General features: G+C 37.3%; 5 protein-coding genes, 3 long non-coding RNA genes and 1 pseudogene across 42 annotated transcripts; 4 read left to right on the top strand and 5 right to left on the bottom strand.

Annotated features, from left to right (window-relative positions):
- Nucleotides 1-79,956: 79,956 nt before the first annotated feature.
- SMPDL3A (sphingomyelin phosphodiesterase acid like 3A) lies at nt 79,957-99,537 on the bottom strand. 3 transcript variants are annotated; one of them, XM_028847069.2, is made up of 9 exons: nt 99,337-99,537; nt 93,884-93,999; nt 93,277-93,490; nt 92,196-92,340; nt 87,779-87,875; nt 85,368-85,537; nt 84,089-84,269; nt 82,824-82,948; nt 79,957-80,593 (listed from the first exon to the last, which is right to left on the bottom strand). In XM_028847069.2, the coding sequence occupies exons 3-9, from the start codon at nt 93,288-93,290 to the stop codon at nt 80,276-80,278; spliced, it is 1,050 nt and encodes a 349-aa protein (XP_028702902.1). In that variant the 5' UTR covers nt 93,291-93,490; nt 93,884-93,999; nt 99,337-99,537; the 3' UTR covers nt 79,957-80,275. The 3 variants fall into 3 exon arrangements, with proteins under 3 accessions (XP_028702902.1, XP_077855451.1, XP_001108274.1); XM_077999325.1 differs by having other exon boundaries at nt 93,884-93,981; XM_001108274.5 differs by lacking the exon at nt 93,884-93,999.
- Nucleotides 99,538-104,687: 5,150 nt separating this feature from the next.
- On the bottom strand, nt 104,688-109,377 carry FABP7 (fatty acid binding protein 7). 2 transcript variants are annotated; one of them, NM_001257714.1, is given in 4 exon segments: nt 104,688-105,042; nt 107,751-107,852; nt 108,502-108,674; nt 109,096-109,377. In NM_001257714.1, coding segments are annotated over 4 exon segments (399 nt in total). In that variant the 5' UTR covers nt 109,169-109,377; the 3' UTR covers nt 104,688-104,991.
- A 29,132-nt stretch (nt 109,378-138,509) lies between these two features.
- Nucleotides 138,510-208,723, top strand: LOC144340272 (uncharacterized). Its single transcript, XR_013416177.1, has 4 exons — nt 138,510-139,684; nt 177,726-177,839; nt 189,388-189,465; nt 205,738-208,723. It is a non-coding gene; the product is annotated as an uncharacterized LOC144340272 (long non-coding RNA).
- Nucleotides 139,694-148,203, top strand: LOC144340271 (uncharacterized). The gene is made up of 2 exons (XR_013416176.1): nt 139,694-143,792; nt 145,972-148,203. It is a non-coding gene; the product is annotated as an uncharacterized LOC144340271 (long non-coding RNA).
- On the bottom strand, nt 164,141-410,234 carry PKIB (cAMP-dependent protein kinase inhibitor beta). 28 transcript variants are annotated; one of them, XM_077998925.1, is made up of 10 exons: nt 410,115-410,234; nt 404,209-404,286; nt 395,927-396,063; nt 257,527-257,611; nt 241,654-241,795; nt 213,711-213,777; nt 190,162-190,266; nt 189,829-189,889; nt 172,925-173,101; nt 164,612-165,381 (listed from the first exon to the last, which is right to left on the bottom strand). In XM_077998925.1, exons 7-10 carry the CDS (start codon nt 190,228-190,230, stop codon nt 165,314-165,316), a joined length of 375 nt encoding a protein of 124 aa, XP_077855051.1. In that variant the 5' UTR covers nt 190,231-190,266; nt 213,711-213,777; nt 241,654-241,795; nt 257,527-257,611; nt 395,927-396,063; nt 404,209-404,286; nt 410,115-410,234; the 3' UTR covers nt 164,612-165,313.
- LOC144340273 (uncharacterized) lies at nt 370,025-371,195 on the top strand. Its single transcript, XR_013416178.1, has 2 exons — nt 370,025-370,499; nt 370,674-371,195. It is a non-coding gene; the product is annotated as an uncharacterized LOC144340273 (long non-coding RNA).
- Nucleotides 410,235-410,342: 108 nt separating the features above from the next.
- SERINC1 (serine incorporator 1) lies at nt 410,343-437,366 on the top strand. The gene is given in 10 exon segments (NM_001257550.1): nt 410,343-410,455; nt 423,141-423,302; nt 425,143-425,312; nt 427,541-427,620; nt 427,875-428,012; nt 429,695-429,864; nt 429,998-430,088; nt 434,531-434,675; nt 434,792-435,022; nt 436,420-437,366. Coding segments are annotated over 10 exon segments (1,362 nt in total). The 5' UTR covers nt 410,343-410,416; the 3' UTR covers nt 436,556-437,366.
- Nucleotides 437,367-448,545: 11,179 nt separating this feature from the next.
- HSF2 (heat shock transcription factor 2) lies at nt 448,546-486,344 on the bottom strand. 4 transcript variants are annotated; one of them, XM_001108944.5, is made up of 13 exons: nt 486,166-486,344; nt 469,037-469,145; nt 468,754-468,881; nt 467,869-467,993; nt 465,196-465,271; nt 462,242-462,303; nt 461,252-461,339; nt 459,176-459,324; nt 458,524-458,763; nt 457,790-457,895; nt 453,545-453,598; nt 449,990-450,074; nt 448,546-449,580 (listed from the first exon to the last, which is right to left on the bottom strand). In XM_001108944.5, the coding sequence occupies exons 1-13, from the start codon at nt 486,256-486,258 to the stop codon at nt 449,285-449,287; spliced, it is 1,611 nt and encodes a 536-aa protein (XP_001108944.3). In that variant the 5' UTR covers nt 486,259-486,344; the 3' UTR covers nt 448,546-449,284. The 4 variants fall into 4 exon arrangements, with proteins under 4 accessions (XP_001108944.3, XP_077855448.1, XP_014992990.1 ...); XM_077999322.1 differs by having other exon boundaries at nt 458,524-458,757; XM_015137504.3 differs by lacking the exon at nt 453,545-453,598.
- Nucleotides 486,345-569,552: 83,208 nt separating this feature from the next.
- LOC714047 (transcription factor BTF3 pseudogene) lies at nt 569,553-570,454 on the bottom strand (annotated as a pseudogene). The gene has a single exon (XR_001444524.3). The product of XR_001444524.3 is annotated as a transcription factor BTF3 pseudogene (transcript).
- Between the last annotated feature and the right edge of the window lie 6,262 nt (nt 570,455-576,716).

Below are 576,716 nucleotides of genomic sequence, written 5' to 3'. Positions count from 1 at the left end.
TTAAGGGACAAGGCTAATTTTTTGTCACTTAAGTACCTATCTTTCTCTAAATCTGTCTGATGTAGTTCCTACTACTTGTATGAATTGTGACAGTCAAATAGGCTTAACTTTTAAAGCTTAACTTACTAAAAAGTAAACATTCAAATGAATGCCATCATACAAACAATTCACCTTGAAAGGCTAAATACATGCCAGTGATGCCGCAACCATTTTTGGAAATCCTCCTTTAAAATGCCCTTCCCAGTCAATTTAGGAAACTGTATTCACTGCTTTATAGTTTCATATCTTATTTGTAATTCAAAATCCCACATGATACTTAACATGAAAAGAGATACAGAAAACCAGCCACTGTTTTAAAGCATAGAATCATCTGGCAGCGCAGATGACATGAATTAAATGTACATTTGACAGATGGGGAACGATAGGTGGTCACTGTACCTGGAACAGTTCAAAGAACAGATGGTATTTGTCTAGATTTTCTAACCAAATAAAGAGATGTTTACTTATTTAATTTTAAATGATGGCTCAGAGAGCTATAGAAGGACAGAAAAATCACCTTAAGAAGGACAGAGTGAGCAAACAGTAAAGAAAAGTAGATTTTATGTTCTACAACAGGAGATAGCATATTTTCTCTCAATTATAAACACTGTATGCTAAAGAATATTGACTCAAAGCCCAAATCAAAATGTAGGAAATACATGCTTTGAGATGCTGTATAAGTCTCAATCAACTAACCCAATTGCACAAGCAGACACTTAAGTCAAACTTATGGTAGACCCTATTGTATTTTAAAATGATTTTTGCTTAGTACGTAAATTTTTTTGTCATCTTATTCTCCCTGGGCAGCTTAAGTAACAGAAATTAACATGATAAACTTACTGGTCTAAGGTGGTAATGATGGATAAGGTAGTAAGATATTTCTCCTCAAAGTCTTTAAGAACAAATGTTAAAATAATGAGATAGCTTTTTAAATACCAAACAAAAAACAAGTACATACACTTAAAGGCTATCCTTCAGAGTATCCTTCACCTTGAAAGATTACAATGCACATTTATTCCAGGGAGGTTGACAGTAATCAAAATATTTGGGGAATTTATTTTACAGTGCCCTTGAATAAGTTCTTAGACACACACACACACACGCACACACACACACACACACAAATTACAACTTTACATTTACATTTTGATTGGCATACATACCGATCTAATCAAATATCTTTCCTGTCACTTCTGGGGACAAATAACTTTTGGAAGCGTCCATTCAACGTAATTCCTCACCAAACAAATGGAATGGAGATATGTCCCCACTGAAATTTCCATAAGAATTTGTTGCAGATTATGAGGCAAGTACTTTGAAGTCAAACTTGAGTTTGAATCCTGACTCATTTTGTATGATCGTAAGACTTTGGACAAGTATTACATAAACTCGTCAAATCTAAATTTCTCATCTATGAAATAATAACCATAATGCCCCTAATCTCTGAGCCAGAAGATGGAGGATGAAAAATAAGTCTGAGGCATTCTGTTTACTCAGAGCCTGACACAGCACACAATACACAGTATACATCCAACAGATATTTATTGGCTATATAAATAATGGTTTTATTTTTAAGGCTATGGTTACTGGATTAAGACCTTCTACATTTTATTAAGAGGACTATCAGTACACTTAAGGAAGAACAATTTGTGAATTGTTGAAAAGAATAAGAAAAGACTAACATGTGATGGGTAAAAAAGGGCGTTTTAGAGAAATGGGAGCGGAGCAGAAGGCATGAAGAAATTGAAAGAGAAATAAGATAATATGTTCAAGGTCACAAAAACACCTGAATACATTCGTCAGTCAGAATACTGTGCACAAGTTTTAGAGCAGGAAGAAAAAGAGGGGCCAAGTCAGGAAGATGTCTGAATTCAGAATGAAATGTAAGAAAATCATTGATTTTGGAGCTGAGATAATTGAACAACAGTTCTTACTAGGATTAAGGAACAACCCTGGGAGGCAGGGAGGAAAAAAACCTTTCTTCCTCAGTGACTAAGGAATCTCTGAGAAATATTTCTGGTATTGTATTGAGGAGAATATAAAACAAAATTCATTTGTCTATGTGCACTCAGAAGCAAAGGATAGTCTACAGAGAGCAAGAAAAAAGCTGGTGTGCTTGAGAAGACACCAAGGGAGACCTCCTAACACTAAGAGATGGAGCAAGGAGAGCCAGGCCATTGCTGTCCAACTCTCTCCTGAGGCCCACCTGCACTTCTAGCTGGTAAACACAACAAAGCAACTCTGAAGACTTCCAATTTTTTCTCATTTTTAGTTAAAGTACTTTTAATGTGTTTCTTTTCTTCATAATATTTCTCTCCTATGACAGAAAAGACTCATGGAGGGCAACCTTACTAAAGTTTTTAACACATTTTTAAATTCAAACACCCTGAGTTTTAATCATGGATCCAACAGATGTAATTTTTCCAGAATAAAATTAGGGTAAATATTATATCCCATTCCTCCAGGTAATGAGGCTAAGAAGTAGGCAGAGGCCATATCCTGAGGGACCTGAGGGACCTAGAGAGGTCAAGTAAGATAAAGTCAGAAAAGCTGACAGTGACATTACAAAGAAGGAAAAAGAAGAGGAAGAGGAAGAGGAAGAAGGAGGAGGAGGAGGAGGAGGAAATAAGGAAGAAAGAAGAAGAGGAAGAAGAGGAAGAAGGAGGAGGAGGAAATAAGGAAGAAAGAAGAGGAAGAAGGAGGAGGAGGAGGGCTGGGCGCGGTGACTCAGGTCTGTAATCCCAGCACTTTGGGAGGCCGAGGTGGGCGGATCACGAGGTCAGGAGATCAAGACCATCCTGGCTAACATGGTGAAACCCTGTCTCTACTAAAAATACAAAAATATTAGCCGTTCATGGTGGCGGGCACCTGTAGTCCCAGCTACTGGGGAGGCTGAGGTGTGAACCCAGGAGGCAGTTTTGCAGTGAGCCAAGATCGCACCACTGCATTCCAGCCTGGGCGACAGAGCGAGACTCCGTCAGGAGGGGGAGGTGGGGAGGAGGAGGAGGAGGAGGAGGAGGAGGGGGAGGAGGGGAAGGAGGGGGAGGAAGAGTGAGCCAAGATCGCACCACTGCACTCCAGCCTGGGCAACAGCCTGGGCGACAGACGGAGACTCTGACAGGAGGGGGAGGGGGGGAGGAGGAGGAGGAGGAGGAGGGGGAGGAGGGGGAGGAGGGGAAGGATGGGGAGGAGGAGTGAGCCAAGATCGCACCACTGCACTCCAGCCTGGGCAACAGCCTGGGCGACAGAGCGAGACTCTGACAGGAGGGGGAGGGGGGGAGGAGGAGGAGGAGGAGGAGGAGGAGGGGGGAAGAGAAGAAGGTGGTGGAGGAGGAGGAAAGAATAAAGAAGAAGAAGGAAGAGAGGAGGGAGGGAGGGAGGGAGGGAAAGTAGATTATGAATAACTTCATGAGTTGTTTGAGTGGAAAAGTTGAAGCAGAAATCAAGAAATTTTTATTTAAAGAATGAAAGTAATAACATAGTAGCTAGCGCATTGTGGGTGGGTTGTTTGCATAAATGTTTGCTGCTGTACAATCAGCTACTTTGTTACTTGGCTTTTGATGTTTTAAATTAATTTAATATGGAACAATATGAGTGTGCTTAAACCCTCACAGAGGGGACAATAGAAACAAAAGAGAGGACAGAGTGCAAAGAAGTTTAAAAGTGAAGTCTCTCAGGGAAGGAAACACATGCCAAAGAGTTCTATCTTTGATATTAGGTGCAAAAGAAGAGAGTATTGATGTTGATGTAACTAGGTTTATAGGTTTGTGGGCAACATTTTTAAAATGTAATGTTGGATGGCCCCGTTTTCTTTCTGAAGTAGAGATAAGATAATGTGCCCAAATATGAAGGGAATCAGTGGAATAGTAGAACGGTAAGTTTGAGAAGATTATAGAACATTTGAATGATGCACGTAGAGAGAGAACTGACAAGGCAAACAGCAAGTATTATTGGATAAATCTTGAGGATGGGGCTAGTATGATCCTCAGAACCATTCATTTATAACAGCAATTATCAGCTTGTGTGATTGTTTCCAACAGTACTGCACAGCTCCTATGCAGACACACAAAAAGTTAAATAGTTGGATTTTTTCAGCACCGGGGTCTATCTGTGTGACAAAATAATATAACAAGGAAGCTTTGTATACATGTAAGGCAGTGACTGGCACTGTGTACCATGAAATCTAAGCTACCTGTGAGAGGACACGAAGATGGAAAACAGATAAAATAGATTGAATTAGAAGGATCTATACTAAAATTCTTGATAAGGCAAAACCAAGGAAGAAATGAGTAATTATTATGGTGGTTTTTTGTAATGTGTTCTGAGTTTTAGGAACCCATTGATTATCTGTGAATATTTGCATATTTTCTGCCTTATGAATCCAGCCTACCCACAGAAGGGACCAAGAAGTTTCCCTGGAAAACTTTTTTACTCGAGTGTAGGCATGTGAACAACAATCAGGTGCATCCTCTCAGAACATCACTGTAGAGAATGAGCAAAGTAAGGATGTTGGCTAGAGGAATTCACTTTCTAGCAACCATATTAACAAAGACACCTGGATCTTCAGGAGAATTAGCAGGGAGCTTTCAGCATCCAGTGAAACCTTTGGCATCACTGGTACCACCAACAATGGTGGCACTAAGTAGTGGCAGCAAGGATGTTTTTACTAGAATAGTCCCCAAGGGAGTCAGTCAAACACCATTCCTGCCTTCTGGCAGTTAGACATGGCTCTCTGACTTCCTCAAGCTATCTAGTATACTTTAATTAATTAATTTTCTACTTAAGCTATCCAAATCAGATTTATTTTTTTGCAACAAAGAAACCTGCCTAATAATATTAAGTGAGGTAGGTGGAAAAATTAAAAGTTGGAATGCAAGAGTGAAACGGTTCTGAGTGATGATTCGGTCCAGAACACGGACATGAAAATGTGTGACTGAGAAGTTGAAGATGTCATTAGAGATGAGGCTCCCAAGGAATGGGGCAGCCAGGATGTAACATATTTATCTATCTCTGGAATGACCAAGCAGAGGATGAAATAAATGAATGATGACAGTATCTACAAACTACACAAGAAGTACAGCTGATTACACGAGCCTCAAAAGAGAAGAAAAGCTACATGAAGGAGAGTGATTAATGGTCCTGACATGGTGGCATGGGCTGAGAACCTACCAAACCCATTCCATTACCTTAAGAGTTGGGAATAAGATTTTATAGCCTTAATTTGGGAGGGATGCAGAGGTCTTGATGTCCTTGGGGATAATTAGCTTTCAAGGAAGAACAGCAGGTTGAGGAGATGTCCGTAAAGAAATCAAGGATGTAAAAGATTTGTTAACAACAGAACTGTGTTTAACAGTGCATAACAAAAAGGTGTGAAGAGGAAAGAAAAGTAAATGTTGAGTCTGGGGAAAGAAAATAAAAAGGAGAATTCAGATGGAGAGAATAAAAACAGCATGTGATCCACAACCATAGGGACTTTCATTTCAGGCAGTGACCAATGATAAAGTGGTTGAGAGTGATGTGTATTTAGGTGACCATAAGTATACATGAGAATTAATTTTCTTTTCTGTCATCTTTTGATATATGGGAACCCTTAGCTTTCATGGAATACACTGAAGTCTAAACAGATGACCCTTCAGAAGGGTAACTGTCTACCGTTGTACACACTTACACTGTAAAATTCTGTTCAGGCAAATGTACTGAACTTGGGTCTCTGGAAAATAGGGGCATCTCCAAAATCCTTGAAAAGTGTCTGAATTCAAAACAAGAGGAGAAAAGAAGAGAGACTAAGGCTCAAGGCCGCTGGCTCCCTGGCTACTAGGCTTGGTTATAGACTTTGTTGTGACAGAAGGGCTTGCAGTCTGGGAGCTCCTGGGGGTGGAGGAAGACCCTACAGTATCTATGGAGGCATGGCTGGAGGTAAAGCATAAGAAAGGTCCTTCCACCTATCAGATTATCGCAGTATGAAACCTCATACTTATATTCAATAAAACTCTGTTTGATGGTTACTGAAGCTATTGGTAGTTCCATCCTTTGGGGTCTTGAAAAAGCTACCTTCCAACTTCTTTAAAACAGGAGTCATTACACATATGCGAAGAAAACTGTCTTGTCTTCCCAGAGCCACATTTCTTATATGTTTGTATTCCATCTTCCTATACTATTTCACAACCAAATTCTTTTGTTACTCACTCCCAGTTTGGTTATGTTTCTTTTCAAGGGAACTGAATGAAATATTCATGTTTTATCTTACCTCCCTTGTCCATGATCCTAAATGCGTAATGTAACCTAAGATAAGAATAGCTTTTAGGCAATTATGGCCCACTGCCAATTCCTATAGTTTGGTATCAATTGAGATTTCCAAGTCTTTTTTACAAATGTTCCTAATGGTAAGTGAGACAGTGTTCATGTTTATTCATGTAATAGATGAAAAGAACAGGGCCTTATATTTATTCTGTCATTTGACAAATATTTATTGAGCAATCTCTGTATGTTTGGAAATTTTCTAGGTGCTGAGGATACAAGAAAAATCAGAGCAATCCAAAACCTCTGCTTTTGAAGCTTACCTTCCACCTGAGGGTAGCTAAAAACAAATAAGGTAAATATATGTCTGTATTATGTTAGATCATTAGTGTTGCTGTAAAAACAAGACATGAAAAATAGATACTAAGATGGAGAGGCACAGTTTCAAATGGGGAGTTAAAGAACAATCACACTGAAATGTATATCTTCATTGAGTTGAAGGTATGGATCACGATGAAGTGTAAGGATGGAGTTGCCATTACTCAAGCTGTGGACATGGATCAGGTTTGGGGTCAGGGGCCAGGAGTTTAATTTTGGGCCTTTTAAGTGTTAGTTTAAGTGTTAGAGCCTCTGAGTGGGATATCAAATAGGCAGTTAGATATGAAAGTATGGAGTCAGGAAAAAGTTGGCTAGATATATTAATATACGAAAGGAGGCTAGACGAAATAGTCATTTATGACAGTGTGAGAAGGAGCCACTAGGGGAATGCAGTAGGACTCTAGGCCTGATTGAAGTAAGTGACAGAAATAGAAGGTGAGAAACAAAGAGCTCAAGCAAGGAACATGTTTACACTAATACTTGTTTTGTGATAGAGGTGTTGATGGACCAATGAAAGGCCAGTACTACCCAGAAGGATGGCTGACATTTAAAAAATAAAAACTGATAATGTGAAGTTATAGCAAAAATGTGGAGAACTGCACCTCTCAAACACAGCTGGTGAGAGTATAAATTGCTAAGACTTGCAGTATCTGCTAGAGTGAAATATATGCATAGCCTATGACCCATCTATTTCAACCATAAGTATTAAATAAATGTACATCAAAGATATATCAAAGGATGATCTTATCAGGATTGTCAACAGCAGGCCCAATAATTATAAATTTGTTTTATAATTATTCTCTAATATTGTATTTGTTTCTTGTTGCTTTTGCGACAACTGTAACATCCGTAAAACAGTTACATAATTGATGGTGATGGTATAATGATACAATGGAAAACTGTACAGCAACAAACATGCCCAATCTACAGATACATACAGCAACATAGATGAATCTTAAAACACTGTACAAAATAAGACACAAAATCACACATATATTATACATATATTAGAGTCCTATCAATATAATGCAAAAACAGATTAACCTAGCCAATATTTTTTACAAATCATACTTAGATCATTTAAAAATATTCAGTGACATGTTTTAAAATAATTCTAAATAGTAATTACTTAAAACCAAGGAGGAAAATAATTATGTTTGGAAAGGGACACATGAGGGAACTGTAAGAACTCAATTTTTTTAACGTGTCTGGTTGTTAAATGATGTTTGCTTTATAATTGTTCTCTAACTGAACATTTAGCTTTCACATGTTTTGTTGATGCATGCTGTATTTTTCAATTAACAAGTTGTTTAAAAAAAAAAAAAACAGGAAAGAAACATCAAGGATCTCTCCTCCCTGCTCAAAACTCACTGGATCCCCTTCCCTGCCCCACAACCCAACACACACACAGACAGGTCAGAAAAAGTTTCAAAGGCAAGTGGTAGGGGCGGGTGTGGGGGGTGGAGATAGTGAAATGGAGTTGAAAAAAATAAGAAAACTTGGGGTTTTGATAGAAAATATAGAAGAAAGAAGGAAACTCAAAGTCAAGGCAGCTGACTTATGGTAGACATTTGGGGAAAGATGAGTGGATATTCTGCTGTGTTAGTCTGTGTAATTTTCCATTAGAAACTCTTTAGTAAATAATTGAATAACTTTCCAAAGGAAAAATATATTAAAGTGACAGCAGGCAACATGGCAGTGTTCTGTCCACTGCCATTCCACTGAAGGGAGAATCACTGGAGCAGTGACCTTGAGTCTGAGAGAAGGAGTGGGCTCCAGCACAGAACGTGGGGTGGGCCTCAGGTGCAGCACAGATAGTTCTATTGTAATGTGGCAGGCAATAAGAGTACAAGAAGGCAGAAGTGGATAGTTGGGAAGATGTGTGAGAATTCACGGAAGTTTACTGAAGTTTTCTTCTGATAGTTTCAGTATTTTCACACATGTATAAGAAAGCAGGAGCATTTAGCTGGGAGAAAAAATTTGGCCGAGAGAGTTGGAAGTTTGAGGAGTGGGTAAAATGTGCATTTTTTACAATTTTCCACTTCATCCTGGGATGTAATTGCCCCAAATCAAAAGGCATTTTATCCTGTGATGTAATTCAGTGATTAACACCTGCAAATTACAATCTCAAACAGAAGTGCTTATGACAAAATCAGTAGAGAAGGACCATTGATGGAAAGAGTGGGAATATTTCATTAAAAGAGTTTTTAGACTACTTATTGAAGGAGTTTTGGATTGAAAGAGTTTTTGTATGATGGTGGGGACTTTACACACCCCATCCCAGTACAAATGACAAATGTCCTTAGATAGTATAGTCTTCTATTATAATTTAATTCATTAGGCCAGAGACACCAAATCCACTCTGCCATCTTGAAACTAATCAACCAACCAAACAATAACAAAAAAAGAAACTGTGCAAGTGTAATTTAATTTCACCGTATCATTGTTATTGGTTCATTACCTGAGCTCAAATTTTTCATTAAGTCTCTCCAAAACCCAAGTATGAAAGATGGGGGTCAGGAATAAAATGGATAAAATAAAAGCCTAACAGAACCTTACCACATCAGAAACATCAGGTTTCTCTCTTTTTTAAAATCTTCATTGAGACAGTCTCCTGAGGTTACCAGATTTCAGTTTCATGAGATTTTATAGACACATAGCCACCTGAACACAGTGTCAGCCTAACACTCAACTTAGAGTCCATAAAAGAAAGTGCACTACACCAGTGAATGTCCATCTGGGTGGGGTGAGATTTATGGGAAAAAAGAAGAACACTGTTACTTTCTACTCAGATAAACTCTTGTATTATTAGCTCTTCCTACACTAATCATGTCTGATTTTAAATTTTAAAAGCACAAAAGTATTGTTTATTTGGGGTTTTTTTTGTTTGTTTTTTAAGAAGCTGTTTTTGTTTTGGTTTTGGTTTTGTTTTTTTGTTTGTTTGTTTTTTCTCAGCCATCAGTAACCTCTAGCGATTACAGCTCTGGATCACACTGCCAGTATTTATACTGTGTGTCTGCTGCTTTCACATGTGTGACCTTAGGCATGTTTTTTTAAACATCCGATGTCTTATTTATTTACCTACAATGAAAATAATAGTGCCTTCCTACAAAGACGAACAAAGTTAACGTGTATTAAATGCTTAGAAGAGTGCTATATAACAAGCACTTAATGAATATTAACTGTATACTTTCTTTTGAATAGGGATACTTTTTCATACCATCTCATGCCAGTTAGAATGGCAATCATCAAAAAGTCAGGAAACAACAGATACTGGAGAAGATGTAGAGAAATAGGAATGCTTTTACACTGTTGGTGGGAGTGTAAATTAGTTCAACTATTATTGAAGACAGTGTGGTGATTCAAGGATCTAAAACCGGAAATACCATTTGACCCAGCAATCCCATTACTGGGTGTATACCCAAAAGATTATAAGTCATTCTACTATAAAGATACATGAACATGTCTGTTTACTGCAGCACTATTACAATAGCAAAGACTTGAAACCAAACCAAATGCCCATCAATGATAGACTGGATAAAGAAAATGTGGCACATATACACCGTGGAATACTATGCAGTCATAAAAAAGAATGAGTTCATGTCCTTTGCATGGACATGGATGAAGCTGGAAACTGTCATTCTCAGCAAACTAACACAGGAACAGAAAAACAAACACCATATGTTCTCACTCATAAGTGGGAGTTGAACAATGAGAACACATAGACACAGGGAGGGGAACATCCCACACCTGGGCCTGTCAGGAGGGTGAGGGGCAAGGGGAGGGATAACATTAGGACAAATATCTAATGCATGCAGGGCTTAAAACCTAGATGATGGGTTGATGGGTACAGCAAACCACCATGGCACATGTATACCTATGTAACAAATCTGCATGTTCTACACATGTATCCCAAAATTAAAATATATTTTAAAAAAAGAAAAAAAAATGTCCTTATACCAGCTTGATAGGAAGATGTTAAATTAATAGAAAGTATACATGATATTGTATTAGTTTATTATTTCTGCTGTAATAAATTACCACAAACTTAATGGCTTAAAACGACACATATTTATCCTCTTACAATTCTGGAAGTCAGAAATCCAAGATGAATTTTACAGGGCTGACATCAAGGTGTCTAAAGAGTCCGTTTCTTCTGGATGCTCCAGGGAAGAATCCATCTCTTGCTTCTCTTGCTTCTCTTGCCTCTTCCCACTTCTAGATGCTGCCTGCATTCCTTATCTTATGACAGCACTATTGGGTCTCTTGCTTCTGTCCTCATCTCCTACTACTAACTTTGATCTCTTGCATCCCTCATATAAGGACACATGTGATTACATTTAGGGCTCACAGGATAATACAGAACAATCTCCCCATCTCAAGATTCTCAACTTAGTCATATCTAAAAATATCTCTTTACTACATTAGATAACACGTACAGATTTGAGGGATTAGGATGAGAATATCTATGAGACCATTATTCACTCTACCACAAATCCCTAAACTCACCACTACTAAGTGCAGCTGAACATAAGTAATCTCATCTCTTCCAGGAATCTCTGACCCTCTTTATGTTAGAAGTCCTCAGTAACCTCCAGTCCTTAGCCACTTACTAGGAGTTGAGAAAACTCAAGCTGTGTAAAGCTACTAACTGCCAGATTCAGAGAAACAGAGAAGATGTTCTTCAGAAGAGATCTCATAGAGAAAACAGTCACACACTATATCACTATAGAGTTGTATAGCCTGTCTCACTGCCTGCCTAGCTCGAACATGACTCAAATCACAATTTGACAACTGTGATTATCAGTATAGGATGACATAGTCTTAATCAAGTGCATTATCGTTGTTTCACATGTAAAAACACCTTCATCCCATTTCACACATTAAGGAAAAAGAAGAAACACTTCTTGATGGTCTCGTTGAGTGACGATGTCATTGCCTGTACATACTGGGACCCATTACAATCACAGAACATCCCTTCTTGTTAGTGAACTCCACGTTGCATGACCAAAATAGCAGCTCACCTTCTCTGTGGTCACTCTACTCTAGTTGGCGATCACCTGATTAATTTTGCTTTCCCTTGCACATCCCACTTAGCTTTTCAGAATTCTACACAGCTTTTCCTCATGAAGATCAAGCGTCATTCTGTGAATTTAGGGACTTTCACACATTCATTGGTTTCAGTGAATCGGTGAACTGTCTGATTTATTCTTGTGCCAAGTTTCATTTCTTTCTTTACTTTTGGTTCTATCAGTTAATACCTTTGTTTCCTTTCCTCTTGTCAATACAACAAACTTCCCTTTTTCATTTTATATTTCCTTTGCTTTATCTATAAATGTGAGTTGTCTCCAAATAATTGAAGGGTAGTCATGTGATAGAAAAATTCAAATTATAAAATAGCTCTATGGGAAGAATTTACAGAAACAACTGTTAGAAATTATAACAAAATGACTTAGGATTATGTTAACAAAGACTTTACAAACAGTGCTCTTTAGAGGCGGAATGAGCTTGCTTAGAAGAGAGTAATATGTTAAAAGTATTCATGGAGAGACCAGGTGGTCATTCATCAGAAATAGTGTTCTAAGTAGAGGGAATTCTATCACTAAATAAATAGCTGGGTCAGACAATTCCTCAAGACCTTTTCATCTCTGAATTCTGTTATTCCCAGTAACTAGGGTCACATGGTACATGGATTAAAGGAGTATTTTTGCCTGCATTTGATACTTTTTTCATATTTATAATACCTTGTTAAAGTTGGTTTATTCTTGTTTTGTGTGAAAGTAAATATAAGTATGAAAATAAAAGTATTTGATATGAAAATTAAAAGATAAGAAGGAAGAAAGAGGTATCATAGTTTCCATTCAGCGTAAGGTTTTCTATTGGGATGCTATTAAAGTTGCATGAATAAAAAGGATCATGAGTGTATGTTCAACGCGTGCTGTCTATGATTTTTAAATTAGCAATTATCTTGAGACAATACATCTACTACCAGGGACATAAATAATAATATATGCATGATGCTTGGGTATTAGCAAGATTGCACATAAGAAAATGTGAGGTACAGCAAACTGAAACCTTATCAGAGACAGCCAAATGCAAACAGGGAATTGGAAGGTGAAGGAGCCAAAAGAACAGATGGACAGAAGAGGCAATGAGATTAGCAAAAATTTTGGTGATGGCAAGTCTTCTGCCAATGATGCCACCATTAATGCCACACAGAAAGGCATGCCATCAACTTTTATTAGGGATAATTCTTAAGGTTATAATATCTCATTATAATGGATCTAGTTCTACCATCCTCCATTTTACTTGGAATGCTATTTTACCAAATATGCCTGAATTTAATTTTAAAAAGTTAAGATTAGAGAACTCTTAGAGCCATGTATAATAGTCAGAGAAGAGTTTCAGTAAATGAATTATTCATTTTCCCAGAATGCATATGTGTTGCACTTGGCCCTGTTATAAGGTTCAGGATTTGGTCTTCACGGGAGTTAGAGAGAACTTAGAGTGTCCTGGGATCTAAACTCCATTTAAAAAGCCTACTTTAAGAACAGAACAAAGTTGTGTTAGGTCTCTGGAGAATGGGTGGTCTTCTGTGATCCCTCTGGAGAAATGCAGAGAGTTCTCTCTGACTGGCAAGGCATCTACATGGTAAGCCTCTGCTCTTTGAAAATCTCCTCTGGTAAAGTTAAAGGCCATCTATATTTCCAGCAAAGATTATATTATTGGAGTTCTATATGTTTTTAAAATTTGTAGGTATTTTTCTAATTTTTCTGGTTTCCTTGATAACTTTTTAAAGTTAAGATACTCATTCAAATACCTATCTCATTAGTTAGTACTGACTTTCAATAATTTATAATTAAATACAGTACTATTGTCTACCATTTGTGTCAATAATCAGTTTAGTCCAAGAAAAGGACAAGTGTACATGTGCTCTGAATATGAGGCAGAGGACCTCAAGAATATAATGTATAATGCAGATAAACTCCCTTTTAAAACTCAAGTTAAATAGAAGTAATTTAAAGGAGGTCAATTTTTTAACCCATAGCAACACCTCTTAAAACAGTCCCTCACTGCCTCTCTCGTTCTCTAATCTTCCAGAATTTCTCTTTCCCTAAACCCTTACTCCAACTCCCTGCCTGCTGCCTTTCATGAAGCTCTACCAAATCCAGTTAGCTTTGGATCTTTTTCTTTGTCCTCCTCTCAAATTCCTTTGTTTCTTCAGTCCTCTTTTCTAAATTCCAGTCCATATACCTAATTCTGAATCACACTATCTCAAACACAAGACTGTAAAAGAGAAAAGTCTTAGGTTTGGGGAAAAGTAAACAATTTAGTAAATATGAATTCTCTTTATCAATGGGGGAACATCGTATGTGTTAAAAAACTTTGTGATTATTTTTATTCATTTGACAAATAGTCACTGAGCATCTACATGTTACAGGTACTATTCTGTTGTAACAGATCAGTGAACAAAACAGAGAAAGGCCTTATGCAGTTTACATTTTAGCAGGGAAAGAATGACAATAAAATTCTATGGGGAAAAAAAGGAAAAATGGAAGCAGTTAAGGGAAGCTGGGATCTTAAGTCAGAGTGGTAACCCAGCAGGGGTTGCAAATCTTGAATGGCTTAGCAGACATTTGTAAGTACCGGGCAGTGAAGGAGAGCCTTGCCAGAGATTTTATCAAACTTTCCTAAATTGGTCAAGTAGAAAAACGTTGAGGATGAATAACATGTACAACGAACTGCTGTGCATGCTTAGCTATGTAACAAACTGTGTATGTACTCCCAAACCTAGAATAAAAGTTTTTTTTAAAAAAAGTTGAAGACAGAACTGAGTTATTATATGAACATAGTGGTATAGAATTGCCAAACTCAAAAGAATTCTCCTCATAGCAGCCCTTTCCCCACTCTCAATAAGAACGGATACACCCTGCAGATTCTATTTCTTCTGATACTAACTTATAATAGCTCATTAGCAGATCACTCTATATGTTCCACCTAATAACAGCTGATTGCCACTAATAAATAAAAAATACGTTTCAGTTTTATTTTTAGATATACCATTAAATTGATTGGCTCTTCAATAAAAATGGTAATTAACGGTAAAAAAAGTTTATTGTTCAACAGGAAGAAATAATAAAAACAATAATATAAGTGACCCAATTGATGTGTCTCACATTCAAAAATTAAGAGTCAATCTAATAACAAGTAAAATATAAAAAATACGTCAATACATCTTCCTACTATTAAAGTCAACATCAATTATTTAGTTTCAACCTAAGATAATTCATTATATATACACATATAAATATATATATACATATACACATATATATATATATTTTTGAGACAGGGTTTCTCTCTGTTGCCCAGACTGAAGTTCAGTGGTGTAATCTCGGCTCACTGCAGCCTCAATCTCTTAGGCTCAAGTGAGCCTCTCACCTAGCCTCCCAAGCAGATGGGACTACAGATGCATACCACCACAGCCAGCCAGCTGATTTTTGTATGTTTTGTAGAGACAGAGTTTCGTCATATTGCACAGACTGGTCTCAAACTCCTGGGCTCAAGCGATTCACCCTGCCTTAGCCTTCCAAAGTGCTGAGATTACAGGCATGAGCTACCACACCTGTCCCATTATATAATATTAATGTTATTTGAGTTTTCTGGTATTTTTTGTATTTGATTTATAAATGTTTTGTGGTAAAAGCAAAAAGTGTAAGAAATGTATCCCTGTAATAGGCCTATAAGTTTTTAAGTAATGTTGTGATAATTGCAAAGTAAATATGGTAAAGATCTACTTTAAAAAAAGGAAATCTGTGTATTCCTTTTGTGTAACGAATTTGGATTTGTTACTGGTATTACTTATTTACATCACATTGCTTTTGATCGGTAAGCACAGAGAATCCAGAGAATCATACACAAGTAAGTTAGAGAATAGAATGTTTGTGAAGACATTGAGGGGCTCACCTCACTGTGGTGCCCTGGAAAGAGATTCAGGACAGCTCATAGCCCTGAGCAGGGCCGAGGGGCCCAGTTGAATAGGACTCAGGAGAAAGTACTAAGTAAGTTGGAATTTCCCATAGACCCATCTCTAATGTTTCCGGTTTCTTCTGATTCCTTCTCTTATAACAACAGAAGACTCCTGATTACAAGAACTGGAAGAAAAATCACAGTATACTTCAAAACATATATAACACTAAATATGTCTTCACAAAGTGAGAGTGAAAAAAGAAATAAAGTGTACTTGTTTACTTATTTTGTGTAGGAAAACATTTTACGGTTTTCTAAACAATGAATTTATACGTAAACTGGGAAAGTGACATGTTGCTGAGTTGAACACTAACTACGATGTTATATTTTTGTCCTTATATTGTTTCAGCTATCTTATATCTAAAATATACATGCTTATATCAATAGTGCTGTACAAATGTTTATTATGTAATATGTTATAAACATATAATATGTGCAACCCTATTGATTTCATTGGAAAAACAAAAATACTCAAAAATTGCTGCAAGTTAGTTTTCACATTAAAACACAGTGCTGTAACCTTTTATCAAGGTTCTTAGCTTCCTTGCATTGGATTAGAACATGCTCCTTTAGCTTGGAGGAGTTCATTATTGCCCACCTTCTGAAGCCTACTTCTGACAATTCACCAAATTCATTCACCATCCAGTTTTGTTCCCTTGCTGGTGAGGAGTTTGTGATCCTTTGGAGGAGAAGAGGCATTCTGGTTTTTGGAATTTCCAGCCTTTTTGCAATGTTTTTTCCTCATCTTCATGGATTTGTCTACCTTTGGTCTTTGATGTTGGTGACCTTCAAATGGGGTTTTTGACTGGTCATCCTTTTTGTTGATGTTGATGCTATTGTTTCCTGTTTGTTAGTTTTCCTTCTAGCAGTCAGGGCCCTCTTCTGCAGGTCTGCTGTAGTTTGCTAGATGTCTACTCTAGACCTTGTTTGCCTAGGTATCACCAATGGAGGCTGCAGAACAGCAAAGATTGCTGCCTGGTCCTTCTTCTGGAAGCTTCATCTGAGAGGGGCACCTACCAGATGCCAGCCAGAGCTCTCTTGTATGAGGTGTCTGTCAACCCTAACTAGAATAACTGGATTAGAGAAGATAAATGACCTGATGGAGCTGAAAAACACAGCATGAGAACTTCGTGAAACATACACAAATATCAATAGCCAAATCGATCCAGTGCAAGAAAGGATATCAGACATTGAAGATCAATTTAATTCAATAAAGCACAAAACAAGATTAGAGAAAAAAGAATGAAGAAGAATGAACAAAGCCTCCAAGAAATATGGGACTATGTGAAGAGACCAAACCTAAATTTGATTGGTGTACCTGAAAGTGATAGGGAGAATGGAAACAAGTTGGTAAACACTCTTCAGGATATTATCCAGGAGAACTTTCCCAACCTAGCAAGACAGGCCAACATTCAAATTCAGGAAATACAAAGAACACCACAAAGATACTCCTTGAGAAGAGCAACCCCAAGACACATAATCATCAGATTCACCAAAGTTGAAATAGAGAAAAAAATGTTAAGGGCAGCCAGAGAGAAAGGTCGGGTTACCCACAAAGGGAAGCCCATCAGACTAACAGCAGATCTCTCTGCAGAAACCCTACAAGGCAGAAGACACTTGGGGACAACATAAAACATTCTTAAAAAAAAACAAATTTCAACTCAGAATTTAATATCCAGCCAAACTAAGCTTAATAATTGAAGGAGAGATAAAATCCTTCACAGACAAGCAAATGCCAAGGGATTTTATTACCATGAAGTGTGCCTTACAAGAGCTCCTAAAGGAAGCACTAAATAAGGAAAGGAAAAACCAGTACCAGCCATGGCAAAAACATACAAAAATGTAAAGACTATCGACACTATGAAGAAAGTGCATCAACTAATGGGCAAAATAACCAGCTAGCATCATAATGACAGGATAAAATTCACACATAACAATATTAACCTTAAATGTAAACAGGCTAAATGTCCCAATTAAAAGACACAGACTGGCAAATTGAATAAAGATTCAAGACCCATTGGTGTGCTGTATTCAGGAGACTCTTTTCACATGCAAAGACACAGATAGGCTGAAAGTAAAGGGATGGAGGAAGATTTACCAAGCAAATGGAAAGCAAAAAAAAAAAAAAAAAAAATTCAGGGGTTGCAATCCTAGTCTCTGATAAAACAGACTTTAAACCAACAAAGATTAAAAAAAGACAAAAAAGGACATTACATACTGGGAATGGGATTAATGCAACAAGAAGAGCTAACTATCCTAGATATGTATGTACCCAATACAGGAGCACTCAGATTCATAAAGCAAGTTCTTAGAGACCTGCAAAGAGACTTAGACTCCCACACAATAATGGTGACAGACTTTAACATGCCACTGTTAATATTAGACAGATCTATGAGACAGAGAATTAACAAGGATATTCAGGACTTGAACGCAGCTCAGGACCAAGCGAACCTAATGGACAGCTACAGAACTCTCCACCACAAATCAACAGGATATACATTCTTCTCAGCACCACATAGCACTTATTCTAAAATCCACCACATAATTGGAAGTAAAACACTCCACAGCAAATGCGAAAGAATGGCAGTCATAACAAACAGTCTCTCAGACCACAGTGCAATCAAATTAGAACTCAGGATTAAGAGACTCACTCAAAATTGCACAACTACATGGAAACTGAACAACCCGCTCCTGAATGACTACTGGGTAAATATCAAAATGAAGGCAGAAATAAACACGTTGTTTGAAACCAATGAGAACAAAGACACGATGTACCAGAATCTCTGGGATACAGCTAAAGCAGTGTTTAGAGGGAAATTTATAGCACTAAATGCCCACAGGAGAAAGTGGGGAAGATCTAAAATCGGCCCCCTAACATCACAATTAAAAGAACTAGAGAAGTAAGAGCAAACAAATTCAAGAGCTAGCAGAAGACAAGAAATAACTAAGATCAGAGCAGAACTCAAGGAGATAGAGACACAAAAAACCCTTCAAAAAATCAATGAATCCAGGAGCTGGAGTTTTTAAAGACTGACAAAATAGACTACTAACCAGACTAATAAAGAAAAAAAAAAGAGAAAAGAATCAAATACACACAATAAAGTGTGATAAAGGGGATAACACCACTGATCGCACAGAAATACAAACTATCATCAGAGAATACTATAAACACCTCTATGCAAGGAAAATCTAGAAGAAATGGATAAATTCCTGCACATATGCATCCTCCCAAGACTAAACCAGGAAGAAGTCAAATCCCTGAATAGACCAATAACAAGTTCTGAAATTGATGCAGTAATTAATAGCCTACTAACCAAAAAAAGCTCAGGACCAGCCAAATTCACAGCCGAATTCTACCAGAGGTGCAAAGAGGAGCTGGTACCATTCCTTCTGCAACTGTTCCAAACAACAGAAAAAGAGGGACTCCTCCCTAACTCATTTTATGAGGCCAGCGTCATCCCGATACCAAAACCTGGCAGAGACACAACAAAAAAAAGAAAATTTCAAGCCAATATCCCTGATGAACATCTATACAAAAATCCTCAATAAAATACTGGAAAACTGAATCCAGCAGCACATTAAAAAGCTTATCTGCCATGATCAAGTCGGCTTCATCCCTGGGATACAAGGCGGGTTCAACATATGCTAATTAACAAACATAATCCATTACATAAACAAAACCAATGACAAGAACCACATGATTACCGCAATAGATACAGAAAAGGCCTTCAATAAAATTCAACACCCCTTCATGCTAAAAACATTCAATAAACTAGGTTCTGATGGAACATACCTCAAAATAATAAGAGCTATTTATGACAAATCCATAGCCAATATCATACTGAATGGGCAAAAGCTAGACGCATTCCCTTTGAAAACTGGCACAAGACAAGGATGCCCTCTCTCACCTCTCTTATTCAATATACTATTGGAAGTTCTGGCCAGGTCAGGAAAGAAAGAAATAATTGGTATTCAAATAGGAAGACAGGAAGTCAAATTATCTCTGTTTGCAGATAATATTATTGTATATTTAGAAAACCCCATCATCTCAGTCCCAAAGCTCCTTAACTGATAAGCAACTTCAGCAAAGTTTCAGGATACAAAATCAATGTGCAAAAATCACCAGCATTTCTATACACAAATAAGAGACAGAGAGCCAAATCATGAGTGAACTCCCATTCACAATTGCTACAAAGAGAATAAAATACCTAGGAATACAACTTACAAGGGATGTGAGGGATCTCTTCAAGGAGAACTGCAAACCACTGCTCAAGAAAATAAGAGAAGACACAAACAAATGAAAAAACATTCCATGTTCATGGATAGGAAGAATCAACATTGTGAAAATGGCCATACTGCCCAAAGTAATTTATAGATTCAATGTTATCACCATCAAGCTATCACTGACTTTCTGCATAGAATTAGAAAAAAACTACTTTAAATTTCATATGGAACCAGAACAGAGCCTGTATAGCCAAGACAATCCCAAGCAAAAAGAACAAAGCTGGAGGTATCACAATACCTGACTTCAGACTATACTACAAGGCTACAGTAACCAAAACAGCTTGGTACTGGTACCAAACCAGATATATAGATCAATGGAATAGAACAGAAGCCTCAGAAATAACAACACACATCTACAACCATCTGATCTTTGACAACCCTGACGAAAACAAGCAACAGGGAAAGGATTCCCTGTTTAATAAATGGTGTTGGGAAAATGACTAGCCATATGCAGAAAACAGAAACTGGACCCCTTCCTTATACCTTATACAAAATTAACTCAGGATGGATTAAAGATTTAAATGAAGACCATAAAACCCTAGAAGAAAACCTAGGCAAAACCATTTAGGACATAGGCATGGGCAAAGACTTCATGACTAAAGCACCAAAAGCAATGGCAAGGAAAGCCAAAATTGACAAATAGGGTCTAATTAAACTAAAGAGTTTCTGCACAGAAAAAGAAACTATTATCAGAGTGAACAGGCAACCTACAAAATGGGAGAAAATTTTTGCCATCTATCCATCTGACAAAGGTCTAATATCCAGAATCTACAAGGAACTTACACAAATTTACAAGAAAAAATACTAACAACCCCATCAAAAAGTGAGCGAAGGATATGAGCAGACACTTTTCAAAAGAAGACATTTATGCAGCCAACAAACATATGAAAAAAAACTCATCATTACTGGGCATTAGAGAAATGCAAATCAAAACCCCAGTGAGATACCATCTAACGTCAATTAGAATGGCAATCATTTAAAGTCAGGAAACAACACATCCTGAAGAGGATGTGGAGAAATAGGAACACTTTTACACTGTTGGTGGGAGTGAGAAATTAGTCAACCATTGTAGAAGACAGTGTGGTGATTCCTCAAGGATCTAGAACTAGAAATGCCATGTGACCTACCAATCCCATTATGGGGTATATATACCCAAAGGATTATAAATCACTCTACTATAAAGGTACATGCACACATATGTTTATTGCAGCAGTATTCACAATAGCAATGACTTGGAACCAACCAAACTCCCCATCAATGACAGACTAAAGAAAATGTGGCACATATACACCATGGAATGCTATGCAGCCATAAAAAAGGAATGAGTTCATGTCTTTTGCAGGGGCATGGATGGAGCTGGAAACCATCATTCTTAGCAAACTAACACAGGAACAGTAAACCAAACACCGCACATTCTCACTCATAAGTGGGAGCTGAACAATGAGAACATATGGGCACAGAGATGGGAACATCACACACTGGGGCCTGTCAGTGGTGGAGGACAGGGGGAGGGATGGCATTAGGAGAAATACCTAATGTAGAAGACGGGTTGCTGAGTGCAGCAAACCACCATGGCACATGTGTACCTATGTAGCAAACCTGCATGTTCTGCACATGTATCTCAGAACTTAAGTATAATTTTAAGTAAATAAATAAAGCACAGTGCTGTCTACCTCCCGCTAAGCCACATGTTCCAGGAGAGGTAAGTAGCATGTTATGCTGACAATGGGAAATGATTTAAAGTTACCATCCAGACAGATCATCCCTGGAAGGAATTTAAAAAAAAAAAAAAAAAAAGCTACTTTTGCTCCATATTGTGAGAATTATCTAGATTATTCCTCCAATTCCATATTTTGCCTTAGGAATAAGGGTTTCTACTGAGAAGCCTCTCTGCTGCAACAGTTCTACCTTTAGACCCAGAAACCATGGTAACCAACCGCCACAGCAAAGGCAACTTCCTGTGCCACTGTGTATTTTCTAGATCTTTACAGCTGAGACTTAAAACACTGCTGTATAATCAGCCAATCCCTCAGACTCTGCAGTCAGCTCGTTGCCCTTTATTGATATGACTGGCATCATTAATTTTTGGACGAATATGCATATAAGGCAATATTGTGCATAGAAGGGATTAACTACGTGCTGTTGCCTTTTGCTATCATTAGGTGACAAACTTGTAGCTCTATTTTATTGTTTTAATTAAATTCCCAGAAGGCAGAGAAAAGTGAGAAGATACCATGTCCTGAACATAAAACAGATGCTCTTATCTTTTCTAAATATGATATTTATATTGTTCTCAGAGAGGAATATCCCAGGGATTATCTGTCATGTTGGCCATATATAAAATAAAGAATGAGTTTCAAGAGACAGTATGTGCATATATGTGTGTGAGTATGTGTCAGGAGAGGGTGATAGAGAGAAAGAATTTTGTAAAGTCAAACACCAATGAAATGTAGATAACAGTTTTATCATTTGGGGGTTCCTCAAATTATAAATGTGTCATTAAATAAACTCCATTAAATAAGCATGTAAATCTCCCATTTATAGCACCGAAAACATTGGAAGGTAGAGTGTAAAGCAGTTTAAAGAAAATATTCTAGATGAACTATCTCATTCTTCTGCTATATGCTGGCTTTGCAACCTCTGGAAGGCTGCCTACCATCAGTACTGTGCCGGCTTTGCTTCGTCAGTTCTAAAATGGGCTTTGCTTCATCAGTTCTAAAATGGGGGTAATAGTAGTTCCTATTTCTTTGGACCGTCATGAGGATCAAATGAGTTAACATACATCATTAATAAATGTGTCTAGAATTTAGTGTTTCATAAACCTATGCTATGATCATAATAATCATCATTAATTTTGCCTTTTTTTTTTTTTTTTTTTGAGACAGAGTCTCAATCTGTCACCCAGGCTGGAGTGCAGTGGCCGGATCTCAGCTCACTGCAAGCTCCGCCCCCCGGGTTCACGCCATTCTCCTGCCTCAGCCTCCCGAGTAAATAATTTCTCTGATATAAAATTGAATTTCAAAAGTAAAACAAATAATTGAAGACTAAGTTAAATACATAAATGAATAAGTGCCGAAGAAAAGAAAACAGATACACAATAGCTTCAAATCATTTTTTTAAAAATTGCCTTTTTAACTAGAAAGGCTCTAAAAAGTAATTCAATGCTTATGCTACATTGTACAACTTTGGACACCCAGAAGCAAAGAAGGACACTAGCTAACTCACGGTCCTGGAACTTTTCTAGGTTGGGAGAGGTCACTGACTCAGGTTTCCTAATCTCTAGTTTATTTCTACTCCATCACACTAATCCCCTTTATAATCCTTATTCCATAGGTTAGCTATGTTAAATTCAACTTTCCAGAGATGTCATTTAACTTACCGTATTAATAAATATGGTACATAGGTCTTCTTGTTACTGGATCCATTCATGTGTGTATATGGAAACCTTTAGTAAGTGCACAAGTGTGTATGTTGTGTATATTTTCTGTTCTTTAATAGGTGATAATAACAAAATAAGTGTCTTAACTTGCTGAAGCTGCATTATATTTTTCAAAGTTATCAGTAAGTACAATTGTTTGGCTAAGAACATTGGCCAGGAGCATCAGCTTTGAAATTCAACAGACTGACAGTCAAGGCTTAAATCATGACTCTACATTTTAATAGTTGTGCCTAAGTTTCATCATTTGTAAAATTAGGATTAATAATATCTCCCTCAGAGCTTTACTGTAAAGGTAAGATGAGATAAAATAGATATTGCCCCTAAAGTGCCTTACAAATAGTAAAAAATTAGCCATAATTTCTTTGTTGCAGAAGAATCATGATTTAGGATCTTTTACTATACTATTTCTTAGTTAACTTTGCCAATATCTCTACACACAGAGATTTTCATTTTTTATTACTAGTTTTTACATACAGTTAGATCCAAAACAAGAACATTTGGTGAAATCTAAGAAATCTAAGGGGTATAGGAAATACTAGGCTTTCTGGAGATCTCTGTTGACTCCTGAACTTCTCCATACCCACATGTCTAGGGGGCCTACCTTGGTTGCATAGATGAGGCATCCAGAGATCTTTTCATTTCCCAGCCCTCATGCCAATTAAGTATGAATTTCTGAGATGGAACCCAGGCATGAGTAGATTACAAAGCTCTTTGGGTATTTCCAGTATGTCTCTAAGGATAAGAACTATTTTAATAATTATATGATATTTGATATGTAAACATTGTACCTGATCGAACCAATCTGTGAGCTCTATGTAAATCAGACACCGCCTCCTCAAACCTGACTATAAAATCCAGCACATCCGCCACTGGCTGGCCTTTTCCTCTTGGCAGTCCCCTCTCTCTCACTAGGGAGAGAGAGCTATTTTTCTTTCTCTTTCTTCTGTTTATTCAACCTCTGCTCCTAAACTCCTCGTGTGTGTCTATGTCCTAAATTTTCCTGGCACAAGACGATGAACCCTGAGTACCCCAGAAAATGTAGGTGCTTCACAACCACCGCCATCCCCCATCTGTCGTCTAATGAGAAGCTGATATTTCTAAAGCATAACCCTGACCAAGCTACTCCATAGCTTAAGCTCTTTACTTCCAATTTCTGGAAATCAAGGCAAATTTTCACTCTATGGCTGTTTTTGTACTGTTTCTGCCCCAGAATGCTCTTCCTACTCTTGTTCAAGAGAAAAATGTTAGTGAAGAGAAAATAGTTCCTCACTTTAACACTTGTGGTGAATGAAGGTTGATTACTTTCTATATTTCAGGGTGATTGTCTGTTTGATTAGTTTATTTTATTAAACAAATTTGCTGTTTAGCCAGTGTGTCATGAAAACCTTTCAATAATATTTCAACACTACTCTCACAATTCAGGATGGTATAGGAAATAAGAAGCTTCCAAACCATGTATGAATCTTGAATAGAATGTGGTAGGCAGAATTTTAAGGTGACCCCAAGATTCCTGGTGCCTTGTGTACATATACCTTCTCTGAGTTATTCAATCCAACACTAATGTAGGTACTGCTGTCCCTAGAGTTTCGCAAAGAGAGTCAAGATTCCAAATCAGCCAACCTTAATATAAGGAGATTATCTGATGGACATGACCTAGTCACATTTACTCTTCAAAAACAAATCTCTAGCAAATGGCAGAGGAGGAAGTCAAAGATTCAGAGCACAATAAAGATTTGATCAACACACATCCCTGGCTTGAAGATGAAGGGGATAGCTTAGCAAGGGATGCGAGTGATCATTAGGAGTTCAGAGGAGCTCCCCCAGCTCCCAGCCAGCCAGGAAACATGGATCTCAGTTTTAGAGCCAAAAGGAATGAATTTTTGCCAATGGTAAGAATGAGCTTGGAAGAGGATTTTTCCCCAGAGCCTTCTGAAAAGAACCTCACCTGGCCAACATCTTGGTTTCAGCCTCATGAAACTCTGAGCAGAGAACCCAGCCATGCCATGCCAGACTTCTGACCTACAAAACTGTGAGCAAATATGGCTGCTTTTTTATGCCGCTAAGTTTGTGGTAATTCATTACACAGGGTAATTCAATACAAGGGATTTTGCAATACATTGATAACAACTGTTCTCTATTATCCTTTCCTTAACCTCCTTCTCTTTACTTTATGGACCTGGCTAAAAGAGCCCTTGTTTTTATTATTTTAATTGAAAGTAAATAATTATTTTAAATATGCCAGAAGTGACTCCTAAAAAAGCAGTAGCATTCCCGTGTGCATGCACATATGTCCTTGTTCTCTACCATGCCAGTTCTCACCATGTCCAAATTCGAACCCAGACAGAGTACAAGTGGTGTGCAGAGTGACTTAGAGAACCATTAAGAAACTTACCCAAGGTAGCCAGGTGTAGTGGCTCACGCCTGTAATCCCAGCACTTTGGGAGGCTGAGGCAGGCAGATCACCTGAGGTCAGCAGTTCGAGACCAGCCTGACCAACATGGTGAAACCCCATCTCTATCAAAAATACAAAAATTAGCTGGACATGGTGGCGGGTGCCTGTAATCCCAGCTACTCGGGAGGCTGAGGCAGGAGAATCGCTTGAACCTGGGAGGTGGAGGCTGCAGTGAGCTGAGATCGCACCACTGCACTCCAGCCTGGGTGATAGAACAAGACTCCATCTCCAGGAGAAAAAAAAAAAAAAGGAAGTAAAAGAAAGAGAGAGAGAGAGAGAGAGAGAGAGAGAGAGAAAGAGAAACCCAAGATAACAGTAAATGATAAAACTTGGACTTAAATGCCATTTTGAATTTAACTCTAGCTCTGTTTCCAATTGTGTTGATCTTGTGTAGATTTCTTTTTTCTGGATCAATAACAGTCGTTCTCAACTTGATTATACCTTAGAATCACCTTGGAGCTTCACAAAAATTCCTGATGGCCAGACAACACTCCCAACTAATTTTATCAGAATAGCAAGCACTATTCCGAGACATCAGTATTTTGTAAACATCCCAGGAGATTCTAATGCACAACCAAGTTTCAGAATTACTAGTCTATAAAAGAAGACTTAGACTGCCAGTTCTAATAGTCTATAAGTTTATGCTTACTAAACACAAATATTAATATTATCAGACAGGGTCTCCCTATGTTGCCCAGGGCTAGAGAGCAGTGACTATTAACAGGTGCAATCATAGTTTAATGTAGTGTCAAACTCTTAGCCTCAAGCAATCCTCTCACCTAAGCTGCCTGAATAGCTGGGACTATAAACACAACTATAAATTCACAAGCAATATTTCAATGATGATGAGAAGGAAGGGATAAATTACTATTTAAGTCTACCATTTCCTGCAGCTGTTTCTGTCCCCAAGTGAGTTGGAATAATTTCAATCCAGAGGACATGCCCATTTCATTCTTTTAGCAGCTTTGGATATAAAAGCTCATCTTTTATGTATATGATTTTGAGACAGAAGAATACAAAACAAAAGGGGAAAGAGCATGGTGGGGGACAGGGAAGAAGAAGAAGAAGGAGGAGGAGGAAGAGGAGGAGGAGCAGAAGAAGGAGGAGGAAGAGGATTGAGGGGGAGAGGGAGAAGCAAAGGGAGGGTGAGGAAGAAGGGAGGGGAGGAAGAGGATGGGGAGGGGAAGGAGGAGGAAAAAGAGAAAAAAATACATACATACAGATAGATGATAGATTAATTAGGTATCTAGATACTGGAAATAAGAAATGTTAGCCAATGACATATCCCTGACAGTGAACTAAAGGACTTTTAAGTCCTGAGATGTAATAACAGGTGTCCAATTGTCAAACCTTCAGTAAATGTGACTATGACATAAAAAGCCTTGTGGGAAAAGGAGTGTTTTAGGGACAACAAGACAAATGGTGGTTTTTCTTAGCTTGGGAAGTACAAGGCAGTGAGCACAAAGCAACTCTGTGTAATGAGACTCAATTGATGTTAATAACTCCTAGGGGAAAAAAAATTGGATCAGTTACCATGAGAAAACAAGTACTTAGGAATTCCTGGGACTCTTAGGAAGGCACTGGAGTTTTTACTGAACATAGGTTGGGGGGTCTAGAATGTATGTCATTCCTCCCAGTGCTTCAGTTTCCTAATCTGTAAAATGGATTCAATCAATGGAACCCACTTCATAAGTTTATTTGAAGATGAAATGATTTCAAAGTTATAAATCACTAAAAATAATATTCAGCATGTAGTGTTAAGTAAATGTTTATTAAATAAAAATAAATAAAATAAATATCAAAACATTATTAAAAGAACATAGTGTTGGAAGAGAACTAGGCAAATAAATCAAAATAAACTCATATCTAAAAACAGACTTGGGGATATGTAATCATTCAGCATATGGTGAAGCTCACATTTCACCTCAGTGAGAAAAGAATGGCATATTCAATGAGTGGTGTCAACTGTTCCCCTCTGATTTTTCTTCCCTATTCTTGGTGAACTAAAGCTGTGAAAAAAGACACTGAATTCATATTGACCTCACTCCCTCTCAAGCATTGATATAACTGAATAATGTCTACATATAATTTATCAAAAAAATACATTTATTTCTTACAGTTCTAGAGGCTGGAAGTCCAAAGTCAGGGGCCCCCATCTGCTAAGGGCTTTCTTGTTACGTCATACTATGGCAGAAACGAATGAGAGGATGAGAGAGAGAGCAAGAGGGAGCTGAACTCACTTATATAAAAAGCCCAATCTTGCAATAACTAACCCACTCCTGAGATAATGACATTAATCCTTTCGTGAGGGTGGAACCCTCATGGCATAATCAGTTCTTAATGGTCCTGCTTCATAATACTGCTACAATAGCAATTACATTTCAACATAAATTTTAGAGCAAACATTTAAACCACAGAATTCCATCCCTAGCACCTCACAACTTGTGTCCTTTTCATATACAAAATACATTCATTTTATGCCAATAGCCCCAAAAGTCTTACTCATTTCAGCACCAACTCAAAAGTCCAAAGTCCAGAGTCTCATCTGAATCAAATGTGAGTGATACTCAAGGCATGATTCATCTTTAAACAAATTTCTCTCCAGCTGTAAGCCTGTGAAATTAACAAGTTACGTGCTTCCAAAATAGCCAAGACATAGGATAACCATTCTCATTCCAAAATAGCCAAGGCATAGGATAACCATTCTCATTCCAAAAGGGAGAAATAGGCAAGCTAAAAAGGGTAGCTGTAACAAGTAAGTCCAAAATCCAACAAGGAAAATAACACTAAGTTGTAAATCCGAAGAATAATCTTATTGGATTCCATGTTCCCCATTCTGGGCACCCTGGGCAGTGATTGGGCCCCCAAGGCCTCAGGCAGCCCCACCATGGGACTTTGCTAGGCTCAGTCTACCCAGCAGCTCTCATGGATTAGAGTCTCGTACCTGTGACTTTCCCCTGCTAGGAGTTGCATGCTGGTAGCTCTACAGTCCTGGGATTTTGACAGCTGCCCCACTCCCACAGCTCCCAGTAGGTGTTGCCCAAGTGGGGGCTCTGCAGTGACCGAAACCCCACAGTTCTGCTGGGCATTGCCTTGGTGGTGGCTGTCTGTGGTGGCTCCACCCCTGAGACATTTCTGCCTGTGCCCGGGCTGTCTATGACATCTTTTGAAATCTAAGTGGAAAAAGTTACAGCTCTTGTATTCTACCAGTCTGCAGAATTAGTACCACATAGACATTGCCAGGGTTTATGTCTTGTACCTTCCGGAGTGGTTGATTGAGCTGTACTGGGCCCACTTGAGCCAAAAAAAAAAAAAAAAAAAAAAAAAATGGGGCAGCTAAGGTATGCTGCACCAGAATTTGAGGACCAAAATCTGGTATAGCCCTGGGCAGCAAATCCTGAGCTCCCTTGGGTGCCTCTCTGGAAACTTTGCCCTCAGGGTCATAGCTTGCCTGGAGGATCTCTGAAATGCCTTCTGGGTCATTCTCCCATTGTCTTGAAAACTAGCCCCTGGCTCTCCTCTATCCATACCAATCTCTTTAGCAAATAGTTGCTTGGCTAGACCCTTGGTTTGCTCTTCTAAAGTAAATGTAAAAATCCTTTTCACTGTTTACATGGCTGTGATAGTTAATACTGAGTGTCAACTTGGTTGGATTGAAGCATTTGGCCTTCCTGGGTGTGTCTGTAAGGGTGTAGCCAAAAAAGATTTACATTTGAGTCAGTGGAATGAGAAAGGCAGGCCCACCCTCAACCTGGGAGGACACAATCTATTCAGCTGCCAACCCAGCCAGAATAAAAGCAGACAGAAGAATGTTAAAAGACTAGACTGGCTTAGCCCCGCAACTTACATCTTTCTCCCATACTGGATGCTTCTGCCTTCAAACGGCAGACTCCAAGTTTTTCAGCTTTGGGACTGGACTGGCTTCCTTACTCCTTAGCTTGCAGACGGCCTATTGTGGGACCTCCCCTTGTGAACATGTGAGTCAATACTCCTTAATAAACTCCCCTTTACATATACCTCTATCCTATTGGTTCTGTCCCTCCATAGAACCCTGACTAATACAATGGCTAAGCTCCAAATTTTTCAAACTTTTCTGCTCTGCTTCCCTTTTACTATAAATTCTGTCTCTAATATGTCTCCTCTCACATCATATTGTATTCAGTTAAAATTAGCCATGCAGCTCCTTCAATGTTTTGCTTAGAAATTTCTTCTGCCACACATTCTAGTTCATTACTCTTAAATTCTGTCTTCCACAGAGTCCTAGGACATGAACACAATTCTGCTAAGTTCCTTACAACTGTGGTACGAGAAGAAATTTTATGCCAGTTTACAATACTTTGTTCCTGATTTCCATTGAGACTTCATCAGAATGGACTTTACATTCATGCTTCTACCAACATTCTAATCATGACCAATTAAGTAATATCTAAGAAGTTCCATTTATTCTCAACTCTCACCAGAATCACTCTTACTGCTCTTTTTATAGCAATCTAGGCTTTTTCTAGCCTGTTTCTCAAAATTCTTCTAGCATCTATCCATTACCTACTTTCAAAGTCACTTCAACACTTTTAATAGCAATAGCCCTACTTCATGGTATCAGTTTTGTGTCTTAGTCCATTTTCTGCTGGTATAGCATGGTACATGAAACTGGGCAATTTACAAAGAACAGATAGTTATTTCTTACAGTTCTGGCAGCTGAGAAGCCTAAGTTGAGGTGCCTGCATCTTGTGAGGGCCTTCCTGCTGTGTCATCCCATGGCAGAAGGCAGAAGAGCAAAAGAACATGAGAGAGAGAGCAAGAGAACATGAGAGAGAGAGCAAGAGAGATGCAATCTCACTTTTATAACAAGTCTACTCTCACAATAACTAACCCATTCCTGCAATAATAATGTGGTCCTGTAATTATGACATTAATAAATTTATGAGGAGGACAGAGACCTTGTTAACTAATCACCTGTTAATAGTTGCCTCACAAGTGTACTGTCACAAAAACTAACCCATTCCCACAATAATAATGTGCTCCTGTGATTATTACATTAATCAATTTATGAGGGGGACAGAGACTTGTGACCTAATCACCTATTAACAGTTGCCTCTCTTAATGCTGTCACAATGACAATTAAATTTAACAAGTTTTGGAGGGAACATTCAAAACATAGCACCTACTATCCCTATCTTCTTTCATATATATGATAAAAGCATAACTATTTCCGAGAGCTATGAAAAACATCTTACCTGGTATGCACCAGCCTCATATTGTAAAGAATACAATTTTTAAATAAAAATAAAATGTCTATATTTTGTTTTAGTGGCAAAGCATGTGAATCTTTGTAGGACACTTTTTAATCTAGATACAAAGATTAAATGTTTAAGTGGTATTTTTAAATAGTATTCCAGAAATACTTTGTTATGTTTGATTGCTGCCTTTTATCTTTTCCTGTCGCAATACCCTCCCACCCTCACCTGAGTAATTTTGTACTGAAGGTCGTGATAAACTTAATATTATGCTCAGCCCCTATGAGGTTGCAGTTTCCCAGTGTTTTCTCTTCCCCTGGCCTTTTAGTGCACCCTGCTGGACTTCCTCAGGAACACCACCTGCTCTTAGACTGCCACATGAGAACAAGTCTCATTTATATACTCTAAATGACATACACACATTAACAGATGCATCATAGTCTCTAATGCTAAGATCCCACAAATATTTTCCTTCTTTTTCTTGGTCCACACACTGACCCAACTAATATTTAGATGTCAGCAATTTCTGCAAATGATTGTGCTTTCTTAGTGCTATGAACTGAATGTTTGTGTTCCCCCAAAATCTATATGTAGAAACCTGATCCCCCATGTGATGGTATTTGGAGGTAGGGTCTTTGGGAGGTAATTAGGTCATGAGAGTAAAGCCCTTATAAGTGGGATTAGTGTCCTTAAAAGAAAAGAACTTTCAGTCATGTAAAGATATAGAGAGAAGGCAGCTGTCTACAAATTGAGAAGTGGGCTGTCTCCAGACACTAGATCTGCTAGCTCCTTGATCTGGGACTTCCCAGCCTGTGGAACTGTTAAGAAATAAATGTTTGCTGTTTAAGCCACCTAGCCCATGGCATTTTTGTTATATCAGCCCCAACTGACTAAGAACCCAGTTAACTTCAAGTTTCTGAAAGCTAAAGTCATTTCTATGTGTTACGTAGAGCACAAACAGATGCTTCTAGACTCAGTCTGTCAGATAGCCTAGTGGCACTGTGATAGCAACAAGAATTCTAACCCTGCCAGTAAACTTCCTGGTCACCAGTGATGGTGACGATACTACTCTTCTTGTCCTCTAGTACTAAGAGCATTATGCTCCCCTGCTTGCCTTTCTACCTGAAATCCCAAAACAATCTCTTTTAAACTGGTAGTCCTCCTCATACCCTCATCTGTCTTAGTCCATTCTGTGCTGCTACAACAAAATTCCTAATGTTAGGTAATTTATAATGAATAGAAATATATTGGTTCACACTTCCGGAGGCTGGAAAATTTGAAATCAAAGTGCCGGCATCTAGTGAGGGCCTTCTTGCTGTATTGTCAACATAGTGGAAGGTGGAAGGGCAAGAGTACAAGAGAGGGAATCCACTCCCACAAGCCCTTTTTATGACAGCATTAATCTGTTCATGAGGGCAGAACCCTTGTGATCTAAACAACTTCCATTAAGCCCCACCTCCCAATACTGTTGCACTGGGGATTAAGTTTCCAACATGAATTCTAGGGCACACATTCATACCATAACATCATCCATTCTTCAGTTGCTGTAAAATTTGCTCTTCTGTTAGCTCACTAAAAGGTGCCATTTTCTTGCCCTCCTCTAACCATTTCCCTTACTCGGCTAATGATGACTTCAATTTTGTTTAATAGCTACCTAGAGAATCTGGTATAATTTACTTTCTCTGCATGCTTTGCTTATGCTAATGCTGCCTGTTGGCTAATTTCCTAATGATCCTCACAATCACATAATATTAAAATTTGTTATAGATACAATAAAGAGTTGTAAGACCAAAGTTTACTAAACACAGATACTGTTCCTTGTCCTGTGCTAAGTTCTGCTCATACAATTAAACATATATCTGTACTTCATCCCAGATACTGCAGAGAACTCAAGTAAGTACGTAGCAATAAGTTTTCAAGAATGTATAACTCTAAAGAGGAAAAAATCCTAATATTTAGTGAGCACCGAACATGTATTATTCTCACAATAAATCTACAAAATAATTATTATTTCACTCATTACAAATGAAAAGAAAACTGAAGGCCAAAAAGATTTTAAAATTTGCCCAATATTCCGGGGTGAGAAAAGACAGAATTGTGATTAAAAGTATTTAACACTATGATAATCCCATATTGTACTGAGGAATGAGTGAAGTATTCAATTCACCATAATATAGACAAAAAAGACAAGTGACATGTAGGGACAAAATTATTTGTATATTTAATGGATGAAGAAATCGCATCTGGTAAAAGGAACTAAAAAGGCTCAGAGAAGGAATTATATTTAAGAAAGGGCTGGAAGAAAGGTCAAGACTTCAAAGGCCAATCTGGAGGAAAATGAAACAGTCCTGCAAAAATACTCCTAGAACTTACAGGTGAGTTTAACATAATCACAAGATACTAAGTGAAGACACAAATATTCATGGTATTTCTGTATTTTAGCAATATATATTTGTAAGCTGATTTTAAAAGCACTACCGTGTATAATAGGTTCCTCAAAAGTGAAATGAGTATGTCTAACAGAACATTTTCTAGATCTGTATGCTGAAAACTACAGAATGTTAATGAAAGACATTAAAGAAAATCTAAATAAATGGAAAGACATACGATAATAAAGATCTGAAGACTCAACATAGTAGAGATGTCAATTATCCCCAAATTGATCTGTAGATGTAATACAATGTCAATAGAAATTACAACTTTTTTTTTTTTTTTGTGGCTATAGAAGAGTTCTAAAATGTGTATGGAAAGACAAAGTAACTAGAATAGCTAAAATAATTTTGAAAAAAAGAATAAATTTATAGAAATCACTCTCCTATATTTTAAGACTTTAGAGTAATCAAGAGAGCATGATATCAGCATACGTGTAGACAAAGATCAGTGGAACAGAATAGAGAACCCAGAAATTGACACAAATAGATTTGGCCCATAGATTTTTGACAAAAGTGCAAAAGCAATTCAATGGAGGAAGGATATACTTTCAACAAATAGTGCAAAGAGTGATGGAACAATTGACATTAATATGCAGGAGGAAAAAACAAATAAAATGTTGACCTAAAATCTGAAGGGAACATTTTAGAGAAAATTGTACGGACATCTTATTTAATTTTTTAAATCTTGAGTCATCACCCTCTAAATTACGTATTATGATATGAGAACAACCAGAAGTACAATTTGCTAAGATATTTGAATTGTTTGTCTAAGTTGTAACTTTAAGCAATATTAATTGGTCGCCATTAAAACCAAAATTTGAAAGAAAACAACAGATAATTAAAAAACAAAAATTTTCATTAGTGAAGGGAAATGCCTTCTAATTTAATACATTGTGTTAAGTTGAAAAACTCATTTCCCCAGAGAAGTTTTAAAAGTGTCAGTGCAAACTTGGTGTTCTAATTGTAATTCCATATTATATTTACTTTGTATTGTTCTTCAAAACTGAAATGTGTTTACAACCTGGGTCTACAAATATTTATATTATTTTGCTTTAAAACTTAATTGGACAAAGAAAATGGTAAGATTAATATGTAAGTTGGTAAAGTATTGGGAATCTTTCAAGAGTTTGTTATCTGCCGGGCATGGTGGCTCACATCTGTAATCCCAGCATTTTGGAAGGCTGAACCAGGTGGATCACTTGAAGCCAGGAGTTTGAGACCAGCTGGCCAACATAGCAAAACCCCAACTCTTCAAAAGAAAAAAAAAAAAAATTTATTATCAAGTGACAAAAATGTGACCATTTTGCTGTAAAAATAGAGGATAAATTATAAAATATCTTTAAGATGGGCTGTGGTGAAATACTGTTCATTTATAACTAATAAAAACATTATAACAGCTTTATTGAGATATAATTGCCATATAATAAGCCCCACATACTTGTATACAATTTGATAGGTATTGACATATTTATATACCTAAGAATTGACCACTACAATTAAGATAGTGAGCCCAGCCATCAACCCCCAAAGTTTCCTTGTTCCCCTTTTGATCCTCACTTCTGCCCTACCTAGCCTCAGGCAACCACTAATCTATGTTCTGTTACTATGGATTTTTTTTTTGTTTTTAGAATTTAACAGCATAGAATCATACTGCATATATTCATTTGTATCTGGTTCTTTCACTCAGTATAATTATTTTGAGATTCATCTATTCTGCTGCTTGTATCAATAGTTTATTCTTTTTATTACTGAGTAGTATTCAATCGAATGGATATACTGCAATGGTAGTTACCTGCTGGTGGACTTTTGAGTCATTTCTACTTTTCAGTGCTAATCACCAATAAAACTGCAATAAAAAAGAAAATGTTGACCTAAACCTCACATCTTACCTTCAAAATGTAAAATATTGTCCGGAGCTGCACGCCCCGGCCATAGCGAATAATAATTGAGGATTAAACGCCTGAGCTATATTCATTTCCACCCCACACCTTCTCCCTATCTTTGCCTTTTTTCCCCCGTACTAATACCTCATTAAAGATGGCGCTCTTCCTGCTTCTTCTTCACTCACTTTTCCCACGCCCGGGAAAATTGTTACTTAATAGCGCAAGCGCAACATGACATCCCACCGGAGAAACCGAAACTAACCTGGCCACGCCCTCGGCAATGAGATCATTTCCGCCTTAGCCCAACCCCTTCCCTTCCAAGTGTATATAAGGCAGTGCATTACCGCCATTAAATGAGATTTGATCAGAGCACTGTCTTGTCTCCATTTCTCGTGTCTCTTGTTCCCCAAATTCCCACCCCCTCCTCCAGGGCCTGCTCTGACTATCCCGTGGGCCGGGATAAAATATAAAACTATAAAATGTTTTTAGAGGAAAACATATGAGAAAATCTTCATAAACTGTAGTTAGGCAAAGAATTCTTAGACATGACACCAAAAACATGATCCATGAAAGAAAAAACTTGATAAATTAGAATTCATTAAAATAAAAAATGTTGCCAGGTGCGGTGGCTCATGCCTGTAATCCCAGCATTTTGGGAGGCTGAGGCAGTTGGATCACTTGAAGCCAGGAGTTCAAGACCAGCCTGGCCAACATGGCAAAACCCCATCTCTACTAAAAATACAAAAATTAGTCAGGCATAGTAGCACTCACCTGTAACTCCAGCTACATGGGAAGCTGAGGCACAAGAATTGCTTGAACCTGGGAGATGGAGGATACAGTGAGCCGAGATGGCACCACTATACTCCAGCCTGGGGGACAGAGCAAGACTCATCTCTAAATAAATAAATAAATAAATCATCTATTTTGTCAAAAGCCTTATACTTAGTGAAAGAAAGTCGTACACAAAAGGTAACATTATATTTAATCTATCTATGTATTTATCTGATTCCATTTATGTGATATTATTAAATTGTATTAAATATTTTTAAGTGATAAAACTATAGTTACAGAAAATATGGAGAACACATGGACACAGGGAGGGGAGCAACACACACTGGGGTCTGTGGAGGGGTCAGCAGAAGAGAGAGAGCATCAAGATCAATAGCTAATGCATGCTGGGCTTAATACCAATGTGACTGTTTGATAGGTGCAGCAAACCACCATGCACACATTTACCTGGGAAACAAGCCTGCACATCCTGCACATGTATCCTGTAACTTAAAATAAAATAAAATAAATTTTTTAAAATATTTAATTTTTTTAAAACTGTAGTTACAGAAAATAAATTAGCTTGCCAGAGGTTATGGATAAAGTGAGGGTGTGATGTTATAGGGATACCATGAAGGCATTTGAGGGGTGATGAAACTTCTTTATATTCGGATTGTGGTGTGATCATATGCATCTATATATATTTGTTAAAATTCATAGAACTGTATACCAAAGAAGCCTATTTTTAAAGTAAAGTTAGAGACTGGGCAGTGGCTCATGCCTGTAATCCCAGCACTTTGGGAGGCAGAGGTGGGTGCATCACTTGAGTTCAAGAGTTCAAGACCAACCAGGGCAACATAGAGAGCCTCAGTCTCTACAAAAAATAAACAAGAAATTAGCAAGGTACAGTGGTGCATGCCTATAGTCCCAGCTACTTTGGAGGCGGAGGTGGGAGGATCGCTTGAGCCCAGGGAGGTTGAGGCTGCAATGAGCCATGATCACACACTGCACTCTAGCCTGCGTGACAGAGAAAGAGTCTGTCTCTGAATAAATAAATAAATAAATAAATAAATAAATAAATAAATAGTGAGATAAGAAAAGAAGAGAGAGGCCAGGTGCAGTGTCTCACATCTGTAATCCCAGTCCTTTGGGAGGACAAGGCAGGTCGATCACCTGAGGTCAGGAATTCAAGACCAGCCTGGCGAATACAATGAAACTCCATCTCTACTAAAAATAAAAAATAAAAAATAATTAGCCGGGTGTGGTGGCGCATGTCTGTAGTCCCAGCTACTCAGGAGGCTGAGGCAGAAGAATCGCTTGAACCCAGAAGGCAGAGGTTGCAGTGAGCTGCGATCGCGGCACTGCCCTCCGGTCTGAATGACAGAGCAATACGCTGTCTCAGAAAAAAAAAAAAAAAGAAAAGAGAGAACCATGAATTAGCCTATTACAGATGAAAGGCAGTAGAATAGACACAGCGACTAGTGGGAGATAGAGTGGGATGAAGTATTGGCATCAGGTTCAAAACTCTCATAAGTGGAATAGACGCTATTGTGACCTTCAATGTGCCAGAGCTACCTGGTTTCCTTCTCTGCAGTCAAGGTTTCTTCCTCCCTTCCTCACTTTGCCCTGGAAGCAGATATTCAAATAGCCCAATTTCCTTCCTCACTTTATGAACTGCATATTCAAAAAGATCTGACGCCTCATCTGCTCCTGTTAGGAGAAAGATGAGAAACATTACTCATAGAGATCCTAAAGGAAGATCAAGGCCTGAGTGGAGGAACATAAGATATGTTTGGCCACTGCAAGTATTTCAGCAAGATTGGCAAATGCATAAGAGCAGTGGAGAATTAAAACTTTCCAGCATTTTAGGAGGCCGAGGCGGGCAGATCACGAGATCAAGAGATCGAGACCATCCAGGCTAACAAGGTGAAACCCCATCTCTACTAAAAACTACAAAAAATTAGCCGGGTGCTGTGGTGGGCGCCTGTAGTCCCAGCTATTTGAGAGGCTGAGGCAGGAGAATGGCGTGAACCCGGGAGGCAGAGCTTGCAGTGAGCCGAGATTGCGCTGCTGCCCTCCAGCCTGGGCGACAGCGAGGCTCCCTCTCAAAAAAAAAAAAAAAAAAAAAAGCCTGAGGTATGTTGGGATTAAACTAGAGAAGGCAGTGAATGAGGATTGAGAAGTGTGTATCCAGTTTGGTAAGTACTGGGGAGCTATGAAAGGTTTCTTAGAGGTGCTTCAGGGATATTAGGCTATGATTTATAGGATGGAATCCAATGGAGAGGTAGGAGAGAGAGATGGAGAAAGAGAATGCAAACAATAACCAACACTGGTAGCAGTCAGAGTTCATGGGCTTGGCCATGCTAATGGAAAAGGGGAATGCAGACAACTAGCAATTTTTGAATAAAAGTTAAGGAAAAGAGAGAGGAGCTTGAGCAATCAAAGATGTCACTTGCTATATGCAAGAAATGGTGTTTTAGGGGAATTTCTGACAAATGTTGGGGAAAACCACTCTTTTTTACCAAGTCCCAAAGTAATGCAGCTATGCATCAGAAACAAGAGTTTCAGAACCCCCAGAGACAGATAGTACTATGAAGAGATTTTTAACAATATTCCTTTGTTTTCCACTCAAGATAACATAAAGTAACAACTAGAATTACACACACTGTTCCTCAGCCCTCTGCTGGTGTAGCCTCTCTCCTGGACCTCTTTTAAAAGTAGAGCATCAGGGAAACAGTCATCTCTAACCCACAACTATCCATAATCAAGTTCTTTCCTCTGCTTCTCCTTTCTGCTAGATTTCCTCATTTACATTCCACATGACTGACACTGATGACACCCAGTTGTACTTTTCTATTCTCGTTTGGAGCACTGAGTGACAGACATCCTCTATTTTCTAATAAAGACAAATTAGCAAACAAGATGCAGAGCAAGTTGGAAGGGCTGAAGAATGTCTCATCCTTTCTTTCTCTCCCCATATTGAAGCTTATGCAATAACCCCAGTCTTGCTGTACATGTTTCTTTAAGAACAGTTTCTCAAGCCCATTCGTTCTCAAATGAAGGAAAAATTTCACAAATTTTTCCAAGACTTTTCTCCCAGCCTGCTTCATAGGACTGTCCTAAGGCACAAAGCATAGCAGGCGCTTGACATTTCTGTATCAATCATAATCATAGTTGTTTTTACAGGCTTTTTACTTTTTTGCTGCATCTCCATGTCTTATCTCAGTAAAGCAACGTTATGCTAATTTTACAGATGGAAAAGCTGGTATTGAGATTGGTTTTAAGCTTAGTCATAAAAGGAGTAAATGGCAGAGTCTGGACTCAAACATTCAGATTCCTCATCTTTTCTTCCACTAATATAACGAACACTCTCTTGTTCTTTTTATTTGTAGAGACTTCTGATCTCTTTATTTGAAATGAGGTTAAGGACCAAGACTTTTAACCTAGCATCAAAGAATTAGCTCAGCTTCGCTATCACACTATTCTCTCCTTAGCCCAGTAGGTGGGCTATTAATTGTGTCCTTCGTTTAAATGAGGATATTCTGGGCTGTGCTTTGCATTTGCAAAGTGCATGGGTAAACTGTAAATAAGAAATACCCTTCACAAAGAGATAGCCAGTGCAATCTCTGCACAATCCAGCAACATTCTGGAAGATTTGTTGATCCCTTGGCTTTCATTTTCTAATTCTTTTTCTGAGCCATTCTCTGCCATATTATTAATAAATAAATTATTTCCTGAGGAAAGACTATAAGAAATTTTCTGAAGATGATTATTTTTACTCAATAATTTTTAGGGTAGGGATCGTGGAAGAGACAGGACGACCTATCCTGAACTCTAATTATGACATTTAAAATTTTCAGTCTTGCCATATAGAAATATTATGCTAATGTAATATTTTTATATGTATACTTTGGATACTAGATTTATATATTGAAAATTGTGAAAATGTTTCTCTTAATGTTTTGAGCATAATGATCTGAATGCATGCATAAGTGCCTTTAATGCAAACATGTACATTCATCTGTAGAAATCTAATCTAGAGGAGTAGATGTAATTTACTATCAGATGCCTTTTATTAACTTGATGGCTTGAAGCATTTCATTATTTGTCTATCCAGCAGGCCACGGCATCTGGAGTAGCCAATTGTGCGTGTTGAAAGTCTGTTAATGCCACTCAAACGTGAGTCCTGACAAAGCACCTGCAAGAGCCAAATCCAGTGGTGCATCCTCACCACTACACCCATTTACATTACCCATGTCTGAAGGAAACCCCTTGCAAAGGGATTTGCCAAAATATGGTCATAGATGACCAGTTTTGGGGGTGGTTCTGTGGTGCTCAGTCAGAGTGGAAAGCATGTCCCCCACCCAAATACTAAATGCCCCCTTTCCTCCCAAAGCTTTCCTATCTCCAGTCCAAACAACATAATATCGAGGTTGAGCATCCCTAATCTGAAAATCCAAAATCCAAAATGCTCCAAAATCTAAAACCTGTTGAGGACTGACATGATACCACAATTGGAAAATTCCACTTCCACACTTGACTTCACATGATAGGTTGCAGCCAAAATGCAGTCAAAACTTTGTTTTTTAAATATTGTACAAAATTATCTTCAAGCTATGTGTATAAGGTGTATATGAAACATAAATGAATTTCATGTTTAGACTTGGGTCTCATTCCTAAAATATCTCATTACGTATATGTAAATATTCCAAAATCCAAAATAACCCCAAATCTCAAGCACTTCTGGTCCCAAGCATTTTGGATAAGGGATTCTCAACCTGCTGTATTACATTATATATGTGTGTGTGTATATATCATGTATGTTATATATTTTATATATAACATATATTATATCTATAAAATATACATATATGTATATAATGTTATATACATTTTTATATGTTATATATACATATAATGTAATATTATATATAATATATAGTATATACATATTTTTGTGTCTGTGTGTGTAATGTTTTCATTCCATGATAAAGCATATAGGTCTGGGAAGGATAACAAGTATTATCTATTGGCATTTCTGTGTGAAAGAGTTTATCAGCTCCTGTTCAGCTGATGGAAGCTCACTGCAGAAGTTACTTACAGGTGGACTATCTCTTATCCAAAATGCTTGGGAGCAGTTTTTCAGATTTCGAATTTTCTCTAAACCCAAAATTTGTTTATGTTTTAATTACATGAAACAAAGTTTTGACTGCCTTTTGACTGTGAGCCATCACACGAGGTCAAGTGTAGAATTTTCCACTTGTGGCATCATGTCAGCAACCAAAAAGTTTTGGAGTTTGGAGAACTTGGGATTTTGAATTTTTGGAGTAGGGATGTTCAACCTGTATATATGCATATCCATTGTTATGGAATGAAAATATAATACACACTTGTGTATGTGTGTGTGTGTGTGTGTATATATAAATATTTTGCCCCTGAAGTGTTATTTCAAGTTGTAGAAGTAAACTGAAATAATAGATATCATCAGCATCTTTCCAGGGTCATTCTGAGAACCTTCCAACTGTAATAAATTATGTAAAATAAAACAAAAAATAAAACCTCTTGCCATGTTGTCATGGAGACCTCCCCTAATTGTATATGCCACAAAAGAAGCAGTGTCAGTAGCAAGGGGGAGCATCCCAGAGAAAATCGATAGAAGAAGGGGATGCCTAAGCACCATACATCATGTTGGCTTTGCAGTACAAAAAGAAAAACAATTAAACAGATTTTCCAAAGTAAAAAATAATTGGCCTTTATATAGAGATGACAATTCCAACTTCAGAAAAAGATAGGGCTGATTTTCCAAGTCACCCTAATAGATTGTACCTTTTCTTATTTAATAGACATTTTTACTGAAGCTTAACGTATATCAAGGACCCAAATTCTAAGTCAATGTGTTTATACAAAATGACCACACTTGTGAAATGAGCACTGAGACGGAGAAACAGAATGCACTGTTCCAGCACCTCAAAAGACCCTTCATGCTCTTTTCCAGTAAGTAATGACCTTCCAGATGTAACTGGTATAACCATTCTTCCTTCTAATGTCATAGAAGAGTTTTACTAATGTATTCCTAAGTAGAAACAACTCTGCCATTTTGTAATAGTCATATTATTACCATCTGGTATTAAATCAAAGACACAGTAATTACAGACACTTGGTTTCCTTAAGGTATTCTTCAGGGTATGTGTTTTTCTGAAAGCCCATCATCTTGAATTATCAAGAACTGAAAGTGCCAGTTTTAAGAAGATGACTTTTTATCACAAAGTCCTAAACCAGAAGAGTAATGATGTTGAAAGAAGCCACCATCAGGTGAGTAAGAGCATTATTACTGCAGCATAAAATACAGCCTGGCTCCAGCCATAAATTCATACTGAACTTCTTTTATGGTTAACACTTTATTATGTTATTATTATCAAGAAGAAATACAACTTTGCCTTTAACCACATTCAAATCTTCTGGGGGGAAAATATTAAATATATAAATGTGTGAGAAATGAACTTCAGCACTGTAATACATTATGAATATATCTGAGGCATAAAATCTATTATAAATGGATAGAACCAGTGCTAGTACATTTCATATTTAAAGAGTGGCTGCTAATACGTCATTCTGGCTGAGCAATTTATAGATTGGGTAGCTGTTTTCCTGGTTCTTCATCCCAACAGTTCATCAATTTTTATGTTTTTTAAAAGTTGGATGATAAGTTTGTCAGACTTCTATTTTCCTACTACCAATTTTTTTTTCAGGGCAGAACTGGGAAGAAACAAACTGACTTATATAAACCTTCACTACTCCTTGGTAGTTTTTTTTTTTTCCTCAACCATAGACTCTGATAAACACAGTATGAGAAGAAGGCGAGGAGAAATATTATTGCATGAATTTATTAAGCTATTGGGTAGATATAGTACTTTACTCATAGCTGGTCAACTAATGAAGCAAATATAGTCCTAATTCCTATGAACTTACAGTTCAAAATTAAATTATACCAATCTTACATTACATGGTAAACCCAGAGACAGTCACCTTTATATTTTCTGTGGGAAGGGAAGAAAGCAACCATATGAAAAGTGCTGAATATTACAAAAGCTTTTATTATTGAATGTACTCTCACCTATATTCACATATGGCCCTGTCTGGTGCTGTGGTGATTAAGCCACAGCACTTCTAACAAAATAATGAAACAACCTTGTAAAAGCCAAGCTCATTAAAATGGAGAAAGTAGTCAACACCTCTGTTTGATTCTATCTCAACTTCTTCCTAAATCCTACTTCAGGCTGATACTGTGTTTATTGGAGAAATTCAGAAATTTCTCCAACTTGTGAAAAATAGTTTCCCTCTCTTTAAAAGCTTTCACTCAAATAAGGAAAACAAAAATTGTGACTTCAAATAATTTATTTGATTTGGTATAGGAACAAGGTAAATAGATATGAATAAACAGAAAAAAGATGATCATAAGCAATAATCAATGAGAATAGTTGCTAATTCTTAAAAAGATCTAGATGTCAACATTCTAATATATTGTATCTCAGGAAAATAAGGAGAAAGGCAGGCTTTTTTATGTAAGCAAATAGCTTATCTTAAAGACTTGTACAGAGAGGACTCACACATAAAGGGAACCAGTAGGATGAAAATGGAGTTCCATAAGAGTGACAGTCCATGCTGAGGTAGCAGCAGAGCCTGAATGAGCTTGTATAGGCAGCTTTTTCTTTGATCTAGGCAAGCATGAGTTCTGAGGGTACAAAGACACTGCTGAAAGCAGTAGTTTTCTGATTTAGTTTGGATTTGTGTCCCCACCAAAACCTTATGTTAAACCGTAATCCCCAATGTTGGAGGTAGGGCCTGGTGGGAGGTGACTGGATAATGACAGTGGATTTCGTGAGTGGTTTAGAACCATTCCCTTGGTACTGTCCTCATGATAGTGAGTGAGTTCTCACAAGATCTGTTTGTTTAAAAGTGTGTGGCACTACCCCCACCACCTTGCTCCTGCTGTGGCCACGTGAAGTGCCTGCTCCCCTCCGCCGACCTTCCACCATGATTGTAAGTTTCCTGAAGCATCCCCAGAGGTCAAACAGATGCCAGCATTATGTTTCCTGCACAGCCTGCAGAACCATGAGCCAATTAAACCTCTTTCCATTATAAATTACCCAGTTTCAGGTATTTCTTTAGAGAGATGCAAAAGTGGACTAATACATTCTCAAAGTGTTGCCCCCAGACCAGCAACATCAGCATCACCTGGGAACGTGTTAGAAATGTAAATTCCCAGGCTGCATTCAAGACCTACTGACTCAGAAACACTGAAGCAGAGGACTGGTGACCTGTGTTTCAAACCCCTCTCCCCACCCCAGGGATTCTGATGAATGCTGAACTTTGAGAACCGCTGGTCTCAAAGAGAGGTCAGTAAGCTTTTTCTCTAAAAGGCCAGAGAAGAAAAAGTTTTAGATGTTGCACTTCATATATTCTCTGTCACAACCAAACTCTGCTGAGTAGTGCAAAAGCCGTCATAGATAATATGTTAACAAATGGGCATGCTGATGTTCCAATAAAATTTTGTTTACAAAAATGGGTCAGAGACCAGATCTGGCCCATAGGCCATTGCTGATCCCTGATATAGAAAACAAATGGGTGGGAGGAAGAACAGGCAGCAGGTTTGCTCACTACTTCTCCTTCCTCACCTTTTCACTTTCATTGGTCCTGACACCTAGTGATGAGCACAGATGGTATCAAAGTACCTCCCAATGTACAGGCACTTCTCTGCTTCTACTTGAGAATTGTGCACAGAGTACCCAAGTCATTTAATAATTAAGAAGAAGGCACAGAAGGGAAAACAGAAGGAGATGAACCTAAACCCTCCCATCAGTTCATAGAATTCCAGAGCTCTGAAAAAAAAGTAGACTTCACATTGAAATATTAATGCCATAACCATCGTTTATCCAAGTTTTGTGTGTATCATTTTTCTAAAAGAAATGTTCTCTGTGATTCTGTTTGTCCTCAAGGAACAACGGGGTAAAAAGGAGCTTGACAGCTCTTCCTTCACTAAAAAAAAGCCAAGCAAACAAAAAAATAACAACAACAAAAGCCCATAAGACTAAGCACATGGAAGCTAATGGTAGAGGACCACTCGAACTTCGCTGAATGTCCGGCTGGAACATTCAACAAGCCTCGGGTGGAAAGTTTACCTTACATCCAAACAGAAGCTCTCAAATTCTGATATAGATCATAATTACCTGGAGAGTTTCTTAGATCACTGGATCCCACCCCCAGAGTAGATGAAGGTGCAGTCTGAGAATTGCATGTCCAACAAGTCCCCAGGTGATGCCAATTATGCTAGTCCAGGAACCACACTTTGAGAACCACTGCTCCAAAACACGCTCTTCTCTTCCTTCTGTGTTCCCAATCTTAGTTGGCAAAACCACCACTATCTATCTAGGCACCTAAGCAAATACCTGAGTCATCCTTGACTCCTCACTATCTCTCACCCCCATATTAATCAACCTCCAAGTCTAATCAAGTTTGCCTTATCAGCATCTTGGAAATGTAATTCCTCTTTACTGTCTTCATTGCCCATGAATTAGTTCAGGCCAGGGTTTTCACACTTTCCACATAAAAGGGAAATTATTTTCATTTTAGAAAATAATTATATTCTGTAAGTATAGGCTATGGGGGTAAAAGATTTTTTTTTTTTCTAGACAGAGTCTCGCTGTGTTGCCCAGGCTGGAGTGCAGTGGCATGATCTTGGCTCACTGCAACCTCTGCCTCCTGGGTTCAAGCTATTTTCCGCCTCAGCCTCCTGAGTAGCTGGGATTACAGGCACCTGCCACCACATCTGGCTATTTTTTGTATTTTAGTAGAGACGAGGTTTTGCCATGTTGGTCAGGCTGCTCTCGAACTTCTGACCTGAGGTGGTCCACCTGCCTCAGTCCCCCAAAGTTCTGGGGTTACAGGTATGAGCCACTGAGTCTGGCCAAAAAGATCTGATTGTATAAGTTACTGGAAACAATACTTGACGCCTTCAACCATCCCGAGGTGTGAGGGGTCCATATTCCTGTACAGCTATTCTCCATTCATTCAGTAGGGAAGACTTACGCCCTCATCATTACCTGTCTAGGCATTCTACCGATTCTAGATCTAGCACTTCACTCTTTCTACCAGCCAAAGTTATTTTTTTAATTACTGTATAAGATAACCAAATAGTCTAAGACCAAACATGTTATTTCTCCTCTTGCACCTCAAAATGAAATTCAAATTCATTTATCTTTGCACACACTGTGTATCAGTCACTAATTCAATAGGATACAGATATCATACTTAAAATATGATAATTCAAGGAAGGTTTATTTACAAAGGTGAGAGTGGAGGGCAGTGCTTTTCAAGGAACAGTGATTTTACTCTTGGGACATTTGTTGATGTCTGGAGACATTATCAAGACTGAGGGTGGTTGAGCGTACCCCTGGCATCTAGTGAGTGAATGCCAGGAATATTGCTAAACATCCCACAATGTGCAGGACAGCACAGCACAGCATAGAATTAGACAACAAAATGTCAAGGCAAAATGTCAAGAGTGCCAAGGTTGAGAAACCTTGCTACAGAGTAAGGTCTTGTTAAATGCTTGTCAAACTGAATTAAACGAGAAGCGCAAGCAAAGTTCCCAGGTGCAACTAACTCTGCTTGAGTCAACTGAAGAGGAATCATGATGGGTAACCTGTGTGGAAAGTTGGAAACTCCACCTCACATTGGGCCCTTGTATTAGTCAGGGATCTCCAGAAAACAGAACCAATAGGATGGATATAAATTCTATATTAGAGGAGATACATTATGGGAATTGACTCAGCAATTATGAAGGTCCAGAAGTCCCACAATCTGACATCTGCAACTAGAGACCCCGGCATGATGGTTAATATTAGGTGTCACCTTGACTGGATTGAGAGATGCCTAGATGGCTGGTAAAGTATTGTTTCTGGGTGTGTCTGTGAGGGTGTTGTCAGAGGAGACTGACATTTGAGTCAGTGGACTGGGAAAGGAAGAACTGTTCTCAATGTGGGTGGGCACCATCCAATTGGCTGCCAGCACTGCTAGAACAAAGCAGGTGGAAGAAGGTGGGGTAAGTTTGGCTACCAAGTCTCCTGGCTCTCTTTGTTCTTCCTGTGCCAGATGCTTGCTTTCACTCCCCCTGTCCTCTGAGATCAGGCTCCAGGTTCTTTGGTCTTTGAACCCTAAGACTTGCACCAGCAGATTCCTGGGGACTTTTAGGCCTTTGACCACAGACTGAAGGCTGCATTGTCAGCTTCCTTGGTTTTGAGGCTTTCAGACTTAGATTGAGCCTCTACCAGCTTCTCTATTTCCCCAGCTTGCAGACAGCCTAACATGGGACTTCACCATGTAAACGTGTGAGCCAAATCTCCATAATAAACTTCCTTTTATATATACATATATCCTATTGATTCTGTCCCTTGGGAGGAGTCTGACTAATAACACCAGGAAACTGAGTGGCAGAACTCCCAGTCTAAAAATCAGGGAAGCGGAGATGAGGGTGGTGGTGTAAGTCCCAGAGTCCAGGAACTCTGCCGTCCAAGAGCAGGAGAAGATGGGTGTCCTAATTCAATGGGAAATAGAGAGAGAATTTGCCCTTCCTCCACTTTTGTATTCTATCTTGGCATTCAATGGATTGAACGATGCCTGCCCACATTAGTAGAGAGGATCTTCTTTACTTAATTCACTGATTCAAATACTGATGTCTTCCAGAAACTCTCCCACAAACACCCCTATAAAAACCAAAAAACAGGCCAGGCGCGGTGGCTCAAGCCTGTAATCCCAGCACTTTGGGAGGCCGAGACGGGCGGATCACTAGGTCAGGAGATCGAGACCATCCTGGCTAACACGGTGAAACCCCGTCTCTACTAAAAAATACAAAAAACTAGCCGGGCGAGGTGGCGGGCGCCTGTAGTCCCAGCTACTCGGGAGGCTGAGGCAGGAGAATGGCGTGAACCCGGGAGGCGGAGCTTGCAGTGAGCCGAGATGGTGCCACTGAACTCCAGCCTGGGCGACAGAGCGAGACTCCGTCTCAAAAAAAAAAAAAAAAAAAAAAAAAACAATGTTTTACCAGCTATCTGGGCATTCCTTAACCCAGTCAGGTCGACATATAAAATTAACTATCATGACCCTGTTATCTGGATTAAATTCACCCTTTTGAAGGTATTGATCAGCCACAATTAGTGTCTTTTCTGTGGCTGAGGTCTTTCAAGACTTGCCTGAGGTGTTCTGTGATCCCAGAGTGGCTACAAGGAAAGGTCTCAGCAGTAAGCTTAGGTATTTGATATGGTTTGGATTGGTGTCCTCGCCCAAATCTCATGTCGAATTGTAACTCCAGTGTTGGAGAAGGAAACTGGTGGGAGGTAACTGGATCATGGGGGCAGATTACCCCTTTGCTTCTCTCATGATAGTGAGTGAGTTCTCAAGAGATCTGGTTGTTTAAAACTGTGTAGCACCTACCGCTTTGCTCTCTTCCTTCTTCTCTGGCCATGTAAAATATTCCTCCTTTCTCTTCATCTTCTGCCATGATTGTACGTTTCCTGCCCCCACCCCACCCAGCCATGCTTCCTGTACAGCCTGTGGAAGTGTGAGTTAATTAAACCTCTTTTCTTTATAAATTACCCAGTCTCAGGTATTTCTTTATAGCAGTGTAAGAATGGACTAATACAGTATCCATTCAAGGTTGAAAATAGAAAAGTCACTTAATGCATTCACAAATTGTTTATTGAAAGCCTACTATATTCCAAATATCATTTGAATAAACTTGAAAATACAATTCAATACAATCTAAAGAAGGTTTAGCTCTGATGTTCCAGGTAGAGCTTTTCTTAACTTCTAGTTTAAAAAAATACGATTTTTTTTCTTCTAGATTTCCCCTTATATAGGAAAGACAGCTGATAAGCCCTATAACATGAAAAAGAGAGAGAAGAGATTTCCTTTGCCTGTGGTCAACACCCTCCAATATATCAAATGAAGCCACTGTTAAGAGAAAAACTTGGGGTTGTAACGTTCCCTCCTTTCAAACTGGGAAGGTGCCAAGAGACCAAAGAATGGCTCACACAAGTCCAGATTGAAGAGTAGATGAGTTTATTTTCACTTACATACAGGGCACTCCTGGATGGCGGCATGCTTTTAAGCTAGTTTTTTGGCTCTTTGCTGGCTGTGTTTGAGCAATGAGACTGTTTTTCTTGGTATGTTTTCAGATATTCTCCAGGTTGTTAAGTTTCTCAGGTACACCTGGTTTGGGTGCCACGATCTTGGCTCACTGCCCAGCCTTCAGAGTTCAGGTGGCAGACATATGTCCTTAGGTAGCCTGGTGGGGGACCTGACACATTACAATCACCTGTGATTTGCATAAGGAGATGTTCTATTTTCCAACCACATTGTACTAGAAAAAAATCCAACATGAATTTGTGTTCTTAACTAATTTGGTGCTGGGAATATATGTTTATGAGCTATTCTACAGAAATAACTAGCTAATACCTTTCTCAATAAAAGCAAAATGGTAGATAGTCTATATTGTGTTGTTGGTATATCACTTGCCCCAAATATATCCATTTATTGTTTTACGCCAAAACAGGCAGCATAACACATGGTACAGTTATCTCTATTCTCCTTCCTGCTTCCGCAACAAAAATAAGCAATCAGTCATAGCACTCTTTCCCTGGGCATGGCCTCAGATTTCTTCTATATATAGCACTTCAGGAAGCCACTATTAATGGAAAAGAATTGACAATTCAGGTAAAATCTATTTATGTTTGGTTGGCAAGAATATTGAGTTGGGTAGGCCTTATTAACAAATAAATACGTACCTGGAAAGAGTGACTCAGTGACACTATTACCTCATTTTATTTAGTCTATCTCCTTAGTGACACCTGATAAGATAGAATGTGTAACAATTTAGTTCTGATAAGAGGGATGGGGCCATTGGGAAGAAATTTTCCAAAGCAATATGTGATTAAATGTATATAACAAACATGTATCTCTGATCTGGATCTCTTCCCTGATCTCCAAACACATGTATCTAAATGCCTACATGGCATCGGTACTTGCATGTTCAACAGACACATCCGCAAATTAAAATGCCCTAAGAGTTTCTGCTTTCTACCAATTTGGAATAAAAGAAATTGGATTTAACCACCACCCGCAGCATCCTACTGAATCAGACAACATATATGAAACAATAAGTTTCAGCCATTGGACACTGATAGTATGCACAGTGATTCCCCAAGAGAAGAAAAAAAAAAAAAAAAAACGAGTAAGATGAGCCCTATCCTTACTATCAGTTTACTGCTTGGACAGTTTCCAGACTGTAGAGGAGGCAGAAGAAACCCAGAGCCAAGTTATCTCACTGACTAGAGAATAAGAGATCTGAGTTGAGAAAGGCCAAAGCAGCTAGAAATCTGTGAGGCAGAGAGGAGGGAGCTACACAGAAAGGATTCAAGAACTGCAGAGGAGCACCTCAAGTCATTGTCTGAGTACTGACTGATGTGAGCACACGTGACAGAAAACTATCTGAAACTGGAGAAGACCCCTTTAAAAATCAGCAGGCAGAAAAATTCTAAACACACAGGGTGGAAAATACTCAGTGTTTCCACCTGCCAAAGGAGAAAGACCTTGAAATAGGTGGAGCATGGGGTAAAATCCTCAGAGGAGTGTCCGCTTAGTTTTGGGGATAAGTTAAATTTGAACCAAAAAGTGCCCTGGATTAACTCTAAGAAAGCTTAAGGCAGGCCTCAGAAGGATCAAACTGAATCCAAGCAGCTTAACTAACTGCATGCCAGAACAACGTTCAGCACTATTTAAAAAAAATACAACAAAATATAGCCCCTGACAACACAAAATGTATGTCTGTCTTCAAATTAAATATAACAGACATCAAGCCAGATGCAGTGGCTCATGCCTGTAATCCCAGCACTTTGGGAGGCCAAGGCGCTCGTATCACTTGGGGTCAGGAGTTCAAGACCAGCTTGGTCAACATGGTGACACCGCATGTCTACTAAAAATACAAAAATTAGCCAGGTGTGGGTGTGGTGGTACCTGTAGTCCACCTACATGCCTGTAGTCCCAGCTACTTGGGAGGCTGAGACAGGAGAATGGTTTGAACCCGGGAGGCAGAGGTTGCAGTGAGTGGAGATCATACCATTGCACTCCAGCCTGGGTAAGAGAGTGAGACTCTGTCTCAAAAATAATGACAATAATTTTAAAAACAATAATAATAACAGACATCAAAGAAGGAGGATATATGACCTATAACCAAAAGGAAAGCCACTCAACAGCAGCAGAACCAGATTTACAGTGATGAGGAAATTAGCAGACAGAAAATTTCAAATTCTATAATTATACTCCATACACTCAGGGAAGTGGGAGAAAATATTAACATTATGAGGGAAGAAGTGGTAGATATATTATAAAAAGAATTACACATAGTTTGCAGAGATAAAATATAATATCAGAAATTAAAAATATAATGGAAAATATTAACAACAGATTAAACTCTACAAAACTGAACTTAAAAATATTAAACTTAAAGCAATAGAAAATGTCCAAAATAAAGCACAGAGAGAAAAAAAGACTTTTTAAAAAATGAACAAAGCATCATGACCTTGTCAATGATATTATTTGACACTATCAAGCAATCTAACAGCATGTAGTTGAAGACTCAGTAAAGGGAATTGACAGAAGAAGAAAAAAAAACAAAACCCTTAAAAAATAATGATAAAAAATGTTCTTAATTTGATGAAAACATATACCCACATATCCCAGAACCTCTAAGAACCCCAAACAGAAGAAAGAACAAACAGAAACAAAGAAAACCACACCAAGGGCACATGTTCTCAGGACCCCTTGAAGCTTTGTCACAGACTACATATATATATGCACACACATATATGTGCATAATTTATGTATATATGTGTATATAATTTTAAAAGAAAGAAAATACTGGGTTCCAGTGATAAGCCCTATAAAATGGAAAGGAGAGAAAAAAGGTTTCCTTTGCCTATTGGCAATACCCTCCAGCATATCAAGTGAAACTACTGCTATGAGAAAAACTTAGGACTATAACATTCTCCCCCATAAACTAGGAAGGTGCTGACAGACCAGAGAATGACTTAGACAAGTCCAGCTTGACAATTAGATAAGTCTATTAGGACTTACATACAGGGCGCCATACCAAGGCATACCATAATCAAATTGCTGAAAACATGACGAAGCGAGAAGTCTAAGCTTGACCAGGAAATAAAAGCATATTAAATTCAGAGGACAAAGATCAGTATGACAACAGAATTCTTGTCAGAAATTATAAAAGTCAGCAGACACTGAAGCAACCAAACTTATGGATTGGGGTAGGGGTAGGAGATTGGGGGAGGCAGGAACTGCTGACCCAGAATTCCGTATTCAGTGAAAATATCCTTCAAAATTGAAAGTGAAATGAAGATGTTTTCAGAAAATGCTGAGGGGATTAGTCACCAGCAGATGTGGACTAAAAGAAATGTTAAAGGAAGTTCTTCTGATAGAAGGAAAATTATACCAGATGCTAATTTGGATCTACAAGAGGGAAGGAACAGCACTATAAGTAATCAATACATAAATAAATAGGAACATTAACGCGCTCTAAACTGAGCTCCTCGTCTTCTTCTGAGAATCTGCTTCTCACTGAGCCTTTTCTTACCACATTTAACGGCCACTCCATTCGTTCATGTTCAGGTAGAATATTTGGGGTGAACATTGATGTGTGTCTTTCCCACACCTCCTACATCACATCATCAGCAAAGGCTCTAACTTCAGGATGTGCACAGGGTCTCGCCTCACACCTGTCTCCTCAGTCCTCACTGCCATTGTTTTGTCTCAGTTATTGCAATGGCCTCATGCTAGGCCTCTCTACTTCCACCGTGGTCCCCACTCCAGTGTATTCGCAATGCAGCAGTCTGAGGACTCTAAAGGCTTCCGAAAGTTAGTGTCATACCTCTACTCACGAAAGGCCAGTGGTCCCCATATCCAGAGAAAAACCAAACTCTTGCTCCAGCCCACAGGCCCCACTGGTCCTTCCCCTCTCTGCCTTTGCATGGCTCTGTGCTTGTCTCTATTCTCCGCATCTCACTAAGCTCAGAGCACAGTGACCTCTTTACCATTCCTCAGAACCAGCAGATGCCCTCTTGATCCTTGGCATCTTCACATTTCCGCTGCCCAGGCCTTGCTTCCCCTGGCACCAACACGGCTTATGCCCTCACTTCCTTTAAATTTTTTCTCAAACGTCTTATTTCCAGAGAGGCCAAACTAGGAACACATGATTGAAAGTTGCAGTTCTCCAGCCACAGATGCCTGTCCCTTCTCTGATTTATCATCTCCATAGCCTTATGTGTTATTTAATGTGTTTGACAGAGATACTCCATTGCTTTTCTACTACTGAAACTCCAGTGTCTAGAAGGGGGCTGGCATAGTGTAGATCTCAATAAATATTTGTCAACTGAATGAATACAGAGGGAGGAGCATGCTTAGGCCAAATTCTGTAGCTGTAGTGGATAATCCTTGCCACCAGGGGGCAGCGCAACAGCATTAAGGGTTTGATGAAAGCTGGGGAAGCTATTACAACCCAGGTGCACACAGAGATGGGTTTTCCAAACTCAGACAATGAAGAAGAGCCTACATGGAAGAGGAAATCAGGGGTAGCAGAATCAACCTCTGTTTTGCTATGTGACCTTGAACATCACTTCACTCTCTGGACCTTGGTTTCAGCATATTTTAATTCAAGGGACTATTAGTCAAGGTTCTCTACAGGGACAGAACTAATGGAATATATAAATAAAGGGGAGTTTATTAAATATTAACTCACATGATCACAATGTCCCACAATAGGCTGTCTGCAGGCTGAGGAGAAAGGAAAGCCAGTCGGAGTTCCAAAACTGAAGAATTTGGAGTCCAATGTTCGAGGGCAGGAAGCATCCAGCACGGGAGAAAGACGTAGGCTGGGAGGCTAGGCCAGTCTCTCTTTTCACGTTTTTCTGCCTGCTTATATTCTAGCCATGCTGGCAGCTGATTAGAGTGAGCCCACCCAGTTGAAGGGTGGATCTGCCTTTCCCAGCCCACTGGCTCAAATGTGAATCTCCTTTGGCAACACCCTCACAGACACACCTGGAAGCAATATTTTGTATTCTTCAATCCAATCAAGTTGACACTCAGTATTAACCATCACAAAGGTTAGCACTTGGTTTGTTAACTCTCATTTACTTCTGGTTCTACCATCCCATGATTCTAAAACGAACAGAAATCACACTGAAGTACAAAGCCCTCAGACCCCAGAAAGCAAAAACACAGCAGAAACTACAAAGCAAACAGGTAACGATGTCGTGATAGAATCGAAATCTCATGTATCAGTATTAAACTTGAATGTAAATGGTCTAACCACCCCACTGAAACAGGACACCCTCTCAACTTCTCCTGCCTATTTTAATTTCACATTCAGGCCGGAAGAAAGGGGCAATGAATTTCCCATAAAGTTGTATTTGAGCCTACTGGAATTCAGTTAAATACCCACAAGTTCAATAGAAAGGCCCTTTTGTGTGAAGTAAAACTACATCAGGGAGTGAGTTTGACTCAATTTAGTTATTCCCATATCTACTTTTTTAATGAGAATAAGTTATATTTCCAGAAAGAGAAGAAAAGTTAGCACCACTCAGGAGATCCCAGGGCTCTAAGACAGCATCAACTAAATGCTATAGTTTCTTCTTATTACTTTTGGGGAGAAGCTAATGTATAGCAATATGAAACATAGGTGATATTGCATCCTAGAAAGAAGCCATTTGACTTTATCCGTGGGATGAAAAGGCTAAATTTTCTTTTCTTAGTACTATCATTTTCTCCAGCAGAAGCAGTATTTCCACAACAGATCAGGGGAGGGCAGTAAAGAGTTGCTATCTGGTCAATAAAGTATTTGTACGACAGAGAAAAATTATAGTTTAAACTAATTTATTTTTATGTTGTATTGCCGCTAATAAAATTCACTCACCATTTTGTTGGCTTGAATTAAAGTGTCATCAAAGGGTTTGTGGAGATTAGTTTGGGCATTGACTTAGCATGGCATCTCAAAATAAATACTCCTCAAATTGCATTTTACCATTGCATATGAAGCCTGCAACCACAGAAAATCATAGTGATTTTATCAGGATCAGGTATTTAAATGACTTTAATTAAATCCGTGTCTTGTATGGGGTTAATGATTTCTATTTTAGGGCAATTATTTTTCTTAATCCAAATATTTGACTTATTTCAGAATGTCTAATTCACATCCCTGTTTCACAGAATTTTACTTGAAGTAAAAATCAACCTAGGAGTTTTGTGTCTTTGTCCTAACTCTATGGACTTGTGTGGGTGTCTCTGGTTGGAAATGTACAGGGCTGCTAGAGAGATGGAGAAAGAAAGCATCCACACTGTGCATCTGAAGAGCACTACATAAACTCATCTGTCTTTCTGTCTAATGTTCTAAGCAATATCAGATAGGGTATCTGGAATGAATCAAACTGTTAGCAGTGGTGAGTATCCAAGTTACAAGCAGCGAATCCATAAGGGTCTGCAGCCACCTCAAAAAATTCAACTGAGGGGCATAAGGCAGAAGAAGAGATTGAGGCAAGTTTTAGAGCACGAGTGAAAGTTGATTTAAAAACTTTAGAGCAGGGGCCTGGCTCAGTGGCTTATGCCTGTAATCTCAGCACATTGGGAGGCTGAGGCGGGTGGATCATCTGGGCTCAGGAGTTTGAGACCAGCCTGGGCAACACAGTAAACCTCATCTCTACAAAAAAAAAAAAAAAAAAAAAAAAAAAAAAAAAAAAAGTTACTCAGGAGGCTGAGGTGGGAGGATTGCTTGGGCCTGGGAGGTGGATGGCGCAGTGAGCCAAGATCACGCTACTAAACTCCAGGCTGAGTGACAGAGTGAGACCCTGTCTTAAAAAAAGAAAAAAAAAAAAAAAAAGAGAAAGAAAAAAGAAAGAAAAGGAAAGGAAAAAAAAAAAAAGCTTCAGAGAAGGAACAAAAGGAAAAACAGTACACTTGGAAGAGGCCCAAGCAAGCGACTGGAAGGACAAGTACAGGGTTTGACCTTTTGACTTGGGTTTTTGTTTTTGTTTTGTTTGTGTTTTGTTTTTGTGTTTGTTTTGGTGACGGAGTCTCGCTCTGGGTAACTGATAGCCAAGCACAGGGTTGAAAGAACTGTCGCCTGAAGAGCACAGAAGAGACTTCCAGGCACGGAACAGCTCATGCAAAAGTCCTGCACAAGAGTTTGGCAGATTCAAAAGGCCAGTGAGGCCAGAAGGAATTGTTGAAGGAAAGCATGGCCATCCCTGCATGCCATTCCTTTCAATGAAAACCAAAGAAAAGTAGCTTGAAAAGAACAACCCAAGAAGTCCAATCATTTAATAACAAACACAAAGGAACCTGCCCTAACCATCCAAACCCATGGTGTTCAACAGTCTTAGCTTCTGATTTTGCAACATGATGTAAAGCTTAGGGAAAGATTCTTTCTGTAAAGCTAATTTGAGTATCAAGAGAAAAAATTGCTTAGACAGGATAAGTTCAACTGGGCAAGGACTCTTGAAAGGTAACGCTTGTTCGTTAATGCACTATTTAACAAATACTGAATGGCTTCTGGTGTTAGACGTTGTTCTTAATAGTACTGGGGATACAACAGTGAACAAAATAGAAAAAAACACCTGTCCTCATGGAGCTTATATATTAGTGGGGAGAGATAGCCAAAAATAAAAATAAAAATTTCACAAAGGACTAGATCAAGCTTGTCCAACCCATGGCCCATGGGCTGCGTGCAGCCCAGGATGTCTTTGAATGTGGCTGAACACAAATTCATAAACTTTGTTAAAACATTATGAAATCTCTTTTGCATTTTTTAAGCTTCTCAGCTATCATTAGTGTTAGTGTATTTTACGTGTGACCCAAGACAGTTCTTTTTCCAAGGTGACCCAGAGAAGCCAAAGATTGAACGCCCCTGAATCAGATCATTTCAGCTGTAACAAGTACTGAAAAAGAAAAGTGCCAAAATCAACTTGGATAGTTGGATGCTTTCCTTTTAGCAAATAACCTGTCAGCCAATCAATCATTTAATAATAAGAGAGGTTCCCTTTATGTAAGAGAATAATGGAATGATTTTTCTCTATTATGTTTTCTGCATTTTCTAATTTTTTTTTACAGTGACAATGCTACTTCACTTATCAAATAAAAAATGTATTAAATAATACATAAAAATATTCTTAACAAGGAAAGGTGACAGGTATAAACTCACATAGTCAATCAGCTTTGTTAAAAGTGACAGAAACATTTGAGGTGTGTGATTCGGTGCCTCTGCTTCATAACTGGAATAAATTTTCTCAGAAAGTTATCTCTCTTCCCAGAAGAATAAGAAAACATACTTTATTATTTTTAACACAAATTCCTCCTTCCTTTATTTTTAACACAAATTCCTCTTTACTTTAATTTGTGAAGACAAGTAGTATCAGGAGGGGTACCATTGTTAGTCCCATGCGATCAAACATATAATCTGCAATTCTATTATAGATAGGCAGCAAGAAATGCTTTTAGAGTTTGGTTCACGTGTTCATACGGAGAAGTTAGTGGACCTCAGTAGAATCAGGCTCTTATTTTAAAAACCTCCTTGATGAGATGTTCAAACTGAGGGTCAAAACACTATTGATTGCCATGAAACCTATTGTGAAAATGGGTTATCAGCACCAACTAAAATTGCTTCCACAAGGCATATGGAATGTCCGTGGTACAGTCCTCGGATAACAACACTGGTAAACCAATGTGTCACATTACTTTCAGATAAGCCTCCCCTGAACAATATGTGATATTGATGAGACATATGGGGACTAGCCTACTATATTTTTGAAGCCTACAGTCTGTTTTAAGCAATGAAGTCTGAGGGAGAATAACCAGAACAGAAAGATAACAGAAGAAACATTCTCATTATGTTGATTAACCTTCCTCCCAACTGAAAGAAGTATTATTTTCTGCCTCTGCTCTGTTAATGTACATATTTCTAGATAAAAGTTAATATAACCATTACAAAAACCTAGGAGCAAGTTGGGGGCAGGGGGAAATCAATAAAGTACCAAAACAGATAAAACTAATATACCGCACCTGAGTTTCAATATGCTATAAATTATTTCTTCCCCAAGATTCTATCCTTCTTTATTCCCCTCCTCTATTACGGAACCTCAATTTAAAAGAAAAATGTATTTTATAATAAATAGCATTTAGTAATTCTCAAGGAAAGGCAGGCGTATCTTGCATCTCTTGCTCTTTTCCCAGGCTTTCTTATCTTTCCTTGAAAGACCAAAAAAAAAAAAAAGAAAGAAAGGGCACCAAGAAAAGACAGTTTGGCACTGCCCGGTTCACCATCATGCGATGCTGACGTAATGGGCTGGGGCACACTGACTGGCTGCCTCGGAACTGGTCACTCTCTCTTTCCCTTCACATATGGAGCAGCAATCAGCTTACAACTAAATCACATCTGAGCACAAGCTGTCTCCACAAAGCCAACCAAAGAGGCAGCATTCACAGGCTGACAAAGCATCCCTAAAGCAGGAAAGAAAAGGAGCCCCTGAGGCTGCTGCCGGGAGAAGGCTTTCAAAATTCATACCAGTCTGTTAGGGCATTGTGCAGACCACAGAGGGAGAGTGATGGAATACTCTCTGAAGTTCACACTTGGGTGAAGCTGCATGTTTAACATCAGGAGTGGGAGGAAAGTGCCAAGATGCAAAATAAACAAATAAAAAGACAGAGATAAAAATAAGAAGGAAATGCAGGGTCAGTGTCGTAACACCAGGGACTGGTGATGTCTGTTGCATTTTAAGCTTCTGGTGAACTGTTAATTATTTCCAAGCAGAATTTTTGTGAATTTATAGTTTACATATAGTTTGCATGTCATTTATTTTTTAATGTAAGCAGTAGGAAGAGTCATTTCTTGAAAGTACAAATGACTTTTGTTTGGAAACACTTTAAAAACTGTAACACTGACAAAAGATGATCAAATGATATCTAAAATACAGATTAACTGTAATACATCTGTTCTCCCTGGGCAGATGATTAGGTAATCCTTTATAAATTAATTACAATAACATCATTGGTGATCTCGCAAATGGATTGTACCAGAAGAAATATACCGGCTCTGACTTAATATGACCCTGAGATCTGAGCCTTTTCTCTTTACTTATCCGTTAACCTCGTCTCTACACTTGCTCCCCATCCCTACCTATACATCTTTCTACCCATTCAGCACTCACCAAGGAGCTCAGTAACTTCTTCACTGTATTTACCTCTTTGTCATCACCTCCCTCTTCTTAAAAGACTTCAACAATACCAAGTCACATCCTTTTATGGTACTCTTTCAAAAGGACACTTTTGGTAGATCCATATATGGAAGCTGCTGAACTCCAAGTTGATAGCATACAAATACCAATTTCCTTCTAACTGAGTAAACAAAATAATGAAAACATTGCCAGGCGCGGTGGCTCATGCCTGTAATCTCAGCACTTTGGGAGGCTGAGGCGGGCAGATCACGAGGTCAGGAGATCGAGACTATCCTGGCTAACATGGTGAAACCCCGTCTCTACTAAAAATACAAAAAAAATAGCAAGGCATGGGGCATGAGCCTGTAATCCCAGCTACTCGGGAGGCTGAGGCAGGAGAATCGCTTGAATCCAGGAGGTGGAGGTTGCAGTGAGCCGAGATCACGCCACTGCACTCTAGCCGGGGCAACAGAGTAAGACCCATCTCAAATAATAATAATAATAAACACTTTAAGCCTATTGTAATTTGAATGTGAGATATACATGTTTTAGAATGACACTTAGAATTTTAAAAGGTAAGAGATTAGTTTACATTTGCGCAGAGTTCACTTCATTTATTTAATAATGTAATTTACAGTTAGGTAGTACTCACTTTTTGTCAGATAACAATTTTATGGGTAAGGAAACTGAAGCCAAGAAAACTGCCAAATTCCTACAGGTAACTAGTAGTAAAGATGAGATTTAAACTGTAGCTGTCTAGATCTAGAAGTTGAGTTCTTAACCTCTGTGTCAGACAATGTATTATGCCATTTTGTATTAAAGTATATTTAAGATTTTCTATCAGTCCCTTTCAAGATGTTTTAACTCCTGAGGGTTTTTTGTTTGTTTGTTTGTTTGTTTGGAGACAGAGTCTCGCTCTGTCGCCCAGGATGGAGTGCAGTGGCCAGATCTCAGCTCACTGCAAGCTCCGCCTCCTGGGTTTACGCCATTCTCCTGCCTCAGCCTCCTGAGTGGCTGGGACTACAGGCGCCCGCCACCTCGCCCGGCTAGGTTTTTTTTTTTTGTATTTTTTAGTAGAGACGGGGTTTCACCGGGTTAGCCAGGATGGTCTTGATCTCCTGACCTCGTGTTCCGCCCGTCTCGGCCTCTCAAAATGCTGGGATTACAGGCTTGAGCCACCGCGCCCGGCCTGTTTGTTTGTTTTTTAATTAAAAGGCTCCTATAACAAAGACAGATTCGATATACATTTATTTAATCCTTTTCTATGAGCTGGGGCCTTCTGAAGCAAAGGCTCAATGAAACAGGTGAAACTGTGTGTTTCTTATGGTAGCTATGATGAAATGGATAGTTGAGAAGTATGATCAGACAAAGTAGGTATCATCTAATGGTTAACTACTGGGGGAAACCTAGTGAGACTTGTTTGCTCAGATTCTTCTCTGTGTCCCTGTGCCTTCAGAGACAAGGAAGTTCTTTCTTCTGGGCATGGGCAGGGCCCTTCTAGAATGAAGGTCCAATGACCTGCTTCAGGGTAGAAAGGTGGAGGAAGGTCAGAGATTGACCTTTCTAGGTTTTATGACTTGCTTCAGAGAAGGGCAAGAGGAAGGTGAGAGTGATCTTCTGGCTTCCACCATTTTCTCAAATGTCAAGGTGCCATATTTTGGGGGTAACATGTTGTAAACCCCATCAGCATTTTAAAATAAATCTGTGAAAAACTCTTTAAAAGTATGATCACTCTACTGTGTCCATGAGATTAGGCCAAACTATTTTTTCTAGAATTCTCCTTACCGTATGTTTCTGGTAAGGGTGGCCACACAAGAAAACCTTGTGGGAAGTTGCAGGATAGAAGTGGTGGCCACTTTGTAGCTCATACATTTTGTTGCTTATCTGCCTGCTCACCTTGTTGGCATGGATCAGCTGCCTGATCTTCAACTGCTCTACCTGTCCCTGGATCTTCCTTCAGGTTCTCTAACTCCTGGAACAAATGTGTGTATAGCTCTTTGATGAAGAGCACCAGCCTCTCTGCAGCATCTCCACATCATTACGGTTGGGGGCAGTAAGAACCAATGTGGATCCCAGTCTGTTCTTGATTAAGCTCATGCTTAAGGGATTCAACTTGTTCTAATTCTCTCTGACTTTACATTCAGTTCCCCTTCCAGACTGTCTGCCTTGTGGACTTGAAGCTTCAGCATCAGATGCAGAAGTTACTACCTTACAGAGATTGTTTAACCAGATCCCAAAATTGCATAAAATCAAATCTTTGTAACAAATCCTTTATTTTACAAAAACAGATACATCGATTAACCAATTAATCAATTAGATAGATAGATAGATAGATACCCCCCTAATGGTTTTGCATCTCTGATTGAAACCTAAGCACCATAGCAAAATGATGCCCACCATTACAGATCTTAAAAATACACCATCTAGACCGAGTGTGTTGGCTTACGCCTTTAATCCCAGCACTTTGGGAGGTCGAGGCGGGCAGATCACTTGAGGACAGGAGTTCAAGACTGGCCTGGCCAGCATGATGAAACCCTGTCTCTTAGTTACTAAAAATAAAAAATTAGCCGGGTATCGTGGTGAGTGCCTGTAATCCATGCTACTCAGGAGGCTGAGCCAGGAAAATCACTTAAAAAACACAGGAGACGGAAATTGCAGTGAGCCGAGATCATGTCACTGCACTCAAGCCTGGGCAACAAAGCAAGACTGTGTCTCAAAAGTAAAAATAATAAAAATAAATACATCATCTATTTTTTCTTAATAATTTTCCATTTCTTGTATTCATACGCTTATTGCATTTTAATTCAAATGAGTTACATTTTTTATTTTACCCAAATGTGACCACCCATTAATATTTCTCTTCAACAAAAATAGGTACCTAAAATAATTTGTTAATTGTCTGTGGCCATAATGCTGTAAGACATGTAATAAAATATGTCTTATGGATTTTATTCTTATTTTTGTTATTAATAGTAAGCAAGTGATCAAAATTACAAGAATAATACATTGTTAACTATTAAATATCTATGTGGGTTAGCAATTGCTGCTACTGAAAACTCAATAGATTCAGTTTACTAGTTATTATTCTAATTTATGTGTCTGTGGGGCGGAGGGGAGTTAGCTCTCCTCTGGCTGGTTTTGGCTGGGGCAGATCATCTGGGAAAACTCTACTTCACATGTCTCTCACCCTCTGTTTCCACAAGCTACCTAACCTGGTCACTTCTTTGCCACAGCTCTGGCAGATGCATGAGGAAGAAAGCAGAAACATGTGAGGTCTGTCGAGCACTATACCCGGAACCGGCACACTGTCTCTTCCAGCCAATTCTATTAGCTAAAGCAAGTCGCAAAGTCAAACCCAGAAGCGAGGAATTGGGAAATTGTGATATGGTAATTTATAATAAGAGGCATATACTTAGTCTTCATCCCAGTTCCTGGCAAAGGCTTCTAAAACCCTTGGAATTTTCCAAGTGATAAAGGTGAAATGACCATTTTTTGTTATTCATAGCAAGCCTCTTCAACCACACCTGAGTTTATGTTAATGAAGTGACTTTTGGAAAGCCCCTAAGCATGGGGACTGGTTGCTAGAAGAACCATGCAAGTGATTAGAGGGCTAGAAATTTCAGCCCCACCCTCCTACTCCTTCCTTCAGAGAGGGAAAAAGGACTAGAGATTCACTTAATCATCAATGGCTGATGGTTTAATCAATTATGCCTATGTAATGAAGCCTCCATAAAAACCTAAAAGAATGCAGTTTAGAGAGCTTTCAGGCTGGTGGACACATTGAGATGCTAACAGGGTGGCAAGCCTGGAGACCTGGAGACGGTGTGGAAGCTGTGCCTCTTCCCATAGACTTTGCCCTATCCATCTCTTCCAGCTGGCTATTCTAGAGTCCCATCCTTTAACAATAAATTCTAATCTACCAAGTAAACTGTTTTCTTGAGTTCTGTGAGCTCTTCTAGCAAATGACCTAACCTGAGGAAGGGACAATGGGAACCTCTACTTTATAGTGGATCACTCAGAAGTGACAACATGGACTTATGAATGACGTCAGAAGAGGGGCCTTTCTTGTGGGACCTAAACTGTGGATCTAACGCTGTCTCCAGGTAGACACTGTCAGCATTTAATTAAATTAAAGAAAACTCTGCTGGTATCAAAGAATTGGTCTGTGTAGAAAAAAAAAAAAAAAAACCACATCTGGTGTCAGAAATGATGTATTGAGAGCATTGTGAGAGTATAATAAAAGGAGATTTTCCTACTCAGAAACATAATCTGCTACTTTTGTGAAGAAAACTGCAAAGTTTCAAGGCAAAGAATGGAAAAAGTAAAGAATCAAGGCCAATAACATAGTTTACCATGGCATCTGTTAAGGATATTGATGGTACTGTAGGATTTTTTTCTTTCCAGTGAGCTTACATATTGTAGATATGTCATATTTCTAGAATAAGACAGAAGTGAGAATTTATTTTCTCCCTTAATTTTTTTTTTCGTGGATATACATGTTGAAAAACATTTACATAAATAATAATTGAGGTAAGTATATTAGTATTGAAATATCCGTCTATTCCTTGTTTTTCTTGTTTTTTGAGACAGCATCCTGCTCTGTCACCCTAGCTCAGGTAATCCTCCCACCTCAGCCTCCTGAGTAGCTGGGACTACAGGTGCATGCCACCACATCTGGCTAATTTTTAAATTATCCAAATGTGGTCTCCTCATATTGCCCTGGCTGGTCTTAAACTCCTGGGCTCAAGCAATCTGCCTACCTCAGCCTCTCCAAAATGTTGGGATGTAGGCATGAGCATGCGGCCCATCCATTATTTGAATTGTTGCCGAGTTAATTGCAAACTCCTATAGTGATCAATCATCAAAATTATTTTAAATAATCTATCTGTATATATTGATAGCAAAGAATTAGAAGTCACCTGGCTTTCAAAAGGATTTGCTTGCCAGTCATTAGAGTATTCACCTTCTCAACACTGTAATATTTCTAGTGTCCCTTTATTTTGTATCTGAGAAATTTTTACATGGTGGGATCATCAGTCATATAAAGATACTAAATAGATAAGCAGAAAGGCTTTGGATGTAAAATGGGAGGAAAAAATGGTTATGAATGGGGCAGAGAAAAAGAATCATCCTTGTGCTTTCAATCCTAAGTGCTTCCTTAGGCATATAAATTTTAGAAAGTGTGCCCCTGAAAAATTCTTGCCATAATTATCTGGGCATTAAACTCTACTGTTTATAAGCTTTAATTGCTATGTTCACGTAATCCTAAAGATAGAATAAATATTAGAAATTTCATCAAGCACTTTCATTTGTAATCAGGCAAATAAACACAAATAATGCTACATATGCAAAACAAAACAAAAACAAAAAAAGAAACACTTCTTGAATTTTCGAGCAAGGTCACAACTTATTAAGGTTTTTAGGTGATTACTCCTACCCAAAAAAAATTTCTTCATTTGCAACAAAAGCCAAATGTTTATACTTTTCCTCTTCCAAATATAATAGTGCAAACCACTATAGTAGCCCCCACTTATCTGCAGTTTTGCTTTCTGTGATTTCATTTACCCAACAGCAGTTCAAAAATATTAAATGCAAAATTCCAAAAATAAATAATTCGTAAATTTTAAATTATGCACCATTCTGAATAAAGTGAAGAAATTTCATGCTGTCCTGCCTGGGAGATGGATTATCCCTTTGTCCAGCAGATCCACACGATATGCACTATTCATCCATTAGTCACTCAGTAGCCATCTTGGTTATCAGATTGATTGTCTTGCTATGGCAGTGCTATGTTCAAGTAACCCTTATTTTAATTAATAAAGTGCAAGGGTAGTGATGCTGACAACTTGAATATACCAAAAGAAACCCAAACATATGCCAAAGAGAAGTTGTTAATCTCTTACTGTTTCTAATTTATAAATTAAACTTTATCATAGGTATGTATACATAGGAAAAACATAATATATATAGGATTCAGTATCTGTGGTTTCAGGTATCCACTTAAGAGTCTTGGAACTTATACCATGGATAAGGGAGGACTACATTATTTAATTATCAATTCAAAATACTTCAAAGAGAAATACAACCAAAGAGAAACATGCTTGTAGTAACTATGATAGTAAAAGAGACACAGCAGGACAATGTCTGCCTTATAACAAAATCCCCTGATACTAAAAGGCACTTTTCATTTAATGACGACTCAATAGCAGGAAGAAGCACCAGAAAATGATGACAATCCCAGGTCACTGATATTATGAAAATCCAGTTGACTCAAACAACACAGCCATCACCGATCCCTGTGCAGTTGAAAATCTGTGTATAAGGTTTGACTCCCCCACAACTTACGTACTAATAGCTTATTGTTGACTGGAAGCCTTACTGATAACATAAACAGTTGATTAACACATATTTTGTAGGTTATATGTAGTGTATGTTCTATTTTTACAATAAAGTTAGAGGAAATAAAATGCTATTTAGAAAATTATAAGGAAGAGAAAACATATTTACTATTCATTAAGTGCAAATGGATCGTCATAAGATCTTCATCCTCATCGTCTTCATGCTGAGTAACCTGAGGAGGAATGGTCTTGCTGTCTTAGGAGTGGCAGGGGCAGAAGAAAACTTGTGTATAAATGGACCCATATGTCCAGACGTGGTAGCTCACACCTGTAATCCCAGCACTTTGGGAAGCCAAGGTGGGTGGATCACCTGAGATCAGCAGTTCAAGACCAGCCTGGTCAACATGGTGAAACCCTATCTATACTAAAAATACAAAAAAAAAAAAAAAAATTAACCGGATGTGATGGCGGGCGCCTGTAGTCTCAGCTACCCAGGAGGCTGAGGCAGGAGAATCGTTTGAACCTGGGAGGCGGGGGTTGCAGTGAGCTGAGATCGCGCCACTGCCCTCCAGTCTGGACAACAAGAGTGAAACTCCGTCTCAAAATAAATAAATAAATAAATAAATAAATAAATAAATACACCCATAAAGTTCAAACCCATGTTGTTCACAGACGCCAAGGGGCAGCTGTGCTCTGTACAAATGCTAAGTAAGCTCTTTCATTATAACCTGCCATTTTGCAACTCTGAAAATTTTGAAAGTATAAATTAATATATTTAATTGATTTTGCATAAGACAGTAGGTCATCACAAGCACATACACAAAATAAAGCTTTATAGTTTTCTCTTCTAAGCTTCCAAGGTAAGCTAAGAGAGGTAGTCTCTTTTCTGCAAGGAAAATGTAGCTTACCATTATACAGACTACTCATTGCAAAATTAATATAGGAAATAAAGAAATACTTTGTTTTGGACGATTTCTACAGAGGGACCAGAATCCCTTAAAGAGATGTTGAAAATGGAAAGCAGACATGTTAAGCAAGGTTGTCCATTTACAGGCTCAGGAATAAGAGGAAAATGGCTGTGGGAAAGTAGCAACAATGATTTATACAAATCTTGAACTTGGCTTTTGGGAAAACGAATATATTCTACTCTTTGTTTACAGCATCTAATCCCAATCACCTCTGCAAGAAAGCCTGTAATGAAAGCCGATTACCTCACAACATGCCACTAGAAAGAATGATCCATCTAATTTCCATTATTTACTGAGTTACAAAGGTTACCATGGTTCAGGAAGCCTCATTACAAGCGATGCTAAATATGCAGAGTGTGGATGTAGATTACATAAAGGCACCAGGGATAGGGCTGTATAAAATCTAATGGTTCCTTGTTTTATAGCAACAAAAGTTTGCTTAAATGGTGAATATAGCAAGAGAGAGAAAAATCTTCAAGAAAACATAATTAAGTTAATCTATATGAAATTTTGTAAGCTACCTAAAACAAGAAGTAGTTTATGACACTGAAACAAAAACAAAAAGGTATTTCAGAGAGCTCGCCATAGCAGAAGGATTGTAAATAAAATAAGTCTCACAAATTTTGTTCCTCATCTTTATAACTTGGTTGAATTATTTCATTATTTCCAAGACACAGACAGGAGGAATGACAACCATTGTAGTCTTAACAATTTTTGTTCCCTTTTGCTTTGCTTTGTTTTATTTTTTAGGTACAATGTTTTTCTTGAATTAACTTTTTCATATTTTATATTTCAACTTTTTTATTTTAATGCATATATATTTGTATATGCATATGTACATGTATATGCAAACATGTATTTGTATATTCATAAACTACTTTTATCAAATTCAGGATACTTAACATTAATGTAATATTATACTACACACAGTTGATTTTCAATTTTCACCAATTATCCCAATAACATCCTTTATGAAATTTTTTGTTTCAATCCAAGATCATGCTTTGCACTTACTTGTCAGGTCTCTTTAGTCTCTCTTGACCCGAAATGATTCCTCCGTCTTTTTTTCTTTTTCTTTCATGACATGGACCCTTATGAAGATTATGGGCTGGCTGTTTTGTAGAATGTCCCTCAATGTGAATTTGTCTGATGTTTCCTTAACTGTATGTTCATTTTACGTATTTTAGGCAGGAATGGTATATCATTCGTGCATCGCAACAGGAGGATCAGCTATTTGTCCCATTATTAGTGAATTAACTATGAATACTTGGTTAAGGTGGCATCTGCCAGGTTTCTTTACTGGAAAGTCACTGTTTCAATTTTTGTAATTGGTTTGTGAGCTGTAGAAAGAGATTTTGAGATAATACAATATACTGATCCTATTCAGATTTTCACTCTATAGTTTTAGCAAACATTGATGATACTTGCTTGAAATAATTATTACTCTGTAGGTTGAAAAATCATTTTAATATATTTTGAAAAAACTATATTAGTAGAAACTAAGAAAAGAGTTCTGGGTTGTGTCATTTCTCACTTTTATGCCTTTAGATACGTATTAAGAGATACTTGGACAATTTGATCAAACATAAAATTTAATTGACTTTTTGAGAAATATAGAAATATTTCTTTCCCACTCACATATCTTTGAGTGAAAAGTCTTTCCTCTTGTGAGAGTACCTTAATGTGTGTGTAACTATGTGTGTCTGTGTGTGTGTGTGCAGCAGTTATTATTCATGTTTCTTCTATTCAGAGAAAGTTCTGGGGCATGATATAAACCATATATCAGTGTGTTTTTCCTAATATAATTATTGTTCTTGACATGCAATTGTAGGGTTTTTTTTTCTTTTCTTAATGAAGGTATTGGTAGATGGGTGTCCAAGGTCTCTTTTAATATCAGATGCTCTGGGGACTTTGATAATCCAGTACCAATACAGAAACTTGAAAACCATTCCATAGACTGGAGCAATTGAGCTTGTAGGAACTAACTGTGCGCCTTCCTTAAAATGGATGCTTACTAGACCATGTTAAATGTGTAACTGACTGAGCCTCATTAAATATGTAATAGGCTGTTAGAGGATAAAAGAAAGCTTTCTAACAACATATTTGAGAGTCATTATGCATTTAATATATGAAAATCAAGATTGAAAAATATCTAAAACTTGAAAAAATAGATTTTTACCTTCTCTGAGGTAATGGAAAAAGGATGGGCTCTTTCTTGTATGCTTCCTAAATTATATCTTGGTCAGAAGAAAAAGGAAACCAAAATATAAAATGGGAGCTTTAATGCAATAGAAGCTGATCAAGAAATATCATGTGGCCTTAGTATCAGTTGGGTTTTCAACTCACTGATAACAACGAAATGAGTATGTCCTCATAAGGAGGCCTGTAGCATCAGAAGAGTGTTTGATACTGAGCACTCAAAACAAGCAGACTCAAACAGGTCAAAGAAGCAAGAGGCTTACTGAATACACACAGCATTTGGAACTACTGACAGGCAATCTTGGAAAAAATCCATGGCCTAATTCAATTGTGAAAAAAAACAACTGAAATTGTTTTAGTAGAAGAGTTTATTATCTGTTGCCCTATGAATTTAATGAATTATTCATCAACATGGAAAGTGCTGGAAACTGCATATTTGACTAGTATAATGGAATTATCACTGAACTTGAAGTCAAAAGACTTGGGTTTGAGTTTCAGCTTCTTAATTAGGAATATCTCTTAAGCAGTTTACTTCATCTTTCTGAGCCAACTCTGCCCATAAATAATGTGGTGGATGTACTGAAATGCTTCTGAAACATTAAAATACTAAACGAATTGTGTTAAAAGTCCATGTAGAAGATATATAAAATACTGTGCAGCTTTATTTAACAATTTAAATTTCCTTAATGAGTAATTTATGGATATGAGAAAAGATCAAACTGATTACCCTAATATTTAAAATTCACTAGATATGCCAAAGTGTTTTAGGTTGGGCTTCAGTGTCAAATGACATCTATCTAGCAGCTCTTCTTATTGCTACTCCATGAATTCACAGAATAAGATGAAAAGGCAAAACAAGAATTTAAGCTTTATAAAGGCAGGCATATTTTATCTGTGTTCCCAGTGCCTAAAATAGCACCTCGTACGTAGGAAAAATTCCATAAACATTTGATGAAAGAGTAAGTTAACTAACCAGGACTAAGAGTTGTATTGTTGCCAGAATCTGAAAAGAATTACAACTGACAGTTGGGTGGGAAGACAATTACTGACCCCTGCACAATATATGCTCAAGCAATGAAAATTTGCTGCCTTGAAAGAAAAAGAAAATGCTTTGTCTTTACCCCTCTATCTGCTACTGGCACAGAAGTACAAGGCATTTATGATACCAGCTAGAAATCAAGGAATATACCTCTCACCAGACAGAGTGCAGAAACCTATGTGTTGGTGTCCCTGCAGCCTCAGTAAGTCTATCTCTTTCTATGTAAAATTAGGGACTAAAATCCCTAGAAAATAACTGGGCAAGAATTATGGAAGAGAAATGTTTGTTGAACTCTGGGAGATGTAGTCTCCTTAAATAAAATTATATGTATGTATGGAGTCAAGATGAGCCCAAATACTGCTGCCTGTGGGAAATTATGGATTTCCCCATAATTCTGATGTTTTAGCTTCTCAGAAAACCAACGAGTAGAGACAAAAGAAGATACCAACTCAAATCTAGGGGTGGTTTCACTGTAATCCAAATTTCACATTTGGGAGTGGTCACGTAATTTACCATCAAGAATGCAGGGCCCACAGGCAGTCAGTGAGAGCTCTAATCAGGAACTGTTACTCTTTGCTAATTAGCATATTGGATCTCAGCAATGGGTTTTTATAGGTGGATATAATGGCCAGTAGATTTAGCATGTAGTGTGATGAAACTCTCAATGATGAAATTTAAAATACTTGAAGTATGTAGTTTTGGGGTTTTTGGGTTGTTTGTTTTACAGAGACACTGACTCCTCCTAATATGCATGACAAAGTAGAAGAACCCTGAAAGGCCAAAAATCTTGCCTTTAGGGATAATCCCTTGGACTAAATCTCTACCTCCTCCTACCGCCAGAGGCGAACTAGTGAGGGATCTGAGCAATGCCCCATCAAGGCATGCTAGAATCTGAGTTCACAAAGAAAAGAAATGTGCCCCTATATACATTTACAAAAATATTCTCCCATATTTTGAACTAAGTGAAACAAGTTAATAACATCTCTACGGTAAAAGAACGTGGCTATATATAAAGCTCCGTGTTATCTGCTGTGATGCCCAAGGGGATGTCATTGTCAATTCATGCCATTGTCAACCCCTATAAAGCCATTTGGCAGCCCCAGAACCATTGGTTACTTGGATATAACTTCTCTTGTTGCACAGTAACCCAGAGACATAAAGCAAACAGCCTCCCATTATGTAACATTTTGATATTTTCTTTATGATTTTTTTTTTTGAATTTTTTTTTCAATCCTGCCTTAAAATACCCTCCTGGTGGGGTGCAGTGGCTCATGCCTGTAATCCCAGAACTTTGGGAGGCTGAGGCAGGTGGATCACTGGAGGCCAGGAGTTTGAAACAAGTTTTGGCAATATGGTGAAGCCGTGTCTCTACTAAAAATACAAAAATTAGCTAGTCTCATAACGCAGTCTCTAAATAAATAAATTCTTTTTTTTAAAGAATTATTTTTAAAAATATTACTACTCTTGATTACTGAGTTTTTGGCACCTCCTTAAATTTCGCACCTGTGATAAGTGCCTCACTATCCTGATTCTGAGCATCTGAGTCTACAAAGCTGAAATGTCTTGTCTCTAGAATGTGAGCATTTGGTTCTAGCAAATGTTTCATTCAGGGTAGAGATCAAAGCACTTCATGGCTGGAGAACTGGAGCTATCCAGAAACTATAAAATGAGTTGTACAAAATATTTGTTTTAATTTTTGTTTTATATGTTCTCTTACTAATCAATATTTAGTTAATAAATGCCTGTATATGTGGTATAATTTGGCTGAAGTTTGCTTTCACTTTTACTTGAAATCCAAGAATTTTGGGATGGCTACCATTTCTACCAAAAAGAAAGAGTAAGTTGACTTAAGTCAACCACAACAAGCAAGTAGACGATGACTAGAATGGAGAATAAGGTATATTTTATTTTACTACATTTTGCAACACTTACTATGTGCCGGACATTGTTATGCTTTTAAACAATTAACTCTAATTGTCACAACACCACTCTATGTGAAGTACTATTACTATTTCTACTTCACAAGTGAAAAACACTCTTTTCTTTCTCGTGGTAAAATACAGAAATAAGTGTACATCATTTGAAGCTGACTGACAGAAAAGGTCCACCATGAATATTATAGAAAAATAACTACAAAAGGAAAGAAAACACTACCCTTAAGACTCACAGGGGTATTACATTTCTAAAATAATTCATCATGAGAACCAAAAATAAATTAAGGAAACTTATTAAAAGCCTCAATTGAGTGCAGAAAACTATAAATCAAAACTACAAAAAAACACAACTCAAAACTACAAAGAACTGGGCAAAATGTGCCAGCTCAATCAACAAAATTTCTATAATATATATCCTTTTTATTTGTCTACTTAAATATTTATCTTCCCTTTGGTTTCATATTTTAATTATCTTTGTACTCCATACCTAGCTCAGGCCCTGAACATAACAGGCTCCAAGAAAATGCTTGATGAGTAAATGTATGAGCCCACTCCTCCCTTTTACGAAAATAGTTGTTGAACATAGGAGTGACTTAAATAAACACATTTGTAGCCTCTAAACAAAGAAACCCCAAATTTAATTATCTGTGGCTTACAGATACCCATTGAAGAAGATAAATAGAATCTTAAATGTGCACTTATTGAAGTAATATTGTTTTGCTTCCAAAGCACAAAAATTTCAAATGGACAATTTTGGTTCTTTCTGGTGAAACAAACATATTGATTAAAATATAAATAATTAGTAAATGGCATTTTGAATTTTTATAGTCATTTTTTATATTCAGGGGATTTAATATTTATGTATTCTAAAATAGTTACTACCAACCCTTCCCTAACAAAAGATTATAAAAAACTACATACATTTCAGCTAAAGATTCTACCTAGATTCGAAGGGAAATTGTGATTAATGAATTTTCAGGTGAATAGAAACTACCTCCTGTTGTTGCTATGGTTCTTTGACACCACTTGGCAGCAATTTAAGGGCTTAACAGGAAAGAAGACAAATGAACACTGTAGGAAAATGCTCCACATAACACTAGTCATTGTTCCAAACACAATTCCATTTGCAGTCTGAGTGATCTGAGAATAAATGCTTTGAAGGAACATCCATAAAAATGGATTTTGTAAGTATCAGAAAGGTACCTCAACACTGATCAGCGAGATAATAAAATCTGCCAATGAAAGTAATCAGAAAATAGATTTTTCTTCCATATTATGATAATCATTTCCATGTTTATATAATTACATGGTTTTAGACAAAGTAGTTATTTTAGTAACTTTTCATCGTTCTTCCCAAATATTTAAAACTCAAGTGGACATCTTTGTAATATAGTTGACAGTATTTCCAGCATTTTTGTTTTGTGCCTTGACAATCACAGCCTCTATAAATTAGTGCTCTGAGAATGAAGTCAATTACACTGAAAGTGACCCTGTAAGAAGACATTAATTATTAAATCAATTTTGTTATGTGTGGTGTGTTCAAAGACAATCAATGTTACTTCGAAGCTGTACACAAGCAGGCACACAGACACACAGACACACACACATGCACAGATGTTGTACTAGAGCAAGCTCTACCCGAGCAGGAATCTTTGCCTATTATGCTCAGTGCTGTATCACTAACACCTCATTTGAGCATCTAATGATATTAAAAATAGTATCAATATTTCTAATTTCTTATAATGCTAACTATGTCCAGAAACTGGAATATGCATTATATGTTTTTATTTAACCACCACCACAAAGTTGTAAATTAGGTGATATTATAACCTTCATTTATTTGATGAGGCAGATTGAATTACAGATAGGTAAATAACTTGGCTGCAATTGGAAAAATTGGAGGAGCTGGGTTCAGTCTCATATGCCTCTAACTAGAAGTTCTGGCCATCATTGCTTTATTGTATCACCTCCAAATTACCTCCTAGTCACTCAGTCTTCATCACTATCAGAATATGAGAGAATATTTTGTCTTTTCTTTTCTAATAACTCAATATCCCCATCTTTCTCAGTTCCAGTTCACTTTCCCCAACCCTCCAATGCCAGAATCCATCCTCTCTGTCTGAACTGGAACAAGGTGCACTCAGTCATGTAGAATGGTGACTCATCAACTCATTACACTTTAGAGTAAATGATTTTCAATAAATTGCCTCACCCAAACATTTCTATCTTAAACCATTCATCTCTGCTGCTCAACGTTTATCTATTTCTAAAGGAATTCAGACATCTGCAAGTAATTGAGAAAAACATTTCTGAAAATAAGAATAATGTCATTCATCAATACTTTTTATTACAAAATTTACTGTTATGCAGTGAAATTTGCCCCCTTGAAAATTCATATGCTGAGACCCTAACCCATAATGTGACTCCATTTACAGATAGGGCCTTCAAGGAAGTAATTAAGGTTAAGTGAGGCTATAACACTGGGGTCCTAATTTGATTGGACTAGTGTCCTTATAAGTAGAGAAAAAGACCAGAGCTCACTCACTTCTGGGCTTACATGCTGTCTCTCTGAGAGCACACAGAGGAAAGGCCATGTGGGGACACCAAGAGAAGGCAGCTGTCTGCAGGCCAAGGAGAGAGGCCCCACCAGAAACTGACCCTGCTGGAGCCTTGATCTTGGCGTGTCCAGAACTGTGAGAAATTTGTCTTGTTTAAACCACCCAGTCCGTGGATTTTATTGTGGTGCCAGGCACAATAAAATTCCTTACCTATTTGTCAAGCACTGTGTTAGACAGTAGGGATACAAAGTCAAGTAAAGCAGAGCCCTTATCTGCTCAGAAGTAATGGCGGTGAGGAAAATAGAGAAAAGGAGGTGTGATCAGTGGCACTCCTGATTGTAAGTAAAGTGCTGCGATGGCCTCAAGAAGAAAAGATTAATTATACCTAAAAACATTAGATAAGTCTTAACAACAGAGGTAAATTTTATGTTGGGTCTTCTAGAAAAATAATAGTTTTGGAGGGGAAGAAATAGGGTAGTTTAGACTGGAAAAGGAATAATATGAGATAAGGTAAAGATATGGGTATTGCATTTGTGTTTAGAAACTGACAATCTGTTTTAATTAATTAGAATATGGCTGGTGATGGGAGATGTAGGAGTCTGCACTGAGAATGAAAAAAAAAGCTACAGAAACCAATAGAGCCATATCAATCCCTGGTCTTGTATGAAAAGGAGTCCTCCAGGCCTACAAGGCAATGGTCAGGGGATATTCTCAGCCATCTTCCTAAATCATTAATTCTTAAAAGTTTGAGGACACCAAACTTTCCAACGGAAATGCATTATGTATAGAACAGAATGCAAAGGATCTGGAGTTTTATAATAAAAGATAAAAAGTTTATATTGCTTTAAATTTTTTAAATTAAAGAACAAATACATATTTTAGAAATAAATTCATTCTATTAATGAGTAAGGATGCTGAATCATGCTGATGTTTAATAAGGATAATTTTGTACAATAGGAACTTTAGGTATGTCTTCGAAAATTGAAGTCATAGAATAGACATGATCCTTATCTTTTCATTATTTTGTCCAGTGTTCCATGGAGTGATTACCCACATTATGCTAATCCATATAATTGCTCCAAGGAGAACTAATCCAAGTAGGGGATTCTAAATGAGAAGGGAACCCATTCTCCACCAAAAAAATTAGAGGGCTCATCAATAATTTAATTAAAACTATTTCTAGCAAGGTGTAGTGGCATGCACCTGTAGTCCCAGCTACTCAGCAGGCTGAGGTGGGAGGATCACTGGAGTCCAGGAGTTCGAGAGAACACCATCTCTTTCTAGATATACATAAAATTTAATAACATATAGTTATATATTATTAATATAATACATATTATGTTATATATAAACCCCCTCTCTATATATTGTATTTTATATATATAGAACGACCCATATATAAATATAATATGTATTTTATCTATAGAAAAATATATAAATATGTATATCTTTGTAATACAGAAATATATCAATATATAATATATATTATACATGTGTAGAGAGAGAGGTTTTATATATATACACACACACATATAGAGAGAGAAAGAGGGGAGTTATAGATATAAAATATATGTTTATATATAAAACCTCTCACTATATATATTTTATATATATAAAACTTCTCTCTCTGTATATACATGTATTTATATAGAGAGAGCCTCTATGTAATATATAAATATATAAATATTTATATATAAATATAATATATAAAAATCTACAGAGGCCCTCTCTATATAATAAATATATGATTATATATTTAATATGCATATTCAATATAACTGTACAATAAATATATAATATTTAATGTGTATATTCTATTTAAATTTATAATAAATATATAATGCATATTTTATATATAATTTCAGGTCCTTTGCATATATATATACACATATACACACACACACATAGACAGAGGTTTTTATTCATATATATAAAACCCTTGTACACTGTTGATGGGAATGTAAATTAGTACAGCCACTATGGAGAACAGTATGGAGGTTTCTAAATAAAAACAAAAAAAAATCCTACAAATAGAACTACCGTATGATCCAGCAATCCCACTGCTAGGTATATATCCAAAGGAAAGAAAATTGATGCATCAAAGAGATATCTGTACTCCCATGTTTATTACAGCACTATTCATGGTAGCCAAGGTAGGAAATCACACTGTTTCTCAAGGATGAATGGTTAAGGAAAATGTGATACATATAAACAATGGAATATTATTCAACCATAAAAATATGAAATCTTGTGATTTGCAACAACATTGAAGAATGTGGAGGACATTATGTGACATTATGTGAAGTGAAATAAGTCAGGCAGAGAAAGACAAATACAGCATGTTCCCACTCATATGTGGGAAGTAAACAAATCTGAATTCATAGAGATGGAGAGCAGAATGATGGTTACCAGAGGCTGGGAATTGTAGTTGGCGGGGTGGGACAGAATGAAGAGGGGATAGTTAATGGGTACAAAAATACAGTTGGATAGAAGAAATGAGATTTAGTGTTTGGTAGCAAAATAGGACAACTATAGTTGATAAGAATTTATTGTGTATTTCCAAATAACTAAAAGAGTAGAATTGGAATTTCCTAACACAAAGAAATAATACCTGCTTAAGGTGATGGGTATCCCAATTACCCTGATTTGATCATTACACATTGTCTGCTTGTATTACAATATCACATGCACTCTATAACTATTAGGTATCCATAATAATTAAAATTAAAACATTTTAAAAACACAAAGCATCTTATCTGTCCTTTCCTTTATCTCCTCAACATTTGTCTAGCGTGGTTTAGGCAGTATCAGAAGGGACGGGGCAGATAATACACTTTTAGAAGTAAGTCATGTTTATCTGTAACAATTTCTTTTTTTTCTTTTTTGAGAGGGAGTCTCTCTCTTGTTGCCCAGGCTGGAGTGGAGTGGCGCAATCTCGGCTCACTGCAGCCTCCGCCTTCTGGGTTCAAGCGATTCTCCTGCTTCAGCCTCCTGAGTAGCTGGAATTACAGGCACCCACCACCATGCCCAGCTAATTCTTGTATTTTTAGTAGAGATGGGATTTCACCATGTAGGCAGGGCTAGTCTCAAACTCCTGACCTCAGGTGATCCACCCGCCTTGGCCTCCCAAAATGCTGGGATTACAGGTGTGAGCCACTGCGCTGGGTGTGAGGCATTGCTCCCAGTCCCCTTTTTTCCTACCAATATATGGTTAATGTTCATTCAAAACCATTTTCGAAGTAGCAGTGTCTATATCTGTTTATGAATTTGCCAAAGCACTTTATGATACAGTTTATGAATTTGCCAAAGCACCACCAATAAACAGAGGCAAATTAAGATAAGTTTTACTGTGGACATAATAAAATTCATAATTTATCTGAACATAATCTGAAATAAACCACAATAAATAATTGTAACATGCTCTGGTTTTACAATGGAAAGATCAGTTTAACTGTTGATAATGTCCCTAAATGTCACTCAGATTTTAAAATCATTTATTTCTATTTCAAGAAGAAAGTAAACTGGATACAAAAATGTGTAATTAAAAATGTAAAAACTCTAGAATAAAATAGGATAGACCCTGAATATTCACTGCACCAAACTCCCAACAGATGCAGAAATTTTCTCCACAATAACCCTGCAAACATTTCCGGTGCTGGGGCTCATTTTCCAAGTCAGCTAAAACCATATTTGCTTTTCACTGTTTCTAAATTTTCCTACATATTGCAAACTTGTTTTCTTAGAACCTCTGCCCATAAGTATGAGAATATGTGAATATCGTATATTTCTAAATAACTAAAATAGTATAATTGGATTGTTTGTAACACAAAGGATAAATGCTTGAGGGTATGGATACCCCATTTTCCATGATGTGATTATTACGCATTGCATGCTTGTATCAAAATATCTCATGTACCCCATAGATATATACACCTACTATGTACTCATAAAAATTAAAAATTAAAAATTAAAAAAATGTATGAATACACAGTCTAGTCATTTGAATATACCAACTTTAAATATAATTGCAGGCATGAAGTTTTCTAAATGATGTGACTATTTTATAACGCATTTTTGCTTTGCTTCAGCATTCTCACTTTTAAAACATACTAATTTATGTGTTGAAACCTAAAAAGTAAAAATTTTAAAAGAAAGTTTACCTAATGAATCATGATTGTTTCTTAGATATGTTATCTTTGTTTTATAATACTTATTTTATTAGCTCTCTGGAAATCAGGATAATTTGGTTTCATTATTATGCAATGTTACATCTAAAAGACATTTTAATATACGAAGTCAAGCCAGTCATAAGGATGATGAGTTCCATTCTCCTCAATCTAAGGTTGCTCATTTTATGTCTTGACAAAGACTCTCTCTTTTGACCAAAACTTTAGTCAGGCTCCTCCAGTTCCTCTGCTTGATTAGGCCAACACTGGGCTTCCTTCTTTGTTCTTGCAGGATCCAGTTTGAGCAAGAATCCTGTTAAGTTGGCTTAGGGAGAATGCCCCACCCTTGGTATCTGACCACACTTGATACCCTATCACACTGGCCTGCCTTCAGCAATAATCCTATCAAGTTGGTATAGCCAGAAACCTCTTACCTTTGATGTTTTTTCGTCCTGGTAATTTTCCATTCACTAATCCCCGCCCTGCTCCTTGGTTATAAATCCCCACTCAGCCTTGTTGAAGTCAGAACTGAGTCCACTGTCTCTCCCTCACTGTGAGATTCCATTGCAGTGGTCCCTATACCTCTCACTGGGGTCTACCTTGGATAACGTCTGCCTTAACATCTTTAACAAGTGTCATGATGAGTTTTTTTTTTTCTTTTCTTTAACAGTCTTCTCCAGTATGCCAAAAAATTGGGATATACAATCTTCTCTTCCTTTAAATCCCCCAGTCCCTCCCACTCTCCCCTCCACTTCTACTTTAATTCTCCTACTTAACCTGAAAGCAGAAAACAGCTTGAGCCATTGGAGAGTCCTAAAAACAATCCCATTAAATAAAAGGCTCATTTTTGTCCTGTCTTGGAATACTGTGACAAAGAAAATGCCACCACTGCAATCTAGGATGTTTATTTGAAAAATACTCATAGCTTTCAATTCATTTCAACAATTATTTACTAGGTACCAGGCACTAGACTAGGACCCAGGCCTTATATTAGTACTACAGTTGCAATAAGTATGTGTGACATTCTCATCCTTAAAAGTTATCAATGCCAAAGGCTCACAGAATGAAGAAAGCTAGGCAATACATGCCCTGTGATGTTTGAGCATGGTCCTAATGATCATGGTATTTTCCCATGAATAGATAGTGCATGTAAACAGTGGTAACCGCTGTCTACATATGAGAGGTAAACAACTTGGACCTCAGTTAACACACAGATTTTAACTAAAATTATCATGTTAAGAAAACTTCATCGTATTTAGAGATAAAGAATTTGCTTTATTGTATAAATGACAATTTCAACAAGGGTATAAATTAGGTATAATTATATAAACTGAATATTTACATCCAATTTACATCCATTTTTCTATTAATGAGCAGTTTTAATATATAATACAATTCAGAATGATAAAGATATCTACATTTAGGTATCAAAAAAAGAAAAATCAAAGAAAGAAAAAAGCAAAGACAGGAAGTCTACTTGCCCACTCAGTAATTAACAAAGATTTATGTAAAATTCCCACAAATTGATCTCAGAATCAGAGCAGCATTTTCTATTAACAAAAACTGTGAAATACTAGTAACTGTGTTTTATATAAAGCTGTTTGAGGCAATCTACATAGGAAATATTATCAAGATTCATAATTGCACAAATCTGAAAGGCCTTACATGTCTTATCACATATTATGCTGCTGTCATAACTCACAAAGAAGTAATTGTAGTATTTTATAAACTGCTTACTGTCTATGATTGCAAATTGTTTAGCTAATCCGTATAAACTTTCTGGCTGCAAATCTTCAATGTCATAGGTCTGGGTCAGGGTATACTCCAGCTTCCAGATGGACTCTCCCTTTAGATTTGCCTCTGTCAGATTCAAGTAATACTGCAACATATCCTGCAGTTAAGAACAGTAACAAAACCTGGTTCACTTTTTGGCACATAAGGCATTGTACAACAAGAAACGTTCATGTTTAAATTTCTGTGACATTTTAGGCTGGGCGCTGTGGCTCATGCCTATAATCCTAGCACTTTGAGGGGCTGCGGCGGGTGGGTTACCTGAGGTCAGGAGTTTGAGACCAGCTTGACCAACATGGTGAAACCCCATCTCTACTAAAAATACACACACACACACACACACACACACACACACACACACACACACAGATTAGCCGGGCATGGTAGTGGGTGCCTGTAATCCCAGCTACTCAGGAGGCTGGGGCAGAAGAATTGCTGGAATCCGGAAGGCAGAGGTGGCGGTAAACCGAAATTGTGAGATTGCGCCTCTGCACTCCAGTCTAGGTGACAGAGCAAGACTTCGAAGAAAGAAAGAAAAGGAAAGGAAAGAAAGGAAAGAAAAAAGGAAAGGAAAAAGGAAAGGAAAAAGGAAAGGAAATCTGTGGCACTTTGGTAGCTTGAAATTGTCCATGATGTGAGTATTTCTGTCATGGATATTGGCAAACACTGCAAATTAAGGCACTTTTCCCCTCAGTGAACCAGTTGTTAAACATTTGTCAGTACTCCAGTATATGTGTGGTAATCTAGGCTTTATAGCTAAACAAAGATAAATATTTGGAATGTGCATACTTACATTTTTGGCTTTTTCAAAAAAATGGAGTCTTACTGTATACATTGTTGTATTTTAAGAAATTATTTAGAAATTATACAAGAAATTATTTTTATATTTTTAGAAATTATTTAGTGCTATATCAGGAGAATCTTCCCACATCGGTACATATGTACACATGTATATATACATCAGGGTCTGAACCTCAGATGCTGTGTATTAGATACATAAACACATATATAGACGGATGTATACGTGTGTGTGTTTTGGATCTGAGGTTCAGATCCAAAATTAGGCAACTGAAAGTTGTAGAAAAAATTCTTTTGGACTAATTTATCACACAATTGTTTCATTTCCCCAGACCAGATTTCTGTCACTGTACCTCCTCCCTCCGTTATTCTGGGGAATAACAGAACCATCTCCTATTTAAATTCATCTAGGAAAAAAAAAAGCAGTTATACCAATAATGGCTTTAACTGAAGTGAATTATTTTGAAATTATGTTTCTAGAAAGGGGAAGTTATCCAAACTGAAGTACCCATAAGCTAAATGGCCAGTCTTTTGTGCTAAATTGTTCTAAAGCAGGGAGCCATGAAGCTGCTCCAAAGAGCTTTTGTCCTAAATATCCAATTCCATTTTTTTTCCTTTAAAAGAATTTTTTGGGTGGGCCCAGTGGCTCACATCTGTAATACCAGCAATTTGGAAGGCCAGTGTGGGAAGATCACTTGAGCCCAAGAGTTCGAGACCAGCCTGGGCAACACAGGGAGACCCCCCCCATCTCTACAACAGGAATATAAAAATTAGCTGGGCGTGGTGGTGCATGCCTATAGTCCTGCCTACATGGGAAGCTGAGGTGGCAGGATCACTTGAGCCCAGGAGTTTGAGGCTGCTGTAAGCTATGATCACACTACTACACTTCAGCCTGGGTAACAGAACAAGAACTTGAAAATAAAATCTTGTTTGTTAACATTTATTAAGCATTTAGTATGAGCCAAACCTGGGTTACAAAACAAGAACAAGAAAATAGAATCTTGTTTAACATTTATTAAGCATTTAGTATGAGCCAAGCATTTTTCTAAGTGCTTTACATAGATTTGTTCATGCAATCCTCATAGCAACTTAGTGAATTAAATAATATTTTAATTCCCATTTCATGGATAAATACACTGGGACACAGAGAAGTTTAGAAATAATGGTTCATGAGAGGGAATGGTAACAGAGCCTACATTCTTCTTGATACTTATATTCCGGAGAAGAAGAATGAACATGGTTTAGTGAAACAGTATGTATACAAGTCCACAAACCTGGCACTAACCAATGAAAGCATCTAAATAAATGTGAAGTCCTTAGAAGAATAGAAACAGCCTTCCAAAGACTAACTTCATCAGCTCACACTTAGTAAGTCCTGGTAACATTGCAAGTATAAAAAAGAAGAAGGATTCAAGGAGATTTCAACATAAAATACATCTCACATGACTGTCCTGAGAAAAATTCAACTAAACTAATGAAAACTACGAAGATATGCATAAACATGGGTTCAGCTCTGAAATCTGCCAACTTACCAATAATTTATAATCACGAGGATCATACTGAAATAGTCTGATACCAGGATTGTTGGTCTGTTTTTCTAAAACACTCTTCACTGGTGTAACAGCAGGAGCCACAAACAAAGAATTTACTGGACTTCCTGAACAAAACATATGCACATAAACAAACATTTTTAAATAATAGAGTTTAATTATATTAAAAACATAAACAGGTTCCAGATTAAGAGATCAACAGACAAAGCCAAGTGGTATGTGATCATTGATGGATACTGACTTGAAACAACTATAAAGAGACAATTTTGAGAAAATAGGGGTATTTTTGTTACTGATACCAGATAATTATTGTTGATTTTGTTAAGTAAGTTTGTGGTTATGTAAATTATCCATATATTTTAGCAATGAATATAGAATATGTAGTGCTGAAATAGATCCAGTGTTTGAGATTCACTTTCAAATACTCCAGCAAGAAAATTAAAAGAATATAAGGCCAGGTGCGGTAGCTCAGGCCTGTAATCCCAGCACTTTGGGAGGCCGAGGCAGGAAGATCACTAGGTCAAGAGATCGAGACCTTTCTGGCCAACATGATGAAATTAGCTGGGCATGGTGACACACATGTAGTCCCAGCTACTCAGGAGGCTGAGACAGGATAATCGCTTGAACCAGGGAGGCGGAGGTTGCAATGAGCCGAGATCACAGGGTGCATTCCAGCCTGGCAACGGAGCGAGACTCCGTCTCAAAAAAGAAAAGTGAAAAATCTTGATAGATGTTGAATTTGAGTGATGAGTACATGGGGGTTTGTTTGTATCCTTCTCTCTGCTTATATATGTATCAATAAGAACTTGCAAGTAAGAGCTTAATATATTTTATTTTAAGCTGTTGTGTAAATTGTGCTTTGCTTTCTAAATTCTGAGAAATAAAACAAGTAACATCAAAAGAAACTTGAGTGTAGCAGTTAAAATAGAGTGATATTTCTTTAAACTCGAAGATTCAAAAGAAAATTTGAGTGAGCTGAGGGTTTCTGTGGCTTTTGTGTTGACAGCAAATAAATAACGCTGGCCCCATGGAGCTAACAGGAGCTTATGTTGAAGAAATCCAGCTGCAGGCCTAATGTTATGATTTGGACACTCATCATACAACCATTGAGGATAATTCAGAAAAGGCTAGTGCTGGCAGATTTTTAAATAAAATGTTTAATTTACTCAATCAGCAAATTGACTAGATATTCACCGCTTTGCTCTAGACTCTTAGACTGGGGAGATGCAAACACAGCACTACATTACCTTTTTTATCTGAAAGAACCATAATGCTGTCTCGGTGAGTGTGTCCATAAAATTGTCCTGCGATGACGTCACTGTATTTTCGAAAAATATCTATCAATTTCTCATTATAGTATTCTCTGATTGCTGTGATGTTCTGTGAATACGGCAGATACCCCACTGGAACATGTGCTATGATGTACACCTGGAAAAGGAAACACAAGGAGGCCTCATGAGAATCTTTCTGCACATTCGTCACAACCAAATGACATTTGGATACCCAAGATTGAAAGTATATTAATTAAAATTTACAAAGCAAATATGTCGTCTCTTCTATTTATAACAAAAAGACAAAATTATAAAACTATTAAGGTCACTATATCTGCACACTGTTGATGATATAAGGCAACTGTGACTTCAGTCACAATGTTTTGAACTGGCCTCTTTTTATACCAGTAGATGTCTACCAATCCTAAAAGCAGTAAAAGCAAGACAAAATAAAACTTGCAATGCAAGGTGACTCAGGCCTGTAATCCCAGCACTTTGGGATGCCAAAGCAGAGTTCGAGCCGCCCAGAGTTTGAGACCAGCCTGAGCAACATGGTGCAATCTCGTCTCTACAAAAAATAACAGAAAAAAAAAATTAGCTTGGTGTGGCGGCGTGCACCTGTAGTCTCACCTACTCAGGATGCTGAGGTGGAAGAAACACTGGAGCCCAGGAGGCTGAAGCTGCAGTGAGCCATGATCGCACCACTGCACTCTAGCCTGGGCAACAGAGTGAGACCCCTGTCTCTTAAAAAAAAAAAAAAAATTAAAACTAAAATGAGTTGGCCAGGCATAGTGGCTCACACCTGTAATCCCAGCATTTTGGAAGGCCGAGATGGGTGGATCACCTAGGTCAGTAGTTCGAGACCAACCTGGCCAACATGGTAAAACCCCGTCTCTACTAAAAATACAAAAATTAGCCAGATGTGGTGGTGGGTGCCTGTAATCCCAGCTACCGGGAAGGCTGAGGCAGGAGAATCGCTTTCACCTGGGAGGCAGAGGTTGCAGTGAGCCAAGGCCACGCCATTACACTCTAGGCAACAGAATGTTGCCTGGGCAACAGAGTGAGACTCCATCTCGAAATAAAAAAAAAAAAGAAAGAAAGAAAATTCATGAGTTACAAAGTGTTTATGCAAAAAAAAAAAAAAAATCTTCAAATTCTAATACTTGTATTGATACTGGAGTCCACCCCAAGTTTAATAAACATACACATTTTGCCTTCCGTTTATTCCCAGATGGTTTTGGTCTATGGGATCTACCTTCTCCTTATTCCACTGAGAGCTGTTCAGTGTACTTTCTAGCCATTCAAACTGGTTGGCTGGGTCGGTCTTGTTCAGTGTCATTATATTTGGGCCGTAGTACAAGTTTGTGTTTAGACTGATGATCCTAAGGTTTGGATTAGTTGTAACTTTCTGTGAATAAAAACCGCCTATAAAAACAATTTTAAAACACATTTAGGAAGACATACACATACACACACACATTGTGAAAGCAAATTCCTGAGGTTTACAATCCAGTCAGGAGGTTGGTGCTTATTTCTCATTGCTTAGTTTGCACATAGATAGGCTGTCATTAGATCAGAATCAGATTTAACAAGCATTTACTGAAAACCTGCTATGGTGCCAGGCCCGGTGCTGTCACTTCCAACATATTGAGATAACAACAATTGTATCCAATATTCACATGAAAAGATAAATAAGTGTTTGGGCAGTAAAGTAATGAGATTGAATTTTATGAAAGAATGATTTACACATCAACTTCTACTTTTGTGATTAGGGGTTTAAGATGAGAGACATTGTGAAATATAAAATCCAAAAAATGGTAACACATATGGATCTTGCTAGAGACTACTTGGAAAAAAAAGTCAGACAAACCACAGCTGCTACAATCTCAGGGGAGAAGAGGTTTAAAGGCCTCACTCCACCCATGCCTCTGAACCACTGGTGATGGGACACCCAAGGGTCTGCTGCAATGGCACTTTCAGAGCTAGGCACTAAGATCTGGCTCAGCTTTCTTTGCCCCGAGCCTACTCACTACGCACGGCTTTCCCTAGCTTTCAATCATGATTGATCACTGCCCCTTTAATTTTCTCTATTCTTTCTTGTAGTCATAACACCTTATTATTTTTACTACGGTATTAGCAGGGCAGTTGGGTTTGAATTTGTCAGAAGTTATTTTTGAGAAGCTGCCTCATGTCCTAGGAGGAGAAAATGACAACAGGTCTCACGAGGGCCTCTGAGATGACAAAGTTTGAGGCCCCTCATGCAGGGCATCTCTGCTCCAAATCACTTTTGCCTTTAAGACTTTCTCAGGATGCCTTCTACAACTTTTAACTTAATATTATACTCCAGTGTTTAACTGGAGCTTTGAGGGCTATCATTGGAATGGATATTATTATGAAACTCATATGGTTTTTTCTTAGGGCCTGCATTCCACTTCTCAGCTTTTTTCTGCCTCCCCTGCTTTATGCTGAGTCTTCTTAGAAGGCAGAGCATTTCTTTAGGAATCTTGATCATTCTTTATGGCTCTCCCTTCAACCTGCACAAGCTCTCTATGTATCTTGTAGGATGTGAAGTATAAGACTAGACATAGGCCAGGCATGGTGGCTCATGCCTATAATCCCAGCACTTTGGGAGGCCAAGGCAGGTGGATCTCCTGAGGTCAGAAGTTCGAGACCAGCCTGACCAACATAGTGAAACCCTATCTCTACTAAAAATACAAAAATCAGCCAGGTGTGGTGGCGGGTGCCTGTAATCCCAGCTACTCAGGAGGCTGTGGCAGGAGAATCGCTTGAACCCAGGAGGCAGAGGTTGCAGTGAGCCAAGACCGCACCATTGCACTCTAGCCTGGGCAATGAGTGAAACTCCATCTAAAAAAAAAAAAAAAAAGACTAGCTATTGTTCCCTAGATTAATCAGAACCATAGTCTAATCTACCATGTCTCAAATTCATAAATACTGTGATTTGCTGCATGCTAGCAAAAACAATAAAAAAATAGTGGCAAAAGCCAAAGGGTTAACAAAAATACTGAAAGAAGTGTTTTAACTGAGAGAAATCTAGCCATTAACTTAATATTGTCTCAACATTCTAAAAACATCAAAGTCTTAGTTTAACAGCTGGGTACCTCAGTTAAGCTCACAAAATGTCAGGGATTTATATAACGATGTGTCAAGAGCCACTGAAGCAGAGGGCCTTTAGACATGACCCAGGGAAGGCCTTACTATGCACTAATTATGCATTACTTTCCCAAGCACCTCAAAGTCCATGTTAGAAGCTTAATTATCCTCACTTTACCAGCTGTTTGTTTTATACAACTGTGCTGCTTTGTTAGAAGTTAGTGTCCATTCTCTTTTCTCAATCAATTTTCCAATTAGAAACATATACTTTTATTTACATTGAAATCTCAAGTTCAGCTTTTGCTCCACCGGGAACATACCTACCTAATTAAAAGCAGAAGAAGAAAAAAGAGTAGAAGAAGAACAGGAAGAGCTCCCTGCAAGATAAACAGGTTCGTGACCTGTGTCACAGGCAGCATTACTACTCACTGTCCCCCACAAAAACTGGGGGCTGCGCTCCAGAATTGGCACACTCAAGCAAACATTAACAATTTAAGTCTAAATAACATGAATAAAAGCTGAGGCAAAATAGGAATAAGTAAGTCTTTCACTTACCTTTCCTTAAAGTACTAATAGCTTCTTCATCTAGCCATGGTTTCCAGAGGTTTGCTACTGCGTTGTACACTTTACTGGTGACTACAGGCAGTTGATCCTGGCCACAAACAATATAATCCACCATTGAAATTTAAAGATACACAGCTGAATTAATGTAAACACTACTTGAGCACTGACTACTATGTTAGGCATCCAGAGATGCAAGGATGATTATTAGATAGATTTCATCTTCAAGGAATTATAACTTAGTTGGAGACTGGGGGACAAAATGTAACCACTTAACTATAAGACAATGTGCTGGGCACTACCCAGAGGTCTGGGAGCCTAGAAGCAAGAACAATCAAGTGTAGCCAAGGGCCAGGTGCAGTGGCTCATGCCTATAATCCCAGCACTTTTGGGAGGCCGAGGCAGGCAGATCACTTGAGGTCAGAAGTTCAAGAAGTGCCTGGCCAATATGGTGAAACCCCATCTCTACTACAAATACAAAAATTAGCCAGGCGTGGTGGTGAGCACCCATAATCACAGCTACTCGGGAGGCTGAGGCAGGAAAATCACTGGAATTCACGAGGCGAAGGTTGCAGTGAGCCAAGATCGCACCACTGCACTTTAGCTTCGGCAACTGACTGAGGCTCTGGCTCAAAAAACAAACAAACAAACAAACAAAAGTGTAGCCCAGGGAATTAGAGTAGAGAGTGAAGAGACCATTTAAACCAGGCCTTACATAAGGATTTTATCAACTTAACAAAAGGGCATCAAAGCAAATTCAGTGGCCCAGATACAAACACAGGCATAGGCACAGGCACAGGCACGGAGTCCCATAGGTGTGTACCATGTACAGAGAAAAGCTCATGCTTTTGCATAGCGAGGATATAGGAAGGATGTGGGAGTGTGCTCATTAAAGAGATGCCAAAGGCAGGTTTGAGCCTGTACGTGCACTGCCTGATGCAGCATGCTGAGGGAACAAGAAAACACCATGTTTTAGAATTTAACAAAGTCTTCTGAACTGTTCAAATTATTATAAGCTTCTTAACTTTTTGAAGAAAGATTTACAACCACATGCTTTTGATGTAGATAAGTCTCTTTATGGCAGCATAAATTATATAAAAATATTTTGATATTTTAAATAATACATTTTAAGTATAAAACATTTTTATTATCATAAAGTGTCTTCAGGATGACATAATCTCTAGTGTAGAAGTAAATGGGGACCCTCGCCTGGGGGAAAACAAACAAAACTTTAAGAAAGTAAATACTGAAGCAGGGAATGGTGATTCATGCCTGTATTCCCAGCACTTTGAGAGGCTGAGGCAGAAGGATAGCTTGAGCCCCAGAGGTCGAGGCTGCATTTATCTATGCTTGTGCCACTGAACTGCACTCCAGCCTGGGTGACAGAAAAAGACCCTGTCTCAAAAAAAACAAAAAACAAAAAACAAGAAAAGGTAAATACTGAATAAAAACCCAGAAATCATTTGTGAATTGGATAACTGTTTTTAATTTTGTTTTTAAAAAAGTATGTTAAATGACTGAAGCCCCTTCTTCACTCTTTTCATTTACTTCTGTACATTGGTAAAATAGACCTATTTCTCAGAGGAGTTTATCAAAAGTTATTTTTCAAGAAGATGCCCAAGTCATAGTAGTTCTTGATGCATGCATCTAATACATGATGAATGTATAGATACATCCAGGGCAAGTAATAACCAAAAGACTTGTTTTAATTGGACTAAACATGTATTTTCAGTTTGTGTCCAAGATCAGGGTCGCCTGTCTGAGAATTACACAACAGCTTAGGCCAATCTAGATTCTCATTAAAAATTGGTATGCATCATTATCATCATATAATAAAAAGCCATAAAGTCTTGGCCATAAAGTCTTGTTTACTTTGGGATGGATGCCAAGTATGGTATGGTGATGGAAAAGCTTAGAACTATGGAAAAATCACTTTAGACTTTCTTCTCTATTTTAAAAATGAGAAATACAAGCACCAGAGAAGTTAGACGGCTGGTCCAGGTATAGGTGGTCAGTCTTAGGGCAGGTCTAAATCCCATGATCACTCTCACAGCCAGTTGTCTATTGCTACATGTTTCCTTCCCAATCCTTTTTGGCTGTGACATAACCACTGCTGAGAAATGAAGCCTAATGGAAAGTGACCCACCCACAAATTCAGTGGCACCAGTCTTGCCAGTGTAGGAGTAAATGGGGACTCTTCCTTGGGTGGCAACAGGAAGAATTCTCCAGGCTGTCCACACTGATACCTACTTCTGGTGTCATGGGTGGGGACATGCATCTGTATATGTATATTATGTAGCTATGCTGCATGAACATGGGATTTCAGTGGGAAAATAGCACTTATGAAATGTATTTGTTTCTAACATTCTCCAGAGTTAGATCTCAGACACCAGCCTCTAGGAAAACTTGTTGTGGAGCTTTCATGTTACATTTGACATTTCCAAAACTGTGAGGTGGAAAGATGGTAGTGGAATAACAGAAAGAACATTTTTAGATACAAGACCATAAGCTAGAAAGAGAAAAAAAAAATTAACTGTTAAAGGTATGTAGGCTGCCCAATTTACCCTAGCTGTATATATTAATATAATAGGATATGTTATAGAAGTTAGGTAGCATTTCTGTCTTTGAATTGTAAGATTTGACTTGACAAAAAGAGGACAGACATAAAAATAAAATGAAACAAATCCTCAAAGGAGTTACAAACATGTATCCCCTATCACCACTTAATGTGACAATCACCACAAGTCCACTTACTGAGGGCTTATGCTGTGGCAGATAGTAAGCTATGCCCTTTTCATATCACCAATGCTCACAAAAACTTTACAAGGTAGGTACTATGGCTTCTATTTACAAATGAGTGATCTCTGCATCAGCGATGTTAAGTGAATCACCCAAGTTGGCCAAGCTATTAAAAGCAGGGCTGGGAGGGAGGGGGTGGAAGGCAGGGCTGGTTAAAGATTTACATTCTAGTGACTATGACTCTAACCCCTGTGTTTTCCAATATTCCAGCCTTCCTGCCACCTAAGGCATATAAACACAATGTGTGTGACCTTGGGCTGCTGGAACTCATTTGTTCCCAAGCCTCTGCACTGGGTGGTCTAATATCTCAACAGAACAAAAGCTGTTTGTTTTTGCTGACTCAAAAAGACTCACATATTACTCATCTCAAGATAGTAGGCCAGGGCCAAGAAGTCACTTGAAACCTCAGCTTGTTCTAGAATACAACTCGTCAAAATTACTGTATTTAGGTTTGACTAACTAAAAATAATCAAAACCCCCATTCAGCATTCATTTGACATGAGATGGAAGATATTCTAAGCAAACAGAAAAATGTGGACACAGAGAGGCGTGAAAGTATGTATGTTTGGGAAACATTACGAATGTTAGTCAGGCAAGAGCAAGAGATGTGCAAAAGGATGTTGTTTTAAGTGAACACAGATCTGAGGTAAAAAGATCTAGAGTTTGGGCTCTGCTCACAATGGATTTTGAGCACTTGAACAAGTAATTCCCATTTCTGAGCCTTCATTTTCTCACCTACAAAATGAAGGGTAGGTCTAGATCAGGGGTCAGCAAACTTTTTCTACCCATTTCAACTGCTCTGTTCTGAAACATGAAACAATCAAAGGCAATGTAGAATGAATGGAAACATAGCTGTGTTCCAATAAAACTTTATTTACAAAATCAAGCAACAGGCTGAATTTGTACCACAGGAGACAATTTCCAAGCCCTGGACTAAACAAAAATCGCTGGGTACAAATCTAAAATTTTACACGACTACAACAGGATGCTGTAAACAGGACTGTTATCTGGCTGTTATGCGCAGGTTGGTTCTCAAATAAAAACCTGTGGGAGCCAGGGGTATCTAGGCATTAAATGCTCTGAACACGGTCTCTGCCTTGAATCATGTCTTAATTAGATAAACTAGACTTGAACATAGACCTCCTTCCTCTTTGCTTCTTATGGTAATTTGTAATGTTTTTGTTTTTAGTTATAGTCTAGCTTAGATCAGGGTATGCACATCTTTGCAGGCCTAATAAGAATTCTGGAAAAAGGAAATATTTATCAATATTAACCTTACTTGCTAACCTTGTCATGGACATGCAAATGAACATTCAAAAGAAAAGAGAAATTGAAGAAGATTATGAAGGAAAACATAAATTAATAATCCACAAACTGGATAATTTGCTTCTGAAAAGTCACTATTGGTATAACTTCTCATGAAATATTAAAATAATCCTTATACCGTCCCCAAAGTACTTGTCTTTGCCTTTCTTGCTGGTTAGGATTAAGACCACATTCTCCCTCTATAAGACCCACTCCCATGCCCTATCACTAGCTAATTATTGTCACAATTTTGACACTACTAATAGGAACAATTATTTAAGCACTTCTGAAAGTTTATTAAATTTACCTGTGGCCAATAGTCATGATTACCCAGTGCAGGGAAAACCTGGAGATTTGGAAAAAGACTCTGGATGGTGATTGTCATATTAGCGATCACATTTATAACAGTGTCTGTTGAGAGTTCAGGTACAGGAACATGAGGTGGGCTATCCCTGAAAAAGAGACAGATTGTAAAGAACAAAATCAGTTTCATAAAGAGTTACTAGACTTATGCATGATGCCTTGCTATACCTATTATTGCAGACTTCCATTTTAAAACAGCAGATTACAGCTAAAGAGTTGATAGACTACTCTTCAACCTACCTCTTCCCTACAGAGAATCCTATAAAAGAAAATTAACAAAATAAAATACAAAAAATAAGCTGGGAATCCCAGTCTATTTCACTACCTGACTGAAGATTTATAAGAGGCTAAAAACTGCAATAATTAAAAGCAGATGCCAATTGAACCAGAGCCCAAATGCCTATTTCGAATCCCAGTTTTGCCAATTACCAACTGCGTATACTCAGGTAGGTTACTTAGATGTTCAGTGCCTTCATTTCCTCATCTGTAAAATGGGAATAATAATACCCATTGTAAAAGTTAAATAAGTTACAATGTATAAGTTAATTAAAACAGTGCCAAGCCCGAAGTAAATACTCTACAAATATTAGTTACGGTCATTATTCCAGGTAAAGAAATATGGGCCTCTTCACTCTATAATGATGAAGGGAACCAGTTAGTTATACTGCCAGAAGATGATGCTTTACAAAATTGTCATGACAGGTAAACTTCCATTATTGTCTTTCGTCTTTGATAATTTCATGAAGACCTAGTATCAACATCTCAAGATATTGATGCAAGTATGCTGTTTATGGATTCATCTCTTAGTTAACACTGACATATTTCTGAAATCTGTATTCCAGAAAAAAAAATACTTCTAAAATTGTTCTTACCTCTATTAATGTTGATTCGTTTGACCTAGAGTTTTTTAACTCAAATAACTCTTACAATGTAACTAATCTTCTTATGGAATTCAGCACTCTTATGAAGCTTAGGACACTGTAAATAAATATTGAGTAATTAATGGTACTTATATAATCACTTACCCTGTCCATATCATGAAAGACGCTTCTTGTCCAGAATTTTTAATAAAATCAAATGCTGACAAAATAAGTTGATATGGAGAATCACATAGCACATCTCCAAAAGGGCCAGGGTTGGAGGCATTTGCACCTTTAGATGAAGCACACACTTTTGTGTGGTCATCTGTGATGTGGTAAGTAGGGTCTAAGTGTAAGTCAGTCACATGCCAAAACTGTCCTGTTGATTAGACAAAAAACGTAGATAAATCTACTTGTTCTCCTTTGGAATTCTCATATAGATATTTATAATAAGACTAGAGACGGTTGTTCCTCCCTGTGATGGAGGAAAGTCTTGGTAATTTAAATGTTCATACGCCTTGAAGTTAAATACAATCCTTCTCTGTGAGAAGATGAGCTTCAAGGAACTGCAGGAACAATTTACTACTTAAGTGTGTCAGAACTGATGAGCTCAGGCCAGGCGAGGTTCCTCATGCCTGTAATCCCAGCACTTTGGGAGGCTGAAGCAGGCAGATCATTTGAGGTCAGGAGTTCGAGACCAGCCTGGCCAATATGGGGAAACCCTATCTCTACCAAAAATATAAAAAAATTAGCCGAGTGTGGTGGTACACACCTGTAATCTCAGCTGCTCAGGAGGCTGAGGTGGGAGAATCGCTTAAACCCGGGAAGCAGAAGTTGCGGTGAGCTGAGATCGTGCCACTGCACTCCAGCCTGGGCGACAGAGCAAGACTCCGTTTCAAAAAAAAGAGTGGATGAGCTCAGTATTAGTATCAGCATGATAACTGAACAAAGAGTATTTAGCAAAGCTATGTTTCCATAATAAAATGTATGAAAGTATCCTTTGGAGAGGCCAATGATGACATCATCTTGTGTCTTAAGAGTGTGTCTCCTTTAAGAATTTAAGATTTCACAAATTATTTACATTCTTCTTGTAGAAAAATTGACACATAAATATGTTGTCGTTTGTTAAGGTTACACAGTGAGTAAGCAGACAGCAGAACCAGGAACTATCACTCTTACTTTCTTGTAAACCTTGCCTCTGAACATTAATTCAAAGGACATAAATCTCTAATACAAGCTTTAAGCCAAAAATAGGAATTCCCAAAGGTTCTTAAAAGCTATTTAATAGAGGTACATCTTCTGTTATACACTCGTATAAAATGTTAATAAGGGAGGCAAATGTTAAAAAGGATGCTTCCATTGGGTTTTTAGGAAGCAGCCAGGCCCATTTAATAGCATCCTTGCTTGGAAATCATCTTAAGAAAGTTTTCTTTTTTTTTTTTTTTTTTTTGAGATGGAGTCTCCTACTGTCTCCTGAGCTGGAGTACAATGGCGCAGTCTTGGTTCACTGCCACCTTCACCTCCCGGGTTCAAGCGATTCTTCCGCCTCAGCCTTCTGAGTAGCTGGGATTACAGGCGTGTGCCACCACACCCAGCTATTTTTTTTGTATTTTTAGTAGAGACGGGGTTTCACCATGTTAGCCAGGATGGTCTCGATTTCCTGACCTCGTGATCTGCCTGCCTTGGATTCCCAAAGTGCTGGGATTACAGGCGTAAGCCACCGCGCCCGGCCAAGAAAGTTTCCTTTATTAAAGGTAATACTAGAACAAATAATCACAGTGGTATCTCTCTTTATTAAGTATTTGCTATGTGCCAGGCACTGTGATAAGCAATTTAAATATATTATGTCATTTGATTCTCAAAACTACTCTCTGAACTGGGAATTATCTCATTTTAGAATTGAAAAACCAGTGCTGGGTCAAATAGAAAATTTGTTAAAGTATACACAGCAAATAAATCTGAACTCCCATACTGACGGGCCTCCAAGTTTGTTTATACATCATTTACATATATACTCAATGATCCTTATAGACCATGTTTAAATTGTTCTAATAGATTTTTTTCCACACTTTTGAGTTTTCGAGTTTACTCTGATTATGACTAGAAACACATCAGAAGTGACAAAGTAGCATGTACTGCACCAGAAGCACAGAGCAAACAGGTAGGATGCAAACTTTAAACTATACCAATATGATACAACTGAATTAAACCCAAAGCTGGGATAATAAGGTAAAACAGTTGATATGTTAAGGTAAAAGGGGTGAGTTATCTTTTGGTTGTTGTTTCTTCTCCACATAATTGTCATTATAATTTTATAACACATTTATGTTCACAATTAAGAAATGGTAGACAAAACATCCAAAAGAAAGTAGTAGTATGGTCAATTACTTGGTACTTAGTCATTAGTTGAAAATACCTTCCAAAAGCAATTTTATTTTATTCCATAATGCAGAAAATACCCCAATCTTTACTTCCATCTTATATATACTTTACCTAGCACAAAAAGTAAAGATGGAAAATAGCTCAGAGTCATCCCAGAGAATCGTTTTAATGTGAACATGTATTTGTATTATCTCGAGAATGTAAGGGTAAAATAAATGAACATGAAACAATACAGTGTCGTGGTTAAGAGTGGAGACCAGAGTCAGACTGTTTGACTTCCAACCCAAGCTCTACCCCCCACTAATCTAGCTGTATGATCTTGGCCTATTTCATTGATGAAATGGGAATAATAATAGTGCCTACTGTGAGGGTTAAGTGACTTAGCAGAAGTAAAGCCCTTAGAAGGTATATGGCACCAAGTAAGCTCAATGTTAGTTTTACTGTTTTTGTTTTGTTTTGTTTTTAACTTCAAACCCCATTTCCAAGTAATACTTAAAATTCAAGTACTTATTACATGTTTAGTACTATTTTTTATGCTTCACATGTATGAACTCATTATTATGTATACTCCATTTTACAGATAAGAAACTGAAGCACATAGAGATTAAATTCAAGTTACATGCATCATCTTCAACAGAGCTAACCTATGAATTCAGAAAATCTGACTCCAGAGTCCACATTGCCCTTATCCACATACAATTCCTCTCTGTGTTTTCATCTCCAGTCTCACCTGCCTCACATGAAAACAGATAATGATGCCGGGCACTCATGCCTGTAATCTTAGCACTTTGGAAGGCTGAGGCAGGAGGATTGCTTGAGCTCAGGATTTTGAGACCAGCCTGGACAACATGGTGAAACCCCATGCCTACAAAAAAATGCAAAAATTAGGAAGGATCTCTTGAGCCAGGGAGATTGAGGGTGTAGTGAGCCAAGATTGGGCCACAGCACTCCAACCTGGGTGACAGAGACCCTGTCTCAAAAAAAAAAAAAAAAAAAAAAAAAAAAAAGGAAGAAGAAGAAAGAAAACCAATAATGACAATATCTACACACCAGATACTGTGAAGATTAGGGGAAAAAAAAGACTATAAAAATATTCAGTATCTGTTTCAGTAAACCCAAACCTGAAATGCATTAAGAGGACACTCCTCTGATATAATTTAGTACCTAGATTTATATTTCCAGCACCTAGAATATGCAATGACTTATAGTAGCCCTTCAACAAATATTATTTAATTTACATATGATGACATTTAGGCAAAGGCAAATTTCATGATATCCTCAAGATCATATGATGACTCAGTAATGAAAGCTTAACTGGAACCAGTCTCTCCAGACTTCGGAGTCTAGTGATCTTTCTACGGCATGGCATTGCCAGACAGATAAATTAGGGGATAGTCATTTAAATTCACTGCAAGATGTCTTTAAATAGAAGACAAGAACAGAGATCTGACAGGTTCTTAACCTGGGACTCATGAATAATGAACATCTGGAAGTCTCATCTCCCTCCCCTAACGAAACTGTATAAAAAAATGAGTGTGCATGTGTGTTTCCACTGTCTGGCCTGTGGCAGAGCTCACACTGCAAACCATGTTTCTAGTTCAAAGTCCAAAGTTCTTTTTACTACACCACGTTTCCCTGTCCTGCAAACCATCTTTAAAACGATTTCCAAAAATATGTGTGTTCAACATATCTAGAAAAACTTCCAAAATTATACCAGAAAATCTTTTAATCTAAAGAAAATATTATAACTTCTCCTCAAGAACCCAATGAACCATAGTTCAGACATAATTCAGCTCGCCTTATTCCTTATTTGAACAGTTTGAACACTCAGCAGTATATGAATGGTTGAAGTATGGCTGCTGGGATTGGCCAAACTTAACTATTGTTACCAGTGAATACTCTTAAGTTAGGTTTTCAGTCTCATCTGACTATTAAGCTAGGTTACAGTTCATTCACAAGGATTCAAATATAGAAGTAAGGAGTCCTTCTCAGGCCGTATTTAGTTTGCTTTAACAGTACCAATCAAGCCAGTCCCAGCCTACTAAATCTAAAGAACTGTAGCCAAAAACACACATGTGAAGCTTCCTAGGACTTTTGTCCTCCGACCACCAGGACTTGAGAGGGCAGAAAGCTAAGACTGGGAACTTAAAAGCAAAAACACATAACAAGCAAGCCGTAGCCAGACAGGGTGTTGAAAGGAAGTCTGAGCATTTGGGGCTGAGAGGAGGCGGCAGGGGAGTTGTCACATCAAATGGAAAATATGCAAAATACTACAAACAAGGAGAATTGTGAAACTGCTGAGTGAACACTTCAGACCTTTGAACTCCAGTGATTCCAGTAACACTTCAGACCTTTGAACTCCAGTAATCCCTCTTCCTTCCCCTTCAGTATGTGGGGATTCAACCTTGCAGATTCCCATCCAAAACGGAGGTGTGAAGACTCACATAGTCCCCAGAAAGCGCTCCTTGAGGCCTCCTTAAAACACAGCTGAATTTGCCATTGTGTGGCCTCAAGCAACCGGAGACATTTTATTTCAGAACCCTAACCGGTCACATAATTAAAGTAGCACAAGCTAAGCTGTAATAAAAGCAGAAACCAGTATACATAAACATTTTGGGGAAATTTCTTGTAATGACTGACATTTGCCACAGTTGGGAAACCAGATTTACAATTTTTGCTTCAGACCTCCTGACAGCTGAGTCATGAGGACTTGGCCTTCAAAGAGAAGATATTTGCCCTACAGCGCTCCCAAGTCCTGAGAAAGCAGAGGGAGCAAAGAGAGGTTTCAGCACTAGTTGCTGCCACCGAGTCTCAGGGACAACTCTCCCCCCAAAGAAAACAGAACTCCACTTCTCTAATTTTGTTTTTCCTCCAACAGTGCAATTATTTTCAAAGGGAGTTGAAGAGGTGTGAGCACCTTGATTTTTGAAACTGGAGGCTCAGATGGCATTGTACAATCTCCCATCAAAATGTATCTATTCTGGACCAGTGAGTCTCAAACTTAGCCGAACGGAAGGAATCATGCGGAGGGTTAAACAGCTACTGTGGAACCCCAACGTCGGCGGTTCAGATTCAGTAGGTCTGGGATGGGCTAGAAATTTGCAATGCTAACAAGCTCAGGTGCGGCGGGTGCTGCCACCGGTCCAGGGCCACACTTAAGAGAATCACTACTGTAACAGGCACTGTGTTAAGTGTTGGGAGTGAATAAAATGGGTCCCGGCCGCAGGTGGACATCCAGGTGAAATGAAGTCCCCGTGAGTTCCACGGTTGACTAAGGGGCGAGCCTACACCGAGGGTGCTTTCGCGCTCTAGCTGGGTGAGTGGCACAAAAAGCCACCGATCTCGGTCGAGCAAGACATAAGATAGTCTGAGTCACGCTGAAATTTACATCCCTGAGCTGAGAGGGAAACTCCAGTCCCCCTCCATTCAGGACTGATTCGGGGCCTCTTGCAGTGCTGGACATCGGACTCCCAGCTTCCTCTTCCCTTGAGTCCCGGAGCTTTTCCTTCCTTCCCCAAGGAGCAAACCAACTGAGATGCAGGATGTAAACAAAAGCCAGGCTGTGGAAATACGGCCGACGCGCCCTTGGAGCGCCCCCACCGGCGCTGGCATTCCCCCCCCGCCCAGCCCCAGTCTTCCGGCTGGACGCCCTAACGCTCTAGTCCCTTGGTCGCCTTCCCCGCGCCCAGCAGCCGTAGTGAACGCCGGATGCGTCAGGGCCCCGGCTAGCCTGAGCCTCTGCCGGGGGCAGCTGCCCTCCCGCACTTTCTCCGGCTGTGCGCAGGCGCCGTCGCTCCCCGCTCTCGGCTCTGGCTGGGAAGAGAAGGGTAGCGGACAACTCACCTACAGCCGGAGGAGGATTCCTGCTGCCTGCAGGCGCCACGGGCAGCCCGAGGCCGGAGAGGCAGTGCCAAGCAGTCAGCAGGCAGCAGACAAGCGCGTGCAGCAGCGCCATGGAGGACCGCGGGGCTGACCCGGAGGCTCGGGCTGTCCGGCAGCTCCACTCTGACCGTCAGGCCTGAGGGTGAGGAGGAGTCAGAAGACGGCTGCGGGTATAGACGCCCGACTGATCACGTGCAAAGACAAATTCAGCAGCGAGTCAGTTCGCCTGGCCTTCAGCTGCTGTTTAGCGATGATCTGTTCTCGTATTTCTTAGCGTCGGTGTTTGGCCTAGGAAGGAATGTTCTTGTAGAAGCTCAAATTCAGGCTCGTGTATCAGTGGTGCAGTTGATGTCAAACACTGACACACTGGTGCTTGGGGATAGAAAAAGGCATTCAATTTGATGAAAGCCAGAAGGAGGGAGAGCAAGATCTCTCAAATTCGTCTGTAAAAAGGAAAAAGTGGGGAGTTTTTATACTGCTGGAGAATAAGAGAGGGGGAGTTTCAAATAATCCAGGGGAAAAGTCTGTTTCTTCAGTCTCAGATAATACCTTGAGCAATTAGACGTCCAGGTATCCGCAGCTGGTTGCAAAGCCCTTCGAGGTATTCATCCCTTCTGCAAACATTTTTGTGACCCTGAAGTTACCTCTTTGTTCTTGACGAGGAAGCAGTATATCAACAGTTTATAATTATATTATGGAAACAAGGAGAATATTGGGCAAAAAGCTAGTGGTTAAAATGTGCAAACAAGCAGGAGCCTGATCAGAATTTTCATTATTTCAGTCACTAAAAAAAAATGCTGGGGTGCTGAAATCTCAACGATCCTGGTTCCCTTCTTGGGCCAACCTACCCCAGCTTTAACAGGGAGGGCTCCTCAGTAGAGGTGATGCAGAGAGAGCCCTGAAGTATCATGATTTACAGGAAATCAGCAAAAGTTCTGGATACCGCAGTGGATCTGGAATTGTTATCTCTGGACTGGGAACATCAGCACCACCTGGGAACTCTAGTTAGAAATGCAAATTCCCAGGCACCACCCTAGATCTGTTGATTCAGCAACTTGCTGGAGCCCAGCAGTTTGTGTTTTCACAAGCATTTCAAGTCATGTTAAAGTGATTGTGATGTTTGAAAACCAATGCTCAAAGATACCCCTTTTGGTTTTTTTTGTTTTGTTTTGTTTTTTAAACTGCCGGGAAGAGAAGGGTCTTAGAATTAGAACATGTCTGAAAATCATACTTTATGCATTCTAGAGATGCATGGAAATCATAAGTAGAGGTGGTTGATTTGATGCTTCCAAGGAACTTTTTTGAATATACTTCTGGCAAAGAAGTGTACAAAGGAGTAAGCAAAGATGATGAATAATCCCGAAACTGCTGGATTCTGTGTTCTATGTTCCTTCTCACCATTTATGAGAACGCTGATCGCTTGGAGATGACAAGCTAATAATTTAAATTTATAGGGCGTGGAATTCCTTTACAGAAGAAAATGCTTTCCATAATTACTAACCTCAAAAAAGATGTTGTAGAGTGTATTTCTTTCCCATCATAGAAAGCTTTGTTTTCTATCCCATGTAACTTAATGGGAGCATGTCTCATGAAAGGGGTTTTGAAGTGGGAAGCAAGGTGCTTCCATTTTCTGTTTTGTAAACCAAAAATAAAATTTGAAGGCCCCTCACAACCATCTGAATGGGCGACCATCTGAATGGACTCTCTCCGCAGCCAGGGCACCCTAAAATTTAACGTGAAAGACTGGTTCAGGCCATAAAAAGGGGGCTGGGGGGTTGGACATACCTAATTAACATCAACACAAACCTTAAGTCTGACAAGACACATTTAAGGTCTGTTTCTCTAAAGCCTGCTACCTGACGGCTTCATCTGGGTGATAAAATCTAGGTCTCACAACCTCTTATAACCCAGGCAGCCTTTCTATTGATAATAACTTTTTCAATCAACCAATTGACAATCAGGACATGTTTAAATCTCCCTATGATCTGGAAACACCCACCCCCCGCCCAGCTTCAAGTTGCCCTGCCCTTCTAGATCTAACCAATGTAAAATCTTACACATACTGATTGCTGTATTATGTCTCCCTAAAATGTATGAAAGCAAGCTGTACCCTGACCACCTTGGGCACATGTCAGGACCTCCTGGGGCTGTGTCACTGGCCCATCCTTAACCCTGGCAAAGTAAACTTTCTAAATTGATTGAGACCTGTCTCAGGTACTTTTGGTTTACGGTTTCAAGTCCTGCCAGGGCAGCCCAAGTCCTGCTTCAGCTTTTGGTTGATTCCAAAGTTTGCAGGAACCGGAGTGCATTTCAGTGGTGGACAAGATGGTCCTTGGAGTTTCTCAGTTCGCAACCTCTAGAGTATGGGAGAAAATGGAGCCAGAAAAAAATGGTGAGCTGGCGAGAGAAAACAAGTGTAAGGATTAACAAAACGACTTAGAGGAGTTTTTAGTCCAAACATTTGAAAGCTAGGAAAAGGATAAATTATAAAAATAGCTCTTTTCACTCCTTTTTTTCCAATTTCAATATTCTTTACTGGAAGTAACTGGTTGCGAAATAGTTTCTCAGTAAGCATAAAACAAGGCATACACATTTTGAAACTTAAGATATACTTGCAATCCTAAAAAGTACAGTATATTAAAATTAGTGGGTAGAAACACCATCCTTCTTTCTACTCACTCCACTTTCTTTTTTTTTTTTTTTCTTAATACTCACTAAGAAGCAAAAAACGATAGTGCCCCAACATCTCTACCATGGGCATATATTTGTAGGTCTCCATGTTCCAGGTGTACATATATGTCATTTTGAGTGTGTGTATCTGGGTGAGGGAAATCACATGAAAGAAGGGCAGTAGCTTCACAAAACAACCTTAGCTTAGTTTAGTTTGTATCATTGAGGCCTTTGTATCATTTCAGAAACGTTCTTCCAGGGCCTGTTGGTCAAATTGCCTTTGGTCTTGGTCGTTTTTCCTTTCCTTTAATTATGTTTCTTAACTATGTTAAGGAACAAAACAAAGACAGCAAACCAGAAAAGTTAGTGCATTGACAGATTGACAGTGTGAAATAGAATTTGGTTTGAAGAAAAATGATTTGCGACTACCCAGAAAAATTTAGGAAGCAAACATGTTAATTATATTCCCCCTTAAAATGCATTTGTTCTACCACTGCAACCCTTGATCTTTCAGACCATTGCATCTTTGTTTCCCATTTAGGCCACCCAAAAACCTTTTCATTCCTCACTCTGTGAGACAGCTGTTATGGAAACTGGTGCCAGTGTTATTTGGCTTCATTATAATGAACTAAAGATAAATCTCTGTCTTTGACTTTGTATCTTTAATAATAGAGAGGCCAGAATCTGAGCTTCTGGTAGAGCGTAGGCTGAAATCCCAAGTTAAGCAGCCCTCCACCAGAAGCAGAGTCGGTGGCTGTCGGAACAGTTGGAGCCAACACCCTGTTCATGTTCTGTTTCATGCTTTTAAAGACAGGTAAACTGAGTGCAGTGGTGTGTGCCAGTAGTCCTAGCTATTCAGGAGACTGAAGTAGGAGGATTACTTAAGCCCAGGAGTTTGAGACTAGATTAGGCAAGTAAGCAAGACTCCATCTCTTAGAGAAAAAAAAAAAAAAGAAAATTTTCTCATACTTATAGCTATAAGCTAATTGAACTTTTTTTTTTTTTTTTTCTTCTGAGACAGAGTCTTTCTCTGTCACCCAGGACATAGTGCAGTGACACAGTCTTGGCTCACTGCAACTTCCACCACCTAGCGCAAGCGATTCTTGTAACTCAGCCTCGTGAGTAGCTGGGATTACAGAAATGCACCATCACACCTGGCTAATTTTTGTATTTTTAGTAGAGACAGGGTTTCGCCATGTTGGCCAGGCTGGTCTTGCACTCCTGACCTCACGTGATCCACCTGCCTCAGCCCCCCAAAGTGCTGGTGCTAGGATTACAAGTGTGAGCTGCCTTGCCCAGCCAGTTAATTGAACTTTGAATTAATTTATAAAAACTTGCTGAAAACACTGGGCTGATTAAAAATAAATACAGTATTACATGTAAGTGCTGAAATAAATTTACCTCCCTTGCCTCCCAAGAGACTAACAAAGAAAAAGAATAATCAAGGATAATAAAATCTTGTGTTTTTGTTTCAGAAGAAAAGTTAGCTGAAATATTAATTTTGGAGAGGAAAAAGAGGGAAATATTGCAAGATTTGCAGCTCTCAATATTATTTACTAGTCATGAGAATTTGGACATGCAAATCTAACCTTCAATTTCCTTATTGGTAAAGTAAAAATAAATAATACCTGCCTTCTTGCTAAACATTGTACAGTTGAGAAAATGTATAAAAAGTGTTTTGTAAATGATGAAATATGTAATAATATTTGTTTGTTTGTATTTCACAAATTCAGACCCTAGCCAGATACAAACAGGCATTTAATTTGGTTTGGTCAACTCAATCACCTTCCCTTTCTTCATCCTACCCTGCTCCCCCCACCCTGAAATTTTCAGTGTCTTTATGCACAACACTCCATTTGCACTCTCACTGACTTTATCCAACCCAGTTTGGTTGTCTGGAGAAACATTTTTTGTAATCCAGGATAAAATTCACTCCCTTTTCCTATTACCTTTCAATAAGAAATTTTGATTACATGATACTTTTATTATATTTACCTTTTAATAAGACATTTTGATATACATCATTTTGTTTCTTCAAACTGTTTCTTCTAAAGACACCACTTCCACCGGGCGCAGTGGCTCATGCCTGTAATCCCAGCACTTGGCGAGGCCAAGGCGGGTGGATCACCTGGGGTCAGAAGTTCAAGACCAGCCCGGTCAACATGGTGAAACCCCGTCTCTACTAAATATACAAAAATTGGTCATATGTGCTGGCAGGCACCTGTAATCCCAGCTACTCAGGAGGCTGAGGCAGGAGAATTGCTTGAACCCAGGAGGCAGAGGTTGCAGTGAGCCGAGATGGCGCTACTGCACTCCAGCCAGGGCCACAAGAGTGAAACTTCATCTCAAAAAAAGAAAAGAAAAGAAAAAAGACACCACTTCCATAGCCCAACCCACTGTACAAGGCATCTCTGGGTCCTGGCCAAATGAATTTAACTATCACAGATTCTTCATGGAAGGTTCAACCAAAACTGTGGCATTTTCGTATTTTCTAAGGCTTTTGTTTATTTTTTAAATTAATATTTTAAACAAAGTGCTACCTTTTTCAGCCTTATTTATGCTGTAAGAGTGACTATTTTAATTAAAATTGTCTTAATATAGAGTTCTTAGCCAGATTAATGATATTAAAAAAAACAACAAAATTTCACATGTAAGATTTTTATTCAAATTTGATTTACATTCCAAAAGAAATTATAAAATATATTCAGTTGTTTATTTAAAAAAGGGGAGGGACAAAACTTTAATTCAAATTATAAAACATGATAAATTTTCAGATTAAAATTGGGCTAGTTGCTTGGAGTAACAAGCTTTTAAATCATGATTTTGCACTTCCACACCAAGGATAATCTTCTAATTAATGATCAGCCGTGCTGTAATAGGATAGCACGGAGACTTGAGGAAAGAGAAAAACTGAAGAGCTCTTCCAAGCCCAGACCAGGAACTTTTTTATGCCTTCTCATAGTGGCGAACAGCAACCACATCACCAAAAGTAAGGGTCTGCAAGGTTCAAAAGATAATCAAATCTTTTTATACAGGAACATCAGTCACTGAATTTTAAAGATCGTCATATATGTAATCTAAGTATCATGCGAAAGAATGACATTTACAAACATTAAATGCTGCATAAGCATTTTACATCTTGAAACGAGATGCTATATTGTTATATAGTTTATGTCTCTGAAATGAGAATGAAGCAAAAACTGAGATTAGCAATTTAGATTCAGGTCAAAAGAATTTCTTTAGCCTTAAATTATCAGGGTAATTGAGCAGATTAAGTGTGGGAAATGGAGTGTCTATATTCTTTTCTCAGCTATCTGCTTTAAAAGTGAATGAGTTGTATAATAGGTTTACATAACAGTTTTCAATTCATAACCTAGATAAATTTTGAACAGTCATTAGAAAATCCAATCATTTGAGCTGATAGTATTTAGAATGACTTGTTCCAAACTCAAGAGGAAAATGTAAAGGTACAAATGTTCTTGCTTTGGTTGTCATGGCTTAGCCTATGTGAACCCAGGTAGGTAGCTGGATAGGATGTGGAACATCAGCTCCATTACTCTAATGTCAAATCTAACTTGAAGAGTTGCTATAAAGCCACTTTACAGAACTTAGGGGGTTTTAGTGCTCATTGTTTTCATGTATTGATGGGATGTTCAGGAGTATAGTGTATCCTTGTAGTCTATTGCTTTAATCTTCCTTTTTGAACTCAATCTTGCCTGATCATAGTCATGCATGCCACGGTTGAGCTATCTACTTTTCTGTGTTCAAGAAAAAAAAATGGAGGTAAAAGCATAAAGGAGAACTTCAGAGCGAATCTTTTAGAAATGAGTCCTTTCTTTTGTCGATTGTTGCCAAAGAATGTGAGCAAATATCCTTTAACATGAAAGGAAAACTGTCCCTCTGCTCCCCACCTCCATCTCCACAGAAGCATGAATATCTCAGTGTAGAACAGTGCTCATTGCAGTAGTCAAATGGAGAAGGAAACATGAGTCCCCATTCTTTTTTTTTTTTTTTTTTTTTTTTTTTTTTTTTTTTGAGACGGAGTCTCGCTCTGTAGCCCAGGCTGGAGTGCAGTGGCCGGATCTCAGCTCACTGCAAGCTCCACCTCCCGGGTTCACGCCATTCTCCGGCCTCAGCCTCCCGAGTAGCTGGGATGAGTCCCCATTCTTAAACAACAAAACTTTCTCTGCTGTCATCTTACAAGGACTGTGTAAAGCATTCTCACACCCTCCTCCAAAATTGAATGAGCCTACCCACCTATGTCAGTATCATCAATATACCCTTGCAGGTCACACAAAAAGTGTCTGAGGAGGGCTTGGTCAAGGCATAATATTTCTTCTCGTTTGTGATACTACTCCCTCATTAGAGAAATTATTTGTTAATTATTTTATGTTTGATCAATTTAGGACAAAAACATATAGGGAAAAAGTCTTGTAAAGATGGAGTCAGAAATGGATCAGAGTGATAGAACTGTAAGCCCAACAACCTCAAGGATTGCCAGGAGCCACCCAGGAAGTAGGAAGAAGCAAGGGAGGGGACCTGCAGAAGGACAGTGGCACTAAGGTCGCCTTGATTTCAGGGATCTAGACTTCAGAACTAAGAAAATTCACTTTTGTTGTTTTAAGTCACCAAGTTTGTGGTACTTTGTTGTGGCAGCCTTAGGACACTAATACATCCTCTTTTACAGATAGTTCCTAGTAAGTAAGAAGAGGGTGATTGAAAAAACTATTTTTAATGGCCACCTAGTATTAAATAGATGTGTTTAAAAGGCATATTATGCATTCGAGAAAAAACTGGAAAGAAGTAACAACAAAATGGTTCTCTACGGGAGTCAGGAGCCTTGGCGCAGGCCTGTAATTCCAGCACTTTGGGAGGCCGAGGCAGGAGGCAGGAGCGTCACTTTGAGCTCAAGAGTTGTAGACCAGCTTGGGCAACATGGCGAAACCCCGTCTCTACAAAAATATTAAAAAAATAACCTGGCGTTGGTGGCTTGCACCTGTAGTCCCAGCCACTCGGGAGACTGAGGTTGTTGAATCGCTTGAGCCCATGAAGTGCAGGTTGCAGTGAGCCGAGATTGCACCCCTACACTCCAGTCTGGGTGACAGAGCAAGACTTCATCTCAAAAAAAAAAAAAAAAAAAAAAAAAAAAAGGTTATCTCTGATGAGAAATTAGAGGGGATTTTAACTTTTTTGTTATACTTTTCTGTTATATTCTAAATTATCTGCACTGAACTTTTGTAACTTTATAAATTAAAATATAAACTGTTTAAAGAAACAGCTATAAAGTCTTTATAAACCTATAAAGTCATCTGTCTGAGATTCTCTTATAATAGCAATTATCTTTATATATTTCAGTGATTATGGGCTTTATATTTAAATTTTATTTGAGAGACATCCATAGTTACCCTACAAAAAAATCTTTTGACACAGTTGTAGGCAAATCAATGGCAACTTTTATTTTTTTAACTACACATGAAATGTTCTCTTTTTCTGCAATCAAAATCGTTGAGCTGAAGAAGACAATTAACTAGGATCTTTTTGTTTCCCCTGTTTTATATATAGTTAAAGAACCTTGCCAGTGATGTATTATTAAAGAAGGAAGGAAGGAGGAAGAATGGAAGGGGGAGGAAGGAAGAGGGAAGGAGGTGAAAGGTGTGGGGAGAGGAGTAAAAAACAAGGAAGAATGGAGAATTGTCATTACTTACCATAACCATTTTGCCATCCTTAATTTCTCTTACAAAATTTGTTTCTTTGCCATCCCATTTCTGTACATGAACAAGTTTGTCTCCATCCAGGCTAACAACAGACTGAGACCAACAATGAAATGCAAAACATAGCAATAAATAAATTCAGATTTCTGATACGGAAGACAAATGATGTGATTTTTGAAAGAATTGTGTAATTGAATAAATCATGATCAATTAATTATCCTATTGTTATTTCTATTACTTCTAGATTATTATGTAAATTTGAATAATTCATAATTTGATTAAAAATACACATCTAAATACAAAAATTTAATATTTTAAAAACAAAAATCCTAAACTAGTGCTTTGCAGCTAGTCGTCCTTCTAAAGAAAGCCTTAGAATGAGGCAAACTGCCCATTTAGTCAATCTGAGGCAACCTGGGGAATTAAACAAAATGCACTCTTTCTTTCAAATAAACTTTATTAAATGTTTTCTGAAATACAAGCTTGATATAAAATGTGAACAGTATATGGTAAGAGACAAATACAATTGAGATTTATGCTGTAGCAAGTACCCATTGTTCAAAATATAACATATGCACACTAAACTAACTTTGGTGTATTTCTCCTTGGATTGAAATATTGAAAATATTCTACACTTTCCAACATCTTAAAAAAAAAAAATCCATGCATTGGAATCTTTATCTTTATTCCCCCCTCCCTGGAGAAGAAGAGTTTCTTCTTCTCTGGAGAAGAAGCAGTTTCTCACCTTACAGTTTCTATCATCTGCAGTGGTTTCATCAAACTCTTCTCCCAGGTGGAAACTAATCTCCGTGTTCTTGAATGTGCTGAGAGTCCTGATGACCACTTTGTCTCCTTCCTGACTGATAATTACTGTTGGTTTGGTCACATTTCCCACCTGCCTAGTGGCAAAGCCCACGCCTAAAAGAGCAAAGGGAACAGTACAGTCTGCAGCAACTTCCAAAATAACTCACAAAGCAAGAATCTGCTTTCTGATTCTGGAATCCAGGTTCTAAAGTGTAAGTTTCATTAGAATATGATTAGCCATTAATCATGTAAAACACTACTGTAATCATAAGTGGATGCAGAAGAAAACCAAAAAAGTCAGAGAAGCCTCACTTTCTCCACAGAATAGCAGATGCTCTGTGTTTTTGGCCCTGGGTAAGAAGGCAAACAAGTGCCACATTAAAAATCCATTCAGTGGCAAATGCATAGCCTAGCATCTGATCAGGACAACGTGATCTGTCTTTGCCTCTTGCTGACCTGAGGAGTGAAAAATGGAATCTGCAAGTATCTAAAGCAGCACGATAAGAAGAGAACAGCCGTTCTTATTGTTACCTACCTAGAGCCTTCATGTACTCATCAAAGTTCTGACTGTCGGTCAGCTTCCAGGTAGCACAGAAAGCCTCCACCATCCTTGCCCTTTCCCCTCTTTAGAGACAGGAGCGAGGATCTTCTGGTCTAATTGCCACTGCAGCTCAAAAGACCCTTTACACATCAGCAAGCAGCTCCTGCCTTCTTATTTGGAAAGAGAGTGGGCAAAAATCCAATGATTTAAATTGCAAACACACCCCTCCAGTGTCCCTCTCTCCAAGAGGCTGTCACAGAGGGAGGAGAAGGGAAGGAGCGCTCGGAGTGAAGCTCCAATCCTCTTTGTGATTGGCTCAGGCCACTGGGTTAGCGGAGTAGGTCGAGTTCCTCCCAATCCTCACACTACAGCCCTTATGCCTGAGAAAGCTCTGCAGGGATTCAATGGGGCTGGAGGCAGGGAACGGGAAAATGAGAGAAGGTCTTTCAAGTTCAGTGAGAAAAAACTTGGCAAAGGCAATCTCAGAGTGCAAGGAAAGAAAGAAGATGCACAATGGGGCATTCAGATTGATTTCCGTTAATGGCAAAGCTGGTCACAAATGAGGACCCCCTTAAAGAAAACCACTGAAATGCCAGACTTTGCAGACAAAGGAGAGTGAATAGTGTGTGTTATTTTCTCTCATCGTTACAGGGAGAGCACAATGCAAGCTAGAGTATGCCAAACTGAAAAAGAGGAGGGGGAGGAGGTGTAAATGCCTTCCCTAGATATATTGCTTGAAGGCTACTCTGACTGTCAATGAGGAAGCACACTAATTTGGGTCCTTTCCCAACACAAACCGAGAGAATTTAAAGATCCCGTTGTCCTTTCTAAAAATGTGAGAACAAGACTGAGTTGGAAAAGCGATCTAAGGAAGAGTATGGTTAGGACTTACTAATGAGGTACAAAAATAAAGAAAAGAATGCTCTTCCCCCACCTCCTTGAATAGATTATAGAATCCATGTGGAAAAACTGGACAGAAGATTATTTGGTAAGACTTTACCAAATAATGTCCTGCATTCTAGGACATTTTGATTTCCTGAGGCCACATCTACATAAATACAATCTGTGTCCATTGTACATTGTTGGGAGTTAATGATGGGGAAGGGCAGGAACTGGAGGAGCAGTAGGAATCAGAAGAACTTTGTTTCAATTTGCCCTGACTCGGGGTTCCCCAAGAATGGCAAATACCTTGAGAGTTCTAAGTAGAGTATTTAAAGGAAGTCTCTGAAACTCCCCTTCACCCAAAGAGATTCCTTCCTGCCTTACTGGTGCGGACCAGCAATGAAAGCAGTTTACCTGCCTCTCCTGGGGACAGAGCAGGAGAATCCCACTTGGTATTCCCTCCCCTTCTCTCTCCCCTGCCAATTAAACTGCAGCCCAGCACATTTCTACCTAATCCACACCAGATCCAACAGATAAGGCTCGGAAGGCCTCCTACCCTAACTGGCGCCTACATGCGTCTTCTTTGGTGTCTCAAGGGTGCTTGTTTAATAAAAACTGTAGTCTTCCTTCACAACTGCTTTTCTTCCAATTTTCACTTTATTTGTGACTGATACCACCATGCACCTAACTGTACAAGCCAGAGACCTCTGAATCATTTCTAATACTTTACCACTAAAATCAAACTTGATGGCAAGGCCTATCTCTTTTGCTTTGTTACCAGAAAAACCAAACTCTGTAAAACATTTTACAGAAGTTTACTCTGAACCAATGTGAGCAACTGAGGCCCGGGGAAAACACAAACCGGAGAAGTCTTGAGAAAGTGATCCCAAGGCAGTCAGATTATAGTTTGGTTTTATACATTTTAGGGAGCCAGGAAGTGCAGTCAAAAATATAAATCAATACATGGAAGGCATACATTGGTTCAGCTCAAAAAGCTGGGATATCTTGAAGCTGAGGGCTTATAAATTATGGATGAGTTCAGAGATTCTTTAATTTGCACTTGGTTAAAGGAGTAAGGCTCTGTCTAAAACTTGGAGTCCACATAAAAAGTTTATTTTATTTATGTATTTATTTATTTATTTATTTATTTATTTATTTATTGAGACAGGGTCTTGCTCTGTCACCCAGGCTGGAGTGCAGCGGCGTGATCTCAGCTCACAGCATCCTCCACGCCTCAAGCAATCCTCCCACATTCAGCCCTCTTGAGTAGTTGGGACAACAGATATGTACCACCATGCCTGGCTATTTTTTTGTATTTTTAGTAGAGTCAAGGTCTTGCCATGTTGCCCAGGCTGGACATAAAGAAACGTTTTAAATTAACATAAGGATGCGATGTAGCAAGATTAATGGCCTAATTCTTGCTTTGCATTACCTTAGATCTTGTTATAGTTTGGTGTCTTATTGCCACAAAGAGTCTGTTTTGTCAGTTTCATAATCTCTATTTTAACATGAATCCCTGTCAGTTGTTCTATATTCCAAAAAGTCAGAAGTATATCTGACTTCCCTTCCTTTTATGGCCAGGAATTCAGGTTTTAAGGTTTTTTTTGGGGGGGGAGGGGGTCTGTTGGCCAAAAGGGGGTCTGCTCCGTATGTGGGAGTGCTTAGGATTTTATTTTCAGTTTACAGCTAAAATTCAGATGACTGTTTCATCTATGCAAACTATTTCTCTAGTAAAGAATCTCAAACTGAGTTGTTTTGTTACAAATTATTGCTATATGTTTCATCTAATAAAACACGTTTAAAGTGGTAGAATGTGTAAGTATTGTTCTAAAATATAATATATCATTTCCTTTTTGTATTCTAAGAACATAAAATTGTTGAGAGCAGGAACCATGTGTTATACATCTTTATCTTAGCCCTTTATAGATCACAAGTGAGTGCTGAAATATTTGTGCATACCCATTTATTTCTTCCACTCTCTAGATAAAGAATATGAGATGGTGACATATTTATTCGTAGAGCATATATTCCTGCAATTCTGATTCCTTTAAACTTTATCAAAAACACGAAAGCCCCACAATTTAGAGGCAGGTTTTTTTTTGGTTGCATATTAATCTTGTAATAGGCAGAAAAGAATGCATGTTGCCATACAGATATCTGTAATAGAAATTTTAGAAAAAGCCAATTAATTATTTTTTAATTAATCATTTATAGATACATAATAGTTGTGCATATTTATGAGGTACCTATGATATTTGGATGCAAGCATACATGAGTAATGATTGAATCTGGGTAATTACGATATTTATCACCTCATTCATCATTTCTTTTTGTTGGGAACATTCTAAATATTCTTTTCTAGCTATTTTGAAAAATGCTATAAACTATTGTTAGCTATAGTAAACCTGTTGTGGTATCAAAGGCTGGAACTTATTAATTCCACCTAACGGTGTTTTTGTACCCATTAACCATTCCCTCTTCATCCCATGTTCCTGACTACACTTCCCAGCCTCTTGTAACCATCGTTCTATTCACTACCTTCATGAGATTAATTTTTTTAGCTCCCACATATAAGTTAAAACATGTGATATTTCTCTTTCTCTGCATGGCTTAGTTTGCTTGATATCCTCCAGCTCCATCCATGTTGTGGCAAATGACAACTTTCCTTCTTTTTTTGTGGCTGAATAATATTTCATTGTGTATATATGCCACATGTTCTTTATCCATTCATCCATTGATGCACAGTTGATTCCAAATCTTGGCTATTGTAACTAGTGCTGTAATAAACATGAAAGCACAGATATCTCTTTTGATATACTGATTTTCTTTGTTTTGGATATATACACCACAGTGGGATTATTGGATCATGTGTTAGTTCTAGTTTAAGTTTTTTGAGGAACCTCCATATTATTTTCCATAGTGGCTGATCTACATTCCCAACAACAGTGTATAAGCATTGCCCCTTTATCAACATTCTTATTGTCTTTTTGATAATAGCCTTTTTAACTGGGATGAGGTGATATCTCAGTGTGGTTTTGATTTGTATTTCCCTAATAATTAGTGATATTGAGTATTTTTCATATGTCTGTTGTCCATTTTTATCTCTTCTTTGAGAAATATCTATTCAGATCTTTTGCCAATTTTCAATCAGATAATTTGATTTTTATTTTATTTTATTTTATTTTTGCTATTCAATCATTTGAATCCCTTATATCTTCCCTTATTGGATGGACAGTTTCCAAATATTTTCTTCCATTCTGTAAGTTTTCTCTTCGCTTTGTTTAGTGTTTGTTTTGTTTTTATTGTACAGAGCTTTCCAACTTGATATAGTCCTATTTGTCAATTTTTGCTATGGTTGCCTGTGCATTTGAGGTCTTAAAAAATCTGTATCAAACCAATGTCCTGAAGTATTTTACCAATGTTTTCTGGTAGTAGTTTCATAGTTTCAGGTCTTACATGTAAGTCTATGATTCATTTTAATTTGATTTTCATATACAGTGAGAGATAGGGGTCTAATTTCATTATTCTGCATATGGTTATCGAGTTTTCCAACACCATTTATTGAAGTGATCATCCTTCCCACAGTGTATGTTCTTGGCACCTTTGTTGAAAATAAGTTAACTGCAAATACAAAAACTTATTTCTGGGTTCTCTATTCAGTTCCATTGGTCTATGTGCCTGTTTTTATGCCAGTACCATGCACTTTTTGTTACTATAGCTTTGTAGTATCTTTTGAAGTCAGGTACTGTGACGCTTCCATGTGTTCTTTTTGCTTTGCTCATTTTACTTAGGATAGCTTTGACTATGTGGAGTCTTATGTAATTGTATATGAATTTTAGGTTTTTTTTCTATGAAGAATGTCATTGGTATTTTAACAGAGAGTGCATTTGTAGATCATTTTGGGTAGTATGAACAATTTAACAATATTATTTTTCCAATTCATGAACATGCAATATATTTCCTTTTTTGTGTGTTTTTTTCATCTTCTTTCATTAGTATTTTATAGTTTTCATTGTAGAGATCCTTCACTTTTTTGGTTAAGTATATTCCTAGGTATTTGTTTCTTGTAGCTGTTATAGATGGGATTGCCTTCTTGATATCTTTTTTAGATTGTTCATTGCTAGCATATAGAAATGCTACTGATTTTTGTATGTTGATTTTGTATTCTACACTTTACTGAATTTGTCAATTCTAACCTTTTTTTGGAAGACTATTTAGGTTTTTCTAAATAAGAGATCATGTCATCAGCAAACAAGAACAATTTGACTTCTTCCTTTGCAGTTTGGATGCCCTTTATTTCTTTCTCTTGTCTAATCGCCCTGGCTAGGACTTCCAATACCATGTTGAATAAAAGCCACTTGACTGTTCTATAACTCCATATACTGACATATTTGACTTATTTTACATTATTCAGAATATAATGGCTATATATCTAGGAATGGTTGCTTTCAAATAGTAGCTTATTTGCTCTGATTATTGAAGAGTTCAATAGAAGATAAACTGAAAGAACAGAGACTGTGTTGTGCTAAGGATTTAACATTCAACAAATAAACCTTTTTCCAAGCTTTTTTCTTTTCCTTTCTCTCTTTCTTTCTTTCTTTTTTTTTTTTTTTTTTTTTTTTTTTTTTTTTTACAGTCTATCTCTGTTGCCCAGGCTGGAGTGCAGTGGTGTGATCTGGATTCACTGCAACCTCCACCTTCCACGTTCAAGCAACTCTCCTGCCTCACACTTCTGAGTAGCTGGAATGACAGGCATGCGCCACCATGCCCAACTAATTTTTGTATTTTTAATAGAGACGGGGTTTTACCATATTGGTTAGGCTGGTCTCGAACTCCCGATCGTACGTGATCCACCCTCCTGGGCTTCCCAAAGTGCTGAGATTACAGGTGTGAGCCACCTCCCCTGGCTTTTTCCAAGCTTTCTAAACCTGGGAGCAATTTATGATTTTGCTGTGGCTGTTATCATACAAATGCATCTACAGTCTCATAAGGGAAAGATTATGACAGATTGACTCCTCACTCAGAGTTGTTACCTTTATTTATTAACTAAGGGCACTAATGGTAAAGAATTCATCTTAAAGACCTGTTTGAAAAACAAAAAGTAGTGAAATAAAAGAAACAAAGAGAAGTTGCTTTAGGAGATCCTGGCAGAATCTTCGCATGAGGCTGAATCTCTTGGCCTTGCTATACAACAATTTTTCCTTTTTAACAAAATAGAAGGTGTTAATAAAGTTTTAACATTGTTTTGAGCAAAGTAAGCTAACCGAGGTTATGACATTATTTCTTATAAGATATCCAAGGTTATGCAGCAACAAAAATTAAATAACATTCAAAGCACTTGCTGCCTGCGGTTCTCTCTTACTAAATTACAAAGAATAAAATAGTAATTGAATATCTCTGTAGCTGGAAATGAAATGTAATTACACAATAAAAGGACCATTGGCCCACAGTCTCTCCCATAATAGGTAATGCTGGGCAAGGTGTCAGAACCCTGGCATTGGGAAGTGGTCAACTCAAGAGTTGGCAAAAAGAATTTACGGATGATAGTATAGATTTAAAAAGAAAAGTTTTATTAGATAGAAAGAATTCTCCAGAAGAGTGCAGTGGGCACCTCACTAAGAGGACTGAGTGTGCAGCAGTGGATTTTTCCTTAGGAGTATTTATGGTCCTTAAAGGAGGAACCTAAGGGTAATTTAGATCATATCAGCCGCTTAGGTCATGATAAATGATTACATTTGTAGACATTTTGGTGCCTTAATGTCAGCAAGGGTTGCACAATGAGTTTTGATTCACATGTATCCTGGAGATATATAGAAATTCTAGTTAGTCACAAATGTTTGGGAAAGAAACCTGCAACCAGATACCTGCTTTAGATAATAGGGAAGTCTACTTATTTCCGAATTCCTCTGATAAAAGAGTTTTGCTTCTGCACAATCTGCTTGATGGCCACCAGGTGATCTTTGCTCTCCTCAGGAAGATCAGACAAACTGTTTTTGCTGAAGCAATGGTGCAGACACTCCCTAGGGACTTACCTGTCTGTTCATGGGTACACATTTTATCATGCCTGCCCTTACCAATCAACCAGCTAAGCCAGCTCCTGCCCAGGGAGGATGAGGATTCCAATCTTCAAGCAAGGGCTAAATGCAATATCAGTAACGGAATTTGATGGTGTGAAGAGGTGTGGGGGTAGGAAAAAATGAGTGAATTTTCTGTCTCTTGGTGATATGTAACTTTTATCTTATTGCATTTTAGAAAGTGCAGACTTGGCCGGGCATGGTGGCTCATGCCCATAATCCCAGCACTTTGAGAGGCAGAGGTGGGCAGATCTGTTGAGCTCAGGAGTTCGAGACCAACCTGGGCAACATGATGAAATCCCTTCTCTTCTAAAAGTACAAAAATTAGTTGGAATGTGGTGGCACATGCCTGTAGTCCTAATTACTCAGGTGGCTGAGGCATTAGAATTTCTTGAACCCAGGAGGTGGAAGTTGCAGAGAGCTGATTGTGCCACTGCAGTCCAGCCTGAGCAATATAGACTAGGTCAGAGGGAGATGCATCTCCAGGTATGGCATGCCCTTTGAAAGAAGCATTTTGGAGAAATGTCCTTCTCATTTCTCTACTATTTTCTGTAGTTTTTTCTCCTTTTACCTCCCATTATTTAAATATTCCATTCTTAGCCTGCTTCTAGATCTGACATAGTGACTGACAAGAGAACTTTTGCATATTCCAGGTTTATTATTAAAAAGTCCTGGGACCTTCCTTCTGCTCGGGTCACTCATATGCCACAACTCTGCCAAGAAAACTCTTCTCTCCAGCCTCCTGGTTAATTTCACTTTTAGGGTTTAGTTCAGTTAATATTTCCTCAAGGAAGGCTGGGTCAAAACTCTATGGTTATGTCATCCTATGATTTCATTTATGTATTACACATATATCATAATTTCTGTTACTTTTATAATCAGTTGTTTGGTATCTTTCTCCCACCTTAAGAACACAAGTTCCTTGAAACATCAATTTTATTCTGCATTGTGCTGTATGACTATTGTCTAGCATAGTATCAAGTCCACTTGATATGTGCTCCACAAATGCCAAACATATGAACAAATATAGAAATATACAGAAAACCAGAAAGGGTCAAAAAATAAGCATTTAAACTCGAGTTCATATGATCTTTTCTAAGTTTTCAGCCAAACCTTTCTTCTCTTTGCAAAATATATGATCCCCAAAAAAAGATATCTAAGCCTCTTCTTTAATCCTATCATGTTAATGTTTAAGAGGAAATTAAGGCTCACTGTTTTTAGTTTTTTTTCTTTGAAATGAAAGCACACAGAATAGTTTTAGTAAGCATTCAAATGCATGCTGGATTTAATAATACAAGAGTAGGAGAGTTTTGTGCCATGCCATATGTGGAAGCCTGATGCCAATAAGTATGAATAGTAATTGTCCTTTCTATAGATCCTCTTGTCTGTTTACTATGGGTTATCACTTGTAAATCTATATATATATATATATATATATATATATATATATATATATATTTTTTTTTTTTTTTTTTTTTTAGATGGAGTCTCCTCTGTCGCCCAGGCTGGAGTACAGTGGCATGATCTCGGCTCACTGCAAGCTCTGCCTCCCAGGGTTCACGCCATTCTCCTGCCTCAGCCTCCCAAGTATCTGGGACTATAGGTGCCCACCACCACGCCTGGCTAATTTTTTGTATTTTTAGTAGAGATGGGGTTTCACCATGTTAGCCAGGATGGTCTTGATCTCCTGACCTCGTGACCGCCCTCCTCGGCCTCCCAAAGTGCTGGGATTACAGGTGTGAGCCACCTTGCCCGGCCAGATTTTTTCTTTGATATATTCCTTGAAGATCTTTTTTGTTTACTGATCTCTGTTGATTACGCTGTACATTGAGTAATGATTACCAGGTAGGTAGCTATAAAAGGAAGTTACTAATCTGGGATCAGTTGAAGATTACAGAAACCACCGTAGCTATTTTTAACAGAAACAGGACAACATATAGGGAATTAGATGCTTACAAAACACTTGGAAGAGTTGAAATAGCAAGTTTTAGGCTGAGCTAAGCTTTCAGGAATACTCCCAGAACACCACCACATAAACTGACCTGCTAAGGCAACAGGTATCTCTATATAATTGGGAAGCTGGAAATCAGGAACCTGCTTTGCCACCTGCTGGCTCCCAAATATTCTGCTAGTTGTTTCCTAGAAATGAGAGCTTTGCTCAGAAATACTGATTCCGAAACCACACCATATGGGCTGCATCTCAACAGCAAATGTATGACTTGTGTGCATTCTCTCTCACCACTTACTTACATTTTGAAATCTAGTCTTACACAAGAATATTGCATAAGTATATGCAATAGGCAAAACCTAAATCAAGTATAAGCATAGGGAAGTTTGGAAATACTGTTTTACACTCTGCTGCTTCTGCAGAGCATAAATCAGATAAGTCAATCTACCACACCCCATCCATCACACAGATAAATGAACATTTTTTTAATGTTTTGGTTAAAAGGAGAGAATAAAGACAGAGATTGTATAGGTTTGGTTTGAAAATATTCTATAGTAGTAGTATCTAAAACTGGAAGATCATTAGAATCATCTGGGAAGATTTATATTTATGGAAATTTCAAGTTTATCAAGATTTTGACATAGATAGTCTGGGGGTAAGGCTGAACTTTGTATTGAAAAACAAAATCTTAAGTTGAAATCCTATGTATGTAATGCATTTAATGTCTTATTAACTTGTAAACTAGTACATTCCAATCTGTCAGAATCATATTAGTAAATTTAGATTCTGTATTTCTTCAGCGCTATGTACAAAGTAGGACTACAAGACCACTGATGCTACTACTAATTCCTTGACCTACTGATGATTGTAGAAATGGTGTGTGGCTTACGCCAAGACTGCCTCCATATCAAAGTGTCTTCTGTTATGCAGCAAGGAAGAAATATGACCTATAACTACCTTAAAGATGACATATGCTAAACCAATGTTAACATGAAAAGCTCTGTGTTACAATTAAGACTATCCCCAATCATATTATAAATTTCCAAGATCCACAAAGTTTAATCATCTCTCTATTAACTTTTATGGGAACATGCCTGAAGACATTAAAAAAGTCTTCTTCCAAGAGAGCCACTAGTTCATTTGGACCTCCAGATGAATGAAATGTATTTATTCTCATTAATAAAACAATAATTCTCTTGTAAATATTTTCTAACTGAAATTTAAGTCTTTGCAACACATTATTCGCAAGAGAATTTGTTGAAGAAGCTATTGATATGGTTTGACCAATAACATCATTGTAAATTACAAGCAGGCCATTGAAATCTGCAGTATTTCTCATTCAATAGCTGCTGGAAACATAGTATTATAAGCTTTTGTTTGAATGTTAGTGGCATAAAATTAAAATAAAAGAAAATTGGGGCATTATTTTACTTTTTCTTTCATCGCAAAGCAACTTTTTTAACCAAACAGATCAGTTGAAACCATTAAGATTACACTATTTTTGCTGTTGTTTTTAAGAATACGAGAATGACTACAAATGTTTGTACTCCTCAATTTGTTGACGGATAAGTCTTCATTTGGGACTCAAGAAAATGCCAACACTTCCTAAGTTTTCTGCTCAGTCTATTAATTTTCTATCCTTTTGGAAATATTTAATATCCTAAAAATAACATTTGTAAACATAAATAAATATGAGGGATTCTGTGTAAGTTAAGGTGATTCTGAAACCAAATACATTTTCTGAATGCATTTATTTCTGCCTCTCCGGTACTTACAAGAAAGTGCTAATAATTGAAGGAAAGTAAAATGATGCTACGTAAATATATAATAATGCATTTTGTATATTTATGTAATTTTAGAAATAGAGCTTAAGATAGAATTTAATTTTATAAATTATGTTATGATTTATGTTACAAATATATCATTTATAAATTATAGTCAGTGGCAATTTTTGAAGACCATTGAGTCTTGAGGAGTGCTGCTTTTATACATTGTAGAATCTGTAATATATAAAAAGAAATTAAAAGTTGATAGAAAACATTATTGGGGAAAGCTTGGATTTCCCTTGAAAGTCCATGTCATCATCATGATATCTTCAAAACCCTGAGGTGAGTTTTCATGGGTCACTTCAAGATTCCTGCTGCTGCTACCAATGGAGAATGTCAGAGTATGGTTTGCTTTTCTATCCTCATGTGCTCAACCTGTTTTGAACTATGATAGGCAGATGTGGAACTCTATGTCATTCCTTTGTTTCCACAGAAAAACCACGAGACAGGAGGCATTTTTGAGTCTGGCACTTTTTCCTGAAGTTTTAGGAAGGCACAGTTAATATTGCAAAAACACAAAACCTGTTCAAATGGTGATATCCTCATTCCTTTCTCCTTGTTTTCAACAATGAAATCCCTATTCATTTCTAATCCAGAGTAATGTAGCCTTCTCTTTTATTTCCTTGACACCTGTTAATCCATGACCTCAGTATTAATTGTTTATTAAAGTATTTTCTAATATAATACAGCTCCTTCTCTAAGAGAAAATTCTGATTATGTGGAGCAAAAAGTTGTATTAATCATACCCCTTGGTTAGTGTGATAATCTTATCACTTGTCCATGCAGGTCCAATTTTCATTTATTTGGCTACTTACATAATTATTTTCATTAATGTAATAAACACCCACATGTGAATCTTCCTTTCAAAACAAAGCCTGGGATTTTGAAAACAATCCTGCATCCATTTCCTTACTTTCTGCAACTCAAGGTAAGCATATCCCTGAATCTCATGTTCATCATTTGTTTTTTTCCTTTTATTTAGTTCAGTACATCTACATATTTTCTTAAAACATATATACTAATATAGGTTTTTAATCTTCATAAAATGTTTTATGTTGTTATATGCTAGGAATTAACTTTTACATGTGCAATAGTTTATTTTGGGCACATAGTTTGAACTGAAATTGATGGGTCATTGATGGGTCATAGGTTAATCTTCAGTTTTAGAAGGTTATGCCAAATTGTTTTCTAGAGTGGACTCACCAATTTATACTCTTTCCAGTGGATCAACATATTCCCCAACACTTAATATTGGCAGATTGCCAATGGTGGCCAATCAGATGCATATACAATGACATTTAACTTTTTCTTGACTTGTATTTTCCTAATCATGAATGAAGTGAACATATTTTCATGTGTTTATTGGTCTATGATTTCTACCTCTGTGAAATGTCTGTTCTCCTGCCCATTTTCCTATAGGTTGGTTCTGTTTTTCTTATTTTGTATTATTGATCTTAATTTTTGTAGTGTGGGAATCATGAATATATTCTTCCAGTTTGTAACTTACTTTCACTTTCTTTAAAGTAGTTTCTTATGACCAAAAGTTCTTACTTTTAATATTGCCAAATGCATTAATATTTTATGTCATTGTCAATATGTTTCATGTCTTATTTAAGGAAACCACCTACCCAAGGTCCAAAAGATATTCACTTATATTTTCTACCAAGCCCTTTTTCTCTCTCTCACACTTCTTTTTTTTTTTTTCCTTTCTGTGGAGAACAGGGTCTTGCTATGTTGTCCAGGCAGGTCCCAAACTCCTGGGCTCAAGCTATCCTCCCACCTCTGTCTCCCTAAGTGGGGGAATTACAGGCTTTAGCCATTGTGCCTGGCCACCAGGTGATTTAAAGTTTTAACATTTGAACCTTTAACTTGCTGAAGTAGATTTTTGTATATCATAAGAAGTAGGATTTCACATTCACTTTTTAATATGTAGAAATAATTTTTTCCACTCCACTTATTGAACATTTCACCACCTAAATGGAATACCATCTCTGTGATTTATCAAAGTCCTCTATGTATTTTAATGTATTTCTTTGAACCCTATTTAATTCCACTAATCAATTAGGTTTGTAACCTTCTAACATTGCTAAACTGTCAATTTTTATAGCCTCACGGCAGTCCTAATAACCAGAAGAGCAAGTCTCCCAATTTGTTACTCTTCTTCAGAAATATCCTATTTATGGCCCTTTAATATATATATATATATGGTACAATCATTTTATTATCATCCATAAAAAATTATGTTTTTTTACATTGGAATCATATCTATTTTATATATTGATTTGGAAGAATTCATACTTCTATGATATTGACTTCCTAGTCATGAAAATGATGTACTTTTTTACATATGTAGTCATTATTATTGTATAATGATGTTTTACAATTTCCCCTGCAGGGCTTTTCTACATATTTTTTAGATTTGTTCTTAGATTAGTGAGGTCCCCTGAGACTACTGAAAATGTTGTCTTCTCTTTAATTTTCTAATAGTTTGTTACTGTTATATAGAAATATAACTGACTTTAGCAAACATATCTAGTCTGCTTGCTACACTATTCTATTATTTGTAATAATTTGTAGAATATTTTTCAACGTAAATGATCATAAAATTTGCAATTAATGGTATTTTAATTTCCTCCTTTCCAGTTTAATATTTCTTACAATATTATTGCACTGAGGACTTCAAGTTTAAATATAAGCTACCACATTGCATTGTTGTCTCATTCTTGATTTTTCTAGGAATGCTTCTGATGTTCACCTATTTATATCATCTCTAGATGTTAATTTTCTATAGAAAGTCTTTTTTTAATAGTAAAACCTTGCCCTGAAATTCCTGATTCCCTAATCATTTTTATTATGAATATGTATGCTGGTAGGTTGTATGTTCTTTATCATCTGATATTGTATGGACTCAGACCTAAAATAAAACAAGCAAGTCTTTGATCTACTCTACCATCTGCCTCCAGGATATGGGATGCTAGCTCTGTGCCAACCAGAAATCTGGCAATATATCTTTCCTTGGATATTGCACACAAAAACACTACATTTTAGGTAATTACAGCTTTGTTCCTTCTTTCCTGCACAGTCTTTCTTCTTTCTTCTTTCTTCAACCACTAGAAGTTAGAGAAGGACTGAAAGTAACATATTGTACCCTAAGAAGTATAGTGCCTACATAAAAGTTGCTGTCATCTTGAACAAATACTTAAAAACCACATGAAGCAGCAACTAATGAATATGCATACAATATGTTAAAAAGCCTCAGGGAAGTAGGCAATAGATGTAGAAAATATCCCAACTCATTTCACAGCTGCTTCTAAACTGGTAGCTGATCCTGTAAACCTATTCTCTAGCTAAATATTTGAGAGCAGAACTCTATCAGTTACCATATGACAGCATGTTGAGGGAAAGAAAAAAAAAGACCCATTCCTATTGTTTGTAACAAAATTTCAGGTCTTGATAAATATTTCTCTTTACTTGAAGAAGAGAAGCAGAAAATAATCAAATCCAGTATGCCCAAATCTGTAGGCAGAGCTATAAAAACAATAAAGTAGTAAAGGCCACATTATCTTGAAGACAGATAATAAGAGTATATTCTCAGAAAATTGTCAAAGCAAAAAGAAGCGAAAACTCTTTTTGGCGTATCAGTAGGTAGAAGTGGCTTCTATGACACAGGAGCGAGGATTCCTAAGAGAACAGATTGAAATTTTAAAAATGAGCCAGATGAAAGGGAGGTGGGGAGGCTAAAATTAAAAAAATAAGCTGAGGTGATGAAAAGATACAAGAAAATTAATAATTAAATAGAAGGAATCAGATCAACATAGGAGACAGTAATGAATAGAATGACATTGTTTGAAGAGAATTTTCAGAATGCAGAGACATTATGAATAGTGAAAATAAAAATATTACACAAGACAGACTAGACAGCCTAAGAGGTACAGATTACCAAGAATGACACCAAAACAACTGAAATATGCAATAAACAAAAGCATTATTGAGGAAACCTTTCATTTCCTGAAAATAGGCTATATATGTAGATATATATCTATAATGATTTATCTTTATCTAAACTATATATAGAGATCAAAATGCCATGTCAGCTGATTTAGTTAATGAAAAAAGGACCTAAACTTTCTAATTCTAGCAGTATTTTGAATCAAATATAATTCAGATCAATAAATATAAAACATAAGGGGAAAAAATCCAATAAACATTCAATCAGAGAAAAAGATGCCTATAATGTCATAAGCAGTATGATTGCCCATAGTCTTTTTTATTGTAGAATTGAGATACCAAACGAACATACAGCAATGTTACAGATGTTTTGATAAAGCTGGGACTCATTTTTTTCCCCCTTACATTTGCCTGTAAAAAAAGATTTTTCTCTTTGAAGACACTCGCATTCTCATTGTAATGTTTTCATGTTACTTATCTGCAGGAAGAAACTACATTAGGCAATGAACTTGGTAACACAATTTACTCTGCAATTATATTTCCCTTGCAAATTAGTAAAGTCTGATTGCATACAACAGTCTTGACAGCCTAGTTGACTTGAGTCTGCTGTCTGAGACAAGATCAAGTTTTGCTGTCAAATCATGTTTCAAAATCCTCAGGATTAATTCTAGATTCTGAACAATGGCAAACACTTTAAGGCAATGATCATCAGCTCATAGGAAAGACAAACATACACACATCGCTTTCCAAAGGGAAGGGTCTTGGGTGTGGGCAGGGAAGATGTATTCAGTTTCATAAGCCATGTTCAAAATTGCCGTTGTTTTGACTTAAAACATCAAGGGAAGATATGCAGTTTTTAACAAAAAGGGGATGGGTCATAAATGAAACAGTTCATGATTTCTTTTGAACACCTTTTTTTTGTCTTGTTTGTTTTCTTTTTTTTATTATTATACTTTAAGTTCTAGGGTGCATGTGCACAATGTACAGGTTTGTTACATATGTATACATGTGCCATGTTGGTGCGCTGCACCCACTAACTCGTCATTTACATTAGGTATTTCTCCTAATGCTATCCCTCCCCACTCCCCATCCCACGCCAGGCCCCAGTGTGTGATGTTTCCCACCCTGTGTCCAAGTGTTCTCATTGTTCAGCTCCCACTTATGAGTGAGAACATGCAGTGTTTGATTGTCTATCCTTGCGATAGCTTGCTCAGAATGATGGTTTCCAGCTTCATCCATGTCCCTACAAAGGACATGAACTCACCCTTTTTTATGGCTGCATAGTATTCTATGCTGTATATGTGCCACATTTTCTGAATCCAGTCTGTCACTGATGGACATCTGGGTTGGTTCCAAGTCTTTGCTATTGTGAATAGTGCCACAATAAACATATGTGTGCATGTGTCTTTATAGTAGCATGATTTATAATCCTTTGGGTATATAGCCAGTAATGGGATCACTGGGTCAAATGGTATTTCTAGTTCTAGATCCTTGAGGAATCCCCTTCCTGTCTTCCACAATGGTTGAACTAGTTTACAGTCCCACCAACAGTGTAAAAGTGTTCCTATTTCTCCACATCCTCTCCAGCACCTGTTGTTTCCTGTCTTTTTAATGATCACCATTCTAACTGGTGTGAGGTGGTATCTCATTGTGGTTTGATTTGCATTTCTCTGATGACCAGTGATGATGAACATTTTTTCATGTGTCCGTTGGCTGCATAAATGTCTTCTTTTGAGAAGTGTCTGTTCATGTTTGATTTTTTTTCTTGAAAATTTGTTTAAGTTCTTTGTAGATTCTGGGTATTAGCTCTTTGTCAGATGGGTAGATTGCAAACATTTTCTCCCATTCTGTAGGTTGCCTGTTCACTCTGATGGTAGTTTCTTTTGCTGTGCAGAAGCTCTTTAGTTTAATTAGATCCCATTTGTCTATTTTGGCTTTTGTTGCCATTGCTTTTGGTATTTTAGTCATGATCCTTGCCCATGCCTATGTCCTGAATGGTGTTGCCTAAGTTTTCTTCTAGGCTTTTTATGGTTTTAGGTCTAACATTTAAGTCTTTAATCCATCTTGAATTAATTTTTGTACAAGGTGTAAGGAAGGGATCCAGCTTCAGCTTTCTGCATATGGCTAGCCAGTTTTCCCAGCACCATTTATTAAATAGGGAATCCTTTCCCCATTTCTTGTTTTTGTCAGGTTTGTCAAAGATAAAATGGTTGTAGATGTGTGGAGTTACTTCTGAGGGCTCTGTTCTGTTCCATTGGTCTGTACCTCTGTTTTGGTACCAGTACCATGCTGTTTTGGTTACTGTAGCCTTGTAGTATAGTTTGAAGTCAAGTAGCATGATGTCTCCAGCTTTGTTCTTTTTGCGTAGGATTGTCTTGGCAACGTGGACTCTTTTTCAGTTCCATATGAACTTTAAAGTAGTTTTTTCCAATTCTGTGAAGAAAGTCATTGGTAGCTTGCTGGAAATGGCATTGAATCTGTAAATTACCTTGGGCAGTATGGCCATTTTCATGATACAGATTGTTCCTATCCATGAGCATGGAATATTCTTCCATTTTTGTCCTCTTTTACTTCGTTGAGTGGAGGTTTGTAGTTCTACTTGAAGAGATCTGTCATATCCCTTGTAAGTTGGATTCCTAGGTATTTTATTCTCTTTGAAGCAATTGTGAATGGAAGTTGACTCATGATTTGGCTCTCTGTTTGTCTATTATTGGTGTAGAGAAAAGCTTGTGATATTTGCACATTGATTTTACATCCTGAGACTTTGCTGAAGTTGCTTATCAACTTAAGGAGATTTTGGGCTGAGATGATGGGGTTTTCTAAATATACAATCATGTCATCTGCAAACAGGTACAATTTGACTTCCTCTTTTCCTAATTGAATACACTTTATTTCTGTCTGCTACCTGATTGTCCTGGCCAGAACTTCCAACACTATGATGTATAGGAGTGGTGAGAGAGGGCATCCCTGTCTTGTACCAGTTTTCAGAGGCAATGCTTCCAGTGTTTGCCCATTCAGTATGATATTGGCTGTGGGTTTGTCATAAATAACTCATTATTTTGAGATACATCCCATCAATACCTAGTTTATTGAGAGTTTTTAACATGAAGGGCTGTTGAATTTTTATCAAAGGCCTTTTCTGCATCTATTGAGATAATCATGTGGTTTTTGTCTTTAGTTCTGTTTATATGATGTGTTATGTTTATTGATTTGCCTATGTTGAACTAGCCTTGCATCCCAAGGATGAAGCCAACTTGATCGTGGTGGATAAGCTTTTTTATGTGCTGCTGGATTCAGTTTGCCAGTATTTTATTGAGGATTTTTGCATCGATGTTCATCAGAGATATTGATCTAAAATTCTCTTTTTTTGTTGTTTCTCTGCCAAACTTTGGTATCAGGATGATGCTGGCTTCATAAAATGAGTTAGGGAGGATTCCCTCTTTTTCTATTGATTGGAATAGTTTTAGAAGGAATGGTACCAGCTCCTCTTTGTACCTCTGTTTGAATTCGACTGTGAATCCTTCTGGTCCTGGACATTTTTTGGTCGGTAGGCTATTAATTATTAGCTAAATTCGAACATCTTCTTTTTGAAATTTCAAAAACACACCAGAAATTGAGTTAAAATTGATTTCTTTTTCAGAAAGGATTGAATTAGTATTATATGAAGTCTTCTCATTTAGAGACCATGAGGTTTTGACTTCATTTATTCCAAAATTTGATACTTCTTTGGGTAACATATTTATTTTCTACATTTAAGTATGTGTTATCAATTCTTTTACTCTCCTGAAGATAGCCATGGGTTTCATAATAATTAAAACAAAACCAAAATGAAGCAAACTCTACAACCCAAGGATTAGCATTTTTAATCGTAAGTCTGTTTGGATCTAGTACTTAGATCAATTAATATAATAATCTTTGAATGCCCTATATTGAAATCCTATTATGAGAAGATTTTCTTGTTTTGACTCTGAAAGATTACTGGCCAGGTTCAAAATACAGGGTACATCTTTACATAAAAGATATAGCCTGGCCAGTTTCAAAACACAGGGTATATCTTTAGATAACCTAACTACTTTAGCACATAAGTAATGATCTGAAAATCACAGTGTTACTCTTGATCATCTCTTAGACTTCTTCTTTCTCTAATGTCCTAGAGTTCTTTGGTATTTCTACATTATTTGGCTCATTTTCAAATTTAACCTCATAGAAACTCTACCAGACAAGTTAAGCGGTCTTACCCTGTGTATGTTAACAGTCATCTTGTAGGAAAACATTATCTCATACTTCAGGAAGCAATCATCTAGATGCTGTCATGATTCAAGTTCAAAGCAATCAAAACAATTCTACCAAAATAAAACTTTGAGATACAAAATATTTTTGAACTTTTAAAAGACAGAATTGGGGAAGAGGGACAGAACTAAATAGTTGTGTTTGAGTTCACAGATAAATAAAGCTCACTTTAACTTGAAAGTCTCATAAATCTTGCTTTGACATGAATTTTAATAAAAATGTGATTAGTTAATGAAGAACCATGTACTACTCTTTTACAAAGCTGCAAAGCCTTCATGTAAATTATAATAGTGATATACCACTATTATATACTCATTTTCTCATTTCTAGCATTTTGCAGTTTTTATTATATCAATTTTGGCCACTATTATATAACAACATTGTTTGATTTAAATGTCATTTAAATTCAATATAATGTTACAGCAAATTAAGATATTTGCTGTTTGTAAAAAAGAACCACTTATGAAAGACTAGTTTTACAATGTAAATAATTCCCCAGTCATATTTTTCATAGTAAAAATAAAATGAAAAGAAGTGTAGCTAATAAGCCAAAAGTGGCTATAAATTACTATGCTAAAGAAAATTCAGCTAATCTAAAAGAATGCAGGAACAGAAGGAAAAAAAAAAACAAAGAACAGATGGATAGGACAAAGAGAAATCAAAGAGCAAGATGGTAGAACTTAAAAAAACAACAGGCCCCAAGTTATGCTGTCTACGAGAAATTTACTATAAATATAAAGTCACATATGTTAAAAGTAAAAGGATGAAGAAAATGTATCATGCAAATGCTAATCATAAGGAAGCTGGAATGGTTATATTATGAGATAAAGTAGACTTCAGTACAATGAACCTTACTAGAGACAAAGAGGAACATTTTACAATGATTAAAATACCAATTATTCAATTATTTCTTAAAGGGGGCATGAGGGAACTTCTTAACAGTGATGAAAGCGTTCTCCATCTCGACTGCTCTTTGAATACTTGGGTGTGTACATTTGTCAAAACAATTAAACTGTACACTTTAAATGAGTACATTTATGGCATGGTAATTATATCTTTTTTTTTTTTTTTTTTTTTGAATCAGAGTCTTGCTCTGTCACCCAGACTGGAGTGCAGTGGCAACTTCCCCCCCCCCGGGTTCAAGTGATTCTCTTGCCTCAGCCTCCTGAGTAACTGGGACTACAGGTGCCTGCCACCACACCTGGCTAATTTTTGTATTTTTAGTAGAGACGGAGTTTCACCATATTGACCAGGTTGCTCTCGAACTCCTGACCTTGTGATCTGACCCCTCGACCTCCCAAAGTGCTGGGATTACAGGCATAAGTCACTGCGCCCGGCCTGTAAATTATATCTTAATAAAGTTAAAACCAAAAAAAAAAATGTCATTTCCAAATGAACTACAAGTGGGTTAGAGTAGTAGTGTAGCATAGTTACTCAGAGCATCTATTCTTGGCCAGACTGCCAGGGGCTAAATCCTGCCTCCTTATATTCCTCATCATACATAAAATTAACTGACTAAGTTAACATCTCTGTGCCTCAATTTAATTTTAAAATAAGCATTATTGTCACAGTTAAACAGTAGTTGTAAGGACTAAATGAGTTACTACAAATAAAGTGCTTAGAAGAATGTCACAGTAAGTACTCAATCCATGTTAGCTATTATTAAATTCTGCATCCTCTGACTAATCCTGATTAAGACTGGATGCTTGTAATGATTTGTAGCATTATTTTAATGCATCAAAAGGAGAAAAGTAGGAAGAAAAGAAAGAGGAAGAAAAATAGTCCTTTGCTGGAAATAAGTTTTTAATCAAATTAACTAGAATTTATTTGGATGTCTAGATTTTCAGCTTCAGCATGACAGACCTCTTTCTGATGAATTTGCATAGCTGGCACACACCCTATGGGGGAAGTTTGTGGCCAAATACCGAGAAAAATTTAGAATTGTTGCCAAGAATTCTTGCTAGCTCATTTGGAAAGGCCCAGAGGTTCATCTAGGCTCTGTACTGTCATACTCAACAAAAAGGAAAGGCTTCATAAGTATGTTTGAATACATCAATGAATGGGAGAGTATGAAACTCATTCTAAGTATGTGAAAGCTAGTGGCCCTGCTTTATACCTTTATAAAGGAAAAACTCAAGAAGAGAACAGAATATTGTGTTGTTCCCAAGGGAGCTTGTTTCTTTAAGTAACTCTCTAGAGCATTGTGTAGCTCTACCATTTTCCACTCTAAGATTTAGAAACATTCATATTAATTGCTGTCCTATTGAGCAGTGGTCCCTAAATAATTTTTATGTTTTACCACATCAAAAAAAGTTTGTCCACCTGATACATGTATATTTATTTATTCCTAACTTATATGCACATATTAGCATACTGACATAGTGTGAACATTATAAAACATATAAAACAAGTGTGGAGACAATGAGATGAACATGACATAAGTAATATTTTTATATATTGTCTTCCTAATTGTAGATGGCTTCATAATACTGTTGGCTACAATTTCAAAGCCCAATATACACTTAGGGTAAGGATTATCTTCAGGAACAATGGACATAAATTCACATTTCAAGTCATCCTGTAATTATGAACTTTCTTAGCCTTTTTTTTCATTAAAACTATTTATATGGCCCAAATTTATACCTTAGAATTTGATTGACAAGAACTTGCACTAGGAATAGAACACCTATCAGCACTCATCTTTTGTTGTTAGCCTGTACACATAGTATTAGCATTCTTTTATATTCTCAGTTGTTTTACAGACATCCTCCCAGTCTTTTAGCCTCATTTTAATTAAAATTAGATAACACTGGGAGGCTGAGGTGAGTGGATCATCTGTGGTCAGGAGTTCAAGACCAGCCTGGCCAACATGGCGAAACCCCATCTCTACTAAAAATACAAAAATTAACCAGGCATAGTGATGCATGCCTGCAATTCAAGCTACTTGGGAGGCTGAGACAGGAGAATCACTTGAACCCAGGAGGCGGAGGTTGCAGTGAGCCAAGATTGTGCTACGGCACCCCAGCCTGGGAACAAAGTGAAACTCTGTTTAAAAAAAAAAAAAAAAACTTGATAACATAATTTACAAATATACTTAATTCACTTTATTGCATTGCAACGAAGTAAAGCCCAGTAAAGGGAAATGAAGAAAAGTGAGACTTGTTCACTCGTCTTCAGGATACTATGAAAAGTGACTGTCTGACACATGCCTAAGTAACAGACTAGAGTCAATTCACATGTAAATCTCAGTAAAGATCAAATTCTGTCTCATTTTATATAAAATTAAATATTAATGGGAATACTAACATTTTTTTCTTCTAGCACCTTAATATTTTATTCTGGCACCTTGGCAGACACCTTGGAATGCATGCACATCCCCCAAAGGAACAAGCCAATCATCAGAGAAAGCCTGCAATCCACACAAGTAGGAGAGAAGCCTCAAGGATAGTGGGTATAAATTTTCAGCCCAGATCTACATGTAATAATGTATTTATTTGTCTTGTTTTTATCTGAACTTCATTATTAACTCAACTTCTCATTTGTATCTAGTAGCAGAAAACTTTATTCAGTCACTTTTCTGCAAACTCAGTTTAATTTGTGATTATTGAGGGATTTGAACGTTTCACTAAAACAATTTAAGGACTCCCTCCTCCTTCTCTACGACATTTCATCTAATATCTGAGGACAGGGGATGACATGACAGGGTCAGGGGCCAAGGGCCAGAAGGGAATTTACGATCTTTATAGTAGTATCACATTTAGTCTTCAGTCATCTTCTTGGTGATTTTTACTCAGCCCCAGCGCATCTGATGCTGTCCCACATATAAAAAGGTAGGTGTCAAGAAAGAGTACAAGACTTTTGGCTGGAGAACTGATTGAACTGTAATTCCACTTAGCATATTGTGGAGACTAAAAGAAAAAACTTGATTGGAAGGGGTAAATCAATATCTGTCTCTTGGAAATAAGTTTGAGATGTCTATTACACATTCAAGGCAGATATCAGATGGTAGACTTTTGAATATAGCAGTCTGGAGTTCACAAGAGAGGTTTATGGTTAAGACATACATTTACGAGAAACCAGAAGATACGATTGATCTTTAAAGCCATGGGACCAAATTATTAATAGATCACTTAATCCTTAGTTTCCCATGAGTGAATGTGGACAGTGCAAAGAAGTGATTCAAAGGCTGAGCCTTAGGAACTCTCCAGCCTTCATAAATCAGGAAGAATGGAAGGATCCAGACAAGGAAGCTGAGAAAGAGAGGCCAGTGAAGTGAGAGGAAAACAAGGATAGTGTCATATATCAGAAGCCAAAGGAAGAAGTGCTCTAAGGAGTGAGTGGTCACCCGTCACTCATGGAGGGGTGGGTGCGTGACCATGTTAATTACCCATAAGTGTAAGTGTGCTGATTCAAAGCCTTTGTCATTAAATCTGTGCTGTATAAATGCCCGCAGCATGGACTTGTCAGGGCCACGGCCGCTGTGACTCTTTACAGCATCCTCCTCGATGTCTTTAAGTGGCCCGGTACCCTAACCCACTCTTTCACTGGATACCTGTGTCTGAGTGCATTTTTTCATCTGTCATTTGGCTAGGGTCTGCTGGTCAGACCTGGCACCTCACAGAAAGTGGGAAGGAATTCATTCAAAAAACATACTGAGAGAAGTAGAAAATGCTGAATTCTCACTTAAGAATCATGATTATAAACAAAAATTCACACTTTATAATAAATATTGTATAATATAATAGTTCATACTATATTATAATGAGATGTAACAGAAATATAAATTAATAATAAAAGGAAGTACCTGGTTTTTAGTGTTCAAATGCAGCCCAGAGTAAGAAAAGAGATGAATTTTGCTAGGGTTGAGTTTCACTTGGTGAGGACAATGGAGAGACAAAGAGTCAAATGACTTTATGATATATGCGAGGAAGTACAGCAATAGATAATGCCATATAAGCCAAGTATTGACAAGGTGAGGAAGTGAGAGAGAGGACACAGGGAAGAAATGGTAGAGTAAATTGCTTAGAAATCCCTGGTGGTTTAAAGCCTTTTGGAGTAGCACTATTGGAAGTAGTGAACTGGAAAAAAAAAAAAAAGTGATTGTTAGAGAATGAGAATCTGGGAGTGGTACGGTTATTGGTGATATCAATACCTGGGAAATAACCAGTAGAAACGTTGGTGAGTTTAGGTGGAGAACAGTGTAATTGAAAAGGACATCCAGGAACTGCAAGTCCTGGGAGTTGGATAGATCTTCTATATGGGTACGAGGGCTACAAAAATGATGCTGTTTAAGAGATAGGTGGTGAGCCAGGTAATTTAATTTTCATGAAATGAAGAGGTGTGAGGGGAAGTTCTTAGGCTAACAAGGAGGGACAGAAAAGAGGATAGTCTTAGCACATGTACTTCAAAGGAGGCTACACAGAGACAGAAGGAAACGACGATATCAATGAATTGGAGAAAACATCCATCGTTACCACTGAAAAGTGGGTGGGGGGTGGGAGAGGAAGAAGTTTCAAAGCGAATGTTTTTCAGCTTAAGAAGCCTGAACCTTTGACAAAAGTCGAGATTTTGAAGGTCTCAGAGCAAATGAAGAAAAGGTGGATCATTTCAGAAGAGAAGTGGTCCAGCAGTTGGAAGGGTCTGAGAGCTGCTGCACAGTGGAGGACTTGCCTCAGGCATGGAGACATTTCTTCCATTGAAATAGGGAGGAGGCGACTGGGTGCAGTGGCTTAAGCCTGTAATCCCAGCACTTTGGGAGTACGTGGCGGGTGGATCACGAGGTCGGGAGATCGAGACCATCCTGGCTAAAACGGTGAAACCCCGTCTCTACTAAAAATACAAAAAATTAGCGTGGTGGCAGGTGCCTGTAGTCCCAGCTACTAGGGCGGCTGAGGCAAGAGAATGGCGTGAACCCGGGGGGCGGAGCTTGCAGTGAGCCGAGATCGCGCCACTGCACTCCAGCCTGGGTGACAGAGCGAGACTCCGTCTAAAAACAAACAAACAAAAAAAAACATAAGAGGAAGGCAGAGCATGTGGACACTGAAGCAGGAAGCTGGTGGGTTTAGTGTGAAAGAAGACAAGAAGACGAGGAAATATTTGTGTGATTTTCTCTATGAAATATAACACATTCATCAACTAAAGACAATCCTTAAGTGAATTGAGCTTATCTAAATTGAAAAAGATTAGGCAGAAACCACTTTATGGAACTCCTATTTAAAACTAAGTTTAAATTTAGAAAAATAAAGTTATATTTCTTATACAGTTGAGTCTTGTGAGCTGATAAGGGTACCTGAGGCAGGAGAATAGGGTCTGGAGGCAGGGAACCTAAGGCTGTTTCACGCTGACTTCCTATAACTAAACTGAAAGGAAAACCCTAACTTTCCATGCCTAAGAAATAAAAGGACCAGAGGCTACTCCCTTTGACCTTTTCTGCGTGGCAGATGGGAGACTGGTAACAAATCATCCTGAGTGCCCCTCTAGTCTTTGTTTGCAACTTTGTAAACTTCACTCTAGCCTCTGAATGGTTGTTGTCTGCAACCAATCAGACTGATTGCAGGCTACCACTTCAGTTACATGAGGTGAGCATGAAGTGGCCAATGGAAAACTTCTGTGGGGGGTGTTTGGATCCAAGAAGATTCTGTTTCCAGGCCCTTGAGTCGCTGCTCGAGTCCACTTCCACACTGTGGAATGTACTTTCGTTTTCAATAAATCCCTGCTTTAATTCTTTTGTTGCTTCATTCCTTCTTTGTTTTGCTGGGCGTTTTATCCAATTCTTTGTTCAAAATGCCAAGAACCTGGACAACCTGTAGTCATGACCCTCTACCGGTGACAGTACCCACTGTGTGTAGGAGGTCATCCATGACAAATATGTGCACCACAGTGAGTCATCTTGAGGTGACAGATGGGAGGAGGAGACTCCAAAGTCAATACGGTTCTAGATAAACCAGAGGACAGTGATGAGACTGAGTGTGAGCGAATTACTGAATGCTTTAAATTTTCTGAGTAGGTGCATGGAAGTCTATGTAAAGAAAGAAACAAGAGTCTGCAGAGCCTTGTAAATTGCCAACATTCAATTTGCTAAATCAGTGGAGAACACTTAGGGAGGAGTGAAAATTATCTTTAGAGCCCATTCTTTAAGTTCTGAATTTCCAAAACAGATATCTACAAAAGCACAGCAAGACAGAGAGCCCTAGTTACCCTGCAGGGCTGCCAGAAAGCAGGGGCCTGGGCAAATGCTGGGAGACAGAGCTTGTTTTTGAAGAGGAATTGGGATTTCATTTTAAAACCAGAGAGAATCGGTTAGTCTCGCAGAGAGAATTTTTTTTCAGAGAGGTGCTAAGCATTTTTGTCTAGAGTAAGCATTTCTTTTACTTTGCCTTTATGAAAACAGCATTTTGTCTTTAGCTGGGACTCTTAAAGAAACCACAGCAAAAAATCAATGGAAACAACACAGGCTTAGTTAGTGGACTCAACAATATCAGAGAGAGATCACTAACCCTATGCAAGCCTCAGCTTGACTAATAACTTTCTTGAACTAAGCAGGTGATGGCAAAAGACTAGTCAATAACAATGTGGAGGAGGTAGAGATGGCTAAAATTTTGGGTTGGGAAGCAGACTACACTGTCTGTAAACTGTAAGAAGAGCCACAGGGCTTACTTTGCTGGGGACTATCCGAATTCACACATGGTGTCCTGGCATAATTATTAACAGTGTCCCCTTTCACTTTCAGAAGTGTACTAGATTAGACAAAGGTCCAAGAGACTCTATCTATAAGAAAAACCAACTCTTCACCCCTTATGCAAGAGGTTTCCTCGGAGCTTATTCATGAAGGAGAAATTCAGCCAGCATCATGCCAATATCTCCAGGAGGGTAAGGTTGGGGGTGGGAATGGCTTAGGCCAGCATTTAGAGGAAAGAAAGCCCCTACATATAAAATGTTGACAATTCTAGCCAAGGGGATTGCAGATGTAACCCACTATTTAGGTTTAACCCTGCAGAGGCCTTAAGAAATATTAACCATAGAACCACAGAGTGCATGCATGCATGATTGAGGGACTTGCTATTTTTGTAAAATAGATTCTGTACAGAAAACTAGTTCTCACCCTTTTAAAGATTGCAGGCAAGGATGAACACATCTAAATGAGTAGTCAATTTTCTTCCTCAGAACACAGAGTTACTAGAACAAAATAACATTTTGAAATATAAATCATTGATTTTTTATATTTGCTCCTTGGCCTTGTCCTCAATCAAATTAGTACATTAGAAAAGTTGCCAGGGGAGGTTTGCTAACAAAGAAAATCGGGAGATGGTGGTGGGGTAGGGGTGGAAAGCTGGGGTGGGTGGTGGTTTTTCAGTTACAGAAGTCAAAGCATTTGGGTTTGGGGACCCAGGGATATAAACAATGGGCCTGAGAGAATGTCTGCTGACATAAGACTCAGTCCTCCAGCTCAGGTTTTATAAGATCTATAGGAAATAAAGATGACCTGGGTTGGGGCAGAGGGATGAGAGGAAAGCGAGGAGGGAGATGGGGAGGAAGCAAGAGAGCCTGGGAGCTAACAAGGCCCTAAGGAGCCCCAGAGTCCTTTGCCGGCTTCCCTTCCCCAGGCTGAGTGCTTAAATAGGTTTACAAGGTAGAAATCCTTAAATTTGGAAGGATATGAGGGTTGAAGCATTTTTACCTCAGTTCCCAGGTGGAGTGGAAGGTGGAGAGCTTTGCTGATTTTTGCAGTATAGCAGAGCATTATAATAGAATGTGCCATTTGCATTATTTAAATAGATGTGTCTGACACAGAATTTCCGAGCTAAATGTTTCTTATGTGCTCAAAAAAAGTGTGAAAATAAGTAAGTGTAAAGTGAAACCAGAAGGGTCTTTTAGACAGGATGTGGTAGTAACTATGTGGAAACTTTAAAGGAAGGAGACTTTTCAGCATAGATGCCTGCATGCATAGATGGTGAAAATCAAGGGCAAGATGCACCCACAGTACCTGGCTTCTTCACAACCCATCACCATCACCTGGAATGTAGGGACAACAGGAAGGATGAGGCAGTAAGAATAGAAGTACACATTTATATAGGGACCAGGCATGTAGTTTACATATTCTGTGTAGTTTACATATATTAACACACTTAATTCTCACAACCACCCTATCATGTAAATACCACTATAGAACTCACTTTATGGATGAGAAAACAGTCACGCAGAGGTTAAGAATAAAAATTCTGAATAATTTAGAGTAAGTGGAACTGATTGACATCGATTTTATACCTTCTAGACCAGAGAACTCAAAGAAAAAATTTAAGCACACATACATATTTATTTATTTGTAATACATATGAATGTATTACTTGCCTAAATTTTCACACAGACATCTGAACCCACTAAAGATATCTATTGGGAATTATGAGGTGATATATACACCAGCTAATAAAGACTGAAAAAAACAGCATAATTGGCATGAAAACACAGAAAAAGTCAGAGTAACGCAAACCGTCCAAAACAACAGGCAAAGCTTCAAAATCATACCTTTTCAGCATAGTCTCTCAACCTTCCCTTATTCTTCCACTCATCAGCTAACTCCTGACTTCAGTTTTCTCTTTTCACTGGCTTTGCCCGAGACTAAAGGCTGCTTTTATCAAAACCTTAAATTATCACACAACATCCCGGTTTAGACCAAGTTTCTTGTCTTCTTTGTTTAGTTCTTCCTTTAACATCAGTGGGGCCCAAGGGAGGGTAAAAATGAGGCTCACATACCATTAAACATATGTCTTATCTCCCTCATATGTCTTATTTCCCTACTTTGACAAATATACTTTCCTGATGACAAAATCCAAAGACTTGGGTAACACTATGGTTTCATAAGGCTGAAAACTAGCAAGATATCAAAGACAAGTGAATTTAGTTATTATTGCACATGTCTGGTTGTACTGTTGATGCATGATTAATGTATAAATCAGTAATAAAGACAAGCTTAATTTTTGATCTATTATTTATTACATATCATATGTTTTTCTTGCCTTCATTTTAGCAAAATGATTACTTTATAATAATTAATATTTTCACCTATTTTAAGATCTATTGGCAGCAATTATTCTAAAAGATGAAAAGATAATATGTAATCATATTCAATGTATGCAAAGTTTGAATATGGTTTCATCAAAAAAGCAAATTAAAATTAATTAAAATAATTCAAAAATTAAAATTACTTTTTACGTTTTCAAAAAATTGTCTTATGAAATATTCAACATTAGTTATTAAAATTATAAAACAAATACAAATTTAAAATTGACTAAGGTTTTCATTTAGTTTTTAAAAATTTACATAAATCTTATTGTATATGTTAATACAATTAAAACTACTCATAATTCTCATGTTCAATTTTCAGCTAGTTGAGCTGGTAGCACAATTCATGCTATGTCTAGAAGTAACATAAATGGCTTAATTCTATAAAATGTCCCTCAGCCACGAGGTGCAACTGTTGTGAATGTCATTATGATTTGTGGTTAATACCGGAACCATAAACTGCAACATGAAATGAAGCAAGAAACAGTATGCTTGGTATTACAGGAAATGATCTTTTATAATGCAAGAATCTACTGTCTTCTTCTTGTCTGTGAGAAATCATTTGACAAGTTAATTTGTCTTTTATCTTAGCTGAATGATTCCCCTGCTCAAATCTTCCCGGCACTCAAAGCATTATTTGTTTCACAGACTGGCAAGGAAACTGCCCACAAACATTTGTGGCATTTAAATACAGCTGCCTTCTCTTTCAAGGATATAGGATATTGGAAAAGATATGTAAGAAATGATTCCCTGGGTCTTGGGTGTTGTCATACATGAGAGTAGATATTTAGGGTTATAAGTCACGTTATTCCATATTGGAACACCAGACCTTAAGAAAAAAAGACCCTTCTTTTTCCTAATAGGGAAATGTTCACACATAAAAACATATAGAGAGACTATTAATCATCACTTAATTTTCCCTGTTATCATTATGGTCATGTGTTCTTTAATGAATGTGGGCAGCATCATAAAATGTTTTTAAAATTCATAAAAATAAGGTGTTTGCCTCTTTTTGTTGATTTGATGTTTTGATAAGTGTAGATCTCCAATCCTCCTTCAGTTGAATTCCACCAGGTTTAAGGGAGGAGACCACCCCTCATACTGTCTTATGCCCAATTTCTGCCTCCAAAGAAAGAAGAAGTAGAAACTAAAAGGCAGAAGTGAAACCACAAGCAGACCCGCCGGCACCACAGCCTGGGACTGGAGTCTTGCCGATGCTCCCAGCGAAAAAACTGCTTCCTTCTTTAACTTGGCGTCTGAGGGGTTTTTTCTGCGGCTTGTCCTGCTACATTTTTTGGTTCCCTGACGCGGAAGTGAGGCGATTAAAGGACGGTTGAGGCAGCCCCTTAGGCGGCTTAAGCTTGCCCTGTGGCGCATCCCTGCGGGGGACGCCAGTTAACTTGAGCCATGCAGATCCTGAGAGGGCTCCTGGGTAGGTAATTGCCCTGGTGGAACGCTTCACCAGAGCAGCGCGTGGCAGGCCCCCATGGAGGATCAACACAGTGGCTGAACACTGGGAAAGAACTGGTACTTGGAGTCTGGACATCTGAAACTTGGTAAGGCTAGTCTTTGGAACTTGCCCACTCCATTTGAGTGGAAGCGTGACCTGATCACCCATGGTGTGCCTGTACCGGCACTTTGGTTTTGTTTTCGACTTGACTTGAATTGCTTGATACTTTGGTTTTGGTTTTGACCTTCCTTGGATTTCTTGATACTCTGATTTTTGTTTTGATTCTGGTTTGGTATAAACTGTAAAAGTGTGTGTGTGCTCTTTTTACCCATTCTTTGTTTTGTGGTGTGTGTGTGGTGTGAGCATGGTGTTTTGTCTCGAGGAAACATGGGTCAGGCACAAAGTAAGCCCACCCCACTAGGAACTATGTTTAAAATTTTCAAAAAGGAATTTAAGGGAGAGACTATGGAGTCACCATGACACCAAGAAAACTTATAACTTTGTGTGAGACAGACTGGCCAGCATTAGAGATGGGTTGGCCATCAGAAGGAAGCCTGGACAGGTCCCTTGTCTCAAAAGTATGGCACTGGGTAACCTGTAACCCAGATCACTTCCCATATAGAGATTCTTGGTTGCAGCTAGTTTTGGATCTCCCACAGTGGTTAAGAGGACAGGCAGCAGCAGTACTAGTAGTAAAGGAACAGTTAGTTAAGGAAGGTTCTCCCTCCACCCACTGAGGGAAGTTGGCACCAAAAGTCCTGTTCGACCCAGCACCAGAAGAATCATGGCAGGAATTAGTACCAGCAATACCCCTTCTTTATCGAGAGGAAGGGCTCCCCACCCCAAGCCCACAGGACCTACATCTCCAGCAGATAACCATACCCCTAAACCACCCAGAGTAGACAAAAGAGGAAGTGAAACCGCAGGAGAAACTCTTCCCTTGGCAGCTTGTTTACTGCCCAAGACTGGAATCCAAATGCCCCTGAGAGTGCAGTGATATACTGGGGTAGATGAGGATGGACACATGGTGGAAAGGAGTATCTTGTGTATCAACTTTTCACCTCTGCTGACCTCCTCAATTGGCAAAATAATACTCCATCTTACACTGAAAAGCCTCAAGCTTTAATTGACTTGCTCCAAATAAGTTTGGGTATTATACAGTATCGGGAGAACCCACTCCCGGTAGTTAACGTGGGTTCTTTTCTATTTCCTATGTGTCTTGGCTGGTTTGAGAAATAAAGGGAAAGAGCACAAGAGAAATTTAAAGCTGGGTGTCCAGGGGAGACATCACATGTCGGCAGGATCCATGATGTTCTCTGAGCCGTAAAACCAGCAAGTTTTTATTAGCAATTTTCAAAAGGGGAGGGAGTGCATGAATAGGGTGTGGATCACAGAGATCACATACTTCACAAGGTAATAAAATATCACAAAGCAAATTGAGGCAGGGCAAGATCACAGGACCACCGAATGGGAAGAAATTAAAATTGCTAATGAAGTTTCAGGCATGCATTGTCATTGATAACATCTTATCAGGAAACAGGATTTGAGAGCAGACAACCTGTCTGACCAAAATTTATTAGGCGGGAATTTCCTTGTCCTAATAAGGCTGGGAGCGCTACAGGGGACAGGGGCTTATTTCATCCCTTTGGCTTTGACCATAAAAGACGGCACGCCTTAAGGGGGTCGTCTATAAAACTACCTTCAGGGCACATTCCCTTTCTCAGGGATGTTCCTTGCTGAGAAAAAGAATTCAGCAATATTTCTCCTATTTGCTTTTGAAAGAGGAGAAATATGGCTCTGTTCCATTCAACTCACTGGCCGCCAGAAGTCTTATCTCTAGTGTTCCCTGAACATTGCTCTTATCCTCTTCATTTTTCAAGATGCCCAGATTTCATATTGTTCAAACACACATGCTCTACAAACAGTTTGTGCAGTTGACGCAATCATCACAGTGTCCTGAGGCGACATTTATCCTCCTCAGTTTATGAAGAAGATGATGGGATTAAGAGATTAAAGACAAGCATAGGAAATCACAAGGGTATTGATTGGGGAAGTGATAAGTGTCCATGAAATCTTCACAGTTTATGTTCAGAGACTGCAGTAAAGACAGGTGTAAGAAATTATAAAAATACTAATTTAGGGAACTAATAAATGTCCATGAAATCTTCACAATTTATTTTCTTCTGTGGCAACTTCAGCCAGTCCCTCTGTTCGGGGTCCCTGACTTCCCGCAACAATACAGACTCATAATCCTACCTGGGCTGATTGCCACCAGCTGCTCATGTACCTCTTTAATACAGATGAAAGACGAAGGGTGCTCCAGGCAGCAACTAAGTGGCTAGAAGAGCACATCCCAGCCGATTACCAAAACCCCCAACAATAAGTAAGAATTCAGCTGCCAGGAACAGACCCCCAATGGGACCCGAATGAGGGACCAGACATGGAGAGGCTAAGACGGTACAATGAGGCATTAATAAAAGATCTAAAGAAAGGGGCTCAAATGGCTACAAATGTAAATACAGTCTCTGAGGTCATCCAAGGAAAAGAGAAAAGTCCAGTGCAATTCTATGAAACACTGTGAGGCTTACCGTATGTACACTCCTTTTGATAACAGATAGCCCTGAACATCAGCGCATGATTCACATGGCCTTAGTTAGTCGAAACATGGAAGATATCAGGAGAAAATTGCAGAAACAGCCTGGGTTTGCGGGTATGAATACCTCACAGTTACTGGAAATAGCCAATCAAGTGTTTGTGAATAGAGACGCAACAAGACGCAGAGAAAGCCCTAAGGAAGGCAAACGCCAGGCTAGGCGAAATGCCCACTTACTGGCCATGGCCATTAGGGGAATTCCTCCAAAAGGAGAGGGAAAGGGGGATTCCAGAAAGAATATCCAGTCTAATTGCCCATGCTTGCAACGTAATCAATGCGCCTATTGTAAGGAAATAGGACATTGGAAAGATAAGTGTCCCCATTGAAGGAAAAGCAAGGTGACTTGAACAAAAGACCTCAGATAAAGACCAGGGAGCTTTGTTCAATCTGGCTGAAGGGCTATTGGACTGAAGGGGACCAGGCTCAAGCGCCCCCAAGGAGCCTACAGTCAAGATTACAGTTGGGGGCAAGGGCATTACGTTTTTGGACGATAATGGTGCTGAACATTCAGTAGTGACCAACCCAGTCGCCCCCTTATCCAAGAAAACCATTGATATAATCGGAGCAATAGGAGTTTCCACTAAGCAAGCTTTCTGTCTACCATGGACCTGCTCAGTGAGGGGATATGAAATAGTTCACCAGTTCTTGTACATGCCTGACTGTCTCTTGCCCTTGCTGGGAAGAGACTTGCTTAGCAAGCTGAGAGCAACCATCTCCTTTACAAAACGGCTCTTTACAGCTAAAGTTACTCGGGAACAGGAGTTATTGTGGCCCTTATGGTCCCCAGGAGGAAGAATGGAGACTTTTCTAACCGAGCCAGGCCAAGAGATAAAACCAGCTCTAGCTAAGTGATGGCCCTGAGTATGGGCAAAGGATAATCCTCTGGGAATGGTGGTCAACCAAGCCCCTGTACTCATAGAAGTGAAGCCTGGGGCCCAACCAATTAGACAAAAGCAATATCCAGTTCCCAGAGAAGCTATCAAGGAATCCAGGTTCATCTCAGGCGCTTGAAAGCCTCTGGAATTATAGTTCCTTGCCAGTCTCCATGGAACAGCTCCCTCCTGCCTGTCCCTAAGCCAGGGACCAAGGACTACTGGCCAGTACAGGACTTGTGCTTGGTCAACCAAGCTACAGTGGCTCTGCACCCAACAGTTCCTAACCCTTACACATTGTTAGGGCTGCTGCTGGCTGAGGACAGCTGGTTTACCTGTCTGGACTTAAAAGATGCTTCTTTAGCATCAGACTAACTCCTGAGAGCCAGAAGCAGTTTGCCTTTCAGTGGGAAGATCCGGAGTCAGGTGTCACTACTCAGTACACTTGGACCCGGCTTCCCCAAGAGTTCAAGAACTCCCCTGCTATCTTCGGGGAGGCCCTGACTTGAGACCTGCAAAAGTTTCCTGCTAAAGAGCTAGGTTGTGTCTTGCTTCTGTACGTGGATGACCTCCTGCTGGGACACTCCACGACAGTTGGGTGTGCAAAAGGAACGTATGCCCTGCTTTGGCACCTGGAGGACTGTGGGTATAAGGTGTCCGAGAAGAAAGCTCAGATCTGCAGACAGCAGGTACACTACCTGGGATTCACTGTTTGGAAAGGGGAGCTCAGCCTAGGGTCAGAAAGAAAGTAGGTCATCTGCAGCCTACCGGAACCTAGAACCGGAAAGCAAGTAAGGGAATTCCTAGGAGCTGTGAGGTTTTGCAGATTATGGATTCCAAACTTTGCAGTACTAGCAAAACTTTTGTACAGGGTTACAAAAGGGGGCAACCAGGAGCCTTTTGAATGGGGGCCTCTACAGCAGCAAGCCTTTTGTAAGTTAAAGGAAAAACTTATGTTGGCCCCAGCCCTGGGACTATGAGATTTGACAAAGCCCTTTACACTCTATGTGTCAGAAAGAGAAAAAATGGCAGTTGGAGTTTTAACCCAGACTGTGGGGCCCTGGTCAAAGCCACTGGCTTATCTCTCATAACAACTAGATGGGGTTTCCAAAGGCTGGCCACCATGTCTAAGGGCCCTGGCAGCAACAGCCCTGTTAGGACAAGAAGCAGATAAACTAACCCTTGGGCAAAAGCTGAATATAAAGGCCCCCCATGCTGTGGTAACTTTGATGAATACCAAAGGACATCATTGGCTAACAAATGCCAGAGTAACCAAGTACAAAATCTTGCTATGTGAAAATAGTTATACAGCCCACATAACTATTGAAGTCTGTAACACACTAAATCCCGCGACCCTGCTCCCAGTACCAGAGAGCCCGGTCGAGCATAACAGTGTAGAGGTGTTGGACTCAGTCTATTCTAACAGACCTGAGCTTCGGGGCCAGCCACGGGCATCAGTAGACTGGGAATTACACATGGACAGGAGCAGCTTCATCAACCCACAAGGAGAAAGAGGTGCAGAATATGCGGTGGTGACTTTGGATGCTGTCATTGAAACCAAACCGTTGCCACAGGGCACTTCAGCCCAGAAGGCTGAGCTCTTTGCTTTAACTCGGGCTCTAGAACTCAGTGAAAGTAAGACTGTAAACATCTACATGGACTCTCGATATGCCTTTCTAACCCTCCAAGTGCATGGAGCATTATATAAGGAAAAAGGCCTGTTAAACTCTGGGGGAAAGGACATAAAATACCAACAAGAAATTCTACAATTATTAGAGGCAGTGTGGAAACCTCAGAAGGTGGCAGTCATGCACTGCAGGGGACACCAGCGAGCCTCCACCTCAGTGGCCTTAGGAAACTCTCGAGCTGAATCAGAAGCTCGAAAAGCAGCATCTACCCCTTACCGGGCATCGGTAGCAGCCCCCTTACTCCTCAAACACCTGACCTGAGGAAGAAAAAGACTTCTTCCACGCAGAAGGGGGGCAAGTAATAAAAGGAGGATGGATCAGACTGCCAGATGGGAGTGTAGCTGTGCCGCAGTTGCTAGAAGCCACAATCGTATTGGCCATACGCGAAACCACTCATCTAGGACAAGAGTCACTTGAAACATTGTTAGGCCGGTACTTCTACATCTCACACTTGCTAGCCCTTGCCAAAGCAGTAGCATAACGGTGCGTTACTTGCCGACAGCACAATGCGAGGCAAGGCCCCACTGTTCTGCCCAGTATACAAGCTTATGGAGCGACTCCTTTTGAGGATCTTCAGGTAGATTTCACAGAAATGCCGATATGTGGAGGTAACAAGTATTTGCTGGTTCTTGTGTGTACTTATTCTAGGTGGGTAGAGGCTTATCCAACACGAACTGAAAAGGCAGACGAGGTAACCCGTGTGCTTCTCCGAGATCTTATTCCTCGGTTTGGACTGCCTTTATGAATCGGCTCAGATAATGGGCCGGCATTTGTGGCTGACTTGGTACAGAGGACAGCAAAGGCATTAGGAATCACTTGGAGGCTACATGCCGTCTACCGACCTCAGAATTCCGGAAAGGTGGAGCGAATGAATTGGACTATCAAAAATAGTTTAAGGAAAGCATATCAGGAAACAGGATTAGAGTGGATACAGGCCCTTCCTATGGTATTATTTAAAATTAGATGCACTCCTTCTAAGAAAACAGGACACTCCCCTTATGAAATACTGCATCATAGGCCTCCTCCTATACTACAGGAACTTCCAGGCACTCCCCCAGAGTTAGGTGAAATTGAATTACAGCGACAGCTACAGGCTTTAAGAAAAATTACACAGTCTCAACTTGGGTAAATGAGAGGTGTCTCATCAGCTTATTCTCCCCAGTTCACCCTTTCTCTCCAGGTGATCGCGTGTGGATCAAGGACTGAAACGTAGCCCCTTTGCGGCCACGGTGGAAAGGACCTCAGACCGTCATCCTGACCACCCCCATGGCTGTAAAGGTAGAAGGAGTCCCAGCCTGGATCCACCACAGCTGTGTGAAACCTGCAGCCGCTGAAACCTAGGAGGCAAAACCGAGCCAGGACAACTCCTGCAAAGCGCTCTGAAGAGGACGACAAGCCCTGCTCCAGTCACACCCGGAAGCTGACTGGTCTATGCGCGGCCGAAGTATGAGGAGAATCATCATAAGATTCATTTTCCTTATAATTTGGACTTGAATAGTAAAAACTTTCACTGATTTTCCCCACATGGAGGACTGCTCTCAGTGTATACATCAGGTTACTGAGGTAGGGCAACAAGTTAAAACAATCTTTCTGTTCTATAGTTACTATGAATGTCTAGGAACTTTAAAAGGAACATGTTTATATAATGACACTCAGTACAAGGTATGTAGCCCAGGAAACGACCGACCAGATGTGTGTTATGACCCCTCTGAGCCTCCCATGTCCACAGTTTTTGAAATAAGATTAAGAACTGAAGAGTGGTGAGGACTCATAAATGATACAAGTGAAGTATTACCCAGAACAGAAGAAAAAGGGGTGCCCAAACGCATAATCTTGAAATTTGATGCCTGTGCTATCTTTAATAGCAATGAGTTAGGAAGGGAATGTGGCATTTTTAGTTAGGAAAAAGGCTACATGACTGAAAATAAGTACATTAGTCATGAATTAGGACTGTGTGGAAATGAATGTGGATACTGGTCCTGTGTCATTTGGGCCACTTGGATAAAAAAATGAAAAGGATCCAGCCCACCTTCAGAAAGGAAAAAATGGCCCTTCCTGTACTAAGGGACAATGTAACCCCTTAGAGGTAGTAATAACCAATCCCCTTGATCCTCGTTGGAAAAAAAGGTGAGCGTGTGACATTAGGAATCAATGGGGCCAGACATATTTACTTGGGATCCTCAAGTAAATATCTTGGCTCGAGGAGAAGTTTACAAACGCTCTCCTGAGCCAGTGTTTCAAACTTTCTATGATGAACTAAATGTGCCAGTACCAGAAATTCCAGGAAAAACAAGAAATTTGTTTTTGCAATTAGCCGAGCATGTAGCCCAGTCTCTCGGTGTCACTTCATGTTATGTATGTGGAGGAACTGTAATGGGAAATCAATGGCCATGGGAAGCCTGAGAATTAGTACCTGTTACAGACCCAGTTTCTGATGAATTCCCTGCTCAAAAGAATCACCCTGATAATTTCTAGATCCTAAAAGCCTCAATTATTGGACAATATTGCATAGCTAGAGAAGGAAAAGAATTCACTCACCCCATAGGACAACTTAGTTGTCTGAGACAGAAACTGTATAATGTTATCACAAAAACAGTCACTTGGTGGAGTTCAAATCACACAGAGAGAAATCCATTTAGTAAATTCCCAAAGTTGCAAACCGTGTGGACCCACCCGGAGTCCCACCGGGACTGGACAGCCCCCACTGGATTAACTGGATATGTGGGCATAGAGCTTACACGAAATTACCTGACCAGTGTGCAGGTAGTTGTGTTATTGGCACCATTAAACCATCTTTCTTCCTACTGCCCATAAAAACAGGCGAACTCCTGGGCTTCACTGTCTATGCTTCCCACAAAAAGAGAAGCATAGCTATAGGAAATTGGAAAGATGATGAAACTTCCCTGAGAGAATCACACAATATTATCGTCCTGCTGCTTGGGCACAAGACAGCTCATGGAGATACCGGACCCCCATTTACATGTTCAACTGAATTATACGGTTACAAGCTGTCTTACAAATTATCACTAATAAAACTGGCAGAGCCTTGACTATTCTAGCCTGGCAAGAAACTCAGATGAGAAATGCTATCTATTAAAATAGATTGGCTCTCAACTACTTGCTAGCAGCTGAAGGACGGGTCTGTAGAAAATTTAACCTTACTGATTGCTGTCTACACACAGATGATCAAGGGCAAGTAGTTGAAGGCATAGTTAGAGATATGACAAAACTGGCACATGTGCCCGTGCAAGTGTGGCATGGATTTGATCCTGGGGCCATGTTTGGAAAGTGGTTCCCAGCTCTAGGAGGATTTAAAACTCTTATAAAAGGAGTTATAATAGTAATAGGAACCTGCTTACTTCTCCCTTGTTTGCTACCTATACTTCTTCAAATAATAAAAAGCTTCATCGCTTCATTTCAAGGCAGAAATGAAATCCACAAGCAGACAGCCCAGCACTGCACCCTGGGCCTGGTGGATAAAGATTGACCACTGATCTAATTGGTTATGTTATCTACAGATTACAGACATTGTATAGAAAAGCACTGTGAAAATCTCTGTCCTGTTCTGTTCCATTCTAATTACCGGTGCATGCAGCCACCAGTCACATACTCCCTGCTTGCTCAATCAATCACGACCCTCTCAAGTGGAACCCTTAGAATTGTGAGCCCTTAAAAGGGACAGGAATTGCTCACTCAGGGAGCTCGGCTCTTAAGATAGGAGTCTTGTCGATGCTCCCGGCCGAATAAACCGCTTCCTTCTTTAACTTGGTGTCTGAGGGGTTTTGTCTGTAGCTTGTGCTTGTCTGCAGCCTGTCCTGCCACAGGTTCAGATGGGGCCAATTCTCCATTCCTTGCCACAGTAGGGAGAACAAGTCTCAGTCATGGCAAATCAATGTGTCTTCTTTCCACAGCTAGATGATTTAGGGGCAGGAGCACGTCTCAAGTCAGAAAGACCAAATTATCCCAAAAATTATTTGCTGGGACTGTTGGGGGGCAACAGTCTCTTTCCCCTGTGGGATGGAATATTGAAGTTAGGAGTAAGAAGTCTGGGGTTACTGGTGGCCATCTTGCCTGTCACATACCTGGTCCTAATGTGACAAATCAAGCCAAGTAAAGACAAGTTGAACAAAGGAAAAGAGTATGAACCCTGTCGACAAACCTGAGCTCCTGGAAATAGCCACAAATAAGGCCACACAGACACTGAGAGATAAGAAATATAGGAAGAGCACAACAGCATTATTGAAGCCCCTAAACTCCCTTTTTCTGAGGTTGACTACACCTCTGTACTTAGAGTTAGTTACATGAGTCAATAAATCCTCTCTTTTTGCTTAAATTCAATTGAATATCTTCCTCTTCCAATAATAAAAGCCCTGATGAATACTTTAAGGTGATTTATAATAGATGATTAAGTACGGATACATATATAACAGGCACTATCTAGATATGGCAAGTGGGATGGAGGAAGATGGAAAAGGAGCATATGCTTATATTTCTAGTGTTGATATAAGTGATTAAAAACTGCACCAGGGCAAATAGTGTGCTTGGCAGACCCTCTCTCAGCAGGCTTAGTAGTATTGAGGGAGGTATAGTATAGTATAGTATAGTATAGTATAGTATAGTATAGTATAGTATAGTATAGAGTGAAGCAAAGGTATGTTGGTCTAGTGTCCCTACATAATAGACTTTTAAGTTGTTATTAAATTGTTGAAAGTAAAAGTACATAGGACATGAATGACATTGCGTGACACTAAGAATAAAGTCATCAGCAGTATTTCCATCTCTGCTGCCTGCACTTCCTTACTGGTTCACACCACACTGGTTCTGTGGAGCAAATCTGAAATCTTGGATTTGCCAGACAGATTGCACTATTTCAATTATTTTGTTTTGAGAGATGGGTGCTTTTAAAAATTGATTCAACAATAGTAAGGCAATTAACAATCTTTATGAAAAATAATAGAAAAATGCAGTATTTGGGAAAGTCTGTTTTATTTTTTAAAACCACTTTATTGAGGTATGATCTATATATAAAAAGCTGTCCCTATTTAATGTATACTACTGGAGGAAGTAGAAGATAAGTATACACTGTGAAACCAGCACCACAATATGTACCTTAAATATATCCATTCCCTCCAAAAGCTTCCTCCCGTCCTTCTATTTGTTGCTATTGTTTTGTTTGATAAGAGCACTTAACATAAAATCTGCCCTCTTAGCAAATTTTTAAGAAAAAAAAAAACCATTTTAATTTAGCAGTCTCTTCAGCATTAGCACATATGTAAGAAATAGTAAAATAGGCCAGGCGTGGTGGCTCATGCCTGTTATCTCAGCATTTTGGGAGGCCAAGGCTGGTGGATCACCTGCGGTCAGGAGTTCCATAACACCCTGGCCAACATGGCAAAACCCCGTCTCTACTAAAAATATGGAATTTAGCTGGGTGTGGTGACATGCACCTGTAGTCCCAGCTACTCAGGAGGCTGTGGCAGGAGAATCTCGTAAACATGGGAGGTGGACGTTGCGGTGAGCCGAGATCATGCCACTTCACTCCAGCCTGGCGACAGAGCGAGACTCCGTCTCAAAAAAAAAAAAAAAAAGTAAAATGTAGTTAAGATTTCTCTGTTTTTATGTTTTGTTTTGAAATTTACTTGGCTACAAACAGCAAATTTTGAATAATGAATCATTAAATTTAAAAATCCTTATAATCATTTGCCTGAGACCATACCAACAATAAAGTTGAATCATTCCATTGCCAAAGAGCCACAGAAAAATACTAATTTAATAAATTAAAGTGTTTTCTTACAATACATTGGAAATCAAGATTTAAATCCTTTCACTGTTTTAATAGAAATTAAGAACTATCATAAGGAAAAGTTTTCATATATGACAAGTTTCATATTATAATAGCCCGTTTGTTATTTTTATTTTTTATTTATTTATCTTTTTTTGAGACAGAGTTTCACTCTTGTGCCCAGGTTGTAGTGCAATGGTGTGATCTCGGCTCATTGCAACCTTGGCTTCCTGGGTTCAAGCAATTCTCCTGCTTCAGCCTCCCAAGTAACTGGGATGACAAGCACCCACCACCACGCCTAGCTAATGTTTTGTATTTTTTGTGGTGACAGGGTTTCATCACCTTGGCCAGGCTTGTCTCGAACTCCTTACCTCAGGTCATGCATCCACCTCAGCCTTTCAAAGTGCTGGGATTACAGGCGTGAGCCACCATGCCCGACCTATGATAGTCAGTTGAAAAAAAAACAAAAAAATAAATGCCATTATCCTCATCGAAAATTAAAAACTTATTATCTAACTTAGCCTTTGTAAATCTTATTTACTGGAAGTCTTTTATTCAGAATATATTGTCAAAATATTCTACAAGATACTATATAATATACATAGAAAAATAATAGATGATATCAATATAAATATTACTTATATGAATATTTATTGTTACCTAGCAGGTTTGTTTTGCTGTGCATAATTCATCAAATGGAAAAGATGCTTCTTAGTTTAAAATATATTTTATGCCTAATATCTTTGTATTTCTTAGAGATTAAGTAACCTATCAGTAGCTATAGATGTGTTGTAAACATGTTAAACAAACTAGAAGAATCTTTCAAGAATCTTGTAATCTAAACTGATGATAACTTCATAGTTCTGTACTATCATAGCACATGAAAAGTGAACAATATGAATCATTCAGTTATCTTATCTGACTAGTAGAAAATGTCAGTATATTTACAAATCAAAAAGTTTACTGAATTTAAGTATAAACTTGCAGATACTGAGTTTTTAAAAATATAAAACTTGAAATTTTGGAGACCTGTGGGCATTACCAAAAGTTGTTTAAAAATTAATATACCTCCAGAGAATATATGTGAAATAAATTTCTTAACTTCCATATACAGAATCTCATTTTCAAACTTTTAAAGTTAGACACAGAATTTACAGCAGTAATAAAACATCTCCTTTGCTAGACATTGATGAGTTTTAATTGTTTAGTGTTTTTTTGTTGTTGCCGTTTTGCTTATACATACACATGTTCTTATAGAATAAGGTATTGACTCAAAACACCTTAAACATTGACAGCTGACTGGGCAGCTCACGCCTGTAATCCCAGCACTTTGGGAGGCTGAGGTGGGCAGATCACGAGGTCAAGAGATTGAGACCATCCTGGCCAACATGGTGGAACTCCTGTCTCTACTAAAAATACAAAAAATTAGCTGGGCGTGGTGGCACACACCTGTAGTCCTAGCTACTTGGGAGGCTGAGGCAGGAGAATCGCTCGAACCTGGGAATCAGAGGTTGCAGTGAACCGAAATTGCGCTTCTGCACTCTGGCCTGGCAACAGAGCAAGACTCCGTCTAAAATAAAAATAAAAATAAAAATAAATAAAAAGTTGACAGCCTTGGCTAAGGGATAATATAAGAACATTTAATTCATTGTGCTTCCCAAACTGTGATTGCTAGGTCCATTTTTCTGTTATTAAAAACTAGTTGAAGCATGTTAAAGACAACTTAATATTTCATCAATACATTTTCCAGATCCTTATTAAAATATCTGTACCATTTTACATTTCCACTTGCTTGATTGACAATAATTCATTAAAATCAGTCTCTTAATATATGGTAAGCACTGTGCTAAGCACATTACAGTCATCTCATTTAAATCTTCATTAATCACACTATGAGATAGGTGCTATTGTTATTTCCAATTTTTACTAGGAAAATGGAGACTTGCCCTAGACCCCACAACCTATAAAAGTTGAACAGCAATGCCAGTCAGGTTTGTCTGTCTCCCGAGTTCATCTTCTTAACCACTACACTGTTGGTTCATTTTGACTAATGCAATAGTTTAAAAAACAAAACAGAAACAACTTGTATTTGTTTTTATTATTTTTTTAAACACATGTTTTTCTCCTTCGTGAACTTCTTTCTGGAATTGTCTTTTATTTATTTTAAAATTTGAATACTAATACTTTTCCTATTGTTTTGTTTGTATTCATTTATATTATCTATGTAATTATAAATATTTTCCCCGTTTTATTTTTTCTTAATTTTTATATAAGGAATTTTTAAATAGAAAAAAAACCTATAGACTTTTTTTCAGAACAGAATTTTCAAAAATCTCTGGGCCAGTTTTTTCATATATTTGAGGAGAGTTAAGGACATATACTCAGCTAATTGCTAATCTCTGAGTATAGCTTGAGAGGCAGTAGGTAAGATATATACTATACTAACATTGTAATATCAAATTTTTATTGGAACTTCCACAATTATGTGTTTTATGATAATCAGTGTTGTTGAATTAAAATTTTGCTTATTTGTGAGATTTACTTAGAATTAAGATATATAGCTGTCTTCCTCACTAAAACATAAGATCTAGAAGAAAAAAAATATATATACATAAACTATGTCTAGATGTTGTGAAATATGCAGAGATATGGTACGTATTATGCTTGACTGTTTTTTCCTCAGTATTTTTTTTAAACCAGGAAAATACATAAATACAACAAAAAGAAAAACCCATCATAATTTTGTTGGCTTTCTCTGCCCCATTCCAGTTTTGGAAATAATCTTGACCTAAATCCAGACAGATGGCCGAGGGTTGAATGTCACGTTTGCTTTGCTGTTGGTCTTGTTATGAACTAAGATTTTATTTTTTTCTATAATAAATGAAAGTGACAAGGTAATGCCAATACAAGGATGAGTAAATGTTTGACAAAATGAATTCCAAGGATACAATTCAAACATTTGTCAGGAGCCTGAGATAATTGCTTTTTGTTTTGTTACGCCTTTCCAATTTGTCCATAAATAAAAATATTTACAATTTAGGATTCACTCTGTCTCACAGGATAGGATATGTATGACCTTACAGATTTATAGAAAACTTATCTATGGGCCGGGCGCGGTGGCTCAAGCCTGTAATCCCAGCACTTTGGGAGGCCGAGACGGGCGGATCACGAGGTCAGGAGATTGAGACCATCCTGGCTAACCCGGTGAAACCCCGTCTCTACTAAAAAAAACACAAAAAACTAGCCGGGCGAGGTGGCGGGCGCCTGTAGTCCCAGCCACTCCGGAGGAGGCTGAGGCAGAAGAATGGCGTGAACCTGGGAGGCGGAGCTTGCAGTGAGGTGAGATCCGGCCACTGCACTCCAGCCTGGGTGATAGAGCCAGACTCCGTCTCAAAAAAAAAAAAAAAAAAAAAGAAAACTTATCTATGTTAATACGAAGAAAAAAGAAGATGAAATAACCATGGTCTATTTCCAACCAACAGCAAACGTTCTCACACTCTTAACTCCTGCTTTTGTTTAGGAAAAGGATAGTATGAGTCATTATGAAAAACAGTCCCCCCCACACCTGTTTCCCCTACCCCTCTCACAACTCTCTAAGTGCACATGTATGCGCATGTGTACACAAACGCACCCACACGCTGAGAATTCAGCCCAAAAAATACAGGAGGGACAACTTTATAGAGATGGGTTTATTTAAGACAATGTATATAAACATTTTCTGCAAAATTCACTAAACTATAGAAAAGACAAACTCAAATGGGAGCAGTAAAGCATTTTTTAATGCTGTTTGTTTTTATTAGATTAAAAGCAAAAAAGTGATAATAAGATCCATAGGGGCTGTACGCTAACGGAAGATGAAGAACTGCTTTGTAATGTGAAATTTTGCCTTCACATTATATGACTTTAAGTGCACCAAGTTCTTTATATGGAAAACTGGTTTTCAACTGGATACCGGGCAAGCTGTAAAGATGATCTCACATTGCCAAATGGGCCTTCAGCTGCTTTTCTAATTGACTTTTCCACGGTTTGTTGCTTAGTGTTACACATACTAATGTGTCATCCTAGACTAATCTGATTTTCAAGTCTCACCCTGCCTGTGTTTGTAGGTTTCAATCTTACAATTCCTCTGCTATTACCCTCCAAAATTGTTGAAACTGACTACTTCTGTTGTTAGAAGCATGATATAGAAAGTATTGGTGCTCATAACTACGATACCTGACACATAAGTTTCCCAGTTGATACCAGTAAAGCCAAGAGACCCTAAGTCCAGTGTGTTTCTCAACAATTATTCAGTACAGGGAGAAACACTCCTAGTTGTTTCCTAGGCAACCATTTCATGAAAAATGTGCAGTTATATTTCATTTCATCCCATTTTCTATTTTTCTAGAACTGGCTAAATTTTCCCTTTATTTTCCAACATCCATTGCTCCTCACATTTCCCTTTATACATTATCTTTGGTATTTCTTCTTCTCTTGCCTTTCTCCCCTGTTCTTTCCTGCTATTAATTATCTAACTTTCTTTCCCTTAGGAATGAGATCAAAACAAATACTTGTCTTTAAAGTTGCCCTGTCAACTACCATCTGGTTACCGTTTTGTTCCTTTTTAGAAAATCAACAGTAGACCCTTCGTGAATGTGGGAATTCTATTCACTTTTGCTTCCAGGGCATGGTTGCGTCCCAGCTTATTAAGATGTAGAAGTCTTAGTGCTTTGGAATCTAATTTACACATCTGCCTGCTTTCTTGGAAGGCTGAGGGAATTCGAAATGCTGTTTCTTAAACAACACCAAAAACAAACAAAGAGAAAGAGCCAGAGAAATTTTCATCTGGGGAGAGATTCCTTTTGTCAGTAGATGGCCAGCAGAGTAAGTCAGATATTCAAGAAACACATCAAGTGTTCTGGGAGGGGAGTATTTGAATGCTAAGCAGCCATTTGTGTGGATCCAGGCTTCTTACAGCTTCCAGGTCTTGTTCTCTGATGTGGAGATCTTTTTGACAAGAGTAAGTTAGTTTTTGTTAGTTGCCACTCAATCCCGTTTATTGGCTAAGAGTAAAATAGAAAATAATTTATTTTATATAACTTAAGAAAAATACCAAGGTTTAATAGCACCCATCCCATTTCTTTACTACACACACACACACACACACAAAGCCTTTTAAGCTCCCCTGTTGCCTGCAGGATAAAGTCCAGGTGCCTTAGCCTGCTGTTCCTGGATCTCTAGAATCTACTCTGAGCCTCATTTCCAACCCTGTTTTTCTTGTCTCCCACCACTTTCTCTCTGCGCCTCAGTGCCAACCACCCCAGGCTGATTCTCTCGAAATACCAGTGTGCACTTCTGCCATCTCTGAGCTTCTTCTCAATGTGAAGTACTCTCCCTTTCCCTGCCCATCTCTCTGTCCCATTTTTCTGGACCCACGTCCATCTTCCCTCTGTGTCCACAACCTGTAAGTGGCCCTCACTCAGGCCCTTGCTTGGCATGGCTCACGCTCACCATGTGTTTCCATGCACCGTCTCCCCCGTCATCGTTGTACATACCTGTACTCAGACAGGCAGCAGAAAGACAGCTACTGGTGGGTTCCTTTCTTCTCCTTTCTCTCTGGCCATCATTGCCAGAAGAACTCAGATATGGAAACTCCAGAAGCATCTAAGAATAGGGACTCGTTGGTGTGAGGAGAAACAGAAAGATTATTTCAAAGGGCAAAAATCTTAAGAAAAGGAGAACACCTTATGGTTCCCAGCCAGTCAGATGGGATGACTCATTATCCAGGATAATATGGTATAACACACATGTAACATAGTCAGACATGTGGCAGTATGGGGCTGCCTATTTCTATACCTTGGAGAAGCAGTGAGGGGGAGTGAGGACAGTTTCAGGAAGGCATTCAATAGAAAACTATGAAAGTAATTGAGTAAATGAACACAGCATTACTTTCTTTAGGGATTCTGATCATTTCTTTAATTAATACTGAGAATGATATAATTCAGTTGTTGAATGTGCGATTGTAGATACTATATGCACAATACAGCCTGTTTTCTTTAGTTTGAAAACTAAACACAGAAAAAATAGAAAACAAATTAAAAAAGAAATATTAATTTAGTTGCAAGTTAAAATACAAATATTATTACTGATAATCCATTTTATTGTCTCAAAATTTCTCTTAAAATGAGTCCAAAATTCAGGGACTACAAGAATTAGCTAGAATTTAGAGGACTTTTCAATAAATTCACTTTGCATATAAGAAAACTGAAGTTCCAAGAAATAAAGGAACACTTGTATTGAAAAGAACCTGTGAATGGAAGAGAACCACTCTTTCTTTTTCTTTTGGATTTTCTGTCACTCTTGGTGACACAATCATCCAGTCACCGGACCTCATTTTCTGCTAATAGATAAAGTAACTAACAAGATATCTCTTTGGGTCTACACGTTCCTCCTCCTGGCCAACCGCCTAAACATCTATTGCTATAGGGAAGCAGATGTTTTCATCAGAAGAGTGACATCATCCATTTCGTTAATTACCAGTAGACGACAAGCACCTGAGGAGGAGACCCAAGCGCTTCTTGACTGTGGTGTCAAAGGGGAAGACTTAGGAAGATGGCGCCCACGGAGGGCAGGCCTGTGCAGGAGGTGCCTGTGTAAGTTGCCTCAGAACCTTGTTGCTAAAACAGCACTCGTTCAAGGTGTAGAGCTCAGTGCACAGGAAGTGTGTCCTGTTCCTCCTCTATATTTAGTGTCTTTTTTTAAAATCCCAACCATGACAAGAGGCACCAGGAACCAAAATTATCCCTATGCTTAGACCAAAGACTTCAGAGGTTGTGCAGCATGGATCTACCCATGTAAGGGGAACCCCAGGGAAAAAAGAAGGTGGTGGGGATCAGAGCTCAATTCTGCACATGCTGAGTGCCCTTCAAACAGACTTTAAGAAGAGGCAGTCTTGTCTTTAAGCACACCCTCAACGTTAATTATCATCTTAACCTTTTAACTAATCTGTGCTTCAGTTTCCTCAGCTGTAAAAGGAGAACAAGAATAAATCCTGTGTCATGGGGTTGCTGTGAAAATTAAAAGAGTTAATATGGATAAAGCACTTAGAACAGTATTGCTGTATGTTTGCTCTCATTTGGGGAGATGATGTAGGTTAGTGATTAAAAGCCTGGATTCTGGAACCAACTTGCTTTGGTTTGAAGCTTGGCTTTACCATTTACTCATGTGAGCTTGGACAGTACCTCTCTGGTCCTATTTTCTCATATGTTGGCCTATTGTGAGAATTAAATAATCTCTGAAAGCACTGAGAACAGTTTTAATACATACTAAGGGTTAGTTGTTACTATCTGTCCCTTCCCCTTGTTAACTACCCACATGTGGCCTGTCACTGAATGTACGTTTTCCTGTAGAGCGAAAGCACTCCAGAGATTTCAGAAGCTGTGCTCAGAATCTCTCACCCTAATAGGACCACGCCAGGACTACCTGGCCAGCATCCCCTTTGTGCACTCAACTTTCCCACGTAACACACAGTGGGATTTGTGGAAAACAATCCCCCTATTTTCCTTCCTTCTCTTAGAAGTCCAGGAATAATAATCTTGTTAACCCCAATCCCTCCACTTCGGAGAAACCAATCTTTCTTCTAATTGGAAGGGGAACTATTAAGCAATAAGATGGTATTTTGAATTAAATCAAGAATAAAGCCACACATTCACATACCATTTACTTGAGTTCAAACTGCCAGGGCTCTTCCAACTCTAAAAGTCACAATTGAAAATAGTGCTTTAAACTTGAAAGACATCAAAGGTCTGTTTTGAACTGAAGCTTGTAGAGAACTCAGGATTGTTCGTAATTTGATTTGAATGAATAAAATGTTTCTGTATTGCTATTTTACATTTTTTCAAAAAAGATCCAGATGACCCTGTTACACAGAAAAAGGAACTCTTTGTTACACCTCAGAAAAAATGATAGACTTTATGTTCTTTTTATTTATTTATTTATTTATTTTTATCTTTTTTTTTTATTATACTTTAAGTTCTGGGATACATGTGCAGAACGTGCAGGTTTGTTACACGTGCCATGGTGGTTTGCTGCAGCCATCAACCCATCATCTAGGCTTTAAGCCCCACATGCATTAGGTATTTGTCCTAATGCTATTCCTCCCCTTACTCCCTATATATTCTGAAGAAGTGTATTTTTTTTTAATATATATTTAGGGGGTATGTATCGTTTTGTTACATGAATATATTGCCTAGTGGTGAAGTCTGGGCTTTCAGTGTAGCCAACACCTGAATAGTGTACATTGTACCCAACAGGTAATTTCTCATCTCACTCCCACCCCTTCCAAGTCTCCAATGTCTACGATTCCACTTTCTATGTCCGTATGTATGCATTATTTAGTTCCCACTTATTAGTGAGAACATGTTGTACTTAAGTAAAATAACTCAGACACTTTCTGAAGGCCTCCAGTTCTATTCATGTTGCTGCAAAAGATATGATTTTATTCTTTTTAGGGCTAAGCAGTATTCCATTGTATTGTACCACATTTGTTTTATCCAGTCATCTACTGATAGACGTAGGTTGATTCCTAATTTTTGCTAATATGAATAGTGCTATGATAAACGTACTGGTGCAGGTATCTTTTTAACATAATGATTTATTTTTCCTTTGGGAGAAGTATATTTTTAAGGTATATTAGAACACCTTCTTTTGGTACCTAAGAACATAGGGTATCCTGAAAAACCGGTAGCCACAGAATAGCAAACTGTTATAATTTTATTCTTCTTGTGTCTCTTGAAAAAATTGTGTTTGAAATACTGTAGTTTTGGTTGCTATTTTGTTTTGCAATACTCCTGACCAACACGTGTAGCAGAATTGGTAAAACAAACTGGAAACCTCAGGCATGCCTCAATTAAATTTTTTGTAGAGCCAGTGGGAGCAGAGCACCACCTAGTGTCAATTTTGAATAATTCTCTCAGATAAGAAAGACTGCCTAGGGTGAAAATAATTTACCCGAAGGAAGGTAGTCAATATAGATCAAATTTAGGTCAAAATCCTGGAACCAAATCCACATTTATTGACGATAGCCCCATGCTTTTTCTTCTATTGTTCTCCACAATTTTACATCAAAGAAAGGCAATATGTGAAAAGCAAATCCCTTCCACTAATGGAAATTCAATTTAGGTGACAAATATGTTATAAAACAGGACTATTTGAATATCGGGTATGCCTAAAGCACTATGAGAGCTCAATTCCAGAGTCAATTCCACAGACTCTAAGGTGAGGCAGGTTTTTTGTTTGTTTGTTTGTTTGTTTCAAATTTCTGGCTTTCTTATGGTTCCCCGAGGTCTCTGTAGCTACCCATCTGGCACTGCGGGCGCTTCTCTGCCATCAGCATTGCCGAAAATAATACAGCCTCTGAAATTTATCGCCGAGGAACAAATGAGACGATTTCACTTACCTATGTGGCTCTTCTCTAAGACTGTTCGCAGTTAGTTCATGCCAGATGCAGTTCGCGTCTCAGAATGTCTGTGTGCCGTCTTCACAACCATGGTTAGCCCCAAGCGGAGTGTGAGCCGAGTCGAGGATGGGGAGCCTTTCTCCTCTGCCTCTCTTCCAGCTGCTACTTCCCACCCCAGAGAACCTCAGGCTTCTCACCAACTCTGCACTCCTTCAGGGCCCTACAAGTTAATGACAAATAAAATGACAACAATACCAACAGCTTGCCATATCAGATCATTTCTGGAATGAGGTAAAACATGAGTTAATGAAAGAGTAAAGCCAAATAAATAGACAAAATTGCTCTTTTGAGATATCAGTGCTCATGTTGGCTCATATGCTGTTCTTATACAACTTTTAAATTTCCCTAAGATTTTTCAGTAAATTCAGACAAATCTAATACACTCATGGATGAGCTGGTTTGGGGAGGAGGGGACGTTCGGTGAGAGAGAGGCTGTACACATCCAAGCTCTGAGAACCCTGTCCTAAGTCACTGTTGCACTTTCTTGTGTGAAGTCTCAAAGATACTCTCTGAATCCTTTTCTTCATCTGTAAAATTAAGAAACATTAACAACTATTTTATATGATTTTTTATGAAGATTCAAAAGGATCACTATGTGCTAAGTAATCACCAGTCACATGAAATTTGGCTATTTTATTTTATTTTATTTTATTTTATTTTTGAGATAGAGTCTCGCTCTGCCGCCCGGGCTGGAGTGCAGTGGCGCCATCTCCGCTCACTGCAAGCTCCGCCTCCCGGGTTCACGCCATTCTCTTGCCTCAGCCTCCCAGTACCTGGCACTACAGGCGCCGCCACCACGCCCGGCTGATTTTTCTGTGTTTCTAGTAGAGACGGGGTTTCACCGTGTTAGCCAGGATGGTCTCGATCTGCTGACCCCGCGACTCGCCCGCCTCAGCCTCCCAAAGTGCTGGGATTACAGGCGAGCGCCACCGCGCCCGGCCTATGATGATGATTTCTATTGATGTGTGCCCACTAAGAAATCCATTCTAGGATTTTAACAAGTAACAATACTACCCCAGTCCTTTGTTTGAGCCAATGCTTCCATTTTTTAACTGGCTGCAGATTTTTAATGTTCTGAGAGTTGCCATCAATAACTTAAAAAAAAAAGGGGGGGGACTCATTCTGATTAATCAGTCCTGTTTTTAGCCACGGAGGTGTTGCTAAGGGAAAAAAAAAGAGAGCAGAAGAATAGAAGGAAATCTATTCCGGCAAATAACACAGAAAAAAATCAACAGGTCTAGAACATTCAGCTTAAAGTCTTTATCACCCTTTATGTTCTGGCAAATAATAATAATGCGAGTTTTTGCTAGTATGCCAGGCACTGCCCTTAATCAATTAGCAATATTCACTCACTTAATCCTCATAATAATTTATCATTTTACACATTGAAGAAATGGAAGCACAAGGAATAAAATAAACAAAATCATAAGAGGAAATGACAGATCTGTACTTTGAACTTGAGGGGTCAGGCTCCACAGACAGGGTAACAGATTAGCGAGCTTTGGTTACATCGTTTTTTAATATTACTTTTTAATTAACAAATAATAATTATACATACTCATGGGGTACATAGTGATGTTTTGATACATACAATTTAGAGTGATCAGATCATGGTAATTTGCATATTCATCATCTCAAGCATTTGTCATTTCTTTGTGTTGAGAATGCTCAACATTCTCCTTCTAGCTATTTTATTTTATTTTGTTTTTGTTTTTGTTTTCTGAGACAGAGTCTTGCTCTATTGCCCAGGCTGGAGTGCAGTGGCACAATCTCGGCCCACTGCAACCTCTGTCTCCTGGGTTCAAGTGATTCTCCTGCCTTAGCCTCCTGAGTAGCTAGGACAATAGCACCCACCACCACACCAAGCTAATTTTTTTTTTTACACCCAGCTAATTTTTGTATTTTCAGTAGAGACAGGGTTTCACCATGTTGGCCGGGCTGGTCTTGAACTCCTGACTTCAAGTGATCCACCCACCTTGCTCTCCCAAAGTGCTGGGATTACAGGTGTGAGCCACTGTGCCTGGCCCCTTCTAGCTATTTTAAATTATATATTATTATTAACTATAGTCATTCTACAGTGGCATAGAACACCAGAATTTTCATTTTCCTCTTGCTGCTCTCTATCCCCCCATCCCTTGCCAAACATCTGCCCAAGTTGTCAAGCCACCTGAGGAAAACTAGTGGTTTATTTTCTATTCTAAGTAGGGCACCTCTACTTATGCTCACTAACATTTTAAGAAGGTTCAAATCTTTTCTTCCCAGATCATAAAATATCTCTGGGTACATGACACAAAATAGATTCTTTTTGTTCTTTCTCCTTTATACAGAGTTAAGTTTTCAGACAGCTGCTTTCTAGCTTTATTGTCACCTTTTAGCCTCATTATCTGACAGTGTTAATTTAGACTTTATAGCTATTGACTAAAGCAAGTGCCTTGTACAAAGACAATGGCAAAATGGGCAAAGAGACTAATGACTCCCAAATAAATAGCTTTGGTAAAAGTGTCTACTTGCTATGACAAAATACCATAAGTTCCTCAAAATAGCTTGATTTTTTAAAAAGTTGGTAGGCAAATTCAGTGTTGTCTTTAAACTGCTACTGACCTCTCATTCTCCTTTGTCTGGACTCCTCAGTAAAAATAAACCATTTTTGTTGGCACATATTCTCAGTTAACAAGCCTGATACCTTGGGTAATACAAAATAGTGGAATATTTGTGTGTGCATTGTAGTGAATAAGTGATTTAGAATATGTATCCGTCAGAATATATGTAACTGGTAGCAATAATGAGGGACATGGCTTTACTTTTGGTTTTCTAAATGAGAAAAATACTGTAGAAATCTATGACCCAAGAACGATGTCACTTTATTTCTTCTACATTTTCATGGAACAAATTACTCATTTAAATACTGACTCAAGATTCTATTTTTTTGCAGTAACTGTCATCAAACACTAGTGAGTAGACTCATTGTTAAATGGTAATACTCATGGCCTGTCAGTCACCTATTAGCATGATGAAATTGGCATTCATGTGGTAATTACCATGAATTGTCTATTTCTACCATCCTGTTTTCTCCCAGCACCAAGCATTGGGGATCACAGAGTTTGTGAAGTCACAAAGAAAGGCAGAAGACAGACAAATAAACAAATAGAGCTTCCTACCACCTCCACTACCACAGTATTGGCAAGAGCATCTTGAATAAATATGACAATGATGATGATGATAGCTAATATTTACTGAATAATTATTCTTTGCCAGGCATTATTCAATTGTTTTGCATATACTATCTCATTTACTGCCTCCACCCACCCTATAAAGTATGCACTATTATTAAAACCATTCCACAGAGAATAAAACAGACTTAGAGACATGATGTAAGTTGCCCAGGATAAAGCAACTACTGAGTAGCAGAGCTAGAATTCAAACCTAGATAATCTGAATTTAAAATCCACATGCTTAACAGTTTAACTCTACTCCAAAGTGTCAGCATTGTTGACACACATGGCCGGGTAATCCTTGCTGTCAGGGCTGCCCTGCGGGACAGTAAGATGCTTAGCAGTGTAACGGTATCCCTGGCCTCTGCCTACTACATTACAGTAGCACCTTTTCTCCCTTGCTTTCCACCTCCAGTTGTGGCAGCCAAAAAGTCTCCAGACATTACCAAATGCCCTCTAGAGGTCAAAATTGCTTCCCCACACATGCTGAAAACCACTGTGCCCCTCTAACCTCTCTTTATCTGATTATATAACCTCAGGTCATTAAATAACACTTAGAAATATAATTTTAATGGCTGTGATAAATGTTATTGAATATTAAGTAAGTGCTATACTTAAAATATTACTTTTGATTATTTAATAAGAAAAAACTATATTTAAAAACTTAAAGCAATCAGGTTCTTTGAGATCTACTCCTTTGGTGTATATAAGATATAAAGGTAAGCTCTGTCAATAAAATAAGTCAGAGGTGATTTATATTGCAAAAACTATTAGCTTCATTCTTTAAAATGTGTCACCATTTTTTACCCAGCCTACTTCTGAAGATAAAGTGAAGGAGACTTGTGTCAGTAACAAATCTCTTTAGCAGCAAAAGAGTTTATTCGGTTACTGTATACAGACGTGGCCTAAGTCAACAATCAAATAAAATATAACTGCATGCATATATTTCTGAAAATGAAAATAAATTAATCACTGACATTTTTAAAACTTCAGAATTCTATTATTTTTCTAAAATGTCTAATAAAACAGAATTTACTAACACTTTAGTTTTACTTTTGCTCCTTTTAAAATATATGTTTAGATACATATGTTTAAAGGATGTATTTTACTATTTCTACCAGCATCATTGACTAAATGCTTAAGTGCCTACTGCTATGTTAGCTACTTTAAAAAAATATAAAAATTAAGATCTGCATTCCTGAGGAAGGTATTTAAAAGCAAATCAGACATACACAAAAGCCCTAAGAATAAGAAAAGAGAGTGTAAAACCACTAGTATTTTGTATAATTCATATTAAAGTAAAACACACACACACATACACATACCAAAGTTAAGGAAGATAGTAAAACTCATTTAATAGGCATGTTCCATATAACCATTTTGTTACAAATTTTGCATTTTCCACATGAAAAAAATCACAGTAGGCACATATTAGAAGCAAAATATGTCAGGCAAAAATATCCTAAAGATGTTTCTGTTATCAAACTTTTACAATTTTTCCAAATCGTTTTTGAGGTTTGGGAAAAAATCTGGGGCATTTTTGGCTAAAAACAAACACTATCCATGTGAGTTTTGACGATTGTTCTTTCTCACCAAAAAAAAAAAAAGTCCATAATTTTCTACAAATTCCATGAAGTTTTAAATCAATGGTGTTTGATTTACATTTACCAAGAAATGATTTGTCCATCACCATGAAAACTGAATTAAAAATACATCAGGCTAAGTAAATCCAAAAGAGAACAGTGAATTTTGTTGGGCTTACAGACAATTGGTATGCATTTCTGTGATCATGTATTATTTTTAACCTTTTCCTTCGGTGCGATTTGGAAGTGACCTGCCTTTTAATAGCTTAGATTGGACATCATCATTGCAATCAAAGTGAGTAGCATCACAACACAATTATCTAATATACACATGCTGCTTAGGGTTGCAATGTTACCACAGTTACCACCAGATTAAATGTCTCAGGAAAACAGAACCACTAAGTCTTTCAACATGCGGAAATTCAGCACTCTTGACAGATTATGAGCCTTCATTTTTCTTCATTTTGAGGCTTTTCCAATTGGTCTTGTGTTGTTTCTTCATCTTTCTCTTTTGCATCTGAAAAAAAAATTCCATTCATATGTAGAATATATTGAAATTTATTCTATATTATATTGGAATAAAACCATTGGTTTTTCCTTGGTCCACTGTCCATATTTTGTGCTCAATTCAGATATGGAAACTATACAAAGAAGACAGATATGAGTATATTTGGGAATCTACCTTCTCCTGATCAACTGTCTCCTATTCTACAGAGTTATTAAGTGCCAGGCAGTCTTCTAGAGTATTCTCAGAGCCTCCATTTACAGATTACTAAAATGAAACACAAGCAGGTTAAGCGACTTGTCCAAAGTCAGAGACTAGTGAGTGACAGTAACAACTTGAGCTTGGGCCAACTGACTCCGTGGTCCATGTCCTTAGCCATTTCCCTATGCAGGATTGTACTCTCCCCAGCTTCTTCACACTTTCTACTCTCTTTGCGCTTTCTTAGGAGATAACCTCACTTTCTACTTCATAGGAAAAAAAATCAAAGCTATCAGACAGGAGCTCCCTCAACTTCCTGCCATTAAATGTCTAAAACTCTCTGTGATCTGTGCTTATTCTTTCTGCCTTCCCTCTTTTTACAATGGAAGATGCACTCGTCAGCACTGGCTATGTAATTTGTTGGTGCCCAGCGCAAAATGAAAATGCAGTACCCTTGTTCAAAAATAATGAAAAATTTAAAGACAGCAACAATAGAACATAAACCAAGTGCAAGTCTCCTCTAATCAAGGAGCCCTATGCAACCACCCTGGCTGCACAATTTTGGAGCTGACTCCTGGTGCTACTCCTGCTGTGCAGTCTAATACCTTCATGATCCCACATCCTATCCATTTTTGCTTCATCAAGAGGTTGACTCTAATAATCATCTACTGCTCTCCATTGTATCTGACTTTTCCTTTCTCCCAGCTCTTTCGTTCCCTCAATTCACTACCATCTTTAAACTAAAAAAGACCCTCTTTCAACTGTAAGTCTTCCACATCCTATCTTCTCTTTCATCCTTTAAGAAGTATCCCTCTTTTGTTGTCTCCATTTTTAAGTAAAACTATTTGAGTCTACTACTTCTACAAAACTGCTCCTACCAAGTCATCAATGGCATCTTTGAAATCTGATGGACTCTATTCAGTTCTTCAACTTTAATTCATCAAATATTTATTAAGCGTATACTATGTACAAGGCAATGAACAAAACATAAATCCTGGCTCTCAGGAAAAATCTGATGAGAAATATGGACAATAAACAAAATAAATAAAATGTGTGGTCAATCAGAAGTAAAAAGGGCTAATGAAGACATTAAAGCAGGAGTGGAAAATAGAAATTTTCAAGAAGTCTTGGGGCCTGGAGGATGCAATTCTAGAGAGAGTTAGCTGGGTATGCCTCACTAAGAAGGGGACATTTGAGTAAAGGCCTGAAAAGTTGAAGAAGAATTCTATATAGATAGCAGGGAGAAGAGCATTCCAAGCACAGAGAAAAGCAAGGCCAAAGACAATAAAACACAGGAAGGATTTGCAAATGGGACAGTGGTAGAGAAAATTAGAATGGAAAATGGAGTCACAGAGGTACCAAAAAAAACTAGATCTTGTGAGTGAAAAATGGCAGATTTATGGATCAATTTTGAAAGTAGAGCTGACAGTATTCACTGATAGATGAGATGGAGAATACAAGAAAAAGAAGGGAGATAAGGATGATTCCAATATTTTTGGCAATAATTTTGTTAACTGGAAGTATGAATTGCCACTCAGAGATGGGAAAATGCAGAAAGAGCTGTTGTTGGGAGACTATCTGGAGTTCGCTTTTATATCCATTAAGTTTGAGATTCCCATTAGATATCCAAGCAGAGATGCCAATTAGGCAATTGGTATATGAGTGTGCAGTTCAGGAGAGCTCCAGGTTGGAGATACAAATTTGTAAGTCATCAAAAGCACGATCATTATCCCAACGAGATCAGATTACATCACAAGTGACAGAGTGTTGATAGATATGATGTCCAAAGACCGAATTTTGATAACCTCCAATTTATTAAGAGTTAGGGGAGATGAGGAAAGTAAAGCTGAAGGAGGAGCAGCCAGGGAAGCAGGAAGAAAACTAGATGAGTGGAGTGTCCAGAAAGCCAAGGGAAGAGAAACGTTACAGGAAAGAGTGACAATCATCTGTGACTAAGAGATCATGCAAGAGGAGGGCTAAGAATGAACCACTGATATTAGCAGAGACAATGTCATTTGTCATCTTGAAATAGCAGTGGGGTGATGTGGTGAGGTGAAAATCTTATTAGGGTGAGAGAGAGAATGGGACGCAGAAGATTTGGAGCCACAGAAGCAGATAACTCTGTCAAGAAGTTTTGTTACAAAACAGAAATGGAGAACTAGGACAGTAGCTGGAGGGAGAATTGGGATCAAGGGAGAATTTGTACCCCTAGCAATCATAATTGGTTGCCTTCTAATTAACATGGCAGGTGCTTAATAAGTGTGTATTGAAAGAAATCCCTTAGAAAAATAAGCTTGGTGGAAAATGGTACTCTATAACAGTATGAAATACAAAGAACTAAATTATTTGTATAGTAATCGAAGCTGCACTTGCCACCACAGATTCTAAGCAAGCTACACACAAAGCTTTATAGCTTTCAGAGAAGAGTTGTTAAATCTGCTATCTCAAGTTTGTCTAAGGAGCAGATAATAATATGAAGTCCCCTTAAGTTGTTATCTTTCTATGAAATGTACTAGGAAATCAAGGTAATAATTAGATGAAAAGTAACAGGATACCATTTGTTGTCAATCTAGTATCTTGCTCAGGATTATTAACTAAAATATAAAACATGATTTCAAATACCTCTTACAGTCTCATTTTTTGCTTTGTAATGTGAAAATGTTTAGAAATACATTGAAAGATGATTGCAGATAAAAAGAAACAATAATCTGCTCAAGAGGTTATGATTGCTGTCAACTTTGAATTGTGACGTTAATGAAAAGAAAACTTTTTGTATTGTGATGTTAATGAAAGGAAAAATATTTTTCATATATTATGAACTTCCTAGTTAACATTGTTATTCTTCAAGCTTCTGCACGTCAAGTGCTTTCAATGTAATTGAATATATTTTCAATATATTCTTTCAACATAATTTATCTGAGAGTGCAACATCAAACTTCCCTTTCAAGCCTGTTACTGTCATTTCAAATGTTAATAAGCTTTTTTGAACAGTTATTTATCTCACTTTTTTGATCATAATAAGAACTCTTGAGAAAGTAAGAAAACGTTGAGTTCTAGATTATCTGGCTTGATTCTGTTCTCTAGAAGCCTAGTTTGGAAAAACATTTCTCATATGTAGTAACACGTTACTTAATATAAAGATTGGCCGGGCGCAGTGGCTCACGCCTGTAATCCCAGCACTTTGGGAGGCCGAGGCGGGCGGATCACAAGGTCAGGAGATCGAGACCATGGTGAAACCCCGTCTCTACCAAAAAATAGAAAAAAATTAGCCGGGCGCAGTGGCGGGCGCCTGTAGTCCCAGCTACTCGGGAGGCTGAGGCAGGAGAATGGCGTGAACCCGGGAGGCGGAGCTTGCAGTGAGCCGAGATCGCGCCACTGCACTCCAGCCTGGGCGACAAAGCGAGACTCCATCTCAAAAAAATAAATAAATAAATAAAATAAATAAATAAATATTACGTTCAGATCCTTATTATGTATCTTTTAGGTAATAAACCACTTTAACCGTTTACTAAATTAGGCTTTTCATTAATATACGTTTAACATAAATCAGATTATAATAGTCTATTTTTTTTACATTTTCTATTTCCATCCTTGTGTTCTGCTCTTCTTTGTATCAACTGTTTTTTCTACTCCTTGTCACATTTTTAGAGTGCTTCACAGAACAACAATTCTGCAAGGTGCTTCTTTAGAGATGGTCAAATAAATGAGACCAAAAAAATGCTGTATGTTCTATTTTTAGAAGGGTGTAGACACACTATTACTTTAAAGTTTCTGTAACAAAGGCTCTGAGAAGTCCTTGTCTAAAAAGGAAACATTCCCAGAAGTGTAAAAAGCCAATTATGTTGAAACCAGCAATTCCAAACTTATTTGACCACAGCACCCTTTTTATCTGGGTGACACATTAATACCCAAAAGAATTTCCATGAAGCATTTATAGAGAAAAGTTGGTATAATGGGAAAGATGAAGGCTTTGGAACGAGAAATTCTATTATCACTTAATTTTTGTGAGCTTGAGCAAGTCACTTAACCTGTTTGGGGTTAGTTATGGTAACATCTATATATCAAAAGAGTGGAGGCCTTCTAAGGCTCCCTCTTTCTTTCTCATATTCTGTATTTCCATTTGTACTGTAAAGGTAATCTACTTGTGTGGCTTGTGGGGTATGGGAGAATTTCATTTGCACTATTTTCTCCTCAATCATATAAAATAAATTTTGAAAATATACACTCAAGGCCAGGCGCGGTGGCTCATGCCTATAACCCCAGTACTTTGGGAGACCAAGTCGGGCAGATCACCTGAAGTCAGGAGTTTGAGACCAGCCTGCCCAACGTGGTGAAACCCCATCTCTACTAAAAATACAAATATTAGCGGCGTGTGGTGGTGGGCGCCTGTAATCCCAGCTGCTCAGAAGGCTGAGACAGGAGAATCACTTGAAACCAGGAGGCAGAGGTTGCAGTGAGCTGAGATGACGCCATTGCACTCCAGCCTGGGAGACAAGAGTGCAACTCCGTCTCAAAAAAAAAAAAAAAAAAAAAAAAAAAATACACTCAAATATTCAAAAATGTGTATCTCTGAATCTTTTTCCCTCTGGTCCACCAGACCTATATATCAAATTGCTTCATTGACTTGTCCATTTAGATGTCTCATAGGTATCCTAAACACAAAAATTTTCACTCCTCCAACTCTCAAAATTGCCCATCCTCTAGGCTAACACTTCTCAGTGTTATGGCACCAGCACCTGCCTGACTGCTCGAGGAGTTATCCCCCAATTCTCTTCCTCATCTCTGCCACATCCAATTCATCAGCAAGTCCTATTGATTCTGCCTACAAAACATATCCCAAATCCACTGACCTTTCTCCATCCCAGGATGCCACCCTCTGTCACCTCTTGTTCATATGTCATCAAATATCATTGATCTTTTTATCATGGTTATCAATTTATAAGGAATAGATTAAGACAGATTATGAACTGGGCAAACCTCAGGTTAATTTCATGCAGTATGCAGGACACTGGAAATCCTAGATTTCCTGCCACTTATGCATATTTATTTAAAAATTTAAAAATATAAACAAAAGAGGATAGACCTGAGGGAAATCTGCAGATCTTCCTCACCTCATAATTTGTATGTTTAAGTGAATAAATTATTGAAACCATAACATCTGAGATAGACTCCCGCTTTCAGTTTTCATTATCAATTGGAAAACATTCATTTTAAAATTCATAATATCTATGCTTAGCTAATGAGAAAAAGATAAACCTTCAAACTGCTTACTTGTAACTTTGTTAATAAAATATTATCTATGTCATCTACCTATGTAAGCCTATATCCTTTTGTGTATTTTTTCTACTCTTTAATTTTTCATTGACAAATAAAAATTATATATATTTATGTTGTTGTGCAACATGATGTTCTGATAGATGCATACATTGTAGAGTGACTAAATCAAGCTAATTAACGTATTATTTACCTCACATACTTACGTGTGTGTGTATGTGTGGTGGGAACACTCAAAATCTACTCACTTGGCAATCTTCAAGTACACAATACATTGTTATTAACTATAGTCACCCTTTTGCTACAATAGATCTCCTGAACTTATTTCTCCTGTCTAATTTTAATTTTATATATTTTGACCATCATCTTCCTAATTTTCCTGGTAGCTACCATTCTACTCTCTGATTCTAGCTGTTTGTCTCTTTCAGATTCCATGAATAAGATCATGTGGTATTTGCCTTTCTGTGCCTGGCCTATTTCACTTTACAACATGCCTTCATCCTTTTGCGTAATCTTTAGCATCTGGTGTTATTTGTGAATTCATTTTTACCATTTTCAGTTTCTTAACTGATGCCTTTGACTTTATTTCAAAATGATATGAAGAAAAATATAAAAACAGTAACATATTCTTCCAGATCCTAGTCTCTCTAGTGACCAAAATAAAATGGAGAACACTGCTGACTCTCCCATAGTATATTTGTTCTCTTTTGCTTGATTAAGTAATGTCAGTTACATTAAGGTTTTGTGTATGTTGAAGGTGTATAAAATTTAATTAGGGTTTTTACACTAACAAGTAATTGCCTTCTCTACCTCACTAGTTTAGAACAGACTCCAACAGCAACATCATGTTCCTATGGTCATATTACATTTTCAAACTTAAAAGGCCAAGAACATTACATATATGTTTATTTCTTTCTTCCCTTATCTTTTCCATCTTTTCATTCTTCTTATTATATTTTACATTGAACTGTATGCTTTTTAATTCTCACCTATAGTGTCGCATATGAGAAATAGTGGCCTTTGGAAAAAGATGAGGTAATCATGGAACTGCAGGATCTGGTCACAGCTCCTGGCCTACAAGGTTATAACCATTTCATAGAGAATGAACCAGGAACATTTGAAACTTTACCAGGTAGTAAATAACCTCCTGAAGCAAAGAACCAAGAGCCTTCTTCTTGGGCTCCCAGGAATGGGCCAGATGTGAGCGGCTTCTGGTTCTCACTTGCTTTGTTGTCACCAAGAATAAATTCCCAAAACATACTACTAGAGTTCACCTGAGAGTCTAAAACGGGGCACAAAAGGTGAGAAGTTTGCTAATGACTTGGAACAAAAATGATCTTTAATCTCTCTGAGTGTAGTTTTTAACTTTGATTCAGGGTTTTGTTGTTGTTTTTTTTAAATCTCCATAAGGGTTTTTAAATGAAAGGCACCTTTTAACACTTTATTGAAAGTATCCTTATATTCGTTTTCAGGAGACTAAATTGTGGAAGCTATATAAACTGTATGTAAACAATGGAGAGAGAGACCTAAGATTTCCCTTCATGGTGTGACAGCTCTACCTTTCTCTTAATGTCAAGAATGATCACCTTTTCTACAAAAATTCTCTTGAAAGAATCTCATCCCTACTTGAGAGTAAACTTCTTCCTAGATTTGAGAATTAAAGGGCTTGTGGCACACTACAGTGAAGCAGAAGCTTCCAAAGTGATTTGTCAATGGATGGCAGAAGAAAAATTACTTTATTTATGAATACTTCTCAATAAAATTGAAAGCTCATTGACAGAAAGATCATATTTGTTCACCTTTGTATTCCCAATTATTAGCTTTGTGCATGACTATAACTATACACATGCAATGAATAAATAAAACTCCAGTTTCTGCATACACAGCATGAGACAAAAAGATGAAATATTCTACTTTGGAAAAGGCTGAACATCCACTAAGCCTTAAACAAAAGCTGAGAGGTTTAAGTAAACAAATAAGGAAACTGAGCACTTTTAACTAGGTAAAAGAAAGACTGTCCAGAGAAAAGGACTGGTTAAGAAGGGACAAGTGCTGTTAATTGTAAGAGGATTTTGAGTATTACCTTCCTTCACGGAGAGAGCCTCCAGTTTGAGGGGTAAATCTGAGGTTCCGTCTGTGGCAGCTGAACTCTGGATGTCTGGTAAGGCATTCCGGCGGCCTGCCCTTGCTGAAGATGCAAAATTGGCGACCCCAGACTCCACATCAGTCATTTTTGATGAATCTGTCCTCATAGCAACATCTACAAATAGAATGTGCATATGAAGAAGATGAGCCTATTCAGAGCTAAATGTTCACCACAGTGGTTGAAAGGCATGGCTAGATCAAAAACACAACAGGCTTGAGAGTCTAATCATTGATCACAACCTTCATCAATGTCTACTGTTACGGTCCTGCAGCGTCCATTTGCACATTTGCTGAATAGAGCAGGAAGTCCTTAGTGTGAGCCAGATTGCTAAAAATAACCCCTGAGCCGAATGAGCCACTTGGATGCTTAAGGGTGCAGTAATCCCTTGCCTTTTGTTCTGCTTTTCTGTGGATGGATCAGCCAAACTAGGGCTTGGAAGGAAATGAAAACTGACTTTTTTGACCACTCCTGTAGAGACTCGGCCTGCCAGTATTTTCTTGTGGTGGTTGTTCAGGCTGAAACCAAATAACTATAATTTGTAGGGACCAAACAAAACACTCTTTTCCTACTTCTTAGAAATAAGAAATTCTACTTTATCTCAAAAGCTTTTTCCCTAGAGAGCACTGGATATTTTGATCTGTTCTGGTCTGAAACCTAATTTTCGATAAATTCATGTTAATGTTTGGAAAAGTAGGACCTATTTTAGGTTTTTTTTTAATCTTCAGGTCGACATGGTAATTATTAATTCTTTCCTAAGCACCCTTTGTCTCCCTAACAATTGTCTCTCTCTAAGAAAGAATTCTCAAGAGATCATTCACTATAGAGGGAGGAAGGTAACAGTTATTGCTTACTCTAAAATTGACCTTCTTTTTATGATGTTTTCTAATGAATCTCTCCTGAGAAGTCAACTCTGAAGAGCATCTTTAAAGCAGCAGCAGCAGCAAGCATTTTATTGAAAAGCTATTTAATGCTAGCCTCTCAGCTAGGCCTGAGAGTACAGACGTATGGTATACTTTCCATCTTTGGGAAACTTGCACTCTCAAAAGGGAGAGAAAATATATGCATGCAAAGATAGATACCCTAACATAGAATGCACTATGATACCCTAATATAGAATGCACTGAGGGATGGAGATGCTCATTTGTGACACCTAAAAAGGGCAGAAATATGTAAACCTTGGGCTACACAGAACAAATCCAACTTTTCATGGTAGTTGGAGGGAGTAACTTCAATTCAGGAAATGCTAAAAACTAAATGACACAGTCACAAAACATGGTGCATTTAACAATAGAAACACAACATCTTTGGTTCACAGAATCCAAGAAATGCAAATTGAGCTTAGTATGGTCCTTAGGAGTCCAGGAATAGTTCGGAATTGCCCAAAAAAGAGTCATTCTGTTAATTCCATAGATATTATTGTCTTTCCAGGAATCATGGGAAATTTGAGAACAGAGCTATGTTTTGAGATACAATTTTGGAATCCATCAGACTTTTAACTGCCTGGTATTTGGCAACTGTGGATAACATATAGATAACTTAGTGTACTGTAAAGAGCAATAGACTATTGGTCAAAAAGAATATGCTCCATTATAGACTTGTAAGGTGATATTGTTCAATCCATTTAATTTCTCTGAGTCACAGTTCCTCCCTTATATAACGGGCATAGCAATTAGCCTATGGATTCACAGGATGCTTGTGAAGCACTAATGACATAAAGAATAAATAAACTCTTTGTAACTATAAGGCATATGTTTCATTGTTGGCATCATTGTTCATATCTCACTAAGCGTTCTTTATTGTACCACCTTCTTGTGTATCCTCTTTAATCCTGACAAGAAGTATTTTCCTCTTGGGAAGACCTCTAGCATTTTCTAAGAGGAAAACCAGCATTTTTATTCAATACTACAAGAACATTTTTATATTATATTATTTAAACCTCCCAATAATCCCATGAGGTACTGAAGTATGACCCTTGTTTCGTGGATGCGGAAACTGGGGGTCAGAGAGGTTAAGCGACTCATTTAAAGTTGCACAGCTGCTAAGCCAGCACTCAGGCATGCAAACCCAGTTGCAGTTCACTCTGAAAGCAACACGATATGGATTATCACAAAATTGTCTCTTTGAATCCCCATAATGCACGTAGCCATATAAAGCTACTTTATATTCTGCCTTTATTATTTTTATATAGAGAAAATAGGGGGGAAAATGTGTCTGTGTGTATACATATATATATCTAAAAGTTTGTTAAAGTATGTATGTGTATATATATATACACACACGCACATATATACACACACACACACACATATATATATATAAAAAAATACCTGGACGATGGAATAATCTCTCTCTCTCTGAATATATATATATATATATATATATATATATATATATATACACACACACACACACACACACACACACAACGGATGCATATAATTGGTTCCCCATCTTTTCACAGTGTTGCTCTCTAGTTTGTTTGGTTATCTTGTGAGCTCTCCTATGATACATTAATTTTGGTCAGATCTCTTCTCAACAGCTTGTAAGAAGTGGCTAGTTTGGAAGTAGACCCCATTTGCTGGCCTCCACTCTGTCCTCCACCAATTCACATTACATCAGAAACCACTATGACTGCAAGTATCTCTTCCTGTGTAACCTCAAAGAAGTTAACTCTGCTGGTCTTAAAGGAACAACTCCATGAATAACTGAATTCTTACTTGCCTGCTAGTCTAAAACCTTAAAATTAAATATGATAATAGTTTTTAAAATGTTAAGATATGTGATCTTAAATATTTAAATAAATGTATATATTTTATATAAAATAAAATGGGTAAACTTCTTCAGCAAGATGGGACATTTTAAACGAATATTGAGTTGAAATTTGTATATTGAAAAAGAAATTCTTTTTTTTAAATAATTTTTTTGGCTCGGCATGGTGGCTTATGTCTGTAATCCCAGCACTTTGGAAGGCCAAGGTGAGCAGATCATGAGGCCAGAACTTTGAGACCAGCCTGGCCAACATGGTGAAACCCTGTCTCTACTAAAAAATAAAAAATAAAAATAATAGTCAGGCATGGTGGCTCATACCTGTGATCCCAGCTACTCAGGTGGCTAAGGCAGGAGAATCTTTTAAACCCAATAGGTGGAGGTTGAAGTGAGCCAAGATTGCGCCACTGCACTCCAGTCTGGGCGATGGAGCAAGACTTTGTCTCAAAAAACAATAATAATAATTTACTTAACTTTTATTTTAGGTTCAAGGGTACATATGAAAGTTTGTTACATAGGTAAACTTGCGTCATGGGGATTTGCTGTACAGATTATTTTATCACCCAGGTATTAAGCCAAATACCCAATAGTTATCTTTTCTGCAGCTCTCCCTCCTCCCACCCTCCACCCTCAAGTGAACCCCAATGTCTGTTGCTAAAAAAGAATCTTCTAAAAAGTGGCCCTTTAGTGGGTGATCAGCATGAAAAAGAAATTCTGGGTTTCACGTTTATTTCAAGATCATTTTGCTGCTAGCTGGCTGCTATTTTGGAAGTTTTTGCTTTTGCCTTTATATTGTTATTTCAGACACAGGCGTTCTAATTAGTTCTATTTTGTAGATTGATGCTGGAAAATAAAATAATCACAAAACTATCTAAAAGTTTGCTAAAGTTGTATTCATTAACTACTATTTTAAGATTGAAAACAGAACTGGCCAAATAGGGAGGCTAAGTAACAAAACTGCTTTACTTCGGGGCTGTACTTGGCCATGGCAAACTCACATTTGGCACCATCTTCCTTTCAAAGTCTGCCACTGATACTGACTGACCAAGATGTCATGCTCCACCACAGGCAGACCAAAGAGCTAACCTCGCCCAGCAATGTGGGAAGATGGCACATTCTACCGAGAAAAGCTATTTTCCTGACCAAATGTGCCAATGGCCTAGAAATTGGTGGCAGGAACATTTGAATCCACAAGATGACTCTTAGTTGGGCTCTTTAAACTCCAAAGCAAAGAGATTTATTGTACCACTGGAGATAATCTGAAAGCTCATCAAGAAAAAAATATGAATAAACTATGTAATTATGTTATGAAATGTTATACTACAATTTTAAAGAATGTATTAGATCCAATAACACACTGAAATAAAGCAAGTTTAAAAATTAATATTTATAGTGTGGGGGAAAAGGCGAGAATATTATGAATACAATGGAATCTCATCTTTATACAAATAATAAAAATTCTAGCTGGGAATGGAAGGTAGAACAAGGAAAATATTAACCTTTTTTTCTCTACCTCTTTACATATTTTGACTTGTACTAATGATACCTTTGTAATTTAAAAGAATTGAAACATCTACCTAGAAAAATTATGAATAAATAGACATTCAGCACAGAAAGGCTCTAAAAGTAACATTTTGAAAATTTAACCAAATAATAGCATATCCTTAAGAGAAAGCTTCTTCTTCCCCCAATAGCCATCTCTCATTTGTCTGTTGTTGGTTTTCTATACAACACTGATTGCATATGCTTGATTTTTTAAAAAGGGGTGATATACAAATAGAAAAGAGATGATTGCTCTCTTCAAATGCCTTGTGACATTTAAAATGTATAGCCCACACAAAGATGAGGAAATACTACAGAGAAAAATGACAGATTAACTTGAGGTTCTTTTAATTTTCTGGGCATAATTACGTTATGTTTGCTAACCAAGGCAGTTGACTCACTAGTAACTCTTCCTCTTTCTCTTCTATAGAATTAACAAAGGACTCTAGATGAGTGCTGCTTTGTCAACTGTGACTGCTTACAGAAGCTGGAACCATTTAGACATTTGGAGATTTCACAAAAGTCCTTGCAATCCCACAGCAAGGTAATGTGATTTACATTGCCTGAGACACACTTCTATCTCTATTGAAAATATACAATTTTCAGACTGTTTGACAAAAGACTATTACACGGTTATATATATACACACACACACACACATGCCAGTATCTTTACAGTCTCTAAAATACTGAAAATGCAACACCAGCACAACTCAAGAGGACAAGATGTCCAAGATAAATGGAGCATTAAAGTCATATTAAAAAATCACCAGTCAGAACCCAGTTGGCCCCAAAGAGCCTGCTAAGAAAAAGAGGATGTTAGTATGTTAGAAGCATAATTATAAACAAGTAGAAGTTTTTGCAAATTCTTTCCTCCCCACAACACCTCCATTTTCTTAATTCACACACATTATTTTCTCAAGCTTCCTTACTTGAAGGCCAAGATTGCAAAATGGTAGATACCTTCTTTTCTCGTCTCCGGATACATATCACTCATTCTATCTTCCACAGTGAAACCATTGTTCATTTTATACCTAAGACTTCAAATAAACTTCTTGCCCACTAAATTAGTTCCCTGGAGGTGTGAGTCAGACTTTCTGAAAAAACACAGAATAACAAAGAAGTAAAAACATGCATTTTGGAAGAAATGTCAGTGTTTTTCCTGGCCAAAGACTGAGAGAGAAGGAGAGACTGACAAATGGACAGACTGGACACTGGTCTCCCCTGATAACCAAATGCCTTATCTGCCTCTTTCCAGCTCTCAGTGTCCTAATACCTTATGCTAGATGTTTGCAGTTCTCTGCCTACAAATCATTAATTTCATATAATTTTCTGTTTTGAAACATATGAACCTCTTCCAAACAAGGTGAAAGAACTAGAATTACTTCTTTATGTGCCAACAAAAACAGATCATTATTTATTCATCCAGTCATCTCTTGAGCTCCTACTAATTTATCAAGTGCAAAGCCTTGTTCTTGGCCCACAAGTTACAGAGAGGAACCCATAGTCCGGTGACATGAGACATAGTTTGATCTTTCCAGTTACCTTTCCTGACCTCAAATCCTATTATTTGGAAATAAAGTAAAATTACCCACTCCTAACATGTAAATGCTTTGCATATCTCCTATTCACTTAAGTATCAAGATCACTTTAAGCTAAACAGAACTTACATGAAATGTAGACCCGTATAATTTTTTGAAACTTAGAAACCTTCTTGTTTTAGAAATTTTTCTAAAGATGGTATTTCTGTGCCTCTAGTGTAAGTCAAAGGGAACTCTACTTTTGTTTGTTGACACGCACATTTTTTAATGCTTATGTTCTTGCTTGTTAATTGCAGACAGATCATTCAATATACATTGGTAGACACATGGAAGTTATTTTTACCACAGATAATTTTTGACAGCTTAAACACATAAAATTCATAATGCAAAGTCAAATTAATTTTTTCATAATATTCCACATAAACTAATGCACAAAGCTGAATACCTTTCCAGCACAATGTTACTTCTTATACTAACATAGGGCCACTTACAACACTAACATACACGAATGTTGTTAATGATATAAAAGATTAACTGTAATAAACTATGTAGCCCCCTTGAGTATGTGTCTGTGTTTGGGGGAGTCAGATTTAACTGGTCATCTAATTATTTCTAGTTTCATGCTAAAAAGACTTATTCAACATGTACACTCCATAAAGGTTTTCAGAGAGTTAAGTTGGGCTTCTCCCAATCACTTGCAGCTTCCCAAAAGGACTAATAAATTTCTCCCATGATTGCAGGATATTACATTTGAAAAGACGATATAGTCCAAACTTCTAGATCCAGACACTTCAGTGATGCATCAACGTAACATAGCCAATTTGTGTCAAAATCTTTCCTAAGTTTAGATGGTACTCTTTCTTCCATTACTATGATTCCTCCTGCTGCTTTCCATAACAAAAAACAAAAACAAACCCAGTTATCTACAGGGACAAAAATAAAAATGAAAATTCACTGTATACCAAAAAGTCTTTTTAAAAATTAAACAAGTTTCCTTTTTAATATGTTAGCTTGAGTAGGGTGTGTGTGTCCCTGTGTGGGGTGTGTGTGTGTGTGTGTGTGTCTGTGTGTGTGCTATGTATAGTGGATGGTATCCAGAATAAAGAGTGATATTTTCACTTCTCCTTTAGAGGAGTATAAGTCTAAGTGGTTATAACCATAGCAAAGCATCCCTCCTGCCTACATTTTAAATAGTTTGGCTTTTATTTCTAGCTTCAGAGTGTTCAGAATTGAGAGGATTTAGCATGGATTTGAAGAAACCCTTCTCATTCTTTTTTTCCCAGCTTACCTCAAACCCTACCTATACTCCTTCACTTTCATTTGTTTCACATTATTCTTTCTAACCAGTGACTCAAATATTGTTGGTTCTTATCTTATAAAGGTACTAGAGCCTGCTTAAAGAAGTTAGGGTTCAATTCAAAAAGCATTTACCAACTCTGCAAAGCCCCACGCTAGACACTGTGAAATCTGGCACAATAAGGTCTTCCTATGCCTTAACTGGCAGTCTGTGAAGGCTGCGTGCAAGGTACCTTTACCACATGAGCAGGGCAGGCAGTGCTTCATTCCAGAATAGAAAATGAAGCCAGGCTTCACAGGGAACATAGCGTTTAATGGAACCCCAGAAAGTAAGTAAGCAAATTCCAGAGAAAGGCTGCCCTCAGACCACCCATTTCTCATTTAGTTGCTTTTCCGACTACTCTTGTACACAAAGCATTCTTAGATTTCAAAGGGGGCACAAATATGCTCCAAGTACACAAAATCCCCAGCACTGAATTTGCCATAGTGGGAAAATAATGTGATTTTGAAGTTCTTGTGTACAATGTGATTTTGAAGTTCTTGTAGTCTGCTTGTACTCTTCCCTATAAAGAGGGAATGCAGCCAGTCTGTGTCGGGGGTTTACATGCAAGGCCTAAAAAGTCAGTTCCCTTTTCAATGAGATATATGGTTTTAAAATGTCAGATGACTGTTTATGACATCAGTAGGAAGAACAGAGGGGAAGTTAATTCTTACCAATGTGGTCACAGTAGAAATGGCTTTGTATCCCTCTACCTAGTAGAGGGACTGGAACACAGCTGCTTAATACACTCAATAAATCAATGTTGAATTAATAGCTGATACCTATTGATTATGAGCTGAAAATGAAGGTCCTTTTCATTATTAATATTCATAATAAAGACCAAAAGTAAATAAAGAATAAAATAAGACTGAAAGTTCGGTTATTCAGTATTAAAATAGATTTTGTTTTGTTAACATCAAAATAGACAGGAGTCAGGCTGTAGAGTAATGACAAATACAATGGCTTTTAGATGTGGAAGCATTTATAATTAATATATACTTATTTGCCTTTCAAAGGGAAAATGCAGTGTGATATCAAATAATAGAACTATTTTTACTAACACACCAAAATTTATAGATGGAAATGTATATCATCTATCAAAGCAATTACTTCAAGTAGCCACATACTTATTCCACTTCTGAATCTGTTTTCGTGACTCTGTCATTGCAACTCATTTTATACTCATACATCAAATAGTGGTAGCATGTTCTATTTAAAATATAACATATTTTATAGTGAACTGTTATTAATTTTTAAAAAAGTCTCCCACTTGATCACCCATCTCTTTCCACTAAGAATGACTTCAGCTACTTTTCAAAACCTCTTTAGATAATTTAGATTTGCACATATTCAAAAGAAAACTCTTTTAAAAGACGACTTCAAAGCAGAGCTTTAAGCACTACTGAACTGCATTAACACACTCTCAAAGTGACTGCCCTGATTTAGTCCTCTTGTTTGTTACACGGTCTATATGGAGCAATGGGAAGTTTGGTCTTCTGAAGTTGAATCCTGGACACTCTTGAAGTTGAATCCTGGACTTTCAACTTCTAGAAAGACATCTAACTTCTTTGTTGATTAGCATTCTACATTTTTAAAAAGTAGGATTTATATTATCTGTTTTACTACCCTGAATGCAAATGAAGTAATGCTAGAAATGTGCTTGGTTAACAACTACACAAATGGAATCTATTTAGGTATCAGTCATATAAATTTATAGGCAATATGAAAGAGTATCATTATGAATATCAATTATTCTTTTATGCAACAGTGTTGACGTGGCTCTAGAGACAGCCTCTGATGTTGGACTGTAGACAGAAAGAGATTAACGCAGCTGGGTGTGATTGATGGCTCATGCCTGTAATCTCAGGGTTTTGGGAGGCTGTGGCAGGCGGATCACCTGAGGTCAGGAGTTTGAGACCAGCCTGGCCAACATGAAACCCAGTACCTACTAAAAATACAAAAATTAGCCAGGTGTGGTGACGCATGCCTGTAATCCCAGTTACTCAGGAGGATGAGGCAGGAGAATCACTTGAACCCGGGAGGAGGAGGTTGTAGTGACCCAAGATAATGCCACTACACTCCAGCCTGGGCAATAGAGCAAGATTCCACGTCAAAAAAAAAAAAAAAAAAAAAAAAGAGAGAGAGAGAGAGATTAACTCTGAGACATTTGGGACATTTCCAGAAAGTTGATATTGTTTAAAAAGGCATTCAAAAAATCATTTACAATCTGCTTCCTAACACACCCTCAAATTTGTCTACATTTCTGCAACATCGGAACCATACAAGTCACCAGTCACAGAAAATCATATCTCCCCTACACTGTCCGTAGGAAGATTTCTCCCTAAAGGTGAAATTCTCACTACTTTCAAAAACAAACCATGTTTAAATGTTCTCTCCAGCGGTTAAAATGGGATTGAAATTCCTGATTTCTTCATGATGCCTAAAAAACTTTCTTAATCTGAGTAATATGACAATGAGATAATATGGCAGAGGAAAAGGGGTCACAAAAGACAATATTGAGAGTCCTGCTTTCTCAGTGGGGCTTGCTTTAACCACCTTGTTTAAAATTGCATCTCCTCCCTCCAGCTTCTGATTCCTCTTACTTTCTCTTAGCACTTACTAGCTTTGAAAATGTATTCTCACTTACTTACGATTGCAGTTGTTGCTTATTGTATGTCTCCCTTCACTAGAAGGTAAGTTCCACAAAGCAGAGCTTTCGTTTGTGTAGGTTGTTTCATTGATGTATTCATAGGACCAAAAGCCATACCTGATGCTTATTCAGCAGGCACTCAATGAATAAAGTAATTGTCTTTCCACTTTTCTTTTTAACATGAAACTTTTTCTTTTTGCATATGATGTTAATATATGCTTGTTGTTGGGAAAAGGACAATTCCGAAAGACATAAAGAAAGAAAAAGAGATTGCCATCCTGCTATCCAGTAACAGTGCTGTTGTAATTCTGGTGCATATCCTCCCAGAATTTTTTCAGCGGCACATACACAAGAATATCACAACATAGTTTACACACCATTTAGCTTGAAGCTAGATGATATTTACTTGATCTCATTTTATTATACGTTAAAAATGCAGTATTTCTTAAATCAACATAATTCAAAATTTCTAATGATGGTTTTGAAAAAATAAAATTTTCTTGAATGTTAACATTACAGAGTATATACCAACAGTGCAAAATATGCACAGCCAAAAAGCAAGGAACATGTCTGAGTACTGAAATTATTTATAAATTTTTCTTTAATTGGATAAATAAAATGGGTATAAAATAGATAGGTATAATGCTTTTTTAAATGCACCCAAAGTGTGCATTTTTTAAATGCACCCACAGTTTCAGTAGTGTCTTTTTCTTCTATTTCATCAATTTAAAGAAAAATTCTTAGGATGTCTCTTAGTCCCTATTTAAATGAATATAATACTCATTTTTTTCCGACTAAAAAAGAAGAAAAATGATTAAGCCTTTTCAATCTCTGATTTGTTTTCTAAGTTCTCTTCAGTACTTTACAGAAGAAATCATTATAATGTTGCAGCAAGCAAAAAATTCAATAAAAATTACAGTAACAAAAATTAAGAGTAGTTTTGAGAATTTTTCTGGGTCATAGAGGAAAACAAATCCCAATCAAAGGGCAAATAACTTTAGAAAGAAAAATCATCTCATGGAAATATTTTTTCATCAAATTATGCATGTTTATATTAACCTGCAATTAAGTTAATAAAAGTAACACTATTTAAATTGACACATTTAACTTTTATAAAAACTTTTTGTACAAAATTATGTTACAATAGTCCTTTAGTACTGTATAAGTTAAATAGAAAAATGGGGCCGTGAAAATATCTAAAATATTTTAAAACATAAATTTTCAAAACTTTAAAACCACTATGCATATATCAATTTTAAAATACATGCACAGAAAAACATTTTAAGGGAAATATACTGAAATCATAATAGTTAATCCCTTTGTGTATGGTATTATAAATGATTTCTATTTTCTTCTTTGAATTTTACTGTTTTCCAAATTTTCTATAATGAAGATTTTTATAATATGAAAAAGGCATACACATGTGTTAAGCATGCGTTGTTTTAAAGCACTTTAATGAGAATTTGTTCATGTGATTCTATACCAGGGGTTAGTCACTACTATCTTCATTTAAAGGGTGAGGAAACTGAGGATGATAGAAATAAAATAGTTTGACTAAACCTAGCTAGCAAGTAACAGAGACAAGATTGGAACCTATTTCATCTGACAGCTCATTATTTTTTCCTTCAATTACACCTCAGCAAACATTTATTGAGCACAGTCTCAGTCTTCATTCAATCAATTATTGTTAAGCATCTACTATATCCTCCGCTCAGTGCAAGACTCTGGGAAAACAGTGGCAAATAAAACTAAACATTGTGATAGAAACAGTGGGGACACACGACGATGCTTAATATGTGGTTCCCACCCTGAAAGGGTTGTGAACTCATTGTACAGATGGAATATGTGCATATTAAAGGAAAAGAAAAAATAGCAGTAAATATATGATATATTCAAATAAGTGTTATAAATAAAAATACTGTAGAAATGTAAAAGATAAATGGTTATTGAAATTTGAGGTGATTAAGGAATACTTCACAAAGGCTGTAGAACACATACAGAGCCTTAAAATTGGGAGGAATCCACACAGGTAGAAAGGGAATGAAAGGCTTACTAAGCGAGAGAAGTTATCTGTAAGCTAAAAGAGGGGAGTGTAAAAAGCAAGTCCCAAATAAGAGAAAAGGAAATATTTCACTGTCATGGAGTGTTATGCCCACATGGAGTTGGAAAAATGAGTTGGAGCATAGTCATAACACAGTTGCAAAGAAAATGAATACCATGAACCATATGTGAACATATCCTGTAAGCACCAGGGAATCATGAAAACTTCTAACTCACGTAGTAAAGGTATGTATGAGATGCATTTCTGGACAGGCGCGGTGGCTCATGCTTGTAATCCCAGCACTTTGGGATGCCAAGGCAGGAGGATAATGAGGTCAGGAGATCGAGACCATCCTGGCCAACATGGTTGAAACCCCATCTCTACTAAAAATACAAAAAAATTAGTTGGATGTGGTGGCACGTGCCTGTAATCTCAGCTACTTGGGAGGATGAGACAGGAGAATCACTTGAACCAGGGAGTTGGAGGTTGCAGTGAGTCAAAATTGCGCCACTGCACTCCAGTGTGGCCACAGAGCGAGACTCTGTCTCAAAAAAAAAAAAAAAAAAAAAAAAAAAAACGCACTTTCTGAAGATAGAGACTGATGTGAAGGAGAACCATCGAAGCATATTAAAAGGTGAAGTTTTTAAATCAAATCTACCATAATAGGAGTAATAAGCTGATTCCAAAAATTTATATGAAAATGCAACAGACCGAGAATAGCTTCTTATTTCAAAAAGAAAGGGAAAGGTAAAGAGCTTACACTATCAGACTTGATGGCTCACAAAGTCTTACTTATTAATTCTGTGTGGTATTCCTCAAGGGTAGACAAATAGAATAAAAAATAAAATAGACACTCTAGAAATAGATTAATACACTCATCGTCCATTGATTTCTGAAAATGGCTTTGAGTATTAATGTGGTCATTGAACCATGATGATCTTGGAGGACTCACAAAAGCACCACAAAATTAGATATTGGTGGAGAAATTTTTGATCATGGAAACAACAGATCTTGTTTCCAATAATTTGTGACAAAAATTCTAAGGATTATTAAATAGATGGCTTTCAGCTATAGTGTTTTTCTGGTAGATTTTATTTTTAGAAAGAGTCTCCCTCTGTTTCCCAGACTGGAGTACAGTGACATGATCACAACTCACTGCAGCCTCAATCGTCTGAGCTAAAAGCAGTGTCCTGTCTGCCTGTCGAATAGTTAGAACTACAGGTGGGCAGCACCACTCTTGCCTAATTTTTAAACTCTTTGTAGAGTTGAAGGTTGGTCTTAAACTTCTGGCCTCGAGTGATCTTCCCTCCTTGGCCTCCAAAAGTATTGGGATTTCAAGCACGAGCCTCCCTACCTGATTCAACGATCAACACTTTGCTATATTTAATCTCTCTAAACATACATACACACACACACACACACACACACACACACACACACACACAGTTTTTATTTCAGCAACTGAAAGCAAGCTCCCAATAACATGACATTGCATATCTAAATACCTTAGCATATATCTAAGTATTTAAGAATTGGTATTCTATGTATATCCATAATACCATTATATTTCCACAACATTATTTTTTTCATGTTCCAATTCCTCTAAGATAATTCACCTTTTCCCCTGGAGTTTAGCCTTTGAAATTCTTTTGGGAACTATGGTTTTTTGACGCCTGAAAAGATCTATTTTTATCCTCATTCTTACAAATATACTATTTTAGGATGAAAGCATCTAACAATATTATTCCACATTATTCTATTTTTGCTGTTAAGAAGTTTGCTAATTGTGATGGCTAATTTTATATGACAACTTGACTGGGCTACAAAGTGCTCAGATACTTGGTTAACCATTTCTCGGGGTGTGTCTGTGAGGGAGTTTCCAGATAAAATTAACATCTGAATCACTGGACTGCATAAAACACATTGTCCTTCTCAATATGGGTGGGCCACATCCCATGCATTGAAGTCCTGAATGGAATAAAAAGATAGAGAGAAGGAGAATTTGCTTTCTCTGCCTGACTTTCTTCAAGCTGTCTTCAGCCTTCAATCTTTTGCCTTAAACTCAGACTTCGACTGGAATTGACAACAGTGGGTCTCCCGGTTTTCAGACTTGAACACAAACTGGAATCATATCATTAGATCTTCTGAGTCTCCAGCTTGCCAAAGTCTTAGGACTTCTCAGCCTTCATAACTGCATGAACCAATTTCTCTCCCTCTCTCTCTCTCTCTAAATATATATATATATATATATACACACACACACATACATATACATATATAGTGTTTTTTATATAGAGAGAGCATTTTTGCCATTCTTACATAGAGCGTTTACAAATATATACGTATATATACACATAATATGTAAAAACAGCAAAACGTTCTACATAAGAATGGCAACTGCATCAAAAGTGTATTAGATTCTTCAGAGAATTGCATCATAAGTGTATATAGTTCACTATTCTCTCTTCAGCTGTGCCTAATCAGTCGCATAATCCACACAGTTTTTATTTCCAATTATCATATTTTTATTTCTAGGCAATCTACTTTGCTCTTTTTCAAGTTTAGTTCATTATATTATGGTATCTTATTACTTATTTTTCAAGTCTAGTACAGTATCTTATTACTTATTTTTCAAGTCTAGTTCATTGTATTACAGTATCTTATTAGTCATTTATACTTACATATTTTTTCCTCAGTAAAAATAATAAAGAAATATTTTAATAATTGAAATAAAAACAATAGTCTTATCACACAAGAGCAGCTATTTGCTTCCAGTCTTTTTTCTGTGGGATTTTAAATAGTTTCCAAAATACTGTACTGTTTCCTGCTGTGTTTGCTTAACATATAACATAAGCATTTTCCCATTAAAATTCTGTAAGTTTAAAAGAAATAAAAAATTAAAAAATCCTCAATTATTCTTTCAAATATATTAAGGCTATAAAATTTTTCACAAATAGTAATAACAATATCATATACAATGTGTGTTCAGTACATAGACAATATGAATGTGTACATTATACACAATGCATTAAAATGTTATATTATCTTTTACTTAAAGCGCATTTCACCAAACAGTAGAGCTGATACAATGAAGCTTGTTTCATCAGAGAAGTCAATTGAATCTTTCTGTAGCACATTATTGCACGATTATGGCTTTAAACAAAAGTTGCAAGTCACAAGTTCTTACATTTTTGGGTCACATTGTAGAATGTGTTCCAAATGAAAAATGGAGAAGAAAGTACATGACATCACGCTTCATGTTATGGCATATAAATATTAACTATTTTAACATATAACTGTATGATGAATGATACAGTTAAGACCTATACTACATCATATATAGTTATTATTATAAAAAGTTATACATTATGAAACAGTACTAAAAACAAAATATATTCTTCTCAAATAGTGAAAAAAATTATCTACGAAAAATTCCAATATCTAAACTCTTTATTCTCTGATCCTATTGTTTACTGTGTTTTTGTTGAATCTTTCTCATGGAGACTTATTTCTTTGGTTGCTTTGTGATTTGGGGTTCTGAGATTTTATATATATATGTGTGTGTGTGTGTGTGTGTGTGTGTGTGTGTGTGTGTGTGTGTATTTTTTTTTTTTTTTTTGAGACAGAGTCTCGCTGTCTCCCAGGCTGGAGTGCAGTGGCGCGATCTCGGCTCAATGCAAGCTCCGCCTCCCGGGTTCACGCCATTCTCCTGTCTCAGCCTCCCAAGTCGCTGGGACTATAGGCACCTGCCACCACACCCAGCTAATTTTTTTTTTTTTTTTTTTTTTTGTATTTTTAGTAGAGACGGGGTTTCACCATGTTAGCCAGGATGGTCTCGATCTCCTGACCTCATGATCCGCCCGCCTTGGCCTCCCAAAGTGCTGGGATTACAGGCGTGATCCACCGAGCCTGGCCCTGAGATCATATTTTTAAAAACATTTTCCTTAAGGCCGGGTGCAGTGGCTCATGCCTGTAATTCCAGCACTTTGGGAGGCCAAGGTGGGCAGATCCCCTGAGGTCAGGAGTTCAAGACCAACAAGGTGAAAACTTGTCTCTACTAAAAATATAAGAATTAGCTTGGTGTGGTGTTGTGTGCCTGTATGCCAGACACTAAGGAGCGTGAGGCAGGAGAATCACTTGAACCCAGGAGGTGGAGGTTGCAGTGAGCTGAGGTCACACCACTGCACTCCAGCCTAGGCAACAGAGTGAGACTCCATCTCAAAAAAAAAAAAAAATTAGCCTTATATTCTCAGCATGACTTTTGTTCAAATTACACAGACTACACAGTTGCAAATTTGCACACTTAATGTGAGGTTTCGTTTTTGTTCATAAGTTATTAAGAGAGCCTTTCCCCCATTTCCATCCAAGTCAAAGTCAAGACTGGCAAGTCTCCTTACTGTCTTCCTAGGAGGTTAGGGTTTTATCATATTACCCTTTTACTGAGCGTGTCACTCTTAGAAATCCAAGCCTTACTCTGGTTACCTAATGTAACTAATAGTAACTCTTGTTACTATTACTCCCACAGCACCTGGTTGTTCATACTATTCCTGGTTACAACCCCAATGTGCTCCTGCATGCCCGGCAATGTTCTTCTCCTTGGGTGGTGAGTATATGTGACCAGTAAACTGCTGTGGATCTCATCTGTCCAGTGTTGGGTGTTGGGTGTCTAGGCATCTGTGACTCTCCAAGGCAGGAATCTTTCCTTCACCAATAGGGTGAATAGAAAGCAACAAAATCCACGGGTGTTATGAACCATATGACATGCCCAACCATTTCAGAAGACACCTAGTCAGTTACAATTAACTGTTCCTTGGTTATTTGGTTCTGAGTTATTTGGCAAGGCTACCCCAGACAGAACTGCTAACTGCTGATGGGCTTGAGCTATGGCCTATGTGCCACTGTTATGCCATCTCTTTTAACTCTGCAATGCTCTTGTCCCCAAGAAGAAAATGGTTGTTAACTATACCCTGGTGTGACATGCTGTCAGGTTCAGCCTGTGTTTGGCAGGTGATCCCTGAAGCTTCAGCCTGTAAATGCAATGAGAAAACATTGCCTTAACCAGTCAGTACTTCAGTCCTGCTTACCAGAGCTCAGGCTAGAGCTCTCTGATCACCATGTCTAGCTGGTGACTGTCACTGACTGCTTGGAGCAGCAATACGGACATTGCTTGTAACAGTGCACCTATGGAACGGGCACAGAGGCAGCCCTGTGTGATGTTTGTGGGAATGAAGGTGACCACCCCATGGAGAGCTAAGCATGGTATCCTGGTTGCCATTATTGTTCATGCAAAGGTAGTGACCTTTCTGGTCTCCTCTGCTGCTGCTTCCTGAGCTGCTGTTGCTTGCGCTCTCATGACTCCGAAGGGCATTGAGGTGCAGATCCATGGTGGCCTGTGGCACAGGTGCTAACGAAAAAAGAAAAGAGTGGGGAGAGGAAGGAGCGTTTGGTACTCAAATGATCTCCCAATGCAAAACCCACAGCCAGTACGCCTGGGCTCAGCACTGCTGCCTACCAGCACACCAAACGGCCAATCTTGCAATCATGGGCTTGCTGGCCCTATCCAAGCCATAGACTAATGACTTTACTGGATATGGACCTCAACCCTAGAGACACTGACTCGTACTCCCCAGAGGAAGAGGCAACTACTTCTGAGAAAGGCCACTAAGCTCCCTAATGTTTTCCCATAAGTACCCAGAAAGTCTGCACCACAGGTGACTGTACAGAAAGCTCCAATTTCACCTAGATACAAACTCAAAATATGCTCAAGGAATTTGTGCAGAGAAAGAAACAAAGAAAGAAAGAAAGAGGGAAAAATTCCACAAGACAGAAAAGGTAGGGCAGTGGCAGCAGGAGATAATTTTGATCTATTGAGTCTGGGTTAAAAACCTAGCTTTCTTTCCCTGTACCACTCTGCTTACTATGTCTCTGTTGCAATAAAGATCCTAATCCTTGAGGTTATAGAGAAATACCTATGTTACCTTTATGGCACTGTGGTACCCCATGGCACCATTAATTCAAACTCAACTTAAGCCCAGGCTCTTTAAACCACATAAATCAACCATTATAAGGCTGTGGGGGAAACCCCCAACCTTGATGATACTAATTTGAAGCTCTCTGACAGAAAAGGCTTATAAATATCACCATGGTAAAGAGGATCCCTCACCACCACCCCACCAGCACCAAATATGTCCAGTGACCACCACCACTTAAAAAAAAAAAAAAAAAAAGAAAAGAAAGAAAGAAAAGAAATTTTAAAAAGCAAAGAAAAAAAAATCCTGGATATGGAGGGAAACCAACAACAACAACAACAACAACAACAAAAAACCCTAAAACAAAGATCTGCAATTTGACCCAATTGGGAATTCAAAATATATTAAAAGCATTTATATAGCCAAGATAAAGGGGCACTGATTGGCTTTTGTGCCTCTAGAGTATAGATTCTTAATTAACTTTAATACCTGCTGAAATCCAGCAATTGGCAAACCTTCATGGCTTTAACTGGCACTAGGGCTCAGATTACAGTTATGACTAGGGATCACACTAAATTTAAACATGGTATCCCTCATAATATTAGAGGAGTTATGGAATATAGGATAGAGGACAAAGAGATATGGCTCATCTTAACCATCATAATTACTGTCTTGCCTAAATTTCCCATCACGGTCATAGCAATCATTGCCCTAAAATATCCCATAATGGACATGGATGCTCTGACCCAATTAAAAATAAATGGAAATTAGATTAAATCTTGACACTTATAAATTGGCTTGACAAAATGGGAACTCATGACTCCTCTGCCTCCACCCCAAATTAAAATAATTATTAACATGGCTCAAAGTAATTTAAAACAGGGATTTTGAGGATTAAAATTTGTTATATGACAGTTATAGAGTGCAGGGATGATTATCCCCACTACTTCTTCATTTAACAACCCAATCTGGCCTATTTAGCCTATTCTTAAACCTGGAACAAATAAATAGTGCAGCACACTAGACTGCTACAACCTTAATGCCATGGTCCCATACAATTCAGGCCCTTATTCCCAACAAAATGAGTATTGAAACTTCTGACTCCATCCGTTCAGCAACTGATAGATATTTTGCTACTACGAATTAGGCTAATATGATCCATTGGGTGCCAATGTCAACAGCTTAGCAGTCAGTTTGCTTTTACCTCCCACAAGACACAATGTATTTTTACTAGGCTACTCAAGGGCTACCTCAGCAGTCTTGCCACTGCACACAGCCTTTGCAGGCAAGATCTTAATGACATCCACCTTTCTCCAAGAGCACAGGTATATTACATTGATGATATCCTTTTCCAGGAAGATTTGTTTGGCATATTCATTGAGAACATACAAATATTCACAAAGGAACTCACACAAAAAGGGTGGATCATTATCTCTCACATAGTGCAAAGTCCTGTGACTTCTGTTAAATTCTTGAAAGTTATTTGGTAAACCAAAAGCTGCTCCATCCCTGATACTGTCAAAAAAACAGGTATTAACCCTCTCAGTACCCACAAGGTTAACACAAGTCTAACATCTTTTAGTCTCTTTTGGGTTCTGGAGACAACATATTCTTTTGCAAATTTTCCTTAATCTCACTAATGCTATTACTTACAGACTGCCCATCTTAAAGGGGAACCTCCTCAACAAAAGACTATAGAAGCTCTCCAAAATGAAATCAACAGGCACTCCAGTTAGTGTCCTCAGAGACTTCTGCAACCTCATCTCATGACTCCTGGAGTCTCTGGGCCACCTGTGATGGTCATAAGTTGCTCATGGGCTTTCGATGCCAGAAACTGCGTTTCCTGGCCTTGCACTATACACCATTACAGTGGCAATTACTGGCCACACTGGGCTTTTCCAGAAATAGAGGGTCTCACAGACTTTGAGGCTGTGACCCTCTGTACCCAGCTTCTGTAATGCCTTGTAATACATTGGAGCAGCACCCCCATGAATTTGGTGTGGCTATGAGACCTCTTTGCAACAGGATGGAGTCAAGCTTGGGCCTTCTGGCATATTCTATCTGTAGAAGGTGGTGGCCTCCTGTACCATCAGTCCTTTGCCAAAAACCATGGTGCTAGGGGAAGTCATCCCTTTCCTACAGTCTTTGGCTACCTGGAGAGACCCCTGGGATCAACTGAATGAACAGCAATAGAAGGCCACACACTTTACCAATGATGTTGCCACAATTATACATGATAGAGCTCAGTGGAGACTTATTGCTTTTAATTCCTTAACCAAGATGTCCCTGATAAAGAACAGAACCCAAGGGTCAGCACAATGGGCACACTCCAGGCATTCATCTTGGCAATGGATGCCCTGGTCATTTGGCCTCATACATATATTTTTACAACTCTTAGGCCATTGCCTAAGAGCTGCACTTTAAAGAACTCTTTGAATCTCTTGTTTCACAGATACCCAAATATAAATATGTAAACCAAAATAACAGGTTTCTCTACATATCCTAAGGCCATAATACAAGGCCTCAACAGGACATTCCTAATCTCATTTGGAGTTCGAGACACTAGATTGTTACCAAGGCACTCATCTTATGTCTCAGAATACACAGTGGAATCTTGAAGAAGGCTTTCCATTCAAATGCAGCCTCCCCAGAGGCCTCAGGTAGTCAGCCCCAGGCAGCTAGTTTAATTGATAAGCCTAATGGGTTTTCAAAGAACTATTTAAGTCACAAGGAGACAAATGTCCCTCTACTTACTTGATGTCACCATTGCCACAAGCATTGATTAGCCTCAATTCACACCCACCTGGGAACACCCACTCTCTATATCAATGTCACACAGGTCTCTCAAATGTCTTTACTGGTTATATATGGAGACATACCTAAAGTTCATGTTTTTGGCAACCACCTCAAGATGTGCCCCTCTCCCCTTGGTCAGGTGCCTACTTTGCTTCCTAGGAAGGCACTTCTCCTAATCTCTAAAAGTCTCAGTTATCATCAAGATTTAAACTGATGTCAAAGCATCAAGTGATCCATTGTAGCATAAAGCCAAAAATTAAGGCTTGATATCTAATAAAATAGGTCTCTAATGGCCTAACTACAAGTTCTCCTCCCCACTCTATTCCCACTGATCAGGTACCCCAGACAAACCACCATCCTTACCAAGAGGACCAGGCACAGTTTCTGTTTATCCATGAGTAGCAGGTTTTGTTCCCTGTTTGTCTGCCAAATCAAACAAGTGAATCACATCATTCCACAACAACTGGGAACACCCTACCCTCTTAATTCTCCAAAGCCTACTTCCTACAGCCCTGGTTGTTCACTCTGCTCTTGAGTGCAACTCCTCTGTGGCCCAGCAAGGTGTTCTGTGTCCTCCTCCCCCAGGCCATCAGTAGACGTGACTAATAACCTGCTGTTGATCTTATCTCTTCTGAGTCAGGTGGTGTTTAGCGCTCCTTCACCAACAGGGTAAATAGGAGGTGACTAAGACACACTACCACTAATAACATGTTGCTCTCTTTCATGAAAGGGAGCCTAAAGTGTAGAGAAAAGGCATCAGGTTCACACATATCCTGTGTCCATGCTGACCGTCACTGAGCTGCAATGTGTCCAGTTACATCAGTGTGCACAGGGATCCACTGCTATTGTGTCAGGTATAACTATTACCTCAGGTAGAGATATGTGCATCTGCATCCTCTTTGTTCCATCTCTGGACTTTAAGGTTGATGGTCTACTTAAACTATTCTATGCCCTCCATGAAGTCCATGAAATCACTTTAGAGGCTCACTCCTCTGAGGGCCTGGGAACCCTGTCAGGTGGCAATCAGGCCCATCTGCCTGGGCACTTCTCTTGACCATTGCTTGTCTACCTTTCCAGGGTCAGAGAATATACAGAGAAAGATTTATGATGCCCAAAGTTTCCCTGGGAAGTGAGGCATAGTCATCTCTACACTTGGATTTTCATTAAAATTCTTAATGTTCAATCTCCCTTCTGTTCAACCTAGTGAGCTGGAGTCCTGGCCACCTTCACAGAGACTTGAATAATGACTAGGGTCTCATTACATCCTGAATTCTTCTCCACTAGCCAGTCAATGACTCATTTCCCTTCCCAGAAACATGAAAACTTTTACATCACCATATAGTCATTCCCACTCTATGGTTTGTTCTCAGTTCTTCAGTTTCAGATAGCTCAAAAAATCTTTGCTTTCAAAAAGTCAGGCTATTGTCATACATATGCTGATTTTCAAGACCATGGCTCTTTGTTTGGATTTTAAAAAATAGAAACTTAAGTGATCACTTGTTCTAGATTAAGTGCATCACCCCTCAGTGAACAGCCTTTACAGACTATTAAAGGAAGTATAAAGGAGAAAAGAAATATCAGTTGATAATTTAAAAATGTTACCAATCATACACAGGTGGAACAGCTACTCTTTTTTTTTTTTATTTTTTTTTTATTTTTTAAATTTATTTATTATTATTATACTTTAAGTTATAGGGTACATGTGCATAACGTGCAGGTTTGTTACATATGTATACTTGTGCCATGTTGGTGTGCTGTACCCATCAACTCGTCAGCACCCATCAACTCGTCATTTACATCAGGTATAACTCCCAATGCAATCCCTCCCCCCTCCCCCCTCCCCATGATAGGCCCCGGTGTGTGATGTTCCCCTTCCCGAGTCCAAGTGATCTCATTGCTCAGTTCCCACCTATGAGTGAGAACATGCGGTGTTTGGTTTTCTGTTCTTGTGATAGTTTGCTAAGAATGATGGTTTCCAGCTGCATCCATGTCCCTACAAAGGACACAAACTCATCCTTTTTGATGGCTGCATAGTATTCCATGGTGTATATGTGCCACATTTTCTTAATCCAATCTGTCACTGATGGACATTTGGGTTGATTCCAAGTCTTTGCTATTGTGAATAGTGCCGCAATAAACATACATGTGCATGTGTCTTTATAGCAGCATAATTTATAATCCTTTGGGTATATACCCAGTAATGGGATGGTTGGGTCATATGGTACATCTAGTTCTAGATCCTTGAGGAATCGCCATACTGTTTTCCATAATGGTTGAACTAGTTTACAATCCCACCAACAGTGTAAAAGTGTTCCTATTTCTCCACATCCTCTCCAGCACCTGTTGTTTCCTGACTTTTTAATGATCGCCATTCTAACTGGTGTGAGATGGTATCTTATTGTGGTTTTGATTTGCATTTCTCTGATGGCCAGTGATGATGAGCATTTTTTCATGTGTCTGTTGGCTGTATGAATGTCTTCTTTTGAGAAATGTCTGTTCATATCCTTTGCCCACTTTTTGATGGGGTTGTTCGTTTTTTTCTTGTAAATTTGTTGTGAAAATGGCCATACTGCCCAAGGTAATTTATAGATTCAATGCCATCCCCATCAAGCTACCAATGAGTTTCTTCACAGAATTGGAAAAAACTGCTTTAAAGTTCATATGGAACCAAAAAAGAGCCCGCATCTCCAAGACAATCCTAAGTCAAAAGAACAAAGCTGGAGGCATCACGCTACCTGACTTCAAACTATACTACAAGGCTACAGTAACCAAAATAGCATGGTACTGGTACCAAAACAGAGATATAGACCAATGGAACAGAACAGAGTCCTCAGAAATAATACCACACATCTACAGCCATCTGATCTTTGACAAACCTGAGAGAAACAAGAAATGGGGAAAGGATTCCCTATTTAATAAATGGTGCTGGGAAAATTGGCTAGCCATAAGTAGAAAGCTGAAACTGGATCCTTTCCTTACTCCTTATATGAAAATTAATTCAAGATGGATTAGAGACTTAAATGTTAGACCTAATACCATAAAAATCCTAGAGGAAAACCTAGGTAGTACCATTCAGGACATAGGCATGGGAAAAGACTTCATGTCTAAAACACCAAAAGCAACGGCAACAAAAGCCAAAATTGACAAATGGGATCTCATTAAACTAAAGAGCTTCTGCACAGCAAAAGAAACTACTATCAGAGTGAACAGGCAACCTACAGAATGGGAGAAAATTTTTGCAATCTACTCATCTGACAAAGGGCTAATATCCAGAACCTACAAGGAACAGCTACTCTTAATTGGGCCCTTAGCTAGGTAGTGGGTTTTTATTATTATATATATTGTACATGGCTTTATATATAATATTTTATTTAATCTTATCCACAGGTGTCAGAGATAGAGGGAGAGAAGAGAGACGAGAGAGAGATTCCCTATAATTCAAAAAACCAACTGAAATAGAGTCTTTTAGATTTTAAGAAATTTGCCCTAAGATAGCATTTAAGCCCTGTCACATAGGATTCCAAAATATGGATTTTTAAAAATTTCACTATATTGCCTTTCTCTAGACTCATAGGCCCTTATAAATTTAGAAGAGATACGACTAAAATAACTTTATAAAGTCATAAAGAAGTCACCTAAAAGTCACCTAGTCCAGCCATCTAAAATATGCCTGAATCGTTTCAACAAGAATATTTTTCTTCTTTGAACCACATATTCACCCTAGTGTTTCACCAAACCCAAAATATTTTTTCAGTAATTGATCTGATATGAAAACTTTAATTCATTTCTGAATCTTAAAAAAGATCATACAATTGAATAATGTGCATAATTTTGAAAAAAATTTTTTTGTTCTCTATACCTATTATTGTGTAATACATATACAATATAATCATATATATAATATATGATATATGTAATCCATGAACACACACACATTTAGATGTAATAAAATTCTTCCACAGAATAAAATAGAAACAAATACTTCTCTCATTGGTGGTATAACCCTATCTAATATAATTTAAATATTTTGTTGTTTTTAAAGTGTGTTAGTCTTGCCTCTTAGCTTATCTTTCATATCACAACAATTGGCAGAATTCATTAAAAATATTGAGGTCAATGTAAATTTTTGTTTAATAACCCTACATTTTTTAGTTTAATTTTAGATCTTTTAATGCACTTAATCTTTGTAGCTTTTTTGTTAAAATATGAAAATAAGTTTGCATTTCATGGAAGGGTATTTTCTGGTTACAAAGGAGAGAAGGCCCCAAAGAAGGCAACAAAGGAACCCTCCACTGTATTAGATTCCCTCAGGGCAATTGACAGCTGACTGCACTCTATTTACCAGTCCTTTTAGTTATTTCTGTACAGTAAGGCAAATCAATATGTGTCTTACTGTCAAATCCAGGACTTTCCCCTTGAAAGCTTTAATTAAGATTTGTGACCTTCTCCCAGCTATGCACACCTCGACCTGAATATCCTTTTAGCTCAGTAGCTGTTCAATGATCAGGCACTCTGCTCCATCCATCTGCTCTAACAGTGACCTCCTTCAAATTTTTTTTATGAGCTTTGGATATTTTCTTTTTATAGCTTTGCCAACATAATCATATTACATCCTGACACCAGGCAGTGTAAATTAATTCCCCTTTTTTCTTATGCACCACGCCACAAAGAACCAGATTTTTCACTTTAACACTTGATTAAATTGTGAAAAGGAGAAGAAAAAAAAATTGAGAAAATTTCATCTCACCTGTGTCAGCTTGGAGACTTAAAATGTGAATTTAAAGCAATACTAACTTCCAAGCTACGTACTCCACCCTAGAGTACTGAAGTTTCAGAAAACCTTGAAGCCTTGTGTTTTGGGGTCTGGTGGACCCTGAAATTAATTATACATCACAGGGTACAGAAGATAGAATGTTCTGATATTTTCAGAAGCCCCAGTTACAGCTGCGGAAATTTTAAAAAACAATGCAGATATGCATTGGTTCTTGTCTTGTTTTTATGCACTTGCATGTAAATGCAAATCCTTTATCCTCAGCAAATCCTCTATGGAACATGGAGAGAAAGCAGAGGTGCCTACCTTCTCTTAACTTGAATAGTCTTTATAATTTAAAATATTGTTAATTGCCAAGATTAAAATTCAAAAATTGTTTCCTAGTAACTTATAAATCAGAAGACTTTATGTAGTCTGAAACATAATGTTTCTTTGATGTATTTTTAATCTAAAATAAGGTAACCCAGATGAGGGATAGACCATGATGGCTGAAGAGAAACCTCTACCTATTGTCCCCCTGACAGAAACAACAATTTAATTTAACAACTATCTACACCTTTTTAAGAACCAAAAATCAGGTACTAGCTCAACCACAGTGGAGTAGAGCACCAGGCAGCCTTGTGGGGTCCCTAGTTCTAGGCCTTGGCTCTTGCATGGCATTTCTGGACCTGCCATGGGCCAGATGGGAGCCCACTGCCCTGAAGGGTGAATCCCAGGCCTGGAAGCGTTCACCACAAGCAGACTGAAGAGCTCTTAGGCAAGTAGTGAAAATAAGCAATGGTCTGGAAGTAGTCCCCATGGGGCTGTGGTGGTGGTGGCCACAGAGAGAGATTCCTCTGTCTGTGGAAAGGAGGGGAAGGTGGGAAAGACTTTGTCTCATGGTTTGAGTGCCAGCTTAGCTGCAGTAGACTAGAGAAACAGATAGATTCCTGAGGTTTTGACTCCAGTCCCTGGCTCCCATTTGACATCTCTGAATTCACTCAGTGTGCCAGGGAATTCACTGCCCTGAAGGAAGGACACAGGTCTGACTGGCTTTGCTACCTGCTGTTCATAGAGCCCTAGGGTCTTGAGCAAACATAGGCTATAGACAGGGGGTGGTTACAGCGGGCCTTGGGCAAGACCCAGTGCAATGCTGGCTTCAGATCTGACCCAGAGCAGTCCCAGCAGTGGTGGTCACAGGGGTGCTTGTATCACCCTACTTCCAGCTCCAGGCAACTCAGCACAGACAGGGAGACTCTGTTTGTTTGGGGGAAAGTAAAGCAAGAGAGCAAGAGTCTCTGCCTGGTCCAGAGTATTCTTCTGGATCTTATTGAACACCACAAACGTGGTACCTCTACAAGCCTACGAGAACCACAGTGTTACTGGGCTTAGGGTACCCTGTAATGCGGATATGCCTTAGATCACAATACCCAAATCCTTTCAAATACCTGAAAAGGCTTACCAAGAAGGACAAGTAAAAACCAGCCCAGACTGAGAAGACTACAGTAAATACCTAACTCTTCAAGGCCCCAACACCAATGAACATCCACAAGCATCAAAAACATTCGGAAAACATGGCCTCACCAAACGAACTAAATAAGGCACCAGGGACCAATCCTGGGGAAACAGAGATATGTGATCTTTCAGACAGAGAATTCAAAATAGCTGTTTTGGGGAAAGTTAAAAAGAAATAGATAAAAATAAAAAAAAATCAAGATAACACAGGGAAAGAATTCAGCATTCTATCAGATAAATGTAACAAAGAGATTGAAATAATTAAGAAGAATCAAGCAGAAATTCTGGAGGTGAAAAATAATATTGCCATATTGAAGAATTCATCAGAGTCTCTTAATAGCAGAATTGACAAAGCAGAGAAAGAATCAGTGACCTTGAAGACAGGTTATCTAAAAATACAGTCAGAGCAGACAAAAGAAAAAAGAATAAAAAGGAATAAAGCACTCATACAAGATCTAGAAAATACCCTCAAAAAGGCAAATGTAAGAGTTATTGGCCTTAAAGAGTAGCTAGAGAAAGATATAGGGGTAGATAATTTATTCAAAAAGATAATAATGGAAAATTTCTTAAACCTAGACAAAAATATCAATAGCTAAATACAGGAAGGTTATACAATACCAAGAATATTTAACTGAAAGAAGACTACCTTAAGGCATCTAATAATCAAACTCCCAACGGTCAAGGATAAAGAAAGAACCCTAAAAACAGCAGGAGAAAAGAAACAAATAACATATAATGGAGCTCCAATATGTCTGGCAGCAGAGTTTTCAGTGGAAAATTTAAGACTGGGAGAGAGTGGCATGACGTATTTAAAGTGCTAAAGGAAAAAAAAACCTTTTACCCCAGAATAGTATATTTGGCAAAAAAAAAAAAAAAAAAAAGTCCTTCAAGCACGAAGGAGAAATAAGGACATTCCCAGACAAACAAAAGCTGAAGGATTTCATCAACACCAGACTTGTCTTACAAGAAATACTGAAGGGAGTTCTTCAATCAGAGAGAAAAAAAAAAAAAAAAAGTGTTAATGAGCAAGAAGAAATCACCAGAAAAAATCATCTGAAAGTACAAAACTCACTGGTACTAAAAAGCACACAGAAAAATACAGCATACTATAACACTGAAATTGTGGTGTGTAAATTATTGCTATATTAAGTAGAAAGACTAAAAGGTGAACCAATCAAAAATAATAACTGAGACAACCTTTCAAGACATAGCATATTAAGATATAAATAGAAACATCAAAAGCTTAAAAAGCAGAGAGATGAAGTTAAAGTATGGAGTTTTTATTAGTTTTCTTTTTGCTTGTTTGTTTATGCAATTCATGTTAGGCTATCATCAGTTTAACATAATGGGTTATGAAATAGTATTTGCAATACTCATGGTAACCTGAAATCAAAAAACACAACAAATACACACACAAAAAAAGTAAGAAATTAAATTATGCCACCAGAGAAAATCATCTTCACTAAAGGGAAGACAGGAAAGAAGAAAAGACCACAAAACAACTAGAAAACAGTTAAATGGCAAGAGTAGTCCTTACTTATCAATAGTAATATTTAATGTAAATGGACTAAATTCTCCAATAAAAAGACACAGAGTGGCTGAATGGATTAAAAAAAAAAAGAAAAGGAAAGAAAGACCCAATGATCTGTTGCCTATAAGAATCACACTTCACCTATAAAGACACAAATAGACAGAAAATAAAGGATGGAGAAAGATATTCTATGCTAACGGAAGCCAAAAAAGAGCAGAAATAGCCATACTTATATCAAACAAAATGTACTTCAAGATAAAAACTATAGAAAGAGACAAAGGTCATTATATAATGATAAAGGGGTCTATTGAGCAAGAGGATATAACAGTTGTAAATATATATGTATCCAACACTAGAGCATCTAGATATATGAAGCAAATATTATTAGAGCTAAAGAGAGAGAGAGACTCCCAGCATAATAATAGCTGGAGACTTCTTCAACACCCCACTTGCAGCATTGGACAGATCTGCCAGACAGAAAATCAACAAAGAAACATTGGACTTAATCTGCATTAAGTCAGGTGAACCTGATAAATATTTACAGAACATTTTATCCAACAGCTGCAGAAGACACATTCTTCTCCTCAACAGCCTGCACATTCTCAAGAATAGACCATATGTTAGGCCACAGAACAAGTCTTAAAACATTTTAAAAACTGAAATAATATCAAGCATCTTCTCTGACTACCGTGGTATAAAACTAGAAATCAGGAGGAATTTTGGAACCTATACAAACACATGGAAGTTAAACAATATGCTCCCAAATGACCAGTAGATCAATGGAGAAAGTAAGAAGGAAATTGAAAAATGTCTTGAAACAAATGATAATGGAAACACAACGTACCAAAACTTATGGAATTCACGAAAGCAGTACTAAGAGGGAAGTTAATAGCAATAAGCACCTACATCAAAAAAGAATAAAATTTCAAGTAATCAACTTAATGATACATATTAAAGAACTAGAAAAGCAAGAGAAAACTGAACCCAAAATTAGTAGAAGAAAAGAAATAATAAACATCAGAGCAGAAGTAAATGGAATTGAAATGAAAAAACAACACAAAAGATCAATAAAATGAAAATTTGGTTTTTAGAAAAATAACTGAAATTGACAAATCTTTAGCTAGACTAAGAAAAAAAGAGAGAAGACCCAAATAAATAGAATTAGAGATAAAAAAGGAGACGTTACAACCAATACCACAGAAATTGAAAGGAACATTAGTGGCTACTGTAAGTAACTATATGGAATAAATTGGAAAATCTAGAAGAAATGGATAAATTTCTAGACATGCAATCTATCATACAGTGTATCAAGATTGAACCATGAAGAAATACAAAACTTGAACAGACCATAACAAGTAACAAGACCGAAGCCATAACAAAATGTCTCCCAGTAAAGTAAAGCCTGAGACCCAATGACTTCACTGCTAAATTCTACCAAACATTTGAAGAAGAACTAATACCAGTCCTACTCAAAGTATTCCAAAAAACAGTAGAAAAGAATACAATTGAATTCATGGAGACAGAGAGCAGATGGATGGTTAGCAGAGGCTGGGAAGAGGATCGTGGGATAGTGGTAGGGTGGTGGTAAGGGATGGTTAATGGGTACAAAAAAATATAGAAAGATAAGACCTAGTATTTGATAGCACAACAGGATGACTACAGTCAATAATAATTTAATTTTATATTTTACACTAAAAGAGTGTAATCAGATTGTTTTTAACACAAAAGATAAACGTTTGAGGTGATGGATGCCCCATTTACCCTGATGTATGCCTGTAGCAAAGTATCTCATATTCTCCATAAATATATACAACTAGTATGTACTCACAAAAATTAAAAATAAAAAGTCAATAAAAACTCATTAATTAATTAAGTAATTTTAAAAAGCTAGTCCAGTTACAGCAGAAATTTTCCTTGAGTATTTCTTTTATTTCATAGGCAGTTGTCCAACTAAGGCCAAATAGAATGGGCATTTTGCTGCTGTGTTTATGCATGATGTAAACTCGTTTGAACCTAAGATTCTTCTCTTTCTTTTAATCCTTTTTTCAAACTTGCTTCAAAATTTATCTGGGAAATACAAATTGGGTCATTATTATTTCTATTGCTCATATACACTGTAGTAATTATAAATGCCAATAGAATTTTTAGTTGTTTTAAAACTGTAGCTTTTTGGTATTACTTGCGCTTTGGTGCAATCACCCCCTTTAATTCATGATGATCTCATTTCTTAAATTAGAGATAGTGATAGGATCCAGTTCCTAATTTTATCACTGTCTATGACTGGAGGCAAATAACTAACTCTTCATAACACATTTTCAATAACCTGTGAAGTTGAGCAGCTGGAAGAAAATTAATAAATGTGTTTTCTGAATTAAAAAAATACAGAAATGTTTCAATAGACTAATTTTTAAGATTGCAATTTTGCAATCTTAAAATTTTGCATAAGATACTCTTATACATTTTGCATAAGAGATTCACATGTAAATCTGACCCTGACCAAAGCATACCTTATCCAGTTTCTTTTTCTCATTTTACAACTTAAGAGAATTGATGCAAAGCCAAATTAATCAATGCTATTAAAGGCAGTCAAGAGGAAAACAAAACAAGTGGCAATCCATGTGTAATTTGTAGATATCTGAGAATTTTGGAGCTAAAAGGAACTTGAATCATCAGCTCATTGATAAACAAAACAAAAATAAAAACAAAAAACAGCTCTATGTTCAAAGATGTGTATAAGAGACCAGATTGCTGTTATGACTGATCATCTGACCAATTTGAAAATCCAGTCTAAAGCTCATGTCATTGGACTGTTAGGGCAAACTTATAAGATAATGGTGGTTTCTATAATTTTTTTCAAGAATAAACATCAGTTTCTAACATCAGATTACTAGTGGACATGGTGGTGTGATTTGTAAAGGTAAAAGGCCCAGCCTCTGTTTGGGGGAGATGTGGAAGAAAAAGGTAGATTTTCTGATATCCTTCTTTGAGGCCTAGGTCTTTATTGTGCTTAGGGGAAAGGGATTTTTCCTCTCAAATTTTATTTTATTGTGATAAAAGTAACACTTAACATGAGATCTAGGTGATTAGCAATTTTTAAGTATAGAATATAGTACTGTTGACCAAGGTCCAATGTTGTACAACAGATCTGTAAAGCTTACTCATCTTGATTTACTGAAACTTTATGCCTATTGATTAGTAACTCCCCATTTCCTTGTTCTGCCATCTCCTGGCAACCACTATCATTCCACTCTTGGCTTCTACAAATTTGAATATTTAAAATGCTTCATGTAAGTGAGCTCATGCAGCATTTGTCTTTCTGTGACTGGCTTATTTCACTTCAAGGTTTATCCACATTGTCATACTCAATAGAATTGCCTTCTTTTTAAAGGTATAAATATACCACATTTTCTTTTTCCAATCATCTATTGATGAACAATTGGGTGTTTCCACATTTTGACAGCTGTGAATAGTGCTGTAATGAACAAGGGAGTGCTAATATCTCTTTAAAATCTTGATTTAAATTCTTTGGAATAAATATCCAGAAGTGTGATGGCTGGATCATATAATAGTCTTATTGTTAGTTTAGGGGAAAGTTTCTGATAGTAAGATCTAGTAGGGAAAGATATGTACATTTCTTGCCCTTGAGTCTTACTTAGAAGTCAGTCTGTGTTCTTTTAAGGCTTTATGAAAAAAACTTATTTACTACATTGGTAAAGCCATCTTGCTTGGGATTAGATTGTTGGGGTAGAGGAGACTTGGTTAAATGAGAATTCTACTTTGGAACAATAATATTCTGAATGATAAAAGTTCCTTATTGATGTGATTTCAAAGTTGTACTCATTGAGTTCTGACATAATTTGGATATGTGTCCCCATCGAAATCTCATGTTGAATCTTCAATGCTAGAGGCAGGGCCTGGTGGAAGGTGTTTGGATCATGGCGGGTGAATTTCTTATGGCTTGGTTCTCTCTTCCTAATAGTGAGTTCCCTCAAGATCTGGTCATTTAGGAGTGTGGCACCTACCCCCCCAACTCTCTCTCACTTGCTCATCCTTTTGCCATGTGACATGACTGTTCCTCCTTTGCCTTCTACCATGATTGGAAACTTCCTAAGGCCTCTTTAGAAGCCAAGCAGATGCCAGCACCATGCTTCCTGTATAGTCTGTAGAACAGTGAGCCAATTAAATCTCTTTTTTAAAATAAATTATCCATTCTCAGGTATTTACAACAATGTAAGAACAGCCCAATACAGGCTTTGAATTCCATAATTGCCAAATTTTAATAATCATAATGTGTACTGATTTATTTATCTGCAGAGAGAATTATTGACTCGATTCCAGGGAGGCAGGACATAATGAAGTCAACCTTGCCTGTGGGAGATGAGCAGACACCTGAAACAGGTTACAAAGTAAGAAAAGAGCCAGTCAACTGAGGACCCCTGTGAATGGGCTCAACTAATGAACTCTAGTAATGATGTTGAATAACCAGTTCCAGGTTTCCCATTTCTGCACTATAATTCTCTCATGTTATCCTCAAGGCCTTGGTAAAGTTTACTATGAACCACAATCATCCTAGTAATGTCTCTGCTTTGGACAATAAAGTAAAATTGCTGAGAACAATCCCAGGAGGATGTAGACCAGAGAAAACTGTAGCGGGCTCAAGAAGCTTTGGAAGACAGCAGAAGTCTCTCTTTGGAAGAGAGCAGAGAGACCAGAGCAGCAGACGAGAGGTGATGGGCAGCACCCAGGATAGATTCATAGAATCTGAGGATTGTCAGAAACACTCTGTATGGGTAATACTAAAAAATATGCTACATCCTGCAGTATAAAAGTTACAACTATGTTTATTGAGGTTTTATGGCAAAATAACCCCTCAAGTTTAAAAAACCTACAGTTTTTAGATAATCTGCTGATTCGGAATATATGTAACAGACAAAAAAGCATTTTTGTTAATTAAATACTTTACATAAATTATTCTTTATTAAAAAATCATGTACATTTAGATAATGGTAGCATTAATGTGACAGTATGTATTTAGACACAGACACATGGCTTTGTGGACTCCTCTAATAATTCTATAGAATCCTAGGAGACCAGGACCCCCATGTTGGCAAACATGGAATTGTATCATAAATCATGACCCTACTGGCCAGCCCCCTGACACAATCGTGTCCTGTAATAAGTATAATTTTACTGTCTAACTCATAAGCCTTCCTCCACCTATCTTTAACTCCCCACTTCTTCCATTTAGAATTATAGACTATTTGAGCTAAAAAAAAAAAAAAAAAAAAAAAAAAAAAAACCAACTTAGTGCTCTTCTAATCTATTTCTCTCAGGTGGTTCATAGATATTGAAAGGCTAGATAACTATGATTGTCTACATGCAGAAGACAATCCCAGAGGGCCTCAGCAATATATCTGGAAAATAGGATGTAGAAATTTCTCACGCTAGACTCTATCCCACAGTTCAATCAGTTGTTCAGTCCTGAGTTCGGGAGCGAATATTGGGCACTGATAGCATATCACCACTTGAGGGCTGTAGGCTGACACATTAGTGCATCCTTTCCTAAGCCATATCCAAGCCTCATTAGTTACATGGTGCATAGTCACATGGTAGAAAATCATTCTTGAGGGAACAATTAAGTATCACTCCCAAAAATTCTAAATCATTTTCAATGTGACTGAGATGGAAAAGCATCATTTAATTAGCAAGTGCAATAAAGTTGTGACATTTAAAGTAAATTATGACATACTTTTCTCTTTCCTTGGTACACTGAATGGTGATATATTGATCTTTATAGTTGCCATTTCCAAGTTTTAATTGTTTTTTCTTAATTAGTTAATCCAAAAAATGTCAATTAGGTAATTATCCCTCTGCTGTTTGAATCATCTTCATTTATTGAGCAAAAGAAAATTGACTTCAGAAGGAGAAATGCAATTACAATATAATACCAGGGGAAATATTATATCATTGAAGTATTATAAAACAATATTGTATATGAGCAAAACTCAGTTTATTTTATAGGTGTAAAAGAAATGTTCTTTTTCTGAATTCTAAAAAGTAATTTCCCAAACAAATGATCAAGTATAAATTAGCTAATCCAAAGTCATTTTTATTCACTTATGAATGTATTAATTCATTTGAAAAATATCTGTTGAGTGTCAATTATATGCCTGCCCAAACAATTTTATAATTGTTTTTACGGACTCCAATGGATGAGAAAAAAATTATAAAAACTATTAACACAAATCCATATATAATTCCAAAATGTGGTAATTCTTAGATTAAAAAAAAAATTACAAGGTTTTATGTGAGTGTATCAGGACTTGGCTCATTGATAGTATGAACTGTATAAAGGAAGAAATGTAGTTAACTGGTATTGAAGTAGGAAAAGACTATTTCATGCAGGAGAGACGAGCACATTTTAGGAACTGAAGGAAGGTTAGTGTGGCCAGAGCAAAGGGATGAGGGAAAGACAGACACAAGATGAAGTGGGTCAGTTAGTAGGGGCCACAGCTTTTAGACATATTAAGAATCTATTCTATCCTAATAGTGACAGGAGGTCATTGAAGGATTTTAAGTGATAGTTATGACAATCAAAACCGAATTTTAAAAGGTTCATTTTGGCTACAGCAAATGGAATAGATTGGAAAAGAGGAAAAGTAGGTTCAAGAGATGAGTGAGGAGCAATTGCAGTGTTTCAAGTGAGGGATGGTGGGAACTCAGACATGTTGGAGTTCAGAAAGCAATACCTCAAAGTGAAAACTTCAGAAGCCGCCTCAGAAGCAAAAGTTTTTCTTTGATCTTGGCCTGTCTTCCTGTCTGGCAGTCCCATTCTCCCCTGAGGCTTATCATAAAAACTAGAATCCCTCTTCCCCAAGGCAGATCGCAGAAATCAGAATCCCTGTTTTTCCAAAGCCAGCCATAAAACCTAAAACTATGACTCTAATCTTCCCTCTCCCTTTCTGTGTAAAAACTGGCCATAAACAAATTATCTAACTCATTCAACCATAGGTCTGAAGAACCCCTCCATTTCAGAGAGGGTCCTGCCCCAAATCCAGAAGGAAAGAATGCATGCTCAGAGCAGCCCAGAAGAATCTAGACTGACAGACCTTGCTGGATTTCCCCGGTCAGACTATTAGCATGAGATTATACCAGTTTTGTCTAATCATATTTCTGTACGGGAGTCCATCCTTTTTTGAACCTAAGTGTAAAAATGGAAAATTGCCCCTGTATCTTGGGATCTTCATTCTGAAGGCTCCTGTGTATTCGTGTTAAATAAATTTGTACGCCTTCTCTCCAATTAATGAGCCTTTGTGAATTGATTTTTCAGCAAACCTTCTATAGAAAGTAGAGTTTATGTGTTCTTTTTAACAATCCATAAAGTCCCAAGTTATTTGTGTTCCACAATTGACCTATTTTTACAGAATTATATGTGTCAAAGGAAAAAAGAAAGCAGAGCGATATAATAGAAGGTACATGTGGTTTGGTTTAGAATCCGTTCTGAACTTTTGGCTCCTCCGCCTATTATCTAAGGGACCTTATACAAGGCACTTCAGCTCTTGAAGCCTCAGCTGCCACCTCTTTGGAGGTCACAAAAGAATACCTCTCACAACTGAGATGATGAGGTGTGACAATGTACGTGATTCTCTCAGCATGTGGAAGGCAAGTTAATATTGAAGAGCCGCAGGACAAATCAGCTGATCTCATCCCTTCGGCTTAGAAATACCACCTTTCTTTTGAATCCTGTTCCTCCTACTGGATTTTCCTGCAAGTGAACACCACTGTACATCCCCTAGAAACCCAGGAGACATGCGTTTCCCTCACCCTCCACGATCAAGTCATATAAACTCTAGTCTCTAAACAGGTCTTAAATCTGTGGATGGACTGCTTTTCTCATCCTCTTTCACGACCCAACAACACCAGCCTCTCTAGCTTAGATGATCCTCTTCACTGAGTTTCCTGCCCCAGTTTTGCTGCCCTCTCATCCATTCTTGACACCAGCCTAGCAAATCTTACCATCTCAGTTCTTCAGTCGTCCCCTTACATCAGGAAAAGCTCACACAATTTCTTAATATAACCTGTAACACACTTCACGAAATACACTCTGCTTACTTCCCAGGCTTCTCTCTTGCTGCTCCTCTGCTCCCCTCTGGTCCAGCACTTGAAAGAAACTACCCTCCATTCAGGACTTGTAACTCTCAGACACACTCCCTTTCACCTCCAAACACAGGCCACTGCACGTTTGTGCTTCCTCCTGGCTGGAATGCTCTTCATCCAAGGCTTCTCTTCACTTGGGCAACAACTACTGAAAACTGAAGTTTTGGCACAGATAATACCTTGTTTGGGATGCACTTTTTTTTTTCACTTGATGGTATCCTAAGTATGTAGGATTGCCTGTAGGGAGTCTGACTGGATCGCCGAGAGTCACACAGGTTGGAGGTGGTGGTGTCAGAAGACACAGGCCTCCTGCCACGTGTTGCAGTGTCCCTCTTCCTCCATCATGCTGACACCAGCCTTATCTATCTGCATCGCATTTGCTGTCTTCATTAAGACTTAGATACATTATTTTCATGTGGTTTCAAAATGTTGTACATTTATATTGTGGGTTATGGTTTTGCGCCTAAAACAGACCAGCGTCACCTCCTCTCCAAAGCCTTCTTTGACTCTGCTAGTAAGTGGAAGTCATGGCTTCAGTGCTCTTGTGGCATTTGCAAACATTCCTGCAACAGTTTTCAGACTTATCTTCTTTCTCATGATGTTGTGAATGCTTTTGAAACTAGGACTATATTGGATTCATTTTACATCTCTGGTACCCAGGACTGCTCTTGGGACAGAGAAGCACTGAGTATTTGTTGAACTTAATTGCACTCCAGAGCTGAAAAATGTCCAGATTAGGGCAAGTAAAGACATGCCACAAAAAAAAAAAAAAAAAAAGGATGCAAGTATTAAAAAAAAGGGGGGGGGGGAGAAACTGAGATGATGGCTCTCCCTTCTGGAGATACAGAGTTTAAGATAAGGCCTGGCTCTGACTAACATAAAGACCAAGAAGGCAATAAAGAAAATGGTGCAACTATAGGAATAGATGTCCTGTCCAGGTGAGTACCAGCAATCCCTCAGTGACTCTCCTGCCTTTTTTCACTCAGGACAGAGAACTGGAGTTGGGAAGGAAGACGCTCTTACTTTCACAAAGCTGGACACTTAAGAGCACTTTCTATGCCTGCTCTGGAAGCCTGAAGTCAGCGCTAGAAAAGCTGGTTTCACTCAAGCCTGTAATCCCAGAACTTTGAGAGGCCGAGGTGGGCGGATCACGAGGTCAGAAAATTGAGACCACCCTGGCTGACACAGTGAAACCCCATCTCTACAAAAAATTAGCCAGGCGTGGTGGCGGGTGCCTGTAGTCCCAGTCACTCGGGAAGCTGAGGCAGGAGAACCTGGGAGGTGGCTTGAACCTGGGAGGTGGAGCTTGCAGTGAGCCAGATGAGGCCACTGCACTCCAGCCTGGGCGACAGAGAGAGACTCCATTAAAAAAAAAAAAAAAAGAAAGAAAAAAAGAAAGAAAGAAAGAAAAGCTGGTTTCACAAGTATTACAGGTTCCTGGCAGAATTAGAATCATTCAATTGTGATAGAAATGAAACCAAGCTTGGGGCAAGAATTCAACTGTTACTCCTGGTCTTCTCCTGGGGCCTTGGGCAAATCTCTGAGTTTAATTCCCTCCTTCATTCAATTGTGATAGAAATGAAACCAAGCTTGGGGCAAGAATTCAACTGTTAGTCCTGGTCTTCTCCTGGGGCCTTGGGCAAATCTCTGAGTTTAATTCCCTCCTTTGCAAAATAAGCGGTTTGAACTAGATGATCTCCAACAGCTTTTTCTGGTTCAGGAAATCTGCAATTTATGGGCTTGACATACGATTTACTTAAAGCAGCTACATAGCCAAGGTTGAGAAAACAGTCAATGTCAATGTATGCACTGCAGACACCCAAACTCATCCTTTTCATTCTTTACTTGATCTGCACTAGCAGAAGCACACAAGCCTGACTCCATCCCCTCATCCATATATGGTAAGCAGCACAGCCAAAACCTTCTTCAACCAAAAGATAGCGATGCAGTGAGGTTGTAAAGCAGGAGTTTTCAAAGTATTATAATCAACTAGGCAGTTGTTTTAAAAAAACAAGTTCCTAGGCCTTGCTTCGGACATGCTGCTAAATCAGGATCTCCAAGATAGAGCGCTAGAAATGTATATTTTTTTACAAAGTTCCCCTTCAATTTTGATTTGGGGATCATTTTTAAAGGAAAAATTTGTATTTCCCAAAGATTAGCTTATGAATTACTTTCATAAGAATTATGAAAGATACTTGTTAATAGCTGGAAGTGTGGCCAACAATCTGCATTATAGTAATTCTTCCAGTGACTTTATAAATACCAATATCATCCATAACTTAGCATTTATACACTTACAAATGAAATCTTTACAAGGACAAAACCTCAGGATCTATAAAACAATGTAGTAAAAATAGGCAATCATGGTTACAGTATAGGTTAATGTCATCGTGAATATTTATATTGTATTTTTCATTTCATTTAAGCTCCAAGACAATCCTGTGATATCAGAATTGTTACCCTCATTTTACTGACAAACTGAAGTGTTAGGAAGTTCAGGCAACTTACCTGGAATCACAAGATTAATAAATGTATGTAATGAAACTGAAAATTAATGCCACACAGCTATGAAACAGCCTATATTGCTGCAAAATGTGTAATTAAACATTTAATACACCTTTTCATTAAGCAATTGCTGAGGTCTTATCCAATGAAGCAAGATAGAATTATATTTCACTTCCTGTTGGTCAGTTTTATTAACTACTACGCAAATGTTAATGTCATATAATAATAGATTAACCAAGATAAAGTGACTGTTAACTACTAAGCAGCAATGTTTCAGTGATATCCTGGAATCATAAAATGATCTAAGGTAGTCATCATTTTAGTCAACAACCCTGAAACACAAATATTTATAGTTGAGAAGCCCAGAATTATGCTGTCCAAGGTCTCATACAGCTAGTGAGGAGCCCACTCAGCTCCAGACCTTAGTTGCATGACTTTGCTTTACTGATCTTCTTTACACTTGGGCCATGGGCTGGGTACCAATCCATGGCCTGTTAGGAACTGGGCCGCACAGCAAGAGGTGAGTGAGAGGTGAGCAAGCAAAGCTTCATCTGTATTTCCAGCCACACCACATCACTCACATTACCACTTGAGCTCTGCCTCCTGTCAGACCAGTGGCAGCATTAGATTCTCATAGGAGCATGAGCCCTATCGTGAACTCTGCATGCGAGGGATCTAGGTTGTATACTCCTTATGACAATCTAATGCCTGATGATCTGTCACTGTTTCCCATCACCTGAGATGGGACCATCTAGTTGCAGGAAAACAAGGTCAGGGCTCCCACTGATACTACATACATTATGATGAATTGTATAATTATTTCATTATATATTACAATGTAATAATAATATAAATAATAAGTGTGCTTTACACTATCAACTCTGTGTTCTTAAATTCAATATGCTGGTGATTTGCTTTAGTGCTATAATAAAACTTCATTAGACATGATTTTTTTTTTTCAGGGAATAAAACTTTTTTTTCACTTACTGGTTCTTCTAAATTTATTTAATAAAACATTTGTGAAAATGTGTGCTTATCTTGAACTCTGGTAAATTAAAATAGAAAAAGTCTCCCAGATTCCTCATTCTTGAGTTGATCAGTTTTGGTTATAGGACAATAATAGGTCTTTCATAACTATGATGAAACTGTATGGGCCTTAATATTATAAGACCTAGCTTTGATTTTTAAAAAAATTTCACCAAAAATCGTCATAGAAAAGCTATATTAACTTTAACAGAATACTATATCTTCCCTTTCCTGTGGACCTAACTTTTTCTCTTCCTTCTCATTGATGTGACAAACTCTCTAAAATATGTGGACACACATGTATTTTCACAAAAGGAAAAATGATAATGAAAAAGATATCATCAAAGAGAAATGTCCAAAGAATAAACCAAATATTTATGAGCTGTAGATAGACTTGGTGAAAGTTTTCTAATTGAGGCTTTGGTTTATTTATTTTGTTGTTTGAGGAGTGGTAAAGTTTTGCATATGCATTACTCTCATTCAAATTTTACATGACACTTCAGACTAAATATCCATTTCCTGTCAAGTGTTTTATGGTAGGAGCCATTTCTTTCACAAAATCAATATATAATTTCCTAAATAAAGAAAAGGATACTTACAAATCTCTGATTAAAATATGTTGTTATTTCTGAGACAGGTTTAAAAATTTCTGATACACTTTCTTTCCTGCAAATCAAAAAAAAAAAAATGAAAAGCCAGAAAAGGTGGCAATTCAGTTAATTAATCAAATTTTAATTACTTTTGGCTTTTTAAAATATTTAGTTAAAACTGGTTAGCATCACGACTTGCCCGACTTTCTTGGGAAAAGCCGAACCTCTAATTCAATCATAAAATTTTCTATTAAAAGTCAAAAGGACCTTATTTAAAATAATAGTTACTAGTTCCCAGGATTATCAGCTACAAAATCCAGTGGATGATTGCTGCATTGATGCTGTTAGGGATCACTGTCAAGTTGAGAAATCGTCATGTAAAAACAACTGATCATTACAGGAAACATTTGTAGCCACATAAAAATGATTGTAGGACAATATTTGGCATGATACCACCTTTGGACGTTTGTAGAAACACATCAAACTTTGAGAACATAATTGTAGAGAATCTTCTGCACCCTTCATAAGTGTTCTAAGGCATTGTACCAATATTCCCAGTACCCACATAAGGATCATGTCAAAGAAATCGAACCATATTGCTCTTGGAAATCAAAGTAAACTACCTATATATAATTCCTATTCACAGAATAGGCCTTATATTTCAGGACTTAGCATCTGGCATAAGAAGGGTGAAAAATAATGGGAGTATGAACCGTTGGTACACACATTAGCCACTCATAGCAATAAGGCATTTTGCAAATTCCCTTCACCACACTCTTAGTGCCTTCGTTCAGCCTACCATTCACTCTTCCTGGACTGTGGCAACAACATCCTAATGATTTTCTTGTATGCATTCTTGCTTCCTGCAAATCCATTCTTTACACAGGTGTCAGAATTATTTCAAAGCAAACATAGTCATGATTATTCTATAATTAACCCTTATTAGTCTGCCTATCACCTATAATATCAAGTCCAAATCCCTTCACATGGTACATGGTGCCCTCCAAGAACTAGCTCCACCCTACTTTTCCTTCTTTTTCACCCATGCCGAGCCTGCACCAATCCTAAAGCTCCACAATCACACTCCACCAGTAGAATCCTGTGCTTTATTTCTGTCACTCCTATGGCTAAGTTTATTTGCCCTCAGTCTCTTCCCCATCCCCTTGCTAGTATACCTTCTTCATCTATTCTGGGTCAACTTGGGCAATCCTTTCCAGAGCCTTCTATGCCTTCCTCAGTCTAGGCAGGTTCCTCCTACGTGCTCGAAAACACCCTGATACATATCTGTCTTTGTGCTTATCACAGGCATTACACATTTCGGTCTAGTGTCTGCTTTCCTGCTGCAAACAGATTTTTTTAAACCTTTTGAGGGCATGGACTGTGACTCATTTGTCTTGTCCCCAGCACAGTGTTTCACAGATGGTAGGAGGAGTGCAATAAATATCTGTTGCATGTCAAGGTGCATTAGGTGTTTTTCAGACTTGGAGCTGCCTGAATGCATATTTTATCACCTAGGAAGAATTTTAAAATTAAAAGCAGACATCATTTTAACCTTGTTCCCATACTCAGTTTCTCAAATGATATTTGCTCTTCCTCACACTCTTTGTCTGGGACTTTTTCCTTTAATGAGTCCTATATGTCCAGACCAAATATAAGGAACTGAGAAGAGGAAGTGAGAAATAAATGAAGAAATGATGATACAGGAAGTAGTAAAAAGATAAAAATTTGTAAACTTCAAAATGTATATAATGTTATGTAAATATGCACCTCTAAAAGACATGATTAAGAAAACAAAATTTTGTAGTCTTAACATTTTCAACCATTTGGACACAGCCCTTGGCAAAGATCTAGTAGAAACTATAAATAGGAATCTGGTTTAAAGTCTGTTAGATAAAACTAAACATTGCTATTTGCATTTTTAAAATGCATGTTTAAAATATCCCTATAATTTTATAACCCATGATTAATTTTTTTTATTTTACAGAATTCCACCTATCCCTGTCTATTGCAATACAACCAAATAAAAAAATGAGTGAAATAGTTATGTTTTTCCCTCTCCACTTCTTTCTAGTTTATTTTACATACAAATGTACCTATGTGGTGGAATTTGAAAATATTTCATCCATATTTTTTATTACTAATGTCCATAAAAATTCAGATTTAATGAAGATCTGCTTAACACAAAAATACTAAAGGTTAAGAGACTATGAGAGTCTCTACTCATCCTTTAAAATATCAATTATCAAACGTTTTACTAACAAAAGTGCGGTAATTATTGGAAAGGTTTTAAGAAAGGTAGCATGCCCCTAACAAATACAAAAATAATTTTTGTGTGTACTTGTCTCCTATATATGAATATTTATACTATGAATTATAAATGTTACTATACTAATAGTCTAATATAACTTATTTGCTTATATTATTATATATGTTAAATACATTAACAGACATTACAATGAAATAGAAATAGATATAATTAGATGTTCTAATATGCTTTTCATGATCCTCAACATAGGATGCAGAATTTGCATGATGGTTCTACCACACAAGGTCTGATTCTTTCTGCATTCTCGCTCCTTAAACTACAACTAAATCAAGAGAAAACCTGGTGATATACATAGAAGCTAAGACATACCAACAGCCAAAAAAGCCAGTGGACTCATCAAGGTGTATTGATACCCTTTACAAAGGGAGCAGATTACAGTATGGGTGAATCAGCAGAAATTTATCACAGTAGAAACACATGCACATTCAGAATTAGCAGAGATCTTGAATATCATTTAGTCATTTTCAAACTATTGTTTTTAGCTGAGGAATATTTTCTTTTTAAATGAACCCCTTAGTAGAAGGCCTACATTCAAGATAGATACAAGCAGTACTGCTCTGGGTACCTCGGGCTTCAAGGTCTCATGCTATACTCACTCCCCCTCCCTACTCCTCTCCTTCTCAGGGAAAACTACATGTCTACACTGCCACTTTAGAGATGAGGCTACCAGGCTGGAGATGGAACAAGAGCAGCCATTTCAAGAAAGATATAATACCGTAGCTAAAAAGATTAATCTTGGTGCTTGTCCATTCTCCTTTTTGATGGACAACCAGTACTTGCTTGCAGGGACTCGTTTCTCTGTGTGTTCCAAGCTGACTTCAGTTGTAAATATAAATACTTAAACAATAAACTAACAGGATTTAAAGTAATTTTTGGTACTAGGGTTTGGTAAAATAATAAATACTTATTTTTTCTTCCAAATATATATTTTCTAACTTGAGTTTTAATTACTCAAGCAGCTAGCCATGGTAACATGCAAATAATATGCATAAAGGAGAAGAATCTATTGGATCTCAAGCACAAAATTTCAGGGGGTGCCCAAAAGCTCAGAAATCAAGATGAATAACATGTAAATGCCATACATTTTAAAAATAAAAATTTATGCAAAGATTTATGATGATCAAAATATCAAAATTTTAAATACAGCTTTAACCCTGAACTTGTATAACTCAGTCTCATGTATCTCACCTGGTTCAGTGACTTCTCAGAAAAATGAATTGTAAACATAAAAATCATGTCAGGTTAGTTACATTATGCACATTTCTGTCTCAAAACTACAAGGACTGTAGAGGGAGAAGGAAATGTAGTTTGGAGGACAAAGTCCAGTTAAAGGCATGTTCCGGTAAAGGCTTTTATGCTTCAGTCTGTAAGATTGGGGATCAGGTTAAGTTGCTTGGGAACAAATAAGCAACTAGACAACTGTAACACATGAGATAAGACCTAACCTATGCTTTCATCTGAACTATTTTACAATATCAATGAGCTACTAAATCTACTTATAGCTACTTCAATAAGTATTCTTTTTTTTTTTTTTTGAGACAGTCTTGCTGTGTCATCAGGATGGAGTGCAGTGGCACGATCTTGGCTCACTGCAACCTCCGCCTCCCGGGTTCAAGCCATTCTCCTGTCTCAGCCTCCCAAGTAGGTGGGATTACAGACGCCCACCACCATGCCCAGCTAATTTTTTTATTTTTACTAGAGACAGGGTTTCACCATGTTGGCCAGAATGGTCTCGATCTCCTGACCTCATGATCCACCCGCCACGGCCTCCCAAAGTGCTGGGATTACAGGCAGGAGCCACCACACCCGGCCCCTTCAATAAGTATTCTTTTAAATTTTTGTTTTGTTTTTAAAAGCAAGGCATAGTTCTAAAATACATAAAAACCTGAAAGCTAAAATGTGTCCAGTGAACATCATCTGACTATGTGAAGCAAATTAACCACTTCAACTGTAAGACCTACTTTTAAAAGTCTGCTCTTAAGAGGATGCATTTAACCTCTCAAGCATTACAATGGTGAGCACAATCATCACAGAAATGGTGACATTAAAAAGGATGTGCATTCACGAGGATATTTTCTGTCCACCAACTCAAATGAACTAGCTTAGGAGAATGAATGACTCTGCCTGACACATAGTAAGTACTCAACATACATATACTAAATGAATAAATTAATGAAATGATAAAAGTTGAGAGATGGCTGGAAACAGGTATACTAGGACCAGATTATAAAGAACATTGAAACAGAGACTTCATGCTGTGGGCCACTGAGCAAAGGTTTGATGAGGTTTAACAATAACAACAACAACAACAACAACCACCACCACCACCACCAAAAACACATGATTCCTTATAGAAAGAATGGGTGATGGGTAGATTGGTAGTGAGCAAATAGCAAATCTAGCAAAAGTTTTGGAAATAGCCTTGGCAATGGTCTATGAGGACCCACTAAAGGGTGAAGACTATAAAACTGGAGGAAGACGAGTGTGGCGAATACTGTTGACTGGTTTCCATTTGCTCCTCTGCCCCTTTCTATAGAAATAGAAAGTTTAGCTGGGTACATAGCCACAGATAGTATTACCAAGCCTTCCATGCTGCTAGGTCATGCAACTGAATTTCTTCATTAACTATGGCTAGGTGCAGAAGTGATACATTCCACTTCCAGGTTACATACTGAAAGAGAAAGGAATGTGATCTCCCCTTCCTCTTTTGCCCTTTCTGAAAACTGGACTGCATCTGTGGTTATGAGTCATGCTCGATGAGGTGGACAAACACAATACCTTGGAGATGACAAAGCAACTAGATGGAAGGGGCCTGCATCCCTAACCTGGTTAAGCCACTATACCAGCCCTGTAGCACCTGGCCTAGATTGCACATGAGATAGAATTAAACTTACATTGAGATTCATCCACTGTTATTTTTGGATTTTGCAATAACTGCCAAACTGATGTCTAAAACTAATATATATGGACATAAAAAGCATTTACAAAATGGAAAAATCCATGGAATGTGGAGATAAGCTACACTGAATGAGGGAGAATGATGAACTCAAACAATTCCAAGTTTTTTATGCCCAGGGAACTAGGACAACAGTGGAACCACCAACAAAATAACAGGTGAGAGGGAGACAAGTGGAATTCAGATGGTGGAAAATATCCAAGGCAGGAGCTGAAAGTATGGGCCTGGAAGTCAGACAAAAGGAAAAATTTGAAAACAGAAATGTCAGCAAATTTGTATAGTATATACAGATGAAAAATGTGAAAATTAATAGAATCTAAGACTAAGATAGATCAGAGAATGCCAGAAGCTGAATGATGGGGTATTCTCACAGAAGGCAGGAGAGAGCAGCAGTAATCAGCAAAGGTTCAAAAAAAAAATGTTATTATCCTTTATAGGAAAGAGCTAATGATTCAAATCATGGAATAATAGAATTAGCCTTGATTCAAGCTGACAAACAAATTTAAAGGGAATCTAATGTGGGCTAAATGCCTTAAATCCATTTAAATCTCCCATGAAAAACTAAAGCAATCATTTCTTGAAATAGAAAGGCATTAATTACGGTTCTGAACAAGCCAGATCTCAATAATTCTTTAGTTTAAATTTCCAGAATTCCAAGAGAGAAAAAAAACACCCAACAGGTACCTATGTCATTCTGTCCTTTGTAAATTCTCACAATAGAGGAAGAAAAGAGGTGACAGGAATGAAGGGAAAATGAAGCATAAGTATCTTGCTACTCACACATTCTTTCTAAGAGGCTGATTGCTTTTGTTTTGTTTTGTATTTTAAATAGGGATGGGGTCTCACTATATTTTCCAGGCTGGTCTCAAACTCTTGGCCTTAAGCAATCCTCCCACCTTGGTCTCCCAAAGTTTTGGAATAACAGGAGTGAGCCCATGTACCCAGCCAGGGGCTGATTTCTGTAAGTAGAAATGGCAAACTGAAACAAATCCTCCTCCTCAATTTTTATTGTTTCATTGGAAGATACAGTGATTTAAATTTCACATTAAGCTTTGAAGTTAATAAAGTTGGCAACATAGAAGCCAACTGTTACGTATAAGAAGAAAGAGTTTGGGAATCTGTATCACTTGTGAGATGTGTTAATATTCCTGGAAGGTCATCAGCATTCCAGAACATTCAGGCAACATTACACTAGGCCCTCCAACAGTCCTTCTTCCCCACCTGACCTGGTTTATCCAACCAGGAGGATATTTTTCAGGGAGAAGTCAGACCAAAGATTTCTGTTTTGTATTCCGTTGTCCACTTCATATTGACAAAACATGCCATTTTAGCTTTGTCTTTGAAGATTCTTTTCTCTCTAGTTTTAGTCTGCAGAATGTGAAGTATAGCTGCTTAAGGGACATCAGGAAAGATTCCAGTTTTTTTCACCAGCACATTTTCATAAAAATCAATCATACTAATTCACTTTGTATAAGAAATTGATATCCCTCTCTCTTCCTTTGAAAATAATTATGTTAGTAATCTCCTTTTTCTCTTCACATAGTGACTGCATTTTCCACGGTCTTTCCAATTGTTTGGAAGACAGTTTTCATTGCTGTTTTTAGTATTATCCTTGAATCCTATATACAGTATTCCTTTAAATTCTTAATACTGGCATGCATTTTGGGATTCTAAACCCTGTCATTTTTTTACTTAATGACCAGACAATACTTTTCCTTTCTCCAAGTAGATCAGGGTGTGAAAATCTGTTCTAAAATGACCTTTCCTTTACATATGGTTGCAGAATACCTGAACAAAGGTTGCTGTACACCAAGAAATTAGCTTGAGGGGAAAGAAATCTTTTTTTCTTATTTTGAGTTGGTGTAAGAGAAGAGTGTGTATATGTTAAGTGGGAGCAGGGTAGAGGGTGGGGGTTGCATTTCATGACACAGCGTTCGACATGCAAAATTGCCATTGCTTCACTCGTATCTGTCTGTATGTATTTTCAGGTGTGGCCTGTGTGGTTCTAGAATTTCTGGCATTTAAATATAACCTGAAAGCCACTCAGATCAACCTGGAAAGAGCTTCTCTTTACTTTTTTACCATGTGCCACATAAAAACCACAGCACCAAAATAGCAGATTCACACTTTTTTTTTTGTAAACTATTCACTGCTTCTTAATGTTTGCTTGCAAAGCCTCAATAAAAGAAGTAACTTTTAATTTTTTCTGTAACTATTAAACTTCTTAGTTTATATTACTTTCTTACCAATATTATAATCCTCAAACACCAATAAAAAAGTTCATAAGCTTTATGTATCTTTCATATGACTTACAGGTTTTTTTTTTGGCTTTTTGTTTTTTGTTTTTCAGACAGTCTCACTCTGTTGCCCAGGCTGGAGTGCATGGCGCTATCTCAGCTCACTGCAAGCTCCTCCTCCCAGGTTCACAGCATTCTCTTGCCTCAGCCTCCCGAGTAGCAGGGACTACAGGCGCCCGCCACCACGCCCATCTAATTTTTTGTATTTTTAGTAGAGGCGAAGTTTCACCATGTTAGCCAGGATGGTCTCGATCTCCTCGGCCTCCCAAAGTCCTGGGATTACAGGCGAGAGCCACCGCGCCTGGCCAACTTACAACATTTTAATAGGTATATCTGAGATTAAAGAGGAAATTGTTAGGCATCACAGTTAATTTTGATGTTAATTATAAAATAAATTGAAAAAAAGTTAAGTCTAAGCCCAATATTGTTACATACATAGATGCATATTTCTATCTGTCATCTATAAACATTTGTGCTCACAAAAAAAAGCCAATGAAACTATGTTACATATAAAAATGACCATACCAACTCACTGGGAGGAAAGGGAGCAAACAATTGTAGAGTGCCCATGATTTTCCAGATGCTTTAAACATTCTCTCACTGAAACCTTTCAAAAACCGTCAGAAAAAATAAAAAAATTTAGTACCATTGGATGCCTAAGGAAGCTTGAGGTTATAATCGAGCCAGTGCCGAGCAAGGTCAAGTCATGAATCCAGGTCTGCCTGCCATACTGACTTAATACTAGTAGTAGTGGTTGACTAAGTTGATTCACAGGAGCAACAAAAAGAAATGCACTTTTCAGACTTTGTCTGAAAGTAAAGTTGACGAATTCTACTTTAGAGGTCACTTTTGATATATCCCATATTTTTTCAAAATGGTTTCTATAAGATGCCCTCTTAGCATTATAGTTTAACACCAGATATTCCATCGCTTCCTTGATAAGATCAGTCACCTGCTCAAAGGAGTCTGGTCTGTTTCAAAAAGCACACACAAATGCACCCATAAGGGCAGCTCAAGACTACTAATAAATGTATTGTCATATTGCGTATCCACCAGAAAGTGATTTGATAGACTCCAGAGATACAGAGGGGAAAGGTGGAAGAGAAGTACCAAAAAAAAAAAAAAAAAAAAAACCTAGCACATATCCCCAGTTTTAAAAAATGTTTTTGAAGTAGATATTATCATTTTGTGCCCTTTTGAGTCAGTCAAGATACTGCTATTAAATGGACGTGATTTTGGTTAGCTAAATGACCCCTTACAAAGCAATAAGCAATAGTTTCTTCTTCTGCATAGGGAACCTGTCGGAAATTAAAGGGCTTTTGCAAGGTCAACCTGCTTGAATCTGGCTGAGAGGCAGTGTCGATGGTGTGTGCACTGGGCACAGGAAGTTAGATGGTCATAAAGGTTTGGTCATGGAAGGCTAAGGCTGGCAAAGACTAACATTAAAGACAGTATAATGCTATGCACGCGAGCTTTGGAGACAGACTGGCTCTAGAACATAATAGCTATATGACTTGGGCAAACTCAGCTCACATTTCTTTATTTATACTGTGGAAATAAAACTTCCACCTCACAGGATGTTGTGAAGATTAAGTGAGACAATGTCTGAAAAGTACTTAATGTAATTCCTAACACTTAGTAAGTGTTTAATAAACAGAAGTTGCTATTATGACTATTCTTTGTACCAAAGGAAAAACTGTGCTTTAGAAGGTTGAATGACTAGCACAAGGTCATTCCTTTACTGACGTGTCAGGTTAGGGGGTGGAGGATAAACTCAGCTTCATCTAAAACCAAATGACCTCTAAATAACCAATTACATGCATAGGACCAGAAAATATCTATGAAAATTTCAAATGCATTTTAACTATTTTTTTTTTCATTAAAAACTGACTTTACAACCAACTTTCTTTTTTCCTTTCCATGACATCTGTTTCCTTTCAAAACTAACTCTGTGTGAATTCCTGTGTGATTTTGATCTCATTATTTCTTGGACTGAAGGTCTCTCTCCCAAGTCTACTTTGTCCTAACATTGTCATAGCTCTTTCATTCTCCTATACCCAAGAAAAAGCACACACAGCAGAGAAATGCATTAGAAGGATCTTATTCAGAGGAACATTTCTTTACTACCTATTTAACATGCTGCAGATTTAGATGTTTTTATCTAAATAAGATGCAGATAGTTTTGAATTTTAGACTAAGAAAGTAATTTGAAATAAAATTTTGCAATAAATCCATTTTAAAGGGCCCTTTGAAGAGTGACTCCTAGGCATTATCTGTAAGAACAATCTCTCAAAAGGAAACTGGCCAAATTAAGGTTTCATATTTTGCTCAACAATAAAGAGACAAAGGTTGAAATGTTCATTTCTGGTTTTCCTACTTATGTTTACTAAGCAATGCAGCCTAACCTTATTTCTTTTTGTCATTGCTGTCATTTTGAAAATTTTTTTAACCCAGGTATATGGGTCAACAAGAACAAAAAGAAAAAGCTTAATTTTTCTAATTCATGATCTTTCTAGAACTGGAGAAGCATTGATAGAAGTTCACTGTATTAGGCTGTACAGACTATGTACTTCATGGCTGCAAGGAAGACTAACAGCTAAATGTTAACACTGTTGATGTCACTAATTTGAATTTAAAAATATACTAATATGCTTTTTACAAAGGTTTATTTTTCCCTAAAGGGGTGTTAACTAGGCATACTAAATTCTAAACATTACAATTATATACTATATATTTGCCTTTAGAAGATGAATTATTTAGATATGCTTCATTTTAAGGCATTACATTAAATTAAATTTAAAGGCAAGAAGGCTATAAACAAAATGAAAATAAACAACAACAACAAAAAACTTGATGAAAATATATTTAATGTCAGACCAGGAACAGTGGCTCATATCCGTAATCCCAGCACTTTGGGAGGCCAAGTTAGGAGGATTGCTTGAGCCCAGGAGTTCAAGACCATCCTGGGCAACATAGTGAGACTTTACCTCTAGAAAAAATAGAAAAAATTAGCTGGACATGGTGGCATATACCTGTAGTCCCAGCTACTTGGGAGGATGAAGCAGAAGGATTGCTTGAGCCCAGGAGTCTGAGGTTACAGTGAGCTATGATTACACATCACTGCACTCCAGCCTGGGTGACAGAGAAAAACCACATTCTAAAATAAATAAATAAATAAATAAATAAATTTAATATTTACATTAAGTATCAAAATAATCTCCTTCCTTTAATCTGAGAATGACTACAAGTCTCATATTTAGGCCAATGACAGTCATAACTAGCTGAATTTATACTTCCTATAACAGTACCTTGCTCATGTCAGGATTTGTCTGGCTCAGAGAAAAATGGCAGCTGCAGTGCTGAGTCACTAAAACCAATTCTCAATGAAGCAGCTGCTGCTGAAAGCTGGGCTTCAAACAACAATCAATCTCTGATTGTTACAGCTAGTCTGTGGATTTTGTCAGTTGTTGGTACTTTCACCACATTGCAGTATTACTGTTGTCATATCATACTGCACTAGTTGACATAACATCATCTTGTAGAGACCTTCAATATGAGAATATCCACATCCTCATGAATGCGTAAATAAGCTTTTGAAGGAAGTGGTACAAAGATCATATGTTCTAAATGCTAAAATACTAATTTTCAGTAGAATGATTCCACTCACCTCCACATTTCTCTGAGGCACTGGTCTGAAAAAATCATACTTCAGCCCTAAAACAAATACAAATATGGTGTTCTGGGTCCCATTGTTTACCCCGAAAATATATGAAAGTCCTAACCCCCAGTACATGTGAATGTGATCTTATTTGGAAATAAGGTCTTGGCAAATGTAACCAAGTTAAGATGAGGTCACACTGGAGTAGGATAGGCCCTTGATCCAATATGACTGGTGTCCTTATAAAAAGGGGGAAGGCAATGTAAGGACAGACACATGGAGAATGTCCTGTGAAGAGAGAGGTGGGACACATCTACCAGCTGAGGGATACCTGGAGCTACCAGAACTGAAAGAGGCAAGAAGGATCCTCCCCTCTAGGCTTCAGAGGGAGGATGGCCCTGGAAACACTTTGAGTTTAGGCTTGTGTCCTCCAGAACTATGAGCAAATAAATTTCCTTTGTTTTAAGCCACCCAGTTTGTGGTACTTTCTTGTGGCAGCCATTTTGGTACATCCACCTGGGGATGATGGTAGACTCTTAGCAGCTCCTGGAGGGCACAGGTATAAACTATGTTAATCCAGGAAACATAGTAATTTAACAGACTCTTCTTTCAGGTTACATTTTCTCAGATTCATATTTTTTAAATTAAAGCATCTCTAAATGTGTAGCCAGTTCCTAAGATAAGCAAAACCAGGATCAGACTAATAGATCTTAGATTAAAGAATACATTAAAATAGTTTGAAATGAACCAAGTATTCAAGAATAGCTTGTGCTTCTAGTGCTTTTAGGTGTCATCTCATGATCTGTGGGTATTAACAGATATCAAGCTATCACCACAATTACCCATGCCCAGAAGTTTCAATACACTGAAAAGAACAGAGATGTAACAGAATCACTGGAGTCCAATTTCCATGAAGTTTTTCAAGGCAAAGGAAATGAAGATGAAATAAGACAATCGGGATAAGGGAAACAACAGAAATAGACCCAAGGAATTGAGTCACTAAACTAAACCTACATAATTTATTGCTCAAGCCTCTCTCTTGGAAGGCAGACAAACAGCAGCTAGAATCAGACATCCCTGAGTGTTGCTAGCTCCGCTACTGACTAGCTCTGTGTCTTTGGACAAGTTATATACCCTCTCTAAACTTCAGTTTACTCATTAGTAAAGAGACAGTAATAATTTTACCAACCTCATAAAGAAAGCTTTCAGTAGTTGTAGAAATGTTATTACTAACTTCAATGTTAGCTTAAGTTGCCACTTCACTCATAGAAAAGATATTCCTCTATGCCTCAGCTTTATGTTTTTCCACCAGAAAGAGGCCAGGTACTTTGGGAGGCCAAGGCAGGTGAATCACCCGAGGTCAGGTGTTTGAGACCAGTCTGTCCAACATGGGGAAACCGTGTCTCTACTAAAAATACAAAAAAATAAAAATAAAAATAAAAGAATAACTGGGCATGGTGGTGTATGCCTCTAATCCCAGCTACTCAGGAGGCTGAGGCAGAAGAATTGCTTGAACCCGGGAGGCGGAGGTTGCAGTGAGCCAAGATTGTGTCATTGTACTCCAGCCTGGGCAACAAGAATGAAACTCCAAAAATAAAAAATAAAAAAAGGAGACAAGGAAAGAAGAGAGAAGGAAGGAAGGAAGGAAAAAAGAGAGAAGGAAGGAAGGAAGGAAGGAAGGAAGGAAGGAAGGAAGGAAGGAAGGAAGGAAGGAAGGAAGGAAAGAAGGAAGACCAACTCCAAAATTGGTGAACTCTAAAAAGTACTCACAGTGCCAATAAAGTTACCGCCACAATCACCTGGACTCAACTGAACAATTTTACTCTTCACTGCAAAGAGTAAAACCTTTGCAAACTTAGTTGCTAAGAATGTCTCTAAAATGTTCCAATTTCTCTCTCCTGTTAGGTAAATACAAGATACTGAAAAAGGAATTATCCTTTTGGTAACTGAGTCTCTTGCAGTTTGATGGTCATCATTATAAATACCTAATATTATTAAGATGGTCTTTTTAAAATTATAATTTAAACTAATAAATATATCACAATAGCCTTTTATAATGTATAAAATATGCTTATAGTGCTGAATCTATCCTCTGATAACATCATCCTATTATTTTGCTTCATTTTGCTTCTTCATCCATATATGAAGTTTCAAGTATCTAAAAAGCCAGCTATCATGTCCTAAGTCTTCACTTCTAGAGCTAAAATAAGTATCAATCATATACAATATTTTTAAAAAACTCCCCCAAACTGTTCTAGAACAGTTCAATTTTTTAACCTAAATATAGTTATTGATATTTAAGACTGAAAAATATCATATTGTTGATGTCAGTATATCAGTCTGTCCTGATATCATTGGGTCTACCGTATGTTCTTTTCTTAGCCTTGTGTCATCAGCACAGTTGACTGAAATCCCTTCTAATATTAAACAGTTTGTCAAGAAGAGTGATATGAAGAATGTCACTAAAGATTTTCCTGCACCTTGAAATAGGTCCTTTTAAGAAAGAAAGAGAGGGTTCATAAATAGATCTTGGATCTGAAGACTTTTTAAGACGGAAATATTCCTCAAAGTGATCTACAGATTCAAATACAAGCCCCATCAAAATCCAACTTGCTTTATTACAGAAATTGACATACTGATCCTGAATTTTAATTGGAATTCAAGAAATGCAAAACAGCCAAAACCCCCTTGAAAAAGAACAAACTTGGGGGACTCACCTTTATTGATTTCAACATTTACTAACAAAGCTACAGTTACTAAGACAGTATGATACTGGCAAAAGACACATAGATCAATGGAATAGAATTGAAAGTCCAGAAGTAAACCCATACGTTTATAGTGAATTGATTTTCAACAAGTGCCAAGGCATTTCAGTGCAAGAAAGCACTGTCTTTTCAAAAAGTTATGCTGAGACAATTGGATATCAGATGCAAAAGAATAAAGTTGGACCTATACCTCACACAATACACAAAAATTAACTAAAAATGAACCATAGATCTAAATGTAAGAGCACACACTATGAAACTTTTAGAAGAACACATAGGAGTAAGCCTTTGTGACCTTCGTTTAGGCAATCATTTCTTAGATATGACACCAAAGCACAAGTGACAAAAAAAAATTGATAAATTGAACTTCATCAAAATAAAAAGCCTTTGTGCACCAAATGACAGCATCAAAAGTGAAAAGACTACCTACAGAATTGGAAAAAAACACTTGCCAATCATATGTCTGATAAGAGACTTGGACCTTAAGTATATATAGAACTACAACTAAATAATAAAAAGATAAGTAATCCAATTTAGAATATGGGCAGTGAACATAAATAGACATTTCTACAAAGAAGGTATGTAAGTGGTCAATAAGCACATTAAATGATACAGAGCATCATTATCCCCTATTAGGGAAGTGCAAGTTAAAACTATGTTGAAATATCACTTTACACTCACTAGGATGATTATAATTTAAAAAGACAATGACAAGTGTTGAGAAGGATACAGAGAAATGGCAGGCCTCATTCATTGCTGGCTGGAATGTAAAATGATGCAGTCTCTTTGGAAAATAGTTTAGCATTTCCTCAAACTGTTAAACATAGGGTTACCATGTGATCCAGCCACTCCACTCCTAGATATATAACCATAACAAAGAGTAATGAAAGTATATGTCCACAAAGAACTTCTACAGGAATATTCACAGCAATGTTGCTCATAATAGCCTAAAAGTGGAGAAAACATACAGGTCCATCGTCACTGATAAATGCATAAATAAAATGTAGTATATTCTTACAATGTAATATTACTTGGCAATAAAAAGGAATGAAGGATTGATACATGCTACAACATTGATGATCCTTGAAAACATTATGCTAAATGAGAGGAACCACATGTTGTATGATTCGATTTATATAAAATGTCCAAATATCAAATTTACAAAACAAGAAAAATTTGTGGTAGCCTAAGGATGGTGAGGGAGTCCCTAGGCTTTGCGGGAAATAAGGAGTCACAACTAATGTTTATAGGATTTATCTTTGGGGTGAAGAAAATGACTTAAATGGATTGTGGTGACGTGACAGTGTGTGAATATACTAGAAACTATTTAAATGGGAGGCTTTTATGGTAGCAATTTATGTCAATAAAGTTTTTTTAAGCTAAATAAATTGACTCAGATGATGTTAGTGCTGAGCGTGAATCTCTGAGGGAGGACTGCAGTGTGCGGTATGCCATTCATGTTTATCCATACAATTTATTCTTGTAGCATTTTGATGAACACATTGATTACAGATCCCAAATTGAGCTTATTTTATTTTTTCAAATGTAGAAATAAGATGCCAGCTTGTCACATTTAACAAATCATGTATATTTTCTACCTTTTGATTATTCTTCTAAAGCACTAAAAATGTCTAAGTATAAATATTTAATCTATAAATGTAAGTGTCTTATACATAAAAGGTTTATTAAATGAGTGGGTCTTGAGATGAATGGTAATATTGATTGCAGAAATAGATCAATCACTGGGTTTTCTCTCTTATTTACAATCCTGTCGCAAATATGTTTTCTTGAAGAAATCACACATTTCCATATGAGAACATTTTCCTTTGGTTGCTTAATAATAAACATGATCATTTTAGCCTAATCCTTTAGGCTATAGAATTGCAAAGGTTGGGAGAACTGCCTGCTTGTATTCTAATCAAGAATTTGTACTTAAAAAAACAGAAACTTTTTAGTGTAAGTAACCATGTGCTCATTTAATTCCAAGATATCCATGCCCTGTATACTTTCCAGCGATGACAATTGTAAACATATAGTAAGCCTTCTCAGCCCTGAGGTCCAAGCATGAACATGATTGTATCTGTGGTTTAGTCTGTAAGAGAACAACATATCCCAAGGCTACAGCGTGATCAATTTGGAAGGTACCTTAGAGGAGAATATGTTTAACTCTTTCATCTCAGTCCTCTAGTTCCATAGCTGAAATCCTACATGCTTTGGTCTCCGAGTTGCTGAGATGAAGAGTGAAAGTGTAATTAGGTCTCCAGAGATTCAGCCCAGTGTTCCTTCCACCATATCATCTTGTCTTTCAAAACAAAGGGCAACATGGGCTTCTTCACTTTTGACCATATTGTCCATAACAGTGGAAGTGCATATGAGCATGAGAAACCCACCTTAATTGGTGGGGGCTTTTCTCATGTATGTCAGAATCCACCAGGCTCTGCTGTGTTCAGAAAACACCTGCAAATGATTCAGTGCTTAGCCTTCTCATTTATCCAGAAATTTGTTTGGCATTTCCAACACATTTGTAAAGGAAAACTAAAGTAGATAATTAATTTTCATGCTCTTTCAGAATATTTTAATATCATGCTGCACTAGATAAATGTTTCCATTTTTATTTTTCTTTAACGCAGCTCTTTCTATTGTGTACTGTGATTCTCTTTGTCTTTTCACATGAAAGCTTCTTTTTTTCTTCCATTTTTTTCTTTTAATTGTGTTCTCTAAATATAGCATGAGCAGGAACCTCTCAGCTAATAGATTTTCAATTACTTCATTTCTACATTTACAGATTCTCCTCTCGCTACTTCATTAAATCAGTGCTAGTGATACACATAGGCAACTTTACCAAAAAATACCTTAAGACTGAGAGTTATTAAATTATAGTTTTAACCTGCACTTGTACTCCTGAAATTAAAATAATATTTAAAAATAAAAATAAATACTAGTTAAGAAGACGCCTTTCCTTTCAAACAGTGGAACTCTCGCCATGTTTCACTCTTGCCATTTCACTGTTTGAAGGGAAAATCATATTCCTTTCACAAAGATAAGTTTACTCAGTGCTTTTGTGGGGAAAACAATCAAGTACCTATAGCTAGATCATATAAGAACCAAATGGTCTCACAAAATGATTTCATATTCAGTTTTATTTATCCGTAGATCGATTATGCACAATGTCTTTAAAAGCACAATTAAATTTTGCATAGTCTCTGAGGGAAACAGCACAGTAAGGAACGAATCTTTCAGATGTCAACAATTTTGAAAATATCTTTCTAAAGAGTATTCACACATACATAGAATTCTCTATGTAGACATTTAAAAATACATTCAAGTTTATTTTATATGTATATAAAGCCTCATTAACTTGCTACGTCAATTACAGACTAAATAAAATTCTAATGAGAGCTAGAGATCTTTAAACTTTGTCAGGAAAAAAATTATTTTAAAGTGTTTAGAAGCATGTAAATAACATGCAAATGGAAATGTCTCTTCATTTTAAAAGTTCATGTGACTTCTATTTGGTAAAGTGTAGTTTCATTCCTTATGAAAAGTTGCTTTGATTAATAATATTATATAATTCAAGCTTACTGTTTAATATTATTTTAAAAATGGGTGTTCCATTAGGCTATGATTCTTTTTTGCTCAACCCTATATTCCCAGCAGTATCTAGAGGAGTGCCTGGCAGATGGTAAGTATGTACTCAATAAAAATTTGTCAAATGAATGCTTAACAAATAAATAAATGCTACTGTTAACATAAACATTTAACATTACCAAGATTCCTTCTCTTCAGTGATTCCTGGTTCAGATTTAAGGTAAGAGGATGTGGCAGCCAGTAGTGGTCCTGAGATAGGTCTGCTTTTGCCAACAAACAAAACTTTCCTCTGGCCTTAATTCAGAAAGACTTCTGCCCAGAAAGGATCCCCATTAATAAGGAAAAATCAAGCTTAAACTCTAAGTTTATGTTAAACTTCCATGTGATCTGTGCATCACACCATTATGAAAGCAACAATTTCAAGCGTGAAAACAGGAAAAATAAGAGTATAAACGAATGAAGGCAATTGGTTAAATGTTAAATATCAGGGAATTGGATTTATTAACATCTCAAGGGACAGTATTTAAATTATAATCTCAAAGCACTCAGCAAACTAAGCCAATACATTTCCTACTCTGCAGTAGAGTAAGATGTAGCCAAAAGTTGTATCATTACTTTTATGAATTTGTAAATCAAATATGATTCATCACTTAGTAAAGATCGTTTAATTATTATAATTATACAGTAACTAATTTAGTCATCGTGTGTGCCTGAAGTTGTCAAGGAATAATATACACGACTTGGCCCAAACTAGTTCTGCAAATATAAGTTATGTCTAATATTTCCTATTAATGATTCCAGAACCAGCACAAAACCAACCCATTACAAAAACATGTTAGACTCTAAGAAGATTAAAAGTACATAATATTCTAAATTATTTTTAATTAACAAACTAAGGTTCTAGGAAGCTTTTTCTTTGAATTCGCATAAAAGATTAGTACATTTAATTTTAGTGTATATCCTAATCAGCATGATATAAAGAACTTAATCCAGTGATTCAGGACAATAGCAGAAAATTAGAATTTGTGAGTTTATCTTTAAGGCTAGTGTACACACCACACATACCTGATGTATGACAAAACCCTTATCTTTACTTGTGTCCCTTAATGGCTCAAGAAAGAGCTACGTGATTCCTGCATCTGTGAAGCTGGACTGAAAGAATTTTTATTGGTTTTATGAGTACATTGAGATGTGGCTGAAAGCCAGTGTTTAAATTGGATAGCTTCCATATCTTTCAAACATTAGAAACATACAGCTGAAAAAAGAGCAATAAATATCAACAGAGTTTTCTGGAAACATCAATGTAAGAAAGATTCCAAGCAATTCCTGCTAAACCATGATGAAAAAGGAAGTAGCATTGTAGATATGCCCAAAACTGGAGACAATCCCAATACTTCTGCAATCATTCACTCATAAACTCCCCTCAGTATCAAATTCTACATATTTCACTAAGAATGAAAGCCGAGTTAGCTCCAAAACATAATCTACATCAATCACCGACATCAATAAAAAACAACTAATGACGCTAACATAATTGTGATACTAGGTTAGGATAAATAGCTGCATTTTGGGGGTAGGTGATCACCAACATCTATTGCAAGTCAACTGAATAACCACTTTGAAAAAATGTGTACATTTCCAAGCATTTTGGTGATGTTCATGTGAGCCCCTAATGAATATGTAGCCACGAGTAGCAATTTTAGACTCAAGTCCTCCTGGATAAAGGGAAACACCAACAGCAACCTGTTGAAAGCTTTGATCATTATTCATTCATTTAACAAATGTTTATTGAACAACTGGAAGAGAGTTGGGGTAAAAAAGCCTTAAAGACTAAATAAGAAGTAGCTATGTGAGATGATAGATATGTTAATCTATTTCACTATTTTAACTATTTTGTTATCTGTATATATTTCATAACATCATGTTACAAACCTCAAACATACACAATACAATTTATTTTAAAAGAAGACTAAAAGAGAATATAGAACATATATAAGTAATCAGATACATAATTTACGCTTTATAATTCTAAAAGGGAAAAATAAGTCGTTAGATAATAATGAGAACTCAAGGAGTATTTAAATTAGATGAGGAAACAGAGACAGCCTCTTTGAGGAGGTGAACAACCTGGAGATGTATGTGGCAAATATAGCTAGTGTGCATAGAGCAAACATATGGATCATTGGTGGTCTTGCCTTTACTGGCTTTTATCTATAAGCCAGTTCTGCTTTGACTCCCTTAGTACTACGTCTATAATTTCGGAATTCCCTTGTTTCTCTCATGTTCCACTCCCTGGATGCCTGACACCCCCATCAAACTTCTTGCCCCCTCACTTCTCCCAGTTGGGTTTCTGGCTGAAGAGCTAAAGCTGCAACTCCATGGACCTGTCACACTGTGGGTCAGGGACAGTGACAGCCAGACATGTGGCATGAATGGGAACAAATCTCAGTAGTGATACATCAGTTTTGCTTGATGTTATGGGAACAATTTCTTAGCACAATAGGCAAATTTAACTTCTTTCAAATTCAAATACTATACTTAAAATATACTTAAGTAAAAAATTTTATTTAATTCTCCATGAACTGATTATTTTCAACTGTATAGCAATGTAGTGTGCAGTTTACCTAAAATTAAAAATGAGATTTATGCAATTGTTACTCTTCTCTGAAAGACGATTTAAACTTTCATGATATGTCTACAACATACTATTATTTTATGTAACAAACTTATCAGATCTTTAATGGAGACAAAAAGTCATCTGGTCAGATTATACTGGTACATACAATAGTTGCATAGTCAATTGTTTTTATTTATAAATATTTGTAAGCGCTAAGTCTGAAGATTTCCTAGAAAGAAAAAGAATCTCTTAAGAATATTATATCATATCCAGAAAAACAAAACTCACAATACCATAAAAGATAAATTATTATTAAGGGGAGGAAAAAATACAAAAATATAACATGGTTACCGTTGAGCTCAAATTTTACAATTTCAGGCACCTTTTAAAGTTTTTGTTTCAAAGCTCCAGATCTGGACAGAACATAAATAACTACTTCTTTCTCAGTATTTTATACATAGAAGAATAAACCTAAAATGACTTTTTTTCCTTATATAGTCTAGTATAATAGTCAGTAATAAGAGATCCTTATACAGGGTATCTAATTTTTTTAAAAGTAAGCTATTTTGATTAGCATTATCAATATCAAGCTTATTCTCTCTAGAAATATATATTTTTCCCATAATTCTCATCACTATTAGTAGCTATATATGTGTATTTTTATTTATTTATGTCTGTATTCTTTACTAGGCTGTTACCTCCATGAAGGCAGTGTCTTCATCTGTCTCGGCTGCTACAACAGAATCCCATAGAGTCGGCAGCTTATAAACAAAAAAAATTTATTTCTCACAGTTCTGGAGGCTGAGAAGTCCAAGATGGAGGCACCAGCAGATTCAATACCTGGTGAGGGCCTGCTTTCTGGTTCATAAATGGCAACATTCTTGCTGCATCTTCACATTAGGAAAAGAGAGGGAGTTCTCCTGGGTCTCTTTTAAAAAGGCACTAATCCCATTCATGAGGGCCACTTGCATGTTCTAGCCACCTAACAAAGGTTCCGTACTTCCTAAAACCATCACCGTGGTATTTATGATGTCAACGTATAAACATTTTTTAGTGGAAAGAACACAAATATTTTGTCTACAGCAGTCAGGTGCCATTTCCATTTTTTGTTCCACATTTTTAGGCCCTCAATATGTTTTTATTGAAACAATGAATTTTTATAATGATAAACAGACTATATAGTACTTATACATAAGAATTAAAAGTCCCTGGATCCAAACTACTTGGGAGGCTGTGGCAGGAGAATCTCTCAAACCCCGGGGGCGGAGGTTGTAACTAGCTGAGATCATGTCACTTCACTCCAGCCTGGGAAAAAGAGTGAAATTCTGTCTCAAAAACAAACAAACAAACAAACAAAAGTCCGTGAATATTAACTGAAATGCAGGAGAGAAAACATGAAAGCCAAAAGTAATTTAAGTTCTAACCATATTAGGAGAATGAACCAAAAAGTGAGCTAACATGATTCATATTTTTCTCTTACAAGAAAAAAAAATCTGAACTATTAAGATATATTTCTCTTACTACCACTAAAATTGTGAAACAGTATGAAGTTAAAAAATATATAAATCTAGTGTAATATATTCAGATTATGAGTAAATCAGTACAGAAAAAATATAACAACTGATGACTGGGAATAAGGTTTACCTCTGTTTTTGAAAATTGAGGATAGAATACCAAAATGTAGGTTTACATTCTTAAAATCTGCAATCACATAATAATGTTGACTGGTATTTGTGGTCCTACTTAGCCTTGGTTAAGAACCCTGAACATAGTGTTCAATAAATGCCCATTATTAAGACAAACAATATTCTAGAGGTAAATGGCAACTTGTGTGAGTTTATCTTTAGCATGTAAGATACAGAGTCACAGTTAAAGGACTGGAAGAAATGACAGGAAGGACAACTCTCATCTCCACTCAAAATCCTATTTGTTTCCATATTTTTATGTTTAGGAAATGGAGGATTGGCAACAAGGAAAATATACTTTGCATGTATCCTGTACCATGCACGTTACACCAACATGATCTTATTCCAACAGAATGCTCTGAAGTACCTACATTTTCTTTATGAGGAAATCAGCTAACCTCCTAATAAAAATCCAAACCATGGTCTGACTCCAAACCCTAAATTCTTCACACTTCATCTTATTGACAGAGCAGAACGTAAAGATTAGGGCTTATGAAAGACCAGAAGAGGCAACAGAAAGAATCAGATTGGCTTCAAGCACAAAGATTATCTGGCCTTAAATAAAATAGAGGTGCATGTCTTGCTGGCCATAATTGGAGAAGGCGGAAGGCACCCAGTGAAAGAGGGAATTGTTGATTGTCAGAAAGCGCCCCTCGCCTTTTTTTTTTTTTTTGAGACGGAGTCTCTCTCTGTGGCTCAGGCTGGAGTACAATGGCGCGATCTTGGCTCACTGCAACCTCTGCCCCTCAGGTTCAAGCTGTTCTCCTGCCTCAGCCTCCCAAGTAGCTGGGACTACAGTGCGTCACCATGCCCAGCTAATTTTTGTACTTTTAGTAGAGACAGATTTTCACCATGTTGGCCAGGCTGGTCTGGAACTCCTGACCTCAACCTCCCAAATTGCTGGGATTACAGGTGGGAGCCACTGCATCTGGCCAGGAAACCCCTTAACTCCAATTTTTTTTTTCTAATAATCCCTTCAAGTTACATTAAAGAGAATGCACTGAGATTAATAGAGAGAATAAAGTGCATGTTCCGGAGTCAAATTCCCCCCACCTCATCCCCACCCTACCAGGTTTGAATGCTAAACCATCAGAAAACCTGCTCTAGAGGTTCTTCATAAAAATCTCTCTCACAGCTGTAGCTTGGCACCTGCAATCCTGTCAGAGCAATTTACGTCTTTCCTCTTGGCCACCAGAACACATGCAAAAGAGAAGAACAGCCCAACACACACCATTACTCCACATAAGCAAATCACAAGAGCTTGGCCGGAGATGCTAGTCACCTGGAAAAACAATCCAGGAAGCCCTTTCGCCTTGCTTGCTGATGACTAATCAAATGTTCACCCACGAATGTGTTCCTTTCACTCAGCCAAGAGATCACTCTAGCCATGTATCAACCTCATTATTTTCTTTTTAGTACATTTTAAACATTTTAAATAATAGACTGAGAAAGCTTGGCTATCCAGGGACCAGTTTTCTGGAACTTTCCAATTCTAGAATTCTACCTGAGTAGCCAAACAAAACCAAACTCCAAACCTGTTAGCAGAATTAGCCCCTCCACAGGCAGCAATAAATGAGTACAATTGAAAAGGGTCCTGGACCCAAAGATCAGGACAACCCCACTGTGTTATGGATGTGTCAATTCAAAGACATTAATAACAATAGACCACAAGCAATTTTCTGAAGAGTGAAAAAAAATCTGTTGAGAAAAGGCCACTTCAATTAAACCTTTTTTTTTTGCGAGGGGGAAGCGGGAGAAGAGCCAAATCATATTACTAAGGAGTATTTTGTGGCCGCAATATTTTATTCTATGTTTTAAAGAAAAAGAAACTGTTACCTACAACTTCTTCAAGAAACCAAGTTCTGGAGTCTGTGCATATAATTAGCTTCAACCTTTGCGGACACAGCACCTACGTCTGCCTGTATATGGGATGACTCTGAGTCATCCAGAGCAAAGTTAAACTACTGTTTAGTTAGGCCATAGGCCCCAGTTGTTCGAACCTTAATCTAGGTGATGTGGTAAAGGAATTTTGTAGATACACGTAACATCTATAATCAGTTGATTTAAGTAAAGGAGATTATCCTCTATAATCTGGGTAGGTTTGGCTCAGTCATCAAAAGAACAGATGATTGCTTTCCCTGACAAAGAAGACATTCTACCTGTGGACTATGCGGCTTCAGTTTCCTCCAGGGGATTCCCAGCTTGCAGATTGCCCTAAAGATTTTGGACTTGCCCAGCCAGCCTCCATAATCACACAAATCAATTAGTTTCAATAAATTTCTCTCTCGATCTCTCCACACACACACACACACAAACAAACATATATGCACACAACATATATATATATATGTACATTCTCCATAAGTTGCACCTAAAGTTATATCAGAGCAATTTCTGTTTTTTCTGGTGGAGCCATAACTGACTGATACAGATTTTTGTAGTAAGAGTAGTTCCATAGGAACAGAATTTTAAGGATAAACTATATGAATTGGTTTGGTTCTGCTATTCCTGGAATATGTTCTCTAATGTGATTAAATTTAAAGGCACTAAAGACAATTTTCAGTTGTGAAGAGGGCACTGGTAGTCTGTGGCGTGATGTGGCAATAGAGAAATACAAATATCACCACTGAATACTCATAATGAAATAGTTGTAAAAGGCAAAGTTTTAGGTGACCATATATTTTATACCTTAGAACATTTTAGCCAGACTAAAGAGTATGATGAAATTGGCAGGGTGCTGAAAACTGTGCTATGGAAAATGGAAATAAAAAGATTAACTCAGGGCTTGAAATTTCTTGTTCAAGCTCTGCATAAATAATCTGAACACTTCTATGTCTGCCCCAAAACAAATCCTTGTCTCCTATAGCCATAGGGCTAAGATTTCAAAAGCAGACTCACACTGTGGGTTGCTGAATTACAACACAAAATGCATTTCTCCTGTTAAAGTAGGAGAATTGATTGAGAACAAGTGGGATCTTGAAAATTGGAATGGGGACATATGGGAAATCCCACTCAAACTTGTGACATCAAACCTCTAAATTCTGATGAGTTTCTTTGCCAACAGAAAAATCTTTTCACCCCTGTCTGAGGTTAACTCTGTGTTGCCTAAAGAACCAGTAATGGCTGCTCCTGAGGTAGGTGTCTTGCAAGACCCTGTTGATTCTCCTCAGAATTTATCCCTGATACCCCTCTTTGCTTCTAGATTTTTAACTAGGCTCAAGTCCCAACAGGCCCCAAAGATTAAGGTACGAAGTGTGAGGAAATGTGCTACACACCAAAAGGATTGCATGAGTTTTCCAATTTATACAATCTGGGGATTATGTAAATGAATATTAAGCATGTGGGATAATTGTGGAAGAAACATAATGTTGAATCACATAAATCATTTTCTTTCAAGTGTATTCCTAGAGGAATTATAAGGATTAGTGCCACCATCAAGCACTTGAAGGATACAGGGGTAATGATTACCACCACTTCTTGTTTAACTTGTCTGTTTGGCCTGTGTGAGGCCTTCCACCATAGTAAATTTCCCATAAAGTTGAATCAGGATGAATTTATTGATATCATCCCACTAAGCAGAGATTCTGGATTCAATATTTTAGCTCAAAGGGTTAGAAAAGGCTCTAACAGTTGGGTTCGTTGGCTGAAACATGGACTACAAGGTGGTCTACCTTAAATGAAATCAAATGCCAGAACTAACTGCCTTGCTACACTGAAGAGGAAGATATCCAAAGGCTAGAGAGGGAGGTGGAAATATTAGAATAAATTTATCATGTAAGACATGCTCACATACCCCAGGAGAGTCCTGAGGACACACATTCCATCATGAGGGTGAGAAATAAATTTGTGAGGGGAGCCCCAGCATCCTTAAAGAGCTCTGCGATCCTTCTTCTTACAGGTCAGACATTACCATGGGAATTGCTGCCACTGAACTGGGTGGTATACCTAAATGCAATAAGGATAATTGGCTCCCAGGGTGGCAGAGGCCGTGTGGCAGCCTTAATCATCAAAGACAAGGTTGATGTGGTTACACAGTGAACAGCAAAGTCAATGCAGTAATCAGAATAGTCTAACTTGTGGAGACCTGTGGAATTGGCTAGTTGATGATGGTGTTTCTAGAAAAGAAATAGGTAATCTACTAAATTCTTAATCTATATATAAACAAGAGTTAAAAAACTACTGAACTATGAAGTGAGGCCAAGTAGAAATCACCAGAACTGTCTCCACTTAGAAAAAGAGTAAATCAGAAGCAAATCTGTATTCCTAGAGGGACTACAGAGCTTAATGCCACCATTGAGGACTTGAAGGATGCAGGGGTGATGATTCCCCTCACATCTCATTTACTCATATACTTGGTGTGTGTAGGGCCTGCCACCTCAATGAAATTCCCAGGGATCTAGTTGTATGGGGTATGTTAGACATAACCCTTCTAAAATAAAGATTAAGTTGTTGCATTTGGCTCCTCATGCAACCAAAAATGAAACACAATGCCAAGTGGGTGGGCCTCTTTGGATTTTAGAAGCAACTTATTCTTTATTTGGGTGTACTACTCTGACTGATTTATTGAGTGACCCAAAAAGCTGCTAGTTTTGGGTGATTCCCCAAATGAGAGAAGGCTCTATCACAAGTCCAAGCTGCCATGTAAGCTGCTTTGTCATTTGGAACATATGATTAATCAGATCTGATGATGGTGCTTGAAGTGCCAGTAGCAGATAGAGATGTTGATCAGAGCCTTTGCCAGGTCCCTGAAGGTGAATCACAGTGCACACTCTGAGGCTTTGTTCCAAAACCTTGCCATCTTCTGAAGACAACTACTTTTCTTTTGAGAAACAGCTTTTTGTCTGCTACTGGGTCTATACAGAAACTGAACACCTCACCATGGGCCACCAAGTTACTATGAAATCTAAGCTACCCATCATTAAAAGGTTGTTGTCTTATCCACCAAGCCTTTTAACGTTGGGCATGTACAGCCGTACCCCAATATCAAATGGAAGTAGTATATATATGATTGGCCTGAAATAGGCTCAAGTAATTTACATAAGGAAGTGACCCAAATGCCCACAGTCCCCACTCCTGCCATTACCTTCTCCCTACTAGTCAACACTATGGTCTCCTGAGGAGTTCCCTGCAATCATTTGACTGAGGAAACAAGATTTCAGAATGGTTTACAGATGGTATTGCATGATATGCCAATACCACCCGAATGTAAAGAGAGATTGCACTAGAGCCCCTTTCTCATATGTATCTGAAGGACAGTGCTAAAGAGAAGTCTTCCTAGCGGACTCAACTTTGAGCAGTGAAACTGGGTGTTCATTTTACTTGAAAGGAGAAATGGCCAGAGGTATAAGACTATATTGACTCATGGGCTGTGGTCAACAGTTTGGAGATGGGCATCAACTTAAAAGGAACATGATTGAAAAATTGGTGACGAGGATAGCTGAGAAGAGGTATGTAGATAGACATCCCTAAATGGACATAGAACCTAACATTCATGTACCGTGTAAATGCTCACCAAAAGATGACCTCAGCAGAGGAGAATTTTAATAATCAAATGGGTAGAATGACCCATTCTGTGGATACTGTGCTTCTTTCCCCAGCCACTGCTGTCTTTGACTGGTGGGCTTGTGAACGGTGGCCGTGGGGAGGGATGAAGTTTACGCATGGGCTCAGTAACATGAACTTCCACTCAACAGGGAAGTTGGAGATGGGCCAACCTGACTTCAGCCACTGCTGAGTGCCCAATCTGCCAGCAGCAGAGACCAACACTGAGCCTCCAGTATGGTATCATTCCCTGGGTGATTAACCAAGCTACCTGGTGACAGCTTGATTATATGAGACTGCTTCTATCTTGGAAAAAGTGCTGCTTTGTTATTACTGGAATTATACACTTATTGTGGATATAAATTTACTCTCCCTCATGTAAAGTTTCTGTTGTAACTACCTCTATGAATTTACATAATACTTAATCCATGCTTATGGTAATCCACACAGCATGCCTTCTGATCAAGGAGCTTACTTCACAGCAAATGAAGTACAGAAACTCTCATTCACTGATCTTACCATGTTCTCCATCATCCTGAGTTAGATGGCATAATAGAAAACAGTTGAATGGCCTTTGAAGACTCAGTCATAGTGCCAAGTAGGTAGCAGTATTTTGCTTGGCTCTGGAAATATCCTCTAGGCGGCTGTACATATTCTAAATCTAAAAATGATGTAAATGATGAGTTAATGGGTGCAGCACACCAACATGGCGCATGTATACATATGTAACAAACCTGCATGTTGTGTACATGTACCCTAGAACTTAAAGTATAATTTAAAAAATCTAAAAATGTATATGCTTAATATGTGGTGCTTGATCTCCTATTGCCAGGATTCATGAATCCAACAATCAAGGGGTGGAAACGAGAGTGACATCAATAACTATTATGCTTAGCAATCCACTAGAGAAAAATTGCTTCATGTCCCCACAACCGTACGCTTTGCTGGTGGAGAGGTCTTAGTTTCAAAGGGAGGTGTGCTTCCACTAGGAGACAAAAGGATTCCACTGAACTGGGAATTAAGGCTGCCGCCAGTCACTCTGAGCTCCCCAGACCTCTGAATCAACAGGCAAAGGAAGAAATTACTATGTTGGTTGGAGTGGTGAATCCTGAATACCAAGGGGAAATTGGGCTATACCATGCAATGGAAGTAAGGATGAGCATGTCTGAAACACAGGAGATCCCTTAGGGCATCTCTTATTACTACCACATTCTGTGAAGAAAACCAATAGAAAACCACAATATTTCAATTCAGGCAGGACTGCTAATGGCCCAGCCCCTTCAGGAATGAAGGTTTGGGTCACCCCGCCAGGCTAAGAACCATAACCAGCTGAGGTGCCTGCTTAAGAGCAGAGAATTATGAAATGGGTAACGGAAGAAGGGAATCATAAATACCAGCATTGACCATTTAGGACATGGCCAGTTGTAGAAGCAAGGACAGTAATTTTTAAGTATCCCTTATTTTGTTAGAAATGTGTGTGCACATATATTTAAGATTTTTGCTTTCTTTCCCTCTTTTAAGTGATTATGATCTAACATAAAATATATTAATAATAGCTAACTTTACATTACAATATTTAAGTTACAGAATGTCAAGGAGAACAGTGAATGACATTGAATCCTCTTGTAGGGAAAGGGTTACCATGTTTTGGGTTGGAAAACATGCTTCAGGATAGCTGTATCGCATTAGGTGGAAGAGTAACTTTGCTATGTTCTTTATTTTGAGATTAAATATGGTTTCAGGAAATGTGCCTGAGTCTAAAGCTGACAAAGTATGGACTGTGATGTGGTGATCATCTTCATGCGTCAACCTGACTAGGCTGTAGTCCCCAGTTAATCAATCAGACACTCATCTAGGTGTTTCTGTGAAGGAATTTTATAAATGTGACTAATATCTGCAATCAATTGACTTTAAGTGAGGAAGATTATCCTCAATAACTCAGTGGTCCAGATTCAATCATCTGAAAGGGCCTAAGAGCAGAACTGAGGTTTTCCTGAGGAAAAATAAATTCTACCTGTGGACTGAAGCTTAAACTCTTGCCCCAGAGTTTCCACCCTACCCTTCTGCCAGTGTATAGAATCTTTAAGCCCATTCCTTGCAATGAGTTTCTTAATGTATATCTCCTAGTGGTTCTGTTTCTCTGTTTCTCCTCTGTTTCTCTGGTGGAAGCCTGACGGATACAATTGCATATAGCTAGTGAGGGCATGTAAAAGTGGAACATACTAAAATGACTTTCAGTAAGAAAAATTCCATTAAAAAAAAGAAAGCTTTGTCATTCATTCTGATTCCCAAGGGTGTACTAGAAATACAGTATTTCTATGAAGAAGGCGTAAATTGAGATACAAAACTAAAACCCAGCATAATAAACTACTTGCCCCAAAGTCACACAGGTGAGAATTTGAAGCTAGGTTTTACGGCAGAAACATTTATTTTATTTTAATTGCTTAAATTGACTTCTATTTAATAAATGAATGCATTTTTTCTCTAGACAAGATTCACCATTGTAAAGAAAATCTAATGTAAAGAAAATCTAATAAAAAGAAACATGGATTTTTTTCCTCTATAGAAAATAGTACTTGGAAAAACAATGATAGCACTTTGAAACTTCATAGTAACTTAGATTTTTTAAAAGTGGACATCAACTAGAGATTTAATTTCAAAATGTAAAGCATGAGAATGCTTGGATTTTGTTTTAAGGGTTTCGTTTTTCTTTGATTACAAATATATGGGTACACATAAAGTCTAAGATCAATAATAGAAGGTTGTTAAATGCTAAGACTCAAGCAAAAGAGTCAATGTTCAATTTTTTCTTAGTTCTTAGAAGTGAAGTCCCTGGTTTGACGCAGAGCATTCCCAAATAATGTAACTGGGGCTGATATTCCCCCAAATAATGATTGTCATGGAAAAAGCCAGTTAACACTCATATTATTGTGAGGAAATTAATTTCAGCAACTTCCACATACTTTTCTCTTCTATTACAAGCAAGCTTCAGTCAAAAACAAAGACCTACTTCCTAATTCTTTCATTTTATACTTTCTTCTTAGATAGATAACCTCTTCCTAAGGATAAATCTAAGCAGAATAAGGAATAATAACCCCTCCATATTGCATGTTTCACTTCACCTAGGCCCCATGTGAGCAGTTTCAACTGCAGGAAGTTAAGTCTCATCTGAAGGTTACGACAGCCTTTAAAAAAAAAAAAAAAAAAAAAAAAAAAAAAAAAAAAAAAAAAGGCAAGGCTGATTATATCAAAGTTACTTTTTAATCTCCTCATCAGTAATAAAGTAAAGCACAATTTTGTATTAACACACTTGAGTTTTTCAGTTTTCAAAAGGTGACAGTCACATGAGTCTGCACTAAGGAATATGGAAGTCAGCATCTTTAAAGACCTTCCCGGCTTCCAGCTCCAGTATCCTTCCAATCCATATAACCCCCAAAGCTGAGGATATCACAAGTATCCTTTAACCTGTGGCGCCACATAACAGAGTCTCTGCTTTAATGCCCTATGTAGTTCACTACTCCCTCCAAGATTGGCCTCTGTGCTAGTCTATCCAGGTTTCCCAGGGCCTGTATTTCAGGCCCCAGCCTCAGCCCCAATCCATGGGATCCACAGTCTGTGAACAGATCTATCTGTTTATCTGCCTGGATATTGTCTGCTTCCAGACTCTGTGTCACCACAGCCCATCCACCTGCTGGGACACCATCTGCTGCACCTTGCTGGTCCTAGTGGACTCCAACCCCCTATCTGCCAGGACCGCCTCCTGTTGACATCATTATTCTCTCCAGATAATGAGCCTACTAGCTCGGCTGGACTTTCTCCCATCAGTGGAATCAAGTTCCAATTCCAATGACCTCTTTCACACTGGAGACCATGCCCTGTCATTAAAAAACAAACTAACCCTATCCTCTACCACCAATTCTTATACTGACAATGTTACACTACTCTTTGTCCTATAAAATATTCCAACTTAACAGGTTTCAAGCAAAATTAAAACAGATTGTGGATTATTTAAGAAAGAGTTATGTGTGTATGATAACTGTAAAAGATAGAAGTCATGTAACAACCTCTACTAAAGAAAAGTGATAAACAGCAGAATATTTTCACTGGCAATATAGAACTGAAAAGCAATAATCAAATTCAGCTTTCCAAACAGTCTGCCATCTAATAACACAGTTATAAAGACAAAAGTTGAAAAATAAAATAAATGACATTAACCCTTTAGCAGGTAAACAAAATGTGTACCTAATGCAGAAACAAGTCCCAAACCCAGTTATAGGAACTGTCACGTCCATACAACTCTAAGATATATGAATATTTTGCTTAATTTTTAAAGCAGTCCTTTATTTCTGCAAATATGCCTTGATTTAAAACAAATGACAAAAAAACATCAGTATTAGCTGTAGAATCATTAATACTCCACATAGAAACAATGTTTTCATCAGTCTAATCATTTCAAGATGTATTGAAAGCAAAAGCAAGAAACACTTAAAATGATACAATTCTCAGACTCAAAGTACTGTGTGTAGACATCAGATCTGATGAGTTCACATCACATTAAAATGTTATTAAACAATTAACTGTACAGGCAATATTCCAAGTACTTTACAAATATCAACTGCTTTAATCTTCTTAATAACCCTGGGGGAGAGGCACTAATATTAATACCATTTACAAATGAAAACACAGAGACAGAGAGATTAAGTAATTTACCAGCAGTCACACAGCTAATAATAAATGACAAAAGTAAGACTCAAATTCAGCAGTCAATGGTTTGATCCCCTGCACTTTGCAGCATCTCTGAATGACTTCTGAGGCTCCTGCAGCCAGAAAGGGGCAAAACAAGGTATAGAATAGAGATTTGACTTCCATTGTCTCGTGTTCTTTCCATAAAATTTTCTGGTCAGTTCAAATGTTCACATAGTGTTAAAAAGACTAAGAAATTCTATGTGGTGGGCTGGTCAATTGTCACAAGCAAAAGCAGCAAAAGAAATATAAAGTATTTCTGAAATCACAACTTTATGTGATATGATTAAACTATGATATACATTTAAATACTGACAACAGAATTCACAAACTAACACATAGAATAATTTTAAGTGAAGTGGCTCATTTTGGGTTAACCCCTTGCAGTCAGCTCACATGATATGAAAAAACAATATAACCACAACCCAAATTAAACCAAAGAAGAGCTTTCACTGATATAAAGCATTGTTTTTTATTAAGCCGCACTACAGCAACCATACCCACACAAAAAGAACTGACGTATACTAAAGGCTTTAAACAATAATTAGCAATGAAAATATTCATGATGTCTTCCAGCAATTTAAAGATACATCTTCTAAGACAAACAAACAATAATAATCAGTGTATGTGCAGCTTTTAAATAGTGATTTTATCTTTATGAAAGTTATAACCTCAAACTTTTAATGTGTTTTTTAAAAAGCATACATTTACACTTCCCTTCCAATGAAATTTGATTTTTTTAATGACTATAGTTAAAATTTCTATGCTATTTGCAAGGTAGGATAATAGTTTGACATTAAGTTAATAGAAAATATTATGTGTTCTCAAGCATCTGTAAATCAGAATATTATAGGCTGAACATATTTGTAGAGAATTCAAATTACCATTATTTTATTAAGAACATTAGGTGAAACTTGAAACTTAACACATGATAGATCTTTACTTGTAATGTATCACTTAATTTATAATGAGTATTTTAGCAATTACGTTTTTATTTCCAGCAGGTAGTCAAGAATACTGATTTTAGTGACATTGGTGGTAGAGTGGTGATCATAGCTGCCTTCTAAGAATGCTGATTTTATTTATCTTATAAATGTGTAAAACGTTTTGGAGAAACAACAACAAATTTGAAGTGAGTAAAACTTACTAGTTAACATCAGGTTACATAGCTGGTTAATGGCAGTCCTTGAAATACCTAGCTCAAATCTCAAAATCAAACAATTGAATGAGGAAGAAATAGAAAGCTCTCTACTCCTTTGTTCTGTTTCTTATGCTGCTGCTTACATTTAGAAAACATGTAGAGAACTAAGATAATGCATTCTTCGAGCTGCCTCATTAGAAAAATGAAAAAGCTTTGCCTTGCCTTCAAAATGGCTGGTAACAGTATAGCTTTAATTTATTCATTTTTCCTAATGCTTGCTCTCTCCCCTACCAGGTATACCTAAACACTGCCTCTTTTTTAAAAAAATTAAAAATCTGCAATCCTTTTAATCCTAGGAGCTATACTAGTTTAGAAGTTTAAAATAAAGATGTAATAAGGAATTTGGTGTCCTAACACCATGAATCATAGTGATACAATAGCAATATAACATTTACTATGAAGAATACCTGAGACCAAGCCTAGGTGAAGGAAATTACAGATCTATATTGAACATGCAAGTTTCAAGCTATGGTTTAATTAGTGAGTCAATTTTCTGTCTCCAGTACATTGGCACACCCAAACCTTAAAGAGATGTCACACTCATTCACTAGCCGGAAATCAAGACAATTGTGGGACAAAACTAAGCTGACAGTAACTAGAAAAGAGATGATGTCTGATCATCAGTGACACCTGATTTTCCAGACCAGATTCTCCTACCTAAGGGGACAAATGAGACAGAGTGAGAAGAGGGAGCAAATAGCTTTACCTGGTATGTGAGATAGCAAGCGCAAGGAAACAATGATAGATTAAAACTACACTCTTGGCCGGGCGCAGCGGCTCACGCCTGTAATCCCAGCACTTTGGGAGGCCGAGGCGGGGGGATCACAAGATCAGAAGATCGAGACCATCCTGGCTAACACGGTGAAACCCCGTCTCTACTAAAAATACAAAAAAAATTAGCCAGGCATGGTGGCGGGCGCCTGTAGTCCCAGCTACTTCGGAGGCTGAGGCAAGAAAATAGCGTGAACCTGGGAGGTGGAGATTGCAGTGAGCCGAGATCGTGCCACTGCACTTCAGCCTGGGCAACAAAGTGAGACTCTGTCTCAAAACAAACAAACAAACAAACAAAAAAGCCTATACTCTTACCAGCCATTGTGAAAGCAAGGTATCAGACTTCATTTTTCTAATGAGGTGGCTCTAAGACTGCATTATCTTAGCTCTCTGTGTGTTTTCTAAACATAAACACCATAATAACAAACAATGAACTAGAAAAGCTTTCTATCTCTTGCCCCATGCAATATTTTGATTTTGAGATTTGGGCTGGATATTTCAAGGATGGTCATTAACTAGCTATGTAACCCAGCGTTAAAAGAACAACTTTAGACAAAATAAATTTAACAGCTTATTTAAGCAAATAATGAATAATGAATCAGACAGCACTCAAAACTGTCACAAAGTTCTGCTCTAGCAGCCTAAGCAGTGGGCTTTTACAGTCTGAACATGGAAATAAAGTAAAACATTACTTGATTCACTGTAGTTATGCATTTCCCTTATTTGTGTACAGTTCAATGGGAGGTCTCTTGTTATACAACCAATCAGCTATCTGGGTGTCTGTGATTGGCTGAAGCTCAATTCAAAATTCATCAGTAACAGCCAGGTGGCTCAGACCTCTAATCCCAGCACTTTGGGAGGCTGAGGTGGGTGGATCATCTGAGGTCAGGAGTTTGAGACCAGCCTGGCCAACATGGTGAAACCCAGTGTCTACTAAAAATAAAAAAGTAGCTGGGTGTGATGGCATGGGCCTGTAGTCCCATTTACTCAGGAGGCTGAGGCAGGAGAATCACTTGAACCCAGGCAGTGGAGGTTACAGTGAGCTGAGACTGTGCCATTGCACTCCATCCTGGGCGACAGAGTGAGACTCTATCTCAAAAAAAAAAAAATATATATATATATATATCAGTGATGACAGGGAATGCCTCGAAGTTAACTTTTGGTGTGGCTTGTATAAGCGCTCTGGAAACAGAAACAACCCTACATGAGTGGCCTGCTGATTATTTGGCTTTAACACCAGAAAGTCACATCACCTCTCATAGCTTTGTTTTCTTCATACACAGTCTGATCCTTCACTGTGGTTTGCCTGGGAAACCATATTCTCCTGACTTCCCCTCCATTTTAGCTTTTGCCATTTTCAAAAGTTCCCAGTGTTGGTAATATATAAAGCCATAAATTAGAATGATGTTTTCTTCTAACTTTTCTGGCAATAACGTTCTGCTATCCATGGGCCCAATTTAGGAGTAGGGAAGGCCACTAGATGTGAATAGCAAATGAAGTGTTTCATTTACCAAGTGAAATATACATTTCACAGGGAGAACAGAGTTAGAACTATATATATATATATCTGTATATATTTCAAAAACAATGTTTTGGAAAGACGTGTGATATTATTTTTGTAAGTTAAAAAACACAGATCAAGACTAAATATTGGAACGGTTGTATAAATAGATGAGTGAAAATATAAAATAGACTGAAACAATGCACACTAATTCATAGGAGTTTCTGAGAGGAGACTTAACTGTTGCATTTTATTTCTTTATAAAGGAGGTTTTAAGCAGACATTATAAAATAAAATGAGTCAATTCTGGGAGGTGGGAAATTGATTTTATTCTTTGTTCTTCATTATTTAAATGTCTCATTATTTGAATTCATATTCATATAATATGAATTACATGAACAAAAAACAGAACACAGACTATGAAAACAAAGAGAAGGTGAAACTAATCAAAGATAGGCCTGGAAAAGTGAGCCCAGAGTATTGAAATATTTATTTATTTAAATATTCATTATTGCAGCTGGTAAGCATGTGAGAAGTGAACCGCAGTCCATTGAGTTAATGTTCTCACAGGCAATCACTAACTGCTTTATGTGTCTCATGTTGGCATAATCTCAATGTAGTTCACCACCTGAGTCCTTTTGAACTTTTTACTGGCTAGTTCTAATTATGGAACAGTTGATACTAACAACATGATTGAAAAATAGGAATTGATTACAACACAGATACTTAGAACTAAACCCTAGCAACTTTCAAACTCATCCAACTTGCATGAGCAGGCTCTCTTTGAACATGTAACACAACATGTTGTCCAAGATCTCCTTTGATATGACAAACTGAAGTTGACAGTACAGGTCTCTTAGAATAATACAAAGTAGAAATTGAGCTAAAAAAATCTTTCCAGCAACTAAGAATAGGTAAATAATAAGGAAATGGTAACAAAGTAGAACAATTGTCTTGGCAGCTTTTCTAATGTTGTATATGTTTAGTATTTCTCACTGTACATTTTAGAAACATTTTGTTTTTATGAATCCCAAACAAGAAGAGAGGAATTTTTTTTTTTTTTTTTTTTTTTTTTTTTTTTTTTTTTTTGCGAGGCAGAGTCTCGCTCTGTCTCCCAGACTGGAGTGCAGTGGCATGATATCGGCTCACTGCAAGCTCTGCCTCCCCGGTTCACGCCATTCTCCTGCCTCAGCCTCCCGAGTAGCTGGGACTACAGGCGCCCGCCACCACGCCCGGCTAATTTTTTGTATTTTTAGTAAAGACGGGGTTTCACCATGTTAGCCAGGATGGTCTCGATTTCCTGACCTCGTGATTCGCCCACCTCGACCTCCCAAAGTACTGAGATTACAGGCGTGAGCCACTGCGCCCAGCCAAAGAGAGGAACTTTTTACCTTAGTGGGTGTCATTTTAACCTTCTGGATTGTTTAAGGGAGTCCAAGTGTTTCCCAAGATGACATTCTAGTTCCCATGTATTGAGTACCATCTATTGAGTGCCCACTATATGGCAATCATTTTGAATTAGTTCATTTACACTCATTTTTTTCTCTTCTCACTGCAGTCCTGTGACATGTACTATCTCCTTTTCTCTGATGTAGTCACTAAGGATCAGAGATGAGAGATTTGGTCAAAGCCTAAGAGTAAATGACAAAGCTGGTAGGCCTAACTTAAAAGCAGCCTTGTATAGTCCCTTACTGTATTGTCTTCAGAGGAACCCTTCCCACATCAATGATTTCAACAACAGACCCTAGAATTTTTGTCTTTGGAGATGAATTAATTACCCACCCCCAACACCAACCCCTTATCCTCCCACTTGTGATCAACCAACTCAGTTATCAGAGGTAGCTTGTTATAATTTCAGACAGCCTTTCCCTTGATTAAGCAAAAATGTTTTTTCCTCTAATTCCATCCACTCAAATCTAGTTTTGCCTTCTCAATCACACAGATTTTTTTGACATGATATTTCTGGCATAATTGAAGAAAGTTAGCACATCTTCTCTAGGACCTCCACAAAGTAAATCATCAGCCACTCCTGATATAACACCTTTTGGGTCTCCTCACACTCCTCTAGTCAATTTTTCTCTAGTTCAGAATTTCCATGCTAGTGATTCACAGACTCTGGAGAATTGCAGTGTCTTTAGCTCCGATCCCCACAGCTCACAACAGTGCAGGGCACAGGGTAAACGGGGTAAATGCTCAAAGAACACTTACTGAATGAAGAAATGAGAAAATGAGTTTGGCACATTGCAAACATTAATTGACAATTACTTTGATCACTAAGAATTAGTGTTAATCTGTTAACGACCACCTTCATTCTTTGTATATATTCCCTTTACTCTCCTTGACAAGGGTGTCTGTGTGTTCTGCTCCTTTGTTTGTTGGTTGTTTTGTTTTGTTTTCCATTTCCCCTCCAGAATTCACTGCTTACAGTGTTTGGACAGTCTTCAAAAACTGACAGTCTGGCTAGCACGAACAGTAACAAGGTTTATTCTTTATGTTTAGGGTTATGCTTGTTTGATTTGGTTAGTCGTGCTTAAAACAAAATGGCTAGGTTTCTCTTTTGCTTTTATTACCTAAGAGAAGAAGAAAACATTTTACACAGTTCATTTGACTACTTCCAGACTTTTTTCTGGTGGTGGTCAAATAATATATGTACTAAATGTAGATTTATGGACAAATAAAGATACATGTTTAAAAATCAATGTTTATTTAGTAAGGGTATTAGAGTTAAGGTCTATTCTGTAGTCTTTTTATGGTTTCAGGCACTTCTAGGCATGTCTCCTGAGCCAGCAGGATGAATCTGCCAGGGATATAACTTCATGAATGCGTAAAAGTTCTTATAGGAAGGACTATGATGATGGCTGTTAGCCAAACCCTTAGGACCAAGACCTGCCTGGCAAAAAGCCACTTATTAACAGTCCCAGTCCTTGTGTAAGTGAGGGAAAATAACTCTTTAAGGTGAATGGATAAAAAGAGTTGAGGTACCAAACTCAATACAGGGACAACAGTCAGGGTTAGAAGGCAACAGATGAATGGCTAAAAGCAGAACTTCGGGCAATTTGAGCCCTGAAACAAAAGGGTGACACAGGTAGGGGAGCAGATTCCCTGTCAGCTGAAAGACTGCTAGCAAGAGGACATGAAGCAGAGTGAGTGCTCTCAGGAGGATTAGCAGTGAACAGGCGTCAATGCATTGGCCAGAATCATGGATAGGGACTGGATGTGAACAGACTAGGAAGTTCACGGGTACACTGGTTACTCTTTCCCATGAGCATATATTTGGAGCTCAGAGTCTAGCAATAATGCTAATACAGCCTGGGACAGAAATTGCTATTTTGTTAGTGTTAATTGATTGTTATACTGGCTGGTATAACCTTGACTATTTTACCTAAATTAAAACTTTAAAAAAATTATTAGTCATTAATTATAATACATTTTCCTTTCACACTTCCTCTGAGTTCCCAGCATTGAAGGAGCAGAGATACTCTAGAAGGAGACAAACAATCTTTCTTGTATCATCAACTTCAATAAAACAGGAAACATTTCTCTCCAAATTTTATCATTGTGTCACTACTCTGTAGTTATCTACCACATAGCTCAAGACAGAAATGGAATTATTTCATTTTTATTAGAGATAACTTATTTTAGCATGTTATCTTAATTCGGAGATTACTCAAGGTGGTTGCAAATAATTTCTACTGAAATAAAATGCCCTGGCACATGTAAGAATTATAAAACTGTCTGGTTGAAATCCTCTACTCTCTTGGATACTCTAAGCCAAATTAATTGATCTTTTTAGGTGGAACAATTCAACTTTCCATATTATCACTGGTCTTTTCTAGAACTTCATCTTTATTTACTTATTTATTTATTATTTTTTGAGATGGAGTCTCACTCTGTAACCCAGGCTGGAGTGCAGTGATGTGATCTCCATTCACTGCAAGCTCCACATCCTGGGTTCATGCCATTCTCCTGCCTCAGCCTCCCAAGTAGCTGGGACTACAGGTACCCGCCGCCGTGCCCAGCTAAGTTTTTGTATTTTTAGTAAAGACAGGGTTTCATTGTGTTAGCCAGAATGGTCTCGATCTCCTGACCTTGTGATCCACTTGCCTCGGCCTCCCAAAGTGCTGGGATTACAGGCAGGAGCCACCGTGCCCGGCCTTCATCTTTATTTTTAACTAAGACATACTATATATTCTTCACGCAAAAACTTCTGTGATGCTGTGTGCCTTCAGGAGATAAAATAGCAAATTAGTACTATCCCAGAACAATTTCTGCTTTATTAAGCCGTCAAACAGTAATATATTGGAATGTTAGTAAGGACTTACTGATTTATTAATTCCATTTCCCCTCAAAAAATCAAGGAAGAGCAATTTTCAAACATTTATTAGGTTCATGCTATTTGGGTCTCTTCTTTGTTTTATATGTACAGAAGTTTTAATATATCTACAATTAAGTCTATCAATCTCCAGTTATGATTTGTGCCTTCAATGTCATGTTAGACAAGGTTATGAAATTATTTGCCAATCTATTTTCCTCCAGTTATGTCTCGGTCGTTGTTCTGCTTTTATCAATCTGACAAATTATTTGTATATTGTATAAATAAAATATCCAAATTTACATGTTTTCCTAATATTAACTAATTATTGTTGTTGTGCTTTTTGAAGAGTCACTACTTTCTCCATCAACATAAAATGTGGTTTTTCTTATGCACTACTTTTACATGTGCTTTGATCTGTTTGGGGTTTTCTCAGACTGACTTGGCTTCTCTAAGTTTCTATGTTAGTAAATAGTACCACACAGTTTTAATAATTATAACTTTTTAATATGCTTTAATACAGGGAAATAGCAAGTTTCATCTTTCTTCTTTTTTCAAAAATGTACCTTTTCCAGACTGTCCATGCTTCCAGATGAATTTTAATAATCATTTTGCCAAGCTCTCTCCCAAGTCCTTTTTGGGATTTTAAATGAAATTGTACTAACTTTATAAATTAATTTCAGGAAGCTAACATCTGTTCAACATCTATTATTCTCATCCAAGAATATAATATAAACCTTCATTACTGCTAATTTTTTTTCTGCATAACACACTTAACAGCCAATTGTTTATCTTGTATTTCTCTATAGATATTATTTTCTTAATTTAAGTCTTGTACATTTCTTTAACAGTTTATTCATAGCTATATAATATTTAATTGCTATGATGAGTTTTTTGAATGTTTTTTATTTGCTGCTGTCATAGAAAAACCAACTGATTTTTACACATTTATCTTTTGTAGGGTTACTTAACAAAGTTCATTACCCTAATGGTTCTTCAGTTAATTTTCTTGGGATTTTTAGTAAAATATATATTTTTAGCAAAAAAAAGTAACCTTTTTTATAATAATGATCATCTTTGAGAGGCAGCATAACATGGTATTTATGATTAAAGACTCATGGGTCAAACCATATGAGTTTTAATTCAGCTCTACTACTTATTAGCTTCATGACCTTGGCCTTGTTACTTAGCATCTCTTGGCCTCAGCTTCCCAATTTGTAAAATAGAATGATAATAGTCCATATGTCCTAGGATTGTTGTGAGGATTAAATGAGTTAATATTTGTAAAGCATTTATAACAGTTCCTAGCATATATAGGAAAAATGCAGAAAATATTAGTCTTTTAAAACATTTATTGCATTGATTAAAATTTGTTAAATGGTATTAACTATAAGTGATGAAATTGGTCATGTAGTAAGCTACTAGGGTTTTTCTGCTTTGTTGAAATCACTTTTTTGTATTTTAATGACATCTCTCTATTCCTAAATTACTACGTTACATGTATGTGTATTTTCTTAAAAGAAATACGGTTGCATTTTATCAAAGGTCATTTGAAATCTATTTGGAAGTTAAAATAGGGGTTTTATTCTTTGGTCTAAGATTATGAAATCACTTTAATAAGTTTCCTGATACTGAACCACTTTCACATACCTAGAATAAACACCATGTGTTGTATTATTCTATTTTATTGATAACTACATTCTTTAGCTAGTATTTCAATGAATTTTTATGATTTTCTTTTTTGTGATACTTTTATTAGTTTTGTTTTTTTCTTTTACTTTTTTAGTATTGTGCTTCTTAATAAATAAATCAGAAAAATGTTTTCTCTTTCAAAGAATTCATAGAGTATAGGGATAATTTGTTCCTTAAGAGTGTGTATTTCTAGTAACTGATTATAAATAGCTGATGAAAATAAGATACTATAGTCATTTAAACATAGTGCTTTACCTCCCACCAAACATTTCTATTCAAGCTGGTCAAGGACATAGGCTTATGCATCCGACAAAATTAGGCTCAAGTCCTAACTCACCACCCACTTGCTAAATGTGTGCATTTGGCAAAGTATGCTTGTATCACAAGAAATAACCATGCCTCCTTACCTTCCTCAGAGAGTTATTGTGAGAATTAAATAAGATTATGCTTATAAATCACTGTATACTCAGCCCGCAATATAGACCTAATAAATTATTTTATATATTAGTTTTAATTTTCCTTAAGTATAAAATTAATTTGTATTTATAATTCTACTTATTTTGTTCTCATATGGAGATTCTAGTGGTTTATGTAGAAACATAAATGGTTTGGGTAAAATTATTTGTGTGAAATTAGTTTATAATAAAAGTAGATTTTAATTAGGACATGTTATTCTTAAATTTATTTTTAGACATGTTGACATAAATTTAAATTTTCACATCAAAGTGAAAATGCTCTGGTGAGCCATGGAAATGAACCTATTGTCAATGTTTAAACGAAATCACGGAGGGTTAATAGGAAAGTTGTACACTAGTTTTAAGAAGACTAGGCAATGAGCCTAAACCAAACGTAATGTCTTCCACTCCTTCCTGCTCCCCTGGAGTTGTGTTCTAGTAGGAATATGAGAGGGGGAGAAGAACTTTGGAGCCTCCCCTCAGGCTGCAGCTGACCTTGGGTTCTCTTGGTCTGTCACCTAAGCTGCAGTGGAGAAGCAAGGTTCTCACACTGGGTAGGAGAATGTAGCACTAACGGATCCAGGTGCCCTCAAATACAAGTTTTACCAAACTGATAACATTTATATATTTTTTATTTATTTATTTATTTTTGTTATACTTTACGTTCTGGGATACATGTACAGAATGTGCAGGTATGCATGTGCCATGGTGGTTTGCTGCACCCATCAACCCGCCATCTACATTAGGTATTTCTCCTAATGTCATCCCTCCCCTTACCCCACACCCCCTGACAGGCCCCGGTGTGTGATATTCCCCTCTGTGTCCATGTATTGTCAGTGTTCAACCCCTACTTATGAGTGAGAACATGCGGTGTTTGGTTTTCTGTTCCTGTGGTACAAACTGATAACAATTTTATGAAATACTAATAAGACTGCAATATGAATGTGGCCTCAGTTTTCAAAGGATGCACTACTGATGTAGGCAAGTACGAGTACATACAGATATCTGTCCTAGATAGATAGATAGATAGATAGATAGATAGATAGATAGATAGATAGATGATAGATAGATAGGTAGGTAGGCAGGCAGGCAGATAGATAGATAGATAGATAGATAGATAGATAGATAGATAGATAGATAGATAGGAGATAGATAGGACAGATATCTGTGAGATACCAGAACACAAAAACCTGTCTCTGAAACAAGTATTAACTTGAGGTTTAGTCATCAAGAATATTTAATTGTATGTACTAATTATAATTCTGTTACTATGGTCTCTAAGGAGAGTAGTAATAAGAAAAGCAGTCAGTTTATAAGATCTGATAGGCAGTATGAATTTCTCTTCTATTTTAAAGGCTATAAATTTCACAATATCATTCTGATGGGCAAGCCGCCTCTAAGAGAACCATTTAAATAGGCACAGCTAAGAGTGGAAATATCTAACCAAACTCAGCCTCTACTAATCACTTATCCCTGGCAGACACGAGTTGAAAATGTGTATCTCAAGGTCCCAGTATGTATTGTTTGCTATTAATTAGAAATTAACAGTATATTCTATCAACCTTATATTAAACTACATTGTTTTCTAAAATGAAGATATCCCACCTTACATTTTCTTTGCTGTCATCTGGCTTTATAGCAACAAATATATTTTTAGGAACATGTTCAATATATTATTCCATATGTTCCAAGATCAACGGAACAAAAATGTACTTACTCCTATCTTTCCTGTCCCTGGCACAGGGTTTCCTGCTTCTCCCAGAGTTCTCTTGATGGAGTGTCTTTTCAGTATAGCATGACTCCTGAAGGAAACAAAGGCAGGAAAAGATTTATTAAGATAAACATCTCTAGTTTCTTGTCTCTTGCAAAAAAGAACAAGTTGTTCCTTAGACAAAAACGTCTAATTTAGTGACCAAATGTCACATGTTTTTAAAACAACATTCACTGTCTTTTTTATTCCTTTCCCCAAATTGTTTTATTCAGTTTCTCTGAGAGCAAGAGCAGGACAAATTTTCTTGAGTAAGCAGCTCCATACACCCAGATAAATAAGGAATATATTTCTTTGTATTATTTTGTTCACCATTCAAACACATCAATTGTATTCTGAGCAGTCTCTCTTGTGTTTTGCTCTAAAACTGTGTAACATGAACAGTTAGAGACATTCTTACTGAATAGTAAAATCAACAAGAAAGCAAGATTTTTTAATATATTTTCAAATTTCCATTGAAAATAGATTCACTAGGTGAATGATAGCCTTTCTCAAATGTGTGATTTAAAAAGCAATATATCCCTGCAACTGTTCACCTTTGAATTTAAATACCAAGGAGCAAGGACATTGTTTTCCTAATCATGAGATCTAGTGATTGGAATTGTTGGAGAGAAATGAATCCAATAAAATCCAGTCTATGCATAACGCCTCACCATCAAGAGGCAATATAACATTTTGCTATGAATAGGTAGCAAATTCACTTGAATTTTTTTTCTGATCATATTCTTTTAGGTATTTATATGTAAAAAAAAGTCACCATTTAAAAACTGGTTATGAGCTTTAAATAGCTGGAAAACAACCGAGTTCTTTTCATTTACATATATACTTCTGTGGAGGTGGCCACAGTTGATCACTGGGTTAACCAGATGCCCTTTCACTCAGGCAGTCTACATATTTGAGCAGACACATAGTAAATGCTTAGATGTTAAAAATGAATGAGACATGTCTCTTTCATTTTATGAAGATCATCTGTTTTTTTTTCTAAATGTGGGGCCAGTAATGTCAACATTCTTCTCTTTGTATACAAGATTATTCAGAGCAGAGAAGAGTCTAGTTTCATATTATGTATTCAGGGATCAATGTTGTCTGCTGTCTTCTCTTCCCTACTCCTTTCTAACAAACCATCAAATGCTATCTATTCCAGGCTCTTAATGTTCTTCAAGTCACTCTTCCTTCCAATTCCATTTGCATGGGCAAATCTAGTTCAATTCTCCCCAGTCATAGCTTCTTCCATGCCATCCATTCTTCCAGCAGTTATGACATCTCTCACTAGTCTTCCTGGCCTGAGTCATTCCCCTTCCAATCCATTCTCCACACACCTGTCACACTGGGACAGTAACTGAACTTCCAATTTGTATAAAGCCCAAGAAATGTGGTGGAGATATTTCACTATGATTCTCAAATAAAGTATCTTTTCCCCCAAATGTCAACATTGTTATGTTAGCCACTCTTAGTTTTCAAATAGTTTGATTACTCTCTCCTTTGCTTCTCATATAGTTTACAAATACACCAGCAAAAGAATGTTGTAAAGACATTGAAACATAAAGACAGAAGAACTGAACTCAGTTCTAGTAGTTCTAGTTTCAACTCATCTATTTATCAGCTGTTGATTTTGAGTAGTCATCTCCTTTCCTGGAGGTGAATGGCAGAACTTTGCTCACCAAATGGCACAATAATATTAATCCTATCTGTCTCTCCAGGTTGTTCTGAGATTTAAGGAAGTTCACATACAATGAAATTCCAAATATACGGTTACTACGCTCCCTGAAGATCTGCAAAAGTATAAACTTGCTTCTTTTGTTTAACACTAAATTCAGATTGGGACCCAAGAGGTATCTGTGATCACACTCTTAAGTCTTACAGCTTTCTTTTGGAAAGAAGTTTGTTTTGGCTTCCCCCACACCCCCCAAAAAAGAGCACCAAAGGAATTAAACTGTAATATACTTTGATGTCAAAGACACTCTGAATCTAAAAGAGTGGGAAAAAGGAAAGGGAGCTCAAAACAGTGACAAATCTCAATTGTGTGAACCTGCCATTTAATTAAAATCACTCAACTGCCATATGTAGCACAGATATTAATGCCATCTTCTTCAAACTCTGCTAATATCTCCAGACATTACTGGACACTAATGGAAAATATGTACCTATTCTCTGTCATTGTGTTGTAGAGTTTTAAATGAAAGAAATGTAGAGTGTGTGCAATAGGATGTTTGTTTTTTCTGTTTCCAAAGAGGAAATAAAAGATATCAACCAAATATTCCTTAATATATAATTAGCACTGTGACCTCAGCTCAAGGAAGTCTTTATTTTAGACATTAAAAATGACAAAAAATGCTGCTAATCCATGTTTTCCTCTCCTTCAACCCCTGAGTTCTCATGAGCATCCCATCCTGCTGGTTTCCGGGTAACTTTTATATGGGCTTTTGGATGAGCATTGGTTGCAAATACTTTTGGATGATACTGATTATCCTACTTAACCTCTTTACTGTTTTGGATCACTGGGTAATTAGCCAAACAGGGCACTGAGGATCATAAACTGAAAAGAAACAGATATAGCATATATGTGCAGTATTGATTTCATCAGGCTAATGGATTGAAAATGGTAATTTTAATAGTGCTTTTTAAAATTATTGTTAAAAATCAAATAAAATTCATCATCTTAATCATTTTTAAGCATATAGTTCAGTTTATATAGTTTAAGCATATTCTTCATCATATTCATATTGTTATACAACCAATCTCCACAACTTCTTTGTCTTGCAAAACTGAAACTTCGTGCCCGTTAAGCTACCACCTCCATTTCTCTTTCCAAAACCCCTGATAACCATCATCTTACTGTCTGTTTATATAAATTTTACTATCTAGATAGTTTTATAAGTGGAATCATATAGTATTTGTCTTTTTGTGACTAGCTCACTTCACTTAGCATAATGTTCTCAAAGTTTATCTATGTGGCAACATGTGTCAGAATTTCTTCCCTTTTTTAGGCTGAATAAAGCCTTAAATAAAAATACTCTAATGTACATACCATATTTTGTTTGTGTTCATCCATCAATGGACACGTGAGTTACTTTCACCTTTTGGATATTGTAAATAATGTTACTATGAACATGGGTATACCAATATTCCCCCAACACCCTGCTTTCAAATCTTCTGGATATATACACACAAGTGGAATTGCTGGGTCCTACGGTAATAGTATTTCTTTTTAACATAATTGTTTACAATAGTTTTGATTTACAAAAAATTGAAGATAATACAGAAAGTTCCTCTAGTGTTCCATACCCAGTTTCCCCTATTATTAGTATCTTACATATGTATGGTACATTTATTACAATTAATGAACTAATATTGATATGCTATTGTCAACTAAATCCCATACTTCCTATCTCTTTAATTTTTATCCAGTGCCCCCATGGTATTTCAGAGTGTCATTTAGGATACCGTATTACATTTAGTTATCATGTTTCCTCTTTGCTGTGACATTTTCTTAGACTTTCCTTGTTTTTAATGACCTTAATAATTTGACAGATATTTTGTAGAATGTCTTTCAATTGGGATTTGCCTGGTGTTTTTCTCATGATTAGACTGTGGCTATGGGATTTTGGGAGGAAGACCACATAGGAAAAGTGCCATTTTCATCACATCATATCAAGGGTCTGTAAATTCAATACGGCATCACTACCGATGTTGACCTTGATGAGATAGTGTTTGTCAGGTTTCTCCACTGAAAAGTTAGTCTGCCTTTTGCTGCTTTCCACAGTATTTTTGGGAAAGAAGTCACTATGTGTAGCCCACAATTAAGAAGAAAGGAGTTATTTTCTACCTCGTTGAGGATGTTGTATCTACATAAATTATTTGGAATTCTTCTACACAGGAGATTTATCTCTTCTTCTCATTTATTTATGTTTCAATTATTTATTCATAATTATATGAACTCGTGGGGGATATTATATTTTATACTTTGGATTATAATCCAATAGTACTTTATTATGCTCTGCAAATTGTTCCAGATTGGGTCATCATTAGCTCTTTCAGTTGGCTCCTGTAGTATTTTTCCTGTTGATGCAATGCATATTGCATTATGTATCACAACTCAATATTTCAGCCTTGACATCTAGCATATAGCTCTGTCTGGGTAATACAGCTGAGAAAAGGCTTATTCAAGTACAATGAAAGACAGAGAGTATTATGAAGCAGGTGTAATGGACATTGAGGTGTGCCACCAGATGCCCCCTTCAAGACTGAACTATTCATTTCCCCAGCTGATTATCAGTGGCTGATGGCCCTCAACAGAAACCTTCCAATTACGAGTTGCTGCAGGGCATAAAGAACCTGCACTGAGCCCTCATTTGGCCTGATTCTGAGGCCACATCCCAGCTGCTGAGTTCCCCATGGAATCAGCTTTCCCCTCTACCCAGGAATGTTTCCTGTATACACAAACAACACTAGGTAACCTCAAGTAAGGGAGATAAGGTGAAAGTCAGTATATTGAACACAAGCAACTGGAAAGAAATTGGTTACAGAGAGGAGAGAATTTAAATTGTGAAAAATGTAGTGAGTCAGGTCAGGCTAGGTTATAAGGAATCCTGAAAGCCAGGCAAAAAGTTTAAGATTGAATTAGTAGCAATAAGTCTAACTGGGGGTGCAGTCCAATAAAGTATGATGTAGCCATACGAAGAAATAGTATCTAGCTATAAGAAACCAGAAATTGTAGCTAACATGTAGTCTAGCTATTAATGAGCAGGGCATACTTTGTATGCACTATGTCATTAAATCTTCATTACAACTATTAAGATCTTAATTTTGCAAATGACAAAACTGAAGCTCAAAAATATTCACTACCTTACCCAAGATCACATAGCTAAGAAGCCCACTGGAGAGATTCAGACTTTACTCTGTATTACTCTTTAAGTAATGCTATTCTACTCACCATGTCTTAAAGAATATGTAATCATAAGACATGGCAAATATTTCATAAATGATAAATGAAAGAACTGGATACACTCGATATACAATAGAATCACAATTTTGTTTTTTAAAAGTATATATGTTAATCCCATACATAACAAAATGTAAATGTTTTCTGTAAGATGATACACAATTAAAATCTTGTATGATTTTAATTAACTTATTTATTTTCTGTATTTTATATACTTTATAAATTAAATCATGGTCTTTCTAATCAGAGAGAAATTAATGATATTTTATAAAAAGAAGTTTCTTTATCAGTAAATGAGTGATCACCATGAAAGTGTCTATGTTATGTCAAGAAAGGATGTAGAACAATTAGCTGTCTGCAAGACTGAAGAAAAGTGAATGAAGGTTATTTGGGGTAATAAGCCAAGTGTTTTAGCTTGTGACTAAAAGTTGACAAATGTGAAAGATGTCAACATAATTTATGCCAGGGTTGATTGTTGATTTGGGTAGGGAGAAAAAAGAGTCCAACATACCCCAGGAATTATCCAGAAAAGGAACAATTGGTAAGAAAAGTTGGAAGGAACATGATGAGTTCAAATTAAGGCATTCAGGTATTCAGTGAGAGTAATTCAACCAAGAAGAGCTTATCCAATAGGCAGCTGGGAAACAATATTAACAGTAAGTACAATCAATTGATCAAATCCAGTATATACAATCAAAAACAGTAAATACAATCAATTGACCAAAATCAGGGAGTAACTTAAGAAGTGATACATTTTAATTCATGCATTTAAACAAGCCAACAAAAGTGTACAAACTAATTATAGAAAGAGAAGAGCAGAGTGCTAGGACTAAAACTCACAGAAGTTAAAGATTGGTGAGACAAATGTTAATCAGAGTTTAGAAAATTTACATTTTCTTTTGAATTGCATAGGTGTTATCAAGTAAAGAAAAACAACTCTCAATGTGATATAATTTTTGTTTGAAAGTTATCAGCTCATATTAAGAAGGATCTTTAAGTGTGTTCATTTATTCATTCATCCATTCATATATTAAAAAACAATATATACTGAGTGCTTCCTTTGTATGAGAACTTGTACAAGTTGTGATAAAATGTGGTTGTTTGGATCCCTTGGCCACATAGGGCTAGCAATAAATAGCAAAAGATTAACACAAATAGGCCACACAAAAAACATTCTGCTTCATCTGTCTAGAACACACATTTCCTTTTGCTCTTCCTAGAAGAGTGTGGGCCATTCTTAATGACCCAACTCAAATGCTGCCTCTTCTCTGAAGCTGTAGGAATTGTTCCAGATTGGTATTAATCAGAATCTCTGCCCCCAAGTCATTATTTTCATGACTCTCTGATGCTTTCTGTTACAGCCATGTGTGATAGTCTTCCCCAGAGCCTGTGAACATCTTGAATGGCAATATTTTATTCAATTATCTGTAGGATTTAGGACAATATATTTTAGGTATTCAATAAGTGAGCATTGAATGGAAATTCATAAATCTTTACTCATGTTAGCAAAAGGTATATAATAACTTTAAAGAATATTTGCAAATGTGTTTTACACTCATTTTTGCTCCATAAAGTTCAAAAAGGGTGAATTTATACAGTTGTGAAAATATGAACCACTCAAGTGTATTCATTAATAAGTATTCACAACAAAATTAGCATTATTCTATTCAACTTCTCTAATTTAGTTAATATTAATTTTTCATTTCATGAAAAATTAATATTAACCTATCTATCTATCTATCTATCTATCATCTAACCTATCTATCTATCTATCTATCATCTATCTATCTATCTATCTATCTATCTCTATCTGTCTATCTATATTTTGAGATAGGATCTTGTTCTGTCACCCAGGCTGAAGTGCAGTAATGCAATCCTGGCTCACTGTAGTCTTGACCTTCTGGGCTCAAGAGATCCTCCCTTCTCAGCCTCCTGAGTAGCTGGAACTACAGCTGCATGCCACCACACCTGACTAATTGTTAAGATCTCAATTTTTTGTAGAGATAGAGTTTGTCCATGTTGCCCAGGCTGATCTCAAACTTCTGGGCTCAAGCTAAGCACCTGCCTAGGCCTCCTAAAGTGCTGGGATTACAGGCGTGAGCCACTGAAGCTGACCAATCTAATCTGTTGTCTATTTCTTTCCCCATAATATATGCTTGATTTCTACAACTGTGACAGTATTTAAACTAACCTTGGCAATTGCTACATTTTCACAGCTTTCTAAAAAAAAGTTAATTAATTAATTAATTTTTTTTTTTTTTTTTTTTTTTTTTTTTTTTTTTTTTGAGACGGAGTCTTGCTCTGTTGCCCAGACTGGAGTGCAGTGGTACAATCTCAGCTCACTGCAGCCTCCACCTCTCGGGTTCAATTGATTCTCCTGCCTTGGCTTCCCAAAGTGAAGCCCGGCCCCGTAGCTTTTTAATTTACATAAAATTGCAAATAATCTGCTTTATACATTCATGGGAAAATCTTTTTATCTACCATGTGGTAGATACAATGGAGGAAACACAGACCCAGTTTTGTGGAAAGGAGGGTTAGAACTAGACTAGTTGATTTAAAAATACACAGAAATGACCAAAATCCAATTTATCTGAAATGTTTTATTCAAGTACTAAAAGCCTCAGTAGGTGCAGAATGAATAAAAAGGAACTGAAAAAAAAATGACCAAGAATTAGAGATACATTCATCTTTCAGGTATCAGTTCATACAACTAGTTAAACCTCTCATCTAATTGTCTTCCTAGATTCAAGTCAAAACCATAAACATTTTTAATAGGCAAGGTAAAATCAGGTTATCTTAATTAAAAAGGTAACATCGCATTGCACAACTGCTTTTACATAGTAGTTTGGCAAAGTTGACTCAAAGTCTTAAAAATGTTGGCAAACTTTAACCCAGTAATTCTACTGTGAAACTCCTTTCACCCTTTAAGTCCCCAAGATAAATCTCTTTTTACTTTGCTACTGTTAGGAGGAAAAGGAAATAAAGGGATTTTGACATTTAACAAACAACTGTTCTGTATGATGAACTTTAGTAGGCACTTTGCATTTTAGTCCATTTAATCATTGTAATTAATCTATCACATAGTGGACCTTTTGCAAAGCTTAAAGATAGTGAGATGCGTCCCTAAGGTCACACAGCTAATAACTCCCAGAGCTGGGATTCAAACTCAGCTCTGTTCAACCCTAAAGCCCACAATTAATCCACTACACATCATGATGCCTCACAATATTCTTGGACTTTTGACCTGGCTTATATATATATTCTTTTCCTCTATATATTTTTTCTCTTATGATTAAATGACTGTTCCTTGATACTTAATATTTTGCTTTATATCTCAAAGTTCTAAGAAATATGAATGTTTTTGGAGAATTGACTCAAAAGCAGTTCATAGACTTATTCATTACCTCTAAGTTTTCTTTTAAGGATTTCCTCTTCCTTTACATCTCATATCAAAGATAATATGTCTTCACATCTGATACTGGAGAGAAACAAGGGTGCTAATATGCCTCCTGAATTTTTGTTTCATGTTCATAGGATGTGGATGGATACAAAGAAACTTGATCAAAAAGGTTTCCTGCTATGGACTATAGCCCAAAGAATAAAATAAGCAAACCTTGTTACCCAAATGATGTTGTAATCTTCAATCTCCTGCAGTCTTTCATCATACCATTATAATTTACAAACATGTTTTTCTATGGATTTTGATTAAGTTGCCCTCATGAAATAATTTGGTACTTACAATATATTGTCATGCTTGAGAACATGGGTTCTGAAGACACACTTACTGATTATAAATCTTTATGGTGTACATTTGGCCAAGTTAACCTTTCTGGAACAGCCTAGGCTTCCCTATAAGTAAAAATATCTATAATAATAGTATTCATCACATAGAGTTTTTAAGAGGTTTAAATGACACACTGAATTCTTGTCACGTAGAACAATGCCTGGCACTACTGTGTTTAATGTGTTTTAGATTTATTAACACTCTTACACAGGAAAGAGAAATGGATTGCTCCTGCCAATGATATATATGATAGAAACAGTAAAAAAAAAAAAAAAAAAATCACTCTTAAAAGTAGCTTTACATATGGTGTCTTAGAAAAAAACTTATCACTGTTCTGTTGCTATTCATGTAATAATACCTTAAAAGTAACTTGAATGATCTTTGACACATTTGTGTGTTTATATGCATGCGTGTAAAATATCTGGGTGCAAAGCTTGAGGGAAATTTTCAAGTTTTTAAGTATTTTTTTTAAATAATGTAGATCCTACAGAGAGTACAGATCTCAAAGCCAACAAAGAGGCTTCCCCTTTGTATACAGGACAAAGCCCTGCCTCCTCACCCTTTGAATCAGTAGGCAAACAGTTACAGCCCAAGGCCAGAAGTACTGAATAAAAAGGTAGTGGGAGGGAAAGAGCTGGCCAACATTATTTCTCAAATCTGACAAGACACATTTCTCTACTCCAGACTTCAGCCTTTGATGCAACTGTGCATTACTTCAATATACTGATGATGTTATAGCGTGATCTTTAAAATATGCGCCTGGATCTTAAGAAGAACCCGTTGCTCAACACTGGCAGAACTCAGCCTTCCTTACAAGAGCTGATTAGTTTCAACTTTTTGTCAACTCTCCTAAAGAGTAATTTATGTGCTGTATTAAATATTAAAAGTAAAATAAGACGTGGTCCTCGTGAATTGTTATGTTCTGATCTTTCTACACAGAAAGAAAATTCAAAGCACATCTCAAATATCAGTGGCAAATTCTTGTATCGGTATTGAATTAAATACTCTGACATTCAGGCCCACATGACCAAAGTAATAATTTGCTTGGTGGTTTTCCTCAAACATAAATGTTTGCTCTGGCTTAATAATGCTAATTGGAAAGTTACATATTCCATGCAGCATAAACAATTACTTTGCATTGACCCAGAAAACTCACCTTGCAAATAAGGCTGAAGAAGAAAGAAACTGAAATCAAAGTACTTGAAAAGAGAACTCTAGCTGCCAGAACTACCTGCCCTGCCCCAAGTTCATGTTTAATTAAATTTACATCAATAATTCCATAAATCACTTGTATGTTCAGAGAACTTAAGTCATCTTCTCTGATTCCAAGGTCAAATACTTACTAACAACCCTCATGCCTCTGGGGGACATTTGCCCCCTGCCTGACTGTACTGCTTCTCTGGTGGAGGTGAGCCCCTACTACTGCAAAACTCCTTGGGGGATGAAGCACCACTAGAGCACTGGTTGCTCAGCAACAACCCCTTGTGACTGATCCATGGGGACTGCTAAGCAACAGGACTGCATCTGACCTAGCTGTTCCCAGGGCACCCCCAGTTCACTGTCTCTTAAGAGGGCCAGGTTAACAAGGGATCAGGGGCCCTAAGTGACTAGTTGCATAATCTATACACACACTTTTCGGAATGTTCTCCAACGATAGCTAAATAAAAATCAGAGCTAAAGGGTACCCTTGAATGTATCCTTCATTTCAACTCTATCCTTGAAACTTTAAAGTAGCTGTTAGAAAAACTAAAGCATTAGAACTAAAATCTTTGGCAAAAAAAGTCTAAGTATTTACAAAAAAAAAAAAAAAAAGGGAAGAAGTCTGTTCCTTTTAAATTATGACTTTGAAAGCTTCCATAATTTCATAGAATTTTGCTATTTACTGAGTTTCTGCTAACACACAAAAAAATGGGGAAAACATAATTTAAGAGATAAATCACATGATTTTTATGGCAAAGTTATTGCTAAAATATTTGAACACATAACTCATGTTTAAGTATAGAAATTTCTATGAAGGGCCTTCAATTATCTACAGCTAAACCCACATTTTATATCTTTGGTCTTGACTTCTCCTTAGTTCTACACACCCTAACTCAAACTCAACAAATCTAAATTAGTCATACTTCTTCAATTCACATGTGACTTACTTCTTAGAAGGCAACCACCCAGTCAATCCATCTAAAAATTTACCCACTCAGAACTTGAGTCCAGCCCTCCCCGTATTTCCTCTAATGTCCCTTACTTCTCTGTAATGGAGGAAGAGATATGTGCTCTGAGGGACATGGACTTTCAGCCAGTACACCACTGTACAAATAAGATTCCATTTTTCCTGTAATTTGAAACCTTCAATCAAGTCCAACCTATTCAGCATGATAGGCAAAGCACTTCTAAATCTATTTCCTATCAAACTTCCAACTACATCTCCTGTCACTGTCCCTTAGTGTACACATTCTATTATGTTGAATTAACTCTAGTTCCCTAAACATGTGCTGCACTTTAAGTCTCTTTCCTCTTCTTAGAACACTTTCCCCTTTACCTGGCAAACTAGTGGTTATCTTTCAAGATCTAACAATAACATCACCTCTACAGAGAAACCATTCCTGATTTTAGGGTTACTTATAACCATCTCTGGACATGTCTATACTTGATTCATACGCTATGGTGGCTTTCATCACATCGAGTTTGCAGTTATTTACCTATCCAACACTAATCCTGTGTTTTGAAGGGCTATTACTTTCTTCTGTTCAACCTGATCTCCTCAGATCTGGCATATTCCTTAGCATCAAGGAGGTATTTATACTATAATTTATTAAGATTAGGGAACAGTACTCCTAGGCAAAATTGTAAAATAAATGAAGTTTGAGCATCTCTCCATTTTTAATCTCATTAATCCCCCCAGAAGCCATTAACCTATAATATCAGAGACAGGTAGTAAAGTAATTAGCCAAAAACTAAAAAAGTCAATCTCCTGACCTCTAAGCTGGTCTTCTTCCTCCTAAACTGTGATGAGTCATTATACAGTAACTAAGCCAATGTCCTGCAGTGATCTAATCCATCCGGCAGTAGTAGGCTAAAATGACCAGATTGCTTGTACTCCTTTTATCATAATCATAATAACAAGAAACTCAAGGGAACTACATGGTCAGGTAAGCAAATCATCAAAAGGTGGTCTGGATCCTATCTCAGGGAAGATAACTTTTCATTCAGATGAGCAAATCTTAAAGTAGTTTATGCAGAAATCTTTGGTGCAACTAAAGTAGGGAAAGTAATATAAAACAAAAAAACATTTAGAGCTAAACAAAAAGCAAAAAAAAAGATTATTTCAATTTTTAAAAATCCTTTCATAATTTACAAAACAGCATTTACTCAACATCTGCCTCCCTCGACATACTAATTAAAAAACTAAATAGGAACACGAGCAAACAAGACACAAAAGCCCATGAATGCAGCAGCCGGGCATAATGTCACAAAGCCATTCAACCTCTTACCTCACCGCCTCAGGAGGTAGACATGTATAACCACTTTCATGCCTTTTGTGGAACGTCTTGATTCTATGCGTATGCTTATGCAACTATATTTTCAAATATTTTGATACTAGCAGTAAATGATTGTCTAAGTTAAACCAAGCAACACAAATTCTGATCAATGGAAAGCTGAGTTATTAGCCTATCTGTGTTGAGAAACCAAGAGAGAATTCTTAGTCTATAATGAGCTTTTCGTTTCTATATACTTCTGAGTCTGTGCTTCTTTAACTAGGTACTCTTGGGAATACATTTGGGAATTCCGAGAAACACACATGACCACATGGTAAGTGAGAAGTCAGGATGTTGGATGTACATAGGAAGGCACCAGATTTCAGACAGAAGAAGGATGGGAGAAGATGACTCTACACCAATCACTAGAGTGTTCAATAAAGGAGTGTTTTGTTCAGGTGGCAAACCCTCAGCATTGATGATAGAAATGAGCAATGGTAGAGGATGGTACAGCCAGAGTGCTCAAAGGAGCGAGAGTGAGTATAAGAGAGTGGAAAAATACTGTACAGGTGGCATATGGGTGCAAGAAAGGTATGTGCCCCCTCTACTACTCTGAGATTATAAAATAGAAAATAATAAACAGTCTCCAATAGAAAGGGCCTAAGGGGAAGTAAGATACCCAGAGGAGAGTCAAGCTTCAGGGCTAGGGGAAAAGGTGGAAATTAATAACATCGATTAATTTGTTATTATTGAACAGTTGTTGCAGGTAGCATGATGGAATGGTTTTGAAGGAAGAATACAAAGGAGACATTGGGTCAGGGGGAAGGTAGCAAAACATATAATAAAGTTTCAACACAAAGAGAAAAAATGAGCAAATGAATTATAATATCAGACATTTGAAACTTTTGAAAATTAGCTGTTTTTCAGGACCAACAAAATTGTATGTTCCCAAACTGGTAATGTGGTAATTTAGAAAAGCTGGATGCCATGATAGGGTTATAGGAAATTTTTTTCCTTCTAGGGCTCAGGTTGTGAGTGGTAGATGTGGATCAGGGTAGCTTGGGGGAGCAGTCAGAGAGTCTGCAGTCACTTCTGTGGAACTTCTAATGGTGGGACAGCTATGAGAAAGGTAGGTTCCAAGGCAGGTGTGGGGGTGAGAAGGCACAGGATGCTATTTCAAATCAATGGGGAGGGAACCCATTATAGGACAAATAGCTGCAAAACAAGGCTGGCCATTAAATAAGAATAAGAATAAGAATAAGAATAAGAATAAGAATAAGATCCCCACTTTATTTCTTACTAAAATAACCGTCAAAGGATTAAAATTTAAAATAGAAACAAAAGATGTAAAAAGTACTATAAGCAAATGTAGGTGAATACTTTTACAAGTGGAAAGGCTGTCTTAAACTTCACAAACTATGTGAGAATAAATTGATAACTTTGATATTCTTAAAAAATTAAGTATCCTACAAAGCAGTGCACCCTAAATCACTAATGGTAAAAAGAAAACATTTAAAATTTGCAAAATAAACATACAAAAAGTTAATATATTTATAAATAAAAAGCTCTTGCAAACAGATTGAAAAAATAGGCAAAGAATATAAAATAACAATTCATAAAAATAACTAATAATATTCCACCTCACTACCAATCAAAAAGATATAAATATAGCTATATTTTCCCACTAATTTCTAAATTTCAAATTTTTGAAACTGTATTAGTATGTTAGTAAAAGTATTATTTTGAATGAAAACTGCACAGGCTTTCTGTAAATATTTTGTAAAATATATCAACACTCTTTAAAAATTAACATCTTCTGATGCAGCAATTCTATGTCTAGAAATTTACTCAAAGGAATTAATCAAATAGGTGTTTATAATGTATCAAAATTATGAACAGAGTTATCTACTGTGCTACTGTTTATAAAACTGAATTTGGTAACTTTCTGTGGAGTCACCTGAAAATTAGTTAATGGAGCCATTAAAAAACTGTCATTTTTTTTGCAATGGAAATATATACTAAGATGATTTACTAAATGTGAAACAGGGAATATGATATGATAATTTTTTGTTTTTAAAAAAGTTATGTGTATGCCAAGAATAATTTTATAGTGATTACTTCTAGTTGGTGGACAAATCAAATATAGGTAGACCTTATTTTTTTCTTAAAACTATTCTGAAATTTCTGGTTTTCATTGCACCGTATATTATCTCTAAAACATTATTTAAAAATGTTAAAGTTTAGGACTTGGTAGTATTTTAACTGGAAAACATTACTTGCCCAGAAAGTAACATGTGGAATAACTCATTATTATGTAATGATAAAGAGTTGACAAAGGGATGAGATTGAAAGAAAAAGATGTTGGAGGATATTTTCACGTCTGTAATTCTGGGTGAGGAATTTATAAGAGTAAGTACATACTGCCCTTGAAAAAGTTGAATTATACAATTAAATACTGCTAATAGCTAAAGCGATGAATTTTAATCATTTGGGTATATTTCAAACCTTTTATTTTGTTTTCTCATTTCTGAGTTAAATCAATGATTACCACAGGGTGCAGTGAAAATAGAATGCAGTCTTTCAGCAAACTAGAAAGTGTTTCATATCCTTATGATCTGAAATTTTATCTAACCAAAAACTGTTTCATTGGATACTATACATTCTTTTAAGAAATGTTATTTTCTTTAATTTGCTGTTTCTACTCATTTTTACACTGGTAATAGTAACTTTAAGAGGAAGAAATGTAGGATACAAACTGTACACCATTATTTCATTCATGTAAAAAATATCCATACAAATGTACAAAGACTGGAAGATACCCAATATTAAAACAATTATGAATGAATGTGAGAATTAAAATTAAAAAAATTACTGGCCAAGCGCAGTGGCTCACGCCTGTAATCCCAGCACTTTGGGAGGCCGAGGCGGGCAAATCACGAGGTCAGGAGATTGAGACCATCCTGGCTAACACTGTGAAATCCCGTTTCTACTAAAAAAATACAAAAAATTAGCCGGGAGTGGTGGCGGATGCCTGTAGTCCTAGCTACTCGGGAGGCTGAGGCAGGAGAATTTCGTGACGAACCCGGGAGGCGGAGCTTGCAGTGAGCCGAGATCGCACCACGGCACTTCAGCCTGGGCGACAGAGCGAGACTCTGTCTCAAAATAAAATAAAATAAAATAAAATAAAATAAAATAATAAAAAATAAAAATAAAATACTTGATGTACTTAATAAAATAAATCTTTTCAACAGTCCTTACCTAAAATAATTCTAGATATCCTTAAACATAACCAAAACTGTTGTCATCAAACTTAGTTTATATTTCAGATGAGTCATGTTAAGACAAAAACCTACAAAAAGAAAACAAATGAACTGACAATAGACCAATAATAATTATTGAAAGAAAATATGAAAAGTTTTCATCAAGTTGGGATAAATTAAAATATCTTATTAAAGAGTTGGTAAAAATAAATATCTATGAGTAAAAACAATGCTTTGTTTCCTCCAATATTGGAATACTGAAGGATTTATTTTTCCTTTCAAAGCATTCAAACCTGGAACCTAAAATAGGAACTTCTCAGAGTTGAAACAAACTATGCTAGCTTTTACTTGAAGCTTAATACTCTTTGGCAAAAGTCCACAAGCACCTCAGGTTGCTGACCCAGATCTATGATGCCAGAAAAGTATTCCTCACTTCCCCTAAAAACTTTCTCCACAACTCCCCGAGGGAAATGAACAAAAACTGCTTCCCTCAACCCTCTATTTCCACATGGTTGAATCCATAAGGTAAAAATAAATGAAAAACCTGAAATGACCTGTTTTATTTCAGAGGCGTAGGACTTTGACCACAGTAGGTAATACATACGGTAGATGCAATACCTATTAACCTGTTGCCTCTTTGCAGCCATATTTACAAGCGATACTGAGGATGAGACCTGAGTGTGTGCTCAGCCAGTGGCTAAGGAGGTCCAATATAAGTGAGTTAGCTGCCCATTTTTACTGAGATCAAATTAGAAGGGTAGAAAGTCTGTAGATTGAAGAAATAAGCATCAATCAAAAATGGCTTTTAATCTCAGTTCTGCCACTTTCTATGAAATGACTGAATAGATACTCTCTTTGCCTACTCACCTTAAAAAATAGAGCAGTAATACCAACTTCACAGATTGGAGAACAAATAAAATTTGTGAAAATGTGCTGCAAATTACTGTTTATTGATCAATCTGCCAGACTCCAACCCTAGGGGTCTGGCGGATTGCTCAATAAACAGTAGTTTCCTTTCTCTTAACATATACAGTTATTTCCATAGAAAGGAAAAATAACTACTCACCCTTAAAAACATCTCAAACTTCTATTACAGATTGGAAACATTGTATGTTCAAGGTCTCCAGTTTTGTCCTTAACGCAATCCCCTTTATTGGAAAGCAGCTCCATGAACTATCTTTTCTATACTTACGGCGTCTCCCACACTAATGACTCCTAAAGCGAGGACAAAGGCTTTACTTTAAATATTAAACAAAAATTAATCGGACACTGTGTCGTGATTCCCTGCACACCCAAATTTCTCCTCCATCTTTCACCTATAATCCTGGGATGACTACTGGACACTGACTAATCCTATCTCCTTGCTTTTCATTCTCTTCTCACGCAGCACAGTCTGGGTTCAGCCTTCCAATCCTAAAGCCATTACTCTTACTTTCTACTTGTCAAAACAAAAGTCCCTTCAACCCTTCTCCTATTATGCCCTCTAATGACTATGACTTGTTGATCATGCCACACATTTTGAAGCTTTGCATACCCTCGTCGCTATGACAATACCCTTTCCTGCTTCTCCTCTTGGGCTGGGACTGGAACTCATTTCCCAGGATTCAATTTTCTCCCATTTTCCTTCTGATTCCATGTGCTTCCCATAGGAGATTTCGTCATTATATTTACCCACTGCATGCCAATGTCAACTCAATCTGCATCTTCTGAGCTTGTTATACAACAGCTTATTGGGTATCTTTATCCTTGATGTTATCTTTTACTCATACCCACTGTATTAGTTGGATAGAGCTGCTGTAACAAATTACCACAAACTGAGTGACTTACAACAGAAATTTATTTTCACGCAGTTCAGAATGGCAGCAATCCAATCAACTGTCAGTAGGGTTGGTTTGTTTTTGTGGAATCAGAGGGAAAATCTGTTTTATGCCTCTCTCTTAGCTTCTAGTGGTTGCCAGCAAACTTTGGCATCCCTTGGTTTACAGTTGCATAACTTCAATCTCTCCCAGCATGGTCATGTTGTCTACCCTCTATGTGTCTTTCTCTTTGTGTCTCTTGCCTCCTCTTATAAGGAAAACAGTCATATTGGGTTAAAAGCCTGCCTTGCTCAAGCATGACCTCATCCTAACTAATTGCATATGTAGTGATCCTATTTCCAAATAAGGTCACATCCTGAGATTCTAGGAAGAACATGAATTTTGGGGAGACATTATCCAACTCAGTACACCCATGAAGTCTGCCCCATTCTTAAATCTACACGTTTGTAAATTATGCTAGCTCTCACTTCAAGCCAAGAATCTGAGAAGCACTCTTCATTCTCATGTCTCCTTAACTTCATATCACAGCTCCTATCAAACCAAATTATTTTCATCTCCTAATATTTCTAGAATCTGAATACTTTTCCTCATCCCTAATTCTGCTGCCCTGACTCATTCAGCATCTCTTGCTTTGCCTACTACAGCAGTCCTTCCAATAGCCTTCAAATGAAACCTCCTCAGGATTACAACAGGATATACATATGCACAGCTTCATGGCATGTTAGAAGTCTTTCTAACATACATACACAGCATGCTAGAAAGACATATTTTAAAATTTTTTTTTCTTTTCACCACTGTGAAAAGTTCTGCTGCTTCACTGCAATACACAGAATTATCACAGACACCCTTCTTCAAGGATGATGGAACTGAAAGGCAGAGTAGTTTCTGTGGAAGCCCCGGCCTTTATAAATTTTGGCTTAATAGACTTTTTGCAAACCCTTGGAGTGTAACAAAATCCACCATACCTGTAATCTGGCTTGTTATTAGATTTCAAGGCCTTTTGGGAAAAGTCAGAAAAGTAGGGCTTATTTCAGCATTTTAAGATTTAATATTATACCTGCCTCCAGAAGCTCTATGATAGAGGTATTTATTCTCATTTTAAAATGTAAACAAATATAATAAACTAATGTAATACACTAATGTAATTGCATGACTCGTAAGCCCTCTTTACACATACATGCACATACACATACACACCCACTGATTTTACGATTTTATGATTTTAAGAATTTTAAGAATCGTGTTTTCTTCTTCTGAGATGTATTAGCTCAATGCACAAAATTTAATCTAGATGTAAATTATTTTGTGACCATTAAAATATAATCATACTTGAGAGGACTACCTAATTATTTCCCATCTTCCATGGTTTTATTCCTGTAGCTATCACACTGGACCTCAGTTCCCCCTTAATTTATTAAAAAAAAAAATTAAAGCCTACAGTTAATCATGCTTACTCCCATAACCCCATGGGGATGAGAACACTTTCCACAGCATAACCGATAAGAGTACTTAGAAGAAAGCAGGGACTGCAGGAAGGGAGTCCGGGAGGTACAGGAAGGCATCCAGCTCCATTCATATTGCCTGTAGATGCTTCTGTTGCTGCTTCTTCAATTACATTAAAACTGTCTTGGCTGCAGACCACATTGTCTTAAAGCATCTCCATTTTCTTGGCCCTCTTTCCAATCTGAGAAATCCTGCTTCTAATAGATCCAGGATTCTAGGTGAGAGTACTTCTTCCCGTTCAGGAAATTATGCAAATTTGGATTGTTTCATTTTCATCTAAATGTCTCTGAACTCTCTTCTCCAACCAAGCACCCAACTCTTGGGCAATATCACATTTTTCCAACTAGGAGTGACTGAAGGACACAAATCCTCTCTCCTCTGGGCATATGATACTGCTATTTGCCGTTTGACAGCTAGAATAAAAAGTGTATCTCACTTCAGTAAAAAGTAGAATATCCATTTGATTTCTCAAAAGCAGCTGCAATTTTTTTTTTTTTTTTTTTTTTTTTTTTTTTTTTTTTTTAATGGAGTCTTGCTCTGTCTCCAGGTTGGAGTGTAATGGTGCCATCTTGGTCACTGCAACCTCTGCCTCCTGAGTTCAGGCAATTCTCCTGACTCAGCCTCCTGAGTAGCTGGGACTACAAGTGTGCACCACCACAGCCAACTAAGTTTTGTATTTTTAGAGAGACAGGGTTTCACCATGTTGGCCAGAATGGTCTTTATCTCTTGACCTTGTGATCTGCCCACCTCAGCCTCCCAAAGTGCTGGGATTACAGACTTGAGCCACCAAGCTTGACCAAAATCAGTTGTACTTCTAATAAAAATAAAAAATAATAACCACCTTTGATTTTATGGGGATGTTCAAGTGCTTAATCTAGATTCTTTTCATGTAATGCTACTACCTGGTAATGACTTTTTAAAAGTAATATAACATATGAAAATGTCTGAAACCAACAGGATTTAGAGGAACATGGACTAATGGGGGAAGTTTTAAAACAGGAAAACCAGAGCCCTGGCCTAATATGTGATTTTTGTATATGTAAATCACTTATTCTTGGGCCTTAGATCCCTATATCTACAAATAGAATATGCTTAACTATTATTTAAAATAAGCATATGGAATCATGATTAATAATGCTTATCAAAAGATGTATAGTTTATTTTTGATGTTGAGAAAAGAATAATTTTGTTTTTTCTAACTCAATTAACATTTTGCATTGAAGAAATGGAAAACCACTGAATTTACTGTTAAGTCATTCAGAGCTGGCTGAGTCTCAACACTTAAAACACAATTTTCAAACTGCATTCTTTCTCATTTTCAATGGACATCGATGAAAATTTAGTCTTGATTAAGCCTGATTCACGCTCATTTAGCATTAAAAAATATTAGACAAGAAATAACTCATTTCTGAGAAATATTGCGACAATTTTTTCAAAAGTGTTTGCTGTACCTCAGCTCTAAATTTGAAGAGAAGCAATGTTTCCTCTCCCAAGCCTCTCTCTACATACATATAACATCATATATGATTCAGTAAGAAACATTTATTTTTCGAGAATATTTTACATTATATATATATAACTTCTACAACAATTACTCTACAGTATTCTTTAAAAGTTAGACACAAGTTTGTCATACAACCCATCGATTTCACTGCTAAGCATCTACCCAAGAGAAATGAAAATGGGTACTCACAAACACTTGAATGCAAATGCTCTCAGCAGCGTGACTCATAATATTCCCATATTGGAAACAACCCAAATGTCCATCCACTAGTAAATTGACAAAATGTGGTATATCCATACGATGGAAAACTATTCAGCAATAAGAAGAAATGAAATACTGATACATGCCACAACATAGTTGAACCCCAAAAACATTATGCTAAGTAAGAGAAGCCATAAACAAAAGAGCATATAGTATATCATTCCATTTATATAAAATGTTCAGAAAAGGCAAATCTATAGAGACTTAAAGTAGACTAATGGTTGCCTGGGTATGGGAGTGGGAACAAAGACATAATGGATGTAAGGAATCTTACCAAGTGAGTAAACTGTTCTAAAACCAGATATGGTAATGGTTTTATAATTTTGGAATGTTCTAAAACCAGATATGGTAATTGTTTTACAACTTTTAGAAAATTTACAAATTTTCTAAAACTCACTGAAATATAATTTCTAAATATTATTCACCCTTAAAGGGTGAACTTTATAATATGTAAATTATATCTCAATAAAGTTGTAAAAAAATGCTATAATGCAAACTGCATAAGAATTTAAATAATTGTAAGCACTGTGAGGAAAATTAAATTGATCCATCATTGATCTAAACAATATGTTTACAATCGACTAAAGAGGAGGAAAAACTCTTTAACAAAAATGAAATTTGACACATTTAAAAATATTCTGCATAATGTGGTCCATTAGTCTTTGATATTTTATTGAAGAAAGTTGTGGTAAAGATATGATTGAAAAGTCCATTACTAAAAACATTTTCCAAAATATTTCCTTTCCAAAACTATACTTTCCTTCAAAATCGAATCCTTTTAACCTCCAGAACTTCTTTTTAGCAAATGATCTCTTGAGATGATGACACTAGGGGGGCACTGACCAGCACCTGGCACACTAACAGGATACAAGGTTTATAAACTGCTGGTTTAACCAACCTTGATCCATAACCTACCCCATTTTCTGTGAGCATTATGCTCATCAGTTCTCATTTTAATAATCCAAATGCTGAGCTTTCTAAATATTAAATCCCAGGAGGATTTTTCTTTTTTGAATGTGTGGCAATGTCAGTAAGAAGGAAGGCATCTTGTGAAGAGATAAAGTGGACGGATGAATTTTGAAATCTATCTGTACATGAAGAGAAATGAAATACTAGCAGTACTTCTAATCAAATACCTTTCAGTATGCAAACCATTGACAAAAGAGTTTTGTTTTGTAATTTTTTTTCTAGGTGAACGTTTAAGTGGTCATCCGCCTCAAATCTCCACTTTGCAGTCCTGCCCAGACTCCAACTAATAACACTACCACCCGCAGGGTGTTTTGTTGTTTGTTGTTTGTTTTAGTGTCTCCCACATGCCTAGCTCACGCATGCACTTTTCTCAAGGATCTGAGTTCCCTTGGCTGCGTTCCCCAGGGGAGCTCTACCAAGACCGGTCTGACCTGGCCCTCTGAGCTCCCTCTGAAGGGACCTGCTGCAAGGCAGGGTCATTTGCCTCCGGAAGGCACCTTCAGGAATTTCCCCAAGGGGCTGAGCAGCACTAGCATCAGCACCAGCCGGGACCCAGGCTCTCCGCTCCCTCAGCCCCGCGACTACCTGGCACTCGTGTCCCTCTCCGCGGCCTGCCGGGGTCCTAGCAGCAGGGAAAATCCAATAGCTACGGGGAACTCTTGAGTTTACTCGGTTTACCCACCTCCATATTTTATCCAAAGAATGGACGTAGGCCAGTGAGGTGAGGTGACTTGGCTAAAGACACACAGCCGGACGTTGGCCGAGCGGGTTAGAACTCGGGTGTCTGCTAACCCCGCGGCCGCTCGCAACTACCTGGGGCTTGGGAAGCACCGCCCAGGGAAAAGACTTGGCATTGCTGGGGCGAGAGGCGAAAGGCTCAGCGACTTGTGACAGGAGGTCATCAATGACCTCCTGCAGGGCAGAGTGGGCAAAAGGCAGGTGACAGACCTCCCACGTCAAGCCTGTTGACGTGAGCGTCCTTTCCACTCTCTGAGTACCCTGGCTTGTGAGTTAAACGATGGGGTCGGGTCGCCCAAGCAAAAGAGGCATCTGCTTTGAACTCCCCCCATACTTGTGCCGGCAGGGCAGAAAATGGGAAAGTTGCACTTACCACATCTTCCCTGGGTCAGCCTCCCCCGACTCCCCAAGTCCCTCCCCTCCCTCCTCGCACAGCGACACCCACTCACGCGCCAGCTCCACCAGGTACGTACCAGCCGAGAGCGCAGCTGCCCGCCCTGCCGTTGCCCTGGCCCTCGCGTTCGCCCAGCGCTCTGCGGCCCGGAGCTGCGACTCGGAGCTGCGACTCGGGTTCTAGCTCTCTGCAGCCTCTACGGTCCCGGGGATGCAGTCGCGTCTGAGCTACTGGGCTGGGGCGCAGCCAGGCGGTGGCAGCTACTAGGGGGCGGAGGGAGCGGCCGCCGCGTCCCGCCCCCAGGCTACGAGCGCGGCTCCCCAGGCGGTGTCCGGCTCTCCGTGCAAACTCGGCCACCGCGGCACTCCCCGGGGCACGTGCCACGGTGGCTCTTTTCTGCTGGCAGCCTGGGGCGAGCTCTTTTTTCTACTTGCGCGTTAACCACCAACTAATTATCGGTGATCGTCACACAACCCGCGTCCTCATCGCTCGCCACTCCTAGTTCCCTTGGGCGATCGTGAGGTTCTGCTAAGATTTCTGTGACGTGAATGCGGGAATTTCAATTCCCTTCCTGCTTTCTGACGTCGCATCATGTTTTCTGTCCCGCCGGTTGTACGCGCCCCGAGCAGGGTTTGTGCTCCAGGTGCCTTCAAGATTGCCCTTTGATCTAATGTTGGCTGTACGGAGAAGGCAGGAAGGTACACAGGCTTCTTATCTACGCCCCGAATCTGGGTCTTCGAGTTTTTTAACAGATTGGGAAGCAATATGCTATGGAAACAACTTTTTGTGCAATAAAAGCAGAAAATAATGTATATCAAATTTCACTTTCAGGTTCTCACTAAGAAAAATAAAGTCGTTACTACTAAGGTCTCCTTGTGCTTTTTAAAAGCCATATTACATGGACGACAATGCTGCTGATAAAATTAATTCCTCCGCTTCTTGAGAAAGTGGTTTCTCACTGAAGTCTTAAAATCTCCTCTGGTTTCTCGAAACCCTTAATTAGTACTCAAAGTCTTCTCTAATCTCTAGTCTTTACTAATTTGTTCATTCATACTATGCTCTGACTTGCCACCCAAAGCCTATGACATCTGCCAATGACCACTTCCAAATTCCCTTTTTAGGCAAAAGCCTAAATATGGAAACATGAAAATAAAATCAGACAAATATTTTATTCAGTGTGTGCTAATGGTAGTACAATTAAGCTCTTTATTCAATATTCATACCTCCACAATATAGTAATAATTTTCTCTATTTTCAGATAGTAAACTGAGGCTCAGCAAGGTTAGATACTTTGAACAAGTATAAATAGCTGAGAAGATTCCAAATCAGTTTTGAACTTAGGTCTTTCTGCCTTCAAGATTGATTGACTTCCTTAAATTATACTCTGTTAATAAAGCTTGTGATTTTTCTAAATTGTGATGTAGGCACATTTTGTTTTTTATTAGGTTAGTGCAAAAGTAATTGCAAAAAAGTACTTGCAAACCTGTAGTTACTTCTGCCCCAGCCTAATAAAAACACAATTACTTGTGTGGTTACACAAGCATTAATCAAAGAGATTTAGAGAGATTTATATCATTAGTGTAACTTTAAAACTTATTATTTGGCATATTTCTAAGGCCTGTTATTATTGTATTATATAATAACATATACTTTCATTATCTAGGGCAAATTATTCTAATGTTTGTTTATTTTAGAGGTACTATGACAGAGAGTGATACTAAAATGTTTGAACTTATGAATTATGGTATCATGATTGGATTTTTATGATCTTGCGAGTGTATTTCCTATACTTGAAAAATTTGCTTTGTAAAATCTGTATTTTGGGATCAATGTGATAAAACCACTAGACCTCACTGCTAAGCTTTTAACCTACGTATGAAATCATCAGAACCACTGGAATGTATGGCCCGGGAAGGCCACATCCTCAACACCTAGAATAATACCTTCACAAAGTAGGTACTTCACAGGCAGTTTTCAAATGAATAAATATTAACCTTGTTTCCACACTTAAGACCAAATAATGACTTATAAGAACACTATTTATAGAATGCTTTTGTCTATTTAGATTTAAAATTTTTGATGGCCTCTCATTTCTACTAGGAAAGTAAGAATATGTGGAAGGTTTGCAGTAGTTGCTTTTGGGAATGCTAGACAGAACCTGACCATAAGTGCAAAGAGTTGTTTTTGAGTCCAAGAATTGGTGGTAGCAGCAATTCCACACAATCATGTGAATTGTGAATTGTGTCAAATACATGAATTTAAATGCAGAACGTTTAATGCAGCTTTGGAATTGTGCCAAGTGAAGTGATGAAAAGACAAGGAGCAAGCTTGGGTACTATTTTTAAAAGAGTGTTTTAAGGTTAACCAGACTAAATAGGAAAATAAGTGAGGACAAAGAAGGGAGAAGAAGGAGGAGTCCAAGTACAAATCCACATCAAATGAGAGAGATAGGAAGATAAGTTGTAGTCAGGAAGTGGGATTGTTTTCTTTGAAGTTTTAGAAGTACAAAGATAGGTAGTTTATGGAGGAGCTAAGAGTGGGGTTGGCTAACATAGAGTGAAGATCAAGACATTAGGGACTAAGATATTGAAGAAACTATATAGACATTGAAGCCTCCAATAGTAATACTGGAATAAAAAAGGAGTGAATCTGATAACAAATACTTCCATGAATGCAGTGGACTGATCCAGAACTGAGAGGATGACTATGCAGAGTTGGGGCAGAAGGTGCATATCCAGGGAGAAAAAGCCTAAGTAGATCAAGGACTGGTAAAAGAGACAACTAAGACTTCAGAAGCAATACTGGGGCGCTACAAGGATCCCAACATTGCCCCTGTGACCCTAGAATGTGAAATAATGAACAGTCTACATCAAAGGGACATCTAGGAGAAATTGTTCTTAGAAGAAAGCTTATTTCCTACTTAATGCCAGAAAATGGAGAAAGCATGGTGTGAATAGTTTATGAGGGTGGTGGTATTTTTCAATATTAAACGAGGATTCTACAAGGTCAGAGTAGTTAAGAGGTGGGAGGTAGGGCTGGCTTCATGAGTCTACTACCTGTTCAGTTGAGCAGGGATCTACGTGTTGTTTGTTTTTGAGACAGGGTCTGACTCTTGTCGCCCAGGCTGGAGTGCAGGGCCCAATCTCTGCTCACTCCAGACTCATCCCCCAGGATCAAGCAATCTTCCCACCTTAGCCTCCAGAGTAGCTGGGACTATGGGCACACATCACCATACCTGGCTAACTTTTGTGTTTTTTTGTAGAGAGGGAGTTTTTCTATGTTGGCCAGGCTGGCCTCGAACTCCTGGGCTCAAGCGATCCACCTGCCTTGGCCTTCCACAGTGTTTGGATTACAGACATAAGCCACAAGCCTTGCTCAAGATCTACTTTTAAGAAGGCCCCATGCAATGTTTAATACTCTCCTGTCCCTGCCTTGAAATATATATATATATATATATATATATATATATATATATATATATATATATATATATATTTTTTTTTTTTTTTTTTTTTTTTTTTACCAAGGGGACTTGCATTTTCATCTTTCATTGAACCAGGCAAATTATGTAACCAATGCTGTGTGGAAGAAAGGAGAAATTCTCACATGGGTGAAACAAGAATCAGTATTTACCTTCTGAGGATTAAAGTTTGGGAAAGACTAAACGCTGAAGTTTGTATTTTGAGGGGAGACCAAGAGTTGCAGGGAGAAGGATGTGGCTGCAAGGTTTCAAGTGAGATCTAGTTTTCATGTCTCTTCAGGGCCCGGCTGGCTGACACTTGGGCAGAAGAAGTGGACAGTAGTTACCATCAGCCCAGGCCATGTTTTCATTTGGTAGTAGATTAGTTTTTTTAGGGTTGCCATTAAAAATTACTACAAATTTGCTGACCTATGCCAGAAGGAATTTATTCTCTTACAGTTCTGGAAGCCAGAAGTCTGAAGTCAAAGTGTTGGCAGGGTAACACTTCCTGTGAAGACTCACGGGAGAATCCTCTTTTGTCTCTTCTAGCTTTTTGTTTTTTTAAACAGAGTCTCACTCTGTTGCCCAGGCTGGAGTGCAATGGCGCGATCTCAGGTCACTGCAACCTCTGCCTCCTGGGTTCAAGCGATTCCCCTTCCTCAGCCTCCTGAGTAGCAGGGATTACAGGCACGTGCCACCACACTCAGCTAATTTTTGTATTAGAGACGGGATTTCACCATGTTGGCCAGACTGGTCTTGGACTCCTGACCTCAGGTGATCCGCCTGCCTCAGCCTCCCAAAATGCTGGGATTATGGGTGTGGGCCACCATGCCCAGCCCTCTTCGAGCTTTTAATGGCCACAGGTAATCCTTGATTGTCTTTGGCTTATAGCTACATAACTCCAATCTCTGCATCCATCTTCACATCGTCCCTGTGTTTCTTCTCTACTGTCGGCATTGGTATTCTCCTGCTCTTATAAGGACACTGTCACTGGATTTGGGGTCCACCCAATTCATCCAGGATGATCTCCTCTGGAAATCCTTACCTTAATTAATCTTTGAAGATCTTTTTTCCAAAGAAAGTCACATTCACAGGTACCAGAGGTTAGGTCATGGACAGGTCTTTTTAGAGACCACCATTCAGTCCACTGTAGCCAAGTCTATGGAGGCCAGAGGAATAGCAAGACTCGATGACACTGGCATGATAGCTCTTCATGTCTATTTGGCAAACATAACTACAATAATATGAACCTTATCGATGTTTCTAAAGCTTTCAAACTATGACATTTAACACATATGAAAATCAGAAGATTAGAGATGCCCAGAGTCTTTACACCCCTGAGAGTAGCTATCTGTCTTGGGTACAAAAAGCACTGAGAAGTCATGTACCTGGGACAGTGAGAAGTGTGGTTACAAAGAACTGAGGAAGTTGGATTCTCCACTCCTCCTCTTGGAAAAAAAGAAAAAAAAAAGAAATGTTCAAAAGTTTTCAATATACTTTTATGTGAATTGCTTCTGTGCACAAATTCATAAAATCTAAGATTGGGTTAGATCTAAGATTAGTTGCTCATCATAATTAAAACACGAATTCACAACTTCTAACATGGGAAATCCTGATGTCTCTCATGCCTTCTCTTATTAAATTGGAAAATATACATTTTATCGGAACTCCGGTAAGGAGCATCATTATGACATTTATATTATTCATAATAGGTATTATTTATTATGATCCCAAATTACTGAGTAACTAGATAAATATAATGAATGTTAAGTTGTCTTATAAAATGAATTAGGTCTTTTTAATTTAGATAAACTCTAATTTAACCATAACTTCTGCATCACTGTTCAGAGTTGGGGTGGATGGAGTCTTTAAAAGGGAAGCTTTTGAGATGTTCCTGGTGAATTGGATTTAAAAGTTAGTCTCTTTTAAAAGTTTGCGTAGGAACCAAAAATGTAAACTTAATCCTATTTTTTGTTGTTGTTGTTGTTGAGACACAGTCTTGCTCTGTCACCCAGGCTGGAGTGCCCTGGTGTGATCTCAGCTCACTGAAACCTCTGCTTCCTGGGTTTAAGTAATTCTCCTGCCTCAGCCTCTCAAGTAGCTGGGACTATAGGTGTGCACCACCACACCCGGCTAATTTTCTTTTTTTTGTATTTTCAGTGGAGATGGGGTTTTGCCACATTGGCCAGGCTGGTCTCTAACTCCTGGCCTCAGACGATCCTCCCACCTCAGACAATCCTCCTGCCTCGGCCTCTCAAAGTGCTGGGATTACAAGCATGTGCCACAGTGCCCAGCCAATTTAACCATATTGACACAGAATTTTTTGATAGTTTGTTTTTTGTTTTGTTTTTGTTTTTGTTTTTGTTTTTTTTTTTTTTTTGGTAAGGAATTTCCCTTACACTCTACAGGAGTTGGAAAAGCTATAAAAATTAACATTAGCTAATTAATCCAAAGTAAATAACAACAAAAGTTGTATTCCTTAAAGCATCTCAATGGTTGAAATATAATCTCTGGCATCAATATTTCTCAGAACCTCGAGGCTAAGATGCACCTTATGATTCTCATTAGCTGCAAAATTCTGAAGAAAACAAAGCTTGTCTCCTTTCTGCATCTTCCCATTCCCAACCACTGGAGCTTCTTCTATGAGTCCTAAGTGGTTTTAAAGCCACACTGATGCTATCAGTAGCTTCTTGTGCAACGCTATTTGGGTTCAGCTGTGGGAAGGTGAAGCAGAGTAATTTATATCACAGAAAAGAATCTTAGGGAGATAATAATGTCAGATAATAATTTCCAGTGGTTTGAGTTGAAGCACCGCTATGATACCTAGGAGTAAACATCTTCCTTTACAAACCAGACTTCAGAACTAACAATTAATAGATATGCATAAGATAAATCTTTTTCCCAACGTTGTATTGATTAAAAAAAAAAAAAAAAAAAAGGAAGGGAAAAGCTTGCAAGGAAAAAAAAAAGGGAGGACTCCATGCTTTCTTAATTGATTCCAAACTACAGGTGACCCTTAAACAACACTGCGTTAAGGGCATTGAACCCTCGCCTGTTGAAAATCCTCATTTAACTTTTGACCCCCCGAGAATACAACTACTAATAACTACTGTTGTCCAGAAGCCTTATTGATAGCATAAAGAGTTGATTAACACATTTTCTTGTGTCTAGCTTACTTTATCATAAGAATACAGTATATAGTACATATGTGTACATATAGTACAAACTTGAGACCCATTGACCTTCTTGGGTTGGAAACATTTCATTCATTTTTTTGTATAATTATTCCTTCTCCCCATCTCCTTTGGGGACTCTAATTCTACATGTGCTTGGGCTGCTTGAAGTTGTCCCACAGATCATTGATGTTTTCTGGGGCCCTTTTTCTCTCTATGTTTTATTTTTCATAGTTCTGTTGCTAGGCCTTATAGCTCACTGATTTTTTTTTTTTACTCTGTCATATTTAACCTACTGTTAGTTTATACAATGCATTCATTATCTCATATATTCTATTTTTAAAATCTAGAAATTTGATGATCTGGTTTTTTTCATATCTTCTATATCTCTAATTAACAAGCTCAATCTTTCCTCAATTTTCATGAGCGTATGTGTATATGTACTATATACTGTATTCTTATGATAAAGTAAGCTAGACACAACAAAATGTTAGTAAGAACGTCATAAGGAAGAGACAATATATATACTATGTATTAAGTGGAAGTTTGTCATTATAAAGGTCTTCGTCCTCATCATCTTCATGTTGATTAGGCTGAGTAGGAGGAAGAGGAAGAGGAGGGGTTGGTCTTGACGTCTCAGGGGTGGCAGAGTTGGAAGAAACTCTACAGATAAGTGGACCCACGCAGTTCAAATCTGTGTTGGTCAAGGGTCAGTAGTACTTGAGGAAGATCCTTTTTCTTGAGTAATAAGGAAGACATTGATATAGAATTCTAGGGTGAGAGGTTATTTTCCCAACACTTTAAAGAAGTTACTTAACTGTCCCATGTACAAACTTTTTTTCTCTAACTTCTTTTGAAGTTTTTTCTTTATTAATAATTTTATTTTATTTATTTTTTTGAGACGGAGTCTCGCTCTGCCGCCCGTGCTGGAGTGCAGTGGCCGGATCTCAGCTCACTGCAAGCTCCGCCTCCCGGGTTCCCGCCATTCTCCTGCCTCAGCCTCCCGAGTAGCTGGGACTACAGGCGCCGCCACCTCGCCCGGCTAGTTTTTTTGTATTTTTTAAATAGAGACGGGGTTTCACCGTGTTAGCCAGGATGGTCTCGATCTCCTGACCTCGTGATCCGCCCGTCTCGGCCTCCCAAAGTGCTGGGATTACAGGCTTGAGCCCCTGCGCCCGGCCTTATTAATAATTTTAAATCATTTTATTTTTATATCCTTGATAAAATTTTCTTGACAAACTTGAGACCCATTGACCTTCTTGGGTTGGAAACATTTCATTCATTTTTTTGTATAATTATTCCTTCTCCCCATCTCCTTTGGGGACTCTAATTCTACATGTGCTTGGGCTGCTTGAAGTTGTCCCACAGATCATTGATGTTTTCTGGGGCCCTTTTTCTCTCTATGTTTTATTTTTCATAGTTCTGTTGCTAGGCCTTATAGCTCACTGATTCTTTTTTTACTCTGTCATATTTAACCTACTGTTAGTTTATACAATGCATTCATTATCTCATATATTCTATTTTTAAACTCTAGAAATTTGAATGATCTGGTTTTTTTCGTATCTTCTATATCTCTAATTAACAAACTCAATCTTTCCTCAATTTTCATAAGCATATGAGATATAGTTACTATAACTTTCATAATGTCCTCATATATTAATTTTATTATCTGTGTCAATTTGGAATTTGTTACCATTGACTGCTTTTGCTCTTCATTATAGGTCATATTTCCTGCTTCCCTGCATGCCTACTCATTTTTTATTAGAATCCAGACATCGTGATTTCATCATTTATGGTGGGTGATAAATATTTTTGTTTTTCTATCAGTATTCCTTAATGTTGGTCTTGGTCATAGTTACGTTACCTGAAATGACTATCTTTCTAAGTCTGTCTATTAAGTTTTGTGAGGCAGTGTTAGAAAGAAGTCATTCATCTAGGGCTTATTTTGCCCCCCTTCTGAGGTAATGACTTTTTGAATACTCTACTGATGTCTCTTGAATTATGAGGTTTTCCACTTTTGCTGCAAGGAACAAGAACAACTACTCCAAGCTCTTTGTGCACTTTGCTTGTTGTTCCCTGTACTCCCTCAGGTGGTTTCTTCCCAGTCTGTGATAGTTAATACTGAGTATCAACTGAATTGGATTGAAGGATACAAAGTATTTATCCTGGGTGTGTCTGCGAGGGTGTTGCCAAAAGAGATTAACAGTTGAGTCAGTGGGCTGGGAAAGGCAGACCCACCCTTAATCTGGTGGACACAATCTAATCAGCTGCCAGCAAATATAAAGCAGGCAGAAAAATGTGAAAAAGAGAGACAGGCCTAGCCTCCCAGCCTATGTCTTTCTCCCATGCTGGATGCTTCTAGTCCTTAAACACTGGACTCTAAATTCTTCAGTTATGGGACTCAGACTGGCTCTCCTTGATCCTCAGCTTGCAGACAGCTTATTGTGGGACCTTGTGATCATGTAAGTTAATACTTAATAAACTCCCCTTTATATAGAGATAGATAGATAGATAGATAGATAGATAGATAGATAGATAGATAGATAGACAGACAGACAGACAGACAGATATAGATATAGATATATCCTACTAGTTATGTCCCTCTAAGAGAACCCTAATACAGATTTTGGTACCAAGAGTGGTTCTAGAGGAACAGAGTATTAATGATGGAGTTCTTTCATTGGTTTTGAGGTTTCTAGAGTTGGTTGCTTAATATGATTAGACCCAAAAATGCTAAGAACTCTACTCCTAATAGTATAGAGAACACTGATAGTGTTTGACGGAAACTGTTTAGAGAGTTATGCAAAATAAATCCATTTGACACTCTTGATTCACAACTCATGAGAGGCAAGGAGTGAGGTGACTCTATACATAATACCTTTGACCACATGTGGAGAACCAAGGAACATAATTAAGCTGGTTGGTTGCTCCTAAGTTCAGTGAACAAAGTGATGAAAGAAAATGACTAACTAAGGGATTCTGTCTCCCAGCTTCAGAAGCAGACACTGAGACTCAAATCTGCTAAGATTGCCCTGAGTGAGTCTTATCTCCTGTAGAGGAAGAGCTGAAATTGTGGAAAAACAGACACAAGCTCTAATCATGCGAGTGGCTGACCTGCAATGAAAAATGCACGCACAGCTTCACCAGGTGTCAACTGTTAAAGTAAGGGCATTGATTGGAAAAAAATGGGACTATGCAACTTGGAATGGGGATGTGTGGGAGGACCCTGATGAAGCTGGGGACAGGGAATTTGTAAACTCTGATGAACCTTTTTTTCCAGAAGAAACAGTTTCCCCATCCCCAGTAGTGGCAACATCCCCTTCCTGACCCACGCTGCCATCAGCCTTTACACCTTTGTCTGAGGAGACAAACCCTGTGCTGCCTGAGGCAACAGTGATGGCCTCCCCTGAGGCAATTGCCAGGCAAGATAATTTTGATCCTCCTCAGAAGCCATTCCCAACACCTCTGTTTGCTTCCAGACCTATAACAAGACTAAACTACCAGTGGACCCTAGAGGTGAGGTTGAGAGTGTGACCCATGAGGAGGTGCACTACACTTGAAAAGAACTGTTTGAGTTCTTTAATTTATATAAACAGCAATCTGGAGAATAGGCATGGGAATGGATATGAAGGGTATGCGATAATGGTGGAAGGAACGTAGAATTGGATCAGGCTGAATTTATTGATTTGGGCCCACTAAGTAGGGACTCTGCATTGCACTTAAAGCTGCGTTGCAGCTCAGGGAGTTAAAAAGGTAATAATAGTTTATTTGCTTGGTTAGCTGAAATAGGGATTAAATGTTGGCCTATTGTGAGTGAGTCAGAAATGCCTGATCTCCTTTGGTTTAATGTAGAGGGGATCCAAAGGCTCAGGGAGATTGGGATGGTGGAGTGGATTAGTCACTTTAGACCTACTCATCCCAGCTGGGAGGGTCCAGAAGATATACCCTTGACCAATGCCTTGCAAAATACACTTGTGAGGGCAACACCTGCGTTTTTAAAAAGCCCTGTAATTGCTCATCTCTGTATGTCAGATCTAACAGGGGAACCACAGCCACTCAACTACAAAATTTAAATACAATGGGAATAATTGGATCCGAAGGTGGGAGGAGTCAAGTGGCAGCACTCAACCCTGAAAGGTAAGGTGGGTGTAGCTACTGTAATGGACAGCAGAAGCAAAGTGGCAATCAGAACAGTCTGACTCGTGTAGAGTTCTGGTATTAGCTAATTAATAATGGTGTTCCTAGAAGTTAAATTGATAGGAAGCCTACTGCATTCCTACTTAAATTATACAAACAGAAAATTTCTAGATGGAATCGACAAAAAACTAATTTGAATTATAGAACAGAGAATCACAGTCCCTCAATCAATTTCCAGACTTGAGCCAGTTTACAGATCCAGAACCCCTTGAGTGAAAGGGAGGCTGGGTGCCCTTGAGGAAGGACCCCACTACATTACTGACAATTTATGCAGTGAATCTTTCTCCCCTCCTTCCCCAAGGAGACCTCCAGCCTTTTACCAGGGTAACTGTGCATTGGGGAAAGGGAAATGATCAGACATTTTGGGGACTACTGGACACTGGCTCTGAGCTGATGTTGATTCCAGGGGACCCAAAACATCATTATCATCCTCCAGCCAAAGTAGGGGCTTACAGAGGTCAGTTAATTAATGGAGTTTTAGCTCAGGTCCAGCTTACAATGGGTCCCGTACTCATTCTGTGGTCATTTCCCCAGTGCCAGAATGCATAATTGCAGCTGGCAGAACTCCCACATTGGCTCCCCGACTGGTAGGGTGAGGGCTATTATGGTGGGAAGGCCAAATGGAAGCCATTAGAGCTGCCTTTACCTAGAAATATAGTAAACCAAAAACAATATTGCATCCCTGGAGGTATTGCAGAGATTAGTCCCACCATCGAGGACTTGAAAGATGCAGGTGTAGTGATTCCCACCACATCCCCATTCAACTTTTTCTTTTGGCCTGTGCAGAAGACAGACGGATCTTGGAGAATGACAGTGGATTATTGTAAGCTTGACCAAGTGGTGACTCCAATTGCAGCTGCTGTGTCACATATAGTTTCATTGGTTGAGCAAATTAACACATCTCCTGGTACCTTGTATGCAGCCATTGACTTGGCAAATGCCTTTATCTCCATTCCTGTCCATAAGGTCCACCAGCAGCAATTTGCCTTCAGTTGGCAAGGCCAGCAACATATCTTTACTGTCCCAACTTAGGGGTATATCAACTCTCTGGCTTTGTGTCATAATCTTATTTGGAGAGACCTTGATCGCTTTTTGCTTCTGCAAGATATCACACTGGGCCATTATATTGATTATAATATGCTCACTGGATCCAGTGAGCCAGAAGTAGCAAATGCATTGGACTTATTGGTGAGACATTTCCATGCTAGAGGATGGGAAATAAATCTTACTAAAATTCAGGGACATTCTACCTCAGTAAAATTTCTGGGGATCCAGTGGTGTGGGGCCTGTTGAGATATTCCTTCTAAGGTGAAGAATAAGTAGCTGCATTTGACCCCTCCTGCAACCAAGAAAGAGGCACAACACCTAATAGGCCTATCTGGATTTTGGAGGCAACACATTCTTCATTTGGGTGTATTACCCCAGTCCATTTATCAAGTCACCCAAAAGGCTGCCAGTTTTGAGTGGGATTCAGAACAGGAGAAGGCTCTGTAACAGACTCAGGCTGCTGTGCAAACTGCTCTGCCACTTGGGCCGTATGACCCGACAGATCCAATGGTCCTTGAGGTGTCAGTGGGAAATAGGGAGGCTGTGTGGAGCCTTATCAGGCTCCCATAGGTGAATCGCAGTGAAAGCCTCCAGGATTTTGGAGCAAGGCCCTGCCATCTTCTGCAGATAACTAGTCTCCTTTTGAGAGAGAGTTCTTGGCCTGTTACTGGACTTTGGTGGAAACTGAGCATTTGACTATGGGTCATGAAGTCACCACGTGACTTGAACTTCCTATCATGAACTGGGTGCTTTCTGACCTGTCTAGCCATAAAGTGGGTCATGCACAGCAGCATTCCATCATCAAATGGAAGTGATATATACATGATGGGCTTGGGCAGGTCCTGAAGGCACAAGTAAGTTACACGAGGAAGTGGCTCAAATGCCCATGATCTCCACTCCTGCCACCCTGCCTTCTCTCCCCCAGCCTGCACTGATGGCCTCATGGGGAGTTCCCTATGATCAGTTGACAGAGGAAGAGAAGACTAGAGCCTGGTTCACAGGTGGTTCTGCATGGTCCACCACCCATAAGTGGACAGCTGCAGCACTACAGCCCTTTTCTAGGACATCCCTGAAGGACAGCAGTGAAGGGAAATCTTCCCAGTGGGCAGAACGTCAAGCAGTGCACCTGGGTGTGCACTTTGCATGGAAGTGGCCAGATGTGTGTTTATATGCTGATTCATGGGCTGTAGCCAGTGGTTTGGCTTGATGTTCAGGGACTTGAAAGAAGCATGATTGGAAAATTGCTAACAAAGAAATTTGGGGAAGAGGTATGTGGATGGACCTCTCTAGGTGGTCAAAAACTATGAAGATATTTGTATCCCATGTGAGTGCTCACCAATGGGTAACCTCAGCGGAGGAGTTTAATAATCAAATGGATAGGATGACCTATTCTATGGACACCACTCAGCCTCTTTCACCAGCTATCCCTGTCATCGTCCAATATGCCCATGAACCAAGTGGCCATGGTGGCAGGGATGGAGGTTACACGTCGACTCAGCAACATGGACTTCCACTCACCAAGGCTGACCTGATTATGGCCACTGCCGAGTGCCCAATTTGCCAGCAGCAGACACCAATACTGAACCCTCACTATAGCACCATTCCTCAGGGTAATCAGCCAGCTACCTGGTGGCAGGTTGGTTATATTGCACCTCTTCCGTCATGGAAAGGGCAGAAGTTTGTCCTCAGTGGAATAGACACTTACTCCGGATATGAGTTTACCTCTTCTGCACACAATGCTTCTGCCACGACTACTATCCATGGACTTCCAGAATGCCTTATCCGCTGTCATGATATTCCACACAGCATTGCCTCTGACCAAGGCACTCACTTTATGGCTAAAGAAGTGCAGCAGTGGGCTCATGATCATGGAATTCATTGGTTTTACCATGCTTGCCATCATCCTGAAGCAGCTGCATTGATAGAACGGTGGAATGGTCTTTTGAAGACACAATTACAATGCCAACTAGGTGACAATACTTCGCTGGGGAAAAGTTCTCCAGAAGGCCATGTATGCTCTGAATCAGTGTCCAATATATGGTATTGTTTCCTCCCATAGCCAGAGTTCACAAGTTCAGGAATCAAGGGGTGGAAGTGGAAGTGGCACCACTCACCATCACCCCGAGTGATCCACTAGCAAAATTTTTGCTTCCTGTTCCCACAACACTACATTCTGCTGGCCTAGAGGCCTTAGTTCCAGAGGGAGGAATGCTGCCACCAGGAGACGCAACAACGATACCATTAAACTGGAAGTTAAGATTGCCACCTGGACACTTTGGGTTTCTCCTACCCTTAAGTCAACAGGCTAGGAAGGGAGTTTCAGTGTTGGCTGTGGTGATTGACTCGGGCTATAAATGAAATCAGTCATCTACTCCATAACCAAGGTAAAAAAATGTATGCATGGAATATAGGAGATCCATTAGGGAGACTCAGTATTACCATGCCTCGTTATTAAGGTCAATGGGAAACTACAACAGCCCAATCCAGGCGGACTATAAATGGTCCAGACCCTTCAGGAATGAAGGTTTGGGTCTCTCCATCAGGAAAAAAACCACGACCTGCTGAGATATTTGCTGAAGGTAAAGGGAACACAGAATGGATAGTAGAAGAAGGTAGTCATCAATACCAGCTACGACCGCGTGACCAGCTGCAGAAATGAGGACTGTAATTGTCATGAGTGTTTCCTTCTTCTTTTGTTAAAAACATGTTTGTGCAAGTATATACTTGTAGTAAGAAAACATCTTGGCTGGGCGCAGTGACTCACGCCTGTAATCCCAGCACTTTGGGAGGCCAAGGCGGGCAGATCACAAGGTCAAGAGATCGAGACCATCCTGGCCAACATGGTGAAACCCCATCTCTACTAAAAATACAAAAATTAGCTGGGCCTGGTGGCACATGCCTGTAATCCCAGCTACTCGGGAGGCTGAGGCATAAGAATCACTTGAACCCAGGAAGTGGAGGTTGCAGTGAGCAGAGATCACATCACTGCACTCCAGCCTGGCGACAGAGCAAGACTCCAACAAAACAAACAAACAAACAAAAGTCTTCATTTTATTTCCTTTCTCTTTTATCATGTAACATAAGATTTATTGACTTCACATCAGCATTTAAGTATTGTTAACTTTATGTAATAGCATTTGGGTTGGGGATTCGTGCATTTCTGGTTATACAAAGGATAGTTGTATTATATTAGTCATAATTATGACCTCATTGTTGTCTTTATTTGAAGATTATGTACAATCTCAGGAGATTTGTATGGGTTCAAGTTGGCAACGGGTGGACTTGTGATGGTTAATACTGAGTGTCAACTTGATTGGATTGAAGGATACAAAGTATTGAACCTGGGTGTGTCTGTGAGGGTGCTGCCAAAAGAGATTAACATTTGAGTCAGTGGCTTGGGGAGGAAGATCCATTCGGAGGACACAGTTCTGAGATAACCAGCCTATTCTCAACTCCGTTCCTGACAACTTTTGTGTCCTTAACATTTTATGTCTAAATTTTCAGATAAAACTGTAATTAATATTATCATTACTCTATAAAATTAAGTAGGGCTTTTACATTAGATTTGAATGAAATCAGTCTTAACTAGGATTGTATTGAAATCTCATCTATATTGCCTTTGAAAAGCTTTAACAATCATGAATATTATGTTTACAAATTATTCATTATCAACAAGGGATCAGCTTTTGAGTCATGCTCTAGAATTTATGTGATAAAGTCGTTTTCAAAAGCAATGCTGAGGCTACATCTCAAGGAGAGGGAAAAATAAAAAAAAAATTATCAGTTCTGAGTGATAATCTTCTCAGCTTTTACATTAGCTTAATGACTTAATGGTTCCTTATTAATGAATGTCTCCATTTCCTCACTAAATATTTCTACAATATTTATCTAAAAACAGTCTATATAAATTTGTTTCAAGAAAAATAAAAAGCATACAAACTTGCTGCAGCCAACTTTTTCTACCCCTGCCCTTGGATTGTATTGGGTCATCTGGAGCATCCAAAATAAAGAAAGTTAAAAAGCACAGGTACATAAATAAATTCTCTATTTTTTCCAAAACCTATGTCCACAAATCTGTAGACACAGTTGGCCTGATGTATCAGATTTAGTTTCATTCCAGTAAACAAATTGTTTCAGTAAAGGGACAATTTATGGCTTGTTGCAGGAAGTCAGGGACCCCGAATGGAGGGACTGGCTGAAGCCGTGGCAGAAGAACATAAATTGTGAAGATTTCATGGACATTTATTAGTTCCCCAAATTAATACTTTTATAATGTCTTATGCTTGTCTTTACTGCAATCTCCAACATAAATTGTGAAAATTTCATGGACACTTATCACTTCCCCAGTCAATACCCTTGTGATTTCCCATGCCTGTCTTTACTTTAATCTCTTAATCCCATCATCTTCATAAGCTGAGGAGGATGTATGTCACCTCAGGACCCTGTGATGATTGTGTTAACTGCACAAATTGTTTGCAGAGCATGTGTGTTTGAACAATATGAAATCTGGGCACCCTGAAAAAAGAACAGGTTAACAGCGATGTTCAGGGAACAAGGGAGATAACCTTAAACTCTGACTGCCAGTGAGCCAGGCAGAACAGAGCCATATTTCTCTTCTTTCAAAAGCAAAAAGGAGAAATATCGCTGAATTCTTTTTCTCAGCAAGGAACATCCCTGAGAAAGAGAATGGCCCCTGAGGGTAGGCCTCTGAAATGGCTGCTTTGGGGGCAGCTGTATTTTACAGTCGAAGTTGAAGCGATGAAATAAGCCCTGGTCTCCTGTAGTGCTCCCAGGCTTATAAGGACAAGGATATTCCCGCCTAATAAATTTTGGTCAGACAGGTTGTCTGCTCTCAAACCCTATCCCCTGATAAGACGTTATCAATGACAATGCATGCCCGAAACTTCATTAGCAATTTTAATTTTGCCCTGTCCTATGGTCTTGTGATCTCGCCCTGCCTCCATTTGCTTTGTGATACTTTATTACCTTGTAAAGCATATGAACTCTGTGACCCACACCCTATTTGTATACTCCCTCCCCTTTTGAAAATCACTAATAAAAACTTGCTGGTTTTACGGCTCAGGGAGCATCATAGAACCTGCTGACATGTGATGTCTCCCCCGGACACCCAGCTTTAAAATTTCTCTCTCTTATACTCTTTCCCTTTATTTCTCAGACCAGCTGATGCTTAGGGAAATAGAAAAGAACCCACGTTGAATATCAGAGGTAGGGTTTTCCCTGATAATGGCTGAAAATAGTAGCTTCACACCACACATCTTAACCATCAATACTTTAGTCTGTGAATATTTAGGAAAGCCAGTGACCTCTAACATTTGTAAATTTAATATCAAAAATGTTAACGTTACTTGACCCCAAATATTAGAGTTATGTACATTATTGTTACATGAGACCCTGAACCAGTAGAATTGGTACTACTGGGAGCTTGTTAGAAATGTAAGATCTCAGACCCCATCTCAGAACTACCAAGTCACAATCTGCATTTCACAAGATCACTATTTGATTTGTAAACCCATTAAAGTTTGAAAAGCACTGCTGTACTTGCATCCTTAACTCAGTGGCTAATCTCTTGAGGTTTTACTCTAGATAAACCGTGCTTCTTTTACTCTAAAAAAGGCAATGGCTTTCATCTTTGCACAATAATCTTAGTGTTTAAGTTTATCTAATTTCTGTGATGACAAATGTAATTTATAGACAAAGTTTCAGGTGGGTGAGAGAAGTGATGTGGGACACCATTCAAGAAAGCAGGGATTTTTCTTTCCTGAAAACGTGTTCCTGATCTCTTGACTGTGAATGATCAGACACTGTATATGGCTAGACGATATTTAAAATGCAACTTCTTCATGATTCTTTTAAAGACTAAAATTTTTCAGAATTTACTCAAACCCTAACTTAAGATAAAACAATTTTCATTTTTCTGTTGGAAAGGTTGCATATAGTTGTTCAAAACCACAGTCATAATAATAGAAATTTAGATCCAGAAAGTATGTTAGTCAGTCCATCTATCTCCTGTTGCATTTTACAGGAAGCAATTTGCAAAATATTTAGAATTTAGAATTTATTATTTATCCTCTATGTAAATGATGCCCTGCCAGCTTCCAAAATAAATTTATTATTCTAAAAGATTATGTATCTAAAATACAATTCTTTAATTAGATTTATTTTTTAATGTATAAGGGGAATCAAATAGATGTGCCAACCACTTCAGCTGTGTTTACTGAAATTGACCACTAAGTTAGAATCTTCACTTCATTAAGTTCAGGAAAAGGAAAGTTCAGCTTTAAAAAAAAAAAAAGTTGGGGGGGGAGAGACTACACAGCAAGTTAGCATTTTCAATACCATGTGTTGAATCCCAGTTAAGGACATTAATAACCAAATAGTTCCTTTTGTTTTTTAAACTTTATATATGAACGATAAACAAACAAACAAAAAAACTAGCCAGGCATGGTGACACACACTTGTAATTCCTATAATTCTAGCTATGAGGGTGGCTGAAGTGGGAGGATTGCTTAAGCCCAGCAAGTCCAGGCTGCAATGAGCCATGATCATACCACTGCACTCCATCTTGGGCAACAGAGTGAGATTGTGTCTAAAAAAAATGAAAATAATAAATACATAAATACATACATACATAAATGCAAACCACATAGAGCTGATCAATTTGAACCAGATTTTTATCTGAAGGGTTACATTTGTACAGTAAATGAAAGATGCTTATATTTGGCTCAGTATCATACTAATGTATTGAATTAGAATACTACTACTCTACTGAATGAAGTCTAATATACCACAATAATCTCATTGGCTAAATGAATGTAAATGATAAGAGCAAAGATGTAATTTAACTCATTTAAAAAGGACAAAACAAAATAATGGGTTATTGACTTGGATTTCAACTAACACCTTGACAATTGACTTAGACGTTCAAATCTATGGGGTGTTATGTAAAGAATGGTGAATAGATATTATCCATTTTAGTAAAGGAAGAAGAGAAAATCAGTATGTCAATGCAAAAAATACTGAAAATCAATAACTTCCAGGAGCCCTTCAGTTATTCATAGGAAAGGCATATAGTTAGAAAACGTTTGTCTAATCTGGGAAAACGTGTGTGTATGTGCTGTGTGTGTGTGTTTTGAGAGATAGGAATTAGATGAAGGAGAGACCTTCATTGCTATAGAATTTTTTAATAAGGAAAAGCTGGAGCCTGCGGAATTTCCTAACTTAGAGATAACGTTCATAGATGGATAAACTACAATCTGTCCAGATGTCTGAAATCAGGGTTTTTTTTTTTTTTTCTTTTTTCTTTTTTTTTTTTTTTTGGCAAAACTCGTGAAAGATACTCCATGATAGGCAAGGGGCAGTTCTAAAAGAACCACACAACTGTGGAATGATTTAGCATTGGCAGACGTGCTCTACACTTTTATGTTAATCCCTTTTCTCCCAAATCTTTGCCAACAGAAGTCATTACCCTTTGTGGGCAGAGGGCAGCCCTGTGGACCGCATGCTAAGCTTGCATCACCTCCCCACCATCACCTTTATCTCCAACCTCTGGCTTTGGCTTTGCTCCGACTCTCCCTTTTTTCTTGGGCATGCTACACCAAGAGAAATATCTGATCGTTCTGCCCTTACCTAGACTTGAAAAATCCACTATGGAGATAAAATTCTCGTATCTTTGGTGTGTGTGTTCACCAAGTTAACTAAAGAGCTAAATAATGTACACTTTGTTTTGCAAAACACTAATAAAAGGCTATCATTTCGCAGTCTGCCTACATTTATACACTTCCACTGGAGGGAGAAAAAAGTAACTTCTGTAGCTTACTGAGCACTTGCAGAGCTAAGCGCTTTCCTTTCAATACCTCATTTATTACCTCCTTAAAGCAATCTGTGAGGTATGCAGTATAATTGCCTTTAATAAAAGAGTAAACTGAGGTACAGATAGAGTAACTTACCCAAGATCTTAAAATCTGTAAATGGTGGAACCAGGTTTCAAAACTTAGATACATCTGAACCCTAAGCCTGTGGTCTTAACCTCTACACTATATAGCTTCCTATAAATAAACCTCACAAAGTTTCACTGTGAATGATTTTTATGTAAAATAGCTATTCATGAAGCTCTTCTTCCTATAAATAAGGCATCATTTCAAAATGACATGTTTGCCTGCAGCAGACTCAGAGCTTAGAAAGATAATATTTTAATCAGATACCACTCATCCTTACCAATAATTTGGCATTTCTGAATACTTTACCGTTTTCCCAAAAGTGTATGTTAAAATCCCCCTTTTGTTGTGTCCTGATTTTTACTCATTTTTTTCTGATTTCTATTAATGTCAAAACATGCATTACGATTATGTACAGAAGCATCAAAAGATAATATACTTCAGAATAACCAAAGACTGAAAATTCTGAACTTTATCAGAGACTATGCATAGCAAATATTTGATGATCACTTCTTTGGACTTGAAGAAAATTGGTATCCTGTTATTGACTAAATTGGCTCTGTTAATAAAAACATGACTACCTTTACTGTCTTCTTTCATTGCTGACCCCTTATTCTTTGCTATTTTCTTTGTCTTGTAATAATGCAATGTCAATAACTTATTTATCTGCTTTGTGAAACACGAGCTGACCTAGAATGACCACCTCCTCTCCCACATCTGCATATTCTCTCTCAGCCCCTAGTCTAAGATCATGTCAAAACAGTGACATATTAAGTTTTTATTGGATAATGTGCTTTAACCAACTTGTTTTTACATTACACTGATACATTTATGAGTATTTTTTAAAAAATTTTTTACAAGTTTAAGACATGGAGATGAAATCAAATCACCTTTGACAGCCACCTTCAACTTTTAGTCCCACCATCCCCATAGTTGACTATTTCTATCACAGTTTAACATATTTAATTTCCACCCTTTGCTAATGCTTTTGCACACACATCACACGGATCTAGATATATTATATAATACTGCTTTTTACATGGCTATGTGTTTTACACATTGTAATACAACATTCTAGAATTCAGCCGTTTTTGCCAAACATAGGTATCACTCATTCTTTAAAATTGTTGCATAGTATTTCATAGCATAAAAATATTAAGATTTATTTAACCATTCCCCTATACAGAAACATTTAAGTTATCTCCAGGACTTTATTATTACAAACATAGCTGCAACATCCTTTTTTATGAATCCTTATAAACATGCGTTACTCTAGGGTAGATATTGAGAAGTAAAATTTCTAGGTCATGGCATACATCTTAGTTGAAGAGATATTCCTGTGCTGGGAAGTTATTAGGTCATAAAGGCTCAGCACTAAAGTTACAACCTCTTGACTAATCCTGTAGTCAAGAGTTATAGGAAATCCATCAGTTTCGCAGCAGTTGTATTTTTCTGATGGAAAATACACTGCAGAGGGAATCAAAAGAAACTGAGACTAACCCTTTCTGCTGCTAATTAGAAGTTGTGCAGTTTCTCCAAGTTTCTGTTTCTTTGTCTGCAATAATTAGGAGATAGGGCTAGATTATTTCTCAGAAATTTATATATCTACATGACATATTTCTGTTCTTAAGGTATTCATTCACTGAACAAGAATATACAAGGCATATGTAAGAGTCTACAATGTTTCTGTAAGGAATTAACAAGAAATAATACCTGAAAACAAAGCAAGATATAAACAGATATTTATACAAATATACATAGGCTGCAAAATGTGTGATTTTTAAAAAACTACTAGAAATAAACACATTGCTTATTTAGTCTGTTTTATTTGAATAAACAAGCTGTTTGGTACACCTTCTCTGCAAACATTATATACTGGAGTGAAGTTGTTGCTTCCTCCTACCACCCCACCCAGGTGGAGGCAGAGGGAAATTTGTTATAACGGGTGTTTCATATATTTTCTGTGGCCCTAAAGCCGTAATTTCCTGGAAATGCTGTGTCCAGTACTGAGAGAGTTCTCGGAGTTGTTTCTCATGTTCTCCAGATTCCTAGCTTCCCAAATTCTGTTTAAGACTCATCTGCTCCATTGTCTGCCTAAATATAAGCCCTTTCCACTGCTGTATCATCAATTATAAGGAGTACACAAACATGCTGAATAAAGAAGGGGTCAGTAGAGGGGAAGTACAGGTAAAGGACTTTCTCAACAAGAGACTTTGGTGAATTTAATACTCAGTAAAGAGGGAAGAGAAAAATATAACCATTTTTTATCTAGGTTTTTCAAGATTTCTCCTCTTTAGCACTTAGCCCATACATTCTCTTCATTTATTTAAGCTCTCTTTGAAGTTGTAGCAGCATCAAAGGCAAAAGGACTAGATGAGGACAAAAACATGTATCAAAATACAATGTAATTTGTAACGTGGAATTATCAGTCAGCTGAAAGGACAGATGGAAATAAATTATAGAAAAGATAGTTTTATTAAAATGAGAAAAATCACATGATGGTATCAAGACTGCATTTAACAATCACAACACAAATAATGAAAAACCTAACCAGGACAGAACCATAAATAAGTTTGATAATGCCATCCTTGGTTCAATAGATCACAGTTTACTTTCAATTTAGACAATGTCTACCCACACAAAGTGGAAACTTGAAGCATTCTCTGAGTAGGTGATTTTTAAATCAAGATTTCACAAAACATGTCAATTGTATCGACTTGTTTAATTCAGTTCTGGGAATGTGCATTATGCACCAGGCATTCTATTAGCTGCTAGGCACATAAACATGACAAAAAGTGATCACTACCAAAAAGATGTTACCTTCCATTGGAAGTATGTAAGTTCTTTTTTTTTTTTTTTGAGACGGAGTCTCACTCTGTCACCCAGGCTGGAGTGCAGTGGCCGGATCTCAGCTTACCGCAAGCTCCGCCTCCCGGGTTCACGCCATTCTCCGGCCTCAGCCTCCCAAGTAGCTGGGACTACAGGCGCCCGCCACCTCGCCCGGCTAGTTTTTTTTGTATTTAATAGAGACGGGGTTTCACCGTGTTTGCCAGGATGGTCTCGATCTCCTGACCTCGTGATCCGCCCGTCTCGGCCTCCCAAAGTGCTGGGATTACAGGCTTGAGCCACCGCGCCCGGCTGGAAGTATGTAAGTTCTCAAATCTCAAAATCAAATTAATTTTAGAATGTGCCATCTTTAAATGAAAGAAAAACCTAAGAGATAAAGAAGAACAAAAACAAATTATACATACGTTTAACAAGGACTCAGCATAATTAACATAACATGTAAGTAATAACACTCCAAAAACATTAGGAATAACTGTTCTGGATAATTCAAGAAAATATATTTTTTCACATTTTAAAAAATTTTGTAACAAAATGCTTGGAGGAAGCAGGATAGTGGCATGGAAAGAACATTGGACCAGAAGTAAAGAAATTAGGTTTTAATTATTCTTTTTTCTCTAATTTGCAGTGTTCACTTACATAATTAATTTCACTTCTATAGACTTAATGTTTCTTTAGCTTTAGACTGTTGAACTTAATACTTATTAAAGACCAAAAAGAAAACTATAACAATTTTTACCCTGTTTTTAAAATTCCTCTCCTTTAGCACTAAGCCTGTGACCTTGTGAGACCTCTATTCCAGTGAGAGAGAAAAGAAATTAAAATTATCTCTGGTCCCTTTTAGCTTTAGCCCAACAATAAGTCAACTGTTAGAAAAGTAGTAGGTGAAAGGTGTAATAACAGGCCATCTGAAGTTGAAAGATGTTCAACTATTCAGTAGACCATCTGCTATTTGTATACCTTACCTCATTGTACAGGAGACTCTTGCATTGATCATAAAGATACAGGGCAGACAAATCTTAAAATTGGGGGCTTAGCCCAGGAGGGTTCTTGGCTTTGCTAAGGAAAACATTCAAGGGTGAGCTGGTGGTGTTAGACAGCAATTTTTATTGAAGCGGCAGTATACAGCAGCAGCAGAGGTGTTGTTTCTTGGAGAGTAGGGCTATCCTATATGCAGTGTGCCCAGACTAGCAACTCAGAGGCAGTCCTGCAGTCATATTTATACCCACTTTTAATTATATGCAAATTAAGGGACAAATTATGCAGAAATTTCTAGAAAAAGAGTGGTAACTTTCAGGCTGTTATGTTATTGACATGGAAAGGGGCAGTAACTTACAGAAGTTGCCATGGCAATGGTAAACTGACATGGCACACTGGTTGGCTTGTCTTATGGAGAGATGTTTCTGCTCCATCCCAGTTTTAGCTAGTCCCCTTCGTGTCCCAGTGTCTGAGACCCTCCACAGTTGCATCCCACCTCCTATCTCAATAACACTTTGTGAATACAGTATTTAATAAACTTAATATTTTGAGATAACAGTAAGTTAATCAGACAATTCATACTTAGTTTCAATCTTCCATTTCAAGATTCTTTCTTAATAAATTGAAGCCACTTTTCTAAGCATAAAAATGGTAAATATAATTTAATTTTTCTTTGGTTCTGTTCATTAAAACTGTATTTAAGTCTACATGACATAAAAGTTAATAATCTCTGAGATCTATTTCTTTACTTAATTTTTGCATATTTCTTGTAAATTTGGAATGCAGTGGAAAAGAATCCCACTAGATAGTAAGTATATTACAGGATTCTAACTTGCTGCTATAATATTTATTTAATGAATTCATTCACACAAATCAAAACGCCTCATTGAAATTCTATTTATGGCTTACTTAATTTGTGATTATCATTTCCAACTGATATTTCACTTTTTTATTGACATATTTAATCTCTGGTTTGTAGATGTAAATTTGAACTTATTCATTTGATGTTACCATGAGATAAGAACAAAATAATCCTCATTTGGTGAAATATGTAGCAATAAGGTAGAGATACTATCCTGAGATCTTGCACATGCTTAATAATTTAACCATGTTTACATTCTCCTTTTTTCTCATATATTTTCTTTCTGATTAGACTGTACATATTTTAATTAGTTTTTTCACACTGTCAACCTTTCAATAGCCATTTACCTCACTCACAATCATTAATGATGTGTAATCTCTCACAGGTAAAATTAAATCAATTCAGCTACCAGAAAAATACCAGAGAAATAAATAGATAAGACCTTCCCTCATTCTTTTATGACCTCCCAAGTTAGACTCTCCCACACTGCAAAGACACTAACTATTGAATCTTCAGTTCTTCATCCAAGTGAAACTATGAAAAGAGGCCATAGCCCAGCATAAAAAAGGAAGTCTGACAAGCCTAACAGTTGGCCTCTTTGCTCTATTCTCACTAGTCTCAGAGGTCTCTAAGGAACTGCTTACCTGTCAAGTCAAGAAGCAATCACTTTAAGTCAATGAAAATGAATAAACTAATCTAGAATGGGTAATCATTGTTATTGATATTAATACCATAATTATGATTAATGGTGTTTATTAGAAGTGATATTTGTGCCAAGAAGATAACTGAAAAGACAGACTAGAATTAACATTACAAAATGTATATGTGCATGTTCAGTGTGAGGGAATTTTCTTAAAGTAAGCACGGGGAAGGGATGTAATAGCATTCTAAAGTAATAGCAGCAAAAATTTCATGGAACAGCCTGGAAAGCAAAGAAGAATCCTAAAGAGGTATTTCAGAGAGTCATTTGTGAATAATTGTATTTTGCAAGATGAATTTTAGGTCTCACCTTTAGTATGTATCTTATTGGCATATTACCCATGTCATTATTAGAATAAAAATTCTCGATTCTGGGAACAATTGAAATTGCTATTAAGAATGTGTAAGTCCTTCCATAGAAATGCTTGGGCATGCCTGTCTGACTGTTTGCTGCCTGCATAATGTAGAAAATATTATTAAGATTTCTGTTTAAGGCCAGAAATAAAATGTTTTTGAAACATATTTTGCAAATAAAATTTTTAAATGCTGTATTGTTTCTTTCAAAATAATCTTCACTAAAGCTTAGTTTGTTTGACCTCAACAGTGTATTACACAATGAAATCAAAACATCAACCCATATAATCAACCTATTTAAGATAAATAGAAAAAAGGAAAAGAAAGAAAACATTTGAGATATGTTTTTTCTATCTTGATTGTTAAGACTATTCTATATCTTATATTAGTATTTCTTCATATGACTAAGTGTTAATATTCAGAAGATGATTATGAAAACAGGAAAATAAGATACAACTTGCATAGCTAAAGAAAACAAAATGCAAGAATAATGTGACCATATTCTAGTCTTTCATTCAGTAACTATTTCCTTAGTAATTACTATGTGTTAGGTACTGTTTTAGGTCTTGGGATACTTAAGAGAACAAAAAATCCAAAAATCCCTGACCTCGTGGAGCCTCTAATACAGTCTGTACTTAAACATGTTTATATATAATATTAACGTGGCCATGAGTTCCTTTGTCGCAAGCAGTACAAAGGAAATGCACTTTCTATCAACACCTTCCACAGCTGCAAAGAAGGTAGCTTCTGTCATAAGAACATAGGATATAAAAGATAACTGGTTACATATCTATATGTCTAGCCCCTCCAGCAGAAAATACCATTCCTAACTCAACCTCTTTGAAGGACATATTTATAATACAAACATTAGCACAAATGGCTTTTGAGAAAAATAAAATTCAGACTTTGAATTCAGAAATGTTGAATGTAACATTCTGAAATATAAACATTTTTGGCCTTTGGAGTCATTCCTAATCATTCTCATCTGGATGAAAGCCATGAGCCAACAACTGGATGGGTTGTTAAACAGTAACCACATCGCCTTATCGCTCTCTCACATTCTTTCACTTGCTTTTTTGGTAGCAAATAGGAGAAAATAAGGGAAGTCCACAGTGGTGTGACTAAGTTCTGCTTGATGAAGAATAGTTACTAAATTCTGAGACATTCCAGCCCTGCTTAAGAATGACCTGGATGATTTTAGGACTTTAACTTTTTTCTATTAGGATGTAACTGTTATCATGTTAGTTCCATAAGGATGACAAAAAAATAAGCAACTACAAAGTCCTCATCGATCATCAAGAAGCACAAATGTTTTTCAAGTAACTGCTAATGTACATCACATGTTATGTGGCTCATAGTGGCAAAAGAGCATCTCTGCAGTATAAATTTGTAAGAGGACATAAACACTTTAAAAAGTTAAAATGATGTTGTATCCCACACCTATACTCACTGCTCACCTTCCATTCAGACCACACTTGCCCACAGAGATAGAAAGCTAGAAAAAAAAAAAAAAAACTTTATATTTGTAATGGATAGAAAGATGGCAATATCCTCATAGCTCAACCTTCATGGCTCAATCAGCTAATGTTGACTCAGTAGCCAGAGACATCTGGCACAATTAAAGATTTTTAATGGCCCCTGCCCACAAAGGAGATAAAGATATCATAAGGAAGAAAAACAGAAAAAAAAATACAATAAATGCAAATGCACCTAGGTAAATCACAGAATTAAAAGAACAAAGCAGATTGAAAGGAGGCTTAGGTTTGTGTAAGAGAAAATGCATTCATTTTAAACCTTGATCTTGATGGTTAAAATTTTAGGGATGTTGGTAATTGTTTTCCAACATTTATATGGCAAGTTATTTAAATTAACCTAGTCTTACTATTTTTTCATTCCAAATCTATTTAAGTCCTTTGTGAGGCTCTCTGACCAAGTAATTTGTATGACTTCTTATTTTCTTTTCAGCTTTTCTTGCTTAACAATGCCTAGTTTTAATAATAACTAACAATCATAAGTCAAGTTGGAAAGGATAGTCTTATATTGTAAAAGAAATGTTATAACAAAAGCAACTTCAAGATGACTGATAAAGGAAGAGGAAATTCTCTGTATTGAAACCGGCATTTCCCAGGAAACCTTACATTGCAATACCAAGTAATTGCCTGAAACATCTATTCTGTCCTCTATGTAGAAAAATGACGATGGTGGTATAATGGTTAAATTCTTCCAAATCACAGTGTGATGCAGTAAATTTTTATTTCCACAAAAATACTAGAGCTATTTGAAGAGTGAGTTGATATCCCGCCTGTGCAATAACTGAAGGTCCCTGGCTCTGATAGGACTCGAGGTATATCTCCAGCCTGTGATTGATGGAAGATCTGGGGTATTTGGCAGGCTACAGTCTGTAATGTAGAATCTGCACCATCCACCCAGTGGTAGCCCAGACAAGAATTGATGATAATGACTGTTTCCCCATCAACTACGACTCACATGTTTTCTAGAGGGTGTAAAAGAAACAGATTGACCACAGGTTGTGTCAGACAAGATATTCAGTGCAAACCGGTAAAAACAAACAATGCTTACTGTTTCATTTATCCATTAACATTTCATTCTGGAGGCTCACTAAAACAGATTCAATCTTTTTTAAAAGTTGGGAGGGCAAGGTGGTATACTGGGAACTAAGAAGATACAAGACAAAATAATATAATTTCTGCTGCTTGTAGTGTATAGTGCATATAGATATGATACAGGACAATACCAGTCCCCAAGTTTCAGCAGCCTGAAAAGCCTAGTGTTCAGGGAGGCTTTACAATCTGAGGTGGGGCAAACCCTACACAGGCAAACAATTCACTTTAATATTATGGTAAGGAAAAAGCCAGTTAATCTCACAGAAGAAGAAGAGAATGAGAAAAAGCATAACATAGGAGAAATGTATTTTAATAATTCACTTAATGAATAACATACTAATGGGCAATAAGCTTAGCAATTACCTTTACTTAATATAATAGATGAAAACAAATAACATCGTTAGAAGCCAGCATTATTTTCCAGAGCTCCCAGTTTCCCATCAAAATCAACCAAGCTCCAATTTCTAGAGCTTTATTTGTTCTCTGTAATTTATAATTTAAGATTGTTAGAGAATGTTTGCATGCTTAGACTCCACGTGAAACATTTCTGCCTAAAGAAGAATCCTCAAGCAAATATGTTTGAATTTGACTACATTCACATAGAACTTTCTATTTTTTTTTTGAAGATAGAAAAACAAATTTTAAACACTTTTATATATCAAACTAGCAACACAGGTCAAATATAAAAATAGTGATTAAATAATTTCAGGATACATTCACTGAAAATAATTTTTTACTTTAAAAATTTAAAATGAGAGGTATTAATTTTGCTGTATAGAAAGCACTTTAAGACCTGTTTTTAATAATCTCAGAACAAGGCTAATTACAATATGTATCTATACACAATGTCTTCTTTTATGTGCACCTAATTTCTCTCAATGAGAAGAAACCAGCTGTGTTTAATTGACATTTGTTAAACACATTGTGTCAAGGTGCAGATAAAATTTATTTATGTGGCTGTTTGTGTGAGAATAATTCAGATTTCTCCAAGCTGAAACTGAAGAGGTGGCTACTTTATTTGCAGCAAAAATATTCTTTATTTACAACTTGATTTTGATACATGGCGCCTAGAGAAAATACTACAGGATAATTTTCATTTTGTTGTGTAGTACTTTTCATTAGGAACTGATATATCTCAAATTTTAAAATTTGAATGAATCATAAAATACATGATATTTTAAAAAATAGTACTTTGCTTTTTTATTAATTATTGATTAAAGAGCCATAAATATGAGTAATATACAAATTCCTGCTCTGGAAAAGGCTATAAGGTAGTATAGATAATTAAAATTATATGTTCTTGTAACAGAAAGGATGCAGCATAAAAATTTAAAAAAATATGGTAAAAGTTTAAACAAGGGAAAAGCCCCTAAAAATTTGATGTACCAGAGATCTTTACAGAGGGATGAAGATAGGTTAGGGCATATGGGTAGAGGAGGAAAGAGAGGATATTCCATGCACAGCAAACATAAATGCAAAGATACGACGATGTAAAAGCAGTTGTTGTGTCAGGGCACCAGTGGAAAGGTCAGTTTTATTAGAATGCAAGAAGACTATAAGGAAGTCATCGAAAACAAACTTGGGAAAGTAGGTGGTAGGTAAATTTTGTCAACCTTGAACTCCTGACTAGATTCTGAAGTCATGAGAAGTCTTGAAAGGGTTTGAGCCGGGGAAGTGTACTAGTCCATTCTCAAGCTGCTGATAAACACATACCCAAGACTGGGTAATTTATAAAGGAAAGAAGTTTAATAGACTCACAGTTCAGCATGGCTGGGGAGGCCTCAGGAAACTTGCAATCCTGGCAGAATGGAAAGCAAACATGTTCTTCTTTACATGGTGGCAGGAAGGAGTAAAAGGAGCAAAAGAGGGAAAAGCCTTTTATGAAACCATCAGATCTTGTGAGAACTCACTATCATGAGAACAGCAGCAGGAGGGTAACTGCCCCCATGATTCATTTACCTTCCACCAGGTCCCTCCCACGACTCATGGAGATTGTGGGGACTACAATTCAAGATGAGATCTGGGTGGCGACACAGCCACACCATATCAGGAAGTGATATAATTAGGCCTGGCTATCAAGAGTAACATCATTAACCATGCACAATGTGAGAGAGGCTCTGTGGGCCCAGGCAAGGAGTAACAGAGACCAAGATCGGGGTAGTGACTGTGGAAATGGGAAGGAAGGAAAGATGGCTTAGACAAAGGGAACCTGTACAACTAGGCAAATAATTTAATATAGGAAATTGAAAAGACAAAAGAACATTTTGGCATCTAGATGACTAGATAGTGTTATAATTCATCACAATAGGTAAGTCCAGAGGAAAATTAGTTTTGCATGGGAAATTGATGAGCTCCATTTTGAACATGTAGAATTCAAAATGCTAGAAAGATATCAAGAAGGAAAGGTAAAAAAATAAAATAAAATTAAATAAAAATAAAAATAAAAAATAAAAAAACAACTATATCACCTTTTTGTTTATGTAAGTAGCAAACTTACATAACTTGAAGCAGAAGCATCATACATGATGCTAACTTATTTTCCAAATCCTGTGAAAATGTTTTGGTTGAACCCGGATTTAAATTTTAGCCATGGTTCCCAGTCTCATTTTACTCACATTTAAAGTAGAATCCATCTTCCTGGACATTTCTATCTACATTTCCTTCTAATTTAAACAGTATTTGTTAATTTCTCATCAATCAGATTGTTCCTCGCTTTTAACACTATGCTGTAATAATTCCTGCCCACTAAGTTTTACCCCTTTATCTTACATTTTACAAAAAAGACAAACTCCTCTAACTATGCTCTTGTCTGTTTATCTCCAGTTAATGTTTTCTAAACAAATGTATTTCTTCCCCATATAAAATAAGATAAAGTCATTTTATTTTCCCTCAGTGCTGGTTTCTGTATTTCTTGTTTTCACTGACATTGACAACAAATGGGTACTATTTTTTCAAGATTAATTTGGACTTGATTTCACAACTCACAAATCTGACATCTTTATCACAAATGTTCATCAAATCTGTTTGAAAAGCAGTGTAATGAATTGCTATAAACTTCTAAAAAAATATACAAACAAAATGAATCCAAATTCAAGGTCCATAAATTGCTTTTTCTTTGCATTTCTCCAACCCTGCTTCCCTCATCCCAAGAAAAATGATTCCGCATACTTTTGTTTAACTTAAAAGTAATGTAGGTCAGGTTTTAATCTAATTTTATTCTCTAGAATTTCTCATTTGAAATCTGTATGTAATACTATTTGGCTAAATGCCAAAATCAAGTCATGAGTGGCCCCAACATTTATGTACCCACGGCATTTTTTATATAGCCCCATATATAATGTTATAGTGTAATTATGGTTTGTCTTGCCAGTGTATTGTAAAATCTTAAAGACAGAGGCATCATGTCTGCCACAGTCCCTAACACATTGCAAGTGTTACAATGTTTAATGAATTAATATGTGAAAAAAATGTATGAATGCTAGAGATAGACCTGATGGCTGTCTATAAATTCTTCAGATCCACCATATTAAAATGTCATATCTATTTCCTTTATTTTCTCTCCTTCTGATAGTTTTCAATTTGTTTAATTACACACAAAGCCAAGCAAGTCATAATTAATTTAAAAATACCTGCGATAATATACATATGTCTAACAAAATCAAGGAGTGCTATGTTAAATATTTCCTTTTACTTTTTTCTTTTTAAAATTAACTTTATTGAGGTATAATTATACAAAATAAAATATATTTTTTTATTTTTTTACTTTTTTGAGACGGAGTCTCACTGTCACCCAGGCTGGAGTGCAGTGGAGCTCACTGCAAGCTCCGCCTCCCGGGTTCACGCCATTCTCTTGCCTCAGCCTCCCGAGTAGCTGGGAGTACAACTGCCCGCCACCACGCCCGGCTAATTTTTTGTATTTTTAGTAGAGACGGGGTTTCACCGTGTTAGCCAGGATGGTCTCGATCTCCTGACCTCGTGATCCGCCCACCTCGGCCTTCCAAAGTGCTGGGATTACAGGCGTGAGCCACTGCGCCTGGCCAAAATATATATTTTAAGTGTAAGGTTTAACGTGTTTTGACAAATTAAAAGCACCATGTAATCATCACGACCATCAAGTTATAGGACATTTCCATAATCTCAAAAGGTTTCTTTTACTTCTTCCTTCAGTGCCATCCCTGGTTCCAGGAAATAACTGGTCTTCTTTTATCATTATTGATTATATTTCTCTCTCCTAGAGTTTCATATAAATGATATTGTGTAGTGTGTACTCTCATGTGTCTGGCTTCTTGCATTTATAGTAATGCTTTTGAGATTCATTCATGTTGTTTTCTGTATCAGTAGTTTCTTTTTTTAAAATTTCAGTCGTTTTGGGGGTGCAAGTGGTTTTTGCTTACACGGATAAGTTCTTTAATGGTAAGTTCTGAGATTTTAGTGCAACTGTCACCCAAGCAGTACACACTGTACCCAATATATAGTCTTTTACCCCCACAACTCTTCCCTCTGAGTCCACAAAGTCCATTATAGTACTCTTATGCCTTTGCATCCTTGTAGTTTAGCTCCCACTTATAAGTGAGAGCATACAATATTTGGTTTCCCATTCCAGCGTTACTTCACTTAGAATAATGGCCTCTCACTCTATCCAAGCTGGTGCAAAAGTCATTATTTCATTTCTTTTTTATGGCTGAATAGTATTCCATGGGGTATACATATCACATTTTCTGTATCCACTCATTGATCAATGGGCACTTTAGGTTGGTTTAATATCTTTGCAATTGCAATTTGTGCTGCTTTAAACATGAGTGTGCATGTTTGTTTGTTTGTTTTTCATATAATGACTTATTTTCCTTTTGGTAGATACCCAGTAGTGGAACTGCTGGATCTACCACATATTGCTGCATGACAGTTCTACTTTTAGTTATTTAAGAAATCTCCATACTGTTTTCCATAGTGGTTGTACTAATTTACATTCCCACCAGCAGTATAAAAGTGTTTCATTTTCACCACATCCATGCCAACATCTATTGTTTTTTGACTTTTTAATTATGGCCATTCTTGCAAGAGTAAGGTAATAGCTTATTGTGGTTTTAATTTAAATTTCCCTGATGATTAGCAATGGTGAGCATTTTTTCATATGTTTGTTGGCTGTTTCTGTATCTTCTTTTGAAAAATGCCTACTCATGTCCTTTCCCTGCTTTTTGATGGGTTTTTTAAATTATTATTATTGCTGATTTGTTTGAGTTTCTTGTAGATTCTGGATACTAGTTCTTTGTCAGATGCATAGTTCGTGAATATTTTCTCCTACTCTGTGGGTTGTCTGTTACTCTACTTATTATTTATTTTGCTGTGCAGAAGCTTTTTAGTTTAATTAGGTCACACTTACTTATTTTTCACTTTGTTGCATTTGCTTTGGGGATATTAATCATGAATTGCTTGCCTAAGCCAAAGTCCAGAAGAGTTTTCTGATGTTATCTTCCAGAATTATTACGATTTTAGGTCTTAGATTTAAGTCTTTGATTGATCTTGAGTTGATTTTTGTATAAGGTGAGAGATGAGGATCTAGTTTCATTCTTCCACATGTGGAAGTTTTCTTGCCAGTTTTCCCAGCACCATTTATTGAATAGGGTGTCCTTTCCCCAGTTTATGTTTTTGTATGCTTTGTCGAAGATCAGTTAGCTGTAAGTATTTGGCTTTACTTCTGGGTTCTCTACGCTGTTCCATTGGTCTATGTGCCTATATTTATACCAGTGCCATGTTGTTTTGCTAATTATGGCCTTGTAGTATAATTTAAAGTTGGGTAATGTGATGCTTACAGATTTGTTCTTTTTGCTTAGCATTGCTGTCGCTATGTGGGCTCTTTTCTGATTACATATTAATTCTAGGATTGTTTTTCTAGTTCTGTGGAGAATGATGATTATATTTTGATGGGAATTGCATTGAATCTGTAGATTGCTTTGGGTATTTGGGTATTTTCACAACATTGATTCTTCCCATCCATGAGCATGGGATGTGTTGCCATTTGTTTGTGTCATCTATGATTTCTTTCAGCAGTGTAGGCGATCTTTCACCTACTAGGTTAAGTATATTCCTAGATTTTTTTATTTTTATTTTTATTTTCACAGCTGTTGTAAAAGGGATTGAGTTCTTGATTTCATTCTCAGCTTTTTGTTTTTAGTGTATAGCAGTGCTACTGATTTATGTACATTAATTTTGTAACCTGAGACTTTACTGAGTTTGTTTATCAAATGTAGGAGCTTTTTGGATGAGTCTTTGGGGTTTTCTAGGTATATGACCATATCATGGGTGAACAGAGATAGTTTGACTTTCTCTTTTCCAGTTTGGATGCCCTTTATTTATTTCTCTTGTCTGACTGCTCTGGCTAAAACTTTCAGTACTATGTTGCATAGAAGTGGTGAAAGTGTGCATCCTTGTCTTGTTCCAGTTCTCAGGGGGAATCCTTTCAACTTTTCCCCATTCAGTATGATGTTGGCTATGGATTTGTAATATGTTACTTTTATTACTTTGAGGTAAATCCTTTGTATGCCTATTTTGCTGAGGGTTTTATCACAAAGGGATGCTGCATTTTGTCAAATGCTTTTTTCTGCATCTATTGAGATAATCATACAGTTTTATGTTTTTAATTCTGTTTAAGTGATGTATCACATATATTGACTTGCATATGTTGAATCATCCCTGCATCCCTGAGATAAAACACATTTGATCATTTGATCATGATGTATTTCCTCTTCCTCCCCCTCCCCCTCCCCCTCCCCTTCCCCCTCCCCCTCCCCCTTCTTCTTCTTCCTTCTTCTTCTTCCTTCTTCTTCTTCTCCTTCTCCTTCTCCTTCTCCTTCTCCTTCTCCTTCTTCTTCTTCGACAGAGTCTCACTCTGTTTCCTAAGCTGGAGGACAGTGGCACAATCTCAGCTTACTGCAACCTTTGCCCTGTGGGCTCAAGTCATATTCCCGCCTCAGCCTCCTGAGTAGCTGGGAGTACATGTGTGCACCACCAGCTAATTTTTGTATTTTTTTGTAGAGATGGGGTCTTACCATGTTGTCCAGGGCAGTTTTAACCTTCTGAGCTTAAGTGATAAGATTACAGGCATGAACCACTGCGCCCAGTCAATCATGATGTATTATCTTTTGGATGTGCTTTTGGATTCGGTTAGCTGATATTTTGTTGAGATTTTGCATCTATGTTTATCAGAGATATTGGTTTGCAGTTTTCTTTTTTTTCTTGTGTCCTTTCCTAGTTTTGGTATTAGTATTATACTGGCTTCAGAATAACTTAGGGAGGATTCCCTCTTTTTAAAAATCTTTTGGAATAGTTTCAGTAGAATTGATACCAACTCTTCTTTGAATATCTGGTAGAATTCAGCTGTGAATCCATCTGGTCCTGAAATTTTCTGTGTTGGCAATTTTTTCATTATTGATTTAATCTTGCTGCTTGTTACTGGTCTGTTCATGGTTTCTATTTCTTCCTGATTTAATCTAGGATAATTACATGTTTCCAGGAATTTATCCATTTCCTCTAGATTTTCTAGTTTGTGTGTATAAAGGTGTTCATACTAGTCTTGAATGATTTTTTTTATTTCTGTAGTATCAGTTGTAATATCACCAGTTTCATTTCTAATTCAGCTTTTTTGGATGTTCTCTCTTCTTTTCTTGCTTAATCTCACCAATAGTTTATCAATTTTGTTTATCTTTTCAAAGAACCAGCTTTTTGTTTCATTTATCTTTTTTATTTTTTTGATTTCAATTTCATTTAGTTCTGCTCTCATCTTTGTTTTTTTCTTTTCTTCTGCTACATTTGGATTTGCTTTGTTATTGTTTCTCTAGTTCCTTGAGGTGTAACATTAGGTTGTCTGTTTTTTCTCTTTCAGACTTTTTGATGCAGGCATTTAATGCTATGAGCTTTCCATTCAGTACTATTTTGCTGTATCTCAGAGGCTTTGATCAGTTGTATCACTTTTATTATTCATTTTCAATAATTTTCAATTTCCATCTTAATTTCATTATTAACCCAAAAATTATTCAAGTGCAGATTATTTAATTTCCATGTATTTGTATAGTTTTGAGGGTGGGTTGCTTTTAGATCTAGCAGTAATTGTTTTATAAATCTTGGAGCTCCTGTGTTAGGTGCATATAAATTTAGCATTGTAATATCTTCTTGTTGAACTAATCGTTTTGTTATTATATAATGGCCTTCTTTGTCTTTTTTATTGTATTTTTTTTAAGTCTGTTTTGTCTAATGTAAGAATAGTGACTCCTGCTTGCTTTTGGTTTCCATTTGTGTAGAATACCTTCTTCCACCCCTTTACCTTGAGTTTATGTGAGTCCTTAGGTATTAGGTGAGCCTCTTGAAGACAGTAGATATTTGGTTAGTGTTTTTTTTAACCCATTCTGCCATTCTGTATCTTTCCAAGTGAAGCATTTAGGCTATTTACATTCAACACGAATATTAAGATGTGAAATACTGTTCAATTCATCATATTAGTTTTTACCTAGATACTTTTTCTTCATTATGTTAATGTTTTATAGGCCCTGTGAGATTTATGCTTTAAGGAGTTTCCATTTTGATATAGATCAAGGTTCTGTTTCAGGATATGGAACTCCATTTAGCTTTTATTGTAGTGCTGGTTTGGTAGTGGAAAATTTCCTTAACATTTGTTTGTTTGAAAAAGATTTTATCTCTCCATTTATAAAGCTTAGTTTTGCAGAATGCAAAATTCTTGGCTGACAATTGTTTTGTTTAAAGAGGGTAAAGATAGGACCCCAATCCCTTCTGGCTTGTAAGGTTTCTGCTGAGAAAGTTGTTGTTAGTCTGATAGTTTTTCTTTTATAGGTTAACTGATGCTTTTGTCTCACAGCTACTAAAATTCTTTTCTTCGTGTTGACTTTAGATAGCTTAATGACCGTGTACTTTGGTGATGATCTTTTTGCCAAGGAATTTCCCAGGAGTCTGAACTTCTTGTATTTTGATATCTGTATATCTAGCAAGGCGAGGAAAGTTTTCCTCAATTATTCTTTAAAATAAGTTTTCCAAACTCTTAGACTTCTCTTCCCCCTCAGGAACATCAATTATTCTTAGGTTTGGCCAGCTTACATAATCACATACTTCTTGGAGACTTGGTTTATTTTTTTTTGATTATTTTTTTCTTTATCTTTGTCTGATTGGGTTAATTCAAAAGCCTTGTCTTTAAGCTCTGAAATTATTCTAGTTGTTCTAGTCTAATGCTGAAACTTTTCACTACATTTTGAATTTCCCTAAGTATGTCTTTTATTTCCAGAAGTTCTGATTGGTTTTTCTTTATGATATCCATCTCTCTGGAAATTTTTTCATTCATATCCTGAGTTTAAAAAAAAAATTTTATGTTGGTTTTCACCTTTCTCTGGTTATTTCCTAGATCAGCTTAATAACCTTCTGATTTCTTTATCTGGTATTTCAAAGATTTCATCTTGGTTTGGAGCAATTATTGGGAAGCTCGCTTGATCTTTTGCGAGTGTTATAGAACCCTGTTTTGTCATATTACCAGAATTACTTTTCTGGTTCCTTTTCATTTGCATAGACTTTTCTTCAAATTGTTCTTGAATGTATTTTTTATTTGACTGTGGTTTTTATTTAATTTCTTTTTTCCCCCTAGGAATCTGACTTTAATGTTTATAGTTTATTGTAGCCTAATTTAATTCTTGGTGCTTTTAGCAGGAAAGACTTTGTATGACTTCCTTAGTTATAAAGGGCCTTTGTGCACTGGCTTTTCCAGATGCTTGTTGTGGTAGTTATGTACACTGTGTGTGGGCAAGTTCACTATCTCATATGGGGTTGGAATGGCAAGGATTTTTGAAACTTATCTCATTCTCCCATGGTTTACACTTTTTTATTTACTTAATTTTTTTCCAGTGTTTTATTTACTGAGTTGATGATCCAGGCTTTAGAACAGTAGGGGAGCTATCCCTGGGTAGGCCCTGGTTGTAGATAAAGTAAGTGGGTAGATGTAATACCCAATGGTGGGCAGACATCCCAGCCTTGTTGAAGGTGGCTGGGAAGCCCTCAATTGGATGTACTGAGATTTTATCAGGTTGAAAGGTGGGAGCTCCTCAGCTACCCTGCCAGACCAGCAGGGAAGGCATCCACTTCCCAGCCTCATTTCTGTCCCAGTGTTCTGGCTATTCAGGTTAGACAGGCTCCTCTTTTCGTCTGTAAGAATGTTGATATTCCAAGTAAAAAGGAATTATGAAAGCCTGACCTGGAGAGTGTTCTTCCTGTGGGGATGCAATCACCCTGAATTGTTCTAGGAAAGCTGTCTGTAGGTGCATCCACACTGCATTCCTGTGGGAGAAGCCCCAGCTGTGTTTGCAGTGGTGTACTGGTGGGAATAAGGACACCGTCTCCAAGACCCTTAACAATCAGAGAGGTTGCCTCCCTGTTGGGATAGAGGTGCACAGCAGCACTATAATTGTGTCTCTGCTGAAAGAAGCTTCCCATTAGTGGAAAGATCTGGGACTCAAGAACTGTCATTCAGATTCTTTTGTCCCACAGGGTGTTCCCTTGATGTGGTGCTCTCTCCCTTCCCTTAAGAATGGGAATTCCTGAGAGCTAGACTACAGTAATTGTTATTGCTCTTCTGGGTCTAGTCACCTAGTGGAGTTACCAGACTCCAGACTGGTGCTCAGGAGTGTCTGCAAGGGATCCAGGGATGTGACCTGTCTTCAAGTCTCCCAGCAGTGGATACCAGCCCCATTTCTGACGAAAGTGGTAGGGGAGTGACGTAGACTCTGTGAGATTCCTTGGTTGATAGGCTTAGTGTGCTGGCTTTCTCAAGGGCTGGTTATAATAATTATTGTGAACTTGTCACATGGAGCCACTCAGAACCTTTGGTTAGCCAGGGTGTTGTATGCAGTGGTGATGAGTACAGCTGAGGTCATGCTGCCGTTTTCTCCATTCTGGACACAGTATTATTCTACCTAGAGGTGCTGTAATGGACTGTTTTGGTTAGCCTCCAGCCAAGAGGTGGCACTTTCAAAGAGCATCAGCTGTGGTAGTAGCAGTAGGATTTGAGTTTGCCCTAAGTTACCCAGGGGAAGTATTCTGGTTTCGCAGGCAATGGGTGGAGCTATAAAGCTCCTTAAAATTTATGTTCATTGTGTTAAGCTATCAGGGTGGGTGGAGGGGCACAGCCAGGTGGGGATAGGGTTAGGTGGATCTGTGCTCTGACTCTCCTTGGGTGGGGCTAGCCACAGCCCCTGTGAGGGTCAAGGAAAGGGTTTCAGGCTACTGGGATAAAGTTCCAGAGGGGAGTATAACTGCCTTTGGTTCACAGAAGAGTTTGCAAAGGGAGTGGGGAGTATTAGGCAGCAGTAAGCCTCACCCAGCTCCCATACAGTTGGTGAGGCCACTCTCACTCCCACAGTGCTCCACTAACAGCTTAGATCCAGGCAGTCTGCACACAGAACTCAGTCCTGCCCGAGGCCATAAGCTTTCCACAGAGATAGCAACCTCCAGTTTCTGGCCACACCCATCCCTATCTCTCCACAAGGCTGGGCACCCAACTCCTGTGCTCATGTCTGCAGTGCAGTTCCCACTTGTGCTCCCCACCTCCAACCCTGGGTTCTGGTCAAGGGAGTTTGTTCCTACTCAAGATTATATTACAAAATTCAGCTTGAAGCTTCTTTCACCTGCAACCTCTTCGTGAGCTCATTGGTTGGCTTCTTTGAGAGCTCTTGTGAGATATAGTCAGTAATGGCTTTCCTGGGTTCACACTGAAGACTGGGATTGCTTGCAAGGCACTTTCTGCTGCTGCTTCTACTTCTGTATTTCATACCACTCCCTCAATTTGTTCCAACTCTGGGTGAGGTTAAGGTCTTCTCCCAAGACCTGGATTTTCATATTCCCTGGTGGGGACGTGTCCTCTGGAGACAGACTCTCCTCTATCACACTCTGGGGACTTAGCAGTTTTTCACCTGTCTCACGGAGTAGGCTTCAGCTTGCCACTCATTTCAAAGGCTGTGTGGATTCTTTCAGATTTTATGTTAAATTTCTGCACTGGTTCTTGGAAGAAATTTATTATGTGAATCTCTACACACTATTCTGTCCAGAATGTATCTTTTTAAACAAGTAAACATTGCCAGTACTTTTTTTACTTTAAATTAAATTTGCCTCTTTTCATCACATTACCTTTGAAACTATTTTTTTATTATGAATGTAACGCTGTTTTTGATTAAAGACTTGGCAAATACCAAAAAGCATAAAGAAGAAAAAAAGTAATTCGTTTTTTGACATACAAAAATGTACAACTTTTATAATTAATTCTGTCAGACTTTTTGATTTTTCACTTTTGTACTTGTAAAGTTATTTTTATTTGGCCATTAGATTAATCTTTTTTTACAAATATTGATGAATTTTCTTTACATTTTGTTTCACATTTTTTAATTAATAATGTTAATAATAACATATTTCAGGCATACAAAAAAAAGGACATGGGATGATATAGCTATACAGAACTGCAATGCAACTTTAAACAATAAAACATTACTAATACAATTGAAGCCTCCTTATATAACCCTCCCAATGACATTCCTAACTACAGTCACCTCCATCTCGCTAGAGGTTATTGTAATTCTGAATTTGGCTTTATTATTTTCATACATGCTCAATTGGTATGTTTTGTTACATATTTTATATCGTTTTGCACTTATGAAAATTTTTGCATATATCTCATTGTTTTACATGTATACATTATTTTGCCTATGTTGTTTTATAAGAGTTCTTTTATGAATACTGCTCTACTTATAAATTAGTCGAAGGTTGCTTCTTTCATTTAATAGTATTTCAGATTTACCTATGTTGCTACAAATAATTGATAACTCATTTTCTATTAAATTAGCTAATATAAAAATTGAGTGAAGATAACTAATGCTGGTGTTTTATTTTGGGTTGCTCCGGAAGCTGACTCTGAGATGAAGCTTTAAGTGTAGGTAGTTTATCTGCACAATACAGGGAACCATGGCAAAGGATTGGGGAATAGAAACAAGGAACAGAAAACAGCCAATCAAGAGTGCATTATGAAACCAGCTACTACTGTGAGTGAATAGAGCTTGATTCTGTGGATCAGCATAAAGCACACACTTCAAAGGGTATCTTTTCACCAACTCTTACCAGCCACTATTTGAGGACTGCTCCCAAGGCATGTTAATTTCCTAGCATTTCTGACTTGCAGCATACACTTGGAGAGAAATGCCTTCTGCATATCAGAAAAACTCTAGCAACAGAAGTAACAGGCATCAGCAATTGGGAGCCACCTGAGTAGACTAGAATGGTATAGTCTGAGAAATATGAGCAGGACAAGGGCAGCATCTACCACAGCTGGTGACAGCCTACTGAAATTTCTACCTCTATATATTTCTAAGGACATTGTAAATTGCCACAATTATTTTGGAAAGACATTTGACACTATATATCAAGAGCCAAGAGTTCAAGGCTGCAGTGAGCTAGGATCTTGCAATTGCACTGCAGCCTGGGTGACAAAGTGAGACCTTGTCTCTAATTTACAAAAAGAAATGTTCCTACCAAGGGGAACTCCATGAAAACAATTATGTGTACATTCATTGCAGCATTATTTATAATGTTAAAAATAATAAATATTCTAAATATCCAACAATATAAGAATGGTTAGGAAAGTTACATATGCTTGCTGGATGAAATTTTGTTATTAAAGTTGAGAATTATGAAGATTATAATGTTATATGAGAAAATGTTTGTGCAGGGGGATAAAGAGAAGGAAGGAAAGAAGGAAGGAAAGAAGGAGGGAGGGAGGAAAGGGAGAGAGGGAGGGAGGAAATATTTCAAAATAGTAATATGATTTTCTGGGAGTAGGCCTATATTATTATATTATTTTTAGTTATATTATTTTTAGGATGAAAATAATGTATTTTAAAGGAACATAAGCATTAGTATAAAGATCATTCAAAAATATTTTAATAATAATATCTATTATCTATATATAAGTTTTGAGGCTATATATAAAACCTCACCTGTTATTACAAAAATCTTGTGAAATAATTGAGTTCAGTATTAATGTACTTATTTTACAGATAATAAAACTAGGCTCAGAAAGGGCCAAATGGCTAGAAAGTAATGGAACTGGGATCAGACTATATTTCTTCTGACTCCTGGCCCAGTGTTCCTCATGACAGTGATGAACACTGGTTGTGTTTGCTTGTTCAACACTCCTTTTGTAATACGTGAATTTCTTTTTTTATTTCTTTTCCTTATCCCTCATCTTCAAGGGCAGGTGGTGGACCCAAGCCTGTATACTAAAAGTACAAAACACAATGATTAGTACAGGGTTAGGCACATGACCCAAGTTAGGCAAATCAAAGTCAGCTCAGTACTTAAAAAAATAGCTTCTTCCAGTGGGGGTACTAAACTGTTAGAAGATGAAAAACCTGAAGTCACTTACAGTCATAGTTTGTCAGCTCATAAAAGATGTTGCCTAAGAGTAAAGAAAAGACAAAGGAAAACAGAGGTAAAAGTGGAAGAGACAGATATGTGATGATGTCATTAAAGCACTCACAAATTCAGATCTGGCCATGCCTCAGGCTACCCTTGGCCTTTTCAGATTTGTGAACCAATTCATACCTTTTTCTTCAAATTAAAATTGGGTTGCTGTCATTTTCACCTAAAAACATCTTTGCTAATATGGAAGCAGTTGTTGTTCCTGGAAAATCTTGAAAAGTTGAGTTGGCCAAGTTGAGGTAGACAACAGGGCAGTTAGTGTTCTTTTACAGTAGCTATAGAGTAGTCTACTCATGCTATACAGTAGAAAAGTAGACGGTTAAACTGTTAAACTGTTACCTGTCATACTGTTAGACTCATGTGTCTACTGAGACTATAACTTTAAGGAACTTGGTAGAAAAATGTCAGGATACTGGAATATCTTAGCCAATTCTCTCAAGCTTACCTGTTTAAAAGTAAAGACAGAAGAAAATACAACCTTCATTTATGTCTGCATCTAACAATCTTGAGCCAGCTGAGATTCAAATAGCCATGAGCTTTAAAAATCAAAAAAGTCAAAACCTTTTTTTTTTTTTTGAAACAGAGTCTTCAAAAAAATACTTCAAAAAACACTCCAGCCTGTCACCCAGGCTGGAGTGCAGTGGCGTGATCTCGGCTCACTGCAAGCTCTGCCTCCTGGGTTCACGCCATTCTCCTGCTTTATCCTCCTGAGTAGCTGAGACTACAGGTGCCTGCCACCACGCCTGACTAATTTTTTGTATTTTTAGTAGAGATGGGGTTTCACTGTGGTCTCGATCTCCTGACCTCGTGATCTGCCCGCCTTGGCCTCCCAAAGTGCTGGGATTACAGGCGTGAGCCACCGTTCCCGGCCAAAAAAGGCAAAATCTTTACCCCAAGAAAAAATTAGTGCAAAGGATACTCAGAGAGCCTGACAAGAGCATTGAAAATAAGAATAGAATCTAGGGGAAGCTATGATATGATCTCCAGGAACTTCCCAAGAACTTTGAGTGGTATTTTCTGCCAGAAGGTGTTAGTTGTGATATTGTAGGTAAAAATGACAGTAACTCCAATTTAGTTATCTTAATTAAAAGGCAGTAAAAAAAAAGTCCGTGTCCTGCTACCTAGAAGTATGAGGAGAATTAGCTATCACTTCCAATCCCAACTAATTATTATGTGCCACTTACAAACCATTAAGCTAAAAGTTAAAATATAGGTAAGCCATTGAGGTCTAATACTAAGAAACAGAAACCGCAAACTCACACTTCTCTTAAGACTATGCTCAACATGGTCTCAGTTTCCAGCAACTAGTCTATATCATTAACTAAATACAAATTAGCTGCATGCCTCCCAAGGTTTCAAGAAATTTTTTATTCCAGAGAAACCCCAACACTGGCAGCCAATGCTTGGAAATACCCAATTCCTAAGCATTTCCTACACCACCAAAATTTCACCAATGGGAAGTAGATCCCCAACCCACAGCAGCCACCAAAAAAGGGTCCTTCCCAATGTCAATAGCAAATATCAGGTAATTTACTTAAGAATATCAAACTGTTAAATAAAATCCTCCATGATACAGATTGGCTGACCAACGAGCTCAGCACCCTTCCATGCAGAAAGAATTTGCAAACTCTGATGAGTAAAATCACTGTTTATTAATTTCTCGCTTTTCTCATTTCTGTGTGAAAATTTTATTAAATTTTATATTTTATTTACTTTGTCTATTATGTTATATCGTAGGTGCTTAAACAAATATACCATTTTGTCATAGACTGCTCAAGTATGAGAAGCTACCTTTAAGACTGACAGACAAGCACAGAGCAAAGATCTTGCTAGAGGTACATTGAGTAAATGTGTGTGCTTTGTACCTTTTAGAGAGGAGACGGAATTCTAGGATCATCATGGCAGACGGGAGGCAGGACTAAAATGCAGCTCCGGACACAGCAGCTTGCAGAAAGTCACATTGTGAATTTTAGCTCCAGATTGAGTGCAAGAAAAAACCAGTAATCCCAAGAGGACCCACAGACCCTCTAAAGGAATTGGACTGCTCTTTCAAAAACTGTGACTGCCCAACTGCAGAAGTGGGAAAAGGAGACCCTCCTCTCCCCAACACACACATCCACTTGAAAAGTTGAAGGTCTGTTTGCGGGAGAAGTTTCTGACCTTACCTGGAGCTGAGCCAATTTAGAGAGCCAAGTGAGGGTAAAACTACTTAGGGAGAAGGAAATCTCTAGCTGAACTTTGTAATAATATGAACAGGGTGAGAAGTCTCCTTGCCAGAACTCGGGGGAAGGCACGCAAATCTGGTGTGCAGACTCCACCAGCAAGGGAAGAACCAAGCCCTTTTCTCTCACAGCTGGGAGGCAGGAGATTTCAAGCCTGTAATGCCCTCTGTCTGGAAACAGACTTGGGGTTGTTGTCGGGGGAACCGTGGGAGTGAGACTGGCCCTTTGGTTTGCGTGGGGGTTGGGTGAGGCCTGTGACTGCTGGCTTTCCCCTACTTCCCTGACAACCTGCACGACTCAGCAGAGGCAGCCATAATCTTCCTAGGTACACAACTCCAGTGACCTAGGAATCTCACTCCTATCCCCTACAGCAGTTGCAGCAATACCTACCCAAGGAGAGCCTGAGCTCAGACATGCCTAGCCCTGCCCCGACCTGATGTTCCTTCCCTACCCACCCTGGTAGCAGAAGACAAGGGGTATTAATCTTGGGAGTTCTAGGACCCCACCCACCACCAGTCCCTCTCTATACTCCTACAGTTGATGCTTTCTGGAAAGCGCCACCACCTGGCAGAAGGCCAACCAGCACAAAAATAGAGCATTAAACCACCAAAGGTAAGAACCCTCATGGAGTCCATTGCACCCCCTGCCACCGCCACCAGAACAGCCACTGAGACACACGGCTGAGAGACCCAAGGACAGTTCACATCACAGGACTATGTGCAGACAACCCCCAGTACCAGCCCAGAGCCAGGTAGACTCACTGGGTGGCTAGACCCAGAAGAGAGACAACAATCACTGTAGTTTGGGTCACAGGAAGCCACATCCACAGGAAAAGGATGAAAGTACTACATCAAGGGAACACCCTGTGGGATAAAATAATTTGAACAACAGCCTTCAGCACTAAACCTTCCCTCTGACAGAGCCTACCTAAATGAGAAGGAACCAGAAAACCAACCCTGGTAATATCACCAAGAAAAGCTCTTCACCACCCCCCAAAAATCACAGTAGTGCACCAGCAATGTATCCAAACCAAGAAGAAATCCCTGATTTACCTGAAAAAGCATCCAGGAGATTAGTTATTAAGCTAATCAGGGAGAGACTAGAGAAAGATGAAGCCCAATGCAAGGAAAAAAAAAAATGATACAAGAAGTGAAGCGAGAAATATTCAAGGAACTATATAGCTTAAAGAAAAAAACAATCAAAAATTCAGGAAACTTTGGACACACTTTTAGAAATGCGAAATGCTCTAGAAAGTATCAGCAATAGAATTGAACAAATTGAATAAAGAAATTCAGAGCTTGAAGACAAAGCCTTCTAATTAACCCAATCCAACAAAGACAAAGAAAAAAGAATAAGAAAATATGAACAAAGTCTCCAAGAAGTCGGGGATTACGTTAAACAACCAAACTTAAGGGTAACTGGCGTTCTCCTGCGGAAGAAGAGAATTCCAAAAGCATAGAAAACATATTCGAGGGAAAGACTGAGGAAGACTTCTCTAGTCTTGCTAGAGACCTAGACATCCAAATACAAGAAGCACAAAGAACACCTGGAAAATTCATCACAAAACATCTTTGCCTAGGCACATTGTCATCAGGTTATCCAAAGTTAAGATGAAGGAAAAAAATCTTAAGAGCTGTGAGACAAAGCACCAAGTAACCTATAAAGGAAAACCTATGAGATTAACAGCAGATTTCTCAGCAGAAACCCAACAAGCTAGAAGGGACTGGAGCCCTATCTTCAGCCTCCTCAAACAAAATAATTATCAGCCAAGAATTTTGAATCCAGCAAAACTAAGCTTCATATATGAAGGAAAGATACAGCTTCATATATGAAGGAAAGATAGTCATTTTCAGACAAACAAATGCTGAGAGAATTTGCCACCACTACGAGAACTGCTAAAAGAGCTCTAAATCTTGAAACGAATCCTGGAAACACATCAAGACAGAACCTCTTCAAAGCATAAATCACACAGGAACTATACAGCAAAAATACAAGTTAAAAAGTAAAAACAAAAAAAGAAACAAACCAAAGTATGCAGGCAACAAAGAGCATGATGAACACAAGGGTACCTCACATTTCAATACTAACTTTGAATGTAATTGGCCAAAATCTCCTCTTGAATGATACAGAACCACAGAATGGGTAAGAACTCACCAACCAACTACCTGCTGCCTTCAGCAGACTCACCTAACACATAAGGACGCACATAAACTTAAAGTAAAGGGGTGGAAAAGGGCATTTCATGCAAATGGACACCAAAAGTGAGCAGGGGTAGCTCTTCTTATATCAGACAGAACAAACTTTAAAGCAACAGCAGTTAAAAAGACAAAGAGGGACAGCATATAATGGTAAAAGGCCTTGTCCAACAGGAAAATATTACAATCATAAACATATATGCACCAAACACTGGGGCTCCCAAGTTTATAAAAAATTACCATAGACCTAAGAAATGAGATAGCAACACCACCTCAGAATGCATATTCTACTCAATAGCACATGGAAATTTATCCAAGCTAGATCATGTGATAGGTCAAAAATGAGACTCAATAAATTTTAAAAATTTAAGAAAATTAAAATTATATCAAGCACTCTCTCAGACCACAGTGGAATAAAACTGAAAATCAATGCCAGAAGGAACCTTCAGAACCATGCAAATACATGGAAATTAAATAACCTGCTCCTGAATGAGCATTGGGTCAAAAACAAAATCAAAATGGAAATTAAAAAATTCTTCAAACTGAATGACAATAATGGCACAACCTATCAAAACCTCTGGGATACAGCAAAGGCCATGCTAAGAGGAAAGTACATAGCCCTAAGCATCTACATCAAAAAGACTGAAAGTGCACAAACTGACATTCTAAGGTCACACCTCAAGGAACTAGAGGAACAAGAACAATCCAAACCCAGGCCCAGCAGAAGAAAGGAAATTACCAAGATCAGAGCAGAACTAAATGAAATAGAAACAAAAAAGTAAATATAAAAATAAAAAGATAAATGAAACAAAAAGCTGGTTCTTCGAAAAGATAAATAAAATTAATAGGCCATTAGCAAGATTAACCAAGAAAAGGAGAGAGAAAATCCAAACAACCTCACTAAGAAATGAAACAGAAGATATTACAACTGACACTACTGAAATACAAAAGATTTTTCAAGGCTACTATGAACACCTTTATGAACATAAACTAGAAAACCTAGAAGAGATAAATAAATTCCTGGAAAAATACAATCATCTTAGCTTAAATCAGGAAGAATTAGATACCCTGAACAGACCAATAACAACCAGCGAGATTAAAATGGTAATTTAAAAATTACCAACCAAAAAAAGTCCAGGACCAGACATATTCACAGCAGAATTCTACCAAACATTCAAAAAAGAATTGGTACCAACCCCTTTGACACTATTCCACAAGATAGAGAAAGAAAGAACCTTCCCTAATTCATTTCATGTAGCCAGCATCACCCTAATACCAAAATCAGGAAAGGACATAACCGAAAAAGAAAACTACAGACTGATATCCATGATGAACTCTGATGCTAAAATCCTTAATAAAATAGTAGCTAACCAACGACACATCAAAAAGACAATCCACCATGATCAAGTGGGTTTCATGCCAGGGATGCAGGGATGGCTTAACATATGCAAGTCAATAAGTGTGATATACCACATTAACAGAATTGAAAACAAAAAATCACATGATGATCTCAATAGATGCAAAAAAGCATTCGCCAAAATCCAACATCTCTTGTGACTGAAACTCTCAGCAAAATAGGCATACAAGGGACATACGTTAGTGTAATAAAAGCCATTTTTGACAAACCCGCAGCCAACATAATACTGAATGGGGAAAAATTGAAAGCACTCTCTCTGATAACTGGAACAAGACAAGGATGCTCACTCTCACCACTCCTCTTCAACATAGTACTGGAAGTCCTAGCCAGAGCAATCAGACAAGAGAAAGAAATAAAGGGCATCCGAATCAGTAAACAGAAAGTCAAACCGTCACTATTTGCTGATGATATGATCGTTTACCTTGAAAACCCTAAGGATTCCTCCAGAAAGCCCCTAGAACCGATGAAAGAATTCAGCAAAGTTTCCAAATACAAGATTAACGTACACAAATTAGTAGCTCTTCTGTACATGAACAGCAACCAAATGGAGAACCAAATCAAGAACGCAACCCCTTTTACAATAGTTGCCAACAAATAAAAATAAAATTCTTAGGAATATACCTAATCAAGGAGTCAAAAGACCTCTACAAGAAAAACTACAAAACATTGTTGAAAGAAATCATAGATGACACAAACAAATGGAAACACATCTCATGCTCATGGATGGGTAGAATCAATATTGTGAAAATGACTATAGTACCACAGTACCAAAAGCAATCTACAAATTCAATGCAACCCCCATCAAAATACCACCATCATTCTTTGCAGAATTAGAAAAAAAAATTCTAAAATTCATAGGGAACAGAAAAGAGCCCACATAGCCAAAGCAAGACTACGCAAAAAGACCAAATCTGGAGGCATCACACCACCTGATTTCAAACTATATTATAAGGCCATAGTCACCAAAACAGCATGATACTGGTATAGAAATAGTCACATAGACCAATGGAACAGAATATAGAAGCCAGAAATAAACCCAAATACTCACAGTCAACTGATCTTTGACAAAGCAGACAAAAACATAAAGTGGGGAAAGTGGCATATATATATATAATATATCATATATTATATATTTATATATATTTGTTGGCCATTTGTATATCTTCTTTTGAGAGTTGTCTATTCATGTCTTTAGCCCACTTTTTGATGGGATTTTTTTTCTTACTGATTTGTTTGAGTTCATTGTAGATTCTGGATATCAGTTCTTTGTCATATATGTATGAGAGAATACTATGCAGCCATAAAAAGGAATGAACTAACAGCATTTGCATTGATTGGATGAGTTTGGAGACTATTATTCTAAGTGAAGTAACTCAGGAATGGAAAAACAAATATTATACATTCTCACCAATATGTGGGAGCTAAGCTAGGAGGACACAAAGGCATAAGAATGATACAATGAACTTTGGGGACTTGTGGGGAAGAATGGGAGGGAGGCGAGGGATAAAAGACTATAAATATGGTGCAGTGTATACTGCTCGGGTGATGGGTGCACCAAAATCTCACAAATCACCACTAAAGAGCTTACTCATGTAACCAAATACCACCTGTACCCCCAATAACTTATGGAATAAAATATATATTAATCAATTGGTTAAAAAATAAAATTTGAAAAAATAGCAGGTAACTGTGGGTTTTTCTTGTGTATGAAGTAGTTTTATTATATTACACAGAAGCAATGTATGTACTAAAGGGAATGTTGAAGATATATGAATTAAAAGAAAGTTTATGTATTTACTATACAACTAAGGATGATATAATGGAGATATGTAGATTTTACTTATCAAACATCTTGACAAAGGAAGCCCATTTTTTCTTATAGACTTCTCTATTTCCAATGTGTGAGGTTTGGATGGGCTGCCATAGTTCTTGGGGATATTCTGACTATACCTTTCACTAGCAGAATCCATAAGTGCTGCTTAAGAGGTGAACATATGACTCAAGGTACGTGAACTAAATCAGCTTGAAGACTTGCTAAACCTATTGAGGAAAGAATATTCTTAATCCACTGGCATTACTAAGCTGGTAGAATATAAGCTTGGAACTGCCAATATTTGTCTTTGTTACCACTTACAGAGCTTCTGAGAATGAAACCAGCCAAGAAATCAGAGCCGAGAAGCATGAGACTTGATAACATTGTGTGTGTATCTAAATTCAGCCATGACTAAAGCCTACAAATACAACCTGCACTTCTCAGCAATTTGAGCCAATAAATTCACCTTTCTGCTTCAGTAAGTTTAGTATGTGTTTTTGAAACATAGAGTCCTAAGAAATAGGACTTCAGAATTTCTTAAAATTCACTTGGTTATTCACCTCTTGTGTTAACATTATGATGATTTCCAAAAAGAGTCAGGAACTTGGAGGGCATATTATGGTCCAGTCATGGAAGTAGGGTCACTGTAAGTGCAAGGGATACATAGTAAGAATCAGACCTTACCCAGTTGTGGGAGGAGCTAGGTAATTGCAAATCCAAAGGGAGAGTAGGAAGATCAAAGAGGGAGTAGGATCCTCCCTAAGCAATGGTGCAAGTCAAAAAGTCAATAATTGCAGGTAAATCTGAGGACAGCACATCTAGCCACCAAGTGATTCTGTTAGAGGTAAGCTAATGAGAGGTCTTTGAGAAGCTATCTGTGGCTTCTGTCGATTTACAGACAAGCATCTGTTGTTGAACCTGGACTGCTCTTAATTGCCAGGGCCAAGAGTTGGGAAGAAGAGCTCCTTGGTTTTGTCACTTTGGCCATAAAGACTTCCAGAAAGTAAAGGCTGCTGTTTCACATGTGTGCCTTCCAAATCTTACACAAGTTCTCTTTTGGTCAGCTTTAACTTACAATCTTACAGGGAAAAGGATTCTGGGAAATATGGTTCTCAGCTTAACCAAGTTGACACAGAACAATTCAAAACAATCCTCTCCTGGTCATATCAAGGAGACTCCAAATTTTGTTCTCCCTTAGTTGATTATAGGGAGCTCCCCATGAGACTACAGGTATCGGTTGAGTTGAAAGAAGCAATGAGGCAGAAATATGGGCCATGAACATCTATGACATTTGCTCATGCACTAACTTGTTACCTTCAAGATCTGCTTGAGCCTGTTTTTTGTTTGTTTGTTTGTTTGTTTGTTAATGAAGTTTTTCTTGGTTGCCCATGCTGGAGTGCAGCCATCTCAGCTCACTGCAAGCTATGCCTCCTGGGTTCAAGCAATTCTCATACCTCAGCCTTCTGAGTAACTGAGACTACAGGTGCCCACCACCACAATTGACTATTTCTTTTGTACTTTTAGGAGAGACAGGATTTCACCATGTTGGCCAGACTGGTCTCAAACTTCTGACCTCAAGTAATCCACCTACCTCGGCCTCCCAAAGTGCTGGGATTACAGGCGTGAGCCACAATGCTTGGCTGAGCTTGGTTTTGTACATATTACTTTCATTTGACAATTGAGTGTTGTTATACATATCCATTGTTTTGGCTTGGTGCAAAACACTTAGTTTGTGATAGGTAGCACATGTGGCTTAGTAACTTAGTAGATAATTGTCAAGCTTTCAGTTACTTGTGGCTTGCCCAGTAGCAAGCCTGAAGCTGGTTTTCAAAAGGAGGAGAGTTTTCTGCAGAGGAGACAAAGTTTTGCTCCAAAAGTATTAAAGCTCTGTGCTAGGATTCACTTGTAGGGACCTGCCAGAGGTTCCATACAGCATCCCTGTCTACCTTTGACACTTGAGGCACCCACAGATCTCCTCATTCAAATGGCCCAAGTTGTAGAGCAGCTTGTATGGGAGCATGGATGGACCTCATACAGAGCCTTCTCTTGTTCTGGTCCTACTCAAAATTGGCAGTCTTTAGAGACACTAGGTACATAGATCAGAATAGCATGTCCAAATAAGAAGTGTGTTGTTTCTAAAAATTCAAAGAGGTTGACAAGGTGTTGTGCCCCCTTTTTGTGTTAGAAGGGGCCAGATGCAGTAACTTGTCCTTTGTATTAGTCTGTTCTCATGCTGCTAATAAAGACATACCAAAGACTGGGTAATTTATAAAGGAAAGAGGTTTAATTGACTCACAGTCAAAGACTGGGGAGGCCTCAGAAAACTTGCAATTATGATGGAAGGGGAAGCAAACAAATCCTTCTTCACATAGCAGCAGGACGAAGTGCTGAGCAAAGGCAGGAAAAGCCCCTTATAAAGCCATCTATCACTATCATTCACTATCATGAGAAGAGCGTGGAGGAACCACCCCCATGATCTAATCACCTCCACAAGGTGCCTACCCCAACACATGGGGATTAAAATTTGGATTACAATTCAAGATGAGATTTGGGTGGGCACACAGAGCCAGACCATATCATCCTTCTTCTTTAAAGGTATAGGTCTAAATGCCCCAAACCACTAGACCACCATAAGTTTCACCAACGTGGCAAACCCCTGAATTTTGTGATATTTCTGTATTATACACATCTTTTCATTTCCAAGTTAGTGTTTTTCTCTTACATGTTATAATGAGATTAGCCTTTTCACAAGTATCAAAACTAATAAAGAAGAGCTAAATGACAGTAAACAGGATTTTCAAACCAGCCATCAAGTAATGTTTTGAAAGAAAGCAGAACACTAAGATAAGAAATAGAATCAAAGGCTAACATCCTAACGGCAATTTGAAAAGAAAAAGAAGGCCTGCAGGATAGGAAACTAAAAAATTAGGATATGAGATTATCCCCTCCACATCAAAGAGAGAATGCTGCATTCAGCCCTAGCTCTGTGTGACTTTTATCTTCTTTTTTTTCCTTGATTTTAGCACTTTATACCTTATTTAATTCAATTTAAATGTTGAGTTTTCTCAATTATCCTTGCCACAATATATGAAGTTCCAATGTCTCTCTGCTGTCTATAAGATAGAAAGGAAACAACTCATAGCCAAAAAGTTCCTTCAAATATTACTTCCAACTGTTTCTATGGCCTTGGCTCTAACACCTGCAGTTTATTCTCAAGTCAGGATGGATTCCTCAAGTTTCCTAGAATAGATTGTGTGTTTTCTTAATTTCCAGTCTTTGCACATCCTGGTCCTTCTGCTGGAAATGACTTTCCTCCTCTGCTTCTCGTGGATTACTCAATTAATCCTTGAGACTCAACTCAAATATCCTTTATTTTCTGATTTTCTTATTCCCCCAAACTAGTGGATCAGTCCAATCTCTAGGTTACCCTCAGCACATAGTTCATAACTAATAGAGTGCTTTTCACAGAGATTGTTGTTTCTCTATCTGTATGCATTTATCTCAATGACTGGAACAAAGAAAAGAAGCATCATAAACAGGTGATCTAGAAATAAATTGATGAATGTATTACCTTCTGCTTTGCCCAACTCCTTCACGGTATCTCCCTATCTGCCCGCCCCCCCCCCTTAAATTGCTGTTGGTTTTATTTAAAATCTTTAAGAGGAAATTATTTTTCCCCAAATAGCTGTGTAGGCAATTATCTAAATTTACTAACAGAGTGTTCCTTTGAATTGATTTGTTTAGAGGTCACTTAGAAAAGTCTAGTATTTAGTGTTCAATTCATTGATTTTTGGTGCCCCAGCCTTGTATGAATCTCTATATAAGAAAAGAATTGACCTGTTCATTAAAATGTTGATCTCCTTAAAGTTTACTCTGTTCAGGTTGTATACTTACCCCTGAATAATAGAATAATAGAGCCCTTGATTAAAGTCCTTGTTTTCCAACATACTGGCGGTGTGACCTTTGATAGAGAGTCCCACGACTGCTTAGTTATCTTTCCACTGTAAAATGAAGATAATAATTCCTGCCCATCTTATAACTTTATAAATGTGAGTTTTTGAAGTGAGTACCAGCACTATTCAAATGCAAGCATTATGAGTATCATGTGACTAACAAACATATCAGAACATTTAGAGAGGCATTGCATGGACAATCTCTGTGTCCTAGGATTTATTTAACATTATATTTCTATTGGCCTGCACAATGTCTAAACCAAATAGAAAGCTAATTAACACATACTTAAATATCTGCATTTCAAAGCAGATCATTGAGACAATGCCTGGAAAATTCAAGAATCTTTGCTTTATAGGTGGAATTAATTACTTTTTCTGTCATTATTGTAGGCTAATGTGTTATCTTCATCAGAAAGAAACAAATAGTTTGAAGTCACAGTAATGTAGTCTAGTAGTCCTTGTGTATAGGCCAAATTCCAGCCCAGAAAAATGCCAACTCTGTAGTACAAAATTTTTAATTGACAAATTTAAGGAATCTAAGAAATGCTAATTTCTGATTGCTTTTGCGAACTATAAATTCTTGGCTATACCTGTTGACCTATAAATGCTAATGTCCACTAGAATACTGGAATATACTGATGATTAATTTTTCCCTAAACTAGAAGCACTGGTGTCACTTTGCTCCATTCGAATGATTTATGAAGAGTTCCAAGCTCCAGCTGGCCTGACAGCTGCTTTGAAATAGCAGAGTGGTGCAGTCATATTTGCGGTGACAGGAGTGAAAATATAGCTGCACATTAAGGGAGAGTCATCCTACTATTTAACCGTTTTCCCTTTCCTGAAATCTCACCTTTCTCTTGCTTTGTATTCAGAGTTCAATTCTCTATGCAGGAAACTGTAAATTAGATTCCTTAAAAATTAAACATGTTCATCTATTCACAATTTTACAGAGTTCTTAACAAAAGGTCAGCATGAAAAATCTGGTAATATAAAGAAGGATAAAGGGTTCATTGTAAACTCAGGGAGACAGACCTGTGGATGGCATGTGTCCTAAGAGGAGAAAGAACTGAAAGCAATTAATTTCATGTGAGAGAAGAGTCAGGGAAGCCTTTTTCAGGAAAAAAAAAAAAAAAAAAAAGAAGAAGAAGAAGAAGATATTTGAGCAACCTTGAGAGATGAGTGCAACAAGGTGATGAGTTCAGATATTTCTAGAGTGAGGAAACTGCATGCATTTAAGGGCTAGGACATCAATCGGCTTTGTGGACCCTGAAAACTGAGAATTCAGTTGGTGCAAAAGTAATTTGCGGTTTTGGTCTTTACTTTTAATGGCAAAAACTGCAATTACTTTTGTACTAACCTAATAGTTTACATTCATGAAAAAAAATCAGTATTTAGAGGTTGGGATCAGAATACAGGTGGTCAGGGTAGCCAGGGATAAATGGAGAGATGGTCAGGGGCAGATTAAGAAGAGTACAGTAGACCATGCTATTACCTTGTGGGTGACAGACAGCTTTGTGTAGGCTTTAAGTAACTGTATCTGCTAAGAACAAATTAAATTCAGTAATTTGAGCAGGGAAAGTTTATTATAAAGAATTACTAACTATAACAGGAGATTGGGATAAACAAAAATTAGCCAGTAAGAAAATTTTTAAAAATCCAGTGAATTTAGGAATAGCAGATATAAGGAGTAGCCACTACTCTTTACAATGATCTAGAGCCCAAGGATGAACCTATTTCTGTCCACTCTCCACCCAACCCCACCACTAGCCCTAAAGGGTGAGATCCAGACCTTGTTGGAAAAGGAATAGAAATGGCTCCCTGGATGCAAAGACGATGCCTTGATGCTGCAGTGGTGGACTTGCTGGAAATAAACACACTATCTAGGGTGCAGAGAAAATTATTTCTAGGGAGATAGGAGACTGGAGGCACTCTGTTTTAAAACTGCCTGAGATGAGTTGGGCGTGGTGGTTCACGCCTGTAATCCCAGCATTTTGGGAGGCCGAGGTGGGCAGATCATTTGAGGCCAGAGGTTTGAGACAAGCCTGGCCAACATAGCAAAACCTCATCTCTACTAAAAATACAAAAAAGTAGCTAGGCATGGTGGCACACACCTGTAATCCTAGCTACTAGGGAGACTGAGGCAGGAGAATCACTGGAACCCAGGAGGTGGAGGTTGTAGTGAGCCAAGATCACGCCACTGCACTCCAGTCTGGGTGATGGGTGACAGAGCAAGACACTGTCTCAAAACAAAACAAAACAAGACAACAACAAAACTGCCAGAGATGTGGAGATGCTGAGGAAGCTGCTGGCCGCTGGGTTATGCTACCTGGCATGAATTGTAAAGCCAGGCCCTGGAGAAGCTACCTGCACTAGAAAGAGACTCGTGCTGCAGAAGCTACTCATATTGCACGAGCCCGACGAAAGGAATACATTGGAACCAAGAAAGAAAGCCTCTTCCTTCTGCGGCCTATCTCCAACACCACCTAGTAACAAAGCTTAACATCATGGCAGCTGCAAAGGGAAATATTTAATTGACCCATCTCCATTTACACAGAGCAAGTAAGAAGGGTAAATTTAGAACTGAGAAGTAGCAGTGGAGAGAGCAGAGAACCAACATGACATCAAGAATGCACAGAAGGCTCAGAAATTGGCACCATCTCTAGAACGGCCCAAAGCTAAAAACGGAGGACTGGAAGTTGTTTAAGAAGTACTAAGAGTCAAAGATTCCTTCCATCCCTTTCTATAGCTGGGTGGTTACTCTCATTTAACCCAGTAGAAATATTGGGGTTTTATTATTTGAAGACAAAACAGGACGTCTTTGAACTGGGAAATGCTAAGCACAGTGCGAAAATTGGGTGGAAGAGTGAACACAGACGTACTGAATACCGAATGTTGAGATCCCTCCATTCTTTCCTCATGGCTTCCAGAATGTTGGCTCAATGTTGATGACGTTTTTGTTCCCCAAACTTAAAATGAGGAAATGACAAGGATAACGGGACATCAAAGGAAAGCTCTAACAGGAACAATAGGGACAAAAACAATAATAGAAACAAAAACCTTAGTGGGAGAAGAAAGTTAAAATGTTCTCAGAGAAATAAGAGAAAATGCTACATCTATGAAACAAAAACAAGATGCTAGATAAAAAGAGACGTTTAGAACACAAAAAAAGAACATGATTAAAAGCATGATGGCAGAGAGGAAAAACTCAATAGTATTGATGAAAAATAATGTCAAAGAAATCAGCTAGTAATTAGAGTACAAAGACAAAAAGATAGGAAATGAAAGAAAAGATGAGAAAATAAGATAGTCTCAAAGGTGCAGTATTAGAATTATAGACCTTTCAGAAAGAGAAATTAAAGAGTAACCAGGGAATCATCAAAAAAATAACTAAAGAAAATTTCCCAGCACTGAAAGTCATGAATTTCCAGATTAAAAGGGCACACTAAGTGCTAACAAGAGAGATGAAAAATAGATCCACCTCAAGCATATAAATGAAATTTTAGGATAACAGAGATAACCTCAAAAAGAGATAAAAGATACTATTGTCATGCAAAAATAAGGAATCAAATTAACCCCAGGCATCTCAACACCACTGCTCTCTAGAAAAGGATGAAGAAACACCTTCACGATTGTGACTAAAAAATGTCTGCCTCATGGAAATCAATGCCCACACTAGCAGTGATATGGTAAAACAAAGACATTGTCAGGTATGCAAATTCTCAAATATTGTATTTCCCATGCACTCTTTCTCAAGAAATAAAGGATATACTCCAACAAAACAAGGAAATAAACTAGAAAGAAGAAAAAACAGGATGAAGAAAACAGGACACCTAAATTAGGAGAAAATCAATGAAATTTTTTGCATGGCAGCAAAGGGAAGTTCCTGGACAGGTGCTTTGAAGCATTTCTAAAGAGCAGTTCATTCAAACAGAAAAGGAATGGAGATCTCCAGATGTATGACTCCATAAAAATAATTAGTAGATTACCTGATAAGAATGATATTGGTGAAAATGGTATCAAAAGACTGTTGGAAAATATGAAAAATTAGCAAAAGTTTTAAATGAATTCAATCTAATGAAAAAGCAAGGCTATCACTAATGTTAAAAAAATTAAAAATACAAAAGAAAATGTAATTTTAGTAAATTTCTAAAATGCTCAGTTATAAATATTACATATTCATAATAATTTAAGCAATAAATATAGATGTAAACAAAATCTTCTGATATAACTCTATTATAGGAAATAGGGAAGGGAAGCAGAAGTGATAGAAGTTTCAGGGAGCTAGTTCTTCCATATTAGACAAGGCTTTCATATTAGACATATTTCATATTAGCTAGACTTCCATATTAGAAAGTCAATAGAGTCCAGGCGCAGTGGTTCACGCCTGTAATCCTAACACTTTGGGAGGCTGAGGCAGGTGGATCACCTGAGGTCAGGAGTTAGAGACCAGTCTGGCCAACATGGTAAAACCCCATCTCTACTAAAAACACAGAAATTAGCCGGGCATGGTGGCACACACCTGTAATCCCAGCTACTTGGGAAACTGAGGAAGGAGAATGGCTTGAACACAGGAAGCAGAGGTTGCAGTGAGCTGAGATGGTGCCACTGCATTCCAGCCTGGGTGAGAGAGCAAGACTCTGTCTCAAAAAATGTCTCTCTCTCTCTCTCTCTCTATATATATATATACACACACACACATACACACACACGTATATATACACATATATATTATATATATTATTTAGAAATATGGTAACATAAAAAGAAGCAACCTCTAAAGAAATTGAAAGTGATTGCCTCTAGTGAAGAGAACTGGAAAAGTGGGAGGAAATAACCGTATTTTGTTACATATCATTCTGTTCTATTTGGCTTACAAACTATGTGCAAATATTACTTTTTCAAAAATAAATTTAATTTTAAAATGGCAAGAGAATATATTAGATAAAAATGTTATTTTTCTATTTGCACTCACTAAACTAATATATGTTAAGAATTGACTGAATATCCAGCTTCATGCTATGCATTGGACATAAAATTGGAATAAGACAGGGATCCTAACTTCAAGGAGCTCACAAGGTTAAAGAATGGCAGAGGAGCCGGGCGCGGTGGCTCAAGCCTGTAATCCCAGCACTTTGGGAGGCCGAGGCGGCTGGATCACGAGGTCAGGAGATCGAGACCATCCTGGCTAACATGGTGAAACCCCGTCTCTACTAAAAAAAAAAATACAAAAAACTAGCCAGCGTGGTGGCGGGCACCTGTAGTCCCAGCTACTCGGAGGCTGAGGCGGGAGAAGGGCGAGAACCCGGGAGGCGGAGCTTGCAGTGAGCCGAGATCGCGCCACTGCACTCCAGCCTGGGTGACACAGTGAGACTCCGTCTCAAAAAAAAAAAAAAAAAAAAAAAAAAAAAAGAATGGCAGAGGAATGTTGAGAAAAACATGAAACAAATAATTAGAGGACATTGCCAATGCCAGATATACAATATAAATTGTAGCATGGGAAATTCGATTGTCTAAAAGAAATATAGGAGGAAAAATTTCTTGGAAATAAATGTTTTTACAGCTTAAAAGAGGTTGCTTAAGCAGGTTGCCACATTATCTTCTTAATAATAATAGTAGTATTAGATGCTTTTCTTATTGCCTCATACATATGATACCATACTGAGTGTTCTATCCACATTCTTTGACTTATTCCTCCTAATTCTATTAGACTCATTCTACAGATGAACTAAATAATATAAGAATAGAAGAGCTTTTAAGAACAGAAGAGCTTCCCAGGGCTGACACATGATTCAGCCTCCAAGGGGAAAAGTAAACTAGATTATCTTTTTGGCTGTGATTTGACAGTTTATTTCTTTCCATGGGTTGTGGTCAAGGAAAGTAAGAAAGTTACTATGGTGGGTTATCAGAACCCCACAATGCTTTTGAAATGGATGTGTGCTAGAACATGATGTCTTTGTTATGCCAAACATTCCTTTAAACACTGGATTCTAACTATTTATTTTATACAGGTATATATAGTTACCAAAGAAAGTATTTCTTCTTTTTCTTTAAATAAAACTTAAAATTTCCATGTGAATGAAATACGAACACAATCAAAATATGCTTGTGTTCTCTTCTTTTGTAATTCCCAAAATGCTATTATTAATTGTACTCGATGTATTCTGAATAATGTAATTTAAATTTTAGATATTTAACTCCATTTTTCTGCCCATTTAGTCATTGTGTGCTTGCTGTATTTGTCTCTTTATAACCTAAAGAATGGAAATTGAATAATAAAATAAAATGCTTCACTCTATTTTGTATTCCTATTATTGAAGCACTTTGAATACTATCTACATGTGATCTGTATAACTTTCAAAACACTGTATTCTAAATTGAAATGAAATGATAGCTAGAATAAATATTTGATGTCCTTTCTCCCTATCATTCTCTATGTATGCTTTCCATTTCAGTGTCAGATGACCACTTTGAAAACAGTAAGATCAGATTTAATATTTGCTCAGAGATTTATTTTTTGTAATGCTTTAGAAAGGCTTGGGAAATTAGGAGTTCAGCGGCTGACAGTCTATACACTGTTGCTTAAATTATAGAAGCTTTTAAAATCCTCACTGTAGAAGTCTCACAAAGGTTATTTTCATATTTAAAAGTCTCTGGAATGTATTTTTTGACCAGAAAATGAGTTGAGGATTGTCTGTAAGCTACTGTAATTCTCAGGTGTATTTCAAATCAATTCAAGTCACGTCAAAACAGATCTGATAAAATTAAATTACCCTTATGAAAGGCCTGTGTGCCAAACCGGTGTATCAAATCTATGTGCCCAAAACTTACGAATAAAGCCGGTGTGTGTATATCGAGCCTATGTACCCAAAGCTTAAGTGTATAACCTGTGTATCCAAGGCCTATGTCTTCCTAGGCCTAGTGGGTGGAGTATAAGGTACATGGGTGTGCTTTGGTCAAGGATAGGCCAAGGCAGACATCCAGGCCAAAGTGACTCGGTGAGTTTGGAGCACAAACGTGTAACTCCACTTGTTACATAATCACAGCTATGTAGCCATAATATGGGAAGGCTCATCACCTGGCTCAGAGCCACTATCGTTTGTAAAAGGTATAACTGTCCTGCTGATGATGTCCATATGGTTCGTGCCCAGAGAGAGAGAGTGAAGCTGCTGACCCTGTAGGGAGAGCCAGCTGTGCAGCTATGTGTGGGAGTGGCTGGAGCTGCAGAGCCAGACCAGGCAGCCAAGAGAGACAGACAGACAGTGTAAGAAAGCTCCTCAACAGGCCGGGCGCGGTGGCTCACGCCTGTAATCCCAGCACTTTGGGAGGCTGAGGTGGGTGGATCATCTGAGGTCAGGAGTTCGAGACCAGCCTGGCCAATACGGTGAAACCCTGTCTCTACTAAAAATACAAAAAAATTAGCTGGGTGTGGTGGTGGGTGCCTGTAATCCCAGCTACCGGGGAGGCTGAGGCAGGAGAATCGCTTGAACTCAGGAGGCGGAGGTTGCAGTGAGCTGAGATCGTGCCATTGCACTCCAGCCTGGGCAACAAGAGTGAAACTCTGTTTCAAAAAAAAAAGAAAAAGAAAGAAAGAAAGTTGCTGAATAAAACCATACTTTATCTGCCTACGCCTCCACCCCCACTACCCCAAGTATTCTTTCAGCTATCTCCCACCCATCCAACCCACTCCCTTCGGACCTCATCATGGGCTGGAACCTGACACTGGGCATGACACCTTGTTTCTTCTTTTAGAACACCTTTACAAATCGGAGAGGAAAGGGATCCTATGAAATACTAGCAATGAGGTTCCTGTTCTCCAAAATATGAATGGTAAATAAAATGGCCCACAGGTACACACAGATCTATTATATAAATTTGACTTTGTTACTCACTAGTCTAAAGCTGACCCATATGGGTAAAAAGTAAATTACAAATGACTAAAGGCAGTGGTCATGATCTCTTTTTCCCCTTATCTCTGTGCTATGGCATTTGCTACTTTCTACTACATATTATATTATGTGTGAAAGTCTCATATCTTCCACTGTGATAAAGTTCTTTACGGAGAACATCCCTTCTCTTACTCTTACGTATCTTTTTGTCCCCATAGTACCTGTCTCTGATTTTGCATTATTTAGCATTCAATTCATTAATTTCATAAGTTTCTTTAAAAAAAATCTGTCTACTCAAGAATATTTGAAAAACAGTAAAGTAAAAAAATAAATAAAAATGAACCACAGTTTCTTCATCTGAATATACCAGAGATAATGTTTGAAAATATTTCCCCTCATTTATCTTTTTCTATGGCTTTTATATATAGTTAAAGCATGATGTCCACATACTTTGTACATATAGTTAGACATTACAACATGAAAAGTCTCCATGTAATTTTAAAATCATGGTAAACAGTTAAATAGCTCCGTAATGTTTCATTTATTGAGTATTAGAATATTCTTTTGCTTTGAGGCAGAAAAGTTGTTGCAAACTAAGCTGTGGCTCCAAACTGCACCTCTACCTCCCAACTTGCCCCCACCCCTATTCCATGTTTTTTGGAATGCTATAGCCATTTTGAGAATAGAAGGGTAGTGAGTGATCTGGTGATGAGCACGGCTGCAGGTATAGGTTGTAGGATGTATTGTGTCCAACCAAGAGTCCCTCATGCTATGCACACGCTGAAGAGCAAGACCCTAGGGTTCATTCGATGCTATTGGCAGTTTGTTCCACAACTTTTGTATCTTGACCACCCAAAAAAACTTACCTTCTCAAGAAAAGGAAGGACTGTGCAGCTTAAAACAGCTGAAGACCTGATTTGCCTCAGCTTATTTCTAGTTGACACTAAGACACCCTCTATTTACACTGTTAATCAGGACGCTTTACCATTAAAGGGAAATGAGCCTTTAAGAGAAAACCTCTGCTCCTGGGACTTGACTCATACTAGAAGCCCCTTGACACTATACCTGGGCACCCAGGGAGGTCTCTCTAGGCTCCACCTCTTCCCTACACATTTAACCACATTAACCACTCCACTGTCCTAAGTACCAGCCATATTGCTTTGTACCATATATTCACCTCTCTGCTTGACTTTTTTTTTTCTCATGATGGAAAACCTTTATTTATTTATTCACTTATTTTCTTTGCAACTTTTATTTTAGGTTTAAGGGGTACAGGTGCAGGTTTGTTACATGGGTAAACTGCACGTTTCAGGGGTTTGGTGTACAGAATATTTTGAAACCCAAGTAACCAGCATAATACCTGACAGGTAGTTTTTCAATCCTCACCCTCCTGCCACCCTCCACAAAGAAGGGAACAACAGACACGAGGCCCTATTTGTGGGTGAAGGGTGGGAGGAGGGTGAGGACTGGAAAACTACCTATCAGGTATTACGCTGATTATCTTGGTGACAAAATAATCTGTACACCAAACCCCCACGACATGCAATTTACCCACATAACAAACCTATACATGTACCCCTTGAGCCTTTGTGTCCATGTGTACTCAATGTTTAGCTCCCACTTGTGAGAACATGCAGTATTTGGTTTTCTGTTGCTGCATTAATACATGTAAGATAATGGCCTCCAGCTCCATCCATGTTGTTGCAAAGGACATGATCTCATTCTTCTTTACGGCTATGTAGTATTCCATGATGTATATATACTACATTTTTTTAATCCAGTCCACCACTGATGGGCATCTAGGTTGATTCCATATCATTGCTATTGTGAATAGTACTGTGAGGAACATATATGCATGTGTCTTTTTGGTGGAATGATTTGTATTCCTTTGGGTATATACCCAGTAATGAGATTTTTGGTTAAACGTTAATTCTATTTTAAGTTCCTTGAGAAATCTCCAGACTGTTTTCAACAGTGACTGGACAAATTTACATTCCCATGAGCGATGTATAAGTATTCTGTTTTCTCTGCAACCTTGCTAGCATCCGTTATTTTTTGACATTTTAATAATAGCCATTCTGACCAGTGCAAGACGGTATATCATTGTGGTTTTGATTTGCATTTCCCTAATTATTAGTGACACTGAACATTTTTTAAATGCTTTTTTGCCATGTGTATGTCTTCTTGCCTATTTTTAAATGGGCTTATTTGTTTTTTGGTTATTGATTTCTTTAAGTTCTTTACAGATTCTGGATATTAGACCATTGACAGATACATAGTTTGCAAATATTTTCTCCCATTCTTTAGGTTGTCTGTTCACTCTGTTGATAATTTTTCTTTTACTTGGCTTTTCTGAAGCTGGTAGTCCATTCAGATAATTTTTTTATATGGGAAAGAGTGGGAAATCTCCACCCAAGTTCTAGCATGCACACTACATATTCCACCATTCACCATTCTAACATCCACGCCCAGATCTCAAAATGCCCCTCCAGGTTGGAACTCCAGGGTAGCATCGTGTGCAGGCAAGGGGGCGGGGGCTAGTTCAGACACTGGCTATTTGAGAGATAATTTTCAAATTTTCAAATGATTGTGGGGTTTATCTTACATGTTATGCGCAGACAATTTAGTTAGAATTTTTTTTTAATTTTTAAAAATCTATTAATATTTTATTTAGGGTTAAGTATATGATTTTTCACTTTCTTTAGACATTTTAAAAGAAAGTGAGACAAATGTATATATCATACAAAAGTTTGTGGAAGTTTATTAGTTTGAATGCTTTAATATCTAGTTTAAACTTCAATGCTTAATCTATTATTGATTACTGCTTTGTTAAAAGTTACCTTATGATTATATACTTTTAAATTCTCTTTGTATTTTAAAGCATTTGCTTTTGTGTTTTTGATAGATATCAGTGTATTATTATACTGTTTTCAATATTGATTTGGTTATGGTATTTACAAAATATTTAACAGAGTTTTGTCATAGAGTAAGTTCTCAGTGAATATTATTGCTGTGGTTATTTTAACAGAAACAGAGAGGAAATGAGATGTTGTGTGAAATATATATTTTTATCAATATAAAATGATATTCCATAGCAGTTTGGGATCATTTTCAGAGACCAGTAACAGATACTCAACTAGAGTGGATTAACCATATATGAGTTTATTTTATCCCACATAACGAGTTGAAAGTTCACTAGTTTATCCCACATAATGAGTTGAAAGTATTACCTTCAGTTCATGTACAGCAGATCGATAGCACCTTCTCTCTTTCTGTTCTGCTATCCCCAGCAGCAGCTGTCATATCCATGATCACCCCAATCTTTTACTTCTAAACAGTGATTCTAGCCAGGAGCAGTGGTTCATTCCTGTAATCCCAGCACTTTGGGAGACTAAGGCGGGTGGATTACCTGAGGTCAGGAATTCAACACCAGCCTGGCCAACATGATGAAACCCTGTCCCTACTAAAAGTATGAAAATTAACCGGGCATGGTGGCAGGCACCTGCAATCCCAGCAACTTGGGAGGCTGAGGCAGGAGAATCACTTGAACCCAGGAGGTGGAGGTTGCAGTGAGCTGAGATCACTCCACTGCGCTCCAGCCTAGGCAACAACAGTGAAACTGTCTCAAAAAAAAAACAACAAAAAAAGTGACTCTGTCAGAAAGAAGAATAAAGAAGCAACTAGGAGGAAAACGCAGCACCAGTATAAAGAAAAAATAATTTCCAGAAATCCACAGCAGATTTCTGATTATGTCCCAACAGATGGAGATCTTATATGGCCCCCTCTATGCAAGAAAGGTTAGAAATGTGGATTTTTCTTTTTAGCAGGCAATGTGCATCCCAAGCAAAATTTGAGGTTCTATTGGTTTAAAAAAAAAAAAAAAGGAAAAAAAAAGGACAGAAAGGATAAGCAAAAATATTGTCTTTTATGCCTGCTATATTTCTTTGATGTCTTTTATTTTCACTTGTCTAACACTTATTATTGCTTTGTTTTTCTCTCTTTTATTTTTAATTTTACTGCCATATTATGTTTTAATATTATTATTATTAATGTCAGTCTTTATGTCATTTGGTACATAGTTTTTAAGTTTTCTAAAATCTCCATTAAAATCAAAACTTTTTTCATAAATAAAATCTATTTTTTCCAACATATTTCAAAGTGGACATAAACAAGGGATCATTTGGAATCAATGCACTCATTAAAAAAGAACCCTGCTCAAAAGATTCAGGAAGTTTTATATTTATCGCATTCACTGATGGTCAGAAACCCAAAGAATAGGCAAGTTTCTTTGTACCTTATTTTCCTTGGCATCCTTCAACCTAAACTAGGCCAAATATAGACAAACATGTCCCTATGCAAAATGCTAGGGTGCATTTCTTATAATTACTATTATTGGGAATATTTGCTAGAACTCATATTAGAGCTGATTACCAATTATATTTGATAATCAAAGGAGAAGGATTTTACATATTTTTGAAGTAATCCAATACCTTAATAACAATTTTTCCACTGACTTTTTTTCACAAAGACCATTTTCAAGGCTATACAAAGGAAACTGCAGCTGGGCGCAGTGCTCATGCCTGTAATCTTAACACTTTGGGAGGCCAAGGCAGGTGGATCACTTGAGGTCAGGAGTTTGGGACCAGCCTGGCTAACATGGTGAAACCCTGTCTCTACTGAAAATACCAAAATTAGCCAGGCATGGTGGCACATGCTTATAATCCCAGCTACTTGGGAGGCTGAGGCAGGAGGATCAATTGAATCCTGAAGGTGGAGGCTGCAGTAAGCTGAGATCGCCACTGCACTTCAGCTTGGGTGACAGAGTCTTACTCTGTCAGATTCTGTCTAAAAGAAAAATAAAATTGCAGTATTAGAGTGTCATGATGTTCACAGACCTTCTGAAGCTTATCAATTGACTCAAAGTGCCAAGTACAGTACTTGTGCTTTACAGATATTAGTTCATTAGTCCCCAGATTACAAACCTGACTGATGTCATGACTCTTATTTTGAAGATGAGGGAACCACAGCTTAGACCATTTAAGAAACTTTCTCAGAGTCATACTACTAACAAGGGGTAGAGCTAGGGCTTAAATTTAGACATGTCTTAATTTGCAAGCCTGTGTGCCTAACTTTTCACCAGTTTACTTCTCCTCTGACCAGATAGTTCAGGTTTCTTGAAAAGAACAACAGTCAGCAAGTGCAAGCAGCACTAAGAGAAGAGTCTACAAAGAGAAAGAAGGCATCATGTTGGAAGGTTTTTAGATTTTTTATCAGACAGACTGTGGTTGGAATCCCCAGCAGCACAGGACAACAAAATCAAAATGTAATAGTTGTCATTTTAGTAATTAACTACCTAACCAAATAGATGTGTCATATTTTACTAATAAAAAAACTAATAAGGAACTATTGTAATATTGTTTGAATGAATAGTGATTATATAAAAGGAACTCATAATTGAACCTTTTTTAGGGAAGAAAGAAAAAGAGAGCAGCCAGTGATTTACAAATTATGTTTACAAACCTAAATTTTAAATTGGGAACCTATAGTCAAACTGCTTGAAAAAATATTGTTCTGATGAGTAAAACTCCCACCAAAATTGGAAAGTCTCTGAAGATAAATACAAATTAATTAATTTTACAAAGACAAAACTTGTTCTGCAGATGTAGATTGATTAAAAAGAGATCTCCACAGTTAGATGTAAAGGAGAGAGAGAAGAGAGAGACAGGACAGGTTGAGGGTATTCTATAAATTACCCCAACACTAAAAATGCATCTATTTTCACTAAGAGCAGAACTGACCATTATGAATGCATTATAGCAACTATGAAATACCTGTATGAGGTAACACATGTGTGTTGAAGGAAGAGCATATCACAAATCTGGAGAAAATATAAATGAATATTCACTGAAACTCTTTCCTTGGCCTTCATTTTTATTAATCCCACATATATAGAAATAATATCAATACTTTTCATTTAAAGTTACCCTTCCTGAATCCTTTCTCATTCAAAAACGAGGAGCCTGGCACAGCGGTGCCTGTCTGTAGTTCTAGTTACTTGGGAGGCTGAAGTGGGAGGATCACCTGGCTCAGTGGCTCAAGTCCAGCCAGGGCAAAATAGCGAGATGATTTTATATATTGTATTATATTAGTTTTCCAATGAAAGTATTGTATTTGGTTGGTAGTTATTTGTGAACCAGTATAAATCTTTTGAGACTTGCTTTTATGCATTGGTATGATGGGGCTTGAGTAGCCTCCGTGCTAGTGCTAGTTTAGCCCTTCTACCACAGTGCCATGTTTCCAGGGTCTTTATCGTATTCCCTGCGTACAATGAGATCTTTTTACTCTGGATACTCAGAATTTGAAACCTCTTGGCCCTATGTGAACTCAGGGAAATGCTTAACCTAAAGATGACCAATTCTTCTTTACTTCATAAAATTTCACCTTATTCATGCATAACTACATTTAGCACATCTGCCTCAGCTAACCAAAATTCCAATCTATGTTCTCACAACAAGAGAGATTATCATGCTATACGTGGGTCCATCTCCCTGTGCTGTGGTGTAGAAAAGTCATCTCAGCCAGTAACTAGGGTGATTGTAAGGTTGGCCTCAATTGTATATAATATATCATATATATTAGTAATATATATATTATATATAAAATATATAATTTACCAGAACCTGGGCATAGATTCGTTTATCATTTAATATTATTATTGCTGTCATTAGTTAAAAAATAGATTCTTTGAGAAGTAATCAGGTCACAGATGAAGTTTATATATATTGGCAGGTGGGGGAGAGAGGAGGTAAGTGGGTAGAAGTTTCCAAAATACAAGATGTGATAAGCATAAAATAAAGACAGAGAAGATGGCTGATAGAAGGGACAGGAAGTGGGAAGCCTAAAGAATATGTATAGAAGATAGGAAGTAAGAGGTAGAAGATCTGAGGACCATACAATATAGAGATAAGATTTTAGGCATAGATCAATTGAAAAACAGTAATAACAGGAAAGGGCAGACATATGAGAAAGGAAGCAAAATTTAAACATTATCTGAATACAGTCAGGCAATGTTCTCACGAGTTAGCATTAGAGTTGTAAATTGCTCTTGTTTCTTGAAGAATCCAATTCAAAATAAACTCACCTCAAAATAAAGTTGTTGTTTTCGCATTCATTTTAAAACATAAGCAAGAAGATTCTACAAATAAAACAGTACATTAAGTCTCTTAAACTCTGAAAAAGAAAATGCACTATAATGTGAGACAATAGAGAAAATCATTTCTTTGCCAAGTACTTATTTTATATACATTATTCAGACCAGAAATTGTATTGATGGTGTACATTTAAAAATTAGATAAGGGCCAGCCACAGTGGCTCACACCTGTAATTCCAATAGTTTGGAAGGTCAAGGTGGGCTTGAACCCAGGAGTTCGACACAAGCCTGGGCAACACAGCAAAACCCCATTTCTACAAAAAATACACAAGTTAGCTAGGTACAGTGGTATACGCCTTAGTCCCAGCTAATTGGGAGGCTGAGGTGGAAGGATTGCTGGAGACCCAGAAGTGGAGGTTGCAGTGAGCCAAGATCATACCACTGCACTCCAGTCTGGGCGACAGACCAAGACTCTGTCTCATAAATAAATAAATAAGTAAATAAAAAGTTTTGTGCATCAAAGGACACTATCAGGAGAGTGAAAAGGCAGCCTACAGGAGAAAATATTTGCAAATTGTGTATTTGCTACGGTGTTAATACCCAAATATATAAAGAACTACTACAACTCAAAAAAAGCAACTAAAAACTGGGCAAAGGACTTGAATAGATGTTTCCCCAAAGAAAATATACAAATGTTCAATAAACCTATGAAAAGATGTTCAAGATCACTAGTCATTAGAGATATGCAAATCAAAACAGGATGATCATGTGATCCGGCATTCCCATTATTTCTGGGTATATACTCAAAAAAAATTTATAGCAGGGTCTTGAAGAGATATTCGTGCACCCAACATTATTCATAGTAGCCAAAAGAATAGAAATAACCCAAATGTCTGTCAAAGGGTGAGTGGATAAACAAAATGTGGTATGTAAATACAATGGGATATTATCCAGCCATGAAAAAGGAAGGGATTAACACATGCTACAAAGTGGATAAACCTTTAAAACATTATGCTAAGCAAAATAAACTACTCACAAACAAATGCTATTTGATTCTACCTATATAGGATATATAGGATAGTCAAATTCACAGATAAAGAAGGTAGAATAGCAGTTGCCAGGAGCTGGAGAAGAATGGGAAAATGAGGAGTTACTCTTTAATGTGTACAGAATTTTATTCTGGAGATGGATAGTGGTGATGATTACACAACAATGTTAATGCACCTAAGGCTAATGACTTGTCTGCTTAAAAAAATGGTTAAAAAGGCAATTTTTGTTTTGTGTATTTTACCACAATAAAAAGGTTTTTATAAAAAAGGAAACCGCTAAAAATGTAACCATTTAATAAAGTATTAAATAAATAAAAGAATGATAGAGAACTAATTTGCTGAAAGATACACATTTGGAATTAATTACTTAGTTCCCCATCTTCGAGTATGTTGATTAAACTAGCTGGAAGCATGTAAACATCTTTATTTTTCTCATTTCACCTTAGTTAATTGTTATCTGCAATTTAAGGATAACAAGCTACATTATAGCTACCATTTACTGCCTGTTTGTTATCTATGAGGCTGCATAAATGTTCTACACTGAAGCTCTCACTTGATCCTCACAGCAAACATTTATAGAGGCGTCAAGCTAATTTTAGAGATGAGAAAACTAAAGGACTGAAAATGTAGTAAGGCTGTATCATAGAGCTACACAAAAGTCAAGTAACATTGCATCATAGAGCTGGCAAGTGGAACAGCCAGGATTTAAATGCAGATCTGTCTTTTTGCCTACATTCATTCAACAGACAATTATTAAGCTACTTTGTGCCAAGCACAATGCTGAGTGCTAAAGCCACAAAGATTAAAAAGACAAATTCCCAGCCTTATGCAATTCACAATCTAGTATGTGAAAGAAATAAGAATACAGACAATTGGAGAACAATGTGCTATCCCTGGGAAAATAAAAGGTACATCTAGCTCATAGTTAGGAAAAACGCTTACCAGAAGTGAAAGGTGAGGAGTGCAAGGAGGTGGAAACACCCGGGATGGGTCTCAAAAGCTGAGTAGGAATTAACCAGGAGAAGGCGGCATAGGAAACTGAAGCAATTATGCTGTATCCCAGGAAGAATAATAAAGAACATTTAAAGAACTAACAAGTTTAAGTGTCCACAAGTAGTGGTTTTCAGATGAAAAAGAGGAAAACTGAGTCTGAATTTGATAAATCAGTTTGGGATATATGAAGGTTTCTTTCCTGTAAAATGAAGTAGAAGATTTATAGGTAACTACAATGATGAAATCATCTAGTTAATGCCCTCTTCCTGTTACTCTTTGTGTGCCTGAACTTCCAAACTTTTAAGAGTCGTAGAACAATCCAGCAATAATGACAGCATATTTTTCAATCTCTAAAGGATTCATCTGCACATGTGGACATGACGGGGCAGCAGAAACTAATTTTGCATTTACAGAGAATTCCCATGTTTTCAAAAAATTTCACATACATATTTTCTTTTGTAATATTAAAGAGGCAATAATTCAAGTTTTATATAACTCCCTTACAACGTTCAGATTTTTTTCTATACACGTATGATATTTTAAAGTCACCCATTCTTAAGGTCATTTCAGCAAGATGACCGACTAGAAAGCTACAAGTTCTCCTTCCCTCATAGACATTGAGTTGACAATAACAGAAGACCCTGTGAGAATCATAGAGACAAGTTGAGAAGATACATCACTTAAGTAAGCCATTGTAAAACCAAGACAGGATTTCAAAGAAAGAAGTAAGGAACTTTGCAGCATTTGATGTGTCTGTTCATGGGTCTCCCACTAAACGGCGTAATATAGAACAATTAGAAAGAACTCCTCTCCCATACTGGGGCTTTTGCCAAAAACAGAAGAGTAGACCATGTTTCCAGTGTTCTGTTTCATCTAAGTGCTGTCTTGGGGACTGATCTCTTTCTCACCTCACTAGGAGGGTTTGGAAGCTGCTGAAAACAGAAGCTAGTAGCATGTTAGAGCTGCAGTTCCTCAGAAAAACACCAGGGAGAGCCAGAGATCATAAAAGGTTTGAAGCTCTTTAACTTCCAGCTAGGCTCATAGGCAAAGTCTTCCCCTGCTTGAAGGCAGTACACAACTGGGAGAGGGTGGTTGTTTTTTTCAAATTCCCAAATCCCAGCAAACAAACAAATTACAAGGCATAGAAAGACAGAAAAAAACATGGCACAATCAAAGGAACAAACTCCAGAAACTAATTCTAAAGAAACATAAATCTATGAGCTGTCTAAAAATGATTTTAAAATAATTGTCATAAAAATACTCAATGAACTCAAAGAGAACACAGATAAATGACTAAACAAAACCAAAAACAACCGGCGATCAAAATTAGAATATAGATAAGTCAATGGAAATTATTTTTTTTAAACATAGAAATTCTGGAGCTGAAAATTTCAATAATTAAACTAAAAATGTATTTTAAAGAATTAAACAGCAGACTTTATGAGTAAGATGAAATAATGAGCAAACTTGAAGACAGGTCAGTTGAAATGATTGAATCAGAGAATCAAACATAAAAAAGAGCAAAGAAAAGTGAAAAGAGCCTATGGGACATTGTTAAGTGAACCAATATATACACTATGAGAATACTAGGAGGAGAGGAGAGAAAGAAGGGGGAGAGAGCTTATTTGAAAAAATAATGACTGAAAATACCCCAGATCTGAAGAAAGAAATAGACATGTGAATTCAAGACACTGAAAAAACTCCAACCAATATAAATCCCAAGAGAGCAACACAGATGTATATTATAATCAAACTGTTTAAAGCCAAAGGCAAAGAAAGAATCTTGAACACAGAAAGGAAAAAAGAGATTCATCACATATAAAGGAGTTTCCATAAGATTATCAGGGAATTTCTCAGCAGAAACTTTGCAGGCTAGAAGGAAGTAGAATTACTCATTCAAAGTGTAGAAAGGAAAACAAAACTATCATCAATAAATACTCTATCCAGCAAAAACATCCCATCCTTCAAAAATGAATGAGAAATTAAGATTTTCCCAGACCAAGCAAATCTGCTTACAAGAAAGGTTAACAGGTGTCCTTCAAGTTGAAACAAAAGGATAATAGAAAACCATTTGACACCATGTGAAAATATAAGGTACTCTCATAAAGGTAAATTTATAGACAAATATCGTAACTTGTATTATTGTAATTTTGATGCATAAAATTTAAATGACCAAAAATTCTAAACCTATAAAGTCATATTAGTGAGAATACAATATATGAAAATGTAAATTGTAACCACAATAATATAAAGTAGGGGAGGTGGAACTGTTAAGAAGTAGAGTTGTTGTGTGTGATTAAACGCACTTGTTATCAGTTTAAAATAAAATGCCATAACTTAAGATGTTTTATGCAATTGCAATGAAAACCACAAAGAAAAATCTATGTAATATATACAAAAGGAAATAAGAAGTAAATCAAAGCATATCATTGCAGAAGATCAACAAAACACAAAAGATGACAGAGAGAAAGGAGAAACAGAGAAGCTATAAGATATACAAACAACAGTTAACAAAATGGCAATTGTAATTCTTCTACCATCAGTAATTACTTTAAGTGTAAATAGAGTCAACTATTTGTTATACACAGAATGTTTGTGTTACCCTAAAATTCGCATGAAGCCCTAGTCCGAAATGTGACAGTAGTTAGCGGTGCAATCATTTGAGGTAATTAGGTTTAGATGAGGTCATGAGAATTAAGTGTCCTTTTTTCCGTTTTTTCTTTTTTCTCTTTTTTAAAGAAACAAGGTCTCATTCTGTCACCCAGGTTAGAGTGCAATGGTATGATCATGGCTCACTGCAGCCTTGAAATCCTAAGTTCAGTCTCTCAAGTAGCTAGGACTACAAGCTTGTGCCACCATGCCCAGCTAGTTATTTTAATTTTTGTAGAGATGAGGTCTTGCTATGTTGCCCAAGCTAATCTTGAACTCCTGATCTCAAGTGATCCTCCCACCTTGACTTCCCAAAGTGCTAGGATTATAGGCATGAGCCACCACACTTGGCCAACAGATTAATGTTCTTAGAAGAAGAGGAAAATATTAGATCTCTTTCTTTCTCTATCATATGAGGATACAGCAAGATGACAGCTGGCTGCAAGCTAGAAAAAGGGCCTTCATCAGAACCCAGCCATGCAGGGGGACCTTGATCTCAGACTTCCCAGCCTCCAGAACTGTGAGAAATAAATTTGTATTGTTTAAGCCATCCAGTCTGTGGTATTTTGTTTTATCAGCCTGAGAATACTAAGACACTGTCCAATCAAAGAACCTAGATTGACTGAGTGGATAAAAAACATAGGACTCAGCTATACGCTTTCTAAAAGAAACTCACTTTACATCTAAGACACATGTAAGATGAAAGTGAAAAGATAGGAAAAGATACTCCATGCAAATGGCAACCAAAAACAGCAGGAGTGGCTGTACTAGTGCCTAATATTGGTATAGCAGACAAAACAGCCTTCAAATCAAAAACTGTTATAGGAGACTAAGAAGGGCATTTAGAATGATAAAAGAGTAACTTTACCAGAAAGATATAATAATCCTAAGTATTTATGCACCAAATCTCCAAGTTTCCAAATAAAAATATAACAAAGCAAACTTTGACACAATTGGAGTGAGAGATAACAGCAAAATAGTAGTAGGAGACTTCAATACCCCACTTTCTTTTTTTTTTTTTTTGAGACGGAGTCTCGCTCTGTCGCCCAGCCCAGGCTGGAGTGCAGTGGCGCGATCTCGGCTCACTGCAAGCTCCGCCTCCCGGGTTCACGCCATTCTCCTGCCTCAGCCTCCCGAGTAGCTGGGACTACAGGTGCCCACAACCGTGCCCGGCTAATTTTTTGTGTTTTTAGTAGAGACGGGGTTTCACCGTGGTCTCGATCTCCTGACCTTGTGATCCGCCCGCCTCGGCCTCCCAAAGTGCTGGGATTACAGGCGTGAGCCACCGCGCCCGGCCGGAATACCCCACTTTCAATAGTGAATAGAATAACCAGACAGAATATCGATAAGAAAACAGGGGATTTAAATAACACAGATGTACTTCATTTTATTACAGTTTGCTTTATTTTGCTTCACAAATATTGTGTTTCTCACAAATTGAAGGTTTGTGGCAACCCTGCATGAAGCAAACCTATTGAAACCACTTTTCTGACAGTATGCGCTCGCCTTGTGCCTCATGTCACATTTTAGTAATTCTCACAATATTTCAACCATTATTATTATATCTGTAGGGTGATCTGTGGTCAGTGATCTTTGATGTTACTATTATAATCTATTTGAGGCCCCACAAACCATGCCCATATAAAACAGTGCAATTGATTGATAAATGTTGTATATGTTCTGAGTGCTCTGCTGACCAGGCAATCCCTCATCTCTCTGCATCCCCTTGGAACTCCCTATTCTCAGAGACACAAAAATAATGAAATTAGGTCAATAGAAACTCTGCCATGGCATCTAAATGTTCAAATAAAGAAAAATGTGCACCTATCTCCTTTGAAATCAAAACCTACAAATGATTAAACTTAATGGAAAAGCATGTCCAAAGCTGAGATAGGCCAAAAGCTAGTCCTCTTGTGCCAGTTAGCAAGTTGTGAATGCAAAAAAATTTCTTATAAAAAAAAAATGAAAACTGCTATTCTAGTGAAAACGTGAATAATAAGAAAGGAAAACAGCCTTCTTACTGAAGGGAAGACAGTTTGATCTGAATATTTCGAACAAGTCAGAACACTCCCTTAAACCAAAGCCTAATCAAGAGCAAGATCCTCACTCTCTTCAATTTTATGAAGGCTAAGAGAGGTAAGGAAACTGCAGAAGAAAAGCTGTGAGCTAGTAGAGTTTGGTTCATGAGGTTGAAGGAAAGAAATTATCTCCATAACATAAAAGTGCAAGATGGAGCAGCAATTACTTATGCAATAACTGTAGCAAGTTATCCAGAAGATGTAGTCAAGATCATTAATTCAGGTGGTTACACTTAACAGATTTTTAATGTAGACAAAACAACCTTATATTGGAAGAATATGCCATCTAGCACTTTCAGAGCTAAAGAGAAAATCACTGACTCTCATAATGAGGATGACTCTCTAATTAGGTGTTAACACAGCTGGTGACTTTAGCTAGAAACCAATGCTGATTTACCATTTGAAAACCGTTTTGTAGAATCATTACCATTCTGAAAATCCTAGAGACCTTAAGAATTACACCAAATCTACTCTGCTTGTACTCTATAAATGAAACAGCAAAGCCTAGATAACAGCACATTAATTGACAGCATGGCTTATTGAATATTTTAAGCCCATTGTTGAGACCCACTGCTCAAAGAAAATGATTTTGTTTTAAAATATTACTGTTCCTTGACAATGCTCCTAATCATCTAAGAGCTTTTATGGGGATGTCCAGGAAAATTAATGTTGTTTTTGTGCCTACAAACACAACATCCATTCTGCAACTCATAGATCAAGGGGTAATTTCAACATTTAAATCTTATTATTTAAGAAATACATTTATAAGGCTATAGCTGCCACAAAGAATGATTCATTTGATAGATCTGGGCAAAGTAAATTTAAACCCTTCTGGAAATAATTAACCATTCTAGATGCTATTAAGAACATTTGTAATCCATGGGAAGAGGTCAAGATGTCAATATTAATATACATTTGCAAAAGTTCACTCCAGCCCTTATGGATAACTTTGAGAGGTTCAAGACTTCAGCAGAGGAAATAACTAAAAATGTGGTAAAAATAGCAAGAGAACAAAAGTAGAAGTGGAACGGAAAGAGGTGGCAAAATTGCTGAAATTTCATTATCGAACTTGAATGATGAAGAGTTGCTTTTAATGAATGAACAAAAAAAAAGTAGTTCCCTGAGATGGAGTCTATTCCTGGTGCAGACGCTACGAACATTATTGAAATGACAACAAAGAATTTAGAAAATTACATAAACTTAGTTGATAAATCAGTAGCAGCATTTGAGAGATTTGACTTCAATTTTAAGAGAATTCTACTATAGGGTAAAATGCTATCAAGAAGCATTGCATGCTACAGGGAAATATTTTATGAAAGAGTCAATTGATGTAGCAAATTTTACTGTTGTCTTAGTTTACCAAATTGCCACAGCCACTTCAACCTTCAGCAACCACCACCCTGATCAGTCAGCAACCATCAACATAAAGGCAAGACCCTCCACAAGCAAAAATATTATGACTCACTGATGGCTCAGATAATCATTAGCATTTTTTAGCCATACAGTATTTTTTAATTAAAGTGTGTACATCTTTTTAGAAATAATGTTATTGCACACTTAATGGACTATAGTATAGAGTTAACATATGTGCTGTGAAACCAAAACATTTGTGACTTGCTTCGTTGTGATATTGTGGTCTGAGACTGAACCCACAATATCTCCAAGGTATGTCTGTATACACCAATTGGACCTAACAGACATATACAGAACATTCCACTCAACAGCAGTAGAATATACATTCTTCTCAAGTGCACATAGAACATTCCCCCAGATAGACTACATATTAAGGCAGAAAATGAAGGTTTAATGGGCCACAAAACAAATCTTCAACAATTTCAAGTTTACTGAAAGCATACAAAGTATTTCTTAAATCACAATAGAATGAAACTGTAAATAAAAAGCACAAGGTAAACTAAAAAACCTACAAATATGTGAAAGTTAAACAATGGACTCTTAAATAACCTATGGATCAAAGAAGAAGTAACAAAGGGAATTACATAATACCTTGTAACAGAGGAAAATAAAAATACAACATACCAAAACTTAATGGAATGAAGTGAAAGCAGTGCAAAGAGAGAAGATTATATCTGTAAATGCATACATTTAAAAAGAAAAAATTAACAACCTAACATTGCACCTAAAGAAACTAGGAAAAAAAAAAACTAAGCCCAAAATTAGTAGAAGGAAAAAAATAATAAAAATTAGAGCAGAGATAAATAAAGTGAGAATAAGGAAACAATAGGAAAAAAAAATCAACAAAACGAAAGGATGTTTTTCAAAAGATCAAAAAAATGGAAAGACTCTTAAGTAGATTATGTTAAAAAAAAGAAAGAAGACAACTAAAATCAGAAATAAAGAGGGGATGTTACAACTGATGCCACACATATTTAAAACTATAAAAGAATAACATAAGCAAGTACATACCAAAAAATTGAATAACCTAAAAAAAATGGATAAATTCCTAGACACATAAAACCTACTAAGACTAACTCATGAAGAAACAGAAAATCTGAACAGGTCAATGAAAAGTAAAGAAATTGAATCAGTAATCAAAAACCTCCTAACAAAGAAAAGCCCAGGAAAAGATGACTTCCCTGGAGAATGCTATAAAACATTTAAAGATATAGCACCAATTCTTTTAAAACTTTTCCAAAAAAGTGAAGAGGAGGGAACACTTCTAAGATTATTCTATGAGGCATTACCTGATACCAAAGCCAGACAAAGGCACTGTAGACAACTATGATGATGATGACAATGAAGAAGAAGAAGAAGAAGAAGAAGAAGAAGAAGAAGAAGAAGAAGAAGAAGAAGAAGACGACGACGACGACGACGAAGAGGAGGAGGAGGAGGAGGAGGAGGAGGAAGAAGAAGAAGAAGGAGGAGAAGAAGAAGAGGAGGAGGAGGAGGAGGGGGGGAGAAGAGGAAGAAGAAGAAGAAGAAGAAGAGGAGGAGGAGGAGGAGGAGAAAAAGAGGAGGAGGAGAAGGAAGAAGAATAAGAAGGAGGAGGAAGAGGAAACGAAAAAAAGGAGGGTGAGGAGGAGGAAGAGGAGGAGGAGGAAGAAAGAAGAAGAAGGAGGATGAAGAGGAGGAGGAGGAAGGAGGAGAAGGAAGAAGAAGGAAGAGAGAAGAAAGAAGAAGAAATCTATAGACCAATATCCCTGATGAATATTGATTCAAAAATCAACAATTTACGAATATTAGCAAACCAAGTTTAACAGCACATTAAAAAGGGTATAAGCCATTGTATTGGTCCATTTTCATAATGCTATGAAGAAACACCTGAGACTGGGTCATTTGTAAAGAAAAAGAGGTTTAATGGACTCAGAGTTACACATGGCTGGGGAGGCCTCACAATTGTGGCAGAAGGTGAAGGAGTAGCAAAGGCACATCCTACATGGTGACAGGAAAGAGAGTCTGTGCAGGGAAACATCCTTTTTTTTTTGTCCTGATACAGAGTTTCACTCTGTTGCCCATGCTGGAGTTCAGCGGCTTGATCTCGGCTCACTGCAACCTTCATCTCCCAAGTTCAAGCGATTCTCCTACCTCAGCCTCCTAAGTAGCTAGAGTTACAGGCACCCACCACCACGCCCAGCTAACTTTTGTATTTTTAGTAGACATGGGGTTTCACCATGTTGGCCAGGCTGGTCTTGAATTCCTGACCTCAGGTGATCCACCTGCCTCAGTCTCCCAAGAACTTCCCTTTTTAAACCCATCAGATCTCATGAAACTTATTAACTATCATGAGAACAGCACAAAAAAATCCCACCTCCATGATTCAATTACTTCCCACTGGGTCCCTCCCACAATGTGTGGGTATTATGGAAGCTACAATTCAAGATGAGATTTGGGTGGGGACACAGCCAAACCATATCAACCATGAACAAGTAGGATTTATTCCTGGAATGCAAGGATAATTTAATACGCAGAAATAGATTAATGTAATACACTTCATTAACAGAATGAAGGACAAAACAACAGGAATATCTCAATTGCAGAAAAAGCATCTGAAAAGATTTGACACACTCTCATAATAATAATAATTTTTAAAAACACTTAGCAACACAGGAACAAAGAAACTGCCTCAACATAATAAAGGCCATTTATGAAAAGCTCACAGCTAACATTATACTTAATAGTGAAAACTGAAAGTTTTTCATTTAAGATTAGAAGAAAAAGACAAGGATGCCCAGTCTCACTGTTTTATACAACATAGTATTGGATGTCCTAGCCAGAGCCCTTAATCAAAACAAACAATGAAAGATATCCAAATTGGGGAAAAAAGTAAATTATTAAATTTATTAAATTAATGAAATTCTCTGTCCTCAGACATGACCCTATAATATAAAAATGCTATCTCCAGGCAAGATGGCCAAATAGGAACACCTCCAGTCTGCAGCTCCCAGAAACATCAATGCAGAAGGCAAGGGATTTCTGCATTTCCAACTGAGGTACCTGGCTCATCTCATTGGAACTGGTTAGACACTGGGTGCAGTCCAGGGAGGGTGAACAGAAGCAGTAGGGGGCATTGCCTCACCCAGGAAGCAAAAAGGGCTGGGGAACTCCCTTCCCTAGCCAAGGGAAGCCATGAGGGATGGCGCTATCCAGCCAAGATACTACACTTCTCCCATTATCTTTGCAACCCACAGACCAGGAGATTCCCTCTGGTGCCTACACCACCAGGGCCCTGAGTTTCAAGCACAAAGCTAGGTGATTGTTTGGGCAGACACTGAGACACTGACCTAGCTGCAGGAGTTTTTTGTTGTTGTGGTGGTTGTTGTTGTTGTTTGCTTTGGTTTTCTTGTACCTCAGTGGTGCCTGGAACGCCTGAGAGACAAAACCGTTCACTCCCCTGGAAACGGGGCTGAAGCCAGGGAGCTAAGTGGTCTTGCTCAGTGGATCCCACCCCAACAGAGCCCAAAAAGCTAAGGATCCACTGGCTTGAAATTCTCACTGCCAGAACAGCAGTCGGAAGTTGACCTGGGACACTTAAACTTGGTGGGGGAAGGGGCATCTGCCATTACTGAGGCTTGGGTTGACAGTTTTCCCGTCACAGTATAAACAAAGTCACTGGGAAGTTCAGACTGGGCTGAGTCCACTGCAGCGCTGCAAAGCGGCAGTAGCCAGACTGCCTCTCTAGATTCCTCCTCTCTGGGCAGGGCATCTCCGAAAGAAAGGCAGCAGCTCCCATCAGGGGCTTATAGACAAAACTACCATCTCTCTGGGACAGAGCACCTGGTGAATGGCAGCTGTGGGTGTGGCTTCAGCAGACTTAAATGTTCCTGCCTGCTGGCTCTGAAGAGAGCAGCGGACCTCCTAGCACAGCACTACAGCTCTGCTAAGGGACCGACTGCCTCCTCAAGTGGGTCCCTGACCCCTGTGCCTCCCAACGGGGAGACACCTCCCATCAGGGGTCAACAGACACCTCATACAGGAGAGCTCCAGTTGGCATCTGGCAGATGCTGCTCTGGACCAAAGCTTCCAGAGGAAGGAACGGGCAGCAATCTTTGCTGTTCTGCAGCCTCTGCTGGTGATACCCAGGCAAATGGGGTCTGGAGTGGACCTCCAACAAACTCCAGCAGACCTACAAAAGAGGGGCCTGACTGTTAGAAGGAAAACTAACAAACAGGAAGCAATAGCATCAACATCGACTAAATGGATGACCGCTCAAAAACCCCATCTGAAGGTTACCAACATCGAAGGCCAAAGGGAGATAAATCCATGAAGATGAGGAAACACCAGTGCAAAAATGTTGAAAATTCCAAAAACTAGAATGCTTCTTCTCCTCCAAAGGATCACAACTCCTCACTAGCAAGGGAAGAAAAGTGGACAGAGAATAAGTTTGATGAATTGACAGAAGTAGGCTTCAGAAGGTGGGTAACAACAAACTCCTCTGAGCTAAAGGAGCATGTTCTAACCCAATGCAAGGAAGCTAAGAACCTTGATAAAAGGTTACAGGAAATGCTAACGAATAACCAGATTAGAGAAAAACACAAATGACCTGATGAAGCGGAAAAACACAGCACGAGAACTTCATGAAGCATACACAAGTATCAATAGCTGAATTGATCAAGCAGAAAAAAGGATATCATAGATTGAAGATCAACTTAATGAAACGAAGCATGAAGACAAGATTCGAGAAAAAAAGAATGAAAAGAAATGAACAAAGCCTCCAAGAAATATAGGACTATGTGAAGAGACCAAACCTACGTATGATTGGTGTACCTGAAACTGATGGGGAGAATGGAACCAAGCTACAAAACACACCTCCAGATATTATCCAGGAGAACTACCCCAACCTAGCAAGACAGGCCAAAATTCAAATTTGCAACCCAGAATTTCATATCCAGCCAAACTAAGCTTCATAAGTGAAGGAGAAATAAAATCCTTTACAGACAAGCAAATGATGAGGGCTTTTGTCACCACCAGGCCTGTCTTACAAAGAGCTCCGGAAGGAAACACTAAATATGGAAAGAAAAAAACCAGTACCAGCCAAGGCAAAAACACACAAAAAATGTAAAGACCATCAACACTATGAAGAAACTGCCTCAACTAATGGGCAAAATAACCAGCTAGCATCACAATGACAGGGTCAAATTCACTCATAACAATATTAACCTCAAAAGTAAATGGGCTAAATGCCCCCAATTAAAAGACACTGGCTGGCAAATTGGTTAGAGTCAAGACCCATCAGTGTGCTGTATTCAAGAGACCCATCTCACATGCAAAGACACACATAGGCTCAAAATAAAGGGATAGAGGAAGATTTACCAAGGAAATGGAAAGAAAAAAAAAAAGCAGAGGTTGCAATCCTAGACTCTGATAAAACAGACTTTAAACCAACAAAGATCAAAAGAGACAATGGCGTTACATAATGATAAAGGGATCAATTCAACAAGAAGAGCTAACTATCCTAAATATGCATTTGCTCAATATACGAGCACCCAGATTCATAAAACAAGTTCTTAGAGACCTACAAAGAGACTTAGACTCCCTCACAATAATAGTGGGAGATTTTAACACCCCACTGTCAATATTAGACAGATCAATGAGACAAAAAATTAACAAGGATATTCAGGACTTGAACTCAGCTCTGGACCAAGCGAACCTAATAGACATCTATAGAACTCTCTAGCCCAATATCAACAGAATATACATTCTTCTCAGCACCACATCACACTTATTCTAAAATTGACCACATAATTGGAAGTAAAACACTCCTCAGCAAATGCAAAAGAACAGAAATCATAACACAGTCTCTCAGACCACAGTGCAATCAAATTAGAACTCAGAATGAAGAAACTCACTCAAAATTGCACAACTACATGGAAACTGAACAATATACTCATGAATTACTGCTGGGTAAGTAAAATTAAGGCAGAAATAAATAAGTTCTTTGAAACCAATGAGAACAAAGACACAGCATACCAGAATCTCTGGGACACAGCTAAAGCAGTGTTTAGATGGAAATTTATAGCACTAAATGCCCACAGGAGAAAGCAGGAAAGATAAGAAAAATTAACCCTATACCATCACAATGAAAATAACTTGAGAAGCAAGAGCAAACAAATTCAAAAGCTGGAAGAAGACAACAAATAACTAGGATCAGAGTAGAGCTGAAGGACTTAGAGACACAAAAACCCTTCAAAAATTTAAGGAATCCAGGAGCTATTTTTGTTTTAAAGATTAACAAAATAGATGGACTGCTAGGCAGACTAATAAAGAAGAAAAGAGAGAGGAATCAAATAGACACAACAGAAAATGACAAAGGTAATATCACCAGTGATCTCACAGAAATACAAACTACCATCAAAGAATACTATAAACACCTCTACTCAAATAAACCAGAAAAGCTAGAAGAAATTGATAAATTCCTGGACACATACACCCTCCCAAGACTAAACCAGGAAGAAGTTGAATCCCAGAATAGACCAAAAAATAGTTCTGAAATTGAGCCAGTAATCAATAGCCTACCAACTAAAAAAAGGCCAGGACCAGGCGGATTCACAGCCGAATTCTACCAGAGGTACACAGAGGAGCTGGTACCATTTCTTCTAAAACTATTCAAAGCAATCAAAAAAGAGGGACTCCTCCCTAACTCTTTTTATGAGGCCAGCATCACCCTGATACCAAAACCTGGCAGAGACACAGCAAAAAAAGAAAATTTCAGACCAATATCCCTGACAAACAACAATGCAGAAATCCTCAATAAAATACTGGCAATCTGAACCAGCAGCACATTAAAAAGTTTATCCACCATGATCAAGTTGGCTTCATCCCATTGGTTGCAAGGCTGGTTCAACATATGCAATTTAATAAACGTAATCCATCACATAAACAAAAACAATGACAAAAAACACATGATTATATCAATACATGCAGAAAACCCTTTGATAAAATTCAATACCCTTCATGCTAAAAACTCTCAAGAAACTAGGTATTGATGGAATGTATAAAATAATAAGAGCTAATATGACAAACCCACAGCCAATATCATACCGAATGGGCAAAAGCTGGAAGCATTCCCTTTGAAAACCAGCACAAGACAAGGATGCCCTCTCTAACCACTCCTATTCAACATAGTATTGGACATTCTGGCCAGGGCAATCAGGCAAGAGAAAGAAATAAAGTGTACTCAAATAGGAAGAGAGGAAGCCAAATTATCTCTGTTTGCAGATGACATGATTATATATTTAAAAAACTCCATCATCTCAGCCCAAAAACTCCTTAAGCTGATAAACAACTTCAGCAAATTCTCAGGCTACAAAATCAATGTGCAAAAATCACAAGCATTCCTATACACCAATAATAGAGAGCCAAATCATGAGTGGATTCCCATTCACAATTGTTACAAAAAGAATAAAATACCTGGAAATACAACTTACAAGGGATATGAAGGACCTCATCAAGGAGAATTAAAAACCACTGCTCAAGGAAATAACAGAGAACACAAACAAATGGAGAAACATCCATGCTCATGGAGTCTAAGAATCAATATTGTGAAAATGGCCATATTACCAAAAGTAATTTATAGATTCAGTGCTATTCTCATCATTCACTTTCTTCACAGAATTATAAAAAAATAACCTTAAATTTTATACAGAACCAAAAAAGAACCTGTATAGCAAAAACAATCCTAAGCAAAAAGAACAAAGCTGGACACATCAGGCTATCTGATTTCAAACTATACTACAAGGCTACAGTAACCAAAACAGCATGGTACTGGTACCAAAACAGATATATAGACCAATGGAACAGAACAGAGGCCTCACAAATAGCACCACACATCTACAACCATCTGATCTTTGACAAACCTGACCAAAACAAGCAATAGGGAAAGGATTTCTTATTTAATAAATGGTGTATGGAAAATTGGCTAGCCATTTGCAGAAAACTGAAACTGGACCCATTCCTTACAACTTATACAAAAATTAATTCAAGATAGATTAAAGACTTAAACGTAAGACCTAAAACCATAAAACCCCTAGAAGAAAACCTAGGCAATACCATTCAGGACATAGGCATGGGCAAAGCCTTCATGACTAAAACACCAAAAGCAATTGCAACAAAAGCCAAAATTGATAAATGGGATCTAATTAAACTAAAGAGTTTCTGCACAGCAAAAGAAACTATCATCAGAGTGATAGCAATCTACAGAATGGAAGAAAGTTTTTGCAATCTATCCATCTGACAAATGGCTGATATCTAGTATCTACAAGGAACTTAAACAAATTTACAAGGAAAAACCCCACAAAAAAGTGGGCAAAGGATATGAACAGACACTTCTCAAAAGAAGACATTTATGCGGCCAACAAACATATGAAAAAAAGCTCATCATCACTGGTCATTACAGAAATGCAAATCAAAACCACAATGAGATACCATCTCACTCCAGTTAGAAAGGCGATCATTAAAAAGGAAACAGATGCTGGAGAGAATGTGGAGAAATAGGAATGCTTTTACACTGTTGGTGGGAGTGTAAACTAGTTCATTGTGGAAGACAGTGTGGTGCTTCCTCAAGGATCTAGAACTAGAAATACCATTTGACCCAACAATCCCATTACTGGGCATATACCCAAAGCACTATAAATCATTCTACTATAAAGATACATGCACATGTATGGTTACTGCAGCACTATTCACAATAGCAGACTTGGAGCCAGCCCAAATGCCCATCAATGAGAGACTGGATAAAGAAAATGTGGCACATATGATATCATGGAATACTATGCAGCCATAAAAAAAGAATGAGTTAATGTCCTTTTCAGGGACATGGATAAAGCTGGAAACTATCATTCTCAGCAAACTAACACAGAAACAGAAAACCAAACATCACATGTCCTTACTCATAAGTGGGAGTTGAACAGTGAGAACATATGGGCATAGGAAGGGGAACATCACACACTGGGGCCTATCCCGGGGTCAGGGGCAAGGGGAGGGATAGCATTAGCAGCAATACCTAATGTAGATGATGGCTTGATGGGTTCAGCAAACCACCATGGCACATGTATACCTATGTAACAAACCTTCACGCTCTGCACATGTATCTCAGAACTTAAGTGTAATAAATAAAAAGAAAAAAAAATGCTAACAATTGTAAGAAAAACAATTAAAACTAATAAATTCAGTAAAGTTGCAGGATATGAACTCAAACCAAAAAATAGTTGCATTTCTAAACACTAACAAAGAATAATCCAAAAAGGAAATTAAGGAAACAATTCTATCTATAATAACATTTTTAAAAATACTAAGGAATAAGGCTACCCAAGGAGTTAAAAAACCTGTACACCAAAATGCTATCAAAATCCTAATAATTTTTTGCAGAAATAAAATATTCATCCTAAAATTCAATAAAATCTCAAAGGGCTTCAAATAACCAAAACTATTTGGAAAGAACAAAATTGGAGGACTCACACTTTCTTATTTCAAAACATACTACAAAGCTATAGTATCAAAACAGGGGGAGACTGGCATAAAGACAGACAAACAGACCAATAAAACAGTACAGTGATTCTAGAAATAAACCTTTAAATATATGGTCAAATTATCTTCAAAAAGAGTGCCAAGACCACTTCATGGGGAAAAGACAGTTTCTTCAACAAATGATGTTTAATAAATGGGATATCTACATGCTAAAGAAAAAAGTTACTCTTACCTTGCACCATATCAAAAATTAACTCAAATGAATCAAAGATCTAAATATAAAAGCAAGAAACATAAAAGTCTTAGAAGAAAACATGGGGGGAAATCTTCATGACAGAGAATTTGTCAATAATGTTTGATATGACACCTAAAGCATAGGCAACAAAAGCAAAAATAGACAATGAGACCACACCAAACTTTAAACTTGTATTAATCAGAGGACATAATCAAGAGAATGAAAAGGCAACCTATGGAATGGAAAGGACATAAACAGAGTGAAAAGACAACCTACAGAAAGAAAATATTTATAAATCATACATATAATAAGAGATTAATATCTAGAATATATAACAAACTCCTACAATTCAACAACAAAAAATCCAATAACCCAGTTAAAATATGGGTACAGAACTTGAATAGACATTTCTTCAAAGATAATATACACATGGTCAACAAGTATATAAAAAGATGCTTAACATTGCTAATCATGGAGTAATACAAATCAAGACTTAAATGATGTATCAACTCACATCTATTAAAATGACTACCTACAAATAAATAAATAAAACCAGAAAATAACAAGTGTTGACAAAGGTGTGAAAAAATTGTAACCATTGGCACTATTGATGGAAATGCAAATTGGTGTAGCCACTGTGAAAAACAGTATTAAAAAATTAAAATTAAAACTACTACGTAATCCAACAATCTCAGTCCTGGTTATTTATCCAAAACAATCAAAAGCAGGATCTTGAAGAGATATTTGCACACTCATGTTCATTGCAGCACTATTCACGATAACTCAGAGGTGGAAGCAACCCAAATGTGCATCAATAGATGAATGGATAGCAAAATACGGTATACAGATACAATTGAATATTAGCCTTAAAAAGGAAGGAAATTCTGACATGTGCTGCAGCGTGGATGATCTTTGAGGGCATTATTATGCTTAATGAAATAGTCCAGTCACAAAAAGACAAATACTATATGATTCCACTTTTATGAAGTATCAAAAGTAGAGTAACTTATAGAAAGTAGAATAGTGATTACTTTTGATACCAGGGACAGAGGGAAGGAGGAGGAGACAGAAATGGGTATACAGTTTCAGATTTGCAAGATTACAAATTCTGGAGATCTGTTTCACAAATGTGAATATACTTGACACTACTGAACTGTATGTACACTTAGGACCTAAAATTAGCATGTCAAAAAGACATCTGCACTCCCAGGTTTATCACAGCACTCGTAAGTGTCCATAAATGATGAATGGATAAAGAAAATGCAGTATATATACATAGTACAATACTATTCAGCCATAAAAATAAAATCCTGACTGGGTGTAGTGGCTCACGCCTGTAATCCAAGCACTTTGGGAGGCCAAGGTGGGCGGAACATGAGGACAGGAGTTCGAGACCAGCCTGGCCAATATGGTGAAACCCTGTCTCTACTAAAAATACAAAAACTAGCTGGGTGTGGTGGCATGGGCCTGTGGTCTCAGCTACTCAGTAGGCTGAGGCAGGAGAATTGCTTGAACCCAGGAGGCAGAGGTTGCAGTGAGCCAAGATTGTACCACTGCACTCCAACCTGAGGAACACAGCGAGACTATATCTCAAAAATTTAAAAAAATAAAAAATAAAGTCCTGTCATTTGTGACAACATAGATGAAGCTAGAAAACATTACTTTAAATAAAATAAGCCAGGCACAGAAAGACAGATACCACATAATTGCTGGCATATGTGGAATCTAAAAATGCTGATTTTGTAGAAGGAGAGAATAGAATGGTGGTTGCCAGAGGCTTGGTTGGTTGGAGGGGGTGAGAAAATGTTTGTCAAAGGATACACAGTCATAGTGAGATAAGAAAAGTGAAAAAAACTATATAGCATAGGCTAGGCACACATACAGAAACTAGAGATGTGATTGCCTGAGGCTGGAAGGTGGGGGAAGAGGAGGGAGTAGGGGGAAGAGGGAGGGAGTATGGGGTAAAGGAAGGGTGACTGCTAATGTTTATGGAGCTTTTATTGGATGACAAAAATCTTCTAAAATTTATTGCGGTGACGGTTGCAGAGCTCTGTGAACACACTAAAAACTATTGGACCATACATTTTAAATGGGTGAATTGTATAATATGTAAATTATACTTCAAAAAAGTTATTAAAAATAATATAATAAAAGTAATTAAATCCCTTCCAAAATAGTGAAGGTGGTAAATTTTATGCTATGTGGTTTTGTTTGTTCATGTGTCACAATTAAGAAGTCACTTTTTCTTACCCTAGACAGTAATGTGTTTACTTTCAGTGCTTCCTTGAAGGTAAAATATAATGGAAAGGAAATTTGAGTTCTGAGCCTAAGGATACAGATACATTTTAGTTCAGATTTAAATGAAGAGCAGAAAAGATTGTAATCACAGTGCATCAACTCTCTAACCAAGAATTTGCCATGGAAGATGTTTAGAAATTAGATATGGAATTCATTAGAGAGATCTCTGATAGGAGAGTTTATGAAAGTTCAATTCGTCAACACTGCTGGCAGTAATGAAGAAGCCCCTAAAGATAAATGTGTGGCAGGATTCTGCCTGCTTCCTCCCATGGAAATAAACGTGTTCAGTATTTTAGCAGAAAGATTTTGACAGAGACTTTCTTCATAAACTTGAATCGGCCTGAGGAAAAATGGCTGATATATGCTGAGAAAGCAACAAAGAAGGTAATGCATTATCTTAGTTCATTTGACTAGTATGACAAAATATCATAAAGTAGGTGACTTATAAAAAACAGAAATATATTTCTCACCATTCTGCAAGCATAGAAGTCCAAGATCAAAGCAGATTAGGTATTTTGTAAGGACCTGCTTCCTCATTAACAGCCATCTTCTCACTTTAACTTCACCTGGTGAATGGGGCTTAGGGTCTCTCTCATATCTCTCTTTTTCAGGACGCCAATCCCAATCACAAGGGCTCGACCCTCGTGACATAATTACCTCTCAAAGACCTCATCTCCTAATACCACAACCTTCTGGTGAGGATCCAATATACTAGGTGAGTGCAAAAGTTATTACAGTTTTTGCATTGTTTAAATTTGCCATTTGATATTAGAATACATTCTTAAATAAATGTGGTTATGTTGTACATCAATTTAATGTGCATTTCTCGCTTTATGGGTTTTTTTTTTTTTGCTAATGACTTATTACTTGCTGTTTATGTTTATTTTAGAGTATGGAAATGATGTTAGACAAAAAGCAAATTCAAGTGATTTTTGGTTCGAGTTCAAAATGGGTCGCAAAGCAGCAGAGACAACTCACAACATCAACCATGCATTTGGCCTAGGAACTGCTAACAATGTGCAGTGCAGTGGCAGTTCAAGTTTTGCAAAGGAGATGAGAGCCTTGAAGATGAGGAGCATAGTGGCCAGCCATCGGAAATTGACAAGGACCAAGAGCAATCATCAAAGCTGATCCTCTTACAACTACACATTAAGTTGCCAAAGAACTCAATGTCGACCATTCTACGGTCATTTGGCATTTGAAGCAAATCAAAAAGGTGAAAAAGCTCGATAAGTGGGTACCTCAGTCCTCAGTAACTAACGGAAAATCAAGCATATCATCGTTTTGAAATGTCATCTTCTTTTGTTGTTGTTATTATTATTATTATTTGAGGCAGAGTCTTGCTCTGTCACCCAGGCAGGAGTGCAGTGGTGCGATCTCAGCTCACTGCAACCTCCGCCTCCTGGGTTCACACCATTCTCCTGCCTCAGCCTCCCAAACAGCTGGGACTACAGGCGCCTGCCACCATGCCCAGCTAATTTTTTGTATTTTTAGTAGAGACGGGGTTTCACCGTGTTAGCCAGGATGGTCTCGATCTCCTGACCTTGTGATCCGCCTGCCTTGACCTCCCAAAGTGCTGGGATTACAGGCATGAGCCACCACGCCCGGCCTGAAATGTCATCTTATTCTATGCAACAGCAATGAAACAGTTCTCAATCGGATTGTGTCATGTGACAAAAAGTGAATTTTATACAACAACTGGCAACGACCAGCTCAGTGGCTGGACCAAGGGAAGCTCCAAAGCACTTCCCAAAGCCAAACTTGCACCAAAAAAAAGGTAGTGGTCACTGTTTGGAACTACACTTTTCTGAATCCCAGCGAAACTATTACATATGAGAGGTATGCTCAGCAAATCGATGAGATGCACCAAAAACTGCAACACCTGCAGCCATCATTGGTCAACAGAGAGGGCTCAATTCTTCTCCACGACAATGCCAGACTGCATGTCGCACAACCAGTGCTTCAAAAGTTGAAGAAATTCTGCCACAAAGTTTTGCCTCATCCGTCATATTCACCTGATGTCTCACCAACTGACTACCACTTCTTCAAGCATCTCGACAACTTTTTGCAGGGAAAATCCTTCCACAATCAGTAGGATGCAGAAAATGCTTTCCAAGAGTTCATCCAATCCCAAAGCATGAATTTTTATGCTACAGGACTAAACAAACTTATTTCTCATTGGCAAAAAAATGTGTTGATTGTAATGGTCCCTACTTTGATTAATAAAGATGTGTTTAAGCTTAGTTATAATGATTTAAAATTCACGGTCTGAAACCACAATTACATTTGCATGAAACTAATATAAATTTGGTGGGGGGGGGGCATAAACTTTCAGTCCACATCATGCATTTACAGAGAGAGCTTGAGAAAAGGAAATAATGACTTTCCCTAGAGGAGAATTGCCACAGGAGTATAAGCCAGATGAGAAAAACACAAACATGTGAACTTAGATGTGTGTCAATTATCTCCATTTCATACCATCTGCAGAATAGGCCTAAGGTGAATAGACACTATTGATATGGAGGAGCCCTCTTCTAAGGAGACACATTGATGATTTATTGTGTTAAATCCCTTTATCAAGTCAGATCATCAGAATGCAACAAAATTAGCTTGTGTAACTCAGGTTTGCTACTCCAAAGGCTTATCAAACTTATAGAGTATCAGTAAACATTTAATGTGCACCTACTATTCTAAGTGCTAGAGATATGACAATTAACAAAAATGCATGACTCTTTTCTTCTAGAAGCTTACAATCTAGTTGAGGAAATACATCGCATTGACCACTACGTTGATAATTTCAGCGTAATATAGCAAGTACAGTGACGTGGTATGGATACAGTGCCAAACAAGGCAGACTAAAAGGCACTTGGTTCGGTATGGATTTTTAGGGAATGCTTCTGGGAATTGATGCCTGAACTCAGTCTCAATGGATAACTATAACATAACTGGAAATATTAAGATTATTTGGCAATAATGAATGGCACCATAGAGGGAATCTTGGAAGGTGGGAAACTACATGATAAATGAGAAAAATGCCAACAGTTCAGTGTAAAGCTGGAGGAAGAAAAAATTAGGGTTTTGTATCTGGGCCACAGTGGGCCTCAAGCCCTGCTAATGTGATGTCCTCTGCTTCCATCTAGGATTGGGATTAGAAATGTATCTTTATCCAATGGCTCTGATAAAAGTGTTTTGAGGACAACGTTTATTATGTTGTCACTCCATGAATGTGAGTCTTTAATAGAAAGATTCAGGAAAACATACAATAAGAAAAAACCTTGTATCTCTTCTTCGCTCACAGAGTAAGGAGAAAGGCATCTCTCCTAGTGAAATTGCATTTTGGTGTTTATTAGTCAGTGAGGGCTATGTTTTAACCCATCATTCGTTCCTCTTGCCTTGGAATAGAAAAAGATTTTTATTAATTCATTACAGCTTGCTTTTTATGGCTGTATAACCTGAAACAGCCATCTCCAACCTTTTTGACACCAGGGACCAGTTTCGTGGAAGAAAATTTTTCCACAGACTGAGGTGGGGGATGTGGGGGATGGTTTTGGGATGATTCAAGTGCATTACATTTATTGTGTACTTTATTTCTATTATTATTACACTGTAACATATAATGAAACAATTATACAACTCATCATAATGTAGGATCAGTGGGAGCCCTGAGCTTGTTTTCCTGCAACTAGACAGTCTCACCTGGGGGTGATGGGAGACAGTGACAGATCATCAGGCATTAGAATCTCATAAGGAGGCACAAGCTAGATCCCTCACATGCACAGTTCACAATAGTATTCACTCTCCTATGAGACTCTAGGAGCTGCTGATCTGACAGGAGGCAGAGCTCAGGCAGTAACACTTGCTCACCCACCACCATTCACCTCCTGCTGTGCAATCTGGTTCCTAGCAGCCCACGGACTGTTACCCCTAACCTAAAACATCTTCTCTCCCCCAAATTTGGCTCTTCCAACCTAATAAGTGATCACACTTGTATTGTAGCATTTTCTTCTTCCTCTAGATGGTACATTCCCCAAATTGAGGCATCTTTCTATTTCATCTTACGATGAAAAGTACAGTAAGTAGTCAGCATGTGGTGCTCAGTCTGTGTTTGAATGATCAATGTTTAAAATATCTTTGTATTTGAGCCTATTTTAATGGATACTTTAAAATAAAATGAATAGCATAGGATGCATCAATAAAATATATTTGTGTTAATGAATGTGAGCCTCATAGACTTAATTCTTCACTCCTTAGTTTCTCGGTCTAAAAGGGGTTATGATGGTTATAACAACAGGTACACTTACTGAATGCATGACACCCACTAGGCACTCCTCCTTTCCCATATGCCAGAGGCCCTCTCAGCACCTTCTCATGTGCTTTACCTCCTGCTTGGAAGGCGTGACTTCCAGCTCTCCCACTGCCACTCTCTCACCCTTCAGTTCTCAGCTCAAATGGTTCCTCTCCAGAGAGGTCCTGACAACCTACAGGTAAAGCAGGGCCCTGCTCCCTCATTTTGTTTCCTGAAATCTTCACATACTTGGATAGAGTCAGTCCCTCTCACTAGTGAACTCCAATAAAACTGTGAAGGTACCACTCTAAAAAGACTAAATGTAGTGTTTAAAATTAGAGTATTACAGCCCACTGCCTGCATTTGTACAACCAACAAGCTAAGAGTAACTTTTACATTTTTAAATGGTTGGGCAAATAAGCCCAAAAGAAGAACATTTCATAGCATGTACAAATTATATAAAATTCAAATTTCCATAAATAACGTTTCATTGGGACACAGCCACATTTATTCATTTCTGGGGTTGCTTTCAACCCTTTTCCTCTTCAGAAAAAAAAAAGTGCAGCTCACTGCCAGCACTCATTTAATTTTACATGAACATGCTCTTTGAGGCTGAAGCAAATATGACTAATTTTTAAGGTGAAAGTAAAATATAAAAACTGTTTTTGGAGTTATATATAAACAGAACTAACATCAGAATCACCTATTTTGGAAAAATCGGATTCATCAAATGATTCTTGGGCCAATATCTGTTGGAGAATGATGTTAACGTCACATCTAGTAATGCTATGCTTTCTAGGATTTGACATATTCAGTGATCAAGAATTACTATCTTTTGTAAATGGAAATGCCACTACTAAAAACAGAATGCCACAAATAGAACTATGTCTTCTGTTTCCAAAGTCAATATACATAGACAAAGTGAAAATAATAATAAAATCCAGATATTTCATGGCAAACTTATCCAGGGGCAAATGCTGCATCTGTAAGCGCCGCAAGTGAGTATTCTCAGGGCAAACGGGAGAAGGGTTAAACCACACTTTAGACTGATGTCTCTGAATAATTATGAGAAAGACATGGCCCATGCAGTCTAAAATATTTTCCCTCTGGACTTTCACAGAAAACATTTCCAGCTCCTCTTTTTAGAAGGCAAGGATGACTTTTATTCTTTTAAAAATCATTTAGTACACAGTAAGTGCTTAGGGGAATATTTGTTTAATATTTAAACATTTCCTAAAAGCATTCGACTTATAAAAAACAATATTTTAAAAAGTCTTTTTAATAGAAGTCAAAACATTAGCTCCCCATGGGGTTGAATAATGCCTGAAAGTGAGTACAAGGGAAGCTTCTGGGGTACTGAAAATATTCTATAACTTGATTTGAACGGTGATTAGAATGTGTTCACTATAAAAATTCCAGAAATTGTACATTTATTTATATGTTTTCTGAATGTATATTTTTAATAAAAAGTGAACAACAACAAAAAACCAGAAACATAACCCATAAGTGATGGAATATTTTTAAAGACACTTTAACCTCTAAAAAAATCTGAGACTCTAAGACATAATCCACTAAATAGTGATACAGATGATCCATACATGGCCAGGGTACATGCACCATTCCCATACTATGGGTGGGAGGAGGTTATCAGCACAGAATTAGAATTGGGTACCTGCTCACTCCAGCTCTTAAATGGCATATGTTTCAAATATCCCTGGAAGAACATGCAAAAGCTTCCCATATGGCCATATGTAACCAAAATCTCTCACTTTTCCATTGCTCCATGTCTCTTCTCCCTAATTTATTCCTTGAATGCTCCCAATCTCAATACTTACTTTAGTGTTGACTTATGTGGTGGGACCTCTTCTGCTTTCTAATATTCATCTGTCCTACTTAATGCTGAATTTTACGTAACACCTCAGTTTCAGTCAATCTGGTGCCTGCTACAAGCCAGATCTGAATGAGAGATGATATAGCTAAGCAGGTCAACTTGGAAGTCTCCAGCAGAGTAATCAGAACTGGGAACACAGGCAAGGTTTATAGGATTAGTCACCTAGTAAATATTAACAAGGAAAAAGAGAACATATTGATTACCCAAGAAGTCATCTTAACAGTAGGCAACAAGGGTCTTGGAAGTTGAAGGCAAGACCTCAAACAAGTGACTGAGCATTAGTGATCACAACCATAAAAGAGGAGCATGCAAGAGGCACAGGGAACTGAAAGCCAACTCTGATTTATCTTGAGGTCTCCTATGGAGTTATATTAAAGCAAAAACCAGTCCCCCAAGAGGCAGAACTGAAGCCTGAAGGTGAGGATGAGTGGATTCACCTGAATGATGACAGGAGCAAATGACCAAAAGAGAAGACAGCTCCGTATTTACAGTACAGTCTTCCGGGAAGCCACATACTGGTTCACTCCTCAGCTCAAGTAGTTATGTGCATGCTCTTTTGAGATTTATACTTTCTATTGCAGGACACTAAATGGTATGATAGTAGATTCTTTGGGAAACCCATTACTTGTTACAGCTTTTAAAGCTGACATTGATTTCAAATATGAGCTAGGAATCATTAAACACTCAAGAAGAGGCTGGGCATGGTAGCTCATGCCTGTAATCCCAACACTTTGGGAGGCCAAGGCGGGCGGATCACGAGGTCAAGAGATGGAGACCACCCTGGTGAACATGGTGAAACCCTGTCTCTACCAAAATACAAAAATCAGCAGGGCATGGTGGTGCAAGCCTGTAGTCCCAGTTACCCAGGAGGCTGAGGCAAGAGAATAGCTTGAACCCAGGAGGCACAGGTTGCAGTGAACCAAGATCACGCTACTGTAGTCCAGCCTGGCAATAGAGTAAGACTCCATCTCAAAAACAAACAAAAAACTCATGAAGAAATAGTTTACTAATATTTTAATTAATAAGATCTCGAGAATTTTTGACTTATCTAAATGAACAAACCATAGAGGCACTCATGTACATGGGGTACCTGCTAATCTGTCTTATCTGTTCTTAATTTCTCAAGGATCTCTATTAATAAATGCTTTGTTCTTCAAGTTTGTGTTGTACTTAAAAATATGAGAAGACTTTGCCTTTATTCTCAAGTATTATTTAATCCTAATTTTCTCTTATTTATACTTAACCTTGTGTGAATCTGAACTAATAAAATTTTTCTAATGAAATGAGATTTTTGTTTTATAAATTATAAAGTATTTTTAAAAATTAAGTTGGTCATGTAAAATCTTTCACTCTTTGCAAGTGACAACTGTTAATGTTTAATATTTATTGAACTTAAAGAAGTCAGAAACAGAAGAAAGATAATTTTGAAAGACTTTTTGTATTTTATTGTTTGGCTTTCAAAATCTGCATTTATACCTGGAATAAATGGTTCAAATCCAGAGTTTTATCAAGAAATTATAGTTCAGAAAATGGAAAATTATTTAGTATTGTGTAATAGGGTTGAGTATTTCATGAGTTAATGTCCACTTAAGTGCTTTGCTCTTTCTTCCCCTCCAAAAATATGAATTTATAAGAAACTACACTAATACCAACTATAATAGTTTTACTGTTAGTTTATCTCTGTAAGCATACCAAGAGAGAAAAAATTGCACCCAAACTGTACCATTTACTCTTGCAAAGACTTCAGGCACAGAGGCATAGAATTAATGTCACACAAAGCCTAAATGTAACTTCTCTCTATGGGTTACCCAACTCCAGTGAGGGAATTCCCCTTTTCTCTCACCCCTGGGGCTTATATATACAGATTATAAATCTATAATAGGGGAAGGGGTGAGATGGGAGGGGTTGTAGGGGCTCCCTTGTCCCCCTTCCACTTCCCCTGGTTCCCTATCCCTGGGGCTGTTTGTTAAAAATGAGTAATACAAGGACTTGAGAAACAAAAACAAACAAAGAAACAAAAAAAATCCACTACTCTCTAAAGCAATATTTCTTATCTTGTTATCTATGGAAAGGAGATTGGTCAAGACCCTGAAACTATCCTCTTATAGTCTGATAAATATTTTGTATGTGTACCCTTATTTTGTATTATCTTTAAACATTCAAATATATGTCACTTTGTGAATCTGATTCTTCATTTTGTTGTTCTGCTAAATTTTGCCAAAGATAGCTTGTTTTGCCAAGTGCTTTTCAAATATTTTTGTGAACTTATGTTTCTCTAAACTTTATCAGTATGACTTCTTTGTGGCCTAAGTTTCAAGCATGTACCACCATAGAGAATTTGAGTTTGCTAAAATGCCAGGAACCTGTGTGTACTACTAGCCCAGGACCACTTTTACATAAATTTGTGGCATGGGTATTTTTCCAGGCATACAGGCCATGTGACCCCAAACCAGAAGGAAGGCATACTGAGAATTCTCAAAGAATTTTTTTTTCCCATGTACTCATGGCCAAGGCCAAAAAAAGGCAAGCATTCTTATGCTCTCCCTTCTCCTGAATAAGAGAATTCACCCCTGGAATCTGTTCCTTTTAGAATTCCTGGATTTGCCTCTGAGTCTTGCTCCAGTCTCTCACCTTGCACAGGAGCCCAAGTATTCTTGTTTGTGATTATCAGCCCATCAAAATATGAAACTTTAAATCACCAAGGATGAGTAGATGCTTTTAGTGCAAATGCTGACTTTAGCACTGACCTAGAAAGAGATTCACAATTTCTTATTGCTACAGGTCTTGGTGAAGTTCCCTCACTTTCCTTATAATTATACATTTAAAAAATATTTTATCTATGGATAAAGAAAATGTGGTGCATATACACTATGGAATACTATGCAGTTATTTAAAAAGAACAAAATCATGTCCTTTGCAGCAATGTAGATATGGCTGGAAGCCATAATCCCAAGGAAATTAACACAGGAACAGAACACCAAATATTGCATGATCTCACTTGTAACTGGAAGCTAAACATTGAGCCCACATGGACCTAAAGATTGGGACAATAGACACTGTGAACTGCTAGACAGGGGAGGGAAGGAGAAGTCCATGGGGTGAAAAACTACCCATTGGGTACTACGCTCACTACAGTCTGGGTGATGAGATCTACACACCAAACCTCAACACCACACAATGTACTCACAATACTCTTGTAACAAAGCTGCACATATACCCCCTGTATCTAAAATAAAAGTTGAAATTGAATATAAATATACATATGTAAATATTTTATCCAGCAATTTAGTTGTTCTTTCACTCCAGGATCCAGGTGGAAGAAGCATCACTCACCTGTGATTTCTACTTCTCGAGATAGAGAGTAAAAGCAAGAGAGCTGGTGAAACTACACAATAGAAAGCTTCTGTTCAGACTGGTGTACTGTCACTTCTGCTCACATTTAACTGGTCAAAAGAAGTCATGTGGCTGAGCCTGGCCTAAATGGTGTGGGAAAGTATGCTCCTCTTAAGGCAAGTACTGTATGCACACGGCAGTGGATGTAGATTAATTGTCTTACAGGGAAGGGAAGAATGAGCAATTGGGTCTGCCACAAAGAAAGATCAGAGGTGGAAGAGTAAATCGAGAGAATAAGATGATGTGTCCACCTCAGGCATGTCATGATTAAAGTGTCTGTGAGACATTCAAACAGAGATGCTGACAAAGCAATTGGATATACATATACACCTATACATATATACAAATATATAGGTAAGAAGTTTAAGAGAAAACTATGAAAGGGAGATATATATTTTAGAATTATTAACATTAAAAATGGTAGTTTAAATCTTAAGGAAGTCAATGAATATTTCAGGGACAAGAGGGTAGACTTGCCCTCTTGGACAATTTGGACATTGACAAGTGCATTCTTCTAATTTTCCTTTAAACACATAGCTGTCTTGGTCTTTCATTTTCTAATTTTAAATGTCAAGGAATATTTTTCTACTATAAGAAAAATAACAGTCTCATTGTGATGAGTGATAACCGAGGCTTGGATTCAGTGTTCGAAGGATACCAAAGGGAGTGGTAGGTGAAGGGACAGAGCATGTGTTGTTCAAAAGAGCAGCTGGTACACAGCTCAAGCTAACTATGAACAGGTGGAAGTGCCAGCCAAGATGGTCCAAAGAGTCCAGGTTTTCAAAAAAGCTGAAAACAGATTTCATATATAATCTCTAAATTGTTAAATATTAAGTCCATTTATTTCCAAGTATTGCAAGAACCAAAAAAAATAATAATTACTATTATAATACACTATCTGTAGACTAGATTTGGTCTGTATAGTCACCAATTTCCAACATCTGATATAAAATGAGAAGAGGGAAAAGAGAGAAACTTAAGAACATTTATGGAATGAGCAATGAAAGAGAAGTTCACTAAGGAGAATGGGAGCCACAGATCCCAAGAATATTCTTGACTATTTCAAGAATAAACTAATCTGGTTATTTCAAGTATTGACGTTTTCCTGTTTTTTAAACATGTGCAAAATAAAATGCATTTTATATTATTTGAATTAAAAGTTTAGTCCTCTGAGGTACTGGTGTGTTCACTATAATTTTAAATAGGTTAGGACATTGTTGGGAAAAAGGATTGTGGGGTGCCTGCATAAACTGGCCCTAAAAATACGGGAAGGTAAGTTGTGGAAAGCCACAAGAGGCCTCTAAGGAGGGAAGCCTCCTAATTGCCATCATGTTCCCATGCTCAGAGTGAGACCCGCTCTCTTACCTGTAAACACTGTGTTCAAGAAAAAAAGACACTCCTTTAAAACATTAAAATGTGGACAGATGTACAGACGCCTAGCTAAGCCCACTCTCACTAACTACTCTCCAATAAGTTAGATACACTGTTTGAACACAAAGAAAATTTATTTAAACCACTATTGCTGTAGATTACACCTATGATATACTGCCTCCCTTTCACTGTTTCACTCTGAACATCTGCATCTTAGATTTAAGTGATAGTACTCAAAAAATAGTGTGGAAACCAGACCTTGGGGCCTTTTGCAGCCTCCATTTTACAACTGGCCCTCTGGCTCCCATTTTTAAGAACTCTTAACCTGTCTCTTCTCATTCCTTTGTCACCACCAGATTTTGGGTACCCTATGGGTAGTGTTGAAGCTGGTCCCCAACATTTTGTCACCCAACGTGGGCCCTGAAAGAATCCGGTGAAGAAACGCTCAAGCATGTGAAATGGAGGACTGACGGACAAAGGACTCCCAAGGACAAAAAAGTTTTAAGTTCTGCAGGTAAACAGGGTGCTCAGAGAAAGCTAGGGACACAAACGGGACAAACTGAAAGTAAGTATGCCATGTATTTGAGCTTGCTATGGCAGCTCTTGAACTGTGGTGGGGTAAAAGTTGATAAGGAAAATCTTATGGATTTGTTTTATGCTGTGGAACAATTTTGTGCTTGGTTCCCAAAAGTCTATGCTTATTTGCATAAACAAAGAAATGAACTGAAACTAGAACTTATCACAAAAGTTTGGAAAATTTGCAGCCTGCCTATGCAGTAGAGGAGAAAAATCCATTTTCTGAGGAAGAATTCAAGGCTGCAGAAGAGCTGAATGTTAATAGCCAAGACAATGCCTTCAGGGCATTTCAGAGACCTTCATGTTAGCCCCTCCCATCATCAGGCCTGGAGGCCTAGGAGGGGAAAATGGTTTCATGGGCCAGTCTCAGGGCCCCACTGCTCTATGCAGCCTCAGGACATGGCACCCTGCATCCCAGGTATTCCAGCTCCAGCCAGGGCTAAAAGGGGCCAAAGTAATGCTCAAGCCATTGTTTCAAACAGCGTTTAAGCCCCAAGCCTTGATGGCTTCCATGTGGTGTTGGCCTGAGGGTGCACAGAAGGCAAGAGTTGAGGTTTGGAAGCCACTTCATAGATATCAGAGGATGTATGGAAACACTTGGATGTCCAGACAGAAGTCTGCTGCAGTGGCAGAGCCATCATGGAGAACCTCTTCTAGAGCCTGTAGCCACTTTGTTTTGGCCAATTTCTCCCTTTTGGAATGAGAGCATTTACGCAATGCCTGTACCCCCACTGCATCTTGGAAGTAACTAACTTGATTTTGACATTACAGACTCAGGCAGAAAGGACTTGCCTTGTCTCAAATGAGACTTTGGAGCTGGACTTTTAAGTTAATATTAGAATGAGCTAAGACTTTAGGGGACCGTTGGGAAGGCATGATTGTGTTTTGGAATGTGAGAAGGACATGAGATGTGGGAGACGCCAGGGGCAGAATGATATGGTTTGACTTTTGGTCCCCACCCAAATCTCATGTCAAATTGTAATCTCCACGTGTTGGGAAAGGGTCCTGGTGCGGGGGCGGGGGGGTGATTGAATCATGGGGGCAGACTTCCCCTTGCTGTTCTTGTGGTAGTGAATGAGTTCTTAAAAGATCTGGTTGCGTAAAAGTATGTAGTGCTTCCCCCTTTGCTCTCTCTCTCCTGCTCTACTATGTGAAGACTGTGCCTGCTTCCCCTTCACTTTTGGCCATGACTATAAGTTTCCTGAGTCTTCCCCAGCCACGCCTCCTGTGTAGCTTGTAGAACTGTGAGTCAATTAAGCCCCTTTTCTCCATGAATTACCTAGTCTCAGGTATGGCTTTATAGCACTGTGAGAACAAACTAATACAACATATAACTCATGACAAAATACATTTCTCCATATCTAAGAAAATGCAATGCCTACTTGTTTTCTATGAATTGGTCATATCTAGGATTCTATGCTTGTGAGTAGGGGTAAGTTATTAATCCTCTGGAGAAGCCAGAAAAATGCTAGAGACAATCCTAGACAGCATTTTTTTTGTGTAAACTCCTAGCTGCACAGCATAAAAGTTTATATTTAGCATTATTGGAAATGACTCAAAGGAAACTTTTTTGTGTGCTAACTGTGTAAATGTAATGCAAACAAAAATTTATCTATAGAAAAGTATTAGAATGTAGAGGCAATCTTCTTTTCCCTTTCTCAGTGTTACAATTCCATTTTATTAATATCTAGTGAGCATTTAGTATATACTGGATACTTAATATAAAAAAAGAATGTGATATAATCTCTGCCACTTAGAAATTCAAACCCTATTGAGGACTTTTTTCCCACTATTCCTTATATCTCACTGGTAGCCAATGACATCAACGCTGAATAGATTAAAGATGCTGATTTTATGATGAATAGTTTCATAGAAATAGCATTGAAGCCATAGATTTCTCTGGGCAGTATGGCCATTTTAATAATATTGATTCTTCCAATACATGAGGATGTAATATTTTTCCATTTGTCTGTCTCATTTATAATTTCTTTCAGCAGTGTTTCATAGTTTTCCTTGTAGATATCATTCACCTCCTTTGTTTAGATGTATTCTTAGGTATTTTATGTGGCTATTGTAAATAGAATTGCATTCTTGAGTTGGCTCTCCATTTAAAAGTTATTGCTACTGATTTTTGTACGTAAATTTTGTATCCTAAAACTTTACTGAAGTCACTTTTCAGTTCTAGGAGGCTTTTGGTGAAGTCTTTAGGGTTTTCTAAGTATAGAATTAGATCATCAGCAAAACAAGATGAAATTTGGCTGCTTCTTTTCCTATTTGGATGCCTTTTATTTCATTCTCTTCCCTCATATCTCTGGCTAGGACTTCCAGTACTATGTTGAATAGGAGTAGTGAGAGTGGGCATCTTTGTCTTGTTCCAGTTTTTAAGGAAAATGCTTCAAGATTTTGTCCATTCAGTATGATGTTGGCTGTGGTTTCTCATAAATGGCTCTTAATATTTTGATATATGTTTCTTTGATGACTAGTCTGTTGAGTGTTCTTTTAATGAAGGGATTTTGGATTTTATCAAAAGATTTTTTCTGTGTCTATTGAGACAATCATATGGTTTTTGTTTTTAATTCTGTATATGTGGCAAATCATATTTACTAATTTGCATATGTTCAGCCAACCCTGACTACTAGGAATAAAACCTACTTCATGTGGTGAATTAACTTTGACATGGTGCTGGGTTTGGTTTACTAGTGTTTTAATAGGAATCTTTCTGCCTATATTCATTAGGGATGTTGACATGAAGTTTGCTTTTTTTGTTTGTTTGTTTCTTTGACAGATTTCAATATCAGAGTGATGCTGGCTTTGTACAATGTGTTAGAGAAGAGTCCCTATTCCTCAATGTTCTGGAATAGTTTCGGTAGGATTGGTACCAACTCTTCTTTGTATGTCTGGTAGAATTAAGCTGTGAATCCATCTGATCCAGGGTTCTTTTTAGTTGGTAGGTTTTTAAATTACTGATTCAGTTTTAGAATTTGATATTGGTCAGTTCAGGCTTTCAATTTCTTCCTCATTCAGTCTTGGAAGATTGTGTGTTTCCAGGCATTTATTCATTTCCTCTAGATTTTCTAGTTTGTATACATAGAGGTGTTTATAATAGTCTCTGAGGATCTTTTGTATTTCCATAGGATCAGTTCGAATGTTGCCTTTGGCATTTCGGATTGAGCTTATCTGAATCTTCTCTCACTTCTCTGTTAATCTAGCTAGTGGTCATCAATCGTGTTTCTTCATTCAAAGAACTCACTTTACATTTTATTGATCCCTTGTATGGATTTTTGCCTCTTGGTTTCATTCAGTTCTCCTCTGATTTTAGTTATTTCTCTTCTTCTACTGGCTTTGGAGTTAGTTCATTCTTGTTTTTCTAGTTTCTCTAGATATGATGTTAGCTCATTACTTTGAAATCCTTCTAAAGTCTTGATGTAGGGATTTAATGCTATAAACTTTCCTCTTAACATTGGTTTTGCTGCATCCCAGAGATTTTGGTATGTTGTGTCTGTTTTATTTCAAAAAAATGTTTTATTCCTGCCTTAATTTTGTTGTTTACCCAAAAGTCATTTGATATGGTTTGGCTGCGTCTGCACCCAAATCTCATCTTGAATTGTAACTCCCACAATTCCCACGTGTCATGGGAGGAAGCTGGTGAGTGGTGATTGAATTACGGGGGCGGGTCTTTTCTGCACTGTCCTCCTGATAGTGAAGGAGTCTCATGAAATCTGATGGTTTTAAAAATGGGACTTTCTCTGTGCATGCTCTCTTCCCTTGTCCACCACCATATGAAGTGTGGTGTAAACCTTCCACCATGATTGTGAGGCCTCCCCAGCCATGTGAACTGTAAGTCCAATACACCTTTCTTTTGTAAATTGCCTAGTCTCAGTTATGTCTTTATCAGCAGCATAAAAACGGACTAATACAGCATTCAAGAGCAAGTCAGTTCATTTCCATGTAATTGGGTGGTTTTGAGAGAATTTCTTTGTAGTGATTTGTATTTTTTATTCCACTGTGGCCCAAAAGTATAGTTGGTATTACTTTTATTTTTTAAATTTATTAATATTTGCTTTATGGCTGAGCATGGGGTCAATCCGAGAGTATGTTTCACTTGCAGATAAGAAGAATGTATATGCTGTGGTTGATGGGTAAAGTGTCCTGTAGATGTCTATTATGTCCAGTTAGTCAAGTGTTGAATTTAAGCCCAGACTTTATTGTTAGTTTTCTTCCTCAATCTGTCTAATGCCATCAGTGGAATGGTAAAGTCCCCCACTATAATCGTGTGGCTAAGTCTTTTCATAGGTCTAGAAGTACTTATTTTATGAATCTGGGTGCTCCATTGTTGAGTATGTATATATTTAGCATAGTTAAGTCTTCTTGTTCAATTAAACCTTTTATCATTATGTAGTGCCCTTGACTATTTTTATTGTTTATGTTTTAAAGTCTATTTTGTCTAAGAATAATGACCCCAATCTCTTTTAGTTTTCCACTTGCATGATAGATCTTTCTTCAACCCTTTGAGACTATTGGTGGTGTTACTTGTGGGCTGAGTCTCTTGAAGACAGCAGATGAATGGGTCATGCTTTTCTATCCAACTTGCTGCTCTTTGCCTTCTAAGTAGGGTGTGAATACCATTTACATTCATGGCTAATATAGTAATGTGAAGTTTTGATTCTATCATAAAGTTGTTAGCTGGTTGCTTTGTTGTTGCTATTTTGTAGTTGTTGTATAGATTCTGCGTGATATATACTTAAGTGTGATTTTATGGTAGTAGGTATTGTTTTTTGTTTCCATGTTTAAACTTCCTGAATAATCTTTTGTAAGGCTGGTCAAGAGGTAACAAATTCCCCTAGTTTCTTGTCTGAACACGATTTTATTTATCCTTCATTTATGATGCTTAGTTTGGCAGGATATAAAATTCTTGATTGGAATTTCTTTTCTTTGAGAATGCTGAAAATAGGCTCTCAATCTCTTCAGGCTTGAAAGGTTTCTGCTGAGAGATCTGCTTTTAGCCTGATGGGGTTTCCTTTGCATGTAATCTAATCTTTTTCTCTAGCTATATTTCAGGTTTTTTCTTTAGCATTGACCTTAGGCAGTCTGGTGACTATATGCTTTAATAACATTCATTTTGTATAGTATCTGGCAAGTATTCTCTGAATTTCTTGCATCTGGATATAAGAAATTTCTAGCAAGATTAGGAAAATTTTCTTGACTTATTCCCTCAAATATATTTTTCAGGTTTACTTTGTATTCTTATCTTTCAGGAATGCCAATTTGGTCACTTTACATAATCTCATATTTCTTGGAGACTTTCCTCATTTTTTGAATTTTTAAAAATTTTTGTCTGACTGATTAGTTTTAAAGAATAGTTTTCAAGCTCTAAAATCCTCTCTTCTCTTTGGTTTAGTCTACTGATAAAACTTTCAATCGTATTTTAGAATTTCTTAAGCCATTTTTTAATTCCAGTAGCTCTGATTGATTTCTTTTTAGAAGATTTATCTTTTCCTTAGTTTCCTGGATTACTTTAGAAGTTTATTTATGTTGATTTTAAATCTTGTGTTGGATTTCATCAAGCTTCCTTGACATCTATGCTTTGAATTATTTAACTGTCATTTCTGAGTTTCCATTTTGGTTAGGGACTATTCCTGTAAAGAATGATCCTTTGGTGGTGTTGCAACATTTAGTTTTTCATGGTGCCAGACTTTTTATACTAGTTCCTTCAAATCTGGAAAGAAATGCGTTGCTGGGTAGGGTCTTTGGGCTTTACTACTATAGCCCTTTGCACTTCTGTCAGCAGATTTTATATTGTTCCATGTGGTTTGACCTACAGGCCAGTAGACAACACTTGCAGGTAAGAGCCACTGTAGCACAAGTAGGTAGTTGTGTACCTGATCTTTCTTTACCATGAGGGGCTTTCTGTTGTCTCAGGTGAAGGACTGGACGGTGAGGTACCTGGTGCCCCGAGCTTTCCATGGGGGTTGAGGGACACAGCTGGGTTGAGCTGGAGTCCCAAGCTTGCCTATGAATACAGAGATGGCAAGTAAACACCAGCTCTGACAAGGGTGGCTAGGAGGATCTTCTGGGGATATGTGCTTGAGTCTCCATGTGGGGGAGAGGCTACAGCAGCTCCCCATCCTAGACAGGCAAGGACTTGACCTGTTTCCCTGTGAAACTTCTGTTGCAGAGCTTGTGATCCTAGCTCAGATGCAAACTGCAATCTGTCTCTGGACCACAATATGGTTGAAAGCCATGGGAAACACCTGTCTCACCACTCTCTGTGGAAGTGGTTTCAGGGTATAATCTTGTCACCCAACCTGATACATATAGCTTCATTGCTCTCCTGTTCTCCAATGTGACAGTACTTCTGCTTCTTGTAAAGGGGTGGTTCCACCTTTGGACTCATGCAAGTGGTAGTTGGTTGTGGTGGTATCGGCTGATTTGGTCAGCTTGACCTCAGACACTGGGGGAGTCGGCCAGATGCCAGCTGAGTTGGAATGGGGTAGGTAGTTCCCCAGTTCCCAGGCCCCAGATGGCCCACTAGATAGCATATATGACTCCTGAAGGGCCTGGACTAGGGTAGGGCTAGCCCAGAAGTCAAGTGCTGGCTTTGATGGGGAGAGATGGCCTGGTCCCCAGATCACCAACCAACTCTCAGACAGAGGCAGATGGAACACTTAAGTGGTGGAGGATCTGAAGGGATATTACAGGCCTGTGGGGGTTGGGTTTTCAGAAGGGCTCTGGAGTACAGGTGAAATGTTCAGGTGGGGGCAGGGCAGCTGTGCTGTGGGCCTTCCACTGAGGAAGGCAGGACCCCTCAGCTGGAGCAATAAAGACTGTAGGGCATGTGATACACTTGCACTTCCTTCCCACCCAAGAGGGTGGACTTTGCTGTTGGTGGCATGCAAAGGTGCTAAACCTTGTCTATTACCTCTGGGAGTTTTGGCTCAGAAAAATGAGGAGCTGTCACCAACCACAATGTTTGGATTGGGCGCAGGGCCACTGTGCTGGGAGCCCAAGCTGTAGATCCCTGCCTGGCAAGAAATAGCAAGGCAGTCTGACCACTCCTTAGCACTGTGGCTGCATCCTCTAGCAGGGCTATAACTGTTGACACCAAGGGATCCAAGGCCTGTGGGTCTTCACATGGGCTTAAACAGTACCTGTGCAGACTCCAGGTGACCCTCTCTATTGGCCTGGAGGAGTGAAGGTGTCAGGGAGGTTCTCCCACGCCCAGGATTGCAAGGTTCATGGAGGAAGTGTGGATCCCCTGGGGACACTCACTCACTTATCACTTCTCCACATTAGGGGGCTTCCCATGGCTCCACACCAGTTCTGAATAGGAAGCTGCCTGGCTTCACTTCTGTTTGTTCTTTGGGGTCCCTGTCGCTTCTTTGGTTAATCCAGAAATGATCCCTTTGATGGCCCACTTTAACAGCAAGTGTTTATTCTCCACCCTGTTTCTCTGTGTGTGAGTGAATTAACCCAAGCACACTAGCTGCTTCTAAGTCAGCCATCTTCAAGACTTTTTTTTCTTTTTTTTTTTTTTTTTGAGATGGAGTCTCACTCTTTTGCCCAGGCTGGAGGGCAGTGGCATGATCTTGGCTCACTGCAAGCTCCACCTCCCGGGTTCCCACCATTCTCTTGCCTCAGCTTCCTGAATGGCTGGGACTACAGGCACCCACCACCATGCCCGACTAATTTTTTGTATTTTTAGTAGAGACGGGGTTTCACTGTGTTAGCCAGGATGGTCTCGATCTCCTGACCTCATGCTCCGCCCACCTCGGCCTCCCAAAGTGCTGGGATTACAGGCATGAGCCACTGTGCCCTGCCAGATTTTCTTAAAGGAAATTTTTTTCCCCATTATTTTTCAACACCTGTTCAGGAACCACAAAATTAGTAAAACTTGCTGATCATCTTCCAGTATTTCCTAAGGGAGTATTTTTGGCATTTTGTTGAGATAATTCTCTTTAGTATAAAACTGTCTCATATTTTAAACTCTTGCCCCATAGAACTCTTCAGTTATTGTGACAAGAAAAACAGCCCTACATACTTCTGAACAACTGCCAGGAAGAGGTTTCATATTGTACCATTGGCCTAATGCCTGTTTTTTAAGAAGAGGGTAAACAGAAGTCCAGAAAAGTCAGATGGCTCAATTGAGGTCTCAGAGCTAGCAACTTCCAAACTAGCAAGCAGATTTTTCTTACTATTCCAAAGATACAATGAAAGATTTTGAATGCCATAGCACTCCTTTCAAGTTTTCTGAATTTTTGGTGTTTGGTTTTAATTAAATTAATCAAGCACATTCTCAAACAAGAAAGTTCAAGGTCTGTGTGGAATTAACTTGGTCACACATAAAGTTAGATTTAGTAATTGATTTTAAATTACTAATAGGTTTTTCAAAATTTTCATTTTATATTAACATGGGCATATATGCCTCATGACTCTTAAGGACAACTTAATAAAATAGTCAAATATTTAAAGCAAGCAATAAAGTAAGCAGAGAGGATGGGAAAAGATCCCATTTCTTTCCAGAAGAGCACAGTAGATAAATGACTACAAGAACAGGATTAGTGGGAACAACGTGCTCCCTGGCTGTGGTCCAGAATTCAATATAACTAGAGTGAAGGTACAGAGAAGAAGACCAAGGTTAAGCTGGCAAAGACTGGACTAGCTAGACCACCCCTCATGTAAAGATAATTAAAGAAATGTCAGGCCTAGGGATTTTGCATACTACCAAAGCAGAAAATATTTTAGAAAACTCCTTGGAGTTTACAGGGTCATGCTAGAAGACAAAATAGACTCTCAGACAAAAGGTACTACTTATGAGGCACTACCTACATCAAAGTTATAGAACAATAAACATTTATATGTTGAAAAGTACAGCTTCAAATATGCATAATAAAATCTGTTAGAAATATGAAGAACTTGAGGAAAATCACACAATTTTTCATAGAAGGTTTCAACACATCATACATGTTTGGGCTGTTATAACAAAATATCATAAACTGTGTATCTTATAAACAACAGAAATTTAATTCTCACATTTCTGGAGGCTGAGAAGTCTAAGATCAAGGTGTCGGCAGATTTAGTGTCTGGTGAGGACTCACTTTCTGGTTCACAGATGGTGTCTTCTAGCTGTGTCCTCACACGGTGAAAGGGACGAAGGAGCTCTCTAGAGCCAATTTATAAGAGCACTGATCTCATTCAACTCCCAAAGGTCCTAACTCCTAACATGGTAACTTTGGGGATTATGTTTCAACATGTAGATTTGCAGCGGGGACACGATTATTCAGACCATAGCATCATGCTTTGACAGCTGAAAGGGATTTCTTTTTAAAAACTCGGAAAATATTGGAAAGTCTAAAATTAACCTAATTAATGAAGTTGAGTTTAGAGAGACAATAGATAACTTGTAATAGAAAATATATCCTTTTCAATAATTCATGAAAGAGAAATTGATATCTGCTGGGACACAAAACCTTATGCCAGAGTAGAAGTAATGAAAGTCATATCTTCTGACTAAAATGTAATAAAACTGTAATTTAATGACAATGGCTTAAACAAAAAGGACTGCCTTTGTGGAAAATGGCAAACATGTCTTAAATAATTATTGGGTTAAAAGGAAACCAAAGTTTCCAGTAAAGAATACTGAGAAAAATTAAAAAAAAAACTCTTTCTGTTAAAATATATATACGATATAATAAAGCTATATGGGGGCAAACTCATAACCTCTTATGCTTAAATTACTTTACAGAGAAATATAAAAAGAACAAGTGCTTCAACAAAATAAAACATAAAATGTTAGCGTTATAGAAATAATAAGTCAAACTAGCAACTGAGAGGAAAACGTAGTTTGATCACTAAAAGCAAAAACTGGTTCTTTGGGGAAAATTTTTCTTTGAAAGAGTATCTCTTAAGTCCATTGCTCTGGTCTAGGAATTAGTAGAAAAGGAATATAAATATATATCTGGAAACGTTACTGAGGCTATCTTTGGTCCCATATTCTCCCCTAAGTACTCAATGTTATCACTGATTTAGAGCCCGAAGTAACCATAGGTCATAGATCCAAAAGGCACACATTCCCTAACAAGCTCATAACTTCCCTATAACCTGAATTCTACTTGCTTTTCGTCTGCTCAGTTTTTGTCCCATGAACACTACCCACGAACAACCAGAGATTCTCTCAATATGTTTATAATCAATTTTTCTTAAGCCGTAACTCCTCCTTCTGTGTTTAGCATGGATAGATGTATTTCTCTCTCTAAAACAGGTATCCTTCAAACTGACATGTTCTCATACCTCTCCCTCACTGCTCTGGTGGCCCTCTGCTGCCCTCTCTTGGTTCAAGGCTACCCTCCCAAGCACTGAGATGTGTGACTTAAGCCTCTGAATAAAACCTCCAAGTGTTTTTGAAATACCTGCATAACTAATCCACAGTTGGTGAGTCTTAGCTTTTAGTAATATAGTGGAATTACAAAGGGTTTTCAGTACTCATAATTCTAGCATATAACTAAAGAAAATTTGCTGACTGTAAAAACAACATATTTATTTGTTTTTACCAAGTAGCTTCAGAAATTCAGCTCAAATCTTTCTAGACTAACCTTAGTTGTCTAGAAAAAAACAAGGTACAGAAATAATGAATATTCCCAATAATTCAGAGATTCTTGATATTTTTGAGTCATAAACGACTATGAAATCAGATGAAAACTATAACTCAGAGGAGTGTGTATTAAAAGGCTATGCACCAGGACAATGAAGTGTGCTTCCACAATCTATTTTCAAGGAAGAACTTGTTGCACCAGTATTGAGGAGTCCTATCTGCAGACATCTTTCAGTTGTTCACTTCTTCAGGAAGACTCGGTTTGCCCAAGGCCACGTGTCCCTTATAGAGGCCTACGTTAATGACTAATTTTTACAGTAGGTAGCTAGCAAGGTCTGAGCAGGGGCGGAGAGGGCTCCCTCAACTCCAACAGGAATGTCAAGTGACCATCAGGTGATAGTCAGGCAGTTGTCACACTGCCTCTCTAAAATAATAATAGATGCTTCCCAGAAAGATCTCAGGAATTTGGCGAGTGAGCTCAAGCATGCACATTAAGAGGCAAAATGGGGGAGTTTAACTGGTATATGACCTTCCAGAAGCATTCCACTGGTAAAGAGAAGAATGCCCAAGTGAGCATGCGTACAACTCCAGTAACACACCGTGCATGAGGACAGGCAGCCCCAAGTGCAGAATAAAGAGAGAAGGGATGAAAGACCGTGGAAGTATGTCAAGATATAAAACCCCAAGTCAAAAGGTCAAACCCCACACTTGTCCTTCAAGTGGCCTGCTTGGGCCTCTTCCTAGTGTACTTTTCTTTCTGCTTTAAAGCTTTTTAATAAACTCACTCCTGCTCTAAAACTTGTCTCAGTCTTTTCTTCTCCCTTATGCCCCTCAGATTTTTTCTTCTGAGGAGGCAAGAATTGAGGTTGCTGCAGACCAGTACAGATTCACTGCTGCTATCACTGATGGGTGATCTTAGCCCCGTTCCGGCAACTCTAAAGGGTTATTCTAGTTCTAGAGCTTCCCCATGGATTCAGCTGAGGCTAAAGCTGGGCTGTATCACAGCACAACTTCTTCCTCTGCCTACTTGTATTAGGCCATTTTTGCTAGCTATAAAGAAATAGCTGAGACTGAGGAATTTATAAAGAAAAGAGCTTGAATTGGCTTATGGTTCTGCAGGCTGTACATGAAGCATAATGCTGCCATCTTCTGGTGAGGGCCTCAGGAAGCTTACAATTATGGTGGAAGACAAAGGGGAGCCAATATATCACATGATGAGAATGGAAGCAAGAAAGAGAGAAAGGAGAGGTCCCAGATTCAAAACAACCAGATCTCTGTGTGAACTAACTGAGAGGAAACTCACTCATCACCAAGAGGCTGGTTCTAAACCACTCATGAGAGACGTTTCTCCGTGATCTAATCATCTCCCGCCAGTCCCCACCTCCAACATTGGGAATCATTTCAACATAAGATTTGGAAGAGGTAAACATCCAAAGCATAATACTGCTACTGTTTTCTTTCCCTCCCTGCCAGTGGTATTGATCTCTTTCGTAAGGGCACACCTTAATAAACATCCTCATGCTAAACTTCATCGCAGAGTCTCCTTCCTGAAGAACCCAACATGTGACAATTACAAAAATAACTCTGTAAAGCAGCATTTTTTCTTTCTCCTGGAAATTATTCTAACGCTACAAGAAGATGCTTTTATAAGTTTGAAAACCATTTCTGGAGGACTTAGACACAATTTGAATGACTCTATAATTTAGCATTTTCCCTTTTTCTTGGAAATTATTCAAAAGCTACAAGAAGAAGTTTTCATAAGTTTGCAAACTATTTTTGAAGAACCTGGATGCATATTTAACTCCCAGACTCCATTTTATATCAAACACTATCAAAAGCGGACGACATTTTTTTGTATACACAAAAAGGGCAGTGAAAACAAGAATCCCTGGTGATAAATCTCAAGAGCAGGGACCCACTGAAAAATAGATCTCAAAAAGCACCAGCAAAACATACTTCCTGAAAGTGTGGGTATACTGTGAAGCCAAAAAGTAATATTCCTTTTTTGTGGCCCTTAGTACAAAGACTGAATGGCTTGAGTTGGCATGTCTTTCCTCTTATATTTTTATAGCTTGGGGCTATAAACATAACTATACAGAAAAACCATATTTACAGGAAGTAACATGACTCTGTAACAGGAAAGGAGAAAGCTTTTGCTCTATGAAAATTAGTTAGCCAGAAACTTTATCTTTGCTTCATATCCCAAAAGAAACCTCTTACAAATAGCCAGTCCAGGAAAGCCTAACTCATTCAATGATGAGTAGTATTTTAAAAGGAGAGAATCCATTTTTAAATTACTATTTTGGCCAGGTTCATGCCTATAATCACAGTACTTTGGGAGGCTAAGGCAGGTGAATCACTTGAGGTCAGTAGTTCAAGACCAGCCTGGCCAGCATGGCAAAACCCCGTTTCTATTAAAAATATGAAAATTAGCTGGGTGTGGTGGCAGGTGCCTGTGATCCCAATTACTCAGGAGGCTGAGGCAGGAGAATAAAGTGAACCTGGGAGGCAGAGGTTGAAGTGAGCCAAGACTGCACCACTGCACTACAGCCTGGGCAACAGAGTGAGACTTGTCTCAAAAATAATAATACTAATAAATAAAATACTATTTTTAAAAGTGTCTTCCTTTACCCCCTTCTTTTGAAAAATCAATTAATTCCTTCTACTGTCCTTTGAGGCAGCTAACATAAGTAGAAACTATAGGACAAAGAAAATATTGGGGCTGTTGAGGTGGGCAGGGCCTAGAAGGCAACTTTCTGGGTCAGGAGTTTGATTACATACAGGAAGAAAAAGCAAATAAGTAAATAAAGTGAGAATAATGAGAACCAAGTTTCTCATTATTGGATAAAGGAGTTACAAATATGAAAAGTCAATGACCAGAATGATCCCTGTGGTATTAAGTTTCAATTACAGTTATCACTGGGAATGCACAATTTCTTAGACAGATAGTTATAGAAGTAGATACAAATGTTTGCTTATGTGAGTGGCAGACATTTTCTACCTCTGCCTGGTGGGAAAGCCTAGAAGCAATTAATCCCAGGAGCAGTGAGCAGACGTAGTGTTCGAATGCTGGTTTCTAAGTATCATTCTTCTCTAATGTAGAACAAGAGTTCCTTGAAGAAATGAAAGAATAATATAAACTGATTTGAGAACAGCCTGGGCAACATGGCAAAACTCCATTTCTACAAAAAAATACAAAAATTAGTTGGCCATAATGGTGTGCCTGTTGTCCCAACTACTTGGGAGGCTGAGGCAGGAGAATCACCTGAGCCCAGGGAGGGAGAGGTTGCAGTGAACCATGATGGCACCACTGTACTCCAGCCTGGGCAACACAGTGAGACCCTGGAAGATCTTGTGCCAGAGAAGAAGAGTTTAAACAAAAGAATATGATGGGAAAAAGTAAAAGACAGGATTCAGCTTCTAGGTGGGAGGTTTCCCCATTTGCCAAATATGTAGCAAATAGAGCAACAAGATAAATAATTATTATAACAATAGATTATAAACTCATTAAATAAACAGAAATATACAAGTAGATGTGTATTTTTTGTTTGTGCACATTTATGCGAGTGTGTGTGTATATAAATATATATATATGAGAGAAAAAGCTATTACTTCTAGCCAAATACAAATTAAATGTAGAAAGAATGATGAAATGAGAAAACTACAATTTGGCACTCATTATAAGAAGAACATATTGAGGTAAAAACCATGGATGGATGCTGAAATGAATGGGTAATTATTGAGGAACAGGATATTTACAGTCTAAAAACATCTCCCTCCAGAGAGAAACAGAAACTTTACAATTGAGAAACCTGGAAGATGTCACTTTAAATGAGTGATAAATGTGTTATCATCAGTAATGGGACAAATCAGCACCACATGTTTACTGATACAGTATTAATACAATGAGAAGAACACAGCATCGCTTCTCTCATATTCCGATCCCCAATGCCTAAGCTGTGACTTACCTCATTCAGGCTGCTATAACCAAAAACCTTAAACTGGGTAGTGTATAAACAACAGAAATTTGTTTCTCACATTTCTGGAGGTTGGGAAGTCTATGATCAAGGTGTTAACAGATTTGGTGTCTGGTGAGGGTCTGCTTCCAGTGAAGATTAAAGGGTCATCCTAGTGCCAGAGCTTCCCCATGGAGTCAGCTGATGCTACAGCTGGGCCTGTCTCAAAACACAACAAAACAACACCTTCTTGCTGTGTCTTCACATGGTAGAAGAGCTACTTAGCTCTCTGGAGTCTCCTTTATAAGAGCATAAATCCCAATCATGAGGGCTCTCCCCTAACAATCTCATCACCTCCCAAAAGGCCCCACCTTCTAATACTATCACACTGGTGATTAGGTTTCAATGTATGAATTTTGGGGGTGAACACAAACATGAATATTCAGAACATAACTAGCTGAATCTAATCACAAAGAAACATCAGATGAATCTAAACATAAGAGGTATGATACAATTTAACTAACTTTCATTCTTCAAAAATATAACAAGGTCATGAAAGAAAAGACTGAGTATGAGTTCTACATTGCCAGGTAATCAAGAGACATGACAACTAAATGCAACATGTAATCCTCCATTGGACCCTGGACCAGATAAACTATTTATTTGTTTGTTATAAAATATATCACTGGGACAATTGGCAAAAATGTGAATATGCTCAATGTATAGAAAGAAGCATTTTACCTATTAATTTTCTGATTTTGGTACATTGTGGTTATGCAGTAAAATGCTTTTACATTTGAAGAAATACATATTTATGTAGTTACATGAAATATAGCATCATGTTTACAACTTATTTTTAATTGATTCAGAAAAATAGTAGTTACATAGATAGATAGACAGATAGATAGATAGATAGATAGATAGATAGATAGATAGATAGACAGTAAATGTGGCAAAAGGTTAACATTTGGGGGATTGGGATAAAGGATAGATGGAATTCTTCATACTATTATAATTTTTCTGCAAATCTAGAATATTTCAACTAAGACATTTTAAAACACAGTACTTTTAGAAAGCAAAAGTAAAATTACATGAAAAATGTCATGGTGCAGATTAAAACTGTGATCAAATACTCTGTCATAAAATTAAAAACTTAATACAATTATCTATAACTAGAATACCATAAAGCAGAAATGTTAGAAATTGAGGAAGAAATGGTAAGGCAATAAAAGGAGATACACAACACTAGTAGAAAAACTAAAAAGAAACAATAGAAAAAGAAAAAAAACATACACACAAAAAACTAATATGAGAAATGAAATTAGAAGGAATCTAATGGAAGTGAGATACTATTGGAACATAGAGGATGAAACTTAAAAATGAAAAAGTACAACAGTTATAAGCTTAAAATGCATTACACATGAAATAATATAGAAGATGAGGGTGGATCAAGCAACTATGGTTGGAATCCTCAAAAAAGAAACCAAGAGAACAAATAATTGCATAATATTTTAAAATGCCATACTTATTACTCTGAAAGAAAGATAACAATAATTGAATTGAGACTGGTTTAGGGGGAATAAAATGACTGGAGGACCTTTTATTTTCTGAAACAATCAGAAATGATGAAACTGGACTCAAGACTTTTTCAATTTCTGCAGAAAGAAGCTAGCTTCTTTAATAGGGACAGTGATGGATTTAAAAACTTTATTTTTAAGTTTGGCTATTCAATTTATCAGCTACATTTGTTTTTATTTTTATTTTAGAGTCGGAAGGGTAATGTGGAGGTTTGTTACATGGGTATATTATGTGATGAATTGGCCACATTTGTGTACGTGTCTATGAATGTTATTTCTAGAAAGAAACAATCATTTGGCACCAGAAATTTCTCCTAAGAAAAGACATATGTTGTAAATTTGGGGAAAAAAATAGAAGAGAGACAATTTTTGGTGACAATTACTTCCATGCAAAAAGACAAAAGGCAAGATGTAGAGCAATAATCCAAAAGTTACAGTGAATCCAACCATGCTACCAAAGCATAGTCATCGCTAATTCATGATAAAGACTTCAACAGATGCAACATTCAATCCTCAGGCACTCGACTGCTAATGATTTCTGCCACTATCCTTCAAGTCATTAGCCCGAACTTCATCTTCTGCTTTAACACTGCCTTTGATGGCTCTGCTATTAAACTAGCCATCCTTACTAGATTCTACTCTCTTCTAGCTTCGAATTGGAAATGTGTTAACCACTCTCCTTTGTAACTACATGTGACTTTTTGTTTGCCATGTGTACTTCCCTTAGATCCTGATTTCTGTATTCCAGTCACACACGACTGATGTTATCTTGAGGCCTAATTATTCCAGAAAATTTAATGCTGTTTTTACTGCTGATACGTCTATCTTTTATCAAAAGAATGATGCTACTTTGATACATTAGTTTGTTCTAATATTTTAACCTAAACCTTCAAAATAAATACTTTATAGATGACTAGCTCTTCTATTTTCAGTGAGATTTTAATTTTCCTTTGGGAAATAATTTCAAAGTACAAATATTTAGGCATCTTATTTATATCTCATGTAATAGATTAATTCAGTTTTTCGATTTTATCTCATTTTATTCTCAGTAAAAATATAGACCACCTAGCTACCACATTCCAGCAAAAAAAAAAAAAAAAAAAAATTTTGTTAAAAGAAAAACTTCAGCTGAATTAAATTTAAAGGAGTTTAATTGAGCAATGCACGATTCACAAATCAGGCAGCCCCCAGAATTACAGCAGATTCAGAGACTCTAGAGCAGCCACATGGTGGAAGAAGATTTATAGGCCAAGAAAAGGGAAGTGAAGTACAGAAATTGGAAGTGAGGTACAGAAACAACCAGATTGATTACAGCTTAGCATTTGCCTTATTTGAAGACAGTTTGAACACTAGGCAGTGTATGAGCGGTTCAAGTTCAGCTGCTAGGTTTGGCCAAGACTCATCTATTGTTTCTGGCGCATACTCCTAAGTTAGGTTTTCAATCTTGTCTACCTATTAAGTTAGGTTGCAGTTCATCCACAAGGACTCAAATACAAAAGTACGGAGTCCTTCTCAGGCCATATTTAGTTTGCTTTAAAACATTAATAGTGTTTTCCTAAATGATGATCCATGGGATGTGATATGTTGTTTTGTTTCAGGGTTTGAGATCACATACATTTAAGAAACATTGTATTAAACAATATTAAATGATTTTATTTATGGCAGTATTTGTCAAAGTCTTAAAAAAATGTGTGCTGTGAATTTCTGATAAGGAAAGTAGCAAATCTACTGAAAATGATCCCTTCACTTTGGGACTGTCCCTTTTTATTTCAGGATTCTTCTTTTTATAAGAATAAATAACTCCTCTTACTGTATCCGTTCTTCACAGAATACATCTTCCAAAAATTAAGTTATATTTATTCCTTGCAATTGCTCCTGTTCCAAGAGTTAATGAAAATGATTCTCAGTTAAGATGTAAAGTGGTCTCTGATTTCTAAGGCAAAATTCCACTTTTCAAAACAAGTACATAAACCAAGCATATGAAATTATTTTATACAATGTGGTTGGTGTTCATGTAATTTTCTTCACATTAGCTTTTAGATATTTGATAAAGGTGTTTTTGACCTTAGAATAGTATTTAAAAGTATATGAGTATATTTACTGCAAGAGTGTTTTTTTTTTTCTTTATATACTGCAAGAATGTTGTGTGGAAAATATGCAAGGCACAAGCAAATGCATTAATTCATTCAATTGTTTACCAAGCCCCTTCTCCATGTCAAGCACTAGGCCAGGTGATGGCAGTAAAACTCTACAAATTAATCTGGCCTCTGCCCTCAAAGACCTTTGTGTACAGATGGGTTCTATCCTAGCTATGCTAGGGTGGCAGAATATGCCACAGCAAACTTTCCACTTTGGCACAAGGATTACTTTCAGCTGAAGACAAATGAGAACAAGATGATACAAGAAAAGTTCTCTGTTCTCCTTCTGTCGTCTAAAAGCAGGACATAAATTTACAAAGTTGTCCCCCGCTTTCTACAAGGAAAGACAAAACTTAATTACCAGAGACAGCTTTAGACCCTTACGGCCTGTAGACAGAATCAGAGGAATGTATATAACAAACTTTGCTAACTAGCCTTTATTTATCTAGTTTCCCATATATTTGCCTTCCCACAATTTGCCACTCCTAGAGACACCTGTCACTTCTAAAAATTGTTTCTTTGCTGAAATCCTATGTAAGTCCAAGTTCTAACCAAACCTTTGAGTTACTCATCTCTGGGTATATGTTACATGCACAATGCATGTGTTAATAAACTTTTGGGTTTTTTTTTTCTCTTATTTTGCTGCCTTTTGTCAATTTAATTTAGAGGACTCTAACCAGAAAACCTAGGAGTGTATTAGGAAATAATTTTTCATCTTCTATATGCATACACAAAATTTGTCTGAGGCATTATGATATGTGGCAGATAATTGTAAAAATTATTTCTGTTTTCAGTAGCATTCATTCTAATGTATTCAGGGGATGTTTCAACTTGTAATTAAGGATTATTGCTCTCCCATAATCAAAAATTGATATAATGTATTTATAGTTGTTTAAATTACTTCCATCAAATTTTAGACAAATGTTCTTTATGCTGTATACTGAAACTTTTTGTCTGGTTTAAAATTAAAAGTAAGGAAGCTACACATGAAAAAGAGATAACTTACTAAAAATTTAATACTTCAACAAATCATTCTTTTAAAAAATAGTCTCCAGGTTCTGGTTTATTAAGATAATTTTAAATAAATTTATATGATTAAGACAAGCAGGCTGGTTGATTCCCTATTTTAAGATGGTCTAAAGGAAACGATAAAGCCCCTCACTCAAGTACTAGCTCATTTAACTTTCAGCCAATCAGTGACAAGAGATCCAAGAAACTATTAACAGCAAGCTCCTATTTCAGGGGGCTAGGGATTTCCCCAGAGCCTTGCATGTGCAGTTGAACTTAAAATCCAACCTAAAGTGGCCTGGTGTAGTGGCTCACGCCTGTAATCCCAGCACGTTGGGAGACTGAGGCAGGCAGATCATGAGGTCAGGAGTTCGAGACCAGCCTGACCAACTTGGTGAAACCCCGTCTCTACTAAAAATACAAAAATTAGCCGGGTGTGGTGGCACACGCCTATAATCCCAGCTACTCAGGAGGGTGAGGCAGGAGAATTGCTTGAACCCGGGAACCCGGGAAGTGGAGGTTGCAGTAAGCCAAGATCATACCACTACACTCCAGCTTGGGTGACAGAAAAAGATTCCGTCTTAAAAAAAAAAAAAACCTAAAGTTACCTCTTCCTCATTTTAATGCTAAAATAATTCATACCCAAGGGTGGAGATTTTAAATGCTAATGTTACATGCAATGTATGGAGAAGTATGTTGAGCTACTGTGCAAGCACTAGAGAAAACTGTCCTATATATGCCCTAATATAACCTTTCCCTATGAAAAGAGTCTATAAAATTAACCCACACACTACCCTCAGGCAACAGCCAACTCCTTTTTTCTTTCTCAGTGCTAGCTCCCTTGTGTACAAGCTGGAATAAAATTAAACTTACCTTTGCTGCTGTGTTCTGTGATGTCTTTTGATTTCAATATTGCGAGATTACAAAAACCATGGGTGTTGATAACATAATTAGCATATTTTTGACACAGTTAACTACAGGTAAAATAGGAAGCCAAAGCAATATTAAAAAAAAATTGAACTAATTTCAGACTTCAGAAAAGTTGCAAACGCTATACAAAAATTTTCTATGTATCTTTCACCTTTATTCACCAAATATTAAAATTTTATCTTGTTCACACAATGTGTGTGTATGTACACACATACAAAACAGTGTATGTGCATGTACACACACACACACATACAAAATGTGTACGTACACACATACAAAACATGTTTTGTAAACCATTTGAGAAAAAATTTCCAACATGATCCTATTTACTCCTATATACTTCAATGTACATTTCCAAAAATACAACACTTTTCTACATAACCACATTATAACAATCAAAAACAGAAAATCAGTTTTGATATGATACTGCTTTGTAATTCACAAGCCCCATTCAAATTTTGCTAATTGTCTAAATAATGTTCTTCACAGCAATAACAGTAATTATTTATTATCATTGTTATTTCTGCTCCAGTATCTAATCCATGATTACATGTGGCATTTAGTTGTCAAGTCTCTGGTCTCCTTTAATTTGGGCAGTTTCTTAGTCCTTTTCTTTCATGACCTAGATATTTTGAAAAGTACAAGCCATTTATGTTGCATAATGTCCTTTAATTTGGGTTTGTCTGATGTTTCTTCATGATTTATTCCCGTTTATAGGTTTTTGGCAAAAATGTCTCAGGAGTGATAGTGCTCACTCCTCAGTGTATTACATTAGAAGACACATGAAATCTATTTGTTCTATTACTGGTGATCTTAAAACTTTGATCTTTTGGATAAGGTGTCTGTCAGGTTTTCCACTGAAAAGCTTTTTTAAATTTCTGTGGGCTTTTCTATACACTTACATAATCATGGGCTTGATTTGATGCAAGGAGTTTGACTAAGTGATATCTTAAGATTTACTCAATTTAACTTCATTTTATGATATTTCTATATTAAGTTCTTTAAAAAGAACACCAAAAGATTATTTTTATACGTCAGATTTTGTGGTATGTACAATATCACTTTACAATCAACACACATGCATGTCTATGATTAGTAACGATGTGGATTTTAGTACCACTGTGAAAATGAAAGTGTGCCTACTAAGCTTTAGAGAGTAACCTTTACATTTAACAGAAAAATATCTGTACCGTAAGAAATGGAGATGAACACTACAACCCACTAAAAATTGTTTGAAAAAAATTCTTAGAAATATAAGGCATAGCCATCAAATAGATCAAAGGGAAGAGATAGAAATGGAGTAAATACTCTGGGCATATAAATAGAACATGACATTTTTCTAGGATCACTATTACTACATTTTCAAAAAATTTATTCCCTTTGGATTAAGTAAATAACTTGAATAGAAAAAGGTACATGAAGCATTATTTAATGGGATGTTTTACATTACTTTTCATATTAAGCTTTCAGATTCTGGTTTTGTTATGTAATTAAGAGCACATCTCCATTTGGACCAGCACATTTCAAATGTCTAATAGTCCCTGTATTGGACAATGCAGGTCTATAAGCTGAAGGAGAAAGTTGAGAAAATTATCCAGGTGATACAAGCTAAACAAGCAAGCAATCATATTTTTCTTTGTATAAGTTATTTAGATATTTCAGATAAAGTGAAGAAGAATGGTGCATTCCGGCCCAGACACTATGCTTTTCTCGTGGTCTTCACAACCCACTGACCAGGAGATTCCCTCCGGTGCCTATGCCACCAGGGCCCTGGGTTTCAAGTACAAAACTCGGTGGCTGTTTGGGCAGACACTGAGCTAGCTGCAGGAGTTTTTTTGTTTTTTTGTTTTTTGTTTTTTCTTACTCCAGATTTTAAGCACCTCTCTAAAACACTTTCTCCTATTGGCATTTAATCCATGGTTGTATTCATATAAAGATCCAATGGGAAAGTTCATTATTTTGGACTCCATTTGTATGTGAAAGCTACTTCTTAAAGCATAATTCCCCCTGCCACATATTATGTTAAGTGACTCTAATTATGTTTTTTCTCTTACTAAACACTACCATTTGGAATTGCTGAACAATGTGCAGTGTCCAGCCATGTCCATATCAGAGCATACCATAGAATTGAACTATGGAGTACCCTCCCATGGCATCTAAACTGCTGGATGAGTATTGCTGAGAAGTGGAAATGTCCCTAGCATTTGTATAAATGATGCTGGGAGTGCTCTCTCCATGGCAGAGAAAATAGGTAGAGAGAATTCTGCTCTCAGCTCTACAACCACTGAGATGATTTTAAAAACTGCAGGATTCCTAGAAAGACTGGATTCTGCTGCAAAATACAAGTAAGTCAGGCCAACTGAGGCAGAAAATTTCCTTCAGGAGATGTCGATTAAAAAAATGGCCTGTGATTGGTTCATACATAAGCTTCATCTGACATTACATCTTTAAAAAGATAGGACTTTTCTGGAGAAAAGGGACAGACCCATGAGCAAGAATGGAAACTAGTGGAAGCCAGCCTTCGCTATAACAGGACTCAGAATGAGAGCCTGGGAAAAATAATACAACAAATGATACAGCCACATGCTACCAAACAGCTAAGTCTAGGATTTCTGCAGGTGATGCAAAGTGGGTTACGGAATATGAAGACCTTAATACCAGAAAATATTAGGAAGCTTTATGGACAAATTAAGACCTTACCAGTGACTTACCAGGTTGGCCCTGAAGGGGTGTCCATACTTTGTTGTAATCGCTTTTGAAGTTAAAGCAAATCTTCAACGGGGTAAAACCTGTAAGGAAAAAGTACCCGAAGTTCTTGATCATTCAGCGGAAAGAGCTTTAGGTATGAATTTGCCAAGTGTTATATGCAGTAATGGACAATACAGTCAGTGGAGTGAGGTGTAGAGAATTGGGTAAGAATAAAAACACTGTCTGAAGTCGCTTGAGATCAGGCCACTTAAAATGTCAGGGCCTCTGGATATCATTCTATTCTTACAATTAATTCTGGAGAAAAGAAAGCAGCTAAGGCCATAGAAACTTGGGTGAATAAAAAAGAAATCAGGATAAATTGGCTAAAACAACATCATGGAGTATTTGGATTATTGGAAAATAAAGTCAAATCTGGCAAATTTCATACATATAGTATAGTACTTTGATAGCCTAAATGATTATCAGAATATGACATTTATCCTTCTTACAAATCTCTCCTATTTGATTTTTATAGAAGAAATCAATTTAGGTTCAATACCTAAAGCAAATGCACAGCCTTAAAACCACTTTATCTAAAATATCTAAATAACTTATACAGAGAAAAATATGATTGCTTGCTTGTTTAGCTTGTATCACTTGGATAATTGCCTCAACTTTCTCCTTCAGCTTATAGACCTGCATTTGAAATGTGCTGGTCCAAATGGAGATGTGCTCTTAATTATATAACACAACCAGATTCTGAAGACTTAATATGAAAAATAATGTACAACATCCCATTAATAATTTTTATATTAATGTTGTTGAAATATTTTGGATATACTGAGTGTAATTAAATGCATCTTTAAAATTAATTTCATCTGTTTCTTTTAATACAGCTACAAAAATTTTAAATTACAAATGTGACTCACATTTCATTTCTATTGGAAGGTGCTGATTTAGAAATTGCCTTAATAACACATTTAATAAGAACTCAAAAATCTGATGAGTGCCAAATAGAAGTAGTTGATTTCTTTCTGCAGCACAATAAATAACGTTTTGGGTGAATGAATGTAAAGAATTTCTTCAGTATATACTTTCATTATATTTTATCAAGGTTAATACATCTGCCTTTGAGAAGTGAAATGTTTTAGAAATGCCATTAACAATTTTTCAAGAAGTCATTCCCTTCTCAATGATTATAAAACAGTACATTAAATATTAGACACATATTTGAATTCGCTATCCACTTTATTATTTACACAGTGAATATTTCCTTTTTTCCTGAATTTATGTATGTTCTGACTGAAATAAACATATTTTTGTAGACATCTATTTCACTGGTATAAACATATCTCCTAGTTATGGAATTACAGACTTAGATTTCAGCAAAAGAAGAAAATCAGTGTGGAAAGAAAGTTCACTTGCTATTTTAACATTAAGAGCATAACTGAAGAGAGTTTTTATACATTTGACACTATATCTTAGTTTTTGAGTTATTTTCCAAAAGTATCAATGTCTGTCTTAACAAATAAAAGCATGTCTTTAATCAGAATTTGGTCTCTTCCAAATCTAAGTTTATACTGACCCCTATGGGTTACTGTGTCCTAATCTATTTTTGGCTTACCCTTTCAGAATATCTGGTGAAATACTTCAACATGTTTACATTTAAGATATAATTAATTTAGGGTGAAAGCCATAAAATACTTTTTATATTTTTGTTCTCCTTGGATTATATAACAAACTATGCACAAATTTTATTCATCCTTTAACTATTGTGGAGGGCCAAGATGTTTCAGTCCTCACTACATTTAGTGTTGATGTACTAAGGACAAGAGAACTAAGCAGTATAATTTCTAATTTCCAGAAAAATATGACCTGATTATTTTTCCTTAAAATCTGTTACACTTTCACAATATTTCAGAGATATAGATCATTTATTAGGATAAAAATTAAAGTTTATACAGAGATTTGTGTAAAGGCAGGAAGGATTATGGGACCAAAGATGAGTCTAATTTTAGTCAACCTTGATGGAGACACACTGATTCTAGGTTACACTGGGAATTTTTAATGTGATATACAGGATTCTAAACCATATCCTTATGGATTGATTATTTACTTTTACTTTTTTTTTTAATTTTTCTAAGACAGAGTCTCACTCTGTTACCAAGGCTGGAGAGCAGTGGCGCGATCTCAGCTTACTGCAACCTCTGCCTCCCAGGTTCGAGCGATTCTCCTGCCTCAGCCTCCTGAGTAGCTGGGACTACAGGCGCAAGCCACCACGTCCAGCTAATTTTTGTATTTTTAGTAGAGATGGGGTTTCACAGTGTTGGCCAGGCTGTTCGCAAACTCTTGACCTCAGGTGATCCACCCATCTCGGGCTCCCAAAGTGCTGGGATTACAGGCATAAGCCACGACGCCTGGCCTATTTTAACTTTTATAGAGATGAAGTCTCACTATGTTGCCTAGGTTGGTCTCTAACTCCTGTGATCAAGCTATCCTCCTGCTTCAGTCTCCGGAGTGTTGGAATTAAGATGTGAGTCACTGCACCCAGCATAACCTTATGGATTTCAACAGGAATTACAAGAGGTGGTGAAAGGTTATAGACATTTATTTTCCTTTATGTTGAAGATGTGGTTTTATTACCATGCTGGTGAATTCTGAAAATAAAATTATTATTTTTAGTATTCTCTCAAAAATTGAATGCGCCAGGCATTTTGGCACGTGCCTGAAATCCCAGCTAGTCAGGAGGCTGAGGCTGCAGTGAGCTAAGATCAGGCCACTGCACTCCAGACAGAGGTTGCAGGATAATCGCTGGAACTTGGGAGGTGGAGGTTGCAGTGAGCCGAGATCAGGCCACTGAACTCAAGCCTGGGCAATAGAGCAAGCCTACGTCTCAAAACAATAACAACAAACCGAAATGACTGATAATTGACAAATCTATATTTGAGAGTAACTTATATAAACCTAAATTTTGTACCTAAATCATTCTGAAATTACATTGGTTAATATTGATTTTTGTGAATCCATTATTGAAATTTTTACTATGACTAGGATAAGCTTGGTAATCCTGCTTTACATTTTTCTCAGGGTACAATAATCACAACTATAGTTTATCTGGGAGATTCTTTATTTACCCATATGTGAGAATGAACCTGGACTATCTTCTAAGGAAAACCTTAAGCCTGACTATAGTACTCAATAGTTCTCCCAGCCCATTTCTTTGCATGTCTATTCTGACAAGTATTTTGGTCTTTCTCTTGAATTTCCTTAAGAGACTATTAATTTTCCATACCATTTATTTGAATGTTAAAGTTTATGTCTTGTCCTTAATTGATAACACAGAGCATTCATGCTCTGATTCTTGACAGAGAACATAACCTTCAGCTCTCTGATGCCACATATGGAACAAAGGTTTAATCATGAGAAAAGATATTCTAGGAAGGCTACCAGAAGGCTATGAAGTCCATCCTTCCCTCCATCAGTATTTCTTAAACTATATTTCACAGAATAACTACAATGCATATTAATACATGTTTCATCAGAAAAAAAAAAAGATTTTTTAAGGTCAAGTTTAGAGAACATTAGGAGTGAAGGAATTCAACATGCTAATATGCAACATCAGTCACAAGAGAATATAACAGGCAGTACTATCCAAGCTTATCTGAAAACTTTTTCCAGCATGTCTACTTAGTAACATTCTCAAAAAAAATCAGCATTCCAATTTTTTTTGGTTTTTTTGGCATACTAGCCCTTAATCAAGTCAGAGAACTGAGTTATTAGATAGCATGGCTTTGTTTGTTTGTTTGTTTGTTTTGAGACAGAGTTTTGCTCTTGTCGCCTAGGCCGGAATGCAGTGGCACGATCTCAGCTCACCGCAACCTCTGCCTCCTGGGTTCAAGCGATTCTCCAGCCTCAGTCTCCCAAGTAGTTGGGATTACAGAGATGTGCCACCGTGCCTTGCTAATTTTGTATTTTTAGTAGGAACAGGTTTTTGCCACGTTGGCCAGGCTGGTCTGGAACTCCTGACCTCAGGTGATCTGCCTGCCTCAGCCTCCCAACGTGCTGAGATTACAGGTGTGAGCCACCATGCTCGGCTAGATAGAATGTTTTTTACTAATGTACTTACTTAGACTAATTTGTATTTTGGCATTGTATGTTATATGTGTGCTACAGGAAGTCGCCTGGAGAAATGGGTGCTCCTACTAATAGCTGGTATACATTGAGAAAACTATGCTTTGAGCTGTGTTTGGGTTGATATTTGAAGAAGTCATCATTTCAATTTTCCTTCATAGTTGGCAAAGAGTAAAACAAGACTGATGTCGAAGACTTTTCTAATGAATAAAACAGTTTATAATTTATATACTGTCGTGTCTAATGTTGTATATATAACAACTTAAGTGAGCAAATTCCACTCCACATAGCCTACAGGTTAAATAAAAGTAAATTTTTTTTTAATGTATTTCAAGGCCAAGTGTTACATTCCAGAAAGATTAACAAGGACTTTTGTATTTAACTCTGGATATCTCAGGTGAAAAAACTCTATTGAATAGTGCAAGAACTTACGAATATCTCAGAAACCCTCTTGAACGTAGCAAGAGACAAGAACCTGCGCTAATTTAAATTTTAAAAGACCCATTCTCCATTTGTCTAATCAACATATTCAACCTTAAAGTTACTTGCATATAAGTCTTGTCTCCTTCTCTGATACTTTGAAAAGTTTAAGGACTTGAGATAATAGGATTCTTTTCTCCCATAAATAACATATTACTTTAAGTTTAGCATAATTAAAAATATTGTTAGGTTTGTAATTTCCATTTCCACAAATCTTTTTTTTTTTTTTTTTTTTTTTTTTTTTTTTTTTTTTGAGACAGAGTCTCACTCTGTGGCCCAGGCTGGAGGGCAGTGGACCAATCTCGGCTCACTGCAACCTCTGCCTCCCGGGTTCAAGCAATTGTCCTGCCTCGCCTCCTGAGTAGATGGGATCACACGCGCATGCCACCAGGCCCGGCTAATTTTTTGTAGTTTTAGTAGAGATGGGGTTTCACCATGCTGGCCAGGCTGGTCTTGAACTCCTGACCTTGTGACCCACCCACCTTGGCCTCCCAAAGTTCTGGGATTACAGGCATTTCCACAATTCTTTAAACCTTATGGATGCTCTATTATAATACTTTAAGAGTGGTCTACAAAACCACTGATAAGGCAAAGAAGAATAAGGCAAGATTGTCCCTTAGTGGTTACAATAATTAGGAGTAGGGATTCTGACATTCTTCCAGATTCTTAGGTGTTTACCCCACCTCGACCCATGCCATTTTTGTAGATTTTACATCACTTTCTTATTATTAGTTATAGGAATGACTATTTCAAGTTTGAGCTGTTTCCCAGAATATTTTCAAAAACCAATAACTCTAAAAAAACCTGGAACTTTTATAGGAATGCATTCCCTGCAGATGTGCATCATCACCTAATACGCAAGGGTTCCACATGCCTCAACAGCTCATGACATTCGAAACCAACGTATGAGTTTGATAATTAGTATGTCTTATCTAATTAAAAATATTTTTAATGTGCAAATTTTTTGTAACATCTTAACAGCACAAGAAATTAAAATATAAGTCAATAGCAAACAGAAATGATACAGAGAAACTGAAGCACATAGATGAATGATAAATATCCCAATAAAACTTGTTCCAGGCAGCGGGTTGCAGGAATACGTTGTGAACATAAGCGCAAAATAGGATGCAAAAGTGGGAAAAATAGGAAATAAGTGGAGTTAGGACGGACAAACACTAAGAAAGAGGAAGCAATCCCCTAAAAAGCAGAGAGGCTCCTCAGATGAAGGAGGGCAAAACGTCAACCACCACCTCAGCTCTGTTGTCTACTAATGCCCAAATTCAAGTTAATGGTAGGTAAAGGTTGGTTTTGCTCACACCGTTTTCTTAAGTTGGCAAACTACCGTCAGATCCACACTAGCCTTAAGTTCCCAGCCAGCAGTCCTTGGGAAATTTTCCAGGAAGGAGGACAGCCGGGCCATCTAGTGACGCGCACGCGCAATCTCAGCGCTGCCCGCTCCGTGTCTTATCCCACCCTGGCCTGGAAGGAAGTGACGCGAGGCTGAGGGGCGGGTTGAGCTCTGTGCCGGAAGTGTCTCGCAAATAGTAAATAATCTCGGAAAGGCGAGAAAGGCGCTGTCTCCATCTTGTCTGTATCCGCTGCTCTGGTGACGTTGTGGAGATGGGGAGCGTCCTGGGGCTGTGCTCCATGGCGAGCTGGGTAAGGTGCTTTTTGCGGCCTCTGGGTGCTAGTGGGAGAGACTAAAGAGAAGGCGACCCGAGCCGGGGTTGGGTGAGCCCGGCGGGAATGTGGTGCCCCACCCAACAGGGAGTGCCCTCTCTGTCCCCGTTTTCTTCTCGTCTCCTCTCGTCACTCAGAGTTCGCTTCAGAGCTTTGGGTCTTGCGAAGAACTGATCACTGGCCGTAAGGTGTAGTGGCGATGGGAAGATGACCCAAATTGAGGAAGAGAACTAGAATAGTACCCCTCCCCCACCCCTGCTTGGTGAGCGCTGTCTCCCATTCTTTCAGGCCCCTTTTCATGGTTTTGTTTGTATCTGCCTAAGCCATCTCTACAAAGGTCTTTGCTCCTTTCCTTCTGTGGGGTACCCACTCTGTTGTCTTCTCTTTCCCGGCGACCTCAGACTGCCGCACTGTCGTTCATGGATTCATGTCGCCCTCTTTGTTCTGTGGCGCAGATTATGATTAAAAAGTGCTTGTCGTCATTTGGGACCGCCTGGCAGTAATGTTAATTTAGTAATACTGTTTTTGAAACAAGTAGTCATAGCTCTGTCATGACTGTTTGAAGTGTCAATTTCAAATTTCAGCTTAAAATTGAAATTTCAGATGACACGCACATGTTTTGTGCCTAAAGACCAAATTGCCATTAGGCACAAGGCATGCGTGTGTCATCTGAAATTTCATGCTTAATTCGCTGTACATTACATTTTCATTAAAGGATTGTTAGAGTAAAACTATTTTCAGTATAGTGGCAAGACTTTGGTCCATGTGGCATAAATTTATTTCAGTTTATTTAAAATAATCTCTGCCCCCTCCAAAATAGTAGGCAAAACATTGGCAGTGCAGTTAATAAAAGATATTTGTAATTTTAGGCGAGGTATTTGGATTCAAATCACTTTTCTTTAGTCTGGAATTTCTTAATTCTGTTTCTAACAATTGCTTTTCTGACTTCCCAAATAATTCCGTTATATATACTCTTTTCAAAAAGGTTTTCATATGTCTTGAACTAAAAATGTTGAATTTTAATCAAATAATGATGTGGAGATTATTACTCCAGCCAGTCTGTTCTCTTGATTACATGATATTTCTTCTTGCACGGAAACCTGGAATATTTTCTCTTAAGATATTAGAGAGTTTATTGACTTTCATACAAAGGCATATTTAGTGTAATAAACAGTTTTGAAAGCTGGTAATTGATTATCATGTAAGATTGTTTTCATCGGTTTTTATTGGAAGATGTTACGCAGTTTAATTTGTAATGTCGTATCTTGCCCACTTATGAAGTAGGCATGCTGTAGTTTTTTTTGTATATAATAGAGATTTAAAAGATGAGATACATGTTTTCCGTTTTACAATATAGATCGCCACCTTTATTGATTAGAAGAATGTCCGTGATAAAATTGACACTACCTTTTAGTTTCTGTGTTAATAGCGAAGTAAATTAAAAAGGTAGCAGTGAGGCAGTTTTTTAGAGACGGGGGGTCTCAGTGTGTTGGCCGGGCTGAAGTGCAGGGGATAGTCGTAGTGAACTGCAGCTTGGAACTCCTGGGCTCAAGTCTTAGTACCTCAGCCTCCCAGGTAGCTGGGACTACAGGCAGGTGCTACTGTGCCCGGTTTGGAATTTATTTTATTGTTTGCAGTTTCAGTAATCTTTTTCCCTTTTCTTCTTGTGCCTCTGTCTCTATTCATTAATTGTTTGATTTTAGTGCAGGCCGATAGTCATTGAAGGGAACCATCTCTTCCACATTCTTAACAGTTAATGTGCTCATTTACTTAGAGGTTTTGATGAAATTAAAATTTATTCAACTTTTCCAAAGTAACATTCAGGGCCTGCCGCGGTGGCTCACGTCTGAAATCCCAGCACTTTGGGAGGATGAGGTGGATGGATCACTTGATGTCCGGAGTTGGAAACTAGTCTGGTCAATATAGTGAAACCCCATCTCTACTAAAAATACAAAAAAAATTAGCTGGGCGTGGTGGCACATGCCTGTAGTCCCAGCTACTCGGGAGGCTGAGGCAGGAGAATTGCTTGCACCGGGAGACAGAGGTTGCAGTGAGCCGAGATCATGCCACTGCACTCTAGCCTGGGCAACAGAGCAAGACTCCGTCTCAGAAAACAAAACAAAACAAAACAAAAAAACCAAAAATTAGCCGGTTGTGGTGGCGCACAACTGTAATCCCAGCTACTCGGGTGGCTGAGGCAGGAGAATCGCTTAAGCCCAGGAGGCACAGGCTGCAGTGAGCCAAGATGGCGCCACTTCTCTGCAGCCTGGGCGACAGAGTGAGACACTGTGTCCAAAACGAAACAAAACAAAAAACAGACCAAAAAAAAAAAAAGTAAGATTCAAATCATTAAATTAGATCAGGTAAGCCAGAATTAAAAACAAACCAGCCTCATTCGTTGTTAGTACAAGTTTCTGCAGGCTTAATCAAATTTAGTAAGATTTTTCCTTATTAGTAAAATAATTGTAGAAAATGGCTAAACTAAAAAGAGATAAATTATGTGTAATAGCACTGAGCAGAAATTGGAGTGTTAAATTGTTCACTTTTTGTTTGCAGCTAAGAAGAGGCCTAGAATTAGATTGATTATAATCCTTGGTTCATGGCAGTATAATTTTTTATTCATGCATGGTTGTTTCTTTTTTCGATTGGTAATTACTTCAAACATTATAAACATCATACCAACTAATCCTATAACTACAATATTACCAATCACTAATACCTACTTACATGCTTTTCCCCATCCCAGTCTCAACATTGATATTAGTGAGTAGACAGAATTGATTTTTTTTTGAATGACTGAACCTTATATACAATACCTATCAAGATATTTAAGGTAGTTAAGTCGTTAAGAACTAGTGATTACTAAGTGCGTATTTTTTGCCAACCTCTCCTAAATTTTTGTTAATACAGTGACTTGTTTTATAGAAATAATTTATAGTTGCTATGAATGGTCAAGCAATGCAGAGTAGAAGTTAAATAAAAATGTCCCCTCAAAATCTTCCTTCTCTCACAATGCATGGGTGCATTGTGTATTTGTATACACGTGGGTGGATGAATAGACAAAAGTACATTCTTAGGAATGGCAACATTTTAGACATTTTTAAGCAAAGCATTGAAATTAATTTTTCTTGAATTTAACAAAAGAAAAAAAGTAATTCTTGAATCTTAACATTTGTCAAAAGAGTTTCCTAAAAAGATTCTTCTAAGGAGATGTTTCTATAGCAGTGATTCTCAACTGGACACAGTTTGGCTCCCCAGTGGGCATTTGGCAATATCTGTAGACATTTTTCATTGTCACAACCTAGGGTGAGGGGTGCCACTAGCATCTAGTTAGTTGGTAGAGGACAGGGATGCTGCTAAATCTACAATGTATAGGATAGCCCCCAACAACAAATAATTATTCAGCCCAAAATATCAATAATACCATGGTTAAGAAAGCCTGTTTTAAGTTTAAGAAAAACATTGTATAAAACATTGAAGTTGGAGTAAATTTTTAAGGACATTTTAATTTTAGATTCACTTCTCTGAAAAGTGGAATAAATCAATATTCACCCATTCCCCTAGTTCCCAGGGTTAATTAATTGTATGATTTTCAAATTTTTTAATTCATAATTCTGTATGTACATATTTCTCTGTGTGCTTAAGAAAAATAGTACCACTCCCATTTCCACCCTTTGGAGACAGTATTTCTTTTGGTATTTATTGCCACATTTCTAATTAACATACATATAGTGTATTCTTGATTTTATTTGTTTGTTTTAGACACTGTCTTCTAACTATGGAAGATGAAGATTTAGCAATCATCCCTTGATTTCAACTGGCCCTCATCCCTACCCCCACCAAAATCACATACACTCATTGATGTCCCCATAGCTTTCCATAATACTAAATAATTATGGTAAATGAACATTATTGTGACTATTTATATAAGTTTATATCTGTAAAGCCTATAGTAAGCACTTAAATATTAGTTCTTTATTTGTGTAATGCTCTTCATAGGTCAGCCTTGTAACAAATATACAAAGACTTTTCCTTTCATGCACAAAATTTTGTGTTCATTGGTTTACTTTCTTTTCTTTTCTTTTTTTGACAGAATCTTGCTCCGTTGCCTAGGCTGGAGTGCAGTGGTGCAAGCTCACTGCGACTTTGGCCTTCCGGGTTCAAGGGATTCACTTGCCTTAGCCTTCTGAGTAGCTGGGATTACAGGCATATGCCACCACACCCAGCTAATTTTTGTATTTTAGTAGAGATGGGATTTTGCCATATTGGCCAGGCTGGTCTCATAACTCCTGGCCTCAAGTGATCCACCTGCCTTGGCCTCCCAAAGTGCTGGGATTATAGGTGTGAACCACCGTGCCCAGCCTATTTTCAGTGTGTTTAAATTATTTGACCTCAGACTTTTCCCCAGCTGTATGCATCTCTCAGATACATGTCATGATTGATCGAACCTTGGAGGTTATCTCTCCCAGAATCATCTGACCTGCTGTAGTCTGTAGTCACTGTTTTCATCCTGGATCTCACTTTATCCTCAAATGAGGATGTATGTTTCCTCTCTCTTAGGTTGAAACCCTTTTTTTCTTCATTGCTTGTTTTCTTGTGGTTGATGACCATGTTTTGGTGTAGTGCTCCTTGACAGAAGCACATAGGAGGCACACTTTGGTCATAGAATTCTATATTGGAAGTCATTTTCCCTCAGAATTGTGATGCTCCTTTGTAGACTTGCAGTGTTGTTGCTGGGTATTCTGAAGTCATTTTAGAACCTTTTTCTGTATGACCTCTCCATCCTTCTCTTCTCCACCAGTTAATTACATTTCTTGAGTTATTTAATTTTCTCACCTGTATTTTTTACATTGTTTTTCTGTTATTCAGATCATGTGCTTCCTGGACTGAAACTCGACGTTTCTTCCTTTCTGCTTTCCATCTCATTGGCTTTTTGCACTGCTTTCTGAGAAATTTCCTTGATTGTTTTCAGAACTTCCATTGAATTTTGTTTTTTAAGTTTTTTTATTGACTGACTGGACTTCTGTTGAATTTTTAAACCTCTGCTCTAGGGGCGGTGTGCTCACGCCTATAATCTTAGCACTTTGGGAGGCCAAGGTAGGCAGATCAGTTGAGCTCAGGAGTTGGAGACCAGCCTTGGCAACATGGCAAAACCCTGTCTCTACAAAAAATACAAAAAAATTAGCCAGGCGTGGGGGTGTGTGCTTGTGGTCCCAGCTACACCCAGCACATCTGTGATCCCAGCTTTTGTGGAGGCTGAGGTGGGGGGATCACCTAAACCCAGGGAGATTGAGGCTGCAGTGAGCTGTAATCATGTCACTGCACTTTAGTAAAGGCTGCACTCCAGCCTGGGCAACAGAGTGAGACTGTCTCAAAAAACAACAACAAAAACCTCTGCTATAACATTTTTAATTACCAGAGGTTTGTTTTGTTCTCTGTTTCACGAAGTCTTGCTTTGTCACCCAGAATGGAGCGTAGTGGCGTGATCTTGGCTCACTGAAACTTCTACCTCCCAAATCCAAGCAATTCTTAAGCCTCAGCCTTCTGAGTAACTGGGACTACAGGCATGCACCACCATGCCTGGGTAATTTTTGTATTTTTAGTAGAGACTGTTTCACCATGTTGGCCAGGCTGGTCTTGAACTCCTGACCTCAAGTGATCTGTCAGGCTCAGCCTCCCAAAGTGCTGGGATTACAGATGTGAGCCACCATTCCTGGCCTCTGTTCCATTTTTGTAGCATCCTGTGTTTGTTTCATGGAAGCAGTCTTTCTCCCTTTTTAAAAATATCTTTATTTTTATCTTTACGATGTACGCTATACTATATAATTAATATACTTTGTAAGTATATTAGAAATATTAGATTTTTTTATGCTTTTATGTTTGAATATAATTTCTTTTCAAGTTTCTCCTATCCACTCCACCCACTTTCATTGATCTTAGTGTTTTCCTCAGTATTCAGTGGTCAGTAGCTATTTGTTCATATTTAGGAGTGGGACACTCAAGAGCTTGGTGTAGGACTTGTCAGCTGTGACTACAGTGAAGTGATCTGGCTGAACCAGTTTATTGTGGAAGCCTGATGCAGATATTTATCTAGGGCTATTGATAGATCCAGGGTACACTTCCAGTCTCTAACCTGAGGAATATACTTTCATTGTGGAAGGCAAGTGAGGGAAAGAATGATGAGGTTCTTCACATTCAGTACATAAAATTTGATTTAATTTTATGTTTTTAGTACGAAACCCCTTTTGTCAACTCTTCTTGGTGTTCCCCTGTCAAACCTCATGTTTTATCCTTTTCAGTTGGTTAGTGCAAGAAATGGAATGAAATCTGGGAGTCTTAACTACTCTTTGAAAAGACATTCAACCAATTATCTATTTTTACTCTACCCTTAGTACTGCTTACAGAGACTCCTGGTGCCACCAGTTCCTGAACTATTTGGGTATTCCACCGAATGAATTGTGTTGCTTGTTAACTTTTTCCTTTGATAACTTAGAATTCAGCTTTCTCTGTTAAGGCTGTTACTACCTTGTACTTTCTACTTTCCAGATTTGTTCTCCTAGTTCTTTTTGACTTTTTTATTTTATTACTTATTTTTTAAAGAAAAAAAAAAAACCCAAATCTTTATTTTTTATTTGATTGGGATTTCTACAGGGAACATAGGTAAATTAATATATTCAGTCTGCCATCTTTAACCAGAAACACTTTGTACTATCATTTTTATGTCGCTATTATGTTGTACCGTAGAGACGTTGACTGGGGACATTCTATGTTTTAATAAGCCCTCCAGGTAATTCTGGTAGTTGTTACAGTTTGAGAACCAGTGCTCTAAACTTAAGTGGATGCAAAGCTCTCTACCAGTCCTTGGCTTACCATTGCTTTGCTCTAATTTTTTATTTTAATGTCATCTCCTAATTGACCACATTTTGTCATCAGTAGATTTTTCAAAAAGGATTTATGGGTGCCGGAATCTTTGGTTTTTGAAAGTGTCTGCTAAATTCTTGAGAGACATATAGTATACGAATTTCCTTCAGAACTTTGTAGTTATTTCTGTATTGTATTCAGTCTCATATCAGCCTGGTTTCCACACCCTCCCAAAACAACTCTGCACATGCATAGGTGATTTGTTTCTTCTGCCTGAGTAGCTGAAGAGTTTTTCTTTATTTTAGAAATTAAATAACCAGATAAGTCTGAGTTTAAATCTTTTATCACTTTTTTTCCTCTTCTCAAAAAGTAGTGTGCTCTTTTGATTTACAGATTATTTTTCCATCTAAGGAATTTTTCTTATATTAGATCTGTGAATATCCTTTAATTCATTTATTTAGGGTATTCTCTATTTTAAGGACTTTTTTTAGTTAAAGTATAATTTATATACAGTAGAATTTACTCTTTGTAATATACAGTTCCATGAGTTTTGACAAGTGCATCTAGTCATGTAACCATTTTGGAACATTGATCATCCTAAAAAATTGCACTGTCCTGTCCTTGGCAACCCCTATTTTCTGTCTTTAGGATTTTGCCTTTCTAGAGTGTCATATTAATGGAATCCTACAATATATAGTTTTTGAGTCTGGCTTCTTATTACTTAGCACATAATTCATCTGAGTTTCATTCTCCATATGTTTTTATTGTTAGTATTGTTTTTGTTTGGATATACCACAATTTATCCATTCACCGTTTGAGGAGCCTTTCTAGGTTTTGATGATTACAAATAAAGTAGCTATAAGCATTCCCATAAAGGTTTTTTTGTGTGTGATTATAAGGTCTTATTTCACTTGAATAAATATCTGAGTGTGGATTTGCTTATTCATACAGTAAGTGCATGTTTGACTTAAAAAGAAACAAACTGGTTTCCAAAATGGTTGTACCATTTTTCATTCTCACCACCAAAGTAAGAGAGTTCTAGTCACTCTGCATTCTTGTCAGTAGTTGGTATCAGTTTATTTCCTTTTAGCCGTTCTAATATGCAGGTAGTAGTATCTCTGATTTTAATGTACGTTTCCCTAATAATGATATTGAGCACTTTTTCTTTGCTTATTTGCTGTCTATATGCCTTTGATTAAAGTATCTGTTTAAATATTTTTGCCCATTTTTTAATTGAGTTGTATGTTTTCTTATTACTGAGTTTTTAGAGTTCCTTTTATATTCTGGATGCCAATGATTTATCACATACCTCACTTGCAAATATTTTCAAGTTTATGGCTTGCTTTTTCATTCTCAGCAGTGTGTTTTAAAGAGCAAAAGTTCTTAATTTTAATGAAGCCCAATTCATTTGTTTTTCTATTGTGAGTCCTTTTTTTATATGGTATCCAGGAAATCTTAATTTTCGTATATGGTTTGATTATGGCTTAAGGTTAACTTTTAAAAAAATGTATGAATATCCAGTTATTTCAGCACCATTTATTAAAAAGATTATCCTTTCCATAGTGAATTGCTTTGGTATCTTTGTCAAAAATCCTTTGATCATATTTGCATCAGTCTATTTCTGAACTTCATTGTGTTCTGCTTACTGTGTCCACCCTTTTCCCTGTATCACTCTAATTACTGTCACTTTAATGCTAGTCTTGAAATCAGGTAGTGTGTCTTTTAACTTTGCTCTTTTTTCAGACTTGTTTGAGCTATTCTAGTGTTTTTGCCTTTTCAGCTAGTTTATTTCTGTAAATCTGATATTGGGATTGTGATTGGAATTAGACTGAATCTATAGATAAGTTTGGAAAGACCTGATATCTTGAAAATAATTGTCTTCCAATCCATGAACTCTATATTTTGCCATTCATTTAGGTCTTTGATTTCTTTCATCAATGTTTTGTAGTTTTCATTATTTGAGATCTTTTCTATGTTTTGTTAGATTTATAACTATTTTCTTTTTGTTTTCAGTTGTTACTAATATGTAGAAACATGATTGATTTGTGTATATTGACTTTTTAATCATGTGACCTTGAAGAGTTAGTTGTAGTTGCATTTTTGTAGGTTCTTTGTGGGGTATTTTTGTTGTTGTTGTTTTTTGTTTGTTTTATTTTGTTATCATCCAGACTCAAGTGCAGTGGCACTATCATAGCTTACTATATCCTTGAACTCCTAGGCTCAAATGGTCCTCCTGCCTCAGCTTCCCAAATTGCTGGGATTACGGGTGTGAGCCATGGTTCATGGCCCTCTTTGGGATTTTCTATGTAGACAGTTGTGCTACATGTGAAGGGGGCAGTTTCGTGTCTTCCATTCCAATTTTTATGTTTTAGTTTTTTTCTTACCTCGTTGTATTGGCTGGGACCAATACAACTTGTTTGATATCTTACGGGGAAAGCATTCAGACTTCCATCATCAATTATGGATGAGAGCTATAGATATTTGTAAATGCCATTTATCAAATTAAGGATGTTATCTTCTGTTCCTTGTTGACAGTTTATATCATGAATCGGTATTTAATTTTGTCAAATGGTTTTTCTATATCTATTGAGATGACCATGTTTTTTCTTTAGTCTGTTTTTACGGTCGAGTTCATTGGTTGATTTTTAAAAGTGGAACCAACCTTGCTTTTCCAGGCTAAACTCTACCTGGTCACAATATGTTACCCTTTTTATATACTTTCATATTGTTGTTTTTGACTTGCTAAAATATCATTAAGAAGTTTTTATGTTTATGAGGGATATTTGTCTATTATTTTCTTATGATGTCTTTGGATTTAGTCTCAGTAATTCTGGCCCATTTTTTTAAATAAGAAGAATGTATCTATTTACTGTTTCTTTTCTTCTTTTGTATGCAAATCCAAATTTCTGTCTGGTATAATTTTCTTTCTTGGAGGATTTCCTTCAACATCTCTGGCAGTTTAAGTCTGCTTGTTTGGATTATTTTGTCTTTTCTATTCCTGAAAATGGTCTTTATTTCGCCTTAATTTTTGGAAGATACTTTCACTGAGTACAAAATTCTGTTTATATATTTTTTCTTTCAGTACTAATTTTAGGCTTGAACCGTTTCTTACTAGAAGTGTGATTTATTTCTTTGTTCCTCAGTTTATAATGTACATTTTATTTTTCTGCCTACTTTTAAGATTTTTCTGATTATTACTTTTTTAAAGTAATTTGATTATGATGTGACTTGGTGTGGTTTTCATGTTTATTTTGCTAGGGCTTTGTTGAGTTTCCTGGATCTGTGAATTAATAGTTTTCATAAAATTGGAAAAATTTTGGCAGTTACTTCCTCAAAAGCACCCTTGTATCTGTTCTCTCCAGTTCACTTCTCTCCAATTGAAGTTCATCTCTAATTTCACTTATATTAGGCTATTTAAAGTTGTCTCACGACATTCCGATCTTCTTATTTTTATTTCTTTTTCATTTTGGATCATTTAGTTTCTTATGTCTTTAGGTTCATTATTAATCTTTTCTTCTGTCTTGTCGATATTTAGGGGGCTTATTTTATCATCTGGAGAAGTACGATATGGGTCTTAATTTTAAATTATCTTGCATGTCTGTCCGTAACATGATCAAGTTTTCCTCTACCTCCTTGAGCATGTGAAATAATACACTTACAAGAATACTACAGTGCCCTATTTATAAATGATCTCAGTTATCTGTATCATTTCCAGGTTGATATTGACTGATTGATCCTCATTATAGGTTGTATTTTTCTGTTTTTTGCCTGCCTGCTAATTTTTTGTTAGCTGTCCAGTGTAAATTTTTCCTTGATCAGTGCTGGATATACTTTTATTAAAAAATATAGATATATTATTGGGCTTTTATCTTTGACTTGGGTGATTTTACTTAGAGACAGTGTGATCTTTTTATTTGCCTTTAGGTTTCGTTAAGTGCAACTAGTGCAGCCTTCAGTTTGATGGCTGATTTTTTTCCAGTATTAATTGCCTTCTGATATCTCTACCCAATGCCTCATGGATTACAAAGTTTTTCACCTCTGGGTGGTAAAATTCCCAGACCCTCCCTGCAGTGGACGTTCTCCCCAGGCAGAAATAAGGGCCGGTCAAGGTGGGCCACGCCTGCAATCCCAGCACTTTGGGAGGCCAAGGTAGGCGATCACCTGAGGTCAGAAGTTTGAGACCAGCCTGGCCAACATGGTGAAACCCCGTCTCTACTAAAAATACAAAAATTAGCTGGGTGTGGTGGTGTACGCCTGCAATCCCAGCTACTCAGGAGGCTGAGGCAGGAGAATCCCATGAACCCGGGGTGGGGGCGGGGAAGGTTGCAGTGACCGGAGATCGCACTACTGCACTCCAAGCCTAGGCGACAGAAGGAGACTGTCAATCGATCAATTGGTAAAATAAGGGCCAGTCATAGGGCTCACATTGTCTCCTCTTAGAAATTACTGCTTGACATTGCCCGTTGTTCATTGTCTGAAAAACTTGTGTTTTCCATTGTTTAAGTCAAGAGGATGAGTCGGGTCATGGTTTCTCCATCTTGACCTGAATTTATAGTGATTATCCCAAGCCTTTTTTCATCAGTAATTTTATTTTTACCTATGTCTGTTTTGTTTCTTGATAGTTATTAGTTAAGTCTGTTTTTCCCCTTCTCATTTCTTTAGCCCTTTGATTCCCACTTTCCATTGTGTTCTGTTCTTATTTCATTTTTAAGGTCTCCTTTTTTTAAAAAAAAATATTTTTGTTATTTTTTTATAGCTCAAATGAAATACTGGTAGAGAATTTCCTTACTGGATTATATTTATTTCAGACTGAATTCTTCATATGCCTTATATTTTCTTCATTCCTTTTTCTGAGGGGAGATGTTTATGTTTAATTTTTGCTAAAGTATATTTACATAGTTGCCATGACATTTATTTCTGTTTTGTGGACGTTTAATATAAAGCAGCTTTATTCTTACCTTATATTGGTTGGTGTAGTGCTCTAGCTGGTATCTAAGACTGTTTTCCCCTAGAGTTGTAATTCTAGGCCTGGAAGATCTGGTTCTTCCACCTTCTAGAAGTCTGACATCTCAGCCCAGGTTATGGTATTATGAGAATATTTACTCTGTGGCTTTCTTAGATACTCGTAAATACTCTGTACCAGTGTTGCTCTCTCCTGGACAGGAAGATATTCTGTTCCCTTGGGAGCATGCTGCTAGTTTAGTGTGGTGGTCTCTGTTCCCTTGGGAGCATGCTGCTAGTTTAGTGTGGTGGTCACTGGAGAAAGTTAGCTAGCCCCAGTTGTATTATTATCCTTTTTGGCTCACTCTAGTTGTAGTTTTCATTATCACTATCACCAGGTCAAAAGAAGGAAAACATATCAATTCACTTTTTTTTTTCCTCCCTGGATGTATTTGAGAATCCTCAGAATTTTGTGTATTCTTCAGTCTAGTATCTGGGGGCTAAAGGGCAGGCGCTGGAGGTGGTGGGTTTAGCAGCTGTGCTACTCATGTATATTCCATTTCTTTTCTTATTTAAACTTTGGTTACTACTGATGATTTTTTCCCCCTTTTTGTTTTAGCTGATTTGTTCATTTTACCTGTCATAGAGTCCAAGGGCTTTTTTGTCTTTACTCCTTCTTAGAAGTTGCTAAGTTTTGTGGTATATAGATAATTTATATGAACCAAATACCTTATGTCCCTTGATGTAATTACTTTGAGTCTTTTTTCTTTTTTGGATAGAATGTCAATTTTCATTGTATCATTTTAAGATCTACTGATTTACTGGCTTTTAATAATATTTTTAATAATATTCTTTTTCCCAGATACCATGTTTGTGTGGAAGTGCCCCGTGTTTGCTATGCCGATGCTGTCCTAGTGGAAACAACTCCACTGTAACTAGACTGATCTATGCACTTTTCTTACTTGTTGGAGTATGTGTAGCTTGTGTAATGTTGATACCAGGAATGGAAGAACAACTGAATAAGGTTAGTCTCATTTCTTATTTATTGATTAACTGAGGCTATAGGGTATATATGTATATGAATAAAACTGACTCAGGGATATTGTAAACAGATTAATATAGAATATGACAGTATGTAATCCTAGTTGTAGTTTATAATCTTTTAGGAAAAACAAAGATAATATACGTTAGCTTGTTAAGTTCTTTGATGGTGGTACAGGAAATGTACTGTGGTAATACACAGAAGTATAATTTTAATCAGGTGTCAGAATCTCAGTGGGTGATGGAAAAAAGGATATTCTAAGAATGGTTAGAACTTTCATATACAGAGATTGAAAAATAGAAAGCATAATGAGTATAAAAGAGCTTTTTGAGCAAAGTATCTGTACTTTAGGAAGATTAATCTTACAATTAATAAAGTATAAAAGTCAAGCAGTTAAATATGGAGGCTGTTGCAGTGGTATAATCAAGAAGAGAATAGAGGACCTGAAGTAAGATTTTCTGGATGTAAAATTGACTGAACCTGGCATTGAAATATTGGCAGTGATGGAATCATAAATAACAACCAGGTTCTGATCCTAGAAAACTGGGAGAAAAGTGTTGCTATTAACCCAGAAAGAAAAATTTTTAGAGAGAGTCAGGTTGTGGAAGGAGATGGGGAACATGTAATAAATTTAGCTTCTAACATGTTGACTTGGTGGTATTGTATCATGTATGTGTGTATATTTATATATATATATATGTCTTAGTTCAGGCTGCTATAACAAGAGTATCATAGGCTGGGTGGCTTAAGACAACAAAAATTTATTTATCAGTTTTGGAGGCTGAAAGTCCGAGATCAAGGGGCCACTATGGTCAAGTTCTGGTGAGGGTCTTATTCCTGGTTTACACACGGTCATCTTACATTGTTGAGAGAAAGCAGCAGCTCTCTTCTATCTGTTTTTATAAGGGCATTAATCCCATCCTGAGGGCTCTACCCTCATGATTTAATTACCACCTAAAGACCCCATCTCCCACTATCCTCCCATTGAGGGTTAGGCTTTTAGCATTTAATTTTGGGTAGACACAAACATGAAGTCCATAATAATATACAGCAGCAAGTAGAAAACATGAAGGAATTTAAAAGAAATCACAGCGGCTAGAGACTGCCTTGAGGATAGAAATTGAATGTTGAAACCATGGCATCATATGCTGAAGATCATTCAGAGTGAGCAGAGCTAGAACTTTGCCAGAATCTCTTACTTAAGGGAGTTAGTGGAGAAAGGAAAAACTGGGAGGGAAGGGATAACAGAAAAAAAAAAAAAAAAGTACAGGTTCTAGGAAGAAAGTTTTAAGAATGACAGGGATAGTGTCTATATAAAAATGGGATTAAGGAATGTGATTAAGCAGTAGCCTTTGGATTTGAAAACTAGTACATGACTAGTGTGCTGAAAAAGCAGTTCTTTTTAGAGTGCTGGGACTGGAAGGAGTGGGAGGAAATAATTTATTCTTACATATATGAATAATAGATGTATTAATAGTTTTGAACAGTAGTCTCAGAAATAGCACTTACACTACCAAAACAAGTATATCATGCTATTCAAGTAGAATGCAAGTTTTTAAAATGTAGGATAAATCTGTAACTCAAAATAACCATCCAGCATAGAGTTGGTATTATAGTTTATGATTTGCTCAGATGGGGATTTAACTCTTTTTTCCCCACTGGATGTGATTAAAATGTATCAGACTCATCTTGAGTACATATTCATCATAAATTGTAAAGCAAATTCCAGTTTTCTAAATGTTTACTTAAACTATTTGATTACATGTAATTTTTACTTTTACTTAATGAAAAAATGATGGATCAAACCCTTTTGTTTTTCTAGATTCCTGGATTTTGTGAGAATGAGAAAGGTGTTGTCCCTTGTAATATTTTGGTTGGCTATAAAGCTGTATATCGTTTGTGCTTTGGTTTGGCTATGTTCTATCTTCTTCTCTCTTTACTAATGATCAAAGTGAAGAGTAGCAGTGATCCTAGAGCTGCAGTGCACAATGGGTAAGTTTTCAAATAAGCTTCAATATAAAAGCCTGGGTAGCTTCTCATTGGTAATTGCCAGTTTATCTAAGGAAACCTTAAGGTAAAATAAACTTATACAATTTGCAGAATTACTTTATTCGTGAATGACAGGGTGAGAAAATCTTGTTTTTACTGGAGAATGTCAGACTTTGGATATTAAATAATAGCTATAATAACCTCTGATCCACAGTGTTTTATATTTTCATCCTAAAAAAGAGACTGTGTTATATTTGTGACTACTAAGGGAATAGCTATTTCTCCTCCTCCTCTTAACTTTTGGTGGACCAATCCACTTGCATGGAACTCTCAGTTCCCTAGACCCAGAGAGCAGATTTTTCTAGGTTGGTTGTATTAGACAACCCAGAAAGAAACTTCAGGGTTTATTTATCATCTTCCTTCATATAGAGCACTACCTCTGGTACCCTTATTTAACTGTTTTAATATCTGCTGTTGCTTATCTAGTAACATGTGCTACCAAAGACAAAAGGAATAAACAAGTAGAATATAAATATTAATGAGAAAATATGTGACAGGTTGATTATCTTTTATTGTGTTCCTTTAGTCATTGATTATTTTGTTAAATTATTAGAGTTTTAGATGGAGGCATTTATCATGTGTTTATAAAAACTATTCATTTATACAGTTCACCTTATACTTTGATATATTATCCCACTTATGTGAATAAGCCTGTGAAATGGAACTAACATTCTCATTTTTTCATAATGAATTAGTGAGAAATACATCTTTCTCAAAATGGTCTTAAAAGCAGTTTATATAATTGTTGTCTTTTCTGATAATCAAGTGTATTAGGTTTCTCTAGAGGGACAGAACTAATAGGATAGATAGATATATATACAAAGCGGAGTTTATTAAGTATTAATTTACATGATCTCAAGGTCCCACAATAGGCCGTCTGCAAGCTGAGGAGAAAGGAGAGCCAGTCCGAGTCCCAAAACTGAAGAACTTGGAGCCTGATGTTCAAAGACAGGGAGCATCCAGCATGGGAGAAAGATGTAGGCTGGGAGGCTAGGCCAGTCTAGTCCTCACTTCTTTTTTGCCTGCTTTATATTCTAGCCCTGCTGGCAGCTGATTAGATGGTGCCCACCCAGATTAAGGGTGGGTCTGCCTTCCCCAGCCCACTGACTCAAATGTTAATCTCCTTTGGCAACACCCTCACAGACACATCCAGCATCAGTACTTTGCATCCTTCAATCCAATAAAGTTGACACTCAGTATTAACCATCACAAGTCAGTACTTTGCATCCTTGAATTCAAGTTGACACTCAATATTAACTATCAGAAGTCTACCCATCGTCAACTTGAACCCGAATACACCTCCTGAGACCATACATAATCTGCAAATGAAGACAAAAATAAGGTCAACTGAAAACACACCAGTCCCCAACCCAAATACTATTACATAGTTAACAATACTTAAATGCTGATGTGAAGTCAGTAAATCTTATGTCACATGATAAAGGAGAAAGGAAATGAAAATATTTTCTTAGTACGAGTATATGCATGCATGAACATGTTTTTGACAAAACGAGGAAGTACTTATGACAATTACAGCCCTCATTTCTGCAGCTGGACATGTGGTCGTAGCTGGTATTGATGATTGCCTTCTGCTACCCATTCTTTATTCCCTTTGCCTTCAGCAAGCAACTCAGCAGGTGTTTTTTTCCTGGTGGAGTGACCCAGTGATCTCCATAAACGCCTGCTTTAACTGGGGGACCACAGTGATGTTTTGGGTACCCTGGAATCAATGTCAACTCAGAACCAGTGTCCAGTAGTCCCTGAAATGTCTTATCATTTCCCTGTCTTTTCCAGCCATTTGCTCTGATGCTTCCTCTAGCGCGGTCTGGGCTTTAATCCATTCCTTTCACATTTTGACTTGCCTTTCTTATCAGATTTTTTTTTTTTTTGCTTTGTTCTTTCCAATTGGAAAGATCTATAATATAAGCTTGGGTTCATGGTAATGGTTAATTTCACTCTCTCTCCAAACTAAGTTATCTAAATATGATGATTACCTTGTTTTGTAGTTACAAATATGGCTACACTCCAGATCATCATAATATCCTCAGAAAGAAGTAGACCATTCACATAAAGAGTAGCTGTTTGTTAAGATGCAGTTTAATGATTTCATATATGAAATTATTTGATGAATGAATGTTTATTAATAAAAATTATGGTTCTTTTTGTTTTAGATTTTGGTTCTTTAAATTTGCTGCAGCAATTGCAATTATTATTGGGGCATTCTTCATTCCAGAAGGAACTTTTACAACCGGTAAGAAATCCTTTTTAAGTTGTTTGACGTTGATATTTTATAAAGGAATCTGAAATAATTGTTACCTGGAACTATAACTCTAATTGTTCGTCTTTTTGGGTGTATATATGTGTGTGTGTGTGTGTTTTCCCAGTTGGCAAAATCAAGATGTTCATATAAAATTTTATTTTCCTTTTTGTGTACTGTGCTTTTTAAAGGAATTGATAAAAATCAAACTAACCAACCACTTATGTATGCTTTTTTTTCCCTTTCAGTGTGGTTTTATGTAGGCATGGCAGGTGCCTTTTGTTTCATCCTCATACAGTTAGTCTTACTTATTGATTTTGCACATTCATGGAATGAATCATGGGTTGAAAAAATGGAAGAAGGGAACTCGAGATGTTGGTATGCAGGTAAGCTTTTGTCGCAAAACAACTTCAGTATAGTTGAACTTTGAAGTCAAGAATAGATATGTAGACCAGGTAAATCACTTAGGATTTTTATGGTCTAATTTCCTACGAAGAGGTATTTAATTTAAACTCAAAATACCACATTGTATCAGCAACTTGGTGATTAGATCTTTTAGCAGGTTAACTGGGAACATAACCCAAGAACCGGGAAAGGATCCAAAAGAACCTGAATACAAAGCATGTGCACTTTATAGTCTAATTTTCTAGCCTACAATGGGTTAAAGGTAAAATATTAAAGGGAAGAGGATTGCTAGGAATAGATAAACACACAGTGATACAATTCATAAACAGCAGCAAATAAAAATATAAAAAGCAACTTGGACGTTTTATATAAGTACAAAGGATGCTTTTATGTGCATCAGTAACAACTAAAGGAATTCCTATAGTGATGTAATTAATGGTTATTTTTAATGATGAGGTCGAGTTCTTTGGGGTTATACTTGAAAACAGATATCACAATTCAGATGCTTACAGGACCAAACCAGGTAACAAAAATGAGCGAACAGGAAGACAAAGTTTAAGTGCATAAGCTTTGTCCAAATAGTAGGGACTACAATGAGTTCGAGAGTATGAATGCCCCATCTAAAGTGCATTGCTACTGCTCAGCTCCATTTATTAGTTGCCTTGTGGGAATGTGAACTCAGTATTGCTTGATTTTTCTAATGTTTTTCAAAAGAAGTCATAAATCTGGATTTTCATTCTAAATGACCTGAGTTTCAGCTAAAAAAAATTTTAAATTGGAGTGCAAACCAAATCCGTTTCTGCTGGCCTAATATTCTTCTCACACAACTAATTTGTGGTGGTTGATCTCAGTGGTTCAAGTTAAAATAATTTGGTGCTCAAAGAAACAAGCTTTAGTCATTTGGAAATTTCACTTACATTGAATACCTTGTTCTCTAAATGCAAAATCTAATGCAAGGGTTTCTGTCTCTTTTGTTCCCTGCTGTATCCCCAGGGCCTGGAACGCAGGCATTCAATAAATATTTGTTGGATGGATCCCCTGTCAGTGAGGCAAATCTACATAAATACTTGTATATTAAGCACATATTAGCATAAAGGCTAAACAACTTGTGTATGTTGAAATTTACATAGAAAAAGCATAGGTTGACTTATTAAATAATAATGACTTACCTTTGCATAATATGTATCTTTTAAGATTTTAGTTCATGAGGAAAAGCATCATTGTTATGAGGGCTTAACATTAAGAATGAAAACAATTTTCTTAATGCCCTTGTTTACAACTGAGTGATAATGGTTTTTTAAGAATCTTAAGTAATATTCCTCTTATAGTTATTTTTCTTTATTTTGAAAATAATGGCTAACATGTAAACATAGTTTATAAACTCTAATATAGATATTACTAATAAATCATATTAGTTTCTTACTAACTTGCCATCCTTGCAAATGTGTAATAGTGAGATATGTGTAAAAACTAGAATTCTTAAGCAATAAAGGTCGGAATTAATTTTCTTTCCTGCTTTTATAAGCCTTTATAATGCTGACAATGTTAGTTGCTTAAAATATATTTTTTGACAAAATGACAGATTGTTTATAAAACAGGTCCCATTTCTAATTGCTAATATTTCTGATAAAAAGCTAATTATCCAATTATATTTCTTTCACAGCCTTGTTATCAGCTACAGCTCTGAATTATCTGCTGTCTTTAGTTGCTATCGTCCTGTTCTTTGTCTACTACACTCATCCAGCCAGTTGTTCAGAAAACAAGGCGTTCATCAGTGTCAACATGCTCCTCTGCGTTGGTGCTTCTGTAATGTCTATACTGCCAAAAATCCAAGTATGCCCTTTAAAGCATTAGCTTTTATGAAGCTTGTACCTTTTTAAGTTTTCAAAAATCTAGAATGATGTCTAGAATATTTACCTGTGTTGCTTAATATATACATGTATGTATTATTATTTTTTTTTTGTAGGAATCACAACCAAGATCTGGTTTATTACAGTCTTCAGTGATTACAGTCTACACAATGTATTTGACATGGTCGGCTATGACCAATGAACCAGGTGTGTTTTGTTTATATTATGTGTTTCTAAAGGTTCTGCAGTTGTTGTTGTTGTTTTTCCAGAAATTGTCTTTTGGTGAGATTAAATTACTTAAAAATTAGGCTCCCAGAGGAATAAAGTATGAAAAGTTTTCATCTTTGATGTATTACTATTTCTTCCCTTAGTTTCTTCCATCACTAACAAAATTATAAGAAGGTTATATGTATACCTAAGAGAAATTGTGAGTTCATTTTCAGAGCACCACAATACAACAAACATCACAGTAAAGCAAGTCAAGAATTTTTTGGTTTCCCAATGCATATAAAACTTTTGTTTATTTTACACTGTAGTTTGTTAAGTGTGCCATAGCATTATATCTAGAAAAACAATGTACATTCCTTAATTTGAAAGTACTTTATTTCCAAAAAATGCTGACAGTCATCTGAGCCTTCATCGAGTTGTAATCTTTTTGCTGGTAGGAGGTCTTGCCTCAATGTTGATGGCTGCTGACCGAACAGGGTGTTGGTTGCTGCAGGTTGGGGTGGCAGTTTTTGTATCTTTAAACTAAGACAACAATGAAGTTTGCCCATTGATGGACTTTTCCTTTCACAAAATATTTCTCTGTAGCATATGATGCTGTTTGATGGCATTTGACCCAGAGTAGAGTTTCCTTCCAAATTGGAGTCAATCCTCTTAAACCTGCTGCTGCTTTATTAACTAAGTTTATGTAAATTCTAACTCCTTTATTGTCATTTCAATAATATTCATAGCATCTTCATCAGGAGTAGATTCCATCTCAAAAAACTACTTTGTTCATCCATAAGAAGCAAATCCTCATCATTCAGGTTTGATAATGAAACTGCAGCAATTCAGTCACATCTTCAGGTTCCACTGATTAGTTCTCTTGCTCTCTCTACCATATCTGTAGCTACTTCCTCCACTAAAATCTTGAAATCCTCAAGTCATCCATGAGGGTTAGAATCAGCTTCTTTCAAACTCCTGTTAATGTTGATATTTTGACATTTTCCCATGAATCATGAATGTTCTTAATAGCATCTAGAATGGTGAATCTTTTCCAGAAGGTTTTCAGTTTACTTTGCCCACCCAGATCCATCAGAGGAATTACTCTATGGCAGCTATAGCCTTACAAAATACATTTCTTAAATAATAAGATTTAAATGTTCAAATTACTCCTTTTTTCCATGGGCTGCAGAATAAATACTGTATTAGCAGACATGAAAATATTAACCTCCCTGTACATCTCTGTCAGAGCTTTTGGGTGACCCAGGTGCATTGTCAGTGAGTAGTAATGTTTTGAAAGGATCTTTCTTTTAGCAGTAAGTCCCAACAATGAGCTTAAAATATTCCATAAACCATATTTTCAACAGATGTGCTGTCATCTAGCCTTTTTTCTATTCATAGAGAGGCTGAATAGACTTAGTAGAATTCTTAAGGGCCCTAGGACTTTTGGAATGGTAAATAAACATTGGCTTTCTCTTAAAATCACTCTCTGCATTAGCCCCCAACAAGAGAGTCAGCCTATCCTTTTAAGCTTTGAAGCCAGGCATTGACTGACTTCTCTATAGCTATGAAAGTCCTAGATTATATCTTCTTCTAGTAGAAATCTGTTTTGTCTTTTTTGAAAATCTGTTGTTTGGTGTAGCTGCTTTCTCTTTTCTTATTTTTATTTTTTTGAGATGGAATTTCACTCTTGTTGCCCAGGCTGGAGTACAATGGTGAGATCCCCACTTGCTGCAACTTCTGCCTCCTGGTTAAGCCATTCTCCTGCCTCAGCCTCCTGAGTAGCTGGGATTACAGACTGCGCCACCACACCCAGCTAATTTTGTATTTTTAGTAGAGATGGGTTTCACCATGTTAGCCAGGCTGGTCTCGAACTCCTGACCTCAGTTGATCCACCCGCCTCAGCCTCCCAAAGTGCTGAGATTACAGGCGTGAGCCACCACGCCTGGCCAGTGTAGCTACTTTGATTAATTTTGTTGGCTAGATTTTCAGGATGACTTGCTGTAGCTTCTGCATCAGCACTTAGGTTCACCTTATACTTTTATGTTATGGAGACAGTTTCTTTCCTTAAACCTCAAGAACCTACCCCATCTAGTTTGAAACTTTTCTTCTGCTTCATTATCTCTCTCAGCCTTAATAAACTTGAAGCGAGAGATAGGGCCTTGCTCTGCATTAGGCTTTGGCTTAAGGGAATGCTCTGCTAGTTTGATCTTCTATCCAGGTCACTAAAACTTTCTCCTCCATATCAGCAATAAGACTGCTTTGCTTTCTTATCTATCATTTGTGTGTTCATGTTCACTGGAGTGGCACTTTTAATATCCTTCAAGAACTCTTTCTTTTCTTTGCATTTGCAACTCAGCTAACTGGCACAGAAGGCCTAGCTTTTGACCTATCTCAGCTTTTGGCATGATTTCCTTACTAAGCTTAATCATTTCTAGCTTTTGATTTTAAGTGAGAAAACTTGAACAGTTAGAGGCCATTGCAGGGTTGTTAATTGGCCTAATTTCCATATGGTTGTGTCTTGAAATAGGCTGGAGGAGAGGGATAGAGACAAGGAAATGGCTGGTTGGTGGAACAGTCAGAACACACAGAATGTTTGTTATTTCACCATCTTATATGAGTGTGATTTGTGGTGCCCCAAAGAAATTACAACAGTAACATAATAGGTCACTGTAGAGAGATCACCATAACAGATTAATTAACAATAATGAAGAATTGTGAAATATTATGAGAATTAGCAAAATGTGAAACAGACACGAAGTGAGTACATACTGTTAGAAAAAATGGAACCAATAGACTTGTTTAATGCAGAGTTGCCACAAACCTTCAATTTGTAAAAAGAACAGTATCTGTGAAATGCTAAAAAAAAAAAAAAAAAAAAAAAAGGAAAGCACAATAAAACAAGGTATGTCTGTAAGAAACTGGTTGAAATTATAAGGAAGGTATCTAATTTGCATAGAGCGTATGATCGTTGTATATAGAAAGATAAGCTCTTCAAATTCCTCTTGTTCAATTGTGAACAGTGTAATTTTTTCACATTATTAAATTACTCTTCTAGCCTGTGACTACCTTACAATTGAATTTGATAATTGGGCTTTGTAATGCATCTTATTATAGACTAGTTATATTGCATACCATTAGAATAGAATATGTTGAAAGGAGACAAATTAGAATAGACAAAAATTATTACCTATTAAAAGAAAGAAAATGATCTCTTTTCCTAAAAAATTTATCTGATGTTACATGACTCTCACTGAGTTTACAAACTGAAGGTATTTTATCATGGGTACTTTATAACTTGGAGACCAAGATTTTTTTTTTGTTTTTTGTTTTGATGTATTACAGAAAGATTTCTATTTTTTTTTCCAAGTAAGTGGTTAGAAAAAAATTACTAGTAATTTGCTTTAGAGAAGGAAATAGCCTTACTTAATTGGCTTTAAGATAAGAGTCATTTTCATTAGTAAGATGGAGTTTGACAGATCTGGCTTTGTGGGAGAAAAATACGTATTTTAGATACTGTAGTGAATATTTCACCAATCATACTTTCTTTTATATTTTATTTTATTTTATTTTATTTTATTTTATTTTATTTTATTTTATTTCGAGACAGAGTCTTGTTCTGTCGTCAGGAGGCTGGAATGCAGTGGCGTGATTTCGGCTCACTGCAACCTCCGCCTCCCGGGTTCGAGTCATTCTGCCCCAGCCTCCCGAGTAGCTGGGACTACAGGTGCACGCCACTACACTCAGATAATTTTTGTATTTTTAGTAGAAAAGAGGTTTCACCATGTTGGCCAGGATGATCTCGATCTCTTGACCTTGTGATCCGCCCGCCTCGGCCTCCCAAAGTGCTGGGATTACAGGCATGAGCCACCGCGCCTGGCCTACTTTCTTCTTTATAAAAGAATAAAACGGAGTAAGCAAGCAGTAGGTTGTTACACCTTATTGGGTAATTCCCCCGAGGCATTTGCTGGAGTCCTTATAACTGGTTTTTGTGTAAGCCATCTTGCTTTTTTAACAATGTGCTGTATCAAATGGATAAGCTTCATAAAGTCCATTTCATAATCTCAACATATGATAGAAAAGCCAGTGTATTGTGGTTTATAGTCTCTGAATTTTCTTTCTAAATCTACTAGAATTATACTAACCTTGGAAAGGTCATCTATATTCCTGACGGTAGAGGTAATTCTCTCTCAGCTCTGACATGTTGTTGAAAATTAAATGATTTAACTTTTCCAGGTACTTCTATAAAATCAGAATTGTAACACTTCAGAGGTCTTCTTCATAAGTGCAAGGTGTCTTCAGTTATTTTTGTTATACTGATGCCTTTTCCAGCAGTTGTTTTTCAGTTTGCAGGGGTATAGAGAGTTAAACATAACTTTTGTTTGCTCTGAAAAACATTTTTTTAATATATTCTAACATTTTAATTTGACTTTATGTTACAGAAACAAATTGCAACCCAAGTCTACTAAGCATAATTGGCTACAATACAACAAGCACTGTCCCAAAGGAAGGGCAATCAGTCCAGTGGTGGCATGCTCAAGGAATTATAGGACTAATCCTCTTTTTGTTGTGTGTATTTTATTCCAGGTAGGAAAAACTATGGAATTTTTTTCTTTAAACAAGAAGTCTAGCTGTTTATTTATGAATCATTTCTTTTAAAAATATTCTTTTCTCTCTCTCCTCCTAAACTCTCTTTCATACAGCATCCGTACTTCAAACAATAGTCAGGTTAATAAACTGACTTTAACAAGCGATGAATCTACATTAATAGAAGATGGTGGAGCTAGAAGTGATGGATCACTGGAGGATGGTGACGATGTTCACCGAGCTGTAGATAATGAAAGGGATGGTGTCACTTACAGTTATTCCTTCTTTCACTTCATGCTTTTCCTGGCTTCACTTTATATCATGATGACCCTTACCAACTGGTACAGGTATTTATATTTCATGAAAACTCTGGATGTGTGAATTCTGATGGCGTTTTTATGATTCTCTTGTGAAACCATGATGTGATATGAAGGACTTTTTATCCTCTGATAATATTTCAAAATGTACAGCTAAATGAATAGTGAGATTAGCATGAGAAATGCAATCTTTACTTCCTTGCTTTAACAGTAACTGAAACATTGAAATAGTTCCAAATCTTGGAGAGGTTAAAATAAAAATTTTCATGAAACTAATACTTTTTTTTTTTTTTTTACAAAATCCATGTTGATAGGGGATCTAACATAACGTTGATTTTTTTCAATCCTGTAAACATAGTGAAGTAAAGGATACATCCTTTTTTCTGTTTTGTTTGAACTGTTACTAAAAGCTCTGAAAATTTTTAAATTTAAGTATGAATTCATTAACATAGATAGATTCTTAGAATTCTTACAAGCTACAATTTATGCTTTTTCTTTTTTATCACTTCAAACTTAATCCATAAATCTTTCTCTTTTAAGAGGAAGGTAGTGATTTGTAGTGTTTTCATTTTTGAAAGTTCTGGTTTTGTCCAAATGACTACTGAACGATTTGGTCAAAGATTCAGATTGAACTATGTGGTTGGGGAAGTTTTGTTTTTAATACCTTTTTAATGCATAATATTCATAAACAATTTGTAAGAAGGCCTTCAGTATCAGCAAAAGATGGAGGAAAAAGATTATTCTTTGTTGTATTTCTTTGAGTACAGCCTTTACTGATTTTTATTATTGAAAATAATAAATGTTTTTTAAAATTCCTACACTGTTGCATTTTCAGCTATAAGGATCCAGCTGGTTCTTAATTCAGATCCTTGGCTGTCAGATAACAGTAGATATTAAGGCTTTATACCAGAAGGATTCTGGTGTATTTCATTAACTCAAAAATCAGTTAAACTTGAGATATACTTTCCTTTCCAGTCTCTTAATTCTTTCTGTTTTTAAGGAGATGTCTCTGAGTCATACCAGTCTCTTAATTCTGAGAAGGCAGGGGCGGGGGGCGGGGTGGAAATCAGGTGAGGAGTTCCATATACACTTTGAACAATCTTATGTAATAGTGACATCTCATTTATCCAGAGGTCACATTCAGTTTCTCTTCTAATAACATGGCAGACATGCATAAAGTGCTTCAGAGATTATGCAAAATAACTATTTCAGAGGCCTGTGTACTTTACTCCATTAAAGGAAATAACAGATTTTTACCTTCACACTAGCAGTGTGGAAAGAAAGGGAGCAGATTAGATGCAGCAATGATATATCTGAAATCACAAACTGTATACAAAGAACACTTCTGAATTAATGAAGCTTCGTAGCTTGATGGCTGATAATTCAACCCACTTGCCCCTTTTTAATAATTTTCCCTGAAATTTTAGGTATGAACCCTCTCGTGAGATGAAAAGTCAGTGGACAGCTGTCTGGGTGAAAATCTCTTCCAGTTGGATTGGCATCGTGCTGTATGTTTGGACACTCGTGGCACCACTTGTTCTTACAAATCGTGATTTTGACTGAGTGGGACTTCTAGCATGAAAGTCCCACTTTGATTATTGCTTATTTGAAAACAGTATTCCCAACTTTTGTAAAGTTGTGTATGTTTGTGCTTCCCATGTAACTTCTCCAGTGTTCTGGCATGAATTAGATTTTACTGCTTGTCATTTTATTTGTTATTTTCTTGCCAAGTGCATTGATATGTGAAGTAGAATGAATTGCCGAGGGAAAGTTTTATGAATATGGTGATGAGTTAGTAAAAGTGGACATTATTGGGCTTATTCTCTGCTCTATACTTGTGAAATGAAGAGTAAAAACAAAATTGCTTGACTATTTTAAAATTATGTTAGACCTTAAGCTGTTTAAGGAAGCATTAAAGCAAATGTATGGCTGCCTTTTGAAATATTTGATGTGTTGCCTGGTAGGATACTGCAAAGAACATGGCTTATTTTAAAATTTATACACAAGTCACTTAAATGCCAATTGTCTGAAAAATCTTAGGAGATTTTACCCTTGATATGGGACTTACACAGGTAGGGAGTGTTCAGTGGACAATAGTGTAGGTTATGGATGGAGGTTTGGGTACTTAATTGAATAATGAGTAAATAATCTTACGTGGGTAGAGATGGCCTTTGCCAACAAAGTGAACTGTTGGTTGTTTTAAACTTATGAGGTATGGGTTCAGTGGAGATGTTTGGAACTCTGAAGGATTTAGACAAGGTTTTGAAAAGGATAATCATGGGTTAGAAGGAAGTGTTTGAAATTAGCTTTGAAAGTTAGCTTTGGGCCAGCATGTTAGCTCACCCTTGTAATCTCAGCACTTTGGGAGGCTGAGGTGGGTGGATTACTTGAGCCCAGGAATTCGAGACCAGCCTGGATAACATGGTGAAACCCCATTTCTACAAAAAATAAGCTGGGCTTTGTAGCATGTGCCTGTGGTCTCAGCTACTGAGGAGGCTGAAGTGGGAGGATTGCTTGAGCCCAGGAGGCAGAGGTTGCAGTGAGCCAAGGTCACGCCACTGTACTCCAGCCTGGGCAACAAAGTGAGACCAAAAAAAAAAAAAGGATTGAAAATCAAAGGAGGCAAAATTTTGACAGGGAAGGAAGTAACTGCAAAACACTAGGCTTTAGTAGGTACTTATCTAAAATCTAGTCCAGTTTTCTCATTTTAAAAAATGAAGACACTGAAGTACAGACTTAAATAGCTCAGATAGCTAATTAGGAAGTTTCAAGTTGGCCAGTAATAGCATTCTCTCTGACATTTAAAAATAATTTCTATTCAAAATACTTGCATAATTGATTTTACACCTCATTACTGGTGGATAATTTATGTGATATGCATTGCTGGTGTCCAGCATGACCCATTAACAGGTCAGAAGAATGATCGAATGTTTTAGAATAAACTCCTGCTTATAGTATACTACACAGTTCAAAAGATGTTTAAAATGCTTTGTATTTACTGCCATGTAATTGAAATATATAGATTATTGTAACCTTTCACCCTGAAAATCAAGCAGTATGACAGTTTAGTTATTTGTATGTGTCACTAGTGTCTAATGAAGCTTTTAAAATCTACATTTTCTTCTTTAAAAATATTTATTAATGTGAATGGAATATAACAATTCAGCTTAATTCCCCAACCTTATTCTGTGTGTAGACATTGTATTCCACAATTTTGAATGGCTGTGTTTTACCTCTAAATAAATGAATTCAGAGAAAGTTGATAGTGTACTGATTATTTAGCAGCTTAACTTTACGTGGCCATAATAACATTTAGATCTTTCTTCCTATGTGAAAAAGGAGCTGGCACTAGAAAGTAACTGCCTGTTTTCTGTAATGATAATTAAATTGTCTAGAAGGAGGTTGTTACCCTTTGGTTGTCTATAAGTGACCCCAGAAGTAGGATCTCAGAGGTAAAGAGGCAGTCTTCCCCTGAAGAGTCTTCGGTATATGGACCAGTTTAGTTTGAAGAATATGAATATGTTCAGTGGATATTCTACATCTACTGTGTCTTCCAGCTATTTTTTTCTGGTTGCCAGTTTTGAGGCTTGTCTTCTTTCGCAGATACTTCAGATAGTATAAAAATTTCCCTTCCTTACTAAAAAAGACTGTACTTTTACTGATAAAATACTCCAACCCATATTAGTTACCAAGCTTTAGTATATTTTATTCCATAATTCTTGTCAAGTGGTCTTTCTCCAACATTATGAGTAGCACAATGCCCGTAACTGTCTTGAGCATTTATTCCAGATAAAATCTTATGTTCACATAAAAACCTGTACATAAATGTTCATAGCAGTTTTATTTGTAACAAACAAAACTGGAAACAACCCAGATGCCCTTCAATGGATGAATAAACATACTGGTAAACCTGTACCATAGAATACTACTTGAAAAAGGAATGAACCATTAGTACATGCAACAACATGAATGCTGGGTTTTAAAAAAATCCAATCCCTAAAGATCACATATGATATAATTCCATTTATATAGCATCCATGTAATGATACAGTTGTAGAAACGAAGAACAGATTAATGGTTGTTTGGGGTCAGGGATGGGAGGGGAGAGAGCCTTGTGGATCATGGATTATGCCTTTCGTGTTGTATCTAAAATGCCACTGTCAAACACAAGACCATCTAAATTTTCTTCTGTTTTCTTTTAGGAGTTGTATACTTCTACATTTAGTTCTGTGATCCATTTGAGTTAATTTTTGTGAAGGGTGGAAAGTCTGTGTCTAGATTCATTTTTTTGCATGTAGATGTCCAGTTGTTCCAGCATCATTTGTCAAAAAGACTGCTTTTACTACATCATATTGCCTTTGTCCTTTTGCTAGGTATCAGTTGACTAGAGTCTGTTTCTGAACTCTGTTCTGTTTCATTGATCATTTGTCTATTTTTTTTGCCAATACCACACTATCTTGATTATTATACCTTTATATTAAATCTTGAGGATAAGTACTATCAATCATTCCTCCTCCAATGTTGATTTTCTCCTTCAATATTGTGTTTGCTATTGCAGGTTGTTTGCCTCTGCAGATAAGCTTTAAAATCAGTTTATCAAATATCCACAAAATATTGCTGGGATTTTAACTGGGATTACATTGAGTCTATAGATCAGGTTGGGAAGAACTGACATCTTGACAATATTGAGTCTTCCTATCCATGAATATGAAATCTCCATTTATTTGGGTCTTTGATTTCTTTAATCAGGTTTATAGTTCTTCTCATGTAGATCTTATGTATATTTTCTTAATTTTTACCTAAATACTTCATTTTGGGGTGCTAATAGAAATGGCATTGGGTTTTAACTTCAAATTTGAGTTATTACTGTTATATAAGAAAGCAGTTTACTTTCATATAATAACCTTGTATCCCGCAACCTTGAATTGCATATAGGTTCTAGGAGATTTGCGATCGATTCTTTTGGATTTTCATCATGTCATCGGCTAGCAGAGACAATGTTAATGTTATATCTCCTTTCCCAAGTAGTATACTTTTTATTTCCTTTTTTTGTTTTATTGCATTAACCAGGACTTCCATTATAATGTTGAAAATAGTGAAAAGAAACATCTTTGCCTTCCTCCTTAGTAGGAAAACTGCTAAATTTCTCACCATTAAATATGATGTTACTGGTGGGGATCTTTGGTAAATATTCTTTATTAGGTTGAGAAAGTTCCCCTCCATTCCTAGTTTACAGAGAATTGGAGAATTTTTTTTTTTTTTTTTTTTTTTTTTTTTTTTTTGGAGATGGAGCCTCTCTGTCACCCAGGCTGGAGTGCAGTGGCACGATCTCGGCTCACTGCAACCTCCACCTCCTGGGTTCAAGCAATTCTGCCACAGCCCCCCAAGTAGCTGGGATTACAGGTGCCCACCACCACACCCAGCTAATTTTTTGTATTTTTATTAGAGACATGGTTTCACCGTGTTGGCCAGGCTGGTCTTGAACTCCTGACCTCAAGTGATCTGCTTGCTTCAGCCTCCCAAAGTGCTAGGAATACAGGTGTGAGCCACTGCGCCCAGCCTAGTTTATGGAAAATTTTTATCATGAATGGGTTTTGGATTTTGTCATATTTTTTCTGGATCTATTGATGTGATCATATGATTTTTCTTGAGTTTCTTTGTGTGATAGATTCTATTAGTTCATTTTCAATATTTGAACCAGCCTTGCATATCTGGGATGAATCCTTCTTGATCCTGGTGTGTAATTCTTATACATTGTTGAATTGGATTTGCTAATACTTTATTGAGGATTTTTACATCTATGTTAATTAAAGATACTATTTTGTAGTTTTCTTGTGATATTTTTGTCTGGTTTTGGTTTTAGGCCTCACAGAATGAATTAGGAAGCATTCCCTCTGCTTCTACCTTCTGAAAGAGTTTCTACAGAATTAGTATCATTTTTAGAATTCACCAGTGAACCCATCTCAGTCTAGCATTTTGTTTGTGAAGGCAATAGATTCAATTTTTAAAATAGATACAGGTGTATTTGGAGTATCTATTTCTTCTGGTGTGAGTTTTGGCAGGTTGTGTGTTTCAAGGACTTTGTCATGTAGGTTATCAAATTTGTAGGCATACAATTGTTTGTGATATTCCTTTATTACCCTTGTAAATGTTCATGGGATCTGCAGTGATATCCCCTCTTTCATCTCTGATATTAATTTTTGTCTCTCTTAGTCTGGCTTGTCAGAGGTTTACTGATTTCATCTTTCAAAAACCAGCTTCTGGTTTCATCAGTTTTCTCCGTTGACTCCCTGATTTTCTGCTTGATGGATCTCCTCATTTCTGATAGAGGAGTGTTGAAGTCTCCAACTGTAATAGTGAATTCAACTATTTCTGTGTTAACCTATTGTCTAATTTGCTGTAAAGAAATACCTGCGACTGAGTAATTTATAAAGTAAAAAGGTTTAATTGGTTCACAATTCTGCAAGTTGTATAAGAAGCATGGTGCAAGGCATCTGCTCAGCTTCTGGTGAGGCATCAGGTAACTTACAATGATGGCAGAAGCCAGTGGGGGACCTAGCATCTCACATAGCAAGAGCAGATGAGAATGAGGGGGAAGATGCTACACTTAAGCATCCAGATATTGTTATGAACTCACTATCACAAGGACAGCACCAAGTGGATGGCACTAACATTCATGAGAAATCTGCCCCAATGATCCAGTTATCTCCCACCATGTCCTACCTCCAACACTGGGGATTATAATTTAACATGAGTTTTAGAGGAGACCACATGCAAACTGTATCATTCTGCCCCGGAACCTGAAATCTTATGTTCTCACATTTCAAAATACAATCATCCTCTGCCAATATTCTCCCAAAAAATCTTAATACCAGCATCATTCAAAAGTACAAAGCCCTTCTGAGACAAGGCAGGTCTCTTCCACCAATAAGCTTCTAAAATTCAAAGTATTTACTCCCAAGATACAACGGGGGTGCAGATATTGGATAAGTATTACCATTCCAAAAAAGAGAAATTAGCCAAAAGAAAGGCTGCAGGCCCTATCCAAGTCTGAAATACAGCAGCACAGTCTTTTAGTTTTAAATATCCCAAATAACCTTCTTTGACTCCATGTCTTAACATTGTGCCTCACAAGAGCACATTGGTATAAGGTGGGCTCCTAAAGCCATGGGAAGCTCTGCCCTTGTGACTTTGCAGGGTAAAGGGTTGGAGTTTAGGCTTTTCCAGGCACAGGGTGGAAGCTGCTGGAGGATCAACCATTTGGGGGTCTGGAGGACAGTGGCCCCCTTCCCACAGCTCCACTGAGCAGTACCCCAGTGGGGACTCTGTGGGGCCTCCAACCCCACATTTCCCCTCCATACTGGCTTAGTAGAGGTTCTCTGTGAGGGCTCCATCCCTGCAGCAGGCTTCTGTCTGGTTACTCAGGCTTTCTCATACATCCTCTGAAATCTAGGTGGAGGCTGCCATGCCTCCTTCACTCTTGCACCCTCCACACCTGCAGGCTTAACAACACCTGTTAGCCACCAAGGCTTATGGCTTGTGCCCTGCACAAGCAGCCCCGTCTCTATGGGTGCTTTTACATTTTTTCTTTCATTTCAACCTTGGAGAAGCTTATGCCTATGTGCCTCAGGTATGGTCTTCTTGGGTAGTATCTCCCAGAGCATTTCCTCAGTTTGAATGTTGGCCATTCTAGTGAGGTTGGGGAAATTTCATGAACAATATCCTGAAATATGTTTTCCACGTTGCTTGCTTTCTTCCCCTTTGGTTTCCTTTACATAACCCCCTATTTCTTGGAGGTGTTGTTCATTCTTTTTGTTTGAGTTAGTTCAGTGAGTCATTCTTTGAGCTCTGAGATTCTTTTCTCAGCTTGGTCTATTCTGCTGGTAATACTCATGATTGCATTATGAAATTCTTGTAGCATCTTTTTCAGCTCTATCAGATCAGTCTGTTTCTTTCTTATAATGCCCATTTTATCTATCAGCTCCTGTATCATTTTATTGTAATCCTTAGATTCCTTGAATTGGGTTTTGACTTTTCTTCTGAATCTCGATGATTTTTGTTCCTATCCATATTCTGAATTCTACTTCTGTCATTTCAGCCATTTCAGCCTGGTTAAGAACCCTTGCTGGGGCACTAGGGTGGTTGTCTGAAGTAAGAGACTCTGGTTTTTTCAAATGTCTATATAGCTCCTCAGTACCAATTTTCTGTGGCAGGCCATTCTTATATTGCTATAACTACCTGAGGCTGAGTAATATAAAAAGAGACTTAATTGGCTTATGGTTCTGTAGGCTGTACAAGCAGCACAGTCCCAGGCATCTGCTCAGCTTCTGGTGAGGCCTCAGAAAGCTTACAATCATGGTGGAAGGCAAAGGGACCCGAAGTCTCACATAGTGAGAGTCAAGAGTAAGAGACGGTGAGGGAAGAAGCCATATACTTGTAAACAGCCAAACCTCATGAGCATGCACATCACAAGAGCAGCATCAAGTGGATGGGGCTAAACCATTCATGAGAAATCTGCACCAATGATGCAGTCACCTCCTACCAGGTTCCACCTCCAACACTGGAGATTACAATTCAGTGTGAGGGTTAGAGGGGTAAACTTCCAAACTGCATCATTTTCCCTGCAGTTCTATCAGTTTTTGCCTCATGTATCCTGATCCTCTGTTCTTGGGTGCATACATGTTAAGGATAGTTATGTCTTCTTGGAGAATGGACCCCTTTATCATTTTGTACTACATCATTATCCCTGATAATTCTTGCTGTATAGTCTGCTATTCTATAATATACCTATTTCTTCATTTTGGTTAGTGTTAGCCTGGCATATTTTTCTCCCTTTAATTTGTATGTCTCTACATTTCAAGTGGGTTGCTTGTAACCAACATATAATTGGGTTTTGTTCTTTGATCTGCTTTGACAATATTTTTTTTTCTTTTTTAAACTGGCCCAATTTTCCCATAGAATAATCTATCTTTTAATTGGTACATTTACACCCTTGACATTCAAACTATTTATATATTTGGATAAACATCTACCATGTTACTGTTTTCTATTTGTTAACCTTGTTCGTTATTCCTATTTTTGACTTCCATTCTTCTTGTGCCTTTGATGGTGTTAATTTGGCATTTTGTTATTCTCTGTCTTCTAGTGTGGTTTTTTTTATGGTTGCCCTTGTGTTTGCAGTATACATTTACAAATAATGCAACCCCTCTTTCAAATAATAATATACTACTTCATGGGCAGTTTACCTTATAGTAACAAAATAATCCTAATTTCTCTTTCCTATCCCATGTATCATTGCTGTCATTCCACTTATATATAAGCACCCCTAAGTATGAAGACTATACACACACACAAATATATATGTATATAATCAAATACATTGTTGCTATTATTTTGAATGAACTGTTAACTGTTAGATTAAGAACTGGTACCATATGGAACAGGTTAGTGGAATTTACTATAAAATGCTTTGGGGGAAAATTTTTAATTACTGAAACTAGGAGCTGTGCGATTGCATGTCTATCTTCAATTAGTTTGAGTAAAAGACTTGTAGTAATTTGTCTATTATTGTCAGTTTTCAAATGAATTGTTCATAATATCCTCACATTTTCAAATTTCAACTGCATTTATAACATTTTTATTTTTCCATTCTCTATTTGTGTTTTCTTGCTCAATCTTACCAAAAGATTTTGTTTTAGTGCTTTTTCAATAAACAAGTTCTGGCTTATTTTACTTGGCTTTTGTCCAGCTCATTTTGTTTTTATTCCTATCTTGAAAAGCACTTAAGAATAGATTTCCCCTCTAGATATCACTTAAACTGCATCTCATAAATCTTGGCATGTACTTTTTTTTTTTTTTAAATCATTAACATCAGTATTTCCAGCATTTTTTGTTTGGCCCACAAGTTTAGCAGTTCTTTTCCAATTTCCAGAAATGTTAAAGAATCTCAAAATGGTTCCACTGGTTTCTAGCTTATTTGCATTGTGGTTAGTCTATTTGATACCAATTCTTAGAAGTTTGTTGACTTACTTTATGACCTATTATGCTATATTGATTCTCAGAAAATACTTCATGTATGCTTGAAATGAAGGTTTAGGCTCTAAGTCTTGAACGTGACATTTTATATACGTTAAGTCATAGTGAATGTCATTTCAGTATTCTTCCAGTCTGCAAACCATTTTTCTCACATCTCAAGCTCCAGATTCCCGAGTATGCCATCTGTAATCAAACATACTGACACAACCTAAAAGAACGTTTAGCTGTCTGTAATTCACAAGCTTTTATGGTCCTAGTTGTATCTCCCTAAGACAAAAAAAAGCTGTAAGTGGGATGAGGGTACCTACCCCCTATATTGTCTTCACACTGTGGTACTAGTTTCCCAGACAGTACAGGCAGACTTCCCTCTGGTACACACAAGCTAGATTGTTTTTTAAAGAAACCACATCTTTAATTTCTGTGTGTGCTGTTTCCTAAAACTGATCTGGCTGAAACGGTGCCACAGGCCTCAGGACAAGGCATCATGCTTTTTTACTTTTTTTTAAGACGGTGTTTGGCTCTGTTGCCCAGGCTGGAAGTATACTGGTGCGATCTCAGCTCACCGCAAGCTCCGCCTCCCGGGTTCATGCCATTCTCCTGACTCGGCCTCCCAAGTAGCTGGGACTACAAGGGCCCACCACCATGCCCGGCTAATTTTTTGTATTTTTTAGTAGAGAAGGGGTTTCACCGTGTTAGCCAGGATGGTCTTGATCTCCTGACCTCGTGATCTGCCCGCCTCAGCTTCCCCAAGTTCTGGGATTACAGGCGTGAGCCACGGCGCCCAGCCGGCATCATCCTTTTTAACAATTATTCTGGCCGGGCGCGGTGGCTCACGCTTGTAATCCCCGCACTTTGGGAGGCCGAGGAGGGCAGATCACCTGAGGTCGGGAGTTTGAGACCAGCCTGGCCAACGTGGTGAAACCCCATCTCTACTAAAAATACAAAAAAATTAGCCGAGTGTAGTGGTGAACACATGTAATCCCAGCTTCTCCGGAGGCTGAGGCAGGAGAATCACTTGAACCTGGGAGGCAGAGGTTGCAATGAGCCAAGAATGGGCCATTGTAATCCCGTCTGGGCAACAGCGCAAAACTCAGTCTCAAAAAAACAAAAACAAAAGCAAAACAAAAATTATTCTTTTCATACTTGACAAAACAAAGATATACCTCTTATCCATTTTGAATCTTACCAATGCACTTTGGAAAAAGTCTCTAGAGAATTGGTAAAGGGACATTTAAAAATATTGGTGAGAAAGAGATGACACTGAGTTAAAAAACTTTTTTTGTGATTTAGCTGGTTTCTAGTATTTTGCTTTCAACAAAATTGAAAGATGATCCAACTGAGTCATCAACTGATAGAATTCTGGTACGTAATTCTAAAGGCGTTAAAAAAATTAACAGTACTATACAAAATTGCTTTTTCATCTACTTGTCATTTTGTACTATAAACAGATTCTCAGGATTTTAACATCAATGAAAACAAAAATAGGAATAAAATTGGTACTAACTTTTATTATAAAAACTCAGGAAGACCTGTTTATCCCACTAAAAGATATTTTTGGTAAAACTTTTTGTTTAACAGATCATCAAAATTAAACTATAATGATAGTAAACATTAAAAGCTGTAACAGATCAACCCCCAAAAACCCAGGCAGAAAAAAGGTTTGTTTCCCTTCACCTGAAGTGTAAAATGGTTATCCAGGACTGATGGGTTGCCCTCCTCTAAGCAGTAATTCAAAAAGCCATTATTTTCCTTCTTGATTGTATATTTGAAAGCTATGTACAACTCTGCATCAAGCCAGTGGAGCAGTAAATGGCATGGGAGGAAGGCATGGGGGAAGTTACACCAGAACTGCAAGTGCTACACATCACTTCTCCTGTTTTACTGATTAAAACTCAGTTACATGGCTACCCCATCTGCAGTGGTGGAAATAATCTAGCCACATAATAGGAAAAGGAAATGGTTTGGCAATCAGTTAAGTCTCTACCATATATATTTATACGGTTTTAAACCACTGTGTAGTTATACAGTATAAAATTGGAGAGAAAGTTTTTAAATGCCTAGAATCTTACAGGAAACAATCTCAAATTTAGATGTAAAGAAGTGTCACGAAAGACCATCGATGTCTAACTTTCACACATAAAAAAGCAGGATAAAATTCTTTGGAGGAAGCCGGGCACGGTGGCTCACGCCTGTAATCTCAGCACTTTGGGAGGCCGAGGCAGGCGGATCACCTGAGGCCAGTTCAAGACCAGCCTGGCCAACATGGTGAAACCCTGTCTCTACTAAAAATAAAAAATTAGCCGGGTGTGTTGGCACATGACTGTAGTCCCAGCTCCTCAGGAGGCTGAGGCAGGAGAATCGCTTGAATGTGGGAGATGGAGGTTTGCAGTAAGCCGAGATCATACCACTGCTCTCTAGCCTGGGCGACAGAGTGAAACTCTGTCTTTAAAAAAAAAAAAAAAAATTGTTTGGAGGAAGTAGATTGGATGAGAGATCAAATCATTATGGCATTCAAGTTCCTTTAGGTAAATGTTAGAGAAACATATAACAATTATGTTTTAGAACAGCAATATTAACTATTATCCTAATTTCCTTTCAACTATTTAAACTTAAGATGAAAAATCTTAAATGTCAACTTTAAAAGTACCAGGGTCGTAATCAAGTTTTTCAAAATTATTTCTGAAGAGCTTCTAGAGCTCCAAAATGCCCCCAAGAAGAAACTTGATTGTATTTCACAATGAGAAAGGAATGAAGAAAAAATCTTTTAAGGTTTTCTCCTCTCAGTTTCTAAACTCTTCTTATCACCCTTAGAAACGTAACCTCTTCAGCTCACGAAGAGCACTGTTGTAGGGTCTTGAATTAATTCACCAAGATCCCACTGTCAGAGCCAAGTATTTTAGGATCTAACTAAAATTCCCCTAAGGGAAGTTTCCTATTCTTCTGTGCTAGCCTTTACTTTGAATCATTACATCATAATAAAAGAAATTCTAAGACATGGACAGAATATGGCCAATAGGAAAACCTGCCCTGAAACTCCTCATTAAATAGCCCTATACAATATTAACTGTACTGCTTTCAGTCCTTTGCCCAAAGGTGAAATTCTTCACATGATAAAAGTGCCCTGGCCTTGCATTAAGTCTCTATAATTCTCTTGGGCGACTGTTTCAAAGAAAGAGCTGATTTTACTATTTCTCTTATCTTCTCTCCAGACATCCAGTGATAATACTCTTACCCTATTTGGGACAATGAGGGGCATACTTCTCCCACTTTTTTATTAGAAACATAGAAAGCAACCCAGTATAATTTTTAAACAAAGAACTTCAAAATACATTAAATTTAGAGATATATCTCCCTCGTTGCAATATACAATATATTTTCGAGATGTGGTACAAAGATCTTGGTGTGACTCATATTGAGAGTAATGAACCATAGACAGTTTAAAGCCACTGCTTCCTATGAGAAGAAAAAATTGTTTCATGTGAGTGTCACCTCTAAAGAAGACACATAACAGACACTAGTACTCAACATTCATTGTGTTTATTTTACTAAACAGTATGGTTCAAAAAAACACAAACCGGAAAACCTTTATTTAAAACTAGTCCAACTAAGTGGATGGGGCTGACTCCATCCCATCCCACCCCCGATCTTTCTATATATATGGAGCTGGAACCCTATCAGACCGTGAACATTCATGTATACTTTGTCTTTCCTGTTGAACATGAATAAACTTCTTTGAACATAAATGAACTTCTCTGAACCAAAAGAAACAAATGAAGTTTTACAAGATACAGGCACTTTATGTTCCCAGTTTTAAAAATAAGCCAAGTGAAAAATATTTAATAAAAATAACTGGAGCAGAGAAAGCTTTAAGAGTTATACCATTAGTTCAAATGACTTACACTCAATGCAAATAGACAGCATCAAACAGGAAAACAAACAAAAATTTAACTGAGGTTAATGGTCATATTGTAATAAAAAGAAATCCAATTTACCAAAATTGGAAAAAAATGGCCATTTGAATCCAACTTAAAGATATGCCAATAATGTGCATTAAATCTGTGTAACTATGCAGCTGAGTAACATCTGAAAGCTTTGCAAGAGTGTGTGGTTAGTGAGAAAAGCAAAAGGTGCTTTTATTCCACAGTATCTGATTAAACAAAACAAAGCAATTTACAAAAAAAGTACCAAATGATACTTCAAAATAAATAGTTCATCATTTTGATGAATATATACATGTAAAGTCCTCTTCTTGGGGATTTAGCTATCTAAAAGTGGCATATCACTATCCAGAGGTGCAGGAGCAAGTTCACATAAATAAAACAGGGTAGCTTCACTAGCTTCAGCTTCAGTCAATGGCTCCAGGCGAACAAGCTTACTTTGGGTTGGTTCTGGGTCTAGGCTGCTATCCAGAAGCTCATCAACTTCTATGGGTTTATCTACAGAGGACAAAACTTCTGATGATGCTGTTGTACTCGCCTGTTCAACAGAAGAAGCAGGGTTCCCATCGAGGAATGCAAGAAGTGGAAAGGCAGTATACTGGATAAGCTGCTTATCTATAAAGATCAGAAAAACACTCTAATCACCAGCTTATATTGAGTTCAAACTGAGGGGAAAAAATGAAAACAAATGTACACATAGGCAATTACTACTTTCAGATAGCCAAACAAGAAATGACATGATGCACTATGCCAATAAATTTTAAAATGTGCAAGTCAGTAGTTCTCATTCAACAATTAAGAAATGAGGGGTCTTTCAGTTTCCTAAAGTTAAATAGGAAAGAAAGAAAAAAAAAAAACTTTAAGATAATTGTTACCTCACCAATTCAACTTGCTCTATACCTTGACACACTATTCACAGAACTAAAGCCAGCATATTCAATTGTTAAGACTACCCTTGGCTTGCACTTGTTTCTACATAGGATTAAAAAAACCTACATAGACTGAATACTATATTTATACCTACCTGGTTTGGATTTAGATTTTCTTCCCTCTTCTGAAACTGGCTGAACTACATTGTTCTTAGTAGTTTCTAATCCTTTATTCTCAGACTAAAAGAAAAAAAATATATATATAAGTACTTGTTTCATATTTTAGTTTCTGAAAAAAATGAAAAATTGATACAATATGTAAATACTGGTATATTATCTGAAATATATGAGATGGGGAAACATCAGGAAAAATGGGCTACAGAGAGAGATTTCAGTAGAGATAACAAGACTGGTTAAGGAACTATTGCTGTCACTGAGGGGATAAAACAAAGAACCTGAATTAGGATATTCTATATTAAGGATGAAATGAAGGGGGATTTCAACAGCAGAACAGATAGAATTTGTCAAGAGTAAAAGATCAGAACGAATCAAAGATGACTGGTTTCAAAATGTTAACTGAGAGATAATTATGCAATTAAATTCATTTTAAGTAGTTTTGATTTAAAAAATGTATTATACATTTCACTCATAAACAGAATATTTAGCATAAATGAACACAGAGTAGCTCAGGATGACATAATGACATCCTTAAAACTATTTATCACTATTTAGAAGCCTCAAAGTTGAGGTGGTGTTTCTTCTTGTCCTTTTTGTAGCTCTGTCAGTTCTTTTCTGTCATTTAAATTGCTTCTTTGAACCACTTTCTTCTCTCCTCACATCTGATTGTGGTAGGGAAATTGTATCTTTACCTTGTTAATTTCTTCAGTGCTCTTTTCAATGATGTTCAAACTCTGAGGTGCAGAGGTTCTTAATTTTTCCTGTAAGTCCCAGACATCTGCAAGTCCCAGATATCTACATGCTGGCTAAATATATATGGTGTAACCAACTGTAAACTAATTACAGTAATTCCCCTGATATTTAACATAAAATGAAGCTGTATAAGATTTAGGATTTAGAGAAGATAAGGGCTCCAAGATATAATAAAAACTACGAAACCTTTCCAAAAGTGTACATAAAAATATTTCATCACTTAGCATTCACAATAAATATATAAACATTAATGAAATAATACCAACTTTATTTTTAGGCTTCCTAAAATAGGTATTTTCCAAAGATATCACTGTTATTCTAAAACATGAGAACCCGATGACAAACGGATTTCAAATAGACACAATAAAAAATGATAAAGGGGATATCACCACTGATCCCACAGAAATATAAACTACCATCAGAGAATACTATGAACACCTCTACACGAATAAACTAGAAAATCTAGAAAAATTGGATAAATTCCTAGACACATACACCCTCCCAAGACTAAACCAGGAAGAAGTCGAATCTCTGAATAGACCAATAACAAGTTCTGAAATTGAGGCAGTAATTAATAGCCTACCAACCAAAAAAAGCCAGGACCAGACGGATTCACAGCCGAATTCTACCAGAGGTACAAAGAGGAGCGGTACCATTCCTTCTGAAACTATTCCAAACAATAGAAAAAGAGGGATTCCTCCCTAACTCATTTTATGAGGCCAGCGTCATCCTGATACCAAAACCTGGCAGAGACACAACAAAAAAAGAAAATTTCAGGCCAATATCCCTGATAAACATCAATGCGAAAATCCTCAATAAAATACCGGCAAACTGAATCCAGCAGCACATCATAAAGCTTATCCATCACGATTAAGTTGGCTTCATCCCTGAGATGCAAGGCTAGTTCAACATACACGTATCAATAAATGTAATCCATCACATAAACAGAACAAATGACAAAAACCACATGATTATCTCAACAGATGCAGAAAAGGCCTTTAATAAAATTCAACACCCCTTCATGCTAAAAACACCCAATAAACTAAGTATTGATGGAACATATCTCAAAACTGTAAGAGCTATTTATGACACACCCACAGCCAATATCATACTGAATGAGATTTCATTTCCCATGCAAATTCTTATTCATTCATAGTGGCCAATTAAGATTGCTGTACTGAGGAGTATAAGGCATCTGATTTATTAGGAAAGTGTTGTAATCCATGTTATGCAACACCTGTCATGAGCAAGGGAAGGACAGCTGATGTGGCAATTATTTGAAAACATTAAAATCTAGATTCAGAACTATAATGAAAAGTCACTCTCAAATGTAATTTTTCTACAGCATTGTAGAGCAAAATGCAATTTGTTGCTTAACTGCTTACAGTTTTTGAAAACTATAATCAAGTTCTTGGTTTCTGGAATAAGAAGATGGTCCACAAGTAAAAAATGACTCAATGTCTAGTCACAAATAAACAATAAAGCACATTCACTAAATGAACAAATGATATGGGTCCATTCAACTTAAACGGTCCATGAGAATAACATTCAGTAATATATTTACTGAAACACAGAGCATGTTACACAAAATCTTACAATATAAATCCAGGTAAACTATGGTCCACATGCCAAATTTAGCATGCTGCCTGTCTAAATGAAGTTTTTTTGCAACACAGCCACACATTCTTTTACATATTGTCTGTATCTGCTTTTGCACTACAATTGCAGAACTGCATAGTTTTGACAGAGAACACATGGCCTGAAAGATAAAGTATTTACTAGCTGCCCCTTTATGGAGAAAGTATCCCAACCTCCAATATAAATTATCTGAATACTGAATGTATAATCAACTTCCTAGTTCACAAATTCATAAATTTTTTAAGCTCTAAGTTATCCACAATGTAACTCTGAAAATATAGAAAGTCTGGTCAGGCTTACATATGACAATTATCATATAAATTCCACCCCTCACCCTAATCACTCATATTTATTTGAGATGTGCTCATTTTTGGACTCAAAAGAATCAAAATTATGGCTTTACTAATCTGGAATTTGGACTTGATTTACCTTTAACCAGGCTTACTAAACAATTTGGTACAAATAAAATATAAAGGGAGTGAATACCCATTCATGACAATAAGTTATACAAAATACAATGATATATAAACATCTGCTCTAATAACTTCAAACTGTCCTTACCACTCATTAAAAACCAGTTCCACAGAATCTCTTTTCAACACTTGCTAAGCCCAAGTGCAGTTCCCATATGTTACCAAAAAAAAAAAAAAATCCTTATTACTTAAAAAAAAGTCAAAAATCCATACACGTTTCAACTTCCCTTTTCTGCAATAAATAAGAATTCCTGAGTTTTTACTATATGCTAATGATAGAACTCATAAAAAATATGGGTACCATAAATTTTTAATTAAAAAGTTGAGAATAGAAAAAATAAGAATGTAAAATGCTGCCCATAAAACATGAAGAAATCATATTTTAGTTACTTATTTCAATATACCAAGTTTAGTCAGGTGATCTCCCAGCACCAAAAGAAGCTCATTTCATACTGGTAGTTAATCCCACAAGTGCCAAAAGTGGGTAATGGTTCACCACATAACCAAAAGCTAATTTTTCAACTAGAATTTTATTATCCTGATCACACATACTGAGTAAGAATATAAAATGTTTTTTGTAGCTGGGAGTGATACTGCTCTCTCCTTATTAGGACGTTTTTTGTAGATTTTTATAGCTATGGGTCCTGAGCAACATGAATTAAAACTTACTTTTGTATTATTGATGTAATCTGTGGGATTCATCTGCACAGAACTAGTGAAAAGCTGAAAGACCAAACAAGAAAGATGATAAGTTTAAAAAATAATTTAAAATAATTGTGTGTTCAAAATTGTTACACAGCCATGTTGGGTGAAGAGATGTAGCCCCTACACTAGGAAGCTTCTATACAGTTAAACAAGTTTGAAAGAGAAAAGCAGAAAGAAAAACAAACAAAAGCAGAACGAGCTAGCCCATGCATTAGATGAAATTTCATGTTGTAAGAATTTCTCTAAAAAACACTGGAGTAAATCACTTGAGACAAATAGTGGTTTTCACCTCCTCCCTTCTTCATTATTTATCATTCAATTTCATTTCCTTTATTTTTTCTCTCTAAATGTCTTTGGCCTTAAGTGGTGCGCAGGGTTGTGAGACCTCTGCCCTGACACTGAGCCTTCACTGAATACCTGGTTAGGTAAAAAATTTACAGAATATGCTCTATGACAGTGGCTCCTAAACTATGCCTCAATTGAAGCCCTCTTGACAAATGGCATATCTACTTGTTGGTTCTTTTCACCACATCTCGCAAGGAAAATTGTAAGTGCTAAGATCACTGCTTACTATACTCCTCAGTCTAGCCAGTTTATAGATGTAACTGTAAGTCATAAGCTTTAAAGTCATTCATTCCATAGAAATTTACTGAGTATCTTTAAGAAATAAATGACATCATAAAGACATCATTCCTGCTCTCTAGGAGCTTACAATCTAAAAGGACAAGGTAAGACCAACATCAAATAGCAACACATGTTCAGATACAATACAATATTTTGACAGAAGATGGTGGTGCTCAAAAGCACTAAGGAGTTAAGAGAATGGGAAGGGAGGAAAGCGCACACAGAAACATATATAATGAAACAAAATGGGCTGATAAAACTATGTGATATAGGTCAGTACCTAGAGAATATTAGGTTAGAACTTGGAAAGGAGAAGATGGGGGGAAGAACGCATGTGTATAACACTAGTGGCATCAAAAAAGAAGGTAGGATATGTTCCAGAAATAGTAATAACACAGAAGTTCTAAGTTGAATAAGTTATATGCACAGGTTCGAAAAGTAGAGGCCATATCCTGTCAGCAATAAGAGCCTTGGGAATGGCCTGAATGATGAAATGCAGTCACTAAGTTGGCCTTTTATGAGAATGAACACACCAAATGGTTCACAGGATAGAATGAGATGCAAAAAAAGCCACAGGCAGATCCTTCCCCCATTCTCTCTAGACACTGATTCCTCTCTTTAAAGTTCCACACTCACGGTAGTCCTACAAAAATCCCTGGCTTTGCCTTTTCATTTCCTTCTCCTTTCTTACCAACTACTAACCTCAGAAAAGGAAGAAACCTCAGATCCTTGAGAGTAGTTACTCATGATAATCAATCTCTACCAGTTTAGCTTATCACTGCCTAAGAAGCCTAACTCACATTTTGTCCCTACAGAGAGTGGCATCTGAGGAGGACCAGCACTGTAAGCTCCTCTATTCTCCTCTTTGCCCAACAACCCCTACCCACTAACTCAAGGATATCCTACATGTATTCCCAGGAGACGAATGGTAGGAAAGGTAGATCATATATAAGCTGACACAGCTGGTTGAATTCTAAGGTCTGGCCTCTCCTGCTGTGACACCACTCTGGGTTACCAGTACTGAACTCCTCAGAGAGAAGCTGTAAACTTTTCAGCATACTTATTCACATTCTTACCATCTTTGTCGTCTCAGAGAACAAAACAGCATAGGTGGACTTTTTATTTATAACAATACAGCATAATTCAAGGATAAAATAATGAGGGTCTTGGATGAGAAAAGCAACAGTGAAAACAGAATATAGGGATGGCTTGTGAATGCTATTTTAGAAAACAGGACTTAGTGAATGATGAGAGAGAGAATTCAAGGTGATTCTGTGAATAACTATCCTCGTAAGTAAATAGAAGTCTAATACCATTACAGAAAATGAGAAAGTTGTAAAATGTAGCTAATGCAGAGAATAAAGAAGTTTGTTGTTAAATCAAATAATCTGAGGTAAGAGCTAACTGATGATCACAAAGTCATGGAATTAGAATTCAAGTCAAGTTTACTTTAGAAAAATGTTAAGAGCTGGATATACACATTTAAAAGCAATCTTACAAGCCAAAATCTCTTCACAGAGGAAGAATGGAAAAAGAAGAGAGATAGACAAAATAAAAGAGACTGAAAGATTGGGTGCATTAGGGGATGCCCTTAAGTAGAAGATAGTAGAAAAAAGAAAAGCTCTTAGATAAAACACAGATTAGAGAGACAGGGAGAGAACAAAAAAGTACAGCACCTCCAAAATCAACAATAAAAGATCTATTGTACAGAATGCCCAATAATGTTAATAACAGTGTTAATTATTTCTAATTCTTGCCAACAGCCCTTCATGTTAGACATTAGCAACATTTAACAGATGGAGAAACTCGGCAAGAGAGAGTAACTTTTCCAAGATTAGTAACATAGCTAGTAAGTAACATGAGCCAATAACAGAACCCAAACTTGTCTGATTCAAAACAAACTTTCCACTAGCCCAATGGACTAATACAGCAAAAAGAAAAGAAAAATCACACACAGCGTACTTACAAGGGAAAAAAACAAAACAACACAGGCAGTGCAGAGTTAGAGTTAATAAGCAACACAATACCAAGCTTCAGACAAAATAGAGTAAAAAAGAGGTAAATATAGCTGCTCATTTCTAAAGTTTTGTAGTAAAGGAGTTAGAGAAGCAGAATGGTAAATGAACAAAGCCAGATGTCAAAATGGTTGTTTTTTAAGAGGGGGCAGATCTCTAACTACTGAAGGCAGATGGGAAAGATGAAGGATAGAGGAGACAAATACAGAGGCAAAGGACAGGGGTACAAATTGGTTTAAGGAATTACTTCTAAGAAAGGATACAAGATTGGAAACAGTCATTACTTATGAAAGAACGAGAGTATAGTTAACTATCATCTGTGAATAATAGATTGTTGACTGGATAAGGTCTTTACGGCAAATAAATGTGGTAAATGTTTTAAAGTTGAATTAAAATGACCTAGCTGAAGACTATAAGGGTTTGAACATGGCCAGGATTATGGAATTTTATTTCGTTCTTGGTGATCTAAAGGAAAACTATTTTGAAAGATCTCTGGATCTAAAGAGGGAAGGGCTGATAGGATCAACAAACACTGTCGTGTTACTGCTAAGCTGAAGTAGGTCATCAACATGGATGTAAAATTCAAATTAACACATACTCATAAGATAGAAACACAGGTCAAAATGGAAAAGAAATCTTCAAAGAAAGTAAAATTCACTCTGTGAGGTGCTAACGATTTAGTAAGAATAAGTCCTTGGGACATTGACAAGGACTGGTGAGAAGCAGAGGAGTAATGCAGTAAATTAATGAACTTGAAATAAGACTGAACAGCAGAAAGAACTAATTCTTGTTTAGCCTGAGAGGCTTCTAAAAGGGTAAGAGAAGCTGCAATGTAAGGCAAGAAACACAGAAAAAAGACAACATAATTTTCCAGGATAAAGAGAGAAAACTGTTCACATCAGAAAATGGAAATAGGAGACAGAACAAGATTCATCTGAGTGGGACCAGGCCATGTAGGAAGCTTTAGATAAAGAAGGGAGGAATAGCAGGGACAAGAGAGAACAGAGTAAGAAAGGTGGTTAGTGGCAGAAACCGTAGATAAAAGAATTCTCAGTCCAGTCAATATTGAGGTCAACTTCATAGGGATGGTGGATTGGAGCAGGGCAATCTTATGACTCAAAATATAAAAATGTAAAAAATAAGGCAAATATATTAAAATATATTTGAGTAAAAAACGTTAATCCCCAAAGTATTAAAAGGTGTCTCCATGCTATTTCCTGGCTATGTACCTCTATTACTAATTTCCACAAATTCCTATTTACTGACAATCATTCTAGAGCAAAACATAAAACAGCAACAAGTCCAGACAAGACCTGAACTTAACAGTACTGCTGAAAAGATATAATATGTTCCCACAGGGAGATTAGCTCAACTGCTACTCCAAGGCAGGTGGTAATCACTCTCCTTCAATGTCCCAAACCCATCTTTCTGATAAACAAAATCATTAATTTAAAAAAAGAAAATGCAAAAACAACCTGTAGAATACAAAACAAAATGGCGTACTGATTTTTAAATAATATACATAAATACACAAACTACCAGTAAAGCAAAGATTACCCAAAGTACCTACATCAACCAGGAGATCTGGGTCTATGCTAAATTGTCTTCCTGATAGCATGGCCTGGAAGTCCTCTAAACTGCAATCAATACTGTCAAGATAATCCAACAGCTCAACCCTAAGGGAAAAAAAAATTTAAATCAAATATTAGACATCCTTGTTTTTATGTTTAAAAATCACCATTACAACTTGGCTAGGCAAGATATTTCTAGCAGCTGCTGCATCTTTACTGGTTCTTAATCTTCAGAGATAATATTCAAAGAATAGGAATCCCTGCAAATTTGGTTAACTGAAAATTCATAGCCTTTACAGAAAACTTTAGTATTTACAGAAAAAAACACCCTGCAGGAACAGTCTGATTTACCTTTTTCCTCTATATATTATAAAATGTTTAATCTCATTACTGATTATTACTAATTATTAAGTTTTCTTTGTTATAAGTCCCTTACTAGAAATTACATTATTCTGCAGTTCGGATACACAAATATATATAATCAAAAACACTGTATGTACACTCAAAGTAAGTGTATCATCAAAGGAATCTGAGAAACTAGCAGGAAAATACCAAGACTACTCTTGGGATGATTAAATCCCATTCATTACAGAACTCAACACTAACCAAAACAGAGAAAGGTGGATTATGTGGGTTCATCATCTGAAAGGAAGATCACTCAAAAGAGAAATAGAATATGTTAAGTGAACAAAGAAAGCAAATAATTTTAGACAACATCTAGATAAGTACTCACTTTCCCAAAAGATTGATGTTATCATTCAAAATGGAATCCATCATGGTCACTGGATCTTCTGAGGTCAGACTGGATGAGCCATTTAGCTGGACAGCACTAGACATGAGAGGGCTGCTGCCATCACTGCCTGAACTTAGGGATTCTCTGGCTGGTTCACTCTGCTCTCCACTCTGAATGACAGGTGCATACTCATCTTCATTGTCATCTTCAACAATGACAATATCAGGGTACTGGCTACAGCTAGATCAGCAATAAAGAAAGAACCTATTACACTTTCAAATTTAATAAGTTCATACTATCCATTCATTCTAAATGGAAACTCTCTCCCATACCACATACTGAAAGGCTTAAATTTCTTGAGCGAGCAGCTTAATCACAATATTGGTACTTCATAGTATAGAAGACCACAACGATTCAATGAGAAGTGTTTAACTACAAAATAAAAATCAATTAATTTTCAGTATTACCTCCTTTGAGAGGAAGAGGAGGTGAGGCTTTATCTGGTTGAATAATTTAGCTTAATTATTCAGTTTAATAATCCAAATGTGAGAAAGATTGTTAGTCTTTCAAAGAACAAAGTAGTTTTGAATTTTGCTCTGTAATAAGAAAAGTAATCAATATTTTCATACATTTTATCTCACAAACTCCTTACTTGGAGGGATCAGATATAACATCCTCATTAGTTTCTGGAATAACTGGGATATTTTCTTCATCTGCATTATCATCAGTAACATCATAAATAATGATGTCATCTGAAATCCTCTCCCTTGGCTTTAAACCTTCAGTCCTACTGTGTGGAACCTAAAAATTCAGAGAGAAAAATATATCTAAAAATCAAAATCATTGACTACCAAACAAGATATCATTTACAAAATAACTGGGCAACTACTACTTACTGAATCTCGGGGTATGCAAAACAAGTATGTTCTCTGCTCTTATGGAACTTACATACTAATTGGTACTAGTAGCACCAATTCACAGAGGTATGAGGTATATTAACTGCATTCTACACTTAACTACTTCTTTTACTGTAAGGGACCCTGAAGATGACATCCCTAAAAATGTTTCTATGGAAAGATCTTCAAATTTTACAGTATTTTTTATGCCTAAAGAGTAAAAAAGTCTTAGGACTTCACCAGAAATTTCAAGCACAACCAGACAGCCACCGTGCTGACAGGGATATTGTTTCAGCTCAACCTGCTCTGTTTTGAAATATGTTTTATTCTTATTCATTAAATAGCTTCACTAAGAGAAAAAAAATGCACTTCACCTATCTCAGTTACAGGTTAGCTTGGCTTTTTAGCAATGATTTTTTTAAACTTAATCTACAGATATATTCAGGCTATAGCTGTATAAGCAAAGTAAGTTCAATCCTGTAAAGCAAACTAAAGTCATTATTAAAATGCAAAAATCTGTAAATTCCAATACTAGATAATAAAGAGGCAAAGGATGTGAAGTACTTTAAAATATATAAACCCAGTCAAAAATGTAAAACTCTTCATCCACTTACATGAGCCTTCAATTCTAAAAACAAAATAGGTATGCTTGATTATTTTCTAACAGTAGTGGAAAAAGAAATCAGACGTGAGGTTAAGTTTGATTGTCCAAGAACAAAAATCTTGTTACTTTAATAATAAATCTGAAGAACTATTTTGAATTCTGAAGTTTGAAAGTAGTAACAAAAAGATAATAAAAACGATCTGGACTTTGGACTGGACTAATTTGCCACTGGATAGAAATCTGACAAATTATCCGGAAAGCCTGTGACAAAATGAAGGTAAAAATTTAAATTGCTGGAGTAAAAAGCAGTCTAGTTGGTGCACATTAATTTAAAAAAAAGTTGAAAATAAAATAACCAATGTAAGAATATATAATCACATTAAATTATTATATTTTCAAAATATTCAATTATTATATTAAAATGAATGAGCCAGGTGCAGTGGCTCATGCCTGCAATCCCAAAACTTTGGGAGGCTGAGGCAGGCAGATGGCTTGAGTCTGGGAGTTCGAGACCAGTCTAGGTGACATGATGAAAATCCATCTCTACAAAAAATACAAAAATTAGCCAGGTGTGGTGGCACACACCTGTAGTCCCAGCTACTCAGGAGACTGAAGCAAGAGAATTGCTTGGGCCCAGGAGGTGGAGGTTGCAGTGAGTCAAGATCGTACCACTACACTCCAGGCTGGGTGACAGACTGAAACCCTGTTTCAAAAAAATAAAACAAACAAAAAAAAACAAGACAAAAAAAAAGAAATGAATAAACTAAATCTCTATGTTTAATAAATCTCAAAAGCAACACCAAGTTAAAAAAAAGCCACACTGTAAAATGATATGCACAAAATTATATTATTTATATGAAGTTTATATATATGCAAAATAATACCAAGTACTGCTCCTGGATTCACACATACAAAATGGCCATGAGAATGATAGATACTAATTCAAGATAGTGACTACCTCTAAGGTAAGCAGGGACAGTAAAGAGGTGAGACAAGAGAGGGGGAGAGAGAAAAACTTGGAAACAGGCAACTGGAACAACTAGATTTGTGATGATTTATTTCTTACAATAATCGAAAGTAAATAATAAAAAATGTCACAGTTTAACAAAGCTGTGGGATGAACACTTGAATTGTTATTCACCACACTTATTTGAATGCATGAAACACTGCCATAATAAAATTTAGTGTGACACAATAAATATAAAATAGATTCTAACTAAAAAATTACTTTATGATGGTGATTATCAGTTGGTTCTTTGACTATGTGCTGAAACAGGTTCTTCTTTTGGGCTCCATTAGTGTTTAGAAGTAGAGGCCTGAAAACCAGAAGAATATGCAGTTCAGTGACAAACATACAAGGAATTTAAACTCCCTCTCTATTAACTTACCCAAACACACACACATGCACACTCACTTTAATAATGCATAAAAAGGTTCAGTAACAATAAATAAACTTAAAAATGATTACATCTTAGGAACAGAAACTGCTGGATGAGAATATCTACGACTTTCAATTCTCCATTTTTCTACACTCTTTTTGTTATAATAAACTATTCTCTCCAGTTATACTTCATTGCTTACTGAACTACACAACTCTATGAACTGTATTTATATAGAAAAAAACAGATAATATCATAAGAAATAATTAGTGGAAGTAGTTAAGGTCATAAAGCTCTGATCATAATCAAGTTTTCCCCAAATCTTAGTGTTACAGATCATTTTTTCCTTTCAACTATTCCTTTTGTCCATTATTCTTCTAATGTTTTCGCTGTGACGATAGTAGCTACTGACACAGGTATCACAACCCATGGTTGAAATACAGATTTAAAAAGACTATGAGCGGATTAAACTAAGAGAGGTCAAGTAAAACAAAGGTTGATGTTTTCTTTTGAACATATGGCCTCTTTTTAAATTTCCCTCACTCAGGCCTTCTAATGCTACTTTAATAATGTGAATGAAAAGTGAATATTCTTTATTAACTGTACGTATGTCTATAAAGTGACCATTTAGGCTATCCTTATCTCTCACAAACATCAGTAGAATGATAAAACTAAAAACTAATATCACTCTAGAGATTTTAAGAGTATAATTTAACTAAGGAGAATTGTTCTTTTGGGACAACAAGCATATACTCAGCTAATGTAGGCTACTCATAGTTAAACACTAACAAGTCTGACTGTCTATATACAGGCCATAATGCTATATCATAAAAACTTACCTTTTACGTTTTAAACTCACAAGTTGGTTATTCTGAACCAATGTAACAATAAACTGGACAATCTGAAAAAAATATAAACAAAAATTCTTTCATTATACTGTTAATTCTTCCGTCTCTATTACCAAGTCTTATAAAACAAATTCATATAATAATTTGTCCTCTATTCTAAGTCTCATAATTTCTCACATATTAACACTTGAAATCCAGGTGCACCTTACAACTGCTGTCTAAAGAAACGTACCAGCTTCCAGGAGTTTATTTGTTTTGGTGATAAGTACCAAACTTGCCTGGGTGTAGACCCCAACTTTTTTACTTCAAATACTTTAAAGAAGATTACATTATGGTGCAAAAGAGAAAACTGGTGTTTGATAGGCAACATTTTACTTATACCAGGTAACTGAGGCAAAAGAAACTGTCAGTTCCTTCAGAATAATCATAAAATTTTCAAGTTAGAAACAGTTGATGGGCCAGGCATGGTGGCTCATGCCTGTAATCTCAACACTTTAGGAAGCCTAAGTAGGAGGATTGCTTCAGCCCAGGAGTCCAAGACCAGCCTGGGCAACATCGTGATGCTCCATTTCTAAACAAACAAACAAACAAACTCTGCTTGCAACCAAAGAAAAAAAAAAGAAAAAGAAAAACGTTTATTGCCTGATTCTATAAAGATTAATGTTGAGACCTACCTGTCAAAACTTCCTGCTGACAAGGGAAGCTAATCTTTAATATTTGATTAAATTTAGAGAGAAAACTGTCAAGACACACAAACAAGCTTTCATATTTCATAGTAGTGTTTCTTAAAGTGTGGCCCATAAACCAACAACATTAGCTTAGGAACTATGGATATGTTAAATTCTCAATCCTACTACAGAATTGCTGAATCTGAAATTTGGATCATGGGATCCAGTAATGTGTGTGTTTAGAAAGCCCTTTAAGTGTGACTGGATACTGATGTGAGTATAAGAACCACTGGCTTAAGAGTATGTCTTGAAATTACATTGCCAACTTCCTAAAGGTGCTATAAAAGGTGAGGATCATATGGTAAACTATAAAAAGTAGTGTATCACTGAGAAGCTATGAATAAAAGCCAAAATTGATTGGAGCACTATTTAGACTCTGTGCAGAAAGTGTGCTTATAAGCTTTGTGAAATTACATGAATTAAATAGAGTATTATCAATTAAAAATATCTATTGTATAGCTTTTAACAGTGAGCATTTCCTCACAAAAAAAGGCTACTAAGAGGTCTGCCTTATAATCAGTATCAATTTTTCAATGGACAAAAATATAGACATTTTAACTGAAGAGTTTGATAGTATTAGAGTCTATGAAAAGGAGGGTAGCCGCCAAATTGCTTATGCAAGAGAAAATGCTAACAGTTAATGAAAAGACAATATGTAAGCTTAAAGATGTTTATGATACAACTCGACTTCAGTTTTTTTAATTAATAAATGTTATGGGAAAATTCTAAAAACTTCAGGTTGAATTTATAACAACATCAATCAGTGGCTAAATTAAATTTATTCTATATCTCAATTCTCTTTTGACACTTTTGGATCACATTATACAGGGATTTTTATCTGAAGAAGATAAGGCATCTAACACAGCATGTAACTTCTATACCTGTTAAGTCCTATAACTGGACCATCACACGTATTATTCTCAATTAATCCATGGCTGACAGTAAATTCCAGGAGCAGAGTAAAAATTATTGGTTGTTGTTATGCATTATATAAACACCACTCAACAAAGCACAGAGATTCAAACTCAAATTTTAGAAGACAGAATGTTAGCATTCATGAAAAACTGAAATGTCATATAGCTATTTTATCAACTATTCTTGATTTCAGGAAAAAAAAAAATCTACACATTATAGAGTGTTGTAAGTTAATACATTACCAAAACACTGTTTCTGAAAACTATTAACAGACTGTTTCCATAAAGTACAGGTTAAGGTACATCTATTGTTTTAAATCAACTATTCTTAACCAGGCTGCACATCAGAGTTGCCTATGAAAGTTTTAAAAATATGTGTACTTGGACTAAACACTTAGAACTGAATTCTACTACATTCAAGCTTCACTTGAACACTAATTTAAAAAAAAAAAAAAATTAAATCTATGCTGACTATAGGCCACAGGCTGCAACTACCATTCATCTCTGCTTTAAGCCTTCTCCATTAGACCCTGATCCTGTCAGTCACCACCCTATTTTTAGTTCAAGGGCCTTCTAAGCAGGAGCAATCAGAAGCTCCCCCTCAAAAAACCTGTTGCTTTAACTCAGAGTCTAGTTTACTCATGAGCAAAAAATAGCTGCCTTAATTACTATGTTTCATCTCTTATTAGCAAATGAAAGCTGATATGCAAAGATTAAATGACAAGGACACAATGAAATGGAGGGATTCCAACTCCTATATTAAATTTTTATCTCACATACTAAAATCTAAAATTCATTTTACTATGTTAACTGCTTTTCTGCACAGACTAATAACTGCATACATTGAGAAATTTTTTGAAGTCATAATTTGGTCAACTGATTTGAAAATATTTGTCATTTATCTTCTGAGACCTTAACTATGCCTTTTATAATAAAAAACAACAACAACAAAAAAACCCAGTAAGGCTATGTTTTCTAATTTTAAAAGAAATTGGTAGTGTATTAATTAAGCCCATAAAAATAAAGTATTTCAAAGTTGTTATATTAGGCAAAAGATTATTTACTAAAAGCTACTGAGACATTATCTGCAAGTATGGAATAACCATCTTTAGCTAGTGAGAAATTTTTTATTAAAAATATGTAACACTTGGCTTAATTTCATTTCATTTTTTACTTCGATCTGTGCATCCAATATGTAAGAAACTAAGATCAATCACAGATACTCAATACTGACCTTTTTGGGTCGCAAACTGTATCCATTAAACAAATGCAAATTACGGTCCTGGGGAAAAGAGCTTCTTACCTTTCGAATAACCTGTTGCTGTTGTGCATGCTTTGCTCGTAATTCTGACACCTCCTTCCAAAGGGACTCATTCTCACTATAATTTATTAAGAAACAAAACAAAACAAAAAAATCAGTCAGAAAACCAGACCACAATATCTTTAATTAAGAATACCAGACAACTTAACTACACTTATTTTTACCCTATATATATTTATGAGACTAAGAAAACTTTGGTTCAATTACACAGGAATGACAACTACCTTGACACAACTCCTGAATCATTCCTTTTTTTAAGAAAAAAAGGCAGAGCTTTGCTCTGTCACCCAGGCTGAAGTGCAGTGGTACGATCTCCGCTCATTGCAATCTTCGCCTCAAGGTTCAAGCAATTCTCATGCCTCAGCTTCCTAAGTAGTTGGGATTACAGGCATGTGTCACAACCGGCTAATTTTTTTGTATTTTTAGTAGAAACAGGATTTCACCATGTTGGCCAGGCTGATCTCAAACTCCTGACCCTCAGGTGATCTACCCACCTTGGCCTCCTAAAGTGCTGGGATTACAGGTGTGAGCCACCACGCCTAGCACCAGAATCATTCCTTCTTAAGTGTATTATCTGCTACTCATGGCAATATATACACAGAAACTTAAAGACATATGCCTACATCCATACAGTAGTTGGCAATTTACTACTTTTGACAATCTGGCTCATTACTTTTTGCTTAAAAAAAAATAAGCCAGTCTTTCGACTGTGGCTACCAAGTGAATTCAGGCCTTCCTAATCTAACCTTGCAAAACAAAGGGTAGTGATATATACCCAGTACTTACTATACTCCAAGCACTATGCTAGACATTTTATGTGTATTACTTATTTAAAACTTCTCTAAAAACCACCAAGAAATAAGTCATTATCTCTATTTTATAGATGAGGACACTGAGGTATAGAGAATTGAAGGGAATTGCTCAAGATCATACAAATAATTTGGTAAGTGTTGAAGTCAAACTAAAGTCTGTCAGATTCTAAAACTATCTTAAGATCTATCTCAAACAAAAGCATATGTAAACCACTAAAATGTTATTCTGAAAAAGCATATCCAATAATATGGATATTAACTTGCACAATAACTTGCCAAATATGAATAGCTGCTTCTTTGTTCACCTTTTTAAATTGAAACTGCATTATGCTGTTAAATGTTAGCAGCGTGGATAATGCTGAAAAGACGTGACAGACACTCTACCTATTAAATGCTTTAATTTTCCAACTTTTGTTAATCTCCACAAATCATCTTCTTTAATCCAAACTAATATAAAAGGAACTGCAGATTTACATATAAAGGTAGACCAAAGGAGATTTTAATATTTACTGAATAACTACTGTATTTTTCTGATTCAAATTTTAAAATGCTGTTACCTGCTTACTAAACAAAGGTGCGGTGGCTCATGCCTGTAATCCCAGCACTTTGAAAGGCAGATGTGGGTGGATCACTTGAGGTCAGGAGTTTGAGAACAGCCTGGCCAACATGGTGAAACCCTGTCTCAACTAAAACTACAAAAATTAGCTGGCACATGCCTGTAATCCCAGCTACTAGGGAGGCTAAGGCACAAGAATCGCTTGAACCAGGAGGCGGAGGTTGCAGTAAGGTGAGATCAAGTCATTGCACTCCAGACTGGGTAACAGAGTGAGACTGTGTCTCAAAACAAAAACAAAAACAAACAAACAAAAACAAATAAGGAGAAGAAAGTTTCCTCTAAGACACAAAAGATGATTTGGGGATCACTTTCTTTAAGGGCTAAAACTGTGGTCCAAGGAACTGGGTCAAAGAGCAGCTAGTATACACAAGATACATACAGTAAACAAGTTGTTAAATAAAGTACACAAAAAGGGAAAGCCTAAAGCTTATTTAAAAAAGAAATCAAAGTCATAGGTTCCTCTTTTAATGAAGATATTTGAGTTATGATTAACTAAAGTAATGTCCCACATTTGATATGGAAGAGAGAATACGTAAACTAGTCTTAAGCCCTTGGCACCTATTAGGATACAGAAAAATTCCAGCTACTTACTAAGAAGAGTAATACATCATCTACTCTATATACAAGTTATTAGTATGGCAAGTTAGAATAATGGTACCAAGAAATGTAGTAAAATACAATGAAGCATCTTTCTGTAGATAAAAGGTCTGAATAACACTTTTCCAAGTCTATATGAAATAAGTATTAAGCAGGGCAACTCTCTTGTATTATTGTTTTCTGATTTTTTTGTGTCCTACTTTTTCCTAAGAGCCCACCCAGAGAAGTCTTAAGCAACAGCCACTAAACAAAGGATGGGTAACATACAGTGTTTTTATGTCATATGCCCTCATTGTCTATGAACACAATATGAGCTAACCTAAGTAGAATGCTATTTCCTACATCATCTTAAAGACCTAATGTTTATCGCTAAGACTTATACATCAAATTGTTTTGATATGCTTAGGTTTATAACTTCTTCTATCATAATTAAAACAATATTAGGGTAAAGTCTATGGCCACAAATCAAAGTAAAGGGAACCAATACTTACAGAAAAATGACCTTTGATCTTGGCTTCAACAAAGTGATCTGAGTACTTACAATAAAACATCAGACAACCTCCAAACCCAACACACACAGACAAATACCCAATTCCCACATTAAAATTATATTTGGAAATAAAACTTTACCTTTTTAATTCAGAAAGCCTGGACTCAATAGTTTCCTGTTTTATTTGAACCTTCTGAGCACTACTTATAATTTTTGTTAAATCTTCCTGACGAATTTTATTTTCTTCTGGTTTTGAAGATGAAACCTTTGAAAAAGTAAATTTAGAAAATCAAAGACACAGTAAACACTCATGATTGTAACTCAAAGCTTCCCTATCAGAAGAGGTTTTCGTGGCCTGTTCAGGAAGTGAGATCTGGTTCCAAAAGCCCGGGATGAAATGCTAGGGAAAGAATAAACTTCAGAACTCAATGGGAGGGAATGTAAGGAATAATGTACTTAAAAAAATGTTTTTTAATGTGAAAAAGTTTCCACAAGCAGGAATATCTTAGGGTCTTTTATTCTCCCCTTATGCCAAACTCCTTGCAGTTTCCCCCAAGCCTCTTTATTGCCACATTCCACATTTAATTAAATTTATGCAGTAAGAGGTTCATGCTAGGCCATTTTCTTCCATGGTCCACTCCTTTTATAGATTTAGTAAAATATCTTGTTTTACCAAAAGATATTATGCATTAAAAATGTATTACTGAATGTATTTCTGAAAGCCTACTATGTGGGCATATTTATATTATTAGAAGAGACTTATTGTAGGCACTGGATATACAATAGCAAACTATAGAAAAAGCCTTCCAGGGAGCTCACATTCTAGCAAGAACTTATTTTACTTTATTTTATTTTTAAGCTAACTTAGGAAAAAAATACAGGGAAACAAGTAAAACTTTACTTTCCTAATTCATCCCAACAAGGAACAGTTGTGTATTTCTGTACTTTCAACAGTTGAAATAAAAATCTTGGTCAAGCACACTCCAGGTCAATACCCGAATCAGCTCATGTTCACAACAGCTCACCTTCCTTTTAATGTTCTCCAACAAGTCATCCTGTCCTTGTTTGAAGTAAGGATGCTGAAATTCTACAGGACCATCTCTTTCTTGCTTTACAATTCCAGAGTCGATATGTACTACTTTACGGAAACCATCTGAAAAAGATTCAAAATTCAAATGACTAAAATAAACGAGTCAAAATTTGGTGGTGCTGGTATGGAATAATTTTCTTTACCACCCTAATGGGGGAAAAAATGGCTTCATCAGTAGCTGATAATACTACTCCAAATAAACTGCTGTCCATACTCACACATATTCAGTTGCCTCACAAAGCTTGCCATGTTATTGTGCTTGAAATATTTGGGAAGAATTTCTTTTGCAAATCGTTGCTCATCCAAGACCAGAAAACTCTGGCCATTCTACAAGGGGGAAAAAAAGAAGAAAAAGTCAAATAATTAAGTTCCTATGACACATGGTGATATATTTATACATCCCAGAACTGTCTTGAGTAGTCCTTCCTAGATGTCTTCAGACTAACATTCTATTCTTGATAACAGGAACAACAAACGAATTGCAATTAAGTACCAAACTGCAACTAAGCTTTTTGATGTCAACCTCAAAAGTTTAGGAATATATCTCAAACCAAATGCCACATCACACACTATGGTGAAATATTAGAAGAATTTCCACTAAACCAGAAATGAGAAAATGAAATACAATTATGTAGCCAGCAGAATTAACATTGTTTTAAAACTAGTGCAATAAAGACCAAAAAAAAAAAAAGAAAAAAAGATTTTGAGAGGAAGTACCATTTTATAATTACTTGCAGTAGACATAATTGTATCTTTGTACAATCTATTTATTTATTATTTTTTATTATACTTTAAGTTCTAGGGTGCACGTGCACAATGTGCAGGCTTGTTACATATGTGCCATATTGGTGTGCTATACCCGTTAACTCGTCATTTATATTAGGTATATCTCCTAATGCTATCCCTCCCCCGCCACCCCACCCCACAACAGGCCCAAGTATGTGATGTTCCCCTTCCTGTGTCCAAGTGTTCTCATTATTCAATTCCCACCTATGAGTGGGAACATGTGGTGTTTGGTTTTCTGTTCTTGCGAGAGTTTGCTGAGAATGATGGTTTCCAGCTGCATCCATGTCCCTACAAAGGACATGAACTCATCCTTTTTTATGGTTGCATAGTATTCCATGGTGTGTATGTGCCACATTTTCTTAATCCAGTCTGTCACTGATGGACATCTGGGTTGGTTCCAAGACTTTGCTATTGTGAATAGTGCCACAATAAACATACGTGTTCATGTGTCTTTATAGTAGCATGATTTATAATCCTTTGGGTATATCCCCAGTAATGGGATGGCTGGGTCAAATGGTATTTCTAGTTCTAGATCCTTGAGGAATCACCACACTGTCTTCCACAATGGTTGAACTAGTTTACAGTCCCACCAACAGTGTAAAAGAGTTCCTATTTCTCCACATCCTCTCCAGCACATTGTTTCCTGACTTTTTAATGATTGCCATTCTAACTGGTGTGAGATGGTATCTCATTGTGGTTTTGATTTCCATTTCTCTGATGGCGAGTGATGATGAGCATTTTTTCATGTGTCTGTTGCCTGCATGAATGTCTTCTTTTGAAAAGTGTCTGTTCATATCCTTCACCCACTTTTTGATGGGGTTTTTTCTTGTAAATTTGTTTAGAGTTCTTTGTAGGTTCTACTTTGTCAGATGAGTAGATTGAAAAAATTATCTCCCATTCTGTAGGCTGCCTGATCACTCTGATGGTAGTTTCTTTTGCTGTGCAGAAACTCTTTAGTTTAATTAGATCCCATTTGTCAATTTTGGCTTTTGTTCCCATTGCTTTTGGCATTTTAGTCATGAAGTCCTTGCCCACGCCTATGTCCTGAATGGTATTGCCTAGGTTTACTTCTAGGGTTTTTATGGTTTTAGGTCTAACATTTAAGTTTCTAATCCATCTTGAATTAACTTTCGTATAAGGTGTAAGGAAGGAATCCAGTTTCAGCTTTCTACATATGGCTAGCCTATTATTAAATAGGGAATCCTTTCCCCATTTCTTGATTTTTTCAGGTTTGTCAAAGATCAGATGGCTGTAGATGTGTGGTATTATTTCTGAGGGCTCTGCTCTGTTCCATTGGTCTGTATCTCTGTTTTGGTACCAGTACCATGCTGTTTTGGTTACTGTAGCCTTGTAGTATAGTTTGAAGTCAGGTAGCGTGATACCTCCAGCTTTGTTCTTTTGGCTTAGGATTGTCTTGGCAATGTGGGCTCTTTTTTGGTTCCATATGAACGTTAAAGTAGTTTTTCCCAATTCTGTGAAGAAAGTCATTGGTAGCTTAATGGGGATGGCACTGAATCTATAAATTACCTTGGGCAGTATGGCCATTTTCATGATGATTCTTCCTATCCATGAGCATGGAATGTTCTTCCATTTGTCCGTGTCCTCTTTTATTTCACTGAGCAGTGGTTTGTAGTTCTCCTTGAAGAGGGCCTTCACATCCCTTGTAAGTTGGATTCCTATGTATTTTATTCTCTTTGAAGCTATTGTGAATGGGAGTTCACTCATGATTTGGCTCTCTGTTTGTCTGTTATTGGTATATAAGAATGCTTGTGATTTTTGCACATTAATTTTGTATCCTGAGACTTTGGTGAAGTTGTTTATCAGCTTAAGGAGATTTTGGGCTAAGATGATGGGGTTTTCGAAATATACAATCATGTCATCCGCAAACAGGGACAATTTGACTTCTTCTTTTCCTAACTGAATACCCTTGATTTCTTTCTCTTGCCTGATTGCCCTAGCCAGAACTTCCAACACTATGTTGAATAGGAGTGGTGAGAGAGGGCATCCCTGTCTTGTGCCCGTTTTCAAAGGGAATGCTTCCAGTTTTTGCCCATGCAGTATGATATTGGCTATGGGTTTGTCATAAATAGCTCTTATTATTTTGAGATACGTTCCATCAATACCGAATTTATTGAGAGTTTTTAGCATGAAGGGCTGCTGAATTTTGTCAAAGGCCTTTTCTGCATCTATTGAGATAATCATGTGGTTTTTGTCTTTGGTTCTGTTTATATACTGGATTATGTTTATTGATTTGCGTATGTTGAACCAGTCTTGCATCCCAGGGATGAAGTCCACTTGATCATGGTGGATAAGCTTTCTTTCTGATGTGCTGCTGGATTCGGTTTGCCAGTATTTCATTGAGGATTTTTACATCGATGTTCATCAGGGATATTAGTTTAAAATTATCTTTTTTGTTGTGTCTCTGCCAGACTTAGATATCAGGATGATGTTGGCCTCATAAAATGAGTCAGAAGGAGTCTGTCTTTTTCTATTGATTCAACAGTTTCAGAAGGAATGGTATCAGCTCCTCCTTGTACCTCTGGTAGAATTCGGCTGTGAATCCGTCTGGTCCTGGACTTTTTTTGGTTGGTAGGCTATGAATTATTGCTTCAATTTCAGAGCCTGTTATTGGTCTATTCAGGGATTCAACTTCTTCCTGGTTTAGTCTTGGGAGAGTGTATGTGTCCATTTCTTCTAGGTTTTCTAGTTTATTTGCTTAGAGGTATTTACAGTATTCTCTGATGGTAGTTTCTGGGGGGTCGGTGGTGATATCCCCTGTATCATTTTTTATTGTGTCTATTTGATTCCTCTCTCTTTTCTTACTTATTAGTCTTGCTAGCAGTCTATCAATTTTGTTGATCTTTTCAAAAAACCAGCTCCTGGATTCATTGATTTTTTGAAAGGTTTTTTATGTCTCTATCTCCTTCACTTCTGATCTGATCTCAGTTATTTCTTGCCTTCTGCTAGCTTTTTAACATAAACGCTCTTGTTTCTCTGGTTCTTTTAATTGTGATGTTAGGGTGTCAATTTTAGATCTTTCCGGTTTTCTCTTGTGGGCATTTAGTGCTATAAATTACCCTCTACACACTGCTTTAAATGCGTCCAAGAGATTCTGGTATGTTGTATCTTTGTTCTCATTGGTTTCAAAGAACATCTTTATTTCTGCCTTCATTTTGTTGTGTACCCAGTAGTCATTCAGGAGCAGGTTGTTCAGTTTCCACGTAGTTGAGCAGTTTTGATTGAGTGTCTTAGTCCTGAGTTCTAGTTTGATTGTACTGTGGTCTGAGAGACAGTTTGTTATAATTTCTGTTCTTTTACATTTGCTGTGGAGTGCTTTACTTCCAACTATGTGGTCAATTTTGGAATAAGTGTGATGTGGTGCTGAGAAGAATGTATATTCTGTTGATTGGGGTGGAGAGTTCTGTAGATGTCTATTAGGTCCGCTTGGTGCAGAGCTGAGTTCAATTTCTGGATATCCTTGTTAACTTTCTGTCTCATTGATCTGTCTAATGTTGACGGTGAGGTGTTAAAGTCTCCCATTATTATTGTATGGGAGTCTAAGTCTCTTTGTAAGTCTCTAAGGACTTGCTTTATGAATCTGGGTGCTCCTGTATTGGATGCATGTATATTTAAGATACTTAGCTCTTCTGGTCGAATTGATCCTTTTACCATTATGTAATGGCCTTCTTTGTCTCTTTTGATCTTTGTTGGTTTAACTGTCAGATTTACCAAAGTTGAAATGAAGGAAAAAATCTTAAGGGCAGCCAGAGAGAAAGGTCGGGTTACCCACAAAGGGAAGCCCATTAGACTAACAGCAGATCTCTTGGCAGAAACTCTACAAGCCAGAAGAGAGTGGGGGCCAATATGCAACATTCTTAAAGAAAAGAAATTTCAACCCAGAATTTCATATCCAGCCAAACTAAGTTTCATAAGTGAAGGAGAAATAAAATCCTTTACAGACGAGCAAATGCTGAGAGATTTTGTCACCACCAGGCCTGCCCTACAAGAGCTCCTCAAGGAAGCACTAAGCATGGAAAGGAACAACTGGTACCAGGCACTGCAAAAACATGCCAAAATGTAAAAAGCATCGATGCTAGGAAGAAACTGCATCAACTAATGAGCAAAATAACCAGCTAACATCATAATGACAGGATCAAGTTCACACATAACAATATTAACCTTAAATGTAAATGGGCTAAATGCTCCAATTAAAAGACACAGACTGGAAAACTGGAGAAAGAGTCAAGACCCATCAGTGTGCTGTATTCAGAAGACCCATCTCACGTGCAGAGACACACATAGGCTCAAAATAAAGGGATGGAGGAAGATCTACCAAGCAAATGGAGAACAAAAAAAAAGCAGGGGTTGCAATCCTAGTCGCTGTACAATCAATTAAAAAATCCTTTAAGAATTCAGTGAGATACGTGGTTAATAAATTAATATTAAACGTCACTAGTGTTTTTCTCTACAAAAAACAAACACCTGAAAACACTACAAAAATAAGTAATCAAAGTAGCACGGTACTGGCATACAGACAAACATATAGATCAATGAAATAAAACAGAGCCCAGAAATAAACCCTGCCAAAGGACTTTTGGCAAGTGTCAAGACCATTCAATTAAAAAAGGACAGTCTTTTCAACAAATGGTGCAGGGAAAACTGCGTATCTACATACAAAAAAAGAAGTTAGACCCTTAGCTGATACATACCATATATAAAAACTAACTTCAAATCAATCAAAGATCTAAACCCAAGCACTAAATAAACTTTTAACAGTAGTAAAGCATGACATTAGATTTAGCAATGATTTATTGAATGTAACACTAAAAGTACAGGCAACAAAAGCAAAAACAGACAAATAGAACTACATCGAATCTAAAAACTTTTATGAAAAGAAGACTACCAACAGATTTAAAAGACAACCCTCAGAGTGGAAAGAAAGTGCAAATCATATATCTCAAAAGAAGTTAATATCCAGAACATAGAAAGAACTCTTAAAATTCAAAAACAACAAAAGACAAAAAAAACCCCAAACAACCCGATTAAAAAACGAGCAAGGAACTGAGTAGGTATTTCTCCAAAGAATCTATACAAACTGCCAATAAGCACATAAAAAGACGGTCAGTAACACAAATCATTAGAGAAATGAAAATCAAAACTAAAACAATATACTACTTCACACCCAGTAGAATGGCTATTATCAAAACCACATAAAAAAAGTTTTGGCAAGGATGTGGAGAAATTGGAATCTTGGTGCAATATTGGTTGGGAATGTTAAAATAGTGTGGTTGCTGTGGAAAACAATATGATAGTTCCTTTAAAAATTAAACAAAGAACATATAATCTAGCAATTCCACTCCTAGGTATACACTCAAAAAAACAACAACAACAAAAAAAAACAACAATAACAAAAAAAAAACATAAAAGCAACGACTTGAACAGATACTTGTACCCCATGTTCACAGTAGCATTTTTCACAATAGGCAAAAAGTAGAAGTAACTTAAGTATCCACCAATACATTGTGAAACATGTATGGATAAAATATAGTATATACATGCAATGAAATATTATTTCACCTAAAAAAGGAAATTCTCACAGCTACAACATGGAAAGAACTTTGAAAACTTTATGCTGTGAAATAAGCCAGTCACAAAAGAACAAACACTGTACAATTTCCCTTATATGAAGTTTTCATAATAGCCAATTTCAGAGACAAAAAGTAGAATGGTGGTTGTCAGGGGCTGGGGAGAGGAAGGACTTGGAAGTTATTGTGAAATGTGTATAAAGTTTCAGTGTGGAAAGATAAAAATTGTTCTGGAGATGGGTGGTGGTAATGGTTGCCTAACAATGTGAATCTAACTTAACAAACTTAAAATGGTTAATTTTATGTATATTTTACCATAATTAAAAAAATTAGAAACTAAAATGGAATAAAAAACCCAATAATAATAGAAAAATGTTAAGTATCTAAAAATAAAATTTAAAAATATACAGGAACTTTAAAAATATTAAAACTACAGAAATATAAAAGGAAGACAAATGCAGTATCATAAAGGTGTCAATCCTCTCTAAATTAACCAATACATTAAATTCTCTATTAAAAAATGATTTGTGGAGTAAAGGTGAATTGATGCTATTATAACCAAACATTAGGTACTTAAGTTCGTTTGTAAAAATAATTACTTAACAACAAACAAGAAAATATTCAGAACAATGGGGAGTATTTTAACCTTACCCAATATAGATTATAAAATCATAGTGTCAACAATTTAGTACAAAAGAAAAAGTGATTAAATAGATTAATGGACTGACTAGAGAGGATAGATGAACCAGCAAATCTATTTGAGAATTTACCAGGTAGTAAGTCAAGATGGCATTCAAATTAGGGGATAATCAGAACAGAAAAGGATTAAGAAATTTTCCATTTGAGAAGAAAAATAAGAGCTCAATGCCCTCTCACTCTTTACAACCAAGCTTTTGGAGACATGACATAATAAACAAAGAAGACATATAGATAAAATATAAATTTATCCAGGGAGACTGCTAGCTTCTTACTCTATCTCTACTCTCCTCTACTTTCTTCCTAACAGAAACACAATTTTGATGAAAAACACACTGTGAAATTTAGCAGAGGCCCAGACTCATAATTGAAGAATGTAAAGCAAAACAAGTAATGATTTTCCCTTATTAGATTAAATTTACAACCCTTGACAATAACCAGGATTGGCAACTAGGTAATCATCAAAATTAAAATGCATACACCTTTTCCTACCTTAAAAGAACTTTCCCTCTTACATCTTCTTTTTCAATCTACCCATTTGTCTTTTCCTTAACTGCAAAATTTAACAAGCAGGTATTTTAAACCCCCCTTCTCCAATTCAGGACCATCCACTTACTCTCACTAAAACTGGTTTTGGTTCCCTCACTTGACTGAAACCAGATTTCTAAAATGTCAAATGTCAAATTCAATGCCCTCTTTTCAGTCCTGATCTTCCTACACCTCTCTGTGGCATTTCATTTGGTGCAACTAACAATTACCTCCTTAAATGTTCTACTCTCTGGGCTTTGATGTTAAACACTATTGAGTCTCTTATCTCTCATATTTCCTTTCAATTTCTTCCACCTATCAAGTAAGAGGTAGCTGTGTTTTCTAGGTTTTTATCCTTGATCATGGCGGCATTGATATTCTTTCCTTAGACAAAGGAAAGACAAAGGAAAGAATATATATATATTTATATCCACAGTAGGGTATCTTATTATTGACTTTATTTTATATGATGATAAACACATCTACATCCCTGTCCATGATCATCTCAAATTACACACTTCAATTTAAAATTGTTAACATTTTTTACACTATGTTAACTCAGTATGTTCTCAACCCATTTCCTGTTTCCCCTGAAGTCAATCTTTTCTTGTGTCTTCCATTCTAGTAAGTCCCTTTCCCACTAACTTACTCGACATTTGATGTCAAGAAGAAAACATGAAGTTAAAAACTCTCAATTCTAACAGCTAGTAAGAGGGAAACATTAAAAACATTCCCTTTAAAAATTAAGAACAAAGCTGGAATCCCACGATAATTGCTACTATTCACTCTTAGTTACTGCCAAAAGAAACACTGAAGGCATAAAGGTCTGAAAGGAAGAAAATAAATATCAATCACAGATACTATGGGTGTACTCAGAAAACTGAAATCAGTAAAATGATTTGCTCACTGATTATCAATTTACAAAAATTACTTGTATTTCTAATTACCAGCAACAGTTAGAAATCGATTTTTAAGTCAAGAACACCAGTTACAACACATATAAGATATCCAGGAAGAAAATGAACAAAGATCCACAAGGCCTAATAGGAAACATTTATAAATCAACAAAACGAATTTAGAAATATGCCTTGTCACGAGAATACACAACATAGAGATATCGATTTTCCCAAATCTGATTTATATAGTTTTGATGCAATTGCAGCAAAAATCCAAAAGGCTTTCTTTTTTTAATGGAACTTGATTTTAAAACGTATATGGAAGAGCTAAAGACCAAAAATAGTTAAGGCACTCCTGAAGAATAGATTACCCTACAAAAAGACTTTTTCTGAAGCTACAGTAATTAAGACAGCAGAAGACAGGCACAGGATAAACTGTCCAATGGAATGGCATAAAGACTCCAGAAACAAAACCACTGAATGTTTGTGTCCCCCAAAATTCTATGTTGAAACCCTTGCCCCTGATATGATGGTATTTGGAGGTAGGGCCTTTGGGAGGTAATTAGGTTCAGAAAAGGTAATGAAGACAGGACCCCCAAGTTAGGTTTAGTGTCCTTATAAGATGAGAGAGACCAGAACACACACACACTCTCTCTCTCTCCACCATTGTGAAGACACAGAGAGAAGGCAGCTGTCTGCAAAGCAGAGAAAGCTCTAACGCAGGAACTGAAATGACCAGTGCCTTCATCTTGGACTTCTCTGCCTCCAGAACTGTAAAAAATAAATCTCTGTTGTTGAAGCCACCTAGTCTATGTTATTCTGCTACAGCAGCCCAACTGATTAAGACAATATCTATATGTACTTGTGACGTAAGACAGAAGTGGCAATACAGATCACTAGAAAAGGAGGAACTACTCAGTAAAGGTTCTAGACAACTAAAAGGTAAAAAACCACAAACTGGAAGATATGGCCAACACATAAACTTGAAAAGTGAGTATGTAGAATATATAGGAATTCTCACAAACAATAAAAAAAAAAACCAGAAAAATGGCAAAACAAACATTTCACAGAACAGGAAACACAAATGGCCAACAAACGTGAAAAGGTTTTAGAACTCATTAATAATCAAGAAAATATAAATCAAAACCTCATTGAGACAATGTTTTATCTCAATTAGATTGGTAAAAATTAAGAACAATACACAGTTTTGAAGAGGCAGATTAACAGAAAATCTCCTACATGGCTAAGAGTGGAATAAGCTGGTGTGGTCTCTTTGGAAGATAATTTGCACTATCCTGAGGTTAAACATTTCATACCCTATATCCCAGCAATTGATGTGAGTGTACAGACCTTAGAGAAACTTGCTTATATACACCATGAGAGACATACAAGAATATTCCTAACTGCATATGACACAGTTGATCTCTTTTCTGAGCCATTTTCTTTAATTAATTTCTATGAGTTCACTCCCTTGATTTTTCCTTCTTTTTCACTGTTCACTGTTTCACTTTTTCACTTCTCAGCGTCCTTTGCTGACTTTTGTCTTCAGACTCTCTAAATGTTGGAATAATAAATCTTTTGGTTCCTTCTATCTTCACAGATGATGATTTCATTTAGTCTCATGGCTTTACCAGTTACAAGGTCCAAACTCCACCATGAATGCCAAAGTCTTATACTCAACAACCTATTCAACATTTCCACTTGGACATCTTGGAGTATGGAAGTCAGTCAAGCTGTTCAAAAAATTCCTGTTTTTTTTTTTTTTTTTTCCTAGCACTGCACTTCCCCATCCCTTTTGAAATTAGGTGTGGCCATATGACTAGGCATGGTCAAACTTAAGAAAAATTAAACAACTTTCAAGTTGTTTCAAATACTACTACAGATCCGTTTTTAATCTCAAAGTTAATATGCCAAAAAGAATCTCTAACTTATCTTCCCTCAGCAAATGGATTTATCCTGTAGTTCAAACCAAATTTATGAATCATTTTTAATTGTCGTTCCTCCAACCATAGCCAATTTATCAATTTATCAGCAAATCCTGCAGCTCTGCCTTCAAAGAATATTTCAAAGCTGACTACTTCTCAATACCTCAACTGCTGCTACCTTAGTCTCAACCACCAATATTTTCAATACCATATAGGAAAACTGTGATAGTTTTCTAACTGGTCCCCTCATTTCCAATCTTCTTACTACAGATCTAGGGCCCTACACCATCTGCTCCTCCCTACCTCCCTACCCTCACTCTCCTATTCCCTAAAGATACTCTAACCACATGGGCCTTCCTGCTTCCTTGAATAGCCACATTCAAGGCCTTTCCTTTTGTCATTCCCCTCTGTCTGGCCCATCTTTTCTAATCATTTAGATCTCTCCTCAAACATCATCTCCTTGGAGAGGCTTTCCTCATCACCTTACCTAAAATATCCACAAATCCTAGTTTGTTTATGGGTCAGTTATCAATTTATTGCTCCAAATTCATTCTTCATTGTCTGCTCTACAAGCATAGAGCTAGATCCCTTAAATAAATATCTTTATTTTTCTAGGTACCATGATGTTAAGTTTTGTCAGCATGGGATACTACAGAGATATTACAAGAAAAAGGAGTTCTTGTTCCTGACTCATGTATCCTTGGCAAGCTTCTGCAGTGGAGGAAGGTTCTCCAGTGCCTAGCTCTTGATATTAATGGTAGTCAGCAACACTCAAAGGCCATCAGCTTTCCCTGGTGCTCCCTCTCTGGGGAGGTTTCAAAGCAGAGTATCTCTAACAAGATATCTCCCCATACACAGTTTTTTAGGGTACTCCAGAACAGGGATTTATAAACTTTTATCTTAATGGGACAAATAGTAAATTAGGCTTGCAGATTATAACATCATAACTCTACCTTTGTAGTGAGAAAGAGATATAGACAATATGTAAATAGATTGGGCATAGCTGTGTTCTAATTAAACTTTATTTATAAAACAGCTGGCAAAAGGACTGTAGTTTGCCAATCCCTCACCTAGAGGGCATATTCCCCAGCAAGTTTTAAAGGATGCATTTCCAGTAAGTTCCACCAGAGCAACACCAGTGACTTCTCTGCTACTGAGTCATGGCCATATCCTCTCCAACAAGGTAAGAATCTTAGCCTTGGCAAAAAGGGTTCTTACTTGGGCACTCTATCTCAGCCATATCAGTAGTAGCTGCTTCTTAAAACTATTCCTGTATTCCCTGAATTTTCTTTAATTTCCCTGATAAAATCAGTAACTCTATTAAACTTACCCTCTTGAAAATACCTATGGCTTCTGACTTATGATTGGACCTTAATCAATACACAGTTTATCTTGCTTTTTTAAAGGCATTTATCACTAACTGAAATTATATTAATTGTGTTTTGCTTGCTTTTAATTTTTTTTTTTTTTTCTTTTAAGAGACAGGGGTCTCAGTATGTTGCCCAGGCTAGCCTCAAACTCCTGGGCTCAAGCAATCCTCCCAACTCAGCCTCCCCAGTACCTGGGACTACAGACATGCACCACCACACCCAGCTTGTATTTGCTTACTTTTTATTTATTAATATCCATCACTCAAATGTAAGCTCCATAAAGGTAGGCACTTTGGTTCACTACTGAATGAATTCCTAATACCCAGCACACTATCAGGTCATAACAGATTCATAACAAGTATCTGTGACTGACTAAATCTTTGGCCAAATAAACTGAATTTTTAGAATTTCATCAAATTTTATTTGATTATATAAAATAGGAAGATGACAATAATCTCTTGCTTATACCTGTGCTCACTCTCTCTCACAAACCCTCCTTATTCATTCCCATCACTCTATCTCTGCTTATTGTATTCCCTCAGTCTCTATTCTAAAATTAGTAAATAACTTGGAGTGCAAAAATTCACCTTCCTCCCTTTTAAACCTGTGAGGTTCAAGCAATACAACACAGAATCTCCCTCTCTCTAAGTATTTTACAAGGATCAGAAAACTACTACTGAGTGAGGTGGGAAAGACAGGCACCTTCTCCTTAAACCCTACCCAAAAATGTTGGCAAGATTCCAAAGAGTAGAAACGGTAGTTACTCTCCAAATTAACCATTTGGCACTCTTGGTTTAGAACACTCAAAATATTCCTAATAATCTAGTACTTCAGCCACATTACTTTAAAACATTTTTCAGAACAGAAATTTGTGACTTACCAATCTATAATTTTTTAATATGTACCAGCCAATCCTTTGGAGTCTTTAAAAGCTCATTCTTTCTCTTATATATACACAAGTAAAAATACTTGAAAATCAATCTTTCAACTTTTCTGCAGGTCTATCTAAGTTGGATTTTACCCTTATCTTCCCACACTTGTAGTCTTTCTTATTTTCACTTTGAAACACTGAAATAATGCAATGGTTGCTGGGATGTTCAAAACAATACTAGTACTTTGTGAAGTCCAAGGGCCTACTGCTCAAATTCATCCAAAACAGCTAGAAAACAATGGAAAAATTCTCTTTTTGCTCTCTCTCCCTCCTACCTATTTCCTAATTCATTTCTGCTGACATGAGGGGTACAGAGAAGCAGAGAATACCAAAGGGCACAAAAAGGGGGAAAAGCTGGGTATGAAGTCTTTGGTGGAAATCACTTCATTTTCTCAAACAATCTGAAAAACAGGGACAAAGGTAACAACACTGACAAAAGAATGACCCTCCAGTTCTTTCCTTCTTTTACACTGCTTCACTTCAGCGTACACTGGTTATCACATTTCATTAACTTGTAAAGGCTGTTTTTTACTATATAACTTCATTTAACCTCTACAGCCTTGTCTCTGAATATCAAGTTTCACCAGTTGCTTCCAAGCTAATATGTGCCCTCTCTTTAGGACACTTAAGATTTAAAACAGCTTTAGGTTGTCTGACAGTACAATCTCTGTACTTGATTCTGACAACAGACTATCAAAGCCAAGAGCAGTTATATAAAATTTTACATTTAAAGGAAATGTTAAAAAATGAAACTTTTCATTTTTCTTTTTCAGAAGAGTAAGGATAAAATGGAAGTATGTAAAACGCTCTTTCTTTTCTGTTTGTTGTTGTTGTTTTGAGACAGGATTTTGTTTTGTTGCTCAGGCTGGCTTGCAGTGGTGTGATCTCAGCTCACTGCAACCTCTGCCTCGTGGACTCAAGCCATCTTCCCTCTTCAGCCTCCTGAGTAGCTGAGACTAAAGATGCATGCCACCATACCTGGCTGCTTTCTGTATTTTTTTGTAGAGACAGGGTTTCGCCATGTTGCCCAGGCTGGTCTCAAACTCCTGAGCTCAAGCCATCTGCCCATCTTGGCCTCCCAAAGTGCTGGGATTACAGGCATGAGCCACCGCACCTAGTCACGTTATGCTTTCTTAAAGACAGTCTGGAATTAAGGCATTTCTATTATTTTAGAGTCAGTAACACATTTAAGTATAATTTCAATTGTTCAGATCATTATATTCTTGTATTTAATGGTGAGAGGTATTATTTCACTTTTTAATTTTGTCATATTGCAAACTTCAAGGAAAATTAAAGTTATATAAGTCTCCAGAGATATTATCCAGAGATAATTTGGATAACGCAGTTGGTTTTGGAAAAACGCAGTTAGTAAGAGTTTTTTCCCCTTGCCTTACACTCAAGGTAGAGAAATAAATTATTTTCCACCACTGAAAAAAAATTGCACAAAAGGTTGTCTGGTTCCCAAAACAACTGCTTCTTCTAAAAGTTCTCAATGATTTTCATAGTACAAATGCTAAATTAGCTCAACAGAAGTAAAACACAAGTTTGAAGGAAACCAGAAACCACCATAAATAGCCACTTTTAAAAGATGAGAGTACCTGGGCACCTGTGGCTCACACCTGTAATCTCAACACTTTGGGAGGCCAAGACAGGCGGATCACGTGAGGTCAGCAGTTTGAGACTGCCTGGCCAACATGGTGAAATACCCTCTCTACTAAAAACACAAAAATTAGCCAGGCATGGTGGTGTGCATCTGTAATCACAACTACTCAAGAGGCTAAGGCAGAAGAATCGTTTGAGCCCAGGAGGCAGAGGTTGCAGGGAGCTGAGATCGTGCCACTGTACTCTAGGGTGACAGAGTGATACTCTACTACAAAAAAAAAAAAAAAAAAAAAAAAAAAAGAATGTGATATAATCTCTGCCACTTAGAAATTCAAAGCCTGCTGAGGACTATTATATCATCGTTCCTACCACTCTCATTACATTTTCTAGGGATTTCATTTATTCATCAAAGAAAAGAGAAAGATGAAAGTAACTTATTTTGGTTTTTCCACCTAACATTATTGTTAAAGTTTTACTTTTCAGTGTTAGCACTGCTTTTAGAAAAATTAATGGAGAGCACGAGTGAGACAACTAAGCAACTAGGCTTAGCCCTAGACAACATTTATTCAGAATTGTCCACTGACTTGTGGCAAGCAACATTTTGGTATAAAACTAAATATGATGTCAACTTGTATTGTCTAGTTCTATTGGTGGAAGACTGATCTGGGAGCTCAGAAATCTATTAGGGTGGGGGCGTCCAATCTTTGGATTTTCCTGGGCAGCACTGGAAGAATTGTTTTGGGCCACACATAAAATACACTAACACTAATGATAACTGATGAGCTTAAAAGCAAAACTGCAAAAATATCTCATATTTCTTTAAGAAACTTTATGAATTTGTGTCGGAACGCATTCAAACCCATCCTTGGCCACATGTGGGCTTCGGGTTGGACTAGCTTATGTTAGAGTCTCATCTACAATCTTGGCGAGCTGTATAATTATGGATAAATAATCTCACCTGTCCAAGCCTCAAATCCTCATCTATACAATGATGAGGCTAACCTAGTTGATCTCTAAGATTCATTTCAAACATAATTTTACCTTCATCATTTCTACCACTCCATTACATTTTCGAGGGATCTCATTTATTCATCAATTATTAAACATCTACTGTGTCTCCGCCACAGTGATCTCACTGAGCTTACATTTTGATTGTCCCATAGGCATATTAGAAAATTAGTTAACACATAAGCTTAAAGTTAGTAATGGGATTAAAAAATGGTTAAGTGGCTTATTTGGCTTAGAACTCACAGAATGATGCATTTGTGGATCAGTACAAAACTCTCCACATTTGACACTGCTCAGAAAATAAGAATGCTATTAAAACAGTTACTAATCAGAATTTAACAGGCCTACGACTGGCATGATACTCTTATTAAAAGCAACTGCCAATATATATGGCCCCTATTTCTGGCCTGTAAAAGACAAAAAGGTATGATAAAGTCAGCTTTCGTGGGGAGAGAATCTCAGTCCGATCTCTAACACGAATACATGTCTGAATGACAGTCTGTGCTGACCCTTCTTGTCAACTTTTAATCCTTCTAACTGATGAAAAGCATGAGACATGTGTTTATTTTAAGTACATGCTAGTGGCTGGCTTTCTTATTTTCACCTAGCTTTGTACAATTGTACAGAACTCATTAAATTCTTAATACAAACACTCACACAATGCCCCCGCCCCACCACCTCCCCGCACTCAACTCCAAGCAGGGAGTGGGGCTAAAAGGATAACTCAGTTGCTCATAAGGAACACACAAAAATTAAACCCTAGAAGGAAGTTAGAAAAAAGAACAAATAATAACACAAGGCAAACTATGCTATTACAGTAGTCAAAACTTCAGGGTCTTAATATGGTGCTCACTCCCTGTTAAGATAAAAGTAAATAAAACTGAGAGTTCCTATAATAGGAGGAGAACAGGAAAGAAAGGAGGACGGGAGATAACATTTACTCAGCACTTAACAGGTGCCAGGCACTATGCAGGTAGTTTTCACTTACTCTTCTCAAGAACTACACACATGAAAATATGCCTCAATAGGTGATCATCTACAATAAGGGTTAACCACTTCCCTTCATAAAATGATTCCAACAGCCTAGGATTGTATTCTAATGTAAAGGTAGTGTGGATGTAAATAATCATTCTGCCTAGAATCTTGTATTTGGAACTGAAAGAGGTCTTGGGTCACCTAGGCAACCCATCCATCTTACGGATTTAACTTAGGCCAGACAAGAAAAGGGGCTGGACTAAGGTCATCCTTGTTTACAAGCAGAGTTGAGATCAGACCAATAATCAACACATCGATATGCCCCTCTGCTGGTAACAGTTCAGTGAAATTTAGTAACTACTAAGTTACTGACGACCTATTAGTACTTTATTAAAACAATCCTAATAATCCGACTATACAAATAGCACAGAATCTCGAAAGAATGTGTTAATTTCTATATATTTTTAAAACCAACTGATAAGCAGTAATCTGCGTTTGAATATATGTCTATTTCCCTGACTGCTCTCCACATAAAGATCCCAGATGCAAAGCAGTGTTGGGGGAACGGGGAGGGGGTGATCGGTCGCTGAGGTAAAGATCGCCTCCTGTAAAGCCCCAGGTCGATGATCCTGGCCCTGGACTCCCCGTCCCCTCCGCGATTTGTAACCCCTGAGCCGGGCGGGAGGACAGAGGATGAGTGTGCAGTAAAGAGGCTCCCGCGCCCTCGGCTCGCCGATTCCCCTCGCGACGCCGGGCCGGTTCCGAACGCGGACCAGACCGTTAAGGGGCTGCCAGGGCCGCTACGCCCCGCGCGGGCCGCCCCTCCCCCACCGCGGCCTGAGGCGAGCGGCGCTGCCGGCCGGGCCCCCGCGGCTCCCCTAGCGAACAATACAGGGGGTCCCCCGCGAGGCCGAACACCAAGGCCCCGCACCGCGGGCCTCGCAGGCAGCGTCGAGCCGCAAGGCCGCGAGAGACCACCCCGCGGGAGAGCGAGTGAGGACGCGGTTATTCAGGGGGTGCAGAGGCCGCCGTGGCCTGACCGTACCTGGCTCCAGGTGATGAACTCGTTAGTGTGGGTTTCCTCCACAAGCGTCCACAGCTTGCTGAGGAAAGCCGGCACGTTCGAACTCTGCTTCATTGTTAACGCGGCGCAGGGATTCCAAATTCTAGACCCGAACGCGGTGGTAGCGGCGGCAGCAGCTCAGGCAGCAGCTCCCCGAGAACGCCCACAACGCAGGCGCAGCAGATCTTGGTCCCCGCCCCCCAACCCCGCCAGGCGCGCGGCGAGGCAGAGAGGCCGGGCGGCCGCACGTGACGGACAAGTCCCCTCGCTCCGCCTGTGCGCGCAGTGGTTCCGCGCCGGTCCCGTCCCTGGCCAATCCCAGGGGCCGACCACACGATGGAGAAAAGCGATTGGCTGCTGCTGACATGAAGGGGGTGGGAGCAGAAGGGGGTGGGAGCAGAAGGGGGCGCTGCCTTCTCATTTGCCTTTTATACAGAAGCTTTGATGGTAGCGGATCTTCGGCTTGGGAGACCGTGTTTGGACGTTTCACGTGGAAACAGCTTATGGTTTCTGGGCTGTGGCTGGGAGGCTACAAAAAGCCCTTCGGGGCCTTTGAGTCATAAGTTTGGCAGACAAAGTGTGGTTTGCACCAGTTTAGAGAAGATCCATTCGCAGAAGGAAAAAACCAGCTCTCAAGCGTGATGTGCTAGGCCCCGAATTGAAATTGTCTTAAAAATAATGAACCTTGTTCTTACATTATCATTGGGAGAAAAAGCCCTCTTTAAAATATGTTTATCAAAAAGAGCAGTTTAAATAACTCACTGTCTATTACTTAAAACTGTAAACCAGGAACTGCAATTGATGTATCATGTGCTGTTTTTAATCCAGTCATCAAGTGCATACTCTACACCCAGAATAAAAAGAAATAGACTGTTTATACTATTTTAGTTAATTAAAATAGTTGTTCCTGCGTATACTTTACAGATACATTCTTTTTAGCCTGAGAGATTGGTATAATGAAAAAAAAAATGGAGAAGGAGTCAGTAGATCTGAGTTTAGATAAAGCCTCTTGAACGTTTTTCTGTATATTAAAATACACTGGTACTGTCACTTAGAGCAATTCCTTAGCCACCAGTGCCACTTTTTCCCATTTCTTGATTGGGAATAAGATCTTTTTACCCATTAAGAGTGTCTTTAATGCTATAATGGCTGTGCAAATGCTTTGAAAATATGAAGTCTACAAAATTCGACTTTTTTTTTTTTTTTTTTTTTTTTTACAGAGGTCAGCATGTGAAGGTAAAAACAAACAAGTCAGAGCCAACACATTATACAAAAATTCAACATAGGATTGGTTTACTTCTTGGGTAAATGTAAAATAGTACATTAAAAATACATATATAGAGAGAGTATCTTCCAATGAGCAAATATTTATTGAATGCTGCCTTTGTGTTCAGCACTGGGATGTTGGCTGAAGCAAAATCAGATATATGGAGGCATACATGTGATAGAGGAACTAGTATTTGATGAGCCCTTATATATGCCAAGGGCTTTACATATATTATTGAATCCTCACAACAATCCAATGAATTAGGTTTTATTATCCCTTTTTCCCAGTGAAGATTCTGAGACTCAAAAGTTGATTAATGTCCCCAGTCACAGCAAGTAAATGGGAGAGAGACTTTACACCCAAGCTTTATTGAGCTCAAAAGTATGTGCCCTTTCCATTGTACAATGATGACACTGTTTCAAAGCTCAAGATGCTTATATTCAAACTCGAGAAACAACATGACCACAGTGATCAGCACTCATTAATATATACAAAAAGAGCTAAATATTTGGTATAAAATAAGTACTAGGTGAGTTTAAAAAGACAGACTAGTAGGTTAAGGTGATAAGGAAAGATTTCATGGAGGATAGGGACCTTAAGTTGGATCTTGAGGTACAAATATATTTGAATAGCTAAAAGGAAGATACCAGAATAAGCAAAAACCAGGAAGCTAATGATCATGTCTGTCTACGGAGGGCAACAGGTCAGAGGTAAGATTGGCAGTGTCTAAGGAGGAAATGTGGCCTACTTTCATGGCATTATATTATTTTCTTCTAAAAAAAATAAAGTGTGGTTAGGTAGAAGTGGAAACTTGTCTTTGGACATTCAAAGGCTGGGCATTCATAGGGCTGGGCTTAGTGGGGTGCCATACTTGGTTTAATGCTCTGCTCTCATCCTCTTGAAATTCTCAATTTTTGAACAAGGGACTCTGCATTTTCATTTTGCAATGGACCTTACAAAATATGTAGCTGATTCTGTTTCCAGTGTATGGCATCTTATAGACCGTACATTTGAAACAAGTGGTTCTTAAACTTAAGCATGTGTCTGAATCACTTGGAGAGGGGAGCCTTCCAGTAAGCAGATGAGCAATATCAGTTCTCAGGTAGTATTTGTAATACTTATAAGGGCAGCGACAAGGATAAGTTATTAACCAGGTAAGAAAACCTTGGTACCAGGAAATTAGATGATGTATCCAAAATCATCTAGCTAAAGTTGGAATTGAAACCAGGTCTTTCGTAGTCTGAAACATGCTTTTTAAATTTACACCAATGTGCCTCAAACTTCAGCGCAGAATCACCTGTATGGCTTCTTAAAAAACAAATTGCTGCTTCTGCTTCCATGGCACTCAGTAAGTCTAGGATACAGGTTAAGAATTTTTATTTTTAACAAGTCCCAGATGAGGCAGATGCTACCGGCCCTGGAACCACATTTTGAGAACTGCTGTTATAGAGGAAAAATTAGTAAACTGACCTTCCCTTACTACTAACATGTACTGATTAATTGTTATGCTTCACTTCTTTTTTTGTTATTGTTTGTTTGTTTGTTTTCACAGAGTCTTACTCTGTCGTCCAGTCTGGAGTGCAGTGGTGTGATCTTGGCTCACTGCAAACTCTGCCTCCCGGGTTCAAGTGATTTTCCTACCTCAACCTCCTGAGTAGCTGGGATTACAGGGCTGCACCATGAAACCCCACTAATTTTTGTATTCTTAGAAGAGATGGGGTTTCACCATGTTGGCCGGGCTGGTCTTGAACTCCTGATCTCAAGTGATCCGCCACCTTGGCCTCCCAAAGTGATAAGATTATAGGTGTGAGCCACTGCACCTGACCACGCTTCATCTCTTAATAAAATCCAGATGTTCCAGGAATAACTTAAACTACTATGTTTTGTTTTTCTATGAACTTAATGGTTAATATTTATTATAATTAATACATTTTCTGAAAAACTAAGTATTGAATGAAGACATTTTGGGGGGAAAATACAATTATAACTTGTTGGCTTGTTTGCACTTATTTATAAAACTGAGAGGGGAAGAAAACAAAATCAAGCTTTATCTCACAATTATTTGCCACCTATAATATCCCTAAAATATCAGAAGAAACAGATTTGAGCCAGTGGCAGCAATTTTGACCTGTTCATAACACAAGAAGATAAAAATGTCACTTTCTTAAAGGAGTTGCCTCCTACTAACTCCAATTTTAAAAGCTGTATTATTTTCATGGTTTATTTGCAGCCTACAATGTAAGACTTAGATTTAGAATAACATTCGAAAATATGAATGACCCAGACCTTTGTCTAGGAACTAGAAAAGCATGTTATGGAGCAATTTGATGCTTCAGATCATCAGATGATGCCATAAATTCTATACAATCAATTTTGCAAAACTAATTGGAATCAACAGTGCAACCAGTATTAGCTTTTAAAGATTTTTTTTCAAGGATAGGATGATTAAATCCAAAGGTGAACTGCATAGAGGTTTCCACCTACATTGCTATCTGGACAACGTGTTGATTTTCTTCAATTTTGGAATGACTTAGGGGACGTTAGGCAAATCACCTAACATTTTCCAGTCCTTGCTCCTTATATATAAGATGTGAGTGAAAAATATCTGCTATGCTCACTTCACAGGGTGGTTTTGAAGATCAAAGAAATTGTCTCTTCCTCCAGTCCACTTTCATAATCTTTATGGATCTCTTTCTAAAACACTAATCTGAAAAGGTCACTTCCAGACTTAAAACTCTTCAGTGACTTCCTATAATTTCCGGAATAAATTCAAACCCCTGAAGGGGCATAAAAGGCCTTCTCTGATCTGAGGTCACCTACCACTTCAGTTATTGTCTACCATTGTTTACAACACCTTTCCCTTAGCCACACCTAAATGATTGTAGTTACCTTGCTGGCCATATTCTTTTATACCTCTATGTATTTCCATAGGCTATTGTCTGTGCCCGCGGAGCCCTTCTTCTTCACCATTTTTCTCTAAATTCTTCTTCAACCTTCCAGGTCAAGTATAATCCTGTACAAACCTAAGTTCTTTGGTGAAATCTTCCTTGGTAACATTTATTATAGCACTTACTACATCATATTATAATTATTTATTTACATGTATTTTTCATTCTAGACTATGAAACTGCTTCAACATAAATACTATGTCATATGTACATTCATTTATTTACAATGACATTCACAGTGCATGATATATGTTAAAATATCAATAAATATTTGTTGAATTAATAAATGAATACATAAACAGGTAAGTGCTAACCATCCGCTTATTCTTGCATGACCCCCAAATTGGGGTTAGTTTTTCCTCCCATGTGCTCCTATAACTTCTGGAACTTGACCTTCACAGTTTTTACCACACTGTTGCTGCTCATTCACTTCTCAGCAGCCCTTACTAGACTAGCAAATTGTGCTTGCATTGTTCACTCTTGTATCCTGAGCACTCAGCACAGTGCTAATAATAACGTAGGAGCCGCTTGATAAATATTTGTTGAATGAATAATTTTAGCTTTTGAAATCCTTTGGATAAAATGTGCCCTACCTAATAATAAAGAAACCCCTTACAATTTATTCTCAGTCAGTAGAAACCTTTTTCTTTACAAGAGAAGAAAATGAAGAGAAGAGCTTAAGGATAGCTCAACTGAGAAGCATGCGAATGAGGAGCTGTTAGTAACTGAACAAATATTAGAATCCCGGAAATGCCAGATGTTAACAGAATGCTATAGAGGCCCAGGTTTGAGACCACTTATGTCTTCAAAACAAATGACAGTGGCAAAATGCTTAAGGACTCTTGAATAGGCTTTTGAGTAAGTGAAGAGCTAGAAGACTGTGAAAGTTAATTTTTAAAAATTTTCAAGAAGCTGCCTTTTTCTAAGGCTACAACCTGGGTGCAAAAGACACTGGCCAGAGGAGCTTTTTATGTAGGAAATGTGTTAGTACTGCTTGTACCAGACTTGGGCTGGAACTGCTCTACGTTAAAACTCCAATCTATGCCAGATTTGCTAGAATCCAATCAGTCATCCAACTAGGGTGACAAACTAGTTCAGGTTTGCACAATGCATTTCCAGCTTTGATACTGAAAGTCCTATGTCCCAGGAAATCCCTCAGCCCCAAGCAAACCAGATTGTTTGGTCACCCTAACTCCAGCCTCTTCCAGTTATAGATGTTGGACAGGAAGCAGAGGCTCTTTAAGCAAAGCAAAATATTGTATAGCAACAATGTAGATAAGGGATCTGAAAACCTTAACGCAGCTTTGGTGTTTCTGGAAGCAGTGTGGAGGCTCTCTTTCACAGGCACTCCAACAGCTAGCTGATAAATAGAAAGAATTGATGTACCCCTGCAACTCAAGGTCCCCGTGAAGTCTCAGACACACGCAGAGAGATGTTGATAAGAAAGAAAATTCAAGGCTAAAAAAACATCAAGGCCTGGAAACATTAGAAAAATGGAGTGGGTTAGAGAAATGGCCTGCAATGTAAGTCTTCCATTATTTCCATTAGAATAAAACCATGTTAGGGTTTAAGTTTCTACTTCACTGGTACTTGTCTTGTTCTAAGAGGAGGTGGTGTCCAAGACAGATGGAAAGTGTTAGGAGTTCATCTTTCTGGAAAATGTGGTTTAAGTGATCATTTTATTCAAATCATTTGATAACTAAGACCTTTGAGCTCCTCAAAGATGAATGAGCTGAATTATAGGAATTGGATACAGAAATATACTCATACCTTGAATATTAAACTGGAGAACTTGGGTTCAGTGAGGAGGTAGTCACTATCACAGCTGTGTGTCGTGATTTGAGAGGTGTGCATGAAGAATTGGCAACGACTGGGACATTTCTAACCTCTTTAGAGTTTAGTCATCTATAAGCAGCACCCAGGTACCAGCCATAAAGAGAGATGACTTTTCTATTCTGTGCTCACAGTGTGGTGCAGTGCAGTAGAGATGAAACAAAGGCTCAAGCTGCTGCTTTCTTGAGAAGGCGTCCTAGGATAGAATTGAATGAATTCTGATCTTTCAGAGAAAAGTCTGCCATTGTCTGAATCAAGTAGTTGCTAGGACGTATTAAAGATCTGTGGCTGGGCACAGTGGCTCACGCCTGTAATCATAACACTTTCGGGAGGCCAAGGCAGGCGGATCACAAGGTCAGGAGATCAAGACCGCCCTGGCTAACACGGTGAAACCCCGTCTCTACTAAAAATACAAAAAATTAGCCAGGCGTGGTGGCAAACGCCTGTACTCTCAGCTACTCGGGAGGCTGAGGCAGGAGAATTGCTTGAACCAAGGAGGCGGAGTTTGCAGTGATCTGAGATTGTGCCACTGCACTCCAGCCTGGGCGACAAAGCAAGACTCTGTCTCAAAAAAAAAAAAAAAAAAAAAAAAGGGTTGCTAATTAATGGCAGAACTCTTGATTTATAAAGCCCTTTATATATGGTAATTGTTGTATTTGCTATAATTTACTTTAAAATAGTACAATTTAAACAGGAGTATATAGTGTGATGGTTAATTGTAATCTGCACCCCAGGGACAGTCAACTTAACAGTTGAAAAACCCTAATTAGGAAGGCAGTCTCCAGGGATGGTTAGTTAGCATATGAAAGACCAATCTAATGCTTTTCCTATGAAGATTTTATCTTAATGTTTATTTTTTAAATCAATACCAAAAGTTTTGTTAACTAGGATAATGGATATGGAAATGATTTCTTTCTTGGTAAAATTAGTGAAGTTCAGGATATGTGTATTGACTAAAAATAGTGTATTGTCTTTTCCCATTTTTGACTAACCTGAGAATGGCATTATCTTGAACTGGTAGCCTATTCTCTTCTCAAGGTGCCCTCACCTTAGGATCCTCATAGATCCATTGTTCAGGCGATTTAGGTGGCCTGAAGCAAAAGTGAAAATAGAGACTTACATGCCATATTTCAGAAATTTTAAATATTACAAATCAAGCTAACAAACAGTTAAATAAAATATGTTCTAGTCTCCTAGCTTGACAAATGTATCTTCATAACAATAAAATTAAAAGATATGTGTCAAATAATAGTTTTCAGCTGAGCATGGTGCTGCATGCCTGTAGTTCCAGCTACCTAGGAGGCTAAGGCAGGGTTGCTTGAGCCCAGGAGTTTAAGACTGCAATGAGCTGTGATTGCGCCACTGCACTGCAGGCTGGGTAACTGAGTGAGACCCTGTCTCAAGAAACAAACAAACTCTCTCTCTCTCTCTCTCCATGTATATATGTGTGTGTGTGTGTGTGTGTGTGTGTGCGTGTGTGTGTGTGTGTGTATAGTTTTCATAAGACACTAGGTTGGCAAAATATTTTTAAATTAACTTTGACCCAAGAAGATCAAATGTAATTATTGTTTGCTGTTCTGTTGACGGAGGAATGATGTTTTAGATGATTAATAAAATAGAGATATATAATTTGTAGAACATTGTATATCTATTCCATAAAATTATTTTTTCTTACCTATATTTCAGTTAGATTGTCACCATCAAGGTTGTCACATAACCTATGTTCTATTCTATCAAAGTATTTGAAAATGTAGTTGTACTCAACGTACAGCTGTATTTAACAACCAAATCTGAATATATTTTATAAAACGTATTTCAAATACATATTAAAAATAGGAAAATTAAAGTTTTTGTGCATTTTGTTTTAAAGTATTTAGAAATGTCGTAAAATTAAAAATTAAATTATAATTAATAAATTTCTAATTTAAAAACAAAATCATTTATATAAATTTGACATTTTAAGCTTAATATTTTGAAACTATAATCAGATTGCATTAAGCATTTCAAAAAATAAACTCTTTTCTCATTCTGAAGCAGCTGGCATGGGCATAAAGTAGTACAACCTGCAAACCTAGTGTCTCAAGGGCATAGGAGAAGAGTTTTCCTGGAGCTCTTAGTTACTAGAATGATATTTAGAGTTACACTATGCCAACATGGAGTGCTGGATTCCAAATGATAGAAGAGATCATTTGTTCCTTAATAAATTATTTTTTTTTTTGTATGTGTTAAATGATATTCAGGGCCCTTTAAGGTGGTGGGCTCCAGAAAGAGATTCCTCCTCTAGATTATGAAGGCAATACTGCTACTTAGAGTAGATTTTTTCACCTCACTTTCTTGAAAGTTAGCTGAATCCCACTATTAGAATACTGCAACATATTCTACGCAATGTACTTCATCAGGTTTATACAGCAGGGTGAAGCCTTCTTGCTAATACATCTTTGTATGTGTGGCAGAATTTCTGCTTTTTTGTGATGATTATTTTAATGTTTTTAAAATATAAACTTCTTTCTGGTGGTAAGGTTGTGTTCAACTCAACTTCATCTAGCTCAAACTCCTTGAAGCTACCAAAATAGTCATTGTGGATAATCAAATTGGCTTAGATTAGTTCTCAGAAGTGTAAATCTGGCAAAATTTCCTAAATTGATGCGACAAAATAGATCCCTACATTGAACTATGAGTTCAGTTAGCTGGGAAGCTAATTTTCAGTGCTGGGGGTCATAGGTTTTATTGGATATGACTTTGTAGGCATTAGTGGCTAAAGATATATTTCAAGACGTACTGAAAAGCACTATGGTCAATAAAGACCTCCAGGTATCACTCTGTAGAGAACTCCCATTGCCTCCATGTAGGGATTATATCATTTATTTTCTTGATTTATTTGAACAACGTACTATTCTCTCTAGTTTGCATTCATGCAGAGTAACTCATTTGACAAGCTGGTGTCATCCTTACAAATTTTCTCTATTTACAGTAGGTTATATATGTATTTATATGTGTAGAGAGAGTTTATTGGCATTATTTTTTATATAAAACATTTTCCCAATTTTTAAAATTTACTTTTAATTGCAGTACAATATACATAATATAAAATTTACCATCTTAACAATTTTTAAGTGTATAGTTTAATATAAGTGTTAAGTATATTCACATTCTTGTGCAATCAATCTCTAGAATGCCTTTCATCTTACAAATCTGAAACTCCATACCCATTAAATAACATTTATGCTTTTCCTCTTCCCCTCAGCCCCTGGCAACCACCATTTTACTTTCTGTGGTTGTAAATTTGACTACTCTATTACCTCATATATTTGGGATCATACAGTGTTTGTCTTTTTGTGACTGGTTTATTTCACTTAGCACAATGTCTTCAAGGTTCATCCATATTGTGAACATGGGTCATAATTTTCTGTCTTTTTTAAAGCGAAATAATATTCATTTGTATGCATATACCACATTTTGTTTATTCGTTCATCAGTGGACTCAAGTTATTTCTGCCTTTTGACGATAGTGAATAATGCTGCTATCAACACTGGTATATATAAACAATTTTATGCATTTTGCTTTTCTCACTTGATAACACATGGTAGAAATTCTTCCATGTCAATTAGCATAGCTATAATTTATTCCTTTTAATGGTTCCATGGTATTCTGTGGTTTGTATGCAGCACAATAGATTCAGCCATTCTGCTACTGATGGGCGTCTGCTTTGTTTCAAGGTTTTTATTTTTTTTCCACTCTGAGATGCTGCAAAAATATTCCTTAAACATAAATCGTTAAGCATTGGTGGTTTTATTTCTCTGGAGTAGTAAATTCAGACTTTCATGTATAATTTGCATGGTAAATCTATACTTTAGATTACTGTACCAAGATATAAAAAGAGCATGCTGCTGTTTAAAAAGCCCCACGTTTGAGCTAACAGAATGCTATTGTATATGTATCCAACACTATGACACTCCTAGCAACAAGAAATGTCAACATCATGCTTCTATGGCAATAGCAAATGTTTAAGCAAGACAGAGAGAAAAATCTAATATTTAGTGCTCAGCAGTGATTTCACCTTTGGATAGAAATAAAAGGAGACACCTTTTTTTCTTTGTTATTTTCATAACACAATGCAAAGCCAGGCAACTACATTTTATTACATGTGATTTTCAGGGAGCATTGGTGGCTGAAGATATATTCTGTATTGCTTTTGGAACAATTTGGTTCTGGTTTACTTTCCACTGAATTAATTTATAATTATCTGTAACTATCTCTTCTAGTCCTAGCCAGCTGTGAAAAATGAAGAGAGTAAACAAAAGGAGCTAATGTTCTTGTGTTTAGAGATATTTATTGAAATTGAGACCCAGAGATGTTTGATTACATTCTAATAGGTTCACAATCAGTATGATATATATATATGTGTGTGTGCGTGTTTTGATTCAGACTTTTCCACTTGGAAATCTATGTCTCTATCATTTTGATTTACCCTATGATGACCCTAGAAGAATCCAAACCAAATCTGATATCCCAAGTCTCTTGTATTTGATGTTCCCAGAGTGAGTGCTTGACATCCCCTGTTCAAAGTGGCAGGCTTCCAATTTGACTCTTTTTAGCCTGTAACTAGGTGGCACACCAGTTCCCATAGGAGAGGCAGAGCTCTGCTGCCAATACCCACCTACTTGGCTGGGCTGCTCCCTTAGCCCTTATTCAAGATCTTCCACAGGCTGGCTAAGACCTATAGTAACCAGTTAACAAGACTCTCTTCTAATAAGAATTAGAATGTGTAATAAAGTTCTGCTTTTTTGTGATGACTATTTTAATGTTTTTAAGATATAAAAATCTGCAACAAACAAATGAACATAATTGAACAAAAACATGTTCTGGTTCTCCTGCTTTGGTGCTTAGTGAGGTCATTGTGTGCTCTGATCCTGAGTCTTGTTTCCAACAGATAGATCATTTGGGTCTTGATGCTATGTGTTATGGGCTGAATTGTGTCCCCTCAAGCTTTATTTGTTGGCATTTGAATCCCCCAGTACCTAAGAATGTGACTGTTTTTTTGAGATAGGGCCTTTAAGGATATAATTGATATAAAATGAGTCCATGCAGGTAGACCTGATCTAGTATTACTGGTGTCCTTATAAGAAGGGGAGATTCAAATGCAGACAATACACAGACCTACAGACTGAGGGGTAACTATATGAGAACACAGGGAGAAGGAATCCATTGGCAAGCCAAGAAGAAAAGTCTTAGAAGAAACTAGATCTGCCAACACTTTGATTTTGGACTTCTACCTTCCAGAACAGTAAGAAAATAATTTTCCATTGTTTTAGCAACTGAGACTGCTAATGTACTCTCTATAGGAGGACTTTCAACTATACCAAAACCTTGGGACAACCAAAAAGTCCAAGTACTCTGGATATTAAAGCAACTTTAATAAAAACCTTTTACTAACCTTGTTGATTTATAGTGGCTGGATAAACTCATGAACACATTTTAATGGCTATTAATATTTTTTATTTTTGTAACCAAAAAAGTTAATTATGAGATATTAAGGCATTATTTTAAGCCTAGGTGAAATGAGATTTCTCCATATTAAAATTTTGATAATCATTGTGAAATTTGTCACTAAGTATAAGAAGCTTAATGAATATGCAATACTTGATACCTAAGAATAAAAAATTGACTATTTATATTTTAAGTGTTATCAAATGACATTTTCCCTTGGCTAGTTTAATGCTTTTAAATTATCCTTGAACAAGTAGTTGGATGGCTTTATACTATTTATTTACATATTTTTTTAAGATTTTATCATATAGAGTACTTAATTATCTGGGGATACAACTTCTAGAAAATGGAAGATTCAGTTTTGTTTTGTTCAGAACCTTACCAAGAATTATTCACATCGCCAATACGTGCTATTGATTTTCAACTGCACATGTCACTCCTCTGCTCAAAACTCTGCAAAGCTCTCCATCTCCATCTCTCCACTCCAATTAAAGTCAAAGTCCTTTCAATGCGTACAAACATATATGTGATTTGTCTTCACCCAATCCCGGCTCCTGGTAAAACCTCTGCACCTGGGTTGTGGGGATTGGGGGAAGACTGATCACATATGTCTTCTCTTAATGCTCTTATTTCTTTACAGATGTATTGGAGTCCTTATTCTTCAAACATGTTGGGAGCACTTTGTCTTAGGGTCTTTGCACTAACAGCTTCCTCTGCCTGGAATGCTCTTTCCTCTAGATACTCTCCTTCTGGCTTCTAAGATTTTGCTTAAATGTCATATTTTCTATGACACCTGTCCTGACCAGCCTATTTAAAATTGTAACCTTCTTGATTACTCTCCCCTATACACCCCCAATTTCTTTTTATTTTTTTCCACAAGGCCAGGGATCTTCATTTTTTTTCCATGGATGTATTCCAAGTAGTGTGCTTGGCACATTATGAGTGTTCATTAAATATTTATTGAAAAAATGAATAAATGAATAAATAAGAGGAGAGCATCTTTATGCAATGCTATCAGCTAAGTTAATAACCAGAGCTGAGTAAAGGACTTGGCATAAAGACAAGCTTTATTTAATGATGCATTAACTCTACTACAAGTTAGCAAAGAAATGGCCCACTCCTGGGGGTTCAAGAAAAGGTGTAGGCTGATTCTTAAAAACATGAAACAAAAATAAAAGTATTTTATTGCTATTATGAAACTTGATTCTCTCGATAATAAATATTTGTCCAAGATTTTCAATACTAACTGTAAAAAAGTATTTGTTTCACTATTGGAAAATTTTAATATTAATGTATTTTGGGAATTCAAAATACATGTGCAAAATTTCAACCTTTTAAATCAATCAATTTTTGACATTTGACAACTCCTGCTGTGTTTCTTTAGCTAATTCTGGAAATGCACACTTTGATTTTTCTTATTCTCACTTTATGTCTCTATAATTGTGCTAATTATATAAAACGTCTATTTAGTCCCCAAATGGAAATGATTTCTCCAATTTACTTATATCAGTGGAAGGTATTACAGAAGAAAGAGCACATATGAGAAGTTTGGCAGACATAGCTTTGCCATTATTATTATTATTATGATTATTATTATTATTATTGAGACAAGATCTCCCTTTTTCACTCTGGTTGGAGTGCAGTGACGTGATCATACCTCACAGTAGCCTCAACTCCCGGATTTAAGTGATCTTGCACCCTCAGCCTCCTGAATAGCTAGGACTATAGGTGTGTACCACTATGCCCAGCTAATTTTTGTATTTATGTAGAGATGGGGTCTCGCTATGTTGCCAGAGTGTTGAACTCCTGGGGCCAAGCAATCTCCTGGTCTTAACCTCCCGAAGCACTGGGATTACAGGCATGAATCACCATGCCTGGCAAGCTTTGTCATTATTAATGACAGTGTGACTGTGAACCTCTCTGAGCCTCATTCATTTACAAAACCTCACATTTAAATAATGAATTTATTATGGACAAATAGACACATAATAGTAGGTGTCTCATAGATATTCCCTGATACTGTTGAATAACTCGGAAATACTAAAATACTCTTTATTTGAGCAGTTCTTCTTCGATGTCTTTTGAGGTTATTTATAATTTTTATTTTCCATTAATGAATGTGCAGGCTTACATTTCATACTATTTACTCCTACACTTCTAAGATACAAAATATATTGATGAGTTTAGCTAATTTTTTTGAGTGTCTATTAGGTGTCCTCAGTCATATTAGTTACACTGACAATTGTACAATACTTGTGGCTCCCGCCAAGAGGAATTTATGATCTAACAAAAACATGAAATGAAAATACACAAAATAAGTAGCAAATAATTAAATATTAACCAGGTAACACTGACTAGGTGTACAGCAAAGTTAAAGATCAGAGTGGGTTGAAGAGATTAGAAAATCTTCATGGAATGAATATGGAGTATTTGAATTGGCCCCAATTAACCCTCAGCATAACAACAACATAAGAATCGGCTTTACACTCCTATACATTGCAAGAACAGTTATAATTACTTTACATTTATTAACTCATTTAGTTCTCAACAACCCCCCAGGAATTAGGTACTATTTTAATCCCATTTAAAAGAAAGAAATAAACCAAGAAAAGGTACTGATTAGTAATTGTGATTTTCAATCTTTCCCACCAAGTCTATAGAAGGATTGAAAAGGTTTACCAATAGGCAGAGTCTATTATGAATACTGCATAGAAACCATTCTTACTGTAGGACACATAATGTACAAAATTTCCAGCTATTCTTCCGTATCTACCCCTTATTTCAATACAATTAAGCTATTCCTTCTTTCTGCCTCAGTGTTATTAGGCATCTTGCTCTCCTCACTTACATTTATGAATATCTTATGCATCCCTCAAGAGCCCTCACAGTTTCTATGTTAATGCCCTGTCCAGGAGAAAAATATTGTATTTTGCTTATGATACTGATATTAAACTGCCTTGTAGTTATTTTGTGTGTTTCTTATTATTTATTTATTTTTTAAGACGAAGTCTCACTCTGTCTCCCAAGCTGGAGTGCAGTGGCATGATCTTGGCTCACTGCAACCTCCGCCTCCTGGGTTCAAGCGAATCTCCTGCCTCAGTCTCCTGAGTAGCTGGGACTACAGGTGCGTGCCCCCATGCGTGGCTAAGTTTTGTATTTTTAGTAGAGATGGGGTTTCACCATGTTGGCCCGACTGGTCCCGAACTCCCGACCTCGCGATTTGCCCTCCTCGGCCTCCCAACGCACTGAGATTACAGGTGTGAGCCACCACCTTGTGTGTGAGCCCGGCCTTGTGTTTATTTCTTATGAGCAACAGAGGAAAGGAATTATGTTTTTTTCATTTTCATCTTCCCCATTCTTTCCTTATTGCTACTTCCCAACCATGATGCCTGGTATGTCTTATATACTGTAGGCATTCGTTGAGTATTTATGAAATAAGTAAATGAATGAATACCACCAAGATATTGTTCCCACTTTGCAAAAGTGGAGAAGAGGTAGCTTTCTCAATAAATGTGAAAAGAAAAAGAGAAAAGGGCATTATTATTATTCTTTTTGAGACAGGGTCTCACTCTGTTGCCCAGGCTGGAGTGCAGTGGCACAATCATAGTTCACGGCAGTCTTGGACTCCTGGTTCAAGCACTCCTCCCTCCTCAGTGTCTGAAGTAGCTGGGACCACAGTCATGTGCGACCACATTCAGCTAATTTTTGTATTTTTTATAGAGACAGGGGTCTTGCTATGTAGCCTAGGTTTGTTTTGAACTCATGAGCTCAAGTGATCCTTCTGCCTTGGCCTCCCAAACTATTGGAATTAGAGGAATGAGCCACCATGCTTGATGAAAAAGAAATTTTTTAAAGTTAATAACTTAAACTATAAAAGAAGAAAAACCCATGGATGGAAAAAAAGATGAATGAGAAAAAGAGGGAAAATTATTAAAAATAAAAATAAATTGAACGGCAATAATAAATGGGTTCAAATAAAATGTGACTGGAACAAATGGTAAAATAGAAATAGCCAAGAACAAATAGGAAACTCTTGGGAAAAAGGAGTTGTGGAAATGAAAGAAAAATTACAAGCAAATGAAATGTAAGAGAAAGGCAACATGGAAGAAAGGAAGTAAAAAACATGGAACAGTGCAGAAGAGAGTAGCAAATAGAAATGAAAAGAATGCTCTGTGTCAAAAGGTTTGTAACTGGGTCACCCTAAACAAGTTCTTCTTAGTGAAAATAATAAGAGGGTTTTGTTCTGGCTTACTCTTCTACCCTCTTTGCACTGATTGGTATTACTCATAACAGGAATCTGGAGATGCTGAAATATTTGAAAATTGCATTTCCAAGATATTTTAAAGATAAATGCATTAAAAAATCTTTTTGAGTCATCTATGATAAACCCACAGCCAACATCATACTGAATGGGCAAAAGTTGGAAGCATTACCCTTAAAAACTGTCACAATGATACCCTGTCTCACCACTCCTATTCACCATATTATTGGAAGTCCTGGTCAGAGCAATCAGGAAAGAGAAATAAAGGGCATACAAATAGGAAGAGAAGAAGTCAAACTATCTCTGTTTACAGATGACATAAATCTATATCTAGAAAACCTCATAGTCTCAGCCCAATAGCTCCTTAAGCGGATAAACAATTTCAGCAAAGTCTCAGGATACAAAATCAACATACAAAAATCACTTACATTCCTATACGCCAAAAATAGTCAAGCCAAAAGCCAAATCAGAAGGCAATCCAATTCACAATTGACACAAAAATTAAATACCTGTGAATACAGCTAACCAGGGGGGTGAAAGACCTCTACAATAAAAATTACAAAACGCTGCTCAAAGACATCAGAGATGACACAAACAATTGGAAAAATATTCCATGCTCATGGATAGTAAGAATCAATATAATTAAAATGGCCATACTGCCCAAAGCAATTTATAGATTCATTGCTATTCCTATCAAACTACAATATCATTCTTCACAGAACTAGAAAAAATATTTTAAAATTCATAAACAAGCAATAATAGCCAATGCAATCCTAAGCAAAAAGAACAAATCTGGAGGCATAACACCACAGAGCCTCAAACTGTACCACAGGACTACAGTAACCAAAACAGCATGGTATTTGTACAAAAACATACACATAGACCAATGGAGCAGAAAAGAGAGCTCAGAAATAAGGTCACATACATCTACAACCAACTGATCTTCAACAAAGCTGACAAAAACAATCAATGAGGAAAGGACTCCCCTATTCAATAAATGGTGCTGGGATAATTGGCTGGTCATATGCAGAAGATTGAAACTGGACCCCTTCCTTACACCATATACAAAATCCACTCAAGATGGATTATAGACTTAAATGTAAAACACCAAACTATAAAAAACTCTGGAAAATAACCTAGGCAATACCAACCTGGATGTAGGAATGAGCAAAGATCTTATGACAAAGAAACCAAAAGCAATTGCATAAAAAGCCAAAATTGACAAATGGGATCTAATTAAACTAAAGAGCTTCTGCACAGCAAAAGAAACTATCAACAGAATAAACAGACAGCCTACAGAATGGGAGAAAATATTTGCAAACTATGCATCTGACAAAGGTCTAATATGTAGCATCTATAAGGCACTTAAACAAATTTACAAGACACAAACAAACCCATTAAAAAGTGGGCCAAGGACATGAATGAACACTTTTCAAAAGAAATTGTGGCCAACAAGCATATGAATAAAAGCTCAATATCACCGATTATTAGAGAAATGCAATTCAAAATCACATTGATCATCTCACACCAGTCATAATGACTATTATTAAAAAGTCGAAAAATAACAGGTGCTAGCAAGGTTGCAGAGAAAAAGGAACGCTTATAAATTGTTGGTGAGAATGTAAATTAGTTCAACCATCGTGGAAAACAGTGTGGTAATTCCTCAAAGACCTAAAAACGGAACTACCATTAGACCCAGCAATCCCATTACTGGATATTTACTTAAAGGAGTATAAACCGTTCTATTATAAAGACGCATGCATGTGTATGTTCATTGCTGCACTATTCACAATAGCAAAGACATGGAATCAACCTAGGAGCCCATCAATGGTAGACCGGATAAAGAAAATGTGCTACACCACATGCGAAACATGAATGAAGCTGAAGGCCATTATTCTTACCAAACTAATGCAGGAATAGAAAACCAAATATCGCATGCTCTCGCTTACAAATGGGAGCTAAATGATGAAAACACTAGGACACATACAGGAGAACAGACATTGGGGGCTACTGGAGGGTGGAGACTGGGAGGAGAAAGAGGATCAGGAGAAATAAATAATGGGTACAAGGCTTAATACATGGGTGATGAAATAATCTCTACAACAAACCCCTCTTGGCACGAGTTTATCTATATAACAAACCTGCACATGTACTCCTGGACTTGTTAAATTAAAATCTTTTCCTAATCACATTGGCCCCCAAAATAATATTTGTCAAGAATGGATTCTATTAAAGTTAGCTTCATGTTTTTATAATTCTTTTAAGAATAAGTAAATATCCTAATTATTTCAATCAGTATGCTTTGCACAGTCTCTCGGTGCCGAGTTTTGCACATGAACGCCGCTAAATCCAAGCCTGCTGTGAAACACCGGTCTTACAGATGTTCACCGGCTGGCCTACGTCTTCAGCTCCCTCTGCTGTTCACTCTCTGTTACTACTGCGACCTGTAAATGCGTGCAGAAAAAGATCACCGGTAAGAGAAATCTGCTAAAGAAACCTGAATCTCATTTTCGGCGGCCCCAAAATGGTGATAAATATGATTAATTTCTTAAGTTTCACTCTCCCGGCAGTAGAATTGTTCATTCTCAGCAAAACTACATCACTGAATGTACTTCAGAGAGTTGTATTCCCTAGGATCAGATTTTCCCCCTTAGTCAATATCCATTTTATTTTAATTAATGATAAAATATGAATTTACAGTCAGTGCTTCTCTTGGTAAGTATAATTTAAAGAATTATCTGGATAATGTCAAATGCACATGATTTCTCTGAGTTCTTTCAATGATTCATTAAGACAGTGGAATTTTGGAATATGTGGAATATGTGGGTCACATTATTTTTTTTGAAGTTATTTTCTTATATTTAAAAAGTGTGGTCATCTCTGAGATTTCAGAGAACAGGTCAAGCATTATATTTGTAATATTTAGTAAGTTTAATTTGTTTACAATAATGATTTTGTTATAGAGATCAATAAACTAATTTCTAAAATCCTATTTCCATGGCCACCAATCCACTGAGTATTAAATACCCCAACAGGGATCAGCCAAGACTGTAAGGCAGGCCACTAACATATGAAAGCTTAGGCAGAGCAACCAGTATAGATGGAGAGAAGAACATGAAAGAGAAAAAGGGACAAGGGAAGAGAAAAAGAAAGAGAAGGAGAAAAAGAAAGGAACATAGCAAAGAGAAGTAGAAACTGGAAGATCATAGAACAATGGGAATTTGGCTTAGAAGTGTTCACATTTGATACTTTAATCCTATTTGACTTCAGATAGATTTTTATTAATTTCATAGACTTTAGATAGACTTTTATTAGTTTCATAGCAGAGCTTAAAAGTGTATTGTATAGGCTGGGTGTGGTGGCTGACACCCATAATCCCAGAACTTTGGGAGACCAAGGTGGGCAGATTACTTGAGCCCTGGAGTTTGACACCAGCCTGGGCAACATGGCAAGACCCTGTCTCTAACAACAACAATAACAACAAAATTGTATAAATTTAAATTTGGCAAATATAGGCTTTTGAAATGACTGTTAAAGTTATTTTAAATAAACAAGTTTTTTTGTTATCAAAACATTAAGAAATAAAAGAGTAATAAGAAAGGTATTTCTTATTAAAAGAAATAAAAGATAATAAGAAAGGTAAATAATGAAAATTAGAAGGTCTATGGTTCCCTTCAGTATCTTCACCAGTATCACTCACCAATATATTTACTTATTTGTATGCGGCACTCACAATGTACCAGGCACTGTTATAAGTGATTACATATATTGACTCATTTAATCATCACAAGCAACACAAGGTATGTACTATTATTATTCTCGTTTTAAAGGTGAAGAAACTGAGGCATACTGGGGTTAACTAACTTGGCAGTTACACAGCTTGTACACTGTTAAGATATTTCCAAAATGTGCTTATATATCTCTTCCAAGATTTATCAATTTTAGATATTCTTTATTGACTTCTTACTATGATAGAGGAGGACTTAGCTCATTTTTACTAAGCTTTCTTACATTCCCCTGCCTTCTAGTGTATTTCAATTAAAAATTTTATCTTCCATCTACTGCTTTAGTTCCTGCAATTTTAAGATTTATACAATCTTGATTCCTTGTTTCTCCAACTATAGAGAGTATCTTTTGTTTCCACTCTGCACAACATGGACAGGAGCCCCACTCTACCCTTCAGTTCCCCAAATTTCCCTTCCACCTGTTACCTTTTGTCACTGTACTTTCACTTTTAATGAGCTTCATGCCACTTACATTGTACTCTGTAACCACAGTGCTTTCACAGTTTGTCCATGAATTGATTCTAAAATATGAAATTCAGTAGACAGTGTTAATGTCTTTATGATCAGGTAAATGTCGTTTACTGGAGAGGTAAGTAGTGCATTATATCTATATTTTCTTTCTTTTACAATTGTTTATTTCTTGTAGTTTCTAATTGGCTTCTTCTTCCTCCTTGCATCATTTGCCTTTGTTTCATTTTACATTTTGTTCAAAGTTTATGTTATACAGTCCATGACATTGTGGACTTTCCCTCCACCTAGTTCTTTTGTCTGGAGACCACCATCTTGCCGGGCTGCAGAGTACAGCTTTCTGTTCTGGTGTTCCCCTGTCATCCTGGGACACCTCCTGTGTCTTCCGTGCTCTTCTGAGAAAGACCCATTGTTGCCTGTCATTTTTCTCCCTCTTGGTCTGTTTCTTTCTTTTGTAGGAGTGTATCCTAAAGGAATTTCACCAGAAAGCACCATGGTAGTTAAATTTTCTGATTGCTTATATGTCTGAAAGTATTTCTTTCTTTTCCCTCACATTTGATAGATGGTTTTGCTGGAGTACATGCATTTCAAGGTGGAAAATCATTTTCCTTCAGAATTTTGAAAACCTTATTCCATTGTTTTCTGTCACTGAGTACTGCTGATAACTCTGATGATAGTCTATCTTCTGTTCCTTTTTAAAAATTTGTTTTTATCTCCACAGTGAAAAATTTAAATATATTTTCTATATTTATTGTTTTGAGGTTTTATAATGATATGGCTCAGCATATGTCTTTCTTTTATTAGTTGAGCTAGACACACCATGGGCTCTTTCAATCTGTAGACTTTCACTGAATAAGTACTTACCTCTGCTCTCTTTTATGTTGCATATCTTGGAGTAATCATCTTTGTCTCATTTTCTCTTCTATTTTCTATTGCTTATCTTTTAGTTCTATAGTCTGGAAGATTTTTTAGTATTGATGTTTTAATTTTCATTAACACATTTGCTTTCTTATTTTTACTTTTTAATAGTATCTTGTTCTTGGTTTTTGTTTATTTGTTTTATAGATGCAATAGATGAAATAGCTTCTGGAATATCTTTCAGGATGCAATAAGAATTTTTTTTTTTTTAAGAGTCGTTTTGTTGATGAATTACCTCTGATTTTTCTGGAGTCATTTTTGCTTCTTTTAGCTTTTCTCATCCATGTTGCAGGTTTTTTTCTTGGTGGTTCTTGTTTGTCCATTTGACTTATGAAAGAGGTAATAGAAAAGCCAAGTGAGTTTCCATCAGGTACAGTTATTGTACTGGCAAGTTTTGTTTTAAGGTATGTGGGTAGGGCACCAAACATTATCATTGTGGGTGGGGCACTAAACATTATAATTTGAGACTCCTAAATGTCTGAGTTTCCATTCTCATGCAAACTGCCCTGGTTCTTCCAAAGTATATTCAGTTTTATACAGAGAAGAGTGGCTCCTTCCTTCCTTCCTTCCTTCCTTCCTTCCTTCCTTCCTTCCTTCCTTCCTTCCTTCCTCCCCTTTTCCTTCCTTTCTGTCCCACATGTGTGAGCACTTTCTCTCTGTCACTTTCACCTGGGGTTAGTATGGGGATAAATGTAAGGCCGTTGGACCTTCTGAGAAAGTAGAGGTTGAAGGAGGGAGATGGCTGTGGGGGGAAGTAACATGTCTTATCTGAAATCTTTTGAATTATCTCTGTTTTTAAGCCATGCCTCACTTCAACTCTCCCCCGTAGTGGCAGTTCAAACTCCTCAGTCCTCTGGTTTCTAATGGACAGATTAGCTTTCCTCTTCTTCCCTTTCTGCGTATGTCCTGTACAGCATCTTCCTTTGCCTTACTTTATTAGTTACTAGTTCATCACCTACTTTCAGTCTTCTGAAAATTTGTTGGCATCATTTGTTGAGTGTCCCACTTTCTGTTCTATTTCTCATTATTGGTTTACACCATTTTTGTGTTTACTTATAATATTTTTTTCACTGGGTCTTGGGAAAGAGAGGAGATAAAGTGACAAACTTCAGTACCCTTTCTTTTATCTTTTTCTTTCAGCAAGAAAACCAAAGTGAGCATTCTCATTCATGCATTTGTTTCTTCCTTCAAGAAATATTTAAGTTCTTATTAACTCTATGCTGTGCACTGAGAACGTAATGATGAGCAAAACCGGAGTTTTCTGTGTTCATGGGGATTTCCCAGGGGGTGGATAAGTGAAAGTGCCTGACTTAGTCCCATGGGGTGGGTTCCCCAAGAAAGCAAATTTGAATTGACATCGAAAGTATAACTGAAAATAAGATAATTTGATGAAAATGGGGCAAGAGGAAGAACATTTAAAGAAAAAGTATAACATTTACCAAATTCTAGTCTTGGAAAAGAGAATGGTATTTAGAGAAATTGAGAGACTTCCAGTGGCTACAGCATGGAGGACAAAGGGAAAAGAAATGTGACATGAGACCAGTGAAGCACGCATTGGCCATATAGGGGAGCCTTCGTAACTAGAGTCGGGCCTGGGATCTTGGCCTCTAGGTGCAATGGGAAGCCACTAAAAGCTTATAGAAGGTTTCCAGGCAGAAGCAGTGCAAAGAGAACAGGCTAGCTGCTGTGTGGTGAATTGAGTGTGGGCAATATAATACAAGGTGATGATTGGAGGTTGTGACCGTTGCCCAGGTCAGAGTGTTCTTAGTTTAAACTGGATTGAAGGAATAAAGATAGACAGGGTGAACAGATTTGAGAGTTACTTAGAGTTAAATTAGTGGTTTGGACGATGGCTTAGATATGGAAAAACAGGAAGAGGGAGTTTTTCAAGGATGACTTTCAAGTTTCATGGCGCCATAGACCGAACAAAGGGGTGCGGCAAGAGAAGCAAACTGTGGAGGAAGGAACACAATAGCTCTGAATGTGTTGAGTTGAAATATCTTTGAAACATACAAGTAGAGATGCTGAGTTACTTTTAAATATACAGAGGTGATAATATATTCTATATATTAATTTGGAGTCATTGTCATATAACTATTAACTGAGACTTTATTTTTCAGTGAGGTTAATTAGGAAGAGAGGGTATATATTAAGAAGAGATGAGGACGTAGAGTTTTTGTCCTGGTTAGGTTCTTTCAGTATAGCATAGTAAGACAATAAGGGACCTCTTCTCGTTTAAAAAAATTGTGTTTAAAAGTAATTGTAACAATTATTGTTAGGAAATAGCTTGAATATCATCTATAAAGACAGAGTTGCATATTATACATATTTACTAATAGAAGATAGTGCAAGTATTGATTTAACTCATTTTGCTCTATGGATTCTAGGAAGCTTAGAAAGATATTTGGAAAAAGTGTTTGATGATGAAGTTCAATTCTTGTCTCTTTTTTGGTAATAGAACACTTAGGTCTGAAAGTTTTTCTAATCTATATTTTGATTTCCTTGTCAGTAAAACAGAGCTTTTAAAAAATATATATATTGAAAATAAAAAAAGGGTTTTTCTTTGTTGTTTAAACTATGGATGACACAAGTGGTATATTTAATTTTAAATAAATAACCTTCAGTTTAATGTTAGAGAAAATCTAGCTTTAGGCCCTCTAATTTACCAAGGGAAATTAAAGTTTAAATTATATTCAAGCAACAGTTTTAAGTAATTGCAACTATAAATATTCATGGTAGATTCCAACTGATATCTAACTTCATCTACATAAGATGGGTATTCATATTCCAGCAAGACTACATGAAAATCATCTTAGGTAGATGAAATAGTTTTTAGTTTATAACTGTCATGATGAGATTGTTCAATTTGTCTCCACAACCAATGTAAATGTTTCTGCTCAGTATAAATTTAACATCTTTCCTCTAGATGGTGCACAAGGCACAATTATGTTAGAAAATCAACAGAAAGTTGCAAAAGAATTCCTATATTTTATTTGGAATCTGAATAAAACCTAATAATCTTCTATCTATCTACTGTAATCTAATAATTGAGATGATGTGTCATATCTTTGAGATACTCAGATTTATACAATAATTGCTTAGAATATAGTAAAGTGCAGGTATAATTTTGATGTTATTATAAAATTAATTCTTAGCCCTCAATGAATAAAGTTTTGATATATATCAGATCTATTTCTTTCAGTTTTTTCAAGTGAATGATAAATATCCAAATATCAAGATCAATTATACAGCTATCAGTGTAGAATGGAAGATATATCTACATTTAAGTACTTCCGAAGAACTCCTGAAGATGTGTACTGCTGCTGTGTCTTCACATACATTGAACAATCCTTATGTTTGCCCAAACATCAAGGAAAGACCCAGGAAGTCTGAATGCAGGGGCATATACAGTTTGGAATCTCTTCCCTGTACTGCAAGTACTTTTGAGGATGTTTGTTGTGTAGGAAAGAAGCTGCCACAAGAGGACAAAGCATTATTTTGCAGAAAATTATACAACAGTGGATTAATGAGCACTGGATTAGTATATCTGGACAGAATCACTTTTGGGGTGTTAATATGAGAATTTTAGTAATTTCTAAAACTTATCTTGCTTTTCTGAAAGAAGTAGCTATGTTCAAATATCCCCCAAATCTTCATTCATTAATTCTGCATTAATTCTTTAAGGTTGCATTACTTTTTCTTCTGACTGACTGACTGACCCAGAAGTTTAAGACTATGGTACTGAATTAAGGTCTGTGTTTTTCAAATGTGCATTTTCTTTATTCTTTTCTTTCTAATGGCAGATAAAGTAATGCAGATAATTTGTGAATAACCCATCTTTTTGCAAATATAAGGCATTAGTATTATCATGGTAAACACTTCTTGAAAAATCTATAATTCCAGAGTCTAATATTTTAAGAAAGACTTTCTAAGTCTCAAATACATAGCGTTAGACAATAAATAAAATACCTCTGTTGTTCTGAGTTCTGTTGAGATTTCATGCAGGAAAGGAAATTTTAAAATAGGCATTGAAGGAATGGGATGAGCAAAGGCTTAGAGGAGGCAATTCCTTCTTTCTCTTGCAATTTCTTCCTTTTCATTATCCTCCTGATTAATTTTAGATTACAACAAAAATAGGGCAATACCAAAAAAGTTAAGCAATATAGAATTATATTAATGTAAAAAATAAAATTCCACTCTCTTTTTCCCCAGTTCTATCACATTCTCTAGAGATAAGCATTATTAACAGTTAGGTGTGTATATTCTTGATATTTTATTTTAATTTTTTTGAGACAGAGTCTCGCTCTGTTGCCCAGGCTGGAGTGCAATGGCAACATCTCAGCTCACTGCAACCTTCTTCTCCCGAGCTCAAGTGATTCTTGTGCCTTAGCCTCCCAAGTAGCTGGGACTGCAGGTGGGCACCACCATGCCTGGCTAATTTTTGTATTTTTAGTAGAAATGGAGTTTCAGCATTTTGGCCAGCCTGGCCTTGAACTCCTGACCTTAGGTGATCTGCCCACCTTGGCCTCCCAAAGTGCTGAGATTACAGGCATGAACCAACATGTGGTTTCTTTCTTTATATTTTAGTCAATAAATATTTACATATTTTACATAAATGAGATACAACTGTTCATCTATTCTTCAGCTTGTTCTTTTTATTGTTGGCTGTTTACACTAGATTTGTTAAGAGTTTATAAGATTATGCCAACATATTTTAGCAATCCTAAAACGTTCATATAGGCTTTACACTCCTCTTAAAGTATTAACAATATTCAGCTTTCTATTTTGGTAAGAATTTTACAATCTTTACATTTATTTTGAAATAATTACATGTTCATAAGAAATAATTACATACTTACAGGAAGCGGTAAAGATATGTATGGGGAAAACCACGTACTGCTCCCTTTACCTAAAATTCCCTAATGCTAACATCTATAACATAATATCAAAACTAGGAAATTAACATTGATGCAACCCATAGTTTATTCAAATTTCACCAGTCGTATACACACGCATTTGTGTGTGAATGTGTGTGTCCAATTCAATGCAATTTTTCAATATTTTATTTTTGTTATTGATATGTAATAATTGTGCATATGTATTTTGTTATTGATATGTAATAATTGCACATATCACATGGGGTACATGTGATAATCTGATACAGACATACAATGTATAATGATCAAATCAGGGTATTTAGGATATCCACCACCTTAAACATTTATTATATCTTTGTGTTGGGAACATTTTAAATCTTTCTTTTAGCCATTTTGAAATACACAATAAATTATTAACTATTGTCAGCTTATTGTGCTATCAAACCCTATAATTTATCCCTTAGCATCTTTGCATATCTACTCAGTTAAAAATGTATTTTATTGTTTTAATTAATGTATCTTTAGTTGTGAATGATGGTGAGCCCATTTATATATATTATTGTTTTTTCATATTTCACTTAAGAGAAAGTAATGTAAACATATATTCAGGGAAAAATGAGTAAAGGAGTTTGTCTGGATTTGAGTCTTTGGCTAGGGAGTTAGTAGAGTATTATATTGGAGATGTAGGGGTCAGACCATGACCAAAGGATGTGGACGTTAATCTAAAGTCAATCAGAATCCATTAAGTGGTTTGTGTAAAGGTAATATGTACTGTGTCAAATTTATTGTAATACAGAATCTAGAAACTGAAATCCACTTAAAATGTTTTTGTGATGTTTTAAGGCCTAAAATAATCATTTAGACCTTTAGAGGACTTAGGTTAATTGTAGTGGTAGTCATCAATGAAAAGACTCATGGGAGGAATATTCTTAAAGAAAAATAAGCAGGAGATTCTGACTTAACAGATTATGCGAAGGAGAGTGGATTCCAAATTGACATAGTGGCCTGTGCAGGGGAATGACATGTCTTATAGAAGCAAGAAAAATTGGAAAAATGGATTTGGAGACTAAGGGCTGGGTGGAGTTATTATATGAATCTGTCTTAGACATTATAAATCAGAATGAGCAGATATTACTTGAGTGCTGAGAATGTGCTGGCACATGTCTGTGCTTTTCTATGCAGTGATGCTCTAAGTGCTTTAAGATTCCCGATCTTTTCCACTAGAAAAAGTTTTAAAAATTTGGGATTTTTTAGGGGGTGATACAAATAAATGGTCAAGATATTTTTGTCATGGACTAAACAAAGTGTGAGAATATTAAGGGTTCCCAAGTCAGGCAAAGCTGGGCTCCAGTTCTGGCTTTCCTTCTTTCTAGTTTTGTGACCCTGGATAATGTGTAATCACTAAGCCTTAATTCCCTCCTCCCTACCACAGAAATAATAACAGCAATTATCAAATAACTGGTGCAAAAATTAAATAGCCTATGTAATGGTGCTCAGTGTAGCTCCTTGTATTAGTAAACATTTAATATTTTAATTATTATTTTTATTATAATTATGATTGGATACAATTATGTAAGTATTTTCACCCCTTCCCTCTCGCTTCCCCTGAAGAGGATTCTGGCAGTGCTCACTTAGCTTTATTCCTTCCATCCCCTTCTAAAGGGTTCTGACAATTCCAGAAAGGATTTTAGGTTGTGTATGATGTCAGATAAGGAGAACAGGTCCATAAATGTAAAAGATAGAGTCAGTGGACTGATCCTTAGGGAAAAAAGTTATGGATGTTAAAGATGACATCCCCCGGAAAGTCACAGTCTGTAGGGAAAGTTCTGGAGCATCAACTGCAGAGGGAAATGAAGAGAGAGGAAGAACAAAGAGGAAGAAGAGGCAGCAAAAATAATTGATCTCTGGATTGAGAAACTGGGGGTTTGAGGATTGAGTTTCTGGAGAACTTAGGGATTCTAGAGAATGCAGAAGAAAGGGATTTTGCTATATTTTGGTGAACCATGCATTTGGATCTCCTTTTAATGTTCTTTGATGAATGTGAGTAGACGATTTGGGTCATAAAGCTTATATTCTACTGTGTGTTGTGTACTACTGTTGCTGCTGGTGGTGCTGTCAGGCAGGGGACCATGGGGTAACTGGCAAAAAGTCTCCTCCATGCCCTTTTAACCATGTATCACTGACTCATAACACAGTGCCTGGCACATAGTATTTACTAAGAAAATATTTGTCAAACTGAAAGCATAGTGATAGGCTGAGTTCTGCTTTCTTTGTTTCCTGATTTCTCTTAACAGCAGCACCATTATTTTTCAGATTCCTCTGTCAGTCCCCAAAATAAAATGTTTGGTGTCCATCCATGAAGTTTCCTTCCTTATATCCAGATGGTGTCAATCTATCACCAAATCTCATCCATACGAATTCAGAAAACTCTTCTTCACTCCCCCTATCATTACTCTGGTCCACAGGTCACACTCAAATGCCTACTTGTGTTAGGCAGGTAACAGCTCTCTGGTGTGACAAAACAGGGTGTGGTTGTGCTTTAAGAACTGGAAATATTTGGGATTTGGAGAGGAACAGTACATAACATCTCTCCAAATCCTTTCTCTTAATTCTGTTTCAATTGAGATAGACAAGGAAGTCTAGCTGAGGAGGATTTAAATGTTTGCTTTGTTATTGCTAGAGCTGTTGAGATACTTGTCTACAAGTGTGTGGCAAACATACTGAATCCCATAAATACCGAATATTACTGCCCATAAACAGGCAGATTTTCTCATCCACAGGCCTGTCTGGACTATGGCAGGTCTCCTCCCAGGGGGCAGAGTTGTAAAATTACATTTGTGTTAAAGATAGACAATAATATGTAACCTCTGCAGGCGGATTGGTTCCCAAAAAGGAGGGAAGGGAAAAGATCTCAGCTCTCCTTGTCCAGTTCCTTGTCCAAAATTTGTCAATCTAATAATATACTCGGTTTCCTCCTTCCTCTGTGCTGTGGTCTGAATGTTTACATTCCCTAAAATGTATATGTGGAAATCTCCACCCTCCCCCAAGATGATGGTATTGGGAAGTAGGGCATTGGGAGGTAATTACATTATGGGAGCAGAGCCTTCATGAATGAGATTAGCGTTTTTATAAAAGAGGCCCCCACAGAGACCCCCTGCCTTTCTACCATGTGAAGGTAAAGTGAGAAGACATCTGTCTATGAAGATGCAGGCCCTCACTAGACACTGAACTTGCCAGGTGCCTTGGTCTTGGACTTCTCAGCCTCCAAAACAACGATAAACACATTTTTGTTGTTTAAAGGGTAGCTAGTTTGTAGTATTTTGTTTTAGCAGCCTGAAAGGACCAAGGTGCTCTGCCATCATCTTAGATTGTTATTGGTCTTGTTGTTTTTGTTGCTTTTCACCCATCAAGTTTAACCAATAAGCCTATGCTCACTTAGGAGTATGGCTTTTCCTCTTGGAGGAGAAGATGGACTTCTTGAGACAGCTTCCCCCTTCATGAGGTCACTCCCCTGTGCCAATTATTGATCCTTCTGGGATCATTAATTGTCAGTGTCGATTTAGCACCCAGAAGGCTCTGATATAGGTCAGAACTGTTTGCTAATTAAGTGAGCATTTCACAACTAGGGCTGACCATAATGTAAAATTGCTTGTCAGAATTTTGCAATAAGAATGAATGAGACATTATGATATTCTGGTAATAAACTTTCATCAGCACAGAGATGTTCCAAATTTGAGTGTAACTGCCTTCTAATTGTACAATTTCCAGAGAGATTCCATGGATTTCAAGTCCCAAATCAAATTATATTGCTTAAGTAAAATGAAAATAAAAGGACTTCAAGTCTTTCCCAATTTCTCTTCCTGGCCTGGGTAGAGTTAGGTTTTCTTTAGCATCTGTAGCCAGATTTTTTCATATAAATATATGGGTTTCTTTCAGTTGCATCTGTTACATTTTTTATACCCTTGTTTTTTTGAAAAAGTGTCCAACACATTAATAGAATAAAAAATCATCCAAGCACCAATTCCACAGCCATTCAGTTTGGAAAATGGGTCAATTCCCATTTCCCGGACCACTGATCTCAAACAGAAGTGTGTATCTAGGACCATGCACTTAGTGTTGTCTCAAGAGTATTTAAGAGAAGGAAGTTAGATGGAGATATTTTTCTTAGTTCAAACTTGCTGTGACTCCTGCCTATGATTTCAGTTCTTTCAAATCCATGAATAGTGAATCTGAAAGCCTGAGATCTCTGCTAGCAAGAGTCCATTTTGTCACTACCCCATGATTAGAATTGGGGAGGGAAACCTATGCATGCACTCTCTCTATATATTTTTGTAGCTCAGAAATTATGATGGTGGTGGTTTTGGCATATGAGTATCATTTCAGATGCTTTTATTTTCCTTCTGCATACTTAAACTCTTTTAATTTATATTTCTCCCTTGAGTCATGTGCCTCAGGCACCCTAAAGTTTAATAGCTATGAAATCCATTTAATGTTATAGTGTTCCAATATTTTGTGAGCAAGCATTTTCCACCCTGAACCTGTTCATTTTTTTCAGTATTAATTGCTTAAGCCCAGAAACCTGCTACCAGAAAAAAATTTTCTTAGTATCTGAGAATCACCCTTAATAGCTTTCTGAAATGAAGGTTCTTCTGATTATTCTGAAATCTGTACCCTTTAGGGGCCTGCTCTTTAAAACTTTGTGCTCAGTTTTCAAATGTTTCAACTCTTGAGTAACATTATTTTCTCACATCTATTTTTCTGTAGTTGTAGGAGATTTGTCTCTAGTTTCATTTCTCTCTACCATTCCAGTATATACCTTCAGTGAAGCTCAGTTGAATTTTTAAGTTTAAATTACTGTGTAAGTTGTTTCCTTTTCTTCTACAACACTGTTTGCTTGATCTAATTCAATTTTTTCCTTTAGATTATTCTTTGTATTTCTATTTTATTCCTTCAGATTTTTTTGTAGACACTGATAGTGCTATATTCTAGAATTGCCTATTTGCCAAATATACTAATTGTCAAAATTATACTCTTTGAGTTGGATACCCCACCCAGGAGATATTCTCCCATTAGACCAGCATCTAACTCAGACTCCATCTGCTTTTGTCCTGCCTGGCTCCACTTTCATCTGCCCCATCTTTGCTTTGACATCCCGTCAGGTTCCAACCTGAGCTGAATCCAAAGGGAGTTGGTGGGCGGGTAGTTGACAGAACACTTGGGGGGCGGTAGGCAGGTGGGACATGGCTTTATTACACACTGCCACTCTCACAGTGTCAGTGATACATTTATGCACCTCACAGACAACAGTGGCTCAGAGTCAGATGATGAGCCCACCCATAGCATGGTTTCATGGATTCATAATATATAATCATTGTGCATGATTATATAACGCACAAGATTGTGTGCCTGCACTCCAATCCCACTGTGTCATGCTGCACCAGACATTTACCTCAGCCTACTCCTGACTGCTGCACAGCCGTTTTTCTTACACTCCACCCGCTAAGCTGAGGGGGTCCTCTTAGTGGGGAAACGTGCCCATAGAGCGGCACCCTGGACCCACAGGCGACAGCAACAATACAGGGAGCAGCAACCTAGGACTAATATTTCTGCTATGCTGCCTATGATTATCAGGGCCTAATGTAGACCAGAGCCCAGGCACGCCCACCATCTCTGTAGGGGTTGGTCAGTAAGGCTCTCAACTGCTTTAATCTCCTGTGACATCCCTTGTAAGGCTGCTGTTATGTGTTGTTGATTGTCTGGAATAAAGGTACAACATTGCACTCCTATAAGGGCACAGGTCCCACTTGGGGCAGCTGTTACTATATATCTAAGGCCATCTGGTTTTGCAGCACCACCTTTCTGGTTTTATCAACCTCATTGCTTAAGAGGAGGAGGATGACTCAGGTATAATTCAGGGCCCGAGCTGGGTGCTCTGCAAGGGCTGTAACCTGCATTTTCACAGTGATGACACCTGCTCCAGGGATGGTCAAATCAAAAGGGGAGAGCCTCCACAGGGCCTGGTGCACTAGCAAAATCCAGGAATATAGCACCTCCCGGTTGTGTGGGCATCTAGGCAATGTGGGAAGCTCAGTGGCAGGCACATAAGGCCACCCCTTGGCACAGCAGCCAGTCTAGTTCACTGGCAAATATTTGGCCAACCTGTGTCTCCACAGACCCATAAACTCCCAGGTGGCACAAAGTCCACTGGGGCCCGGCCTTGATGAGGCCACTTATTCCACCACACCTTGTGCAGGCTATGGTGGGCAACCACTGCATGGTGATGCTACCCCAATGTTGCTCTATACATTGTGGTCCCTGTGGTGGGGGCACCACTTGTTTTCCCACTAACCAGCCCCATCCATCATAGACACTACAGGTCAGCCAGGGGGCGGGCATGTCATGGGTTTTGTGGCACCCCCTATCCAAAGCTTGTCGTGTCACATTCTGGGCATTGCTGATGAGACCCTAAGTCTCTAGCCATGTCTAGTTGTCTATAGAAGCTGGGTATATGTGCCAGGGCAAGCTGTCCACAGCTGTTGCTGGAAGGGTGGTGTAGATTTACTAACTGGAAATGTTAGTCACTTCAGCGTAGGTGTAAGCCCATTCCACAATACTGTTGGAGTATGTCAACCTATAGTCGAAATGACAAAGCAGGCACAGGTACTAACAGGGGTAAATCTCGCTCCTCAGGCAAAATACAGGCCAACTCTTCATCTCTGGATAGTAGTGCAGCTGCCAGGGTCTTCTCTCCTGGATAATGGTACCATACCTTTTCAGTTCCCAATGGTTCCTTTGGGTGCTGTATTCATGCTAAAGTTACTGGGGAGTTAATAATAGGCTACACAGACAGTACATATGTCCATTAGAGGAGAGTTCTTTTCTTGGTTGTTCCCTTATGAATGGTCAATTGTGGAGGCTATACTTCAAGTACCCAAGGAGTGACATGTAAATCATACTGTAGACCTTCCTCCCAGGGGCTATGATGGCCAACCACTTGCAGTGGGGGACTTGGAGGGTCCATGGCCAAAGCCAGGTTTTTTGTTCTCTTACCTTTAGAGGTGTTGGGACAGGCAACAACAGATTACTGTTTGTCCCTATACCTGGTTAGAGGAGGTCATTCTTGGTGTGTATCTGTAACTGAATGGAGGCAGCAGCCTGGTGTACCAGTACCTCCACTGGGGCTGGGCCACCTTTTCGTGGCCACTCATTCAAGGTCTGGAGCACCAGGTCCAGACTTGAACTCCAGCCTTGCAAAGATGGGAGAGTAACATGCAAGTGTAACCCACTTTTCAAGAGTCCATTATATTGTTCAGTCATGCCAGCAACCTGTGGGTTATATGGAACATGAAATCCCCACTTTCTGTCCATCTGCCGTGCCCAGTGTTTTGTCTGCTGTCCAGTGAAATGTGTTCCTCTATCACTTTCAATCGCTAAGGGTGACTATATAGAGCACACAAGTGTTACAGGGCCTGAATGGTATGTTGTTGGTCTGCCACCCTACAAGGTAGGTTATCAACAGGCCAGTGGCCATGTCTATAGACATCAGCACATGTGCATATCCCTGTGATTTTGGCAGTGGCCCAGTGTAATCTATCTGCCATCTGGTCAAGGGAATCTGCCCTATCGTCACTTGTTACATGACACTAGGCAGCTGCCTCCATCTGGGGTATGCCTGTGCGCATGCTGGGCACTTACTACAGGCCTCCCAAATATTCTGCCTGGGCAAGAACAGACCCCAGTGCTCTGTTGCATCAGTTTACCCCCCATGTGGCCTAATTTCCAGTGTAGCCCTAGGGCCACATCTCACATAGGTGCTCATTCCAACTATCGGATTCCGGCCAAGGCATCTGCCTTATTGCCGGGGGCAGCCAAAGGCACATGACCTGTCATATAATACAGAGTCACACCCTTTTGTTGGCATATCTCCCATATGTCTTGCCACATGGCTTGGCCCCAAATGGGTTGGTGGCCAACCAACTAATTCTGTGACTTCCAGTTAGTTAACCACAATGTTAGGTCTTGATAAACTGCCAAACTATTGGTGCAGATTACCATAGGTGTCTCCTTGGTGATCACCATCTACACTGCCTTGAGTTCCGCCAGTTGACTACTTTGTCCACACCCGGTGTCAAACCATATGGTATCAGTAATAGGCTGGACCATGATGGGAGTCCAGGTAGCAGTGGCACTTTGGTAAACCATGCTTCATTAGGAATGAGGAGGCACCCTTTCTTAAATGGCGATGGCTCAGGGTCCAGGGGTGCCTCTGGCCAATCCATGGCCTTATCTTACATGAGGAATACAGGTCCCAAGGCTTCTCATAATTCTGCTGCTAAGGGGTTTGTATTCATGGTACTCTGCTGTTCTAAGTAGGCATCCCACTTTACTAAAGTGGATGTCTGAGCCATCCCAGTCTGGAGGGTTTCACCCATGAACATATCCACCCCACTATTGGGTAAGTCATCTGCACGATGACTGTAGCCTTTTCTGTCAAACTCTCACAAGGCTGAAGGGCAGCATATATAGCTGCTAATTGCTTCTCTATCAATGAATACCAGAGCTTGTCTCCCTTCCAAAGTTGGGAGCAAAAGCCTACTGGTGTTCTAAAGTGCTCCATGCACTGCCATAGGCTCCAGCTAAAGCCATCTGTTGTCCCATGCACATCGAGTTCAAATGGGTGCCCCTGGTCAATCAGTTGCAGGGCCTGTGCTTGCTGCATAGCCTGCTTGGCTGCCAGAAAGGCTGTCTCATTGGGATGTCATCATCCCAATCCCAGGTAGCCTCCTTTTCTGTCAACCGGTACAGTGGTTTTATCATTTGAGCTAAATGGTGCACGGATGTCCACCAATATCCTAGGAGGCCCACAAAGGTCTGCAGCTGCCTTATCTTGGTGGGCCAGGGATATACCTGAATTTTGTCTATGATGGCCTCCGGTATGGCTTTTGTCTTACCCAGCCAGATAACTCCTAGGAATGTGGCAGATAATCCAGGCCCTTGCACCTTGGATTCATTGATGGCCCAACTGCATGCTGCCAAAGGTTGTTGCGAAAGGGGTGCTGCCAATTCTAAATCTGCAACAGAATCAGAGGTTAACATAATATCATCAATATAATGGAATAGGTAGATTCCCTTTGGACTTGTCTAGGCAGCTAAATCTGTGGCAATGAGACCATAACATGGTGGGGCTAAGCACATAGCCCTGCGGCAACACTGTGAAAGTCCATTGTAGCCCTTCTTATGTGAAGCAAACTGTTCCCGGCTCTCTGGAGTAAGGTCAATGGAAAAGAATGCATTAGTCAAGTCCACTACATAGTGTTACTGTTCCAATTCCATCATCAAGTGGTTCATCAAATCTGCAATAGACAGGATAGCTGCATGTAAAAGGGGTGTTACTTTATGTAGTTCTTGATAGTCCACTGTCATCCACTAAGTCCCATCAGGCTTTTGGACTGGCCATTCTAGAGAATTGTAGGAGCTGTGGGTGCCATGCACTCTCTATGCCTCCTCTAACTTCTGAATAGTCTCAGTTATCTCTGTATGCACCCCTGGCAAGTGATATTGACGAGTGGAGGTAACCTGCTGGGGTTGTGGCAGAACCTGGGGCTGGTGATATGTATGTCCCTGTAGTACCAGCTTTACCCCACATACTTGGAGTCTGAATTTTCTGGCCATAGTGTGTAAGTCTAGACCGTGCAAAATGTCCACCCCCAGAATGTATTCCAGTATGAGAGACATGTATAGTGTATAAGTGGGGAGCCAAGCGGCTGATACTGAGGTGCAGAGATACAGTTTCACTTTCACTGACTGGCCTCCCTAGTCATCTATGTATTCAGTCTTGCCCCAAAACTTATCCGCATTCCCATAGATGAGGCTGCAGTCTGTGCCAGTATCTACTGTATGTTGGCGGAAGACCAGTGGATTGCCAATTCCACATGTGGCCTCTGGTCATCCAGTGTCCCCCTAAGCCGGGCATCTTGGCCAGTTCCCTAATCAAACACAAAAGACTCTATTCCTCTGCCTGCCTGTCTGCAAGAAATCCTTGAGCTGGAGCATCCGGGCAGGACTGGGTGGAGCAGCATTGTCCCGCCCCCTCTTGGGCATTTTCCAGAATTGCTGCTCTGGGGACAATTGCCTCCACAAAGTTAACAGCACTTCATGGGGTTGCCTATCAATTTTCTCCAGAACAACCCCAGCCAATATCAGATCAATCCACATCTGCAGGCGTGTCACCTACTGGGGCCCCTTTTTGTCCCCTTAGATGGCTCCCTGTGGGAGGGATACCTTCCCTTTCTTTATGGCACACACTCCCTGCTCCTGCCGCTGGCTTTCTGCTTCCCTGAGGGTTGCCATGGTAGTAGTCACCTCATGTATGTGACAAGGACAGCGTATGGAGTAAGGACCGCGGCCAGAGAGCCGAGGGCACTCAGGAGTACAGAGCCCAACACAAGGTACCTCATGTGGGAGGTAAAGCGTTCATCATACGGCTCTCTCAGCATTTAAATCAAACATGGCCGGCCGCATACCCATCTCCTAAATTACCTGCACCAGCTTTGCATATGATTGCCATTTACTCCCAGTTTCTTGTATTTCTCCAGCATCCTTCCACACTGTCTGTATGGCTGCCATCAGCCATTCAGTCAGGATGTGGTCACCTTGCCCTTGTGCCAACCACCTGCTCACCTGCAACTGCTGACGGAGGGAGGGGTGAGTTGTGATACAAGCCAACTTTTCCATCTCGGCAGCAGAACGGGAAATACTCTCAGCTCCTTTCTCCCAGAGACGGAGCATCCAGGCAGGTAGGGGCTTCCCTGGATGCTGCCGACACTGTTTGCCTAACTCCCGCAACTTAGTCGGGGTGTAGGCACTATATGAAGTGTCACCACGGTAGGGGATTCCTGGGCCTGCCTTTGGGGCCCAATTGGCGGTTCATGCTCTATCTTCTGGTGGACCACCGGGTGAGCTCGCAGTGAGGGTTCTTCCTCCTTGGTGTCAGACCGAGTGGAAGTCTCTGTCCGGGAAGGCAGGCTCAAGCCCACACTTACATCAGTCCCCAGTTCTCGTTTCAAGCTGTGTATCCCGGCCTCCAGGTGCTCTGCTTGTGCCTGGAGGTCCCTTGCCTGTGCTGCGTCCTGCAGGGACTGGGCCTGCACTTCCGGTAGTGCAGTCAAAAACTCCCATCTGACTCTGCCGGCAAAGACATGCTCCTTCTCGGTGCTGTGAGCTTCCAGGTGCTTCAGCGCTTTCTCCATGCTTATGGGGGACCCGTCCACCACCACCCATGTTTCCACTGGGGCCCATTCTAGCAGCACGGCTGCCACTGGGTACCATAACCCATGCTAGGGCCACATAGCTGACCCGGGATCACTGGGGGCTGAGGACTCACTCACCTTGGTATCCTGAGCCAATTGTCAGGTTCCAACCCAAGCTGGGGTTTCAGGGGAGTTGGTGGACAGGTGGGGGGTAGTTGAAAGAACACTCAGGGGTCTGTAGGCAGGTGGGACATGGCTTTATTATGCACCGCTGCTCTCATAGTGTCGGTGATACGTTTATGCACTTCACAGACGATAGTAGCTCAGAGCCAGGTGATGAGCCTACCCATAACATGGTTACATAACTGTGATTATATAAAGCATGGGATTGTGCACCTGTGCTCCAATCCCACTGTGTCATGCTGCACCAGATGTTTACCTTGGCCTACTCTTAATTGTCACGCAGCCATTTTCCTTACACATCCTTAGAGTCAAATCCCATCCATATTTACGGCATGTGCTTTCAAGGCACTGTGTCACACTGAAACTCAATTAATTCTTAAAGCACTTTATTATAATGATCTTTTCTCCCCTTAAATCTAGGCACATTTTTAATTTTCTTTAACAATTTAGTATTGTTGTCCCAACCTTAACAGGTGAGAGTAGTTCGAGTTGTTCTCCAACTACTTTTACACTAAACTCTATATTTTCAGCTTCAGAAGCTACCTCTTAGTTCCCAGGATCTGATCTCCTTGGGGAGAATCACTTCTTTCTATTTTCTGAGATTGTACTTCTCTCTCTTTCTGATATCATTGGCCCCAAGGAGCTTTTTAGAAATCTCTCTCTCTCTCTCTCTCTTTTTTAATGCCTTTTTTTTTTTTTTTTTTTTTTTAACAGAAGAGAGTTCTGGATGCATTCTTTCTATTCTCTCTTTCAGAATCTCATTTTCTCCATTGTAGCTGTCTATCCTGTCTTCTATATTTCGGTTTTCTCTTGTGAAATGTTTCTCTTTCTCCAGCTTAGTCTCTTCCTTTATTTCTAATTTTTCCACTTGGAAAATGAGTTTGAGAAACAAACTTGAGTCAGATTTTTGAGGACCCTGAATGTAAGATGGCCTTGTGGCTTACTCTAGTGAGGCTGCACATTAAAACTGCCGGTGGAGCTTTAAAAAAGCCAGTGCTAAAGGCTCACTTCCAGAGGCTCTGAGTTGATATGGCTAAAACTTGGGTATCGGTGTTTTTAAAAGTCTCTCTAGGTGATTCTAATTATGAAGAACTGTGAAGGTTCTGAAATTTTATACTATTTGTTAGCTAAAATGTTAGTTTACCACAGTTTCAAGAATGCTAGTATAAAATATGAAACTCCTGAGTCAGAGATTAAAAAATGGTTTATTACAGAAATAAAAATAGCCAGAGTATTGGCATTATTTTGTGCTGGTTCCTTGAGCCCTAATTCCTATTGGGTGATACAAAGAGGGCCAGATGACAACTGCACACATACTAGGTATAACTGCAGAAGACTGTTCCAGAGTTTTGGAGCTTAATATTTTATACTGAAAAGTAATATACCTACCATTTGTTTCAGTTAGAGAAACTATCCCTTGTCTTTCAAAGCCTTCAGCAAACCTGCCATTTGCTTTGAAAGGAGACACTGTATTTATTTTCTACATAAGCATCCTTGAAAAAATAATCTGAAAAAGAGGTCAGTCAGTCCTTTGTTTCACAAATGTGACAGACCTGTGGAAAATGGACTCCTAACAGAATTGAGACTGCTACTGTTGAAAGAGGGAATCCTGGAATTGTTTTAAGCAGGTGAATCAAAGAAATACATTAAATAATATATATATTTTTTTTACCAGGAAAGGAAGCAAGCAGAATAACAGCTAGAAGCTATTATGCGATTCTGGCTAAAGTTGACATAGGCTCTGGCCAGGTGGTAGTAGAAGACAGGGATTGAGATAAGGGAAATTTCAAAGAAAAATTGACAGGCACATGTTAGTAATTAGATATGAGGAGAAGAAGATACTGATGATAATATCCAGTTTTCTTTGTGGGAAGATTTGTATTGATAATTCTGATTTCTTTAATAGCTATATGGCTATTCAGGTTATCTATTTCTTCTGGAGTGAGTCTTGGTAATTAATATCATTTAGGGACTTTATCCATTTCATCTATCTTGTTGAAATTATAGACATAAAATTCTTCATAATATTCCTTATCCACTTAGTATCTTTAACCTGTACGAATGTCACTTCTCCCACTCCTGATGTTGGTATTTGCCTCTTCTCTGTCTCTTTTTCCTCATCAATCTACCTTGAAGTTTATTAATTTTATTAATCTTCTTTTTAAAAAACCCAGCTTCGGTTTCATTAGCTTTTCTCAATCAGTCTTCTACTTTCTATTTTATTCATCTCCTGTCTTTATTATTTCCCTTCTTCTGCTTACCTGGTGTTTTATTTTCTCTTCTTTTTCTAGTTTCTTAAGGTGGAAACTAAGGTCAATGATTTGGGAACTCTATTCTCCCTAATATGAATGTTTAGGCTATACATTTCCCTTTAAATACTGCGTTAGATACATTTCACGAATTGGAGTAAGCTGTATTTTTATTTTCATTTAGGTTAAAAATACTTTAAAGTTTCCTTTATGATATCTTTTTGGCCCATAGCATGTTTAGAAATGTATTATTTAGCTTTCAAATAATTTAAAAAGTTTCTGGGCTTGGCGCGGTGGCTCTTACCTATAATTCCAACACTTTGGGAGGCCAAGGTGGGCGAATCACTTGAGATCAGGAGTCCAAGACAGTCTAGCCAACATGGTAAAACCCTGTTTCTACTAAAATACAAAAATTAGTCAGGCATGGTAGCAGGCACCTGTAATCCCAGCTACTCAGGAGGCTGAGGCAGGAGAATCACTTGAACACAGAGGTGGAGGTTGCAGTGGGCTGAAATCATGCCATTGCACTCCAGCCTGGGTGACAGAGCAAGACTCCCTCTCAAGAAAGAAAAAAAAGATTCTGGACATTTTTCTGTAACTGATTTCCAATTTTATTCTGTTGTGGTTATAGACAGCATATTTTGCATGGTTTGAAATTTTAAAGCTCTATTGAGACTTGTTTTCTTACCCAGATATGTTCTGTTGTGATAAATGTTATGTGTTCAGGTGAAATGAATAGAATTCTGCTATTGAGTATTCTATACATGTGCATTACTTCAAATTGATCAAAAGTGTTGTTCAAATCTTCTATATTCTTATTGATTTTCTGTGTACTTAATATCAGTATCAAGAAACTGAAGCTGAAATCTCTGATTGTAATCAGATTTGTCTGTTTCTTCTTGCAGTTCCTTCACATTTTGCTGTGTGCATTTTTATGTAATCATATGTTAAGTGCATAAAAACTTAAAATTGTTATATTCTCTTAACAAATTTATTCTTTTAACTCTGTAAAATAAATCTTTTAATTTCTGGTAATATTTCTTTGCTCTGACATCTGCTTTGTCTGGTATTAATGTAGATACTCTAGCTTTCCTTTGATGTTTTAGCATGATATATTTTTCTTCCATTCTTTTACTTTGAACCTATTTGTTTCCTCATGGAATTTAAACCAAGTTTCCTTTCAAAAACTCATATTTACACCTTCCTTCTTTATCTAATTTACAATCTCTGCCTTTAATTGGAGTGTTTGTTTCCATTTAATGTGGTTTTTTTTTCATAGGTGTAGTTTCACTCTTTTGGCCAAGCTGGAGTGAAGTGGCGCAGTCTCGGCTCACTACAACCTCCGTCCCCTGGGTTCAAGTGATTTTTCTGTCTCAGCCTCCTGAGTAGCTGGGATTATAGGCACGTGCCACCATATCTGGCTAATTTTTGTATTTTTAGTAGAGACAGTTTTTCACCAGGTTGGCCATGATGAAGGCCATGGCCTTCACCTCCCAAAGTGCTAGGATTATAGGCATAATGTGATTCTTGAGATGATTGGATTTAAATATTTCTTTTTTTAAATTATAGTTTAAGTTCTGTGGTACATGTGCAGAACGTGCAGGTTTGATACATAGGTAGACATATGCCATGGTGATTTGCTGCACCCATCAGCACTTCATCTACATTAGGTATTTCTCCTAATGCTATACCCCACTAGCCCCCCAACCCACGACAGGACCTGGTGTGTAATAATCCTCTCCTTGTGTCCATGTGTTCTCATTGTTCAGCTCTCACTTATGAGTGAGAACATGTGGTATTTGGTTTTCTGTTCTTGTGTTAAATATTTCTTTTGCTATTTTTTTCTCTCACCTATTATTTGATTTTTAAATCTGATTTCTTAGGATTAGTTAAGATTTTTTATTATTCTTTTTTGATAACTGTTTTAATGTCCTTGTGTACTAATTCTAACATCTGTGTCATTTGTAGGTATATTTTGATTGATTTCACCTTCATTATTGGTTATATTTTTCTGCATCTTTGCATGTTGGGTAATTTTTGGTTGGTTGCCAGGATGAGACAAAGTAGAAAATGTAAGAAAATGTATTTGCTTATTCTGCTTGCCTTACATTTTATTTTTCTTGCCTGCAGAATTTTACAAAGTCCCTGATTCAGTGACTGAACTGGCCCTCTGGAAGAATTCCTAAAGACAATAAGCAGGTTAGAGCATGGGTTCCTCCATCTCTTGCTTGAATCACTGCATTTCTAAATAAGTTCAATGATCTCAGCCCTTGCTTCTTCTTGTACATAACCAGATCTGTAATCTATAACCAGATGTACTCTCACACCTGAACTTCGATGATTTTGTTCTAAAGTAACTTCTGAACATGTTTAATGTAACTTTGGAGCACCTGCAGAACCTCTACCACCTGATACATAAGCTGTGGGCTGAAACACTGCTTTGGAGCGGTCAAACAGAAACTCTCTGAAAGACTCTCCTGGTTCCAATCCTCAGTAAGACTCTGAATAAAACTGGTTTTAATCCTATAAAAGCCTGAGTTTTTCTTTAGTTGACACCAGCCATTGTAAAGTTTTTTTCTTGTAGGATTTTGGATATTTTTGTATTCTTTTTTGTTTGTTTGTTTTAGAGACAGGATCTTGCTCTGTCACCCAGCCTAGAGTGCAATGGCATGATCATAACTCACTGTATCCTTGACCCCTGGGATCAAGTGATCCTCCTGCCTCAGTCTCCCAAGTAGCTAGGACTACAGGCACACACCACCATGCCTAGCTAATTTTTAACTTTTTTGGAGAAATGGGGTCTTACTATGTTGACTAGGCTGGTCTCAAACCCTTAGCCTCGAGTGATCCTCCCTCCTCGGCCTCCCAAAGTGTTGGGATTACAGGCATGAGCCACCCTACCTGGCCCATTTTTATATTCTTATAAATATTATTCCTGAGCTTTTTTTTCTGGGCCATAGTTAAAGTTACTTGGAAACACTTTGATACATTCAGATCTTGCTTTTAATATTTGTTAGACAGAACCAGAGTAGCCTTTTTTCTGGAAATAATTTTCTCCTACCACTGAGGCTAAACTCTTCTGAGTACTCTACTCAAGCCCCATGAATTATGAGTTTTCTCTCAGGCTGGGGAAATTAGCAACTGTTCCAGGCTCTTTGTAAACTTCAACACTATTTCCTCTAATCCTTTCTACTGGTTCTTTCTCCAGCCACAGGTAGTTTTCTCATTGTCATGTGCTAATTGGTACTTTGTTGAAGACAAAAAGGGGAACCTGCAGATTTCTGGAGCTCTCTATATGTAATTCCCTCCTTTCCAGAACACTGCTTTGCAAACTCTAGCCACCTTGGCCTCCCTGCTAGTTATATCTCCTATAACTTGAGATATTTTCTTTTTACTCTTTGTATTAGTCAAGGTTCTCCAGAGTAACAGAACCAATAGGACATATTTATTTCATTATTAGGAGAATTGGCTCACCTGATTATGGAGGCTGAGAAGTCCCACTTACTGCTGCCTACAAGCTGGAGAACAAGGAAAGCTGGTGGTGTATTTCAGTTAAAATCTGAAGTCTGAGTCTGAAGGCCTGGGAGCCAATGGTGCCAAGTCCTGGTCTGATTCCAAAGATCCAAAAAACACGGAACACCAATATTGGAGGGCAGAAGCAGATAAATGTCTCCAGTCCAGTCAGGTTGACAAATAAAATGAACCATCACACTCTCTTAATTATCCTTTGGCAGAGGTGGGGATGGCTTATGAACAGAAATTCTTAATTGTATTATAGTTCAATTTATGATTGTTTCTTCATCATTACTATTTTTTGCATCATGATTAAAAAGCCCTCACTCATCTCAAGGCCATGAAGATATTCTTCTATGTTTTCTAACATATTTTATATTAATTGCTTAGTTACTTTAGTGTCTTACTCACAAACCTATACACTTCTTGAGGGAGGTACTGCGCTATACTTAAAACTTCAGCACTTAGAGCATTGTGTGGCACCTAGTAATAATTTAAAACCTGAGTGATCAAATGACCTAATTTTTGCTGTTTGTATGGTGACTTTGAGTAAGTAATCTAACTTTGCCTTAACTTCTATGTCATTAAAATTTAAAGCCTCCCTTTTTTAAGTCCTAAAAATCAATAAAAATGATTTTCACTAAATACTTTTAGTAGCCTGTCATCATATTTTAATTACAACTTCATTAGCCAGATGGGGATGGGATATACAAATAACTACCCAATGGCTTTAAATAGTTGAAAATAGAGACGATTTGTTTTTCCTTTTGCTCACTAAAGAGATGATACTCCTTTCCTTTTCCTTTTTCCTTTCCCTCTCCTCCTGTCCCCTCCCCTCCCCTTCCCTCTATTCCCTTCCTTTTTATCTTTTCTCATCTTTGAAGAATCAGCATGGCCAAGGGAAATATGCCTTCGACTTTGGCATTGGTCAAACCTTCAACAATTCTTAAACACCCACTACATGTCTGACACTATTTTAGGATTACTGATGAATTAGACTAAATTTCTGTAAATGTTGATAATATTCAAGTGAATGAAGCAATGAATGAAGTAATGAATGACTTAATGAAACAAGGAATGCCAAGTTTCTGGTACATAATATGTACTTGTGAAATGCTGTCTATTATTACTATCACCAAATTCTTTTTGGTATATTTAAGCATTTTCATTTTTTTAAATGAAAATTTCTAAATTCCAGGTAGGTTGGTCAGAAGTCAGATTCCTTAACAAAGTATACAGCTGTATGCCGCTCACTGATAATGCTTTTGAGATCTCCAAGTGATAACTCAAAATTCGAGTTGAGAATTGAGGATTAGCCTTCTCCACTGACAAGGACATTTATCTGAGGATGACACTTTTCTTCTAAATCTGTAAGAAATAGCTTTCCCTGCTAGGCGTGGTGGCTTACGCCTATAATCCCAGCACTTAGGGAGGCTGAGGCGGGTGGATCCACTGAGGTCCAGGAGTTCAAGACCAGCCTGTCTGACATGGCGAAACCCCGTCTCCACTAAAAATGCAAATAATTAGCCAAGTGTGGTGGTGGGCGTCTGTTATCCCAGCTACTCAGGAGGCTGAGGCACGAAAATCACTGGAACCTGGGAGGCGGAGGTGGCAGTGAGCCGAGATCATGCCATTGCACTCCAGCCTGGGCAACACAGTGAGACTTGGCCGCCACCCCCCCCCAAAACAAACAAACAAACCAACAAACAAACCCTTTCCCTTACTTTACTGCACTGCACATATGGTCTTTTTGCTTTACTTGTCACATGGGTGACTTTGACAATATTTCTGGTGTCCTTAGATAATTTACTCAGTAGAGTAACCAGAAACAAGGTGCAAGTTCATTTCACTTTTAAGCTATAGAACTTTATACATGGTTCCTGTGGTATGTTTTAAACCAAAGGCTGTCATGAACATGAAGAGAAAGCACAGGAAAAGTTCCACCCATAGCAGATTTTCCTTTATTAGTGTAGATTAATTCTATTTCATAATAGCAATATGAAAGGCAAGCAAAATGATTTTCAGCTGATTTATGCAGTTCTTGTGAATTTCCTTGCTTTTGGCCTGGGGCCTCACAATAGCCACCTGAGGTATGGTCTCTGGTAACCACTCAGAAGTGCTGCCTTGCAGGCTGCTCTACTTAATTAATCTCGTTTTGTTATTTCACTCAACAGTAATGTGACTTTGAGGGAGATGAACGTAATCCCAAACACTCCTTTCTGAAGTAAAGGAAAGTTCAGAACCTTAAAGGAGTGGAGATCTCATTTTAGGAAGCTTCTGATAATTATGTGGATTACTGACATCTCAATATGATAAAGTTGCAAACAACCTTTATATTCTCTTACTATAAATCACAAAGCAATTCTGAATTGGAAGTGTAATTTAAAAGATTTTTCTAACATTTTTATGTTTTGGATGAAGGTTTCTGGTGACTGAATATATTACTGTATTTGAAACTAATACATATAGCTAACCCTTGGGTTTTTGGAGAGGTCATCAAGAGTTCATAGATTATTTGAGTCAGACAGTTCCCTTGATGACAGATCAATTTCAATGAAGCCAAAACATTAGCTCTTTTTATGTGCTAGTTAGTGTCACACAAAAACATACACTGATCCTTGGCCACAAGCTGCATTGAAATTTCTGGTTAGCTTTTACTTATATACTTATTCAAAATTGAAGGTTGGAGCAAACACATCTATTAATAGAAACCAACTTGAAGTTGCGTCTTGTGACAGTTTTGTGGAATTTCATCTGTGAAATTATCTTACCACTAATTAACCCTTTTAACAGGGAAATATGGGGGAAAATGAGAAAGCGATTAAATACATATTCAGAAATATGGTACATTGAATAGTTTCAGATTCTTTTTCTAAATTACTTAGAAGAGTTTATTAGTTGTGTATCACACCAGTAATATTTTAATAAAAAAAATCATGGTGCTTTCACAGAATCGCCTGTTAAAATTATTATACAAGTATTTTCTTTCTAAATATGAATAGATGCAACTAAATTAGCTTATATAGTTTTTTAAGTAAATGCAATAAATCATTGTCTAATTCACATATTAGGTTGATCAACTGCAGTTACTAGAGGCAGCACAGTATTGTTGAGAGACAATGGATTTTGGAATAAGGAAAATTTAGATTTGAATTCTCATTCTTCCATTTGGCTACTGAGCGATGATAGTCTCTCTGGTAACAGAAGGTCAATAATATCCACTTTCTAAAGTTGCTGTAAAGATTGTATTTAATGCCCTTAACATCAAAGCAGGAACATAGTAGTTGTTCAATGAATTGCATTACTTTTCCTCCTAGGATTTTAAAGAAGTGTAACAAGGGAGATTGACCTATACCCAGGATTTCTGTCATTACCATGAGTTTTGGAGAGATTATAACTGTAAGAAAAAAATCAGCATGCCACTGTAACTTAGTGATGGAGACAATATGCAACACAGACATTGGGCAAAAATGTGAAATATCTTCTTATCATTAACTCAGAAGGCTATAGCCACTCTCTTCAAAGCAAAAAACAAACTGATAAGCCTTCTGATTGAGTTCATTTTGAAAATTTTCTAAAGGTATTTTATAAGAAATCTTGTTACTTATATCCTTATATACTTTATTTAAAGATGTACACACAAAAAGTTTTAAGGAAAAGCCATCTCCTCTATGTACCTGAGAAGCCAAGCTGTTTTTGTCTTTCCTTTTTATTAATATATTGCTACAGAGGATTTGGAAGGTCAGATGTTCACATTTTTATTCTTCCCACTTCATTATTTATGCCTAGTCTTCTCTTTTGGGACTTGTTATGGAATAGGTAGAGAAACAGAATACATTGACTTGGACTATGAATCCTCATTTTTTGTGTGTAAAACATTTTTAAAACCATCTCTTGATTTATTTCTATGTCAAGCTTCCAATAAGTGCTTTACACAAAAACCATGTTCACTTTAGAGCACTTAAATTAGTGTTTTGGTTTTCAGTGAGGAAGAGCAAAATTCATGTGGCTTGTTGCTGGAACAAGACGTACATTTGAGACTCTGGAATTCTACTGTGATTTTTATCCCATCTTCCCCCCTGCCTTTTTGTAGCAACGACTGTCAGGATTGGAAGATTGTGTTTGAGTCGTTTGTTTAATTTATCTTTAAAAGGAATTGAAATCTGTAGGCAAAACGACTTTTCAGCTTGGTAAAGCATTAATGTTGGCAATTTAGGATGTTGAATTATTCTTTCGAAATAGTGTTGAGTCAATACCATACAAACTAATTAGTTCTGTGCTCTTGGGAAATCTTAAAATTAGAACTTCTTATAAAACCCCATGAAATTTCTCCTTGATAGTAGTAGTTCCCCAGGAACATTATTAAGATGACAATATATTTGAGCTGTATGTATTCACATTTTTATTTTGATATCTACTCAGCATTATTTAGATTCCCCATGTCTTTCCAAATTGGTAATATATTACTTCTCTGTTGCTTGAACTTAATTTGCTTTCAGTGAATTGCTTCAATAGGTATTATATTTCACCCTGGGAATATCTTAATTTTACAGGTGAAAACAAATTAGCTGTATCTTGTAAATGAAGTTTAGTAAGAGGATATGAATGATAGGATGATGTATATGCTAATGATTAAAACACAATTATTGTTAAATTTGGTCTCAGCATTGGAACCACAGCTCAGGAATAAAGAAGCTTTTGTGATAAACGAAACCTTAAACTGGAAGACATAACACTTGGTCTTAAATCTGCCACAAATTTGCTTTATGATTTTGATTAGTTAATTAATCTATCTGGGCTCAGTTTTATCAGCTGTGAAATTATTGTGTGCTACATATATTTTTCCTACTTTAAAATTATGATTTTGGTTGAATCCAAAGGTCATCAAATTAGAGTCCAGAAGCACCCTTGAATACAAAAGACTTAGTGTGAAATGATGTTAGAAACTAGGATGAAAAACAACAGTCAGGGAACACTTGAATGTGAAAGTCAGATACTCTGGCATGACTCAAGAGGAAATATATGCCCAAGGACAAGGTAGACCAGAGAGTTTAAAGTTTGAGAAACCTGGCCTTAAGACACTGACAAAAGCCGTCAGTGTAAGGCAAGTGAATAGACGGATAAACTTAAGTCACTAGCTCCCAGTAAACTTCAGTACTTGAGATAACACCCTGCCTCACACAATTCCTTACAAAATTCTTGTTCAGGCAGTAACAAATTTCAATTGTGTCTGGCCTAGTAACTGAAAGGAGAAATAGTAAAGCAGGAATACATTTCAAACATAAATTGAGTCTAGGTCTAGAAGAAGCCATATTAATCTTTATATTATATAAATAGTAATATGCAAATCAAACCAGTTTTTTCTTTCACTTAGTGTTTAATGAAAATTGTTTTCTTCTATGTTGTTGAATTGGGGCACAGCTTGATATCTAAGGTCATATAGTCTGAAACATAACTTAAATCACTAATTGTTCTGGTGATGATCACGTAATTCTTAAAAAAGCACTGTCAAGTTACATCAATGTTTTGAATCTCCATGAATCTTAAGCTAGGGATATAAGCTAGAAATCTGGCATCACCACAAAAAGTGAGAGTTGATTTTCAGAGTTTTTTCCTCTAAATCTAGATGTATGTGTGAGAGAACAGACAATACAGATATGATTTTTATAAAGGAAAAAGTGAAAGGAAACAATTCAACTCCTAAAGTATTAATTGAGATACCTATTAGGTATGGTAGGTCCACTTGAAGATCATGCCATCATCCCATCTGCTGAACTCCCCTTTCCCCTTCTCTGAAGTCCCTCTTGCATTTCTTATTTGTTTCAGGCATCCAATTTTAAAACTCAAAACTCATCCTTCACTTCTTCTCTCTTGCATTTTGTAGGCAGGCAGGTACTACGTTCTGTGTATTCTCTGTCTAAAATGTATCTAGCATCGAACCTCTTATTTCTTGCCAGATGTTATCCTAAGCAGCTCTCCACCCACACCCCCTGAGCTGCCACTGCTTTCGTAATTCATTCTCATCATACTCTAATTCAGTGGCCACTTCTTTAAATCCCTTCATTAATTTTCCAACTCTTCATTTTATGTCTTGAAAAGTTCTAATTATAAAATAAACTGCATTTATAGGTGGCATGGTATTTTGTTAGTTTATCTATATTTTCTAAATCCAATATCTATAATAGTAACTACAATAAAACTCTTGATTGACATTCAATAATCAGTATAGCTATGTCAAATGCAATGCTCTTTTAACTGCCTGTCCTATTCTTCCTTTATCAACTAGGCATTTTGAGACACTGTTCTGATCCATTCAGGTGAAATACCAATTCCATTATGTTTAAGGATACCATATAGTTTGTTGTTGTTGTTGTTGTTGTTGTTTTTGAGACAGCTTTGCTCCTGTTGCCCAGGCTGGAGTGCAATGGCGCTATCTCAGCTCACTGCACCCTCTACCTCCTGGGTTCAAGTGATTCTCCTGCCTCATCTTCCTGAGTATCTGGGATTACAGGCATGTACCACAACGCCTGGCTTTTTGTATTTTTAGTAGAGACGAGGTTTCTCCATGTTAGTTAGGCTGGTCTTCAACTCCAGACCTCAGGTGATCCGCCCGCCTCGGCCTCCTAAGCTGCTGGGGTTACAGGCATGAGCCACTGCACCCGGCCTAGGATATCATGTAGTTTATTGTTCAAACTGGATCACTTTGAAGCATGAAAGAGGGTTATTCATAATGATTATAATTATGGCTGGACAGTGGTGTAAACTGGAACTGTCCTAGGCAAAGTGGGAAGTGGGATAACCCTAGTCGTCGCACTCCTTCTTATAACCTCAGTGCCTTCTACCACCTACAAATAGAACTACAGCTTTTTTAGCTTGGCGTTCGGGAAATTCATGTTAGGCTCTCTGCCTCTTTTTGATGGATGTACTCACAGATCACCTCACCTATTTGCTTAGATGTTTCTACCCTTGCACATTTGTTTATGTTATCCTCTCCCTTTACCTTTTAAATTGTCTCACATCAGTTTACCTTTTTAACCCCTATACAACTTTTAAAGAGGAGTTTATCCCCAATATTTCTCATGAAGTTCCCCTACTTTAATCTACTGTCATTAAGTACTCTTTTCTCTGAACTCCTAAGTACTGGTTGATCACTTGATCCCTATATGCTATCTTTGTAACAGATTTTTAGGCCTAATTGTCTGATCTCAAGTGGATTTCAGATTCCCAATGGCATTGATTTTATCTTGTACCTCCGTTTGGGACTTTAGGGTTCTCTTTCACTCTTTCTTCCCATTCTCATTGTCTAGACACTGGTTAACTTATGAGGAACTCTGGAGGTGATGTCAAATGAAAGAAGGGATTCCAAGGCCAGAAACTAGAAGAGGAAATATTTGTCTGAAATTAGAAACATGGAGGCTAGAGAGATGAGCAAAGCTACAAACCCCATGGATGAGCCGATGGCTAATAGAAGGGGAATTGGGGCAAAGCATCATGAAAGACAGGCTATGGAGAAGAGAATAAGTAGCCTGGTAAAAAATCATGGGAGAATTTGAGAGGAATGGAAGCAGTAGAGTTCTGAGCATTGTCTAGCTCTGGAAACTTTTTGTGCAACATGACCCACAGTCCAACAGCTTTGACATCATCTGGAAACTTATTAGAAATGCAGATCCTCATGCCCCACTCTTCATATTACAAGATCTCTAGGTATTACAAGATCTTCATATTACAAGATCTGATACACTGGCCTAGAGTATCAGCATATCTTTGTGTACAGATTTTATAGTTGAGCTGGGACCTGGCACATAAATGAATCTTTCTGAGTTGAATATTCAATTGTGATATTCAGGATATCCAATAATAAATATGAGTTGGCTCAACATTGGGTTGAGAATCTACTTTTATTTCTTCATTGGTTTTTTAGTGCTTGAAATGATAGTGTAGATCTTGTATAGACTTTCAACAAAAGTAGGGATAGAGGAGATTTGAGCTCAATGTGTGTTAGAATAATATTTTTCAGATAACAAACTGTGACTTAATAAGAGTTGGGTGGAGAATAACTAAAATAATCTAATTATGGATGTACTAGAATTTTCAAGTGTCCGTTCATTTTGTTAGGATCTGTAACTTTTTTGACCTTAAATCTCTTCTTGCCAGTTTTAAGTGCTTCAAGACAGGAAAACAGTTGGCCATCTGGTTTTACTAAACACTTTCTCATGTACAAGGAAAAGATGTATTACTTGGAGCAGCTAAGAAGTGCACTGTTGAAAGAATTTAGGACACTTCTCTATACAAACTATTTCTCAAGGATGAAGAGCTTGGCCTGTATCAAAAATTAAAAGAATTTTGGTTGGAAATACTTCTGACTTTTTCTTCATATGCTTCAGCTATCTGTAATGATATATAAATAAGCATTTAATTAAGTACAGAAAGTATCTCACTGTGTGAGCTACACATAGCTTCTCATCTACCCTTCCCTTTTTGGAATAGAAAACTGCTATCTAAATTTGTGAAGTAGATCCTGTTTTACTTTTCATGTTATTTGCATTATTAAATCAGAGATGACTTTGGCTAGATAAAATTCTGTTACTTAAGAAAAAATTAAATTACCTCTTGAAAAAGACTAATGATAAATTTCTGATAAAACATTAACTATATTGGTGTATAGGGGAAAAAGGCAACATAAAACACACTGAACAAAATTCAGTGTATTGTGCTAAATATGGTTTTTGCTATAAACATAAGAGACAATAAAAATAAAATCCTTTCAACATTACTAACTCAGTACTTTAAGTTTCTTCTCCTTCCTCCATGATTTGGTCTAAATAGTTTCCAACAGACATTATTTTTTCCCAATTATTCTTGTCATAGAATGCTTTGATTACAGTGAATAGCAGCACAAAATAATGACAAAAATATAGGGTCAAACTACCAATTTATATCTAGGAGGATAGATTAAAACAGATGTCAGCTGGCATATATATTTGTCCAGCCACAGACCAGGATTACTCAGCAAATACTTAGTAGATTGTGTTTCTTGATTTTTGTATTTGATCCAATTGTTTGTTTAACCAATAATTTGCTCTGAGGCAGCATCATACAGGCATTTATCATAATATTGACCATTGTATGATATTAGCCAGTTGCTACATTTTAAATATAATTTAACAGGAGAAGCAGGATATACAAACTGGGGGTCAAGAGAACTACTGAAAACAGTAACAAAAATGTAAGCAGATTCACTAAGATTGGAGATGTATTGGCAGAGAATTTGTGACTTCCAGAACTCCTTACACTTACAATTCTCTTTAGAAAACCTATTTTAAGTCAGGGATAATGATACAGAGAGGCATCAATAAACAAAACATTTATAAAACCAGACAACTTCTTGTTGCACATAGTACAGCTTGACACCTGTGTGCAGGGTGGGATTGCAGGCATCCTGTGTGCCTCTCCATCCCTGCCATGACACCAGCGTGGCCACCCCAACTGCCTCTCAGGCTCCTTGTTCTGTATTAGGCAGTTCTCAAAGATTTTGAGACCCTTGCTATATAATGTCAGTGGGCCTCTCTTGAGCTGGTCCTAAGCCATGTGGAATAAAAGGATGCATATTTCTTGCATAAATGGAACTATTCCTCTTGTGTTACCCATGGGTCTCTTGCCTATCCTCCCTGATGGGGTGACGTGTAGAAGGCAGGAGTATGGTCAGCATTGTTATAAGATGTGTTGTCCTACTTTTACACTATAAAATTCTGAACAATAAATTTCACATGACCTCAAAGAGAATTATTGCATACTCTGGATAAGATGCATTTGTGGTCATCATCATTCTTTGAGAAAAATATTAGCTACCTTTGAGAGAATTATTGGAAGAAAATAACCACAGCAGCATGAGGCATAATTGAGCATCGTGAGTAATAATTTAGCTACCATTAAGTAAATGTTATTAAGGAAGCTGCAGAAGCAAGAGGATCTGTGAGTAATAATTTAGCTACCATTAAGTAAATGTTATTAAGGAAGCTGCAGAAGCAAGAGGATCTGTGTTGTTTTCATACAAATGGGCTCTGAGAACCATGGCCTTGTGATAATACAGTCTTTCAGTGAGAAATACAAAATTAGCACATTTTGACAATAAAGAATACACAAGGCTGGTTCTGAGACCTGAACAGGAAGAGATGGCACCTGGATATTATGAAGAATCTTCCTAAGAACTTATTGGACAACAAACAGCTAAGTACCTGTTATTTCAAATTTTTATCAAGAAGTCACTAATCTTTTCAGAGACCCATGAATTTTGTAGCATATTTAAAAGTTGAATGATTAATGTAGATAGGGATTGTACAAAAATATTTTCCCAGGGCCTTGCACATCTTAGAGGGGTCTCTGATTGCATAAACACTTTCAGTCATAATTTCAGGTTTTGTTGCTATAGTTTTGATGTAGTTCATTTTAAAAATAAGGAACAAAACAAAAAAGGAGCAGTATACTTTGCTGAGCTTCCTCTACAGTAACTTTTTTGTTATTGTTGTTTAGATTCAGGGTTTATGTGTAGGTTTGTTACATGGGTAATTCGTGTAATGCTGGGGTTTGGGCTTCTAGTAAGCCCATCACCCAGATAGTGAACATAGTACCCAATAAAAGTAGTTTTTCAACCCTTACTCCCCTCCATCCTTGCCCCCTTTTGGAATCCCCAGTGTCAACTGTTCCCGTCTTTATGTCCATGTGTACCCACTGTTTAGCTCCCACTTGCAAGTGAGAACATGCAGCATTTCATTTTCTGTTTTTGCATTAATTCACTTAGGATAATGGACTCCAGCTGCATCTATGTTGCTGCAAAGGACGTGATTTCATTCTCTTTTGTGGCCGCATAGTATTCTCTGATGCATATATACCACATTTTCTTTATCTAGTCCACCATTGATGAGCGCTTGACTACAACACTTTTTGATGAGAGTTAGACTTTGGAATTAGACAAAGTTGGAACTTGAAGTGAAGACATAATGGCAGTGGGGCTTTAGCTATGCCATTTTTGTGGAATACCTGGCAAGTCTCTCACTGCAGCAAGTCAGTTACTTCATCTCCTCATGAAGTTGTATATAAAGATAGGATAGAATAATTGTGTAAGTAATTAGCACATGTTTAGTACATAGTAAGAATTCTATTTTGGTTAGATATTTTCATATACTATTATTAAATGGGTAGGGAAAATACATCAAAACTGAGTTCTTAAGATAGTATTATAATTAATTAATTATCTCTTTTTTATTATTTCTTGCCAGAAAGCTATATATTTAATATAATTTTAGCTTACTGTCCCTGAAAGAAGGAAATATAAATAGAGTTGGTGGCTGATTTTCAGTAGGTTCATCATTGCTACTATATTTTATTTAATCTTTTACCCTGCATCATCTCTGGGATTGACACATTGGTATAATTTCCAGAGTTATCAGGTAATTTTCCTGAACTGCAGCTCGTGATTCTGAGAGGCAGTTAGTGGAAAAGTAGAAGGAGGCTTTCTGTCTTTTGTTATGTCAAAATATTTGAGACTTATTTGAATAAAACCAACGCTAACTGAATAATACACTCGCTTTCATTAAATTCAGGTTGCTTGAAATGCATGTTTGCCCTTTTTGAGGGTCTGAACAACATCAGAAACCCCTTCTTATATTCCTGGAATTGGCTACGTGGTTCGTCCTGGTGAGAGACAGAGCCTGTCATGCATAATAGAGACAGAAAATACTTGGTATTTGTTTTCCCAAGGTACTTTTCATCACGGATATGAGCACTTGACTTTCTTTAAATAATTAGATAAAAACGTTTTCTTCCAACTTTGAATAAAAAGCTACCGATTCAAAGGAGCAGACCCTGGAGAAAATCCATTTTGGTGCTGAGTAGTGGCAGCAGAAGTGGCAGTAATACTGAGTTTCTGGAGACAGCTGTGACTTTCAATGTCTAGTGCCAGAAGCAATGGCACAGCAACCCAAGACATCCAGCATTTCATGGCAAAAGCAGTGGTGACTTCTCTGGATGGGTTTTGTGGGTTGGCCGTGTTTTATTTTTGCCCTCATTTCCACCTGTTTTCCAATTCAGAAAATTGTGAGCAACCATGTACCTTTTTAATGAATTCCCTTTTTTCTAAAATCAGGCTCGGTATCTGTTATTTGCAACTTTGAATCCTGATTGATGTGTGCTTCATGCTCCATCTATTCTACCTTATTGCTATGCTGGAGCCCTTCCCTGATCTTCTTCCCTTTCAGGTCTCCCTGATGCTCTTCTTATCCTGATCTCTCCACCCCTTACCCCAATCCTCACTCCTAGTGGGAGATGGAAGACACTGTGATATGTCTTGTAGTCCTACATCTTACATTGAGAACTAGCCCTGCTGCCACCAGAAAGCAACTTTCTACAGGTTATTGAATGATGCATAAAGAAGAAGCCACTATATCTGAATATATGAAGCTCATCCACAGGTTTTGTGATGTTATATTTCACTTATATTCTTTTTTACATTACATTAGTGATTACATTACTTGCTACGCCATCAAATGTCTGCATTTATTTTAAGGTAATTTCCTCGGTTGAATTGTTGCATGACACAGCTTCAATTGTTTAAAGTCGTGAAATCCCAGATGGCTTTAATTTTATTGACATTTCTCCCTCCCTCCAATCTCTGAGAGGTTAAAAATTGTTCATATAAGAGTCCCGTCAAATTCCTGATGCTTTCCCTTTTAGTACATGTACTGGTTTCTTCCAAGCAAAATTCCAACTAATTTAGAATTTATAGAAAGGTTATTATGCTGACATTGAAACTTATTTGGTGGTAAATGTGGCAAAGCTTTCTTTAAATACCACAAGGAGAAAAATTCTAACCAAAAATCAGTTTATGGGCTTTTAATTCTTTTTTTAAAGCAGTAATTTTTGAACAATAAAAACAGCAAAAGGTCACATTTAAAGTCAGACTCCAGGCAATTAGTTTGAGCAGTAAATCTTGTTCTGAAACCAGCAAAACAATTTTGAGCGCTTTAAAAAAATCCAGATGCTGACTTAGTACAATAAAGTAACTGTATCATCATACATACAAATCACTGACTACATAAAATAAGATCCCTTTTAGCATCTATACAAATGAGCTTGAAAATGAAGTAGCAACCCAGGGAAGGACAAAAACTTCACCCAAATATTTTCTGTTTTTTAGAGAGAAAGTCATCTTATATAGACTATTTGAGTTGGCTCTTTAGTTGTTCACTGAAAAACACGTTAAGGAGAGCGTATTTTTCTACTGCTGCTATAACAAATTACCACACATTTACCGGCTTAAAACACAAATGTATTGTCTTACAGTTCTGAAGGTTAGAAATCTGACATGAATCTCACTGTGCTAAAATGAAGACTTCAGAAGACGTTTTTTTTTTTTTTTTTTTGGAGGGCCTAGGAAAAGATGTATTTATCCTTTCTTTTTCCAGCTTTGAGAAGCTCCTCGCCCCCATTCTCCATCTGTGAAACTAGCAGCACTGTCTCTCTGTGACCATTCCTCAAGAGTCACTTCCCTCTGTGACTCTGATTCCCTCTTCCATTTTTAAGTATTCTTGTGATTACATTCGACCCACCTGGATAATTCAGCATAATTTAGCTATTTCATGATCAGCTAGTTAGCAACCTTAATTCCGTTGAAAGTTAATTTCCTTTTGCCATGTACTCTAACGTATTCGTAAGTTTCAGGGGTTAGGACGTAGACATTTTTGGGGCAGAACATATTTATGTCTACAGAAGAAGAAGATAATAATACGGAGTTAGATTTTTTAAAAAGGCAGAAATGCTAGAGCTACATGAAGAATAATTATTTGGGTATCCTTTGGGACACTATGAGGATGTCCCAGGCCCTGCTACACAAAGTATGGGCCATCTGTCAGAGCATGGGCATTACCCAGGAACTTGTTAGAAAGGTATAATGTTGGGTCATACCACAGACCTGCTGATGTGGGATCTGCAGTTTAACAAAATCCTCAAGTGAGATTCATATGGATATTAAAGTATGAAAAAGGGCTCTATTTGCTTCCTTCAACCAGAGAAGGAATTACACACTTCAATTATATCTGCTTCTGTTACCGGATTACCACTACGTTTTCATCTGAAGAAATTTTATGATAACTGAAGGAAACTTGAAAATCTCAGCAGTGCAAGATGTAGCAGCATCCTCCTCTCAGCCATTTCTGCTCTTGCTGCAAGCCCATGTCTTCGTTTGGTATTAGTGGCCTTCTGGTTCTAATAAAAAATTATAATTTTCTTGTTACTTTTTGGGAAGAGAGGAAAAACGACACTACAGACAGCAAACTGTTAAACTTCCAGAAGATGAAGAGGAGTCTTGGGAACAACAGACTTGAAAACATAATCTCAATCCCCAGCAAAATTGTAGAATGGAGTAATAAAAACACTGTGAGCACTTAGAAGAACTTTGGAGAACTGTGACATCAAAAGGCTTCAAAATGAGTTATCTGAGAACTAAGCATAATAAACTTTATATCCTTTTATAATATTATTAATATGGTAAATCAGGAAAATATGCATATAATATATCTTAACTTGAGTAAAACACTTGATATACATCATAAAGCACTGGATATGATTTGTAAATACATCGATAAAATGTAGGATGAATGATAGAATTGATCAATTCTGATCTGGTTAAAACATTGTACTCAAGGTGTGTTACATGATGACTTACAAGAGCACAGAGGGAAGGCTCACTATAGGTTCTTGTCCTTCACTCAGTGCATCTCATTTTTATAGAAACAATTTAAGAAAGTGAAAGAACTTTTTTCCCTAACTTTTAGACAAGTTTAAAGAGATAACAATGAAATAAAGTATGGGGAAGCAGAACTAAAAACTGTCATTCTTAAAAGTAATTAGGATTACTTTGTAATCCTTGATTAAAGTCATCGTGACTGTCACCAGTGTTGGAGGTAAGTTTCTCTACTTATCAGTAGACAGAGGTAGTGATCTGCTTGTAGAAATACAAATAAAGAAGAACCAAGGCTGGGTGCAGTGACTCACCCCTGTAATCCCAGCACTTTGGGAGGCTGAGGCAGGGGGATTACCTGAGGTCAGGAGTTCGAGACCAGTCTGGCCAACATGACGAAACCACATCTCTACTAATAATACAAAAATTAGCTGGGCATGATGGTGCATGCCTGCAATCTCAGCTACTCAGGAGGCTGAGGCAGGAGAATCCCTTGAATCCAGGGGTGAAGGTTGCAGTGAGCCAAGATTGTGCCACTGCACTCCAGCCTGGGTAACAGAAGGATACTCCGTCTAAAAAAAAAAAACTGAAATTTTAACTGATTATATATTTATTTCCCATAGCTAATAGTGTAGTGTAGTTACATGAAGTCAAGGAGTAAGACTTTCTTGATTTTGAATTCCCAAGGCTTAGCCTAAAACCCAGAACTTAGTAAGTACTTGGTAAACGTTAGCTGAATGAATAATTCTTGAATTATATAAAAGATATAATTATGTCAGATTGCAGTAATAGAAGTCTAAAGTTTAAGATGGTTCACACCTAAAATATTACATTTGCTTCTTGGTGCCATATTTTTAACGTTACATTGAGAAAATGCTATGCGGGAGAAAAGACTGAAAACTCTGTTGGAAAAACCTGGAAACTGTCTTCTGGGGAGTGTTATAGTGGAATAAAGAAGTAAAAGGGGACATGTAAAATAGACCTTATTTAAAAACTGTTATGCAATCTTAACGACAAGCTTTTGTTCTAATAGGCTGATACAGAGCAAATGTAGGAAAGCTACAAAGTGCTAAATTATAGTTTAACATAAACATTTTCTGACCAGCAGGAATGTCTAATGATGAAATGGGCTTTTCTTGGTGGGGATGCATTTCTATTATGAAAGGCTAAATGACCATTGGTCAGGGATGCTGGGGAAAGCAGTCTTTATGGCATAAAGGAATTTCTTAAAGAAATTTCTCAGTCTCAAGCATGTTAGGGCCTAGGCAGCAGATTTTTGTTTTTAATCTATTATTTCGGAAGTATTTATTCGGAAGTATTATTTCGGAATTATTTATTTTGTTTTTAATCTATTATTTCGGAAGTATTTATTGGCATTTGTTAACTTCTGTGGAGTAAATATCCCTTTATTTTGCTTCTGTCAAGTCGAATGAGACAAAGTGACAGAAGATGAAGAAACCAACACATGAGAAATGGGAAAAAAAATAGGACTTTTCAAGACATTTAGAAGATTCAGAAATGTATAGTTAACTCTTAGTTGCTAACTTTCTCTGCAATTCAGTTCTCTTATTGATTGCTCTTTTACAGTGAATAAGTAAAGAACTTAAACATGCTAATGGAGCAGAATTTTATTTGGATTTTCTTTAATGTTTAATAATTCCAGTAGACTATATTGTTGGATAACATTTGGCTCAATCACTCACTCACATCTCTTACTTTAAGAAACAGAAAAATTATAAGACATGCCAACACAAATGTGGGGACACAGAAATTATAATAAAATTTATATTTTAAATTTATAAATATGAGAATTATTGCCATTAGAGATGTTATACTGTTATTCAAAGACATGACTTTACTTTTGATGTGATGTGATATGATAATGTAAACATTACCTCTTGAATAGGATGATTTCCTAAGGGGGATGTGTGGATTCAGAAAGAGATCCTGGCAGGTATGATAGTTCATGTACTAAGACACTCAAAGAGTGTAAGAAATTGATATTATAGCTTAGTTGACAAAATCTCTTAAAAGGAGGCAGAAAAAATCAGATTGCACGTGTTTTCTAGGAACATTGTAGTTTCTAATGACCTTCATATTGAATCAAAGTTTGTATCACAATTAAACAAAGTTCTGAAAAAGTTACCAAATTGCTGCAAAATGTAACGAAACTAAACAAAAACACTTGAATTGATGTTTGTTATAACTCCTCCCACCCCCAATTGTCCCTAGTAAATTTGAGGACAAAGCCAGTGATCTGCTTAAACAAAGAGATGGTTCTGTGCATGACAATGTGAAATATAAGACTTTTCTGTCTAATTTTTCCCATATGTTGGACATACTAAGTTTATTGTTCAGAATACTTTGATGGGAAAGAAAAGTTAATGAAATAAAAATGAGTAATGAATCTTGTAAATTCATTATAATCCTTAATCAATCTCCCACTATTATACATTGCTATTAGTTATGAACATTACTAGCTCTCTGAGGTAGGATCTTCAAGTTGTGTGTGTGTTTGTGTGTGTGTGTTTGTGTATGTATTAAAACTGAATATATATATTCAGTCCTCATTTTGGAGCAGATGTGAAAGAGTTTCTCTGCGTATATATAATTTCTGTAGGAGCGGAAGTCCTGGGTTATTGGATATTCTGCTTTACAATGTAACGAATGCCAAACTATGTTCCAAATTATTCCAATTTTCCCTGTTCCTCATATTATGCAAGTGTTACGGTTGATTCTTATCCTCTCCAACATTTGATATTATTAGAATTCTTAATTTTTGCCATTTGAATTGTCATAAATATTAAAATGCAAATGTGAACATTCATAGACTTTTTTAAACAAAAGGGGATATTAATAAAATGCCAGTCAAGGAAAAATTGATGCTTATTCATCCAATGAATACTAAGTGCCTACTGAGTGCCTATAGTGTGGTATATAAACATGTGTATATGAAGAAAATATATTTAAAAATGTTCTAACTCTAAGGAGATTAGAATATACCTTAAACTGAGGCATTCAAATAATGGTACAAGACAGTGGTATTGTTTTCCAGTTTTCACTCTCCTCTTTCTTCAAAGTCTTTGTTTCTATATCTTAGGATATCCCAAGAAAGAAACCTAAGTGCTTTCTGCTTTCTGAAACAGACAGAATCCGTCTATTCTGTTTTCTTCCTGCCATTTATTCTATCAGCTTTCACCCAGACTGCCACCTCAATCACCTGTTGCTGGATGACCCAGACCTGAATGTGCACAGGGACAGTAAAATAAGTGAGGTTTTTTTTTTTTTTTTTTTTTTTTTTAAATGTGAGTGAAAAAATGTAGGAAAGTAGAAGACTAGGAAGGCTTGGTTTGAACCATCCTGTTCAGGAACTTAAGTGCCAGATTGGAAGAGTTTGAACTTCTACAGACAACGGAGAGCATCTAAAGGATTAAAAACAAAACAAAACATTTTCTTAGTAACTGATTTACTCAGAAGGGACTCTACTTAGGAGATATTTGTTGAAGTTAAATGTACAAAGGAAAAAAATGTAAGTCCCAGGCATACTTTAAAAGTTTTCAGCTTTAATTAATTAATATATTTATTTTGAGATAGAGTCTTAATCTGTGGCCCAGGCTAGAATGCAGAGGCACAATCATGGCTTACTGCAGCCTCTACCTCCTCGGCTAAAGTGATCTTCCCACCTGAGCCTTCCTGAGTATCTGGGACTGCAAGCACACACTACCATGACCAGCACTTTGTGTGTGTGTTTTTTTTTAGTTTTGTAAAGAAGGAGTCTCACTACATTGCCAAGCCAAGGCTGGTCTCAAACTCCTGGGGTCAAGCAATCTTCCTGCCTCGGCCTCCAATAGTGCTGGGATTACAGGCAACACCTCGCCAGGAATACATTTTAGTGGACAAAATAAGAGTAAATGAGCATGTGGTACCAAAAATAAGTATCTAATGCAGTCTTTAAAGTAGTATTTCCAATAAAGACAGCAAATTAAGAGACTATACTGTCCTAGAAAAAAATAATAAAATTAACGTTCTTTACTTCTTACCTGCTATAAATTATTCTGGGTAAATTTAATGCCTACCCTAAAGCAGTATTCTATTTCCAAATAGTTAGTTTATTGCTGTATTTTAAAACTTTTGTTTTAAGTTGTTTTCATGTCAAACATTATTATCTAGTTTCCTAATGTGTATATAGCACAAATTCCTACCAAAGGCTGTAGCTCAATATTCATTGATTTGGACTTTTAGTTTACACAGCTAAATATGTTTTTGGAAAGACTGTGAAGATCAGTACGAAGACCCAGAGTCCAAATGAAATGTGGGATGAATGAAAATGATGCAGTGGACAGAATGACATTCAACATGTCCTATTTCTCTTGGTAGTTACAGCATCATGTTTATGTGACTGCTTTCCCATGAGAATCTTTTCTAGTGAATTGTGAGAAAGAATGTTACCAGTAAAGATAAAAAAGAATTGTAAATTCTGGAATGCATATGTATATATGTGTATATATGCACACATATATATATGTACACACACACACACACACATATATATATTTAAGTCTGATGAAATTTAAACTATTCAAGGGTGTTTTAGGATTCATACATTTATCCTACCATTCAACGTGTAACTTTAAATATGTGATTGATAAACAAAACTCAGAAAGAGCCTTTTAGTACTTGCAAGATGAACATGATTAATTCTTCTGGAAGTAGGTGCCATTTGTGTAGTACTTCCACCTAGGAATAAAGGAACAAAAAAGACAACTCTTTATCTTAAAATGAAATGATGCTAATTTCACTACTGTTTCTACTCAATCCATACAGACCAAAATAGCACTCAGTATTCTGAAATAATTTCCATAGTGGATATGAACTTCAACTGGAAGAACCATTGTATGCAAATTTAGAGTTGGTAGAACTTTAAAATTCTCTGGTAAATTTATATAAAACAATACTATTTTAGACCCATTTTTGTTTTTTTGAAGTGACTCAACATTTCATTGAGTTGCATAAGGAGATCTGCTGTGGTTTAACATTAACAATGGGAAGAAGGGGAATTAAAAATATCATGGCAGAAAACAGTCTGGAAACTCTTTCATGCTGTAATTATGTGAAGTTTGCTTTGTTATGTGAAGTTTGCAGGCTTAACTTTAAAAAATAGGTGTTAACTTTTCAGAAATAAATAACGAAACCAAAACATACACACAATCTTAACATCGTAATTTTGTTTGCCTCAATCAAGCCTCGGGCATATTTGCTAATGACTGAAAGAAGTCATTTTATGACTTTGTTAGAACAGTTTGTTTTCGTATTTTATTTATTCATAATTTCGATTCCCTTTTATTCCCATTTCCTTCTCTTGTCTCAACATAGTCAATAATCCTAAAGTATCTGATATGTGACTTTTACATTGTGTCTGAAATATTTTATACAGTTGTCACTGTTAAATTTCTAAAATCAACTAGGCTAAATCTCTACCTTACTTTTTCAATAATATTATTCTTTATCTTCTAAAAAGTAGTGTGTTCTGACCTTTTGTCTTATATATTTAAAATAGAAAAATGTGGAATATACTAACAAGATAAAGAATCACAGAAAAATAAATGACACATAAGTCCACTGTCTAAAGATGGCTGATTAACATATTGGCTTACATCCTTTCAACTTGAAAAATAAAATTCAGGTCTTATTTTACAACCAATTTTGTAATTTTTTTCTCTATGTATGCTGTAATGCTATAATATTAGCATTTCATTTAAGCTCTTTTAATATACTACAATTTCTTTTTTTTTTTTTTTAGAGACAGGGTCACCTTCTTTAACCCAGGCTGGAGGCAGTTGCAACCTCATAGCTCACTGCAGCCTTAAACTTCTGAGCTCAAGCGATACACCCCCCTTAGCCTCCTGAGTAGCTAGGATTACAGACATGCACCACCATTCCTGGCTAATTTTTAAATCTTTTGTAGAGAGAAGGTCCCACTCTGTTGACAAGACTAATCTCGAATTTCTGGCCTGAAGTGATCCTCCCGATTCCACTTCCCAAAATGCTGGGATTACAGGCTTGTGCCATGGCGCCTGAACTTAAACATAATTTTATTGGCTATATTATATTCCATTATATGACGTAGTCAATCATCTGGTTAAGGTTAGACTTTTGTTTCCATTATTTGTTATTTTGTCATAATATTGTATTAAACCTTTTGTACATAAATATTGGCCTTTTATTTATTCCTTATTATAAATTTTTGGATGTAGAAACACTGGCTTTTGAAGTATATTTCCAAGGTTTTTTCAGAAAGGTTCGACCAGTTGTCATTCTCACCTGCAGTGTGTGAGAGTGTTCATATTGTTAAGCTCTTGCAAATATTGACTATTATCTTTATTGTTAATTTGGTAAATTAAAGTAATGTAGCATCACAGTTTTACTAATTTTACATTTTTCTTAATACAGTTGAACATTTTGTTGAAATGTTTACTATCTATTTGCAATTCTTCTTTAAATATTGTCCATCCATTGTCCTTGTTTATTTGTCATTGTGGATTCAGTCTTTTTCTCAGGTAAGTATGAGTTTTTTTTTGTATTTGCAAAGTAGTTTAAAAATTTTGTTCAGATTTTGTTCAGTGTTTGCATTTTTATTTATTAATGTTCCAAATAAAATTTTGTGTTCTTAAAATTTTGTGTTATTAAAAATTTTTAAATTTTTCTTTTATTTATATTTCTTTTATTTTAGAAAACTTTTTCTCTTAAGATAATAAATAAGTGTATATTGACTTACTAAATGTAATTCTTTGATCTATTTGTAATTTGTACTTATTAAGTATCTAAATTGTGTATTTTCCAAACCCAAGTATCTCAACCCTGCCTCTCCTTAGTGTATGATTTATGCTGCTTTCTCTGTTGCAGCTGAGATCTGTTTTGGGTTTTTCTATTACTGTGATCTCTCTATTTATACATTCCTTAGCACTACACTTATTACATTTTTGTATGTGTCAGTTATGTTATGTATATATCTGACGGGTCTTGCCCTGAAATCTTGAACTTTGAAACAAACTTTTCCCATAGGTTTGCCCTCAGTTCTGGGGATTGTTTGGCCTCAGGCCACTTCGCTGCTTCTCTCTCAGCACTCAGCACTTCCGTTGTGCATCATCCAAGGGCAACAGACTCAGATCAAATTACCTTAGGTGCAAGAGGATTCTTGGCTGTTAATAAGGAAAGCAGAATGGGAGCAAGAGAGAGGTGTGAGGGATGAGAATTTACCCAATGGGTACAATGCACACTATTTGGGTGATGGGTACACTAAAAGCCCAGACTTTACCACTATGCAATATATCCATGTAACAGAATTGCATGTATATCCCCTAAATCTATAAAAATAAAAAAATTTAAAAACTAAGAAAAGCAAGGAAAAGAATCAGCAAAGCAGCTGCCAGTGACTATAGCACAAGAAGATGAAATCATGGCCAGGCCCAGAGGAGCAGGTAATATGGGTTGCATGCAGCCTGTGATCCCCCTGTGAGGAAGTAATGGGAGAAAAATCCCTTACAGAGCCACATATGGCCCAGGATCTGGTGAGGACGGAAAGGGAACAATGGGGAAATATCCACATAAACCTTGAGAGAGTTCTGTGAGTAACTCTTATGAAAATTCAAGAGAATGATAGAACTGTCTTCAACGATTAAAAGTTTCAGATAAACTTGAATAATCTAAACCTTTAATACAATATAAACTCTATGAGCATAGTTTAGTAAGTTATATGATTATTGTAGCCAATTAGATATGAGATGAAAATAAGATGATTTAAATTCCAAGTATAATGACATTTTGGATAATAGTTTGGAAGGAGATTTACATAAATGATTATTGCAGTGCACTCTTTCATACGTTATACTCCTGAAAAGGAGGTGAGGAGAAAGAGGGCTCAACATATTGCAGTCTCTTCATGTACAAACAAGGAGTAGAACTTTAACTGGCACAGAAAAATGCCTAAAAGCAGAAATTCCCTACGACAGGAATACTGATTACTGTTGGCCATCTATGTAGGGACTTTACTTGAGGACAAGGGCTATGATTTCTCCAAAGTAGGGGCTAAGGGAAGCCCATGTTGTCAATGAGTACTTCTTGCTTATACCAGAGTGTTTCTCACCCAGAAGTCATCATCCTGCTTACAAAGGCTCTTTTACCTCTCTTTACCATCTCCTGTCTTTGTCCTAAAACAGAAAGAGGCTATGGAAGGAATATATGTGTGTGTGTATATATATATGCATGTATATCTATCTATATCTAGATATGTATATCGAGATATATCTGCCAACTTCTCACCCTTCATAAAACCCAGCCAGCAGGATACTCAGTAAATAAACATAGCTGGAATTTTTAGAATTTTTAGAGTTCATTCAGTTTAATTTTTCTAGCACTCGTAATTATCTAGAAAGGATTTTACCATTACCTTGAAAATTGTCTTAGTACTTCCTATTTACCATAAGGCAGAAGGTTAAAGAGAAACACATACGCAGCCTCTTTATGCCACGAAGAATATAACCTCATGTTTTTCCTGCCAATAAAAAAGAATTATTTTATAATTTTGCTTTTATAGCATTAGTTCTCCCACTACTTTAAACCAAAGGTTATTGTTGGTTAGCAGTGATTTTATTTATGCACATAATTAATTATGTCTCTTTCTAGCAGATGGTTGTTTCAGATAATGGTTCATAGTAAACCTTTTTAACAACCATTTTATTAGATTACAGAATTGGTGGCCAGCACTACTACAGGAGGCTGGAAGTTAGCTTTAAACAACGGTTATCATTAACTAGAACAAGATATTTTAGGCAATAGTTTTTTGAAATCTACATTTTGAGGCTTAGCTCTTTCTAATCGTGGACAGTCTTGAGACATTGTCTCCAGCAGTTCTCTCAGAAACAGAGGCCATTGTGCAATGACCTTATTATGGTGTGTACCAAATGAGGGTGCCTCTTGCCAAGTTGGCATAATACCAGTGTTAGGAGTACACGACTCTGAAGTAAAAATGCTAATTTTTCAAGTTGTTTTCATACAATCTTCTTCTTTGTTTTTTAAAAATATTTTCAACTTTAATTTAGATTTTTGGGGGTACATGTGCAGTTTTGTTACATGGGTATATTGGGTGAAGCTGAGGTTTGGAGTATGAATGACGCTGTCACACAGGTAGTGAGCACAGTACCCAATAGTTAGTTTTTCAACCCTTGTTCCCTCCCTCCCTCCTGCCTCTAGTAGTCCCCAGTGTCTATTTTTGCTGTCTTTATGCCCATGAGTCCCTAACATTTCGTTCCTATTTGTAAGTGAAAACATGTGGTATTTGGTTTCCTGTTCCTGGATTAATTTGCTTACGATGATGGCCTCCAGCTCTATCCGTGTTGCTGCAAAGGACATGATTTTGTTCTTTTTTATGGCTGTATAGTATTCCATAGTGTATATGTACCACATTTTCTTAATCCATTCCACTGTTGACAGATCCCTAGGTTGACTCCATGTCTTTGCTACGGTGAATAATGCTGCAATCTTTTTTTTGCATGTGTTTTTTTGGTATAATGATCTATTTTCCTCTGGGTATATACCCAGTAAGGGGATTGCTTGGTTGAATGGTAGTTCTTTTTAAAGGTTTTAATGGCAATTCTTTGAGAAATCCTCAAACCGCTTTCCATAGTGACTGAACCAATTTACATTTCGCCAATAATGAATAAATACTTCCTTTTCTCTGCAGCCTCGCCAGCATCCGTTTACAAATCTTTTTTAAAGAGCCAAAGGCACTATATCAATAGTAATACATTTTCCTTAGAGTAGGATTAGTTCATTTTAGTTCATCAAGCACTTACTATTGATTAGCCAGATACTGTCCCTGGTGATGGAGACCCAAAGAGGAATCCATAAAATGTGGGCCTTGTAGTTCAGTGATTCTCAAACTTTAGTATGCATAAGAATCATTTTGGGGGCTTACTAAAAATGTTTATTTCTGGTCTTTGTCCCCATAGATACTAATTCAGACAGTCTATATTTTAATAAAATATTCCAGATAATTCTGGTGTAGACATTTCTCAGGCATCTTTTAATGAATGTTTAAGGAAGAACATAAATTTTAGCATCTGATTGATCAGTCACTGGCTTCCCATTTAACTGTGTGATCATATGTAAGTTTCTAGTTCCTAAACTCACTGAACCTGTTCCCTTATTAGTAAAATTCGTAATGCAGAATTATTGAGAATATTGGATGAGAAAGTATATAAAAAGTGCTTAGCAAACGGTCTTGTTTGGAATAGAAACTCACTAACTGGATGTCTTCACTAGGATTAACAGGCAAATCTAGACCAGCTTTACTACTTTTGTGGAATCCAATTGGGAAATGTTCAAAGTAGGAATCTGGGGATAATTGAGGAGTGTAGGAGAAATTGACTTATGATGAAAGGCAGGAATAATTCAGCATTTACAAATGTATAAAGTTAAAAAGTTTAGAATGGTCATGGAAAGAGACTTAGCTGAAGGGCATAAAGAAGGCACTGGTGACCAAAATGCAATAGATGATTAGATTATTTGATGCCAGTAGACAAAGAAAAAGGAAATTGCAACAGTCTTCTTAATAAAAAGCAAGGAAGATTACTGGTCACTCCAATGTGTTGGAAAGAACGTTCATTTTTAGAAATTTAAATTCATTTAAATATATAATTTCAGTAAGAGCAAAACAAATTATTCTTTTGCCCTTTGTTGATATACAAAAGAGAGAGAGAAAAAAAGAAAAACACTCAGGGAATATTGTCTCCAAAGAGCAAAGAAACAAAAAAAATAAGGACCTGGTGAAGAATAGAGACCATCAAATAAGGGGTCCAGATCCTGGGATCATTATTACTTTCAAAAGCCATGCATTGTGTGGAAAATGATTAACTATATCTATTTATCAAAACATTTTAGTGGCCTTACGAGGTAAAAAATAATTAAACCAAATGTTATTATTTCACTGCACTATTTTTCATTTCATTTTATACTCAACACTTTTATGTTATATGGGACATATGAAGCAATAAAGGTAAATGCAAAATCAATTCAAGTGAATTTACTGGAAAATACCTTAGTTTTATAAATTGCTGATCCAAATTGTGGACCCCAAAGTCAAGGGCTAGATATTTTTTAAGTTGAAACAGTAAAACCCATATCACCCTAACCAGTCTAGAGAGCTTTAAGTTATGCAGAAATAGGAAGTGAGCCAAAGACTGCCAAAGCCAATCAGAAAGCCTCCCCACAAGCCCTTCCCCAAATCCTACCTCATAAAAAATTCCACCTTAACAGAACAGTCACCAATCAAAGACTTTCTTAAGACTTCCTCCACTCACTCCACAAAACCCCCTCTCCTTTCCAACCCTTTTTAGTTTACCAGAACTAAAGTGACAGTAGCTGGCTTTCTTACCAGTATAAGCTTTGCATAAATGGCCTCTGATTAATTCCGTGTGCAGTTTTCATCCTTTTGACATTTTGAATAAGGCTTAATTTTAAATCACAACTTAGTCATGGGCATACTGTGATAGTATTTTGCTTGAGATCACAAAACCTGTGTCGCAGTAATATCCCTAGAGACATTTATAAGCATGTCACAAAAGGTGTACACATGTCCTTTCAGCAAGTTACCTCCCCTGTTAAAAACAGAATATGAAATTCTTCACTCTTGTAGAAAATAGAACTCTACAGAGAACATCTCCATTTGAGAGGCTTGGTTTGTTTTGCAGGGCTGTGTCAGAACTTCACTGAATGCTAGGTTGTTTCCAAGTTCACTGCTATAGCCTGGGTCTTGCCAACTCCTTCCCTTTATAGTAAGCAAGTCTTAGTATAAGAGGAAAGGTAGAGTTAAATGAAGAATAAAGCAGAAATCAAATAATGATTTTTTAAGAAGTAGATTAATATTTTCCTGACTCATGATGATGCTTTATAAGTATTTATTTAAATAAATACTTTGGTTACTAGTAAGAAGAGTATACATCTTTTATGTTCAAATTAAGCTAATTTCTCCCAGTGATTATCATGTGAAACAGGTAGGGGTTGAGATGGAGAGCACTTGCAGAGCTAATGTCACCTACGTTGGTCAATGAGCCAGATATTTAATGCAGTTTGGTGGATTCCTGAAAGTCTGCTCTCCTAGAATTTCTCCTACACTAAATAGCTAGGATGACTAAAACTTACAACATTGGAGAAGTAGACTTTTCGAGAATCCTGGTGAATAGATTGTATTTATTTTAGACTGTAATTTAAAAATGTCAATATGTTCTCAGAAAGTATGAGACGTTATTATGTTAGCACCCATTAATCCTTAATATAGATTTGTTTATCAAATTAAGAGTTTGAAGGTATAATTCTGGGGTGATGACAGTATTTACTCAGAGAGAGACAGATTATAAAAGAGCTGAAAGTGAGGGTGGAAGACAAAATTTACTCATGTCTAAATTTAGGGCAAGGTTGCCAAAAGCTTTTCTCCACATTGTTAATTATATGTAGTTTTTCCTTTTTTGAGAAATATTTGAAATCTCTTCTTTCAATTTCTCTTTTCTTCTCTCCTCCTTTTCTTCCCTTGTCTTCCTCCTTTCTTTTCTTCCCTTTCTCTTTCCTTTTACATTTACTTAGAGTATAACCTTACAATTAAACATCCTCTTAAGGTGCAAAGTTGAAAGGCCTACTGGCTAGATTCAGCATCTGTTGATCTGATAGACCAAAATAGTTTGAAGAACTTTGGCAGACCTCACTGGGGAGAATGTAAGATGAGTTGGTCACCCAGCTCACCTCAGGAGAAAATGTTTAACAAAAAACATGACCTGAGAGGATGAGCAAGCTCCACCCTGATCACAGCAGGTCTGGCTGCAGTTTCATTACACGGCAAGCCGACTTGTCTGGGACCTAAGGAATGGACCATTAAACGAGGTCAGCAGCTATGAAAAAAAGGAAGTTTGCAAAGGAAAAATACCTCAGCCTTTCAGCATAGTGCAGTAAATGCTGGGAATCAAAATAATGTAAGAGGAACCCTACCAATGGATTTATTAACAATTGCTAACACTTGTTACACACACAGTTTTAGGTACTGTTTTAAGAATTTACATGTCTTAACTCATTTATTTCTTGCAACAATCCTATGAAGTAGGTATTAATCTTATCTCCATTTTATAGATGAATCACTCATTGATATTAAAAATAGTGCAATGACTCTTGTGCATGTCTCATGGTAGTCTGTGTGAGAATTTTTTAGGGTATGTACTAAAGAGTGGAATTGGTGGATTGCAAAAGATGCGCATCTTCACCTCACTAGATAAGATCAAATTGTCCTCCAGAGCAATTGCACTATTTTACCCTCCCAACAATACACAAGATCTCTCATTGCTCCATATGGTCAGGCTTTTAAACTTTTGCCAATTTGAGGGGTTGAAATTGCATCTCATTTACTTTTGTGTTTCATTGATTATTAAATCTTTCTCATATTCCTATATGTTTATTAGCCATTTTTCCCTAGGAATTATTTTTTAGTATTTGCTCATTTTTATTGAGTTGTACTTTTTTTTTTTTTTTTGGAGACAAGTTCTCACTCTGTCTTCCAGGCTTGAGTGCAGTGGCATGATCTCCGCTCACTGCAGCCTCTGCCTTCGACTCAAGCAATTGTCTCACATCAGCCTCCCGAGTACCGCACCACCACACCTGGCTAATATTTGTATTTTTTTGTAGAGACAGACTCTTGCTGTGTTGCCCAGGCTGGTCTCGAATTCTTGGACTCAAGCGATCTACCTGCTTCCGCCTCCCAAAGTGCTGGGATTACAAGTGTGAGCCACTGCACTCAGCCTTGTGCTGGTTTAATCGATTGTACAGTTGACCCTTGAACAACATGGTTCTCAATTGTGTGAGTTCCTTTATAAACAGGTTTTAAAAAATAAATACATTGGAAACATTTTTTGAAGATTTGTGACAATTAGAAAAAACCTCATAGATTGACTGTATAGCCTAGAAATATTGAAAAATAAATTAAGAAAAAAATTAGGTATGTGATGAATACACAAAATATATGTGGATGTTAGTCTATGTTACCATTTTATCATATAGTAGCATAAGCTATACATATATTTATTATATAAAGTTGAAATTTATCTAAACGTATATATATACTTACAGACTGTACATGGTATCATTCACAGTCAAGAGAAATATAAACAAATGTAAAGAGGCAGTATTAAATCATAACTGCATAAAATAAATTTTAGTACATATTGTACTGCTGTAATGATTTCACAGTCACCTACTGTTCCTATTGCATGAGCTTATATTTTGTGAGTATCCACTTGAAACCTCTTCGTGTGAGCAGTTTGTCTCTCCAGTAAATTGCATATCATGGTTAAAAAGTGATTTCTTGTTGTTTGTGCGTATTTTTCACTATGTTTAGTGCAATAATGTAAACTTTCAATAATAACACCATGGGACCCATCGAAATGCCACTAGTGATGCTGAAAGTGCTACTAAGGAGCAGAGAAAAGTGATGACATTACAAAAAAAAGTTGAATTGCTTGATATCTACCATAGATTTCGTTTGTAGCTGTGGGTGACCTCCATTTCAAGATAAACAAATCCAGCCTAAGGAGCATTGTAAAGAAAAGAAACAGAAATTCGTGAAACTCTTGCTTCAGCTAGGCAAGCATGTACAAAAATCTTGCACTTTTGGTGAAATATCTTTTTATCTATTATAGAAAATACTGCTTTTGTGGGTGCAGGATTCTTATAAGAAAGGCATACCTTTAGCCTCCAATATTACTAAGAAAAAGCAAAGTCATTATATGATATCTTAAAGAAAAATGAAGGGGAAGTATCTAAAGCTGGAGTATTTAATGACAGCAATGGATGGTTTGACAATTTTAGAAAGAGATTTGGCTTAAAAAATAACAAGATAGCAAAAGTAACTTCTTCTGGCCAGGAGATAGTAGACAAGTTTCCGGATACTATTAAGAAAATCATTGAGGAGAAAAGACGTCTACTTGAACAAGTTTATAATGCAGATGAAAGTGCCCTATTCTGGAAAAGAATGCCACAAGGGACATTTATTAGGAAGAGAAGCAAGAGCCAGGATTTAAGGTAGGAAGAAATAGACTAACTCTACTCTTCAATAGAAATGCAGTCAGCTTTCTAACCAAGATTGCCCTTATTTACAAAGCTGCTAATCCCTAAGCCTTGAAGGGAAAAAATAACCACCAGCTGGCAGTCTTTTTATCATACAACAAGAAGGCCTGGACAATGAGAACCCTTTTTCTGGATTGGTTTCATTGGTGCTTTGCTCCTGAAGTCAGGAAATATCTTGCTATTAAGGGACTGTCTTTTACAGCTTTTTTTTTTTTTTTTTTTTTTTTTTTGATATTGGACAATGCTCCTGGTCACTCAGAACACTATTTCTACCCCAAAGGCATTAAAGTGCTCTCTTTGCCCCCAAACACAGTATCTGTAATTTAGCCTTTGGCTCAGGGCACCATAAGGACTTTTGAGGCTCATTATATACACTATTCTATGGAAAAGATTGTCAACAAGAGAAAAAGATTGTCAAGAGAGAACCTCGAGAGAGAGAACATCATGAAAGCATGGAAGGTTTACCCCATTGAAGATGCCATCATTGTTATAGAAAAAGCTGTGAAAACCATCAAGTTGAAACAATAAATTGCTGCTGGAGAAAACTGTGCAGACGTTGTGCATACTTTCACTTTCACTGGATTTATAACACAGACACTCAAAGAGATCATGAAAAAGGTTGTAAATATGGCAAAAATGGTGGGGGAGCAGTGGTTGTGGTGAAGGGTTTTAAGATATGAATCTTGGAAAAATTCAAGAGCTAATAGACAACATACCAGAGGATTAAGAGAAAATGACTGGATGGAGATGAGTGCTTTTGAACCAGTGCCAAAGAGGAAGATGTAAAAGCAGTGCCAGCAAAATAAATTGATATTAGACAATCTGGCAGAAGGGCTCCAATTATTTAAGACTGCTATCGACTTCTTTTACAACATGGACCTTTCTATGATACAGGCACTGAAACTAAAGGAAATGGTGAAAGAAGGATTGGTACTGTATGAAAACATTTTTAGAAAAGTGAAAAAGCAAAAAGTGAGGCAGAAATTGTGATTTTTTTCATAAAGCTACACCAAGTGTTCCTACCTTTCTTGCCTGTGCTTCTGCCTTCTCCATATTTGCCATCCATGAGACAGCAAAACCAACCCCTCAGATTTCTCCTCTTCAGCCTACTCAATGCGAAGATGACAAGGATGAAGACCTGTAGGAATAATCCCCTTTCACTTAATGAAGAATAAATATATTTCTCTTCCTTATGATTCTCTAAATAACTTTTTTCTTTAGCTTACTTTATTGTAAGAATACAGTATATAATATATATAACACACAAAATATGGGTTGACTGTTTATATTATTGGTGAAGACCACCAGTCAACAACTTAACAGTTGTTAAGTTTTTATGTAGCCAAAGTTATATGTGGATTTTTGACTGCATGGGGTCAGTGGTGCCCCAAACCCCTATGTTGTTCAAAGGGCAACCATGTACGATTATGTGCTTTAGCTACTAATTTTCTGCCTATTTTATGTAGGACAAATGTCCTTTCTCAGTCTTTCTCCCTTCCTCCTTCCCTCTCCATCTCTCTCTTCCTTTTATAATGCTTTTCAATGTACCTTAGTTTTAAATTATAATATAATTTATCAATCTTTTCCTTAAAGGCTTATTCTTTCTATCCTGAAGACCTAAAATATTTTCCTATAAATAATAATCTCATCTTCATCATGTCCAAAGTTCTCATATGTATATGGCTCTGATTCTGGGATCTTTTCTGATCACCCCTTCTTCCTCCTGCTCCTACTTTTCCTCCCCCTTCACCTTCCTCTCCCTCTTCCTCTTCTTCTTCTTCCTTAAATCTTCCCAATGTGCCAATACCACATAGTCTCAATTGCTTTTACTTTATAACTAGCCAAGATATTAACAGAGCAATTATCCATTCCTTATAATTTTTCTTCAGTATTATACTTATTTGTTCTGAATCTTATCATTTTCTTCTCAATATTTTACTTACTATTCTTGTATCTTTCTTCATTTTTATACATGTGATAATTGGTTTTGTTAACTTCAATGAATTGACATTCTGTGAATTTGAATGTAACTGAATGATTTACTAGATTAACCTGGAGGTATAGCTCTCTATTTATTTTGGTCTTCAATGTTTTCCAATAACATTTTATCAGTTATTCTTTATATCTTTTGCTAGATTTATCTCTGATATCTTATTATTACTATTATAAATGGAAGATTCAAGAGATTTTATTTTCTAGCTGTTTGTTACTTGCATATGGGAATGTAATTGATGTTCTGCAATGGTTTTTAGGTAGAACATGCACCCAGCAACATTGTTGAAGTCTCTGATTAATTGTAGTATTTAGCTGTCAGTTCTCTTGGGAAAGTGTCAGTTTTATTTTACTACTTCTTATATGTATTTCTATATTTTTTAGATAATATAAATATACAAAACCTATCTGTGTCTATCATCTATATTCTTATTCTTGTCTTACAGAAATAACTAGAACATGTGATACAATATTATATAGTATTGTTGATAGTGAGTATCCTTAGATTTAACCCAGGGAATATACTTCTAAAGTTTCACTAGTGTCATCTTTGCTGTAGGTAAACAGGAGATTTCCTCCTATTTTTGGATAGTTTAGATCAGGCTGTATCAACAAATGACTTTAATATTTCAATGGCTTTTAAAGAAAGGTTTATGTTTTGCTTATACTTTTTCTCCCTTATGGGTTAGCTGTGGCTCTATTCCCATCACTTAATGCCAGGAAAAAAAATGATGGAGCTGGCCTTGTCTATTACAGTACCAGCTACATGGCTGGGTAATCAGTTCATGATGACTAGTGTGATGGCTTCTAAAGGTTTTACCTGGAGTAGAAAACACATCTCTTCTGCTTACATGTCATTAACCAAAGGAAGTTCAACAGTCATACCTGATTAAACAGGCTGAGAACATATAATCCTCCCTTAGGGATGGAGCATCATAATAAGAGACTGAAAATATTTTGAACACTAATACAATTTCCAACAATGAGTAGATTCAATTTCATTAATAGCTATGTCTGTTTAAGTTTTATGTGCACATGTATGTTCACTGCAGCAGTATTCACAATAGCAAAGACGTGGAATCAACCTAGGTGCCCATCACTGATAGACGGGATAAAGACAATGTGTTACATATACACTATGAAATACTATGCAGCCATAAAAAAGAAAATCATGCCCTTTGCAGGAACAAAGATGGAGCTAGAGGCCATTATCCTTAGCATACTAATGCAGGAACAGAAAACCAAATACCCCTTCTCCTCACTTACAAGTGGGAGTTAAATAATGGGAACACATGAACACATAGAGGGGAACAGCAGACACTGGGATCTGTCAGAGGGTGGAGGATAGGAAGAGGGAGAGGATCGGGAAAAATAACTAATGGGTACTAGGCTTAATACATGGGTGATGAAATAATCTGCACAACAAACCCCCATGACATGAGTTTACCTGCATAACAAACCTGCACATGTACCCCTGAACTTAAAATAAAAGTTAAATTTAAAAAGGTTTTATAAGGCATTTTGCCCACAATTTCAAATTTAGTGACATGAAGTTGTTATTTTCTCCTCCTTTCTTTTTTTAAACCTGAAGATGAATTATCTGAATAAAGAAGTAAAATTTCTCCAAGTCTAAAAAGCCTTATTTGAATAATCAATGTCTTTGTTCACTTAGGGAAAAGCTTTTTTGCATGACAATTGTTACCTTAGAAAGATAACTTCTTGGCATTCACCTCTGTCTTGAGTCTGCTCATAACTATTGTGATGAACGCAGAAAAGCTAAAAAGCTAAAAACACACACTTTTTTTCTTGATGTGAAAACTTTGCCCTTGATATTTTTGATATGAGGGCATTGGGTATTGGAATATTATCTTCCAAGACCAACATTATTATAGGGGAGGATACTAGGAATCTGGAATGGTCCAAGGCTATGACTGATTTAGAAAATGATATATTTTTAGAAAGAATAGGAAAGCAAAAAGGAAGACATTGAAAGATTCATTTGTTCAAGAATATATATTATCACTATAGGGTTATGTATACTAGCACAGTGATGGTAAGTGGTGTGTGTGTGTGTGTGTGTGTGTGAAAAGCAAGAGTTTAAAAATTATAATAGTTATCAGAGGCTCATTTGTAGAAGGCTGGGTGCAAGTTTTCTGCTGTGTCAGGCTGAAGAGAAGTCCAATGCTTTCATGGTGTTCCTGGGCATAATGTTCTTGTTAAGAATTAAGTAAAATTTCCTCGGATTTTGTGACGAAGATTAATGTCGTTCTTCTTTGCATAACCCAGAAATCTAAAGTGCTCTGTCAGAGTAGAGGACCTTGGTATGGCAAGGGAGCTTCCAACAAAAATATTTGCCTCCCAAAGACTGAGATTAGTGTTTTCCATGTTCTTCTTTCTCATCTGTTTTATTTTTTCTTTTGTGGACATAATTGGGGGAAGCTTATTTAATTATGTGTATTATATTAAACTTCTAGTAGAAACCATTTTGAACATTTGCCTTGAATGATTTACCTTAATTTTTAAAAACGAGGTTTCAAATCTTTTAAAGAAATTTTTAAAAAAATTTCAAATGTCATTATGTGAAAACTACTAAAATATTTGGAGGTCCAGTGGAAAAATCCCTGGAGTAAGAGTCATAGCACTTGAGCCCAGATTCTTAATAAGAACCTTTCTACTTATGGGACTTTGGCAAATAGTATAATCTCCTGTGTCCCACTATACACAGTGGTTAAAAATAAGTGGGTGGGACTATGTGAAATTAACTGAGCAGTTTTCATTTGGGTTTCTAAAATAATTTATATCCTTACTGTAAGCATTTCTCTTTAATGTAGGTCAATGTCTTCAAATGCAAGAACTTGGAAGTAGGTGGAAAAGAAAAAGTGTATTCCTATAATTAAAGTCAAAATAGTTTTGGAACAGCTAGCACAGTCTGTAATTCCTTAGCACATCAGTTCTTCCATTGGCTGACTTTTGCCTTTCTCTCCTGTTACCTTCTTTTCTTGTACCGAGCTAGTGTACTTGTAAATTTACGAAATAAAACTCACTGTTTCATGCCTTCAAGCCTTAACACACATAATTTTATCTGCTTTTAATGCTCATCTTTATTTTATCTGTCTTGCAAGTCCTTAGTCTTTAACAGCTCAAGTCTTCTCAGTCTCCCTCATGAGCAATGTTTACCAGTTTATTTTATTATTATTATTTACTTCTATCAATGTATAACATTTGTAGGTGCTAGTTTATTTTGTGTCATAAATGTTATCCAGTATGTACTTCTATCGTGTCCTTTATTGTGGACTTATTTATTGATTGTGGAAAAGGAGAATGCAAATAAATTCTTAGCATAACATCTAGCATGTAAGTTGCACACAATAAGTGCTGCCCATTATTATTAAGATTATTGTTCATTGGTCTTTTGAACTTCTTGAGGACAGCTATTAGCATGGGCTATTTTTACACTTCTAATAACACATAGAGGCTGGCACATGCTAGAAGATCAAAAATTTTTGTTCAATTAATTATTTGAAAGCTTTAGAAGCCAAAATTCCTTCTTTGCTTTATTAGCTCGGTTCATTCATTTTAAATTTTTGGCTTTATGATTTAAGCATTTCAATTTGAAAGAAAATAATTAAGATTTACTTTTATTTCTAGATTCACAAATAAATGATTTCCACAGGGAGTGACCAGAGAAAACATATCTGTTACTTCATTTAAAATGAACAGCATTCCCATAGAGATGATTTCTGATGCCTTTCTAAAAGAAGACAAAGTCTTTGCTTTTTGTTTTTTGCTTTCTGTTTTTTTTTTTTAACATGATATTAGTTTTCTATTTTTGTGTAGAAATTTGCTACAAATTTAGTGACTTAAAACAACACTCATTTATTATTACACAATTATGTAAGTTAAAAATCCAGGTAGACTCAGCTGGGTACTCTGCCTAGGGTCTCAAAAAGCTGAAATTAAGAGGGTGACTAATCTGGGCTTTTTTCTGGAGGCTGTGGGAGGCAATCCACTTCCAGGCTCCTTTAGGTTGTTAACAGAATTCGTTTCCTTGTGGTTGTAGGAGTGAGGTCCCTATTCCCTTGCTAGGAGTTGGCTGGAGGTTGTTCTCAGCATTAGAGGTTACCCACATTCCTTGGCTCGTGCCCGCTCTATCTTCAAATTTAGCAAAAGCACACTGAGGCCTTCTTCTGACATCCCCTTCCACCACCAGGTAGAAAAGTTATCTCCTTTTGTGATTATGTTAGGGCTTGTGTGATTAAATTAGGCCAAGCCATATGATGTCCCTATCTTCAGCAACTGTGCTATGCCATTGTGTAAACACAGGAGTGATATATTATCATATTCATATATTCTGGGCATTAGAACAGGACATCTTTGAGGGACCATTTTTCTGTCTACCACAGCCTACCCTTTGGCCCCCGCAAAGATTCGCATCTGTTCTACATGTAAAATACATTCATCCCATTCCAGTGTCCTCAAAAGTCTCATTCCATTATAGCATCAGCTCAAAATTCAAAATATCATCATTGAAATAATCTAAATCAGCATGAATGAGGTTCCTGAGCACAATGTCATTCCATTTGTGGATCTGTAATATTAAATAAACATTTATGTGTTCCTATCACACAATTGTGGGACAAAAACAGAATAATAATTGTAAAAGTGGTTGTTCAAATAGGAGAAAATTGAAAATAAAAGGGAGTCAAGGGTCCAAAGACATTTTGAAATCCCACTGGGCAGACTCCCTTAGGTTTAAAAGTCTGTGGCCAATAATTCTCTGTGGCTCTCAGAAATTCTCTCTGGGCTCTTGGTTCCACACTGTTGGCCTACTTTCTGCCAGTCGAATCATGGGGGTCTAACAACCCGCTTTCATTTTGTAATCTATTTTTCCCTTTAGCCCATGCTGTAAGTATTTCTACTGATATAGATATCTCACCCCATTAGACAGATCTCAAGTCCACAAATCAATTCGAGATATCTTTTTTCTATCTTTGGCTTTTGGTGAAATGGCTGAGGTACAACACCTTTAAGCTTCTTAGAAGCTGTTTGACTTGATTGAGAAGATCTATAAAGCAAATTTTTAATCTCTTGTGACTTAATATTCTTTTTGATCTAAGATTTGATCAAAGCGTTGCCTATCCACACAAATGACTTTTTCTCTATGCTCCACTTTCAACAGCAGTTTCTTAATTTTAGTAGCTTGTGCTGTCAGAATAGGCTGAAATTTTCCCAAATCATCAAATTCTGTTTGCTTTTTGTTTAACAGTTCTTCCATTAATTTATCTATTTCCTCTTACATTTTACCATAAGGCAAGTTAAAACCAGGCAGTACCTTTAACATCTTGCTTGAAAACCTCCTCAGCTAAATAAATAACTTTATCATCTACAAGTTCTGCTTTCTACATACATTCAGGAAAAAATTCTGTCAAGCTTTTGGCCACTAGAGTATTATGATCCCTTTTCCTTGATTTTCAATAACATGTTCTTTACTTCATTCTAAGCCTTCTCAAGCAGTATGTTTAACATCCATGGTTTAACTAAGAGTTTGTTAAAGCAAATCTAGGCTTCATCTGTCAGGATTCTTAAAAAGTTATTCTCAAGCTTCTTTTGGCCTCTAACACTGACTAGTTCCAAAGACATTCCAATATTTTGTATATTAGTTATGACAGCTCCCCAACTCCTGGTACCAAAATCTATATTAGTTTTCTATTGCTTTCTAACAAATTACCACAAATAAAATGATTAAAAGCAACAAAAATTTGTTAGCTTAAAGTTCTGTAGATCAGAAGGCCAGCATGCTAAACTTTCTGCCTAAGATTCTCTATGGCTGAAATCAAGATATTGGTTGGATGGGCTCTTATCTAGAAGATCTGGAGAAGAATCTGCTTCTGAGGTCATTAAGGTCGTGGGTAGAATCAGTTCCCTGTGGCTGTAGGACTGAGGTTCTGGTTTCTTTGCTGACTGTTAGCTGGGGACTGCTCTCTGCTCCTAGAGGTTGCTTGCATTCTTTCTCATGTGTACTTTCCATCTTTAGACTTGTAGTGATGTGGTGACTCTTTTTCAGGCTTTGATTCTGTCCAATCTCCTCTCCTATCTTTTACTTCTGCTTTTAACAGGCTCGTGTGGTTAGATTATCTCTCTCTCCTAAATAATCTTTGTATATTGAGATGAACTGACTTAGAACTTTAATTACATCTGTAAACTCCCTTCAAAACAGAGCCTAGTTTAGTGTTTGATTGAATAAACGGAGGCTTAAAAAACTTTTTTGAGGCGTGGGTGATCTTTAGACCTCTTCCTACTACAATGATTACTAGAGAATTGATTTACATAAATCAATTTGAAGTCAAGATATACAACTTTTTATTCAATAAGAAGTTTTTAATCTATATTTAATGTATCCATTATAAGCATCATATTTAACACTTCTCCAGTTTTATTAATTCCATACTTCTTTTTGGACGTACAATCAACATTCCTTAAAAACTCACAGAACAATTTTTTTTTTTTTGAGAGGGAGTCTCGCTCTGTCGCCCAGGCTGGAGTGCAGTGGCCGGATCTCAACTCACTGCAAGCTCCGCCTCCCGGATTTACGCCATTCTCCTGCCTCAGCCTCCCGAGTAGCTGGGACTACAGGCGCCCGCCACCTCGTCTGGCTAGTTTTTTGTATTTTTTAGTAGAGACGGGGTTTCACCATGTTAGCCACGATGGTCTAGATCTCTTGACCTCGTGATCCGCCTGTCTCGGCCTCCCAAAGTGCTGGGATTACAGGCTTGAGTCACCGCGCCCGGCACAATTTTTATCTTACTAATAGGTTTCCTTGAAATTGTCTCTTTTGATATCTTCAATGATTTAAAAATTTTGACCTAATTGTAGAGCTTCGTTATCTTTGAATGTGAACGTGTTCTTCATATCTTAGTATAAGAAAACAGAGAATCAGATTATCAAATCAGACTAAGATAAATTAAACTTTTTAGCTGGTATCACACTTTAATAATTTCAAATAGCCTTAGTTTTCATATCAGAAGTCTGTTATTTGAAGTTTTAAATATTAGTCCAAATCATCTTTTTTCTTACATAAAGAGAGAGAATATATTGCATATCATTTGCTTTCCATAGCACATAAACATTTAAAAGATGAAATACCAGTGGTGTACTTTTCTGTAAAGAAATAGGCTTCTCCAAAATTTCTTTCTTTTTTATTTATTATATACTTTGTGTTCTGTGGACCAGAGGCTAACTCATTCACACGTGCATGTGTGCATGTGTGTGTGCACGTGAGTATACACACACACACACACACACACACACACACTTCAAACACATTGATATTGTTAGGAGAGAATAATGGAGCCAATGAGAGGGCTTAGCAGAAGTGGCATGTAAAGAAACTGCATTTTGGGAAAAGGTAATAAAAATGTAGACATGACGTAGCCTACTCAATATTCATTTTCCTTTTTATACTCAGAAAATTCAGATATTTGGGGTGAGGGAAGCAGCAGTGTATTCAATTCAAAACAAAATTCCAGTCCCTTTTGCCAATAACAATGGCCATGTAACCCAATTGTGGACAATGATTTATAGGTAGAAGTGAGGCCTCTGGGAAAGCTCCTTGCAAAGGGGTCAGATTCTGTGGGTGTATGTTTTTGCCTTTCTTCATTATGGATTGGTTCCAGATGTGGAGCATCATCTTATGGCCACAAAGCCACTCTGAGAGAAGTATTAAGAGGAATGAAGAGACTTTATCCCTGACGTCTATGAGCTCCTGAACTAATACCAGAAAGTACTTATCTCTGGACATCTCATGATGTGAGAAAAAACACAACATATAATTTGTTTAGGCCGTTGTTGGCGGGGGAGGGTTGTGATACTTGGCAGCAATTCTTCACTCGCATAGTAATTCAGAGTAGTGCCTAGAGGAAATGGTTACATCACCATAATAGAGGAGTACATGAATCCTTTGACCTGCTGAAATATAGGAGTCCTACCTTATTCGTGGTTATGCTGCCAGGTCTCAGTTACACGTAGTTAACTGCAGTCCAAAAATATTAAATGCAAAATTACAGAAATAAACAATTGATAAGTTTTAAATTTTGTGTTATTCTAAGTAGCATTTTGGAATCACAAGCTGTCCTCTGTCTGGGTAAGATAGTTGTATTACCCTATCTGGGTAAGATGGTTGTATTATTAGTTGTTATTAATCTCTTACTGTGTGCAATTTATAAATTAAACTTTATTGTAGGTATGTATGTATAAAAAAAAACATAGTGTATATAGGGTTTGGTGTTTTCTGTCATTTCAATCATCTTTTGAGGGTCTTGGAACATATTCCCTAAGGATAAGGTGGTGACTTGACTTATATGTCTAATGGCATTTGTGGGTAGCAGTTGGCTGTGTGAAAATATAATCTCTTGTACTGGTCTAAAAACTCCTCAGAGGATTTTCAATCTTTGTTTCTTTTCTTTTCTTTCTTTCTTTTTTTTTTTTTTTTTTTTACTAGGCAAAGAACTTTATTAACCTTTGTTTCAAACTTGATTCCCAGGTTTCTTCGGCTTAATTAGCTGCAAAGAATGAATTGTGTATAAGCAAAAACTGAAAAGAGCTACAGTGTCCAAGGGGCTTGGGCTTAAAAATATTAGAGATCTAGATTTTATCAGATCCATAAACAAAAATTTCTTAAAAAGCAGTCATAATATAAAATAGCAGCTCCCAGTAACTTCTTCAAGTTTTATCTTCAGAAGTTGACTCAATTCAGTTTGCCTCATTCTTAGAAGCCTCATCAAAATTCTCCACCAGATCTGGAACTTCATCATCATCATCCTCTCCAGTAGCAAGTAGTGCTTTTCCATCCACAAATTGTTTGGGCAGAGCTTCGGCCAGTCTCCTTAAACTAGTCAGACTATCTGCGCCAAGCTGGTTTAAGATGCTGGGTAGCATTTCTGTCAGCTGCTTCGTCTCAGCATGGCCTGTAATGGTGAAAGTGTTCGCTGCCAGAGATGCCTGAACTTTAGGGTTGTTAAAGTGGATCACTGTTCCTTGGTTTGTAAACATATTCACCTCTTCAATACCGGAGATATTGTTTACCCCTAACTTCTTTAAGGAGAACTGAAGTTTTTTATCATCTGCTGTGGCTGTTCTATGAACCACCTTCTTCTTTCTGCGAGCAGTTCCTTTCCCACCAATGCGCACTTGTGCCTGCAGTTTGGCAAGTTTTTCCTGGTTCATGATTGTTTCTTTCATCTTGTGGGAGCGAATAAGGGGCCGCGCGGGGGACTAGGGTTGGTGCTCAAGGGGTCTCGGGTGGACCAGCTGAGATTAGGCGCACACACGCGGGGACGCAAGATGGCAGCTCAATCTTTGTTTCTAACACATTTTAGCAGGATTCTAAAATACTATTGATGAGTTTAAGCTTTGTATTATGAGGACCAATTAAGTCAATGAGGGCAAAGAAGCATTCAATTTAGATTCTTGCACCTTGCCAGGTAAAGATTATTTTTATTATGAAAGGGAAATAGGGAATAGAAATAATCTCTTATGAGGAAAAAAAGGGGAAAGGTCCTAAGGAATCCCAGTATGAATTTGCAGCTAGAACTTCAGAAGATTAAGGGCAACCATCCTCCCACTCAGCATCACAAAAGAGTATATTCAGATAGGAGGAGCCATAACGCAGGAAAATATAAAAGACCGGTATGGAATGGTGTGGAATGTGTCAAGAGCCTTGTGGGAAATACAAACTGGGAATTTGTAGAAGTTGTATTGTGGGTACGATCTGTTTGATGTGTGTTAAAGTATGATTTTCACAGATGATTGTGAGAAGGAAAATTTTGGATTTTTGTGTTGAGTAGCACAATTGTCAAACTGGAAAAATGCAGCAGGACTTTTTCTTTGCAGGTGTTTCATTTCCATTTACTAACATTGATAAGAGAAGTCTATAACTGAAATTTAGTAATTTTATAAAAGAGTTTCTAATTTTATAATTTTTTTTCTTTCGATTGGGAAAAATTTTGTTAGTACTTGAGTGGATAAAAGCATACTTAGATATCACTCATTTTTAGTTAATTAAGAAATTCTTACTATGAATTTATCAAGTGCCTGCCATGTTGCAGGCACTGTGTTTGGGGCTGCAAATGTAGCAGTGAACAGCCAGATCTGTTTTCTGCTCTCTGAAATTAACGTCTTCCATGAAAGATGGGCACTGAAGGAATAATAATAAAGTGACCATTCTTGGGATGAGGAAATACAGAAGCAACAAAGTGAGAGGAGGCAGAAATCCAGATATTAGGAAATTCTGGGTACACAGGAAAAGGATCAGAGAATGTTTAGTCTAAATCTGGTAGAATGATAAACTGTGCTCGTAAAGGGAGCTTCTTACATTTGTATTTAAAAACGGCTATCAAGGTTCAGGAATTTCCCTGTTTAGAAGATTTTTATGCCACATGTTCTAAGCTAAAATACCAACTTTTAAAATCCAACAAACTTTCATTTGGTATTTGTGGTCTTATGAAATAATATGAAAGAATCCATGCTAAAACATGAGAAAAAATAAAGGTAATTAGAATATATTTCTATGCTTTCTTAATTTCTTTTTCTTGTTTCATAAAAGCAAACAAAAAACTAATGAAACAAAGCAGAAAAAGCCAAACAACCAACCCAGTTTATTGTAAAATAATTTGTTATGATGTGTCTTCTTGCTGTGAAACATTGTAGTTTTAAAATTCAGAAGGGCCTATTTTTACCTTTAGTCTATAAAAAATCGCAGTTGACAATATCATTGTCTATTTAATAAAGTTAGAATAATGCATATAATAAATTGGTTTTTTTTCTGTTTCATGGTAAAATATCCTTTTTGTGCAAAATGTTTTCTATCAATATTGTTTTCCTCACAAGCTACCCCATGATTAGTATCAGTTATGCTTCATGGTACATTTAGCATCTTAAGCCATAGCCATGTTAATTGAGAAATGTTTAATTTCCAGGGGAAGATGTCGATTTTGAATATAATCTCATGCATATAAGTTGTTAACCTGAAGTGTGACGAGAAACATTTGTTCAGCGTGCTCCAAACACTGGAAGGGGTGGGAGAGGATAGAGAGGAAGGAAGAAGGAAAGGACATGAGGAAGAAATGATGTTTATTCACTAATGACAATTAAGGAGTTTTATTGAATGTCCCAACACAAACTATGTAAAGTGGCCTAGGGCAGTATGTATCAAAATTTAGCATCTGTACATCTGAGACCTTTTAAAGAGGCAGATTCTGATTTATAGTACAGGTCCAGAGTCTGAGATGATAAATTACTAACCAACTTCCACAAACCGCTGGTCTGTGGAGTAGCCAGGGTCTAGAGGTATGCTTTGAACTTTGGTTCATGTTAGAAACACCTGTGGAAATGGAAAAGATCTTGACACTCAGGCCATACTTCTGAACAAATAAATTAGAATTTCTGGTGCTGAGACTCAGGCTTCAGCATTTCTTAAATCTCTCCCAGGATATAACAATGTGCAGCTAGACTTGAGAAACCACTAGTCAGAAGATGATTGTCCCTTATCATTGGCAAGAGCTGGAGTATTCACTCCAGTGGTGCTTTAGAATCACTTATAATCTGGGAGTCAAATTACTCCATTACAATAGACTGCAGTTGAGAAACCAAAACATGCACCGCATTATTTAAATAAAAACATACCCAGTATACATAGGATACTTTTGGCTTCATAGATTCTCAGAAATGATATTGTTTCTCTCTTTGCATAATTTTGCTATTGAGTTCCTGTGTATAAGTACATACTGGGAATAGCGGTTAAAACAAGAAAAATAAGCCATTAGGTTTCTCACTGCATGAGCCTAGAGTGATTGGAAGACTGATTTCTTCACATTGACTTATCTGATCTTCTTAGGGATGGCAGGACTTCAGGGAACAAAGCCTTAAATGCTGGTCCTAACTTCTCCTGGTTCATTCCATAGAGAGTAAGTTTCCTCTGAGGATAGTCCTTCTGACAGCCAGGATTACTCCTACTTTCCATATACACAGAAAAGTATCAATCTTAATTTGTTTAATGTAGCACTGACTGTTAGAATTGCTTTCCTTTGCTCAAACTAACTGCATTTGTCAATGTTTTTAACTACAAGCAACTAAAAAGGAGTCTAGGTGAATTAAACAGAAAATAATTTATTTAAAAGGGTAACGGTGCATTCACAGGACCAGTGGCCATCAAAAGAACCAATTCAAGGCTGAATGTCCAGGAACAATGCCCCAACAACACTGTAGAACTGTTTGAAGGGGAATTGCTGCTGCTGCTAGATGTTAGAATATTCCCTGATACCATTTTGCACCAGAAACACAACATTGCAGCCACTTTGTGATTTGGGGTGGAAGATAAAAATTCTTACCACTGCTTAGAAACAATGGATTTCCAGCAAGGCTGTAGTACCAAGAAAGTTTGCTTTCTCTTCCCCAGTATCCTAAGTTTTTATTTACACCTCACTCAGAAAAATAGAAGCAGCAGTGTTTTTGTTCATGTCCTGGTGGTAGCTGATTACCTCCCACATGATGCCCCTACTGGGGGAAATGGCTCATCCTGATCTCTTGCATTCCTATATCTTTCTCATGAGTACCTAGTAGAGGACCATGGAAAAGACTATGTGTGTAGGAGTAAATTACCTTCTACCTGAGGCTCTAAGTTATTCCAAATTGTTCCATTAGCCCATACTTGGCCTTCAGGAATTTGTTAAAGTTATAGCTTATTTATTCTTGCTTACTTTTATGGAAGTGACCAGTTCCTCCTGTGCTCTGCCAAATGGTTCATGGGTCCACCCTCTCTTCAGAGGGTCTGGTCACACTTTGAAATTCAGTTTAGTTTGTTTTCTTATTACCTGAGGTCTCTGATGGGTTTGATATATATATATATATTTTTTGGTAGATTAACTGGCTTTTCTTGTTTTTAGGATGACAGTGATGTTCTTTTGCAGCGTTCTACATTCTATGCTGAAGTAAAACCCCATTACCATTATTTTAAAAAATTTAGACATTATATTGTCTTTCTGGATTCACAGCCAAATTCTACCAGAGGTACAAGGATTTTTAAAACATTAAGAAAAGAAAAATTGTCTTTTATATATACCCACACATTGACCATTTTTACTGCTTGTCATTTCCTTGTGTTTCAATGATTTTCATCTGGTATATTCATTTCTGTTCAGCCCAAGGAACTACTTTTAGCATTTTTTTTTTGATGCAAATCTGCTGGCAACTAATTTTGCCAAAAGTTGTGTATCTAAACATAACCTTATTTTTCATTTGTTTGGAAGACATTTTACCAGATACAGAATTCCATGTTGTCAGCTTCCTTTTCAAGTCACTAAATATATTGTTCCATTGTCTTTTTTCTTTGTTTTTAAAAATAAAACTGGAAGTCATTTGTTATTCCCATTAATATATCTCTGTATATAACATGTCTTTTCCTTTGGTTGCTTTTAAAATCATTCTCTATAGCTTTGGTTTTCAGCAGTTTGACTACCATGTAAGTACTTGTTTCTTTTCTCCTCTTATCACACAAGGAGTGCTTTTTAAAAATGTTATTTAACCAATTTGAAGTTTGCTGAGTGTTTTAGTCTGTTTGTGCATTGTTATAAAAAACACCCATGGCTGGATAACTTATAAAGAAAAGAGGCTTAATTGACTCATGGTCTTTCAGTCTGTACACAAAGCATGGTTCTGGGTTCTGGTGAGGCCTTGGAGATTTTTCTTATTGCCAAAGGTAAATTAGGAGGTAGCATGTCACATGGTGAGAGGGGGAGCAAGATAGAACAGGGGGAGGTCTTAGACTCTTTTAAAGAAACAGATCTTGCATGAACTAACTGAGCAATAACTCACTCATCACCAAGGGGATGGCTCTAAGCCATTCGTGAGGGATCTACCCCCATGACCCAAACATCTCCTACTAGGTCCCACATTTCAACATGAGATTTGGAGGGGACAAGCATCCAAACTATGTAATTCCAGCCCTGTGCACCCCCCCCCCTCAAAATCTCATGTTCTTCTTACCATTCAAAACACAATCATGTCTTCTCAATAGTCCCCCAAAGTCTTAACTTGTTCCAACATCAAAGTTGAATGTCTTTTCTGAGATTCAAGGCATGTTACTTCCACCTATATCCTATAAAATCAAAAACAAGTTATTTACTCCCAAGACACAGTGGAGCTATAGGTGCTGGGTAAACATACCCATTCTAAAAGGGAGAAATCAGCCAAAAGAAAAGGGCTACAGACCTCATGCAAGTCTGAAACTCATCAGGGCAGACATTAAATGTTAAAACTCCCAAATACACTTATTTGACTCCATGTCCTACATCCAAGGCACACTAGTGTAACATGTGGGCTCCAAAGGTCTTGGGAAACTCTGCATCTGTGGCTTTGCAGGGTGCAGCCTGCATGGCTGCTCTTAAGGGCTGCAGTTTAGTGCCTGTGGCTTTTCCAGGCTCAAGGGACAAGCTGCTGATTACTATTGTTGGATGTGGAGGGCAGCAGCTGCCTTCCCACAGCTCCACTAGGCAGTGCCCTAGAGGGAACTCTGAGTGGGGATTCCAATGCCACATTTCCCTTTGGCACTGCCCTGGCAGAGCCCCTTTGTGAGGGCTCCAACCCTAAAGCAGGCTTCTGTATGGTGACCCAGGTTTTTCAACCAACCTCTGAAATCTAGGTGTAAGCTGCCAAGCTTTCTTCACTCTTGCATGCCATACACTTACAGACTTAATACCACTTGGAGGCTGCCAAGACTTACAGTAGCTTGAACTCTCCAAAGCAGCAGCTGGAGCTCTACCTAGGGCCCATTGAGCCACTGGTGGAGCAAAGCATCTGGGATGTGGGAAGCAGCCCCCTGAGGTGGTACAGATCAGTGGTGCTCTGGACCTGGCCTCCCAAACCAAATCATTCTTTCCTTCTAGGCCTCTGGGCCTGTTATGGGAGGGGCTGCCTCTAAAATGCCTTTGTGGCCTTTTCCCCATTGTCTTGAATATTAGCACTTGGTTCCCTTTTAGTGATACTAATCTCTTTAACAAGTAAGTTTTCCACAGTCCAGGATGCAAGATTTCCAAATTTTTATACTCTGAATCCCTTTAAAATGTGAGTTCAAACTTTATGTCATAACTTTGCTCTCATATCTTATTTAGGCTGTCAGAGCATTCAAGTCACTTCTTGAACGCTTTGCTGTTTAGAAATTTCTTCCACCAGATACCCTAAGTCATCACTCTTAAGTTCAACCTTACACAAATCCCTAGCATATGGATACAATGCAGTCAAGTTCTTTGCCAGAGCTTAACAAGGGTAACCTTTCCTCTCATTCTCAATGAACTTCTGATTTCTGTCTGAGCACTCATTAGCCTGCCCTTCATTGTCCATATTTCTATTGGCATTTTGATCACAGCTAATTATCTAGTCTCTAAGAAGTTCTAAACTTTTTCTCATTTTCCTGTCTTCTTTTGAGCCCTCTAAACTCTTCCAGCCTCTGTCCGTTACTGAGCTTCAAAGCCACTTTCACATTTTCAGGTATCTTTATAGCAATGACCCACTCCTTGGTTGCATTTTTATTTTTTTTTGTTAGTCCATTTTTGCCTCACTA

The sequence above is a fragment of the Macaca mulatta genome, chromosome 4, assembly GCF_049350105.2.
Source record: "Macaca mulatta isolate MMU2019108-1 chromosome 4, T2T-MMU8v2.0, whole genome shotgun sequence".
NCBI lineage: Eukaryota > Metazoa > Chordata > Mammalia > Primates > Cercopithecidae > Macaca > Macaca mulatta.
This window is presented reverse-complemented; position numbering and strand designations above follow the sequence as displayed.

Bases quoted from the DNA above. Each gene is read 5' to 3' on its own strand.
- FABP7 (XM_015137307.3), bottom strand. From the start codon at position 109,168: ATGGTGGAGGCTTTCTGTGCTACCTGGAAGCTGACCGACAGTCAGAAC. The intron at 108,675-109,095 runs GTAGGTAACAAT...TTGCTCTTTTAG, and splicing joins TGAGTACATGAAGGCTCTAG to GCGTGGGCTTTGCCACTAGG. The intron at 107,853-108,501 runs GTGAGAAACTGC...TGTTGGTCTCAG, and splicing joins CAGATGATAGAAACTGTAAG to TCTGTTGTTAGCCTGGATGG.
- SMPDL3A (XM_001108274.5), bottom strand. From the start codon at position 99,448: ATGGCGCTGCTGCACGCGCTTGTCTGCTGCCTGCTGACTGCTTGGCAC. The intron at 93,491-99,336 runs GTGAGTTGTCCG...TCTAATCAACAG, and splicing joins GAATCCTCCTCCGGCTGTAG to GACAGTTTTGGCATGTGACT. The intron at 84,270-85,367 runs GTAGATCCCATA...TTCCTTTTCCAG, and splicing joins CTCAGTGGAATAAGGAGAAG to GTGTACATCATAGCACATGT.
- PKIB (XM_077998912.1), bottom strand. From the start codon at position 278,157: ATGGATATACCACATTTTGTCAATTTACTAGTGGATGGACATTTGGGT. The intron at 257,612-278,049 runs GTGAGTACCCAT...TGTTTCCTTCAG, and splicing joins GCATTTGCATTCAAGTGTTT to GAGTCATGCTATACTGAAAA. The intron at 190,267-257,526 runs GTAAGTACATTT...TTTTTTCGTTAG, and splicing joins CAGGGACAGGAAAGATAGGA to CACCTGTGCCACAGGCCACC.
- HSF2 (XM_001108944.5), bottom strand. From the start codon at position 486,258: ATGAAGCAGAGTTCGAACGTGCCGGCTTTCCTCAGCAAGCTGTGGACG. The intron at 465,272-467,868 runs GTAAAGTTTTAT...AATAAATTATAG, and splicing joins AGGCTTTCTGAATTAAAAAG to TGAGAATGAGTCCCTTTGGA. The intron at 453,599-457,789 runs GTAGGTACTTTG...TTGGTCTTTCAG, and splicing joins ACCCAGATCTCCTGGTTGAT to CTTTTCACTAGTTCTGTGCA.